Source organism: Aphelocoma coerulescens, chromosome 2 (assembly GCF_041296385.1).
Source record: "Aphelocoma coerulescens isolate FSJ_1873_10779 chromosome 2, UR_Acoe_1.0, whole genome shotgun sequence".
Taxonomy (NCBI): domain Eukaryota; kingdom Metazoa; phylum Chordata; class Aves; order Passeriformes; family Corvidae; genus Aphelocoma; species Aphelocoma coerulescens.
Genome location: NC_091015.1, coordinates 80,584,064 through 81,160,779, shown reverse-complemented (window position 1 = coordinate 81,160,779; position 576,716 = coordinate 80,584,064). Strand labels below are relative to the sequence as shown.

The window sequence follows — 576,716 nt, the reverse complement described above, 5'->3', positions numbered from 1 at the left end:
AGCTAGGATTGAACATGAACATTCCCTGGTTCTTACAATAAGGGCTTAACACATTAAGAAGTCAAATCTGTGATGAAGGCTCCCAACTTCCATCACTTAGCTCCATGAACTGTCAATTAATTCTCCATGTACTGAAGAGACTCCCCTGGTTGCTTCTATTTTATGGTATAAAGTTAGCAGCCACAAGTGTTCCAGGAAACCAAACAAAACTGGCTCATTCTGGCACATTTCTGCCATCACGACATGAGAAAGGACAGATTATTTGTGAAGAGTGGAATTCAAGAATAGGAGAATGCATTTATTAGTTGGAAACCACAGCAGAAGGCCAGAGGAGTGAACATGTAGAGCAGCTGGGCATACAATCTGAGGAAATTCACTTCCTTAATATTGTGGTGGATAACTCTGATGCTGGTCTTTTTTTTTTTTTTTCTTTTTTTCTTTCTTTCTTTTTTTTTTTTTTTTGGTGGGGGGTTGTTTTTGTTTTTGGGGTTTTTTTTTTGGTCTTGTTTTTGTTTAATCTGACTTGTAAAGAAGAATTGGACTTTCACTGGTCTAGAAACTGCCATCCACTAATTAAAATGCACCCTGGGTGAACCCCAGGTTCACACAGGCTTTGAGGCATCTCACTTGAAATGAAGTGTATGCCTGCAGACCTGGCTTCCAGGCAGTGCAAGCCTGATATAGGAGCTGCTGCTTCTCATCCCCGGGACCAGACATCTCCTGCCAAAAAGTGAAGCCACACAGATGAGCTTCACGGTAAATGAGAAGCCACAGGGCACAGCCAGGTGGGTAAATACTGGAACACCACGCTCCTGAACTTGGAGTGAGCGTTATAAGGGCAGGAGCTCTTGCAAAGCACCTGCCATGGAAGGGCCAGCAGAGCTGCCACAAACGACTGGGGCTGGCTCCTGACTTTTGGTGATACTGGGTGAGTCACTGCTGGCAAGTGGTGTCCCGGGGAAGTCACTGAGACTGCCTCATGTGAATAATCACTTGTTGGCTCAGACCTCCCAGCCTCTCTCTCCTGTGCTCTTGGCAATGGTGCTTGGAGTGAAAACAAATAAATAATCCAAAAAAGCCCCCAGCAAGTGTTTTCCAACATGTTCGTAGCCTTTAACAAAACATTTGGAACCTATTTTCCAAAAAGTTCCAAAGGTTTTCCAAAGCCTAGATTTGTCTAGACTCTCCCATCCTCAGTGCAGGGAAACAGGGTGAATGGATAGGGTGTGATATGGATTTTTTTGAAAGTTTGTTTGGATTTCAGGAAGTGAACAAGATAAGCCCAATGGCCTTTTCCTGCTTTTGCTCTTTTAATACTTATTTTCCCTCAGTAAGTCCTGACAAGAAATATTTGAACTAAAGGAAGTCAGATGAGTTTGTTGAGTTCCCCCTGCCTCACCTCTCTGCTAAATAAACCACCCACACCTGTGGCTGGGAGACAACACCAAATCAGTCTTTACAATCCCAGCCCTTGAGCACATGGGAGAGCTGCTCCCTTTGTCATTTCTGCAACGCAGAAAACTGCTTTCCTTCTTTTTCCACTTCATTTAAAACTTGCTGGAGGCAGCAGGAAATAATCCCCTAGGGACTTTGGGAAGCACTAGAGACATGGAGGGTCTGATCCAGAGGGGAAGAAAAGAAATAATCCGCATTGCATTAAGAGCTTCAGGTGCTGATGTGTGGAAGAGCCCTTTGATGTCACATCAGTTTTGCTGCCAGAAAAGCCTGAGCAAAGACAAGTTAGAGAAACTGGTCCCCAGCCCAGCCACTCCATGCCTGATGGAGGGGTCTGCATAATGACCAGAAACCACGTCTCCTCCATGCAGGTCTGTTCCAAAGTGCACTCCATGGCTTGGCATAAGGTCTGGTGAAGGAAGATTCATGGTCCCCCCATTTTTACACTGTTTGGTGTATTCACGACTGCAAAGGCACCTGACCTGAACACAGCCCTTCATGTCCTAAGTCAGACATATCTCTGTATTTTAGAAGTAAGGAATCTGGATTTCATACTGATGCATTTATATCCACAAAATGGTTTCTGTGAGCATCACCTTCTAGAATGGCACATTTGTAAGAAATAGTAAATCGCGTGTCCCAGGAAAAATTTCCTGACACCCAACTCTAGCACTAACATGTCCTCTCTGGCCTTGCTCCTCTACCTTATTAAAAAAAAAAAAAAATTGCCAACCCTGCTTTGTAGAGAGGAGGGTTTTAATATTTGGTCAGAAAAATCTTTGGAACCCTGAATATTATTGTAACTCTGAGGCTGGGGAAATAAATTCTGTTCCTCGGCTGGAACATACTGACCTTCCTACCCTGTTGTTTATTTGTATGATCTGAACTAATTTTTTGTTCGAAATCCACACTACCTAAAAGCATTTCCTAGAATTATTTTTTAAGGTAGCCTGCTAAACTGACTCTAGAAGTTGCTTAGTGGTTGCTTGGTATTTGACAATCATTTACTGTAATAGAGAGTTTTCCCACCAGCAGATGTTACCACAGTATAACAGGAGGATGGAGAACGACCACAATAGGCAGGAGAATAGCCCAACTGAGGAAATGCAAATTGTAATGAACCAGCTGAATAACCTTCGAAAAGATACACAATAAATGGTGAGAACATTTTGAAATCTGCAGCAGCCAAGTGAGCTACTTGTCACACAGGATCTGTAATGACCAGACATTGTTCTGATGCAGTTTCTCTTTGTGATATCAGAAAATCTGTCCTATTCCTGTAAGAGTTTCTGAATTTCTAATTTTTTTACAGGTTACTAAGTCATTTGCAGGTAGTTGGTGCTCCTTTCTTTGAAGAAACATCCCTTTTGTGAAAAATGTTAAGTAGTGAAAAAATCTTAATAAAACACACATGACATTATAAACATCTGCCCTATCAAGAAGCTTCATCTCAGCTTTGGAGACCTCTAAAATGGAGGAGGGACAATTTATTTTCCAGTTTTCTTAAGTCCTTCCCCTTTCTATTGAGGCTGCCAGCAGTGAATTATGACAGGTAGGTGTCACCTAGGCTCCAGAATACTCAGCTTTGTAGATGTCTGAGCACCTTAACCACAGCTGCCGCTATCAACCCAACCCTTTCCTGGTTTACTGGCTCCAAATCTCTTAATCTGAAATACTTCCAAGTCTTCCAGGTAGAATGTGTGCTAACCATGTTTTTCTCATACTGACAGGTCCAGTCATCTGCAGAGTACAACTGCATAGCTACAGACCCCTCCCAACACTGACTTTAAAAAAGAGTATGTGTGTTTCATCACTTGTTCTGCTGCAGATGCTATTTTTGCCTTTTCCCTCATTTTGTTGCTTTCAACTATTCATTCATCTCCCTGGGGGGCAGAGAGATGAGACACTAACATAAAAAAAAGGCCCCACTTTTAGGATATCTGGAACAATGACAGAGATGTCATTTGGACAGAATGGGGTTGACTAAGAAAGAGAGACCCAAGGAAATTTCCACCAAAGAGTCAAATGAAGGTGACGTTATTGCTCCAGCCAGCTTATTAACAAGTATTTTGGGCAGCCCAATTTCTAGTAGCATAGGCTTGGGTCAAAATTCAAAAGATAAGTGCATAAATGACACGCACAGGACACTGGAGTAGCATATTCCTTATGCATTTGCATATCTCATTCCAAGTGCCGGATTTGATCAGTACCTCTTACAAACAGACTATTTCTTTCAAGGTTTGACTGCTCCAGCCATGCCTAAAATATCTGAGGGGCCAAGGACGCTCTTTTCAGTGTGGGTGGCTACACAAACCCCAAACCCGTCTGGCAGGAGTTAGGCTGCAAGCCTCAATCTGTCTTGTCCAATTTCACCATTTATGGCTGCAATACATTATGTTTGGAAAGAGAGTATCAGCAGCATGCTGTGCATTAATCCAAAGGCTGCATTCCTTAATAGATTAAATAGCCTTCATCTCTGATAAGTGATTGCAGTTCTGGTGCATGAATGGTACTGTGAAGCACATAATGCTGTGAATAGCTGGGAAAGAGAACAGCATGAGAAAGTCCCTTTCCAGACTCACTTCCTCAGGATGTCGTTTGGACTTAGAAATATCTGTGGGCTGCAAAGCTTCCACCCACGTTTCTAACTTCAATCTTTCCTGGATGCTTAGGTTCCCTTAGGACCAACATATCATGACATACCAAAAAATATTATATATAGCTTTGCCCTCTAGATCAGCAGTGCCCTCTGGAAGAACCCTTGACTTTACTGGCAGCAGCAAATACATGTTTTCCAGAGTTGCAAGACCAGCAGAAATGAGGAGCTTTTCTCTTTGACAGCAGCTGTAGCTGTCTGGCCTAAAATACCTCAGATTAAAATGACAGTTTACCACAAAATATTCCCATCCTGCCAAAGGAGCTTGCCCAAAACATGCCCTTTCTCTCCTTACCTTCTAATCTTGGCAGCATGTGAAGGCTTATTTTCCAAGTCTATCACATAAGAAGCCCTTAAGAAATGTTCCTTCCTCAGTCATTTCTGCTAACGCTGTAGCAAAAAGTTAAAATGCAATGGGACAAAACGAAAGAAAACTATCAAGGGAACAGGGCAAATGTTTTTTCTACAACACAGAAGCAATAGAGAACAGTCTATAACCAAAGGTTGAAGCCAAAGCTGCTTTTAGATCTGAGATAATCACCAAAGTATTTAGCAGAACAGAATGCTATATTTTATGGCACACTCTCTTCCTGAAAACTGTTACTTAATGCACAGGGGTGACAGTAAAAGTAAGGGCATGTTTCTAAGGATTTGGACAGCACAATTATACTCTGAAAAGTAAGACATGGCTTTGTACCCTGAAAGCTGAAATAAATGTGGAATTATGTGTATTGATGAACAAATAGGAAGTTAATTTGCTCTAGATTCACCTTAGATCTAAAAAAATCAGACTAAGCTCTTGCTGGTTTCAGAGACATTATTAATAGTACAGATTCTGAAAATCAAATTTTGCACTCTGTTTCTGTTACATCCTCCAGTTCCAAACATAACTGAAGGAGCAGTTTGCTCTTTTTGAGTGAACCTAGAAATTCTGTTGGTGATGCAGGAACCAGAAGAGACCATAGGTCATTCTTACGGAGGCGCAGTGAAGGATTATTATCAGGAATAGAAAGTAGTTACGAATTATAGATGAGACATTAGATTAACTCTCCATGACCACGAAGTTTAACACCCTGTTACTTCTCATCCACAATCTAATTTCCAGGAATTGGAATTGCCTCAGCAGCACTGTGTATTAGGGTGCTGTTTTACCTATATATTTGACATAAGCACTCACTTCAGGGATCATGTACATGTATGAAGTCAGGAGCAAGACCCAGTTGCTTTGTTTGCTGCCACATCTTGCTGCACAGGAATGTGCTTCCATCTGGGGAGTGCAAACGTAGTTGCTGAAACAACTGTGACTTCTGACTTGATGGATTGGTCCTGGAGTTTGTTCTCCACGTTTGCTTGATCCCTTTTTTCACCGACTGCAGTCTCTGGGAGCATGCTCCAGGGAGTTTGGCCAAGGAATCGGTTCTTCAGAGCCTGGCTAAGAAGATGAGGGGTAAAAAATGAAGTATTGGTTCTTCTCTTGCTGATGCAATTCTTCTTGCTCTGAAGGTATTGTAGCTAAATTGGAAGAAAATAAAGGATTCTGAGGTTGAAACACACAGCTGCTGATTAGCTCCGGGATACCATGAACATTTTCTGTTTGCTGAGCGCTACCTTGCTTACCAGGAAAAGTGAACACAAAAGTTTTTAGGAGCAGCATTCTGAGTAAAAACCAAGCCTTTGGAATTCAGTTTGTTGAAGTTCACTTGGGTTAGCTTTTCTCACATGGGAATTTGCTTGTTATTTCACATTAATCTGTGAAATTATGCACAGACACCCTTGAACTACAGGTTTTTCCTCAGAATCAAGAAGGATTATAGCTGTATTTATATCTGCCCCTCACCAGGAGGTGCTGGATATTCACACAAAATGGATATAGCTGGCTGCATCTACTTGGGACACTACAAACCTTTGTGAGCACCTGTGCACAGGCATGCACAGAAGACTCAGACTGGGGTAACAGTGTCTCTGGGATCACACACACAAAAGAGGAAAATTTGAAGAGGGTCAGAAATGTGCATGGCTCCACCTTTCTACTTCATCCTCCCTCTCCTGTAAGAGAACATTGCAGAAATTGGGTTTCCTTCTGTGATCTCAGCACACCCAAAGGATCCTCAAAAAGATTTCCTTGCCATAGTGTTCAGGACAGTAACATTTACATTTCATACACTCTAGAAAAGCATGTTTCTCAGTTAGAGATTTGCAGGTCTGACCACAGCTACCTAAGCTGGGATTTTCTTACAGCTGTAAGGGTGGCTGTACGTGCCTGCTTGTTGGGCAGTCAATGGCTGGTAAGCCAGGACATTTGTTACAGGGCTTTTATGGGCATCCTTGACATAAGAAGTTGTGATGAGTGTCCCAGCCATGGCCTGAAGGTACAGATAGCATCACTGAAGAGTACTCTGGGGTGTGTCAAATCTTAGCTTAATTCTTGCTTCTGTTTGAGGGGATCTGAATGTACCTCCCATGAAGGTGTATTTGAGTCATGAGCAGGCTGTGCACGGTGTCCCAGGCCCAGTCTTTCCCACCAGTGAAGCTGTTTTGCTTTGTTGGTAATAACTCTTCACCAGAATGGAGAAGGTGAAGTCCAGAGGTCAGAGCATTTTGTGGGAATACAGAGATCTGCATCATTCATCCCAAGGGGAGGCTTTGTGTGTGGCCTGTGACACTATCACTCACTTTCCTTCTGGCACACTGGCTATTTATGCAGGTTCAAATTACTGCAGACAGAGGAAAGATCTGAACCAGGGTCTCCCAGGTCTCCTCAGTGAGTGCTTTAACCTTTCAGCCCCTGGAGTAGGTTGGTAAAGGGACATCACCCTCCCTGGCTGTGTTTTCTGTAGGCGCCAATCCAGTTGGATTAGCCAAAATCCACTTCACAAGTGAAATGGGCAAGGCTCTTTGTGCTTGGTGTGCATTTGGAGAAAGAGTGTTGTTCTGGCTACAATGCCCACCTTTACTGGAGTGAGGGAATTTTCTGGCCATCTCTGCTGCAAGTGAAAGGAGAGGCTCCAGGCAACCCTGTACCATAACGAACCTAAATCCCTGGATTAGCTTCGTCTGACCCTGGTTTCATTAGAGCCATTACATAAGGATGATAGCTGTATAATATATAGGCCAGACAAAGAGCTCATAAGGCAGCATAGCAGGGAGCAGAACTAGAAATGGTAAAGTATGTTTTTCCCTCCTGATGGAAAAAGAGAGGAGCATTGGCTGCGGTCTGTCAGAAACAAATGTTGGTATTGAGGCTCCTGCTCTCCTGCAGAGTCTGGTGCTGGCTAAGCCATCCCTACTGGAGTCTGGCAAGGAGTGGTGCAAGGGAAGAGACTGAAAGGGAGTGATTATTTAGCACCAGTGGTTTGTGAGTCTCTGCAGCAGAGGGCTAACGTGTGATATGCCAGAAAATCATGGCATAGGCTGACGCTTTGGATTCAGTGAATTTTAGTTGCAGGAATTGTGAAAACACAGCTATAATCAGAGCTCTGCTGTAGCTATCTATAGAAGGCCAAATTTGTCAGGGAAGTCCTGAGGGTACCCAGTCATGGAAATGTTCTTTCTGAGTTAAAGGTCTTTGGGGGTTTTCCTCAGGAGTGGGCTGTGCAACCTACAGCAAGATGGGGGAGCAGTCACTCATCCCATTCATCCCAGTGTGACTAAGCATCTCCATAAGTGACCACGAGCATGTACAAAGGTTATGAAAACTGGAGTACAGCATCCACTCTGTTCTCGTGTATGGAAATTCTCAGTGAAGGCAATGGGAGACTTTTGCTGAAGACTTTAATTAGAGCCCAAGTATTTGGTTGTTACAGCCTGTTTCTTGTTTGCACTAATACTCTTTCCCACAGTTGTGATACCTCAAAAGAAGCTGGGATGCAACCTACTCTGCATGTGGTTGATCTATGGATATCATTCACATATATATATATATATATATATATATATATATATATATGTATATGTTAGCATAAGATAAAATAGGCATACATAAATGGGGATCTGTTCCTTTGCAGGTTTTTTTTTTTTACAGATTTAGTTAAGAAGACAGAAAAAAGTATATTCCTTCAGGGAAATAAAAAATAATTTTAAGGGCACTGAGGCTTTCTCAAAACATCCAAATATTATTCAGCTCAGAAATTCAAAAATAAGATTCTGTTTGAAGGAGAGAGTGCAAGATTCAAAGCAGGAATGCACAAGATGGTATACATAAGAGCTAAATCCTGCAGGGACATAAGCGTGTCCTGCCTGGAAATCTGTGGACAGCAGACAAGCCCCATTCAGCCCCTTGCCACCACACTTTTCATTAAAGGTTCCCTGGAGAAACTGGGAGAGGATGTGGGCAAAAGATTTAGACAGAGTTACTGAATCCCTGACCCCACTGCTGTCAGGGGACAAGACTGGACACTAGAAACTCCTGCAGAACCGTATGACCCATTTATCTTTCTCTGCCCATATCCCACCCCTGAAGGAATCCCTGAAACAGCAGGCACCTGCTATGACAAGGCTGACTGAGGTTTTGGTGTTTTTTGTAGCACAGCACGGGCAGAGGAGCAAAGCCCTGGTGATGCCTTATGTTTTAACTTTTATATTTTTCAAATCCTGTACTGCCTAGTGTGTAACTCTGAAGTTTCTTGCAACCTGTTAACTTCTGCTCTCTCCTGCTAGGTAGACATAACAAAGCCTCTCCAGGCCTGCTCTCCAAGGACACCAGACCGTCCTAGGCCCGAAAAGTATAAACCAAAAGCCTCTTAAGTGGGGCAAGCTTGGGGAAATTACATCATTATACTGAAGCTTTAATTGGAGAATTAACCTTGATATGCAAATGAACCAGACCTGCAAAAGTGTGAAGAACTCGTGGCCTGTTGTCCATCTTGGGGTCCATCTTGACAACAGCCTCTGGCTCCCCAGGGGTACCTTTGAAGGTCCTTCAAATAAATACCTACCTTATTCCCTTACTCTTGTCTAGTCTCTCTTTTTAGGTGGCCACTTCAGGCATCATTGGAGGGTACAGCCTTCTGGCTAGTTGGGAATGGCAAAGGAGAAGCCCAGGCACCAGAGGACGAGGTCGAGTGACACAAGGCAGAAAGCCCAGCAGGGGCTAAGAGCATGCAGGCTACACAAGGCAAAGGCTGAAACCCAGGGGAGAGGAGGCAGTGATGTGGGTAAGAAAAGGCAGATGAGAAGGGTCAGCTCTGCAGAGCCTTCCTGCAGTCCCTGCTCCAGGGCCCATCTGGATATTGTTAGGCCCCCTGCCCACCCACCCACCATGCCTGGAACGTGCAAGTACCTTATCTTGCATTTCTTGTAGTGCAGAACACCAACTTCTTTTTATGGTTCTTGGCACAGTTTATGACCTTTTTACAACTCCTTCCCTGTCAGGATATAGGCCATAAAGATATTTTAAATGGCTTCTCTCGGTGGTGATCTATTAGTTGAAATAATGGCTCCATATGCAAAATATGAAGCCATAACCACTGTAAGCTAGCTCTGTACCTTCACATCGTTCAAATCCTGCTTAGAGAGCCACTTGTGCTTTGAAGCTATGAGAAAATAGCCAGCAAATAATTAAGTAGAAGGACTGTTGAGCATAATTTATGTAACCTTTCACATTTTCAAACTGCAATTACCTGTGTAGGGACTGAATGAATAGTGGGTTTTCAGCTCAGTTGCTGAACAGAATTATCAGAGGAAAAACATTTGGTTAAAACCAAAGCAGAATTTTTCAGATTTTCTTGAAATATAAGACAGGAATTATTTATTTTCTGTTTCAAATTACTTAATCCCTTTAAAATGCTTTAGAAGCTGTAGATTGCCTGTGAAGTGAAAAACGTCATTTCAGAGTGAAAAGTCACGGTGTCATTTCAGCCCTCAAACAGAGAAGTTTGGCTTCCCAAACATATTGCTTTATAAGACTATCAGGGCAAACTCCTTTAAGAATTTAAAATCTTCCCATAAGCACATTATTTTTTTTCCCCAAAAGTGCATTTTTTGATCCAGTCTATATTTCAGAAGCAGAAAGAAAAGACCAAAAATAGAGCACTGTGTTTGCTGCCATCTATTACTCTGACCCCTCTGCCTCCCTGCTGTCTTTCTGCACCATCCACCCATTTGCATCCTTTGGGGTTGTGCTGATTATATCAGCCCAGAGCACACCCATCGCTCCATGGGTATTCCCACCACCAATGCCTGAGCAGACTACTGTGTTTCCACCAGATACTGGCATACAGTACCATGAGTCAAAAGATTGCACCCCTGTTCTGGAGAGGAAAAGTTGTTCTATGACATGCAGGGAGTGCATAGATAAATTAAACAAGCAGCGAGACTTTGTACATTCATCTGGATAACTTAATCAAGGCACAAGGAACTTAAACTATCTATTTTTTTAATGAATCCTTACATGTTTCTGAACTGCCAGAAGAAGAAAAGTGGCCAGACTTGGAGCCCTTTGGACAGCCCAGCATACCATTGGTATTCTTGATCTCTCTGGTTCATCATGTTTCTTCACTTCTGCTCACATGCTTGATGTGTCGAGCACTCTACTGACTAGCTAGGAAAAGAAAATTCAAGAATATGAAAGACAAAAGCTGTCAAAGGCCTGTGGAACAGACAGGGCAGAAAATGGCTGTTTCTTCAACCTTTTGTGGGTCCCCTCTAGCAGTTCATAGCACTGCCACATTTTGGGGTGAAAGGATTTCTGCTACTAACTCTGCTTGTGCTATTTATTCAACTGCTGCACAAAACACACTGCTACACATTCAGGAACAGATGATTGCCAACTATATATATGTGTGTGTGTATGTATACACATATATAGATGTGTATGTGTGTGTGCGTGTGTGTGTGTGCTTAAAAATCCACACAGTAGGATTGCTCTGGATTATCTGCCTCAAAGTTCAATAAGATGTTAAGTATCAGACACTGATACTACATGAGAAACACTTCACAAAATCTCTCATGCACTTCAGCGGCACTACTGAGAAAAGGGGTGACTGTATCATGGGGTCACAGACCCTTACTGCAAACAGTGGTTTGTGTGAGAAGATATTTCAGGTGTATCACACTGTGGGCTGGGTTCACAGCAGATAAAATCACTTACCAGTACAGGCATTTTCACTCAATTTGCACCAGCTTTCACCCAGTTGCCTCTAAAGTGTATGTGCCTGTAAGCATAGCTCCAAAGCTGTCATTACAGTGATTTCTTAATGTATTGAGAAACTCGGAGATTATAAGACATCTTATTATGATAGCTGTCCATAAGATGGGCTACGTGCAGCACTTGAGCAGCAGGGGAGTCCCTGGCAGCTGCAGTATGGATGCAAGTGTCTGCCTGAGGGAGCAGGCAGGCAGGAGTGAGGGAACACCAGCAACACACAACACAAACAGCAACACATGCAGCAACAAAACACAACATGGAGCAGCTATGGAGTCCTGATGTCCTTTTGCACACCAAGGTGTAGTTGTGCAGCAGATTTGAGCAGGACAGAGTGATGGATGCCCAGGCACAGCCATTGTAGCAGACAATCCTAGACAGTAATTATGAATCTCTCCTGTGAGCTCATGAAATGCCTTTTATTCCTTCATTTTCAAACCCACAAAGGCACTTCCCATTGCAGGAGCCCAGCCAGTGTTAATGGCAGTCACATGCCTTATCTCCCCTGCACTGTGCCTTGGAAGTTTAGTTGGCAATTTGTTGGACTTCAACTGTGTACCTGGGAGATGAGGAGATGACCAGAGGGGCAGGAGTTTAAAATCAAAGACAGTCTATTATGGCACATCAGGTCTCCATCACCTGCTCAGCCTTCCCTTACAGTATGTGGGACCCCGTGGGGATCTTGTGTCATTACAGCCGGTTTCCCCTGGGAGCCACCTCCTTCCCCTCAGGGAAGCAGTTGGGAGGTTAAAATTTAGAAAGTGATTCTCTGCAGCTAAAAAACGTGTGGTTTCACCCTAACCATAAAATATCTCAAATCATTGGGATTAGCCCTTTTCTGCTTTCCCGTGTGCCTTCAATTAGCCGCATGAAAGGGAACCCGCGGCTTTAGGACCGAAAATAGCTGGAGTGAAGTGACGCAGGCTTCGCCTGAGATGAAAGAGCGGCTTCCAGAAGCCTAATTAAAAGCAACTGAGAAACCAGTACTTGATACAGCCTCTACTCACCTGAAAAAATAAACGGAGAGCTGCAGCCAGGCTTCGGCGCGGCGTTGTGGGAAAGCGGCTGCAGGGTTTTGCCTGGGTCACGGGAAGGCCCAGCTCCGCCAGAGCACAAAATCTTTCTGTTTCTGCCTGCCCCGAGTCAGGGGGAGGTCAGCCAGCCAGCCGAGGCCACCGCCGCTCCGGCAGGCCTTCTCCATACCTTGGGACAAACGACAGCGACATCTGCCACCACGGCAATCCCCTGTGCCCCTCTCCCTCCGCTGTGTCCCGGCTGCAGGTTAAGGGAGAAATGGAGTTTCAGGCAGGCTTTCCAAATTTTCCTGCAGGCTTTTGTTCGCAAGCAACCTTATCAGCTCTGTGAAATGACATATAGGTATAGGAGTCATTTAGAAAACAGCCAGGCAAGCCAACAGGTTACTAAAGACACCATTTTCCTTTAAAAGAGAATGCCATTGGGATCATCCCTGTAATGCCCTGCTCTGTCCCTCTCAGATGCCAGTGGTTTTGTAGTTATTTTCTTCAATTCAAAACATTTTTTCTTCCATCAAATATCCCTGTTTCAGCTCACATGCACTAAAAATTATAGAGGCAGGGGTAGTGCAAAAAATCTTGCAGGATGGCTTAGCCACAACTTAAAAGTACTTCTGTGTTCAAGTTCCACATCCTTGGTGCTTGGTCTGTTGCCTGTTATTGGTGAAGGATCTTGACTGGGAAAAAACCCAAAACCCTCTACAGAATGTGAGGAAATTTTACAACACTGATTGACACTCTCAAACTAAAACAGCTCAGTTTTTCTTCTGAAAATAAAACTATTTCAATATACGTTTTACTGAAATTAAATTTCAATTGGCACAAGGCAATCCAGGAAACAAAATTCCTTGAATAAATTATTTGTTTCACAGTCAGTTTTTATCTTGACAGGGTGAAAAAGAGTTATTTTCAGGATAAGGTGAAAATGATGAAAGAAGTATTGTGTTTTTACCAATGGTCTGAAAAACCAAATAGCTTTACAGTTCCATGTTGATTAGGATTGCTGTATCTGCATTAACATAAGTATGAATCCAAAATTTATACCTTAATGTAAAGAAGTTAGCAGCTACTTGTAATATGCATTTATCACCCTATGACACAGGCACAGGAATGGGACAGCATAGTTTGAATAGATTTTAAATTCCAGGAGGTAAAATTGGAAGGAGCAGAAGAGAAAGACTAAGACAAACCAGCACGTAGTCACATTTATTTGCTGTGGACTTTTCTCGTTCATCCATGAAACATTCGGTTTTGGTCAGAAATGTTCGTATTTTTTGCTAATTTTCTTCTTAAGGGAAAAGAGAAGCCAGCTGATCCCTACTGCATACTTCTGTGTGTTTCACAGGTAGCCTGAATTAGGAGCTGAGACACTGCCAGGAAACCCCACTTAGGAGCAGCAGTATGCAGTGAAGAAAAACAAGATTCATAACTTCAACCTGATTTAGAATCTGATAAAGTTGATAGATGTCACTCAGAAGTCGTAGCTCAGAGCCCTAAGAAGAGCCCCCACTGCACTGAAAGGGATCATCATGCCCAGCACAGAGGTTTCTTAAATTATAGAGCAAGGTGAGACTTAAATCCTTTTTATCTTGTTACTGGATAGATGAAATTGTTTAGACAAAACCTAAGCAGACAATCGGCAGATTTTGTGGTAGGCATTTTCTGTGGTGTTCCCTGTAAATGCTACTTAAACTTTAAGTTAATGAGAAGGGACCTTTTTCATTGGTACTTTCTTGTTCATACCCAGTGGGAACAGATGTGTGTGTGATCTGTGACTATGGTGCATATTTTGCTACTCTGATGAGCTGCAAATTCAAAATCAAGAGAAACAGGAAATGTTTTAAAAAAACACAAACCCAAAAAGTCAAAAAATCCCCAAACCAAGCAAAAACCAGAAAAGAAGTGTTGAGGGTTTTCAGAAACACTTTGGGAGGAGATTGAGGGTGGAACCAGCAAACACTGAAAACTCAGTAATAAAATCATAGGTATATATGTGTCTAGGGTGGCTGAAGAGACAGAAAAATACAGATAATTAATCCACACCAAAGGAAACACAGTCATACGGAGGCAAAACTTGACAGAAAGCACTGCTCTATCATAAGGGGCTCTGTGAAGAACACTTTTCCTTAGAAATCATTGGAGTAACATATTCTCCTTTCTTGAGTTTGCTGAAGTGTGAAACATTATCCTGAAAGCTGTTTATTTATGAGCCCTCTGCAAGGCACATGGAATTCTCAAGGACATAATCTCTCCATTTCTTGTAAAAATATTTGAAAAGCATTTCAGAGGCCTCACTGCACCTCTCAACCCACCACTGCTGATTCGACAGCCACACTTATGGGACAGAATAATTTTGGGGGGCAGATGAAATTTTTGCCTGTTTTTTTCTGTGTAGCACTCAACATGAAAAGGACTCAGCCTACACAGTGAAGCCTGAAATTAGCAAAGAGCATTGGACTCTCAATTTTAAAGTGTAACTTTTGTATTTATGGGTGTCATTTCTAGAAGCATGCCTAGAGAAAAAGTACAACTGGTCCTAAGCAGGATCAGACAGGGATGAGAAGCAGAAATATGAAAGAACAGTCTCACAGATTTTTCTTGAGGCAATTATCTTTTCATCTTAGTGAAAAAAAATTATTAGCTACTGAAAGGTTTCCTTTTGAATTATTCAACTTTTAAGGAAATATTCTCTTGAAAATATTACTAGTTTCAGTTGGGAAAGATGTGAAATAAGGTTTATGTTTAAATGTGAATATATTAATTGCCTTTATTTCTAAAATATTAGAACATTGAATAAATTATTGAATTTATTATATTCCTCAGTTGGAGTTCTTAAAATCCTTTTTACTCTTGACATCAAGAAAAACCTGCTTTGTTGTTGCTCTGTTATTCTCTCTATCAATGTCTGAGTTACAATTGAGGGGTTGCTTGTGGGAGAGAGGAGGTCTGAAAAGGAAATTTTGTGTATGATGGAGAGAGAGGAATAAATGGGTATGTGATGAGGCCCATATTTTAAAGGCAAAGTTTTTTAGGAAGACAAAATTGCTAGTAGTTCTGTAAGGCAGCCATTACTAGTAGTCTTAATATTTAAAAAAATATGTGTAAAGAGTCAGGTAAGGAAGGAAATGTATAATCTAAACTTTCTGAATTGCATTTTAAAAAATTATCATTGCCCAATCTATCATCATTGCTTTAATCTTCTATTTACAAACTTGGAGAACACAGTATGCTTTATAGAATAGTTGTCTCTTGAGTGTTCACTAATCCTTTGATAGCAGTGCTAGTAGAAGCAGTGTTAGTAGAACCACATAATTTCAGCTCTCAGGTGTTGGTTTTATTAATGTAATTGCCATTCTTTAGGAGATTTCAACAAATCTTTTTGGCACTTCAACCCTTCAGTAGCTTTTTCTAAAACTGAATTGTAATTTGCTTATAAAGTGTCACTGTATGTCTTGAAAAAGAAAAATTTAATATGGGAACATTCAATGTTCTTAACATTCTTGTGAAACAAATTTCATATTGACTTCAGCTGCAGTCAACAGATTTTTCTGTGAAAAGCACAAGAAAGGGGATCTAAATTGGATCCAGAAAAGTAACTTTTAACAGGATAAGTCCCCTTAAAACTCTTTGTGAAGAAGCAGATGGCTCTACTGCTCTCTTGGGTTGCTCCCCCAGACCTCTGCCTGCCTCACCCAGACGCTGATTTTCAGAAACATTGAAACCCATCCACTGCAGCAGAGATTAACACAAGATTTGGATGCTTAGCATCATCTCGAGACTGGAAGCTTCCAGTACATTGTGAAAAGTGAAATTATTAACTTCATATGACTACTGACCAGACCTCTCTGGAGGAGCAGAATTTGTGCAAGTATGCCCAGTTGCCCATGGGATTTCTCTGCGTTGGTAGGGATATTGGGTGCAGGACTTCTCTGTTGGCTGCTGTGTGGAGGCTTGCTGGGAAGCTGGCAATTCTGAGAACAGTGGAAAGGGATGGAGGAGAGGTCTGGTGCAAGGAGAACAGGTGACAGGACCTAAAGAAGAAAGAGGTAAAGCTAAATAGCCCAAGGCAGATAACTGAAGTTATTCTTCTGCATTTGGAGGCCATTGGTGTGACTGGGAGCAAGTGGATCTGCCTCTCCACTTGGACCTTCAGAGCCCCATCAGCTTCACAAGTGAAGCCAGGAAAGAGGGGAATGTGCTGCCCACACCTCCTGCAGGCTGCTGTGTTTCCCAGACTGGTAAAAGATACCTTGACCACTTGTTTTATTCCTCACGGCTTTCTCTGGGCACTAGAAGCCTGGTGGTAGCAGGAAGATCTTGCACTTGATTACATTCTGGGGTGTCAAGATTACCCTGTTTTTCTTAGCCTAGTCTTAATTCTCTGAATTAGCGTGCAAAGATGAAAAGATTAATTTTTCTCAACTCACCTCTTACTTCCCTCCTCCCTAGTGTCTTCCCCACTAAGGAAAAACAGGAGAGAAATTTACTCCTCCCAGGAGGCAACTTATTCACTACACAACTCAGCATGGGAGCAAAAACTGACGTGAAAATTTAATTTTAATGTCACTAAATTAAGCCAATAAATTATCTTCTTAAAATGAATTTGGTAATCCAAGAGGCAAAATCTCTCTCTCTGGGCTTAATTGAGAAAACAATTAGATCTAGATAAAGCCAGTTTTTGCCAGATGATACAGTCTAGAGCACACTGAAAGAAACCTAATCCTCAAAAGCAGGAGCAATAGAAGATTGCTATAAAAAGGTGTCTTTTCCAGGTTTCTCTGGTATTTCTATGGAACCTCTTGCAACTGCCATGTGGAGGTTCATGGAATGAGGGTCAAACTGATGGTGACTCTTCCCCAGGCTGGGAGCTCCAGAGCAAAGCCCTGATGTACTGAAGGCAGACCCCTGGGACAAAGGTGTCTTCGGTGGGCACTGTACTCGCCCTGGTGTGGTGCCTACCAATCCATCCACTTCACTGGGGAGCACCTGGGCAGAGCAGGGAGATACTCCTATGTGGTAGTGTCTCCTAAAAATCATTTTGAGGCCTCTGCTTTTCTGCTGGCATCAGGACTGAGATTTGGTCCTCAGGTCTGCCTGTCTTTCGGGCTGTCCGAGAGCTGAATGCGTCAAGTAAGCACCACAGTGGAAAGTTAGTTGTGAAGCCTTTATTTTTTTTTTTTTCTTTGCTAAAACCCTTAATTTATTCATGTTTCCTGTAGGTTTGCCTGGTGTTACCCAGTGGAGGAGCTCCCCAGGCCATTCTGGGACTAGGGAGTGTTGATCCAGCTGGGCCTGGCGGCCTGAGCAGCCATTCCCTGCAACAAACCAGCAATTGTTTGGTGGCCCTGGGGGCCCCAGGGAGCCTCTGTGCCCCTCAGGCAGGGGGTGGAGCAGGGCAGGGAGCTCCTGTAGCCCCCTTTCCTTCTAAAGGCAGTGCCTTCATTCATACCATGTCACTGTCCTGCTTCCACTCACTTCTGGTCATCCTTTTATTTTTTCCATTTCATCTGCCGAACCTTTTTTTTTTTAACCTTGCATTTTGAAAACTATTTTAAGGTTCTAATACAATACAATAAAATAGCTATCTACTTATCTATTACTTTCAACAGATCTAGAGACATCAGCAGGGAGTGCAGCCCCAGTGGGAATTTATTTCCCTTCTTTCTCTTCCAGCGACAGGCACCTTTTCTTACAGATTTTATCTGATAAGCTGGCAACACAAAGTGTTTTGGTTGTTGTTCTTACTTTCCATACATCTCATACCTTTTTTTGTGTGTCAGTATGATGAAGTCTTCCAGGAAAATCTGACTGCCCCCAATCCCCTAAGAAAGGACAGCAACCAAGAAACGACACGGCAATCATCGTTTTGTTAATTCACATGTGTGTGCAAGTGTGTGCTGCTGAGACAGGCAGAGTTTGGAGGGGATGGGGAGAGAATTAAATACCATACGTGCCTACAGCAACAAGAGACTTCTGTCTCAATGCACAGCTAAGATTTTTGGAGAATATAAGCCACTTAAATTTCAATGAAATAGCAAAAGTTTGTTTACTGGCAAAGCAGATCACAAGCAGTACATGCAAAATGTCGAATTGTTTATCCTTTATGCTCACCGGTTAGGAAATTCTTCTTTCTTCCCAAGCTGGAGGAAGTGGTCAGCAGGGAATAAAAGGCATCTCGTTCAAGCTATGCAAAGCCTAGTGCATTTTGCGAAGAAAGGTAGTTCTTCCAAAAACCGCTTCATACTTTCTCACTGCTGCCTGCTGGAATGACTATCACATAGGCCAACTGGCAACTATTCATCTGCATTCTTAATTCAGTGGGGAGTGAAACAAGGAAAACATTTTTATAAGACTGCTTAAAAATTATATACGAGGGAAACAATTAAAAAAATGTGCAGCCATTTTCTTGATGGTGCAGAAATGCCATATCCAGTGACCAATTTAAATGGGCCAATTTTCTCCAACTGGATTTATTTTGCAAAACCTGCCAGGCAGACAGAAAACTAAATAGTGAAGTGTTTCATTTTAATATAACTTTAATTTAACAATAGCGCCAGAAATACCCAGACAGGTTTATAGTGCACAAATTATACTATTCCACTACTCCTCTTCTGGCTGCCCCCAGATGACAGTCAGGTTTTTTTAGACTGGTTAGTTGGTATCTGGTTGCAACTGGTTTGGGTTTAAAATCTACCAAAAAACTTTTTTAAAGTTTTCAACTTTAAACCCTCAATTGCTTTGCCTTTGTACGTACTCAGGCCACAGCAGCCTCTAACTTCAAGGAGTTCTTTATTGCTTTAAAATATATACATCACAGACTATTTTCACTATTGGTCTGTTTATGCTTAATTTTTGTAGCATTTTGACATTGCAAAAATAACAGTATAAAGAGCTGAGTGCCATAAAAAAAGCATCAGCAAATGTTTCTTGTTTGAACACATGGATGGTAAGACATTTCTCCATCTATAACTCGCTCCAGCCTGTACTACACTGCACTCAGTGTAAGGGCTTGTGAGAACAACAACCTTTTAAATGTGCTTAACTTTCTTCTGGAGGTGAGGGAGGAGTGTCCAAGGTGTAATGAAAAAAAGTAATTGTTTAATTCTAATAATACTGCTAAGGCAGATTGCAGATTGTCTTGTAACATATGTATGAGGTCAGGCTAAAATGGCAAGTGTTCCCATCTAGCTTTAAATCTGGGATTTATAAATTTTCCTGTGCCCTGACTCGCAAAGTGGAGATGGGGTTTTCAGACTGGGAGAGGCTGAATCCTCCATGCACCCTCTGCCTGGCAGATGGAGAAGCTGCTGAACAGCTGCTGAAAACTTCACAGCATGGTATTTTTAGGTAATCCTCACCAATCCCACTGTGCCTTTCAATGCCCCTCTAGAAATTGCAGCAAGGCAGAGGTTTGCTCATGTGAGGATGAACCATCCTGACACATAGGATGACAAAAAAATTCTGAGATTATTTTCTTCTCAGCTGCATTTGCATGCCAGCCCTACATGAATTAGAGTCCAAAGGCTAACCAATGAAACCTTCAGATGTAGCTTACAGGGTAAATATGCAGATGTTCCTCTGAATGATACACATTACCAAGTGTGGAAAAAATCTCTTACCCAATACCCAGGAGGAGTTTACTCCAGGTAAGCTGGGAGTCCTCAGAGACTGGGTTTGGTTGGTGCTTTCATGGAATACCTCAGCACAGCTAGAAGAGATGGGATGCAAAGGACAGGGTGGGGAGGAAAATACGCATATATATATTTTTTAAGTCAAAGCAACAAGAAGAATGGACTAAAGCAGGGGTCAGCATTAGGAACATGATAAAATTTGTGTATCTGTAGCACATCTTTTGCATGCCTTTCACAGAGAACATAGATGAGGTTAGGATACTCTGGTTTCACTCTCACCTGTGCTTCTCAGGTTGATAAGGCTGCTCCCCTTTATGAAAAATGTGATAAATAGCTCAGTATCTCACAGAAACATTGTCTGTTTTAGTGTATTCATATGCATCAGTTAAATACCTGAATAGTCTGCAGAGTTTTTCCACAGAGCTCTACAGCAAGGTTAGCTGTTTCTGAGCACAAAAGTAGGAGACCAAGGATGCTAATTGGCTGTGCATCTTATCCAAGTCAATGGCAAAAATCAGACATTTGTGAAGATCAACTGGCTTGGAGGAAAAAGGGATCTATACCAATAAAAGTTTCTAGAAGTGATAGGATGATATTTGCTACCATAACCCATAAACAAAATACATACTGAATCACAGTCTGTGATTATTTGAGGTCTGAGAAAAGGAAATAGGAAATTAAATCAACTGTAAGATCCTGAAATTCCTCAGACCACAAGACCGCACCATTCTTAAAGAAACCAAACAAAATACATTCTAAAATCCATTTCTTTCTACCTTTTCTTCTCTGTCATACCTTAAAATTTGCTGACTTTTGAATAAATACTTTTTGTTGTTACAGTGTTGTTTAACTTAGAAATATTAAATTATTCTTTGCCACTTTTCTACAGAAGTATGTATGGTAAACAAACAATTATATTCTGAGTTTCTGGCTATCTAGTGTTGTACAAATAGGTAATTTCTTCCCCAAAATCACTTCTGATTTATTTCAGACCTTTTAAATATTATAAATCACTTGAACACCAATCCTATTTCAAAAAGTAATTATGTTTGTGTTTAACCCTAAGGTCTATTTTAAAAAGGAGAAAAGTAAAACGTCTGTGGATTTCTGTGGGGGGAAAAAAAAGTAAATTTTCTAAGCACATTCTGGAATTAAAACTACTCAAAAAACATCTGTATAATACTACTGACTGCCTGTATTCCTCTGTAGAATAAGTAAGTATGTTTTTCACTCTTTCTGCACTTATCATGTATCCTGCCATTTCCATTATCTTTCTGATGTATTAAGCCAAATCTTTTTCTTTTCCTGTTTCTATTTTATTAAACAAAAAATGTATACAAAATAAAAAGAAATATATACAAAATAATATATGTATATTTGAAATTTACAGAATTATGCACAAAAACTTGTATGATATATAAAGAGCAAAAGATAAACAGCACAATATTTTGTAGAGAGAGAACTGAGAAAACAGAACCTCTAAAAAAAGGACTTTATTCCAATCTGTTTTGTTCAACTCCTTAATTTTTAAAATGAAGTTTTCTGCTGAAGTTTTTATGTTCTTACTGCTTATAGGTCCTATTTGTGGATGTGATCTATTTCAACCAGTTTAAACGAGCTGGGGTTTTTTTCTTGGTACTTTAAATATTTTGCTTTTATTGTTAGACTGTGGCTGTTGGAAAATATTTGGTGGAAAGAAAGATGAGAGAGGTAAAGAGGAAAAGCATACATCACTGTAAAATAGCTTACTGAAAAAACAGTGAAGTACTGAGATTTTGGTTTTTAAATGAATTCTGCCTTCTTATATTTTAGCTGAGAAAACAGAAAGGAGTTAGGAAAAATTGTTCTGAACTGATGTGGGCATTAAAATGGGTTTTGAGAGAAGGCAGGTGACAAATTGTGGTTGGTGGAGTTGTGTCAGCTGCAGCACACAGGCTGAATGAACCACCCCATGTTACTCTGCTGCCCTGATCCCCAGGTCCCACAGGTGTAGGGGTGCCCACTTGCTTGCAGGGCTTTATCCTTTCCCTGTCTCCTCAGCCTGCCCATGGTCACTGATGCTCTGATCTTCCCCCTGCTGCTCTTCAGCCAGGGACACTTGTATCCATGACTTGGAAGGTAAAAATCCCCAAACTTGATGACTTTCCCTTTGAGTGTCTATTCCCTAAAGATCAGGTGGAGGGGCCAAGGAACACTGCCGATGCTAATTTGACTGTGACCTTGTGGTGAGCTGGCTTTGCTACCCTGTGTGAACTTTGTCAGCTTCGAAAGGGTTGTGCTGTGTGCACAGCCACCTAAACAAGGCCAGTGGGGGTGGAGGGGAGCATCCCACCAGTAAAAATTAGGACTGTTTTCTTTTTTGATTTTTCCCATTCTTTTCTGTGATTCGCAGCCTAGAGAAACACCGCAAGAATGAGGAGAATTTCAGTAGGTCGGGTGCAAAGGCAAGGCAGGATGTCAGAAGTGGGTGAAAGATAAGAAGCTGCATTTGCTTAGAGTTTGGGAAAGTTGGAGTGGTAGTTTGAGGAACAACTGGGAGCAGGTATTCTGGGCAGCCAGTATGGAGATCAGCAATCAGTTTTGTACTACCCAGTCACAAAGATTGCTGTCACAATTCCTGCCATTGTGGTGGCTCATGCCTTATTCCCATCTGCAGGAAATGCAAGTGATGGATGCTAGAGAGCAGAGTGGAGTGAACAGGGATGCCAGTCACATGTCCTAGTGGGCATGCTGTGGACACGTATTGATCTGAGTCTTGCCTCTGTGTCCCAGATCTTTGTGACTCCCTACCAAGTAAATGAAGGCAAATGGAGGAGAACCGTGACCTTCATAATTCTGTGGACTCAATCAGCCTGATCACAGGCTCGAAGTAACAACACCACCAACATATATAGATATGTGGCTAAGAGCAGTTTTGGTTTTTTTTTAAAAAGAAAGCCATAGCCTGAAGAGATGGTGCAGACATTTTCTGAAAGCTCTGTCTGTGTGTTTGTCAATGAGTTGGGTCAGTGATCTTCTCGGTTATCAAAACACACAGAAATGAATTTCCACAGTTCTTCCCAAATGCCAACAGAAATATCTCATGGTATTGTATTTAGGAGGCTGAGGATCCCACAAAGATGCCATAGTCTCCATTTGTCAAAAGCTGCTGTAGGGAACCCCATAAATCCATGAAGACAATGAGAAGAGGTTCTTCAGATGCTCTAAAGCACCCAAGGGGCCTAGAAGTGACTGAAGGAGACACCCAAATGCTCCATGACTTTTCTGTCTCCCTTGGCCCGACTAAGAACGTGACACTCACAGAAATAGTTCCCAAAAATAATTGGTTTGGGTGGACAGAAAGACTTTGGCTCTAGCATTCTGCTCCTCTGATTTATGGCCACTGTTCATGACAGCATTCTTTGTTGGGAGCTCACTCAGGCAGTAGGGAGCCTGCAGGTTTGCAGGCTGTGCAGAAATGCTCGCTCCATGGGACCAGTCAGAATAGCAAGGTGTGATATCTTCATTACATAGCACTTCAAAAGTGAATTCCTCTCAGACCCCGAGTACACAGACGGAGCATGCAAATAGGGTATCCCTTTTGAGAACCCCAAAGGGTACATGGATTTGTGTGTTAAATAATAATTATTGAATATTGGAGGAAATGGGTAGTCACAGCTATTAGCATTTTCTTGACCTTTCATATCAGAAAGCAGCCAGTTCTCTTGCATTTAGGAGAGAGAACATGCAGCTTTTTTCTTTTTTTTTTTTTTTCTAAACATGCTAACATATAAAACATTCTAAAGGAAATTCCATAATTGTTTTCCTCAAGTAAGATATTCTTCTCTGCAAGAAGATATACAGATGTTTTATATTTTTATATTGTACTTTTGGAATATATGGAGAAATATTTATGCAAAATGCCAACAATCTCATTCTTTTATTCCTTTATTCAGACCTAGGTTAGGGAGTTGCTTTGATGCAATTTAACAATATCTTTGTGAGGATTATTCTTTTACACAAAGATGCTTCTTTGATTAATTTTGTTAAGGTAAGACTGTCTACATTTAGATGGCATGACAAATATGAGTCACAAATGTATTTGTTAATCTTCATGGTAGGTGAAACTTCTTATAAAATGAGGAAAAATTATTGACAAAGCAAAGTACAACAAAAATGGAAAATAGATAATAGATCAAACAAAATGTGCTCCATGCTTTGTCCTGAAGGTTCCTCAAGTGGAGCATAGACAATGACAAGGTGAAGAGTCACAGAGTATGCTTTTATGGTGTCTCCTGCTCAGCAAGTTCCCAGAGCATTTCACAGAGCATCTCACATGAGCAGGAGACAGCACTGGAATGCCACAAATGTATGAGTAGTAAAATGTGTTGCCAGAGCGTAGTTAATTAGAGATGTCACTGGTCTGTGAGAGGGGCCAGAAGCCTCTGAAATTCTTTCATCTCTAGGTTTACCAGATTCTTTCCCATAAGTCATAAAAGACACTGGCTGTGAGGACATGATGATACACTGCACTGGGAAGTGGTGTCAGAAGTGTGTGCTGTTTCAAGCACATCCCAGGAGCTAATCACCCAGGTCCTATCCTCTTGCTGGAAGTGACTGTATCAGGAGGCAAGAAGACTCAGGATGCTCAGATGCTGAAGCTGGAGAGCCAGCTGGGGTTTTGCTGTCTGGAGGTGGGGGCAAGTCTGGTATTTCTACAAATAGAGCTGGGAAGTATGAAAAGAGCAAAAGTAGTCTGGTTTTCTCTTTACTTCAGAGAGTGACTTTAAGTGCTTTTCTAGGGAGGGTGATGGAGTTGAACAGCTCTTTGCAGCCAGGTCTCCTTGCCAGCCTAGACTATGCCCAGGCAGAAAGGCATGGAGAACCAGCAGCAGTCTCTCTGCAACTAATTTACAGGGACACAGGAGATATGTGACAGGCAGGGTTCAGAAGAGTTCACCTCCCTGCTTTCTTTCTCTTTTCTCTTTTTTTTTTTTTAATTTTTTCTTTTTTTTTTTTTTTACATCAGAACACATGCAGAGAAATATCTGATTGCACTAATAGTTTTATTACTTTTAGCATGTACTCACTTAGCCAAACAGGTGAAACTGATTTGTGCCAGGTTTTTACGAGCCCAAGGGCCAAGCAAGCAAAACGGGAGTTTTGTGTGACAGGGCCCAGCTTCTTCTGGTTCTCATCCCAGTTTGAAATTTGTGAGAAAATTCAATTTGAGCAAAGCACCCTTTTCAACTCTGAGACAAGCTCGCGGCCACCTGAATCAAAACCAGATGTACTTATCAGGCCTAAAGATAACAAATAGCGGCTTGAGATCCTGTCAGCAGAGGACCACCAGAGCAAGGGCTACAAAACTCGCTTGCCTCATGAAATTCTAGCACGATGCATATTAATGCTCACCAGATCTGGAGTCAAGTCTCCTCAGCTCCTTTTTTCCTCCTCCTTTAATAAATTCTGAAGAACATCGCTGCATTGTAAACTGGTTATTTGAGACTGTTTAAGTAAAACCAAAAGCCCCCACATCCCTCTAATTCCTCCTGCTTCTCCCCCTCCCTTTCCCTCTTCCCCCCGGGCTGACAAAAGCAGGTCTTTTCAAGTATGCCCATAGCAGGAGATGGTTTGTTTTGGCAAGGGAGCAGGTGCCTTCCCCAGCTCGGAGATCTGGAGTGTCAGCAGTGACCCTGAGGTCTTGGGTGGCCAGCTTCACGCTTACACTTCCCCATGTCAGCCGATACACCTACCACCCACACGCTGAAAGCTTCCAGCAAGCTCAGAAATGCTTAAAAAGGGAGCTGACCTTTCCCTCCTCTCTTTCCTCCTCCTCCTCCCTCCCCAGTCCTCTTCTCCTGTCCCCTTGGAGCAGCCTGGGAACATTATGAATGTCAGGCCCCACTTCTTATAAACAGCAAGGTAGGGGATCGTTTGAACGCTGGGGTTGTGTAACCTTAGCTTCTTGCAGATGATTAAAATATTACCATGTAAACAAATGATGCCTTAAATCCCTGGAATATTCTGCCCCACTCTTATCTAAAGAGAAAGAGAAGATGGGAGGATTATGTGGATATTTTTCAGGGTAATTTTATTTGGTGCTCCTAAGCCCAGGGTGTCTGTTTCAGCACTAAGTGGACCAGTCTTCTGTTACCTTTTAATTATTCTTTTCTATTTGCATCTTCCAAACAAAATCATTTTCCCACATGGTACTTTAATGAGCTTCAGTAGTCTGCACTAAAATGCACCACTGAGAGGAAGTGTAAAGAATGACTTGAACCAGTCCTCGGGCTGCTCTACTCTGACACATAAGCAGGCCCTGGAAAAGCTCTAGCTGCCTGTGCTGAAGGGTTTCCACCCACGCTGAGATGAATGCTATTAATTGATAAGCACATTGACTGGGGCTGCTAATTTAACAGAAAAATCTCACTTCGGCATTCCAGCATTTAATAATACAACCATAAAATAAGTCAATTATGAAAATACCATTTCATCATTTTCTCCTGGCCTGTGGGACCCTGCACTGGAATGAATGCCTATAGCACTGTAAATTTTTTTTAAACACACACACACACACACACACACACACACACACACACACACACACACACACACACATACCCCTTTGCCCAGAAATGTCTCTCTAGATAAAATTCTCTAGTTCGGCATATTTAGTGGTGATAGACTGATAACTACAGCACATCCCAGGACCACATTTTGCTCCCAGGCAACCTCGTTGAAACCTTATCACTGTCCAAGCAGCCACCCAGGAGGAAGAGAGGCACATTTTGACCCAATAAGGAGGTGGAAAATGGCTTTTTTTTGGGGAAAGCCACCAAGGGCGTGATGTATAAAGAAAGTTGATGTTCCTTGTACATCCTTTCAAGGAAAATTACATAAGCAGTATCAGACCAAGCTCGGTTCAGCAGTTTCCTTACCAGTTACTTAGCTTTCCAGTTAATGCCACCAATGTGGTCACTGGAGCAGAGGCAACAAAGTTCCCATGATTATAATCAGGCCAAATAAGCCACTTCCTCTGCTAAGTGCTAATCAACATTCTCCTTTTGCCTTCCTAAGCAGTTGCAATGGGAATATTGCTTCTTCCATGCAGGCCAAAAGAATTAGGCAACCAAAACACAGCATTACTAGAATTGCACGTCTCCCTTGCCCTGGCCATGGCAGGCTGGATGCAACACTCAGGGTAACTTTCTGAAAAGGACCAGCAACCCTCAGGCTCCCACACAGCTTCTGCTTTCTTTCTCCCATCATTCACCCTAATCAAGTCATGCCTTCCTTCCGACTGCCTCGTTATTGGAGGAGTCACATTTCCAGAGGCTTTTGGGTCGAGGCTTTTCCATTGTGTTTACACTTCCTGGTTGGTTTTTGTTCCCTGATGTTCCATGTGGACTCAATTCAGTATTGTCTACTTCTGTTTTTGCTGAAGAAGATTTTGGAGCCTGATGTTCCCTTTCCCTCTCCCTCTCCATCAAGCTCCTTTTCTCCTTACCTGCATCTCAACACTATTATTGGTATTGTTGATATTGTTATTGTTATTGTTATTGTTATTGTTATTGTTATTGTTATTGTTATTAGCTACGTAAAAGGAGGTTGTAGCAAGGAGGGACCAGTCTGTTCTTCCAGTCAACTGGTGACAGGATGAGAGGACAGAGACTCAAGCTGTGCCAAGGAAGGTTCAGGTTGAACATCAGAAAGAATTCCTTCCTGCAAAGGCTTCTTAAGCATCAGAATGGACTGCCTGCAGAGATGGTGGAGTCATCATCCTTGGAGGTGTCCAAGAAATGACTGGACGTGGCACTTAGTGCCGTGGTCTAGTTCACGGGGTGGTGACCTGTCATTGTACTCAATGATCTTGGAGGTCTTTTCCCACCTAAATGATTCTGAGTTTCAGAATGATTCAGATGTCTTTCAGTAGTTCCCTGAATCATAAATCCAACTGCACCTTGAACTGCAAAGGTTCAAAAAACTCGGCCGGATTTGCATTTTCTATCTCAAGCCTATGACTACTGTAAAGACCTAGGTTTCTTGTGCCGAGTAGCACCTTCCTTTTCCAGAAGCAGCAGCCTTGGGTTCCCAGGAGCTACTTTTGCCTCCTGCTGACAGTGACTTGTGCTGACAGGACTTGGCCACAGGATGGCAATGTGTGTATGGAGTCAGACAGACGTGCTGCTGTCCTGCTGGGAGGTTCAGGATGAGGGCCGAAGCTGGAAAAGCTAGACGCGGGAAGAGGGAGAGACCGTACATTTTTCTGGGCTCTACTGTGTTTCGTAGTTGTTGTTTAAGTCAAATACACTGTTGGCTGGAAAGTACCTCTCTCCAAGAAGAGGCCCGTATTTAGCTAATTATCCCAAACCAAGCTATATGTAATTACAGCTTCTGATTTCAAAGGCATTTGCCAGTTCAGGCCCATTGCCACCTTGTGAATAATTCTTTGTCACACAAGCTTGTTAGCAGGCTGATGCAAGTGGCTGCTATGCATTAAATTTGGGCTCTATGATTGGTCATGTACTTTATAATGGGAAGTAACTCTTCTCTTAATGACCGTAACTCTTAAAAAGAACCTGTTGGGGAGGAGGAAAGACATAGTGATTAACCCCTCCATATGGACTACAGGAGACCCAGGGTTCAAGACCTTGGACTGCTGTAGCCTTCCTATGCAACCTTTGGCAAACCTTGTAATGATAGATCCAAAAGACTACCTAAGTGCCCGAAAGTCATCTGTGAAAAGCTCAGGTTTTGGCAGAAATGAAATCCAGAACAGTATATTAAGAACCAGTGCTCCCAATCCAGCGTGTGGGAACAGCATGGCCCTTTCAAATGAAGCTCATTGCCCCTTCCTCCTGCCCTCTGACAAGCAGGGAAATACCTGTCCTTGGTTAGCAGGATCTGGAATGGAATGGGATCAGCCTTCAGCTCTGCTCCTTTCTCCTGGGTGCTGGAGGTGCCTTAGCTTTCTTTGGCGTTTCGTTTTGGAGCTTTCTCCTTAGGTAGGCACCATCAGCATTTCTTTTCTATCAAGGTTGCTGTTTCATGCTCTCATGTGGTGAAACTTGCCTCCACTGTCTTGTCTCTGGATTTTGTCCTCGATCTCCCTGTGTTTCTCCATGCCACTCAGCAATAGCACGTGGGAGTATTCTGTGAAAGTTTCTCTTTTTAAGGATCAGAAGGTTTGAGGCACTTTAGCAAGGTGGGATTGCATGAAGGCTTGGGTATTGACTGCTTTTGGAAACGCAGTTTAAACAAGTTCATAAGGCAGTGTAGAACTTTCGAGATGTCTGCTGTGCTTAAACAACTTACAGTGAGCTTTACATTAGTAAGAGATTCAGAGTTGGATGCTCTGAGTGTGAGGGCAATAGTTATAGCTCCCAGAGGGAGCCCAGCACCAGGAATCAAATAAAAATACACCCAGAAGTGTTATTTCTCAGCAACCCCCCTATTAGAGACACCGCTTTATAAGGAATTATTTCCATTTCTTCTGCAGTAGGCCCTTGTTCTCAGCTGGCAATCAGACTCTGTTATATTTTGGCTTTTTTCCTGACCTAACATGAAGGGTCTTAGGGCCTCCTGGGGAGCTGGAGCCCTTCAAACAGCAGCTGAGTGTAAGGAGGAGCCGAGCAGTGTTTGGGACAAGTGGGTTTGAGGGACCTGTGGTTCCCCTGCCCAGCTCTGTGTCCATCTTTGTCTGCTGGGGTCTTGGGAGAGACGCATTCACAGTTTTCCTGGCGTAAATGCAACAGGGCAGTGGGCAGCAGCAGCTGCTGTTGTTCTGCTTGTACCTCTGCTCCAGCTGAGTGAAGGTTAATTTAGCTGTAAATGTTTGACACTCTGAGTGGATAGTTTGGGCAGAAAATTGTTGCTTGTGAATATGACTTCCTCAGAAGAAAGTCTCAGTGTTTGGGGGTTTCCACACCTTGGCTTCTCTTTAAGACTTTCCATTTTCATCAGCCAGTCATCTTCCACTGTGGAAATAATCCCTTTTCTTTTTTTCTGAAGCCATCATTCTGTCATCACATGTCATTACGATGGTTACAAGTTTCTGCCTGTGTCACTTGCTACATCCTAATTCTGTGATTCTATGTGTCAGGGCCTCTGGTGAAGACCAGGATCCCTGAAGGCCTCTTTGAGGATGGCACATAACTCCCCGTTGGCCAGAAAACATCAGGAGAAAGAAGAGCAAAGGCTGCTGATAGGAAGTCAAAGACTTCCCTGGCTTTATTTGGCTTTGGAAACAAAGGATAAATGTAACTTATTTTACTGCTTACATGTCCTGCCGTATAAATAAAACTTACATTTGAATTAATTCAGAACCTGGATTCCTTCCCAAAAGGGAAGGATTGTGTGTGTGTTTAAGTGGACTAAAAGCTACTTCTCAGCTGAAGTGGAAACATAGCAATTCCACTAAAATATCACTACAATAAGTATGGCTACTTTTCTGTTGCTGTATTTTAAGCCATAAAATCTAAATGGGAGCTCTTCTCTCTGTTCCTCACAGAATGAAGCTCCCACACATTTCTGTGGTCTTCCTAGTCATCAGGATCAATTGGTTGTAGACTCCTTTTATATAAATCCCACAACTGTTGTCTGCCATGCCATTCGATATGCCCTATATGGTGATACTGGAGTGAAAAATCCTGGAAATGCCATCATGATAAAATATCTGTTTCTTTCCCTAAAGAACTTGCCAAGAGTATAATCTTTAATGACGGTAGAAATACTTGTTGAAAATGACCAGTCAAATAATTGGTGTATTTCAGCCACCTTATATTAACAAAGCACTGAAACTCACAGGTGTAGAATACACCAGACCTACAAGATGCGTATTTGGCAGCTGTAATCCATAATGTTAGGGTAATATATGCATGTTCATCATACTTGTCTTGATTTGAATGTAGTTTACAAGCTCTTCCTTAGATAACTTCTCTCAGACTGAAGAGTTGAGTATTGTAGGCCTCTTGGACAAATCTGCATTAGAGCTAAAAGGTTTTAAGCCTGCACATACTGAAAGATTGAGTCCTCTAGGGAAAAAAGGCCATTTCAGGAAAGAAAGACCACTTTATATTTCTTCATCTCTTTCCTCCTTCAGCTTTCACTGGTGACCTTTCTTTTCAGGAAGGGCAGAGTTTGCAGTGTCTCTGCCCATCCTGTCCTGAGGATAGGTGTTTCATGTGTGTGTCTGTGTGCTTCTGTGTGGTTTTCCCTTATTTTGGGCTAGTTCTTCATTTGTGACTTTTTCAGCTGCCACCCTGGTGATCCTGCCTTAGGGGAGATGCCAAACAGGAGTCTCAGGTCTGAGGAAGAAAAACCCTTTTGTGTAGGTCCTACAGCAATAGATACGCAATACTAGCATGACTTATGTGACATGCTATGTGTGGGTTGAAGTAAAGCCACTGAGGTTTATTACTTCAGGTCAGGATAAGGCTGAGGCTTTGAAATAAGTGTCTCTGCCTCCAGCTGCCCTATGGAGATGACTAGGTTTTCCCACCAACACAAAATGGTAGGTAAGTCTGTCAGACTGACTCATACAGAAAGGGTGAAAGATGAGGTCGTCTAAAAATCTGGGTTTATTCCTGTAAACCCCAAAAGCAGGAAAATAAAGGATTATGCTGAGAATTCCCATTGCTTGAGGAGAGGAATTAAATAAGAAAGCCATATGCATTATAAAAGAATAGACTTGCTCCTATTTTGATGTCTTTTTTCTTTCATTTTTTTTGTTTACTTTTATACCCCTACCCTGTGCTTGGTATGTCTGTTACAATGTGATTATAGCAATAGTTTAAGCAAAATCTCTCTGCTTTTTGATTGAGCACTGCAGTGTCAATTTCTGGGGTCTGGTTTTATAAGCTGGGGAATGAGTTGGGTGGGAAAAGGTTGAATCACCTTAAAATCAGACTGTGCTCATATGTTAGGAGGTTAAATTGTTGCAAGACTTTTTCCTGATAACCAACTTGTGTGACTCAGGATTGAATAATGTTGATGTTAAGTGGTCTGATAGGTCTGTTCTTCCAAATGAGATCTGGCTAGTCAGGCGGGCATCAGTTCATTCCTAGTATATAAAACAGTGACATAAAGACAAATAACTTGATGAAGGAGCCCTGAGAGTGGCTGTGGAATTACCTAATTGTGGATAAATAAGGGTAGAGGTCATCAGCATCCCAGCTTTTACTAAATTTAGGTTGACTACTTAAGAAAGGAAATAGTTTCAAGAAAATGCGGAATGCTCGCCAAGGAGTTAGGTGATGGAAAATCAAGGATCATAAAGGGACTTTATATTCTACAGTGCAAAGCTGAAGGATAGCTGAAAACTTTTCTGATTGTGCAGCAACAAACTGTAAGAGTCCCTATTGTGCCACCAAAATATAGAAATTTAGCGACTGAACAAAGACATTTCTTGAAAATACAAGTGTGAAAAATGCAAATATGCTCCTATACATACATGGCCTAACCAGAACAAGACACAAAAAGTGAACAAAATCTGAGTGATTGCAATCAGTTTGAAGGGGATCTTTAAAAAAAAAAAAATCATAGATTAATTTTAGAGACAATAAATATAGCTCTTTAGAAGAACATTTAGAAATTCCCCTCTCTTTTTCTTCCCACTGCCAGCATCCCTTGTCCCTTGTATCAACCTTTCCTAGACACTTTCTCCTTCCTTAACATGCAGTCACTCAAACAATTGGCTTAACATTTGCTTCAGCTGAGAGGATGGAAGCTCTGGGGGAGAGGGCAAAGGCGTAGGATAAAAAGGAAGAAGAGAAAAGAAGCTGAAATAAAGGGCTGGAGGAAAAGAAACTCAAAAATGCATTAGCAACCACCTTGACATATTTTCTTCCAGTAAGTCTGTTTTAGGAGACCTGACTCATTTCTGGACACCCCCTCTTCCTTAGGATCTTCTTGTGCAAAAGAAGAAAGAAGTTGGACTGACAAGTACATGAAGAACAATCCCTTTGTAGTGTAAAGCAAATTAAAATCCACTTATTTACTCTGATCCTGTCACACAAAGTGAGCAAAACCCACTACCTCAACAATAAGGCCAGGTAAATTTAAAACTAACTAAATTATATTGAATGACATTTGGAGTTAATTTGTCATGTTGGTTCAGTGTTACATCTGGCTTATTTTTTTTTCAAATTGCTAAATAATTCTATGACAAGTGGTGACTTCTGTGATAAACAAATTGAGAAGTACCAGCCCACCTCCTGCACCATAATTAAAGGACAGTAATTTGTGACAGACAGGAGAGCTTCTTATCTCAATATGCATCTCTGGGTATCACTTCTTGCTCACTGCAGGGACTTTGGGGTGGGTATGTTGTGTAATTTGAGTGGTTTGAAGAGGGCTCCTTAATCCTCTGTCCCTCGTAAACAAGTGGCATAGGGAACAATGTTGAGGCCTACAGAAAATTGCCAGTTTGGAGATATGTCAGTCACACCAAATTACAAACCCAGATGAGGATTTCAAGTTGTTAAACAGATTTGATTTGGAGGAGTCAAGTTCCTCAGTGATATGTACAGAGCTGAAAAGGGTGGATCAATCTGCGTTGGTTTGAGTACAGATGGAACTGGCAAGGCTTGCACAAGATTAGCTTGAGAAGCACAGCAAAGATTTGATTCAAATCCTGTTGAGAGCGTCAGTGGGAATGAACCCATGGTTGTTAAAGTGCTTTGGGTCAAGCTTCAGGTATGTACTGTAAATAAAGTTAGTTATTTAGCCCTAACTATGGTCAAACATGCCCAAATAATAAGCATGCCTCCTGTGTGCTTAGGAATTGAAGGGTTTGGGTTTTGAGATCTGGGTTCCTTTGGTTTCTTTGAGGTGTGGAATTTGTTTTTTCTCTTTTGTAGTTTCTCTCTGGGATTTTTTACTTCCCAAACATTACAGAGACAGAATTTAGATCTTCAGCAGTCAATACCAGTACATATTTGTGTATGGGGAAACCTGAGTCAGAAGAGAGAACATAAAGAGACCAATAAAAAAGAAAAAGAGAATTTAACTGCCAGTCAGATTTCAGTTGCTTTTCAGTCACTTGCTTCTTGATGCTCTGTTAAATAGAAATTTATTAAAATTTAAATTTGAAAATAAGTATTTCACAGTCTGCTTTTCAACCAACTTTAAAAAAATTTTTTTTGAAACAGTGAGACAGTGTTGATGTGATTATGGCAATAAATTTTTATGGGCTGAAACAAAAAAGGGAAGATTTACATTGCATTTTGAAAGCTGTGAAACTTACAGTAAGTCTGTGGTTCCAATACCAGTAAATAGTTCTTATTATATTACAGGATAGCCATTCTTTGTCTGGAGACTGAAAGCAGAAATTGAAAAATATGGTTAATATATGAAAACATTTTTAAAAATTTCTCATAAGGTCATGTTATGCAGTGAAACAGCTGAAACCAAAAAAGTCCAACAAGTACCCTCTTTCAGGGTATGATGAGTGATGTGACAGAGCAAGCTGGATCAATGTATATTGCACCAAAACCAGTGATATATGAGCCAGGTGATTTCAGATCCATTGCTCCATGTGGGCTACATCACTGCCATGACAGCAGGCCCTTGCTCATTGTAAGGCTTGGCATATGCAGAATGATCAATCCTTTAAGCTGTTGCACACTGTTTTTTAGGTCTACTAAGACTTAGCACTCATCTATTTTCTTTTGGCATCATGATGCCATTTTTCATGGAGCCCAAGGTCTGGTCTGTTTTGCCTCTCACTTAAACAGTTCTGTTACACTAGATGATAGCAGGAGTGCCCAAAGGGAATGACATCTCAAAAGGACTCCTGAAATATCTTGTGCTTGGCTAGAATGGAGATGAGTCGCTGGGAGGATTTAGCTCCAGTATTACAGAGAAAATTGACTTTCCACAGTGGTCAGGTGTTGGGACCATGGGGAAAGAGGTGGCAACATGTTTACTGAGCACTTGGTCATTTTGAGGGTCTACTGAAGTACTGCTCAGTGCCTTAGAGATTTCTCAAGTGTTTGCAGGAGGGAGTTAAGCCTGGCTCACAACCAGACTGCCTGCATGTAATCATCCTCACCCTTGTGCAATGATGCTGCAGCTGTAAGTCATGCTGCCGTGCTCCAAGAGTCCTCGAGGCTTGGATGTGACTCTTTCCCAACAAGATCTTGGGTTTGATAAACCCTCAGGCCTGGTGCCAGCCCTTTCCTGGAAAGGCATAGAAGGATGTGCTGAGGACCTGGGCAGTGTGAGGAGGCAAGAGACGGATTCAGTCACTGCAGGGCACAGCTAATATGCTACTTGGCTGTCTCAGGATGGAAACTGTATGTGGGATTCAGCTCCATGATAAAACACAAATTAAGATTCCCGCATGTAGCTGTGTAAATGTGAACTAATATCTAAGATCCTATCATAGTTAGTGGAAAGCTCATCAATGCAGTCAGTGGAGTGTGACAAAAGAGCTGGCTTACTTGAGACAGACACTTACTTCCTATATTAAGCACTCTCGTGTCTCTGTTGTTTGTATTCTTCATGTTGGAGAGCCTTCATCAAGGCGTTAACCCACTCTGTGCATTAGTAGGACCTTGGTTCATTTGAAGGGCCTTGAATTCAAAAGGATGATTCACCACATCCTTAAAAATACACAGAGTGACCACATGTTCCTCAGCTGAAGGAACTGACGTAGTAAGACTGAAAGTGTGTGTAGTTACACTGCTGAGGTTTCAAGATCAGTGTCATTGGAAAGAGAACTGTGTAAATCCATATGTCTGTGGTGGGGTCTGCTGAAAGAAGTTGTGTGCTGACTCTATTAGAGGAAACTCCTTGTGATGAACTGCATGATTTGTGCTTGACTGGAAGGAGCTTATGTCCTTAGAAAACAAGATTTTTTTTTGCCTTGCCACAATGATGTGGCAGGTATGTTTGCACGTGTCTGAGGATGTTTCCACTGTCATGGAAAATAAGTGGAGGCCGATGCACTCTGAAATGCCCATCGTTCCTAGTACCATGTTTCTTTAGTGAATTTGTGTATCCTCTAGAGTTGTATTACAGAGAGGAAGCCTCTTAAAAACAGTCCTCTTTATCTAGATGAGTCCCTTTAAAATGCTGCAAATAGCTAAATGTTTTGTGCCTGCAAAGGATCAATCACTGAACAAAGAGAGAATGATTCATCTTTTTAATTGCCAGTAAGTACAGCAGAGTCTGAAAATTGAAGGTTACACTTTTTCTGGAGCTTTCTCTGCTAGTCTGAATGAGAAATACAGATTTTAACAAGAGGGGAGTTGGCAAAATTGAGTCTATAACATATTAATAATTCTGCAAATGAAACGCCATTCAGGCTTTTCATAATGCTTGTTTCTAAATCCTTTTAGAAGTGGTCTGAGAATTTTCTTTTGGATTTTCCATAGCTAGGGAAATAACTAAATTTGCAGATATCAAAGATGGTTTCCCAAAGGCTTCAGCAAACAGAGAGGAATAAAAGAGTGTCACCTTTTCAATTACTTTTGTCTTCCAACATGCAGGAAGGAAAAGCACAAGCAGTGGATAACAGAATTGGATGAAAATATTGAATGGGTGAAAAATTAAGGCAATAAGATTCAGTAAAATCCTTATACATTTTTTCTGTCTTATGTATTAGCACAAATGTAAGGATGAGTCCTATGTTAAAGAAAACCTGACAGGGCAAGCAGTAGCCCAGAGTGACACAAGCAACATATTGATGAGTCCCTTCCTTAATGGATAAAGGAGAACAACTCAATTGAATTCAATGGGGTTTTTGTTTTATTTTTTTTCTATTTAAATCAAATTTGCACTTATTTTCCAATAGTGTTTCATCTTTTGATTAGTAATGTGAAGGGCTATGCATAGAATTGTCTCTCTGCTTAATATGTTATCTTGGTACATTGCAAGTATCTTGATAAATTAGCCTATTTTTCATAATTTAATTTAATATTTTCCTAATTTCATAATCTCAGTTTAATTTTCATAATTTAATTCTCCTTAGTTTCCTTTCCTAACCCTTTGGGGGTGAAATTTTGGCTCCACCAAGGTAAATATCAAAACTTGTGTTGACTAAAGTGGGAGTCAAATCTCCAAGAAAATTCCACCTCTTAAGACGAGGGGTAGGATTAAGGGGCAGGGGAAGAGATGTATTTCCAGCTAAACACTTACAGGAACAGTTTCTTCCTGTGTGTATGAGTAATTTTAGGGAAGTTCAGATGTATAAAAGAAGAATTTTTACTTAAATATCTCTGAATAGGTTTGAAAGAGACAAGTTGCATGATGCTCATAATCTAGTAATATCTAAGGTAATGGCATCTACATGTGACAGCCAGCCATGTAACTGTAAGAAAATAATTAAATTCTTTGCTAAATCAAGGCAATAATGTCTTTTGCATTGCCCTACACATTTGGGTTTAACCAGATCACTCTCTGGCAAATGCTTAAAATACTGTGTTGACAGCTTTTCTGCTTGACTTGAAACCCGAATGTTATGATTTGGTCTTAATTTCTAATACACACTCTTGAGGGATGGACACTGGAAAATGGAACAAGGAAAGTGTTTTCAATGAAAAACATAGTGCAGTTGAGGTACCAACAAGCTAAAGGACATGCAGAAGAGCAGTGCTCTTTGTCCATGGTGGGTTTCATGAGTCACATTATTCTTCCATGGTGTTGTAGCGAGGAGATGAATAGAAAATACTTTGCTTACAGGATGGCTCAGAGCAAGTTCTGTTAAGAATTATTATTACCTGGTCTTTTACAACAGAAAGTATCTGGATCACTTAGTAACTTCTGACTTTTTCAATCACTATCCCCAAAAAATAAGAATATAAATAATGTATTTGGCAATGCCCAAGAACAATCAATTGATGAGTTTGATAGGTCTAGGAAAAGAAGAAATCTCAACAGCTATTATTCACCAAGTATTGTTAGACTGAACAGGCCTGAAAAACAAGATGCATGATTGGCCAGATTATTTTGAGAAGTGTAATGCAAAATAACGAGAAATAACAGCAATCATTACTTAAATGGCATGGTGGAACAGTATTATGGCACTGCTAATCAAAATCATCATTCACCAAAGTTTGCACTGAGGCAGAAAATGTATTGCCATCATTAAAATAATTACAGCACGTAGAAGTGTGAGGGAAAATCCACAGTCCCTCACTGAAAGTGTATGGTGCTAGTTCAACCAGATGAATCTAAAAGTAAGGATTTGATAGCACACCTAAATTGAAATTACTGATGTTGTAAATGTTTGGGATTTTTCTTCTTCTAACTTGATTTAAAATATTGCCATTTCCTATAAATGATTTATTTAAAATCACCTCAATTCTTGAGGTGCTGCAGGACATGCAGTCTCTGTGATGACGTTTTTCTCATTTAAATACAAAAATAACAACCCTCTGTCTTTTTCTTTGCAGTCATCACAGTAATAAAAACAGAGAGAAGATGAAACCACCTGTTGGGTTGAAAACAGTTCAGCTGCTGAATAAGAATTAATAAGGTTAAAGTATTGTAAAGGTTTTGCTGTTGTTTGGTACCTTTTAATCTCCCTTGCAGAAATTTTAATGTTATTCTCCATTACATGGCCACTACATGGCTTTAAAGAATAGATTCTTTGAGCCTTCAAGAAGAATACTGTCCTTGTTTTCTTCAGTGATTCTAAGTCTAGAACCCAAACCTCTTTGTGTCCCCAGAGTATAGCACACAATAACCTCCTATGCTATGATTCCAGTCCAATGGACTTGAAGGGTGTCACTTTGTCTTTTTTTTTTTTTCAACTTTCTGTAACAGCCAAGATTCTTCTTAATGGAGCCCAAAGGACCTTATATGTTTTATATAGACCGTTCTTCAACCTATGCAGTTATTTCCCATGCTAATCAATGTTATCTCTCAAAAATCTTCTTCTGGGGAAAAGCAGCTCTTGGTTGTGGGGAAGTGTCTGTTTGGTTTTGAAGATGCATAGATGCCTTTACTAATGTTCTTGGGTTTAGTGGCTTTCTGCAGTCAGTGGTTCCTATTTCTGGTCTCCATCATATTACTATCCATAGCATCCGAGGAAAAGCTTTCCAGTGTTCTCTGTTAATGTTTCACTGAAAGTAGAATGCTTAATAAATGTGGACATAATGGGGTCAACATGTACCAATTGAACTATTTTTCATTCTGGTTCTTAATTCTTAATACTTCTGTGGTAAAACCACTGCTTTGTCTATCCAAGCAGTACTCTTCTTTAACCTTTCAAAGTGTAAAGAAGCCTTGGTAAAGGTATGGACTCAAGGTCACAGTTCAAGACTGGGGAGTATTCAAAGGTTGTATTTCCAATAGTACCCCCTTCTAATTAATTTTATTAACTGTCCAGTTTTCACTAGAGAAAAGGAAATGTACTCTAAGTAATTCTTCTGTTTTTCAGTATTCCAGTCCAACATTTTCTATGTATTCAAGAAATGCTGAGGGATAAAATGATGGGCATTTGGTACTAAAATCTATGTCCTATGAAAAATTTTGCTATGAATCAACTGTGTAAAATCCACAGCATTTTTGTTCTATTATTAACTGCTATTCAGGCAGTCAGTCTGTGCACTTTTAATCTTGCTGTCATCAGTGATTGGATTTCACTCTGGCAGTTTTTTGGACAGAAACTGAAAACTTCTGACAAGCTCCGTAAAGACATGATTTTTGGCAAAAGGGACTTTCTTTGGCAATTAAAACATTTCTCTCTGGAATTGCCATCAGGGCCCAACTAGGGCAGACCTAGTCCATTTTTCTGTCTGATTTTTTTTTTAACATTCAGAGTAAAAGATGAATTATTCTGGTAAATGTTCCTCATGTGTTTAAAAAGGCATATATTTCATTGGAAGAAGAATGCTTTGCTGGAAATAAAAAAGGCTCCAGGGGTAGATAAATTCATAACTGGTATAAAATCTAGTAGCTCCAGGGGGATACCCTGTGATGACTTAGCTACCTGCACGGTAATAATGATTCCCAAATTAGGAGGCATATTCCTGGTGGTTAAGAGTGAGCTCATCAGTTTGACTGCAAAATTCAGCCTAATCCAGTGTTTACACATTTGGTTAAAACAGATAAAGTGCCAGAGTGTGATTTGGTTGCAATGGCTGAACTCTTTGCTTCGCAGAACTGAGATGCTCTTCTCTGATGAACAAATACTTTAGACTTGACACCTCCCACTCCCACCTTCTTTCTCTCATGTTCTCAGAGCCTGAGGAACGTTTTATATTGTGCTTTGCACAGTGCCTGCTGCTGTGAGATCAAGAGCTCTGACAGGCTTGTTTGGGTGATTCAGGGACTAGGTCACTCTAATAAGAAATGCAAAATGTGAGGCAGTGTTGCCTCAGCTGTGCTGCAGACTCAGTTTGCTCCATTCTGCAAAAGTCCCTCTTGGCCAACATTTAACGCCGTGGCTGGCACAGCAGAAATTGCTCTGAAACCTGGTTCACACACACTTGCTCCATAGGAACAGCTGGACTCCTCTTTTGTGCTACTAATAAAAATTCTGCATGCTTAAATTGATCTTATTCTCAGAAATGATTTAAAGGCTCCATCATAAAGTGCCATTTGAAACTCATGGGGTTTTTAAATCTGCATTTATAGAGAGAGTGTGTGCAATAATGCACAGAATACCCAAAGGGAAATTTAGAGTGACATAGTTACAAGTATTTCTAGGGTTTTTCCTGATTTATGGTGTCAGTGAGACTCAGCTGTAATTATCCAGATCTTCATAGCTTTACTTTTTTTTATATTTACTTTGTCATATATGAATTTTTTACAAATAAAAATTAATGAGAGTTGGCTACGGTCTAGAGGTTTGAACTTTAAATTAAGAATAAATACTTCACATAAAGATTAACATTCTGTCTTGATATTTAAGGTTGTTTCTCACTCCTTGAAATGAAGGGGGAAGAAATGAGGTTTTAAAGTGGGACATCCCCTTCAGTTTCAGTATTATTCCTTCTGGCTACATCCCTAGCCATTCCTCATGTTATGTTTATACATGCAGTACATATTCTGTTGTGAACTCTTTAATGTGCTGTTCAGTAACCATATTTGAGGACAACCATCTGGTTGAAAACTTGTTGCAAGGATGGTCTGGTAACCCTGAGAATAGTGCAGCATGAGGACGATTAGGGGAGACACCCCGAAGTGTGGAAAGTCTTCCATTATGAATTTGGAGTGTTGGAGCTCTCTTGTATAAGAGAGCAGTGGAAAACAGTTTTCAAGGTGGGAACTGACGGATGCGTTGGAAAGGAATCTCCTCTGGAGGTGGACAGCTCACCTCCTGATGGAGAGCTTCAGGCAGGCAGCCTCGGTGTGCAAATCTGTCTCCTGCAACACCATTGTGAATGTAGCCTTTTCCCCTGAAGTACAGTTACTTGTATTAAACACTGCCTCTCTTTTCTTCTTTTGCTGGTTTGGCTTTTTTTTAACCCTTTTTTATCTCAATATTTCTTGTTTGCTGGTTAACTATGCATGTAGCTAAATGAATTTAGAAAGCTTTTTTTCATATCAGCTGTACTGAAGTATGTGCTTCTGTGCTTTGTTAAAATCTGACCCAAAACAGGCAGCAAGCAGAAAATTTTGGACCAAGAGCAAAATCAAAACCATACCAGGTCCAATCAAATTTCTAAAGCACATTCTGAGTTTCAGAGCAAGATACAGAAAAATTCACTAATGGGGAATAGAGTAGAATGTCTCCAAGGATACAGAACTACTTGTTCAACCATAACTGTACTATCCGTTTTACAAGAGCATATTTCCTCTTGGAGCTGCAGACCCTTCTTAAATCACCTCAGAGGTCTGTGGCCAAGAATGAGAAGAAAAACATGTAAAAAGCATTTTTCTATCTGCAACTGCCTGTTCTTGTCCTCTGCACCTCTTCTCCTCCCTTACACATCTTCCTTCTATTTAAAAGTCTTCTTTGTAGGCAATTCAAACACAGATATTATCATTAGTGAAGAGCTTCCTTACCACCCTCTGTTCACTTCACTGTTCATTTCTTTCGTTCCGTCTTGATGATACAGCTTAATAAAGACCCAACAGATGAAACAGCCATATTTAAAGTGATTCTTGTCATTTTGGAGATTCTTGGGTCTGATAAATACCTTGATTTTACATCCAAGTTTTCTTTTGAAATAATTTGGTAGGACCTGAAATTTATTTCTCCCGTAAGTAGTTCTCCTGAACTCTGCTCTATAAAGCATGGATGAAAATCAGTACATGAAATGGTCATGGATGAAGGCAACAGTGTAATCCCGGGAGATGTATTGCTTACTCTGGTGGGACTCATTATTGGAGACAAGGAAAATGTAAATAATTTGAGGTTTGGAGGGTTTGGTGTTCTGGCCAACTGGCAAAAAGAGATAAATTGTTTTGGGCTGACTTAAAAGTGAATGCATATTTGGAATTGCTGGCAAAACAGAAAGTGGACTGTTGAGTGGTAATCTATGTCCTACAGCGTGGACTATGGTTATTCATCAGGGAGTCAAGAAGAACAAAGACTATATCATATCTTTACCTGATTCAGAGCAGACATTCTTCCTTGAGGAACGCTGCATTTAATTCCAGTTTGCTTTCCTTGTCTTGTCCTCTTGCTACTCCACATTATATGAGAATTTAGATGGCTGAATCATAAAAAGACAGAAAGAGAACAGAGAACACATATTCTGGCTATGACTCTCACAATGGAGTGAGAGGGAGGTACTTTTTTCACCCAAATTCTAGTGTGTACTATAGTAAGATTTATTTATCTGTCTCCACCTAGAAATTGTGTGTAGCCTATTCTGGTTTTGTGGCCTGTGCTGGAGTGCTCTTGGAATCCAGCTATGTTAGTTGAAGTATTTGAAAACTAGTAAAATAACATGTTAGCACTTCCAAACCCAGTTATTTTCTTCCTTATTTTTATCCATCTTCCAAGTACAACTAAGATTAAGTGGTTTTGAGTAGAGAGCCATCCTGGAAATACTAAAAATCTGCTGTCTTATCATGAGCTTTTTGTACTAAAAAGTATTTAAGCAATGAGAAGTGAAGAAAGTTCCTCAGTGTGTCCCACTGGCTTCATTGTGGTCAGAACTGTGAGATGGCTGAAGCACTACCATCCATGTGACAAACACTGCCCTCACTTTCAACCCATGCAAACTTACTGGAATCAAATGCTCCAGTGCTTGGCCCTTTAAACCTGTCTGCTTCCTCTGCCTGCCTTTCCTTCTTACACAAAGGACAGGTCTGGACTTGCTTGGAAAATTTGACTCTCCTCCAGTTGATAACATTTTATTCCCAGGACTTTTCATCTGTATATTATTTCCAAAGATTCAGAGAACGTCACGTGTGCCCACACATGCAGAGAACTGGGTGCTTCTACAATATTTCCATGAAAGCTCAACAGTAGCATGCAATAAAACTGTGCAGCGCTTCCATTAGCAGCACACAGCATGAAATACTTTTTCTCCTTGATGGGAGACCATGGAAAGTTGGAAGGGCTGTGGAAACTGTCAGTGGATGGATCCATCATGATTCACTTCATCACAAGAACTGTGTTCAAATCTTCTGAGAGTGTTCCCTCTATCACCACACCAGATGTTGATTTGTAAAGCATCAGCTGAAGAAGTAATACTATAAAAATTGGCTTTGTTTCAAAATGCCCCCAAGGCTTCTACAGGAGTGTCCACTGTATTGCTTTTCAGCTCCCATCTCTCTCTGCTGGTAACTTGGGCAAGATATTGTGAGCTGTAACTGAGAGGGCAATGGTAGGGCAATACAGGGTGAGTTCTCCCTATCTGTGTTTGAGGAACTGGCCTAGACAGGAACAAGAAGTTAAGTAATAGATGCTTTAATAGATGCTTTTAAACTTGGTGGTAAAAGACAGACTCTCTCAGGTGCTTTGAATGGTGTACGTCATCCAGACTTCTCCTGAGACCGTTTAAAGTTATTATTTGCTGCCCCCAAATCCTCTAGAAACTATTACCTTATATGAAATGCAAAGCCACTAAATTCTTTCCTAATGACAGTCATTCAAAATGGATAGTTTAGAAGAGTTATAGCTAGCCTTATGCCAGGGACTTTTTATAGTGAAATGAGACCTAAGCGGTACCTTTCTCAAGTATACCTTTCAATTAATGTAACAAAAACTGCCTCAGTCTAATGGGAGAGACAACGACACAGGAGAAGGGTGATGATTTTCTTCTCTCTCTTTGCCTAGAGATAGCTATACTGACCGTGCTCTGCTGAAGCAGAACAGGTTTGACACCTTTGATTTTAGTAAGAGTGGCATTTTTATCCAAATTCTTTGTGTTCCTGTCTAGCTCTACCAAACTTGTGGTTAACTGATGACACAGATTTCAAAGATTGCACAAAGACTTCATTTGCATAAATGTTTGGGCCATGACTGTTTTTATTTAGAGTGTTAGTGTGTTTGAAAAGTGCTTTTTGTCTGTTCACTAGTTTTTTCACTTGTTTCTTCCCTATGTTCCTGTTTAAATATATCCACAGGACTGAATGTGTTTAGTTACTCAGCAAGGAATCAGAAACATGATTATGGGGCCTAAGTGATGAATTACACAGCAGAAATGGTGCATGGAGAAAGTAGCTCCCTTGTGAACAACTTTCAAGCAAGAAATTGTTGACTCGCTCTACCTGAACACTTACAAGTAATTAATCCAGTCACAAACATCTGGATTAAGTTTTTTAAAGCTGATGTAAATTTTACAACTATTTAAGGCAACGTCCCTTTATAGATTTCTTCAGATTTATAAGGCTTTCCTCAATATGACACAGTTAATGGGAAATATGGTGTTAAACTTGCAGCAGTCTGGCAGTGAGGTGCCTTCTTTTCAATACTAAAAGTTCTTAATCTGGAACCAGAGCAGGTGTCTGTGTGTCTCTGTACTGTGAGCCTGTATGGGGATAGCTTCCATTTTCGTGAAATGTATGTTAGCAGAGAAACCAAACTCTGGTGACTTTAATTTGAGTATATATTCATGAGCAACAGAGTCCAGAAAGCCATACTGCCAGGCCATCCAAGATTTTGTCAGATGTCTCTGACTGGTTCATTTGCATAAAATGAAAGCTAGGCTACTTCTACAGCCAAACACAACACACACTGGCTAACAAGGATACCTATAACATACAGTTCAAAGTTTATTAGTGAACTTTTACTGAACAGCCTCTGGCACACGGATTTGTTTTCCATTGGTGGGGAAGTGTGGAAGCAGCTGCCAGGCACAACTTTCACAAAACTGCATATTTCCAGGATGCTTAGCAAATAATCTCTGCATATGGCCAAATGCTTCCTGAGCAGCTTTGAGGCCTGAGCCTGAAACAGGCACAGGACTGGAGAGGTGAAGGCTACAAAAGCAGAGTACACTCCCTGCATGCCTCAGAAGATGTGTGGGTCAGCTACTTCATTCTCACATGAGTGTAAAGTGCTTCCTGCATGTAAAGTTTGGCACCATCTCTCTCACTGCATTTCATGTGGTTTCTCTTAGCGCTTCAAACACAGAGAAATGGTTTATGGTTAAATAGCACAGTTGTAAGCTATCAGCCAGCCCTCCAATAGTTACATGTGTTTGCATGAAATTTAGTCCCAGCACCTCTGCAGTTTTCAGAAGGTCCTGAAATGCCTGTGAATTACTCAAGAGCACGAACTAATAGGAAAGGGTACATGGGCATGACCTCATGAATACATGTGTCTTCTATAACTGGGGGAATATGCTTCACAAAACCTCTAGTAACACAGTTGGATGTGGAAGAAGAGATGTCATTTTCCTGAGCCATACTGACATACTTGGTTTTCAGTGTGAGCTGATGAAATTCCACCTCTTGATTTGCATGTTGAAGTGAGTGTGCAGGGCTTCCTACTCTTCCGAGGGTTGTGAAGAAGTGGTGTGTGCATGACTGCAACACCAGGTAGCGAAGGCTGTGTACCACACCAGAGCAGCATTCTGGTACTGACCTCCAGCCAGGCTACAGGCCAGAGCTAGTATCTTTTATTAGGCCAGATGTTTTTATTTTATGCACTTAAAATAAGGCATTACCTCTCCCTACTGGCCTTGTCTCACCTCACCTTTGATCCGTAGACTGCTGTGTTTAAAAAAAAAAATTCTGAAAACTCATTCCTTTCTCCACTCCTTCACAATCTTTAAAAGTGCTAGGACTGATAAGAAACATGAGGAATTATTGCCAGATAGACATACAGGCAGTATGTCCAAGCTTCCTCTAGCCAGCTGTGTCATTCAGCCTCATCTGCAGCAGCCTTTGTTGTCACAAGTCGATTCAAAATATATTGCAGATGATGACAAATTGTGGAGAGTTTTCACAATACGGGCCATTACTCACTGGACAGTAGATTTAGAGAGCACTGAGCTCATTTATAGGTCAAATGAAATGGTAAGACATATTACCTCCACTGAATTATGTACTGGTCCTCCAATAAATGCAGCTCAGTGATCCCTGTTAAGGTAATTACAAGCAACGAAAAATACGCCAGCACAATGCACTGATTCTGCATGTCATGGTAACATAATGTATTGGCCCCTGGGATTCAGAATTACTCTATTTCTCTTCCCCAAGACAGACAGCTATGAAAAGGAAGATGGTCTTGTGGTTAAGGATTTGGATGCTAAAGATATGGTTTCAGTTTTCAGTCCTCTCTCAGGCTTCCTGTGTGGCCTCAAAGAAGCCATTAATGCCTTTGTGTTTTTCTTCTCTGTCAGTGAGATGATGATTATACTAGCAGGAAAGATCTGAACTGGACTGAACCCAGTTCTTTCTTTTTTCCTTCCCTATCGTCCCCGTCCCCGTCCCTCCCCTCCCCCCCCCCCCCCATCTGTTGTTTCTTTACGGCTTTATATTCTTTGCGTTTACACCAATTCCTGGCTGACAAAAATGCCTAATCCATTCAGTATTTCCAGAAGAACAATGGCGTTTGATTTGGGTGTCTTTACTGAGTTCCTGAGGAATGTAGATAACCCAAACACACTCTGCATTCAGTGCTGTGTGCCGAACTACTCTGTATCAGAGCTGAATATCTGTCTTGCATTCTGGAAATGTGCACCTCTCCCTCCAGACTGCAGAGAGACATCAGGATGATAGCTCTCAAAATCTTGGTGGGAAGAATGCAAGCAACTGGCTTGTGGCTGCAGTGGACCTGCCAGGGCTGGAGGCAGGCTCCCCTCTCTGAGAGCTGCTGATGGGTTTGAGATGTTTTGAGGGAAGACTTGGTGCTCAGCAGATTTTTCTATGACACTTTGCAACTATCTCAGTATAAAGAAGCACTCCAAGTGAAAGGAAAAAAACATCATTAAAAGTCTGTTAAATAATCTGCTGAAATACTCCTCTCTTACTCTGTTTTTCTTCTCACCACAGCCTGTGGGCTTTTCAGAGTTTTTGAATGGAACGTAGACCCAGCTTCCTAATAATAATTATCGTGGTTTTTTCATTGTGACATAAACAATAGTTTATTTTCTGTGCAGTATGTGAACTGAGTCCAAAGCCCTAATTTTTCATGGTCTACATGGAAGTTGCAAACCAGATCGGCATCTGAACTTTTTTTAGCCCCTAGTTTGAGGAGTTGAACCCAGCTCTCCATCTGAAGACCCGTGAACTCTGACAAGCTCAGTCTGAGTCCAAGCTTTGTTTTATCTCTCTGGTATCAATCAAATCAACTACAGGAACAGCTTCAAATATAAACCCTCTCTTCCCATGCCCCTTCTTCATTCTTGCAATGTCAAGGCAGTGTTAAGGATATTTTGATGTGCTGCCAGCTTTAAGACCATAAAGAATGGTTAACCCAGCCTGACTTTTGACCTCCTAACAGCAGACAGCACTAGCCACAGAAGTGATGTGCAAGCGGTAGAGGTGGCAGGGTACATTTATGGCCCCCCTACCTCCTCCAAGACTTTCCAGTCATTCTTCAGAGAGCAACTGCTTTAAAAAGCTTTTTTGATAACATGGAGAAGATGATGAAGAGGGTCAGAATTTCTCAAACACAGCTGCTGTCTCCTTACTCCTCCTCCTGTACATGCACACACATTTACCTAAATACCTGTTAACTGCACTGAGGTGCTGAATTCCAAGTTATTCCTTTGGATGAGTTGAAAGCCTTTCCTGGAGAACACAGCAAAGACGGATTTTATTTTTTCAAAATTATTTTCTATTTATTTTTCTTTCCCTCTTTTTTTTTTTTTCCACATAGCAGGATGCCATCAGCCGTGTCTCCCGGTCGGCAACAGCATGATAGGTGGTGATGCACCTCATGTTTGCAGCAAAGGCTGCTTTGGCTTGTTTCTGGCCAGAGAACAAAACAGAGGGAGCTGCCAAAAGAACCAGCCCGAGGTATGAAAGTTAGCAGTTAGCAGTGACTGCGGTGTGAAACATTCCCATGAAGCCCAGACATCAAGGATGCTGCTTGGAATAGCTTGAATGTCCTGCATTCTTTTCCAGTGAAAACAGCAGATATACACCAGCAGCGTGGGAGACAGCAGCCAAGGAGGAGCACATGAGTCCCAGAGAACAGGCCATCAATTTTCTTGCCATGGCTGACTGAAGGAAACTGAAATGTATATTGCAGTGGCTTCTGATGCCAGAATGCAAGCTGCCCTTCAAATTCAGAGCATGTTACCCTAAAAACTAAGAAAAAAAAAAATCCCCAAGCTATTAATAGAATTGTATAAAGAAATACCTTGTAGTTTTTAATCACGTACATATGGAACTGAGAAACCAAGCATGAAATGTCAGTGTGGCTATTACATGGGTCACTGGAACAGGTTTATGTTAGCTAATATGCTGAAATAGTAGATTAGGAAGAGGATAGTTTATAGGCTTTATTTCATTTGTTGACAGGAAGAATCAGGAGCAGATTTGTTTTATGCTTGATCCCATCACAGAACAGGTAGGAACAGAGCAGAGCTTAAAATCCAGGCAACTGAAATGGGATAGTGACTGGACTGTGTATACATTTTTGGTGAGTGAATGAGATGGTCCTGAATGAGAAGAGCTAGTGAGATCACAACAATTAGCAGAGCAAAATGCTCTTGTGTGACCCTGTGAAGTGACTCAGCAAAGAAGTTGGCATCTGGTTGCAGAGCTGGTACATACCCCAACTCCACATGTGATGCAGCACTTAGGAGGAAAAGATCTCCCAGAGACCTGTAGAACACAGGTTTATTCTTAGAAGAAAAAGTGTTCTATCCTATGTGGTGATATGGGTGTTCTACCAGTTCACTAAAAAAGTGAGGCCTTTAAAGCCACCCTAACACATCTGAAAACCTCATCACGTCATTCCATGCTGGGTTTGATTGCTGTGCACTGTAATTCCTGGCTCTTTGCTCCTGCCTGCTATTGCTCCTGTGTTTATTCTAGCTTTATGAACAAGTGGTCTCTTTTGTGAGAAACAGAGCATCTTTGAAAAATCAAGCCACATGTATCTACCAGGCCTTCTTAAATTTTAATCAGAACATCATGAGAATTAAATTGGTTGAGAAGACCTAGGTGACTTGTGACATAAATATATACTCAAATGTAAAAGGTATTGCAAAAACCTGTCAGTAATTAGTCTCTTTCATCTTGTCTGGAACTAGGCCAAAACTCAAGTCGAAATTCTCTATGCAGTCATGACAGAGCAGGCTGCAGCCTTCAAATCCCAGTGTAATGCAAGGCAGAATAGATGGACAGTGCTCTGGCTCTTACATGGCTGCAGCACTGCAACATTTTCCTTCCACCCTCATGTATATTTCTGCTTTGTGATAAATTCTGCACACTGTTTTGGCTGTGCTGGCATCCTGTGAGCTGTGTTCAGTGCTGTTTCAGGGAAGGCAGCTGCAACAGGGCTTTTCTGGTCCAGGTCAAGGAGGCAGCAGGGAGCAGCCTTCTCTATCCAGCTCAGGAAGAACACCAGACTTTTCCTCTTGTTGCGGAAGATCAGAACAATTCTGAGACAGCTCTGAATTGGCAGTTTTCCCATGATATGTAGTCAAAGGTCTCAGCTCAAACTGCCAGCAAGCAAAAATGAAGGTCAATCCTAGAGAATATGGATACTGCTGAGGAGCAAACCCTGCAGTAGGACAGGTACAATAAATGCCTTGGACCTTTTTTTCCCCTGTCCTCCACCAAGTTTTATGATTACTAGTTTGATTTATTTTCAAGCAGTAGAAAGATTTCAGCTTCATCTGTCAGGCTGGGTCAGCACATCTCATATCTTAAAATCTGCCATCACCAATAAGAGTAGAACAGGGATTTATAAAAAATGAACCTACACTTGCATGTTAATAATGTTACAGATGGATGTGAAGACGTGGCATCCTGATCCACATCTTTCATAAAAATTATGTCTATTGTGTTATTTTTTCCTTTTTGTGTTTTATTTGGAAGCCAAAATTTCACAGGACTGGCAGGAGAGGAAAGTTTGCATCTAGTTTTCATGGGTTCATTTGAAAAAGGAAGAAAATTAGTTTCAAATGTTTATTTTCTTTTATGATGTGATTGCTTTTCACCTCCATCCTCAAAAAAACTTTAATGTGTTTCACCACAGCTCTATTTCACATATTATCTTCAGACCAAACTGTTTCTTTCCACATTACATCCTCATGGACTATATAGCTTGGTACATATTGACACAGGCACTAATGTAATGCAGTCTCAGATCAGCATATCGAGCTTTCCAACCTCAGTAGGGAGATGATAACTCAGTTATTTAATTTCTTATTTCTTCAATTAAGAGACTGTGGCACTTTTGTCTCTTTCTTTTTGCTTATTCTCACCCCTCACGGTGCTCATGCTTTTGTACTTTTTCTCTGCAGAACAGCAAACATATTTCAATGACAGGCTGGGAATGGTGGCATATTCTTGAGAAATTTTCAGATCAGGATTTTGTTAAAGATGAAGTGGGAAGGAAAGGGGAAAAGATCCTTTATTTATATAACATTCCTCTCTAGCTCCTACTTTTTGTGCCTCAAAACATACTTGAAATAACCCAAATGTGAGGGAAAAATATTTTTAATGTCTCCACATTTCAGAAACAAAGTGCTCTTCTCATTTGAAGCTGGTTCTCCAAATAAATACTTCAATGATTTTTGTGGCTTCTGCCGCAAATTTTCTGGGTATCTGCCTTGAAAACTGAGCTCTTGTCTTGTTCCATAATGCCATGTACATTGAAAAAAGACCCAAAAGGGGACCCAACGCTTGCCCTCCTGTCATTGTTAAAGGCAGAGATTGAGTGTACAATTGTGAGGCCATTTTGTCTGCAAAGACTGAGGGATCTGCAGCCATGTGTAGGCTGTCCTTTCTTGAATGATTTTTGTGATTCTGAAGCCAGCAGTAGCTGTAATGACAGGATCTATTTTCAATAGTTCTGGACCAGTAATCTCTCCCAAATGATTTTGATCCTGCTGAGTGGATTAGAGAGTTTATGCAACAACAGAGCTCTGAAGTGTGGCTGAGACTTCCAGCAATAGGAGGCTGAGGGGGATGCTCAGTGCCATCTCCAGTGGCAGACTTTTGGGCAGCTGAGCTGAGCCCAGGGTATTTCACCTCATCAGAACCAGTGAAAATGGGAAACCACACACTGGTTTTGAGGGAAGAAAGGTAACTACCTTTCTCTGCTCTTTTTGGATGGAAAAGACTTACTGAAATCAACTGAAAGAATTATTCTGTAGAGGAAATGAGAAGAATTAAGAGATGTCATTTCATAATTTCTGACTGCTTTTTCCAAGGAAGGGTAGTGGAAGAAAACAGTCAAGATCATGTATGCTTACTAGGATACTACTTCCCAACATCTTGTTGCAAGAATTTTTACAGTGATTACAGAAATTTCTCACTGGAGAGATTGTCTAATTTCTTTCTTGCACAATTCTCTTCTCGTAAACCAACAAACCAACACAATTAAAGTGACAGTTTTAACTCAGGATCTTTTTGACTTAGAGATGATACTTTTGTCCTCCTGTAAGAATCAGGAAGAATTTTTTTTTTTTTTTTGTTTCATATTCAGGAAAAAGAAGCTACAGGTAGTAGCTCATTGCTCTACTTTCAACTTTTAAAATAGAACAATTTGTCAGTAGAAGAGTTTCTAATAGATAAGTGAACTGTTTTGTTAAGTCTTCTCACTCTGGGTGCTGGAAAGGGTAAACCTTCTTCCATCTTTCATATATGCCATAATTCAAGCCTGAAGCAGGACCACCAGTCCAAGAGAAAACAGGGACATTTCTGAGAGAGGTACATTTTCACCACAGGAAGAAGAAAAGAAAAGAACTATGGGGGAGGAAAAAAAATCAGCTTTTATGTCTCCAGCAATCATTTCTCAAGGCATGCTTATGCATCTGCTATGTATTTGGACTGTTTTACTAGCAGTTTTTATTTAACCAGGTGAGCAACTTTACCTATGAAAGAGGAAAAGATAACAAAAGCCTATGTGGGACATTTGTTATGATGACAAAAATAAGAGTAAAAATATAATTAGATTAAGAAACACTGTGGGTATTGTTAGAGCCATCTCTCTTTGTTCCCCTTTTTATTGCAGAGGCCTGTGGTTTGGAGGTACTTGGCATTCTCTTAACTGGTTCTGCTTCCCTCCTACCAATTTCCCTCTAGGATTAGACAGCAGTACAAATATTATTGCACTCTGCAGGCTTTGCCTTCTGACCTGCTCTGCAGAGACATATGTGGTGGAGTCAGAGCTGCTGAATAGAAAATGTCTTTCTTAACTCTGTAGTGCTGGAGGGATGCCAAGGTCCAGTAGTTCATAAAGGAGATGGAGCTGGTAGCATTCCTGAGGGAAGTCAGACTAAAGAAGGAGCCCCAGGTATTTAAGGAAAAATGTAAATTAAAAAAATAAAACATGGGGGAGGGGGAAGAGGAAGGGCTACAAAAGAAGCCGGTGAGGGGAAGTTAAGGATGTTAGCTGGGGTTTCTGATCCCTTCAGGAGTGGGATAGGTGCTTCTGCAGGAGCTGTGTGACTGCAGTTCTCAATCCACCCCACTGGCCTTGCAGAGACAGATTCATGAAGCGCCACTGTCTGTGTATGTATGAGTGTGTTGAGCGTGTTTCCCCGGGGAAAGTCTCCTTGGGAATGAATAAGATGAGTCAGAAGTGTCAATAGATGGGAAGGCTTTGCTGCCCAGTGCTCCTGGTTACAGGCCATCATCCTGCACTGCACAGCTCAGCTCCCAGCGCTGGGGTCAGAACCTCCTCTGTACAAATTCCCTGCCCTCGTTACAGGCCTGGAAACCTTTCTGGGGGGCCTTTGCCAAAATGTCTGTTTATGGTGAAATCTTCTGTGGCAGAGTAACTGTAGTGAAAAGGATGGACTCATAGGCTTGCTCAAAACCAGGCAGAGCATCACCTGGGAGCGTGCCAGACTCCCACACAGCTCTGCTAACACAACGTCATCTTGACCAGCAGCAGCCCTGTTGCTTTGGTGCTGCAGGGAGTGGTCGGGAACTCTCTGAACCCCTGAATTCCAAATTCATGTGGTGGATGCTGTATTTGTGTGCATACCAATGGCATGGAAAGAATTCCTCCTAGGAATAGCTTTAGATCCCCACTGTCACTCTTCCTTTTTGACCTTGACCAGGGTTTGAACTACAGCTGCCAGTGGTAGAAATCTCTGCCAAGGCACTGGTAGGTGTGCCATGCTGTGCTGGAGACTGGAGGTGCCAGGGAGGGGGATCAACCAAGATAAAAATCAACAAGAATCTTCCCCATGAATACAACCCAATCCAAACTCAGATGCTCATGAGTGCTGCTAAAGGCCTGTTGATCCTGCTTGGATTTTGTTTAGCTTTCCTCAGTAACTCCTGTTACTCTCTAATCCCTGAATCCATCAAGGGTCTGATGAAAAAATGCTAACATACCATGAGAGTAACTTGTATTTTGTTTTACTGAGAGTCAAGAACACAGTAAATGTAAGTCTATCCAGGGGTTGGGTTGGTCCCTAGAATTTTTTTAAAATTACAAATTATGTCTTTGAAAAGACAGAAAAACTGTATTTCATATGTCATGTTTTGAAATCAGGGAGGACAAGAAATTTTCACAGGAGCACGTTTGGTGTGCAACCTAATTTGGACATCAAAAGGAGTTAGTTCACAGGATAAATCTTATCAAATATGTGTTTTAGTCTTGCAATTGCTTATTTTTTTATGGCACTGCATTAATGAAGGTTTTCAGCTCCTCTTCAGTGGATATTTTATTTTTGGAGAGAAATAAGTGGTTTATAAATTCTTCTTCCTCTTTTGCCCCAAGATAAGCAGTTGCAGTTGTCATAAGAGTCAAATCAGGCACTGAGCATTAACTGCCACCTTCCCAATGGCAAATACTGGATGGTAAACACTAGGAATGTGTGGCTCATTCACACTGTAAACACAATATATGCAAAAGCCACAAGAAAAGAATATGCTTTGGGTAAACAGAAGCAGATGATCACATACAGCTAATTTGTACCCCTATTATTTTCAAGTTTCACAGTCAGTTTCAATTTGAAAGACATCTTGCAGACCTTAGTACCTCTTGCCATGAGGACTAACCTTTCTTTCTAATTATTGGACTTCAGGAGCTTGCGCTATAATTTTGGTGTTCGCGTTTATCCGTTGAAAGAAAAAGAGAAGGCACAGCTTATAAATCTTTCTTTTTCTAACACATTCAACAATAGTCTTCTGTGGTCTGAACTACAGCAGTTCACTGTACTTAAAAAAAAAAGAATGCAAAACTTGTGTCAAGCTTGATACCAGGCAGCAGCAGCATGAGTGGAAATTGCTCAGTGAGGTCCTCGCATGGCATAATGTGAACATGAAGGACATATTACAGTCTAGCTGAGTGAAAAACTGCATCTCTACAGAGCAGGGCTTCTGCTTCTCACATCAACATGCTTCATAGAGCCAATGATGGGACAGACATCCAGAAGTCTTACTTTTATTGTTTTATTTTTTGCTTAGCTTGCCTGCTTGGTAAAAAGTTGCATTTTATTTACCATTAATATTATTTTAGAGGCAGTGTTCCAATTTTATCAGTTTATAACTCTGACAAATGGGGCTCCTCATTTTCCTTCTGAGATTTCACATGACCAGCTAACTTTCCTGGCAAGCTGTATTTCCTATTGAAGGCTCTCCTCTGTGGAGCTGGCTGGGTAAGTTTTTGCTGAAACTAAACAGGAACAAGCCAGGTCTGCCGAGGAATCACACCAAACCCCTGAGCTGAGGGTGTTTGTATCCAGTGCTGTGCTGGCTCCTGGCAGCAGCCAATGCCCATGGGATTGGCTGCTCCTTTCCCCTCACAGGGCATCCAGGCTCCGAGCACAGTTTTCATTGCACCTGAATTTACCTCTCATTGTGACAATTCAGTGCCCTTGTTAAAGCCTTGCTTGAGAAATCTTTATGTGAGTTGAACCTTGATAATCTCAGCGATGACTCTGATGACTCCGTGCTCTGTAATATCTCTGCATTTCTTCTGCAGCTGCAAGGAGAATGGAAAGAGGGTGGAGAAGGTGGCAGTGGAATTGATCTGACAGGTTCACAGGGCCACACCTTCCCTTAACATGGAAAACACAGGGGGATTGTCAGCAAAAGCTCACCACTCATGAATATGGATGAAAAGGCTGTGCCTGAGCTGATATTTTTAGGATTCTGTTGCTGCTTTTTTATTTTCTGATGACTGTCATGGCACTTTAATTAGGAGCTCCAATGTGCATACACATGCAATGGTGGATAAAAAGTAAAGGCAGTAGAGGATAAGCAAAGGGTGACACTGAAACAGTGTTACAGTCTTATGCATCATGAAAAAGCTTGTATCTTCTGCTTTCTGCTGGTCTTATTACAGAAACTGAGAAACCTCAACCTCTTAAATTAAACTCATAATTTTAAACACTATGGCAAGAGTTAGATAGCCCTCCATTTCATCAAGGCAGCTTGTTCTTGAAATATTATCCTGTAGAGCTGTGGGAGGAAAGGATGAGGGGTTTACAGGATCGCAGGGCATTTAGAGCAAAGAAAGGTCTGGTTGAACTCACTGCCAGTATTGTCACATGTAATTACCCCCACCCAGCATATGTCTGAAGGGTTGTAGGCAACCTGCCCTTTTCATTTCAGTCTTTAAACTGTATCTCTCTGGCCTGGCACTTTAAATTTTCATGGTTCCACTTTTCAGAGTGTGTCATCTTGAGGTGAATCCCTTTCTCTCCCCAGGAAGTTTGGGGCACATCTGTCCATAGACGAAGTTGAAGCGTGGAGGAAGAATGGCACTTTCTTAGGACATACACAAGAGAATATTGTTTCCAGGCTTGCCTGTAATTTCTGTTAGGCTGATCAAATTTGCAGTGTCTCCAACTGGGACTCAATATCCAATGGTAAGGAGGGGGTCCTTCTTTGAAGAATTGACATCAGATGCAGAGAACTTTTCACTTTATGGCCCTGGGCACAAAACACCAACTTTAATTGACAGGACCCCAGGACTGCTAATTAGAAACTGGCAAACCCAGGACATCTGGACACCTTATCAGAGGTTTATCAAGATTACTGGTATGATCCATACAAAAGCTTAATGGGAATCAGCTGTCAAACAAGTGAAGTAATTTAGTCAAATATTATGATTTTTTTTTTGTTACAACTACAACGTGTTACAAACTGAGTTCTCAGTGGCCGTAATAACTGTACAGTTTCATAACCACTGTTTTTTTGCTCATTGTTCGACTTCCTGGCTAAAAAGACTGGGTCAAATTCAGAAAGTGAGCATGGCTCCAAAGAGGTCAGTGCAAACCCCTGCGCCAACCCTGCCTCTGAACTTGGCCTTCAGTTGAGAGGCTGTGCCTCTCTTTGCCACCGAGCCATCTTTAAATCTTTTCCACAGCACTTCCAATGATGAGAATTCTGCCACATCATCTTGTCTTTATGTGGTCAACTAAAAGGGCAATAAAAGGCCATGGGGGAAAGAAAGAAAGAAATGGCTTTGTAAAAAAGGTAAAACTGTGTTATCCCACATTTTCCACAGGAGACATTGGAAAGATTTTATGCTTCCTCAGATCACACAATCTGAGGATTATGACCATTGCTGAGTCAATATCTTTTGTTAAAATCAAGGAACAAAAGGCATAATCATAAAGGAAAGATGACCTTGGGTCTTGCACTCTAGCCACAGGTGCTTTAATTCCACACACCTACACCTGGGGGAGAGCTGAAACCAAAATGCCCGTTTTTCATAATACACTTTTAAACCTGTTTTTTATCTAAATCTTATTGGAGCCATAACCAAGGAAAGCAATCAGTGAGAAGTGAAGAAACAGAGCTGATGTCTAACATTAGGTCTGTAGACAACAGGGAACACGATCTCACCTCCTCCTCCTGTTAACTCTGAGATGTGCTGAGCCTAAAGAAGGGAAAATCCCACTGCTGGGCAAAAGAGCTAAAAGAAATTGTATCTGGAGCATAGCCTGGGTTGCTGACTACCCTGTGTTGTGCCTTGAGCTGGTTTGAACCACCATTCTGAGGGAACTAGCATAATATATGTAAACTGAAGTCAGTTTTAGCAGAAACTTGCCAAACCATTTTTCTTATATGAAAATGAAGTTTCACTATCTTAAGCAAGGCTGACATTCACCTGAGCAAATCAAATCTCTCTGTGTGTAAAACTTCAGACACAGTTTATGTTTTACAGTGATCTGATTTTCTTTTCCTGTTGCAAACTTTTCTATGGTTACATTTCTCCAGGTGAATGATGGACATATGGAATATTCCTCAAGACTGAAAAGTGAGAATTTATGGTGCTGATGAATGCCTGCATTATTTTGGTAGGTGAGGAGGTACCTGGTAAACGGGGAGTTGGAAAGGACAACACTAACACAAACATGAGGTCTTCAGATCCATTGGCTGTGCACAGAGTTTCAGGTAAGACTGTTTAATCTGTGTCCCATAGGCTTATATGATCACCTGGCAGCAGGTCAAATCTTTTGGAAAGATGGGACACTTCATCTTGCCTTTGAAACATAGTGAACAGGCATGCCACAGGGCCAGATGAGCTGCATTTTAGAAAATCACCTGACTCAACAGTCTTCACTGGAGTGGGACTGATACTTCAAATAGGTAACATGTAAGGATACCAATGGGTTCAGAATCATGAGACAACATCAAAAACACCAATTAAGTCAAAATCACCAGTCTTGACTTAAGTAGGCAGGTCAAATCTATTCATCTCAGGAAATCAATGTGTATAAATTATATATGTTCAGTGAACAGACCATGAAGGATGGCCTTCAATATGACCAGTTTAAGCTGTGGGTGCTTTACACATGCTCCATACATTCTGGGGATTGGTTGCTTTGTGTTGGTTTTTTTTTTTTTTTTTTTTTTTTGGTACTCTGCACATAATGTATTTTGGAATTGTTCTTCCCTCACATGGACAAAAATAACCAACCCCACTCTTCTGCTTGGATTCGCTTTTAGTTTTTAAGGAGATGGCATGGGAACAACAAAGAAGATAATAAAGTGTTTCCACAAAGCAGAGCCACAGTGACCACCTGTAGGAGAGAAACTCAGTGAAACAGTGCAGCTATTATTGATAGACAGATGTTTGCTTTTCTGGAAGTTATAAAAAACATCTAAACAGTTTCCCTAGGAATATCACCTACCTAGAAAGTTTTCACACTGGTACAAATAATTTTATTTTGTTATCATATCCCCGTTGATTTTAGATTGGATCCTAATTAAATTTCAGAAACAATATTAGAAAAGGAAAACAAATTCCCCAAATAGTCACAATACTTTTATACTTTGTTTGTAAAGCTGCTAAGTGATAACAGAAAATTAATGGTATTTTTGCATATGTGCTTCTTTGTGAGCCAATCAACTGCCCAGTGACAGGTAAAAACACATCTATACTTTAACAGTCACCTGCAGGACCTTATAACCTACCAAAAGTCTCCAGTGCCTTGTAACCACCAGACTGCCTGCAGCTGATAGACAACCTTCACCAGTTGCTTTCCTGGCTGAATAAATTCTGCAACCAGTTTAAAGATAACTGTTCACATAGAGGGAGCTTCTTTCTTTAATGTAAAGAACTCTTCAATATAAGGAGGTGACCAATATTGTTCAGATGGATACAGTTCTTGCAAACAGCTGAGTTATTCATTGATTCATGAACAGACACCTTATTTTGTAAATTGTGTTTTGGTACGGCTGCTTTGGGCAGAAAATTTAACTTTGTGTGATGTTCAGAAAGCTACGTCAAAATTCTTGTCTTCAGGAAGAAAATTAAGCATGTTCCTATCAATAAATGGCCCCTGAAATGGGCCTCTGAAATGCCATTAATTCAATGTGTGGAAAGTCCAGGTTTGGAGCTTTTCATCCAGTTCTGGCACTCAGTAAACAGTGCTTGATGCCAGTCCATGCAAGCTGACCTCAGCAAAGCCATAAAACAAGCAGGAGCTGCAATGCTTGAAAAGCTGTCTGAAAGAGGTAAACTTCCTTTCTATAATTTTCCTTTTTCTTTTTCTTTTTCTTTTTTTTTTTTTTTTTAAATTACCCTGCAAGGCCATTACTGTTGTTAAGAACTCTGATTTGAGCATAAATTAGAAGGACTGTCACACTGCAGGGTGTGCAGTAATGTGCATTTGCTGATAGAGGAATGAGAAGTACAGTCAGCTGATGTTTTGCTGACATTTCTTCTGCAACTATGAATGCCCTCAGTTTTACATTATAACTGGAGCAACAAAGAGTCATCTTTCTGCAATGCCAATCTCAGCTCCTGGAAATGTGTTGCTTCTCTCTGGCTTTCATATGGGTTTCATCATAGGTTATCAAGGACGTGTGTGGCAGTCATCCTTTCTCGTGTTGACCTATCTGCTCAGATACTGTATATGTGTGTGAGTTTGCATAAACCCAGTCTACATTGCCAAAGTGTCTAAATGCTGGGAATAGTTAGTTCATAATTCTGCCTGCTTTCTTTCATTGCTACAAAATAGTTTCATGATACAGGCCCTACCTTCCCAAACCAAAACCCACAGCTTACCTTTCTTCAGTCTCCCCCAGATACTGATCCCACCATTTTGTAATTCAAATTATTGATAGAAGAGTGTTTTGAATCATGGAAAAGCCAGAAGAATGAGGAGGCTTGGAGGCAGTTCTGGATGAATGCAGTTTTATAATAAAACTGTTTCAAAGCTACTTTAAAAACAGAAAATAATTCAATATTATAGGGCAGCAGATGCTAGTGGAACACAGACTGAATTTCTGCTGTCAAGATTGCCTGCCTTGCTTTTTGTCATAACCTGTGTAATAATCACCGTGTATGATGTGTGCACACACTCAAGTGGCTGTAAATATGTAGATAACTTGCTGTCTTCTCATAGATTTTGGGCATTGCTGACCAGAGGAAACATGGATTTAATACAGGCTTCTGTGACCTACCTATGTAGTTCTGGAACATCTCCTCTTGCTTCCTCTAGTTCAATAACTTCTCTCAGATTCCTCAAGGCAATGGAATGCTTCATTACTCCATTTAAATTAGCCTTAGGGCAGGAGCACCAGAACTCATTGCTGTTAGCAAGTTAACATCTACCTACCAGTGTGTCAGAGGGTCCCCTTTCAAGCCAATGTCTGTCTAAGAATATTGATCCTGAGTGTGTGATCAAAAGAATAGCTCTCTAGAAAAGAGGAAAAAACCCAGATATTTTCAAGTCATGGTGTTGATTTTTTTGGGTGTCTCTTTAAGGTTGCCCCAGGCAAAACACTCAGAAAGGCTCCACACTTTCTGGAAACTGTCCTTCCAGCAGACCTGAGTGTGACAACTCAGTAAGGAAGGTGTCCAAATCACCAGCCAGCTGAGAAGCCTGGGTTAAGAAGAACCTCCTGAGGAGTCATCTTTGATGTAGTCAATGCAGGCAATTTTGTCACGAAATCCTTCCCATAAGCTGATCATGCTTCACATTTCAACTACTAGTACTGATTTACCAGAATTTTTCTGCCCTTTCTGCTAGAAAATATGTCATAGTTTCCAGCAGGAATGCATTCAGGGTCAGTCTATTGCTATTTGTTTTTCTGACAACATCTTTATCTTAAATAGCTTGTCAGCCATCCTGGTGTCTATTGCCTTGATGTATGTATTAAAAGTGAACACATTTCAACCTTCTTTTTTTTTCTAAACTAGGCAAGACAGGCTCTTTTGGTCTCTTCCAGAAAGATAGGTTTTTCTTACCCTGAGCCTAAAGTCTTCCACAGCTGTCCCAGAATGAATAAATTCATTCTTAAATGTGGGCAATCTGAGCTGGATAAAGTCTTGCCAAAAATCTTGCACAATGGCATTTTGAAAATTCAGGCTGTGCATGGGGTTTTCTCAGTTATGTATTTTGCTTTCTGAGCAGCAGGAAGTAAGTTTTGGATGCACAACCTATGTTTATGTGAAAAGCCTCTGGAATATCAAATAGGACACTTCTCTTTTTTTTCTGATATTTTTGAAAGAAGCAAAGGGAAATTCTTTTTCCTGCTCTCTCCTGCTTTCCATGGTAGTTTAACTCCCTTTGATAATTCCAATGTTAATTACAAATAGGACATATGATAAGCATTTAGGCAGAAGTCCTGAAATTTAAATAAAGAGAAACTGTGTGTTTTGCTACAGAGATGTCTTATTTTTCTCTGGTATCAGTAATAACCTGACTCTGTCTTCACAGAGGCATGAACCAAGGGTCCTCTTCCCTTCAGATAACACTGGTACAAAGCAACCACACCAAGCTCTACATTGCTGCAGCTGAAGACCTACCAGCCCCTGAAACAGCCCCAGTGCCTCTGCAGCATTCTCCAGTTTACCACTGGCTGTGCCACAGGTCAGGCATAGCCTCATGAAAGCCAATGGGGGAGGCATGGTGGTTCTTGGCTCTCCCACCACAGCTGCACACCCCTGCTGTCAGGTGTCCTTCTGCATCCTTAGAGAGCACTTATCCTGCTCCTGGGCTGGACCCAGACCTCACTCACTGTCCCTGAGGACTGAGTGACCATCCAGCTTGGCAACAGACTTTCCTTCATGCACTTGCTGCACCTGCAGCAGATCTTTTCCTGGAAGGCTCTCACAGAGCTGCTACCCTGCCTCACACCTGAACTGCCACACATCTTGCCTCTTACCCTGCTTTGCAGAGCTGAAATTGTTTCCAGAGCTCTTCCCAAAGTCTGCAAGCAAAGCAATGACTCATCTGTAAGGAGCTGCTGGTTTGACCCGTCTGGAGACAAGAGCCCCTAAGCAAAGCATCCACACCCCAAAAAGGCTCACTGCTCTCTGCTTTTGGGAAGGGTTAGTCCAGATCCCCTAAAAGTCGTGGGATAAGCCTTACTAATGCTACTTCATCTTCCTCCCCCTTTTCTTTGTGTCGACTAGGTGCTTCCTTTTGCCTCGACTGCCGCTTAAATCCCTGCTTTTACCTCTTCATGCTCTTGTCACCAGCTCCAGCGATGCTAATGTGAAAAAAAAAAAAGACCAAACAACAGACCAGTAAAGTCAGGAAGACCACCTTTACTTTAGGTTCTGCACGAGTTGTCCAGATGGGGCAGTACAGAGACTTTTGCCTGTATTTTCCTGCTGCTGGTGCTGGGAAGCCTCCCCAGTGGGATATGTCTGCCTTGCTGGGAACTGATGCTCTCTGCTGGAAGTCAGGAAACTTCTGAGGACGTTGAGGCCTGTCTGTAATATCTATATTATGCTCCCACTCCTTGGCCGTGTGAACTGAGAAGCTGCTAAGGTACTTGTGGGTTTGCAGCATGCACAGCACAAGAATTGGAGTGTATGGCTGCAGTGCAGCAGAAATCACAACCAAAAGGAGAGCTTCTGGGTCTGACAGGAGGAGATAAGAGATCTTCCACAGAGCTGGAGGAGGAACCTGCTTTTTCCTCACTATATAAATCATCTCCATCATTTCCCTCCTCTTCTAGATATGCTAGTTGTCTGCCACTCTCTTGCCCTCTCCTCCCATTCACAAACATTTTTTGGTATGTGTACCTCATTCCATGCTTACGAGTTGACTCTCTCCCAGTGACAATTCTGTTCCACTTGTTACACCAGGAAATGCTAATGGCAAACGTAACTCAGTCATGAGTGTTTTAAGAAGAAGAAACGTGTGAAACAAAAAAAGAGAATAAACTAGTCTATTTTTACAGTACTTTTTCATCAAATATTCCTGCCACTGTTGTTCCAGAAAGGCCTCCCAGCCTAGAAATAGTAGTTGGCCATGTTTAATGTCCTGCATTTGTGACTGTAAGGAGCTGTGACTCATGAATGTGTATAGCTCCCTGGCTATAAGCCACTCTAACTTAAAATGGCTGAGGTTTACTGTGAGAAAGCACATCTGACTTGTATTTTCTTAAGACTGAAAAAGTATCGTCAAATAACAGGACAAGGGAAAAAATCCTGACCATAAAGAATTTTACATTCTTTGGAATGATATCATAGTAGAATATACACAGTAGACTAATTACGGTTTCATCTTTAATTTTACTCCAAAGTGGGTTACATTTTTTGAAATGTCATTCCCTTTTATAATTTCTTTTTTTTTCAAAGGAATGGCGGAACTCCAGTCACTTACTTACCATCATCTATATTAATTTGTGTTCTTCAAACAGCTGGATAATCTGTGGTAATTAGAATGATCTCCGCTGGCTGGGTTTTATCATCTTGTCAGAGGAAATTACCCGGGCAGGCTTCTCTCTACTCCGAGCAGGCAGTGGAGGGTGCTGTTGTATTGGAGGTGCTCACAGGAAGGCACCCGCTCACTTTGCCTCTTTCGCAGCTCCTCAGCAGAGCTCTCACTTACAGACTTCAGGCTGAGTCTTTCCTGGGGTGACAGGGCGTCCCAGCGAGGGAGCAGGACCCACACACAGAGCTCAGGACAAGGAGATGTCGGCTCAGTTTGTTATTTGGGCATTGAACGAAGAGCGATATGTAATAACACAGGTTTGGATTTTGACTCCGTGGCTGAGTGTTCCTTAACAGTTTTACCTCCTCTTGTCCACAGATGATATCTTGTACTAAATTCCTCGAGGAGAGGAGGGGGAGGAGAGAGAAAAGGATCAGGGAAATCTGTTTTTTTGGCCAGAGGAGTTCAGACGCTGCCCATTAAGCACTTGCTTCTTTTCCAAAGTATGTTCTGAATTAGGCAGAGCACAGTATGTCTTCTTCAATGTGCTGGCCAGAAGTCATGAAGCCATGATAAATCCATGGATGGCAAGCCTTGCTGTCAAATTTGAGAGATTGTATTAGGACACCCAAAGTCAGCACTGTGTTCTTCAGCTGAGTTTGCATTAGCCAAACATGATCTAAGAGCAGAAGCACAGCAAGTCAGTCAGCCTGCCTGCTCACAGTCCTTGAACAGGATGAAGGATACAGCTATTGAATTTCCAATGCTGTATTTCACTGTCTTCAGGACACTGTGACTTTATTGGTGAATATATCACTAATTATATGGCATGTGGTCAAAGAATGTGTCATCTCAAAATCCAAGTAAATAGCATAGAATTACCAAACATGCATCAAAGAAGCCCTCTGTGATTTGCAAGTATGACTTGATGCTACTGCTGTTCTGGCAATTGTTTTCTCTTTATATTACTTTTCCTGTAAAAATTTCAAGTAGAAATTTTACTTGAGCTTCCCAGCTCAAATAAAACTATCTGGTTTATGGATGAGTAACTGGAGAAGTTAAAGAAGTTAAATGATTTTCCCAGGATCACAGAACTGAGAATGAAACAAACCTGTGAATTCAATTCAGAAACTGAACTTCAGTGTCAGCTGAAAGGGGCAGAGGCTGCAGCCCCTTTCTCTCCACGCTCAGCTTTTCCCCACACATGACCATGGAGAAATTTTAGTTGTGCATCCTGAGGTGAATGCACCATGCAGGAGCTCTGAAGGGTGCAAGCTGCTCTGCATGCTGCACAGGTCTTCCAGCTCCTCTAGCTGGCCAATATACCCTGATCATAATGTTTCCACATTGCTTTAAGATGGAAAGCAGTATATATATCAATGATAGAGAATATTACAATGTTATTCTTATCCCACAGGATGTAAACCAGCTCACTGAGGAAGTCACATGTGCTCTATAATTTCTTTTGTTCCAGCCCTGAGAAGAAATTTCTCCCTAAAAACTAGTAAAAGTGTAACTGCAATAACCCTTCAGCCAATATAATTCTGAATGAATCAAGAACTTTTCCAGAAACTGGCCCCTTTCTGAATAACCAGGATTAGAACATGTTTGAGTGCTAATAAGTATGAAAAAACAACTTTGTGCCACTCACATATTCCTGTGGCCATGTTCCTTTCTGGCTACTTTGCTGAGGACCGATTTGCTAACAGGAAATGTTTCTACCTATCTTGTGTTCTGTTTACCTGGTTTTAATCTTCTTAGGTTGAATTAGTAAAGGAGAATATGTTTATGCCTGTATCGATAGATGGAAATAGAGATAGACCCCTTACTTGAGTACGCAATGTTTATTTTATCCCAAAAATTTGTTTTCCTTTTTTCCCCTCCCATTGCAGTGTCACTGCTGCTGTATTTTATTAGACCTCTGGTTTTCATTATGCAAAACGTCAAAACTGGAACATTGTAAATCTCCCCTCTCCTCCCTTCTTGGTTCTCTGAAGCCGGGCCGCCATTCGATGCCTAACGGCTTCTCCGACCAAAGTGCACTGCTTCCAGGGGCTTTGGGGAATAGGAGGTGAGAACAGGGAAAGCTGGGTGGGGGGGGGGGGACACCTCGCTCACCCAAGGCTTGTTAACCTGAGTGCACACTCTCTTTCTCAAATTTGTTTTCTCAGCTGGTGGCACAGTCACTGCCCCAGCGCCACCAGTCCAGCAGAGAGCAGTTTCATCTGAGATCTGAAGGCAGATTTTAAAGAAGTGGTTGGGGCAGGAGGGGAGGGGAGCTTAATAGCAGCTTAGAGCCTGACTCCCTGTGTTTTCTTAGTATATTGAAATTTGAACTGTGTAAACACTCTGCATTCCACCTGCTCCAAAATCTGCCAGAAAGCTCACAAAAGTCCTTTGCTCCGTTTTACATCCTCCCGTTTTCCTTGCCATCTTCCCCACAAAGTCTCCCATACCACCTTGCTGTTCTGTCCCCTACAAACACATACCCTCTTTTTCTGCCCTCTTTTTTCCTACTTTTATCCCTGATGGAGACATGCATTTCCAAATTCACTTTGCACCTAACACGTGGTGCCTTTTCAGCCTCCTCTTTCAGAGAGCTGCCGACTCGCTTTGGTTTCAAAATATCAGTGGTGATGCTTGTCAGGTTATAATTATTATTTTGATATTATTTACTGTTATTGCACATAAATATGGCAGTAATCACCCAAGAGACTGAATATTTTCCACATCAAAACTCAGAATACACATGCTCTGTGTTTTACCTGTCTTCCCCTGAACGGGGAGCAGTTTCCATCCAGATGGCAAACCATCAAGGGTTTTACACTTTTACACTCAGTAAAAATGTTGAACAAAGAAGTACATTTTCCATCATGTTCTGAAAGAGAGCAGACTGTGCTGGCTTCACCGTGAGAGCAGATTTCCCCTTGGCACAATCCTCTGCCAGCATCCAGGAGCAGGATAGAGACAAGGACCATGTTTTTGATGCATGGCAGCATTCCTGAAAGGCACCCAAAGAGAGAATCATGCCATGTGGGCAATTTAGAATTATCTGAGTAGCCTCTGGTAACCACTCCTCATTTCTTGTGTCAGAGGTGATCATATCATCCTTCATGCATAGGATTTGGTGGTGTTCTTGGAAGTGAACAGGTAGTACTTGTTCAAAAACATTGTATTTTTGATCCAGGAGATTCAAAACAGCCTGCTTTTGACTGAAGCAGCCAGTAAGTTTTGCCACGATTGCATCAGACTGCAAAGGCTGACCTGAAAATGAGTGGAGAACTGTGATTTAGGTCTAAGACAAAACTGTTTTTATTTGACTGTGTAGGGAAGTCACTACCTCAGCTTCCCAGGAATGGTGAGAGTGAGATTCAACTGGTTTTTCTACTGCTGCACAGCATTCAAAGCAGCAGCAAAAGTGGTCGGCTGAGTCCCCCTCACCTTCATTTACAGTTGATGAAAAAATGAGGGTGCTCTTCTGTCTTCTCCTGATGAAGGTGCTTTTTTTACCACCCTTTGCCCTCAAAATACTTCATGCTACACAGTGTAGACCTCAGTGCTTGTATCTCAGCTCTGATTCCTTTTTGACTGAGGATTCTGAGGGAAATGGTTCTGACTAGTTAGAAACATGGTGAGGACAGTGTAGCAGGGAGCCTGGAATGGATTTGGCAGCCCTCTAACTGGGAGATGGGCTCTAGATTTTGCCTCAGGGCAGCTGGTGGGACTCCCACTGCTTCTTAGATTTTTCACGATACATAGGTGTCTTTGCTGTTCACTGGACTTGTTTGTGGCATCAGCATCTCACTGGAGAGTGGGGATTTTTCCTTTTGTTCTTCCCTGCCTTGAGCTTTGCTTCTCCCCAGACCAGGAACCAAGCAAACTCTTGTCACAGTCCTTTTCAAGCACTTGGCATTAGAAACACCCTTCCCCTCTGCCTGTCCCAGCCAAGTGATCTGTGCAGCAGGGCTGGGAGCAGGGAAGGGACGGAACGGGATGGGACGGGAAGGGACGGGAAGGGACGGGAAGGGAGGAGGAAGAGGAAGCCCTTCACCCCACCCTTCCAACCAGAAGCAGGAGCCTGAAGCGGTCACTGCAGTGGAAGAAGGTCAGGTTTAAAAGAAGGAGGAAAAAAAAGAAAGAAGACAGAAGGTGTTCCCTCCTGCTGTTAGGATCATTGCGGCCGGGTGTAACCGCAGACAGACACCAGCAATGCTGGCCAGCAACACGGATGATGGCAATGAAAAGCTGATATCACTGTGAGTGAAGCTGTAGTCCCTGACAGGCTCCTGGCTTGCTCTGGGAAGGTGGTCTGACATCTTCCCCACTTAATTCAGTTTGCCTAAAACTGTTCCCCCAGCTGTCAAAACTCCTCTCATCAGAAAGTAAATCTAGGACTGAGAGTTTCAGTCAGGACAAAGGTAATACAGTCAAGACAAAAGCTGTCCTGTCTCCAGCTGCTTTTTGGAAGGTTAGTGTGAAGGACTTGAGCAACAAAAACGTGTATACTTGTTCACTGAGAAGAGGAAGGGTCACTAAACTGGAACATCTAGTATGCTTTTGGAAGAATTACCTTACACCAGAAGGGGCCAGAAATAAGATATCATTTGTTAATTTTAATCCATTAGAAATACATTGGGCAATTGAACTATTATTTGTAACTCTCTGCAATCTCTCTTTAGGGTGAGGAAACCATGTCCTACTGCAATTAGGTGTGGTGTGTTCTCAGAGCACATAAAGCTTTCAGCGACTTTGTGTGAGGCTGATTTGGACTTTAGGTAACAGCACATATTGAATCAGCCAGGGAAGGAAAGTCTCCAAGCAGAGGTCTACCAGTTTTAAATTATCTCAAATGATCAGCAGATATATTTATCATATTATCCCTGTATTTATGAATTTGTGAGTGAGAGGCCAGGGAGTGTCCAAATCTGCAAATTGTCAATTCACGTTCAATTCTTCAAACTGAGCCAAGTCAGTCTCGCCTTTTCTTTTAAACCAGACATAACTAGAAAATAATTGAGTAGTTGAAATGAAAGATTTTTCCTTGGGTAATACTATATTGTACTGAGTACTCATAGTAAGAACAAGTTAACTGCCTTGTTCTCCATCGTTACAGAAAACTAAAGAGAGGAAGTAAATGACCTGAGAAAATTATTCTTCTATTTTAATCTTATTAATCTTTTCTCCTCTGTTCCAGTTAAAACAAAAGAAAGAGCTTTGGAGACAGATTGACTCTGTAATAGAAAAAGCATAGTTTGGAGAAACTTTCAGTCTAAGACTATGCTTCTCCTATTCTGTAGTTCTGAAATCAAAGCAGGTTTCTGAGCTTTCAGAAGAATGATGTTGCACTCTGAAGATGACAATGCACTTCTGAAATGAAAAATGAAGTTTTATTTAAGATGCTTTTTAAAACACCTCGTAGTCTGACAGCAGAGATGGTAGCTAACAGCAGAACTTGTATTATAGTCATCTGATGTTACTAATTCAGGACAAAAAATATTCTGACAGGATTGAGTTTGCCTGGAAGGACGAAAAAGGACAAATAGCCTGAAAAGCAAGCAGCAGCACAGCTGTACACTCTTACTGTACACATAGTAGTAACAACCCATGGCTAATATTTCTCGTCTCGCTGGGAGTTCAAGTTCAAAATTTAGGGCCCTAAATAAAGGATCTGACATATGAGGGGCCTTATGCTACCAGCCACAGTCAATGGGGCATGCTGATGCCTCGTGCCTTTCCAAATCACGGCATTTAGGTTTAAAATACACTGTGAACATCCAGCCTTTACTTCTTGTCTTCAGTTTCCTCTCAGGGAAAGTGGGGCTGATGTGGGACACTTGCTTGCACAGAGTCCATCAAGGAGTGAGTTCTCTCCATCAAATCTGTGTCCCAGTCCTTCATTGGGTTCTTCTCACTGGGGGTCCCCATGCCTCTGCCAAGAACAACGGGCATCCATGAGGATTGGCTGAGTCCTCTGCCAGAACCAGGCATGGACATCTGCCCCAGGGAAACACATTTTTAGGCACTTACATGAAAATTATAATTGCTTTGCTCTTAGGGAAAAGCCTGATTGACTTCAGCTGAAATATTACTTCTGTCTAGCGAGACGCCACTTTCCTGGCTAACACGTCTCCAGGCAAGAAGACTTTCCTCAGAATTCAGTGACAGGATTTGTAGTAGGATTTTGGAGCAGGCAGCATTTGTGGCTGTGTCGAGAAATTGATAAAAGCAGCTGAACATGGGGTATAGGTAAAGCCATGCCAATAGTGCAGCAAACCTGGGGATGTTATCACCCCCCTGCCTCTGGCCAAGGCTGATAAGCACTGGAGATAGAACAGAATGGAGGAAAACATGGGGACAGGATGAATCTCCACATCCACAGCTGTCCCACCACAGATCCTACCCACTATCAGGCTGTGTCAGCTGGTCCTTAGTATGCTATGAAGGTAAACAAAGTATTCTCTTTAAAATGGGATGGCAACCTCTGCCTGTGCACAGTGGAAATGAGACAGGGGAGACATAGAAGGCAGCCAATGCACCAGCTGTACAGGAGCAGGGCTCTTCAAGGGAGGGCTGTGTCCCATCCTGTGGCCCTCATGCATCATATCATCTCTGCTCCTGCAATTCACAAAGCACCAAAAAGGGGAGGCAGCACCCAGAAACAGACATCCTCATCCTCAACATCTCCCTGGAACAGCTTCCCCATGACAGGCAGGGGAAGGCATACACCTCCAAATACCCTTCATATTTAAAATGCAAATAGTGATGCAAGCATCTTTCCTCCAGGTCTAATCTGGGCAGGTTCTGTCCATCACAATATCCTTCTGTGGCAAACACTTCCTAGACACCTTGGTCTAGAGGGGTTTTTTTCCAACAAAACATTTACCTCAGGCCCTTACACTTCCCTTACAAGAGTTCTGCAAATGACCAGCCTGCCACGATTTACCCTGCCTCCCAAAGTAGCCCCTCAAATCACTTCTCTGTGAGAAGAGATTCAGAGCTTTCTTTATGAGAAAAAGCATTTTTCTTTTATGGAACATATGAATAAGGGGCAGGGAACTGTATCCACACTTTTGCATTGCATTGCTTTTCCTGGTGCTTTGTTCTGCACTCCACGTCAGGTGCTTTGTGGGATGGTTCCACACTACCACTTTGTGCTTGGAACTTCAGCATGTCACCACTCCCCTCTAACAAGCTTATAACCAGAGGAAGCCCTGGGCTCTGTGGGACAAGCAGTTTTGGAAGGAGTCAGCAGCAGCATCTCCTCTCCACCTCAGAGCTGAGACTTCAGCAGGAACCAGAAGTCTCTGCCTCTGCTGGGAGCAAGATAACTTCAGCTGCAAAGGACAGAGCCACCTAAGGCACTTAGAACTGTATCCCCATTTTTTTTAATTGATGTAATAATATCATCTTTGTGTACAAAGATGAAGATTTTGTAATCATGGTATTTGCCAGTTTTTACTAATTGTCATCATGTTTTGAATCCACTGCACATTTCCTGGACTGTGTAGAAGAGGGGTAGGAAACTCACAAACCTCAAGAAAACTGGCAGCTGGATGGAGAAGAGTTCTCTGTCTGCTCCCACCCCTCACAACACAGTGGGGAAATCATTTTCTATTCACCCTTTGTGCATTTTCGTTGGCTGCAGAGAGCTGGTCGGTCAGCCCATGCATTAACATGAACTAGCCACAGTAAATGCTGTTTATCTCCAATAGGGCTGTCATAGGAAGTTGAGCACATTTTTGGGGTGGTAGGCAGAAGAACAAAGACAATCCTGTAGGAGACAAGGCTTCACTAGTTCTGCCACTCATTAAACAACTTGGTATTTTCTTCATTTTGAGCATCACCAAATGCTCAAAATTCTTCTCTTCCCCTTTGTAGCTGAGCCTTATGGGAAAGAAAAATTATTCCAAAATGGGAATGGAAACCTGGTGTGTCAGGCAGGTGAGATAATCAAGAGCTGTGAGAATGTAATGTCTAAGGGGAACAGAAAAACCTTGATAGAGACGTGATTCCAAATAAAAATAAAATTATTTTCCCTTAGGTTTCTGTGATTTTCTTCCCCCATCTCTGCTCTTTTCAGTTATTTGCTCTAAAGGACTGGCTCTTTTTCAGTCACTAGAAATGGTCTAAGCAGTTCAAAGAGAGGGGGAGATACTGGGCACTTGGGGATAAGACTCTTAAAAGTAACTTTCGAGGAAAATATTACAGCTTTAGCAGCTACAAAGGGCAGACTTCCACTGTATCTAGGAGAGCGCCCGGGGATGTTGCCAGGAGCAAGTTGCTGATAATGGCTGCAAATATATCTGTTAATGAAATGTTAAGCTCTTTGACAGAGTTTTTGGGTTTTCAAAGTGACAGTTTTCCATTAAAATTTACGTCAGAAGAATTTGAGGTGGGGCAGAATTGGAACCATTTGTTGACTGAATCTGGCGGCTGACTGAAAAAGAGCGCGGGACTGAAGAGTCCATGCTTACAAATTACAGCATTAAAATCCAACTAACTGTCATCTAATCCAGCTTCAACAGAACAAAATGCCTGGCCATGAGGATCTCTATACAGACTCAGGATCAAAGTTTGCAAAACCAGAGCTGCAGCTCCTCATCCCTGTATCTCTCAGGAACAAAAGTATAGAACAGAGTATTTTGAAATAACTAAAATTCCTGGCAAAATCTAGTTTACACCAAAAGGGACAGAAATTAGACCAAAGAAAGTCTTTGCTCTGCTTCCCAGATTATGAGAGTTTACCCTCTGTGCCACGACCTCTTTCATTCATTGGGCCTACTGCCTTGCCTTCCAAATCATCTGCAAAGGGAAGAGAGAAGGTGAGAGGAATGTAGACTAAGGAGAATTACTAAAATAAAAAAAGAAACAGAAAAAAACCCCAAAATGTTGGGCAAAGCTCCTGTTGGTTTCAGTGGGTGTGGACTTTGTCCTCCCTTTCAGGTACTCTCTGAAGAGCACAGCAGGTCTGTGTGCAGACCTAATGGGCGTGGGAGGTGTTATGAGGGGTACATGAGCTAATTGTGAAAATAGCAGCTCCAGGAGTTTTCCTGACCGCAGCTTTACTTATTTGCACCAAACAGCTTCTTTGATCCCAAACCTGTGAAAGGCTACACCCAAGGTCAACTTCATGTGTGTGCATAGTCCCATATCCATGAAGTCACCAGGCATGTAGATATTGGTGTAGTTGGGACACTGGACAGTTTTGGTATTATGAATGGTGTTTGCTGCAAGTGTCTGTCTAACAGAAAACTTGTTAGGTTCACATTTTAGAGCAAAGATTTCAAATCACAGGCAAAGAAGATAGCAAAATTCATGCTGCAGACAGCTAGGTGGATGAGAGGCCAATCTAAACTCAGCTTTTCTTAGGTTTACATATTATGGCTTATTAAATACTCACACATTAAAAGTGACTTCATCTTGAACAGCCTCTAAGTATTATGATCTTAAATGACAGCAGCTTCTGTATCTAACATCAGAAAGCAGCATGCTACCAGCTATTCTAAATGAAACCTACTTTGTATTGTAGAAGAGTTATGTATTAAAGCTCAAATTCATGAAAATGAAAACCCTCTGGCTTATCTGAAGGTTAGTGTAACTAAAACATGAGCATAAAATGAAGAAATATTTATGTGCTTTCCTGAATCAGTATCTGAATGAATTAGTTTTGCTGAATAAGCATAGAAGGACCACAGGTCTCCAAACATATTAATTTTAACTATTTCCAGTAAATATTTTCATCTTACCTTGTGTACCTCTGTCAACTGTGATGGGCTGAAGCCAGATCCTTGCAGGGAGGAAAAATGAATGCACACCACCATTGGAAATTGATCTTTGCTGTGTTGCCTTTCCGCTAGTAAAAACAAAAACAACCAAACAAGTATTTTGTCATTTTTATGTACAAAACCATGAACAGCATGTTAAAATACTATATTTTACATTTTTACACAAATTAGCAATTGAAAAGTTACACCTCAGCAGTCGTTTATGTCACATGAGTGGACTATCAATCATAATAATAATAAACCAGGAGATTTTTAAGCTAGCACACTTCTGAGTATTCAACCAAAATGGAGAAAAATGGGGAAAACACATAATATATCTTAGGAGTAGTAATGTCCTGTTATTGTTAAAAAACTGCTGGGACCTCATTAGTGACTATGAAAACATCATCTGTGAATACCGTGAGGCAATAAATCTACAGTGTCCAAGGAAGAGGGGGGGAAGAGAGCAAGCACAACGTGTGTATTTGCCATTTTTTCTTACCCAGCTGTGAGTTAGTAATTTCCATCTCTGCTTGCCAAACAGCTTCCAGAAACTATTACTGATTATGTGAATTCAATAGGCTGCTAATGAACGATAAGATAATGGGTCTATGCTCAAGACTGCAGGAGACAAATAGTTGTTTACATGTCAAAAATTCCTTTTTCACTTGGATAATTTCACACACACACATGCACACACACACACACACGCACACGTGTTTTTGAGGACCCATTTTATAACAGTCTAGCTCCAAGCCAGGGCTGATGATGCTGCAGGTATGGCCCTTTCATCTCCAAATGAAGTACTAGTTTTTGTAGTATACCATTGATCATCAATTTTCCATAGCTTTTAATGAAGGAAACAGTGCTTTAAAAATAATGAACTACCAGTTTTTTGGAGGGGAGAATGGACTGAATGAAGGATGAAAGGCAAATAACTTATGGATTAATTCTGAAACACATTTGTGTAAATACCTGGTATTTTGAAAGACTTAGCATGACACCCTTGAACAGATTTGTGATAGAGCTTGCCTACCATAGCTCCATCAGCAAAACTTTATAATGCTTCTCATCCCAGACAATTTTATCATCTGTCAGCCTCCTACAGCTACAGTGTGACCAGGCACAAATCCATTGCTGTTGTAAATACATGCTCTTGCATTACCGTGGAATTTGGCTCTGTATTTGCAGAGCTCACGTCACCCGTCATTGAAATGTGGCTACTTCTACTGAGGAAAAGCAGCACTGCCAGCAAGATTGTTTTTAGCAGGGGAAGCAAAGGGTAATATAGCCAACTAAAATCACTTGAGAGCTTATAGGAAGAACACAAGGTAATGACCTTGGAGTCATTAACTGGAATTCCTTTAGGGCACAGGGTCTATCCACTCATACATGTCTGAGAAATGATACTGGGTCCCTAATGGCCATAAATACAGCAGAGACTCAACAAGTGGAAACTATTTGCTCTGTTGAAAATTATACATTGGTTTTTGCACAGAACCTCAAGTTTTTCAACAGTGAGGTTTCACTTTTGATCCATTTTTTGCATTTGGTTCCAGTGCAATGGACCCTTGGTAGGTGATAGTGTGCAACTGGATACCTTGTTTGTACATTGTACCTTCAAAAGCACTGAGAAAGCAAACAGAAAAAGACTTACCTTACAAGATACTGGATATCTCGTCTCTGTATATGAAAATGAAGTATTGGTAAGTAAATTTCACGAAAATTTTAACATTCCCAATACCAGCCTCAGGAATCAGCAAAGGGGGCAGCTGTCTAGGATAGTGCCCTGCCAAGGCAGTAAAACATCTGTTTCCAGTGGTTTGTTCATGACAGGGCTTTGGACAGCGATGCTTATACATGTGGGACAGGCTGGGTTTATGTGGTGCTGGGTAACTCCAATCGCCTCCCTGGCAGCAGGAAGAAAGGCAACATTCCCACACAACTGTCTCCCAGGACTCCCCTTCTCAGCCCTACTTTTCTCATTTTCCAGTGGAAGGAGCAGCCTGGTCCCACATGAGTCCTGAGGTCTTGAACAGCTGAGTTTTGCTTAGTTTCAGAAAAGCCTTGAGCCAGGTCTCTGCAATTCCAGGATGCAAACTCAAAGATGGCTTGAAATACACAAATAGTTAGTTGTTGGATTCAAAAAGCCCTTGCTTATTTGATGTACTATATGAAATACCCTGGAACTCACTCATTATGAAACACAGCCTCCAGAGCATGAGAGCTTGTTAGACCAACTGTAAGTAACTTTCTGAAACTGATTTAATTAGGTTATGATTAGACAAATTTAAAAAAATCAAACCAAACCAACCAAATAACAACAAGAAAAACCCCAACAATCCCCTAAAACCAGGACAAGGTCAGTGTTCCACTGTGTGAAGCTGTGATGAGTCACTCCTTTGGGGTAAATATGGACCTTACACTCACAAGCACTCATTCTCTTCAATCCTTGCAGTAATAAAAGGCCTCCTATGGCATTATGATTGTCACAATCCATATTAGAGTTCAGAGTTCATACACGCTCAGTCTCTTTTCCATACTGTCTCTGCTTGTGACATTCATGAATACAGAACACTCCTTAGAGGCCTTATCATGCAGTGAACATGAAGACTTGTCCACTCAGTCTTACAGTACTTCTTGGACTCTAAGGATTAGCTAAGATCTCTGCCTCTGACTACAGACTCTGTTGTTTTAAGAAGTAGTTTTAGACTTGCAAGTGTACTACAGCAAACTAAATATATATATAGCAAACTATACTATAGTGAACAAAATATGTCCCTAGAGAGGAAAACTGAAATTCTGTAGTTATTTCCAGAGATCTTGAGCACTAAGCAATGTTGGTAGAACATGTGTGACTTCTGGAAGCTGGAAATCAGAAAGAGTTGAAAATCAAATGTTTGAATTGTTGGGTTGAGTCTTGTTTATTGGTTTTATTGCTACTTCTCTGAAAGCTACTTATTGCACTTTCATCATTTGAGATCATACCCTTTTGCATGGTCTCACCTCTTGGCAGTGGGAATGGCAGCTTTTGAGGACCGTGGAAGCATAAAAGAAGCAAGCATTTTCTGCAGAAACCGGCAGAAGTGTTGGTTCTTGCTCCAAACAGAGCCAACAGCAGCAGAAGTCAATCTAAACATCTAACCCTGTCCAGCCAAAGGACATCTCCTGTAGCACATCCCATTAGTCAAAAGTCAAGATGGGCCAGTCATGATTTACAGTAATCTGAAAAAAAGCATCAATGCTTGTCTTGGGAATTCCAGGCTTTATAATGGATCTAGTAGAACTGTGTGTTAATGTGCTTGGTATTAATTTATGTTTTGTAAATGTAGAGAAGCTAATGGGAAAACATTTGGTCCCTGCTGAGCTGTATCTCTTGGAAGAAAAATCTCAAAGGGAAAAGAGCATATTGCTATCCATTTTTAAGAGTTGGTAGCTGCTTCCTTCTCCTGGGGAGTGTGAGCACAACCACAAATGGTCAATTCAGGCATAGACATGCATGTAAATTCAGTGATTTACAACCCATGTACTATATGCATAGAATACAAGCAAAGGACTTTCACAGATGTTATTAATCTGGACAAAAGTTGGAATCACTAGGTGACACATTCATGTGGACAGTCTTACCAGCACAACAGGAATGAAACTTTGTGACAGAACTTTCTGTGCCCTGCACAATGTGGGACTGTGTGGAGAAGGCTTGCAACATGACTTATCAAAACTTTTGTCAGAGAAATATCTTGTATTTTTACTCTTTCCAGGAGCTTGCTGTACTTTAAAATTAGATGAGAAGTGATGTTTTCATTGACATCTTTGTCTAACCAATAAGAAAGAAATGGTAAATGGGAAGAAAATATATGCTAGTTCTGTGTCTATGTAAATATATATATATATATATATAGTAACATTTAACTTCTGATTGCCTAAATCTATACTAAATTTAGACTATCCAGTACAGTATTTGAGGTGAAAGAAGAATTTCTATAAAATTCAGAAGGACACTCCCTCCCCCCACCCCAAATTTATGTTTGTGCTACTCCTCCTTCTTACCAACTGTATCTATGTAGCATTACATTACCACATGAGCTGCTTGGCCTGTCTCGATAGCAGAGTACTTTGAGCAGGATTTTCAGTTCCATTGGGGGAAATTCAAATATTCAACTCCAAATAAAAGTCACAAGAATGTGCAAGCACATCACTTAAGAGGCTTTAAAAAAATCACAGTTTTCTTATGCGATGTTCAGCAGCAGAGGCATTAGATGAGTGTATGCCAGTACTGGACCTGGATTCAGTCTTTCCCCTCTCCTGGCCTCACAAATGTAATTTACTAGATTGAAATTTTCTAATTGTACTTTCTGATTTCCCTTAATTCTTTTTCTTTTCCTTTCACTCTCTTGAGGGTTTATTCTCTTCCCAATACCATGCTACTTTCCGTGCTTTAACAGTTGCCTTCTTTGATTCCATCTCCTCCTTGTTGAGGAAGGAAGAGTGACCTGAATGCTTCATACATTAATCTCAAGTTATGAACTGCACTGTGCCAGCTAAGTAACTAATAAAAACTAATTTAGTTATTGATAGAAACAATTATCTCTGTTTCAGATGAAATGTATCTTAAATGTTGAAAATTTTTGCCAGAAGTCTGTTCAGAAAATCCAGAGCCCTGAGAACGGAGCTAGAAAAATCTGTCCAACAATGGGCATATTATTTGGTCCCTCATGCCAGTTAACTCATCCATTATTTATGGCTCTTGGAGCCCAGGAGCACTCCTGATGGCTGCCAGGGCTTTCAGTCCACTCCCTGCTTACACATGGGTGCATGCATTCTGCCAGACCTCTGACTCTGCCATTTTGGCCCCAGGTTCAAAGGCCTTCAGATGCGTCTGGCAGGTTATTCTTGGTCTATACCTTTGACAAAGCTAATGGTAAGAGCAGATTTTGTCCTCATGTTTTGCAAGTCAGTCTGGTTTTTGCTGAAGTTCATGTTAAAGGAGCAGAAGGAAGATCAGGGTGCATCTTGAGGGCCACTGAGGGTTGCCCAGGTGAGTTCCACTCATTGCCAGATGTGACAAGATTGATTCCCAAAAAATGCTAACTTCTGTGAAGATTACCACTACAGAAACCAAAGAGGTGACTCCTGAGAAATATTTGGTTTCTGTAGAGACAGGTGATAATTGTTTTCAAATCCCATGAAAGAGCAATGTGAGCTGCATTTGTAGCGGTGTTCCCTGAGCTGAAAGACTGGTGATTGTCATAACCTTATTCCATACCTCTGTTGTGTCTCTGGAGGCGAGGCAGTGTTTATCAGTGACTGAGATTTCATCTTATATTCTGCTCTGCCCAGACAGGCCCTGACTTGTGTGGAGTATCATGCAGGCTTCTCCTCTCCTCCATCTGGGTGCAAGGAGCAAGAGAGAGATTGGCCACTGGCTACAAAACAAAAAACAATTGCAATCCTTCAGGTTTTGACCATGCTTTATGCAGTTCAAGACACTAATAGAGACATGGAGGAACTCAGAGCTCAGACATTTTTACCCATTCTTAACCCCAAAGTCTTTCCTGTTGGGGAGATTATTCATGCTGAATGTGGACCATCAAACAGCGCTGTCAGAGAGAAGGCAAAGGCTCCAAATAACAGGCTTAGGTATTCACGACAGTAAAACTCAGGAAAATAAGATAAATAGTACTCCTTTTCTATTTGCTTTCCAAGTAATGTTTGTGAACATATTTGTCAGTAGAAAATTCATAAGAGGAAGAATCTCACACGAGTTTTCTGACCTATAATATATATACTTCAAATGCTTTTAGAAGGCCATTTTGAAGGCTCTGTGTTTGTTAGTTTTACGAGTTAAGTGCTTAACTGAGTGCCTGAGCATTTCCATGAAAATGAAGTAACCATCAAAGCTGTACAAACTGGTATTTCCAAGCAGCAATTATCACAAGTAAGCAAAAGCATGTTTTAAAATGCAGCTGCAACATATCAAATGATATCTCAAAAATTTTATGAGCTCTAATTTTATCTATTATCCCCAACTGTTCTCCAAATTTTACTGATGCCTATGTTGTCAATAGCATCAGACTACAAACCTCAGAAAATTAAAATACTTACATGCTTTTATTTTTTCTTTTCATCTCCCTCATTGCACAACAGCAGAAGGTACCTGATTGTGGGCCTGCTATATATTAATGTACTAAAGCATGATGTGAATACTTGGTATGAATTTTACAAAACTTTTCCACTTTCAGTTGTAATTCACTTTACTCACCAAGAATGATTCACTGGTAGCAGAAGGATGTGTCATTGGCCTAAGAGAACTGTATCAGTCTCACATAATGTACATGTCATATTCTATTTTCTTCCTGTTTTCATTAAAAGTACACCATCAACAAAAAAAAAAAAGGAAAACCAACCCAATGATATTCTCCCACTCATTTCCTGCACTCTATATTTCTGACTCAAAAAACCAGTGAAGCACCAATATGTAAAAGCACTAATATTAAGTTCATCTAAACATTTCCATTCTGAAGGCCCAGTTTCAGTTATTTATTATTTTCATAAACTTTAGCCTTCTTGGCTGAACTTTTTCCAGAGTTGTTCTCTTTCCAAGAGTGACTATTTTAGGAAAGTTTGAGCATGAATCAAGCAAAACCAAAACTTAACAGAAAAAACACTTTTCCCACCATTTCTCCCAAATCTTGCAGTTTCTTTGGAATAAGTATAATGGCCAGATCTTTTCAGACAAAAAGCTGATATGTGGCAGATTACCGTCTGTAAAACAGACAGGTACCTTCCAAAATCCTTTTGAAAACAGATTCAGATTTACCCAAATCATATGTACCCAAAGGTCAATTTCCACTTACATGCAGCCATCATATAAAGCTAGATATATTTTTTGGGTTTTTTTCATAAATACTCAGAGGCAATTGGTACCATTGCTCTCCTTTCCCCAAATCAAGAAACTGAGATGTGGGACCAGTGACTCAATGTATGTTTTGTATGTCTTCTCTTGGTATTCCTTCTATCAATTTTTTCTTTACTTAGTAGTATTCTCCATGTTCTAAATGACATGCATTCCTTGTGCAGGCAATGCTGTGCAAAGAAAAGAGAACAAGTGATGGTAAAACCCTGTATGTGCAGTGTGGGTGCAAATGAAGCAATCGTGCAATGAACACAGATATGCTCTTAATGAACGGCCTGTTTACAACCAAGTGAATACTCAAAGCACTTGCACACAGGGGATTTTTCTTCTCTTTTTGTAAGTCACAGCAAATAAACGTCATGGCTGCCTCATTCGCTTAATAACATCAGATCTGAGCACTGAATCATAGTGTATTGACATGGAATTGAAAAATCTCTTTTGGGCCTTAACCCAGAATTGCAGGGCTTTTTAAAAGAGTTTAGGAGAGAGTTTGGGGAGTCAGATGTCCAACTCCACTGGTGTTCCGTAGAGTTCTCAGCCCTTCTCCATTGGGCTCCTTCGTTAGGAAGACAAGCCCACGTAATCTAAGTATCATTAATTTTGAACACATGAGTAGCTCCACTGAAGCTTGAAGTTAAGTATATGTTTAGGTGCTGTGTTAGGTGCATTCTATTTACATTCCATAACACAAAAAAAAAATCCAGAAGTGGTGGGGGAAAAAACCCAAACAACTTCCTGGCTATGCTAAAATGCCTGACAAAAATATACACATTTCCTAAAATATTTGGGAGACCAAGACAAAGATGGGAAATGGCATTCCTTGACATGAATTCCCAATCCCTTTTAATGAAGGAGCTCAGAGCTTGGGTACCCTTGCAACTGATGATAGGATTTTGTGCAATCAGCTGTCTCTGATGCACTGTTTCAGAAAACAAGCCTTCTTGGTCCATGTTCTTTGTTCAGAAGAGACTTCATGATACAACACATTAAATTATTTCAGAACAGTCTTTGTCAGACACCACACATGTACATCAACTAAGAGGTTGTCTGACAAGAGGCACTCACATGGGGAATGTTTTTTCCTCACTAGATTCCTCTCTCATTCATTGCACAAGGTAACAAATACCCCCAAATAAATACTCACTGTGCAGAAATGGCAACTTTTTTTCTGAGTAGGATAGGGGTTTTATACCAAAGAATCATAGAATCATTAAGGTTGGAAAAGACTTCCAAGATCATTGAATTCAATGCAATTAAAGTCCCAATCATAATCCATTCACATGAGTAAGGGCATGAGTGCAGTCTGCACAGAAATTTCCTTGCTTCTGAGTACTTCACTTCAGAAGTCAGTAACATCCTTTTTGATGATGGGGTGTTTTTGTATAAATTTCTCCATGCATAATGGTAAGATGTGGAAATTGTAAGCTGTTCCAGTGGTAAATAGAATCACTGTACAGGGGTGTGAGTTAGTGTGATGTACAGCAGGGATGGTGCTGCAGATTCAAGGAGAATCAAACAGATTTTTCATGTGGGTTTCACAGATATTTGCTGACAACCAGAGGAATGATCAGGAATCCTGGGTTCCAGCCAAGATTATTTAAAGATAGGATGCTTTGGAGGGCACAGCCCATTTCAGCACCTCATTCTTGTCTTTGTTTCCCCTAACCTCCTTTTCTCAAACCGAACTGCCTCTGGCCTGATCTTTCCAGGATGTTCCTCTTCCTGGACTTGCTTAAACAAAGGCAGGGCTCTACCCTAGCCCGTTTAAACTTCAAGGCTTCCAAAGACCAGACTTGGTGGCTGACTGCTTTGTCCCTTGATGAATCCCCTGCACCAACCTAAGCCATGTTCTGCCTGGTGAAGATGTTTCACAAGATCCTCCTAAGACATCAAAGCTCACAGAAACAGCTCCACTGCTGTGGTTCAAACCATGTGTCACTTGGTACCAGTAGACTTCAAAAGCTTCAGCCCCTGGGCAGTTTTGCTGTGATTTGGGCCTAAAATATGGCCTGTCCTTTTCCAGTTCATGCTCCTGTGGCTCCTTGGCTCCTCTTCACCACCCCAATCTCCTTGACAGGATTAATTAGAATACTTTGGTCTTTTTCTACAAAGAAGAGGGAGGGGTCATTTTTGAACATACGGTGTTTTTCTTTTTGGCATTAACCACAGTCAGTGTTCTGTTGTTCTTTTCCAGTAGAAGAAAACAAGAGGTCCATGTATGAGGCAAACAGATTTCCTGGTCCCCACTGTAAACCTACCACAAAGATCAGATCAGTAGCCCAGTGATCATAGAATCATAAAATCATAAGAATACTGTGGGTTCAAAGGGAGCTTAAGGATCATCTGGTTCCAATTCCCCTGACATGGACAGGGACATCTTCCACTAGACCAGGTTGCTCAGAGCTCCATCCAGCTTGACCTTGAACACTTCCAAGGATGGGGTATCCACAACATTTCTGGGCAGCCTGTTCCAGTGCCTCATCCTCACAGTAGAGATTTTTTTTCTCCAATTTCTAACTTAAACATATTCTCTCTCAGTTTGACGCCATTCCTCCTTGTCCTGTCACTACAATCTCTTGCAAATGGTCTCTTTTGCTCTTGTAAATAGTTTCCCTAATGATCTACTTACTACCATCAAAGCTGCCTTGTAAAAATTCCAGGGGAAGCTAGATGTGTTGAAAGGAATGGAGCGAGAATTAGCTTAGTGTTACTTATAGACTCTGTCAGACCACCTATCTAAGCCTGATCTGGAGACACAGCTCCTGTGTCCATTCTTCCTATTCAGTGAAATTTTTTCTAGTTCAGGCTCTCTCCAGGTTTGGTTGTGTAAAGTCTTGTCCAAAAAATATAATCCCTAAGTGCAGGGCTTAGAAAGGAGAGAATTGGCACTTTCCATCCCTCACCTGCTCAGCAGAGAGAGCACTTTGATCTCTGTGGCTACCCATCTAACAGCCCCACACAGCAATAAATCCATACACTCTTTTTCTTTTTCTTTCTTTTTTTTTTTTTTTTTTTTAATATATCTGCCAAAAGGGAGGGGGGGGGTGGGGAGGGAAGTGAAAGGAAAAAAGTAGTCATTCCAGGAAGGAGCTGAAGTCTATAAAGTGATCTTTCATTCTCTATTGCAAAGCTCTTGCTAGTCAGCAGCACCACAGATCTATCAGAATATTTTTGGTAACAAGCTTTTGAAAAGCTGAATTTCAAATAAGAAGTGGGAAGTGGGGAGGGAGGCAGGGGGAGTGTCTTCAAACCAAATGCCACGACTGCTCACAAGGCACTCTATAATTCAAAACTGGGTACCCTCAGGCATGCTGTGCATACATTTATATTTTCAAGAGAACAGTCCCACAATGCAAACACTGTGAGTGGTTTTGCCTAAAGGATTCTGTAGGATTTATGCACACGAGGGCTCTTGTCACTTGTAAGTAGAGGTCAGGAACCTTCCTGGGTGGAGAAGGCAGAGTCAGTGCTTTCCTGAAATCCCTCCTTGTGCCAGGAAATAATCACCACACCCACAGCTACTACATTTGAGCCAAGGTGTTTCAGGGACACAGTCTGTCATATAGGGCACGCCCATGGAAAAAAGTTTTCTAAACCATATCCCGTTTCTTTAATCTTCCATTCCTTGTTGCTGAAAGAAATTTTAAAAACAAATAAAAAAATCAAGGTAGTTGCTTCTGAGAGAAAAGAAAAGGACTTTCTGTTCAATATCCTAAACTAAAAGATCAAAAAGCAAATTTTGATTTTTCACATATTCCAGATTGCTCAGGACAGGTTTTATTTCCAGTGGGTTAAATAGCAGGTAATGAAATTTTGACCATGGTGGTATAAATCAAATCTTTTGAGGGAGTGAAGGGGTAAGGAGGAGAACAAAGAGCAGGCAGAGAAGCTATATTATCAAGTGTTTCTTGTAAAAATATAGAACTAGTGTTTTTTTCTGCTAGGCATCTTAATCTGTGATTTATTGTCAATTCAAGAACTCCACAAATTTTTACTAGAGCTGAATGGATTTGAAACTACCATTGCTAAATAAAAAGGCTAATTGTGTTTTACTGCTCCATTTCAAGTACAATTCTATCTTGGTGCCAAAGATCAGGCTGAGAAAAAAAATGGCACACTTTATTTAAAATAACTGTAATGAAAAAAGTGCGTGGTTTTCTTTTGGCTGTGGTTATATAACTGAACATTTTATTATGAATGAAAATTCTAAATAGTTGTGTCTTGTTAATTGGACCTGTCTTACATCTTTTTGGCTCAGAAAATGTCCAGATTTGGTTTATTTTACAGCTTATAAATTCTCCTGAATTCTTGGACATCTTATTCTCATTTTGAAAACTCTGTCTGACAGTTTTGTCATGTGTACTTAAACATCACTTGTCTCATTTCGAGTGGAAGCCAGTGACGTCCCAGAATGAGTAGGCAAAACAGACACACACAGAAGTCATCAGAGCCAGTGTGAAGCAGTGGGTGAAGATAGCACCAGCATTTCCGACTGCAAATCAACATGCTGCAACCCAAATTATTCTCGAAAAAAACACCCACAGGCATTTGATGAACCAGTATATAGAACTGTGATTAGACCTTAGCTTTATGTGTTTGCCACTCTATGGATGGCCACATGTGCCTGGGGGGAAAAGAACAGGACATCTCTTGTCCTCTCTACTACAGAACCATCAAGGGACAATACTGCTAATCACAGGAGCCAGTGGTAGCACTTAGTGACATCTACAAAAAAGTTCATCCAATAGGTCTTATGTTCAGAGGACTAAAAGTCCTAGAGAATCTTTGAAAAGAGACAATTTTCTGTAGTTCATGGACTCAATACAGATTGTCTTCCTGGTGCTGGATTCATGGTCCTGGGAACATAAACAAACAGGAGCACATGTGTGTGTGTGTGCATCTAGTGTTGGTTTGAGGGGCACCAGAGACCTGAGGAAGGAGGAGCACCTCGTTTGCCAAAGGCAGAGCTGAGGAGACTCCTCAGTGATGTGGGGACATACAACAGACCCTGCAGCCACTTGAGCATCAGAGCAGGGCTGCTCAACTTCCTAACCTACAGACCCTTGTGTTACAGACCAAGCTTATCCCAACCCCTTCCTCAGGTACCAAGCAATGAAGCTTGAAATCTTAGCCTGGCTTTGTCACATCAGCCTACAGCTGTTTGTGATGCTGTTCTACAGTGCCTCACCCACAGGATGAGGTTATAACCTGACATTTCATTTCCTAAGCTTCAACAATGAAGGCTTTTGTTGCAGACCTGTCAGTCGCATGGACTGACAATGTTCTGATAATTTTAAGGTGCTGTGCACAAGCAACTGTTTCTAGCTATAGTAGATGGGATCTGTAGTAACAGATTCGGTGAAAAGAGATAGGCAATACCATGGAAGAAAAAGACAACCATTAGTATTGCCTTATCCCCATTCCTGGCTCTGTTTGTCAAACATGGCAAGTTGCTCAACAGAATAAATGCCTCACTTTCACTCTGTGGAGTGGAAGAAATAAGGGAGGATACTTCAAGGTCATTCTCATTTGTAAACTATTTCAAGATCCCTGGAAGACAAGATATTACATAAACCATGCCATTTTATTTTCAAATGTGGTAGTTGAGATGGCAGGTTTTGTAGGTAACTTATATTTTGCTGTCAAAATATAACTATGCTAAATACCAGTAGTTTTTGAAAACAGTGCTGTAGCCATAATTCATATATTTCTACTGCCATTCTTCTTGCAAAAGTATGCAAGTATAACTAAACAATGCCTTTCTTTTAAACAGATGGAAGCAATTGTCTTCTGGATAGATGTTACCTTGACTATACAGTTATCCCTGAAACTAGGTAGCACTGTCCTTAAGTTTTGTGAGAAATACAGTGTCAGAGTGTTTGAACATGTATCTGTAATGTTTGGTGTGAAGCACAGACACAGCTCCAAAATCCACTGAACTTAATCTGAGCCCTTTAATTTACTTCACTGTCTATAGAATAAGACCTATAAAATTTAGTTTATTGTAGACACTACAATTTTAATGCTTTCTGAGTTAACATCGATGGCAGTAATGGCAAACAGCTGAGGTAACTTCTCTTTTGGGGGAACTGCTTTCCAGCTATTCCTCTACTCCTTGAAAATAACTATCACCATTTTTCATCAGACTTTATATGTGTATGAACAAAAGTGTTAGGGACACTTTATAGTGCCAGACTTTAGTGAACTAATTTTTTCAGGCACTGATACAGAAACATCATATGGTTTTATTTTAGTCAGTAGTGAAATTATGTGGGTGAGTTAGTGTTTATGTCTTTGGCTTGCAAGATGCTCTCCATTTGACATGTCATATGCAGGAAACTAATTTGATGCTTTTCCTCTCTATGATAATCAGTTAGATGGGGTGGAGGTTACATTTCTGTTTTTTTTTAAAAAAACCAACCAAACAAACAAAAAAAACCCAAAACAAACCCTGTTAATTATCTATCAACTTCCTGATAAAAATCCATGCTCCTAAAATAAGGATTTGAGCAGTGCACAGCACTCTGAAAATCCAACTTCTAGTAAAGAACTGCTCCAGTTCAGACATTTCGCTACACTGTCACATTTTCCACAAGATTTATAATGAGCACTTTGTAAGACTCTGGCACCTGAGCTGAATCCTGAGCATTTACAAAGTTGTCCCTGATGATATTTTTGGTCAGCCTTAAGGCCCAGGATCCATGAGGTCCAAACTGCAGTTCCCATGCCACAACGAGCTCTGTGCATGGTGGCTGAACCTGAGCAGAACTTCAGTCATTGAGAAATGGGGCTACAAAAAGAAAACACGGGATAAAATGAAGCCTTGAATTTGCAGTGCTGGCTTAAAGCCAGTTTCTTACTCTTCTCTGAATTACACCTGTTCAGCTGTGTTGCCTTAGTAGAGTTATGTGGGTACAGCCCAGATCAGAATTTGGCCTTGTCTGACTCGCACCATGGCTTGAGCTAAACTCTCACATCAGTTCCACGGGTTGGGTCTCAGTGAAAGGGCAGAAATGAGGGATTATCTTGGCCACAGTGCAAAAACACTGGATGTTTCCATATTTCAAACAGTGTTTTGCATCAGCTGCACAGAACGTCTGTGCTGTGGCAAACCAATCTCCGGGAGGGTAGTGTCCCTGGCTCCAACAGGGGTGTTTCCAGCCAAGTCCCCACTACAATGCTGGAGATTCTACTAACACTGCCTGAAATTAAAGCCAGATGAGATGTACAATTTATTCCAACCCTTAGGTGAGAGAAAAATGAGTGCTTAAACCTTTCAAGTTTCAGAGGCACTTGGGAGAAGGCTTAAGGTTTAGCATTATACGACGTATCAGCACATGCTCCAGTTCAGCCAGTGTCAAGTTCTGAATGAAAACAACTGTGCTCCTGCTCATGGCATGGATTAAGGATGATCCCTAACAAATTAAAAATATTCAGCAGTCATTGTTTTCTTATGGCATGCTTCCTAAAATTTGAAGGAATTATTCCTGGCATTGTTTTGAAGCCATCAGATTTTGAAGTGATCAAAAGCTTAGAGGAATAAAATCAGAAATACAGATAGATGAATAGTGGTCAGGCTTCTTTGCCCTGCTCTCAGACATCATTTGGGTGAGTTTACACCAGTGGAATGTGTTTGCTTCTATAGGAGGCACCTGTCACTGCAGTGCTCTGTGCCACAGGTACTGCGTGGCAGCTCAGCACTGGCTTTCCACAGCCAGGAAACACATGTGTGACGTGCAGGTTGGCTGGAGACATGCAGACAGTTTCAAACACTGCAGAACTTGATGTTTTCCTTTACCACAAAACCAGCTTCCTGAGTCCAAATCATTCTTCCAGGATCCAGACAAAGTAGCTGGATTGCATTTTTATAAGAGGTTACCTGAGAGCAGAATCAACCCTTTCTTGGCATAAAGCTGAATTAACATGCTTCAGTTAAAAGCACAATTAAAAGTACTCCTTATTTCTCTCTAACCAGGGAGTCACTCAAACTTCCCCCATTAATTTCAGTGGGTGGTGGGTATATGCATAAAAAGTTGTAGTATCCTGATTTTGGCCTCTGTCTTCTCTGGCAGAGAAGAGAAAAAAGGAGAGAAAACTCATTTCATGCACTCAACACACTTCTCTACAGAGTGACTCAGAGCAGGAGCCTCTCTGAAATTTATGTGGCTGTCAGTGTCAGAGCTGGAAGATATTTTTTTTGCATATTGTGGGTACAAATAAAAACTTGGTGTCTATATAACTGGACACATAAATTTACTGTATTTTCAGTGCTGGTTCTCTTTCCACATCTAGAGAAGGAAAAAATCCCACATTCAGGAGACAAAAAGCTGTAGGGGTATGGAAACACTGGTTTGCTGGAGGTTTAAGAGCAGAACTGCTATTTTTGGTTTTAAAAAATTGCCTGAAAAAAGCACTGCCCTGTAGTATCTGTTTTTAGTAGAGACTTTTGCTATCTTCTTAGATAAGATAATGCTTTGCCTAACTAGGGGGAATTGTGTGAAATAACATGGCCATGATGACATGGGGTGCTATAATGCAGTTATTGATAAGAGTCTGGAACTCATATCCTAATGACTCATAATGCTTGTCCCAAAGACATCATACATGATAAGAAACAATGATTTAAGCAAATGTACAAGTTAGTTGGGGATATTTTTCTGGGGTGAGACGTCTCATTTTATGCACAACCTTGCACTGAGTCTTGTGTTTCCTGCTGTGCATGTGAGCAACTTCAGTTGTGATGCCTCAACGAGGCAGGATGTCTCCTACCATTCCCTTGAGTGTGGTCCTTGGAAAAGACTCAAACATGTCAGCTGGACAGCATGCCTGGAAGGAAGCAACACTGTGCTCCTCCTTCCTCTCTGTTGTACAGCCCAAGGAGTGTAGCCCATGCATTCTTATGAACATCAAAAATGCAGTTTCTCATCCTGACATCCTGCTAAAGGTTGTCTGCCTATACCTCACTCCTGCTAGCCAAGGGCTGCACTGTATAGCAAGGCTCAGTGTTCCACCTCAGACATTTCTACTTAAACATTTCTTCTTAAAATAGCACACACCTGTCAGGGCTTTGGCACTCTGTGTGCTAGCCTATGTTATTTCTCTTCAGATGGAGCAGAGTTCAGACCTTCACCGTTGCTCTAGTTAGGATTAGGTCTAGCTGTAAAGAGCAAAGATTAAATTTAAGTATTTGTATTACTATCAGTAGTTATCTCTCATAAGAGGGGCTCTTGTTAAGTATTCAGGAACTTTCACGCGTGGTGCTGTCCAATACTTTTGTACCAACTTCTGAGTAGCAGCCAGCCAAGCAGAAGGAATAATTCTTTCAATCAGTTTTACACTTTTAGGCTAAGTAGTTATGGTAGAAGTTAAACACTGAGAATGGGATTTGGGTATCAGAGGCTTAAGAATGTGTCAATATTAAGTATTCTTTAAGTATGGACTTTTTCTCAAACAGAGCTCTGTTTCTTTCTTACCCAGTAGTTTGCTCAAAACACATCTTGGGTCTCCCTTGGCCAACTTAGTACTGCTAAGAAAAACCTCTTTTTTTTTTCTGTGAGTTATGAGACAGAAGAATTTATTTCCTTTCATTGGTACAATGGCTTGCTAAGACACACTACCATATTTTGGTTCCATTAATGTAATTTAAATATTTAAGCTTGATGGATCCCTTTTAGTCTTGCATTAACATGACCTCTTTCTATAAATATGAATACATGTATCTCAGAAGAAAAAGTCTTTATAAGGTTATTATTGTGATTTTTACTATCTGCAGCATTGTTCTGTGTCTCTGGAGTCCCCTATTCTGCAAGGCACAGAATAGAGACTTGTCTGGAGCAAAGGTGTTCCAAGCTCTGCACTGATCAAAAAGAGTTGGAAACAAAATAAGGCTGAGATTGGTAATGATTGGTTCATGAAATATGTGAAGATTAATTACCTCAGGAAGGAGTCATTCACTTCTTGATAGAGGCTGAAAAGCAACAGCTACTTAAAATTGAGATTGCATTGAGTCAGAATTCAAAAAAATACCTGGAACTTGTTTCTTAAGTAAGGGTAAAAGTAGGAGGGGGTCATGTAGGAAGGAACTAAATAAAAACCCACCTTAAAAATTACATGGATAATAACAGGGAGCCTAAAAAGAATGAGAAGAAGCCTAATTAGCAGAGAATGCAGCATCTTAAGAGGTCAAAGTGCAGAAATAAAGTACAAATTGCCAAAAGTCAAGCTGTGTTAGACTTTAGAGAGGAAATAAAAAAAAAAAATAGCAAAAAAATTTCGTCCCTGTAAGTAGGAATTGAGCACAAAAGAAGCACAGGAACAGCCATGCACTAGGCCAGGGTGGAGATTAATAATGATTTTTCCTAAAACTAAGACATCATGCCTTTTGTTTCCCTTTGTGCACAATGACACTGAGATGGAGAGAGACACAGTATGCCCACAGGGAATTAGTCTTGTGGTGCTGGAAACAGAGCTCAAAGTGCCACATCAAACTTGCTTTGGAGGGGACAGGTTACCCTCCACTCCAGAAATTTTGGGGAAGCAGCACATGAGCATAAACTCAATAGAAATTCCCCCTCTGGGACACATAAGACAGGGGAGAAGACTAAGGAACACCATACCCAACTGTCAAAATGAAATAAGAAGAGGAGAAGCTGTTTTGGTGATCTTGGAGTCATTTAGTTTGCAACCCTATGCAAGTCTGTAGAACAGATTTTATAGAAAAGAAGAAAGATAAGCTGGAAAATGGAAAACACCATTTTTAGTCTGGTTTGGTCATAGTCTGGTCATGCCAGACTAACATAATAGCTTTCTTCAGGATGACTATTTTTCTTAGACAAAGGAAATACAGTGCTCTGAATTCAGTAAAGCAGTTGGTCTGGTGCCATGTGAGAAAGCGTCTGCATAGGTAAGGAAAAGGGGGATTAGGAGAGAAACTGTAAGATGGCTCAAAAACTGGTTAAAGAGATGACAGCACTCTGTGTCAAGAGAGAAAGTATTGGGCTGGAGATAGGCTATAAATGGAGTTCCTCAAGGAGTGGTTTTGGCTCAAAATGTAGGAGTGGGCTTATGAAATATGTTGATGACACAAAGTTGGAAGGCACTGTCAATTCAGAGGACTAGAATACCATGCAGAGAGAGCTGGATGAGATGACAGAAGTAATAGAAATGGAATGAAAGCGAATAGCACTGCAAAATCCAGCCCTTCAGGATGAGTAACAATAATTTCTGTTGGAAACAAAGGAGAAAAGGGACATGTGCCTGAAATGTACAATGATTATGATCCCCGAGTTGGATGTAATTGTGATCTTAGGACGTAGCAGGTGAAATATTTTTTATGGCAGTTTTAAGACAATTTCAAAGCTTCAACTGAAATGCAATTTATGATTCTGATTACTTGTGTTCAAGAAAAAAGGTATTTAATCAGGAACAGAGTTGTGAAAACGGGCAAAGAGGTAGAGTACCTATTTCAAAAAGATGACTGTGGGCACAAACAAAAATTGCTGCAAAGTAGGTCACTAGAGTGACCTAGTTTGAGAACTGAAAGCTGTGCAGTCACATCAATAGCAAGCTGAGGCTGCTGGAATAAATTGTCAGAGCCAAATGCAACTTTGTTTCGTCCAGGGCTTCAGCTAGAGGTGTCAGGGCTCTGCTGCTTTGAGGAGACACTACCTAAATGCCATTGATTTATTCAATCCAGTAACTCAAGTACAAGGATCAATTATATTACTTCTGTATTTGCACCAGTTAGTAGAAAACTAATGAGGGTAAAGAGACTAGCCACAAGAGACTGTGGAGATAACATGGATATAATATCCATCAATTTAGTCTGTAAATAAGATTTCTAATAATCAGAACAGTCAGACACTGAAATAACAGAAGGGAAAAAACACCCCACCTATCTATACATTTAGACTCCTTGGTAAATTGGTGAGACTGTGAAAGAGAAGTAGCGGGGTCCTGACTCAGTTACCTGTGAGGATTTTCTCCATCCTGACCCCACGCAAAACAGTTCAGTCCAGAACATCATTCAGCACAATTCTTGTGATGCCAGTGGATCCACTCTGCTCTACAGTACCTGAGAAAATTTGCTTGTTTCTTTTCAGGAAATAGTAGGATTTGTTGTCTGGTTCTTCTATATGGATAAACACTGGCACCGGCAGATGAAGAAATTCAAGTGTGGAATAAAGCCTCCAAAGAGAAGAGGGGGAAAATGATGGGGAGAGGTGTTCAGCCCTTGCTCAGAAAAGTATATTAGGCTAGTAACAAATGACAAACCTAGCTGATGCAGCATAACTCATCAGAAATATTCCTTCTGGGAGGCTGCTCCAAGACAGCCAAGAAACAGGTCACACTTCCGAGATACCAGCTTGTTCTCTCTCAGGACCAGCATCTTTCCCAAGGCATTTGGGGAGCCTCTTTCACCACAAAACCAAAATGCAGTGCAAAGACCCACAATGCAAAGAGGCGGGACTTGTGGAGAAGGGTCCACAAACTCCTGCTGCTGATATATCTCTTTTGGGTGCTGCTTCTGATCACAACAGGTGATGTTGTTGATGCTATTTCTCTTGGCCACCTACCTGTTGAGGGAAATTTTAACTGGTTGGTTTTATCCTCCTAACCCCTTAGTACTTAGAGGATGAATTGAGAATGGAGAAAAGAAAATAACTTTTGCTACGATTTCTGCCAGATTCTGATTCAGCTCCCATCATCATGAGAGCTGGTGAAGAGAGGGATAGCCAGCAGCACCCTCAGCAGAACTTAATTCATGTTGATGTGCTCACTGTTGACTTTTGTGAAATCAGCTCGGCAGGGACACTGGTCATTTCTCATTAGGGTCATCCTTTACTCAGGAATTATAACGAGGTCAGAATCACACTCAATAAATAGGTTAAATGTGAGACAACTCCTTCTGATCTGTCTTTTTTCATTCATGACTTGAACTCTTAGAGGCAAAAGGAAGGAACTGGAAGTGTTCCTTTCATTTGATCCAGTTTTATAGGAGTGCTATCTAGCAATCCTTCTGGAAAGAAAGGTAGGAAAGCTCTGAAGCAGAGAGTACCCTGTGATTCTGGAAACGGCATCAGAGGACCTCAAAGTCTTAAAGATTCTTACCCACATGCCAGTGAGAAACAGAAAATAGTCTTTAGCAAATAAAAAAAAGTTATTTTGCTGATAAATGTCAAGAACAATTAAAACTCTGGATCCAGCCCATTTACAGAGTCTCAAAGAGCAGAGAATTGAATCCATGCCATGTGCTGACTTGTCCCACAGGATTATCCTTCACCCACTGAGGAAAGTTATTTCAATTGTTGTGCAGAAGCATTTCATTTTTCTCTGTGGCAAGATGCTTTCTTCACTCTACATCTGCACTGAAACCCCTGAATACAGGTTTTTCATGCCCAGTTATATCCTCAAGCTGTGACTTTAGTTTAGTTTCCAAAGTGCAACACATGCTGGGAGAATTGGCACAAACTCCCTGCCTTCAGACAATAGGTGGCTGTTGGAGTTTACAGTTAATTATAAAGACTCTGTTCCATATCTATCAATTAATGAAATGGTTACTTACAATTAAATCATGGTTGACATCAAATTACTGACCAATGACTCCAATGCTTCTTTAATTACAAGTATCTGAAAAAACTAAACCAATGCATATGGGGAGAAGGATCCCAGCTTCAGTCCTCTAGGGACACAATCCTTGTTAGACACCTCAGGATCTCTCCAGAGGTATAATTATTGTTCTCTGGAGTTGTTCTAGCAACAGGTATCCATAAGTGACACAGTAAAGGATATCCTGTCATTCCATATAAACAGAAATTACAATTGTGGAAGCTCAATTCTACAAAGAAACTGACAATCACCAGATCAGTAATGATCTGTACCTGAGTTTCCTGCCCTTCCTTGGATCTTATGTATCTGTCTGATATAGATCGAGGTCTCACTGCATCTGTTTGGAAAATAGCATTTTAGTCAGCCTAATAGTAGCCCTACTGTGGTGCTATACATCAGGAAATAGGAAAAAAAAGGTTAAGAACTAAGCAGAACCTTCAAGCCTCTAGCTGACACCTTGTTCCCATTACACAGTATTTATGTGTAGCATTTATGACAGGAGACAGCGTTTTGGCTCGGCAAAAAAGCTAGAATTTGTGCCGCAAAATAAATGCTTAGAGCTGATTTCCAGCTTGCCTTTTAACATGGTGCAGATTTTACATCTTATGCATCTTTGGAGTTGTATAGTGAGTAATGGTGTTACAGTATCATTTCAATTGTAAATTATAATGAAGTACATCCAAATGGCAAATGAAGTTCACTCAAAGCATTCAGACCTTGACCAGCCAGAAATCACCAGTCCGAGAAAATACCATACCACACCACATCCTCAATTTTACTTTTGTTTGGGCAGCAAATGCATGTTCTTCTTCTCATAACACTGCACTGACAGATCTTTTTTCACCTGTATGGTTTTTCACAGAGCCTTGAGACATAGCAGGGAAAGCCATGTGCTCAACCTCTTTTTTGCCCAGGGTAAATTTCTTCAGACAGATGTCACTTTCCTTTCAGGAGAACGTGGAGTCTAACAACAAGAGAAGGAGAAAATAAATGGGCAGGAAAAACTCAGTATTTAGTTTAGTAATTCACCATGGATTAGTTGCATATGTAGTAAACTGAGCATTCAGTTTTAGCTTTAAAATATTTGCATATGGATGAAGTCTCATTATGAAGGGGTTTGAATAACCTTGCTGGGGTGCTCCACTCCCCTGCCTCCGCGGCAGGGGCAGGAGTCCCTGACAGTGGGGCTGTGTGGTCAGCAGGGTCTTAAATTGCCTCAGGCGCATTAACAAGAGCTCTTGTTGGATTCATAGAGCAGCAATGCTGTACAAGGAACAGTCTCCCACTGAAAAAAAGAGATATGAGCTTTATCTTCTTATCTAGTGCAAAATATCTATGCAGTATATATAAAATTAACTCGGCAAGGAGGAATATTCTTGCAAATCACTTTTGCTCCAAGTATAGAATGTGCCCTAGGCTCACTGTCTGTCCTAACGTAATTTAGAAGAGATTTAAAGTGGCCTTGGAGCTATTCTAAGCTACCCATCTGCACCCTGTTTATAAACCCAGGAGATGAAAGTCTACAAGAAGTAGCAGCTTCCTCCCTGCTCCTGCATAAGCAGAACAGCTGCCCAGAATTTTCTCACTTTATAATATCCAATTCTTACCGTTGAAGGAACTGTGGTGCTGGCTCTGTCCCATCTACCAGGTCTGAGGACTTCCCACATTTCAGCAATCCACCATTCTGCTGTTTGAATGCCTAGCGGAGGGTCAAAGGTGGATTTAAAGGAAAGGGATGCTTTGAGTGTGACAGCCAGTGAGTATAACTGATGTGAGTGTAATACATATTAGCAGATTTTATTGTGGGTCGAGATTCTAAGCGTCCCAAAGCTTGAAGAATTTTAAGCAAGGATGTTGGTTCTGATATTCAAGGTATTGTTAAAGATTAACTTCCAGCAGATCTGAACAGAGATGCTAAAACCAGCTGGTTTTGGAGAATAGAAAATACACTGAGGTGACCCTACAAATTATTTAATCTTGTGGCAGCCACTGAATTCAGGATGCCTGGGTCAGGGTGAGCTTGGACTAAGGTTCAGATCAAACCAGGACTAGCACGGACTCATCAGTGCTCCCTAGTATACAATTCACTGAGAGTGAGAAGGTTGGTTTGGATCTAAAATCTCAGTTTTGACTGCTAAAGCAATTTATATGGTCACAAAATCTAAGCTCAATTATTCATCACACAACTAGCTCCAAGGTACATTTCCCATTTTCCTCTTTGCTGTTTCACATCATCATAGAAAGCACTTCTTTAACTGATAGGAAGGCTCTTAAAATTTTCATACTCTTTTTGTAACCTATCATTGCTTGGTTTAATGAAGACATTTTGGTACTGCAATATATGGCATTGTGACATCCCTCCTGTGAAAATGGCCAAGGGGTTTGCCTCTGAAGACCATTAGCTGGTAATATATTATGAATAAATAAACATACAAACAGGTAGCTCTGCAGTTTCTCACCCTCAAAGTTGACTATTTTAGCCTTCTTTTTCTTAAACGACTCCTCTTAGCTATTACATGGGTGGGTAGACAGATGTTTGCAATTATGTCCATATATGTGGTCCACAGGTATGCCAGAGCTGAGGAATCTGGTGCTTTGTTAAATATTTTCAAGTAACCAGCTGCCGCATTTCTCCATGCAGCCAAACCACACCAAATGGAAATGTACTAAAAGAGATGGGTAAATTGAAGTACTTCTTTTAAAAACAGAAAAATGACTCATGCTCATAAAATATAATTACTGTAGTAATTCTTTAAATATACTGACCAATGACTGGGGGAAATTTCAATTGACCGTTCATTAGAGTAATTCCACCCCCACCCCCACCCTCTGCAAATTTCTATACCAGTAATTGCTTCAGCATACCAGCAGGCTGGAACTAGAAAGAAAGATGTAAAGGACCTATACATCCATGAATGAGGGAAGCACAGCCTTCAGGTGAGCTTTGCACATTGACACATCATGCACCAAGTTTGCCACCACCTTTGTGCAGCAGTAGACTGGGATCTTCCACTGAATACACCTCAGCAAGTTGTGGTGTTTGGTGCACAGTCATGGGATGCCCAGAAAGACAAATATGCCATGAAATTAGGAAAGTGGAAATTCCCAGATTTTGTAAATGTCTACTAAGTATACACTCACGACAAGCTTTCAGTTTTGCTGGCATCACAGGAAGCTACATAATTTTTTCCAGTATCATGTAATGATTCATAATTCCATGAGCTATTTTTGGGAAACTACCTCAGAAGACATGGGACATAAGTCCAGAATACTGAAATGTAACTTAGTTATTTTTCTCTACTCAGGGCGTCATTTGCCACTGCACTGTGCACTTTGCCTACTCCATTTGCTTGAGCACAGAGCACTGCAACTGGCTGCCTAGAGAGGTTGTGGAGACTCCTTCTCTGGAGATATTCAAAACCTGCCTGGGCCTGGTTCTGTGCAACCTGATCTACATGAACCTGCTTTAACAGGCGGGTTGGACTGGATGATCTCCAGGGTCCCTTCCGACCCCAACCATTCTGCGATTCTGTGATAGAGCAGCTACAAAGAAAGTCTAGAAAATGCAGTTAGGCAGAAATGTAAAGGTATATAATGATGAAAGTGCAGTCAATCAATAGAAGGTGAGATACTTCCATGTCTTGCATATGTGCACACATATATGAGCACACACAGGCTGCCTGTGCTGTGCCAGGCTTTTGAAAGAGCCCAGAGTCCAATAGTTGTTATTGAGCCTCCAGAGAGCAGTACATATGTGTTTGTGGTTAAAAAGAACTGTAGACAGTGTAGAGTGTGTATTTGTTCTATTTCTTGCTATGAAAAAAATGTATTTTTAGAGCACTGTCTACTCAACAAATAGTTCCAGAACCAAACTTGGCAGGCACCGGGTGGCAGATCTGTTTTCTTAGTTTTCAAAATAAGTGCAGAGAAAGACATTAGGAAACTGTCTTGTTCCTATGCTTTTAAAGTAATGTAAAGAATTTAATATCAGGAGAAGACAACTGAGAAAACAGTAGTGCACATGGCTGATACATTCAGAAGAGGAAGACTAGCATTCTGCACTTGGCTCCCTGTGCCTGTACATGTAGAGGCCAAGCACATAGGCATACAGAAGACACAGCCTGCAGATTTTTAGTCTGCACAGTCTGCACACCTAGGTAAATCAAGATCCATTTTTTTTGTTGTTTCTTAAATTTTGTTTCATGACTGACTTTAGTGAATGCCTAAGTTCCCAGACCCAAGAGAAAGCTCCCTTGTTAAGCTCAATTTAGTCAACTTTCATTCCTAAGCCATGACATTTTGTGTAGGAAGTTTTGAACTATTTCTATAAATGGTGTCATTCTCTATAGCAAGAGTGACCTCTTTCAGGTGCCTCTGAAGAGGGCCTGAAAATCTAAAGTCACCTTGTAGGAGTTTTCAAAAGTGACTTTAACAGCAGGGGGATCCATCCCACTCTGACAATAGGATTTTATCTTATTAGGAGGTATAGGGCTTTGTAATTAGAGAGGTCATACAATAACGTTCATATTTAAATCTGGTAAGAGTCCAAAGAAATCAACCAGATTTCCAAATATTTCTTATTTAAATTCTGCATTATAAAGGAGCCATGGAGGGAAATGACTAGTGAATTTGTGTGTCCTCCAACCAACTTGATCTTCTGAGCAGGGAGACAGAGTGCTCTCTTAAAATTGAGACTTGTTACATTGTTTGGCCAATTACCTGAAAACTGCTACGCTTCAAAATCTGAGCCAAACACACCTTAACTAAAAATAAAACCATCAGAACAAACTAATTTCTGTAGGCATTATAAATCTTCGTGAAGAAACCTACATTGCCTTTAAATAATTCGTGTAATTACATAAGATGTGAAAGTGTTCGGGTTATAACGATGCAAAAATAATAGAATTATTTACTTTCAATTAAATCTTGTTAAAATTAAAAACTCCCACTGGATAGTCCAGAATGTGCAGAAACCACATGTTGCCAATAGGACTTGAAAAAGGCTTTGCAATAAAACAATGACAGAGTGCCAAACAACCCACCCATGCCATAGAAATATAATGAAATGACTTCACAGGGCGTGCTGATGCAGATGGCTTTTTGGTGCAGAAGGAAAGCTTCATTCCATCATTTTTGTTACCCTTTTTCCTGTTGTTTCTTTGTAAGTTGGGAAGAAGATCCCTTTGGTTTTAGTTTTTCTTTTTTCATAAACACAGAAGAACCAAGTAAAAACTACAGCTTTTCAAAAATTGCCTCAGGCGACTGGCATTGAGGTGTTATAAATACCCAGTAGACAGATCACGTTGCAGGATTTGCCATGTCTTCTGACTAGCTACAAAATTGAACACATTTTGCTGCCTCTGGTAATGACAGCCTTGCAGCCTAACACAAAACTCTCCGTGGTTTTGGGCCATTTGGGGTTCCCTAATAAGCCTAAGCATCGAAAACATTTCAAGTGAAACATGAGATATAAAATCAAACAACAAATAATTGCATTTTATTTTCCTAATTTCATCCCCGTTGATATTTTTATAAGCTCTTAAACACACTCTGCTTAAAACAAACAATCCAAACCTGAGTAAGGGAAGCCTCATCAAAGAGTTATCCTCCAAAAGATTTCCATCTGGCAGTCCTTCTGAAAGCAGAATTGTTCTTGTTTGTGGTAGTTTGCGCCTGGTTTTTCCACACATACCATAAATGGTGCTTGAGGTTGCCTTACTGCACTCACGTTACACCAGAGGGAAAGGTCTGATCCATGCGCAGCTTCGCTAAGACCAATATGCTGTGACTGAATTTTCTTTAGCAGGTGAAATCTCTCTTTTTACACTGTCAAAGGCATGGGTGAATTTTGTAGGGAGAAGTTAATGACTCACTTGGGTGGAAGATCCTGCTTTGGTTTTATGGACATTGGTTATCTCACAAAGGATCTGTCTTCTCCAGTAGGTTGCAGTAGGTGTGGGGTTTCAAACGACATTGCCCGCATACTTATTTTCTTAAATGCTTAAGAAATGTCTGAGAGCTGCCATCTTAGAAAAAGATATTTTGCATTGCCTTTGTACATTGCAACTGTACCATGGTACAGTGCAAATTCAGCTGCTGCAGTTATAAAGAAATAAAGGAGAAAGAGAATCTCAAAAATAGGGGGACAAATAAGGAGCCCAGATGACAGAGCAAAAGCCCAACTATTCCAACTATTCCAAATTGAACCAGTGAGCTATGCACTCTAGTCCCTGCCTTTGGGAGCTGCTTACCCTCTTGGCAAATACCTCACTGGCCTAGGTCAACTGGGTGAGGAAAAACACATGCTAAGATGGTTGAGACCCCTTGCACAAAAAAAGGGGGAGGAAAACCCAAAAAAACAACCAACCAACCTTCTTTTTGGACAGCTTTTTGGAAAGCCATAAAATCAAATGCAGTTCATAACACATGCTGTGTGATCAAGCAGAGCTTTCCTTTGCTTGCCAGAACTCTGCCCAGGGACCAAGAGCTCTTTTAAAAACTGCCTGTGGTATTCTAATGTTTGCTTTCCTATGCATTGGAATAGATTATTCTGGGGAAATGTACCCTAAACATGTATGTGTTTTAATGTATCATATTCTTGATTACTGGTATTTACATTAGATTGCTAAGAATTTTCTCCCCCCTCTTTTATTTATCAGGCAATTCATGCAAAATCCTGTATTTTTTCAATGACCCATTTCCTCAGCAAAACCTTGAAAGTCTCAGATGATTACAGCATCACAGCCTTCTCAAACAAAGCTGCCTGCCAACACAGCAATTAATTAACCTTGTTGACCAGCCATGCCCTTTTTAATGTTTCTTCCACTCAAAAACTGTCTTATGTATAGCATAAATGGCTGATGACATATAGTGGAAATGGAAATTTGCATTATTGCCTGCTTTAGTCAGCAACTTGTAAGCTTTACTGCTTTACTCCTTTGGCAAAGCTATAAAACAAATGTAAGCTCATATCTAAATAAATAAATCAATCTTGTGCCTGCGAGGGAGGTAGTAGGAACGAGGGTCAGTTGGACAACTAATTGACGCCTTTTCCACAAGGAGCACTTCCTCTGGTAGAACATCCTGTCCAGACAGCAAATACAATAGGGAAACAGGACCACTGTCAGAGATGCAGAGGCTCAGGAAAACCGAAGCCTAATATGTCCATGAACAAACACAGCTGACCTGTACTGCCCTGACAAGAAAGTTCTGTGATATATATGGGCCTCTCTGCTCTGGAGTCCACCAGCAATTATAATTCAGTCTGATCTATGATTGTTTACAATGCAAGTGAACCTGCTAGCTTGGGTGACCGACCTTGGAAGGCATCTCGCCACGACAGCCAGGGAAGGAGATTTAGGAGGTCATTAAAACCTTTTACACCTTCGTCAATTTGATGAATGAGCCCTCGCAGACGCCCTCACGCATAAAACTTGACATATCCTGTCTAGAAATAATACCCACCATGTTTGTTTACCAAAAACTGATGTACATCCTTGTCAGATTCAAGACTAAACAATTTCATATGTGTCAGTTCCAGCAATTAACTTCACTGTCTCTAGTATTTTTTATTTAATTTAACATTTGCTAAAGAATAGGCAGTCAAAGTTGCTGGGTGTAGAACTGACAGATTTAAAATAAAGAAAGGTTATTTTTAAATGTGGGATTTTTTCCCTCAAGGTTGCTTCAGCATTTTAATGGCAACTGACTTCCCACCTCCAGACAGCCATGGAAGTTACACCTATAATCCAAAAAGAAAACTGTAGTGATTTAGATTCACTGAAACCAAGAGAGATATGAACACAAAAACCACAGTCTTTAAAAATTGGTATATTTCATTTAGAAACACAACTGCATCAATGATTCGAAAAAGTCAATGAATAACTAAGTCAAAGTTGTTTGTGACCCATAACTGTGCATGCTTGTACTGTAAAATCTGGATTTCCTTGAACCAGGAAAATTTTTCCTAGGTTTTGGCAGTTAAATGCAAAAAACCCTTGTGGTTTCACTAAGAAAGGTTTGTGGTGGAATGTGCACATCTTAACATATATATTTCTTTTTCAAAGTACTAAGCTAAAAACTTGTACAGCAAAAGAGTAGGGAGGCCAACTTTACAGCAACAGTCCATGCTTAGGGCTTTTAATGTGCTTCTTTGAACAAGAGAACATTGCTTCTTACTTTTGAAAAGGGCCAGGGATTCCCTTTCAATTGGGCCAGAAATATTGGGGTGCTGCACTGCATCAAAAACCTAGTTGATGAAGCTGAGCCTCAAATTGGCACTGGGGCTAAGTTTGAAGGACATTTCTGGTTAAGAAATGTGTATTTCCAGGGGCCTATCTGGTTCAGAAGAAAAAGTGCTAGGAAATGAAGTTGGATTGACAGCATGACTGATTTCTCTTCATTTTCTTGCACAATAAATCTAAGTTTGGAATCAATCTTACCATGATAAATCTTGTATATATAAACACTGCTAACCAATATTTTATTAATACAGCTGGAAGACTATCCAATTAAACAAAATATTTTGCCTGCAAGATACCTTTCATCCTGGAGCAACCCACATGCTATTCCTAAAACCTCCCTGCTCTTGGGCAGGCTCAGCAGACAGATCCCAGGGCACTCAGTAGGGATGCAGAGTTACACACACTTCACACAAACTGGCAGATTTAGACACCAACAGAGGTGAGGAAAGTTTCTGCATGTTGAGAAGGTTGAACACCCTTATTTTACTGGGGTTTTTAAAATGTAAATACAGGTTAGAGATTTTTGGTGGAATCATAGTACCGCTTGTGTTGGACCACTTAGACTGGTGTCCAAACAGTTACTAAGGGCAGCAATGTCAAAGAACAGCTCCCACCATGGTTGCATCAGAACAAAACCAGTACTTCAGCAAGAAGAAACCATGCTGTCACAGCATAGATGATGGGGAGCTGATGTCTCCTTTCTTGTAAAAGAGGAAATGAGAGACTAAATCCATGTGAGGCTGTGACATTGTACCTGCATGAGCATTGTCACCAAAGGCACTTGCATTTTGACAAGAAATGTGGGAGCCCGTGCATTCTTGAGCACTCCCTGCAGCATGTACGTGTCTTCAGTTCCTACAGCTGGCAGTGGGAAGCTAGGATGGATGGATGTCACATCCTGCTCGTAGTATTTATTCAGCACACTGAAAACAAACCCAGGACTTTGGAGGAGACACGAGCAAAACAGCTTGCCTGTTCCATCCAATGAGTCAGTGCTGTTCCATGGGAAAAAAGAGGTTAGAAAATGGTCATGACAAATTCCAAAGCACATCAGAGAAGCCCACACATAGTGAATTGTAGACAGCATAACCTGGTCAAAATACGGATCTTCACAATTCTAGCAGAGTTGAAGACAGCAATTGGTACAACACCAAGGTAAAGGAGAAGGGAAGGTGTGCAGAAGCCCCAACAGCCCTTGGCACTGGCTGTGAACCATATTTATGGTATGGAGGCCTCCTTTTTGCTGTTTTCCCAGTAAGAACCCCGGTCAGGTGATGAAAAGCACTGAGCTGCTTAAACCTGTCGGATGAATGTCCCAGGGGAGTGAAACAGGGAGGTACTTCTGACAACCCTGGTCAATGGTCTTTTGTGCATTTAGAAGCTTAAATAACTTTGGAAATCTGGCTCTTAGTTGATTAATCCACCTTCTACAGGCACTTAAGTATTCTAAATAGTTTATTAGGCAGCAGCACTCTGCTCTGAGTTCATGCTCATTAAGCAAAGCGTGGCTGGCTTCACGCAACTGGCTATTAAGGCCCCTGGAAATGTGCTTCTTGGCTGGGAGGGGAGCAGCACAGTCCAAAGGATCGGCCATAAGTCTGAGACTGAGCCGTGGGTTCGGTCGCTGGTTTGGCTCTGCTTGCAGCACAAATCTGGGCAAGTCACTCCATCCCCATGTGCTTCCTGGTTGGAGCCCATAGGCAGAAATGTAACACAAATAATCATAGAGAGCCATTTATAGTAGTTACTTTTCAATTATAAAGAAGAGATTAGGAGGGCTTTTTAAAATTATGTTTCTGTTTCTCCTCTCACATTTCTAGCAATAATTTATAATCATTTAAGGGTTACAGAAATAAGGAAATAAAAGAGTGAAAGTAATTGAAATGCTTTGAGGGAAAACATTGTGTTTCCCCCATGTATCTCATTATTTTTACTGACTGTCAGACTAAAAGTGAAAAAATCAAAATCCAGAAGAATTACTGTATGCAAAAAATAAGAACAGTACACAGGAAGGTGTGTGGGAGATATCCTGCATATGTCAGGATTACTTGGCAAAATGAACTTCTGCTGAGCTGAGTTTCTTTAGTAAGAATTACTCATTGTCTTGCAGCTGTGACAACTGCACTAGCAAAACAGATGATTCTGAGGGAACTGGAGCAAATACTTTCTGCGGGACCTTCAGTCTTCATAGCCCATATTTACATTTTCAAGTGTCTACTTGAACAAAAGAAAACAAAGTCACTGGTGGCCATTAAGTGGTCATTTAAGTAAATAAGATTGCTTGGAGTCAGCATTCTGGCACCCTTTCTCAGGCAGGGTGTGCTGGTGTGAGTTGTAAATGGTCCTTAGGAACACGAGAGCTACTGTGGAATCATGAACAGGGAAACAGGGGGATCCTGACTATCACCACATAATAATAATAATAATAATAATAATAATAATAATAATAATAATAATAATAATAATAATAATAATAATATTCCCCAAATTATACTGTTTACAGTGAGTGACAAGCAGGACTTTCAGTACAATGTAGTTATTAAAAAAAAAATGAGCCAAAAGGTCATTTGTCATATTTTGAAGACATTTTCAGTTCTGCCCTATTACTTTTTCTATGAGAATGCAGTGGTGGGATGTAAGCTGCTCCACTGACAACAGCAAGGCACCCCAAGTTATCTCACAAGAGTCACAAAAAACCAAATATATCATTCTGAGGATGCATATTTTCTAACACTATGTCTTTGCTGGCACAGTTATTTCTATCCCTGTGAACCTGTAGATTCTCTGATGGAAAATAGGAATTTCAATCTGAAAAGAGAAAAGAAAGAAAGGAAAAGAAATACAGAAAGGAAAAGAGAAAAACAGAAACAGAGAAAGGAAAATAACCAAAAAGAAAAAGAGATAAAATAAAAAGAAACAAGAGAAAATTTTAAAAAGGTGGAAAAGGGAGGAAAGGGAAAAAAAAAGAGAAAAAGAGGAAAAAGGATAAAACTTTCTTAGATGAGACCAGTAGGTGGGAGTGTTGACTTTATCCCAGAGCACTCACAAACCTTAAGATGAACTTTTCTTTTCTGTAGAAGGGTAATTCCCAAGAAATGAGCAAATTAATCTTATCTATGTTTTGCTACTTTAAAAGATATAGTCCTTTGTGTCACATACCAAAGTAAGCCTTCTTTCAGAAGCACTGTATTGTCCATATATTGATTTTGGCATCATGTCTTGTTTGGGAGATAGAAGGAAATTCTGATTTGGCAGGGGTTTTTTAAGCCAGCTTTGATACTCACCATTCTCAGAGATGAAGAGGAAACTACTGCTCACCCTGGCAAATGCCCTTTCTTTACAAGAAATCAGAGTGGTGGCAGAAAAAGGAAGAACATGAAAACACTTAAACAGAGTAAGCTGGGGAGGAAAAACAGGAGCTTTAGAAGTAAATATGAACTTCAGAAGCAAATATGTTCATATTGGTTTTGAGATTAAGGTACATTTCTGGAAGCTAGGTCGATTTCAAACAGGGTGACAGAATGAAACTGGGGGAGAAACATGGGAAGGAGAGCTATTTCTATGCCAGAATGGGAAAGTGGGTCTCAGTAATCTGTAATGCCAATGTCTCTAGTTTACCTTTCCTTTGGTTGTCAAGACATCTAGCACCAAGATTTGCCACCGTGGCCATTAGTTTGTTATGCCTCTGTATTTAGGGTGTCCATATTTACGTAGCTGTGAGCTGCAGTGGGTTAAAGTTGTATCCTGCCCACTGTGACTCTGCAAGCTGAAATTATCCTGCTTTTGCAAAGCCTGGCATCACTGAGCATATCCCAGCCCTGTAGCCCTGCCAGGTTTGTACCAACAAGCCCTAACACCCCTGACCAGCTCCTACCTAGGACCTGTCTACACACCTCTGCCTGTTGTACAGGAGACCCATTTCTGCTCAGTTCTGGGCACCCAGATCCTGCTTTAGCAGCCTCATGGGTGTGTCCTGCCCCTGGATGTCTCTGGCTGCACCTCAGACCTTTGCTGTAGGCAGCTTGTCCTCTGGATGGGCCTCTCAGACCCATCTTGTATCTTGTCTTCAGCTCCGTCTCCAGCCCTGTCTCCTGCTTTTGACTGGACCTCCAGGACTGAGCCAGGATCTGATCCATTACTGCCCACTGAGATAATGTACAAATCCACAGCTGCTGTCACACCCTTGGATGCAGTACATGCTGCCCCAGGGGGGAGACCCAATGGCTGTCTGGTGACAAACTGAGGCTACGATCCCTCCTTTGGCCACTGAACTCCTGCTTGTCATAAATTTTAGCACTGGCCAAGCCACTGTCCACAGAAGAGGTCTGCACAAATCTGTCACATGTTGTGGCACCCCTTGGAGATGAACAACAAAAAGGATGCTTCCCTCTGAGAGAGAAAGGAGAAAGAGAACTTCTTTTGATACCAGCAAACAGTATCTCCTGCGAACTGTGCATCTTTAGACAAAGAAGTACAGATGTCACACCAAAGTATGAGGAGAGAGACCTTTTCTCCTGCCAAGAAAACAGTTCAGATGTTACCTTTGTAATGGGTCTAGTTCCAGGAGCAAAGGGTCTTCAGGTTGGCAGGATGGCAGTTATGAAACTCTAAACCTCTTATATCTCCTATTTCCTGAGGAGCACAAGTCCTTCCTTGGCAATTGCACTTTGCAGTCTTGTTTTTGTCTGGGGTGGTTGATGGATGCAGTACCTGCAGGGGAGCAGAGAGAGATCAGAACTCCTGATGAGCAAAAAGAGCATATTCTGGCTATTTTGCAATTTCAGTTTCATCTCTAATGATACTCTACCGGAAATTTTGAAATAACAAGATTTAGAGCATAACATTTCCATTTGCACTAAAGCCTTAAAAGAAAGAAATCCCAAGACTTGAGAGGCAGGAAGAGGAAGACAGCAGAGAGCTGAAATGAGAAGTTCAGTGAGCAATGAACCATGGTGGCAGTTTCATACAGTAAACAACAGAAGCCTTCAAAGGATTACCTTTTTCCTCTGGAAGCCTCCCACTAGTGAGGACAAAACAGCTTCTATTTGAAATCTAACCCATCTACCCCTTCAAAGAAGGGGATTTCAGCATCTTCACTAGCATTCAGTGATGCCAGGCTTCCTAAAGAACCTGTGTATTTCATGACCACCACCTACCACAATTTCAAGGAAGTTGGGGGCTCGTAATACCTCTGCACACCATTAAAGAGCTACAGTTTATTCCTTAAAGCCTTGGGAAGAGAGTGGCAGGAGTAGAAATCAGCTCATATTTCCTGTATAAAACAGTCCAAACCTTTGTTACAAATCACTTGAAAGAAAAAAATACATATTCCACAGTCAGCCTGTTGCTGCTGTGGAAAGAAAATGACCTGGTAGTTCATGTATATTTTTATACAAGAATTTGTTTAGGCCTAAATCTATTTACGTTTTAAGTAAGTATGCAGTGTTTTTCAAAAAGTATCTAAATGATTGCAATTTCCAAAAGTCATTTGGGACTCCAAGACCACTAACTTTACAGCTGCTGGCCTCACAAGTAGCTATTTTACTGAAACACATTGAACATATGCTCCTAATTAATTTACACCATTTCGAAGATGCTTATACAAATTCCCTCTGTCTGGGGTAAGGCTTTATGCTGCATTGGTCACCACAGCATCTCAGTACTTTCCAGCTTCACAGAAGTGGAGTCTTCAGATGAAGTTCACCTATTCAGTCCAGCTGGACCTTCTGGGTTATTTTCCAATCTTCTTTCCAGCGCAGTTTGCTTTGACTCATAAAAAACCTACTAATCCCATTTTTCATGCTTGCACTTTCAGTATTATTTCACTTTGCTACACCATTCACTTTAACATTTTTAAAGCTGTAAATGCAGGCTGTAGGGGCTGATATGGCTGGAAAATGTTTCTTAATATGCAATACATATTGTGAGGAGGAAAAATCTACTTATGAAGGCTTTAAGCTTGACACATTGTTCTTTAATGAAATTCTGATTCAAACAGAATATATTGTCTTAGTAACAGTCACAAAGGTGAATGGAAAGGGCTATGCACAACAACATGTTGTTTTTAAACTAAGGTTAAAATGTTTCTCCACATATATCAGAAGTTATTTTGTAACATATATAGAAACTGCTACATATTTCTTCCGAATGTTATGAGCAAAAGTTTATTAATGTTTAAAGACACCGTGAGTTTGATTTTTAACAGAATATAGGTATTCTATTTTGGCTTTTTTTTTTTCAGTCTCAGTTGTAATCTTGAAAATCAATTCCCTAGCTTACCCTCTGAGCGCTCTTAAAAATGAAATCATTAGTCACATGTTATTTATCCATATTGCAAATTACAGATATGTCATTTCTTGGAGACAGTAACCCACAAACCTCAGTGATCCTCTGAGGCTTCTCAAGAGCTTTGCCAAATAACTACTAAAGTTAAACTGCTATTCATTTAAATATTTAAAATGTTATCAGTTGGCTTTGAAGACTGGATATTGTTGTCAGTTTCTTGAAAATAAATACAAGTTTTTCTTCTGGAGTAAAACTGCAATTACAGTTGTCTCAAATATCAGTCAAGTGACCTGTAAAGGTAAGCAGCAGAGCACAGAAGGTTCAATAAAAGAAAACTACACTTGGAAAGTAGTTTTCAGTGGCTGACTGTTAAAATTAGAAAGACATACTGAGTGGGTTTTGACAGGGATCTGCCCCAGTACCAGAGCTATTCAAGATGTTCCTAAGCAGTCTGTAAGACTAAAAAGTATGTGTTCAAGTGAAAGCAGGCTGGTGGCTGGGGCAGAGGATGTGTGCTGCTGGGCAGGCTAAAAAATTCCTACAAATCCCAGAAATGGTATGGAAAGAATGGGATGATATTCAGTGGGTCAAATGAAAGATGGGATATTATACAGGATCCATCAGACACATACATACAGGATAAAGAGCAAATGACGTGCCATTTCTTCAGAAAGGGGATGAAGAGCATCTGTGGACAATAAATCAAGTGCAAATCAACATTTTGTGCTGTTGCAAAGCAGGAGAATGTGGTGCTGCGTTGCAGAAATACAGTTACAATTTTTAATATACAAAGAGCAATCTTTTACTCTCGTCAGTGCTAAGAAAGCCCAGAGTGAGTTTCCTTTAGAGTTTTATCACATGAGTATGGAGGTTGCTGCAATTAAGAAGGGAATAATCTCTTCCCTCCATCTATGGCAATTAGAAAGGGAAACACTGAGTCTAACAGCAGCAAGGCCATTCAGGTTGGACAGCAGAAAACCCTTCTCTTCTGACAGAGACAGAGCAGTGCTGGAGAGCACAGCACAGACCAGGATGCAAACCCTCTATATCTATAAAGAGGCAAGGTAGTTGTGGCAGGAATGTTGTACCTGCCCTGGGCAAGGAAGATGGATTTAATGAACAACAAAAGTGGTACAGTTAAGACAGATTTTCTCACGAAGAATAGGGGTTGCTAGTCACTTAAAAGGGGAACTGCAATTGTAGCTATCCAACTCTGTGGGCAGACTGCGGAACAAAGTAGGTGCCTCATTCACGACATGGGAAGGAGAGTCCAGGAAGGGGGATGTGCCAGTTACTGCCATAGAAGGAGGTACCAGTGCAATAAGGAAGGAAAGATAGTCTAGAGAAGAAAATCAGGGAATGGAAGGATATTTCATGCTTGCTGCTACTCAGTCTTAGCAATGAAGAAGATACTGAACTGCCTCACACCCAGCTTTACACCCAGCTAATTCACCAATTGGTATGCTGCAGTCAGGATGTAAACATCTATGCAATCTACTAATTTTTGCAAATAGTAGAAATTTCTAAGCTTCCCAAACCTCAGCTTTTCTATGCTATGGCTTCCAGTTCTTTTTCTCTATGACTTCATAGTATTACTCAGAACACTGAAAGTTTTAGCAAGCCCTTAGTACTAAAAATTACAGCTGCCTTATCTCTCTGGCAGATCTTGGATGTTTTCCAATTACTCTTTATTTCCACCTGAAAAAATGCAAGGAGCAAATGCAAGATACTCTGAATCACAGGGCTCAGTCCTGAAGGGAGTCCTGATAATTCTAGGGGAGATTTTTAAAACATGACCTGGCCTTGATTTTAGAATGAAGTCCACACTGAAGGAAGCATTAGGTGTTTCTTATGTCATCCTCAATATGCTATGGTAGTAGTTTTAACACAGAAGTTTTCAAAGCAGAGTATTCTGTAGAGACCATGTATTGGCACAAGTGCTGGATAACAAGTCTTCAAATATTTTCTTCACTTACTTGTTGCTAAGTAGGTGGAACCGCCATGAATGAACAGCTCCATAAATAAAGTATCCCATTAACTTCTGAGAAGGCTTTTTATCAGGCAAATTCTGCCTTATGGCCAAGTTAGATGCCTAATGATTGTCACATAGTAAGTGCTTCTCAGTCTTTGAGCAAAGTATTTGGAAATAAGATTTCAAGAGCTGACTAAACCCAGGTAAGACGCTGAATTTTGATGGCGGCTTAAAAATCCAAGTTCATTATTTCCAGGGTTTCTGCTCCGTCATTTTGACCTGAAAGATACACTTGGACCTGTGACAGTGGGTATTTCAATATCGTCTTTGATCTATTTCATGTTCTTCTCTGTAGGGATCTTCTCTGTAATACCTCTCAGGTCTCACTCCTGAGTCAGCACATAAGCTATTAAGCAATTGCACAGCTGTCTGGCAAAAGTTACTTGGAAATAATTATTAGCTTTCTTGACTGGAGGTATTGAGTCAGATTATTATACCAAAGAATTTCTGGATACATCTTGCATGCTCCTTATGTACTGTGCTCTTTGGTTATTGAATGGCCTTGCAACTCTGCCCACAAAGCCAGGAATTCTGCAAGCTGAATCCTGGGTTATATTTGTTTAAGCAAAAGGAAGGATAGGAAGTGGAAATTAATTCTGAGCCAATTTGTATTTGGACTGGATATCCAGCCACCTCAAAAATGAAGCCAAACACAATGCAGAAGGGCAGTTTTTACCCAAGGAAAATACAGCCATCTATCTACACCTACGTGTGGCTGAAGCTAGATAGGCCCCTCCAGTCTCACCAATGTTCTAATTAAAAAAAAGGCACCACTTAAATTCCATTTAGGTTTGTGGAATTGGAAACCAAAAGGGACTAGATCACATGGTGTAACCTCTAAGTCACAGGCCATTAAACTTTACTAAGTTGCCCTGTTGAGCTCAATAACTTTTATTTGGCTAAAGCACAGTTTTTGTTTTTGACCTCCAGTAAGGCAAGCAATCTTTTTTTGAAAGATAAAGAGGCAGAAAGCTGTTATTTTTATTTACACAATTGAGTGCATGTGTTAGTACATATATGTCCTTTTTTAGCACCTGAGAACTAGGTTTTAGCTTAGGGGATATGCTCAGTTGACCGAGAAGGTAACCTGCCAGCCAGCTGTCACCCATGAGGCTCACAAGATGATCCGTATCTTGCTGAGGAGAAGGCAAGGGGAAAAGAGGAGGGAGAGGAATGCACACAGACACACATCAGTCCTGGTTCAGCTCCACCTCATGCATGCACACTCCTTTCAAGGGCTCCAGTTAAAAAAAAGAAAACAGCTCTTTGTTATTAATCCCTTAATTTGCACAAATACCTCAGATGTGTAATGTTTTCCAAACCACAGTTTTAAGGGCTCACATAATTAACACAGTAATACAAACCACTTCTATTCTAGCTGAAAAAAAAGACGTGCCTGGTGTTAAAACAAGATTCTAACCCAACAGACTGAAAGAGTGAATCACTCACACTTAGACATTGTGCAAGTTGATTTGAATCCTTTGTGTTTTATTAACACAATAAATTATGTTACGTAATAATTTAACTAGAAATATATTATGTGCTGATATCCAGATTCAAAAGTACAAACATCTTTTTGGCAGGCTAATTGACTGCTCTTTTTAAGAGATTAAAAATAAAGACTCTCCTTTTAACAGAAATGGGATGCCTTATGTTTGATACTTTATACTTTGAATCTTTTTAGAACTCCAGCTTTGCCAGGACTCATCTAGGATTAATTTTAAATTTTCTTTTTTGGAAAATGCTACGCACCCTGCAGAACTTCCATGCAAGGTTATGAATCAGTACAACTGAACAGCCACTGGAGAGCAGTCTTCAAGCTATAGTTAAGCATACTGATCATACTTCAGCTATATACCAATGAGATTTTACCTTGCAGTATTTCAATTGCCTATATTTATGTATTTTCTCCTGGTCTGGCCAGCTATTGTTTTCTAGTTTCCTTCCCCACAGTATGGATAGACTAAAATAGCCTGCAGAACTTCTGGAGGAAATATTTTATAGCTCTATCCAGTAAAAGCTTGATACAAAGCCATTTAGCTTAGTGAATGTCTTTCCATTGACTGGAGTAGCTTGCTTCCAAACTTCTGGTTCACAGGCTCAGTGTTTAAATGACTACACTGAAGTCAGGGTTCATGAAATGAGGTTATTTATTACTTTTCATTCAGCCTGCCAAACAGTATTTTGGTTACTGTAGTTTTCATTGATTACTTCTCTGATGAACTTGAAAGAGAGTCTGATTCAAAGCTCATGGAGCTCAGGAAGTGATTAATCTGGACCACTGTGTTTTCTGCTGCAGGTGTGATGTAGGGTCCAGGCCTGCAATTCTTCCCCTAAGCATGTACAGCCACCAGAACCCAAAGAGCAAGCCTGAGTGTTCCAGCTGTGTTGAGGACTGAGACACTTGGATGATGAACCTAAAGGAAGATACCTTACTGTCTTAAAATTAAAAAGATGATAAACGTAACCTCATTATTTATAGCCAATAATTTGATTCCTATTTTTTAAATGAGGTCTCCATTTCTCTGGGTGAAATTTGCACCTGCCAGAAATTTGCCAAAAGAAAAACATGGTAAAAATGTGGGTGTGAAATCCTGTTTGGAAACATGGAGACCACCAAAAAAATCTAAACAGTCTTTTATGTATAGATCCTGTCCTTTACATTTTTACATGTGCATTGCTGAACATTTCATCATAGTCAATGAGAAGTTTGGTTGGATGTCATGATAAGGACTTTGTTAGACAAGTAATGCAGGCCAGCACTAAAAGTCCAACTGCTTAGAAACACAGGAACAATTTAGTTAAAAGTTCCAAGAGTCTCCTACAGGCTTTGTCAAACCTCTGTGGTTTCTGTTTGAAATTACAGCAGATTTTTTCCAGTGGAGCATAGCAGCCGAATGTGTGCCCCATGTGCAGAGTGGGAGGTTTCTCACATTCCCACCTTGCAGTCAAAAAGTTTTCTGGCAGCAAGAAGTGCTAATTTAACAAATTTCTTTCCAGTGCCATTTTGCCAGCAGGCAATCAGAAACATCCCTAGGTGTTCAAAGCCAAGGTGATGCTGGGAATGGAAAAAAGCAAAATTTATCCTAAGAAGCTTGAGGCCACTCCAGAGGCTCTGTCCTGGGAGTCCCCTCCTGACTCTGCAGAAAGCCAGTACCTGACCTGATACAGGTTTGCATTTAAATAAATGCTATTTCAGTTGCTGTCAGGGAAAATAAAGCCTGTTTATAGTTTTAGATGAGGTCCCTGCATGTGTGACATAGAAGCCCCATCTTGGTTATGTATATCTCTTCCTTTTCCTTTTTTCTGTCCCTCAGCTCTTCTTTTCCCAGTGTCAAAACAGTGCTCAGCCTGAAGTGGTTACAGGAACTTTCTTGAAGTCTGGTGAAATATCTTTCCCTGCTTGACTCTGAGTTTAATAGCTTAGTTTGAAAGGCAAAGCATGCCTGCAAAAGCACACCCTTCTACTCAAGCCATAGGGATTTCTGTACAACTGTTCTTTGCCTGGCCAGAAGAGACAGCTCTTCAGAAACACCCTGGAAGGAAAAGAGAACAGGCTGGATGATGAGCAGGGTGGTATTCAAGGATTAACCATCAGAATTAAGCAGACGCTTCTATAAACCATCTGGCTCAGCCACATCAATGGCTAATGTGATCCAGAAAGCAGAGACACTACCTCATAGTCCATAATACATGAGTCAGTGAAAGCATCTGACAAAGATGATCAAGTAATTATAGTCTCCATAATTGTCAGATTTGTTGGTAGAGTCAGAGGTGGGACATAGCTGATGTTGTCACTTCCTCGCACACACGGGCCAATTGTGTCACCAGGGCTATAGTCAAGCACGATGGCTTGCGTCCTGCCAAACAAACCTTTCCTCAGTTAACCAAAAAAATGTTTTCGTTTTAATAACCATGTAATGACTATAAAACACAAATAAAATACTGAACATTTTGGTCCAGATTCTTTGGTGGTCCTTTGCTGCTGGGCAAGGGGCTGCAGCAATAAAAAGTGGTAACGACCTCAATGGCACTCAGGCAGGTTATGGGTGTAGGACTGGATTCTACAACACTGAAAATGTTTTGGAAGAAATGTTGTCATTAGCAGATCTGGTTTCTTGAGCCTAGAGAAACCAGAAATGAGGATATCAGAAATGTCACTGCTAATCTGCCCATTAAAACAAAACAAATAAAACAAAACAAAACATAAAACAAACAAACCACCAAACCAAACCAAACAACATACTCTCATTTCTTTTGGCAACAACCTTGGGAGTATGAGCTGGTTAAAACCAGCCACTGAGGTTGAAAATATGTATTTGGGGTTTTTTTCCCTCGAGATGTGGCTTGTCAGTGGCCTTTCTTACATTAGCGCCTGGCTATCCTTTAAAGTGTAATATGGATCTGTCATTCTGGGGAGTAGTGGGGAATTTGCTTTCTTTGGTGCTGCGGCAAATGTTTTTGTCTGGATTGTAAAGGCACTGCCCTACCCAGCCTTTTGTTAGCTGGTCCCTGAGGCCAGCTCAGATCTGGTGCCCCTGCAGAATCTTGGAACTGGGAAAGGAAACAGGTGAGAAAAAGTTGAGGAAGTAGGGGTCTGGTCCCCTTGGCTTAGGTGGTCTGTTCAACCCAAGGCACCCGTCCATGGTCCCTGTGCCTGGCCAGCTGCGTCACTGATTTGGACACTGACTCTGGCTTGTAGACTTGATATCCTGGCTTTTCCTTGGCTTTGCCTCTTTGCCTGGTGAACTAGACTTGATAACCCTGGTTACTATCACAGGACCTGCTCTGCTCTTTGTTTCTGGGTGCTGTAGTACTGCACCCCTCATCAGTGAAATTGCTGCCCAGCCAGCTTGGCTATAGCCCTGACCTCCCAGCCTCACCCCTGCTGCTCCCTCAAACTGGGGTTGTCACAAGTATTTGTTCGGCTGTTAAATTTATGGCTGGAAAAAACAGTGTGGTGTCGAGCAACAGGGAAGTGATGAACTGGGTGAGACAAGAGTAATCTACAGGACTCAGTCTCCTACCCTGTGAATGCAGTTCTGCTGCCTATATGTAACCCTAAAGAGTCAATGAAGTGCAGGAGAGCACAATAAACCCTTGGCTGCTATAGGATTAGCTAGTGCCATGTATGAGAGCCTGCCTGGCACTTGAGAACTCGTGGGAATTCAGTGGGATTCTTTGGTGTTGACCCTGTAGAGGTCAAGGTCCCACTCCTATCAAAATACTGTAAGGCTGGAGGCATCCTTGAAGCATCAAGTAGAATGTCACTCATCCAGGCCAGGGGCAACTGTTGCAGGTCATTCTTGATGCATATTCATCTAGTCTGTTATCAGAGAACTAAATTGTGGAGCTGCCACTAGCTGCCTATGCAAATCTATTCCTGTGCTGTAGATTCTTAACCTTAAAATTCTACTATATCTTGCCCTATCCATAAGGAGCACGGAAAATAGATTACTGCCTAACTTTTTGTAGCAACTTCTTATGCATTTGAAGACTCTCTTGGTCCTTCCTTCCTTAACAACATCATTTACTCCTATGCTAAAAGACCCCACTTTTTTTCCAATCTTTCCTTCCATGTCATTTAGAATTTTGATAATTTTCATGGCTTTCCTCCAGCTTCTCAACACCCTGCAACAAGCACAGTGCCCTGTTTGAGACACTAACACTAAACCATGCATCAGTATTACTTCACCTACTTATAGATCACACACCTGTATCTGCACTGTTTCCTCATTTCAGGAACAATATGCTTTTGTTGGTTTCATTATAAGTTTTATACTTCTTTCTACATCACAGTTCCTTATCCTGCATTTTTTACACTGAGTTCCACAGCCCCCTTGCCCAAATGCAGTATTCTGAATTAATCCCTGTTGAATTAGTAAGATTTTTTCCACAGATCATTTATTTATTTCATTGGAGATAATTTTTAGTTTCTAATCTAGCTTATTTACATTCCCACTCAGGCTTACAGAAATCTCTCTATCCCATCTTCTAGACAGTTACAGAAAACACCACCTTGCATAGATCCATTCCTTTGCTATGGATCTTAAGTGTCAGTCACATTTCAGCAAAAAGACATTTAATAAGTTGTATTTCAATGTCATTGCTAATAATTACTCTTCCATTGAGTAGTTCATCAACTCTGTTTTTCCTAATATTAATGCACTGACAGAAGGATTTCACAAGCAATAGTTGCTAGGACTATCATCTCACTGGCCTATCTGGTGTTGCTCTTGTGGGCTGTTGAAAATAAGTCTTTAGTACTCTGATACAGTTTCTACTTCCTGTACAATTTCCTCCCATGTTAGGGATCAAAGGGATATAACCTAGTTGGTCACTTACTCTGCTTCCTGACCATTGCCTGCACCTGGAAAGTTTGCAGTTGCACCTTTAATAAAATTTCTTTCATGGTACATGATTTCTTTTTAAATTCCCTTTTTTGCCTTGGATCAGCCTTCCAAGGAAATGTTACCTAATGACTCTCTGGATAACTGAAATCTGTCCTCCTGAAATCCTGTTGACTTTTACTGTAGTGTTGCCTTTTTCTAGTCCCAAGGAAATATGAATTCTGTCATTTCCCTGTCACTGGCACCCACATTCCTCTTTGACCAGCTCCAGCACGCTCTGTTTGTTGGTTCAGAGCCGGGACTCTTTGTGACAAACCAAAAGAAGGGCTGCCAGGGTTTCTGACTCTGTCAGCACCTAGCAAACAGTTAATGCATTGTAATGGGGGTAATAAAAGAGTAATTTTGTGTATAATTCTTCTGGGTTTGGTCAAAACTAATCACAAAACAATTCATCCCAGGCACACAAGGCTGTGGGACTGCTTTTACCCACTAGAAATATGCATGTTAAAACAACAGTATTAATTCTTACCTTACACTTACCCACAAATAAAATGCAGAGGGATATATAAAGAGTGTGAATAGCATAAATCTAGCCAAATACATGTGCTGCTACAAAAAAACCCCGCAGTTCCAGAAAAGCAGAGTCCTCTCTGCTTCATATCTTGTGTCTCTTATGTTCTTCCACTCATGTGTTCTCTGAGTGGGGAGACAATTTGGAAAAACCACCACAGGTATTTTGATCCACCTTCTAAGAAAATAATCCAGACTATGGGACAGCGAAGTGATTCCTTTCCATTTTCCTACTAAAAATTTTTATAACTCACTTCTTTCTCTGCTCTCTGCTATAGCCCTGAGTTCGGTGACAAGGAACAGATGCTGACTTACCACCCCATTTCAGTTAATTCTTTGAATAGCTAACACTTGCTAAATGGCAACTCTCTTAAACAGACACCATACCACTCTGTGAGTACATTGTTTTTTTCCCAAGGTGGTCTTTTTTTATAGTGTGGTTGTTGTTTTCTTTTCTGATTAGAAGTCTTTTGGACAAGATTTATGTAAGGATTTGGGTGAATAATAGACTATATCTGTGCAAGGACAAGAAAAGAAAGAACCTGTGTAAGAAAGAACTACTGTACTATATTCTGATGTCTTTCCAGAGCAGCAGTCCCTGATGTCCTCATTCACATTAGTGAGTGGACTAAACAATTTAAACAGGGTACAAATGCTGCATTTTTGAAACTTACTCCCCATAAAGAAAATGTCTTTAATAAAAAGATGAATCTTGGTACACATCAGGGCCAGGGATGGAGATAAATGGGTTTGTCTGTGTATGTGTATGAGTTGTGGCATTTGGGAAGAACCTGGCCTTACAGTAGTTGCTCGTTTCTCTTTCTTCAGGTAGACTTTTAAGGCTTATCACATAACTTTTAGTTCCTTCTCTGATACCCTCTTCAGGAAAAAAAGAAGCCAAGCCCAACAAATAAGATTTTAATCAATCACATTTTTATATTGAGGTTTCTCATTCTCACCAGGCCCAGTGATTTCTGGTTGTTTTTCAAACCTATCAATTAAATGTTGACAGCATTCATTCTGTATGGTGTGTCTTTGTATCACTGCTATCCTGTTGGAAGCACTGCATGTGAAGACCCTCATAGGGAGTTGGATATTCAGGATTCAGCTTCCCTCTTTGTTAGTTTCTCTAAAATATACACACTTGCTTGTCAGGTCTATCAAAACTATGCTTTTATAGTTTTCTGAACTTCAATCTCTAGACTTCTCAAAGAGTTGCCAACATCCCCCTTAAAGGTCTCATGACTCCTAGTACATACTGAAATAATCATGTTGGGCAAAAGTGTTTCTAATCAGTCATGCACAGAGAATTTTGCTTTTCCTTCCAGTTACAAACCTGTTTCTTCTCTCAGGTGTTTTAACTCCAGTGGCTCCAGTCCAGTTACCATCAGTTCACAAAGCTGTAAGGGACAATTGCATATGCTAACACATTGCTGGGCCTGATGCTTTTTGTATTCATGGCTTTTTACTTCCTTCTGGGAATGAAAAGGGACATTTATTTGGTGTTTCTTACAGAAACAATGTCCATAATTAGGTACCTCGAGTGCTGGCTGAGATACAAAGGAACATTTGTTAATTATTTCCGTGTGCTTGAGGAACACGTTACACCAAGGGCTGGCTTGCTTGGGGACCACAAGGAGGGAGGTACTAGACTGTCACTGCCATGCTCCTTTTTAACAAAACAGTATTTCTTTTAGAGTCAGGGCTTGGCTTGGATCCCTGGTTGCTCTATCCAAGCCCCAAAGGTACCCACAGTCCTGGCTGTCCCTGCTTGCCAACAGGTTCCTCCACCCCTGCCCATGGCCCAGAATCCTGTACCATCAGCCTCTGCCCAGAGATGCTGCAGAAGGGAAAGGCTCCAGCTCACCACAGCCCCGCCTATGTGCCTGAGGCTACCAAACACAGCCCACCACTGCTGCATAAAGCTCTGCCAGCATTCCCATGTCTTCATGCCGGTGCTGTTCCTGCACCAAGCATGGGAGGGACTGAGATTTGCATGCCTGGTCATGGTGCTGTTCCAGACCTGAGTCTCCCAGGAGCAGACTTTTAGGATGGATATAAACAGTGGCACCAAGCTCAGCCTGGATCCTGCTCTTCCATCAGTTTTACTGCAAGGTAGCACAATTTCTTGGTAGTGTTGGAGACTGACGTGAGAGAGCAACAAGGCACTGGCACTGTCTCTGCCTTTGAAACACCAGGCTGTGCAGAGTGCCGTAAAAATCACATCACAACAGCACCAACAGGAATTGGGTCTCTGCCTTTCAAAGGATGAATCTTTGCCAAGAGTTTAGCAAGTCTGACCAGTCTTACCCACCCATTCAAAAGTAAGCAGGCGAGCCTTTGTGAAGAGGAAAAGGAGACTGTTAGTACTTTGTGGGCTGAGCACAGGCCACAAATGCTGAACACAAAGAGCTCCAGCTGGGAGTCAGTACTGCCAGGAATTTTCCTCCTCTGTAATGCCTAGTCGAAGCACTGATGACTCAACTTCATTTTCCACTGACAAGGTCCTATTGGAAAGAAATTCAGTGGCCTCTGGGGGGAAGTGTGCAAGATTTGTCAGGCACACAAGAACCACCTGAGAAGCCCAGCTGAGAAGCAAGTGGTTCCCAGGTGCTGCTTATCTCCAGGCCCTGGCCTCGAGGCTCACTTTTCAGAACCATGCCTGCATCCTCCTGTTTCTGATCCACCTTCTAAGTTGCCACATCAGGGCACTGAAGTTGTGGATCACTCCAAATGCCCTCAAATCTTAAAGATAACAGTTAGAAAAACAATTATGAGTCTATCCCTCCGTTCATCCTCTTGTCTGTGCCCATTCTTCACTTCTCCTTATTTCCTCGTGAGATCTGGTGCTCTTTCCTCTCACTCCAACATCTGCACTTTCTTTCACATTGTGATGGACCTCCCCTGGACTCAGCCTTCCCTCCTTTTCTACATGCTTTCCACAGTTCCCTAGCTCTGTGAAGTCAATGAACACAACTATTTGCTGCCATTACTTTAAAACAGCAAAGTAGAAAAAGAAGCTATTTCTACAGTACTTTATTCTGGGCCTACTAGTCCCCTTGATTGCCTTTCTGTAGAAACCAAAAGCTCCTCAGAAAGGACAGTGAACTCAGATGAGCTACCCATCCTCCACAGGCTCCTTTTCTGCAGTCCCCAACCAGTCCTGGTGGGGTTTTGAACAACCTCTAGATGCCACCATGGATTTCACAGTTGGAGACAGAATCCAATGTATTTGGTAGCTGCAGACAAGCAAAGTAAATGTATTCTAGTCAGCGTTCTGTGATCCGTGGACACTGCTCTAATGGAGTTCACAGCACCACGATGCGGAAGTTGCTTAAACTATTGGATTGAATCGTGCTGCAACCAGGCCAGGAGACACTTCGGGGACAGAGTCAGAGAAGCGGGTATTTGCTTTATTCGGCACGCCGGGTGTGTGGGGATCGCTCCTCCAAACACACACCTGGTGCTCTCTACAACACAGTATTAAGAGTTAAATTATGAATATTCATCACATTCCTTGGGACAGGTGTGGTTAAACAAATTATTTCTCGGAAGTCATTAGCATATGGGCCACGCATGCGCTGTGTGTCCTGGTGGTCGCGCTGAGGAAGGCCTCTCCTCTTCCTCGGGGGTCTTTCTGATGAAGGCCAGTAGTCATCCTCGCAGTGAACTTTTCGCCTTTCTCCCTGGGCACGCGTAGTCCTTTGAGGGATGATTCAGCAATCTCTGAGATGATCCTTGTCCCCTCTATCTTGACAAGATTAGGGTGAATTCGGCTTCTCAGGCTTTGTAATTAACATCTTCTGTCTGAACTAACATTTGCTGTCTCCCAATAGTTAACTTGTGCTTACATGAGTTAGTTATTGGCTGCCCCTTCTTCAGGATGAGGATCATTCAGAAGAACCCCAGAAAAACAAAAAAAACCCCAGTTTTCCCCTTTGTTGCACTGAGTGATGAAGAGAAAGAGGGCGCCACTTGGTTCAATGACAACTTCTAACTCCTGTACAGAACAGGATGCAGTGGTATCGTGTCAGCTTTTACCACATTTCTAGCATGAGTGATGCTATTATTGTACTAAAATTAGGGATACCTTTGTCCCACAGTGAATAAACCCAGCATTTTAAATCAGCTGTTTCTACTTCTGAAGTTAAAGTAAGGCTACTTATCTCCTGCTAGCATGTACGATCAATTAATACGAAATTCTTAAACTGCGCAGTTACCTTTCCAAATTCCAAAGGCAATCACATCCTCATTTAACCATTGACATCATCAAGATTGCAATACATGTGGTATTCAAGTGTAATGAAATTTCAGGGTATGGATGTTCTCCCCCCTTTTCACTTTTCCTTAACATTTAATGTCCTATTTTTTGTAATCTAATACACTTCAGTCCTTTTCTCCTACTACCCCTTTCTTCTTTACTCTCAATGACATTTATTTTCTTTTCAGCTTTCCCAATCTGCTTCTTCTTTGCTCATTTTACGTTATTTCCTGGTTTAACCAATCTCAATTAGATATGCTCTCCACCTTTCTTTCCCTGTGATACCTGTTTCTATCTGTCAGTACCAAGTAAATATATTTACATCTGTCTTTATCTCTTTCCCCCCCAGTTCTTGGAGTGGCAGCTTTAAAGGTAATGCTACACATGCTGTTCTTTGTGTCTCCTCAGACTTTGTCAGACTGTTTACTCGCTGGGCATAAAACTTTTACTGGACACCCATGCTCACACAAGCATCTCCTCTTCCAGGGATCCAAGGGGGCTGGAGGTGCAGATGTGCATCAGTCTGCTGTCTCCTCATTCCGTGGGGCCTTGCCAGTTTTAGAAGCCGGAGCTGGGTCCACACGGACGTGTGAGAAAGTGATTATGGTGTGGGCAGACACAATTCTAAGTAAGGTAGCACATGCCATGGTACAGGTGCTGGAGGCAGCAAGGAGACATCGGTGCAGCCTAGCACTCAGAGAGAATATTAATCCTTCAGTCCCTGGGGGCTGCTGGTCCAGTTTTCAGCTGCAGCCTGACATAAATTGCTGTCAACACCAGAGCAACTTAGGTAAAATCTAGTACCTGGGCCACAAGTGAGCCTTCAGTCTCTTCTGTAAATGTACTTTGGAAGACTTCGGTGACAGAACAGTCTTTGTGCATTAAACCTGGAATGTGCCTGTGCATGCCAGGGGCAGACCTAGCAGGATTATGGTAGCTGGCTAACTGTGTCTGCAACTACTACTGCCAGACTTATAAATGGGACAGAAATTTAAACAAGTTAAAGGGGGCTTTTTTGGCAGGTTTTTTTTTTTAAGCTTTGGTCAAGCTTCAGTCAGCTGGAACTTGAACTGGGCTACATCCTGCCTGGCTTCACTAGCCTGTTTCTAGTATTACTATTGACCAAAACCACAAGTATGAACCCCTGGTAAAGTGTTCTCAGCTAAGTCTGGCTGGGATGCTCCCCTTACAAAAGTGCCAAAGATTGCAGAGTCTTCTGGTCTGAATCACTCAGGAGTGCACCCACTGAGTAGGAAGGAGAGCTACTGCCCTGAATAGGGGGACAGCTGGATGTGCCTGTCACCTGAGAGTAAAACCAAAGCAAAAGGTCATCAATCAACTGATGTACTTGGTTAACCAGGCAGTTTATGAAAGCTGTGAACCAGCTTCCTCCCTCAGTGGAGTGTTTCTGGGAATAACAGTCAAGGAAAATGCTACATCTGAAAAATAGTTCTTGTGGGATACTGGACAACTGGGGTAGGAGAAATTCTGTTCGGAGAAAGTAACCAAAAAAAGGCTCTTAGCTGCACACATAGGCCCCAGGGATGGGGGCTCCTCTATCACAGCTTCAGGACTTACACTGTCAGCCCTACTCACCAGTTTTTAAAGCAGAACAAGAAAGAAGGCAAGCCAATGAACGGACTGCCAAGGAAAGTTGGAAATGACAAGCTTATCTGGCCACATAAAGGACAATTTTTAAGGCTGTAGCTCATGCACTGTTTTATGCAGCTCAGATCTAACAGGAGAGTGAATTATGCATGTAAATAAGTAAAGAAAACTTGCTCCTAACTCCCTCTAATCTCAAATTCTACATTTTCAAATAAAGGTGTGTGCCTTATTTCTGGTACACAGAATTCTGAAACTCTCAGAATTTGATATCCTTTTATTTCTCCGGTGTCATTTTAAAACTGAGAGGGTGGCACTCATTTGTGGTGCCCCTCCTCTCTGAATCTGAGACTGTACATCCATAAAGCAAGTACTAGTGGGATGAAGTCATTTTGCACAAGTAGCAGCGGATGTTGCCAACTTGATAAAACTGTATGTGCTTGTCGAGAAAAGGCTTCAGAAACAGGAGCCAGAAATGGCACAGCTGGGATGACATCTTGCAACTAAGTAACCGTGACATAATAAAAATTCCAAGGCATCGCAGACTGTGAGGCTGCAAGAAGGGAATTTAAACCAAGAAAGTGGGGAGCAGCGTGCAAGAAAGCGTTCGCAATTTGAGAGTACAGTTCCATTCGAAGGGCAGTATGCTCATAGAGTGTTTTGTTTCTTTTAAAAATATACTATCAGTTTTCAATGATGCTGAAAACTTTTTGACCATGCACCATAAGAATAAAAAAATTAACAGCGCAAGGATTATCTGCATACGCAAAGGCCCCATCATCCAAGCATGCAATGAAGAAACTGATGCGAAATCCTTCGTGGAATAAGAGCAAATCATAGGCAGGCACCTTCTTCCTTGTACATACAGCGCCCTGATGCCTCGGTAAAAGCGGCAGTGATCCAGTGCCTCATCAGAAGAAGAAATACATGTTGTAAATCCCTTTTTCCAGAAGCCTTTGGTCCGTTTATAAGCAAGTATTTCCAGAGTGGGAACGCTCGGGATCTCCGGCGCGTCTCCCGCGGCGATACCTCGGTAACTCCTCCGCGCCGCGGGGGGCGCTGTGCGCCCGGCCCCGCTCGCCTCACGTGGCACCGGCGGCGCATCCCCCACCCAGACACGCGGTCAGGAAGTCGGGCGGCCCCGCTCCTGCTGCTCCTCCTCCTCTTCTTCCTCCTCCCCCTCTTCTTCCTCCTTTTCCTTCTCCTCCTCCTCCTCCTCCGGCCACGCCCCGCCCCGCCCGCTCTCAGCCAATCACCGCGCCAGCTTTGGGCCCCCGCGCGTGTCCTGCTCCTTCAAGGAAGCGCCGGGGCTCCTGATTGGCTGCGGGGCCGAGCCGCGCGGCGGGAGGGGTGCCGAGCGCCGGGCGCGCTCCCGGGCCGCGCAGCGGGAGCGCGCCTGCGGGGGGCTGCACCTGCGGCCGGCGCGGGGCGGGGCGGGGCGGGAGCGCGGGCTGGCGGCGAGCACGGAAATGCCGCGGCGGCCGGGGCAGCGCAGGTAACCTCGGGTGCCGCCAGGCATCCTCCCCTCCGTGCCCGCCCCCAGCGCCGGGAGCCTCGCCCCGGCGGCCGCGCCTCTGCCCCGGGATACCTCCCCACCTGGGACGCGCCCGGCGCCGGGAGGATGGCACAGCCCGCGGCGGAGGAGGAGTGTGGCTGCGCCGCCGCCGCACCGGGAGACGACGGCGAGGAGATGAACGGCAGGAAGGTGGCTCTGATCACCGGCATCACCGGGCAGGTAACAGCGGGGGCTCCCCTTGTTCACGTGCCCTCCCGGCGGCGGAGGGACAGGGATAGGGGATGGGAAAGACCCGCCCCGAGGCGCCCGCAGGCAGCCGTGACTGGGGCCGGGCGTGGGAGAGGGGCGGCGGAGGGCTCGGCGTGGGTCTGTCCGGCGCCTTCGCTCCCGGGCCCCGGGGCACATCCCCGCGGGTGCGTTTGCAGCTCGGTGCCGCTTCCCTGCACAGTTGGTGCCGCCAGTTCCGAGCCGGGCTGGAGCTCCATCGGCTGGGTCAGAGGCGGGCAGACCACCTTGTGGGTAGGGCTTGGCTGCCCCGAGGGTCTGAAGTGCTCTTCAGCTGGTGTGAATGAGATGGCATCCACTGCTTTTATGTCTCGGGTTTGGACTGTCTCATAGTAGCCTGTACCAGAAATTCCTGAGAAATCAGCTAACCCTGTACAGAGATGAGGTGTGAAGTGAGCATCTCTGAGAAAGGAGCCGCACCTAGGAAAGACAGTACAAGGAGCCAGCGTTGGGACTCTTCAGCTTGCCGGTCTGCAGGGGGGAAGGTACCAGTGCAGGTATGAGAGCGCCAGCGTTGGTTGTGACGTGAGCAGGCTTGATATCAGAAGGGGTGTTTGTCACTTCCCACTGTAACACACTGGGCAGCCATGCATTTGTAGTCAGTACCTGCTTTATAATCAAACCTGAATGGGTGACAAAAGTATTTCCCCAGGCCGCTTGTTTTGTATTCGTGACGTTCATTGCAGTCTCCCAATTTTTTTGGCTATATTACTCATAGGGATAATGATGCTCTCAGAGTCCTGGTGCTTTGAGCAGAAGGTGCAGGAGAAAGATGGCATGGAAAGAGAAAAAAGTCACAGTTTCCCTTGGAGCAACTTCTGCATGGTGAAAAAAGATATGATGGTGGTGAGTTTTAACCTGGTGAGGTGTGCAGGAGGGTTGAGATGTGCAGTTTGTGGCTTGTGCTGCTACACTTTTCCAGTAGGCAGCTGGGATAGTTGGTTGGACTGTTTTGTGCATTGCTCTGTCTTTGCTGGCAAGTGGGTACTGTATGAAAAGTTGTCCTGGACATGCTTACTCATATTTGAGGAACATCTTATTTGCAATGTAGATATCTCCCACTACCTGGAAAAATTTCCTCTTCTTGCACACTGCTTATGTCTAAGAACGTGCTGGTACTGAATGACTTCTGCTTGGAGGGTGTATCTCCTGTGATGGGTATAACTTGTTAAGTGAGTAATCTGTAATAACCATTAATGCTCATTTTGGAATCCCAGTGGAACAGCATTTTTCCTTTATGGCTTTAATCAGTGACAGCTTCATACATGGAAGAACTTCTTCTCCTTCAACTGTGACTTGTCCTGGTATGCTTGCAGATCCACTGCGAGGTGCTGGTGTGGGGTGTTGAGAAGTCCGTGAGCACTGTGAAGAAGTACATGTCAAAACAAACTTGTTGCTCTTTCACTCTGAGACAGTGTTAGTCAATGCTGTCTCTTTTTATTTTATAGTGGAAGAACCACAGTGTCTTTGTGAGGGCGTAAATCCAGAGACTAGCTTTTAATCTGTTATTTGAGAGAACCTGCACTGTGCTTGGAATGTTCACCTGCTGCTTGTGTTTCACCTCATTATGCCTGGTCTCGTGTGTTCTTGCTACACATTTTGGTGCATGCTCTTCCCATGGGTTAGCAGCTGTCTGCCAGTAGCAGGCTGGGGAAAGACCTCCAACTGGCTGGCTGACAAGGAGATGTAACTATGTCTGAGAAGAAGAAAAGCATTAGTTTTTCTGTGTACTGACACTTTTGCTTGATGTCTATTTCTAGCAAGAGCATAGTCAGAGCTTTCCCAAGGACTACTTTGGTGCTGTGTGAAAAGTCTTCCAGGTTGTTGGCAGAAGTATGTTTCTCTTCATCAAAGGTAGAAAGTTAGAGGCCTGTAGCTACAACACCATGATTCTTTCAGTACTGTGTTCTCTATATTACTTTGTCCATTTTCAAAGCAGCTCTTCCTTCTTAGCTTAATCTTTGACAGGCATATTATTTATCATTGGAACATGTGGAGAACCAGAGCTCGGAAAGGCCTCTGCTGTAGCTTTCCATAATTTTGAGATCTAGGATTCCTGGTCCATCTGTTTTTTTAAGTGACCTTTAAAGGAAGTCACCATACTTGTTCCTTACCCCTCTTTGAAGAGGCCTCACCCAGAAATGTGAGACTGGGATTTTGTTTCCTATCTGAGAAAGGCAGACTTGCATGTCCCCGTCCCTGAAGAAAATCCTAGTGCAATATGTTTTTAAACTTTTAATGTACAAGTATGCTGAAGTGCAAGCTAGAGCTCAGGCTTTGTCTTTCCCAGGCAATTACTTTAACTAATGTGCTAAAGAGTATTGTTCTGTTTCACATTCTTCCTTTAACTGGTGCTCTTTCAAGGTGGGAGATAAAGGCTTGGCTCCCTTCTGACTGAAGGTGATGTAGAACAGAATGGGATGGTAACCTCCCCTTATCTAAACTGTGCCCTTTCTGCTACTGCACCAAGTGAGCTGGCACAGTTGTATTGTATAAGGAACCTGCTTTTGTTTGTGTGTGGCCACTGTACTCTGAGAGTGTTTGCTGAACTAATGCCCCTTAGGGTCTGGCACTCAAAATAAGGATAGGTGAAAACTAAGTATTGAGGTGGACATGGACCATGACAATTTGGGACAATTGTGGAGTAGTGCTTTTGTTGTTAGAGTACTTTTGGGCCAAGTGAGGTGCTGCTTGAACTGTAGTAGTCCTTCCTCAGTTGAGATGATTCCACAGGAAGTGTGCTTAATGATAGTATTGAAATCAGACAATTCGTTATTTTTCAGAACTTCTGGGTAGCCATGAATGTGTGGATTGTTCATCTTTTCCACTGACAAAAGGTGGGATTTTCTTTCTAGGATGGAGAAAGAGTTGAGTTCAGATAGGGTTATACTTTGATAATGAAGCAATTGACCGATGATGCAGCTTTTAACTGAAACATAACGTGGAGATATGGCACAACTGTAACTTCTGATTAAGGGACTTTAATGGAATTCATAAGACTTTACAGCATGCCAGAGAAAGGGCTGTCTGCACAAGTTCTTCTGTTTAGTGAGAGACTGGAGGCATGTGCTGTTTGCCAACTTACTGCACCAGTTAACTAAACCAGTTCTGGTGACTTGCTTTTCTTCCAGATAGAAGACATTTAGAGGACAGGTATCTGCAAGGGTGACTCTGTTACTGATAGAAAGGTGAGTTTGACCTTTGGCCAAATAACAGGAGGAGTTTGCAGTATGCACAGTGAAGTCACAAAGGAAAGCAGATTTCATAATTGTATGATCAGGACTTAAATGGCATTCTGGCTCCAATGGCTGAACCTTAGTTTCTATTAAATCAAAGCCGATGTATGAACCTGTACAAATTCTGCATTTGTCCTTGGAGTTATGGTGAAATCAGTATCATTCTACCAATTGCATTGCTGATAAGAGACTCTAAGCATGTAGGCAATGGTGTTATATACTCCTTTTGCAGTATTGAGATTTCTCTTATCTTTCTCACACCACAGCAGTGGGATGAACCACATTTCACTGTTTTGCTAAAATGACTTCCAGAGTGAGGCAGTTGCTGTGGTTAGATAGATGAAACATTTCTGAAGTGTCATGTAGGTACTGGTCTGCTGGCAGACTACTTGTGAGTAGTGCATAGCACTTTTTTCATCATTTAAAGAAATGTATTTTAAATTAAACAGGCCTGCTGTATGTTTTTAAATGAAAATACTTGTTTTTTAAAAACCCAAACAACTTGAATGTGACTCTTACTGTAAGAATGCTTTCACAATACAAAATAAATGTGCTGGACTTTTCAAACCTTGGTAACTTGAAGAATTACTCTGTAAAAATGGGAGTTTTGAATCAAATACTAGTATTACTAACCGTGTAATTCTATATATGCAAATATGGCTTGTTGCTTATTTCTGGAAGCTACTTAAGTAGTACGTTTTTAAAGCATTGTTTTCTAGACCATGCAACTAAATATGTGTTAAAATTGCGTTTAAATATCTATTCAGAATGTCTGATTGAACTGCAATCAGTCTGATTGTCTTATACTGATACTTGTAGAAGTATTTAGATATTTGACTTCTTGGAGAAGTACCAAGAAATAATCTGCCTGAGACTAACTATGAGGTTATATGTTGATGTTCCTACTTTGCCCACTTGGCCCCTGGATTATGAGCAGTAAATAATATCTATCTGCATCTGGTGCTTTTCTAGGAGAGACAGTAAGGTAGATCAAGATAGTTCAGGAGGCACTTCAAAGCTCAGTTTTGTATGAAGCAATGTGTCAGAGCTCAGTGTCAGTAAATGCCCTGAGGCTACTGCAAATTGTGGATGAAGGGAGCAGTTGTGTCTCTGCCTTGTGAGAGTTCTTACAGCAGCAATACAAGCCCCAGCCTCTGCTCCCTTGCCTGCAGTTCTGTCAAATACAACTTCCGTTTGCCAAAACTTAAGGTAGCAACCTCAGAACTTTCAAGCAAGCCTGAAGAGAGTGTAAAGCGTGGGGTCTGCCTCTGTCTTTTGTATTGGAAGTTCAGTTGCTTACAGCCTTTGCTATTATTCCTCTAAAACACCAAACCTCTGTAGGTGTGTACTGCAAGTTTTATGCCAGAGTTACAGTTCATAGTTTGAAAAAGATTAACTATATCAAGGGGGGGACATACTGAGAAAGCAATATTTGCTGTTGTAAATTGAGGTCGAGTTGTTTGGTTTTTTCTTAAATTTGGCTGTTGAGATGAAACTGAGCAAGACAGATTTGGTGAGACAAAGTACAGTAATAACAGAACATGAGTCATTGCTTAGTATTAAAAAAACCCCTGAAATGAATAGCTGGTATGGAGTCATATACTAAAAAACTCTTTGATACTCTGTGGCTAAAATAAAGTAAATGTTTCTTGGAGAAGAGTTGTAGAGGAAACAGTTAATGTTTTTGAAAGCTTCTTTCAGTTTTGTGATCAAATGGTGAGGTGGGATTCTGTGTCACTGGAGAATGTGTATACCTGAAAAACAGATGTAGAGAAACATTATAGCCTGTTGTACCTGAGACAGGATGTTGGTTTGCCAGGAGAAGGATAAAATCGAAAGGATTGCTTTTTCACATTGAAATAGGAGGATAATCTTTGCTGAAACTGGCTAAAGGTAAATATTAGCATTGCTGCCTTCTCATTAAAACAAATAGTCTTGGTTTCTGAGTAAAGCTAAATATTAGTATTGCTGCCTTTTCATTTAAACAAATATTGTCTTGGTTGAAGCCAAGTACTCTGTTTCAGTTTCTAAGTAGCCAAGAATTGTCTTGACTGAGGATTTCATGTGCGTTGAACATCCTTACCATAGTTTGAGGAGGCAGAGATGTAGGAGCACTGAATTTGGCCACAAACTTAAATGCAAGAAACTTCATTTAAACTTGGGAGGATATGTGTTATTTCGGGATGGTTTTTATTGGATTGTTTTGTTTTAAATGATAAGGGGGCCAAGCACTGGAAGAAATTGTCCAGAGAAGTTGCGTGTCTGGCCCTGGAGGTACCCAAACCAAACTGGATGTGACCCTAAGCATCCTGCACTATAGTTGACCCTGTCTTCAGCAGGAATCTTGAACTGTGTGATCCACAGAAGTTGCTTTGAACATGAAGCTGTATGATTCTATGACTTCTGCACAGGATTGGAAGTGGAACACCTGCAGTTTGTGACAAGATGGCATAAGAGGCTTTTTGAAAACGATTTGCAGCAGATGAATAGTGGCTCTGGCATGAAACCTAAGCTTTCCTAAAATATAATTCCAGGTAGTTTCCCTTTACAGGATATAAATAAAAAGTGCTGCTATTGATTTTCATCAAAAACTCTCAAGAAAAAGGTATTTTACTAAAAAGTAGTATAACAAACACTGAAATGAGACACTAGAGTATTATCTGAGAAAACAGAGGTCCTATTTATAGAAAGATGCCTGAATTTTGGTTGCCTTGACTCCATTTTGGAGAGAGGAGGGCTACCAGATAATCTGATTCAACTTCTGTATTAATAGCAGTCTATAAATACACAGGTCAGTGCCACACGCTTTCACACGCTTTCACACGCTTTCCACCAGTGTGTGCAGATTGACAGGGCTTTTGTCTTCTTTGAGAACTGGGAGTCCAGGACTTTGGTTGTTCTCTGTGCTTGCCCAGGGGAGCTCATCTGTATTCCATTACCTTTCAGAATAATGCAGTTAGTGATGAACCTAAGTTATCTAGAAGACATGCACAGTAAAAAGTATTGCTGATACAGGATTAGTTCATGTGTGTCTTGATGTAATTAACTTCCTTTTTTTCTTTCCATCTTTGCACAGCTTTGCTCAGTGACTGCCAGTGAAGTCTGTTCTTTAGTTGTATACTGGAGAGGGAAGTTCTGGTAGCCTGTCTCAGCTAGCAGGCTTTTAATTCAAGGACCACTGCAGGCAGTCTGATTCCTTGTGTTTGAACATGATATATACAGGATGTGGATCCAAAAACATTGTGAACAGCAAGTGAACTATAAGGTACTGTATGTTGTGATGTGTACCTGCTGTGAAAGTAGATAAAATGCTGGAAGTATTCCAGGAAAAAGAAGATGTTAAAGTTCATGTTAATGGTGCTGAGGTATGAAACAGATCTACGCAAGGTAACCAAACTGGGGTTTGGGAAGATGACTTCTTCCAGACAACATTTCTCATTTTCTGATGCTGTAGGTAGGAGGCTATTTGCCACTACTGCCCTGGACTGACAAGGAGAACAGAATATCCCATTGCCAGCAGCATGCTGCTTGTTTAATCGTCATTTGGTTTGGGATTTTTAAATTTTAAGATTGGTGACTGCTGGCATAGACAGAACCTGTATTTCTCTATTTTCTAAAGTTTTAAAGAGCTGAAGCCTCCTCTTCTCTATGTACCTACAGCCAATCCAATCTGAATAGAGAACTCTTTTAAAAATCTTTTCCCTGTGACTTGATTGACTTGATCTTTTACTACTAAATTTTGATCTTTTTTTTTCCCCCTCTGATTATCTCTTTCAGATCCTTTTGACTGTTGAGCTTTCTGCACAAGGGAGTTGGTTTCTTAGAAAATAGATAGCTATGCAGAAGGGCAAGGAAAAATGGAGTACTTGAACCTGCTGATGGCCTATGTGAGAAACACATCGAAAGCTACCACTCTGATCCCTATAAATAATAAATAAAAGGTTGAATAAAAGGCTTTTCAGTGCAGTTGTGATACTGGTGTTCATCCTAGCGGTGCTTCCTGTTGCTCATAGCTTGTCTTTGAGGAGTACCAAGGCTGGGTTTCTTTGCACTTACCTATGCTTTCATTCAGTCTGGGAGGCAGGAAGTACTTTCTTTCTCTTGCAACCTTATTCCAACTTCTTCAGACTTCTGGGTCAGGAGTAGAGTCCTGATTAAGTGACTGTTCTTATAAGCTTGTCAGCTCAGTTTCTCCTACGCTGTTGCAGCACAACTCAGGCTTATTTTGGAAAGCATGGCGTCCTTGAAGTACTGAGCAGATGACAGCACAAGAGCAAGTTGGCAGCATGGTGGATGTCCAGCTCCCTCTTCCACAGGTGAATGTTCTCTCTTGCTCTAAATCTCTTCTTGCTACTTTGGTTGCTTTTTAGTCAAGTGAGTAAAATAAAAAGATTTTCTTTCTCTTTAATATTTTTGTCACCTCCTACCTCTTTCATATGAATCCACTGATTGTTTTTTCAGAACCTCAGCTAAGGAATTCCTTTGGGTCATATGTATATGATCTGGGGGATGCAGTTGTCCAAATCTTTCAGTTAAACAAAACTAAAGAAGGTGAGGTGAAAGAGTTTCTCCCCAGTTTCCTGTTCTTATTACTGGAAAGTCCTTATGGCTTGTTCCTTTTGAGGGTGTTCACAGGTTTTACAACCTAAATCCACAATGAAGCTTTTGTAAAGCCTGCCAAACAAATTGATCTGAACTGGCTTATCTTTTGTCACCTGTGCTTTTCACATGTGGTGTTAAGCAACTGAACTTCCTCATATGCAACTTGAATGTTGTAACAATTTAAATTTAGTCACAAATACACACAAAGCAGTATGCCCAAGGCACGCTTCCTTCTTCAGGAGTATTTCTTTAAGTTAAAGTCTCCTTTTTTTTTTTTCTTTTTTTTTTTTAATGGGAAACATGAATTTTGCTTTGTAACTCAACAGTGTCATCTGGCAGTAAGTGAATGAAGTCTAAGAATGCATCTACAGACTTTGGCTGCAGTTAGTTCAGTGATAAGTGCCATTGAAGAGCATTAGATACTGTCTATTCTGAGGCAACTCCATTTTGATGAATTTGCATTGTGCAGTCAAAGTTATGTTTTCAATTACTTCATTACAATGCTCAGCTAAGCACACTGGTCCAACAGGTATGTCAGCTGCAAAGATGTGCTTGTCTTGGGTGTGGAATGCCATAGATCCTGGCCTTTTGCAATGAGTATCCAAGTAGATGAACCAGCTTGTGCTGCATTTGCCAGGCCTGAACACCTTTGAAATAACAGGAAAAAATACGCTTGTTCTAGAAAAATCTGGCTAACCACTAAATGTAGTAAGATACAGTGAAATTTTATGAAATGTTTCTGCAGGGCTTTGCTTCAGCTGTTGTTTGGCCAATTTACTGCTGCTTGAAAATCCTCATCAAGGGAGAATTCCTACAGCCTGTGTGGTGAATGCTAATGGAGAAGGAAAAAATTATACCATGTTAAGTGTCTAGTTGAGTGCTTTTTCTGTCATGAGAAGATGCCTTGTTTCTGCTGCATAGCTGATACCTGCACAGCTATTAAAGAGGTGCCTCTTGGCTCTTGGTTGTGCCTCAGGTAAATGGTAACTGTTCCTGTGTATTCAGAGGCAGTCTGAGGTAGCATGTCACCATACTGCAAAGGAAGCCTTAAACCACCCAACCCCCAATTTAGAAAACAGTAGACAGTTCTTTTATTTGTATCCCATGGTGTCTGAACCCATGCCAGAAGTAGCATATTTGCCACTTTATGAATGGAAATAAACCTTTCCCAAGGCATCTGTATTGGTATATATGTCTTGCAGAAAACAAAACCCAAAGTCAAGCAGGAAATACTTTTGGCTGCTCCTATACCTACCCTTTTAAATTTTTATTTTTTCTTCTGAGTTTTATGCTTCTAGTTTGATTGCTGCAGTCCCATCTGACTTTTACTCTAGGTCTTACTGTAGACTTCTCTGGTGCTATTCTGGAACTGGGAAGCAATATCTGACTGTTTATGTTGCTATTTGTCAAATTACAGGCATGCTGTCAGGAGTGTGGTTGTTTATTTTTTTTTTTTCCTAGCATTTGCTTGGTGCATGAAGAATCTCTTTAGATGCATTAGCAATGGGTGGCTTCATCAATGATACTGGTGATGACCCATAGCTTCCTCTTAACTGAGAATTCTCTGTTGAAAAGATAAGGAACAGACACTATATCTTTGGCTGCTGGTTGTTGTCCTTGCTTTTTTTAGCACTGATATCTTCTCTAAGGGCATACACATTACTGTGGAGCAGGTTTGGTTTTGAAAGCTGGAATTTCTGGTTATACTGTCTGGGTCTCATACAACTAGGTAATTGTGGTTTCGATGTCAGTGTAATTCTTTCCATGATTACACAGTAATAGCCTGTCAATGTATCCCTGCCAAAATTTAGCATGCTGTTTGCCTCTGAAGTTAAATACTATTAAAATACTGCAAGATAAACAGTACAAAAGGGATACAGAACTCTTCAGGCCTGCGTGTAAAATATTGTACTCTTCCATCTTTCAGGTGTCTCTCTGAGGTCTCTCTGCTCCATAGGAATGCTTAAGAAGGCACAGCTGAGAAGCTTCTTTGTGGTGCTGATTTGACTGATACTGGTCAAGCATTGCTCTGCTGAGGCCCAAGCCTGTTCTATGTCAGCAGACCTTTACAGCCTCTTTGCTAAAAAGTGTCTTTGATCCCCTCAGTGTTTGCAATGATATTGGAATCTGTTCCAGAATCTGGCTGGTCTTTGAAAAGCAGTGGGGACTCTGTGGTTGTAGATCTGCAGGCTCAGCAAAAGATGTAATTTTATTTTTGAAGGCAAAATAGAGTTGGAGAATTATTCTGATATGTGAAGGCAAGGAAGTTACAAAAGACTAAGAGTTAAACTTTGCTTTATGCCCTTGCCAGTCCATTTTAGGAAAAAAGTCATACTTGCAGCTGATCAGAGACTGAAAAGTTGAAACTGTGTGGTTTTGCTTCATGTGTTTAATTTCTTGTGGCCACCTGGTATACATTAAATGTTTCTATATTCTTATTGCACCACTTTATAGTTGAATATATAGTGTAACTGTTTAATTCCTTTTTCTGCATTTTAAAATGAGGAGAGGATTTTATACTAATTTTAGACATTTTCATTATTCATTATAAAATAAGAGTCTCAAGACTGGCTGTGTGTCCAAAATTACACTTGCTGTATTTTCATTGGTATTATCCTTGTGTTTTCACACACTTCTATTTATGCTCAATTACTGTTTAGTCATATTATAAAAGCCATCTTAGTAGAAAGACATTATTATGCTGCTATTTTTGGTATGTGCAGTCTAGCTAGAATTTCAAATAATTACATTTTCTGTAGCTTTACTTGTTTAAACATTAGGAGAGATCAGATTTCTCTTAAAATTGGAGAGTAACTCAAATGGGGAAATACTGATTGCTAATTCCTTTTAGAGTGCAATTCAGCTTTGTCACACAAAAACTCTGTTAGTCTTAAGCATACCTGAGGATTTCACATCTGTTGTCTTGATCAGTTAAAGACAAGTGTAACACAGACTTGGCAAATTGAAAGTGAATTCAAGACTACAAAAATTCCCTAATGATGCCATGGTTTTAATTTTGATAAATTGAAAGAACTGTAATGGTTTAAATTATTTTCAGAAAACGTGAAGGTGTGTAAAGCAGAAAATGAGAGTGTGCACATGCACTGGGAATACATTAGCTGATGGGAAAGCTGTGTAACAAGTACTTGCAGTGGTGGACATAGAGCTTACTCTTGACACTGGTTATGTAGGCTGAGTTTCTCAGAATTACTTGGTGTGGCTTCAAAATGTGACACTGAACTTCCACTAATTAGCTGAATCCATTTCATTTCCTTTATACAAGCAGGTGTTACTGGTGATGGATTCTGTCATCTGGGCTGGGAACCTTCTTGCTTAACTGTTTCAACACCTGAGCATGTTGTCTAGGCAGCTGTTTCAGTGAGTGAGAGCCCAGGCTTATTTAAGCAAATGCAGGTGCTTACTTAGGCATATAGCCAATACAATTCACAGCACCAGGCTTCCCTATCTGCTCTGCTGAGTGTGAAAGGTGTCTAGGGTGGCTACCTGATGGGGCTTGTGTTTTTATTGTCCTGAGTAGCACCTCATCTTGCAATGAGGAAGCATTCATTTTATCCAAAGCACTTTACAGGATAAACAAAGGTGATAGGATTTGGTTATTTGAATTGTTTCTTCTAGTAAGAAAAATGTATTGTGCAGTAAATGTGTTAATATGCAACCAAAGATATGAGGACTGCATACTTTTACAGGTACTGTTTCTGTGAGGCTGCTGCTTTGGAGTTGATCTGGAGAGGAACAGTGCTCCCAAATCCCTACTTGCCTCCTGAGCATCATCTGCACAGCACTGCACAGCTTCTCTCTTTCTGATCCTGTTTCTGTTTTGAGGGACTGACTGGTGTGTTTGATTTTCCAGTTTGCCTCAGTAATGTCTTATGTTGCTTTCACGTGTGTACTGTGACTTTGATGTTAAATCAAGCTTCCAAGCAAAAATGTAGTGGTTTTGCTTCCAAAAAGTTTTGGTGAGTTGAGTGTTGGTTCACTGAGACTGCAGCACTTTGGTGTATTAGTGACTGTCCATCTTCCCCTTGTAAAACCTCCCTGTGATAACTTACGAACGTTGGCAGCTGCTGTATTGTGTCTGTGTTGACGGGCAGGATAGAGCCAGTTCATAGCCCTGGATGGTAAGAAAATGGAAAGAGTGGCCAAAAACCAATTAAGAGAGATCTTTTTGAGGGAAGTACAAGCCTGAATTTCTAATGAAGGTCTGTGATCTTGTGAGCCATTCAATATGCTGAGTGAAATGTCCGCAGTTTCATCTAGATCAGTTCTTGACTTTCAGTGCTGGTGGTTTTGATGATTTTTTTTTTTTTTAATTAGTGCTTTCACTAAGAAATAATTTGAACTTATGAAAGTGGCATTTTCTAATTATTTAACTTTGTATATGTGTGTTCAGCTTTCCCTTTCGTGTGTTTGGGACTGAGGGAAAAGATGAAGAAGGGGAGAGTTTATAAATCTACAGAATTTGTCAGATGTATTGCCTTTAAGTCCTTCTAGTTTCACATGTTCTGATTGTCTCAATAAAGAGGCTTTGTTTTAATGTGGGATAAAGAAAAAAAAAATGTAGGAAAGGCCAGGATGAAAAACTATTTTGTTTCTATCTTTACAGCAGGACTGTATTGCCTTTGGCATTATGCTTGTGGAGGAAACATAGCTCATAGTTTGTATATGAGTGTGTGGGGGAATCAGACTGTTAAAATTCAGTGTTTAATTAAATTATAGTACTATTGCAGCTAAGAGACATCAGTGCTTTTCCATACTGAGGCAGTGTCTTGGTTTTGGAGACAAAACTTCAGGAGGAAACACTCCGGAATGAGTGTGTCCTCCAAACGGAAAAGGGCCTCCCCTTTTCCTCCACCAATAAGACAAGTGGGTCACAGCAAGTAAAAGCAGTAAAAAAACCCCAAACTGTTTATTAACACACGAGCAAAACAGGGACAAAAAGAACCTCTAAATACAACAAATTCCCGGAGAGGGAACAGACACCCGGGCTTGGACCAGCCGGGGCCGCCCCTGCAGGACCGGCGAGGAGGGAAGGGAGGCAGTGAGGGAAGGGGGAAAAAAGGACAAGAAAAAAAACCAACAGAACCTTTTCCCAGCTAGCTGGAACACAAAGGAACCCCAGAAAAGCAGCACAGCGCTCCCGGCGCACTCCCTCCTGAGCCCCAGAGCCCTGAGCCGTTGGGCTGAACCGTTCAGCCGCCCCCTCGGTCCGTGGCTCCGGCCCCGCCCCCGGCTCCATCCTAAAGGCACCACTTGGGCATTGAGTGGGCAGTTAAGGAATAAAGCGGCTTCATAACGTCCCCCCAGGACAGGCGGTCAAGGGTGTTAGGCTTCCAAGCTAATCTGTAATGTTTTTTGTAATTTAAACTTAGTAGCGAAATAGAATAAAATTCAGAGTGCTGGCAGTGTGCCTGAAGCATCAAAACACACTGTGAAGAAGTTCATTTGGGTTGTGGTTGCATTCTGTTTGGGGTTTAACTCTGTTTGTTATTTAAAAGAAGATGCTATCTTATTGCAGGACCTTGAGTAGTACATCCCCCAATGTGTTTGATAGAAATACTGCATTTTTCCTGTTTCTTTGGGTCAGATGTGGGTCTTGTGTCAGCGTAAGTGGAGCTTTTAATTTTGTGCGTGCACAGGGCTAATCATTGCTTATTATTTGGTTATGGATTTCTTGCTTGAAGAATCTCAAATGGTGCCTTTTGAAACATAAATCTGTTAGTGCCATTCTGTGTTTAAGCAAAAAGTGGCCAAGTTATGAAGATCTATAGCTATGAAATGTGCATTAGCAGGCAGTTTCTTTGGAATACCTTTAATTCTTGATGAATATATGCCCAAACAGAGCATCACAGGTTCTTATTTCTGTTTCTTGTGCTCTGCCAAGTTTTTGTCTTGCAATATTTATCAAACTGTGTTTTGAGGTGTAGTCCTATTTGGCAGTGATTATTTCCCAAAACAATTTGCAGATTCTGGATCTTACTATTTGAAGATCATGTATTGAAATACAGTTGACTCTTGCATTTCACCCAGTGAAAGCAGAAACTGCTCCTATGGATACCGGCGCAATAAGCTTGCCTCTACTGAAGGCCGTTTTTACAGCTGGGTGTTAAAGTCATGAAAATCAAATTGCTGACACAGCCTTAATCACAGGGCCACAAGTTTTTGTTTTTGTTTTTGTATGACAGTTTCATTGGTTCCTTACAGGTGTTTGTGTATAATAATTCTTATAAGACAACATTTGGTGAGTTTTCAAATGAATCACGTTAATTCCAGGATTAATTTTTGAAGAGAGACCTTTTGACTCTTTTTCCTTTTGAGGTTTTTGGTCATAAAAATCCATATGTTGAAAATGTTTATTACTTTTAATTTTTCAAGTGCAGCCCTGTGTTGGGGGGGAAAAGCAGAAAGAAACTGGCTTGCCTGTGACAGTGGGCAGCCCCACTCTATCTGATGTTTCTGTTGTCAGACTTCTTGGAAAAAACATGGATCTCTGTTTTACTGCTCTGCGCTTGCTGCTGGGCTGGCAGGACAGTGTAGGAGGTGAAGCTGCAGCATTGCTCTCTTCGAGGGAATACCAGCTGTAGCAAAACTGTGAAGAAAAAGCTGGTATGCTTCTGTTTAAGACACCAGCGAGGGAAACTGAGTACAGTAGTAAAGTCTTTCCTCTGTTCTTGCTGGGTGTGTATAGGGATGTCTTGTGCTTTTAGCAGAGCCAGTGATGGAAGACAGAGTTCTCGTTGCAGGGCTTTCTGTTGCTCCCCTTTGGGGCTGGTGTGTGTGGTGGGGATGGGAGGACAAAGGAGTGACTGTGTACAGAACATGAATCTGGAACAGCTTAGGTGGCTATAGTCACTTTTCAGACAGCTTGGAGAAACACCCTCCACGGAGTGAACTGTAAAAGCTGTTGTTCCCTTGTACGGTTATCATTGAGCCTCATTTTGAAGCAGCTGAGGGCTGGCACGTTGCCTCTACAGGTAGTGCTGGTTAATGCAGTAATACACCAGGACATAATTATCTTGACCTCTGGAGAAACTGAACTGGGAGTAATTTGTTTCAGAAGTGAGCAATTTTCTGTGTGTGGCTCCTGGCATCTATAAAGCAAACAAGTCAGTGTTCAACTCCAGTTATAACCTCTCTGGGACTGCTGTTGAAACATGGCTAGCAGACGTGGTGTGGTACTGATACACTTCTTTCTCCCTGGCCTCTGCCTGGGCTTGTTGACATTTGGAAAATGCATATGAAGTTTATGTGCAATTGATAATGCTTTGATATGGATTTCAAAATTGTATCAGATACTGTAGTATGCGTGTGTATACAGCTGCACCTTTAAACAGGTTATGTAGTGAAAAACTTGATCTGGATTTAGTTGAAAGTTCTTACTTGGCTTTTAAGCGATTTTATTGGAGGAATAGCTTAATTAGAAGGGAGACCAGCCTTGCAGAACTAACACTCCTAATGCTGCTATCTTGCTAATACATTTAGTCACAGTTTGTTAGTTATGAGGCAAAAGGCTGACTAATCCAGTGGAAATGTTGGGGAGGTGGGGGGGACTAGAGAGTGAGAAGAAGAAATTCTAAAGGTAAAGCTTCTAGGTCTCCTGCCCCTAGTTTTGGTTATTTCAATGGCCTGTCAGCATTGCTGCTGTCAAGCCCAACAAAATTAAATCCTCAGCTCATGAGAGGTAATTTTGCATCATCTGTGTCTAGGGTAGGAAATGGAAGATTATATGTGTTCAGTGCTAAAGGTTGCTAGTAGACGAAGAGCTAGGTAAAGATGAGAACTCCTAAAATTTACTCCAGCTGAAAACCTTCTTGGTGGTGTTTTTGGTTGGTCTTCAGCTGTAGGTGACCTTGGTTGGCCATAGAGGTGTACTGGGTGCTGGGAAAATGGCATGAATATATAGCTGGGAGTGGGAAGGGAGGATAAAAGTAGGATGGCCCCTTTCAGTGGAAGCATTCAAGAGTGAAACTGTGTGTTGTTCATGAACAAAAAATGTACTTTTCAAGAAAGCTTGTTTACAGGTTTAAATAATTGAATTGTTTTGTCCAGGTTTTTGCAGTATGTTGTGGATAAACTTGATATTCCTGAAGTAATGGTTAAAGGTGAAACATGACAAGCTTCCTTAAGGAAAATATTGCTGCTCTGCATCAGCAGTTCTGGATTGGTGTCATTAAATTCTGACTTGATTCCTTGGTTGCTTTTTTTGCCATGATGTAGTGATCATTCTCAGTACCTCAGATGTACCTGGCTGTTTTTAGCATTCCACTTTTAAACTGTTTCCTGTGAATTCCTCATGATGAAGTATGAACACTGGTGACTGAGCTTTGTAGTGAGTGTTTTAGTAAGTAATGAGACTTTGTATAGTGAGAAGGTGCTTTGTGTCACTTCTTTAAACACTTTCAAGAAGAGCTGCTGTTCTGGACAGCTGTGAGAGTACCTTATTGGGTGTCCAGACCTCTTGAGAATGGAGTTTGAAGAAGAGTAAGTCAGGTCCACTCTCTGTCCTCCTTCATTGGAAACTCTTAAATGCAGTGAAGCTTGAGATGGGCATGGAAACTTTTGTCAATTTTCTTTGTGATGGGAAAAGAAACTTTGTGTGTGTGAAGAATCAAGATGAGAAATTGTTGCCATCAATGGGGAGGGTCAAATGGTGTAGGGAGAAGAAGAAAATCCCAAATCTGATAGCAGAGCACTGTTTGGAGCAGGACTGGGCCACTGTTTCCCTTTTTTTTCCCTGCCAGAGACAGGAGGCTTGTGACCTAGAAGTCTTGTAATGGCTGTTCTTCATTTGTTTAACTTCATTTCTGTTGGTGTGAAAATTAGCAGAGAGCACTTTCCATTTTTCTATCTTGATTTTTTTTTTTTTTTTTATCCCCCCTGGGGTGTGGTGCAGCACAGATACTTAAGGGAGGTTATGCTCCTGTTCCCTGGAAGACTGATGATGCCGTAGCACTGTACTGCTCTCCCACTTCCCCACCTGCACGCAGGGCTATGCTGTGGTGGCACAGCAAATTTTCCCACCTGGAGGATGGAGACAGTGGGTCTGGCTGGGCTGCCTTGAAAGGGAAGATGAACTCTTTGCATGGAGGAGATATTGATGGGGAAGGTTTTTTCAATATGGGAAAAAAATCAATAACTTGATAATCTTCTTGGTATTTTGTATCCTATAAAGCCCCTAAACTTTCCTAGTCCACAAGACAGGATGCAATATATGCAAACTTGGTCATAACAGTACTTGGGCTTTTCAGGCCTCATTATGGTTTTTTGTGCCTTGAAAGAACTCACTTGCCTAGAGTTATTGTCTTTGCTTTGTTCATTCCTTGGTTTGAAAGCAGGCTTTTAAAGAGTGGCTGCACACCTTAGTCTGCTGAAGACAATACTTGGATAAGTGCACTTCCCAACATGCTGCAAATGCATGACTGTGCTTGCAGGAAAGATCTGGTCATGCCTAAACCTGAGCTTTTTACCACAGGTGAAAGGTTGTATTTTTAAGCAGCAAGAAATTGGGTCCCTCCAGTATATAAGCTTTCTCCTCTTTTTCCTCAGATCTTGTCTCCCACTGTGTCTTTTCTGATTTGGATCTTATCTGTTTTGTAAAAAAATTAGCTGCCCACCTCCTGTGCTGTTAGGTTTTGGTTATTAGGAAACCTGTTGCCAGAAGCACTGTCATCGAGCAGCTGTCACTGCCATCATTCCCCTCCCTCCCTTTCCAAGCATTCAGAGAAACTGATGGCTGACTTTACAGGTGATGTCAGCCCTTCAGCTTCCCAAGTTGAGTGGGAAGAGAGGAAAACTCCTCAATGGGCAGTCTTCTCTTCAGATATGAAGCTATGAAGTATCTGTCTTTCTAGACAGAGTTGTACTGTGTCACAGCTGGAGTGCTGTGCAGTGATGTAGCGCTGGGCAGCGAGCAAAGTAATTAATGATATTTCTATCTGTCCTACTCTGAGATTTGTGAAGTTGCCAGTTTGTTCCTAGACCTGACTTTTTCTGCGTGCTTAAAAAAGCCACAAAGTTAGCCAACAACAATTTGGTGCTTTTCTTTTAACGATTTAGCATGTCCAGATGTACAGAGATTTACATACTTCTTCCACCCATGAGGAGCTGTGGGACTATTGCATCTGAGTGTAGTTGCAGGAAGTGATAAGTTTTCTGTTCCAGCAGAAAATTTTACTTATCTTCTGGAAAGAACATTTCAAGTCATTTGCTGAATGTAACCTATTGAAAATTTTATATGTATCTTTTTCATCTGGATACAAAATGGGTTGTTACAGAAGGTATGTATTGCTTTGCTGTAGTGGCAGCCTCTTTTGAAAAAGCCTTGGACTCTGATGAAGAATACAAATGCTTCTGATTTTTTTTGGCAAAAAGTATATTTGCTGTGGTTATTGTAGAAAATATGTGTTATAAAGATTCAAGCTATGTTGTCTTGACAAAGAGAGAAAACTTAATTTCATTCCTTATTTTTAAAGAAGGAAATTAATGTGGGTGGGATGAAATCCTTGTGTTCTTACATATGCTTGGATGATTTTCAGTTTTCTTATGTGTTCAATTGCTTCATGTTTTACAGCACTGGCATTTGGATTTTCAGATTCCTCATGTGAACTGAGCTACTTTTCTGTTCCTCCTCAGTTTCTCATTGAGGAGGGTTTGCATATGGATAACTGGCATGGCAACTGAGAGTGGTGAAAACAAATTAAAGTCATACGTTATAATTTGGAAGGTCTAGAAGGAACTGCTGGAATATATGTGATATTTCTTGACAAGAGTTACTGCTTAAAGTTTGTTATTCCTTTTGTGTATTCTATTTGTTAAATACAGTTTTGCACTAACTCAGCTTCAATTGCTGATGTCTGAATTAATGCATCAGGGAAGAAAGAAGTGGTTAATGCAGGTTATATTTGGCAACACAATGTGGTGTTGATGCAGAGCATTGGGGATCTTCTGTAGGGTTCTGCTACCATCATGATTGGTGAGCTTGGTAGCACCATTTCCTAGAAACTCTCTGTTAAAAGAGTGTCCCATTTTACCTTCTGTGTTTCTTGCCAGGCTTTTACAGTGGATCCTACAATTTCCTGCACTGACTGTTTCATAATGTGTCAATCCAAGTGAACGAGCTATGAGAGAAAACAGTGTGAGGAAGAGAGAGGGTGTTTTACAGTGGTGCATAATCTTTGTACCACTTTAGGGTGAAGCAAGTGGTTTGGAGCATGGTCTCGAGGTCTTTTTTGGGACAAGGGTTTTTGTCTATGATTTGGCTACACTCATAAATTCTTTTAAAACACTAATAGGAACTTTGTGGTCTTGTTTGTCAGACTCCTGAAAAGGCTTTTTCTCCATGCTGACTGTGTTCCAGTTCTTAAAACCTTTTTCTTCTGCAAGACTTGGCGTCCTTGTAGGTCTGTGAAGCATTTTCTGGACTATCAGAGCTAAGAATTGACAGAATTTCTCTTCGTCACTAAGCTGAGGACTGGGAAACAGGAGTGAAATCTAAGAGCACATCTTCTTGTTTTTGGAGTTTTGGGTAGTTTGGGTCAGAAGGCAGAACTGCGCTATAATCTAAGTTAGGGCTGTTAGAAGTAGATCAGCACTATGTAGAAGAGAAATGGAGAGTGGTAGTTTTGAAATTAAACTGAGGCAGAAGTCATCTGCTGAAGTAGATGGTTAAAACCCCACCATGGATCTAGTTAAACAAGAGGCTGGGCACAGAGGTTGGTTCTGGCTGTTGGCTAAGTCAAGGTGGTAGTCAGGGAGAGAGGGCAGAGGACAGCTGTCATGAAGACTGGTGCAGCTGAGTTAGCAGAGCAGTGAAACTAGGAAGAATTCAGGACCCTTTTTGTGGTGCTAGTGAAATCTATAAAGTATGTGGAGAAGCAAAAGGCAAATTTTGATCTTTTAGAAGAGATTAACTGCAGAATGCCAATTCTGATATCAAAAGTGTGGAGTTCTATATTTGAAGTGAGTCAGTGTTTTGTTGCCATTTGAATTTGACAGTATAAGGACACCTTGTTAGTTCTTAGTTTGAACACCAAACTCCTCAAGTTCTATGTAGCTTGTTACTGTGGAGACAGGTATATGTATCTCTATCAAATGAATAGCCTATGTGTTTAAATTCATCCTTAAAAATCTTTGATATGCTGTGACTGACTGAAGCATCTGATGCTCTGTTTTGATTGAAGTTTAAAGTGGAGCAGTGGTCTTTCCATCAGAGAGCTGCCTGGGATAGGCTGTTCATAGGACTTTTTGGTTTCTCAATAACAGCTTGTGACATTTTTTTTATTGTTAAAAAACAATTACTCATTGCTATTTCTGAACTATTTAAAAAATGAAACAGACGTTGTTTATCCCAGTTCAAGTATAAAGGCTCCACAAGTACCACATGTGCTACAGTGATAACCTTCCTTCAGTTCTGTGTTGGAGTGTTATGCCAAATGCAGTCTTTGTGCTGTAGTACAATGACTGACATCTTGTGTGTTGGGGTTCTTAGTGCTAACCTTTTCTGTTTTGAGCATAATTAGGTTGGCAATGTTTAATTTCTTCCAATTCTAATAAATGGGTATTATTTCTGAGTATCTTCTCTTGGTACCTTTGAATTTTGAGAATGCAAAATCACTTATTCTTACATATTGTAAACATGGATGATAGCAAAAGTCTCCAGTACTGAGGTAATTAAATCTGGAAGTGACTCTTAAAATGCTAGATAAATAGAAACAGTGAATGCCCATTTATTAACGTTTTAAAGCAACTTGTACATAATTATCAAAAGACATAAAAATATTCTGTACAAAATAAGATATCTGTGAAGTGCCTTATGCTTTACAGGCTGCTACTTATGTGGTGTGTTGGCCAGCTTCAGTCCTCTAATCACTGTCTACCCTTTTCATTAATGAGAGAGGAAAAGGTGTGGAAGAACCACGTGAGAAGCAGGGCCTGAAGCAGCAGGAGTGCTCTGACAATAGAGGGTGCCGGGGCCACTGTAGTTGGTGCTAGTGGTGGATGAGGAGGGACCCTTAGGAAACAAATGGGAGAAGAGTAGGAAGACACTACAATTCCTTTTCTCTGTCTCCAAAATTTGAGGATCCTCTTTTCTGGCAGTCTCCAAATAAGGTGGACTTCTTCCTCCACAAGGCGGATGATGAATCTAGCTGAGGCTTTCTCCCTCAGCTTGCTTGTCTCCATTCTCATTCTCTCAGCAATGAGGGAGGTATTAAATGCATCTTGATGCATGTACTTTATTCTTTCCTTCATTTTTTGAGGAAAGAAATCATAGCCTTTGTCTAACTTCCTCGGAGAGCCTTGGTCAGCAAGACAGTCCTGGTTTGGGGGCAGTGATCTACAGGGTCTTTCTCCCTTGCATGTCATCTTCTGGTATCTGTTTCCCATGAGGCTATAGTCTATGGTGTTATTTGGCTTGCAAGTACAATGTTTTGCTCCAAAGCACTGTGATAAAACAATTACCCCTGTCTGAAACTTTCCCTGCCAGAAGTGGATGGAGCTGTGTTGAACTGTTTTGTGTACTGGGCCAATGTCAAGTGGGAAGATGGACGGAGCCCACAGGGATCACCCTCAATGAAATGTGAGGTACGGACTTGTCTTCATCCACAAGTATGCCCAATTTCAGTTGAAGCATTGAGCTGACATCTTAGTAACAAAACAAAAACCTACTTTTTTAGGTTAAAATTGACATATGTGGTGGCCATCGCTTATTTTACTGTAACTGTGTGCAGATGGAGATGGGGATTTGAACCCCTCTTGACAATCACTGCAAGCTGACAAATGTGAAATAGAGAGCTCATGCTAATCAAAAAGGTGTCAGTCAAAAATGATCTTGTTTTAAATGAGCACAGATTTTAGCCACACAAATATTTGAGGCCTCTGGGCTGCTACAGGCATTTCTAATCTAAATGAAATGAGGTGTGTGTACAGGTGTCTAATCAGTTTTGATACTGTTCAGAAACTTCTTGTAGATTTATTATGTTGAACCAAGTGACTGCAATATGTTGAGTGTGAGTTAGACTTTGTGTAATCACATAAAATGCTTTTGCTCTAAATCTTGATTCTCAGTTTAAGATTGAGATTGAAAATTCTCCACTGAACTAATAAACCTGAACAGCTTTTTCATAGGAAATGATCTCAGTGCTTTAATTGTAATTAAGATGACATCTTTAATACCAAAACTTATGCACATGTTAAAAGTTACTGATTATTTTTCACTTTTAGTAGGAGTCAGAATTCTAGCTATTTAGATTTATAGCCTTTTTTTCTGTGGGGAGGGAGCTTTGTATAAAGACTTTCTTAATTCAGATCTTAAGTGATTCTTACACACATGGTATACAAAGAGTGAGCTACATACTACTGCTCCTTCAACAATACTCCATTTTTCCCTTCAATGTTATAGGATTCTTGTCAAAAGCCAATAAATGGATGAGTGTGCTTAATGAATCGTGTGAAAGCACAGTTGAGTTAAAAAGGAAGAAGAAGAATATTAAAGAGAAAATGTTACAAAGTGGTTACCTTTTTTAATAGTAGTAATGTCTTTAGGCTAATGGAAAACTGGCTGTTTCCAGTTTCTTTCCAGTTTGAAAGATTAGTGTTTTCCAAAATCAGTTAAGTATGTTCCTGTTAGCACAGTAGCTTGCACCAGATATATGTGTGGTGCTCTAAATACAAGCACTCTTAGCAGAAGAGCTGCATCTTCAAAAAGGACCATCCCTCATCTTCCCTGAATTTCTTTGAAGTACTTTGGACTTTTCATTGCTTCTCTGTCCTTGTTTTTTCTTTGCCCTTCTTTTACATCAGCACATCTCCACTCTTCTCTGCCCTTTTTTCCTTCCATTCTTCTCTTTGTTTCTCACTCTTCTTTGCCCATTTTTTGCCCTTCTTTGTTCTTCTCTGCTCTTCTTCCCTGCTCTATTCTGCCTTTTTTTGCAATATTGAGAGAATCGGGAGATGGGTTGTTTGGGGTTTTTTGGGATTTTTTTTTTCTTTAACAAAGAAAGAATTCTGGATTTATTAAAAACAAGCAAAAAACTTTTAACCTTCTCTGGTGGACATTTCTTCCAGCTGTTGCTGAAACTGGTGTCCATTAGGCTGTGCAGCTGAGGCTGCTGCGCTCACCGGGAAGCAGGACATTTGTGATTGAGTTCCTGTTATTGACTGGCTGTAGAGAAAAATGCCAAATTCCACCAGACAATACAGTGGGCCCGCCGTGGGAGACTTTAGTGAATGCTGTTGTGATGTTTTGTAAAACAGGATTTTTATTTTTAATTTTTTTTTAATTTTATTTTTAGGGTTATTCTCTCGACTGATTTTTTTCCCAGGCTCTTCAGCAAGCTCTGCAAGCAATTCAGAGAATGACCAACTTTGTCCAATGTCTGGACAGGCCTGAGTAATGTGACACAAGAAAAGCATTTGCAAATCTTTTTGCAACTGTATTTTGAATATGTCACCTCTCATCCTTTTTTATGCACTGAGGATGTGTGTGTCAGATAAGTGGCTTCTTAGTTGTTTGGGCTTGGTTGTGGTAATACTGGTGCACTTTGAAAAAGGGTGGTCTGTAGTGTAATCAAAATGAAGTGTAAAAGCAAAGTATATTTGCTACAGGTTTGTGACATTAATTAACTCGCCACAGTTTATAAGAATAATTTAAACTCCCAAGGATAGGCAAAACCACATTTATATTAACTGCAAAGATAAAATCTGTGGCTTTTCAGAAAGTGTTGAAGGTTTCCTTCACTCAAATACTTTCCCATCGTGCACAAAGCATTTAATTTGTCTTTGAGCACTACTTTGAAATCCCTTAGAGCTGGAATTGTTCCTGAGTGAACTAAAATATATTTCATTCAAAGCTTTTCCATGTGAGAAAAACTTATAGTTGTGGTGAACTAGGAGTCTTGTTATGGGCAAAATTGTCTCTGTTTATGAACATGCTTTCTTCCAAACATAAATGCCAACAGGTCCTTCTGTGCTGTGCTGTCTGTACATTACTTTCCCCTTATCCACCCAGGGGTTATTTGTGAGATAAATGGGAATATCTGTTCCTTAAAATTGGGAGTGCCAGGGGCCCTTGGTTTTAAAGTCAGATAATGATTCTTGTTGGCTTCTGTTGGTATTTCCATACACTTCAGTGCTTTAGAAAATGAGTTAATTTTCAAAGCCTACATATTATGACACATGCTGACTATTAAATATAGGTTAAATGCAGGTTGTGTGTTACTTTTGGTATTATTTCTCTTTTTGAAAGACATATATATATATATATATACACACACACACAGGGTTTTATTCTTCTTGGCATCATGAATTAATAGTCCTTTGCTTGTTTACTGCATGGTAATATTTTCCTGTGGCTGGGGCCAACCTGTGCTCATTTAAACTGACTGATGCACCAGCAGGTGGAAACCTTTTTACTAAAAGCAGTTTTAACTCTCTTGGGGGAGAGGAGTGAAGATGGGATTTTCAGCCTGGGAGCTGGGCTATGACGAAAAACAACAGAAAGGGAAGGTACCACCCATCAGGCAATCATCAGTGGTTTAAAATGAGATAAACAGAGGCTTCTTTCATAGCTTGCTTCCTTTCTCTGCACCTTTTGAAGGTGTTCAGAGTGGAAATGTTCCTGCCATCAAGTGCAAGATTGTGTCTAGTTATGTTTTATAGATTAGAAAGCTTATTTTTCTTCCAGATTTTCTATTTAAAGTTCCTTTAGCGTTGTAAAAACTTGTTATTTACTTTACCAAGCAGAATAAATTAATGTGAGATAAATATTCTCCATGCACCTGCTCAAGAAACTGCTGTTGTGGAAGGTTTTCAATAAAGTCCTAGATGTCTACGTGGCAGCTTCCTCAGGTTTTTTAGGATTTCTAGCCTTTCAAATATATAGTGACAATGTCCTGCTTTAATTTTTGCAAACTTGAGTCTGGAAGTACAACTAATTTCCAAGGCCTTTAATTACATGGAAACACTTTAATATATACATTTAAATGGCATTAAAATTAAAACAAACAAAAAACCCACTAAAATTCTGTCTGCCTTGGCTAAAACGTGAGAAGTAGCATGAGTTTTCTATTTTTCAGAAATATTTTATTATTCTTCTTATTATTATTACAGATAAGGTATGCATGTTTGAGGGGGAGGAATTCAGGCAGTAAATGATTTGTTTTATCCTTTGCTATACAGGTCAATTAATCTACCTTAACCAGACACTCTAATTAGCAGTGTCCCATGGGAGGTTGTCCTACAGCCAGCAGCATGCAGGAATTAAAGCAAATTAATTATTCAAGCAGATTCATCTTTGAAGCTGGATCTTCACACTAGAGCTGTTAAGAATATCTGTGCTAGCACAAAAGAGTATCTTTCCCCCTTTCCCTTTTTTTTTTTTTTCCTTTGGAAATAGTAATTTCCCATTCCTCAATAGGGGCAAACAAAACTTAGAGAAAAGCTAGCTAAGTTTGAAGAGCTCCTGGTGACATTGCTACACTAACTCAAAATGAGTTTTTTAATGGCAGGTGTCTGGTACTCTTAATGATATTTTTGTTCACAGTTTATTTTAATGGTTTCTAAATATACAGCAAAGGGAAGAAAAATTAGGGTTTTGACCACCTGTTCAGTCTTACGGGGGCAGGCTGTAGGTTCAAGTGGTTGGGTAACTTTCCTCAAATAAAGAGAGGTTAAGTCATTATAATGAGCATATAATTTATAATGACAGTAGTATTTTAAGGTAAAGGTTTTAATATAAATGTGCATATCTTTAAAGAAAAGTGTACATAGCTTCTTTTTGCTTTTTTGGAAGACCTTTCTTAAATAAAAATACTTTGATTTAAGGAACTACGTTTGCTAAGGCCATTGACTGAAGTGTTGAAAGTTACATTACCAAGACTGGGAATGTACAACACCCAAAGTTCATGGGTCAGTTTACTAGAGCTAGGAAATCAGAAATATAATAGCAGAGCTACTGAATTATTAATAACTTCACTCCCTCGGGGGGGAAAAAACAGTTGAATTCCTGATTGTTATTTAAAAACCTGAAAATTGTAATAGTTTTTCTAATCTTGCAATATTGCTAAAAGCAGAGAAACTTGCTATGGAAAATTTGTGAAATGTCCTGGAAAATGTCACCAGTGCTAGAAAGCATTTTTTAAAAGGTAATTAAAACTGGTTTTAGGTTTGGCTCTGGCAGTCTCAATAAGAAGCTGGATCTTCAAGACTTGCAAAGGTGTATTTTAACGTGTATAGCTATTATTAGTTTGGAAACAGAAGTATTCTGAAAACTGTTCTGGTGTCTGAAAGGAACACCCATTTAAAAATGAGACCTTCTAATTTCACTTGAAAGTATTGCTTTTCTCATAGTAATGGATTGAGGTAACAGAGCAAGGGAATATTGATAAACACAGAGAAAAAGACTGTTGTGTGAAAGTTGTGACAGGAGAGCGATAGTCAATTTGTTTCCCTTAGTGAGGTTCCTTGCCTCCCACAGTACAGAACCTTTCCCAAAATTTGTTTTGGGTCACAACCATTCATCAGACCAACTCACAGCCTTTAATATAGAGATTGGAAAGGGGGATTTGAGGACTTTGTTCCTTCCTTTTTTTGCTTTGATAGTAAGGCTTTTGAATAATTTTATTAAGATAAAATATAAAATGGTATTAAAATAGAGAAGGCATGTATTTTGATGGGTGTATTGTCATACATGAAATCCCTATTTGTGCTTGGTCTTTGCATATTAAGTGCCTTAATTAATTTGAGCTTAATATTTTTAAATTGAATGTTAAAATCAATCCATCAGCCCAGGTACACTAATCAAGTTTTTATGATCTTCCTGTGTTTACTGTATACCTTTACAAGTGTTTTAAGATGTGTTGGATGTATTTTTTTTTTTTTTTATGTTTTACTTGTATCTTGGTTTCAAGGCAGATTTTAAAAACCCCAGTTGCAACAAACAGCCCAGCCCCCCATAAGCACATGACCCTTATCTCAACTAATATCACCCCTCTGACCAGGAGGAGCCATTGGTGGACAGAGGTGGTCTGTCAAGGGGAAAACACCAACCGCCTTGAACCAGGGGGGTGGACTGTGGGCGGAGCAAAAGCTATAAAAGGAAGAAAAGACACGTGGTCATCCTCATTTTCCCTTCCTCTCCAGCTTGCTAAGGCAGTGCTGGAGAAGCCTACCCCTTTCTAGGGGCTTTTTAGAAATAGATTTCTTTTTGACCAGCCTAAACTGCAAGTTTATTTTTTTCTCTACCTGAGGTTCAGAGCTGTCTTAAGCCTAAAGTTCCTGAATCCCTGCGCTCCTGGGGCATATCTCTCGAGCCATCTGGATCCCAAATTTTTATATTTTGTTAGTTTTTTTTTTTTTTTGCAATTTTTCAATTTTTCTGTTTTTAATAAATTGTTTTAATTTCTACAAAGAGTTGTCTCATTCCTCACAACTCTTTTGGGGGCTCGTCCGGGATCCTATTTTTGCCCTAAAATCCAGGTATTTTGGTTAATTTTACTATTTTTGAATTTTTGCGATTTTTTTGGTTTTTTGGTTTTTCTCCTTGGATTTTCTGGGCTCCCACAAGGATTACTGCAGCAGAGAAAGGACACCTCCGGTGGAGAAAGACTTGTGGTAAGGCTTGAACCCTTCTTAAAGGGAACTTAGTTAGGGACTTACCCTTTTTAAGGGCTATTCGTTTTTGGGAAACCTCCGAGTGGAATTCCTTTTGTGAGAGAGTGTGTGGGGGGGTTGGCCGCCCCCAGTGTGTGTGTGAGTGTGCTTGAAAGGGTTCATTTTTAAGGGCACCACGAGGGATCACCCCTTTAGAGACACAGAGGGGAAGATCGAGTGTGGTGATCAGCCTTTCTGGGGGGAGGTTTCCACGTTTTAGGGGTGTGCGCAGCCCCAAATTCATTTTTATTAGTGTCTCAGTCTCCTCGGGTCTAGAACTGAGGAGAAACCTCATTTTAAACCCCTCTCTTTTCCTTTTCGCCGCGTGGTCGGCGGCCATTTTGAAATTTCGCGCCGCCGTGTGGTCGGCCGACATTTTGTGTCCTTTTAATTTGAACTGCACCCCTTTGCTGTCCTAAGTGCATGTGTGAACTTGTTTTAGCTGCACTCTTGTGGTCAGTGCTATCTAGCACCTTTATACTTCCTGTTAGTTTGGAGTGTTTGGGTTATTGGATTGTAGTTGTAATTTGCTTTATCTGCTTTAAGCCAGACACTACTTTGATATTTTGAATTACTATTTGTGTTATTCATTATAATCTTTTTCCTTTAATTTGGTTATAAATATTTTAAATTTATCTCTCCTTTGCTAATAAAGACAACTCTTGTTTCTTAAATTTTAAGTATATATGTATAAAACTATCTAAATTTCAGTTATACTTTAACCAATTTAAATATTCACTAATTATTCTTTTTATAATTAAAATTAATTTTTCTTGCAACATATTTGTTTCTCACCAGCCTGCCATATCTAATTTTTTTCCCACAGATTCGCCATCATTCATTCCCTTATATATCTACTAACCCTGCTTGCTCTTCTCTACATTAGTTGTATTGTATTTTATGCTTATAACTTTATTATCATTTTTTTATTATTGTGATAGTGTATTGAATTTAGGTTATTTTGTAATATTATTTCCTTATGCAATATTTTAATTGTTTTATATAATACAATACTTTGGTTTATTTAATTAGAAAAAAAAAAAAAAAAAAAAAAAATTTTTTTTTCTTCTGCACTAGCTACTTGTTTGCTTCCCAGTAACAAAATGGGACAAGCGAATAGCAAAAAGAAAGACCTAATGAAGAAATACAAAATCTTCCCAGACAGTCCGTTAGGGCAAATGCTCCTAAAGTGGGAAGAAAATCTTTTAACTAAAGAAAAAGACCAGTGTCAAATGATTAGGTACTGTGTTTTTAAGTGGCCAAAACATAGAATTAACAAAGATGGTCTCAGATGGCCCAAGTATGGGTCTTCTGAAAAATGGCTTTGTGAGGCTTTGCATTCTTATGTACATTACAAAGCTCCAAAACATTCTGATGAATTAGACTATGCTAAAATTTGGTTAAATTATTGGCAAAAACAAAATGAAGACCAAAGCAAAAAAATAGAATTGGAAGAGGAAACTAAATCTAATTCAATTGGACTTAATAAAAATTCAAACCAAATTTTTTCCATTGCAGAAGAACACAAACAGAAAGAAAAACAAAAACCTAAATTAAATAAACCAAAGTGGGACCCCCTAGACTACCTTCCTCCAGTAACTCCTCCAGAAAGGAGGGTCCAAATTGAACAAGAAAGGGTCCTTCCTTCATCAAGCCACCCAATCGAAAGGGACTCAGAAAATGAGAATGAAAGTGAAAAAGAAAATTCTGTTCCTTCCTGCTCTCACAAAAAGACAACCGGACAAAGGATTTCTTCTAGCCAGGATGGCCCAGCATCTTGCACTAGAAAGAAATCATTTAAAACACCTGACTGTCCCACCTGCCTTAGCACTCCCCATGAGTCTAAAATTTTACCTCTTAGGGAGGTACCCATGGGAAATGCTCAAGGAGGAATTGGTTATGTAGTTGTACCTCTAGCTTCATCTGAGGTACGGGAATTTAAAAAAGAAATGAAAAGTCTGATGGCTGACCCCATTGGTCTAGCTGACCAATTTGATCAATTCCTCGGCCCTAATATTTATAATTGGGGAGAGATACAATCCATCCTTCACTCCTTATTCACCATTGAGGAAAGAAAATTGATTAGAGCTGCAGGAGTGACAGTCTGGGACAGAGAAAATAATTCTAATCAGGGCCCAATTGGAGAACAAAAATTACCACTGACAGACCCTGAATGGAACCCAAATTCAGAAGAGGGCAGGAGGAACATGAAAGACTACAGAAATTTAATTATAAAAGGGATTAGAGAAGCTGTTCCTCGAGTTAATAATATGAAAAAAGCATTTTGTGGGGAACAGGAAAAGGATGAGTCCCCAACAGCTTGGATGGCTCGGTTAAGGAATAACATTCAACTTTATTCTGTCATTGACTTAGACAGTGAGGGAGGCAAAACTATGCTAAAGGTACATTTTGTGCTTCACTCCTGGCCTGACATCAGGAAAAAATTAGAAAAATTGGAAAAATGGCCAGAGAGGGAACTAGATGAATTACTGGAGGAAGCCCAAAAAGTCTTTGTTAGGAGGGATGAAGAGAGGATGAAGGCTAAAAGCCGAATAATGAATAACAGTACTAATGCTCCAATCCACAACCCTCCTACACAAAGAACTTCCCAAAGGGGCATCCCACAACAGCAAACCCAAATCTGCTCTCAGCAACAGCCACAGGTTTGTGTTTGCAATAAACAACCTAACCCAATTGTTCAAAGACCTGAGAGGTTAATTTGCACATACTGTAATAAACCAGGCCACGGGCAGTGGTACTGTTTTAAAAAGCAGAGAGATCAAGGAGTCCTTCAAATGGAGGGACAAATTTTGAACAACTGAAGGGGTCAGGGGCTTTATTCTCTGGGGCAAAAACATCTTAAAGAGCCCTTGATAAAATTAGAAGCTGGACCCCAGAGACAACAAGTGGAGTTTTTAGTGGACACAGGTGCTGAAAGAACCTGTGTCACTGAAACACCTCCAGGATGTTTTATTTCTCAAGATACATTAGATATATATGGTGCTAATGGTGAAAGCTTTGCTGTTCCTGTAATTAAAAATGTAATCCTTTCCATACAAGGACGTACCCATACAGGGGATGTGCTATACCTACCTCAAGCTGGGATCAATCTTTTAGGACGTGACTTCCAAATACCTCTGAGGGTTGGGGTGGTACCGCAGGGTGGAAAAATGACCACTAAATTGTTTGTTTTATCTTTAGTAGATGAGCAACACATTGACCCGGTAGTGTGGGCCAAACCTGGCAACCGGGGAAAAATGGACATCACACCTCTAACAATTGAGTTGCTCCCAAATAGCCAGCCAGTACGTGTACCACAATATCCCCTCTCCAAGGACAAAAGAAAGGGCCTGAAGCCTGTTATCATGGACTTATTACAAGATGGAATTCTTGAGACCTGCAAATCCAGTTACAACACTCCAATTTTGGCTGTCCAGAAACCAGATAAGTCATTCCGGCTTGTACAAGATCTGCGTGAGGTCAATAAGAGAGTCCAAACCAGGTACCCACTGGTGCAAGACCCCTATACACTCCTGAGTCGGGTACCCCCAGCACATGCCTGGTTCTCTGTTATTGACCTTAAAGATGCTTTCTGGTCATGTCCTCTAGATTCTCATTGCAGAGACATCTTTGCATTTACCTGGGAGGATCCAGACACTGGACGGAGGCAGCAGCTGCGCTGGACTCGCCTGCCTCAAGGGTACACCGAGGCACCCACACTCTTTGGCCAAGCGCTAGAAGATTTGCTAAGTTCCTTTTCTCCACCCGAAGGGATTCAGGTAACTCAGTACGTAGACGACCTGCTCCTCTCTGGGGAACAGGAGTCTACGGTAAGAACTGCTACAATTCAGTTACTGAATTTTCTAGGGAGGAACGGGCTGAGGGTGTCAAAACCTAAATTACAATTTGTGCTACAGGAGGTGAAGTATTTGGGACATCTAATTGGCCATGGCACAAAAAAACTCAGTGCTGAAAGAGTAGAAGGAATCCTAAATCTACCACCTCCAACTTCAAAACGAGAAATCCGGCAATTATTAGGCCTATTTGGATACTGCAGACTGTGGATTGATCAGTATTCACAATCTGCCAAATTTTTATATGAAAAACTAATAGAAGAAGAACCTTTTAATTGGACTAATTCAGACACACAAAAATTACAAAATCTGAAAGAGAAATTAACAAAAGCACCTGTTTTAAGCCTTCCTTCACTAGAAAAACCCTTCGATCTATTTGTTAATGTGGAGAAGGGAATTGCCTATGGCGTCTTGACCCAGGAGTGGGGAGGAGTCAGGAAGCCGGTTGCTTTTCTTTCCAAATTACTAGATCCAGTGTCCAGAGGATGGCCCGTCTGCATCCAGTCCATCGCCGCAGCAGCTGTTCTGGTCTCGGAGAGTCAAAAACTCATTTTTGGTGGAGACTTGACAGTGCATACACCACACTCAATCAAAACCATTTTAGCTCACAGGGCTGCAGAGTGGTTAACTGACCCAAGAATAGTCAAATATGAAGCCATTCTCATGCACTCAGACCACCTGAGGTTAGTTGTGTGTACACACCAAAATCCAGCTCAATTCCTTTATGGGACCCCATCAGAAAAAGAAATTGAACACAATTGCATTGAGATAATTGACATCCAAACAAAAGTCAGAGAGGACCTGGTGGACTGTCCCCTCAATGAAGGGAAAATCCTCTTCATTGACGGGTCATCTCGAGTGGTGGGTGGAAAGCGATGCTCTGGCTATTCAGTGGTCGATGGACACCAGATGTGTGTGCTAGAAAAGGGCAGATTGCCACCAACCTGGTCAGCTCAGGTCTGTGAGCTCTATGCCCTAGAAAAAGCACTCCACCGACTAGCAGGAAGCATCGGGACCATTTACACTGACTCCAGATACGCTTATGGCGTAGTCCACACCTTTGGAAAAATCTGGTCCGAAAGGGGGTTCCTAAACACCAAAGGGAAAGATATCCTACATAAGGAATTGATCCTAAAAATTCTAAAAGCACTGCAACTGCCTCAGGTGATCTCAGTGGTGCATATTCCAGGTCATCAATCGGGAACCACAAAAGAAGCTCGGGGGAACAACCTAGCAGACTTGGCAGCAAAAGAAGCAGCAGTGGAAGAAGAGGTAAAAGTGATGGAAGTAAACCAACTTCCAGCTAACACCACCACATCTGACACTATTCCACAAACTAACATTTTACCCACGCCCATTTTTACTGATCAGGAAAAACAGAAATTAGTTTTAATTGGTGCCAATGAGGATTCTCAAGGCCGCTGGTATTTACCAGATAAACGCCAAATTTTAAACAAAAATTTAACCCGAGAAATTCTACAAAATATTCACCAAAGCAATCATTGGGGTTCAAAGGCTCTGGCGGATCACTATCTCAGAACCTTTGGATGCACTGGTGTTTATGAAATAGCCAACCAAATAACCCGGGACTGTGTAATCTGTCAAAAAGTTAACAAAAAGGTAATGAAAAAGAACACGGGCGGAGGAATTGAATTAGCAATCAGGCCTTTCCAAAACATTCAAATTGACTTTACAGAAATGCCTCCTGTCCAGAGGTGGAAATACCTATTGGTAATCGTTGATCACCTTACCCACTGGGTGGAAGCTATTCCAACTGTCAATGCAACAGCCCAGACAGTGAGTAAGGTGATCCTCGAGCAAATTATCCCCCGTTATGGGATAGTCCACCGCATAGATTCAGATCGAGGTACTCATTTTACCTCCCAAATTGTACAACAATTGGCTCAGCAATTAGGAACAAATTGGAGATTACACACCCCGTGGCATCCACAGAGCTCTGGGAGAGTGGAACGGATGAACCAGACAATCAAGAACACCCTCACAAAATTAATGCTGGAAACAAAATGGACCTGGGTAAAATGCCTTCCACTTGCTCTTCTTAGAATCAGGACACAGCCAAGATCTGATTTGGGTTGTTCACCATATGAGATGTTGTATGGATTACCCTACCTTGCTACACCACAAGAGTTGGATGTGAAAGAGTGTGGAAACACCAATGTACAACAATATGTACAGATAATTGCCAAAAATCTAGAGTTGCTAAGGGAAAGAGGTTTTCTACCACAAACTCCCCCACTTGATTTTAATTTACATCACATCAATCCAGGTGACTGGGTGTTAATAAAATCCTGGAAAGAAAAGTCATTAACCCCATCCTGGGAAGGTCCATTTCAGGTCCAGCTAACCACTGAAACAGCTGTCCGGACATTTGAAAAGGGCTGGACGCATGTCAAGAGGGTGAAGGGTCCGGTGGCACCACCAATTGAAGAGAAGAAACCTCCAGACAAACCATCAAACTAAACACCCTGTTTGAAAGCTCCACTCAGCATCCCTCACTCCAAGTTAATAAAATCCTGTACTCCCAGTTCTTCCCCAGTTATACCTCAGTAATAAGTGCTAGCTACAAGTTGTTAAACTAAGTTGAAAATATTTTGCTGTTAATTCTGTTCTTTGTTATTCCCTTTTACAGATTCTGCCTTCACACAACCATATTGTCACATCAACTGTATAGTAAGGCTCCATTTGAAGCCAGCATTCTCTTCCAATAACAGTCCAATCAGACTCCAAAATTATGGGCACGATAACTCTAATCTTTGACAAGGCCAACCCTAAAATAACCATGAGTTTCCAGAAGCCTGAGGTCACTGAAGAACCATCTGAAGGTGAGATGCCTAAAGAAAGGACGAAAGAAGCAAAGATGACAACCCCCACCAGCAGAGGCAACCCAAATGCTGACAGCTCCTCTCGGGTATGCCTAAAGGGGAAAGTGAGCAACATCCTGCTACTGAGTGTCATCTGTCTCTGGGTCCTCTGGCCTCCCTTTACACAAGCAGCCGACAGCCGCTGTAACAGATGTTACAAGACTGTGTACCAGGCAGAAGGAGGCTCATTTCAAATTCGACACTTTTTCCGAGCACATACTTATGTTAATCCATCTTGTTACAACATAACAAGGTTGAGTATCTGCTCAGAAAAAGGTCACAAGTACTGGATTGGCAAAAACATTGGCACCCAAATACATAAGCAGAAGGGAGAGTGCCCCTCCCAAGACGATTGGCTCTGTTTCAATTTTAGATACATAACCAAGACAGAAGATTTGTTGAAAAGAAAGACCTATGACACTGACCTGATCCAAGAGGTGGTCATAGAAGAAAAGGAAAAACAAAAAGAAAACAATCCTTTGATGTCAAGGAAAAACTTGTTTATTGACCTGGCAGAAAGGATTGGACAACAGCTAAATTTAACAAATTGCTGGGTGTGCGGAGGAACTTTAGAATCGGAGAGTTGGCCTTGGCGGGGAGTCAGTCTTGGACCCCCCGATTTACTCCGACTGAGTAATCTCTCCCCCACAACCCGACATGACAATGAAACCTGGCTGCTAAGCAATACTGTTATTGGAGAAGAATGCATCTGGAAGAAAGGAAGAAAATTTTTAGAAGAAGTTGGTGAGACAATATGCAAAAGGTACCTGGTAACTGATGGGCAAAAACATTGGTGGATACCTCAAGAACCAGATGTATTCTGGTCTGCAGAAAAGGTTAAAAACAAAAACTGCATTTTGAATCCTGTTAAAAAACTCTGGCAGTGCTGGGATCAAGGAAATCCATATTCTGTCCTGCCACAAATTTCCAAGTACTGGATTACAGCAGCAAGTATACAACCCCACTTCTGGGAAGCACCACAAGACCTCTACTCTCCAAGGACAATGGTGGAAGAAAGCTTTAATTATTGTTGGACTTTCCCTTACAGGACTTATTTTTCTCCCTTGTTTAATCCCTTGTTTCATCTGTCTAATCACCACTGTCGTCCAAGGCATGCCACTGATCCAGGATCTTCAAGGACAACAGCAGCGTCCACCATTCGCTCAAAAGATTATGCATGTCAATAATAGTAACAATAAGAAAACTAGAAAGGAGAGAAAAATTGCCCAGCAAGTGTGGGACAGTTCTAAAGAGCTTGAATCTATCCCTGAAGAGTTATCCACCTCCACTTAAATGCAAAGACCAAAGATGTGAACATAAGAGAAAAAGGGGGGACTTGTCATACATGAAATCCCTATTTGTGCTTGGTCTTTGCATATTAAGTGCCTTAATTAATTTGAGCTTAATATTTTTAAATTGAATGTTAAAATCAATCCATCAGCCCAGGTACACTAATCAAGTTTTTATGATCTTCCTGTGTTTACTGTATACCTTTACAAGTGTTTTAAGATGTGTTGGATGTATTTTTTTTTTTTTTTATGTTTTACTTGTATCTTGGTTTCAAGGCAGATTTTAAAAACCCCAGTTGCAACAAACAGCCCAGCCCCCCATAAGCACATGACCCTTATCTCAACTAATATCACCCCTCTGACCAGGAGGAGCCATTGGTGGACAGAGGTGGTCTGTCAAGGGGAAAACACCAACCGCCTTGAACCAGGGGGGTGGACTGTGGGCGGAGCAAAAGCTATAAAAGGAAGAAAAGACACGTGGTCATCCTCATTTTCCCTTCCTCTCCAGCTTGCTAAGGCAGTGCTGGAGAAGCCTACCCCTTTCTAGGGGCTTTTTAGAAATAGATTTCTTTTTGACCAGCCTAAACTGCAAGTTTATTTTTTTCTCTACCTGAGGTTCAGAGCTGTCTTAAGCCTAAAGTTCCTGAATCCCTGCGCTCCTGGGGCATATCTCTCGAGCCATCTGGATCCCAAATTTTTATATTTTGTTAGTTTTTTTTTTTTTTTTGCAATTTTTCAATTTTTCTGTTTTTAATAAATTGTTTTAATTTCTACAAAGAGTTGTCTCATTCCTCACAGTATTGTAAAGACTTGTAAATTACAGCTAGCTGGATCCAGCGATTTAATTTAGCCTTGTATTTTCTGGAAGTGCTGGCTGTGTGGACTGATTTTCTGTGGTAAATTGTTCGCAGGTGTTCAGAGAGGAACTTGTAGTTTAATTTTAGCTGCAAAATGTGTCTTATGACAGCTCAAGAATATAACATGGTGGATTTTCACAGTATGATCAAGCATCAAATGAACATCAGTCTGTGTTTATTGCCTTGCCACTATTGACTTATTTTTCCAGCCTTGCCTGGGAATGAAAGTCCTGCTATGCTGGGTACTGTTGTCTGGTTTCCATTATTTTTGCTTGCAATTAATATGATATGGATAGGTCAAGACAGCACAGGCTGTAGCTGATAAATTTATTTATTGTAGAAGTCTTGCAGAAATATTAATGGCAAGCTTTTAATTAGACAAAGGAGGGGACAGGATTGTAATGAATTAGTATAAATAATACTTTAAAACTGACTCAAATCTTGTGAGTTGAAATTTTTTTTCTGATTTAAATTTCATACTATAATTGAGTGCTGCTTTGACTAGTTATACACTAGAAAACCTTGAACCTCATTGCATAGGTTGAGCTATGTAAGTTTTGGGTTTAGTCAAACAATATTGAATTCTTGTGTTGAAATCATGTATTGAAAGGAGTTATTGATAGCATTTTGTAAAATGCAGCCCTGAAGGATAAAGAGTTTTGAAAAGCAGATGGTAGTTTCACAGGAAGGCTGACTTGTGTGAGGTAAGAGGAAAACAAACTTGCAGAATGAAACAGGCTTAGAGAGTCTTAGGTTTTAGTACTGTTTTTCTGTATGCAAGATTTCTTCTGTGTTTGTCCCGTGATGTTTCTAACAAGTTGTGTATTTTTCACTATAATGGGATGATAAATGGAGTGATGCTGCATTATTTGGTTTCTCACATCTTTTTTTCATTTTGCTTTGTCCCAGAGGTCTGTTTTTGGCTTGGAAACACTTTATACTGAGTTGAGGACATACTGAGTTTACTATTTTCAGTTTTACAGATGTTGAAAGATTCCATTTAGAGTGAAAAATGGTTGGGGGATAGAGGCTACCTTTGGAAATCCTAAAGCATCAGGTATCCAGCCTTTTTCTTCTATGTTTTTCTCTCTTCTCTTACCTGGGTGTGTATGTGGAATGACAGCTCTGTCCTTTACTAGTGATGTGAGTCCTCTGAGCATTAGAACTGTAGTTAGTGTTAGTTAGGAGTAGTGAACAGCATGAACTGCTCTCTGGATTTAACCACATTTCTTTACTTAGGATATTGTACCACTGTGAGTGGCATCACCTTGGTTCATGCATCTTTGTGTAAAAAATTGGACTTTGGAATTTTGTCACAGTTTCAACTTTCTCTTTTACTCCCTCAATCCAGAAAAAATTAGGCATTGTGAGCATCTTCATTATCTTCTGTAATTTGTCCTCTGTAGAGAATGCACTCCCTGCCACAAGCCCCCACAAAGATGGGAGATACTTTTTGCTCTAAACAGTTACTGACTTGTTTAAAGCTATTTTCTCTTGCTAACTGGGTAGCAATTTCTGTGGTAACGGGTAGTCTGAAGTTAAAACAGCAAAAGTGGTGTTTTATCTTTCAAGTATTTGAAGAGATTTGTGGTCTTTAAGTGAAAACACTTAGAATAAACCTATCATCGTCAAATATTCTCTGTGCTTAACAGGCAAATGTGGTGTGATGGGAAAAAAAAAAGATTTTTTCTTACGTGCAACAATTTTTTTAATAGACCTTGATCTTCAGCACTTTTGTCACTTTCCACATGCTTACATTTACAGGCTTTTAAATAAAAGCTTAGCGCAGTGGTGGGTGTGAAAGTCTAAGACTGCTGTTCATACTGTGCCTGTTGTCTTTAAAATGTATGCTCAGCACCTTCGCTTGATTTGGCAGCACATCCACACTGGGTATGCTTCTTCTATATGCCTGGGAAATTCCTGTGAGCCTGCAACAGCAGGGAATGTTGAGGCTTCAAGTATGTTGTGGTGGCTGACTGTTATCAGGAAGGATTTTGCAAATCTTCAAGATCAATTTGTTCACAGATCTATGCAAAAGAAAATTATTTATTAGAGAAGATCTGTACAGAGGGAGTATGGAATTGTATATTAGAGGGGCAACACTGCAATAAATACTTTCTTTGATGGTAGCTGAGATCTCTAGCTGGTCATCTGAAAAGACATGTTCCTAGATCTGCTTGAGTGCAGTTGCTCCATTTAGCCTTTAATTGCTGTCACAGTGTATTCATGTAAGTTCACCTAAGAAATGCCCACCTTAAATCACAGAAGCATCTCTTACAGAATCTCATTAGTCTGTAATTACATGTACACTAGGGCTTGGGTTGAAACAGAGCGTAACCATGAATCAAACTTGATTAAACCACAAAGAATGATGTAGGCGGTAGCATCCTCTCTATTTCTATGCTGAAGTGTCTTTGCATACAAGCTTTCTCACAACACAAGCAAAGAGAATTTTGTTAGCTTCTGGCTGCTGGAGTGGGGGCAGCCCACTTTAAGGTAATGTAATCAACTTGATAAGAATCAGTTCTCTCTTATTTTTCCTTTGCAGGCATCTAAAATTGTAATATATGTCCTTCTGGTCTACTCAGTGAAATTTGTAATTTGGTCCTCATCTCTCTCACAAAAGCATCTCTGAAACAAATTTTCACTTAATCATCCGAATTATTTTTCTTGCACTAGTTGCTCAGATTATACAACTAAATATTGTGTCTACTGGTTGTCTGTAAAGACCATATACAAATGCTCCCCCAAAGGTTTGGGAAGAGTGGACAGCCAAAGCAAAAGCCCATATTCTCAACAAACCACAATGTTTTTCTTGGTACAAGTTCTCTCTAGTATGTTCCCAAGAAAAGTTTGATTTACCTGGACTTTTCCTTGTAAAAGCTTTGTCAGAAAAGTCCTAATTAGCTTGAGTTGAGCAGTTTCTATGCCAAGCAATAATCTCAGTAGTATTAGAGAGACACTGTGATAAATGGTACTCTTTCACTGAATCAGGAGATAATTTTTACAATTTTTAAAATATCAGAGATTTTTCTGCATTAATTCAATAGTTGCTTAAACTAAATGACAATCTCATGTTTAGAAACTCTGGACAGCTTCAATTGAGAGAAAACTCTTTTGCTATGCAGTTATCTTTGCCAGTAAATGAAACTGCTTGGTATTCTTACCTGATCTAGATCCTATCAAGTATAGGAAGTTGTTGGACAGACCTTTTTAACTGAATTTTCTAAACCATTTGGTTTTGGGTTTTGGGAGTTTTTTGTTGTTTTCTTTTTTTTTTCTTTTTTTTTTTTTAATGGTAAAACACTTCTGAAGTTAGACTATGAAAATGGCTGCATTACAAGAACATTCGAATAATATCTGATACATGCATGAGAACATAAACTCTGGCAAGTATGGGGATAAACCAGAATAATTCTAACTCCCATTCTGTATAGGTGATTAGTGTTGGTTGCAAGGTTGAATTTTTTTGCCAGTTGATTGTGTTTGGGTTTTTTTTTTCTCTTGCTGCAACTGGTCTATTGGCTTTATTTCTAGGAGCAGAGAACATTTCAGATTTAGGAAAATTCTTGCGGTAAGATCCATATCTTTGGCCAGAATTATGTTAGTCTTTGAGTGGTATTTTTCGTTCTTACCACAAAGATCCCCTGATATTTGCCATTTTTAACCATCTTTAGCATGTTTGTTGTGCTGTGTCTTAAAGAAACTCATCTGGTAACCAGTAATGAAACAGATACTGCATAAAGCTTTACCCAAGTATGGTCTTAATAATAAAATGGCTAGTTTACATGCCGTATATAGTTTTAGAAACATTTAAGATGCTTTTAAAGTAATTACATATTTGACAGGCCCCTTGTGGGGAGATTTCACTTTGCTGAAATACATCCTACCATTCATATTTTTGTAAAACAGCTTGCCTCTAGTTTGAGCTCTGTTTTATCAGATTTATTGGCAAGACAATTTTATGAGGACAAAACTATTTTAATAAATGTGGTGAATGACTTGCTCTTAAATTTATTGACTTGGGACTACACCACACTTCCTTGCTGAGTATTTATATGTCAGTTGTAGTTGGATAATCTAAAAGGAAAACTAGTTTCTGGATTCCTGTATTCCTTACTGTGGAATCAAAATACTTTTCAATGTTAATATGCTCCAGTCGAAAGTAAATATGTATGCTAATATATCTGGCTTCTTGAAAATTACACTTGGAGAGTAGAAATTAAAAATATTTCTTCTTTTCCTTGAACTTTGCATAAATTCAGTAGGTACAGTAAAATGAAAAATAAGTGTGATATTAAAAACTTAAAGGAGCTGCTAAAAAATAAGGTTTTCCATGAAAGTTGATCTGCAATCATGTCATGATCTAGAACTGCTGGATTATCTTCCTGCCATTGGAGAAGTCAGTAAATTACTTTGGTTCTATTATTAATGTTACTTTTCTGAAGCATAAGATTGAAGCAATGGTCACGGTGTGTCATATTCTTACTTCTGTGCTTTCATAAAAGCCCAAACCACTAACAGCACAAACAGATGTGTAGCTTCCCCCTGCTCCCCTGAGTTTAGTGATTTGATTGCTCATAATCTTGATCAGATTGCTTAATTCAGGGAATGCTATCAACTAGATTTCATTGCTGTGGGAATGTACAGTGCAGGAGAGTTTCAGGCTATGGGTTTCTTGTTTTGTTTGTTTCTGTAAAAAAAAGGGGGGAAAAAGAAATTCTAAATTATTCTGAGCCAATAGCTTTTATCTGTGAACTGTTAGCCTTGTGTTGCCTGTACCCCTCTGCAGCTATGGAGAAGCCAGGGTTAAAAGCACAGCCATAGGAATTGCTGCTTTTCAGGTATTCCCTTGGCAAGCAATGCCTACGTTTTTGGTTATTTAACCCTTCAAAGCTAAGAGTTTGTATTTCTCAACCCAAGTGCAAATGCAGGCTGGTATTAACATGTCAGCCTTGAGGTGGTAACCCCCACTGCTGCCAGCAGTGTTAAAATCTAGGCCTGTAGTAGCATTGCAGAGAATTGTCCAGTTTGAAGTGCTCTTCATGAAACCGTGACTTTCCATCGAAAGGGTTCTTGAAAAAATATCAGTTCTAGAACAAAAGTAAGAATTTTAAATAATGTATATAAAAAAAGTTAACAACACACAATAAATTAATTGGGATAAATACTTATCTAACCATGAACAGCTGAAGCTTACAATATAGGATTAGGTGGAGTTTTTACGTGAAACAGGTCATTAAACTTACTGTTGCTGTTGAAGGGAAAATAAATAGTTGGTTTGTGTCTACAGGTTTAGTTTCATGACTAAACTACTGTGTGAGTTTCAAAAATGTTAGATAAAAGAAGTTTCTGGCATATGTGTTCTTTAATTGAAATCAAAAAAGCTGTTGCTCTCTTTTTAAATTGGATGTCTAGACAGGGGAGGTGCATTTCCTTTTATTGAAGAGAGTTGGATATTTTCTAAATCTAGATTAGAGATGTTGCAGGCAGATGAGATGTGAATCAGCTGTTTTAGAAAAGTTTAACAGGCGTTTTTGTGTTACATACTGGGGTGCAGAAGCCCTGTGTGTGTGTGTATGAGCCCTTTTCTTCTGAGCAGTAGTGCTAAGTTACAGATCTTAAAACAAATTTCTCCCTTTGTGTGAAAGCAGCCTTCACGATGCCGGCCTGTGACTTGCTTTTTGGGAAGTGTGGATATATTTTGAATGAAGCTGTCTAAACCTAATCCTATTTTTTGGTGATGGTTATATAGATGGATGAATATCTTTTATGGTGATTGAGTCCTGCTCTGGGATTAAAAATCTGGCTGCTGAAGAGTTTTAATTTGGGCACTCTAGCAATGTTTCAGATTTTTTTAAATTGTTATTGATGATTTCTTACTCCTTTTGTCACAGGCCTTATTTAATGCACTTCAGTGCATTATTTCAATACTTACCTGGAGAACAGAGCATTGTTTTGAAAATAGTAATATATTAATGGTATAGTATTAGTATAGAAAATAGTAATAATCTAATGTTCTAACATTTTAATACATCATTTTTTTTTTCTAAACATGCCCTCTATCAACATGCATTAATTTTTATTATTTTAGGAGAAAGACCAATGCAGAATCCCATGCTGATATACAGTGTTTACTTAAATTAACATGCACTGCCATTTTTGAAATATTCTTGAGTTATTTCGATATAGTCTTAAATGTCAGCATAAAGCTCTTAAAGCTTTCTGCCTATGTGGGAAAAGTTAACATATTCAGGTTGAACTTAAACATTAAAATCCAAAGCTGACTAATCATTGTAATGTGATTTGCATCTCTGCAAAATTTGGATCTTCACAAACATCTCAACTTGCTCACTGCTTAAACTTAAAGTGTATCCATTCCTGTTAGTACAAATTTTGTGTTATTATTACCCCAAAGTTATTTAACTTTTATTAAATGTGAAAATACTGTGTTAGTATCAGCTGTAGTCTTTATCCCAAATCATTGCAAGCAGGTAGAGATGTTTCATGAAATGCAGCAGACATTGTCTTTCAAGCCAAGTAATTGTGGTGATGTAAAGTGTCCATGATTTCTGCACAAACTCCAGAACTCTTGAGGGGAGATAAAAGGGGAAGTTAATCTTAAGAATTTTTTTTTTTCAAAGATTTAATTATGTGAAAATCAACCTGGGTATTTTCTGCAAGGAAATGATGCATCAGTTAGTGAATGTGTTAATGTTAATGCTTGGCAAATATATTTTTAAAACTGCATTGATTCAGGATGTTGATGGTAATTGGAACAGTCCAGACTGAAAATGTAGAAACACATGTTTTCCAGCCTTAGGAAAAAGCACTTCTTTAACATTGTAGTTAAAACCTCAATCCACAAATGTAATACAGATGCTTTCCTCCTATTGAAACACAACACAAAGTAGTTAAATCGCTTGGTGGTTTTTGTCCTGAGTGTTTTCATCCCAGGTTTAGATATCTGTATCATGGGATGATTTGAATTTTCCAAATTGCTAACCTTAAATGGGATTATGATGCAAAGACATTTTGAAGAACTCCACCAATGTAAGTCAAGTTTGTCTGAAAGGCTTTTGGAAGCTCTGGGGATAGGGCTGGATATTTTGAGATTGAAAGGTGTCTAGGACTGCCCTCAAGCCCACTCAAAGACCTGTCCCTAGTTTTTCTTTTTAGCTGTCCACTTAACAGCTTTCAAGCCACCAGTTGAGAGAAAAGCCTTTTTAGATTGAGCCGATTAAGCGGTTTTCTTCAGCTATGTGCCTCAAGCCAATTTGTATTGCAGCTGCTGATTGTGTCTTGTCTTGCTAGTACCAACCCTCATTTCTGTTTGCTGCAGAAGTGAGGAAACCTGAAACTTTATAAGCTGTCACAAGTTTTCTGGTAAGGGAGGGAAGAAAGCAGGCAAAATGGAGATGGTGGTAGGAAATGGGCAGGAGCCTGTGTTAGAGCATCTCTGTATTTGTGCTGTGGTTATCTACATTCCATCTCTCTCAAGACTATTAAGGAACTGGAAACAAGATTAGTATTTGTAGTTTTGTGACTTAAGTAAAGGATAGAGTGGGAAACAATTAAGGCAGTAAGTAAATAAATCATGGGTTTTACTCTTCTGTCAATTGTACTATGTGTGTTCCAGTGAAGTATCTGGTGTGCCATATCCTAACAATGCTGCTTACTAGCATTTTCCTAATGTCTGTGAAAAGACTAGAAAGCTGGTTAAGGCCTTGTAAATCCTCTCCATTACTTTGAAACTTGTGGGGCTGATGGAAGGACTGTGGCTTCTTGGTAATGTCATACTGAGTTGAGATTGCCTATGTTATTTATTTGTCTATAAGTGGCGTGTTGTGTTCTGCCAGGGTCTTGTGTGATGAATTTTCCTGTGTTTTGAGGCTTGGAACTAATTTTTTAAAAGTTTGTAGTTAGCACGTTGGTATTTGTTTATACCTTATACGTATTATATGTAGAGAAACCATTTATGAGCACTATGGGTAACGTATAGTGGTAAACAAGGATCTAAAATGCTTTAAGTGTGTGAGGTGTGTGGTTTGTTTTGGGTTTTTTAACTCTTAAAAGCTACTGTCTTTCAGTGGTGCCAGAAGGAGCAACAATGTAAAACTATAATTATTCCAAGAAGGATCTCTTGAAGTAATGGTTACAGTGGAGTGGTAAGAAGATTACATTACCTCTGGTCACAGAATGCTCATTTTGTATAAAAACCAGCTGTGTGTTTTGGTACTGTCTTAGGGTGTAGAAATGGAAATAAATCACTGTGGAATGATATGGGTGATATGGGTTGTTGCATGAGGGCTGACTTGCAGTAACCAGTGCTGCCCTGGCAGTATCTTTGTTGGCTATCCTATGTTTGCAGGGAATTTGGAGAGTTCATGTGTATGGATTCTGTGGATTCATGCCTAGGGATCCTCTGCAGTAAAAATGCTTTCCTTTTCATCTGAGGCCTCAGAAGACCCACACTTATTTTCTCCCTTTGATTCATTTTAGTTATATTAGCTTAATAATTTAACAACTTCAGAGCAAACTTTGGGTTGTAGGACTTTGTTTTGAAGGTGGTGTGTGAAAGTGTATGAAAACTGTTGCGTGTGAAAATACTCTGCAGTCGGTCTTCCGAAAACATTAAAAGATGCCAGTTCTTGACCTTCTTTTGGGGAGGAATTTCACATTGCTGAGTGTTTTTTTCAGCTGATACCATGGGCCACAATTGTCTCATCCACGAGGCGTTACGTATGCACAGCCTGACTGTGGTTTGTAAGAACTTGCAAAGCAGGTTGCTTTGTAAGGAGCTGTTGGTTGGAATAACCAAGTGCTTAGGAAAAGGTGACTGACAGTAGCACTTGGCTGGTCTTGTGGAGCTTAACTTGCCGAATTCATGTGTTCCTTACTGAGGCAGTGCTGCTTCACGAGGATGCTGTAGCTGAGCGCCATAGGTGCTGTTTTCCTGAGTGGATTTGACCAGCCCGGGCAGCTCCCCAGCCCTGGTGGTGCTGTAATGCAGCGAATGTGCCACGAGGTGGCTCAACAATATAACACCTCGAGCACCTCTCCAAAAGCGCTCACTGCGTGGTCAGTGCTCCCCTGCGGGATTGGAACCCCCGGGAAAGCGCTTGTGCTGCGCAGCGCTGCAGCCTGCTACGCCGCATTTCGAGCAGCACGTAGTTACCCCAGAGCATCTCTGCATTGCACGCGTGTGGAAAAAGGCAAGGTGTCCTCCACGTACACTCGTGTGGTAGTATGGTGGATTTGTGTTTCGGTCCGACTTTTTGGAATTGATTCGTCTGAAGGTGACTTGTTACTCGCTTTTGAAGCTTTTATTGCAACTTCATGCTTAAGCCCTTCAAAGTAGAGGCTGGCTTGCTCTTTGTGGGGAGAGAAAATAGAAGTAATAGTATTTTTTGACACTGAAAGGTGAACTCGTTCCAAAAAAAATTAAAGTAAAAATGGCCATGCAGCTGCAGAAAGAAACATGATACGTGTGATCCTTATCTTTTTAGTATGCCTGGGACCAAAAAGTAACTATAAAAGTGTCACCTTGTTTCTGAAATAAAAAGGGGAGTTCTCAGAAAACAAGATGATCTTTCAGCCCACACTATTTCCATTTTGACCTAGTAAAACTTATTTTTAATTCTAACTTAGATACCAGTAGGAATGCTAAAAGAGAAATGGCAGTGGTGCCTGAGCTAGACTGGAACTAGCATGTTCATCCTGTTGATAACACCTAATGCTTCCCAATGCTTCTAGTGTGGGATGATGGGGGAAGGGAGTTTTGCCACCCAGGTGGGAAAGAGAGGACTCTGAAGGTTCAGGAAAAAATGAACACTTCAAGCATTAAGATGCAGATCTTATGGATCTTGTGAAAATACAGACCTATGGTGGGGAGTCCTGGGTTTCATTATCTCTCCTGCGTCTTCATGTTGTGACCACATCTTGTCAGCACGGAAGTAGTAAGTATGTGATGATCTGACTTTGACCAGCTGCTGATATTTCTGGCACTGAGAATGCAGGCCAGAACAAGCTGAAAAAAATGGGTTTCGTACAATTGATAAAATCTTGAACTGTTCTGATCTGTAGTTGGTTGTTAAGACTTTACAGCTGGTAGAAAATTAAAGTTTTTCAAGTAGCTTGGAAAATAATGAAGTGATTATTGCTTATATTGACTACCATAGTAAGGACTAAAACTCATGTGGTTAAAATTGAGAAGAGAGAAGGAACAGCAAAGGCACCTTGGAAATGCTGTGCTGTTACTCTAACATAAGATGATGATGGTCATGTTTCACGAATCACACTGGCATGGCATGCTTAGAAGCAGAGTCAGAAACAAGCACTTACTAATCTTTTTTAAATTCCGGTACTGAATGCGCATGTAGTGTATATTTGGAGCTCATCCAGCAGTAATGAGTAGTATTTTTAAAGAGAAGTCTTCCTGCTGTAGTCAGGATTTAAGTATGATGACGTTCACCCAAATCTTCTAGTTTAATTTTGTGTCTGGAAATAAATAATAAAGTTTTATAACTATGAATATATTAAAAAATACACAGCAGGCAGCAGAATTCACACAGTGCTGTAGCAGCTTGCTGGCAGGACGCTGTGGTACGTGCAGCCTGGTGGCTCGGGGTGGGTCAGCACAACAGTGCCTCGCAAAGCAGGCTACAGCAGTCTTTTCCTCCCATCAGTAAGGTTTTCTCCAGGACAGTGCCTGCATTAAAAGAATGGTTCTGGTGCCTCAGCTGAATGCAGGCTGTGCAAATTGCTTTGGCACTGGTGATGTTACAATGGTCAAGAAACAGGTGGGGGCCTTAGAGGAACTGGAAGCTGAGAGCAGCTAGGTAGAACTGGAGCCCTCGAGGTGGAGCTTGTTTGGTTACACATGTAATAGACTAGTTACAAAGATCTTTTTCAGGTCAGTGTTAAGGGTGGATCTAGGATGTTTAGATCCTTTTTAGGCATAGGGAAAGCCTCAGGAAGGGAAATAAGGTGAATACCAGGCTGTACCACAGCTGCTTTGTCCTGAGATCCTCCTTTTTGAACCAGCAGGTTTGTTGTTTTTTTTTTTTCTCTTTCACAGCAATGTGGTCTTTTAATCTCCTGACTAAAGGATCTTTGCTGGAAGCAGGACCATGGTAAAGGAAAGGGGAAATGCTGTGTCTAGACTAAACCACAGCTTTTCCTCCTCTGACGTGGCCAGTTCTACCCAACCCAGGCCTGTAATGAAGGTACTGGTGGGACAGTTAAATCTATTTTAGATGCCCACTCAGGATGCAGGCAAGGAAAGTCCAGTCTCCTACTTGCCCCCATGTAAGCACGTTTGTCCCACAGATGAATGGGTCTTACATTATTTGCCCAGGCAAGGGCAAGATACAGGTTCTAATAGGGGTGAAGGGAAGGTGACTCTCAATGTAAATTTACAAACTGGGCAAGGAGCTTCAGCTGAAATATATGAATGGTAAATGGTTTTATATTTGAGTCTGATATGGGAAAAAGCATTTCCTTCCCCGCCCTTACAAAATGAAGTCTCTTCAGCTGAAAATGGCTTGGCATCGGTCGTGGTTACACGTCCAACAAGGCCACAAATAGCTATTCCTTCCTATTATAGTGCGGAACAACGGGCTCTGATATGGCTTTACTCCGTGTAACGTAAGTGAAAAATTCATCCTTCTCTTCTACTTCTTCCACTCCATTGTTTTCCCTCCCCTCTTGATTAGCAGCCACTATGGCTTCTTTGTACTACCCTTGAACAGAGTTCTGCTAGCCAGGCTTGAAATTCATTACAGGATTGGATGAGAACATTAGTGATGTTAATGTATCACTTCAATTCCTTGATTGGCAGTGTATCAATATATTCCTTAATCATTGCTTGAATATTTTGGAACTTATTGAAGATTTAGGACTTGTTTGCTTTCAGTGAATCAGTTTTTCTAAGACAAAGTTGCAGAATCAGAACGTAAAACTTCAAACAACAAATAGTTTAAAAATTCCTGACTTGTAAGCAGGCCAGAATATATCTTCAGCTAAAAGGCAGTGTTGTTGTGGTGGCAACACACCACCACCACTGACAGAAAATAATATGCCAATGAACAAATGATGTCTGGAGATTTTTGTGCCATTTATGGAGAAATGCCCTGAATCCGTGAATACAATGTTGATCTCCTTCAGTGCCTTTATTCATTGTGCTTTATTTGCAAGTGAAAACATGCTTTTATTCTCACAGTTAGGCAAGGTGTGCATCTATTTTTAGTACACCTATCAGTCTTTTTTTTGTGATAAGATATGTATTTGTGTAAATGTTTGGGCATATATTTATACATACACTATTTAACTTCCTTTAATGAAGAAAAAACTGGAATGCATTAGGGCCAGGAGGTGGTGAGGTTTATAAGGTGTGCCTAGTTTGTATGCCAACTCCTGGAATGAGAAAGGAAATGCTTGGAGTCGTCTGGCAAACGTTTTAAAATTACTTCATTTTTTTTCTCAACCACAGAGCCTCATACTTGTGTTCTGTGTTATATTTGCCTTTTTCTTTCTCTGTTTTGTAAGAGAAAATAAAGAAAATGCATCTCATGCACAGGCAACTGCTTAATCATACCTTCCTGCCTTGTTATGGAAACCTGAAATGTTTTGCCTCTGGTGAAATCACTTTTCTTTTTTTTTTCCTCCTTAGATTGAAGACCAAGAAAGGTGACAGCAATGGTTGGAATCTACTTTCTTCTAAAACTGAAATTGTACTATTTTGGGTTTTAGTTTATTTTGTGTTAGAACAGACTTGTTTTTTGTAGCTAAGTTTTGATAGGTTCAAATCTCGTGTAAGTGTGGCATGTTCTTTTGCAAGTATGTAGGAAGGAATATTTTCCAGCCTCTACTCTGTCTGCTAAAGGAAAAAAAGTCATTTGGCAAAAAGAGAAAGGAAAAACTGGCATTTAAAAGAGCCAGTATTAAAATTATGAGACTTGAAAGGATGCTATAGGAAAAGCTGGAGCCTGGGAGGGAATGGGGATTCCCCCTCCCCTCCTACAAGGAAACAGTAACTGTTTATTTAGTGGTAAAGGTGTTTCTCATTTCAGATAAGCAGGTTAACGTTAGAGCCCTGGTAGGAAAATTTGGCTGACTCACACGTGTTGCTTCTGTTTTGTACAGTATAAACTTGTATCACCACAATCATATACAGTCTACACTCAGATGATTGATGTCTGTAATCATCTTGCTGGAATACAAGGTCTCCCTACAAACTAGCTTGTTTCCATGCTTCCTGGGAAGTATTTATCACTCAGTATTTATGGTGTATGATCTGATCCAGTAGAGTTATGTTGTATTATATCATCTTTTCCTAGCTAGATGGATAGTGCTCTGACCTTGTGCTCTTTTACTTGTGTGTGTTTAAAATACAGAAAAGTGTTTGTACTTTGCTGTTTCAAAATAATGATGCTGTAGATGTGTTAACCTTACAAACAAATATATCTTGCTTTACCATTCATGGTTGTAAGGCATCCGAAAAATTAAAATATATGTAAAGTACAGATTTCTGTGCCAAGCACTAGAAGTAACCAAGCTTCAGGTTTGACAGGAGTAGGTTGGTTATTTTTGTCTTGTTTGTGTTTGTTGTGGTTTGCTTTGGTTTTGGGTTTGTGTTTAGGGCTGTTTGTTTGTTTTTAATGAAATGTTTAAAATAGAATAACTTTTATCCATTTTTCTCCATACTCTGTGGTCACCTATTTTATTAAGCTTTGAGTCAGGCTTTAAATGTTACCTGGAGCTGCCACATCTTGCATGTGACACTCTACTCACAAGTACCGTGTGTCTTGGGGAACAGATTCTTGATTGTGCTGCTTCATTGTGGGAAGAGAGTCTAAACCTGGTCTGGGAGTAAAATATGGGAAGTGCTACAGCTTTGACAGTTTACCTTAAAACCTATAATCCTACTTGACTGACTTTAAGTAAAAAGGGAATTGTCATTTTTCAGATCTGAGGGTTTTTTTGGTCAGTGTGGATTGTTAGGATGACTTTTTTGTATGGCTCAGAAATGAGACAATATCAAATGGGTGTTGATTTTGCTCTGAGCTGTTCCTCTACAAGGAATTCTCATATGGATATAGATATAGATAGATATAGGCATAGTTCTGGGATCTGTTATTGATATCTACTTAGAATTTTAAATCTCCTGTACTCACATGACATGTTCAGACTAGGGAAGGATGGGAATTGCAGGTTTGAGTGCCTGTAAATTGGTCAAGAACACTTAGGCTTATGGAAAGAAATTTGTCTTTGTTACAAAGAGAAGTTCTGCAATGACATTACTCTTGCAGGCACTGGATAATAGTCCTCTACTTTGCTTTAGCCAAAGCTGTAGGGAAAGGTTTTCTCTTCTACTGCAGCTCTAGAGAGTAGTGAGTATAATGTTGGTTGAAGTTTGATGATGCTATTGATAAACCTCGGAGTTGTCTGAAGCTGTGAATGAGGCATAAGAGTTGTGTGGATACTTTGGAAATAAGGATGATGTTTTCCTTGCAATTGTCTTAGCAGACATGAAAGCAGATTTTTTTTACAAGTTATGTTTTATGTGATCTGTATTCTCCAAAATAAGCTGAATAAACTGGACAATTACTCATTCAACAATGCCTAACATGGCCATAGCAGTGTCAGTACTTTGTCTTACTGTCTCAGGAAGAATTTGGGAAACATTTATGTTAAGAACATGAGAAGATGGAAGGGAAAGAGGGTACAAAGTAGCTATTTCTGTGTGTCTTTCCAGAGCTGGTGTTCCTCATGCAATGTCCTGAAACTTCAGACAACTTGAATCTGTGACCTTTGTAGCTTCTCCCATTCTTTTCATGCAAGGACATGATTTCAGCTGCTTTAGAGTTGTCTCTTTTAGAAACAAAAATTCAGGGTGGCTTTCACTGACATTCCAGATTTCTAAGGATAGTCTCCCAAAATTTCATTGCAATGGCCACCATCTTTTGCTGATTTCTAGCCACAATTGGGCAGCCTCTGCCTTTTGGGTTTTTTTCCTTTTATTCTTCCCACTGTGTGAAGTGGGTCAGTGTTCTGATGCTCCTCTGGATGCCTTTTGGCTGCCTCAGCCCATGCAGTTCTGAAGGGCCAACTCTGGGGCTGTGAGTGCATGTGTTCTAACTCTTCTCAGAAGAAGCTTCACTTGCATTATGGCTTGCAGAAAAGAATCAGCAGCACAGAATAAATGGAGCTGCTTCCATCCCTGCCAAGCACCCACTCAGGCTTTAAGATGTCTGTTTGTGCTGTGACAATTGTCTTTGCCCATTGGGGCTGGATGAGAATTTGCAACTTCATTAGTAATACCTTGAGTACACCTGTTCTCGAGGGGGGAATTTCCTCATTTTCTAATTTGAGTTGACAAATGTGTCTGATCCCTTCCCACCCCACCTCATTTCATTCACTAAGGAAAATATTTGCTTGCTGTCACAAAACCAACCACCACCACTTGGGTTCCCTCTTGGCTGGTGGGTTTGAGCCTTTGCTTCCTCCTGAACTGACTCATTCCCAGTTCTCATCATTTTGCAGTTTCCCAGTGGAAACTGCCGCCTGAAAAGATGAGGTGGTAAGTGTAAGCTACAGTAAAATTAAATACTGTCAAGAAGCAGGACTGGCGGTGGGTTTTTAAAATACAGTAACTATTGTAAATCTAGTAATTAAGGTTGAGAATAATACAGATGATGAAGTTTTTTTACCTGACAACCTTTCTGAGGGGATTTGCTGTCTCACTTTTTTAAGTCTGTGCTGATCTACCAAGTCTGATACTAGTGACTGTGAGTCACTGAACAATTGGTTGTTTCTATTTTGGAGCATGAGTATGTTCTTGGCGTTTCATTGTAACTTAACCTCTGGTCACTTAAAAGTGAAGTGTTTCAGCTTTCATATTGAATAAAAACACATTTAAAAGAAGATATTCATCTGCTGATGTGTTTGAGAATTGTAGTTCTGACATTACTGTTCTGTGAAGACTGTTATATAATTGTATATTAATTTCATTTTGCTTTATGAGATGGATGTGCTTTCTTCTCTCCAGCATCTCCACCTTGGTGAAAACTTAACTAGTAATATTTATATAAGTCTTTTATCAAGACATGGGATCAGTAGTTTCAGAAACAATCCCTTCCTTTGTCAAACGTGTTCTTTTATGTAGAGATAAAAAAATTAATTTGGGACATATGTTTCTTTAGTAAGACTTAAGTTTCCTAATTAAATGTACTTTTTTGGCCTTGCAGGACATAGGTGCATTTAAATTTCCATCTAAAGCTGTGCCTACAATCTCCATTTAGTCTTCTGGAAGCTATTTTCTAGAAGCTACTGCTGAGTTTTGGTTTTTTTTTTTAATATTCTTAGCATAAACCTTCAAAGCAGTCTGATGGTTTAACTAAATTTCATCAAGATAAACTAGTAGTTTGGCAGATTAAGAGTTATGCCAGTGCTGGCTTCCACTTTTGATATTCAAACAATGGCTACTGTGTGAGCTGTAGCTTTTTTTTCTCCTCTCTTTTTATTCCAATTCCAGTGGGGAGATATGCTTTATACCATTCATAAAATAGTTAGAATATTTAGGATTAGCAACGTGGAAGTGATTTGCAAGCTTATGTTCTCAAGTGGTTCAATAGTAAACTCATTGGAAGAAAATGGTTCTTCTCATTTTGCCTTCTTCACAGGATAGCTCAGCTTATTTCAGTAACTTGAAAGTGCTGAAAGTTTTGCTCTGATAATAAAAGGTTTTGAAGCTGGCTGTGAAGCAAGTTTAATGGGCGGGGGTGGGGAGGAAAACCAAACCAATTTTGTGAAACCTTTTGCATGGCAGCAGGCATAAAATTATACAGATTCTCTTTCCTGGAGTTTAACAGATACTATTAATTGCTAATAGTTAATAATTATGCTAATTAGCTTTTCTCAGCATTAGTTTTTTAGGGTGTACCAAGCTTGGTCTGATGGGAAGGGAAGAACAATATGGAGAAAGAAGTTGGATTGTGAGAACAGCTAAAGTACGTGAACCTTGGTGTTTTAGGGAGCCCTGAAAGAAAAACAGTGAGAAATCCACTTTCTCTGGGGTGGAAGCTGAACCTTCTTTATAGGATGACTTGGTGTGTTTGTGTTAGCTAAATTAATGCAACAGCCCGAAATCTTGTTCAATAGACTATTCTTAGTGGCCAAGAGCATGTTTGCAAACTATATTAAATTCCCTTCAGGAGGACTTGTTTAATGCCCCAGGAGTAGCTGCTGCATCAGAGCGTTCTACACTCTGCACTGGCATGTGGCTGAGTCAATTCAATCATTATTTTTTCAAAGACTGCATAAAGAAAGCAACTCTTGCCTAACAGATAAACCCTGTAGAACATGTGCCTAGTAATATCATTAGAAGTTGAGATTTAGTTGATGTCTATACCAACAATACTAATTACTGTGGATGCAGACTATATTCTGAAGGTGATAGTGCAGATGGTTGAAAGAACTGTAAGAGGATATTGTACTTTGGTGATCTTAATCTGTAATCTAAACTGAATGCTAAAAAAAAGAGATAAATAAAAAGACCTGGCATCCCTATCTTGCAGATTTCCAACAATTGTTGCCAAGAGATGGTGTGCTTGGAAGCTTCTGTCTTATTTACAGTGAGATTAAATGCCATTAACATTATAACTTTGACTTTTCCTTGGAAATTAACCCCCCAAATGTAGAAGTCTCTCTCTAATGATGCTATCTGAAGTCTGTGGATGGAGACCTCTTTCATCATGCTGCTTTTTGCCTTCCCAAAGCATGAAAGCTTTGGTGGATTAACGTGGCTGCCAGTTTGTGAATAGGGTCCCAGGTGCCTATGATGGCTTGGTCAGGGCAGTACTGAGCCTGATTAAACTAAAGCCTTTAAATTAAGCCTGCCACTGCTGCCTGTGAAAGTGAACAGACATCTCTACTGAAGCTTGCAGCTTGGGGAGCAGGGTTGAAAGTGACATGTGGAAATTCAGAAGTTTCCTGCTTCTTTGTTGTAGCCCTCTTCTGGGGAAAAATAGAAGTTTTTCAGGTACTTCTAGTACCTTTGGATTAAAAAGGAGTAGCTGGAAATGGATTTGATATCTGCTTGATACGTTTTCTCAATTAGTATGATTATTTTTCAATTAATGGTTTCAAACTTATACTGTGTTCTTCTGCACCATGCAAACTTGTTTTGAACCAAACACTGGGGAGTGGAAGTTGAAAATGTCAGAGTTTACTTGTGGTTTACCCATTGGTTTAAAGGGTCAGTGTTTGGAACCAGAGAACCCTGACATGTAAAATGATAAGAGCTTGCAAAGAAAAGGAAGATACTAGTGACTTAGAGCCTGTCAACCTTTGTCTGTCTTTTACAGATTACTTGTTTCCTTTAGAGTTTATATTCCTGAAGTCTCAGTTTCAAAGATTTTGAGGCTTGAAGAAAATTCTGTAAGCACATTCCTCTAACAAATATCAATGACAGTAAGAGGTACAATTTTTGGCTCCCCGTTTCCCTTTGTGATTTGAAGTCCTACAGAATCTTTTTGACTTTGTTGAGGGCTAGCAACATAAAAACCCAAAGTACTCAGTGCAGTTCACATCTGATAGTATAATAACTAGAATGCATTTTTTTTTTTTTTGCTATGACATATTCCACCAACACCTCATTTTTATGAATGCAGGATTGTCCTCAATGTGGTATTTTAATTGAAAAGCCAATGGTATTGCATAGGGTTTTCTTAATTAAAAAAAGCAAACAAAACCTACACAAACCTATTTCCTGTGACAGACGAGTCTCAGCTGTCAGGCTGGGTTCAGGTAGGCTGACATGTCAGTCTTCTGTAGGAATTGAGGGAACAAGAGGCTTTGTTTTAAATGCTGAGGACTTGTTTACCAGGAGCATCCAGAAGGAGCTGTGGGCTCCGTCTCACTGGTTTCTAACTCAAGCCCTCTGTACAGCTTTTAATTACTGTCAGCTACAAACTGTGGAAGTTCAGGTCTCTTTAGAATCAAGACAGTATTTTTTATTTCCTTAATTGATTGCCAAGTTAGTGAAAAGGTTTTGCACCAGGTTAGAGCTCCTTTGCTCCTTTAGTTTTCCTGGCCCTTACTGTAACTGGAGAAGAATCATACCAAGGTTTTCATGTGTTTTTGTGCAAGTTTGATTTCTTTATATGTGTATGCATGCCAGCAGAAACAACTGTTTAGAAAAGATACGAGTGTAATCAGTTTACAGTGAAGTGACAGTGTATAAGTTCTCCTGCAGAATCTCAGTATTTCAGTTGTGGCAGGGGAAGAGGGAGTTTGGTTTCTTCAACATCTGTTGTGTATTTTACATGTGCAGGTGTGAGAAGATGTCTACAAGAGAGTGGCTTAGCTGATGTCATTATTTTAAAGTTATTTTTTATTAAAGTGAGTGTTAATTTACAGCTGAACTTTGACCTGCTTGTTGTTTCTCTGTAATTTCAAACAGTGACTGAAAGATTGTTATATTGTGCTGAAACCAAAAGTGTCACATCAAGTTGTAGCCAAACATTTTCTGCCCTGGGGACACATTGGTGAAGAATTGCTGTTTCTCATGGTCTAGTGGTACCTTTTCCAGCCTGTGGTCTACCACTGGTGAAGGAAAGAAGCTTAAAAAAAATTACAAGCTCCAAAAAACCAAAACAAACACTTGCCAAACAGCCACACAAATGCTCTTCAGATTAAGGAAGAGGAGCTGGCTAACTACCTGCAGATGAATCATCATGTTGGTGAATTATTCAATTAATCCTGAGTATAAAGATGAGAATTAACTGTAGAACAGTATGAAGGCGACTGGTTAAATTGAAATCTTGGAGGAAGTTTCCCTCCTTTCAAAATGGAACAATGTAGCCTTCATATACATCTTTAAAATGATAACACCTGTTTCTTAATGCGGTGGGTTATCTGGGAAGTGTTTTAGGGTGCCTGTGATCTGACATTGGTACTTAGGTCTTTCTTAGGCTCCATGGTATGTGAGATAATTTTTGTCAAGTCTATTCAAGTTTTAAAATAGACTAATGACTTCAGGTGTCTTGATGCTGGAAGCTTTGCAGGAAGGTACTTGCAGCCTCTGCTGCAGACCTGTTAAACTGTGCAATGCTCCGTGGTCCCATCCCTGAATGTCAGTGATGGCCACGATAACCAAGGCTGTGCACTCGTGGTGTTGATATTGTACTTCTGGGTTATTTCGGAGGTGGTACCTTATATCTCCACAAATAATTTGATTTACCATGGTACTGGAAGGTTTGGTGTTATGCTAGCATCACATTATATTTCAAAGTACAAAGGAAAGACCTGATTAGTTTATCTGAATGTAATTTTTTTTGGTTTTGCTTGGACTATTAACTTCTTGTGACTAGGTCTTTGGTCTTAAGACTTCCTCTAATCTGAAGGATTGTATTCCTTCAGCTAGAAGGGGAAAGACACATATTAGTTATCCTGAACTGAAATGTTTCTGAGGAAGTAGTTAGTACTGCCCTTATGTTAGCTATTATTGCTGGTGAGCATTAGAAAATTTAAATTTAAAACTTTTCTTCAGTCTGTAGGATTGTATTTGTGTTTGTACTGTGTAGTTCTTAGCCGTTTCTGAGGTTTGGGGATAAAAGCCTTTTTGTACACTTTTAAAAAACAAAGTGTAGGTCCCCTTCCTTTTGTGCAACGTATGGAAAGTAAAATTAAACCATAACCTTTTTACCCCTGATCATTCACTGTGAAGTATTTCACAACTCTTTCTGTGCACACAAAATACGACACTCTGAAGCTTGAAGAATTAGAACAATTCTAAGAATAAGACATTCCTGTTCAACGTCTGGCATACTCGTATTTCTCTCTGTTCCTTGTCCCCTTTTACTCATAACTTGCAGCCTTTTTATGTATGATAAGCAAAGTCCTGAACAATTTTATTTTTACTGGCATAAGAAATGTAGTGCACCATAACATATATAGCTATGGAGATATATAAATTCTAGCTGCCTTATTTTTTTAAATATTTCCAATTCACGGGCAATTTGCTCAAAAGAGAGTTAAAAAGAAGTCTCTTTTCTTAAGAAATAATGATGAAGACCCTCTGAAAACGTTGCAATATTCCTGTATTGGCTTTAACTCCAGATAGAGAAAAGAAGCAGGGAGGACTGCTTTAGACAGCAAGCTTAATTTTTTAACCGAGTTATTGTGTGTCTGGTGATATAAAGAGGAAATAATTTTATAAGGGAGAAGGCCAGAAAAAGAAGCGATGAGATGCAGTAGAATGTCTTGCTAACTATTCCACAATGTACTTGATGATTACTGACAGGGAAGCTGAAGGTTTCTTTTTGAGGCTTTCAACTGTAGTACTGTTCCCTGAGTTGGTTACCCCATAGGTCTGTCTTTGTTTCCATCTCTCTCGATAAAATGTTATTAATACCAGTAGAAGTCATCCATTAAAATGATTAATTGATTGAAAATGGTTCCACAAAACAGCATCAAAGATCAGTTAACTGAATGAGCCACGATCAGTGGATCTGATAGAGGCTGGTAAGGCTTGCGTTACCTTAATAGTTTCTCCATTTTTTTGCTCAAGCTTTTCTTCTGGATTTCAGCAAACCTTTTCAATTCAAAACATGTTGGTGCAGCCACCACACAGTTTCTAGCAATCTTAGCATCAGTATGTTTATTCTTGTTCTGTAAAACCATATTTGAATGTGCCACTTATCAGTATTTCTGCGGTTAAAAAACCTTTCCCCTTTTCGTCCTTCTCACAACGGGGTACATTTGCCTAAGAATTTCTGCTGGGACTTGTGTTTGTATCCCTGTTTTAGTCAGTTTTCATTCCTGATACCTGTTTTCAGGACTGTTTGGATATGTTGCTATAGTATTTTATAAGCAACATTATGCATAACCATTCATCTTATGCTTTGGCAAAAAAGACTTCAAACCAAGTCCAAGTTGATTGGGTGAGATCAAACAAAAGTTATGCCAGAGGCAAAAGTCAAGGCCCCAAAGGACTGTTCTTTGCATGCTTTAAACTAGGAGGGACAGTGCAACTAAATCTCTACCTCTTGTTACATGACATTATTTTAGAGTTTTAGTCCTTTTCAGGAGAATGACACAAAAATTGTGGAAACTACTTTGCAATTTTCACTCTAACTGCAATTTATTCAACAAGAATAATTTGTTTTATTCACCCTTGCTATGCATTATAAGGGAAGAAAGACAATTTCTTTTAGTGTCTTGGAGTACTGGTCTAGCCAGTTGTATTGTAGGATGCATTTTTATCAGGATTTTCCTCAAGCTGTGAATAAACATAGGCGAAGTAAAGGACCTTATAAATATGCTCTTAACCTTGTTATTAACTTCTATGACTTTAGGAAAGCACAGATATGTGGAGATGGAGAAGATTGTAAAATAGAATGCATGAAATATAGGTGTTCTGGTTTTTTTTTTTCCTGTGGGCATCTGGGACAGCCAGTCCCTGTGTTCCTGACCACCTTCTACAGAATGTCATTAGGATCATGGAGCTTCAACCTGGTAAACTTCTCCCGGTTTGATGTGAAAAGTTAAATATAAATGAAGTGAGTGTTTACAAATTGCTAGCTTCCCTGAAAGGGCAGAGGAAGCAGCACAACACTATGCAGTCATTATTGTTCTGCATCAGCGAACCATAGAACAATTAAGCTATGGAGGGCATGGGGTGATCCAGTGGGAATATACCCACTTATTTCTGTCTGTCCTTAAGGGAAAACTGAATTGCCATAGATCAGAAAGGCATTTGAGTTCATGCATGAAATGTTTGTGTTCAAATGATTCATGATGCTGTTTAAGAGCTAGTGGTGAGCCTAGCTACTGCATTTTACCTAAACAAACTACTAAGAAGACTGGTTTTTGCAAGATTACATAAAATGCTCTTTACTTGACGAGGTATGATCATCTTCAATGTAGCATATGTGTGTTAGCATGGGTGCATGGAGAGGAGAAGAAACGCTTGGAATCCCCTTAGTAGGAAATTCATTAAGAATAAGTAAATAGGCATCTGGCACCTGCATCTTTGGGGAAATAGTTTTGACAAGAGCTGTGGGAAGACATAGCATTCTTTATCTGAATAGATCAGCACAGCAATTTTCACTACAGCTGACAATTTTGCCTTTCCTGCATGTCAGCTGGAGACTAACAAGCTCAATATTTGCTGGTCCCATCCCAGCAATTTTGGAGAAATTTTTGTTACACTTCAGCAGGATGAGCACCTCTCTATTCACTCCCTCCCTGGGACCCCTGCTGTTCACCTTCTGATGCAAACTTTAGTCAATTGATGGCTGAGTGCCAGGTTGAGGTTGTCCTACAGAAGTACATGAGAAAACCTGGAAACGTTTTCTTAGAACATTCCATTGTGTAAACCTTTGTCTTGAGTAAAACAAATATCCGGGGGGAAAAAATGGAATGTTCTCCACATGTATCTCGAGCTGTTGTATGGTTTAGAAACAAACTTTCTAGAATATCTTGAAAAGTTTGTTTCCCTCACAGATCATCCAGATACCTACACATTGTAATTCAAGCATTCTGCAAGTATCCTGCTGAAAGAAGCAGCTTTGCACTAGCAAGCATCCTTTGAGCCCGTTGGTTTGCCAGGTTCTTGAAGAAACAAAGTGATGTTGACAAACAAGATGTGTAAACACGAAGCCACAGTTTTTCTTTGGAAGTCTGCCATGAGAGCAGTGTGTGTGTGGCTGGAAGGCTGCCTGTGTCTGTGGATGGCCTGTACACAGCAGATGGTACAGATTACTACAGCATTAATCACAGCTCTGAGTGAATGAGACGTAGTGCTGTGTGCCAGGCCGCATGACTGACCTCTGGGAGGGACAGGGAAGGAAGGGGTGTACCTGTGATGCCTTAGATCATGAAGGTGGAGTTTTGCCATCACCTCGAAGCCGTTCGTTGTAAACTTTTGTGGGTTGCAATAAGACACATAACTTCCTCCAAAATGCCTGCTGGTGTGATGTTGTCTGACCAGACTTTTCTGTGAGGATAGAGTAGAGTAGTTAAGCTGTTTGGTTGCATGCACCTACTGTTTGCCACCATGTTCACTAGTACAAAAGCATTCGCTAATACTTTTGAGGCATTGTTCGGTGTGTTTCCTGATGCCCCAAATAAATGCAATCGGCTGCTGAAGAGTAAGGATGCTCATCTGAAGGGTACCCTGTAGTGTATAGTTTGATCAGGGCAGAGGTCATAAAATCAGGTAACAAAAGTCCTGTTATGATCCCTCTTCAAGCTTTCTAAATAACAGATAACCCTTAAGGGGAAAGATGGGAGGGAAACAGATGATGCCTCTTCTCTTGGAGTGAGGCAGAGGGACAAGACAGATGGTTTGATGCAGAGTAGCTTACTTGGTGTGGTGATAAAGAACTCCTTAAGGGCTGCTCAAATTAGTTTTCCATGTATGATGTAGTCCAGTATGGAAGCTTCTTTTCCTATCGACTTGGAGCATATTGTAGGGATTAAGCATTATAAGCATTTCAGAAGGTTCATATGGTATAAGGTGCTATTTGTTGCCCTTATTTGATGGAAGTGCTGGCTCAGCTCAGGCAAAAGCCACATGGTAGGTGCAAATATGAAGCCTGAAGGCTATTCCAAATAGCTGTATGGTGGTGTTAATCTGCAATTCTTAATAGCATTAAAAGGAGTGTACTTCATTTTAGGAAAACTGCTTATATATACACAGCTGATTATCTTCTCCTAGTGTATTGTTCAAAGAAATGGGCTGTTTTGAGTCCCTGTGTTTTTGAAAATGAGGTCCCCTTACACTTTGATGTCATGTTTACATTGGATTTTTAGCAAAACCAAGAGTTCTCTTACTGCGCCTGCTATGGAAATTGTAAATGTTTCTTAAAAAAAAGATAGGATATTGCCATATTTAAGTTCTAGGGATTTTGTAATAAAAAAAGTAGATACTATTTTCTTCACATTGGCCCTTTTGCAAAAACTGCTGTGTTTTTTCAGTTAAAGCGTACCCTTATGTCCCATAGCAATTAAAGAATTTATTAATTTCAAAGAAGCAACACTGTGGTCCTGTGGTGTTTGGCTTTTGGTAGGAGTAAATGTAACAGAGCAGTTTACAAAGTTCGTGAGACAGGGACGTTTCCGTAGAATTTCCTGTAGTTCCTAGGGCGCAAAGCCATTCAAATGAACTGCAAAGAAACCTTGAGATTAGAGGAAATCACTATGAATACAGACAAAAATTATTAAAATGTGTCCCGTGTACTCCAGCTCTCCACAGCCTGCAAAGACAGTTAAATTTAACTAGGTTCAGGTTTTGTGCAATAGCAAATGAAAGAAGCTTGTTTGTGGCAAAGTCTTTAAAATAAATCTCTTTTGATGCTTCTTAAAAGCTTTTTCATGGAAGTTTTAAATAGTTCTTCTGTTTTCAGAGATCTGTGCAAAACTGCATAACTCATTGGAACAAAACTGATGTGTAAATATTTAAACTATTGCTTAAAATTTGGAAATCTTTAAACTATTTCAACAGTTGCTTTGCCTTGATCTTGCTCTGTCCTTGCCTTAATTAGGAAGCTGTTCATGAAAACTACCTTGCTGAAAGAATTCTTTTGATTACTGCACTTGAAGGTGATACAAAGGGTTTTGCTAACTCAGACTGCAGGTGATTTTTAATACTGTATGAATTGAAGGAATTGGTGTTTTGCTGGTGGTTTTGTGGTAGTTGTCTATTCCAAATCCTGCTCCTGACAGATAGGATAAGCAAATGCGATTGCTCACTTTCCCTTTTCTTGGTCCCTTACACAAGAACCTTGGCAATTAATGAAACTGGATGGGTTTTTTTTTCCCCTTTTGAAGCTGACAAGGGAAAGCTGTGAAGTTGGGTACACAAGGCATTGTATGGTATCTGTAAATATAAGGATGACCTTCTGCAACCTTCTCTGAAAAAACATTGCATCCTTTTGCTATCGCCCTGATAATCCTTATCCTGCTTGGCTTCTTGCCACCAGGAAGCTCAGTCCATGTGGCATCAGAGTCCTTGATTAGCAAGAGCAGACACGTGGAACAGAGGTATTGGGTCTAATGTCCAGCTTCAGCCAATTTATGCTTCAATGTTTTGAACATGAGTGCAGTTTTTATATAGTTAACCATCTTCACTAAGAGTTGTCTTTGCTTAGAGGGGAAGGTAGGCACTGTCTGAATAAATACTTCTGTTCATTCAATAATGTTTTACTACAGAGTTAATGTTTATTTACAGTTATACTGTAGAACATATATTGTGTATTTAAAAAAAAAAAACAACAAAACCCAAGTAGATCCTAAACTGCAAAAAGCCCAAAAACCCAAAACACAACAAAACCTTTGACGTGTATTTACTCTTGCATAAAAATAACTAACAAATGTGAAACTGCTCCTTGGCATAATAAAAAGATTTTGCAAAACATGGAATTCTGGCAAGTGCTACCTTGGAAAAAAAATGTATTCAAATCTTTGTAGACCGTGTGTCTTTGACTTCCCTAATTGTTTTTCTGCATTTATTTTTTTGGTAGGAATGTGTTTTGGAAGGCATAAGAAGAGTCATCTTAAAATTCTAATCTTTTTGGTTTTTTTTCAATGAACTAAAGTGTAGATTTATGTAGTGAGGACTCAAAATGCATAACATCCCCCTTTTGTGTGGAAGAAGAACATGTGTGTACAGTAAACTCTGTGGAACAACTCCTAAGAGCTCTCTTGCTAAATTTCTCCCCTCTTACTGTTTCTTCCATTTCTCCAGAACAAAAGGTGTTACAAATAGTTAGGTAAAGCCAGTAAATGAATATGTAGCATTTTGGTCCAAATATTCATACTTTTCATAAGAATCTAGCTTTGGCATTTCTGTAGGGTTTTTCTTGTTTGTTTGTTTTGAAATTTCAATCACATTTTTCACTTTCTATTCCATTGCAGAGCTACTAGGAAGTTTATTGCTGTGATAGGTCTTCAGGTTCTTTTGGTTCTTATTTTATCCCTTACTGGTGTAAAGAGAAATCTGAGCTGCCTGGAGCTCAGGGTGTTGATGGCCACACGTAGGCTGGCTTGTCTCTTGGCCCCTCTGAATCCACAACTCTGAAAAGTATTAGAGTCCATCTTTTAAAGATCTCTGGTTTTGAAACTTGGGAAGTTTGAGAATTTTGAAATAAAAAGGTGGAAATTGCATGAACAAACAGAATTCCTGAAAAAATTTGTTTATGCTTCGGAAGATGCCAGAACGGTGAAAACTGGGCTCAGACCATGCTGACTGAGAGAGGCAATACCAAAGAGAGTTATGACCAGTTGTAAGGCAAGCTGTTTACTCCTAGAACTTGAAATGTCCAGAAACAGAGTGTTTGCTCCCATGATTTGCAGATCACATCACGGCAGGATCAGCACTTTTCTTCCACCCAAGCCAATATTGCAACACTGAGAGCTGTTAAACAAGGCTTCCTCCTGGATTTTCAAATTTCTCGCTATGCAAAGTTTTAAGAAAATAAGAGTTGGGTTACTGTGCACTGTTTCTCTCCTCCAACTGGAACATGCTTTCTGGTTTTGTGTTTATCTGTAAATAAACTACATTTCAGACAAAATTATGATGTCCATATGTAAAGCTGAGTACAGAAGAATGAATTAAAAAGCTTTTTCCTGGATTACTCGCATTTACTTCTCCTTTATTAGGCTTTGATCTCATGCAAACAAGATAGCAAGTGCGGTGTTTTGTTTTGTCTCAAATAACTGACCTTGCACTCTTAGGAAACAAGGTATTGAGCTAAACTTAAAGTAACAAGTGCAGGAGGTGAGCAGGAGTGGCAGAAAGCCTGCTTGAGCCATCAGTGTGAGAGGCTGGTGCTACAATGAAAGCAGCTTTAACCTCAGCCGCTGCATTAGGCTGCTGGAGAAAGAAAAAAAAGTGGCTCTGTCTAGGAGTGAGATGACTCCATTATTTCTGGTAGGTTGGGTGTTGAGCTATGGTCATAAGTTCAGGCGGCCTCCCCAGGTTACAATAATAGCCATGTTATTACTGCTATTATTGGTTTTCCACTCTAGGATGTTAAAGATGGCATGCCAAGATTTCATATTTTTCTTCCTGGTGTCACTTCACAGAATTACACATTTGCCTAAACATAAAAGACACAGAATTTCCTCTGAACCCAAAATTTCAGGGCTTTGTGGATTTTTACTCTGACAATTCTGAACTTTGAAATTTTGATGTCAAAGTTACTCTTTTGGGGGCATAGTCTTCAGCTTAGTCCTGGGTTTCCTGATTTCTATGCCCTCTGCACTAGGTTTTGTATGTTTGGGTTTCCACTGGGTAGTGTTTGGTGTTAGTTTGCCTTTGTTGCATATTGAGGGGTTTCCCTCTGAGTCAGTGAGTTACCTAATGGGGCTGTTGGCTTAGTCTGGGTACTCTGAGGGTAGGCAGGTCCAAAATGCTCATAGCTGCTGCTGTTTGGAGATGCTCTTGCTATTTTGGAAGGGTGAAAGACCATCTGATACCAGTACCTTTCTGAAGAAGTAGGGTTGCGCAAAACAATAATCTTGTGGCTTTTAAAGCTGTTATGGGTTTCCCATTACATACATACACTAGGAGTTTTAATTTTTGTCTGGCGTGTTGCCCATATGATTTGCATTTCCATGTTTATAGACACATTCTTCCAATCACTAGTGACACAGAAAAGTATAGCTGGGTTTCTCTCAAATTCAGCGTTCCAAATTGGTTTGGTTTATATTAGTATACAATACTAGACATTCATATTTGAAGAAAAAAACTAAGGTGTTGTGGCTCATAACTTTTAAAAGTTTTAGAAGGCTCTCTACCGAGTCTATTCTTCTTTATAGTAATAGTTCTTCGGACATATCTGAGAACTAGCAGTTATTTTGAGTATCTTGATGTTAAAGCCCACAGCCTGAGAGCTTAGGGGCATGATTTTTAGTTGTTTTTTTTTTTCTAAAAACCTATCAAGAACCTGACTGTTGTCACTGGGAAATTTGTGGTGTGCTTGGACATAACACACTGTGTGCCACAGGTTTCTGCAATTAGGAAGAAGACTTATATACTCAGTTTGTTGGTGTAATTTGTTTTTCCCAAGCTGAAATGTTGGGGGGAGGTTTGTGTGATAGATACAAGCTGTTTGATTATTGTAGAATATCGTATGGGGTTTAGACTAAAGATTTTATATATTTAAATATCAACTTAAAAAAAAAATCAATGATATTGAACTGACATACCTTCCTGTTGTTGGCTTAAATTAAGCCAAACTGGTTGGTAAGCAGCAAACTTGAATTACAGAGGTTTTTTCTGCTCATGTCAGCCTTAGAGTGGTGTAAGCTTTACTTTTTAAGCTAGGGGTCCATGCTGAGTTTCACAGTGGAATGGCTATAAATATTGATCATGTGAATAATGTTGTTTTGGATAAAGACAACTGGAGGGAGGGAGAGAGGAAGAAAAACCTGTTGCTGTTTTCTGTAACTGCAGTTGCAGCTCTTAATATAACTTAATACTTTACCAGTGGAATGGTGCATGAGGTCAGATGGAGCTCAGACTAGGAAATAACACAGTGATTCACTTTTCCAAAGCAACTTTGCTTTTCTTTTGCCTTTAAACAAGTCTTAATTGGAAAAGAACAGAGTAATACAAGTAGAATGCTTTCCTTGTTGTTACTACCTTTTCCTCCTGATTAATTTTATTTTTTGCACTGCAGTTAATGAATTACAAGACTTTTGATTTAATGGACAATCTTTTAAAGCAAAGATTATATTTTTTTAACATTGATTGCCATTTGACTTTTTCTTTTGATAGCAGGAACAAAAGGACACTTGTTTTTATATTCTTACTTGGCCAGAATACAAATCAAAATAGCAAAATAACTACTGCATCTGGAGGGTGGCAGCTTTAATAAATCAGTTAAATACTTCGGAGTTCATGGTTTTTCCTGTTTTCAGTATGGGGAACTTTTTATGAATGCTTTAATGCTTTACCTTGATTATCACCTTGAAGATTTAAGACAAAGTGTAGCACTGTTCTTTTTATAGTATCTGTAAAAAATGACTGATTTCCTCTGTAAATCACTGGAAATTATTAGAAGTATGCATTTTTCAACAAAAATAACTTTTTACTTTATTACTCTCATGGATTTTTCATTTTTAAGGAAGACTGCACTGGAGTGCTATGAACAAATGAATGGTTGTTACAGACTGCTATTAAAATCAGTTAGATGTTGCTTTAGAGGGGTGTGTATCTCCTCTCCCAAAGGATCTGTCTCCATACTCCAGTTGAATAAGTCTCTGAAATAGCATTAGCTTCTAGCTGTGCAGAAGTTCAAAAGTTGATGAACCAACAATTCATTGTGCAAGGCCACCAGTGGCACTGGTTCTGTAGATTTTAATGGGAGGATGGATTATTCATTCCAACAAGGCTAAATGAAAATAGTGACTGTGCACTGTTGGCAATGTTGTTGCAGAAAGGTGCCTTCAGGAAATAAAACACGCGTCCTATGGATGAAAGTGTGCCTCTTTTTTCTATAGACTTTCCCCCAAACAGATTAACTGAACCTATCAAAACTTAACTTCAGCAGAGCATAACTACAGTTTGTAGCTCAAAAGGAATTGAGAACTGCTGAGAATGGCCTTGATAATTGACACACCACCTTTGGTTTAAACTTCCATGAACTCACCTTTGTAGTTATTCCTAAGGGCATGGCACTAGCCTCAATCAATTTTGAATTTTATAAGTATAAGCATCTTTGATCTCTTCTGTGGTATGTGGAAAAGTATTACACCTTTTTTTTCAAAGGTGTAATGAATTCTGAATACTTGATATACTGTGGGGATGTTTCTTTTCAACTGTTTATTTTACTCCTCTGCAACTGAGAGCCCTTTCTCCTCAGTGGTATGGTCTTAATACACTTGCATGTTAGGTCTTTAATTCTTTTTCCCTTGTTCTGAAAAAGCATTCCATATACTTCTCCTGGAGCCTTAAGAGTAGTAGTAAAAGAACCCTATTCCTCCTCATCTTGATCTTTTTTTCCCCTTGGTCTCTTTTCCCTTGTTTCTTCATCCATCTAGTACTTCCACTCCTCTTTGTTAGCAGAGAGGAGCTGTGGGGAAGAGGGAATCCTCTGGATAATGAATGCTCAGGTAGGGCATTACCTAGTTCTTGAATCCAGGAGCTCTGTGGAAGGGTGTTGGAACTGGCTACATCAAAGAAAGAGGATGAAGATGGCTTGCATTCCAGGTCACTTTTGCAGCCTTCCCTGAATGTGTCAATATAAATCCCCAATGAGTTCATTGCAAATGGAACTTGCCTGTGCAAAACGGTGTAAAATAAAGGAGATTGGATTGCTAAACAGACTATTGAGTTACACTTGTTTTCAGTTTTCTGTATATATAATCCTATTATTTGCTCATGGATCAAGTCAGACTTGATACTGTTTTTATTCTAGATGATTTTGGCAAAGCACTGTCTAACTCATTTGTCTCAATTTCTTCACCATGTTGGAAGTGTTTTTCTTTGATAGTGTGTCAAAGCTTATTGAAGTTCTTGACATTAACTAGTGTATTAAATATAAAATATTGCATCCTAAAGTTGTCTCACACTAGTTTATGTGGCTGTTTTCTTTTGTCTGGGAATTTTACAGGCATGTTGTAAGGCAGCTGCAGTTGGAAACCTGCTGCTGTGTCTTGGAAGCCAGCTGAAGTATCATTCTTTGTATGAGCTTTCAAACTACTATTTGGCTGAAGACAGCACAGAGATTCAAATCTGAGGTGCCAGAGTGTGCTGAGGAGGAGCTGTTTTAACTGAGGTGGTTTATTTAGTCAGTCTTGTTAAACTGTTTTGATCATTCAAGCTGGTCTGACATATCTGTACGGAGCCAGGCCTCATTGTAATCCTACTTAAAGGCAGTTTGTAGGCAGTTTTCTTTCAAGACTGATTTGTCCACAGACAGAGATGTGCTTCTGTCTTCTGGTATTTTGTTGATTTGTTATAAACTGAATAGCATTAGCTGGGTACTTTACATTAGCAAAACTAAGCTCTCAAAGTATAATAGCACCTTAATTATATAATACTTTAACACCTAGTTCCTTTAATATCCCTTTTCTGGTTCAGGAATTCCTGTACCTTGAAGACTCTATTTGTAGTATAAATGCAAATCAATAGCTTTGATAATAGAATTTATATGCGTAATACAGTCTCCTATGGATAAAATTTTAAACCACTTTACAGAGCTTATTTATTAATATTTACTCCCTGACCTCATTAGGAGAAGATGGAAACTGTGCTGTCCTTACCAGCTGCAAACTCTTTGAGTCTTTGATGGCTGTTGTGATTGCCATTCACACTGACAGGCTGCTGTACTGAAAAGAAAAGGAAGGGAAACGTGAACCCCGGGGCCGCTTGCGATATGGTATCGCAGCGCAGGACAGCGCGGATCTGCACTGTGTGCGATTACCCGACAGTAAATCAGCTGTGCTGTGCCAGAGCCAGAAAGCAGGAGCTTTCACACTTGCTGCCTGTTTCCCACTCATTGTAAAGCCCTGCCCTATCACTTGATAGACCTGGAAAGGAAGCACAGAGGAAGCAAGTGCCACTGCTGGTTCAAAATGTTCCAGGGCGACTGGAAACTTTGAGCAATGGCCTGGGTGAGAAGAACAAGACCTTATTGACAGGGTTCAATCTTAGTTAAGTCTGTTTCCCATCAACTTGCTAGGTAATCACAGCCTTTCTTTTTTCATCTCCTTTGCACTCTCTGGGTCGCCCACTTTTTCACCTCCTTTTTAATTTTATTTATATTTGTTTGCTGCAGTGGACTGAGCAACCAAGGAGAACTAGGAAGGTTTCCCCTCTCTGCTAAATCCTGGAGGAATTGCTAATGAAAAAAATGACAAAAACATTAAAAGTAACTGTCATCTCGCCCTTGGTGCCCATGTTTCTCCAGATTTTCCATTGAATATTGTTTGAGTTTATCCTTTCAGTAGAATCTTGTTGTTTGATGTACATATTCTTGCAGTGAAGCCATGGCATGTGGTTTGTTATTTTCCCGATTAACCGGTGTCATACACTGGTGACTGCTTTTACAGGGCACCAGCCCTGTAAAGATTTGTGCATGCACACAGGTACATGTCGTGGGAGAAGAACATAAGCTGACACTTTCTTGGTTTCAACCTCTTCTAGACTGTGTGAGACTTTTTGAAGCATTTATACCATAAGGTAATTCTTTTTCTAATGCTGCACTTCTAAACATAGAGCAACGTGCCCCTTGTGCACTGTACTGTGCCATTTTGCATACATGTACCCCAGGATTTTGCCATCAATGCAGTAAGCAATTTCTCTTGGCAGCCCTGCTCCTGTAGGGCCTCCTAGTGCATCTAAAATTTCTTACTTTAACGTGTTATTCTTCTTAGGCTGTCTATGAGACAACAAAAGTTCATTTAAACTGAGGTAAAAAAAGATTTTTTTTTTCTGGAGCAACATGCTTTTAAGGGATGATCAGAGAGATATCTGTTTAGTTTTGCTCTTAACTATCTCTGGCCATGATCATGACAGAACAGATCCACATAACAGTTTAAACCTATAAGCATAGGTGGCATCTCATTGTTTTTATGGTCTTTTTGTAGCAAGTCATTTGGGTCTGGTGGAATACATTTGCATATTAAAGGAACAACCAATTCAAGAAGTCAGTGAAAGCTGCAGACTTTGTGTGTGGGTAACATTCACTGACTGGCTAGTGAGAACTCTTTTGGAGGGGTAAACTTTGCTGGGCTTGTGATGGTGTGTACACATTTATAAAGACAGTATGACTTACAGGTTTTGGTAATCCTGGCAATGGTCATGCCAGGAAAATCCTCTTACTTCAGGAAAACATGTGCTAGCATGTATTTTAGACTATTTGCTTTTGAGGAGCTTAATCATTTAAGTTTGACAAAGATTTCAAAGGAGGAAAAAAAGAAAAAGAAAAATCCCTGAAATTAAATGACCCAGATTCTCAACCTTCAATGATATATATAAAATATGAAAATGGCTTTTATTCTGTAGTTTAAATATAAGGTGTGCTAGGGATTTTTTTGAAAACTCAGAAGGTCAGGCAAGGCAGAATTATTGCTGCCTTCAGAAGCTTTGTGGAAGGAGGGTCTGTGCAAGGGAGATGCCAGCATGACAAGGTGCTACAGAGGCACGTTGGTTTGCAGAGAATGCCAAGCTTGTGCATTTTTTTTTGGTATGTTTTTCCTTCCCTATCTCCAAAATAGTTCAAATTCAATGACCGTGGTTAGGATATTTTGGAAAGATAATCCCCAGGCACTTTATAATGGAACTTGGGAAGAGATTCAAGAGATGGGAGTTCTCAACCAGCATGTGTAAGCAAGTCATCTTAAAATATACTGCTTCGTAGTCTAACATTAACTAAAGAGAGTCTGTAGTATTTTTAGGTTGGTGTATGAATCTGGAGAAATCAAAGTATGTGCTTGTTACCCAGTCTACTCTGAGTTTTTTTCTTCTCTCTTTTGAGATCTTAAGCGGTCCAAATCTCCCAGGCCTATTCAATGTGTTTCTAACATTTTCCTATATCTTACTCTTCCCAGGATGGATCGTACTTGGCTGAGTTCCTGTTGGAAAAAGGCTACGAGGTGAGTGACTCGGTGACTGGCTACAGGCTGAGGGAGTCGTTTGGATGCTGCAGCTCCAGCCCGCTTCCTCTGCTTCTGTCCTTCTCTGTGTATGTTTTCCACTCCAGTCCTAGATAACAAATCAAAACTCCAGAGAGGAATGTGCAGCATGGCCTGTAATCATGCCAGGTTATTGTACTATTTATCATCTAATGTCCACTGGTGGATTCCCTCTTCTCCTCGGGGTACAGCTGCTTTGCGTGTTTCCCGCCAGCTCAGATAAGCAGTGACCTGTGTGAGCCAAAACTGTAAGGAATTAGGGAATAATTTATGATGCAATAGACCACATAAAGGAATAAGAATCTCTTGTTTGTTCTCTTTCCCCAACTCTCTCTCTTCACAGTAAAGCCCCTTTTATTTTGGCAGTTATACTTCAGCAATGAAAACCGTGCATTTTGCTTTCTCTGTTTAGAAAGAAAAAAACAAATCCTAAAGCAAAAACCAAACAGCAAACCCCAAACAAGTTGTACTTTGGTATGGTTACTTTCTACATTTTCTCTTGGGTTAATTAATTATTGCTTAGCACATGATTTTTGCTGACTTTTTACTTGAAATAAGAGGAGTCTGATTCCTTCTTGCTGCGTAATTTTCCCTGGCAAAAATCACATTTCTTGTGGTCCAGCAAAACAACAATCACATTGTTGCTATTGTTATGGTATGATTTGCTGGGTTTGAACTGATATGGGCATAAATGTAAGAATATTTGCTTTCTTGGTCATAAAAGATGCTTCCAAAATGTATGATAATGGAAGAAAATGGGGTGGTCAAATTAATCTCCCCACAATGTAGTATTTTCTGGAGTTTTAGTAAAAGGTAGGGCTTGTTTTAATATTGAATTTTATTACTTCTGTTGTAATACTGCTTCATAGCTTAGTGAGAAGCCTCTTCTCAGCCAGTCTGTGTTTTCCATACTTTTGTACCAGGTTAATCTTGCCTTGCTTATTCCATCCTTTCTCTTGCTTTATTGATTGATTTGCTTATTGAAGTTGGTTTTTCAGTGTTGTAAATTGATTATTTTTTGCTATTTCTCCATTTCATTTGTGCATATGATAACTGATTGCCTCCCTATCTGGGATGCTTCATTTGACTTTTTTTTTTTTTTTTTCTTTTTTTTTTTTTTTTGTGAATTTCAATGTGTTCAAAGATCTGGCTCTGTTGCGAAAAACCCACTGATACATTCTTAACTAGATTAACCAGTTTGCACACATTTTGGCTTGTCACAGAGTTTGCATTTCACCTGTCCCATGCAGACAAAGGTACCTTTCATCAGTTTTCTTATGGTAACATTGCTGTCATGGATTAAGCATTTGGCAGGTTTTCTTGCTCTTGTATGTGCATACCAGAATAAAGAGTGGGAGAAAAGAAAAGAAAAAAAAAGAAAAGAAAAAACCTCCGGGTTTGCATGTTTTCTTGTTATTGCTGGATGTAACAGGCTCTCTGGGTTTGTCTGTTCTGAATCTTTTGAAGTTCTGGGATGATTGCACTTAGCACATCTCATTGGTCAAACGTTTGCATCACTGTCATTAGCAGACATAAAGCTCTTGCAAGTCCAATCTTTCATCAAGGTTTTGAGCTGGCAAGATTTGACTTATTGGTCAACCGTCCAGATGAACATGAATTTCAGCATGACTTGATTCAGAGATAGATAACCGGGTGCTCAAGAAGTCTCTCATCAGAATTTTAAGCCAAAATATTTAATTTTGCTGGAAGAATTATGGGATCATTTAGATTGGAAAAGACCTCCTAGATCATCCAGTCCGTCTCTTAACCCAGCATTGCCAAGTCCACCACCAAACTATGTCTCTAAATGCCAGATCTACTTGTCTCTTAAATATCTACAGGGCTGGTCACTCAACTACTACTCTGGGCAGCCTGTACCAGTCCTTGACAGCCCTTTCCATGAATAAATGTTTTCATAATATTTAATCTAAGCATCCCCTGTTGTTGAGCGCCTCACTTAGCTTCCGTCAGAATAATTAGTTACTTTAAAACTGCTAAAGTCTGATATTTTACCTGGCAAAATAGTAGTTCATTTGAGTACTCAAAAAATTTTCACCATCATTTTTGAAAGTGAAGTTATTAAGAAAGTGTCTTTTTTTGAAAGTGTTTCTCTGTAAGCTTCATGTCCCTGTAAATTATCCACAGAATCTATAAAGAGTTATTTTGATAGCGCTTTTAATTACATGTTTTATTTTCATAAATTCATTATTTGATGGAAATTTCTTTTGGGGGCCACATTTCTCAGTGCCTCATTGATCCTGAAAGTGCAAATATTTTATTCAGTTTTGGAAAGTTTAGTTTGAATTGTAGAACATGGTATGTGGTGAGCAATGTGACAGGACACACAAGAGATTTTCTGCAAGGAAATTGGCATCATAAATTTGACTTGTAAGTTGTAAAGATGAAGTTATTGAGCTCTTTTAAATCTTGCCACCACAATGTCATTCTTAAATCAGCAAATTGGTCTCAGTCTGCAGTTGTGTACACCTTTATACATGGTTAAATTTTGGACTTAAGATGAAATGAAAAACATTTTTTTTGTCATTAACCATAGCTTGTGTTTGTAAAGTGAAAATCCTCAAACTAAACCAAAACCCTGAATACTGCCTGTTCCTGCTGCTATATTCTCAAAAATTAACATCAAGTGGGAGAGTAAAGGGATGGCCTCCCCAAACCAAGTGTAGGATGCATCAGAGTATAAGGGATCACTTTCAGAAATAAAAGCCAGGGAGAGGTGGAGAACAGTCAGATACTTAAGCTTGATTTCATTTGTGCAAGCACAACTTCTGTAGCTGGTAACCAAAGCTAACATGAATTTTGGCAGCAGGCATTGCCGGGCTGTCTTACAGGGCAGGAGGAAACAGGGTCAGTGTTCGAACAATTTCTCTAATGTATTAGGCACAAACACTCTTTTCTTTAATGTTAGTCAGAACCAGTGTAGCTTTTTTTCACCAGCTTATTTATCATGGCAGGTTAAAGGAAATTCCCAAGCTGGGTTTCAGCCTTAGGCTTGTCTGTGTCTCTTGTAACCCACTGGAGAACAGTGACTCATGAGGTCCACAAAACAGCACTGACTGTTCTGGCTGTTCTTCCAACTCTCCAGAAAGTGAATGACAGCTCATTTTTAAAATGCATTTGGGCCTTGCAGTTGCTGCTCCATCTTTCCCTTGTCTCCCTTCTTTCTCCCCTTCTCTCCACTCTGCCGTTCTGTCCTTTCCGTAGCCCCATCTCCTGCTGCTGCTTTTTCTGTGCCTGTCTCTGCCTGCAGAAGGACTTCTCTACAGCCAGGGAGCACTGGTTTTCTTGGCATTCGCACATTCCTTCTTCAACTCCAGTAATGTTGTCAAGTCTCACTACCTAGGGGATGGTGTTCTGGGGCAATTCAGTGTGCCGTCTGTACTGTATGTGATATTTGGGCTACTACTGGTGTCAACAAGGGAGAAGGGGAAACCACTCAAGGGTGCTAAAGTAAGTATGACAGCACCTGACTCATCTCCCAGTATTATGTTTGTGAATTGTCCATCTTTAGGAATAGAGATGAGCTCTGATTATCTGATAAAAGGGTTAGGCTTATGTACATGAAAATTTTGAGTGACGGTAGTGAGCGCTTTCCTCTTGATGCTTAGCACTTTTCTTTTGTATTTTCCCTTGTTCAATCCCTAGGTGCACGGCATCGTTCGTCGGTCTAGTTCTTTTAATACAGGCCGGATTGAACATCTCTATAAGAACCCACAGGCTCACATTGAAGGAAGTAAGACTTTGCTTTTATATTTAAGGTGGTATATGTTATATTTAGCCTGTGCTGTGTTTTTGGTGGAGAAAGATCCCTGGGAACATGAAGGGAATCAGGTTTTATTCTGCTAGGGTTATCTAGCTGCTCTATCTTGGAAAGAAAAGTGTCCATTCTTCTCTGAAGAAGGTGTGGCATGAAATATGGATACTCTTCTGTGTTTGAGTTTTGAAGAGTGGAAAATATGAGAGGGACCCAGGAAAGCACTTTGTGCTGTGTAGAAATGCTGCCAGAGTTCAGACATAGCTGGGCAGTAAGTTAGAAAATGGCTGGGCCTGCAAAATGCTATGTGAGGCTAAAAATACTGAGAGAATAGAAAAACACGGGTTTTTTGGAGGCAGTTGTCTTGAGTAATCCATTTGTGTTTCCTCATGAGCTTCATGGTGTCTGATGGAAGTGAAGGTTTGGAAACAGCCTGTGTGAGTGAGAGCATGAATAAGACATGATCAGCTCTTAATGATGACAGGAAGAATGAATCTTTGGACCCTCAGAATTTCTGCACCCAAGGAAGGGAATACCTGCTTTTCCTGATGGAAAGTCACTGCTCTTGGAACTTTGCCAAACTTTGCTCTGTTCTCTGTTACCAAGGATAATTTGGAAAGTTGGAATTATTACCTTTAGGGTACACATGGCAAATAATTGTTTATTTCATCTTAAAGGAAATTAACTGCTCCCTTAGTGAGAAACAGCTCAGATGTTGGATGGCTCCAGTTCAGCAGAAGGATTGAGCACATTAACAAGCATATAGTTCTCCATGCTATGTCTATTTTGTAGAGTTATGCAAACTGATGCTGTCCTAAATAATCCAGTTTAAGGTATCGTTAACAACAAATATCTCCATGGTGTAAATAAGTGGTGTTTTTGAAGTCTGCTTCACACCATGTTTAAACAGAGCCTAATTTAATCAAGTTTCATATATAATGCAAATTACAGATTTCACTTGGTCTTTGCTTGTAATTTTTTTTTTTAATGTTTCATTTCTGACATGGTATTGCTCTGATTAGTTGCTACTTACTCTACATTGCTCATTAAAATATCTGATTAATAGAGGGGTAGAATTGAACAAAATATCTTTGCTAAGAATACCGAAACCTGTTTTTCTAAGAACAATGTAAGAACTGTTTCCCATGACTTGCATTCTTGGCTTACAAGGTAGAATGAAGAAAATGAAATCAAACAGGAACCTGTGCATTGTGAGGACCATCTTGTGAATATGAAAAGTGATTTGAGAAGACAATGTAGATCACAATAAATATATATACAAACATTTAAGGAAAGGGATGGAAGGAAGAAAAGAGAAAGCAGACGTTAATTTTTTTCCCCACTTATCTCATTTTCCTTTAACTGAAGAATGCAACCATATGAATGGGAGGAGGAGAAGGAATTGGACTTGGAATCTCAGGAAAGGCTGCTCCATGGAAACTGTTTGGAAACAATGGGTTTCCAGGCAGTACTAGAGGAAGCAAAGAAGCAATAGTGGTTGATGTGAGCAAACCCTAATTTTATCTTTGCCATTTGTGTTTTTCCTGTGAGGAATCGATCGCGTGTTGCAAGATGGTGCTCTTCATAGACAGTGAACCTCTTTGTATGAAAAAAGTAGGGAGCACAGGAAGGAAGACAAGGTGTATCCTAAAGCAAGCCCTCCAGCTGTTGCTTGCTAAGGACTTTCTTAGATTGGATAATATTACTAAACCCCAAAGGTTCTGACATTTGATCTGTGTTTATAAATCAGTGCACCAAACAAACCCCATTTCTAGTAAGTCTTTCCACTTAGCCTTTCACTTTTGAAAGACCTCTTTCCCATGGGTCAGGAAGTGAACATAGCTTCATTCCCTTCTCCCCTTCAGAAAGACCATTTGGGCCAGAAGCTTTGAAGACTTGATGGTGGACCAAAATAAGCACTTCCCTTGAGAGCATTAAATTTATGGTAATAGTGGGCGGGCGTCCCTGTTGCCTCGGTCAGCCTAGCTGGCCAGCCACCTTCCCCTGGGAAGCTCTGAAACTGCTCTCTGGCCTGGGGGTGGTGGCAGGACTGCATGTCATTGGTGTAGGAAGAGGAACATGGGCTCTGGCATCTCTTTTCTGCCTAGCATTACCTGTTAGCCAAACTTCAGCTGGGTCTGAAGTCTCTTCAGAATGTCCTTTGCAAGTGATGTGGATGTGAAAACAAATTTCAAGAATATACCATGGCTGTATTACTTTATCAACATGAAGAACCTCATGCACATGTTTTATGGGAACGTACAGGACTGAACATCTGAGAACTGCATGATCTGTTAACTTCCTTGCTGTTTTATACTGTTTAAAAAAAAATAAATAAAAGAAAAACTTAAACCAGGATAAGTAATAACAGTTCACATATCTCAACAGCAGTTAAAAAATCTACTGTGGATTCATATCTCTTGTAATAAACCTGGTATTTCAGGACCAAAAAAAAAAAAAAAGTTATTAAGGTCGTAAACATCAAATGAAAATCTATAGAAGTATAGCAAGTAAATGTAAACAGATAATTCATTAATAGTTATAACTTTTTATTGGAAAGATCTGTGAATAGCAGTGTGGTTGTTTGAATTTTAATTTTTTTTTTTTTAAGTAAAAGAAAAGAAAGATCTGTGTTGGGAATTTGGGAATTTCACTTTTGCAGCATCTTCTCAACAGATCAGGGTCTGAAAACAAGGGCAACTTGATAAATCATTGCAACTTGCTCTTTAAATTTTGACAGAAGCTTGTTTCATGCTCTTACCTACTTTTTTACACACAAATTAGAAAGAAACTGAAGTCAGGAAAGAATAACATCTGTATCTAACCAATTTTGGTATTTTGATGTGTAGTATCACAAAGCATGTTTCATTGACAGTTAAATTATTCTCTTAAATTCCCTTCCAGTGTGTATCTGTATTTTTTTAATTGGAAAAACAGTAGTAACAAAAGCAGCAGGTTGTATTGTAATGTTATCTAAGTGTTCATCTAGTAGGTACCTTACACATTTTTGTTGTGTTGTGAAATTACAGTGAGAAACTAAAATGTGTGCGATGTTTTGGGAAGGAGAAGAAAGCCATTGATGCTTAAGAAGTTATTAAAACATTTTTGAGTGAAAGATTGGAAGCCCAAACTAAAAAATACCCGATTTTTGTGACTGGAATTCTGTATCTGACATTTAACTTATTTATACAACCTGGGAAAATGAAGTGTAAGCTATTAAACAAATGATATAAGTGTTGCTAGATAAATAAGATGATTGAAAAAAGAATCTGAAATAGTATTCATTACTCCTATGGGGAAATGTATTTTGTGCTTAAAGCAAAACCAAGTTTAGCTGGTGATCTCTTGACTTTTTCCAATAAATATTTATTCAGACCTTAACCTGAAATAGGATATGGACCAAGAATGTAATACTGTCCGGAGATTAAAGTGTATTAACTCTGTGTTCTTGAACTCTGAAGACATGAAGCTGCACTATGGGGATCTCACAGACAGCACCTGCCTGGTGAAGATCATTAATGAAGTCAAACCCTCTGAGATTTACAACCTGGGAGCTCAGAGCCATGTCAAGGTGAGTAACCTCCTCTAGCACTGAGAATTGTGAATGTGTGGTGGTGGTGTTGGTATATTACCTTGATTACTTTAGACTGCAGCATTTATAGCCATTTTAACAACTGTTAACTTCATCAGGTAAACACTGCCTTCAGTCAAGATAGTCATGTTTGCTGTGGTGCTAAATTATTGCATGAGTTTGCTACTGATTATATTAAGATGTCAAAATAAAAAAGTTTAAACTGTCATTGTGAACAAAATCCGCATGTTTAAAAATCTGTTTTTTCTGTCACGTGAAACAACTTTTGCTGTAGGCTTTGCTGCTGATCAGTCCTAGCTGAGAAATTATGCAGTGCAGGCCAAGCAATACTTAAAACAACATTATTTGGTTTGTTTAAAATCAATACATTTATCAGAATGCATCACTTGTAGAAAGGCTTCACCTATACCAGTTCTCACGCAGGCAATATTCTTTGAAATATTGATCTACAAACAGGGAAAACAGCTCTGCTACTACTTGCAGTATTACAACACTTTTGGGATTTTGATTACAAAAAATCAAGTTAGAAAAACTGGAATAAAAAGAGCTCATTAAAAACTAGTAATTTGACCCTGGCAAGTACTGCTGCATCAAAAGGATAGAAAATTCATAGTAGAGGCAATAACTTTGTGGTTTACACTTATTAAGCTACATTGCTTTAAAAGGTCAGTTTACTACCAAGTGACCACTATTTACTCCTCATTCATACTGCATGATTACAAACTGAAGCTGATGTTCAGGTAGCAAATTGTCATTGAAATAAATTGTGTGTCAGTCATATGGTCCTGTCCTTACTGTTTGCAATGTGTAAGCATTCTAAAGTGATAATATTCCCTGGCCTCTCTGAGGTAAGAAGTGAGCTTTCATTTGAGCCTCATGAGAATCAGTTTGGATTTAGTTTTCTAAGTAAGCCTTGCCACAAAAGCAGCGTGTTGCTCCTATCACTCTGTAAGCCTTGAAACGCAGCAGGAGGAAATCCCATTGACAGACTGCACTTATTGACAATGCACACAGCGGAATACCGACATGAAATGAAAATAATATTGCTTTTGATTTGCTTACATGATTGAATTATCTATGTTAAACATGGGGCTGGTTTATTAGCTCACATACTGCAGTATAACAACAGGGCTGTATGAGTCCAGGGGCAGAAGATGGTCCAGAAGATAACTGAACTGCTGCTTTGCAGAGAGAAATCTGAGCCAGCAAACTATGCTGGGTATTTGCAGTCCACAGTTAGGAGTCCCAGCATCCCTTTTCTCAAACTGATTCACTGTATAGCAATCTCTGTAGAAATTACTCGTCCCACTTAGTTTGGGACTAGAATGTTAGTACCATGCTAGCATCATCTGTCTCCACATGCCTGCTGCAGCAGCTTGGTCACAGCATTGGGAGGGCAGGAAGGAAGGGGTATAATAGTGGTGCTGGTGCTGCTGCTATAGATTCTTGGATGATTCTGCCATGGGATATGGGAAGGATTATTCCCCAAATGCCTCACTGCATGATTAGCTCAGTTAGAGCATGGGGCTAATAATGCCAAGGTTGTGGGTTTGATTCCCATATGGGCCATTCACTTAAGAGTTGGACCTTCTAGGTCTCTTCCAGCTCAAACTATTCTGTGATTCTGAGCCAATGCAGATCTGGCACTGACTCTTGGCTTTTGGAAATCTAATGTGTCCCAGAGGACAATGAAAATGGCTCTATTAGAAGCTGGTCTGGATGCAGCAGGCTGATGCTTAGGCAATGTTAGCAGTTCCTCTGGAAGTCTAGATGAACTTCTTCAAGGTGTGCTTGCTTCCTAGCATCTCCAGTAGTACTTCTGTTGTTGCAGTTGAGGAGAGAAGGTAGGCACCCCGAGTCTGTTGACTGAGGTGGCTGGGGGCCTTGACTGTGTTATTGGTAGGACTTACAAACAGTCCAACAGAGTTTATCATTTTAAAACAAGTTTACCATTTAAAACAAGGGAGTAGAACTTGACCATCTGTTCAGGTGAATGTCGTCACCAGAGACTTGAACAGCTGTTAGCATTAAACTGTGGTTATATAAACTTACTGGGTTTGCTTGTGTGCATCATGTTTGGAGAAGGAGGGAAAAGAACTTCTAATCTTAGCTTGCTTCACGTTCTGGTCACTTTGAACTGGTGACGTCTTCAGGATTTTTTTGGTGGTGTTTGTATTGGCTTGTGTTTATGCAGAATAAAGTTTTCTATCACTCTCACTTCCAGTTAGTTTATGTAGGCCATGCTGAAATGAAGGAAAATAAAATCATAGGAAGTTGATCTGGTTTCCTGTAGGAAACCAATGAAGATGAAATTGGTTCTTGGAATGAGCCCACAGTAGTCTGGGAAATACTGTCAGAGAAGACGTTTTTCTGAATCATAAATAGTGAGGACTGTGACTCATAAAGTAGGTCACTGAGAGGCTGATCTGATCTTGTACATGGGAGAAAGTGAGAGAAGACTGAAACTTGTTCCTTATTAAAAACAGTAAACTTCACAGAATGATATCATCAGTAGGAACAAATTATCCAGTGTGCATTCCTGTCTGTTTTGGTGAGAAACAGGGATTAGCTCTCTGCACCGTGGCTTCACCATGGGATGGTCAGAAAACAGTAGCACATTCACTTCATGGTTACTAAATAAACAGTTCAGCCTCATTTTCTCTATCCAGTCTTTATTTGTGCTCCTGCTTTGAATTTTAGTTCTTTGGGAATCTGGTGAACTGACGATGTTTTGTTTTTCATTTAATTTGGTTTTATGGGAGTTTACAGTATATTTATTCTAAATAATTATCTGTCATTGTATATAGTAGCATGCAGATGGCTTAATTCAATTATCCATAACTGTATAGTCATATCCCTCCGTTGATATGTCTTCAAAATCAATTATCCAAATGTAGGTTGTCTAAAATGATATAAATGTCTCTTCTTGCACAGTCTTTCAGAGGAGGCACAAACACAGATATAAAGTTGTAACTATTTTTTCTTGAAGGACAGATAATCTCATCAGTATTTGACTGCACTCTAAAATTTTGCTTGTTTGTTTTGAGTTGTATTGAACTGGTGAAGCTGGCAAGTATTTTTGGACAAATTTCTAAATCCAAAAGACAGTATAACCTTAGTAAAAGATACCTTGCTTTTGCACATGAAACTTTTTCAGCATCTGAGCAGTTAAATGTTGACTGGCTATTGCTGTCCTAGTAGACATGTATTAAATAGCCTGGTCCAGTTTAGGTGTAGTGCATAGGTCTTCAGAGCCCAGGGAGTAAAATTCCAATTTATGCAAAAGTCTGTGCTTACCCTTGTCTCTTACTGCATCCTGAAGTTGTAGCTTGCATGCTGGTTGGTGGGAAAGTGGGGTGTCTACAGAGAGGGGAAACTTGAAGTGCCCAAGCAAAAGTTTACATCATATAATTTCAACAGAGTTGTGGAATGGTTGAATTTTGGAAGGGACATCTGGAGTCTGTCTAGTCCAGCCCCATTACTTGAAGTGGAGTCATCTAGAGCAGGTTACAAAGAGCTTTGCCCAGTCAAGTGTTAAGTAGGATGGAGATTCCACCACCCTCCTGAGCAACCTATTTCCTCACCTGTGCAGTTTCTTCACTCTTGCAGTAAAAATCCAGCACACACCACCACAATTTTTTTCATATTTTTAAATGGCACGTTTCCTGTATTTCAATTTCTGACCATTGCCTCACCTCCTGTCACTGAATACCACTGAGAGGAGTCTGTCTCAGTCATCCTTCCCCATCCCACTCATCAGGTGACACATCAGGGAGATCACCCTCTGAGCCTTCTTCAGGCTAAACAACCCCAGCTCTTTCAGCTTCTCCTCCTATGACAGATGCTCCAGTCTTTCAGCCTTTTGTGGGCTAAGACTACCCTGACCAGTTCTTCCTTGACTGTAATTGTCTGTTCATAGCACTCCCCCTGTGAGCTGTTGAGTCACCCACGTCAGGTTATCAATGCCCTCCAGAAACCTTCTGGCTTGCACTTCCTGTGTTGTCCCCAAAACAGATATCAGGATGGTGAAATTCACCCATGAGGACCAGGATATATGAGTATGAGCTTTCTTAGATTATCTCAAGAAAGCCTTATCTACTACTTTGTAACATTGTAAAGCCTGTTTGCATCCCCAGACTCCTCGTGGTCTGAGGAATATGAACCATAAGGGAAACAGGTCATCTTTTTCATTTCCTATCACAGTCTTTTATGGGATGCTTCTTCCTGTAGCTGTAATTGTGGCTGTGATAATTGCTGGGGGGAGATGGTGCTGTGCAACTTTATAGTAAAAAAAGCAGCGTTTGGAACATGGTGTGGAAGCGGGCATCCTCCTGTTTAGTACACAAGTGAATCTGCTAATTAAAAATATATATTGCTCACTCTCTCCTGCAGGTTTTATCAGTGATGTTGTAGGGGCAGTACTCTTCCCCCCTCACTTTTCTAACCCTGCAGTTAGTGTAGCTGAAACACTGAGGCAGTCTCACATGAAGAAGACATTATCACTGCACATGTACAGTGACTGCTTAGCTATGAACAAAGTCAAGGCGTTAAATAACAGCAAGGAACTGAGTACTGAAGTCTGGATGCAGAGTTCTGGGATCCTTTCAAAGTCTATCCTCATGCTGTTCAATAGCCAGGTTTGGGAAATGTGACCTTCTTACAGAACAGTTCTCTATTAAAGCTGGAAACGCTTCAATATGTTTTTCCTTAGCTTTAGGTATCTCAGTAACACTGAAGTTAAACAGCTTCTTCTGATAGCTGTCATTGTCTATTTGGTAGATTAATTCTGAAAATAATTATTTTGCCCTGGAGATGGGTTTTGATAATGTGGTCCATGTGTTAAACAGGAATGCTCCTCTAATTTGTTGGGTGGATTTTTTTATCACACGTGAATATCATTAACAAGTAAATCTTAATGATGCTACTTCTGTTTTTATGTGCTAATTGTACGTATGCAGTTTGGTTCTGATCCTGCAATGCTTTCTGATGGCAAAGAATGGTGTTTGTTGTTGTTGGGCATTCAGACTTCTTAAATTTTTCTTTTTTTATTATTTAATACAATACTGCTTATATGAAACTGGAGGCTAAATAGTTCAAGCATTTAATTGTAAAACTTTGCCAGTATTGCATTAGTAACAAAGCTTATAATTGTTCATTACAGCTTGCATAATTCATGGTTTACGTACTGTACCTTGTGGTTCTTATCGTTCAGTATGCTGTTATGTTATAGCATGGGTTTTAAACTTATGAGTGTCACAGAAGCTCACAGCTTCTGAGAAAATGAATGGATTTTTTGTATGTTTTAATGAACAAGAATTTTGGCTGTTCATTGTAACAAGATCTAGTCTAGTTAATTTTAAAGAATATTAGCAAAACTCTGTAGAAATGTAGTACAACTTATTCACAGGAAAAAATACGCCTAACAGACCTTAATTTCAGGCCATTAGAGAATTTTACAGCTATGCTTTATAGAATATTTTATTGTCTCAATATGATATCAAATTGCTTCTGTTTTAGCATGTATGGCTGTTCAATTTGTTAGCCAAACAGTGAGTTTCCAAACCTGATTTTTGCTATCAGACTGTATTTATGGAGCCTACTGCCCGAGGGTGCCTCCGATTAGCGTAGGACCCCTGCGTGGGCCTGTGGCCCCACATTCTGTGGCGTGCTCGGGTACCTGTCAATCTCCTGTCATCTGGTTACTGGTGGTGGCAGCTCATAACACCAGCCTTGTGAGCACAACCTCGCTGGAAAATTGTTGTGTTAACCAGCAAATACTGTATTTGCACAGGGCTTTAGATGATGGGGTCCTGGTCCTGAGGCAGGACAGTTAGGCTCTGTGCTGTCAATATAGAGGAATAAAAACTAGCTGGGCTACCTTCTATCCTGCAGAGTGTTTCAGTGCTTTTGCTCATGCTGGTATTATACAGGGTATTATCTTGTAGGGTGCTGAACTGTCTTAATTTAGTTCAGCACACCCTTTTAACTGCTTTAACTTCATAGTGTTGGGGTTGTTCAGGTACTTTCCTGGGTTTTGTGCAGGATGCTGTGTCCTTGTGGGATGGAGTGCACCAGAGGGCAGAATAAGCCTCTTGAGTGATTCTTTCAAATTCTTATATGTGTTGTTTTGCTGTGTGTACCTTAAACTCTTTAAGTAATCTAATTCCTTCTGAGTGGTTGGGTTTTAGGTAGCTTTACACTTAAAATATTTTGGGCAATGTTTTTAGTATAATATGTGCGGTACCTGTTCAAGCAGATTCTGTGTGGCCTGGAAGGAAAGGTAATTCTAGTAATAGTTAACAATTGGAATTATATATGTCTCTTCACTTGGTCCACTAAATATCTATGGCAACTTTACACAATCTGGTAATTGCAGCTTGTATTGTCAGACTAAATAGATTTAAAACCAAGTGTTAGTAAAGAACTTAATGCAACTATTAATTTTATTAAACAGATTAACTTTAATAGTTAACTATATGTATTATGGCTGCAAATGTTATGAATACATAAAAAGAACAATGGAATAATGCACTCAGTGGTACTAGTATTTATTAACAAATACAAGCATTAACAAATTGCTCCCCAAACCAAGTGCTATTTATGTTAATACCAATTGGAAAATTAAGGCATTATGTTTATGGGTGTATTTTAATACTACAGAAGAATTCTCATAACTTCTGCTGCTGGCCGGTATTGCCTCTGTGCCCTCCTATTCCACATCTCTCATTTTCTCCTTATCTGCGCCCTCCCTACAGCAACAAAGCCCCTCCTTTTCTCCCTACTCTTGCTCTGAGCTAAGGTGTTCTTTCCCTCTCTATAGAAAAATACACAAGAGTTCATATGCTTTTTTGAATCACAGTGACATTATTTGTAATTTGTGTGAAAAGCTTGCTAAGTTTGCACTTTTTTAGTGTTTCATTTTGCTGTTTTATCTTATGAATCATTTCCAGGGTAAATGCTGAACCACATTCCTACAAATATGTTACTTAAGTGTATTGGGAAAGCAACCATGTAAAAAAAAAGTAGTACTTAATCAGGGATGTGAAAAGGACCAGACTGAGCCCTGAGACAGGACTTTTCCATATGGTTTAGTAATTAAAGAGCAGAATGTACACTGTTGTGGATCTGTAACTGAAGATTATGGATTCCTTTAGAGGTTTTTTGCGGCTTCAGCGGGTGTCTTTTGCATGATATTTCACAAATGCAAGCTGGGGACCTTTTTCAGCTGCTGTTCTTGTGTTGTGCAGTCACATACAAAGCAGGCTGAATGCTGTGATGAATGAAGTGGTGTTTATCTTTGTGACCCTGATGACGGATAAAGTACCACCTCCTTCATCTCATGCTTTGTGTGTGGTTTCTGCTTTGAGGCTCTGTGATTTGACTTCCTAACTGACTTCTGAATTTTAAGTCTGGTGTAGTGAAGGGGGACAGCCGGTGAATCCATGTTCGTTCAGCGCCATGGCCCCTGTTAAGTCTGGATACCTGCAGAAATCAAGCTCCCTGGGAGCTCTGCTGCTACATAATTAAATAGAAAATTTTAAAATAATTGCTTTAAAGCAGACTTTATTTAGAACTGGCCTATAAATGGAAGTTTGTTAATTTGGATTCCCTTTTTAGAAGAGAGTGGTGTATCATGTAATTCTACTTTTGTTTGCAATAATCAAATCTCTGCTGTTATTGTAGCTATTTTTTTTTTTTTAGTGCAAAAGTAATTGCTGAAGTGGTTTCTGCTTCTGGGCATGAGCAGGGAGGAGTGATCAAAAACTTCCCTGAGAGTTTTCTTCTAACAGCTGCTGCAAGGGAAGAGAAAGGTGGGGGAAAGGGAAGGCAAAACCAGCTGTGGCATTCACAGCGTTGTATTTCTTGTGTCAAATAGATGGCAGCAGAGAGTTGTACACAATGCAGCAGCTCCATCCTGTAATGGGAATGGGGGGGGAATGACACTTCAAGCTGACTTGTATCAACTGCAGCCTTGAAAGACTTGTCATTAGGCATAAAATAGGGAAGAAAGCTACTATTGATAGTGCAGGCGCATAGAGCATGAAGAAGGGTATGAGATGCTATAAAGTACTGAATTTCTGGAGTAGTCCCAGGTGGCAAAACTTAATCTTTTAAGGTATGTCATCCACTCATGCAACATGATTGAAATCAGCTAACATAATATGCATGTCAAAATAAAGAGACAGAAAGAAAAAGAAAGTATTCACAAGTTGCAACTGAAAGTGATATACAGCTGCCTTGGGGTACTGTAGGAGTTGGCCAGAAAGCCTATTTTTTAGTTAAGTGAGTTAGAGAAAGGAAATGTCAGTCCTCAATCAGGCAAGCATTCTTTGGTAAGGTTTACTTAAATGTCAGCATTCTTAGGAAAAGAGCTGAAGTCTGTTCTACTCTTATCCCCAAAATTAGATTTGCTATTAAAATGGGTCAAGCTGCAGATCTGTCTCTAGAAATGTTTGATTAATAAAACTAGACCAGGGTTTGGCTTAGTATTTATTAAGTGTAAAATTAATGGCTGCAAAATAGCTGCAGTCATCATAGGCATTAACATATTTTGTTGTATGCTCATCTGCATCTAAAATTTTGGGGTAGGGTGATCCCAAAATAAAAGGTGGAATTGAAGGCTTTGATGTCAATGATTGCTCAAGCCCTCAGATTTTAAGATGTCATAGTAGAAAGATAGAAAAGAAGTGGAGAAATTATTATTAGTAATAATTAGTAGAGCAACTAATATCTTAGTATAGCATGATAGGTCTAGAAATTATGTCAAGGCTAGAAAAGTCAATATGGGGTGTTGTCTTGAATTTGTAACATATTTTATTTCTCTTACAGTTCTGAGTGCAACCATCCTGGCTGAGCATTAGCTTTACTGTTTATATTTATGATAGACCTCGTAAAGGGTTTACTTTCTGTAAACGTGCTTTTTAACCAGGCTGCCTGAAAAACTATTGCAGCAACTTGGGGATACCTGGCAGGTTTCTGTTTTGATAAGAACTTGTTTCTCATATAATTACATTACTTTTCCCCAGATTTGATATTTTAGTGATCCATTCACCCTCTTCATCAAGCTATTAAGAAACACAAACCACTGTGTAATTTATTTTTTATGGGTTTAAAGAAAATTATATTTTACTCACTTTGAAGTGTTGCAAATTGTGCTAGCTGCTGCAGCTTACTGAGCTTGGAGGGTGACCAGGTCTGCAAGAGTGTAGGTGATTTTCAGTATCGTTTATCATACCCTGTGGAAAGTGTTAATGAAATAGCTCTGACTTTCAGAGCTTTTTCCCTGTGCTTAAATTACTGCTCATACAGAAGAATGAGCAGGTCTGTGTGTGTTCTGGTTTTTTTATTCATTTTCTGGCTTTATTTTACTTTAGTGTCTTAAAGTGGCAATTTTAAGAAAAATCTAGGTGTAACAATTATATGCAATGTCTGCCATATGAACACCAGCCAAGCGCTGCTATTAAATTAAGGAAATGCGTGTGATTTTTTGGATGAGTAATAGTATGAAGCTATTTTAATACACTTTTTCTTTTGCTAAATGTTAGATTTGTTATATAATTTCAAATTTCTTTTTCCTTGTGTCTCTGAATATGCTTGTATGGAGACATATTAAATTCTTGGAAGAAATAACGTGGTTGTGTTTTTATATGTTTACAAACCATTTACTAAGTCACTGTTCTGAACACTAGAGATGGAAGCTATGAAAAATCTGTGACTACGCAATAATACATGCATTGCACTGATTGTCTAGATGAATTACATTGGCAGAACAAATGCAAACTTTTTAAAATAAGCAGTTCCAAAACTCGCTCGGTAAATCTTCTTGGGGCTAAATGCTACAGACTGCTGTTGAAGCCAAACCTCACTGAAATGTTTGCAAGGGGGTTGCTGGGGAGGGAGGGGTGGTGTTGTCTCTTGCCACTTTTCCATTGAGGTAAGGATATTAGCTTGAATGACATCATTTAATTTTCTCAATTTTGAAACGGTGTATTTGCATAACAAAGCAGTATTTCTTTTTTTCCCTTTAGTTTCATTAGCACTGTCGGGGTGTATGTGTGTGTGCATGTTTCCAGTCTCCTTGCTGAGTAACGCTAGATTTGTTCTTTGTTCTGTGCAAGTTTGGCTTTGTGGTTTATGCAGCTTCAAAAATGTATGTATATCCTCTCGACTTCCTTCATCTGTGGAAGAAATGGGCTGTGCGTCTGAAAGCTTCTCAGTGTTTTACAGGCATGCAAAGCAAGAGAAATAAAGGATTTTCTGCGGTAAAATATGGTTTCTTTTCTTTTCTTAGTGTGTAAAACAGCATTGAGAAAAGTTAAATCACACAAAACATTTCTGTGGAAGAACTGTTGCAGTGAGATGTGCGCAGTCAAACTCACTGAACCCCTATTATTTAGAATGGCTGTGTGGCCAGGAGTGACAGAACAGAGATCAATTCCACTGTTACAATAGTCTATGGGCACAAGTTTCTACTTTTCCTTGAGCATTTTAGAAATTGAAGGAAGAGGAAACATTATTTGTTTATAAGTTACAGAACTGAAGTGAGACTTTTTTTTGCTACTTCATTATTGTTAATAAATTTTGTGGCTAGGAAAAAGTGAAAGTTGTTATTTTGGGATGTTTAGGATCTCTTGATGTTGTGCTCAATTTTATTTTTATAGCAAAAATCTTGAGGGAACCTGTACATAATATTGTATCTTAACTGAGTGTCTCCTGTGAATGAGATGATTGTTTGCTTTGTAAACAGTGTACATCTGGTATTTATTGATAATCCATCTGAATTAGGAATCAGAACAGTTTAAAGACTGTTGCTGCAGTTTAATCTTGTTGTGATGATGCTGTGTTACATTTTATAAGGCAGAAAACAGTTATTTAGGAAATTTCTTGGTTTTCTTTAGACGCAGAAGAACTGTAACATAGGAACTTATCCCTGCTTGTGCAAAACACTCGGATCTGGAAAGAAAGGATATCTTGATCAGTGTTTGTGCTCTAACATGCAACTTGTTTTGTAGAGGTTAGGTGTGTTTTATGTAATAGCTGATTATTTGGAAAAAGCTTCATTTAAAAAAAATCCACTACTGTCTGCCCTTACATTAAGAACTCCCCGATTTCAAATAGTTTTTAGTGCTCCAGCTTTTTGAAGTGGAGCTGTATTGAGCATCTTTGGTGATAGACTTGGACTCCAAAAGAGTAACTACAGCAACAGGAGTAGTCTGGTGGTTTATCTTCCTATACAACTATGCATACGAGCTTTCCATTACCCTATTTTTCATTAAGTATTTACCAAATATATTGGCTTGCATAATTGAATTGTGAATGTCTGAACTGCATTTTTCCTGTAAGTATGTGATGCTGAGAAATAGCATTTTAATTTTAGCCAGACGTTCTTGCATAATATTGCTTCATGGTGATGCAATTTCACTGGCATAGCATCAGAACAAAGACTACAGCATCAAACAAGGATGTAAAAACAAATTAAAGGATGCTAGAAGCTTTAAGCACTGCTTTAAAGATTTTAATATGCTTAATACTCTTGAATTTTTTTTAAGCTCTGTGTGTGTTTGTGTAACAAGCTGTGAGTTCTGTGGAGCTTTTCTAATTTTATATTGGTGTAATATTTTTCCTTTGATTTGTTTCTAAAACTCCACTGTGGCAAAGAACATCCTCCAGAAATTATGTATTTTAATTACAAGGCATATGCAACCTATGTATTTAGTTAGCTGGGCACTAAAATTTAATTGCAAAGCTCTAAAAAATGCTCCTGAAACATTGCATACATTCAGCATACCTAAGTCTTTGGAGCTAGTAAAAGATTCAATTAGTTTACTAAACGCACATTATCTAAAATCCCAATTCCACTGGAAAAAATAGATTAAAACTTGTGTTGAGTAGAGGATAATGTAAGATGCTGATTTTTATGATACTGATCTATACTGTTATCTCTTCCGTGTCTAAACTTGAATTACAGTAGCAGTCTTTGTAAGTTTATCTGAAATAAAAGGTATGTAGTTCTTCCTGCAGATTTCAAAAGTTACAACTTAATTGAAACAATGCAGTATGTAAATAGCTGATAAATGAGAATTACTTTCAAAAGTACTATGCAGGGAATTCTGTAAAACATTTCAGGTTTATTTTGTTTGGGCTTTTTTCCATGTACTAGGTGTTCCTGAAGCTGGTTGCAATACTTTTAATGAAAAAAAACTGATTGACTTGTCATGAGGTGTGATCTGAAGGCAACTCAACACCACTGGCAGGGGTTCTTTATAATGCCTGGGAGTATTTCATGCTTGCAGGTTTTTGTTACTGTACTCTGTCTAATACTTTGATTTTGTTCAGCTACTAGTGTTTCTAGGTGTTGTGCATTTTAATTTTGTCATATTTAGATGCACCATTACTGAATGCTGCAAATTCCAGTGAATGGTTGCATTTTATAATGCAACTACTATATATGTTTCTGCATTATATTATTTTAATAGCTTATAATGATAAGGAATATGTATTAGAAATTTGGCCTGTAAATGCTGAATGCTAATTAGGATTTAAAAGATCGTCATACAAGTCAGTTGGAGACAAACTTTGGGTGGTTTTTGGAGAATCTGCCTACTGTTAACTGTGTTTAAATTGTGTAAGTAGTTTATTACTTGTAATTCGTTGCCTTACATTTGTGGTTAAGGTACTGAACTAGAATTCCTCTATAAATATTAGTGTAGGGTATTCTTTATTTTTACTGAATAAATCAAAACAAATGATTTGAACTTTTTCTCCAGTGCTTCAGTTTAAAATAAACAGCTGAAAAGCTGACGATTAGCATCAAGTCACACTGAAGTCAAAATTCCCCAATAACGACAAGCAACTGATCAATAGAAGTTATTTATGATAGCATCAGTGTAGATTTAGCAATCTGGGAACAGTAATATTGTTGCAATTTAATGGTTGAAAAGTCCATGTAACAGTATCTAGTATGAAAACCTGTCCTCATTCACAGGGCAATTTTTCCATTGTTTCAGTGGTTTCCTTAATAAAGCTGAAATATTTTTAATCCATGAATGGTTTGCTTTAAAATAAAAGAATAGGGGGGAGGGGAAGCAAAAGAAAGTTTAATATAGTGAGACCCATTGATAAAACAGAATTGCCTGCAATATATTATCCTCTCTGTCAGCAAGTATAGATTAAAGTTGACTTTTCTAAGCAAATGCTAATATTTTTATAGGAGGGGTATCTTTCTTAATGATATGTTACACGTGCATATTTACTGTTAGATGCTAACATGTTCACAAAGTGCACTCTTAACAAAGTGAAACGTGGCTTTCTAATGCCATGGAGTATAAATAATTTGAAGACTTAAAGGTTACGAGGACAATATATTGAAAATGCAATTACATTCCAAGGCAAGGCAGCAATTGAAACTTACTTAAATGTACTTTAACTTTTAATTTATGGTTAGATTTATTTTTTTTATATATAAGCTGGCACTTTTGGTTTTGTGGGGTGTGGAAGGATGAACACTTTGCTTTTAATATTTGAAGAGGAACTTTTTCCATAGTGTCATTAAATGTTATGAAAAAAAAGTCACGAGTAATTTTTAGTCTTTTTGAAGTAGCTTTTGTTCATACGCCTATGAGTTTGAGAAGAACATCTCAGAGAGCACGTGGATGTGAGTAAATTTGGCTGTCACTAGACACCTTTGAGGTGCTGAGGTGCCCTTGGGTTCGTTTGTGTGCTAATCTCTACCTGATGTATTGAGTATGTGGCAAGGCCTCCAGCACAGAGGATACTTCTCCACGTATCTTCCAAGCCCTAAGTGGGCTCTGCTGTGGTTGCAACATCTCTTCTGGACAGCAGTATTGTGCTGTAATGTCAGGCCATAGTTTAAGTGAAACAGTTAAGTGGAAATATATATTTGATTCACTTCCACTAATACTAAGCTTTCTGATGTGCATTTTCTTAGCTTTAATTGGACTGGTATTTCCAAAGTGCTGGTGATGGTTCCTGTAGGTTCTTGATCTTAATGAATTAGTGCTAATTTTTTGCTTTCTTTAGCTTTTTGCCTATATGAAGCAATCTGCACAACCTGATTATATTTACATAAAATCAGAAACTATATACTCACTAAATTAAATCTGCTCATCTAAGATATCATTTTAGTCAGTATGTTATAAAATCGTAGTTAAAAATGTTTGCTATAAATGAGGGTGGATTAATTTAAAAACTTGAGCACAGATGTTGTTTTTTTGTAAGCATAGGCTATAAATAAGGAGAAACTTAAGTTTCTAGGGTTATTTTTCATCAGACAGTCTATGGTGGCCTGGTCACATTTTCTTTTGTCCACTGAAATTGTTATTAGTACATGTATTGCTGTCTTTGACTATCCTTTTACATAAATAGAGCCAGTTTTAAAACCCTGTGCTTTAAAAATGATTGAAAATAAGAGGGCAATTGGGAAATAGTTATTTTTGTCAATTATTGTAATTTAAAGGATCTTCATGAAATGGTAATTCTCTGACAGGATTCTAATTATTATGTTTCTCTTAACATGGAAACATATAGTAATTATTTTTAAAATGCTGTGTTTTGAAGGAGAAATTGTTTGCCTGACAGGCAATGAAATCTCAAGGCTACATGAACGGCACTCTTGTTTCGTACTATTTATCCGATGTATGTTATCTCCTAACTAAATTTTTTTCTCTTCCCTGGTTTGTTTCATTATAGCACTGTGTGAGAAACTGTCATACAAAAGATATTTCAAATTATTAAGAAGAGGATAACAGAAAAGAGTGCTCTGTTAACTGTTTATTAGATTGTTTTTATTAGATACCACATTTCATCCATGTTGAACTGCATCATTATAAGGCTTGCTTGCATTGTGTGGCACAGATTAATTACTTGGAATATCATCAAAGGTATTTTCTGTATGTTAGTAATGCTAAAGATTTTAAGTATTTGTCATGTCATGTGCTAAATGTAATGATAATGATACAAGTGCAGTAGATTGGGTGTTTTATTACATACTAAAACTTACCAAGTTGAAGTACAAAAGCCAGACCGAATAAATTAAGCTGTTTCATCTTTTTTTTTTTTTCCTTTTCTGTCACTTTTTGATTTTTGTTCTTTTTTATTTTTTAGATGGGTGGTAAGCATGGGGAGTATGTGAAAATATTACACTTTGGAACTGATTTAAAGGGCTTTGACTAAAACCATCTGTTCCCACCTCCTAATCTTCAAGTTGCTCTTGAAAAATAGGCCAAACCTTATCCCAGGGGGGCTAGTGGATAGAACTATCTACAACAATAATAAGATGTAAAAATACAAAATATACAGATACTGTAAGCTCAGTGATCTGCAGCAGTTCACTCTTGCTTCTGGTTAGTTTTTCAGGTCTGAATTCCTTAGTGGGAAGGGGGATACGGGATACACATGGGAGAAGTCACCTATTTGTATGTTAAACAGAATGAAACCAGTAGGATGAATTTTGCAATCATCATTATCCCTGCCCATAGTGGGGGGGTTGGAATTAGGTAACCTACAAGGTTCCTTCCATCCCAAACCATTTTGTGTTTCTACTTTGACAGAAATTGGTGTTCTACATAAACCTGCTCTCTGAGCAAGTTAGGAAAGTGTTCCATTATCTCATGTTTAGGACTAAGAGTGGGTACCTGAACACTACCTTTTTTTAAAATAGAAAATCATAAATGCTCTGCAAGCATCAAAGCAAGACTCAGTGTGGGGATAATGCTTTCTGAGTGGTGGATTCATGCACAAAACCCCCATCAACATCCTGTTATACCTTTTCTGTGATATGCCTCATCACTAAATAATTCTGCTGCCAGCAAGGTGGTTTTAAATGTAAATGGAAGCTCCTTGGGGCTAATGTTTTGTGTCAGTCTTCTTGAATCCATTTGGAATTCTTCTGAATATAGTTGCAGGGACCAATGAGATTATACAGGTAGAAATACTAGCCCACTTCCAAAAAAAACCCAAAACACCACCAAAGTTAACCCCCCCAACAAAAACAAACAAAACCCCAAAACAAACAAAAACCCAAACAACCCCTCCCCAAAAACCCAAAAAAACCCACCCCCCCCCCAAAAAAAAAAAATCACAACCCAAACCAAAGCCAGAACATTAACCCCTGACAAAAATGCAACCAAACAAAAAGGGCAAATGTGAACAGCACCGTTCTGCAGGTTTATCTGTCTAGTCAAAATCAGCTTTCAGATAAAGCAGCTGGCAGGAACACTATAATTAAAAGATGATGGAGAGCAGAAAATACTTTTTAGGGTATTTGTCTTTTGTCAGATTGCTTAAAAAAACTAAAGTTGCATCAGAAGATTGTGCAGCACGTTACAGGCACATTCTCAGTTACAGTGATTTGTGACCTCAGCTCGCTGTAACTACGCAAGCACAGAGTATGCAAAAGCTGAAGCTGGCATAACTTTCAGAGTTATGTGAAGAGCATCTTCACCCTGAGCTAGATATTCCTTTTGATGCCAAGTCAACTCTGAGAATATTTGGCTTGTTTACTAAAGGCATATCTGGGCTTCATCCCAGGAGACATGAGCCTCACCTTTCACAGGATGAGCTCTGTGACGGCTGTATGCCCACAGAGCATCAGGTACAGTCCTTAGGAAGAGACAGATCCTAGACTATGCTATTTGCTCCTGGAAGAGAAAAGTTCTCCAGGCAACTTTAAGAACAAAATTTTTGAATTAAATTCAATTTTTAAAATGAAAAAATGTGTACATCTGTCAAATCTGAGTACAAGTTAGCTGTAGGCTTATATAGTCCCCTCAGGAATGTTCAATTGTATTTGTATGTATGTAGATATGAGGGAAGGGAAGAAGGCCACGGAGGTGATGGTGGTTGTGTATTAAATACAATTATGGAATAAGAGTGGTTTAGGTTGGAATGGACCTTTAAAGGTCATCCAGTCCAACCCCTCTGCAATAAGCAGGGTCACCTTCAAATACTCCAGATTTGGTTGAATATTTTAAGTGCCACCAGATTTTTTTTCTTTTTTAGCATGCATGGTTACTGTCACAGAAGATTGTGGAATTATTTTTTCCTGTATGTTTCTCAGGTATTGCTCAGAAGAGAAAGATCCCAAGCATGCAGAAGCTTGCATGCTGTGCAGCTGGTGTTGGTACCTGAGCAAAATATTGCTTCAATTGCTTCTTACAGCTTTTAACACAGCCTGCTTGCTGTAATGCTGCTATGATTTTGGCTTTCTAGTTAAAACAAGCCAAAACAGAAACTACAACCTCCTGTGCAGTAATACAGGAATAGTATTTTTCTCATTGGGTTTTTGTTAGGTTGGTTGTTTTGTTTGGGGGTTGTTGTTGTTGTTGTTTGGGATTTTTTAATAAGAAGGTACATGTAAAGTTAATATTCTTCATTTTTGCTTTGTTCTGAACTTGATTCTAAGGTTTTGTCTTTAATTGTAAAATTTGTAAATGGGAAGGTCTACTGCACTGGATTTGGAGTTGCTTTCCCCCTGGTTGAGGGTTCTTCATTATTTGCCCATAAATTGTAAAATTTTTAATTTAAGGAAAAAAAAGTTACAGTATGTTTCTCAAAGCTGAAAACAAAGGTGGGTGCAATTTGTTGACTTGCCTTCAGGCTGCTTCACCATCTACTAACTGGCATCCTGCTTTACCCGTGATGACATAAGATCTTTACTGAGCAGCTGACAGTGGGTGCAAACTACCTTTCTACTCTTTACATCCAACCAGGAGTGTCTTCGTGCATAATATTTAAAACTAAAACCTCTTTTCTAATCTTTTAATCTAAAAGTCTAACTTTTTTCAAATCCTTCCTGTAGAGACCTCACACTTCTGAGGCATATTCCAGCATATCTGTAGCTAAGAGGCTGCTGTTCCCTGAGCTAGCTCATTGGAAACAAACTTGTGCAGGGCAGAGTATCCACCTGTCTCTTAAAAATTGGCTTTATTTCATAGTGAAAAGCATCAGCATTTAACTCCATCACCAAGGCAGGATGGTGTGTTTCTGTGTCCCTTTGGGCTGTGCTGCTAGCATAGATCTGTAGTTCCATGTGACAAGAGCTGTAGCTCCTCTGCGTTATTTTTGCTGCCTTTCATGTGAGATCTGTTGTTGTGGCATCCGACATGCTTTTTGTGAGGACCTTTCATCTTGTATGTGAAGTGAAGAAAGCAACAACTTCCATTTATGGTTTCCTACTTCAAAGCATAAGCTACAGTGAAGAGGTTCAAAGGTGGGCTGGTCTCAGAAGTGCGTGTGCTTCCCTGCCAGAATGTGTGTGTTACAGCCATTTAGACTTAACAGGTATTGCATGGGTCACTTTAGAAAGTATGCTTGCATGTTCTAATGACTAGGTTATGTTTATAAAACTGTTCTGGAAAAATAAATGCTTTAGACTTTTTCAAGTGATGAATTCTGTGGGAATAATTCAGACTTTGCAATGTGATAACTGTTTTTACTGTGTCAGACACTATTAATAGCATGTTCAAGTCATGATGTGGCTGTACCCCAAGCTCAAGGGGATTGGGGTTTTTTTTTAGTTTGTTTTTCAAAAAATTGCCTGGTTTTGTTTTTATTGCTTTGACTTCTATGTTGAGGTGTTTGGGGTTTTTTCTTCTGGGACAGTAGTGCACATCTGGGTTTGTGTTACAGGTGCATGCAGTACTTGCTGTATTGGGTTAGATCAGTGCTCTGCCTGGTGTGTTCCTGATCATGGCCAGAGCCTGATCTGTTCACAGGAGGAAAGAAGGATGGTTTCTCCCTCCTTTTCTTGCAGCAGTGTCAGTAGGAGAACTGGTATTTTTCTCTTGAAGAGAAAGCAAAACACTTGTTGTTTTATAAGCCGGTGACATGGTTTCGTTTAATATACCAGTAGTAATTGCTAATTCAAGCAGTCAAGATGACAATGACTCTTCTCAGAAGCACAGACATAAAAATAACACTTTTGCTGTAACCATCTCTAGTGCAGAGCAAGCATGAGATTAAGTCCTTTTTGCACTGAGAGCTGTCATTTCCATTTTACTTTGAAGTAACATGCTAACTAATACTTTGTTAAGTTACCAGTTCATGTTTGTTGGCTATTTGTGAATCATACATATCAAACCCACAAGTTACTGCCATAAAGGCTCTGTTGCTTTTGTATAACATTGGTATGGCAAACCTTATGAGTTAATGTGTTGTTAAGATGCTACTTGATCTAGTGAACAGTGCTAGTATGTGGGAAGCCTCTATAACTCAGTTAACCACAATTAAACTTAGGGGAGTTTAACACATTTTTGTTTAAGATTTGATGAGAGAGTAGAGAAATTTAACAAAATTATTCTTCTGATATAACTTTATTTGCAAAAAAAATTTAAAAATCCTAACTTCCCCTCATGATATCCAGTTAGAGAAACAGTCCCTTTTCTGAAGAGAAGATTGTGCAAGTGTTAATAATAATACTGTATTGTTGTATTGGAGTCAAGGCTGCAGTGCCATTCTTGAAAAATGAAATAAAAAAGGTACCTTCTGAATTAAGTGAAACTGCTCTTTCTTAAGTGAGCAAAGCAAGTAATAATCATAAAAGCATAAATTAGAGGTTTTTACTTTGAAAATGAAGCAATTCTAATAGATGTTAAAATGTTTTTCAATATTAGGCATAAAATTTAGATGTAAAAATAAAATATTTTGGACCTTTTGTGACCCAGTTGACTTCCTACATTTAAATAACAACAGATATATTAGATGCCCTAGGTAATTTGATCAGCATGCATTAAAAGCAGATAGTGACTACTAAACGTTTTCTTGGTCTTCTGTACAATAAAACAGGAAACAATTTGGTTGGCGACATAGAGGTGGAATGCAGTACAAAAATGAAATAAGATAAAATTCCCTGTGGAGAAGCAGTCTGCATGTTACACCCTGAAGGGATGAATGCTGATACTGTGCACGAAAGGCTTCTTTAGAGAGTCTTGGAATTTCTAAATATTTATTATGGCAGTATATAATGGCTGTATTGCATAATGTGTTGCTGTTTCCTGCTTTCTATATCCTGAAAATACTTGATAATTCAACCTTAAGTTTAAATACTTCTTGTAGTTTCATTAGAGTTCTGCAGATAGGAGCCTTTGAGCAATCAACACTATTGAAAAAAAATATTTAGGAACAAAAATGAGATTAGTAGAGAACATGTTCTAATGGCTAAAACACAAGACTAATAGTAGCAGTCCTGAGTTTTAACTCTTCCCTTGCCATTGTCGGTTGGGAAGTGAGACCAAGCTGAAGTTCTGATACTCAGGGTAGTGCAATGCTCACTTGTTAAAATATTTGAAATTCATTGTATAAAGTCCTGTCTTTTTGTTAGGATTCTTTTTCACTGATTTATGATGTATACAAATAGGCTGAAAATTATTGTCATTGGCTCTTGTGTTTGCAATATGCAAGCAATTGCTGTGCATCTACAAAAGCTGACTCAGACTTTGAAGAACAAAGCCTCTGGTTTTTGGTTTTTTTTAAGTTTGTTTCTCATAACATCTCTTAAGATTCTTGGAGAATCTTTGAGTGTTCCTTTCCTTGTTATTTGTCAGTAGCAATGACTCGGTAAGGTACAGATGGTGAGCTATTAACAAAATTCCAAATAAAGTGCTCACTATGTAGGCAGCTCTCGGCTTATAAAGATGATACATTATGCTGGTCTTACCTAAATGTTAAAATGTTTTCTTAAACCTTAAAATATTTTGGAGGTGATTGTATCATCAGAAAAGAAAGGGAAAAAAATTCTTTTTCATGGAAAATGAGGGATCTTGGTATCCTGATTAATTAAACAAGGAAAAACAAACCTTGACAATTGTTCCTAGAGTTGGAAAAGTTGTCACTTCCTAAAGATATGCACTTGCAGATAAAAAATGTTGGAGGTATTGTGTGAACACGTTTATGAGCAGCTACTTCATGCTCCAAAATTCAAGTTTAAAATTAGCTGTTTTTTCCAGTCTCATGAGTCCAGTCTGTGCCATCTTGAGGTGCTAGGAGTGTTTCTGAAGTTCCTGGAGATGCTTACCATCTCATTCCACCTAGCTGTGGGAAGACATAGCTGAGGCAGAAGGTGTGCCAGCACTACTCCACCTCTGCACTCACTATTGATCTGGCAAAGAAACTTTAGCAAGACCTGACTTGGTTTCTTGGTTTTCCACTGCCACCAACACTGCCTTTGTCCTGCTGTTGGAAGTTCTAAAGCCATAAGAGCAAAAATGTGTTAGGAACCTCCTCTCAGCCCATCTGGGAGTTAGAATATTTTCTTGAGAAGATGCTGCCGGCTGTTGCTGGTGATCTTGTTGTTGCTTTGGGATGAGAGTGTAGAGAGCAGTGTTGACTACAGCCTGAAGTTTGGAATAGGTAGCTGCCTAATGCCACAACTGGATTCAACAAATCTATACAAAACCAGATGCATAGATCCCACAAGAGGACTGACCAAGCAGAGAGTCTGGTTTCTGTTCTTCTAACCTACACAAAAGCTACTGTGACATCAAGCTTCCACAGACGGATTAACATATTTTGATTAATTCTTTGGGAAGAGCATAGCTAACTGGAAAGTCTGTGGCTAGAAATACCCTTGGATACACTTCTGGTGGTAGGATTCATCTTGTTTTGTCTAGTAGTAAGATTCTTACTGTTCAAAAGATCAGTAGAACAGTTTGGCACTGGGAAGCTCAGGTAAGCCTGGAACCTTAGGGAGGAAAACTTGAACTCTTTTTAAATCTAAAGACGGATTTTGATTGAGCAACAGAGAACTGAATTGCAGGACTGCAGAGTTACAGTACTGTAGGAGGGTTCTTCTGCTTTTGTGGGTTTTGGAAATGGGTTGGTTTATTTTTAAGTGGCCAAAAAAAAAAAAAGTTTAAAAACTGCAAAAAGTCATAGCTCCTGATTTACTCAATTTACCCTTGTTCTAGCTACTCATGAAAGTGCACTGCATCTTCACGGTCTGTTCCAGTGACAATTCTGTCTTTTTGTAAACTTCGAAAAAAGTTGCTGTTGTTATGGATCTCCATGAATGAGGAGGAGTTTGTTATGGGTTTTCCCTGGCTATGACACCAAGGTAAAGGCTGATGAACACAGCAGAAAAAATGTTCTTAAACAAGTCATCTGAGATGAAATGGAGGAACAAGCATTTTTCTGTCTTATATCTGTGTGGGCAAACTGGAGGCTGTTTTAAAATTAGTGTCCTAAATCCTCTGGGTATAATCTGATCACTTTCAAAATTTTGTGATGAACTGGCAGCTGGAGTTTGCTGGATGTTGATTCATTTTTCTCTGGTTGTATGTTAGTGTGCTTGCTGCAAATGTTCCTCAGGGACAGGTGCTTTCTATAACTGGGCATCTGTAGTCCTATGAAGTGTTTCTGTGGAGGCCAGTAATGAGCAGCACAGCTTTTCCCACATACCTGGCTTGTTGCTGATCCCATCTTCCACTGGACCTGAAGAAGCATTGACAGTATCCAGCCGTTAGTCTGGTGTACAAGAGACAATTAGTCTGTTACTATTATTAGGGTGGTTTGGAAAAGCAGTTCCTACATATCTGCTACAAAGCCCAACCCTTCTTTAAATTTCAGGTGACTGAGATTCTGATGCCAGTCTACCAGGTGAAATTTGTACTGGTATTTATTGTTTCAGGAACCCTTTAACATCATGCTGAGACAGTGGTTCCCATGGTATTTGTACCAATGGGCGCTGTTTACCCTTTGCCTTTTCCATGGAGGACTGTGTGTATTTCTGCTGAGTTTCTAATTAAAATCACTTAAATGAGATCTGGTCCTGTAGACTGTTAACTTTGAGCTTGTGGATCATCAGAGGCCTATAAACCAGGGTGTGAAAATCAAAGTGCTAAAGAATTAATTCAATATAGCCAAGCAGCTGTATATAATAAGCAGCAGCAACTGCTTTGTCACTTGGCTTCATTTCATGAAGATGTAATTAGGAGGTTTTTCCACCCCACCGATTCCCCTTTTAACTGTAACACAGAGATATTATGTGCCTATCTAAAATGCAAAGCATTAAAACTTACGTTTTTCACCACTAAATGTGAAACCTTAATTAAAAATTTTGTTTTGTCCTTTGTCTTCAATCAAATATAATGACCTGTTATAATCCCTGAAGATATAAACTACCAATTAATTTTGATTATATAAATTAGGACTTCAGTTCCTCTCCTGAGCTTTCTGTTTTGGCAGAAACCATTAATATAGTTCACTCAGCTGCAAAAATCAAAACAAAACATTACTTACTGTTAAGGAGCAAGTTGGTATGAAGAAAATGGTTCTATGGCAGTAAGATGAGCACATACAACTTCCTTTCATTAGAAAAATGCTTTTTTTTAGGTCTTCTGATATTATTCAGTTTATGTCAGGGTACTTTTTTTTTTTTTCTCTACAAATAAGCAGTAATCTTGTAACAGTATTAATGATCTGCTCTGCAATTTACTTGAATGTTTGGCACTTTGAGTAAAACCACAACAGATGCATGGGAAAAGTAAAAACCAACCAGCTAACTGAAAAAAAAAAACCAAACAAACACTCCCCTCCCTCTCTTGCCAACTTACATATATGAGAAGAGGGAGTAAAGGGAACCTCTGTGTATATAAAGAGGGATGTGGGACATTTAAAACAATTTTATGCTTGTGATTTGAAAACAAAACATCACCGTGAAATGTACTGGCGAGTTCGTTCATGAAAAAATATGGCCAAGAGAACAAGAAAAGTTTCTGGCAGGTATTTTGGACCATGGCAGGTGAACAAGAACATATAAGCTTCTTAACAGGACAAAATGATACTGAGGCATCAGCCAAAACTGTTGTGTTTAGAGAAGTATGATTTTACTATTAATACACCAGATGGAATGCTGCATTAAAGCTGCCTTTAATGTGCAAAGTGAAAGTTATACATGTTTAAAGATATTGTAAAGAGATTTCCATTTTAACATCTGGAAAAGAGTAATTTTGCCATATGACAAAGTGTGTTTCTTGATGGTGCTTGGAAGCAACTGTTATCCTGCCTCGGCTGTACAAGCACAATTAATGCTCATCTGATTAGGTCAATACAGTGCTCCACATGATGTTATCTCTTCACTGTGTGGATGAGTGAATATTTCGTTCCCTTGCCTGTCTTTACTTTTCCCCAAAGCAGTAACTTGTGTTAGCAATAGTTTTCTTCCTTTTCCATGCCTTTTGTTTAGGAGGATGGATGTGTAGAAGAGGGGAAAGGGCATGAAGAGGAGAAAACCAATGTTTTCATAGCTTTTATGTGGTCCTAGCCTGTCACCCAAGTTCACATCTCAGTGAGATAGAGTAAGAATGTTGAAGCACATATTTAGATGGTAGTAAAATGTGTGGGACAAGGTGGATTGCACACTGTGGTATCCATAGGCTGTTGCCTCAAGGATGGTTAAAAGGTGGCAGTGCCACATCTGCAGAGCAGCTGCAAAATAGACAGTTGTCTATTTTGGGGTGTTTTGAACAGCACTACAGTACATTTTCAGGAGGCTTTCTACCAGAGAACATGGGTCATCAGTTAAATGCACTGCAAAATATTTCCATGTTTCAGAGCTATTTTCTGTATATACATTCAGGTGCGCACTGCCCGCTAGCGTACGCAGCTTGTTCCTGCCATGCTTGGGTGGCACTGCCTGTGGTGCTGGAGTCTTACCCCATAGCACATTTTCTTGTAGCCACGTTTAAAACAGAAAATATAATGACCAGTGTTCTGCTAAGCCAGTGTTCACATCAGGGAAGTGCCCCAGTTCTGCTTTATAAGTACTGCTAGAATTCAGCCTATTGCGCATACCTTGAGGTAGTCTCTCTGGGGTTACCAATTCAGCTACTCAAATTCATGTGGGTTTAGCCATTGTTGCATTTTGTCTTTTGGTATTTAAGACCTTACTGTGTATTGTGTTCTTTCTTAGAAAGCCTCTCTGCAGTCTTGATGGGTAGACATGATATGTTTTCTGATTTTTTAAAAATGAAGGAATCCCTTCTTTTTTTGTCATGGGATTCTAATAACAGGGTGTTTAAAAGCAATAATCTGTCTCCCAGTTCTCTTGCATTTACCCTTATTTATCCCCTTATTTACTCAAGAGAGTTTTTTGATGTCAGGCACTAAAATTGGGTGAGGATGACAAATAACCTTCTTGTTCTGAGGTGTTTCAGTAATGCTCTTCTTCAGGCTACCACAGATAATCCCCCTGATTTCTGTCAGATTGAGGTGATATTCTGCTCACTGTAGTGTTAGGGAGAAATAATGTTTTGGAAAGATCTACTAAACTCTTAACAGATGCTCTACGTACAGTATAACTCATTTTGCTGCTTACTGGAGCACATTTTTTCCCCATACATTATTGTACCATCTTTTAAATTGGCTGCCCTGTTCACAGGTACATGATGAATATGTTTCATTTGTTGCAAAAAATGCTAAGAATTAAATTTTAATCTCTTGAAGTATGTTTTGTCTTCCCTCTTCTATGCAAAAAACACCCGTCAAGTTTCTCAAAAAAAGCTGAGACTGGCTGAAAAGGTGTGTCCTTGACAGAAGAATTTTGAGAGCTTTTATTGACATGAAAAAACTGACTGTAGTGGCAGCTTTGGTCCTAATTAAACTTTATCAAACAGCAATTTGTATTACAAGTCAAGTAACTTTCAAAAAAATGAATTTTCGTTTGACTGTATTACCATATCTGTCATCTGACTTCTGTTAGCTTGCTGAGATTGTTGTTTGTGTTTTCCAGTTATAAATGTAGTCCTACAAGCAGAGTGTAAGCTAGTGTATGGTCTCAGAATCCTGACATAGGGAGCATGAACCTCTCTAGACCGAGGTAAAAAAGAAGACAGATGTGTACTTGTTTTGACAGTCACAGCTGCTAAGTCATGAAATTCTTTCTTTAATGAAAGTAGATTTTTTGATGTCTTCAATGTTATAATATGTCTGTAGCTGAAAACTGTTTCCTTTTTCTTAATTCACTTTCAAGGAGGAAATCAAAATATCATAATAGAAAAGTTACATTAAAACTTGTCATAGACTGGTTAGCTGCTTCCATCTTCTGATCCTTTATGTAAGTTAGCCTTTAATTGTTAAAGTATGGACAGTCTCGTGCATCATAAATCTGACTTAAAAATCAAATACAAACTTTGAAAATCAAAAGTGTGCAAAGTTAAGAGGGGTGGGAGCAATCATAACTGTAACTGAATAAAACTTTGAAGACTCTTAGTAACATTTTTCTGATGAGCTTTTAGGATCTCTCTGCCAATGAGCTTGAATTTTAGGAAGAAGCATAAAACTCAGGGGAATCTGATAGTATATAACTCTTCCTGGAAATAAGGAGAATGACATTCTGAGACCAGCTAAAAGCAGTCTCATCTGTACCTGTTGTAATATACATGTTCCAGAATATTTTTTGGGCTTTTTGATTGTTTCTTTGAGGACTTAAAGGTAAATTGTTCTACGCTAGAGGTAGAACAAAATTTCTTCATGGTGTAGCAGAAATTAATTTATTTTCCACAGATGGGAGTGGGAGATGGCTCTATCTCCTGCTGGAGCCAGGAAAGGCTGCTGCCTCATCCTCTCCCTTCAGGGCTGTAGCAGCCCACTTGGCTCTCCAGCTGCCTGACAACACAATGAATGTATGGGCATGGATAGCCTCATGGGGAGTTTTTGTGCTGCTCCCCAACAATCTGCAACTTCAGACTGCTGCTGCCTGTGCCTAAAGCCAGCCCTGGTTCTGCCCCACTGGGATACCACAGAGAGTGAATATGGCCAGAGATGTTTGGAGAGAGGCCTCCCAGGGAATCCAGGGATGCAGCAGAGGTTTTTTTCATGAATCCTGCACGCGTGTGCCATGTGCATAAGTTAACAGCAGGAGCTGCAGGTGGGAGCTGTATTCATTTTCTTTGTGCACTGACAGCCTAGTATAAACATTGTGGTGTAAAACCACAACTGTTAGCTTATATTCCAAGATCAGTGAGCCTCTGATAGTAAAAGTACATAAAGAGAACCAATAAAATCTTGGAAAGGCTCATATAAAATATTAAAAAGACAGCCAGTGAACAGTTTGGTTTTTCACCTAGATGAGGTAGTCTGGTGTTCACTTGCCAGCTTTTCTCCTTGTCTTTTAGAAGTTCTTTCTGATGAGGGAAAGTAAAGTCAACTTGGTGGTGAGAGAGAAGCAAAGTGAAAATTTTGTTCTCTTCAGCAACTATTTTTTTCCCCAGATATTTCAATCTGTTTTCATTTGCAAAATCCTGATGGAATGATCTTGAAAGAATTATGCCTGTTGTTCTTGGCATTTTGCGATCTTACTCCATGCAGTGTGAAGAACCTGCTGCTTCTCCCAAAAAATATGAAATAGAATGGAGATTTTTCTTGGATGTGCTCCAGTGTCATTCCTTAAACCTTACATTTTATGAGCTCTCCCCTTTTTCCTCTGATTTCCCTCCCTTCCCTCCCACCATGCTCCTTTGCAACGACTTCTGTAGGGCCAGGGATTTCACTTTCTCACTCCTTTTTGCATGCCGTGAACATGTGGTTCCGTATAGATATAGAAAGATTAACATGCTTCAAAATGGCAGCTTGAAAGGATTTTTGCTCTATATTGCCAACTAGTCTGCCTTCTGACTCAGCCAGAATCTCAGTGTGTTATTGCTTTTGGGGGTTTTGTTTGTCTTTTTTTTTTTTTTTCGAGAAGTGTGCTCTCCTGTGTTGACACAATTTGTTTGCATTAGGATCCTTCTAGTTAATGAGCATGTGCTTACATAAGAGAAAGTATGCAAATAAATATTTGACAGCTTATTAAAAAAAGTCTTTTTAACCCAATTTAATTGTGTATTACCATAGAAGTTTCTTCTGATTTGAGGTCTCAGTTGCAGAACAGCTGAACTTAGCTTCTGGTTGAGATCTTCATGGTGTGAGACTAATTTCAGGAAGGCTACCCTTCTGGACACGAAGTACATTTTTTATCAGTCTGTCATATGTTCTAAATCTTTGCAGTTTTCTTTTGGAATAGCATAAATGCTTTGACTTCCCTTGTGAGATAATTGATGGTCTCTTTCATTCCTAACGCCTTTTGTCCAGTTCAGTGATATGAATGAGTTGCCTACTAATCTTAAATAACAATAACAATAAAAAAATTAAACAGCTACAAGTTTTGCTCCTATGGAGCAATGACAGGCTCAAAGAGATTTGGCTTTGCTTTTGAGCCTGACTTCTACATTAATTCATGTAGAACATTTTTTTTACCCCTTTTAAAGTAGGTGAAATCATCTTGAATAACCATTTGGTGGCTGCCATTGTAACTGTCCTCTTGACTTCCCCATGCCCGTGACTCGTGGGAAATAGAGTCACACCAGGTATTTGTTGCTGAGTTGTTTCCATATGTGTTTCTACAGTCACTAATGTTCTGAAAATATTCTAGGCAAAACATCCAGCTAAAAGGTGAGCACTATTATGAACCCATGCTTCTTGCATGATATTACATAGTATTATGAGCTGTAGTTTACAGTAACCCGTGTCCAGATATAGCTGCTTTAAGATCTTGGCAAAGCTGTGCCCAGTTACTTTGCAAGGTATGAGGATTATTTTATTTTTCTTCTCAGGTGATATTTTTCTGTGGATGGCTATTATCTCACTTAGAGGGTCTAGGATTCTGTCTTGTTTTAATGCATTTTTATCTCAAACAGAGAATTTGGGGCTTTATTAAATCTTGTCTCGGGTTTGTTTAGTTCTTGGTTTTCTGTTGACTGAAGTCCGTACCCCACAATTCATTTTATTAGGTATTTTTGTATGTTTTGACTTCCACAATTAAAAGGATGATATTTTTCTGTGACTCTCACACTCTGAATTTTGATCCAACTATTGAAAACCAGACAAAAGTGATTCAAACAGCAGTCAGAAATACTATGTAAAATTCCTAGCATAATCTTTGAGGGAGGAGATTCAATCTAAGAATTAAGGTAGGTGTCTAGAAAGATTATTGATTTGATCATGCCAGTTAGTGTGTTTATTCAGCTGCTTAGTGTCTACCATCCTGCTAGGTAAGATTCCAGGTTATGTTTCCATGAAAAATTTACCGAATTGGTAAACCAGATTAAGGGCAATTTAAGATAGCTTCTTCAAAGGCAAGAGATTGTCCTCTCTTTACTTAAGCTTCTCTGCAAACCTGGAAATCTTCCATTGCATATTTTTACAGCCTTCCATGCAGCAGGATCTCTGTGAGCAAGGGCTTCTCTGGGTCTTGCAGAGTCTGCTTGGATGGGGCAGATCCCAGGCTCAGCTGAAGATGAAAACTCCCTGAGTCTCATGCAGAAAACTATAGCTGAGATAAAGGAGATGGAACAACCCCAGAATCCTTAGTTATTCAAGGATAACCTAAGTTTAGTAAAATTTAGGTAACTTAAAATGCTTTCTTGTAATTCTAAAATTTATTTTGTATTCTCTCATGGTTATTCTTTTTTTTTCCCTATTGTAAATGAATGCAATGAATTTGGAACAGGGGCTGCTTCTTTTTTCATATTAGGAATGACTGTCATCATTAAATATTACTTGTCTTCCATAATTAAGCTTATAATTCACATCTGTAAAGTTCTTTGGCATCCAGGGACAGAACAGGAAGTATTGCTGTCTATCTTTCCATTTCCATTTTCCAACTCTGATTTTTTTTGTCCCCTGAATCTAGTAGTCTGACAGCCTATGCTCTGGAATAAAGCAATTATTGTCACTTCTAAGAGACTATAATAAACAAAGGGTTTTGAAAACAGTGATGGATTGCCAGTTTCCTTAGTAAGGTATATCTTGTACTGAGCTGTCACCATCCGGGTTCCATGTTCACATTTAAAATAAATGGAAGAGATTATTTAAGCTAAAGCAAAAATTAAAAATTAGTTTATTTTGTGAAATTGTATTAGACAATAAAGAGGCAACAATAAATCATGTTGTCCATTTTCTTTCTGCCCTTCCCTTCTTTCTTGATTATAAGAAAATTATAAATCAGCACACAAAAAGAATTCTGGAGAAATGGAAAAAAGGCACTAAGAAGCATGTCTGTTTGGATCCCATTTGTAAATTGAAGTGAATTTTTTTAAGTTGCAGGGCATGTTCCACCCTGTGTTATCTTCCATGCATCAGTGATGTCTAAATTTGTTCATTATGCATGTTTGTAACTATATTTGTAACATCTGGCTGACCAAAATGCTATTTTTGAACCTAAGCACAAAGGTAGTAAGCATGGTTGTTACTTATCAGTTGATTTTTTTTAACCCCTCTGAACTGTCTCTACTCTCCAAAAGCTTTTCTCTTTTTTTTTTTTTCACTTTTGCTCAGAGCACATTTGACACACAAACAAAAGTGACTTTTGTCTTGTAATGGAAACATGCCAAGCTGTTTGACATACTGACAGGTGGGATATTATTTAGTGCTGCTGAAATTTGGGTTGTATGGGGTGCTTTGTTCCTCCCAGATTGTGTTTTGACTTGCATGTTTCTCACTGCCATTGTAGCATTAACCTTCTTTATTGGACTTGGAACATGCCTGCAAGAGTTAGCTGTATAAATGGCATTAAGGCCTTTTTTCCTACATTGTTAACATGTTTCTAAAACAAATTGTGCAACAGGAGTTAAAAAGTTCTCCTTTTGTATGTTTGGGGTTTTTTTCCACAGTAAATTGCCCATTATATTTAGGTGTGCATGCTTTTTTTCCCCCCTTTCACACTTTGTGTGGAATATACAGCCACAAATAAAATATTTAAATTCTGTTTTCTTCAGCAGCATTTATTAAAAGTGTTCCTCTAAAACTGCAGAGTAGGGAGTAGTCTAAGTGTAGGGAAGGGATTTTAAATTATGCAACTTCAATACTTGTTTGCTAAGTGTTTGGAATTTTCTTGTCTGTTTGTTGGAGTCGAGCAGTTGGTTTTGATTTTGGTACTGGCAGAGTATATGTTTGTTATCTCTGTGCAAGAGTACCCCAGCAGGAAACAAGCTATGATGTCATGTTTATAACAGCACAAGTAGGAAAGAAATGATGGGCAGTAGATGACCAAGGAAATGCTGTCATTAGTTTTATGCACTATATGGTTCTTCAGGCTGTCGCTGTTTGTATGTTGTTGTTGTATATCACAACTGAAAAGGCACATCAAAGGTAAGGTCTTCGTCTGTAAGTCAAACATGCCAAAGGTAAGGGACCAGTTTACTTAGTTTTCCTGGAGTATGGAGGCAGCTGCACCTCCACTGGACTCCAGTAAAGCCAAAAATTCTGCTTCTGTGAGGCTGCCAGTTGACATACCCTTAGGCCTCCCAGGTGTCCAGCGTACATCATGGGCTGCAGCCCCTGCCTGGCTGCCATGGGGTTACAGCACATCTGTCAGAAGTGCTTTAGGAACTTCTGGTGAACCTCCATTTCATGGGAATAAAAATCTGTAGGCCCATACTAGGGCTGGGCTCTTGTGCTCCTTGTTTTAGTATTGCATTAACCATTGTCCCCATTTTTAAAATAACCTTAAATTCTCAGGCAGAGAAAACACATAGAACCATAGAATGGTTTGGATTGCAAAGGACATTAAAGACCATCTAGTTACAGCCTCCTTGCCATGGGCAGGGACACCTTTCAATCTGCCGGGGGCCCCATCTTACCTGTCCTTGAACACTTCCAGGGAAGGAACATTCACAACTTCTCTCAAAATGGCCTAAATCAAAGGATATTGGTATTTTGAAATTCAGGGTAGTTTTGTCTTAAAATAAAATAAAAAAAAAAACATGAAGTTTTAGTTCAGTGATGTTAGTGAGATGTTAATGATCTGCTCAGGACCCCTTGTGTTCAGGTTATGTTAGGCTGTGACGTTATAAATGTGAGAAGTAGATTTAAAGGAAAAAAAACATGCTCAAATGTTGGAGCAGAGAGGGCAGCAAGGGACAGTCTGAAGATTCAGGTGGATATTGAACTCCTCTGAGACTATAGAGGATTTCTTGATGAACTTAGCATCTTCAGATTCTCAGTTATGAAGAGAAAGAAGGTAAAGCCTAAAATTTGACAGCAAGAACACAGTTTTCTGAGAGTTAAGTAAAAGTCCTGAGAAGGTAAGGCAAACCAGAAACTTTGATTTGTGATACAGGAAGCAGACAGGAATAGAGAAACAGGAAACCTGCTCTCTTCTGGATCTGTGGATGTCAAGACCAAACACTGTGTAATGTTGATACTGTGGGTTTAATCCAGAGCTTTCAGTTAACTACTGTATCTGCATCTTGAAATAAATTATTACATTTTTGAGTTAGCAAGGAGTTGGAAAGAGCTCCCAGGCAATCAGGTCACTGAATTAAGAAGAAAATGGTAGCAAGTGAATTGGTGATTTAAAAAAATGTCCAGACTCTCTTTATTTGAATTGCCATTAACAAATTTGGCTTCTGTGAAATTGTCTAATACCTGTATAATCCATTTTTGCTGTTGTCTCAAGTATCTGTTGTGTGCTTGTTTTCCACAGTTGCAGCCTAGAATATGTCTTGCATTGGCTTTCTGATAATTTTAGGATGGTTACTTTGTGAACCTTTTGATAAATCCTGTTTGTCTAAGAATTCAGAATAAATGTAGACAGCTAGTTTAGTTATGAAATTTCTATTGTTAGGTTCATATTATTTTCAAATATCTGGACCTTACCATGGTGTATTGTGTTGATATTCTTCTTTCAACATAAATTTAAAAGGTGTTGCTAAAGTTTAACATTCAGAAGCCAACCACAGGGTTTTTCAAAACTGTATAGCATTGTGACTCAGTCAAAGCAAATTCTGTAATCTCTTAGCAGGAACTACAGCTTTTCAATTTAATGATGCTAATGATACTATAATGCCTGAAAAGTACTTCACTTAGGCTTTATATCTAACTTAATGTTTAAAACATGGAAATTGTTTCACCATTCCTCTGCTGAACACTCATATGCTCTTAATACTGTTTTTTTAGCATTTGCTCTTATTAAAATCCACAAAATAGGGGAACACTCCAAATGCATGTCAGAATGAACACCACAACTAACTACATCTGACAGTCCTCTCTCTTGATTGCCTTCACCTTATGTATGTTCTTTAGTAAGTCTTCCTTACAATGAGGTAGGCAGATGGATGAATTGTAATAAGCCAGTGCTTGAATTTAAGATGTATTTCTTAACTGCTGTGTGCTCCTCTTGCGTGGTAAGTTATGTGAATCGGTGCGGCATGGAATGAGTTGGAAGGAAGCAATTGGTGCATACACTGACCTGTGAAAACTGATGTAGCAGAAGTTTGTACTTGGTTTATGCCATTTGCTTAACAAATCTTTTCTGTCTTTCATTGAAATAAATTCAATAAAAGAAGCAGCTGTTTATAATTTGTAATGAAAGAATCAAGTGGAGGGAAAAAATGGCCACTGAAGCTGAATTCAAATGAAATTGTTGCACTTACAAATAAAATAGTGGAATGAAGCAGCTGGGATGTCTGTGTGCTCTTCCATGTGATCTACATTAAGGGTATGGTACATATGCTGTATAGTTACATAAGTGGTCTGTGTGTTAGATATCCAAAGAACATTTAAAGTTACCATACTAATATTATGCTCACTAAGTGGAAAGAGCGACATGCAAGATGATCATATAAATCTGAGAAGTAAATTATTTCCCTGTGTCCACAAATGTGTCTAAAGATTTGTGCAATGCAAACAATGCTGACAAATAATAACCTGGAATTAAAAGGCATGAGAACTAGAACTTTGGGGTTCATATTTGCAACTGTGCAAAACTTCACAATTCTGTTGACTGCAGGAAAAACTACTGACTTAGAGCTAGGGGAAAGTACTAAAAGCAGATCAGAATGCTTTCCGTAAAAACCAAATTAGAATGTGTCCTCTATTTTAATGGGGATTATGTACAAATTTAATTTATGGCAGCATATTTTAGGTAGGAGAGTTGACTTGGAAAGGCCATCATAAGAATGGGATGCATGGAGAAACCTGTTGAGGATTATTTTTTTTTGTTGTATTATTTTAATATTTATATTGAAAACAAGAAAATTGCAAGTAACCAAATTACCAGTTTCTTTTACACTCATTAGGAGATGATATAAAATGTTTTGTGAAACAGTATAATAAATTTCATATAGGTATTACTATGGGGTAAGAGAGCAATGAAAATGAAATTTCCTATTCCAATGCGCCTGGTGGCAAATTTCATATTGATTTGAAATTGGTGAATTTCTCCAAGGTAGGAGAAATTTGTTTGATGTGCATTGCACTTTATAAATTCAACCTGATTCTCTTCTCAGCAGAAGGCTTTTTAAAGAATATCTAATAGTGTGTCTGTACTTCCTGAAAATATCAATGCAAAGCTGGGAGAGTGACCCTGTTACATTCATGATGTTTTCATGAGACAGCTATGAAAAATGAAGCTGCCAGAACAAAACATAATGCCAAAATTAGTAGTTTTAGAAGTCTGACATCTCAAAACTTCAAGGTCACCTTTTAAAGGCAGAGGCATTCAGCCATACAGTCCTTTACAATATTGAATAAGACCACTATGTGGCTTAACAAAATAATTGCAATCCTAAATCCTGGACAATAGAATACCTGGAATTGAAACAGAATGTGTACTATGGTCTTCCTGGTTTAGGTAATCTGAAATGAATTTCAGCAGTGATAACTGCAAGCAGTAGACATTGAGAAATATGTCCTGTTGAAAAATCAAATGTGAAATCTCTTTGGGCATTTGAAATTAAATGTTCCCACTCATATAGTTTTGAGTTAAAAAAGGGAAAATCCCACTCAGTTAAATAGAACAGGGGGTTAAAGAGAATAGAGGAGTATGATTACTTTCAAAATTATCATTAAGTCTTTCAGATGCTTAAATTCTGTAGAAAACCCACCCCCAGTGGTTTTTATTTTGCAGGTGCATTGCAAGCATTACTTGAGAATTTCGTGCCGTGGGAAGCAGCCCTGTTGTTTTGTTCTGATTGTATAACTTGACAGGGAATCAAGAGATGTGCTTTAGGTAACAAAGCTTGACATATATTCAGTGAAGAGACTAAAACACCTGGTGGGCAACTAGAGGGAATTTGGGGTGTCCAAACTTAAAAGACAGAGGCAATGCCATCTAGATTGTGGAACTGCCATGTTGCTGTAGAGCTTCAGCTTACCCATGCTGACGCCCTTCCCTAATTTTTGTCTGAGGAAACATAAACCATTTCTTGGTCTGTAGCATGGTTTTGACTAAATTTGGCTGGGCATTATGCTTTCTTTGGATTTGTTGCTTTATCTCCATTTCTCTGATAAATAGACCCATTTCCAAAAGAAGATGTACCTTTGGAAATCTTAACAATGAATAGACTTCCTTGCTGAAAGGAATGAACATCCTGCTACTAATGGAAAATATGCAATGGCTCTTGAATACACCAATTTTTTTGTCAACAGAGTCTTTTCTCTTGTCACTTGTCTGAAAAAACAGTTGTCATATCTTATTGCCTACTTTGTTCTCCTTATTTGTGAAAAATCAAATTGCAGTAATCTGCATGATAAATTCCCTGACTTACTTTGTCCAAGCAGAAGTCAAACAGAGAGGTATGCTTTCAAGACTTTTTTTGTTAGAAATCATATTTGAGGTTAAGATTTTTTTTTTTTTCTTCTGATTAGGCTTTTTCTCTCAGGAACAGTTCAGTTGCTAACAGAAACAGGCAACTTCTTACTACCATCCATGATTTACAGCCCATAGTGGTTTAGGACAAAATAAATATAGGAATCACTTTGAGTGCTTGATTCATTTTTTATCACCATTATTCATGAAATCTTTTGAAGGAAAAGATTGAAAGCTGACCTTATCCCTGAACCTCAAAATGATCTTTATTAAATATACCTATTTAGGAAAAATATTTATGTAATGCAGCTGCTTACTAATAGTTTCAAACTTAAATAAGTTTATGATTTTCCTTCTGCATTAGTATAGTAATGGTAATCCTTTAACTAATCTACTGCCACTTCTACAGCAGCATTTTGGCCAAATTTAAATCAAGACCATGAGCTTTCTCATAAAAATTCTTAGTTTTTCCAATATGTTTTTATGGCAAGTTTATTACCTGCTTGAAGATTCTATTTTCTGTTGCTCTTGGATTTAAAAAAATGTACTTTGATAATAGTAGCTTTAAAAGGAATTTCGTTTCATATTAACCCTCTGAAATATTAGCTACTTCTCTATTTTTTTCTTAGAAATATTTTTTTTATCCTATTTTTGTTGTATTTTTTTCCCTTGGCTGGTGTCTTGTCATCAAAATGTGGAGCTTAAACCAATGGAGAAACAAAATCCGAATAGAAAACAAACCAATTAGGAAAAGTTAAAACCACCTGGTGGCCTATTGCTTCTGAGCATAAAACATACTTTTCAAATTATTCCCAAAAGAATTTGAGGAAAATGTTGTAGAAATGATGACTAGAAGCACATTTTAATGTAATATTTTAAGTGACTGGCTTTTCACCGACTCTGGCCCTGTAAATGTGATGGATCAGTTCTGAAACACCTGCATTGAAGTGAACCAGTGATACCTTTCAACACCTTAAACCACTGGCCAGGTCCTGCATCTCAGACAATAAATGTAAGTAAAGGTCATGATGTCATCACTCTTCTGTGAAGGTGCCTGGATTAAAATGTTCTGCTATCCAGGGAGGGGGACCCGAGGAAAAAGGAAGGTGGGGGTGAGTCTGTCATCCCTGAAGTAGGATTTTGCACAGTGAAAATAACACAGTTGTCGTACCCAGACATGACAGCATGCAGCAAGATTGCTGCACGAAATCAGACTTACAACACACAGTGGGCCAAGTGACAATAGGGTGATTGTTGTACACTGAGAGGCTTAGAAATGGACTTCTTATGCTTAATACCTGCAGAAGTTCCTGTGAGTGAGGCATGCATAAAGGCAACATTATGTACTAGGTTATAGGTTATTACACTTTTAAGTGCTGTGAAATTTTTTTTTGCCAATGTGCCAGAATGGAGATCTGTTGCACTGCCTGCATCCTTTTTGGCATCATGTGTCAACTGAATTTCCCTGTTAGCCCGTTGGTCATCTTCTGCCCAAATTCTGACTGGGCAGGTTTTTAGTTTTTCAGCTACTGGCTCTGAATTGGATGTCCTTTGCTAACATGTGCAACATGGATTTGCTGTTAACCTGCATGTGTCTGTCTGGGGAGGCTTGCATAGACTGAGGTGACAGAAACTGTTGACCTTTAAAGGAAGCAGACTGGGAAGAGCAAGGAAGTGTTGTTCAGGTAATTACTGAATTTCAAAGTTCATGGTATGCAGAGAAAACAGAAAACAGCATGTTTTATTGATCTGGTTTTCCTCCAAATTATACAATGTGATACTTGGGATCACGTTTTTGTAATGTAGATATTGTTGTTATTGTTGTTGTTATTATTGTTGTTGTTATCACCATCACCAGTAGTAGTAATAGTAATAATAAAACTTTCTGACAGTTGTCCTAGAAGATAAGTATTTGTTCTACCTGGTTTAATGCCAAGCTGTTCAAGTTGTGCTTATGAACTGTGTAACAAACTCAGTGTTGAGGTGATATGGAGGTACACATGTGCACACTTCTAACTATTCACGTATGCATATGTTCTGAAACTCAAAATACATTTTGCCTGAAATTTGTTAAATAGTTTGACTATATTTGTTATTAGTTTAATTCAGACTGGTACTATTTTGTGGCACATAACCTTAAAAATTATTCTTCATTTCTCCTTACTCAAATCAGTTAGGTTTTTAGCATCCCGTCTTGAAAATGCAGAATGCAATGATTATTAAGTTATGGAGTAAACATTGAAGGATTAGATAGAAAGTTAAATGTAACGTGTTTTAATAACTGCATTGAGATATTTTATGGGCAAAATGAGTCTAGTTGTAGCCTTCCTCACCACTTGGGTTTGGTAGCAAAGATTGTGAATGTCTCGACAGAACATAGTTTGCTGCTTTTGCTAAGCCTGTGTATCATTCTTGTGCATAGGATCACTTTTTGGTTTCAGCTACTTCAGCATAATTTGAGTGACCAAATCAAACTAATTTCTGTGAAATTACATTTATCTATCAGTACTTCAAATATTGCACTGTTTTTTCCTCTGTTTGTCTGAAAAGACTCTGGAGGTATCAATACCAATGTGTCAAAAAGTTTTTATTAGAGAAGCTTTCTTTTTCAGTGCATTGCTATGCTATGAATCATTCATTCTGCTATTAACTTTGCCTATTTTTTTCACTCTTAACTTGTGGTAAGGGCTATCTATTTTGTTATATTGTCAGTGTTTGAAAAGCAATGCTGTGATTTCTAAACTATAAAGTATAAGTTACAGACATGTGAGTGAAAAAACCATAAATTTAGCTGATATGGGCCCTACCCATATTTAAATTTGCCAGCCCCAAAAAATACGCTCAGTACCACTTAAGGTTTTTTTCCCCTTCATATCCCTTGTCCTTTTTACAGAGTACGTTGAGGGCAGAGTGATGTTGGAGGTTATTTGCTTGTTTGTTACATTAAAAAGAAAATACAGCTGTCCTTCTGCCAAGAGAAAGATTCTCCATCAACTGCTGACCTCCTATCTTTGATCTCCTTGTTGTAGTTGACCTTTTTTTTGGTATGTGGATTTGTAAATGTTTTATTGTATGGCTGCTGCATTTTTTGCCAACTGGGTATAATCACAAATATGAGTATCACCATAAATATCCTAAGTTACTTGTTTATAGGAGTGTTGTTCTCCTTCCCTGGTCTTCTCCATGCTGGATGAGCAGGAAGACAAGTGATGGAAGTGACTCTTGTATCTTTCACACCTGGCATTGGCTGTTAACATATTTAAAACTCTGGCCTTAAGTATGTTTATATTTCCCAAGAAAGTTTTAAAAAATCTGTTTATTTCTCCAAGGAAACCCATATGAGGCAATTTTTTGCTTTCCAATAAAAACCATGGGTCCCATTAATATGATTTTTCGGGATGACTAAAAATGTTGTTGGATATTGCCTTAATGTGCAGCATGCTCAGCAGTCGTTTTGCTTTCTTCTGTGGAAATGCTTAATTTTTCCAGCATATAACACACAGTAAATTTGAAAACAATAGTCAGATACATAGACTACTCTGAATTAATAGCTGTTAACTATACCCACTACTATTCACAGCAAAGGAATGTCAAATTCTGTATTTGACATTCTCTGTCATATTCTCTGATTGAGAAGTCATGTAAACTGAAATGCAATAGGCGAATTTTTATGATGGATTGAATATGTTGTTGAGTTAACATTTTTCCTTCTCATATTGCAGGCTTATATTTTAAATAGTGGGGTTGATGCCTTTCAAAACTCTTCCTTGGCTGTAAAAAAGCAATGAAGTCTGTCAGACAATGCAAAACCCCCATGCATTAATATCAGCATAAATTTTGTGTTTTGGTTTAGGTAGTAGTAAACTCTCACCCAAAGAAGGCAAATTAGAAAATGTGCAGGCTGGATCTTCTATTTACTGCTCAGCATTTTACATTTAGTTTACATTTGTAATAAGAGATTCCATAATTTGAAAGGTAAGTGTCATTTTAAAAGTTGTATCATAAACATAGCTGCCAGACAAATGGTACTGCTTTTTGCAAATATTCCATTAAAAAAAGTAGAATCTTTTAGTGTTCTTCTCCCCACCTTTTCTGTTTGTATTTTATAACCATTTTAGTAGTCCTACAATAGGTTTATAATTTAATAATAATATCGGGTTTTGGATGAAAAGGGAGGACAGGTTTGCAAATGTGCAATATTGAGTTTCTGCAGAGGTATTCTCACTGTGGTATGATAATCTTGCTCTGGCTTTAAGAAAAAAGCACAGATTTGAAATGGAATAGTGCAAATTTCAGAGCAGGAAGCCAAGAGATGTATGTTTTTATATGGATTCTGGCCAATGTCAATTGCATAAGAGCAGTAATCTGGGGTGTGACTTGGGTATCAGTTTTGTTACACATTCAAACTGTTTCTGAATCTTATTTATTTTTTTTTCAATTGTTGGAGTTTTCCCAAATGTAACAAAGCCAAGTAATTCATAGTCTCTCCATATTCTTTGCCAGTAACTGAAACATGTATCAGAATTAAAAGGCTGGCATAAGGCTGATTTATTTTTTATTTTTGTTTGGGTTGTTTTTCTCACCTTAAAAAGGATTCTGCCTGGGATTTCCCTTAGAAAGGAAGGAGAAAAACCTTTCATGCTTGGGATGCATTACTAACAATCCATGTTATTGTTTTCTGGAAAAGCATCTCCCTGCACTGAGGTAAAGTTAGTTTTAAACTGCACTGGGATTGGGGTCAGTATAAACTGGCAGCCTAATACTGTTGTATCCTGCAAATATTTTCTTTTCATGACTAAATATGATAGTTTCAGGGCTGTGACTTATTTATTTGTATGTATATTTCTGACAGAAAATTTTGTTATCTTAATTGAGATAATTACTTATTTTTGTTGTAATTACAGGATTCCACTTTTTACAGGCATTTAATATAAATTGGAGGATTTTAATTACTGAGGAAGGTTAAGTGTCATAAAATGTAAACAAGGATATTCCTCACTTTTCAATAATTTTAAACTTTCACAAAGTTGTTTCATTCCTCTCCAAGCTGCTGTTTTCTGTATAATAATAATTTTTGGGGGAAGTTTAAATCAGCTGCTGTATGGTTGATAAAAGGAAAAGTCAAAGGAACCTTTGTATTATAATGGCATTTATTGAAAAAGTTGGGAAAAATGTACCCAATTCCTTTCCTGGAAGCCCTAAGCCTGTCTCATGGAGCATCTGAGTTCCGACTGTTCCTGATTGCCAGTCCAGGGCAATAATGTTCTCCACATTTTTCCCTCTCCTGCTGAGTCCTACATTGTCCCTTGGTGATCTGAGGAAGGAGAGGGAGCAATGGAGATGATGGTGATACTGGAATTCCTGCAGAACAATGACAGCCAGCTACTGGGAAGCTGAAGGAAGAATGTAAATTTTAATGGAGTGCAGGATGAAAGCACCTGCATCATGATGTGGGGAGGATGGAGACTGTGTGCAGGCATGCTGTGCTCTGAAGACCACCACTGTGTAGTCATCTGGTCAGCAGTAGGGATGAGGGGAACAGGAAAATATCTGTGCAGAGAGGTGGTGATGCTGTGCATGGTGCCCTGGTTATATCCAGCTCATCTATTTGATTCCTCATAGTTGTGCCAAGGTGTGAGGACCTGGTGGGATGCTGTGAGACATCACCTCTGCTAATAAAACTTCCATTAATACTAAGGAAGAGTCCCCACCTCTTGGTGGTTTGAATGTTTCAGGAACAGTGGTTCAAATAGTTGGAACTGGGAACAGGAAGAGCGGGATGGCAGTCATTTTCCAAGTGAAAAGAGGTACACAGATGTTATTCTGGTTTAGTTAGACTAAAACCAGATATTCCTCCTTTAACCTATTCACTCCGCAGGCTTCAACAGGCACATTGGTTTGCAGATACTGTCACCTTTTACTTAGGTCTGCTTGAGTTTGGGCTTTGTTTGATGAGATTTTGGAAACTCTTTTTATGGGCCAGTGCGATACTCAAGCTTGTTAATTATAAGCAAGTGCTAGCATTTGGAAAGTTTTAAAACTCAGCAAGGATAGGTTTTTGGTAGGATCAGCAAATCTACATTCCTGGCCTGAAACCCACATACTCATATCTTGTTGCTGCTACTTGTAATTCTGTAGGCTATGCAGCTTTTCTAGAATGGCTGTAGTTTAGAATTACATTGGGGAAAAGTTTTCCTAGCTTTGATTTTGCAAAAAACCTGAGCTATATCTTAAGATAAACTTGAGAAAAACAAAGCAGAAACCCCCACAGTCTTAAGTAGAATGCAAATATGGAAAATACTGGCTTCACAAATGGTTAATGTCTGACAAAACCAGCTGAAGACAAAACCTGACAATAGAGCATATGAGGCAATCCTGTGTCTTTGTGTGAATGAGGGCACACTGGTGGTATGATAAGAGGTGGTGTGATTTCTAATTAGTTTCTGAGTTTTAGCAGCTGAAACACTGTTTCAGGAGGAAACTTCTTTCCCTGTGGCCAGATTTGGTAAAAATAATCGTAATTCCGTGGAAGTTAGGTGGGTGAGTACCCTGGAGGATCTAGAATCTAGACTTGAATAATGAAATAGGTAATTATGATATGCTGTAATAGCATTATTAATCTTCAAATTTATTTTCCTCATGAGTAATACATGTAAGTAAGGTTACGATTTTTTTCTCCATGGTTCTTGGCATACAGTTTTTCTGTCTAAAATGGCTTAAAACATTTGCTTTGACAGCATCTTCAGCTCAGATTGAGTTCCGTGTGTTTATTAGACTCAGTTGTGAAGTTTCAGAGAAATTTCTGACAAGCTGATGTTTTCAGAAGACCAAAAGTGTTGCTGCTTGAGACATTACAAAGTCAGTATTCATTATCTTGGAACTGATCTGGCATCACTGAAAGAAGTGTTATTTTTGCTGTTTGTAGGTACATAATTCCTTCTTTTCTTCATAGCTTACTTTGCATCTTTCGTCAATTCTTGTAAAGACGTGAAATAAGATTTATCTTTATTACACAGATAGTCTGTCCTTGGGGATATTTAGAACATGCCTGTGGGTGACCTGATAGGAGTTGGTCCTGCTCTCAAAATATTACAGGTCTTTTCCAACCTCTATTATTCTATCATTGATGCAGTGGAAATTTTATACACAAACATGCACAGACCCTTAGTTCTACATGAAGGATTAAGAGTGTAACAAAGAGCTTAATCATTAATTGGACTGAAGAAACAGAAAGAATGTGGGCAGTGGAGTTACTCTATAGTGGGTACATGAGTCAAACGTACTTGAAGGGAGGAGATCTTGGTTCTGCTGATGTCATAATTTTTTTCTAATTTGTCCAAAAATTACAGATTTCTATGAAGTTCAAAGCATAAAATTAAATTTAAAATAGTTCAAAATCAGAAATGAAGTGTGAAGAAATTAAGTATAATAATATATCTTCTCAGAGTATGCTATGTATGCATTTCAGTAGAAGCAAAAATGAATATATTTAGTGAATTTTGTGTCTGCTTTGTGGACTGGACAAGCTTTTTTTTGCTCCTTTTGCATTGTGTGCTTCCTTTGCATAAGATCAAAAAGAGGCAACTAGGGAAGATAATATTTCAAAGGTAGAATTACAGTTATTTAATTTTACTTAAATTTTAATTATATGTAGCTGTATCTTTCATAATGTATGAAAAACTTCATTTTCTACATAACTCATCTGATTGCATGTGTTCATTAAGAGCATATGATATTTTTTTCTCCAAGTCTTAATTCCAGAAATCCCATCAGACATCCCAACAGTCACAATCCTGGCACATTATTTGTTGAGAGTGTCTCTAGGTAGGTCTTTAGAGCTTTTACACAATCTCTGCACACTATTCTTAATTTGCTTCTAATTCCATTAAATATGTTCTAAGCTGCAACATAGTTTTGTGTTATAAAGATGCTATGAAAAAATGGACTAAAATCCTCATTCTGTTGTTTTTGGTCCTGGTTTGCTACTTATTTCTTCAGTAGTTATTGCAGTAGTAAAACCTATTCTTGTCAGAATAAGCAGGCAGGTAGCTTGTCTTTGGCTGTTGGAGCAGAAAGCTGGGTTTGAGTGTAGGGAGGCTTGTCTTGCAAGATGATGTGTGGCGGGCAGCTTTCACACCCAAGCGTAATATTGTCATCAATGAAAGCTTCAAACTTCAGAACTAGGAGCTGAAAGGTGTGTGTTCCACTAGCATGATGGAAAACCTGCTTTGTAGCATGTCTTGCTTTTTTGTGTAATGCAATATGGGCTGAGATGGCTGTTAAAATACATTTTTACAGAAATATGTAGCCTTCTTGAGAGCTGAATTTTTGCTTACTTCAGTGGTTTATCCCACCAAATTTATTAAATAGTGAGTTGGCAAATATTTGGAGATTCAATTTCTGCTTAACCCCTTCCCATGCAATATTATTTTAGTTGGTGGGAGTTAGAAGAGGACAGACATTGCAATTGTGTGGGTCGTGTTTTCTGTTGTGGTTTTTTGTTTGGTTGTTTTTTAAAATCTCCTCTGGTGGCACAGCAATTAGAGTTTTCTGTAGTCCTCTAGTTTTGAGTTATCCAATCTTTTAGTTGGTTTTTGTTTGTTGGGGTTTTTTTTTTAATAGTAAAGTGAGCATTTGCATTTTATGTTTAAGAAAGAGTATGCTTGTGTGGGACAGCTTTTTTTCCTGCAGCACATGCAACTCCTAACTCTGTGGAAGGAGCTTAATAAGTTTGATAGCAGAATGACTGTTGTCCAAGAAAACAAATCTTATAAGAAAACTGTCCAATAAGAACAAGACATAAATCTGGTCAAGTGCATTGCTGGTCACCCTGTTTCTCTTAAGTTACAGGACTACCTTTCAAATCTGTGAGGGACCTCTGCTTCGTTCCATTGTTAATACGTCCTCAGGGCTTTGCTTCTCACAGTGTCTAATCCTTGAAGCTTCAAGTCCATGCTTTCTGTGCTTCCCTTAGGGTGCTTGGACTACTCTCTGTGATCTAGATACTGGAATATTCCCCTGAATTATGTGGTGTGACTTATTAGTAAATCTAAGTCCAGTCCAATGTCTTGATGACTCAATGAACTGTGATGACTCAAAAGGAGATCTAATTTGGGTTTTCTGGGCCTCTTCTAGATACTTAACATGTTTGTATTTGTAAGGAAAAAGATCTGTCTTCTGTTTTTTGCCCTTCAATAACTATGGTATTTTTTGTAAAAAGCTGAAGTTTTCATGATCACAAGTTGTTTGATATGAGTAGTTCAGGAGGTCACAGGCATAACCAGTTCACAGCAGCCAGAGAACAGAGTTCCTAAAAAAAAGATTTGGTTTTGCCAGTAATGGGTATCTCTGTCCTTCCTTTGTGTTTCCACAAGTGAATATCAGTCTCTAGTAGGACCTTAGTGTCATTCCCCTGCTCAGTCTTTTCCACTTTACCCCAGTGATACAAGAGCTGCATGACAGCAAGAATTTTCTTCTCTCAGTAGCAGGATTTTGGTGGTCCCTCCCATCTGGTCTGCCCACTTCAGCTGTTTCAAGAACAGCACAGCATCCTGCCTGCTAATATGATCAGTCCTATAAGCAGCTGGTGAGGCCCTTCATTACTTGTTATACAATAAAATACAGGACAGTTTGTTAGGCCTCATTCCTGGCTTGCAAAATGCAAATTTGCCCCTGACCTAGAATTAAAAATCTTACTTGAAACAAGAAACAGGTGGCACTTGACAAGAAGCCAGAGTACAGTTTAGGGTCTGGAGACACAGGCACCACCCATCCTAGATGATCGGAGTATTCAGAACCTTCAGTATACGTACTGCCAGCTGTGCAGTAAGACCTCTGTTACTCTGTGCAATATAAAATTGATTCTATCAGTTGTCTGACTTTAATAACAATAATCAGTTCACTGGGGATTTATTTTGCCTAAATAAACAGAGAGATTTCAAATTAGTCCTATACGTAGTCCATTCTCGTCAGATTTTTGTTCTATTCTGGTGCAAAAAGGAAAAAAAAAAAACCACAAACTCAACCACTTTTTGGTTTTGCTGTACCAAGTTTTTAATTAAGGCAATTAAGAAAGCTTAGGAAGTAAAATGGTTGAGCACTCCCTTTTCTTGGTAAGAACACAATAAAACAAACACTGTAACATTTCTGATTGTTAGCACCATATGCTTTTAGTTAAAGTATAGTGAGCACTGTTATTTTTCTGCTCTTCACTTGCACTTCTACCTAGATTTCTTAAAAATTAACTTGCTTTATACTAACAAAAACTTCTGGCTAGCTACTAATTGTGAAGAGGGTGTCTTGTAGTATTTTTCCTTTATGTAATTCCTAACTGGCTTTTCAGAATTCTACCTGCATTTCTGTATTCCCTGTCTAGTAATCCCTTTGCAAGTGTTCTAAATGTAGATATTTAGAAATTACTTGTTTGATTAAATGCAGGCAGAAAAATGACTTCTGATTGATTTGATCAGACAGTGGTATGTCAAAAGGCTAAGAAAAAAATCCTTTAATTTTCTTAAAAACGTGCATCCACAGAACTATTAAAACTTTCTGAAACAGTTCCTGCTGGTTTTGTGTTACTCTTACCTCTGTACAATATTCAGCACTAGCAGCAGAAAATCTAATGTTAAGTTAAATGATTTTGTAAGAGCATACATCTGGAGAAGCTTTAATTTTTTATCTAGGAATATGTCTTACTCCGCATGTAGGCTAACATGCATGTCGATGCAAAGACAGATGAGTAACTGTATAACCCACTTTAACCCACTGTTAAAGCAATAGTGGGTTCCTTTGGGATCAAGCAGCAATGGTTAGGCAATTTATTTCTTCAGTTTTCAAAGGATTTGAGTGCCAGAGCTACGAAGACCAGGATATTGTGGGAGAAAAAATATTCAGTGTGCCATTGTGTATCTCTAGTACAGCATTCTTTCAGCCTTTTTATGTAGGTAATGATGTATTTATATGTATCTCCCTACTTCTAATTAACTGAAATTTTATGTTATTGTATTGGAAGGATAGACACCCTATATTAATTTGTATGTGTGTAGGTGTGTAGGAACTGTTTAGACAAATTAGATGCTAAGAGAAGGATATCTTTTATTAGTGGAATTTTTTTATATCAGCTACAGATTATGAACATATTTATAAATTTTAAGATTTGTGAAAAGGGAAGTAGGGGTATTTTGTACGTCTGCATGACATCTGTACTTAACTAATGATTTTATTAGTGCTTAGCTGAAGATCAGAAATTAATCCCAAGAAATCTTTTTTTTCCTTTGAATTATTTTCTGTTAATAAAAAACCAAGAAAAAATTATGCCTACATGTTTCTTGCTTATAGTTGGTCCCGTCATACTTTTTCAAATACAAACCTTTTTTTAATGCTACACCATTACTAACATTTTGAATAGAAGAAAATACTTTGATAAAACATTGAAGTAAGGGAGGCTTTATAGCAGTTTTCTGGATTTATTTCCCATAGGTACAGGATATTGCTTTGACATATCAAAGAATTGGTTCTGCTGCAATCAGAAGGCGTGTGTGCTAAAAGTAACCAGGGATGGGTTGGTAAAATACAAATGGAGAGGGCTGTGCAAGAGATTTAGGTTGCTTCCACAAAACAAGTCTTACATTCATTCCTGAAAGTCTCAGTCCTGGCTCTTTTGCTAGCTTTCACCAGTATGGCTTGCTTATCAAAGCACTTTATCAGTGGGAAAGGGATGTGGGTTAACCACTTCACTCAACTTGAACTTCCCAGCTAGCAGTCTGTCACCCAACAGCTGTTTTTCAGTACATACACTATGTGCTATGGTGCTGATTCAGAACTCATGACAAGAACAGCATTGTACTATGGGGTTTGTTCACATTTGGGGTTCGTTTCCTATAAGCTTTAAGAGAAAAGAATCCAAGCACAACTTCAATGTTCTGCTTTTTTTTTTTTTAAATAAAAAAAGCTGTTTTCCCCATTACAGCTAAGCATGTGTGTATGTGTACACATTTAATATATGCAAAATACATGGACTGGACTTCACAGCACTGGTACGGGGATTTTTGCTTGCTGGTAAAACCCTAGCCCTTGCCATCTCCTCTTTCTGGGCAGCATCAGCATATTTGTTTCAAGTGCTAATATAGCAGACCAGATCAATCAGTCTTTCTGTGAGTGGTATATCCTTAACATAAATATGGGCTGTGAATGCATGTGCTTGCATTTCTATTTATTTCCATTCTATTTTTTAATGTGGTTATGTAGGAAATAGAAATAGATTCAAAGGTAGACTGAGTTTGAACAATTTTTGAGGGGCACGTTCAGAGCACTTTTAGGGTGGGGAAACTAATTTCTGTCAATGTTTGCTCTCTTACTTAAGCAGGAGTTAAATATCTAGCTTTCATGGGGGTGAACCTAACCCTTTGGAAATGCACTGAATTTGCGGGGCGCTGTGGAGAAAGACTTAAAACCATGCCTGCTCTGCAGAATTCTAGTGCAATGGTGAGAATGCTGAGCTTCCCACAAGCTGCTGCTGAGCCTGGAGACCCCAGAAAACAGAGGTCCAGTGTGGGGGAGGCAGGGGGTTGGCACAGCAAACCTAAACCCAAGTATCTGGAAACCTGTGGGGTGGCAGGGTAGATTAACAGACCACCCAGTAGTTAAGAGGGTCTTGGGTGGATTAAAAACCAGATGAATAGCAAAGGGTTTCTTTAGTTTTTTGCTAGAGGGAGGTGTTTGGGATGCAAGTGGGCATTGGGTATTTATTAATCACCTCTTGTATTAGCTAGAGGTTAATACAGAAGGATAGTTTCCAAGCAAAGTTCATGTTACTTGCTGAAAATACCTGCTTCATTCTCAGTGGGTGCCCACAGCACTGGGGGTCTTCACTAGAGTGAGGGTTGGTGTGTTGCCCTGGCCCCTGCTGCCCCACTCCCCACTCCTCCCCCTTACCTCGTACACTGGCCGTGAGCTCGTAAATGCTCTGTAAAACTTCCAAGCTGCCCCAGTCCTCAGGAGATTAATAATTGGAGAAGGCAAGTGGCAGGAGTGGAATGCTGTTCTGCCAGGACGAATCCCACCAGGATGGTGATGAAGCCAGGTTTGGCTCCAGTGTCCCTCTGAAGCTTGTCAGGCTTTCATGTCTGCTGGGTGAAGTTTGCTGGCTGACTGCTGATTTTTGGCACGCTCCAGAGTAATGCTTCACCTTGCAGACCATAGGAGCCCAGGAGAAGATTATCCCTGCACCATTGTGAGTGTTTTGGATATCATGATACTGCAGTCTTCTGAACACCTTCTGTTTGGTCACCTTGATGGCAAAGCTAAGCTAAGTCTCAGACTGTAGTTCACAGCTCCTCCTAGAACAATATTATGATGACTTTCCAAAACTGCTTTTCTACGTGAGGAAAATTTGTCATCAGAATGGTTTTCCTGGGGATAGAGGAAGAGGAGGGAGTGTTAAATGTTCAACTTGTGCAGAATTTCAGCATTTGCATGGGATACAAATGAAGTCTAAAAGAATTTACTCTGGTTTACTTTGTAAGGACTATGAGAAATCCTGTTAATGAGTTATGTATCAGTCTTTGAACTTGTGCAAATGAATTCTGTTACCAGACAGTGTTTTCATTCCTTTCCTTGAACATAGCAAATTAATAAGAAATGTGGAAGAGTGGAGAACTTTAATTTTAGTACTGATTATTTGATCTAAGTATAATAAATAACATTCTTTTAACGTCTTAGTTCCAGAAGACTTCCAAAGAAGCACCTGCAATGTTAATTTCATATTAATCCAAGGAACTCATCTGAACTATTTCATACAATTCTTTATAAACCTTGTATCCTACAAGATGGAGAAGAATGTGCAAAAATGTTTAAACCAGCTTGAAAGAGTTATTGAGGCTATCAGTGACTAAATCTGAACAGGATGGATTTACACAGCTACAATGGAAATACTTTGCAAGATTTTTTTCCTAGGATACAATACTATACAACCAGTACTCAAAAAAGGGCCCAGGCATCTCTGATTATTGAGGTACCTCTTACCTGAAAGATGTTACATCTGCTGGCAAGTTTCTACCTAGATACTTCCTGAAATATTGCTTCAATACAGATTATTTTTCCCACTGTAACTTCTCAGAGTTTTTGTGGAATATCCCCCACAATATCCCTCATCCAGGTACTGGTGTGGCGTAACTGCTGCAGGAGATGTGACTGGACAGCCCTTGCAAGGAAGTGGTCTAAGCAGTACTTGAAAGCAGCTGTGCTATGGTAATTTTTGCTATCTATGACTGATTTAAAGGGCTTCACATAGTTATCAACAATATACATTAATTTAGTATGCTTTTAAATTGATGGAGGTGTTCAATTTAATTCTTATCAATTGTATGGACCAGGAGAAATAGTTACCCAGGGTGAGTTGCTAGCAGCCCTCATGCCAAAGGGAGGTCACTTTCTGTGGATTGTTCTACTGCTCTTTATTTCAGGTGCTCAAACGCATTTTACAAAAGCAGGAGGAGATAACCATGAGGCAGGTGAATATTGTCAGTTCAGAGGAACAAAGTGTTCAAAAGTTAGGAAAAGCAGGAAGAACAAAGAATTATATTTTTTTACAATCGAATCCAGATGGTTTGATGTTCCAGACAGGTGTAGTGGTTTGAATGTGGGGATTTCCTTTCTCCATTGCACTCTCAAATTTATGTTTGATTTGGTGGTCCATGTGTTTCATGAGTTTGATGCACATATAACTAACTCTAGCTAATTATTTTATAAAAGTTTCATTTACACTAGATACACATATAATATAAATAAAACTGACAGATATCCTAGACTTTGAAATAGAACCATAAAGGAAAATATCCCAGTTGGTCACCAAATGGGGAGTCTAGACAAAAGGGCATTAAGACAGGACCATCTTCAGGTGAGTCACAACAGTCTTTCCTCCCTAGGGTGAGTCCCAGGTGGAAAACTAGAAGAAAGGGGGGCAAGGAAAAAGGATTATGCACCAGGACTCACCTCAGGAGCCAAACTCAATTTTCAAGTTCATTGTTATTTTTTAATAATGTGAAGAAGCAGCAGGGGACTTGCCATAGTGGAGATTGAGCAGGATTTTTCTACTGAGTTTCAGACTGACATGACTCCATCAGAAATTTCTGAGGAATAGAGACTGTTGGGAAGGTGAATGTACTTTTAAATAGCTATACCTTAAAGGATAAGGGCAACTCCCAATGATCAGGAGTTTTGAGTATTTGGAGTGCCAGGTGATGACCTCGGGAAGTAAGTGGGATTTTAGCAGGTTGGTACACCTTGAGTCATGGCCACTGCAGGAAAGTACAGTGATGCAACTTGGTGAACCCTGAGGTTTAGGTAAGTGACCCCTGGATCCAGAAAGTCATCCTTTCTACCTCCTTGCCCAGCAGATTGTAAATAGAGAATTTAGTTGTTTGCTGATTGTAAGATCTAGATGTAACCTGATTCTGCCTGATAATGGGTATATATTATAAATAAAATTATAGCCTGCCATTTCTTAGTCCCATGTTAACCATTTTCTCCTTTATTATGTGTGAGCTAGTAATTGGAAAGGTTTAAATCTGACAGCAAATCTTAATTTTTATGTTCCTGATAGATTCATTCATCTAATTTTGAAAGTAGTGGTAAATCCTGCATTTTTGAACAGTATTTGTGAGCTATATACATCATGCAGGAGGTTGTTCTCCAGAGTATTTAAAGCACAGGGAAATTCTTCAAGAGGGTTGATTGTCCATGATTCTGCATGCTGTATAAAGATGGCTGTGAGTGGTGGTAGATTCCTTTGGACACATGTGCTTGGATATTGCATCAATACACCTAGAGTTTTATTAACACCTTGTTAACTTAAGAGCTGTCCAGAAAAGATTAATATGTTTTTCAGAAAGGAAAATTTATTATTTAATTTTGCCCTGCTGATTTTTATTATTGACAAGTTGTGAAAGGTGGAGGTTAAACTGAAACTTTTATAAACCCCAGAGTATGACCATTAATTTCTTTTTAAAAAGCTTGTCAAAACACAACAATCTCATCTTTCTTTTTGCAGGGCAAATACATTAATAAAGTGCTTTATTCCCCAATGCATCACCAGATGTAATTTATTATAAAATATGAACTATTTTAGCTGCTAAAATATTACCCTGCAATATAACGAAACTGCTAAAAAAATTGAATTAAAATAGAGACAAAATTCTTTTTCATATTCTGTTGAATGTCAAAGGTGAGATGTGAGTGCTGCTGAAGGAAGTGGAGGTTGAATACAGAATTTCCTTTGTATCTGGAGCAGCAAACAAGCAGTGATTTGTCCAGGCCTATTGTTTCAATAATTATTGTTAACTTAAGACACGAAGGGTTGCAAAGTGCCCTTTGGAGAATCTCATTCACTTTTTTACTCCTGCAGATATGAAAGAAATTCTTTATTCAGCAGGTTACTTTTTGAAAAGAGCAGCACTACAAGCTCCACCACCTTCCCTTTAGGAAGTGCTCTCCAAACAGCCAAAGGGAAACAGAAGAACGTTTTTGCTGCTGTGACTAAATGTAGGTCTTGTTCAAGTATTTGGCTTGCTTCAATATCTACCCCCTCCTCTCCCAACTTAAAGGTTTACCTGGGCTGCAGGACAAAAATAACACCAAATTCCTCGCCAACCACTGCAGCCTTTCTTTTAGCTGCCTGGTGCTGGTTAAAGTTAGAGCTCTCCTGGAAGCAGAGGCTCTGAGACTCCATCACCTGTGCTCCTTTCACAGCACCTTTTCCTGCTACATTCTGTCTTTTGGTTGTTTCTGGTCATTTCTGCTCTTTCATTTCTTATTAGGTGCAGTTGTCGATTGATTCATCTGGCCAGTCACAAACCCACTGTTCTGTAACTTGGTTAATTTTCATTAAGATTTGCCAGTAATGTTGTGATTAGACTGTGTTGTGTCTATGTGAGATAAAGGAGTGTTGCATGTTCTCGCATTCCTGACATCCGATGCTGATAAATTTGTATCATAAAATAATCAGGACTGCCTCTGTGTTTAAAATGTCCCCAGAAAATGAAAGTCCAAATTAAAGGTGGGCCATTTGAGTGCTTCTCAATCTCAGTTTTGGTGTTATACTTGAACTCACTATCTTTTCTCCTTGCTCAACTATGTCTCAGTTGACCAGGCTTCTGGTAGAGACAAAGGTCTCTGCAGAATCTCAAATTCTACAGCACATCTTGTTCTGCTTTGGTATTTTTTTTTCCTTTTGCCTTTGATGCTTTCATGACCTTTCATCTTTCCTTCTTTACCCTTTGTCTTTGTCATCAGCTTCTTCCCTTCTGGGTTTTTTTCATTGTTCCTTCCTCCTTGGTGCTCTCTGCACCATGCCTGTGCATTATCTCTCCTTCCCAAACATTGGGTTTGGATTTCCCAACATCATCAGGTTAATTCTCACACTTTTCATCAGTGTTTTCCTCCTGGTTTGCTCACATGCTTCATCCAAAGCCGAGAGGAAAGTGTGAGGAGATCTGACCGTCCAGAGAGCAGCATGCTGAGACGTGGTCAGGAAAATGGCTTAATAACAGGACATCCCATTAAATGGAGGCAACCTGAGAAGTGTGACAGCCTTTAGAACCCTAAAAAGTTGTAATGTCTGTAGTTGCTTCTTGTATGCACACAGTTTCAGTAGCTTTCACTTCCCTTGTCTTAATGCAGGTGTAATTTCTGACAAATATTTCAAAGAATTGTCTCCAAACGTCTTCAGGAGGGAGAAAACTCCCCTCATACTTTGAAACTTATTTCCATTTTCCTTGCTTATTGGTTCCCTTCTAAATAAACTTCTAAATATATGCAATATTTATGGCATCTCTATTCATCTTTCAGTCAGCATTTAAGTGCATTACTTGTTTAGTTAAACAGGTATTTTGCTTCTTTAAATGTATTATTTATCTGACAAATCCTATTGGTTTATTTGGAACCTTTACAGCCTGAAGGGCAAACACGTATTTTGGCATGGCAATAGTTTAGAAAACATGTATTATTTACCCATTGGGAAGTAATGGGTCCTGAGGAGCCATTATGGTCCAGCTTGTAAATCCTTCTCAATTTGCATATTGTTGACCCAATAGACAGTAACAACTCTTGGGACCTGTTGTGGTCTATCCATATTCATTTGGTTGCCATACCTGTGTGCAAAGTCTGCTTGCTGGAAATCCTTATAAATACTTGATTGAAAAAAATATATACAGAAGGTTATATTTATAAATGAAATTGCTTGGTCAGTTTTAATTTCCCTCTTTCCTTCTCTCCTATAAATACCTAGAGACACTTTCAAGGAAAATTGTTTGTTTTGGAATTGCACAAGCACCCAGAAGAGCTTTATCCTGGTAATTATTTCTTTTTAAAAAACCCAAACACTTATGTAATATAATACACAGTCTGACTTCTGCTGAATATTTAAAAAAAAAAAATTTTATGCCAAGTTTCAGGCTAACAGCAAACTTTTACAGCTGAATAATAAAGATTAAACACATGAGTGTATAATGGAAATGTTGACACCTCCAAGGGTGGTGGAACAAATGATTTTTGTGTAATGAGACTTTTTCTTTTTAGAGCTAGATATTTTGAAGTCTTACTCAAACCATTTCTTTAAAACCAAAATCACTTCAGATAACATGGGAGTGTTGCGTGTGATCCAAAAAAGGTGTCACCATTGCCAGAACTGTCAGGCTCTGGCACCTGGGAAAGAGACAGCTAGTGGTATTTCTGAGTATTAGTATTCAGTGTGTGTCTGAGCCTGCACTCCTGATTTTGTTACACTTCTTTCTGCAAAGTGGGGGAAGAGGATAAATAAGGAACAATGGCCACTCTGGCATGCAGTTGTTCATAACTCCATGCCACGACAGTTTCCCTGTGCAGCTTACTAACGTTTTGAAGACTGGATGGGAAGTTTGTCTTAAAAGTGTGAAAAATGGCAATGAAAAAAAGAGGAAAAGGTTGGGTTTTGTGGTGTAAGGAGTGTAAGCCTTGTTCTTGCCAGTTACACAGAGGTGGATTTCCACTGATGTGTCCATGGATGTTTATCTTGGAAGCAGTGTTAAGAAGCATTTGTTAAGGAGCTCTTACCCTGGATGTGCCAAGTGGCTCACACAGAGAAGTGAGCAGCACCAAGAGCTGGGCCCAGCTGGGTGTGATGGTCCAAGCTGCAGGGAACAAGCCTGCCTGCTTCTCTCAACCAGCTGTAAGCCAACACTGTGCTGTGCCTGCTCAGAGTTTGGAAGGATGCCCACTTCTGCGTGGCTATGCCAGCCAGAATTTGTGGTCATCCTAGACTCTGGAGAGGGCAGGAAAAAATCATCCTTTGAAACCCAAAATGTTTTATGATGTAATAATAATAATGGATGGGAACACTGAATCCTGTCATTGTTGAAGGGTGATAGGAAACTTGATTTTTTTGCATTAATTGATAATTTTTTTTTAAAGGCAGTGACCTCACCCTTCTGCCTGAATCTGAATGTGCATGTAAAGAGATTTACATATAAAGAATGTGTGTGTGCATGTGTGTCTGTGTATATGCATGTGTGTCTGTGTATATTTTAAACTAATTACATTGATATTAGGGATTTCTGCACATTGTTACTCGTGACTTTTTTCAGTCTTAAAGCAGTTTTTCTGGAACTGTATGCATGATATGCATTCTCTTGAGCTTCAGTGGTCAAGTAATATGTGCTCACAGAAGAGTGAAATGAGACTATAGCAAAAAATTCTATACCTTCTATTTTTATTTAAAATTTGTGGTCGTATAGTCAGTCCTTGCTGCAAAGCAGAATCTGGTTTTTATTACATGTTTAAACAAATGATAGATTTTTAATGGAAAATAATAATCACTTTGTGATGGTTTATTAATCGTGAAGAGAGAAATTTGCAAATCCTTAGAAGACCTTAAGTCTGGCTAGTCTCTCTAGCTGTGAAGTTTAGCTTGAAGAAAAAAAAATATTGCAACCACTAGTTCTTGCTGCCCCAAACCACTGCCGTCGTCTCTGGCCTTACATGTAAAATCATCAGTCTGTAATTATATCTCTTGCCACAGAGTATAGTAATCAGTGTGTGTTAATCCCCATAATATATACATAAATCAGTTTAAAAAAGAGGTTGAGGACATTTATTTGCAGTCTGTTTATTTAAAATTTCTTTGCAGGTAATCCACAAGAAGATGACTCCTGCCAAAGCTGGAGAAGTCTATTGCTTTTTCTGTAGACTTTGCTTATCATTAATAGAAAGCAGCATGTGTACATCCTGCAAACTCATTTCCTTATTTAAAGTGGGCATCCTTCCTTTACTGAGATATGTTTCCTCTCTTAATACAGGACTGAGGATGAAGCCTTTGTAAGTCCTTAAAGGCACATCCCTTCCAAATGACCTTTTGTCCCATGCTAGTAAGTTGCATTGTTTAGTCGACTCCCTGCTCAGTGCAGCTACATGAGCTGTCTTTGGAAATGAAGAAAAAAAAATTCTGTGCTAATTAAATTGGGAAACATGTCACATTTTCCCATTATGAAGCATAAATGAAAGTCCAGTTGAGTGTGGTGTAGCCTGTGAGGAACTGAATTCCAGGGAGTAACTGAGCAGGGCTTATTCACACAGCTATCCAAGGACAGTTGCTACATTTGTATAGATCTTTTCCCTATAGATTTCTAAATTCTTAATAAAAATAAAATTCCATATTTATTTTCCTTTAAACCATATGACCAAGAATTGTGCAAATATATTCAACTACATATAAAATTTTACCTCTATGCTTTTTCTGTATGTAAGCACCAATATATAGTCAGGTACTACTACAACATTTCTCCTGAAAACTCAAATGCATCTTCCAGTACACGTTTATTTGCATAGATTTACTTTTCTTTATTTATGTCCTTTTATTGGATTTAAGTTTAACAGAAAATTCCTCTGTGAACTACTTGTGCTTGATTTTTCTGATAGTATCACAGATCAGTTACTGTGGAGGAGATACTAATTTCACAGGCACCGGATTTATAGCATTATTAAATTAATTGGATAGAAGTTAGATTGTAGGTAGTTTCTCTTTAATGACAGATACAGTGTTTCACTGATCAGAGATGAATGAAAATTAAATGAAAACTTGCCACCTACATTTTCCATAAATTGCCCAGCCTGCTTCTGGTGGTTTGGTTTGTCAATTTGTTATACGGGGAGTTTTTTTAGGTTTTCATTCTGTTTTTATCCTATGGAACATATCTGTAGGCAATTCATAAATACTTTCTTTTAAAAGGTTTTTACAGCGTCTCGCCTGAACTGAGACCTCAGTGTCTGCACTCAGGCCAGGTTCTCTGGAGTTGCTTGGGACTCCCAGAGCCTTCCAAGGCGAGCTGAGGATTCTTCCTGGCCTGGATTTGCTGAGATGCACATGCATGATGCCTGTCAGGAGTGATGCCATCAAGTGGACTGTTGATACCTGTGAAACATTAGAGAGTGGTAACACGAATTGGTAAATACTTTACCCTCTCCTGACTAGAGCCCAGGGAGGGGGTCTCCATAGATGCCTTGTTACTTACAGGAGAGAGGGATTCTGCTCTAGAAGGTGAATCAGGGAAAGTGCTTAATTGCCTCTTACCGAGGTTTCTTTTGTTGACTATATAGTCATAACCATTTCTACTCAGAAACCCAGCTGAAATAGTATCCTACTTTATTCTGTATAAAGCCTGGTGCTTAAGATACTTTCTGCAGAAGTGGGAAACCTGCATGGTAAAACTTCCTCATCCTAGAGGACTTCCATTCTCCACTTACCAGTGAGAATACACCAAGGTGGGAGCCACTCCAGCAGCCAAGAATTCGGGATGTTTGTTACAGGGACAAGTATGCTACAAGTGAGATGGGTGAGGTATGAAAAAAGAAGAAAATTAAATAGAAAATGGTTTCAATATGCAGTATAAAGAGAAGTTGAAAGAGAATTAATTCTTCTTATTCTTCAGGGAATAGTGAGAAACCAATGGGATTGAGAATGAAGTTTTATACCCATTGGAATGAACTGAAATGTTATAATTGAGTGCAAAGCTCTTAACCTGTTGCTTTGAGTGACTTTCCCAAACCTGCAATGGAAGTCCATGGCACAGCTGGGTCCTTGTGCCAGCCTTCCAGGACTATGTTTAAAAAAGTGAACAATGAGAATGGAAAAACATGTGCCTCCATTAAATTTGTGCAGGTTTCTCTGACTCTTGGTGGAAAAGGATGCAGTTTTGAAATGTGATTTGCTATGACCTGAGTGCTGTAAGTTCCCTGAAGTTGTTTTGTTATCAACCTGTATGTGACAAAATATATGGCTGCCTTCTTGAATGACAATGATGCACCTTTTTGAACAGCTGCCTTCTGCACACGTGGTTTGGAGGAGACCTTTCTGATTAGGTGGTTGGTGGATGATTAAGTTGTGGGTGAGATCCCGACTTGATTTGCAAGTTTTCTGTTGAAGCAGGGTCATTCCTAGAACAGGTTTGAGTGAGTGTTTGTTCTGGAATGAATTAAGATGCTGGCAGCAAAGGAAGTCTGTGTGTCCTTCTGTCCCTCCTTCATCCCCCAAGATGGTGAGACATCTTATTAGATCCTCTTTGACTAATGAGTGTGCATGTGCAAGGCCAAAACCAGCTGGCTAATGACCTTAACACTTCTGTCACCCTTTGCTTTAATGTAAAAGGAGAATAAGGAAAAAAGGCAGGGGGAAGGTTTGGTTTTTTTTCCAATTCTTAGAAGGATTTAGGATTCTTCTTTAAGACTTTTTTAATTCTTTAAGAAGGATTCATGTCTTCCATCATATGTTTAAGGGGAAAATGTTTTGAATGTTTTAATCAAACAAATTGCTATGATTTCCAAATTTGTATTGCAAGAATTCTATTTTTTAGATTTAATGTAGAAAATATTGCTATTTTTGCTTTCTGGCTCCTAAATGGAAGAGCCAACTCAGACCAGCTGGTAGCTTGCATGAGTAAAGACTATTAAATTTGACTTAGGGCTTTAGCTATTGTAGGCAGTTTGTTCAGTGTGAAGAAAACTAGAGTGTGGAATGATACTGCATTTGGATCTTATGCTGTGCATATGTATAAAAGTAATATTGATTCATTCAACAATGTAACATTACCATATGGACTTGGCTGTAAGCATGTGAAGGTTTCAGAGGAACTCACCACAAATTTAAAGATAAGAAAATTCCTGTTTTTAGAATACATATCCTTCAGAATACAAATCCAACTTATTTGAGCTGGACTTGCCAGTGCCTGCAACACAAATTTAAGTTTTTAAGGTCTTGTTCTACAGCCTGGAGAGGTCATTTCAGTGGCTTTTCCCATTTAGCTGGGGACAGCAGGGAGTAGTGCTGCTCCTTCAAGAATAGGAGCCTTGCTGTAGAGTGTATAGGATGTTGCACTCATACATGGGGTTTGAATTTGACCTACACTGATGAAAATCAGTACTTTTCGTTTTAAATGCTTCCAGGGTCCTTGTGAATGATTAGCTTAATGGTCTGGGATGTAAGAATGTAGCCAGCTGAATGTCTTGGTTTACAGAGGCTGTTCATTCTGTTGGCAAAAGAGATTTATAAATATAAGGTACATTTATGAAATAATGCATTTATTTACCAGGTGTATTGTGCTGGCTCTGAAGAAAATATTCCCTTTGATATGCATCACTTAATATTTTAATGATTCATTTAATCATGTAGAACATTGGACATTTTTATCTGAGGAAATACATACATGCTCTGATGGTTAAATTATGCATTTGTTAAAACAAAACAAAAAAGGCCACCAAACCTCTAGATATACCTTTTACCATAGGAAAGAAGCCTCCAAAAAAAAAAAGGCTGATTATACACTTTAATTGCAATTTGTACTGCCATGTTAAAAAGAATGTAGAGTAGCAAAGGGTTCTCAAATTTATTCTGTTTCAGCCTTCTTGGAAATGCTAAGGATGGTAATGCCTCCCTCTTGTTCTTGAGGCTCTACTCCAACTGAAGAAGTCCAAACCCCTGCAGCTCTCTCCTCCCCTTGTGCTTTTGGGGTTTTTTTTGCTATTTTACTGAGAGCTTCAGAGTGAAAAAAACCCCAAACCAATAAACCCTAAATATCAAAACTGTCCTGTGATCTGGCACATTTTGGAAGTGAATAGGAATATAATTTGCAATTAAGCTTGATTTTTATATGTACAACAGGACAAGAGTAATTCTTATGACCAAGATTTAAATATAGTCTGGATGTTGTTTATCAGTGGACTGAAATCAGTTGTAGAACTTCGAAATGAGGAAATATTAGTCTTGGAAAAAGAGAAAAATACCAAAATTAAATACCTACTTTATATAATGAAAATATACCATAAACAGGTGGGTTCAAATCCACAGTAAATAAAATTAATGTGGTATTCTGCTGCTGACCGGCCCTATATTTGATTGGAATAAATAGGATTTTTTCAAATGATGAAATGGCAATAAGTAGTTGCTTGGTTTTCACTGAGATACAGGTGGGGATAATGCTTTATTTTATTTTGAAATTGTTACTCAGTTTCTTTGAAGTCAACTTTTTAAAGTTTGCATATGGTGGTTCTGCACTTTGGTTTCATAAAATATCTTTTAAATTTTCATTCTTGATTGTAGGCTGGCAGCACTGGCAACCAACCTTGCTTCTAATAGTTATTCCCTGAACAAAGGAGGGAAGGGTTTGGAAGTGTCTCCTACCAGTTATCTTTATTTTTCTGTGTGGTAATTTGTGTTTTCATTGCTCCTAAAATCTGTTTTCTTCAACCCTGAGTTATCAATAAGGGTGGATGGAGCCCTGGAAGATTTTTTTCCTGTACCTTGTTTGTCCCTGTCTGTGAAATGTGGGGGACAGACATGATCCAGAAAATTATTTTAGCTTCTCTTTGAAAGACTGCACCACACTGCTTTCCTCATTGCCCCACGGCATGCTTTGACTCTTTCTAAACATGAAGGACCCAGCTGAGAGTGCAGGTCAGGAGCTGGAAAACTTTTCTTCTACTGGTTGTCGTTGTCTCTGTGTTGCAGCTGCTTTTTATCAGAAGAGGGCTGCAGCTAAGAGGTCTTAATCTCACTTTTCCTCTGAGGGTTTCTAGATTGTCAGGTGTTGACCACTTGGCTACACCAGGCATATCTTCTACTTGGGAGCTGCCTTCTTAGGAGATGCTGTTGGTTTGTTGAAGGATAGATGTATCCTTCATCTACCTTTCATTGTAGAGAATTGCATTTCATGGTTAGCAGACACGAGAGCAAAACTTCTGTGTGGACGACACTGGTCTGAATCATTACAGACATAAAACACATGATTTATGATAAAATTGGGCAGCAGCTTGTAATGAGGAGCTGATAAAAACTTAAAGCAAAGTCTCAAGGCTCCAAAGAATTTTAGTAATATATAAACTAGATCTTTCCAGCCGCTCCTTGCTTTGTAGTGAACCCGAACTGATTGGTATCCAAGTCAGACTTGGATATTTGTGGTTTTCAGACTGTTCTTAATAAATGTGGGTGCTCCCTTAGGAGAATGACCCCTCTATAAACAATAAGGTTAATATTGCAAGTTTATTCTTCAATCAAATACACTTCCATTTTATACAGCATCTTATATTTTTGTGGTTTTAAAATGTAAGAATGCAAAGCAGAAAGAAAGAAGGAAGAGAAAATCCTGTGCATGGGCAGGGTGGAGTGTTATCCCTTCTTTGACTGGCTTCTCTCAAATTAAAATAGGAGGGGGAAAAAAATGTGAAAAGAAGTAGGAGTAAAACATTTTTTCGTCATTTTAATTTCCAGTGCTGAAGGAGTGAAAACACCTTTAGTGGTCATGTTATTTATTTTCTGTACACCTTTTCTAGGTGTATTTTTGACTGTCTTGTCAGGGAAGCCATTATCTTACCTTGGACAAAAGGATATTTTTTTTAACAAATGGCTCTTGTGCTATCTTTAACTGCATCAACTGATTCAGTGACTATCCTCAAAAATCAAATGTTTATGGATTTACAGAATTGCTGCTGCTAACAATGTGGGGGAAGGCAGGCTTTGCTCGGTCAGTTCAATTGTGGCTGCAAAATCTTGATAGGAGTAAAATGCAAGGACAGAGGAATAGCTTAAATCGCTTAAATGTTCACTCTGACGTTATTTAGAATGGCCATTGAAGACAGTGTCATTAACCTCAAAGATACAGCTTCTGATCAAATTTCTGTTTGTTTTTATTAGCATATTGCCACTTTTGGGTGCCTCAGGCATTTTATCCCACCCCTTTGTGCCATTGCTTTCACAGGATGGTTCTTTCCGTGTGCTAAAGAAGAAACTGCAGTCTGCTGAAACTCCTTAGAGCTGCAGTTATAAATAGACTTGGAAGCAGCAACAAGCTGGGTCCACTGCCTCTGTAATGGCTCTTTCCAAATACTTTAAAACAAATGATTCATCAAATAAGGAACACTAAAAGAAGAAATCTGCCAATTTGTAGAATTAGACTCCTCTTAATCAGAGCAAGGCAACAGGATGTTGAGTTCCTGCCCTGCACCTGATTAAAGCCAAATGCACTAGGAACAGCTGGGAGTGAGAGGAAGCACCAAGCTCTTCTCAGCTGGGGGTAGGACAGCAAAAGAATTTTTTTAAATCCCTTCCACCTTTGTTGTTCTGTTTTCCTGACTCTTTGACAGATAAGCACTTATTTCCTCTGGTATTTGAACCCCTTAGAAACCACGTAGAATGTACAGAATATAGGAAAAAGCTGCACGTGTGTGTGCCTGACCTAGGCAGTTGATTTTGGTCACAATGTTATTCAACATTCCTCATCATCAGTATAGCCAAATTGCTAACTTTACAGACTCTGGTCATGCAGGTGCCAAATTCTCCAAGTTCTGCCCACCCACCTTCAGCAAGTCAAAACCTGTAAGAGCAGCATGGAGACCGAGATGCATTTTCCATCTGGATCGCTGTGGTAGTTCTCACTGCTGCAAGCTCACGCAGAGCCCCTCAATGAACGTGCTTCTCTTTCTTTTTTTTTTTTTTTTTTATGGAAACACTGAAAAAATGTGAAACCTTTGTCAGTGGTTTCTTCCTGTGCTCTAGAAACCATAAAAAACACAGCTTTTAAAGCTTTAGAGTACACACATGCCCTCAAATAAGTGTTAAGCAGTTATTTTTCCCCATGCAGTTGTAGAATGTGTTGCAGATTACAGCCAAGCACAAAAAATAAATGTCTTGTAGCATATGCTGTAGATACAGTAACAGTTGCACAGTGGTTTATTGCTTAAAACACAGCAATTACTTCAGTGTCAGAAATCTTCCCAGAACCTCAAGACAAAGCTCCTTCTTTGCCATTTCTTGAAGTAACTTCTTATGTGATTATTCCTGGGCTTTTTGCAGCCATATCACAGCACTACTTTATGTGTGCGCAGCTTCCCCTCTGTGCCTTGAGCCAATGGAACAGGCTGTTCGCTCGTGCACTCCCTGGGCCTCATCCAACAAGCCATGAGGTCGGGAGCAAGACTTCTCTTGGCTTCCCCAAACTTTGGATCAGGCCTCCTGCTGCAAGCATTTTGTACCGTGGCATCCGCGCCTTGGCTCCTTTCTCTGTGAGCGTCAGCCCTGCCAGAGGGTCAGAGTGGCAACCTTCACTTTAATGGTTCAGAAAAGCAGGCAGTTCAGAAAAAAAACCTTCTTTTTAAAGGCATCCCTGAAACACTTTTTTCTCATCTTGAAATGAAGGAAAATGTGCCTATAATTGTCTCAGTCAGCATGCACTTCTCTCCTCTACTAAAGTTTGCCAGATATTCCATTTCTGTGCCTTCCTTTTTTCTTCAGATTTTCAGGTTGATGTTGGAACTGTTTCGTGAGAAATGGTGTTAGCAGTGGACCTGACGTATGAGTACTGGGGCTTACCATAACACTGTGAGAATAGCTGCTGCCAAATATACAGTCCTCCAAGGCTGTATATTTAAAATCTTGGTATATGTCAACCAAAACAGCGTGTCTTTGCATCAAGCAAAGAAAAGTGATACTTGCATACACAGCTGAAAAGCCAAGGGTCTCTACAGATATTGAGAGAACAAAAGGACACTTCCATGAACTTGTGCTATAAAATACAAACCTCAGGTACTTTATGTTCCTCTTTTGACTTTCTGCGGGATGCAGGATTTTGGCTGAGGCTCTGATGACCTTCACATGGTGTTTCAAAAGAAGGAACAGATCAGCAGGTGTCTGTACTGGACTGCTACACTGCCTTCTCACCTTTGCAACGGGGGGCTTTGCTCCTTGAGAGAATTGGGATGGGCTCTTTGGGGGAACAGGTATTGCTTGAGGAAAATGGGCATGTTTCAGAGTACAGCAGGTATCATTCTGTTGTTTGGCTTTTAGCACCTGTTGGAAAGTGACAAATTACTCTCTTTTTTTCCTTTGATATGTATAGACTAGCTTGCCTATTAATGTGTAATGTTCTTTCCTAATATAGCTTAGGAAACTCTTTATAAATTATTTTTCGCACTACATATGACAATACAAGTTGTATTTATACAGATCAAGTCAAAACACTGGAGTAATTAAACTCCCACGCATCACATAATGTGTTTTTCCTGTCTTGTAGTGCCAAAAAAGGTGTATGAATGTATGTAGAGATGCTCTTATTTTCTCTGAGCTAATGGAACTTGCCTGCTGCTACTTTGGAACAAAGTCATTATGTATTCTTATATATCTCTATATTTAAAGCCCAAAGCAGATATTGGCTGTTGATACAACTTGTGGAAACTTGTATTTTAAGTCTGATTCTCCCCCCTCCCTTTGGTTTATCTGTAGAAAGAGATTGCTTCCAGAAGAAAATGCTCTAATAGTTAGAGGCTAATTGCCATTAATTGAAATTGCTTATTTTAAGAAGGATGTGAAAAAAACCCTGTGAATAAGTTTATTAAAGTTTTCTATTAGATGATGTAGTTTAAATGGTCCAGTAGGTATTCTATATTTTTCAATGCATATTATGGTTTGAAAAAATTACTGTTAACACATTTGTTTTCCTATTTAACCTGGGAAGACATTGTGAAAAATTGGTAGACAACAGTACTGAAAAATCTTTAAAGTAATTTTGGGCAGATTCACACAGATGAATTCTTTGACTTATGCAGGTGTCAGAATATGACAAATTGGATGTGTTTGTGAGATGCTAGTGTGCTCACATGTAAATGCAAATACGTGTATGTCTCTGTACATTCTACCTAGGGTTTATTCTACCATGTACCCCAAAGGAGGTGTGCTGTTGCTTTCTGTAAATTAGAATTAAGGCCTTCTGTGTGTATATAAATATATAAAACAATAGCTTTAATGCTTTTTGGCCACATTACAGAAATTACAAAGTTTACTTTATTTGTGTTCTCCAGATCCCTTCATGCCAGAGAGAAAAAGCCAACAAGGAGAAAAGAAACTTTTTATTATTTCACTCCTGCAATGCTTAGTCTCAAAATGAGCCAAAGGAGCATTTCTTATGACTTATTTTCCCTTTCCCAAAAAACCCAGATGGCTGTCCCTGTTTAGAGGGCTCTTTGCTCTCATTAACTCAGAAAATAAGTGCATCTTATGATGCTTTCAAACACCTTTTTTTTTCCTTTTGTGGGGAGTGATAAATCACTAAACTGTTGTAATGAAGTTTAGCAAAAAGCATATCCTGTGATGTTGGCAGAGACATGGAAGCAATGAAACTAATGCAAATGAAATCAGGACAAGAGAGGCGTCTTGTGCTTGAGAAAACTTTTAATTTGCTTTCAAATTACCTAATGAAACCTTACAGTGAAAAAAGAGCTGCGTCCAGTGTGTTCCTCTCTGCAAATGAAATTGGAATAGACACAGAAGACTTGACATGAACTGTAGTAAAATTTGCCTTGCTTAAACAGGATTTTGGGTAGATTTAGTGAACCTTTTGGTCTTATAAGGCATTGTGACAAACTTCATGAAATTCAGGAGCTTCAGGGCTATTTGTCTACTTTTTCCTTTTGACCCTAGATGGAGGGGTTTTGTGATGTGACTCAGGAGATAAAAACAGGAGTGTAACTTTATGACACAAGCCTGAGAGAGAGGGTCATCTTGTCTGCTTCATCTAGGAGATTTTTTTTTCCCCTGCTTTCATTTTGGATCAATCCAGGTGAGGTCACTAATTCAATAAACATGCTGATGAAGGTGAGCCATCTTCATCATTGCAGCTTAATCTGGCAAATCAGCTCCAGAGGTTTGAAAGCGCTTCTGCTTGTGAATGGATGATTATTTGATGCCAGCAGAGCCAGAAGGAGAGGTTAGTCTGATGCAGATGTCTTTGCTGGGGTCTTATTTATGTCAAATTTGCCTTTTTTGGGAGGCACAGCAAGGACTTAGCTCTATCTCACAGTTTTTGTGTGGCACTGCAGGAAGGAAAGCTACAGTGGCTACAGTGATGTACCTTTGACTTCTGGTCAAGATCTGTGCCATGATGCAGGTCATGACCACCTGGAAACTGGACTTTCCATCTGCAGCTGTGTAAGTCTCTGCTGCTTTGTGGTACCTCTCAAGGTCCCGAGCTCAAGGTCCATTTTCTGAGGTTTTCCAGGTACCAGTGTACACTTGTCTTTAATGTAGAGTTACAGTTACGAACTGCCTTTTGAAAAGACCTGCTGAAGTCACAAATGAACAATGACGTTTCCCAACATATAATTTGATTAAATAAAACACAAGAATACATTACTTCAAGTTACCCAGTTTCCCTCCTGGAAACCCTAGAGAAACAACACTTGTAGTTTCATTAACCAGACATTCCCACTCCCCATACCCACTACTGGAAAGTGTTATAACTTCTTTTTTTTTTTTTAAGGTGTTTGCTGAGGAATCATTAGCCATCTCTCTGAATATTTTCTGGTATCATCAAAGAAACTACTTATTTGAAATAAGGTGGAATTATAATATAATGCTGAGACACTTCCTATTTCTTCATTCTCACATACTCTTGAGATGTGAGATACCCTGTGTTTATCTCTTTCTTTGAAAACAGGTTATCAGGCTTCCAAATAGATTGGTCACTCACAAATCTAGTGGTTTTTTCCTTAGTAACTTGCTATAAACTTATGAGTTGCTTTTCAGCTTGCAGATAGAATAAATTGCTGTTTCTAAGTTCTTAAATTAAAAAAAGGTTTACTCAAACTAGTTTAATACCTCTTGTGACTTGGGTTTAGAAGGATAAGTGCACTGGGTAAGATACAGTTTTTAGTCTAAGAAAAGGTTTTGGGAATGTGAACCCAAGGTGTCTCTGTAAGGAGGTATTTAGGGTCCAGCAGATGCCTTAGCCAAGCTCCCTCCTCTGCCGGACTGGGCATTTCTGTCTCTGAAAGAAATTTAGTTACATCAAAAGAGGGGAGAAGGTTTGGTTTGGTATGCTGGAGAGCAGGAGCTGCAGAAGAATTTAGAGGTAGCAGTGAGCGCTGGACTATACACAAGGCAGTGTCATACCAGAAAAGCCATGAAGCTGATACCCTGACAGGATGCTACTGAGTAGAAATAAGGACTCAGTATTGCTTATATAACCTAGTATGAGAACATCTCAGGTCTTCCACTTTCCAGAATATGCTGAGAATAGGAAACAACTCAGAGCAAAGACAAAAGTGATTCTAGGCCTGGAAAGCAGTCTTGCTGGTAAATGACATTAGGAGACCACTAGAGTTACCTCATTAAACAAAGGTGAAGCAGCTATTTGATCCTGCTCACACTGGGAGTAAGATGTTTGGTATTACTGGGTGCTTAACCTCACAGGCAATTATGCAGAGATCCAGTGCTGAAAACTAAAGTTAAACAAATTCAAACTAGAGAAGAGGTGCAAATTTTTTAAAGTGAGGACAATTAGCATTTGAGCGGCTTACCAAAGGAAGTGAAAGATTCTCCATTACTTGCAGTCCTTAAATCAAGATTGGATGCTTGCCTAAGAGATATAAATAACTACTAGCTATTTATACAGCTTGATATAAGAATCACTGAGTGAAGTCATATGGCCTGTGTTATGTGGGACCTTGTTATACTAGAAAAAGGAGAATTCTAAGTAGTATTAACTATATGTGTATAACTGTTGCTTGTGAAGATAGTAAATGCAGCAGCTAAAACATGTGCTTATGCAGTAATTGTGTTTGCCTTGGATTTATGCATGTATCAGGCAGAATAGCTGATGCTCCTTTCAGTTTATCATCCACAGGTTTAAATAATACCAGCTATGTTTTTATGTTTTGCTTTGTATGAAATGAAGCTGTATTTGGTGTTTCTGGTTTAGCTTCCAGATTCTTACACTAGCACACTTCATACTAAAGCATTTGAGTTATAAACACTGAAGTAGTGTTTAACAAAAAAAACCCCAACAAAACAAACAATCCTGTTTCCTTTAGAAATTAAATTAAAAATTAAAATTGTATCTCCAAATTTTATATGGAAAATCAAACCAGAAAACTGATTTTATATTTCCTTAGATTATTTAGAAAACCTGAATTAACTGTAGTATGTATATGTAGTATCTTAGCCTACAGATTTCACGCACGTATATCTACAAAAAGAGAAAAATATGTCTTAAGGTGTTTCAACTAGGAGGACAAGGTAGTGATCACCTGGTTTATTTCCAGGTAATGGTGTTAGAAATCAAATTCTTCTGAAACTGTAAAAACAGAAGACCTGCAGAGGTCTCACTGGTTTTAAAAGCCTATCCTAACAATCCCAGAATTACCAAGACAACTACAATAAAAGAGCTAGTCTTGCATTTAAGTTACAGGCAAAGTAATTCCATTTGAAATTTATAAAAACTAACTCTTAACTTCTGTAAAGACAGCCTTTCCAAAAGTACTTTGCCAAGGCTTAGGTGTCTTCAGCCATCTGTGATGGATTATTTTCTCTTACTGTATTTCAGCAGCGTGGTGGTGGGAAAACCTTGGTGACAACGACACTAATGCAATAGGCGTGATTTTTTTTCCCTTTCAATTTATTTTGGCAATCTTGCAAGAGGGGGGAAGCAGATCTAAATCAGCTACTGCAGCCTCAAGTGTGCTGAGTGCACTCTGATGTCCTCTCTATGTTATGTCTTCTGTAAGGCAATAATCAAATGGGCAATAAAAAGATGATTAGGATCGTGCCCAGCTTTTTGATGTGCTTTATTTTCCAGAATTACTCCATTAGGGGTGGTGGACATAGTAGAAGTTGGCAGAAGCTACGTCTGGGCAGTGGAGCCCCAGAAGAGATGAGAAGGCTGGCTCTGGCAGGCGGCTGTTGTTTGCAGCGCTGCAAGGCGGGCGGTGTTGCTGGACAGATGATTTGAAGCAGCGGCTGCTCCGCTCACAACCAAACACTTCAGCTAATTCATCACAGGGCTCTCGGGCGCTTCACTGGTGCAAACTTAAAAGGTTAAGGCAGTAAATAGTTTATTGCCATCGAGGCCTGTTGAACATTGATCACTGTTGAATTCCCTCTGTTTAGATGTAACTTCTTTTGAAATATGCTCTGTAGGTTTAGTCTGAGAGCAGGATAATTGCTGCGAGGGCTTAGGGTTTGAAAGCAGACACTTCTACAGCCAGAATGCAATAGGCTGCCAAGACAGACTAGTGTGAAACATTACAGCATTATATTTTCTTAATTCTCAGGACTTGAATGAAGCAATAGGAAAGACTGCTTTTTGAGGCATGGAAGGGTAAAGTCATGTGAAGTTTGCCCATTTCATACCTATTAATAAAGCCCTTGCTATAGTCTATTTCCAGCCTCTCTGGGGTGTATGTTGCTGTTCAAGGCATCTGATGGTTCTCCTTAGCTTAGTGTGGAGCATCTCCTTAATTGCTGTGCAATTAAGATTTTTTTCAGTGTGTGAATTGATATGGTGAGGTTACACACATTCCAGAAAGTACTCCTGCTGCTCATGTAGCTGTATGCATTTTTCATAGCCCACTTATGTACAGGATTCGTACTCTCACCACTGAGTTCTGAAATGTGGCTGGCAGTATCCTGCCAATGCATAGTGCTGGTTGTGTGCCCAGCCAGCTTTTTGGGTGTGAGGATCTGCCAAAACATGGTCTAATGACTCCAGGCTTTGGATCCAGATTGACTAATTTCTCTGACTTGGGGGAGGGTTATGGGTTTGGGAGGGCAGGTCACAGCAGCAGTTTAAAAATACAGAACAACACCAATTGTATGTGCTTAAGCTTGTATGATCATATGTGATATCATGACAGTGTATGCCACATTTTTTGGTGATGGTGTTCTCCTTAAAAAGGTGAATTCTCATGAACTTGGACCCCGACCCAACCATCAACTCCCCCAAGGTGAAACCCTGTGTCTGTGGGGACCTTCTCAACTTTGCTCAACCTGTGTATGCACTTGAGGTTCAAAATTAGCTCTAGTTAAGCTGAGGTTATTTATATTTACATCATGTATTTGTTTTTCAGTAAAAGCCTGCAGATAAAGACACATAAAGAATAAGACAGATAGCTTGTTGACCTATTGTTCTGTAGCATATTGTATATGAATATAGATTTTTAAAGAGTAGTTGCAGTCTGGACAACATGCTGGCAGATTTGGAGCTGTTTATCAAAGATAGTATCTGCAGTCTTTTGTTCAAAAAATAGAAATGTTCCCTCAGATTGCAAAGAAAGGGATATGAAATACATTTACATATATCATAACTGGAATTTTGTAATAAGCACAGATTAATACTTTTTTTCAAACTATACTAGAATATCATAAGCTAATTCCAAACCCCAGTTTTAAATGTAGGAGTTGATGTGACTCTTGGGTCTGGTGGTGTGAAGGGCTGGGAGTTGGACTCGATGATCCTTGTGAGTCCCTTCCAACTCATCTTGTTCTGTGATTCTGTGGATATTTTGATACAGTTTTGAAGACAAAGAAAAAAATCAAATTAAAAAAATTTAATTCCTGTACTTAACAGGTTTCTATAAAGTTCAAGACTGAGGCAGTAAAGTAAGAAGGGAAAAAAAATCCTGGTGAGCAGTCAATCAGTTTCTCTGTATGTGGCCTTAGTCTTTACTGAGAAAACAGTACCTCGGGCTTGCCAGCTGTGAATTTTTTAGTTCATCTTTACCATAGAGCACATCACATTTTTTCCTCGTTTAGACAGTGCTGTGAATGGATGATGGATGAACTGTAGACTCATTGTGTTAGAAATACCTACTTCGTTTTAAAAGCTCAGCCTCTCCTTGCCAAGGCAGTCGTTCCCTCTTGTAACAATAGAAGAAACATCATGAAGTCATAGCTCAGCTACAATGAAAGACTTCATTCAAGGATTTGATGAATAGCAAATGGAAATGTGAGAAAAATAATGTGACAGCTAAAAAAATTTTGTTATCCCCTCCTTTGCTGTCTTGAGCTGTAAAATTTTCTATATTTTTAAGGTTAGGTGAGAATTCCCAATGCAGGCAGAATAATTTTCAGCTGAGAGAGATTTTGAGGATGAATTTGCAGATTTTAAAGAGACAAATAATTAATCTGAACTAAACCTTGTACTGTTAAGGATGTGCCTTTTAGAGCAACTGTTGTATCACATCTGTTCCTTAAACAGCTTCAGTTTAATGATTTCTAGGGAAGAAGAAAATAATAAATATTTGAAACAGACTTCTGAGCTGCAGTGTATATTTTGCTCTACTGTGTGCTGAAATATCTTTACATACAATTTAATGACCATGCTAATTTTCTAGATACTGAATTTCATACAAATACATTAATCAGACAGAGTTTGAATTAGGAATTTTGTGGGAAGCTATAATTTCAAAAGTGTTAGTGGTTGTTAAATGTCAGTGGGAACTAAAGTCTTGGGGCAGTGTTGGGGTATACAAGACTCCTGGGATCAGATTGCTGTCACCTTGGCACAGTATCTAATTAGATCTCAAACCTGCATAGGGTAAGTTCCTGTGATGCTACAGTATTTGCTCTTGTTGTGCAGAGAGCCAAAAGTATCAGTTCAGTAAAGGGAATCGAGTATCTCTGCACTCTCTCACCTCAGGAAGAAAATTCATTGTTTATTTCCTCTTTCTGCAGGATAAAAATGTCCTTTAAATATTTGCTAGGCTGACACATTGCTGTACTTTACAAGCATAGTAGCTGTTTTCTCCATTAATTTGGCAAGTTCGTAGCATAAAAATATGCCTCCTCATTTCCATACACCAAAGATGTAAGTAGATACCAATTAGTTTGGGTTGGATATATGTTGACCAATCTGAAGATTGTCTGCATGACCAGTATAGCTAAGAAATCTAAGATGGTTTGATTCTCACTTTTTTTCTCAATAAAACACTTGCTAGCATTATCCCCTTAATTTTCTAGGAAGAGTTCAGACTTTTACAAGATAATAGAGAGTATAAGACTTCAGTGCTCTTGAATGATGTCTTTTAGCACTAGAAACAGAAAAAGAAATTTGTAGTTGCATGCAGGTGGGGTTGTCAAGCCATGTTGCTGGTTTAGGGATAGCACAGTTTATTTGAATTTTCTGAGTAATAGTCTTTGCAGGATGAGGTTTAATTACATTTTCTTCGTTCTGTTTATTAATCCCATTGCTGTATTAACTTCAAGCTACTAACAAGTTTGATTTATGCATATATGGGGATTTTTTCCACGTGTATTTGCCTCATTGGCTTTTCCTTGCCTGTTTTTTCCTTTATCATACTGACATGAGATGTGGCATCTCTTTACTCATGCTGTTAATTAGCAAAAATTAAGAAATCTTTGCAGTGTGATTTTTAAAGAGTTCAGTAATGTAAACTATCAATCTTTTGTTTTTCATACTCAGAAATACACCTCTTTCTCTTTCCTTTTCCTTCCACCCAATAGGGGAGCAAAGGAGACAGTTCTCAAGGGTGTGGTTATCATGAGTTAATTCCAACCCTGGGGGATTTGAGTGCATTTCATACCTTTTAGCTGTCCAAGGATGAGATTTTCACATGAAGGCTCCACCCCACGGTATTTTATTTTTTATTGCATAAATCAGTCTGTGTGCCTAGAGATCATTTATCATTTCCCTAATACTCACCAGGGTACAAACAGTACTGTTCCAGTTCCATTCAACCTCCTTATTTCTCCCTCCTACTCTTGCTTAAAAAAAAAAAAAAGAAAGGTTGGCAAGATGCTAAAATTATATAATGGCAGTTCTGTATTTAATGCAGAAATCATACATTATCATAAAAAACTTTCACCCTTGAGTATTCTTTGTACTTCTGAGAACATGATATATGGCTGACTAGTGCACTTAACAATGATGACTCCATTTAAATCTTTCAGTTTCTGAGAAAGGGATTACTGCCTATAACCTAACTGGTATGAAAAATACATACTTTCAGATGCAACTGCAGTTAATATCAGCTTAAATTTGTGTGTGTAGAGAGTACTCTTGCAACATGAGAGGTGTTAAAATCTGTAGGATTGGAAAGTGAAACACTTGCTGAGGTTTTGCTTTCATGCCAAAGCTTTTTAATTTTTTTACCAATTATAGAATTTTTCACCACCATTCACTATTTACATTTTGCAGCCTTCCCAGTACAGCTTCTTTGGTATACTGGTGATGCAGGATCAAAAATTACCTAACGTTTATTAGTAAATTGTAATTTAATTAGTAAATTATTAGTATATTTATTAGTGTTACTAATATGACACTTTAGAAATTTCCTCTGCTTCTCTGGCAAACAGGCAGCACCAGTGTGTTTCTCCCAATGTTTTGTGGTTCCTTGACAGAACTCTTTGTGTCCCAGGTGAGGATGCTCAGAGCCCCAGAGCAGCTTGGGGTCAGCACACTGGAAATTAGCTAAAACTCCTACTGCAGCCTCGAGACGTAGCGCTCTTAGCTGATGTCAGGGTTATGTGCAATCACAGATCTTAACTTGAGGTGCTTTTTCATCCAGCCGTACTTCACAGCTATTCAGCACGTTTCCCTCATGGATAATCACTGCTTATAATGACCTGTGCAGCAGGGCTCTCTCAGTGGCCTGTAGAAGCTGTAAAGATTTCCCCTTTTTGTATGTGCATTTTGTGGGCAAGTTAGTGTAATGACATCTTCTTTGGCTTAATACTGTGTGATAAAACTCACGACTGAACTTGATTTTTTTTTTCTTGCCTGATGGACAAGCTCTGGAAACACAATTTTTTTAGTTTCAATTAAATACTTGTGAATACTGGCCTGCTTGGAAGGACACAGAAACTGAGTAGGCTGTTTCATAGAGGCTTGCAGGCATGTAGAGAAAATGTGTTTGGAAGGAAAGATAGGTTGAAAAAAATCCTGAGATAGATTTACATGACTCCTTCCACATTTATCTCTTCTGGAGATAAATGCACCCTGTTGGCATGTGCTTGTGATCCTGCCATTTCTTGACTGAGATATCCATGAGTCATTCAGAAAAGAGAAAGCATGATTGAAAAGTGCTAATTGAAATAAAATATTTGCATACAATAGGGATGTGGCATCTGCCTGGGCTATATATTCTTTTAAAACTAAAATGCAGTCATTCACAATTTTACAGACTTCACCTTATTTGTCAAATTTGATGTTCCCGCTGATCATGTCCAATGACTTGTTCAGTACGTTTTGGCAACTTGGTCTTGTCTTCCACACTGCTTTCCCAACGTGCCTTATCCTGAGGCTGCCAAGTGCACTTTGAAAGCTGACGGAACTTTTTATACTCTACTCAAGTCTTACTCAAAGCTGCTCTGAGAGGGCCTTTACTGGCACCTCAAGTGCCACACTATGGTATAGATGAAGAGAAGCACTGTATTGTAGAGGTCAGTGTGGTCTTTTGTCACTTCTAGCACTGCTAGAGACAAAAAACTGCAATGCTGTTTTAGGGAACAGTCAGAGGCAATAAAGAAATATAGTGTTTGTTCTTAGGAGTGAGAGGGAAAACTCACAAACTTGTTGGGTTTTTGCAGTTAATTGACTACCATATTCATTTTTCATGAATGGTTTACCTTAATGTTCAAGTGAAGAGCAGCTATTATTCCTAGTCCTGTTCTCCATGTCAGAACCCCAGAGAGAGGTGAAAAACAGGGCTGAGGTTAGGGTTATGGGTTACAGTATACAAATCAGTTGCAAGGTTCTGCTTTGATTTATGATCACCATGGCTCATGAGTGCCAAAGCTGCCTTTTAAAATTTATGCCTCTATATTGTTTTCTAAGAGTTGGAGTGAAGAGGCTTTAGTAGTCCATAATAAATGGAAGAATAAAGTAAGACAAAGGGAATGCTAGTAGAGAAAATAACAGACTGATTTATTCTCTGAGAGTATCACCCTGCTCGTTCAATAAAGTTTAACCAGAGGGTCTCATCCCTTTAAGCTCTCTGCCCCTTGGCCTTTTCCCCCTTACCTCCACATACCTGTTGAGACACATGTTTTTTTTCAGATTTGATCCCATAGGTTTCTTCCTAGCCAGCCACCCACATCCTTTTAGGACAGATGAGTTGATTAAGTAGAGCATTTTATGTGGGGGATCACCTTGGAGTTCAGAGTGCTCACTGTCACACAGAAAACAGCAGTGTTCTCCCTGAAAGGATGCAACTGGAGAAGATATAAGGCTCCTGGTTTCCAAAGTGCTATAACCATGTTAAAATCTGAGCACTAAAAGTGGGAATAATAGGGTATTCTACTCCAGTAGCTTCCTAGACAGGATGAAGAACTATCACAGTCAGTTTTGAGGTATGTAATTACTACGCTGAGTTTACTGAAAGCAGTTTCTACAGGTTTATTACATCATTCACAACAAAGCCATCATCAGCTACTGTATTTGTGGATGCTATTAATACTGATAGTTTGAAATTAATCATATGGAGTGCCTGTACATGCACTACAGGTAAGGGCATTAGTGCTGCTCTGCTAGGGTTCACCCACTTTAGCATTTCAAGGGGTGTGGGTGTTTTATTTTGGTTTGTTGGTTGCAATTTTAATAAATTTGAAGGGTTCTGTGGTTTTCTTTCAGGGTTAGTGTAAACCTCAGACTCTTTTATATAGTTAAAGAATGTTTTAAAGTATCTTTAAGTAGCTGTTCCCAAGAACAAGTAAAAGGAAAAGAATGTTGCTGGGTTTTGGAATTGTTGTCCTTTCTTTGAGTCAAATTTCAGAGTAAAATTTCACAGAAGATGACCTTATGTATTGGAAGAAAAGGCAGTTATTTGCCCTGTTCAAAAAAGAAAAAAAAAAAAACAACCCTAGTGACTTAATTCTTGACATGCTATGGCATGTTTATTCATTTTCCCAGTCATTCCTGATGAAATACTGGAGCAGGAACAGGGAAGGTGGCAGCTGTGGGTGCATGACTTTTGTCAGTACATACATATCCATCCAAATTTGTGCCATGCAATTAGCCATCCCAATTTAATTCTTAATGCACATGCAGTAAAATTGAAAAAAAAAAAAAAAACAAAACAAACCAGGCTTGGGAATTAATTAATTTCATAGAAGTCTGAGGTATGCTGAAAGAATTCTAGCTAAAGAAGAGTTGTGTTGTTTTCAGTTGATTTATGGCAAACCAGAAAGTAGAACTAGGTCTGTGGAGATGTAACACTAAGAAGCGTTGTACATGATTGCAAATAAGGGGAGAATACTGGGGACTTACTGAGGAAAGTGAGTGGGCAAGGAATAGGGCTGAAGTGATATTGTTTATTTAGAAAATGTGTTTCTGTGGTACTTTTACTATTTTAAGAGTAAAATGAGTGCACAAATGGGGCAGACATCATTTGCCTTCTGAAATGGAGTACTTAGAACTCTTTTGCCACACAGATGCAGGTGTTGGACTCTGAGTTCTGAGCTCCCCTCCCTGGGTACTTCAAGGCAGAGGTTGTTCCCTCGATGGAATCACAGCATTGCTAAGTCTGGCAAAGTCATCTAAGATCTAGTCAAAGTGCTAATCTAATACTGCCATCTTCACCACTAAAATGTGCCACATCTACACATTTTTTGAATGTGTGATTCCACCATTTCCCTGTTGTGCCCAAGACAAGGAGTCATCGCTTTTTTCTCTCTCTCTGTGTGTGTGCATGCACATGCTTATTCATTTTATCAAAAACTCATGTTCTCATTTGTCTCCCTGAAGTCCTGTTCTGAAAGCTGCTCCACAACTGAAGCACCACAAGCTCCCATGTGTGGTCAGAACTGAGGTAACTCTCTGCCCTTAGGCTGTGATGAATGGAGTGATTTGATTTTTGAGTAGCTGACAATAAAAGAGAGCTAAGATAAGTTGCTTTGTCTTGCATGGTTTAAGAGTACTTCCAGACAGCATTACCTCAGCTCCACAGTGAAATGGTAACTTGTTTTCTTGCAGTGACTTGGTTGTGTCTGCACCTGTCAAGGCCCATATTCATGGGCAGTCTATCTAATTTGGTTTATGGTCTCATTAATGAGTAATACATGCACATTGATCTAATTAATTTTTTTTCTTGGAGCATCCCTGTGAAGCAGGGAAGCTCTTTCAACTGTTAGTTAGCTGCTAGGAAGGAGATAGCAATTCTTGTCGTTCAGAGGAGAAAATTCCTTTAATTTTACAAATTTAAAAATCACAGAGATTCCCATAGAGTAAAAGGTAAAACCTTCTGTTAATCATTATAGAAAGTGTTTTTTTTTTTTAATAAAGTATATCTCATATCTCTATGGATGCTTCATTCAAAGTGTGTACAGTTTGGTCAGAATGAATCATAGGACTTTAACAGCAGTCAGTGGTTTTTTCTCATCTTTTTATCATGAGCTGTGCTGCATCACTTACTAGTTGGATATAGCACAGAAAGCCAACCCAAAATAATGAAAAGTATAACTTGGAGAACTGGTCAGACAATTGATGTCGATAATGGGTGGACAGCGGGGAAAAACAACAAAAACTATTTTTTTCTTTTAAAAAAGTTTATAAATTTATAGCAAGTTTTCTCAAGTTTTTCAAAATCAATTTAAGTGATTCTACAAAGGATCTGAATAGCTTCAGTACCTTTTTTTTTTTCCCGGATTAAATGCCCTTAAGGAAAAAAGACCCTAGTCCACAATGAAATATGTCAAGTCTCCATTAATGAAATATTATTTTATTTCGTCATGAAGGGAGAAGTATTTTTGGTACTTTAGAGGTATCTGAGAAGCAGATGTTGAAACTGCTTTTAAGCTTTCTTTACCAGTGCCATTTGGAATAAAGAATTGCAGTCTGAGAAGTAATCTTCAGTGATAATAAATGCTGAAAACATAGCTTTTCTCTGGTTGAAAAGGCAAAACTTCTGACAGGCCCCATAAACCTAGGGATATTTTACTTTATGGATTAGTAGGAGGTACAAGAGAGTCAGGCAAGGTAGTAATTTGCAAAGTTTTGGGTTAATTCTAGCTCTTAGGCAGTACAGAAGTTCTGTCAGTATTTGGGGGCATCCATTGTGTTAAGCTGTGTTTTGCAGTCTTTTTGGCCAGGAAGGCAAAGAGAGGAGAGACTGTTGTTAACAAAGCTTTGCCATACTAGATTATTGCTTTATTCAATGTCTATCTAGCCATCCATTGAAAGTCTATCAAAATCATAAAGCAAATAGATGGTGAAGGTCTGGTTGCTCGTTCTAGGGGTTGTTTTGCTTTCTGTCTTTTTTGCTTGTGGTGATGCTTTTATGACTTCTGTGAAAAACACCTTTCAATGTGTTCTGAAAGCATCAAGGAAGAAAGGATGAAAGTTTTTTAAAAGGCTTCAGAAGTAAAAAAAACAAACCCAAAACTATAGTATAGCTGTCATGTTAGAATTTAAAATAACCTGTATGTTTTAAATTAATGTCTTTATATGTGAAAGTGAGTCAGAATGGTGCTAGTTCTTTGGAAATGACTGCATTCCCTGCATGGATGTTATTCATAGTTCTCTATTCCCCTGGTACATATAAAGCAAAATGAATTGGCTATCTTTTTACATCTCCCTTTGAATGTTCTCTAGTGACTCTGCAAGTTGCCCCTTTTTGTCTTTCTATTAAATAGCATTTAAAGCTTCTGGCACAGCTGGACTTCAGTATGTAAGAAAGCTTTTAGGGTATTACAATGTCATTAGCTATTGAAGCTACAATACTTGAAACATCGAAACCCATCCTGACTTTGCTTCATGTGGCATGTGCTCAAAAGTTTGGGTGCATATGTATATTGTTGGAGCTATCCCTGAACAAAGTCATGCTGACAATGAATAAAGAATCAATGCTGCTTTTTTAAAAGCTTCTTTTCTAATCTCTGTAATTTGAAACTGAAGACTTAGAACAGTGGGTCAGAGATTGTTCTGCAAGATAAATCCCTTGCATCACATAACCCTGACAACTCCCCAGTTCCATCAAATTAATAACAAGTGGATGAGAAGATAAGCAAAACTAATGGGGAGGTTACATTTTTGTGACAAAGGTTTATGGCCACACTGAATCTCATGTACTGTGATATCCCTCCTCCTTTTTCTCCTCCACTTTGTTTTTTTTATTTTTACTATCAGATCTGAGCATTCCTCTATCTGAAGCTCTTCTGTGGAGGAGATATGATGAATAGCAAGCTGAACTGTGTGTCTCCCAAAAGCTGCTGTGAGCAATTCTCTACTCCTCCAGGAGAAATCACTGATTTTTTACAAGGCCAGGCCTCATTATTGCACACTGTACATCAACTTTCTGCTCCTTGGATGCTGCTACATGTTTGAAGATTGAAACACACTGCTGTAATCCCATCTCCCTCTCTTCTTAAAACTGTGCAATAATGGAGTTTGGCAGCAATCACTGAATGCCATCTGGACTGGCTCTTTTCACAAAGCAGGGCCAGCTTACATCAGGTGGCTCAGGGTGATGCCTGATTGAGTTTTGAGTATCTCCAAGGGTGGAGATGCCACAGCCTCTCTGCACAACCTGTTTCAGTGTGAGACCACCCATGTTGTGAACTCTTTTTTTGCCCTAATATCTAATTGTAATTTCACATGTTCCAGCTCGTGTCCATTTCCTTTTGACCTGTCTCTGGGCAACTCCCTTTTAATCCAGTCTGTTAAATTCTCTTGATTCACTACAGTAGCTATGTAATGAGCAGAAGAATAAACAATTTGCAAATTACCTCTACTGGAGATGTGTTCCAAACACACCTTTGAATCAACTGTGCAAGATGTAGGAGACTGTTTTATTAAAATGGAGAATGGATATTCCAATTTAAGGATTGTAGCATCAGCATTTTGAAAATAGTTGGTAGCTGGTGGTTCTTCTCTTAGCTGGTCACACATAAACCAGCAGGCTGCTTTAGAGGCAAAGTGAACATGATGACCTTGAGAGTTCAATTTACAACTGCACCTGCAGTTTGCCAGGGAGGAATCACTTGCTAAAGAAACTGAATAATGAATCCAACTTTCAACCCCTTCTGATAGGGGGCCAGATAAATATGAAACTTTACCTACTCATGGGAGTATTTCTCCATGCTTATTCTCTGCTTTGGGTTAATTTTATTTTTTCTCTTTTTCCCCCAACAAAAAGGAAGTAGTAGTTTTTGCTCCTAAGAGGGATAAATGGAACCTGTTTTAATAATGCCAAGGTAGTTCTCTTTAAAGATTATTTCAGCAGGTTTGCAACAAGAACTTAAAATTTATCAGGAGGAGAGTTGTAAGGAAGACTTACCCAAGACAAACCATGAGAAACTGCCATGTGGACATACACTGTGGAGTATGTTAGGAGGCCTTTTAATCCTGATCATTGAGTGTTTCAGCTGCACAAAGGAAGTTTTTATAGAACCTGAAGATCATCAAGGATCATTTCAAATCCCCAAACAGCACAAAGGTAATATTTGTGCTTTGGTTTGGGCCTCCACAGTTAGAGGTGAAGGTGACATGCTGGTCCACTGATGTTAAAGCCAAGCTTTTAACCACTTCAAGAAGTCTCTGCAGTCACATAGCCTGCAGTACATAGTGTGACAGAGCCACTGTGAAACCCCACCATAGGACCAAAATGTAAGCACTGGTAGAGAAGTAGAAGAATAAGCACTGGTTTTATCAACTGCACTGCTTATTCCTTTATATCACAAGTAGCTTGAAAATCCAAGTTACCCAAGCTCTCTTGCTGCAGCAATATTGTGAATGAAACATAAATTTTAAGAAACAATGTTGACTTCTGCTTCCACTTATAAAATCTTTTCTTTGCTAAATCTCCACTTGTAATCGTGTTGTTCAAATACTCCAATTTTATACAGATCTCTTTATTTTTTTCTGTCTTGCTAATGAGAGAACAGGGAAATAAATAGGAAAAAAGATAAATCTACAAAAGGCATATTCATTTTATCCCAAATTTCAGTCATTACATTTTCATCTGTTTCTGTTTAGCTAAGAAATTGAATAAGGCTTTCAGATAACAAGAGTATTGCTTAGTAATAAGCAGTTCAGAACTATTGAATTGATCATTTTTCTGTATAGCAAAATCTATAATTGTTTGGGGGATTTTCTATCTTTCAACTAGTTTTTTTATTGAGTCAGAGGGCAAGCATTCATTATGAGTTAAGAGGTTGGGGCAAAAGAGGAATTATCATATTCTCTTGGAGGGTTACCTGACTTTTTCTTTCCCATCCGCTTAACACACCTCAGCTCCCCCAGATTCTTTATATTTCCTAAAACCCCTAGGATTTTTTTTCAGTGTGTTAGGACTTTACAGGAATGCTTGGCACATAGTCTGTATTAGATTTAGCAACTGGAATCTTATGCTTTACATGCCTGTTCCTAGGGATTGAGCAGCTTGTTTACTGAGATGATGTAAGTGATCCCAGTGGTTTTTATTGGCATTGGAAGCTGCACTGAATATTCAAAGCAAACAGAATTGATTTTAAAGAATGCAGAAAAGTAACCACTGTGAAATTTGTGAGACTTGGAACATTTCTGAGCAGTTTTTCTGCTTTGTGATTTGCTTTTTAGGTGTAAACCTTTCTCAGTGACCTGATACACATATGTTCTCCTTTGATAAACCTAAAGAATCTACCATAGGTTTTTTCAAGAGAGCAATGATGCTTAAATTGATGTTAGAGTTAGGTTAGCCACCTCTCATTTTACAGTGAAAGAATAATAATTTACATTTATATTATCCTGTTTCCTCCTGGGGCTTCACATAACCTTCCCTCTTGTAACACCAGCCTTCCAGAAATCCCATCTTCTGAAACTGAGAAGACTGTAAGGAAGAGATGAAATTTCAAATCATTATTTATATTCCTTCGGTAGCGCATTGAACCATATTCTGCTAGCATATGCTTTTTTTTTTTTTTTTACTGAAAACTTATAGTTAATAAGATCACAGCTTGTCTGTTAGATTCTTCAGAATGACAAAGCAGAGATGAAGAGTCTCATAAAGCCAAAACTGTGTGCACTAAATTGATAACTTTCAGAATATCGCCATTGCTGACAACAACACATTGGTCAGAAGCAAGTATTATTAAGTCTCCAGTCTTGTATACAGTGTTGATAGACGTGATAGGAATGTGGTCTTGTGGAGGATAAGACCCATATGTTTTCATTTAGAAAATTTTCAGTAAGCTTTTAAATCTTGTTAAAGACCTTGTTAAGCTTGGTTTTGAATGATCAGTTGGGAAACATCATATTTAAAACATTGCTCTATTAAATTCAGATCTCTTGTAGAGATTGAATCTGGTGATTATAAAGAGAAATAAATGGGAGGGGGGAACACAAGAGTTCAAATTCAAGAGGTAGAAACCAGTTCACAAAACTCATTCTGATTGTAGCCACATGAAAGAAGAGATGTAATGTGGTACAGTGTATTCATATTGTGTCCTGTGCTTGCAGAAGTGTTATAACTAATGAAACTATGCTTTTTTCATTAAAATTGTATCATCCTATGGGAAGCCTTGCTGTGGAAATTTTGTCTTGACTAAGAGTGTATTTGAAATGTACTATATTAGGGGTGAATCCAGCAATGAAGATACTCAGTATACAGAATTCCCATGTACATAAGGACTCCATTTGCTTTTTAGTATTCTTTGAGGAAATTCTGCAGGGTGTTCAGAAACAGAAAACTTGGAACTTGAAGTACTTTTGTCAAGGGTCTCCTTATTTTTCTTTTTCCACTTTTAATGACACACTTATCACTACCCACTGAATGGAATAAATAGATATATCTGAAAAATATACTTTTATAATGTCTCCAGAGGTCAGCAATGACAACTGCAAAAGCATGTTGTACATGGGAAGTGAGTGTCAAGGTCACTCAGACTTGTGCGTTCCAAGAAGACAATTTCTGTTTTGTTGGTATGTCATGATTTCCCTTTGGCACAATATCTGTCCAAAGAGGGCAAAGAAGTATTGGATCCATACTCTTCAATACTCTTTGAGAAAACTTTCAGATTTAAAGTTTCTGCCAGGTAAAGAAGCTTCTTTTCCAGTCATTACAAAAACTCCATGTTTCCTTGAAAACAAGTTGTACTTGCAGGTCTTGCTTTACATGGTTGAGAGTAACAGATAGTTTTGGAATTTTGGGGAAAGAATGGAGCATCTATCTTAGCTAAATTAAGAGATGGGTGTGTAAGTAGTTTCTCCAAAGCATGATCAAGAGAATCTCTGTTAGGTTTTCTGCTCTGACCCACTGCTGTCTTTATTGGTGTACAGGAAGACAGTTTTCCTAATTCAGGCACTCAAGAAAGTTGTCATAAATTAGGCAGTATGAAAACTTTCATCTGTAGGTATTAGCTAAGCTCTTTTTTTCCCACTGGATAAATGTTTAATCTTTGTTAAACTATGACGTGGTTTTAGCCTTTATACACCTACCTTTACAATAATATCCATGAAGTTTTTACTCTTTCAGGTAGTCCCTGAGTCACTGAGCTCAGTGAAGATTATTTGTAAGAGTAACATCTATTGAATCAGATTCTATATTTGGTTTCCATAACTCAGTCCTTTGTTTTTGTGTTATGCATGCATGTTGTTCTCTCTTGCCCATCCCTCTTAATGAAGTCCCTGCTTTTGGTTTTTTTAATTTCTTTTTTTTTTAACTCCAGTCTTGCTGCTAGTCTTGCACAAAATAACGTGTGTAAGGAGAGGGGAATTATGTCATAAGGGATAAGTTATCACCTTTTCCTGCTCTGCCCTGATTTATTTGTAACTACTTAATTGATCTAGTGTTTTATAAAACCCTTTTACATTTTTAACTTTGAATTAGAATCAAATTAAAATTTGGGTTGCTTTTATCTGTATTTGCAATGTTACCGCCCCTACATTCCACAGAGTCTCTTAACAGTCCAGAATTTTTAGTGTTGGATGTTCTAGTGGATAAAACAATTTAAAAAATTGTCCTGAATGCTGTTTTTGTCTAACCTGCACTCCAAAATGAAATGGATTTAGTGGTCTGAGCAGACTGCATTACAAAACAGACACAAAACTGGTGGTTTCTGCTTGGGGACATTCAGACCCAGTCATCGTGGGGCCACAATTACCTCACACCCCAGGGAGCGTTTTCTGAAGGTGAAGACTGAGGTCATTCATCAGGCAATAGGGAAAACCATCTCTTGTGAAACTGGTCTCTACACCAGCCAGAGAGAGTTCCCAGTGCTGCTGCTGTGGCCTCATTGCTCCCTCTGGTTAAGAGGTTTTATGATCTGGGATCTCCTAGACTGCCTCAGTTATTTTGTAGTAGAATATGGAAGCAATGATTTGCATTTCAGGGTGATGTTTTCAGCAGCTTATTTGTTGGAAACAATACCTTAATATAGGTAAATTCGTGGTTCTGCTACAGTTAATGTGTTTTGCCTTTCATTGGAGAGCTGGGACATATGGTTAATACACCAACTTATGTTTGTTAGTACATTATTGACTGTACCATCTACTCATTAAGATGCTTTCCTGAGGGTTACTCTGACACTGAAGTTGAGAGACCTTAAGTGGCTGTCATCTTCATGCCAAATGGATTAAAACAAAAAATGCACAGCCCTTCTTGGTAGATGAGTGCTCAATTTCAGCTGGATCATACCAGGTTAACAAGACAAAGTATCAGGTTTCCTTTTGTGTTTTTTTTTTTTCTCTTTTGGTGGAAAAAAAAGAAAAAGTAACGTTTTGTTTTGTTCATATCTTTACCTATTTCAGGTCAGAACTTTGTGTGAACCTTTTTATTTTGGAGCACAGTAATTTAGATCATTTCATACCTGTATTAAATTAACCATAAGTGAAAATTGAAATTAATCAAAACTTTTTTTTTCCATCTGCTGTGTAAATAAGCCTTAAACCTCTAGTGGTTACTGAATAGGGAAAGTGGCTTAACAGGAGAAATGAATACAGGGCTATCAGTCTGAATCAGCCAGAGGGGACACAGAATAATTCTTTGGGTCAGGGCCATGAAGGAGACTGCTCTAAAAGCCCATTCACCTTTACTTTTTATAACATTGGCAGCATAAACAGGGAACATTTTTTCAAAAACTGTCATAAACCCAAAATCCCTGGGTTGGAGAGAGGATGTAAAAGGAATGAGGAACGTGCCCCTGGGATGGGCACTGGTGGGAAAAAATTCTTCAGAGTCCAGGAACTTTGCTGGAATATCCAAAAAAACAGTCTGTACCACCAAACAAAGAGTGAGCTCCCTTTCTGAGCATGTTTTCTCCTGTCTGCGGGTTGGGGTGGTCACAACAGACCTCTTTTCCCAGTTTTTTGGGTTTTTTCTTCTGTAACTGCAAAGAAAATAATTAATATATTTTTGAAACACTCTGAAAGCTTAGACTTGAGCACTGATTGTGGCATAGACCACAAGACAAGCTCATTATAACGATAACTACAAATACTGGAGTGGGAAGAGAAAAAGGAATCTTGGCCCACCGGTGGGCATGACTTTATTATCATACTTTGAAGAATGTGTCATCTGGAGATTTAAGTTTTCTTTTGGATACCTCCACCCTTTTCCATCACACTTCATGATGCCCCTAAGCTCCGTGCAAAAGCCACGGCTCTGCTACACCAGGTGGTGTTGGGAATCTCATTTGATAGCAAGTATTTCCACTCTTCTCTGAACTTTGATGTCTGTTTAAATTGCAAAACCTTGGACAGTGTTTAAGGTTTGGGTGTTGGGGGGGCAGGGTATATACATGTTTATGCTGCAGTGCTCTCTGTCCTATTACTTTTTAAAAAGATATTTTGGGCAATTATAGCCAAATTCAAGTGTGTCAAAGATATTGAGCCCAAGTGAGTGTTGCGGAAATTGGCAGCTGTGGAAATGAGAGAGTGCCTGATAATGTTCCCACCATGGGGAGGCTTACCCCTTACTTCACGTGGGAAAATAATCCCAGGGAACACCACTCTTTTGGTTTGGCTATTTATGGAACTGCTTATTTATTCTTAGAAATCCTTTGAGGGTACTTTTGTAAACTGAGCATCTACTCTGTACAAAAGTGTCTAGATGTGGTCTGTGGCAAGTGATGTATTGCTTTGTTTGGTTGTACATGATCACAGCATGTTCTGGTTCCCCAAGTAAAATTGGTGGGTTTTTATTTCTTTCTCTCCCCAAGATTTCTTTCGACCTAGCAGAATATACTGCTGACGTTGATGGGGTTGGCACCCTACGGCTCCTAGATGCCATTAAGACCTGTGGCCTTATCAATTCTGTGAAGTTTTACCAAGCCTCCACCAGTGAACTTTTTGGAAAAGTGCAAGAAATCCCGCAAAAGGAGACCACCCCTTTTTACCCAAGATCGCCTTACGGTGAGGAGCACTGATGGTGTGTGTGTAGTGTTTGTCTGTCTGTTCTCCCTGCTCATGTCTCAGGGCTGAAGTCATTTGGGTGTGAGATTAGAATGATGATAGAGCTAAAGTGACTAGACATGTCGAGAGGCATACCTTTATGAATTACTATATAAAAAGTATTTGCTGCCATTGCCTGGGGGTTGGAAATTAGCATCTCACTTCACAAGACCTTGTTCATTCAGCTCAGAGGTGAAGGGCTCTTGAAGAAGGGGGGGTAGGATGACTCTTCCTTCACAAAGGGTTGTGAGGTACTGCTGAAGTGATAAGGTTTCATATTTTTTGTTGCTTAAATGAAAAACTCCCAAGAGCTCTCCTCTTCCTTCATGAATTTGTGTGAAATTTGAAACACTTATTAAAGCAATGAGCATGGAGGACCTTGGTGATAAAGTTTCAAATCAATTTGAGTGTTAAGGCACCAGATTTTCACTTTTATTTCTTCAAAGTAATTTTGGTTTTGTTTTGTTTTTTTTTTTTTTAAATTTACAGAGGTCACTACAGTGGCATATTTCACACGCTCTGACTGTGTTAATTATATTGTGAAAGAAAAAAACACTGTGCTTGAGTGTGCATAAGAAAACAAGTAAGAAAGTCCCCTGATGTTTCCTAGCCAGTTCAGAGGCTGCAAGAATAGGAGTATTTTCCCATTCAGCTGCTGTTTATTGGGCTGAACTTTTTTTCTATATAAAATTTGACACATATAGGGAGCTAATCAAATGCTAAAGCACTTTGCTGTTGAAATGTGGACTTCACCCTGCATGTGACAGAGACTTGTGTGTGTGTCTGAACTGTGTATGAGCCAAGCATTTATACAATAGCGCTTCAAAATTACTTTTACAGGGGCAGCAAAACTGTATGCCTACTGGATTGTGGTGAACTTCAGAGAAGCCTACAATCTCTTTGCTGTGAACGGCATCCTCTTCAACCATGAGAGCCCCAGAAGAGGTTAGAAAATCCACACGAAACCATTTCCAGCTTTGCATGTGTCTGATCAGAGAAACGGAACAATGCATCCACAGGTTTCATTTAAACTTGCCAGAATTCTGGAGGGAAGGTGTCATGACTTGTAGCCTATTCATGGCATTTAATGCTGCCCTCCTGGCAGCCTCAGAACTCAAGAACTGCAGCTTTCCCTTTTGAGCATTGTATTCCATTTCGTAGCTCACAAACATTGAAGGGAAATTTGTGTACCTAACTTTGTGTCCCTCTTGTTAATAAGTAAAGACTAAAATGGTAAAATGGCACATTAAAAAAGGCAGGTTTTCTAAACATTTATTTGGGCAACTACGTCACAGATGCAATTTCAGGTGTGACATACTCAAGATTTTAATTTGTGTATAAATGTCAAATTGAGAGGCAGAAATATGGATGCTCTAAGTTAATGAGACTAATTAGTACAGCCTGGTGTATTTTGAAAACGAATTTGAATTATGGCCCATCCTGTTTTACAAGATGGCTTTTAACACATGGCTTTAAAATACCTTTCAGTTTAATCCTTAATAGCAATGCAGCTTAAATTCCACTTAATCATCCCTTTTCCGTTTGCAGTACTTTATGAACAATTAATGCTGGTATTTAGTTTGAGTAAGAGTCCATGGTTGATTAGAAGTCTCTTTTATGATGACAGTTTTCCTCTGCCCTTTAAGTACTGTGACTGTAGAAAACACTCTAAAATTAAACTTTAAATTAACACAGAAAACTGGATTCTCAGTGCAGAAGCCTTTTATTGTGGTCTGTTTCTAAATGAAAAATAAATTCAAGTTTTACAGGAATGCAATTATATAAATTATAGCCTGGAACAAAATATAAGAATTTTAATCACACTAATATAATACTTATATAAAACAGGCCATAATTCAAACTCTGCTTAAAAGGGGGAAAAAAAAAAAAGACGAGAAAAAAGGAGTCCATGTCAATAGGATTTAAATATTAATTTCAGTCTTTGGGAGTCAACAGCTGTGAAACCTCATCATACAGTGGGTAGGCAGCATTTACAGTAATTGGTGGTAGAAGCTGGTGTATCATTTCACTGGAGCAAATGAAGCACAAGTTCAAAATTAAAGGAGAATCATATCCACTAGATTGTTTCATTTAGAAGTCCTAACTCTTTGCTTTCTATTAAAGAGTTTATTGAGGTGTATTCATAGTGTGCTGTAAACCAGTGTTCAAATTACTGAATTATCTCTATGCAATCAAAACATTCTGACCATTGTAAAAAATGAAGGAATAGGCAATAAAAAATATTAGCTTGGCATGATTTCTAATAACTCTGAGGAGCTACAAGATGAGATGAAAGTTTCATAAACACATTTACCATTTCAGCTGCTCTTCCACAGACTCATGCCATTTTGAAGGAGGAAAACTTCAGTACTCATTGCTATTTTGATCCCTCTGATATTTGTTCCTGCTTTAACACTACTGCAATAGGGTTTCCAATCTGAAGTCTCTTTTCAACACATTTAACGCCCCCATGGAGAACCCAAGTCTGTGCTTTAAAGTTTCAGGCTGTACTTTTCATTGTGTATGTGTGTGCTGGGTGCAGTTTTAGATCTTTTGTGCCATGAACAGGAATCTTGTCCTAGAAATGTTTCCAGTTGTTTGCCTTAGCAGGAGTACTTGCCATGAAAGCAGCTGTAACCACAGACCAGTTCCATTTGCATAGTGTGTATATGGGAAAAGGTCAGGAAAACTATACAGATAAGAAAACAAAATAAAAGTAGTTTTGAGATTGCTTCTTGATATCCATTCATCACTTTCCTAATATTTTTGAAGATTGGAAAGGCATTTCGGGAAGAAAAGAGGATTTAACTGGGATTTCGAACTCCTATGCAAAGCTGGTAATATCAGTGGAAGTTTTAAAATGCTTTATGATTTAGCCACATTTTATACTAATTTCAAAGATTAGGAATACCTAAATAAATCAATACATATTTTCTTCCAATGCTAGATACCACTCTTTCAGTTGGTTTAGGGTTACACTGAATGGATCAAATACAACATCCCCTTGTTGGTGGTATTATTTGCATCTTGTCCACACAAAATCTAATGCACAGGAATCAGAGAAGAGCAGAAGACTGCAGCAGTGCCCCTTGCTGAGGTGCAGAATTGATCAGTCCTGGCAGACAGAGCATATCTGAATTTTTAATCATACTTTTGAAAATTTCTGTGAATTTCTTACAGAAAATGTATTTGTAGGAAAAAACTGTGAAGAGACAAACTCTAGTATTCCTTGTGGTCAGAGACCCATGAAATACACTACACTGGAAGGCAATGGTAAGGATGAACAATGCATTTTTCATACCTTGGAGCCTGTATTTTGGGCTGTGATCAAATATAGAAGTATTTGTATTTGAAGTACGAGTACTCATGCTGAAGGATGGTGAATTGCAGTTGTCTGCCAAGCTTGTCACTGATGTTGAATTGAACAAACAACTGTAGAGAGTTTGCTTCATGATCTGTATTGTAAATAAGTGTTTGGGATCCCTGAAAAAAACACCCCCAAAGGTATTAGCAAAAATGGGTTTAATATGAATTTATAAAAATGTGACTTAATGAAGTTTGATGGCAAGGTTCACTCTATTACTTACTACATGGATGAAACATACAAAGGAAAATTGAGTTAGAATCAATTTGGAATGATTTGCACAGAGACTGAAAGCGCTAAACTGTAAAGGAAACCCATTGAGTCATGAGGTTTCTAAATTCCTGATGCAGCTTAGGTGCAGCTAGTTCCAATCTTAGTCTCAGAGCTTTACAATTATTTATGTCTAAAGAAATTAATTCTTTCATTTATTCATTAGTATTAATTTACCATGCTATCAACGACTTACTGAGCATCTGTTGTGAATAAGGGGTCTCTCCGCTGTGATACCTCAGTCTCAGGTAAGGAATCAAACCTAGAGGTGAATCCCAGATCAAGGGGAGAGGCACTGCAAAGCAGTCCACTTGCAATTTAGAGAGGACTGAAACTGCATTTATCCAAAGATCTGGTTTTTAGTAGGAAGGTCTCTCTGGCTCAAGGAGTAACTTTGAGAGTTGTCCTAACTCAAGGGGAGATCACTGCCACACAGCCATGCTGCCTTGCAGGGAGAGCTCAAAGAAGGCTTATTAGGCTGTCATATTCATGGGATAAAGGGGTTGGCTTGTAGCTGAATTACATGCGATGGGAAAGGAAAGGTATGTGTGTGAACCGTTGGACCTTCAACTTTCTTTGTTCCTCAGTAACTGAGTCTTGGAAAAACCACCCACTATTCGTGTGTTCCAAGCATCAGTGCACCCTGGGTTACTCTGCCCCTTTGTGGGTTTCCTGGAGGAGGTCTTGGCCCAGCTACAGCTCAGGTGTTTATGTCCTTTGGAGCCTGTACCAAACTATTGCTGGTTTGGATAAGAGGGTCTAGTGCATCTGCCACAACCCCTCTTTATATGGCATTACCGTGTTCTAGTGCTGGGGCAGCACTGCACAAGCCTAGTGAAAATGAGAACTGTCTAATCTCAAGAGCTGCTTCCCTATAAAAGGAATCTGCACCTCTTCTTTCTGAATGCCAATTCTTCTTCTGAGCCTTTCCAGCTTAAACTCAGAAAGGAGCACCAGTAGTTAATCTCATGTAGCCTGTATAGTAATAGGGAAGTCTGCACAGAGTTCATGAGGGTAAAGAGTGCTTAAGTCTAGTATGAAAGGTTTCGTATTTCTCAAAATTACAAAGGCTTGAGAGAAGTGCTGGCTTTGGGAACATTTGGTTTTCTACTTTTATCTTGCTCTATAAGAGAAAGACAGTAACAGGAGTAGTTCTAAGATGTGATGCCATAGTGTAAAGCTGAGCACTTAAGTTCACTGTATGGGCTTCCTTTTAAGTATGATGTTTCATGTTCTGACAATCAGAGTGACTTTACAAAAACACCAGTGATAAATTCTAGGTTGGCTGAACCCACTGCCTGAACCTTTTATCTTAATTTGGGAATAGTACAGCATTATTAAATTGTAAAAGTACTTGGGTCTATACTCAAGAGATACATGTGTATGTAACAGCAGAAAAAATTTTCTAAAATTTCATATGAGCTAAAATTAGTGGCTATGTTAAACTAATCTTAATAAAATATACATCTACTTTGAGCCTTTCTGTAGTACTTTCCTTTCTATTATTTTCTTTCTATTATACATATGGCCTCTCATTTGATTTCCCTTTCATTTCACTTAGTCACTTTTACAGTTTTGTAAGATGAAATAGTCACTTTTTGACCAGTACATACTTTTCAGCTCACATAAATCAACACAGCTGCACTGAAGTGAGTAGGGTCGTGTTGATTTATGCCAGCTGAGGGTCTGGCATAGTACTTCCAGTAATGGTCTGGTAATGTAAGATAAGCATGACTTGCTTCCTTTGGGGAAAAGACCTGTATTAGCAGTATACTTTGCTAAAGCTAATTTCTGCAGTTACTTTCATCCATTTTATCCAGGTATAGCTCAAGAGTTTCCTGATTTATGGTCATGCCAAGGTGAATGGGATCTTCCATTTCTGAAGCTTGCTTATTGTCTATGTATGACATGAGCTGAAAAGCAATATGCTCTACAGTAGCTACAAGGCAGTCTCTGTATTCAAAAATGAACAAACAAAAGAAAACCTAAAAAACTTTTCCAGAATGATGTGTGCGTTTTTTCCCCTCCCCTCCCACAACATTATGGGATTCTGAATGGGGGAGGTGGCAACCATCAAGTTGCTGGTGGTAGTTGGAGATGGCTCCCAGTATTATCAGTGTGGAAAAGTTTGCCCTATAGCAATATTGGAAAGATAATGCTGTTCAGTGAGATGATGGTTTTGACAGTGGAAGAGTGAGGCAATTAGCAAGTCTAGTTTTCAGGAAAGCTGGGGCTTGATCCAAACCTTTTTTACTTCATTGGAAAGATTCCTGTTCTTTTGTTGGGCTCTGGATCTCACTAATACCTCCTTTTCTGAGTGGGAAAGCAAACTACTTGTTGACAGTGTCATTTGTTTCATCCCAGACAAGCCCTTACTGTTTTCTCTCTTCAGTTCTGTGTAAGAAGTTGTCTCAGGTTTACAAGATGCGCCTTTGGATGTCTGAGATAACTTTCTGATTTGGTTAACCACTTCATTGCTTGCCTCATCTGATCTTAATCTGCCAGGATGTACAAACATGTACAGCATGTTTCCTGACACAATGCAACAGAAGTTTTGTTTGGTTTTTGTTGGTTGTTTTTTTTTTTTTCCCCTAAGTAATACTTTGCCTCCATACATGACATCATTGTGTAGATCATTCAGTAGGGAATTTTTGTGTGTCTGATACCAACTCTGGTAAAGCAGTTGTCATCAGACCATTGCTGTATAGCCAGAGGGAAAGGATACAACTGCTCATTTCTGTGATCTCTTTCAGCCAGGGTGGAAATGGCTAGGTGTTAGATTGCAGGCTGAGTGTTGTCAAAGTACATGTAGTAAGACTAAAATGAAAAGAAATCATATCTTAAACAGAATGGGGAGTGTTCTTTCCTTTTATTGTGCATCTGGATCTCAGGTTTGCAAGGGAGAAGGGGGTAGGAGTTTCCCCTACTCACTGTAAATAGGTGTGTGTCTTTTGATTTTATGTTTTTTGTAGTTACCTTTTTTTTTAATCAGCTTTTAGTCTCTCTTTTACCTCTATTTCATAAAGAAGGCAGAAGCAGATGGTGACATCTGCTACTGACTTTCACAAGAAATCCGTGCAATCCTTACTGTAACAGCTGCTCTTCTGCATCTACTGTCCAGAGATGTAGTCAACATCTGCAGATTTCCCTTTCTCATGCCTGTGGTTGAGGAGACTAATTGGTAATCTCCTAAGACACTTTCTGTGCAAGAGAAGCTTGGTCAACCTAGTACCACGGGAAATACTAAGGGCATTTCCTGGTGCTTTTTTGGTAAGTTGAGGCCTGTGAAAGACATTAAGTGTGTAAAATTTTCAGTGCAGAGCTAGATCTCCTTAATTTATTGCAAGATTTCCAAACCCATGAGTATATCTAAATAGGAAAAGTCAGCAGATTATTGCTTGTGGCTCTCTTACTCATTCCTGGGTGAGAAGAGTCCAGGCTGGCTGGTGTCATCAAGGATCATCTGCCTTGAACATTGAAAACTTGATGGCAAGGTACCATGGCCAATGTAAAAGGACTTACTCAGACATTTATGAGCTATAGAGCAGCCAAGATCATTTCATGCTTTTTAGTTTGCGTGTTTCAACAGAGAAAGCATGCAGTGTCCTGAAGACATGCATTCTTACTGGCTTTTTCTCCCTGCTGCGAGACTGATCCTGCTAACTGATCCATGCAGGTGTTCCCTTATCTACACATGCAGTCAGACATCACTGGGGATAAATGTGGGCATTAGGGACTACTTGCACAAATGGATTTGCAGCAATATTGACTGTAATAATAGAAAATTGCCATGTAATACCTTTCTTCTGTTTTACCTAAGTACACGTGTTTTCCCCTTGAAAAAGATCTGCTGTTACAAAATAATAAATTCAGTTAATTGTGATGATGTTGAACCTGCTACTGACCAATTAATACAGATCAGAGCACATCACAAAATGTGGAGTTTTTTTGTCTGGTTCTTATGTTGCTAATAAGCCATATTAACCGTTATCTTTCTAGTGATGCTTTCCCAGTGCTTGCCAATACTGAGATATGAAAGCAGTGTGAGCACACCAGAATATGAGTGGGTTTCCCTTCATGAGCTTGTGTTTTCAAAGCAGTACCAGGCATCTGAAATAAGAACTGAAGAATGAGACCATTTCTGCCTGCCCCTAGTTTTGGGCATCCAGGTAATCCAGGTCAGTGCCATGGAACTTGTCACGTATGGGAATGAAGCAATCATGTAAGTGAACTGAATCAGAATATAAAAAGATATTTTTCTAAAGCGAGTCATTGATGAAGTAAGATATTGTGTTGAACAGCCTGACTACTGAAATCTTTTCGATTCAGTCTTTGCAACAATAGTTAGTGGTAATCTTTACCATCTCTTTTCTTTTCCTTTTCAGTCTCAAAGTAGCCCTGATTCTTCACTTCTCTATCTGATGTACTTTTCTGGGGTCTGTCATCAGTTTATCTAAGTAGTTATGGATATAGCTTGTACAAAAACTTCTTGCCTGTGGGTTTAGATTTTTTGGAACAGCTGCATTCACAACTCAGATCTCTCCTTGAGCAAATTATTATCTTATCAGAAGCATCTTTTCATCATTAAATCATATGCTCTCTTGTGGCTTATACTGTGTTGAGAAGAAAGTATATTACAAGTTTTGCTATCTTCCATGATTGATTGCAACTGTTTTTTAGTCTAAAAAAAAAAAAAGAGGGGCAGAGTATCCCCACAATTTACAAAATGTCAAACCTATTAAATTTAGAAAACCTTACCAAGTAATTCTTAACATTCCTCAAGTTATATTAGCAGATATCAGTGTTACTTTCTTAAACTAAAATTCACAGACTTTTTTTTCTCTAATTAAATAACAACCGAAAACTTTGAAATAGAGGGCTGTGGAATTTGGGAAAGTCAGTGATGGGAAATGGAGTGGCAGAGTATGTGTCTCACCTGTAGTGTTCTTATGTCTTCATTAATGCACAAATTGTAGCAGCATTTTTAGAAATAAGGTGTTTTATGTGCCTATTCCCCTATTTTTTCCCTTTTTTACATTTATTTCTCCCCAGTCAAAGGACAATGGGAAATGTGACCATTGTGCACTTCTTGTATATGTATAAATGAGAATATGAACTTAAATACAAGCAAGAATTGTGAGATTGACGCCTTTCATTTTACAAACTAGCTTAAAGTGAATGCGGAGCTTGCAGAAGGTCGCAAGAGCAGAACTGGTTTCAGCCAAAAGTCCATTTAGCTGACTTATCCCATTGCCTTTGCTGGAACATTAGGGGAGAGTATAGGAGATAGTATTGATACAGTGTGGTCATCTCAGACCCCAGTAGCTGATGGGTAAGAGACCATGCATGAAAGGTGCACCCCAGTTCACTGCTTGTCCAGTCCAGGACTCTGTAGGAATGCAGTTCAAGCTGCTGCATGTGAGATCCACCACTTCAGCTGGGGAATAACACCTCCTTTGAATACATGGTTAAGTCATTGTTCAGTGGTACCCAGAGCCTAGGAGAAGCGAGCATACGGCAGGATACAGTTTTCCCAGATGTGGGGACTCAGCCATGGCCAACCTCTTCTGTATTTCTTGCTTCTCTCAAGAAATTCCTTGAGCCGTTTTTGCTTGCAGTTGCATCTGCATGATTATTTTTTTTCAGTTGTGTTCCATTAAATGTCATTGTATTCTGAAATAGAGGCAAGAAATGAAAAAATTTCACACAAAGAGCAAAGGTCCCATCATTATTGCAAGAGATGTTGCATAAATGAATCTATCTTACATTGTTGATATTTTATAAGTAATGAATGTTTAATATTTTAGTCATTGTTGCCATATTAATGATTTCTTGAACTTCTGAAGACCTGTGTCTTACTATGATTAAAATTCTGTCAAATATATGCATTTCTCATGTGATACACTAGTGTACTGCTTTGTCTTCTTCCTGTTATGTAATCCAACATCAGTGTTCCCCTGAGAGTGTGAAGGAAAAACCATTAGAAATTGCTTACAGCTCATCGTCAGGGTCCTGGGTATTACTGCAAGGATGTTAAGTATGTTACTCTGTAGACCTTATTCCCCAACCTTCAAATTTTGGCCATCATCTACCAGGTGCAGAAACTTGAAAGCCTGGTCATACTCACAGCTTGTAGGTGTGGAGTGACTGCCAGACTTACCTGAGCCATCTTAGTATCTGAAACATTTTCTCAGCAGTGTGCATCCTGTTTTCCCTAAAACAGGTCTCTGAAAGGTTGACAATTCCCTCTACTTAGTCATGCATAATTTAAAAAAAACCAAAAGTAAATCTATTGAAAGTGCATCTTGTTTCAGAAAGTTATTTGAAATGCCCACTGAGACATTTCAGATAGGGGAAACTGGAGGGACTCTAATTCACAGTAAAAGTTACACCATTAGTGGTTCAAAAAATACTGCAGAAGAAAATGCCAGCTGATTATTCCAGTTACCAGGTTACCAGGTAAGCTGGTTACCAACTGATTATTCAAGTCACCAGGATTCGTTAAAAACAAATAAGATAGAAATGAAGTGTGATTGGATGTCACCTCTGATAAGATTCATCAGGCAGTGGGATTTTACAACAATGGTAGGAAGGTAAGCTGCTTTATCTGAGAGAAGGTTAGTGCATTTGGTCAGAGCTTGGTTTGAACTTAGGAACAGTTTTCTTTTCTCTGTCTTGATTTCACTAAGTGAAACTGGGAACACATATTTTTAAATACAGTTCCCAGAAATTTGTTTAAAAATAAGAAGCAAAACCACACAGACAAACATTATATGTGCAGGTAGTTTGATTTCAGACCATCACATGCATTATGTACTTTCTGGAAATGCACAAAAGTTTTACATTTATAATATAAGTTTTGCATTTATATCCTGTTGTCACTGAAATAGCTGAAAATCCCAACAGCTGGCAGACTGCTGATTTGTTCCAGTTTTATTCATCTAATTGCAAGTATTTTTGAGGAGATTTTAACCTCTGTTACAAGGAGTTATAGCAGTGTATATACTGTCAGCTACATGTGTTTCCCACACTATTGATGTTTGCACACCTTGCCAACCGTGTTAAAATATTTCCTTTTCAAGGATTTGCCTTTCTTAGACTCTTAAAATTTAATTATGTTCTACTTAATTGTTAGGCAATGATTGGCAAATGAAAGCTATGGCCCAAAGCATTATAATTAAACCAGATACCCCATGCTATTTAGATGTTGCAATATCAGTTGCATATTTTGATCTGTATTGTATCTCACCCCTATAGAATGATAGCTGTTAAGACAGAGTCTTAGCAGGTTTCCCGTGAAACCCTTCAGGGTTGCTCTTTGGTACAGGAAAACAAATGAAACCCAAGCCAACAGAGAGAATACAGTATCATGTTTTCTCTACTTTCTCTGAGTTTTTTGCCCTAGGACATGTGAGTTTGAGAACTACTGCTATAGAAATGTTGCAGGAATACAGATGGATTTTTATTTTTGAAGTCAAGGCCTTGATTTCATGCCATTATATGTGAAGTGACTTTTAAGTAGTTAAGAATTATCCAGAAAAGCAACTCAGACCTTCAGGTTTTTTTTTTCATCCTTTTTTTTTTTTCCTTCTCATTTATATTACAATCTTTACATTAAAAGAGATTTAAGATGTTTATTCATTGCATCAATATCTGTCAATAGGTGGATTAAAAGTATTTGGAAAACTTTACAAAATCTTATAGTAATCCCAGGTGTAGGCAGTGCAAGTCTGGAAAAATCTAGAGCTCATTTTGGATTTAAGAAAAATGAAGAAGACATGAAAAAAACATCAGTAATGCTCAAAAATATTTTACATTCCACTTCTTTTTTTAAAACTTTTGAAACAGTTGCTTTTTAAAGTTATAAATCTTCCTTGTGCTTTCTTGCTGACACCTTCCTCTTCCCAGCCCCACCTCATGCCCATATTCTGAGTCACTGGTAGGCATGTGTGCATCCATTAGGGATACTCATGTTGTGTCATACACTCTGTGCTCTTACACTGAGTTTCTATATGCTGCAGACTGTAAAAATTACCACCAAAATGTTTTGCTACCATTTTTCAAGGTTAATGGAGACAATGTGAACTTCCCAAGCTCAGGAAAAGTTCTTCAACTTCCCAAATTTTATGTAATGCTTGAAAACAGAGTAAATTGGAAATTATCCATGGTCTTAAAAACTTTGTTGGTTTGGGATGGCACTGGTATTATACTTCATTTTAAACATTTATACTGAAGTGCCATTGAATGTAAAGTCAGCCCTGTGATCACAATAGGCATCATGCAAATACTCCTTTTTTATTCCCATGCTGTTTGTTTCCATAAGTATTGCATGTATCTGCCATTGAAAATCAGGCCAGTAGTTGCTAATTTTAACATGTGTTTTGCAGCAGGGATGTGCCTTCCTCTTCTCAAGTCCTGACCCTTCAGGGAAAATGGGGGAATGAGATGGACTGGTGCTCATGCTCTGTTGGGGTAAAGCATCTGCAACTCATGTGTTATGGACAAACCTCTCCCTTCTGTATGGTCTAAAACTAGACAGTGGATGTACTTCTATTTTTCTGAATAGCTGCCCTGTGCCCTGGGCCATAATCTGTCCAGATGTGCTGCACCTGCCAGGTAGTGATTTGGATCATCTGAATTTTGGTGAAAATTATATGTGATGTTTGAGATTTGCACAAGAATAAGTTTAAAAAAAAGAGCATAACATATATACAGTTGTTTTATTTTTAGCATATTTCAGGGTCCCTGCAGATTTTGCAATATTTACGAAAAGCAGAGCAAGATTGGTGTAACAGTAACTCAGGCTGGGAACTTGAAAGCTTGGCTTCATGTAATAGCAGTAAGCAAATGCTACCTTTGCTACCTAGTTCTGAAAGTGTTACTAAAGAACTGGCAACAGTTTTTGTCATGCTGGTGAATCCAAGATCTATTGCCAAAATGGTGTCAGAAAAGTGGCCGGTGAATAACAGGTCATTATTAAATCTTTGCTATGTCTCATGATGATGCTTTTCTTGAGAAAAGCATCATAATCTTAAGTTGCACTTAAAGAAGCTCTTTGTTTTGAAATCATGGGATGAAGCAATTCTGGGTTTGATTTCATTAGTGAGCTGCAGTTATTGCACAACTCTGGTCTACTTGCAAGTAAGTTAAGTGTCTCCTGTCACTTGGGTTCTACAGGTTCGTTGTGGGTTTGGTGGTGTGGTGATATCATCTGGTTTACCATCACATTTATAGACAATGATAACCAGGCATCAACAGCCATGAAGAAACCCACAGAGTCATCAGGGAATGTTCATTCATTTTTTCCAAAATTATGCATGTGTGTATGTGGATGATGCTTGAAGATGGCTGCCTGTAAGTGAAAGTCTGATGGAAGAATTTGTGTGGTCAGTAAAATTTTCTGTAAAAGGATAAATCAGAATTGTCCTAAGTGATAATGTACATGAGGGTTCAGTCAAACTCAGGTGTTGTTCCTACTGGTTAATTTAATATTTAATACAAAAGGCTTAGGATTGACTAAAAAAAATCTGAAAGATTTAACAGTTTTTAAAATGTGCTTTTCCTTGAGACTACCAAAATGCAAAAAATTGGAACATTAATTCTCAATGGATTAACAGAAATGCCTCTTATTTTTCGGTAGCCTGTCAGGAAAGAAATACTTATGCAGCCAAAAGATGCAGTAAGTTGTTTTTTTAATAAAATCTCAGTTGCTTTTATCTGATTTTCAAAGCTGCTGTTTAGTGACAAGACCATTCTGATTTTTCACAGTCCTGGGAGTCTTACATATCTGAAAGATACCTCACAGAGAGCTTTCAAGACATAAACAAAATAGTTTTAAGAGGGCCTCATTCTCTACTTCTAAAGGAGAACTTCTCAACTATGTAGAGATGTAGACAGCAGCTACCTTGAAATGTTAGTTTAGCCTCATTTCCATTTTACTCTACAATAATGTTTGTGGGAGATGCTGCTAAGATTAATATAATTAATTTTAAAAATGAAAGAAAAATTGTGTTTCCTGTACCCAATTGTGTTTCCTGGACTTGTGATGTTTGAAAAATAACAATAACTAAAAAAAACCTAAGTAAAACAACATGAAAATTTCTTAGTTCAGCTCTGATTTTTCTTAAACTCTGACAAGTCAATTCAATTTGTACAGAACAATAATTATGTATTTGCAATGGTATATCTGAATTAGTTCAAGCTAAAAAATGCAAAATTTTTAAATGTAAATTTTAGTGATTAGGGCACTTCCTCTGAAAATTCTCTGTTAATTATTCTGATCCAATAATCAGGTATTTTCTTCTTGGTTCAGTTCTCCATTAGGGTAAACAAAGAATTTGGTTCAGGTAACAGCTGTGGTTCAGTTACCATTTTATGTGGAAGTAATCTGTATTGATTTGGTATTGGACTGAAGCAGTTTGGAGAGAGCTTGTGTTTGTGTCTGGCTCTACATGACTTTGTGCCATTGAGGAGATCAAGGAAACGTGGGTTAAAAAGAAATAAAGGGGAATGATATAAAATCTGAATTTTGAATTTACATTTTTATAACCTTACAATATAAAATGAGTAATGAGAGTGCTTTGTCATGAATCAAAAACTGTTTACTGAATTCCATTGAAACTCTTAAGAATAACTTAAAAATTTAACTTTATTTTTGTAAGCCAGTATGTCTATAGCCCTGCCTACTTTTAAATTCCTCAGCAAATATTTTTGTCATGTTTAAGTTTATTATTTTGGTATAACTACTCAGAATTTGATTATTTTTTGTTTTTCAGGAACTTGTTTTGGGTTCTCCTTTAAATTGGTAGGGAGATTAGGGGACACTAGTGGTTTCTTTAGCAACCTCTTCTGGACTGTGCAGAAAAGTTACTAAGAAGCAAGTTTTTTCTGACATGCTAAATTGTAACTATTTTAAAAGGAACCTCTGGGTTGAGTGTTTAAAGATTTAATATAATTTTATCCATCTGTACTTTCAAAGTGTGGATTAGTATTAATCAATATGTCGGATTTTAGCTGCATTAGGCATCTGCACAGTTGTGATGCTCAGCAGCTCAAGAGATGGTGTTGCAGAGTTTATTCCATTCCCTTTTCCAGAGTGGTCCCATGACCACTGCTAGTGCTGTGCATGGGCACAGGAAGAACAAAAGCCAGAGTGGGCAGAGCCATGCCCCAGAGACTGCAAAAGGACATGATGTCCCCTTTTTGTTAGAGAGTCCTTTCTGAAACCCCACCTGAACAACAGTTCTGCATGTTAATTCACATCTCTGTCCTTCAGGCTCAGTTTTGCTTGTTCTTGACTCTGTGGGCTTTCCTCTGAGGAGGAAAGTTCCTGCTTCCTCAGGGGACTTGGATAAAACTTCATGAGAATATCACTTACCCTTGGCTTATTGTTTCTTTATGTTCCTTCAATGGGAGATCAGGTTAAATCTGTTGTTATTGACTTGCCAGTCACATGACATCAGCCAAATTTGCAGCTGCTTAAATTTGAATTTAAATAGCTCTGGAAAAGATGGGGGCTCTATCTCAGATGAAATAACGTATGTCCAAGAAAATCATAAATAAGCTGTTGGGGGGTTTTTAGTAGATCTAGCTCATATCATAATAATTACCAAAGTGTTTACTCACAGGTGCAAAATACTTAGAGAGTCTCCTTAATCTCCAATTATTGTTGCCCTCTCATCTTGACCTCTCTTGAAGTGTTTTTTAAACAATTTATAGAATAAATGAAGTATTAGAAACAGTTATTATAGAGCAGGCAAAGTTATTTGCTTTCTTTGAGTGAAGGGATATAATTTATAAAGGACTGATTACACTCATCTGTTTTCTGGGTAGCCTGTAGGTTTACTTTACCATGGCAAGGCAGAATAACAGAGAAATTGTGTCATGGGAGCCCAGTAAGATATTGTAGCAGTAGGAAATCCACTTGCCTTGTTTTACAGCCATTTGTCTGGTCCGTTGTTTCTGTCAGATGATCATTTGAATCAAAAGCATTTAAAGAGATTTTCTTCCTCTGCAGTAATGGGAACAACAGAGACTTGTATGCTGCAGGACATTCCTACTAGGTCTTTCCTCCTCTAGCATGGCTACCTGCCAGTCCTTGTTATTATTGAGAGTTGCTTCATTTAGTACATTTTATGAAGTGCCTCTGCCCAGCTTCATGGCTGTCACTGAGGTTATGAGTCAAGAAGGAGAGGGGGAGCAGGAGCTCTGATTCAGCAGGGCTTAGCAGCAGAGACATTAAAACTGAGAGTGTTAGTGGGTAGCTTATTACTTCAAACCTACTCTTTTTCAAGATACGTGTTCGAATCAAAAGAAAAATACAGTGGAAAGCATGTTTGATCTCTTTGCCTTAATCATTTTACCACATTGCTCCTGTCTTGCTTACTAACCAGAGGTTGGTGTCGAGGTTATTTGATTCCAGCTCTCAGAAAGAAGGGCCCTGTCTTGGAGGGGGCAGCCTACGGGTTTCAGAAGCTCCCTCTGTAAATCTGCAAGGCATTCCCACCTCTGCTGTGCACTTCTGTCAAGCAGGGATCAAATGAGATGTGAGGGTCCTGGAATCATCAAAACAACAGAGCCTGTTGGCTCCAACACAGCTGGAACTGGGAAAAAGATGCCTGTTTCTCTTTTCTTACATGGCTTTTTTGTCTCTTTCCTGATCTCCCTGTGAGGCAGACAGAGTGGAGGCAGTAGAGCAGCAGGGAAGAAGAAAGGGTGACAGCAATTGTCTATTCCACAACAGAGGACAATTTTGCAGTGTCTCTTTGCAATTAGAAGAACATTTGTCAACCCTGATGTCTGCCAGCCATAGTTCTGCAGCCCCTGGAGAAGCTTATCTTATCAAAGTACCTTTTTTTCCTAAACAGATAGAAGACACTGTCATTTCCAAGATCAGTATTTGAGTGAAGAAATAGGGCAGGATGTTGTTGTAGACACATATACAGAATTACATCTTTATTTCTAGTGCTTCTGGCAGAAGCAGGGAGGTTGAGGGAGAGAGATACATTAATAACAGGTGGTTGTTGTCAGCATGATAAGGCTCAAAAAATCTACAGTACTCTGTATGCTACAGTAATGTTCTTGCAGGTCCAATACCCCTAAAAATATACCTTAGCAGTTCTAGGACACTTCTGAAATATTCCTTAGCTTTTAGAAACATCATTTTGAAAGTCAGTAAGTCTGTGTGTAAACATTTGATATTTGATCACTGGAAGGTTTGGGGGCCCTTATTCAGAACAGTGTGGTCAGAGGAAATCAGAGTTTGAGCACTGAGTCTTCGTCTGCTGCATCTGGAGCCTAGTGGGGGTGCTCTGGGGAACAAATGTAAATTTGGCCTTGGCTCAAGGGAGGTCCCCTGTCATGAGATGACATATGAAGGTTATGCACAAGAGTACCAAACCCTCACACTCCCATACTGTGCAGCATTTCACAGCCAGGAGATAAACAGACTGTAGCTGCTTTAAAATAACAGCTAAATGACAGTTTTTTCTCTGTTTATCTCTGTTTGCTGGGCTATTAGGTCCCTTTTTTCACTCCTTCCTTGAGTCATATCCCAGGTTGATGTGTCCTGCAATTGTGTGTATAGTTTCTACCAGATATCACTTGTACCTGAAATGCTGGGCACTGTAAACTTTGTTTTAAAACTCTCATGAGTAATTGCCAAAAGGTCGTAGCTACAGTGTCCCAAACAAATGCACGTTATGAATGGTCCTCTTTTTTAGCCTGCTTTTACTTTAAGCATGCCTGTTGGGTTTTGAGTACCTGCAGTTAAATGGTGTTGCTTTTGGCAGGGCTTGGTGAGCAAATGAGGCATAATCTCTCTGATCTCAGTAGTCTGGTCAGTCAGCCATGACATTCTCAGTGTCTTTTCTTTCTACACCCTGTCTGAACAGAGCCATAGCCCAGGCAGATCTCAGTGGGGTTGCCAAAGATTACCATGCGCAGTGAAGCAGCAGATGGCAGGACAGTGGAAAATATGCAGTCCCAATCCCTGGGTTCATGTGGGGTTCAGGGTTAAATTTCAGTGATTTCCCTCTCTGCTCCTCAAGCCCGTTGATAAACTGCCCTTTGAGAGGCGAACTCTGTAGTGTGCTTTGGGAAACTATTTAAAGTTCAGTTTTGTCCAGTTTTGGAAGCGTGTTCTAGACTGAAGCAGAAAATTCAAGCATTCTGTGATTACAGCAGTTAGAGTCTTCCTCACCTTAGTGTGGGCATAAAAAATGAGGTACATATGAATACATCCTGAAAACTATGAAAGAAGGATAAAAGGGGCTTTGAAAATTTGATTAGCTCATAAACTGTGTAATGACCGAATGAGGGGTGCCTCCACAAACTTAAACTTGGGCCTTTGTGTTTTGATAAAGCCCTTATTTGCATTTCTGGTTTTTCTCCCCACAGGCTCCCTCTTCCTTATTCCTTGCATGGGATGCAGAGCTCTTACAGGAATGACTAGATGTTCAGTCTTGGGGTGGGGGAGGTGGAATGGTGGGCAGAGAACAAGAAAAACATTCTTTTGCAACAGATTTATTTACTCTATTGAGTAAAAAAAAGTCTTTTTTGATTCTTCCAGGGTCCTTCCATCTCATTGTTCCACAAATATCAAGATACTTAACTTTCTCAAATTCTCATAAAATTTTGGAGTTTTATCTCCTTTGGGAGGGGGAGTGGAATTAAGGCATGAAAAACCTAAAAAGGTCTGCATTGCTTGATTGATTAGTTCATGTTCAGAATAAAACTCTCATCTGTTTCCACCTTAGGGCTTGGTAACAAGCACATAGAGGAATATGCACCAGTGACTAAATGAGAACCTGGATTTAAGTGACTTTCTGAGCACCCTTTCAGAATTTGCACAAGAACCAGGCTTTTGTTCATTTTCCTCTAACAGCATTAATCAGATGGAACTGTGAATCTACCATTTCTTTCTCTGAAGTTCTTTACCTTTGGTTAGCTTCAGGCTCCATAGGGCCCTTGCCTACTTCATTCCTTACAAGACAGCAATTTTTGCTCTCAGAGTAAGTCTGTTCTCTGGACAAGGAGCAATCCTATTAGGAAAAAGATTACAGTATGAAATCTAGAAGTGTTCTGTAAAACTGTATCATTGTGCATTTGGAAACAACACTGAAACACATAATCCTAACTTAGGGTGCTAGAATTTACAGCTTTGTCCTGAGTATGTACAGAGTGTGTGTATGTGCATGTGTGTTTTTCTGCACAGCTACCTGTGGGGATATTAAAATGATGTGAAAGGTCCCACTAAAAATACAAAGCCAGGAAATTCAGAATTGGGCTAACTTTCTGTCCTGGTTTCACCCCATTGTGTTCAAGTACTGTAGACATCTCAGAACAGCAGGTGATCTGACTGCCTCTTCTGTTCCTAGAGGAAGTATAAACTAACTTAAATGGGAAATATCACAAAAACAGGATAACAATGAATTTCAGGAGTCCACAAAGGAAGAACTGTTCTTAAAAATACTGTTATTAAAACAGCAGTGAGCATGACAAGCTGAATGGTGGCAAGTGAACATATTATCTAGACACTCTTTTTTTGCAGTTCAATCACTTTCCAAATGTTTTGTTTCATATTTTCTTGTGCAAAACTTTTGTGGTGACTGAACTTGTTAATGGTGGTATGTTTAAATTTGGCCTCTTCTTTGTAAATTTAAGTAATCTGACTTCAGTGAAACTGCACCAATTTATCGTGCCAGAAAGCTGAGTTCTCTGTTTATAGCTGCATATTAATTTTTATTATTAATTACACTAGAGAAACTCTATTCCCACAGAGAAAGAATTTAGGAGTGGGATTCAGTTTCAGTGGCAACATTAGTAAAAAGGAATATTCATTGAAACTTGTGTACATTTCAAAAAGCTGTTAGAATTTTACTCACCGGTTGTGTTCAAAATATTTTCTGATTAAATAAGGGTCCATTTCTTTTTTCATTGCCTTATTCATTTTAGAGTGAAAATTAGCAACATGCCCAGGCTTTGTCCCAGAGGAGAGTTCACTCTCAGCAATGGTTTTTATGCAACCTCCTGTCATACCCTTTCTGCCTGTGGGAGAGCTGCCGCTCTGTCTGGTGGCATTTCCAGTTCGGAGCTTGGGTGTGGAAGCCGTAGCACCCTTGCTTAACTTCAGGGTCCTCTGAGAGTGATCACATCCTGTGCTGCAGTAAGGACACAGCTTTTATGGGAAGTTTAAGCAACCAGCAGTAACTACAGCTAGGTGAAATAATGTTTTTATTGGCTTTCTGAGTAGAGGAGGTCAACACAGCTAGACCAAACATGGCCAAGTCCTTTGGACCAGAAGGGACATGCCGTCTTTGTTGGCTTGTGGTCTTCCCGGTGTACTGTCATCTTGTCTCTGCCTTTTCACCCCATTATCTTCTTAAACTGTTAGGGCTTGGGGGCTTACTTTAGGGTTGGGTTATCCTCCTGCTCCTGCTTCACACAATCTATTGAAGCTTTTTTTACTGGGGTCTGTTGTTAAGACACTACATTTCAGGGTTGTTACTTTGATTTTATCCAAAATAATGACTTCCAGGGTTGTCCTGTTCTGTCTTTAGCAGAACCACTTGTCCCTATACAGAAGCAGAGCTTGGGAAATGGGGACAGCAGGGACAGGGAGAGTAGGCTTGGGGGAGCACCATGAGCTGATCTTATACCCTGGGTTGCGCACCAGCTTGACTGCATGCCACAGCACACACTGTGGAGATTTTTTTTTGGCTCTTACGTCTGAACCATGTGTTTACTTGATTGGTCTGTTGTGAGTCCAAAAGGGTGTCTGTAGCTGGAAGATTTCATCCTTGCACTTGTAACTGTAGGCCTGTGCAAGTGATGATTTGTACAATGACTTGTTGGGATTATCAGTGGTGTTGGAGATGTATTTCTCACCTCATCCTAGCTGAGAATCCAACTATTCATAATATGGAAGATGGAAGGAAATGTAGCACCTTGCATTTTATGTACCTCATACTAGAAAAAAATGTGCCTCCTGTATTTGCAGAAGCTGAGATTTTTTTTTTTTGCTTCCCTTCAGTTCTCACTGGCCCTCACCTTGTTACTTCTCTCAATGTGCTCTTTCCTTTCAGCTGCTTCCAGCTCCCTGAAAAAATGATTCAGCTGTGTTTCAGGACCCCCTCTTGGTGATTTCAGGACTCCTGTAGCAAAAAGTGGTTTAGTAAAATCGAAACACATTTACCAAATGATGTATTGAGGGCCTAAAGGGTGCCTCGAGGACTACCACTGCCTCAAAGCTAACCAGAAGAAAGTCCTAGGAGAAAAACAGTTGAGCAACAAAGCTCCAAAGGGAGGCACATGGATTAGGAACATCTTGAGTTATACTGTATAAGTGTCAAACCCGTCTAGCACTGCTTTATTAGTTTGTGTGGGAGGCAAAGTTTCAAATAAGCTACTTGGCTGTGGCCAGACCATTTCTCTCGCTCCAAGAAAATACATCAGCACTGACTCAGCAAATTTGCCGCTGTGACTGGTTTCAAGGCTGGCTCTTGTTACAGTCTTTAACCTCCAGTAAAAATAAAGGAAAATTCTTTTTCCCCCTGACTTGAAGTGAAATGATACGTTTTATACTGAAGAAATTTGCACAGTAAAAGTTAGCACAAGTATGAGTACGCAGAAAGTCACAGAAGACCTGTGCAAAACTTTGTTTACATCATGACCCACCGCAAACTGATGTCCCAGCCACCTGGAGAGGTTGAGAGACCAACCAGATTTAGTCCCTCAGAGGTCAGAAGGTCCAAGAAACTGTATTAGTCAGTCATGTGTCACCAGGTAAGATTAAAAGCCTTGCCTGCTTCATCTCAAGAGAGCGTGAGGGTAAAGGCTGAACGTCTCAGCTTGAACCATCAAACAGCAACTTTTTTGATGTGCTACTGGTTGCTGAGAGGATGGAGGAGGGGAAAGACAGGGAGAAAAGGAAAGGGGTGTTAAATTTAAGAGCACAGATGTCTGAACTGTGATAGCCATTTAACAAGGGAAGTCAAAATCAGAGAGGTTTTAGTGCAAGTTGCCTAAGACTGCAGGGTAATTCCATTTTGTACAAGTGCTGGATTTTCCTTTTGGTTGCATACAGTTCTAGCTATTGTACCACCAATTCAGCAATGCATATACTTAAGTCCAATTGTTTACACAAGCTTTAACAATATAGTCTGTACTGATGTGCAAGCACACTCATATTTACCCACAGCTCATACATGCAAGGGCTTGCCTAATTCTGTGACAGCTGAAATGGGAGGTTTAATTCAATAACCTTAGTTGTACAATTTAAAAACCACAGCTTAAATGAATGTTAGCAAATCAGAGCGGCTAAAGACATTTACCTTTGTTTTACAATGTAGTGTATATGAACTGTGATTAAAGAAACCAAAGTGAGTAGTTTGGAGCAAAAGGTTAAGTTTTCTGTAAGCGAAACGCTGCTCTGTTTATGTAAGCACCATTAGCAACATAAACTTGGGAACAGGAATAACACTTTTACATATTGTTTTCAGTATTAATGTTTGGGTTTTTCTTTATAAGAATCTTTGATGCCTCACCTTTTCCTGTTCGGTGTACACTTCCTGAGGGGAAAATATTTGAATTTAAGAAAAATTATTTGGGGGAAATAGACTAAAATAGCACCTTTTGGCCAACAGTTATTGCTGGTATATCACCCTGGCCTTTTAACAACCCCATATGATAGAACTGAGAAGTGCAATCAGTCCCAAACAGTGGTATTTCTAATGTGAAATCCAAAAGCATTGTGTTACACCGTACACATGCAGATTGTCTCCTAATCAAACATCATTTTTTCACAGTCACTTTAGAGAACTGCTGCTGCGTAGTCATAGAAATGATACTGTCATTGGTTTTTGGGAGGTGGAAACCTATATCTGTTTGTATGCAAAACTGCCATGAAGAGTCTAAAGCCCTGATGACAGATGCCTGGTGGAGGGTTAGCACCCCTGAATCACTGGGGAGCGTGGCTTGTGCTGTGACAAACACCACCTCTGATTCTCACCCTCTGGTGGTAGTTGGTAGGTCTCTTCCCCTTCATCTGTGCACCTTTTTTACAGGACTTACTAATTGTCCCCTGAGTTAGACTTTGTGCTACCTTTTCACCTACTGGGAAAAAGAAAAATTTTCCTACTCTCTGTGCTCCCTCTGCATTTCTGTACCTTGTTGTTCCTCACAAGACTGTCTCTCACTCTGATTTTCCACTCAGATTATAAAAGTCATTAATTTGTGTTCTCTCCATGCGTAGTTCAATGACCTCCTGTTGCCCTCAGCTGTCCAAATGTTCTGTGTGCAAGTGGATGGCAGGGGCACAGTTGCTCTGGGGTTGAAGAGCACCCACCCCCTCCCCTGTGCTGCTGTCCCCTGCTGATTCCCACCCTTCCATGCCTTTACCTTTCTGCCTTAACCTCCTCATTTTTGGAATATAAAAGTAGTAGTGCATTTTCAGTTACCTAAAGAATGGGCACCCAAGGATTTGGTACCCCATTTCTGTTGAAAACTGATGTGCTAATGGGAAAAGGGGCCAAGCAGAATTAGTGCATTTTGGCATCAGAAAGGTTATAATGTGTATCAATATATTATAAAACAAAATAATTCAGTTGATACGCCAATTGATGTCTTTGTTAGCTGCATTTAAAGGAATTACTACCACATCATTTTTTTTGAAATCACACGTTTCAAATTAGTTCCAAATGAGGGTCACTTGATAAGGAGGGGCAATTTCATCCTCATGTTACTGGACCACTGGTTTCAGTCTGGGATCTGTGGGATTTTTTGTTACATAATTATTTCCCAGAGGGCTGATGAAGAATAACCTTTAAAAAAATGTATTATCAGTAGCTTTATCTTTCCTGTTTAGAGAAAGATACATGTCCATTGGAAAATAGTTTGGGCCACGTAAACTGAAAATGTTTGAAAACATTTCAAGTATATTAGAAATCTGAGAAAACCACCACCATAAGGTACTTTAAAAATTTTAAAGAACAGAGGAAAAGATTTAAAATATAATGATGGAACAAAGTATTTCCAGCTATGCTATACAGGATTAAAATGTAAGGATTAAAGCCCTATATCTTATGTTTCAGGAAATAAAATTATTTACTGCCCCAGTCAGGAAGATGTTTCCCATGCATGACTTTACAAGGAGTTGCTTAAGAATCATATCACCCTTATTTCATATATATTTTGTTTTGCAAAAATCTGATTGTGGACTTTACGGCAAGCTCATCCAAAGGTAGCTGTACCTGCTGAGTAACATTTGTAGGATATTATAATGAGTAGAAGGAAAAAAAAAAAAATCACTTATAACAATGATTTTTCCTTTTTTTCCAAAAAGGGATGTTTTTACTTTGTACAACTGTTGTTGTGAGAAGAACAATTTGTTATTTTAAATTGAGAATGGATTCACAATTTAAATGCATGAATGTTTAACATATATTAAGTAGCTGCTCTACTGGTTTTACCAAAATGCAGTACTTTATCAGTTGTTTTGATCAAGACACAGTTTAAAATTCCATTTAAACCCAAAATAGGGAAGGTTAATTTAAAGATCTATAACTTGATTTTTCATTTGGTTTACAGTGACATAAATCCATTTGCTTTGGAATAATTGTTATTGATTTTCATCAGTGTAAGGAGATTCAGGGCTTCTTTTCTTAGAAAATCTGGGTGTTGCTTTGTTTTTCCTTTCAGCTTGTTACAAAAAAATGGAAAAGGTTGTCATAGAATGGAAATGATGAGCAGTGTGGATTTTCAGGGAATCAAAACATTTTAATGATCTCATTAAGTGTATCATTTACAACACATATGTGTTAAAAGAAATATGTTCCTCTGGGTTAGTAGAAGTGCTGGGTACACAATGTGTTTGAACATGTTAGGCTTCCACTAGAATCTATGCCAGAACTGCAGAAACTTGGAGGAAAAAAAAAACCAAAACTCCAACCTTTTTCTTGTGTCAACGTCTTCAGAGACAGAAACCGTTTTATCATATTTTATGCAAAATGAAGAAAAAAAGTGTTATGAGAACTTGATAGATTGTTCCAGGACTGCATCTCTGTTGATAGATAAGTACTGCTATTGAATTCTATAAGATTGATTGTCATTCTCTGATATTAATAGGGTTAGTAATGGATTTTCTTAGGCATGCAATAACTAGTGTTTTACAGAGAGAGCAGTCTTTCTAAGACCACATTTTTATCATTAGTTGGGTTTTGTACGTGGTCTTGAGAGCTTGGAAAATGATGGTTCTTGAAAAGACACAGATACTACAATAGTGGCTCTTGAAGATGCTTCATCCATTTGGCTGTCTCTTCTAAACCACAGATTCTGGAGAAAAGCACCTACTTCCAACAGGCAGGTTCCTGATGATACACGAAGGGTGAAACCCCAGTGCTGATAAAAGGAACGGGGTACTGATGCAGAGACTAAGACTTATTTTTTCCTGTCTTGGGGCAATCCAGATTTGGAGCTGTAGGTGCATTTAGACCATGCTTCCTAAAGCAATAGTTTTAAATATGTGTTATTTAATGGGAGATGTGTCCAGCTTTCAAAACTGCATCTTTGCCAGATGTAGGCAGCATCCTTCTCAAAGGGATGAGCTGTTTCCACCCTGAGCCAGGGAGTGCACTGGGCGACAGGCCTGGGCTAGAGAGCTAAAGCTATTGCATTATACCTCTGCTATTTCTTTTTATTGTGATATTGTTCCTGCAGTGGTTTGCTGACAAGTTATATATTTTACAGATCAGGTCTGCTTGATGAGGAATCCTTGCTTTAAATCCTGTCTAGGATAAATCGGGTTTGTAAATCGGACCTTATGGTTCCTACTGGCATGCTAACGATCTCAAAGGGAGGGCTTGGGTTTTGAAAACAAATCTAAGCTAATGCCTAGGGTTCCTGAAAGAGCTGTTGATGTCATGAAAACTCTTGTTAAAGGCCCTTCTTAAAATGTAGGAACTTGTCAGACCCTACTTAATTTGGGCTGTTTAGAACCACTGAAATGATACATCAAAGCATCCTTTGCTGTGTCTGGCCACATCTCTTCTGCCTGGCCACATCTCTAATGCTGCGTTGCAGCAATTCCAGTGCTGCCAATAGCGATGCAAACCAGAGCGTGATGTGGCCCATCATGGTTAGGGTGTATTCACTGCACAGATAACTATGCAAGGCACTTAGCCCAGTATGTTTGGCCCCACTGACAGCAAGAATGATTCTTCTCTGGGTTACTGCAGGAGAGTGAGCTCCCAGCCATATGCCACCCACACACATTTTGAAAAAGTGTTCAAATAAGTCAAAATACATCAACCATAGAACAGCATTTTGAACTCTCCACATTTATTCATACCAGGTGTGAGCAATGAGTTGTGTTTTACGAAACCTCTCTGAGGAAGCAGTGCAGAGCCAGGAGACAAATGTGGGACTCTGACATCTCTCCTTCCCACCAGTCTAAGGTAGTTTCTGTCACTACCACCAACACATTTCCAGGTGAATTAGTAAGGTTAGCAGCATAACAAATTAGGCCTTATTCACCTGTGATAACTGTTGGCATTTTAGCTGCTGCATCATCTTGATCCAATGAAAATCAACATAAAAGGTAAAGTGGTTAACACACCATCAGCTTTGATGACACTCTTCCTGGCACTGAGTTGCCATTTTGTGGAGAAAAATGCTGCTGTATGTTCAACATTAGCAAGTCTTCACTACCTCCTGAGGAAGAGGGAAGCTAACCATTTCTGTGCCTCAAAAAGTACTTTGCATTCATTTATACAAAGTTATCGGTAGCGCTCCGCCTGGATCTCTCACACAGAATCAATCCTGAGGAAAAAGACATTACTTCTGCTGAAGTTCATACCAAGGCAAGATTTCATAGCCAAATTACAAACCTCTAGGACAGGGCTTTTTAGTGGAAATGCTGACATAGCCTTAACTATTTTGTGTGACTCCAGTGGGCACCAGCTTAAATTCTAGTTATGATGTGCATTTAATGGCATGGGATCAAACACAGAGTGTAATGGGATATTTTAAGATACTGTGTTTGAAGAGAATCAGTACTTAAACATTATTTATGAACCATATCATTTAAATGCTTCTGAAATGTGCCATTCAGTCTTCGGGTACATGAAAAATTTTCCAATCACATTTCTCAGAATGAACAGTAGCATAGTTTTCTTCCACAGCTTTAATGCTGAGGCACTTCCGAGAAGAGGGTCGGTATTATTTAGTGGAACCCTTACTGGAATAGTTATGGAAAATAAAGGTTTTCATTTTTCATTGTGGTGCTCTCTAGTTCTTCACCTCAGCCTTTTCAGGAATATTCTGATTTTGCTTGGAGAATATCTTTGAGGATTGTTTCTCTCCAGTTAACAGTGACTCTGTGAGAAGACAGAAGCTACTAGTATTTGTTGTGCTCTGCTAGACAAATCAGCTCTTTCTTGTGCACTATCTTTCATATATTTAAAGTTAAATTGATAGCATAATAGTTTTTTCTCTCACACAACCTAATATGCTCTTTTTTTTTTTTTTATGCTGAGGAAGCATTTGTTCCAAAAGGGAAGTTGACATTCATTAGTTGTGCAGGTTGACAGTAAAACTTGCTTTAATGCAGATGGTGACTAGAACTCTCATTGCTTTTGCTGCAAATGGGAATGTAGCGTTGAAAGCAGTCAGGTTTGCTTATTACTCAGTTGCAGCCTGGAACTTTAAACCATATACTTAATCCTAGAAAGAAACCTGTTCCTTCAACTCTTATTTGCTGAATAAAAATGCTAACTGAAATAATTTCAGTACAGAAGGTTAGGAAGTTTCAGAGCTAATCCTAGTAAGTTTTTGCAATAGATTGAATCTGTTTTTAATTAATTAGAAATAATTTGTGTGAAGGTCTCAAAGCACTTTGATAAGTTAAAAATAGAAACAATCTTTGGAGAGGTGCCAGTCTGACTAAGCCAAAGAGACTCTGTCACTGGTTTCTGTTAAGCCAGAACTCCAGTCCTGCTGCAAGCCTGTCCAGCCAGGAACATGGAAACTACAGTACTTTGCTTTCAGAAGTTACAATAGCAGAGTCACAGGGTTGGTACTGTCCAATTTTTGAGAAATTTGCTTTGAAAATGACTCTGGACTATATTTTGTTTCTGAAAGTTTGCAAATCATACTATTTAGGAAGCTTCCTTTATATATGAATATAAAATATTCATATATATTTAAGGGGATATGGAAATTATGTAATTTTCATCCTTTAAAGAACAAGCACAAATTGATGGTATATCCTAAGTGTCTAATAACTGGAATTGCAATTAGTTCAGCAGTTGATGAAAATTGAAAATTCTATCTTAATCCTGTGGTAAGGTCTGAATTATTTAAGTTCTTTATTCCACATGGGTCTTAGAGGTGTCCTTTCTTTTTTTTCTAATTTTTCTTTTTTTTTTTTTTTTTACTTTTGGTGGAGTCAAATGACACAGAAAAGTACTGTAGTGCTCTTGATTTTACAGGAAAAATTAGTAGCCTGAAAAGGACACTTCATGTTATTTAATAACATTGCAGCAACCTACTATTTGTTTGACAGGAAAGAGAATTTACTGAGATGTATTTTTAAAGAGCAGAGTTCCATGGTGAAAAACACTAAATGTATGCATTGAATGCATAAGCTACACTACTTAAGACTTTTGAAAATTGCTAAGAATATTTTACAACTGCAGACATTTTCACTAACTTTCCTGTTTTTGATTTGGAGGAGGTATCATCTGTCACCACTTAATCATATCCTTTTTTAGTTATTAAAAAGGCATGTAATTTTAATTTTTGTGGCTCATTATTTTGCAAATGCCATTGGGCTTATTTAGCCTAAACTCCTGGTCTAAATTCAAATCCCTCTGCTTTTGAGGAGACTTTGACCACCTTTTAGAAACACAGCCATCATAATCTAAGAATCAAGATCTGAAAATAATTAACAAAAAATATTGTTTAAAGCAACTCCACTGGGAGCAGAAATGGGTACACAAATTTTCCAAAGTAATACAGTGAATAACATACTGAAATATGATAAAATAAAGTACGACCTTCAACTGAGAAAGTTGAAATTACAATTTCATGATCTAACTGAACCTGAGGGACAAAGAATCCCAAATAACTAGAAAAGTAGAATGCATTTAGCCATTACATTTCTTTGGAGAATACGTAGTATTTGCATTGTCACGATTTTTTTTTAATTAATAAACAAACTTATTTAGATATATGCATTCCTTGGAAAAAAAAAATAAAAAGGAAAGGAGAAACGGCGACAGAAAACTTGAGGGTGGTCTAAGATGTCTGTCTTCTTTATGTAACCTTTTGCATTTTGTGTTTAAGAACTGACATTCCAAACGATTTTCTTTGGCTTTATGCCTGGAGTGAATACTGAGGCAGCAAATTAGGAATGCTTAAGAAGTCCCACAAAGAAAGATGTTTGCTATGAAAGTGCAACTAATGTGACACTTGCACTGGAAGCTTCTTAGCTTGCTCAAATGATAAAAGATGGCATGGGTCTAGGTGGTGTAAGGGGACTGAGTGAAGACTGAAAATGCCATGTGCTGAGCTGTACAAGGTGTCTCCTGTGGCCAGAAATCTGCCATGGTGACTGTGCTGATACTACCTTTTATTTCTCTTCCAGGGGCTAATTTTGTCACTCGGAAGATTAGCCGATCGGTAGCAAAGATTCACCTTGGACAGCTGGATTGTTTCAGCCTGGGCAATCTGGATGCTAAGAGAGACTGGGGCCATGCCAGGGACTATGTTGAGGTAAGCTGTGGGATTTTTTCTGAATCATCTTTGTGGTGGGGATAAGGCTTATTGCTGTAACTTCAGGTTATGGTCCACAGAGGGCTATCACAAGATTTTTTTTCCTGCCTATTGAGGTCTGTTTACTTTGTGTTGCTCTTGACTTCAGATTAGGGAATTTAGTAACACAGCAGTCTACCCCAGGCATGACCTGAACAGAAAAATAAATCTTTGGGTTTACATTCCTTGCCTGAATTCCTGGGGAAGGGGTCTGACTACAATGTGGATCTATTGTAGAGTATTTCTTCTATTCTTTTGACAATCTTTATGACCAATATTAAGATTTCAGCAAGATGCAGTATGGCCTGATGTGGAAGATCCTGCTGGAGGTTGGTGACCTTTTTTTAATAAGGCAAAAATCATGTATATGTTAATAATCAAAGGCCTCTTTGGTTATACATTATAAAGCAGCATCACAACATAGTTGTGATGGCAGGTATTGGAACACATAAGCCTGCATCTAGTGTTTGAAATGTTTGTGTAGTCAGGATTTGAATCTAATTTTATTCTACCCATCTCCTTAAGCAGACAAACAAACAATACCCCTGTATTGTATTACAAGGAGACATGAATGACCATGTAGGAAATATTGTCTTTTCCCCAGGAGATTTTTGTCCCCATTTTGGTGCTTAAAGTTTTCCTGTGGTCACTGTACTATTTCTGTCTTTTAATAATTCCTTGCTGGGAAACCGGATTTGACTTCGCCATTCATTGATGTAGTTTAAAAAGATGACAACTGTTTGTTTTGGTTTTCTATATTACAAACTAAGAAGTATCTCAGTAGGCAAAAGTCTGATTTTTATCATAAACTGAGACTTTAAAGGTAGAGTAAAAGCTGAGCTCTCAAATCTTCTTTACTATCAAAAAGAGCAAGAAAATAAAATCGTAATACCTCGGTATAAACTGATGTCCTGGACGACATTAAGAAAGGTAAACAGCCATATCACCTTGGTATCAAAAGGGTTACATCAGGCGAGTGAAGAAGGTGTTTTTTGGCAGCCAGCTATAAATGAAGTTGTCTTTGGTTCTGTGCTGCATTTGCATGAGATGCTAAGGGCACCATGAGTGTAATGACTGTGCCTCCACAACTATGGTTCTATATTTGTGGCTACAACATTAGATGAAGCAGTTAAACCAGTAACCCATCAGTAATCTTTTTAATGCATAAAACTATAGTCATGAGTGACCATAAAACCAGTTACCCAGTCTCAGCTGAAAGAAAGTAAAAGATAAGTCAAATAAAATGATCAGTTGCATGAACATAATGAATATGGTTTGTTAGCAGGCATTGGATATTTCATAAAGACTTCAGCTATCTCATTCCAACACAAATTGCACTAGATCATAAATCAACAGATGAATCCTGAGGTCTTCTTCTCTAAGGGAAATCCAAAATAATCCTCTCATGCCTTCTGGGTTAGACCCTTGCACTGTGTTCACAGAATCACAGGATGGGTCAGGCTGGAAGGTACCAGAATGGCTTATCTGGTCCAACCTTCCTGCTCAGGCAGGAATGAGATCCTAGAGATCATTGAACAGAATTGTGTCCAGACATTTCTTGAATATCTCCAGTGAGGGTGACTCCACAACCTCTCTGGGCAATCTGTTCCAGTGCATGGTCACCTGCACAGTAAAGTTCCTCCTCATGTTCAGGTGGAACTTCCTGTGTATCAGTTCCTTCTCTTTGCCTCTTGTCCTATTGCTTGGCACCACCAAGAGCCTGGATCTATCCTCTTGACACTCCCATCAGATACTGATGGACATTGATGACATACATCCCCTCTCAGTCATCTCTTCTCGAGGCTGAACAGGCCTAGCTCCCTCAGCCTATTGAGGCTATTATTCAAACCTTAAAAATCAAAAAGGAAATGAGAACAAGTCTATCCAGAAGGATGACTAGCTTTCAAGGCCTTTGGCCTCCAGAAGGAATGTAGTTTTCTGAGGTCTGTGGCATGAACACATGTTTTTTGTGCAAGTAGCATTCCAGGCCTTTCAGCTGCATCTTGGGCCTGTCCCAAAATCTTCTGGAAAGAATTCCTCACTAAAATATAGTTCATCTTGAGTATTTCTCATCCCAGAGAGGTACCCCTTCAGATAATGGGAGAGTTATTTTCAATTCTCTAATTCCCTGAGTATTGTGGAAATGTGGTTACAGGCAGACTTCTAATGGCTAAAAAATAAGGTAACTTTAAACTGGAAATAAACAATTATTTGAAGCTTTAATGGACTGGAAAGTAGGGCTTAGAGATTTAACGTTGTTCAAATAAATACATAGTATGTTCGAAAGCATGATCATATTTACAAGCATTTGGGGAGCTTCCTTAAGCATATGGCTGAACACATAGGGATATATCTTATCCTCTCCATATGAAGCTTTAAATCCCATCGACATTAATACAAGTAACACATGTGCATATAGACTAGACCATGTACTGTGTTTTCTTTTTTCTTATTTCTTTATTAGGGATAATAATAAAACCATAAATACATTCATTTTTGTTGTTTTATGAAATATTATGGGTCAATTCATGGCCTCATGAAAGTTGATGAGCAAACTCCCATTGACTTCATGGAGAGAGAGTGTCCTGTATGCGTTGGACTTGAGAATGTCTGGTGGTTACAAAGCACAAGCAGAATTCATGACTCTTGGGCTTTGATTATATGAGTTTATTTGACTGCCACTGTGATTTTGGGCAAACTGCTTTATATACAGTAAAACATGGAAGTGTGTAGGTGCCCACTGAAGGTTGAGGGTAGCAGATGATTCAGAAGTTTGAGGTTTAAACATAGATTCATATCAGTGGAGAATAGTTGGAAAATGTGTTTGATTAGGATTTTGACTTGGCACTTGAACTGCCACCTGCAGGAACAGGGTACAGCAGCATTGTGCTGGTGAATAAAAACCAGGAAGTCCAGCTCACTGGAAGAAAAGGATTCCATTCAGTGTTTGAAGAGAACAGAATAGAAATAAGTAGGCATTGAAAATTTTTGGTGTGGGATTATAAATTTTAACCTAAAATTAGTAACTCTCAACATATTGGCAGAAATTGCTGCTTCCTCTTGCTCTCCCTTTCTCCATTATTGGCTCTGCTGTGATCCAGCACAAATCTCACGAGATGGTGTTAGAGATGATGATCAATACCACAGAGCTGGAAGAGGAAAAATAATGTATCAATGCTATTGACATATGAAGCTTCTGTGTACTATTTTGCTTTGTGAGGATAACATGCCCTTTATTTGTTGCAGACTATCTGCTGAGTATTTTCAATTATTAGCACTACAGCAAGCCTTAAGAGTACTGAGTACAGTGCTGAGCACAGGGGAAGAATCACCCTTCTAGCCACACTATTGCTGGTACAGGCCAGGATACCATTGGCCTTCTGGGCCACCTGGACACACCAGCCTCAGTTGCTGAGCTGAGGCTTTTTCTTCCCTTCCTTCAGTTTCCTCTTCATCACCTGCTGATGCTCAGGTTGCCTTCTGCAATTGCGCTGGCCGTACCTCAGTCAAACAGCACAAATACTGCACTCATGAAAGCTGTGAAAAAGCCCCTGAATCTTGATCTTACAAAACTAAAAGAAGAAGTTAAAGGTAACAGTTTTAATAGTCGTTAGGTATTCATAGAGATCTGAAATATTTTCTCTTGCCTTCAATAGGCAGCAATCCAGCAGTATTTCAAGCAATAATTACAGAGGACTCATAATTGGGTCATAATTGGCTCCAATTCAATTAATTACATGTCTAGTCAAATGTTTAAAATTAGGTATGTGCCTACATTCATGGTGAAATCAGGGTGCATTTGATACTTAGAATGTATGGGAATTGGCTTCCATTAATTTATATTTAAATAATGTAAAAGAAAAGCAAAGCAAAAGAGAACTGTTTGTAAATAAGTAATATAGTAAGTTATTGTACAGGCTAACCAAGTATATTAAGAAACTTTAAAACTGCTTAAAGAGAGAATATCCATCTTACTTTTTTTTTTTTAATTGGTACTGATGCTGATTTATACTTTAGTCTGTGATTAAAATGCACAAGAAAATATGCAGTAATTTTATTGTCTTAGACCATTTTGCACATGTTGAAGTTTAGATAGTAAAATCTAATCTTTGTTTAAATCTCTAGTCAGCATCACCTGGTCTTTTACTTGTGATTTTTCTATTTACCATTCTAATAGGCAGAAACTGACCCTTGGAAACAACTGCTACCACTGCTGTCGTGGGAAATCCCTTCTTGTATGTATGTGTGTATGTTTAAATATAAAAACTCTCGCCAGAAAGAATTATTTAAAATTTTACTTTACTCTTGTGCATAAGGAGTCAGCCAGTAAGACTATTGGCCAAAGCATTTCTAGTTTTGTGGTGTTGTTTTCTTGTAGCATTAAGGATGTGTTGTCTTCTGAGATACCTTATTCTGCTAAGACTTGAAGTTTTTTCTGAGTAATCCTTTCACCACCCCAGCTGAATTCTTGCTTGTGAGAGTCTTGCTTTGTTAAGGACTGTTGGTTATAAAAGGAAAGTCAGTTGTATCTGTCTGTGTAACTATCAATACCTCGTATACTTATGAGATTGGCTCATGAATTTAAGGCATGTTTCTAAATGGGGATTACCCTTTTGGTATGGACTGAAGTGAAAGTGCTTTTCCTTTCTTATTGCTTAGTTTTTAAGTTGAAAGTGAATACCTTCTAACAAAAGTTGAGAAATAATTTTAAACCCTCAGTGATGGGCTTGTTTCAGTATGAGGGTATAGCCATCCAGGTAAAGTGTACTTTGTGTATTTCCAAATGAGAACTTCTTCTTCTCATCAGCTTGTCTGACCTAGGATGACTAATGGCTCTATTAAGCCAAACTGATCTTCAGATTAAATGAAATCTGCTCTAGATGGAACTGCTTCCATCTAGGTGAAGTAAATGTGAGAGCAGCAGGACTTATAAGAACCTTTAGGAGAAAAGTTTGATAGACTGTGCTCCTTTGGAACAACTACTGAACATTCACAAAACTCTTGACAGGTACTTGCTGAAGCAGTACCTTTTCTAGAAGCGTGTGTATCAAAGACAATGAGGCAATGAGTATTCCATCCCTGATTTTTCTAATAGTTTAAAAATCTTTAATTTAGAACTAAGTCTCATGCTGAAATGTTTTTGAGAAAGCAACATCTTCCCAAAGGAATTATGCACTTGCCAAGGGCAGAATATTTTTTGATTTCCTCATGTAAATATTTAGGACTTGCGGAGATAGGTGTCCAGGATAAAGGAAGTGACATTTGACCACAGTAATACATTCAATCATCCACCCAAATAATGACCCAGTTCTCAGGATACAATACAGCCTGCTGTGGTCACAGCACAGTCCTAGCTGGTTTCAAATGAAGGATGTGAAGTTCACCCAACACTAACCCACAGGCACTGGCACTGCAATACAGACACTTCATGACACAAAAAGAGTGCTGGAAGAGCAGATCCCAGAAATAAAGATTGTCTTCCCTGACTGATTGAGTCTATAGAGGAAATACATAGATAAGTGGATTTCCAGGTCAATTCATGGTATCATTATTTTAGTAAATTATTTTTACATGTTGTGCCTCAACTGAAATATTCCAAGCCTACAAAAGAGCTCGTCTTAAAATGGAGGTGGTAGATGGTGTCACTGGCCACCAAAAGGTGTCTCCCCACCATGTCTCTCATGCAGAATCAAAATAGGATTCTGTGACACACTGTTGTTATTTCTCTCTCTTTATTGACGTCCAGGTAGGCTCCATCAGGCTCCCTCAGCTCTGTAAGGCACCTGTGGCCCCACTTGACTTCTGGCTTCAGAAACGACTCTTTCATTTCTCTGGTTTTTGTTACAAGCTTCATAGTGGGACTGAAGACCAAACATTTTCTCAAAGGCTATATCTGTGCAGTGCCCAAATGAACTGCCACAAATTATAAGCATATAGTGAAGCTCTCATCAGTGTACATTTCTTCTCCATTCTCCCATACAAGCAGAGAAAAAGTTGAAATTTAAATAGTTGTGTTTTCTTTTCCTTAGAGCATGATTTAGTGCCTGCAAAATGTAGGTATAATTCTCAACCATCTTCTTCCAGATTTTGAAAATATGGGCAAAGCTTCCTTTATGAAGAGAGAACATGTTTTAGAATAACCTCAATAGTGAAAGTTTTCCTTTTTAATGCTAAATAAAGGCTTACATTTTGGTAAATAAGAGTGCATGCTAAAGGACCTTATAATGCATTTCTTTCAGTGCATGTAATTTAGATTAGACTTCTTGACTATTAGAAATAGTTGCAATTCTCAGCAGAGTAGCACACTATCATCTTAATTTTACTCCTGTGGATGATGTCTACAATAAAGAAAAACAAACCCAAACCAAGTCCTTTGTGGTTTTTGAAATGCTGAAGCCTGCAAATAATATGATTCTAAATAACTACAGCATAAATGAGATAATCTGAACACACTTCATTCATGTGTGCATACACACACAATACACAGCCTGTATAAATGTGTGCATGTCAATGTATGTTTCTGTGAATGGATGGTTTCTGTGGAAACTACTTTCAGTTTCATGTAGTTTGAGAGGTCCATTTATGTGCTATTTTTTCTTTAAGTTTGAGGTGATTGATAATAAGAGATTGTACAAGAAAGTAAGTAGTTTATTGCAATAGGCATGAATGGTCTCCATAGTTAAAACATAAAAATGAGGAAATAAATTTTTTTAAATCACAATATATAGGTGTTCTATCTAATACACATCATATGGCATTGATTTCCAGCAATGGTGGACTGTAAGTCCAGCTGTAAGTGTGGTTAAACCTTTCAGAAAACAATCCTCACCTATTTCAGAACTGTAGCATCATTTTCCCCTTTTTATTTTCTTGCAGACATATTTTATGTGAGGGAAGCACATATGTAAATAGATTTTTTTTCTTATTTACACAGATTTTCCTTTAACTTTCTTTTTCAGCACTTTCATGTTTGACCTATTAGTGTTTTTAGGCCCTACAAAGCCAGGAAAAAGTGCTTTCCTCAGCAAAACCATCTGGTTTAGTTTCCTGTGCCTCAACAATGATATGTGTATTATTATCAAGGCCACCCCGGTGGTTTTCTGAGTGGTCTTGTTACAGCGGTGGTCTTACAATTCAGTTGGAGTGATGGAAAAGTTAGACTAAGGCTTCTTTCAAGTATAAGGTTTCCAAATTGATAAATTATGTATTGTTGTCATGTTTCTGACAATGACCTATTTTGCCATTGTGGCTTGAATGAAGTATCTCTTCCATCAAATAACACAGTTACAGGAGTCCTCCTGATAAATTCTGCTTTTGCAGCCTGTTCTTCTTGAGAATACCAAATTAAGGTACTTTGCATAAATAACTGTAAATGTGTGCTGTGTTCCTATGATTTTAATTTTCTGCTCTGTCTGGCAACGTGTGAAAACCCAAGTAAAATTATGACTCCATAATTTAGGAGTCATCCTTTCACTTGTTCTAAGGCCTGTAGAAAACATGTGGATGCTAGCAGAGAGACTACGTAATGCAGTGTACGCACCATCATTGCAGTCCACCTCAGTGCATGCTGCAGGACAAGGTTTACTCATTAGCTGGTGGCAATATTGCACCAGGGTGAAAACAAGCCAGATTTTAAACAACAACAACAAAAAAAAGTCTGTTCCACCTTCCAGTCAGTCTTGTGGTGATTTTAACCTGGGGTAAGTCTAGATGAGACTGTGGGAAAGAGATGAATCTCATGAGGGAGATGGGGTTGCCTGGACCCAGGGAGTGATGCACCAGACAGCCTGGTCAGGGCTGCAGCTGTGCCTGGAGGGAAACCACTGCCCCATCATGGAATGGAGTGTGTTCACCATAGAGTGAATCTTCACAAAATTTAACAGCAAAGGTCTCACAAGTCTCTCTTCAGTGCTTGTAAATCAGGATTTTAACTTATTTTTTTTCCATTGTATTCCATATAAAGTTTATGAATTGGGCAAGTTTAAGGAAAATGTGAAGGAAATGTTCTCATAAACATTCTCTAGCCTTCTGCATGCAGAATTTCAAATACTTACTCTACAACAAGGAGGCCCCTAGTTCATGGAAAAAATACTGAAGTTTAATACAAATGAAATGTATTTTTTAATCAGCTGAATCACTTCAATTGACATTTTTCCTTCCTTTCTTTGCTCTTTTTCCCATCGTGAGTGGGGGGAAAAAAAGGAAGGTAAAAGCCAACCAGGTGTGTCCACCTTTGAACCAAGAAATTTTTTCTCAGTCGGTTGGTATTTGGTAATATTTTAAAGAATGGAAAGCAGCATCTTTTATTGGTAAATGTTAGGCAACATTAAAAACAGGTACTGCTACCAGCCCCACCTGTAATAACGCAGATAGTTTCTCTTTATTAACTAATTTATGATTTATAGCTTTATTTGAAGCTTAGAATAGTGTACCACATTCTGAGAAAGCTCTGTAGCGTAGTTGGTTTGCATTTTAATAAAAGGGAAAAAAAATCCCTTAAAACAGATCATTAAAATTTAATGAGGACATTTTTAAAACCCTATAATGGTTCAATTTACACTGGAAGTCAAAAATAGTTAATGGTGTTGTTATGTCTGTGTGGTAACATCCTCACTATACAGTAATTGTTTTCATTTGAAATTAAGCCAGTAAAACATCGTGGGCAATGCATTCCCGAAACCAAAGATTTTAGTCCTCCAACTTCAGGTCATTTCACTGAAAGAAATGCTTCAGATAAATTAAAATGTCAGGGCTCACTTTTTTATTGTACTCTAGCTGTTAGTATTCTGTGCATTATTAAGAAGATTGGTTATCAGCAGAGTGACTGTTCTTTCCTGATCTGGGTATAGAAAAAAAACCCTTTTTTTTTGCTTGCTTCAATGGGAAACATTCCCCAAACCCACAGGGTGCACTTAATATGCCACTTTTAGTTGTAGCAGAAATACTTGAATTTTAGCTGTAGGTGTTTTTGGATGAAGCATTGACCTAACAACCAACATTGATGATCCAAAGATAGAGCAGCTGAACTTTCCAGTTGGCCTTCTTTGGCCCATTTTAAGCTTTCCCTGGAGATAGCTGACTTGGTTACCAGGTTAAGTATGTGAACAAAGCTTATTATTGTCTTTTGCTTGACTCCTTTCTCTCTTCCTCTCAAAATCCACGTGATTTCTGCAGTGAGAGCAATTGTGTCTTTCCTCAGGAGTATGAGGAGCATTGTGTTTGCAAGGTCAGTGGGTGACACTGGTGTTCTCTTGTCCCCTCTTTCCAATCAGCTTGGCAGTGTGACTGGGATGGATTTGCCTGAGGCCATCAAAGTGGAGAATGAAGTAAAAGTAGGGCCCTGGCATCATCCAGTGCCTTGTAGCTTACATGAGGGCTGTGCAAAACAGCTGCTGGTTCCTTCAAACCTTCCCAGCACTTCCTGCTCTGAAGGAAGGTCAAGGCCGACTGGAAGAAGGGAGCCAAGCAGTTGTGCTTCCTGCACACCCTGCAGATCCACAGCTCAGTTCCTGGTGTGAGCAACCTTGGCAGGCATTCCATTGCTTCTAGTGGAATAAGGATTTCAGGGGTGCTTCTGAAGTGAGTAGGCCTACATACCTGTTTCCAAATTTTCTGTTGTGCAATGGGAATAAAAGGATCTCTGGTAGTGGATTTGAGGAAGAAACTTAGGGGATCCATAACTATTCATAGGAAATGTTGCCTCTCTGCAAGGATGAATTATTGGGATTTTTTTTGTAGAATTGAATGCAGTCCAAGCACATTGGCTTACTCTTTAGCTTTGATCCTAATAACAAGCTCTGTACTTCTTAGAAGCTGATATTTTTTAGTGCAAATTGTGCATTATTATTTCTTGATATGCAAATGGGTTGGATTCTTTTTTTATTTAATATGAAGTGGCTTTCCTTCTTCCAAGTGCACTTTACAGATTTCTTTAAGGAGCAATAAATTTCACTAGTAGAGCATGAACTCCTACTTCTGCCTTAACCTCTAACAAGTGAGATGCTACTCTACACAGTAATAGTTTATCAAGGCAACCCTAATGCTCTAATACAAGGCACACATGTTGCTTTTGACATAATGAAAAGTTGGTACAAATCATATGATCTTACTGCTCTGTGCTTTATTTTACAAGAAAAAGTAATGCTTTGTGTTGCTAATGCAGTATATTTCTTATGCAATACAGGCACATTCCCCCCTTCCTATTAATTTATTACGCTGCATTTATTTCCAGATCAACATTACTTTTCCATGTCTAGTCGGAATTTCTCTCTTCGTCTGAGGTGTTTTAAATTCAACAAGTATAAGGTTTTTAATACATCATGTTCATTTTAAAGGGGAAATAATTGACAAGGGAAAAATATTTTGTATAGCCTTTTCATTTTATTGCCAGTATTATTACTGATATCCAAGGTAGATACATACTAAAAATACTGCAAGTCTAAAACTGTTCATCTGCCAGATTACAAGCAGATTTTGGAATATTGGAGAGGTGTGTCAGGAGGTATGAGATAGAATGGACTTCCCCAGTGCACCGATACATGCATGTTCCATGTTTGTTTGATGTTCTATGTTTTATTTCAACCCATAACACCTTGTGACTCACATGCCCTATCCATGGTACGCACCACTGGAATGTGTTTTTCTGAGTTGATAGCACTGGTAGCATAAGTGGTACTGGGTTTCAAGGGGGAGCCTGTCACAGAGCAGGGCTCTGCTGTGTTCTGTTTTCTGGGAATGCTAGGGTGGAGCACCAAGGAGCTTCCCTTCCAAAAACCTTTTCCAGACTAGCTAATACCTCATCTCTGGGAAAATCTTCTTTTTTTTTTTTTTTTCTTTTTAAAGTGTTTTAAGAGCAGATAGTGGCAGTTTAGAACTGGTGTTGGTTTAGGTGGTATGTGTAAGTTCTTATGGTCTGAGCACACTTAATGTTAAGACTTTAATATTATGTACAGCACTTTAATGGCATCTAAAAAATACGGGTGCTATTTTAGAAAATATATTATTTGATCCAGATAGTCATAAAGGGTAAGGACATGTGTGAAGTGCTCAAGCCCCAAGAGGACTGTAGGGCTGTGAGTTCCCTCATTGCCCCCTTGGAAAACCTGAGGAGTGACAATGCTGAAAACCAACTGCAAGAACTGGTTTGGAGTGAAATCTTCTAATAATATGATTATTGGCTTTGGTGGGACATCATTCACTATATCTTACATTTGTGCACGGGGAGGCTAGTGGAAGAAAAAGAGGCTCTGTGCCTGCCCAGACTTACACAGTACACCTATGATAGGACAGCCACGATTTGGCTCTAAAAGTGACCTCAGGAGACATTAAAATGCCATTTTACACATTACCAATAAAATCAGGAAGCATAATAAAGAGTTTTCACCTGGCCTGCCCAGTGCCAGTTTTCAGTCTCAAGTTTGACAGTATGATGGAATTGGTGCACAACTGCCCACTCCTTGTAATTAAGTAAGTTAGACTTTCCTTAAAGGAGGCCTTTTTCTTGCTGGTGTTCATAAGGTCATATCTAAAGAAAGGCAGTGTAAAACCAACCGGCACATGTGTAAAAGTATAGCTTGCACAAGAAGTTTCAGTAAAAAGTCCTCCTAAACTGAAAGTAAATTAATCCTCATACCACAATAATTTTGGAGTGATTACATAAAATAGTGTTAAATAATAGCAGAATCATGCACATTTTACATTTACTTTTAGAATACACTAAAGTCAAGAGAAACAAGACTCAGTTCCCTTGGCTTAATTTATTCATATGAGGTTTGGGAACAAATTGTGTCATGAAATTGCATGCTGATGATAGGCAATTAGTTGCACTGATTTGTAGCAGTCTGATCATTTAAATACAATGTGTCATAAATATTTCAAGTCGGGGAAAAAAATCCAGATTCTGAAATCATTATCTTAAAAATGTCTTGGATGGTTGTTTATGTTCTGGAGCTGCTTGAAAAACAGTTGACTCCTAACCTAGCTGATAGTTTTATTAAAAGTATCTTAAAGTGATCCTTTTTGCTTAGATATAGTCTTTTGCTAGGACACTGGTTCATATAGTCTCTTCCAATGAAACAGTCTAACTTGTCACTGCAAACTCTGTCTTGGTTTTAGAAAGTACTGCTGGAGCTTACAGTGTTACTACACTTTCCTGGAAGGAAAAATCACACACACTTTTCTATTTCTTGAAGGCAGATAAAGCTGGAAAATAAAACTGCCTGTAAGCAAGGGCAAATGGTGGTGCTCAGGGTGAAAGCTAGGATCTGGAGTCCCACCCAGAACCAACTCCCTAGCAGCAAAAAGAAGCACTGTCTGGCAGAGAAAAGCAAATTCATACTCAGGGGTACCACAGCTGATGGAAAAAGCACTGCATCCTCCTGTTGGGGGGAATGTGAGAGCAATACAAGATGGGGAATAAGACCACAGTTTATAGGGGAATGCCATGCTCTCATCCCTTGCTCTCAGGCCAAAATGAGCCACCAGCTGCCGCTGTGCTTGATTCTGCCTGTGAAAGGAGACTGAAGTTCTTTAGCCTGAGTGGGTCACAAAACAAAAACACACATACAAAGTAGCAGGCATTTGCATTAGATGTTGATGATTTGTTTTCTTACAGAGTGAAGAGAGATGAGGGAAGGATGTGCTCAGTGGACAAGTTTGACTTGAGAATTGTCCTTAACACTAATTAGACTTCTACTCTTGAAATGAAAAGGGGCTGTCACTGCAGGATCCCATTTACTGGCTTACAAATATTCTGCATTTCTGCAGAATTAGTAATTTTGTATTGGGTACAGAGAGCCAGCTCAGACTGCCCACTTGGTTAGGGAAGAAGACAGCAAATGCAGGTTCTCTGTGTAACCTCACAGTACAAATAGGCCTGTCAGCCTACTGCTGGTAAAATAATCTTTTTACAGAGGACAAAACTAGTCACTAGTGCTGCAGATTAGACTGAGAATACCCCTGCAGTTGTTTCTAATTAGCAGAAGACCCGAGTGTAGCGGGTTGGGTTTGTAACCAGGCGGAAACACCAGTTTAGTGTAGTGGTTTGGTCCAAAATACTCATTACTGTTTACCTTCTGTGAGATAAGAATTAGGAGAAATGCAAAGCAGGCACCAAACTTGAAAGAATATAAAGAAGTTTATTAACAGACCTAAAAGCAGAAAAAAAAAAAAATCATACCACACCTTCAGAACACTTCTCCTCCCCCACCCCCTTCTCCCTTCTCCCACTGACAATGTAAAAAGACAACCCTTGAGATGTCCAGTCTGTTTACCACTTCCATAAAAACCTTGTTCAGTCCATTTAGGAAGAGGAATCTCTCTGCTCGCATGCGAGTCCCTTCCCCCAACTTGCAGCTTTTCCCACAACTGGTTTCGAGGGTCCACTCCTGAATTACTGGGGTATAAATTTAAGGTTGAGCTGTTCAGAAACAAAAGTTCTTTTCACCCATCTCTGGGAGCATTTCATCTCTAAGAACAGAGGCCCTTCTCCTTCCCTGGGAGCAAAGGGTCTTCCTCATCTTCATCTCTAGACTATCTCTGGGAGCATCTCTAGGAACTGAGGTTTTCTCCTTTCCCATTTGGAGCAAAAGTCCTCATCGCTTCCATCTCTCCCTGTTCAAACTTCTCATTAAATTACAGCTGCACCAGCATCTGCCTATCTCAGCACAGATGCTTTTGCTCACAAGTACAACTTGAATGCTCCACCCCCCATGCTTTCATGAAATTACAACGGGATACTCTGACATATCATAGCTTCACAACAGAACTTCAGCTTTAATTATCTCCTCTTTCTTCTCCCTCAGGTTTTCAGCTCTTCACAGCAATAAAAGGGTTAATCTCACCTCGTCCTTACAGCTGGAATGTTGCTTATCGCTGTTGCTCACATGATCTTTGCCGGACAGCAGAGCAGCTTTAGCTGAATCTTGGCCGCACTGGAGAGGGGGAGCCGAGCCACTCTGGCTGCCCACGGCAAGGCAGTGGGGGGGGTTCCATGGCTGGAACAGGCCCATTGGCTCCAGGATGGCTGTGGCCCGGCCCGGCCTGGCCCGAGCAGGGCCTGGGCTGGGCCCACTGGCCCCTGCAGGGGGCCCGCAGCCACCTGTGCCAGCGCCAGAAACGAGACAGAGGTGGGGGGGGGGGTTTGTCTTTTCTTAAGTGTGGATCACAGAGGCGGTCACACTTTTAAGTGGCTTAAAGAACTGTCCATATTCAAACTGGCCAGCTGATAGGTTCTGTCAGGGCACAGAGGAAGCTGTAAGCACCCCTGTGCAAGAACATCACTTCTGGGACTATGCTTGCTAACCCATGACACCAAGTGATCTTCAGCTTTGAATCCTACTGCTTACCTGCATGGTGGCAAAGCACACAGCTGGACTGTGGCCTTAACTTACACAGGCATCTGATCAACCATGTACGGTAGACCTTTGTTCCAGATTTCACCCTGAAACTTAAAAATTAACACGTAGATGCCTTTTTATTAATGTCTTCAGTCCCTTGGTTGTAATCTTTTTAAAGATGATGCATATAATATTTTCATACCCAGTTTGTGTCCTGCTCTGCTTTGCGATGCCACAGATGCCTTGAAGCAAGCCTGCATATGCATGCATGGGTTGCTGCTCCTTCTGTCTTGTGTTATAGGATATAACAGGAGTGCAAGGCTGTGTGTGGGGACTATTGGGATAGCATCTGAGGTGTTACTGAAATTTTAATAGCATCAGGTGCCCAGTCTTTCACAAAAACATCCTTTTCTGCTAGAGGTTTGTTAGGCATCAAAGCCTGATAGGTGTCTGCAAATATAAAGTACCAGGTTTTTTACACTAATTTTTTTTTCCTTTTCAGTTGCTGGAGCTTCATTTTTTCTTCTCTTTTGATAGAACTATAAATCCCCATAATTATAGGAAAAAAAAAAACCACAACAAAAAAGACTGAATTTCAGTTGGTGAAAAGAAAATACAAGAGTGGGATACATAAGGCTATTTGAATTTTTAACAAAAATACTTAAAGGAAAACAACAAAATTACTTGTTTCCATTAGAATTTTCAAGATACTAAGTTCCTTTGCATGTATACACAGCAGGAATTAATTGGAAGTAGCTACAATAATATTCAGAAAACACTTGCCCAGTTGTCTGTTCAACAGAATTTGAATTAAAACAGACCAAGTAAAGGGCCTAAGAGAGCAGGCCTACCCTCAGAAACAAGAAAGATTTATACCTTGAGCAGATTGGATTTGTTATTCAGTGGCTCCTGTTACTGTGATGGTTGTTGCTTTATTTAGATGAACCGTTTGGCTCTTACTGCCTTTGTTCCTGCTGTCCAGAAGACTTGGCACGTTTCATGTTGTGCACAGTGCTGTTTGAGAGGGAGACCTGTAAAAGGACATCCACCCAAGGCGAGCTGGCAGACAATAGCAGAACATCCTTTTCTTTGGAAGCAACTCATCAGGAAAGCATTGGTCCTGCCTCTGTATGTAGCTGAATGCAGATGAGAGGCATGATTAACACTAATGAGTGACCAGGGATTTATTGTTTACTTAGAGATAAGGCATGAGCTTCCTTCGTTGGCACTTTCTGCCGAATTGTTTGATCCTAGTTCACAAAGTCCTTTAATATTTGTTGTTGCTCATTTTGATAGTGGTAGTTGTTGTTGCTTTAAGTGATTTCTTTCACCAAATCTTTTCATCACTTGTGCTTATTTTATTTTATTTTTATTGTAAATTGTCTGAGCTGTTTGTCATTTGGTCCACAGTACTCTGGAGGTCCTTTACGTGCATCACATGTTCTGCATCCAACAGTGCTTTTTCTGTTCAGTTCTTGCCCTCCTCCCCAAAGCTGAAATAAATCAAAGTAGGTTGAGACTCAGTCGCAATAAATCAAGACCTGTCCAAAACTGGAGCCTGCCCAGTCAAAATGTCATAGCTTGGCTTTCACTGAGGATTAATTAAAGGCCTGATATAAAGCCCAGATGTGCTTCAGGAGAGTAGCAAACTGCCTGGTGGTGGCTATGCTAAAAACCAAGTCTCCCCATGAATCTGCCCACCCAAGAACATGGAGGAGGATAAGGCTGAGGAAAAGGGAAGAAGGGAGGGGAGGGGAGGAAAGGAGTAAACTGAATCAAGCATGATTTTATAGCATCTATGTTGGCAGAAAACAAGACGAGCTCTATGCTAGAGCACCTCTGAAAAAAATACAAAACCTTCATGTGTAGGTCTCTTAACAGCCTCAGAGAATGCAATTGTTAAAATGTTCAGCATTAATCGGGAGTGGGATAAAACCAACACAGTGAGTGAACTTTTGCACTTTTTATGGTAAAAAAAAAAAAAAAAATAAAAAAAATCTATATATATATTTGGCCTGCCCAGTGACTGAGCTTGCTCAGTGCCTGTTTTACATTAAATTCCTGAAACTCATCTTTACTAAAATAGTTTAGCTGAAGATTCCTGTGGCTCTGATAGGGACAGATATGGAAATGTGCATGTTTCTAAATTCAGTATATTTAAATATAAATATATAAAATACACTCAACTTACATGCTGCTTGCATTATGGCCTTTGTAAAACTCCAACTTTGGTTCCAGAGGTACAGTGATTTAACTGAGCAGTGTGCATGGAATGACCCCTTTTACAAAAGACAGGCACTTAAAGAGTGTTGCAGATCATTTGTGGGACACAATATATGGTTATTCTCACTCTCTTTTGCAGGCATAGAAATAAATTTTCCTGGGGGGGAAAAAAAAATTAAAATAATAGTACCTCATTGTTTGTATTGAATTAAATGATTTCCTGAATAAGATTAGTCCAACATTTAATGTCATAATTGGTTTCATTTTCTTTGAATTTGCTTCATGTAAGTAATGAGTACATACACATGCTCTGATGAGATGCAGTGTTAAGTTTTCATAGACCTGCACGAGTGGTTCTGGGATGGCAGGAGAGATCTGCCAAGCAGCGCTGTTCTATGCTCTTCAGTCTGATGTAGTGAGTCACAGTTTATGCAGCAGTCAGTTTTGATGCCCTGGATATTCCTAGGTATGGGATGTATCTATGCACGTGTATGTGATAGACTTGTGTATTCATTTACTTAGATATCTTCTTAGAGACATGACATCTTTTCTAGTCTGGCCTCTGCCCAGATTAAATGAGTGTCACCTTGCAAAACAGGCAGAAAAGCAGGAGATAAGAAGCTGGACGAGAGGCATAGATTAATGTCTTATTTCTGCAGAATGTGAGCCAAGAGTATATCAGTTCCTTGTTAAGGCCCCAAGAAGGTCTGATGAAAGCCAGGGCTTGAGGGAAGTTTGGTGTCAGGCTTTCCAGTCCTGCTGCCTCTGTGGCTTGTCCTTTCTTCACATAGTAGATATGTGTTCGTGCCACCTTGGCAAAGCAGAACCACGGCAAGCCTTGGCTGTGACACGTCCGTCAGATGGTTAGCGAGTAACAGGTTTTGCTCTTCTGCAGTCCTCCTCCTGTGCAGTGAGGAAAAACCCTACTGAACCTGATACTTTCCTCTGTGGAGTGCCTCAGAGAAACCTGCAATGCTGGTTGGGTACACACTCCTCCATAGGTCACCAAAGGACAGATTACACTATGTTTCCTCGTGCATGGTCCTGTCTCTAAAGGAGCACTCAGCATTATTCGAGCCACCTTCAGTCTGCCTGCTCATTTCCCAAGACTTTGCTGCAGCCCCTTCGTGTTTTCAGCAGTCTTGATTTTCACAGGCTGTCCATTTGGTTCATCAGACTTCACCTACACTGTCCTCCTCATACCCTACTTCTTCCAATAGTAGTTCCACTGTAATTACAGTCTCTTCCATGCTCCCAGATGATGTGTTCACCACACCTGTTTTAGATGGCAGACCCTTCATGTATCTCACTGCTATTGCTGCAATTATTGCTACTAGTTGCAGATCTAAAAGAGTAAGTATGCCAGGAGTCTTAATTGGTGGTTCACTGAGGAGAAGGTCCCTGTCAAGTTGCAGTGGTTGTTAGTTTCAGGGTATAATAGGCATGGGGCTGCACCATGAGGGTGACAGGCTGTGTGCTGACAGTGACCCAAGCACAAGCAGGGCACTGTCCTTCAGTATCTGAGCTGGATGGGCAGAGATGGGTGAGGATATCAAGGTTTCATCAACAGCCCCAGGCAAGGCAAGGTGATGAATCAAGTTTGGAGTTCATCCAGGGTTCCAGTCAGGAGCAATAGAAGGGACCAGAGATGATCCAGGAGAGACAGTGAATGAGCCAGTGTATCAGAGAACAGGACAGGGCCCTGACAGTATGCTGTCAGAGCAAGAAGGGAGAAGGGGAAACTTTTTGTGGAGGACTTGCGCAGTGAAGGAAGTGAAGGAGCCACCACCGGAGTACATTTGGTTTAGCTAATCAATAATAAAATGTAACTGGAGGTAGAATGGGAAAGGACTGGCATTTCATTTTAATTAAAGTAGGGAGTTGACCCAATTAACACCAAATTACAGTGTTTCTGTGCCCCAGCCTATTGGGTGGTAGAGAGAAGCCCTGTGCGTCCGTTCACTCTGGAGACAGGGAGTCAATGTGCCTTGTGGGACTGCTTGCCTCTGGGAGCAATGGTTGGCTTTCAGGCTGCCAGTCTGGCCCTGGTGCTCCAGCTCCCTTCTGCTCTCAGGGGCTGCCGTAAAGTCATGTTTGGGAATGCATTACTGTGTGTGGGAAAGCCTGGACCAGAGAGCACCAGAGGAAAGAAACTTAGGGCTTGCACAGGGAGCTAGGTTTTGTGACACCCATCCTGCAGAGCATTACAAGAGAGAAACACATACAAGATGCTCTGCTGTGGTCTTTCTTCATGGCTGTATCATTTTTAGTCTGTAATTTTCTATAAAAATTTCACTGTAGGTTTAAATTTAGCAAAGCCCACCAAAGTCTGGGAACTTCTTAATATTCTTGCTTGTAACAAATTTCAACAAAGTTCAGCCTTTGAGCCAGGATTAGAAAACACTGAGAAAGCTCTGCTAAATTTAAATACCTGCTTTAGGTTTAAATGTCTTTGCAAGCTGTTACTTCTGTTCGCAAGCTATGCTTTTGCTCTGTGTGTGTGTAAAGGAAAGGGGGGAAAAAAGTTTTAAAAGGCTAAATGGTTAAAATTTGACAATTAGCTACTGTACATGCTCAGAAGCTTCCCCAGCTTTCCCCTCAACCCATGTTTTCTTTATCTCCTGGGTGGTCCCTACCATCCCTGTCCTTTCTTCTGAGATCCCATCCCCCCTTTTCCTCATCTTCGCCCTCCCTGTGAAGGAGGCCCTCTCATTGCAGTCACCATCCTTCCTGCTGGGAAGGCTGAGACCCCTTTGGGAGGCAGCCAGGGATGTTCTTCATTTCATACTTGCAGAACCAAAGAGAGATGAGCAGTACAGAAGATAAGACAACAGCTTTTTAGTGTGAGAAGTAATGCTGAATCTTGAACCTCTCAGTGCTGGGCCCTGATGAACAGCACAAGGAGTGCGTCCTGGCTGTCAGGGACACTGGGGGGTTTGTCCTTAGCACTTTTGGAAATAAATTTTTTCCTCTTTCCTTTGAGAACTGGCAATTCAGTTGATTCAAGTCAAACCCATTCAAAGCCGTAGAATTATGCTAATTTATGATGGTTGATCAGCTCCCTAGAGTAAGGTAGATGCAGAACCATTAACCTGTAGGTGGACAGTTTTCCATATCCTGTTTGGATGGTAGAATGCTTATTAGCCTGGATGGTGTGTGTCTGTGAGGCAGACAGATGAGGAAGTTGTGTGTACTGTGCAGCTAGTTTGTCTTCATGGTGGGACTTTGAAAGCAACTGGACCTTTTCATCAAACTGTATCTGCTTGAGAGATCTGCTTCACTTAAATCAGGATAATTATAGTAGTACGGTACTTCTTCCCATCTCCCCTGCAGCCTGCAGGCACTTAGGTCTGTGTAAAGACATGGTAGCAGACCTTGTCCTGGGCATACCCAGGCCAAACTTCTTGGGAGATGCATTATTGACTTCTATTAGAGCCACTGAGGAAGAATTTTACAGGGCTGAAAGCAGAAACAAATTCTCCTCATTTTCTCGTCACGGTCTTGGTGACATGCTGAACTGTTCCTGTTGACTTGAAAACCCATGGGAAGGCACTGTCGGAGGGGTTATTTTTGCCACTAAGGGTAGTAATAATGCGATTTTTAGAAGGTGTAAGTAGTACCTACAGTATGGAAATTGCTTGGTGTAACTTACATTCATCTTGAAACCACAGAGGGGGGGGTGTGTGTGTGTGTGTGTGTGTGTGTGTGTGTGTGTGTGTCTCCCAGCTCCATCAGGTCAGTAAGAGTGTTTAAGGCTATTTTTTATCTTTGGTTCAGACTTTATTGCATACAACTCATAAAATCATGAACATGCTAAACATATGCATGATGGGACCTTAATTTGAAAATGTATGTATTAAAAAAAATTTCACTTGAAGTGAAAATGTCTCATGATACTATTTCCCCATTTCCTTGCCATTGAACACAATTGTATTGGTGTAAAATGCTTATTACTGTAGTAATTAAGGAATTAATGGCTTACAGAACTTCAGTGCAATGTAATCAGTCAATCACTTGGCCTGTGGTATCTCTGAACTTTTCACTGTGTAAGATATTATACTGTATTTGCTTAATACAATTATGGAATAATCCTGGGTCCAGTTTTCTGGAACAATACAAACAGCCTTTTCTTCTCTCCATGTGTTCCTGGTTTACTGCCTAACTTGGAAGGGAGGTGTGTTTGTGAACTTTTGTTTCGCTTCACACTAGGGTCCAATTCCAGCCTATTTCTTATTGGATTTTTGTTTTGAAACTGTTTGTACTCCATTATCAGCCCAATGTGCATTTTGCTGAAATCTCATCCTAGAGTTTTATCTAACTGGATGAAGATTGAAAGAAATATTAATTTCATTATATAAAAGCCTTAATAGTGTTGTCTTTTTTTTCCCCATTTTACTTTTAAACTCTTTGTGCAGGTTGTGGATTTCGTGTTGTCTTCAGTCTGAAATTACTTAACATTTTTGTTAGAGTTTGGGCAAATCCAAAATCTTGCATCTGACTAGCCCTGTACTCAAAGCAGATCAGTCTGGAGCAACATTTTGTATTCAGTGCCTATGTCCTATTTAAGAAGACTGGGTTAAATTTCTATCCAACATGTTAGGATACTACTCTGATCTAGCCCCCCATTATTCTCTCTTCCTTTGAAACTTCTTAAACTGTGTAAGAGAGGGTGAAGGAGATTCTCTGAAGATATTTTTTGAACATAAATTTGAACTGAAATATATTTTGAAGTTTTTTTTATAATTGAAAATTGTTGCATCTATTAAAGCTCAAGGACTCTAATATTTTTATGGTCTGGATATATTTTGAAAAAAGAAAGTAATTGGAAAATGTTGGATGTGCTGTAACCACCATCTGCCTCTGCCTTAAGAAATGTGCATCGTTCCATACACACATTTTAAATGATCCATCATATATCATCACTCACTACAGTACTTCATTCATGTAGGTGTTAGTTTTTGTGTGCAAAAGGTCAAATCTTTTCAAACTTAATTCTGAATGCCTGCATTTTATAACAACCTAGCTTTTCTTTGAAGTTGGAATATATATTTTTAATATAATAATTCATCATTAGCTGGAGAGAAGAAAGAAAAAAAAATCACATTCCTGCTTCAAATCAAGTTGACTGAGGTCTTTTGGTTGATTGTTCTTATTCTAACATCAGAATTCCATAGTAAGTATGATATGTGCTAAAAGCCATAGAAATGAGGTTACTCTACAACCCTAGAACACTTCTGTCCTTAAAAAGAAGAGAATTTTAAATGTCAAAGTTGGGGAGGATGGAAAAAAGTAGTTAATTATTTGTCCTATATGCCATGTTTTAAAAAATTAGTATAAGCTTGAAATTAGCTCAGACATTGCTTGAGCTAATTATTTAAATATCCATTTAAAATGCACACTAGACCTGGAACACTTTTTTAGGGCCAAGGAGTATCCGTGTCAAATTAGAAAAACAATATCTTTGAGATTTTTCCCTTGGCTTCTGGGAGCTGAGTGGGTGGTGAGGAGTCCCTTCCTTGTAATAATGTTTTTACTAGGAGAAATTTAGCAACAGTTTAGAGAAGGAAGCTCAGATGGAGAAAGAGGAGCATGTCAGTGCATTTCATTTGATTGTAATGCATTTTATATAAAAAGAAAATTACTTTCAAAACAGAGAAGTGATGAAAATTATCACAGATGAAATAATGAAACATGTAGGGATTAGAACAATATACAAGTAGATCTGTTAACTTTGTTTAAATTTAGTAACTTGGCTTTTTAAATTTGTTTCAGAAATTTTACGCGATGTTGCCTGTTCATATCATTATAATTAGGAGTCCCTTGGTACTTCCATTACCAGAGAGTGTTTTCTTGAATTTTTAACCTAACAAAGAAAATAGGAAAGAAAAAAAAATACCCCACTCATTTTTTGACAAGTGATGTTGGAGCCCAGGTGTAAAGTTTTTCACTGAATTTAGCCTGAGTTCATATTCTGTTTGCAATGTGTAATGTAATTTTTCAACATGTAAGTCATTAGCATATGTATTTAGTTTTCAATATGCAATCAAGCTCCTTGGCTGTGCCCAGGATTTGCCCTGTTGTGTCATAAGGAAGGGGTAACAGCATCTTTCTGTTTGCAGTGGTGCTTTCAGGTTGGCTGCAGTCTGCACCACTCCCAAGTTTCTTTAGGCCCCTGGACTCATTTCCAGTAGCCAGGTGATACAGGTATCAGGTATAGACTACTTGTCCCTCCTTCCCTCCCTCCAGGCACTCTGTCTTTTCCAGAAGCTGGGGACGACAGTGATGCTGCTCAGAGGTCTCTGTGATGCCAGGAAACTGCCCTCTCTGTATTTTAGATTTGTTCAGCAGTTTTTTTGTCTGGTTTGCAGCACTGGGGAAGTTGACCCTCCACATGCTTGTTGTGTAGTGGTTGGAGTTTTTTATTTGTTCTGGGGGTTTTTTTATTAAGTGATAGAAAGTAGTAAGAACTAAATACTAATTTACCATTGGCACAGAAGATCTGGCAGTCAGCTCAGCCAACAAGCCACCAGATAGGGGTTCCTTGCTGGATAAAACCTACTGTCTCAACTATTCTGTCTTGGAAAGCAGTGCGGGCCTTTCCAAAAACCAGAAAGGTGGCCAGACCAAACATTTCTGCACTGTTCTTTGGGCCATGGCACACACTGATGGCCCTGCATATGGAGGTTCCAGATTTTGAAAAAATTGTATTTGGCTCAGGTTATTATGAATTCCATTTCTTTTAACTGGATTTTACTCAGGGAAAGAAAATTTGAAATTCACAGCATGAAAACGTGGAGAAACTGCAGTAGTAGTTACTGCAAGCTCCCAATGCAAACTTATACAGTCCTGCACCTGAGCTTTCAGTCCCACAGCCCTCACAACACATGACCTACATGGAAAGCCTGTTGGGAAGAAACATGCAGTGGGTCCATTTGGGCTTTTTTCATTGTGATGCATTTAAACTGACTGGGGGTTCGCTTAGGATGCTATAGCAACAAAATCTGGAGCATGATACAGAGCCGTCCTGGGGACAGGCTTTCTTCACAGCTGCAGCCTTCTCATCTCAGAACAGGGTTCTGTGCTCTTCAGAACACAAAGAAAAATGTCTGGTAGCCTCTTCCTAGATGAATTCAACTGAGTTCTAGGTGTAGCACAATTTCAGTCAGGTGATCCTCAACACATAAAAGCCTGTCTGGAATGCTCTGTACTTCTAGGAAATTTGTATGAAAAATTCAAAACTGAATTTGAGGCAGCAGGAGGCAAAAAGTTTAGAAGCATTTATTGCCACCTTCAGGCAGGTAACAGTGACCATAGGAGCCAATCAATACAACAAATATAAGTGTCTGTGGAGGCCCTAAGAAACCATTTTCTTTTTCCTTCCATCCCAGAGTTAAAACTCGAGCAATAACTCAATGTACAAATGATACATTTCCACTGAGAAACAAAATAAAATGAAGACTTTTTAAGTTTTGCCCATTCTTAACTGCAATGTGTTTTGCATGCATAGTGTGACCCAATTTATCTGATTAAATTATGATTCCAGATTACAGCCTGCAGCAATATCTATAGACTGTCCATTCCATACTTAAGGCATTTTAATATCTCATGTGATGCCAACTTGCAGGGAGTTTGCTGAGCTGCTGATATGGCTCATGATGCCTGCAACTCAGTCCCAGTGCCCCAAACAAATTTTCAACTTGTATACCAGGAAAGATGTGACTAAACAGACACATAAATTATGTTTTTATTTCCAGATATATTGTAGGTATCTCTATTGAGACTGGCTTTGACTGTCCTGTGGCTGGAACTTGGGTTGGGAGGATGATGAATAATACCAAGGTAAAGATGACTGTGGAGTGATGGAAAATCTGATTTCTCCCATCATCAAGTTCATAATATTATGACTCACAGATGGAAGGGGCAGGGGTTGGGAGAAGGAGGAAAATGGCACCTCTTGGCAAGAGGAGAGGAGAAACAGGCAAACCATCGCCCCACCCTAAAAAGCTCTCTCACTTGGGCAAAAAATGGCACAAAATACTGGTTTCTTTGGAAATTTGCCTCAGCAAATGTGACTGAGAACATCTGATCCCTAAGCATATTTTTAGGAGAGTTTTCTCTACTTTGAAAATGCTGTGGCCACAAAAGGAAGTGCTGCAGATCAGGTGCAAGAAATGTCTGAACAAGATACAATTCAGTCTTCATTCTTGGTTTTCATATCTGAAAAATGGACATAGTCTGGCTGCCTTACAGAGGCAGTTACAAAGCCAAGCTCACTAGCAGTGGTAGTTAAGATGTAAAGTGTCACATCAGTAGGCATTATTATAGCTAATTACAAGTACTGTTATTCTGGAGACACATGTACGAATTTTTAGGATTTCAAAAACAGTACTAGCTCTTGTAATAGAAAGAAAAGTTAGATGTAATGTGGGTTACAATTCAAAGGGAAACTGTGAAAGCCAAGTGGCTTTTACGGTGGATTTAATTATATCAGTGAAGTAGCTCCAGCTTTTTAGGAATATGCAGTTTCATTATTTCATTCAATAAAAATTGGGGAAAAAAACCAAAACATAACTGAACAAACAACATACCCCTGCCCCAAAAACTAAACCAAAACAAAAAAACCCCCACAAATAAATCGAATCCTCCCGAAGAAATTTAGTGTTTCAGTTCTGAAATCAGTCACCTTGTAATAGTCTCACAGCACTTCTTTTGTCACAAGAGGTCCCAGACTAGACTAGAGAGTGTAAGTAAAATATTATTCTAGTTAATTTTGATATTAATGTTTACAAAGTTAATCAGTAATCTCTCCAAAACCGGGTACTCTGTGATTTCTTTGTATTTCAGTGAAGAGAATATGGATGAAGAGGGATGAAAGGGCATGTTTATTTTTCTCTAGGTATCTGCTGATTAGTTAAGTATTTTCATCAGCCAAAATGATCTCTGTATTTGGGCTGCATATTGGTTTACACTGGATTTCCCATAGCAGTGACTTTGTCCTGCATTGACTTCAGGTTACAGAAATAAAACCTGCCCCATCCACGGTAAGCCTGGCTTCTTATCAGGTGGAGTAGTAGTACAGCCTCGGACATCTGTACCTTTGGCAGGGAAATAAAGCTGAGCTGAGCTTGCCCTGCTAGCCCAAAGTTCCTGCTTTGTTAAAAGGTTCATAACGGGTCAGGTATTTTTCAGTATATTTTTAAAAGCCTGGTTCAGCTAATTTAATTTCTGTTCATTAATGCCTCCCCCCATGCCCCCCTCCAGAATAAATGGCCCTTCACAGGAATCCAATTTAGCTTCAATATACCTTATTCACACTGCCTTTTATTGCAAGCCACAGTTCAGCCAGCTGTAAGATTGCCCAGCTGCCTCAGGTTTCCCAATTTAGCCCTGGAAACGATTTCAGCATGGCTAAAACTTTTCACTGGCCAATTTGGAAACAGGATTCAACTTGTGAAAAATGCCCCCAGAATGGCCACTGAAAGCAAAATAAAAGAAAAAAACAAAACCAAAAAGCAAACACTGTACACAAACAAAAAAAGGTGGGTTGTGAGGAAATCTGGCTGAGGATTTTTTTTTCCTAGGGTTGAAAGTATTTGTATGGACTACATCGCAGAAGTTGAAAATCAATTCTTAGCCTTGCACTTCTGCTACCCTCTGAGGGACTTCTCTTCTTGGCCTGGGCTTAATTGCAGCACTGATATAAACAAGGGGCTTAGTGTGAAACTCTGTACAGGCAGCTGGAGGTGAACGGGCAGTGAAGACCAGGACTGAGTTTAGTATTGAGGCAAAATCGCTTGGTTTTATCTGGGAGCAATAGTAAGAAAGAAAAAAAAAATGCTTGCAGCTGTGTGGTGAGAATGCATGTCTAATCAAAGAAGTCCAAGGCATCAAATGTTCATGTTTACATGGCTCAGGGTAAAAAATAGTAACACTTCCAGGTCTTAAACACCATTGAACTTGAAGCTATGAACAGAGGTCCTGCCATTAGATCTGACTTGTATTTTACAGAGTCCATGTGTGTGCAGCTCAACAAAGGGTTGATTAAGCATGGATTTATTGTTGCACTTTTATAGAAAACCTTAGCATGTCTTGGAGTTTATAGAGACAGACATGTTAATGAAAACCCTTTGGCAAGCCTAGAATTCCAAAATAGGCAACACTCACAGACTGGTCTTGCAACTACGAAAAGTATGCATATATACTGTGATTATGTAAATATTTTTTGGTCCTGTATATAGATCACAATAATTAGGGAACAGAGCAAAAGACTTATTTGCCCACACCTTGTCCAATGAAGCATATTTGTATTTAAGAAAATGGTATTATTTCCTGTTTGTAGTAGAATTCTGGAAAAAAACCAAAAACCAAGAGTCTTTTAAAAGTTATTATTTGTAAATAACTAATTTACAATTTAGTGAAGGTAAGGAGAGACATATGTTTTTTAAGGCTAGTGTAAGTCACAAAGATTCCACCAGGAAGGAAAAGAGAAGCAGTTTTTCATATGACCATCCTCAGCGACATTCCTACATTTTTTGAGTGTGTGGGTGGAATTTTTTTCCCCAATACTTTGCAAATATGGGTAGGTTTAGAATGCAGCTCTGAAAGGAAAATCTGGTCCATTGGATATTTTTAGTTAGGAAGTGTTATTTGATTTCCAAAGGAGGGGAAAGAGAATTCTTGATGTCTACTACTGACAATTTAACTAGTAATTTCAAAAGTATGCCTGTACACATCATTACCTTCACCACAAGCACATTTTTTTCCTTCTTTACTTTCTAAAACTTGTGTTCCCTCTAAAATCTTGTTCATCATCATCATTTTAGAAGTTTCAGCTATGAAAACTGAAGTTCAGGGTCATGATAATCACATGTCAGTGTCTGTATATGGGTAAGAAAGAATTTAAAAAATATGGTCATCTGGTAGTGTTAAATAGATGAGCATTTAGAATGAAGTGGATTTATGCTTTTTCTTACTGGTGTACACTTGGGTTTTTTTCTTTAAGGAAAGAAAAAAGAGGCTTTCTTGTTAATGTAGAAATTAATAGTAAAAGATGATAATGGTAAGTTAAACCATTATATCAAAAATAATGCAGGATTAAAAAATAAAATTCCTTGTCCCCTGTGTTTAGCTTTAAACAAATTACCCTAGGAATGTATGATATGTTAAAGTAAAAAACCCTCAAATATTTCTGTAAGTTTATTTCTTTCAAGTTTTATAGGGAAGAATTATGTGGGTAAACTGTTTATTCTGGTTATTGCACTTGTGGAGAAGAGGCTCTGGCTATTGTGCTGCGTTAATTCTTATTTTTATTAGAGGATTTTAGTAACTCTCTCCACCAGCAAAGAAATGTAATTTAGAAAAAATGTCTACTATGATGATCTCTGATTTTTTTCCATGTAATCTCAATTATATGGACATCTAGTACATTGCTGCAGAAGTGCTGGGGCAATTGACACTTTGGAACAGCTGACTCATGCTAGTTGTTAACTTCAGTGTCGACTTTGAGAAGCTGACCCGTACTGCACTGTGGGAATCAACGTCTTTAAAATTATGCACAGATAGTCTGCACTTTTTCAAGGAGGTAGAAGCACCAAGGACATGTTTTCAAAAGTGCTCATCATCCAGTTATGTCCCCAGATGTTTTCGAGATCTCCTCATCACTCAACAAGCTCTTATTGCAAGCTACCTACTACTGAGTTGGTTCTGAGCTATGACTCTGCGTGAGAAGCAATTATGGATTGAGCAAACATTTTAGATCGTGAAATAGATTGTTTATTTTATGCATTGCCCATTCTCTCAAGGCCCACACAAAGATCCTAGTCCCGATTTTGCAGGAACTCCTGAAGGAGACCATGGCAAGTCCTTTCTTTTTTTCATGCAGCCAGACTGAGCAGCATGAGGACCATGGCATATTTAAATAGACATGGAAAGTGAGAGGGAGTGCACAGAGAATAGGGTAAGAAAATACTACATGAGAAAGTAGAGTGTAGCAGATACATGGAGTAGGGCTGCTGTGTAGAGACTGAGGGAGGAGTGGGAGGGGACCTCTGAGAACAGCTATTCATCATGGAGAAAAAATGTGAGAGCTGGTTTAAAAAGAAAATGTTGGACATCGATGATGACACTGTTATCCCAAGATCCCTCTTTCAGATGCTTGTCATGGATCTTGCCAGGTGAGTTTTTGGTTTCTTTCTCTCAGCAGCTTTTGTTCACATGACCAAAGGAAATGAGGAGACTGCTTCACCTCTGGTGCTTCTGAAATGGGATTGCCAATGAACTTTCCTCAGTAGAAGATGCATTGTGCAATGCGTTGTTGAATACTAGTGGTATTTTGATCCAGAAACAACATAGCAGCAGTAAGAAATTGTTGGATATTGTCTGCTTTTTAATTAAAGAAAGGTAGTAGCACACTACAAAACATTCTGAGAGGCATTGTGAGGATAGAATAAAATAATGTTAAACTGAAAACTTGCTTCTTTTTAAAATGCTGGTGCAAAAAGAAGACTCAACCTTTTTTCTGAGAAATTTTTTTTTTTTTTAGCAAAGAGGTAGTTATATGTTTTATATCACAAATTTGTGGCTTTACGTACTTTACCACAGCCTTGGTTGCCTTTTATTGTTTTTTTTAGTTTTGTTAATGTTATTATGCATGTTTTTGCCATTGAATACCTTGAGTTTATATTACAGGTCCCTTAAATTATCTGTGATAAAAGGTGCTGGCCACAAAAGTATTTCAGAAATTCTATACAGAATATTTTAAATTTTTTTTTTTAAGATCTGCATCTTAAAACTGCATATAATTCCAGACTTATTCCTTTTGGTGTGCTTTTAGAAACAGAGAATTTGGATTTCCTGTGGGATTCGTGTCTGTTTTCCCATTTTCCCTCTTTCTTGGAATTTAGCATTTTATTCTAGCTGTGATATGTGGCAGGGAAATGAGGGAAGTGGAAATGCAAGATTCACTGAATTCTGTGGGCACATACCTTTTCCTATCTTCTTTAGCAAGTGAAAAAAATACTGGCATTAAATACAGTGATACTCTTTTTCTCTCTCTCTACTGAAGCACATATACCCTTTTTTCTTATCTATGAAAGATGGCTATGTTATTCTAGAAATGTTTTGAATAGCATCTTGGAGCCAAAAAGAAATGAGAAAAGCAGTTAAAAAGCCCATATACAAAATGTATGTGATCGTTTCATTCAATTTCTTATGCATTAAGCAAAGTTTCTTAAAAATAATTGCTAACATAGATTAGGAAGATAACTGTGACAAAGCCAATTGGCATATTTCTTGGGAAAAAAGTAATACACTTGCTTTTATGCCAAAGAGAAAGAGGAATGTTGTGCAAATAATCGTTTATTAAAATTAAAGCCTGGTATAGGCTGTGACAGCCAAGTTTACATAGACTATTGAGACATTCAAATCTAATCTCTCAATTAAGATATCAAGCAGAGTTACCTTTTCCATGGGAATGTTATTTTATGCTTCTAATGAATGTGATGTTATCATTTTCAAATAATTTCTATGAGTTTGAGGGGAGGGGGACGAGGAAGGGAAAGGTTGAGTACTACTCAAGTAAATAACTTTTGAGCAAGTACTTCTTCAGTAAATTGAGTAAAACTTCAAGTATGACACAAAATAATCCTGTTAGATTAAATAAACTATTGGCTTGATGCTTAGGGGTTTTTTTGGGTTTTGTTGGTTTTTTGTGGTTTTGTTTTGTTTTTGTTTTAATTCTAGCTTTACATCGGTCTCTGGGGTTTTTTTATTAAGACATTATTTATTAAGTGTGAAAGTGTACCCAGATCACTTTTTTTTTGTTTAACCCTTCTTTTTTAATGCCTCTTGAAATACCTTGGCTTCATGTTGCAATGGTATTTCTATACCAAAAGCTATGGTTTCATCTGCATAGTGCCATCTGATGGAGCTATCTGATATAGATGAATCCAAGTCATTGCTGGCATTCGCAGCTTACTTGGAAACTGAAATGTTGCTTGCAGGAAAGTACAGTAGCAGTAATTTCAGGACACATTGCACATTTGAGTTTTTTCATTGAGCATCCCATTCACTGAAAATTTTACAGGGTATTTGAGCCCTAAAGAGCTCTGTTGTCTTTACAGACATCCAGACACAACCATTTTTAAAAAAAAAAACACTGAACATCCGTGGAAGTTGTGACCATCCCTTTGCTGGTCTTGGAATGGGATGCATTTTGGCAACACGGATGTTAACCTACAGTGGTCTTATGAAGGGGCAGATGGAATATGCTTTGTTTTCTCTACTCAGAACATAAATGTAACAATCTCCTAAATTTTATTTCTATTAATTAAAGAGATTAGTGCTCTAGATCTTGAATGCTTCTGTTTTGGTGTGCAAACTGCCTGTTGAAAATGTGAGGAGCATGCAGTTCAGGAAATAAAGTCGTTTTTCAGTAACTGAAGTTGGAACATTCAGGAGCTGAGGTGCCTAGAGTAACAGGCTGCTTTTGAAGACACAGAGACATTTGAAAATGCAGAAATGCTTGTTTCTTTAACTCACTTTTTAATACAATTGGGGAAAAAAACATAGCCCAAACATTTTCCAGGCAGACTCTGGTTTTCTAACATGCTGTGGAACATCTTTAGAGACTGATGTGTCTGATGATTTAAATGTTGACTTCAGGATTTTCAGTTTTTCTTTGGTTCTGGTGCTCTGGGGAATGGCATTGTAAATAATGGGGTCTAGCATGTGGCACATACCTGGAAAAAATTGAGTTTTGCCTATTTCTCAGGCAAAACCTTTTTTATTGGTCCTAGAAAATGGGCCTTGTACATCTTTCAGGTATGGAGCTGTTAAGCTCTGCAGGGAGCACTGGCTCAGGAAATATATCAAACTATGAAGATATTTATAACTTTGGGCTCTTCAAGTATGGTTCAGCTAAGGTGCTCTGCTGTGGGCTGGGCTGTAATGCTGTCCCTCTGGTTAATGCTCCCCTTGACTGGGTTATGGAGAGAGAGCTCAGGCTGCTGTGGAGGTTGTTTCTTCAGGGTTCAGTGTCAGCCACTTTACTTGCATTTTGCCTTTTGTATTCATCACTTACTGGCCTCAATAACAAAGGAATAAAGTCAGCTGTGAAGGGTATTAGAGGAATAATTTGGTGGCCTCTTGGGCATGTCTTCAGGATACAGTCCAGCAAAGTGCTGAATCCTCCTGCAGCTGCTCACTCTCCATAAAATTATAGTGTTGGAGAAAGCACAACAGGTTTTCAGTAAGGTCACTGTCATTTTATACATTTTTTTTCCCCAGTAAAAAATACCCTGATGACAACTACAGAGCCTGTTGAAATCCATGTTTTAGGCTATTCATGGGGGGCTTTTTTGCTGCTTATCTTCCTGTTTCTTGTATCTGCTTGGATGCAAGTTTAAACTAAAAGTTGCAATTCTTTGCTGGGATGTGTGGACACATAAAACTGATATATGTGCTAGATAAAGGTGTAGTTAAAAGTGTGGGAGGACTTCATTTTTCCCTGGGGTGACTTTTCTTGTTTCTCTTTAAAATGAGAAGTAATTGCACTTATCTCTGTAGCATAAAGCTTATCTCCACCATAATTTAATTTTTGTTTAGTATATTCTAATAAATTATAGAGCCTTATTATTTTTCCAACACAGATGCCCATTATGACATTTCTAGGCTAGACGACTTCAAACCACAGACTGTTCCTCAAAAGTTATTATGCTATCCTACTTTATCCATTAAGTATTCAGAGCATCCTTTTAACTTCACAGAAGAGAGGTGCCAAATTATTTCAGTATTTAATCTTTTATCTTATACTTGTGTCCATTTTTCATTGACTTCGGCAAAGCTTCCCCACACTTCACAGTTAAACTAGTATTTTGAAAGTTAACATTTGGCAGGGAGTTTAAGGACAAATGATGAAACCTTGTAGCCTGTAAAGATAAATCTTGAGTAGCTGCCAGTAGGTAAATGACTAACGTCAATTCAAGCAATTTAACAGCAATCAGTTTGAGGTCAAGTAACTCTGGACAGTGTAGTTTAATATATCATCTTTTTTTCCCTTCACTGCAAGTAAACCACCGCTGACTTCTGCTCTCATAATTTAACTTCTTTTTAGTACATTTCCTGTAGATTGCTCCCCTCAGAAGTCAAGTAAGGTACTGCCAGGATTTGGAGGGGACTGGGAACATCAACAAATGGAAATGACTCTAATGTGAACCAATGGATTATTTGCATTCCAGTGCTTAAGTTATCACTTAATAGTTATAGGCTCTGGTGGCAAGGCTGGACTGTGTTATGTTAGACTCAGGAACAAATGCTAATATCTTCAGTGTTTTCAAATTCCCAACCATATTTGGTCAATTGTGCTAGTGTCGACCCTTGAAGGCTGCCAAGAGTCTTGTTGGCAAAAATGCCACTTTGGTGAAGAAATAACTTCTACCACAGCTTTATTTGAAGGCTGTCCTCATTTAAAGGGGTATCCTCTCATTGCTTCATGACTCAGGTTTTGTCCTGTCTTTTTTTTTTTTTTTTTTTAATTAAATGCGTTCATCTCCTTAAAAATGGGTTTAGTGTAAATTACCCTCATGCATTACATCCTTTTCTCTACTTTGAATGTTTTAATCTTTATATAATCCTTTCAGCAGGGACAAATCTAGTTAATCTGCTCCACAAACTTCTGTAAAGTGTGGTACAAATCCTTCTGACCTGCGTGTGCATGCTCACGTTCTTTAAAAACAGAGCAAAATTAAAAGTTTCTTTGCATTGCTGAGTACAGCAGGACTGACCTGGACTATTGAAGGGACAAACACCTGTACATTTAAATATAGGATTTGCTGTAGCAGCCCAACCCAGCCAACCCTCAGTCCAGGGCTGCCAGCTCACTGTGCCTACCGAGGACAAGAAACTTGGAGTGGGCAGCTGTGGAATAAATGCGTCATGGAGGAAATTTCTTCCTCTTTCCCTGTTTTAGAGTTTCATTTGTGTCCTAAGAAGTCAAACACAAGGTTTTATGGAGGCTTGGCTTTGGTTTTTTTCAGTTTTGTGGTTTTTAAATACAGCTGAAGCTGATCAGGCATTATAAGGGAAATTGGCTGTTCTGTGTGGACATATTTACCATATATAAAAAAATTCAGTGTTGAAAGCCTAGGTTGGAATAGGGTTGATTTGATACAGCTAAATAACCTCTCTCTAAACCTCTCTCTAAAAAAACCATTCTGCTTTGCATAATTTTGCATGGACACTCTTAGACACACACACACAAACACTGCAGATTCTTTTATTAAAGGAGCAGCAGGAAAGCAAACAAGCAAAACAATATTTGCTAGTTCTGTTCTGTTTCCATTCCCACTAGAGTGTTTGCTGTACCACACTTGCTGCTGATTCATTTTTCAAATCTTGAATGATGATTCTTGCCTTGTCCCTGCTGTGCCTGAGATGAAAGCAGATGCTCTTGATCATATGGTGTAATATTAATCCTCAGATTTCAGTTTGACCTGGCAGGATTTCTTATGAAGATAATATTCTCTCTTCTACCCAGAACTGCTGAAGAAGAAAAAAATCCCCAAAACCTAACAATGCAGGAGTGTTGCATATGGGTTCTGTTTGCCTTTTAAGTTTGTTGGTTATTTCTGTGTGTTTTGACTTTGGGCAGTTGTTCTTGCTGGGATGCTGGAACAAAACCCATGGAAGTTTCTTCAGCAACTTCTTGCAATATTGTCTGCAAGCTTGTCTGCAGCACCCATTCAAACCCCAGATTACTCTGTGCAGCATTGCATTTCAGCAACAACTTCTTGTAAGCAGGGTGTCCTGACAGCAGACAGCTGCATTCATCAAGACTTCTCCTCACAAATGAGGTGCAGACTCTGTGCTATCTAGGCCAATAAACTCCTGTGCAGGCACTTGACATTTTACTACTGTAGTTTAGGCTGACTGGTTTCTGCACAGCATTGAGGTAGCAAAGCTAATGATTTCTGTGGTTGACTACCGTGAAATATTTGGAAGAAGGTAGTAAAGCAGCCATGTCTGACAGGAGAGAGAAGAGAACATGGCTCTATGATGCATTTAGCTAGAAGTTAGCTGACCCATTCAAATGTGGCCCAGCTGCCTAACCACAGACCTTGTTTGGCCTGAAAGTTTTTTGTGTTGATCAGAGTGGCTGATGTTTTGCCCTTTTAATTTGCTGAATTGCTGTCTATCACTGCAATGCAGGAGAATTGCCTCTCAGACAGTGCAAAGGATTTTGAGGTTCTCAGGATTCATTCATGAAGTTGAATGTGCTGTGAATTTGACCGGATACTGTCCTTAACATCATTTAACAATGCTTTCCACATGCCTTTTGTGTCTTTTTACCCTAATCTTCAAGGTCTGTGTGTTCTTTATGCAGATAGCATCTTGCTATGACAAATTTTCAGTGAACATACCAGTGTGGTAATTTGAGACAGGCTAAGAAATATAGCAGTGTGGAAAGGAGATCAGTAGGCATTAAATAAAGACATTGCACTTCAGGAACATGCAGAGCGAAGAATATCCAGAGAGTTACTGAAAGATGAAGATTCGGTTTGGTCTGAATAATGGAGCTGAGAAGGAACAAAGAGATGGGGATTTGTGAGATGCTGTTAGCAGTCAGAACTGGCCATTTATTAAAACATGCCTGAGGGAAAATGGGGTAAAGGACGTGATGGAGTGGGGGAAGGAAGAAATTTACTTTAGGAAAAAATACCAGTCAGAGGAAAGAAAATAATATAAGTAATGAAGAAGTAATTGCATTCAAGAGAGGATGACTAGTTTTGATAGGACAGAGAAAGGCTATAGATGTGTCTGAAGGGCTTGTTCTTTGCTTCCAAAGGTGGAAGATGTAGGCACTTGGGCCGTGAGGAAAAGCTCACTGATTACAGCAAATGATTCTGCTTAAAGCACTACTGGCAAAATGGCACACCTTAATTGCAGAGAGGAGACCTTAACCTGTTCTTGTTCATGTATTAATTGGAAAATGTGACCTTATAATGTCTGTTGAAAGCTTATTTCAGAAGATTAAGACTCCACCAAACTTAAAGAACAATTTTCTCTAATTCCAGTGGCTTTTGGTTGCAAGCTGCAAATCCCACAGGCTATCATAACTGAAAACCTGCCCCTTGCACCTCAGCTAAAAAGCTTCAGCCAGTCTTATTTAGTGACAGGTTTTAATCCATACCCTAAATATCAGTTCAGAGGATAAGCCTGTGTTACTGACTTCTACAGGTGCTAATAAATTGCCATGGACACGATCCCATGTCTGCAAGATGGAAGTGACAAAATAGAAATTGTAAAGTAAGAATGGAGTGATTATCTGTGTAGAATATCATCCCTTCTACATGGATGTGGCCATCTACCCTTCCCTTCAAATCCTCGGGTTTTCAGCTCATTTTTCTATAATTACTATGTTTTGCTTTTAAAGTATGAGCATCTTAATGGCAAAGTTCAGAGGTTAACTTTGCTCACCTCAGAAATGCACTTTACATGCATTTGCCAAAGTTGGGACTCTTTGGCAGAAAACAGGAGAGCCTGAAGGATTTCTGCCTTAGTGCTTAGCGTTTGAATAATATTTTGACTGTTACTGAATAGGCACCATTGTACTATTAGTCGTTTTCTCCACAGATTAGAAATGGATTGCAAAAGGAGGCTGTTTGTTTTCCTTGATTACTAGGAGATCAGATGTTGGGAAATAGGAGTCATGATGATTCAAGAGAAGGTATTTTAAAATATGACTAAATTTTGTGACTCTTGCTGGAAACTGTTATCCTGATGAAGAGTACCTGTGAGGAATATGAGGTTACCCACCATATTATGATTTGTTACATTCACCATGGATTCTTCCCCAGTGTTTAAATAAATAAATAAATGGAAAGTGAAGTGGATCTTCAAAATGAGAAGATTAAAACAAAACCTCATGATTTATTTAACCTAAAAAGAGTAAGTGTTGATTTATTTGCCTTTTTGGATTTTAGCACTTTCAGGGAATACTCAAGTTGTGCTTCTAAATTTTCCCTTGAAACTAGAGAGACTTTCATATTTTTTTGTTTTATTTTTATTTCTTTTAAAAAGAAAGCTGAGAGGCCTCTGCAATCTCATGACCCTGGGAGGAAGAGCTCTAAGGAAAGCACCAAAGATCCCAAGAGTGATGACAATAATCACAACTCTGTTTATGTCCTGTCGCATGTGAAATTCATACTCTGCCACTAGTGGCTTTTGGCCAAACAGTTGAATTGATAACCCATCAGTTCTAAAAGTGCCACTTTGACTAACACTCTCTTACCTCTTCTCTTTTCTACTTAGCTGTTCTACTGCCTAATGCAAGCTGGAGCCTCCCCCACTACCCAAATGTGGTTTGTCTAGAAATACTTTTCCCTCAGAGTATAAAAGTTTTTGTAAGTTAGAATAACAAAATAAGTAATACCTGCATATCTGAAATTTGATTGATGAGTTATTACATTAATGCAGTAAAATGATCTTCATCACAGTGTTCAGATAGTTCTACTTTGTAACTTCTGAAAAGCTCAGCAGTGTGGCATAGATGCATGGGATGAAAAGCAAACCTTGACAAAGATGAATTAATACCAAGAGGAAAGAAAAAAAAAAAAAAAAAAAGAAAACCCAGAAAAAAAGGACAAGGTGCCAAAAGATTGATGAAATGTCAGGTAATTAAGGACTCCAGTGAACATTGGCCAAAAAAGAAATCCCACAACCAAAACCAATCCTCCCTTCATATTATTTACAGATTGTTATATTTTTATATGAAGATTTTAATGTGTTGCTTTTTCTTCCCAAGTAACTGGGAAGCACAAATACTTTTGGAAAACATATTCCTGTGCTACTTTAATCATAAAAGTATTCCTGTCATTCAAACTCCACACCTTAAAATAATTTCTAACTTTTACTGTCTACATTTTAAAGCAGTCTCAGTATGCAAATTCAGGAATTTGGAAATACAAAACTTTTCTGATAGACAAAACATTTCCTTATGTTTTTAGAGTTGCATTGTCCCTGCTAAATATTTTGTTGATTTCTGTACTGAGGAGGATTTCAACACTTTTGCATATCATATACTAAATTAAGCTTTTGCACTGAAAGTCTGATGTTATGTCAAAAGTACAAGTTAAATCTCATGGATGATGTCACCATGCAATTAAAGGCAGAGGTTAACACTCCTCTGTGCAGGTACTTTCCCCTCAAGCTATCTGGAATAACAGAGTTGCTATAATACAGCTGTGGCTGCTGAGGAATGCTAAAGTGCAGTCAATGACTCTTTGCATTTTTAAAAGGAATGTGTGTGGCAGAGAGAGGTTTAATTGCTCCTGCTACATGTCTCATAGTGTGGGGGAGGCTTTGCTTGGATGGCTTGGAGTGACTGCTTTTGAAAGCAGGTCTGACATCTGCTTTTTTTACCCTTTGAAACAGGACAGTCACATCCAATTGTGGCAGCATGTTGTGTTTTCTCAGTCAGCCATTCATTCCCATTGAATAATTATTGTCTTTCACGAGGCACAGCTTTGTCATGCTCTCATCATTGCAGGTACAATATTTAGGGTAACAGTGACTTCAAGCTGTATCTTTCTCCTCTCCTCTTCGACCGTTTTTTTTATCACCTGGGGTTTCTGCAAAGTAATAATCTCATTTCCCCCTTCCTGTGTTCCCTCTTTCATCTCTCCTTACCTTCCCACTCTCCAACATGGAGTATCTGCTAACCATCACCACTTTTTTTAGCCTGATGCTGCCAGATTATTTTAAATTCCTACACTCCTCATACACTACGCTCCTTATATGAAGAGGAGCACCCAGAATAGATTTATCCCATGAGATCTTTGATTCAGCCTTGACTCATCAAGGTGCCTCCAACTGGGAAGCTGGTTAACTGAGCGCCACTAGAAATACGAGAGGGGACTAAGTAGAAAGAGAATGCCCTTTTTCAGTGAGGTGCAAAGAAGAAAATGCAAGATAATCACCAGTTACTGTAATTCAATACAGAAAGCCAAGGACTGATTGAGAAACTGATCTGAGCTCTAAATCTTGGATCTTTCCCAGTTTCTAACTGAATCCAAAGTGATAATTTTTGCTTTCACAGAATGGTTGAAATTAGAAGGTCTGGATCATCTTGTTCAGATATCCTAAAAATGTCCTTGTTAGGTTTACTGTAAAGCATAATTATGACAAAAAGTAATCCCAGCTAACTGGAAAAGGACTCCAGCTTCCGCGAGGTTCAGTCCATTCCAGTGGTGAGCTGGAAATTATGTGCAACCAGCAGATTTTACCTGTGGTATCTCTCCTAGTTAACAGCCATACAGCTGTCCAAGTTTCTTGTAGACCTGAGGACATACCCACAGAGCACAGCTCTTGCTCGGTTGCATAGGAACACAGTGCCTCCCTCTTCACATTTCCAGCCTGAACAACTTGCAGGAGAGAAGTCCAAACTGCAAACATGTAAGCAGCTGTTAGGGGAAGGCGAAGAAGCTTCAAGTAACAGAATCGGCTGCCAATTTCATCGCTGCCATGTGTGCTGTGTATGGCTTGTCATATCAAGTGAGTCATTAAGAGGTTCCCCCCCTAATGGCACTTTGAAGTGCTGTGACAGCTTGAGAGCATCTATAAATTGCCACAAACAGGCCTCATACTGCGTTAGCTAATTGCTTGCTCTTTGACTTATTAGGAGTCACTGAGTTAAATAATTTGTCACATGTGTGGCTCATAATAAATAATGTGACTAGCCAGTTTGTGAGCTGTTTTGGTGATATATAGTGCCCCTTTTGAATGTTGTCACAAGCAGCCAACAAATATGACCCCACAATTGTCAGATCTTTGTGAAAATAATAAGGCCTGACAGGGCAGCAGGTTACAAAAAGAAAAAAAAACCTACAACTCACCTCCTGAAGTATAATAAAAATGTCAGTAATTTCTTCTTCATAAAACAAGATTGTAACTTTATTCTTGAATAGTTAATTAACAACTGAGTAAAAATTTATGGTAGAATATCTTTATTTCAATTTGTATAGGATTAGTTGTGAAAGAAAAAAGTTAACTTTGGTAGTTACTGAAAACATCCTGTGTCCTCTAATGAAATCTGAAGTGAGTATCCCCTCAGCAAATTCTATGTAGCTTCTGAAATGCCACTGTGGGGTTTTCTAACATTGCTTTGTCTACAGTTTATCCAGATATGTAGAGCATATTTTTTCTGACCCTCAGTCTTAGTTCTGATCGTGTGTTTCAGGTAATGCATCCCCATACACGTGCCTGTTGGGAGCTGGGCTTCTTAATTTATAAGCACAAGCATGGTGCTGTTGTAAGTGGTTGTGCACATATAATGTTAGAGATGCCTTTAGAAAGAATGCAGTAGCACAGTGACATATATGTGTGTATAGTAATACCTTCTTGGGATCTTCAGTTAAATAGGAGTCCTCTCTGGTTTCTATGTGGGAGGAGAGTCTCCAGTATTTTGCCAAAGAAGCAAATGTGGTTTCTCTCACAACTAAAGGGTGATTTCTTTCCAAGAGACAGGACTTGTCTTGCACATTTGAATTCTGATGTAGACTGGATCACTGTGCTATAAAATCTTCTTTTCCCACAATTGTGCAAAACGAAGAGTGATGAGTGGTGTTTAATAAACCTTACCAGTCCCTTACAAGCCTGTTCCTGCAGTGACCCTTGCTATTGCATTCCTCCCATTTGAACTTCGAGGTGCTCGTGCTGCTAAACTGGTTCCCAGCTTGGCAGTCACTTAGGTTTAGGTCATGTTAGTTCAGCAGTGCCCACTGCAGTTGCTTCATGTGAGAGAAGACTCTCCTTCAGCTGCAGCTGCTGAACAACCTGGTGTTTCCCATGGCTCTTTCTAAACGTGTTGTGCTTTCCCCCAAAGCCAGCCAGCAAAAGCTTTCCAAGCCAGGGGCTTGCCTACAGTTCTTTATCTTTTTGCATCTCCAATCATGTAGGTGTTTTCTGGATGGTTGGGTGAGAAATTAATCTGATGTGTTCTTTCATCAAAAGGGAAAGGTGTTGGTGAGTTGTGCCTATCAGTCTTGACAAGAATAAGAATTATGGTCAGTAGGCAAAAGAGGCCAATGCCTGTCATGCTCTGGCTTGATTAATGAGCTGGTGTTTGAGCTAGTCACTGCATATCACAAAGAAAGAGATTCTATCCTCTAGTCTTAATCAAATGCCACAGGCACTTGTGCCTCTGTCTTTGGCATTCCTGGGAAAGCTGCTGAGCCCACTGAACTGCTGGCTGTTTCACTGTGCCTTTTATCTATTTCCTGTGGAAAATTAGAAAAGGTGTTTTGTTTGGTTTTATGTGCAAGGGCTTGAAGAATCAATCTGAAAATCTTTTGTGGGATCCTCTCTGCTTCTATCTAGTTTTTGACAGCTTTGGGAGCTTAGTGTTATTTTGAGATAAGGCTCCAGGCAGCTATGATGACATCTAATGGGTACTTTCCAGTGACTGCCTTACTTGTGTTTTTACCTTGGGCCTGGCAGTGTTTGACTGAGAGACACATGACAGCTTCTCCTTAACGGAATTGAGGCTGTGTTTCAGATTTTGAATTGAGGAGAATAGTGAAAATAACTTTCTGCTCACTGTCAATGAACTCATAGAAAAGTGAAGTGCTAGGACCTATGAAGCCAGATCAAAAATTCTTCCCACATGGTCTGGGTTTATTTAAGACTTTTATTATTATTATTATTATTATTATTATTATTATTAGTTTGGCAAAAGGCCCACTTTCAGGCATTCCAAACTTGCTTGTGTTTACGAAAGAATTTTACATAATTTCATTAACTATGCAAGTAAATAAATACAACCGTGGTGAATATTCCAGCTGGTTCACCTTTGCAAAGTAACACATCCAGATCCTGTAATTTTGACAGAAAACTGATCCGTCCTTCTTTCATAAAACTTTGTGAGATCAATGATAAGATCTAGTTCTAAATGAGAGATATTTTTAACCAAACCCTAACATTTTCAGCTTTTAAAATTTTTCTCATTAGTTCAGAGAGTGTGGGGGATTTTTTGTTTTTTCTAAAACATCAGCACTGGAGTCAAATGATTTCATGAAAATCCCAATTGCCACTTGGAAGATAAGAGGAACAGATTCTGGCACTTGGGGTTGTAGGGTAAAACTGAAAGCACAAAACCAATAAGAAAACTAAAAGAACATAATGTATATTCATTTTTTTAATTTAGCAGGATAGTGTAGCTTAAAGCACCAATTTTTGAATGCTTGCTCTTACTAGTATTAGACTTCCCTTTAGACTTGCCATCAGAATATTATCTTAATTGATTTTCTCACTTCTAAACTCCTAGAAAATCCTAGCTTATTAGAAAATTACTGATATTTATCAGTTACTACAATTCTGCTCCTTCCTATGTGGCCCCTATTTTGCCCCCCTTCTCAATTTAATCTATTTGCATGCTTGCATATTACCATTGGGATAATAAGCAGTAAAAATGACAGAAAGTTTAAAGGAGTGAAACGAAAAAGTCACAAGACTTTTATAAGGCTGCTACAGACTTGACTCATTCACGTTTGGAGGCTTTGGGTTAGTTGTTTTTCTCCCCCTTTAAGAGTGCACTTTTACCTCACTGCAGTTTGGATGGCTGCAGTAATTATATGCCTGTTCAAGTTACCTCTCTAGTGTGAAGAGTGATTTCTCTGTTTAAACCTCAGGATTATGCTTAATCCAGTGTAGCTGACTGCAGATGAGGCAAGATAGGAGGCATTTGCCTAGGGTGGAGATGAGTATACCTAGTAATGCAGAGATCTCTGTCTGATTTAATATTTTCTGTCATATTTGTTAGCTTAACAGGACTAGGTGGGTCCCTTCATACCCTCTGTGCCCTGGCAAACAGTAGTACCAAGTGCATTTAGGGGGAATTTAGCATGGGACTGATTTCAGTGTCCTTTTGTGCTGTGCTTTGTGTGTTCTCTTTATAATTAAATCTCAGTAGTTTGATAGGTAGAGATATTTTTATGGTATTCAATTAATTACTAATAAATAATATGCTCTGATTCTGAACTATGTCTTCTACAACTGAATGTTTTTTATTTTTGTAAGACTTATAAAGTCAACAGTGACTGGTTTCTAGTCACATATCCTACCTTAAGACACTTACATATGTAGTTTTCACCTGTAAACCTTAAAAAAATACTTAAAAGTTTGATCTGTTATGCTACTGTAAATAAAATCTCTCTGAGGCTGAAGAATTAAAATTAGATAGTTTTTCATAGGAAAGCTCAGCTTTGGCATCCAAGTGTATCCAAAAGTGAAGAACTTTGGAGACTTTTTGATGTGCTTTCTCTACTTACACCTGCCTCTAGTCCACACACCTCATACTACGATGTGCTCTAGGGGTGAACTCACTGGAACTCATTCTTTATTTAGGCTTTATATTTTCACAGTCCTATTACTACCAGAGACAAAACAAACAAACAAAAAACAAACCAAAACCCCAAACAAAACAAATCCTCCCACTAATTCCATACAAATTAATTGCATCAAACAAAATTTAGAGAGCTAACAAGTTTCATTTTTGCTAAAATAAGCAAAATGTCTTTGCCATTCTGTTTCAATGTGGAAACATAGTACAGTATAACTTCACAGGTCTGTTTTCTGTGAAGATATCTAGTGCTGCTTGACCAGAATGAGATTGCAATAGTTGGGTTATGCCAGATCAAATGCTTTAACCTAGACATTTGATTAACTTTGAAGTTTTTCTGCTTTGAGCACAGTCCTGGAGCAGATGACCTCAAGAAGTCTGTTCAAACCAAGCCTGTGATTCTGTGGACTAAAACCTTGATTTGAGGCTTTAATCTGCAGCACCTTTTGTTTGTGTCCAGTTACTGATGTTCTGTGCTGTTCTAAGGACGTTGTGAAAGCCAAGGATGGGTCAGGACTTCTGTGATACATAATTCCTTTCTGTTTGCCTTCCCTTCTGCCCACTGCATTGTGGATGGGATGGAAGGAAGTTCATCATTTTGGAAATCTGGAACATGAAATAATACTGCTGTTTGGATTTTAATTTGTGGATTTGTGGCTTGTATTTAAAGATTTTTATCCTCACATTTACCTTTATGATTCTGAGAAGGACCACTATACTTGGCTGTGCAGACACTGCTACAAATGCACGTGTGCTTCACATGTCTGCGAAGTGTACCACTACAATTTGGGGTGTATTTTCTTAAGGCTGAGAACAGTTCTTGTATTTTTTTTTTTTTTTTTTTTTTTTTTTTTGAGAAAGGGGACTAGATGACTGGTCAGAAATTTGTGCCATTGCACATAGGAGGCAGTTTGGGAAGTCGCAGTAATTCTTTAGCAAACTTGCTCTTTTTGAACACAGGCACTCGTACGTATTGTCCTCTGAGTTGTTTAGCATGTCATCTAGAAAATGCTAGACAAAGCAAGATGTATACAGCTTCTGTGAAAAGAACTACATCAGCAGGTGTATCAGCAGGTATATCCAAAAACAATGTAAGAAACCAGACTTAGAACACCTTTGCTACATGTGAGTTGCCCAGACACTTTTCTGTTCTGCTCGCTGGTGAGTGGGCTAAGGGCCCTTTGCTGGAGATTGTTCTTCATCCTGCGCAGGTCTTGCCTCGTTCTCCATCCAGGTGTACAGAGCTTTCTGCCCCTACCAAAAGGAAGCAAAGTCAAGTCATGCAGTAAAAGCTTCAAAAAGGTTGGTACTGGCTGAATCCTTCGCCTTAAAAGACACTGGAAGTGTAACCAGTGCAAAACAGAATCCAACACAGCGCGTGCGTTAAATAGACTGGTAATTTCACTGAAGTATATTCTTTAAGTCTTGCTTAAGACCTCTTGATTGAACCCTAAGAACATCATAAGCTGCTGTTCTGATTTGCAGCTACAAATAATAAAACCACCTAAAATATATTTTAATTATGTGTTCTTTAGCAGTGGTTTAGTTTCAGCACAGCAAGCCTACTAGTTTGCCAGCTTTGTAGGTTTAATCGAGCACCGTAACATCCCAAATGATACAATTAAAATCTTTGAGTATTCAGGTGCTTCTGTTTATAAGCCTATGAACTTTATAAGAAGCAGAGTTAACTAGATTGTATTTGATTACCTCAAGTAATAGAAATTATAGAATTAGCATAATTGGTATGAATTCAGCAGACAGACAGGATTCAGCTATTCCCATGGTCTTCTATGACTGTGAAGATGTTGCTTCCCACCTCCACAGTGTACTACACAGTGAGTTTGGAACCAGGAAAACAGATCTTTTTCAAAGGAGTTATATGAGAGGTATGTGTAGAGCTTCCCTTAAAATGTGCAGAGTGCCTCCATTCCCTTATGCATTAAAAAAAAAAAAAAAATAGGTGAGATTTATTATGTTACATCTATTTATTAAACTGGAGAATTTTTAAGGAAAGGGGTCTGTTTTAATCATTGTGAAAGTACTTCTTTGACAATGCATCCACTGATGTCTCTTTTTATGTATATTTTTGCATATGGAAAGCTTATTACACAGTTCTTAAATTATATATGTGTACATATATATAATTTCTCTCAGTGTATATACATATGAAGAATATTTTTGTCTGTAGCTATGTATATAAAAATATATACGTATTATCTATCTATATATATGTACATATATATAAATAAAATATTTTGCAGCACTGCAGCCTAATACATTTTATTACAGGTTCAGCGAGTCTAAATCATGCAAACATCATCACGTATACCTTCAGCTGAGTTTGCTGCAGAATAGCAATGAACTATAGCTGTCTCTGCAAAGAGCTGTAATTATGAGCCATACAAACAAATAGTGACCTGTCTCTAAACTGTCTTTGGTAATTCTTCTGACTGACTTAGTGTTAGCATCTTTTACCAATGTATGTATCGTAATTTATAGCACAGCCTAAATGTGACACAGCTTAGGCTTTTTAAAATTGTATGTTTTAGTACCCTGAAGTAGCCCAATACAGTTAAATCTTTGTTCCTTACAGAATGCAAGCATGTGTACAGTATATATTTATCTGGTCTGGAATAAGCATTAATCTTTAATTACTGAATAAACATATTAAACAGGTGTAGAATAACTGATCTTTGAACTGTGCAATGTTTATCCACTAGCGCAGTGGATACCTTGGCTCTGCAGTTTGAAGGTTTCACCTTGACGTGCCCAGGGTTGAGTGAAGGAGGGAAGGTTGGGAGGGTGGGCACACAAATGCCCCAAATCCCACATAAATCAGAAGTTTCCAGCTATAAATTATGCACCATCATAACATCCTGCTAGCGCCGTTGGCGAGCCAGGGCTGGAGCATGGGGTAGTTTATAGCGGAAAAATGGCTTTTCAATGGATAGCACACCCTCGGACTCCTTCTCCTCCTAGGCTATGTGTGCTGGGCTTGTGGTGTGAGGAGATATAAAGCAGCATTTTTCTAGCTGCCTGGTGAAACAATGAGGGCTCTGTTAGCTGGAGCCCAAACTTCTGTAGTCCCTGCCTCACAAGGTTGGAATGACTGCTTAAACCCAGGTTCAAAGCCCTTGGCCTCCAAGTGCTTTAATTTAGCACTATTTTTGCTGCGCTAGCCTCTGTTTTTTTCTGCTTAAACCATCTAAGGTCTCCTTGTTTTGCAGGGAACTAAGCAGCTCCTTTTTATAATTAGATTAAAGATAATCAAATGAAGACTTGGATATTTTTAATGTCATTTAATCTTGTTCTTCTTTTTTTAACTTCTGCAAAATAACTTTTTATCACCATTGCCTACCTTCTTGTAAATTTGCACCTTCTTTTTTTTTTTTTTTTTTGCTCCACTGTGTTTCAAGCTTCTGGTTTTCTAGTTTAAAAAAAAATATCATTTGACAGGTATTTTTCAGCATTTTTATTTGATGCCATAAAATAAACCTTTACCAGGTGTTTTTAGGTATGATTCACAACACTTTCATTCATTCATTCACTGTCAGTTTTCCCAAAGCTGACTGGTGTGAAAATAAAAGAGAATGCAGAAAGAAGCACGCAAAAAGTGCAAAAAGGATACGAATGAAGTGGGAAAAAAACACATATATGGAGCAGCAGGGTAAGAAGCAGCACAGAACTGTGCCTAAAACAGGGCTGTGCATTAATAAAAGTAACAAGTAAGTGCTGGTGCGATTTGCTTCAAGTTTTAAAACATGAAAAAACAGTCCTAAATGTAGGCATTATTCAAATAATAATCACTCAAAAGTTTGTTAAAACCACAGCTTAGTATGAAAGCTGCGAAAAAGCATGTAACAGCTGACGTCAAGTTTCTGAAAGAAAAATTGTTTCAAAGTTAACTTTCCCATTCCTCCATAATGCACAATCAATGCAAACATATTGGAAACAGGAGCAAAATAATCTGATCCTGTACCAAAGATCAAATCACATTTATGTTAAAACTGAAAGAAATTGTACATGAACAACCATATTTAAACAAGGGGGAGGGAGGGTGAAAGATCATCTGAATTTACAGTGTATAAAATATCTCTGTGCTCTTTGTCCAGTCAAAAAGCAACATGCTAGAAAAGGCAACTGGAGATTCACTGAATTCCTGACAGGAATCTGTTTTACAGACATCGAAGTAGAGGCCAAGGTGGAGATCAAATTAGTGAGTATCCAAGGAATACTGGCTGATAAGTCTTTTTCTCATTTCAAAGATGGTGCTAAAAGTCCCAAGGTTTGCCCTTCTCCCTTTTTCTTAGTAAAGAGTGTCACCGGTTTTTGGTTCTGTTTCTTGACTTCCACTCTTTTGAGTAAATCTTGTATGATAATGATTGTGTAATGTGCTGTGATATTTACTTCTTTTAGATTTCTTTTTTTTCTGGTCTTGTGTGTTGTAAAAAGATTGAAATAGTAGAGCATCTCAGGTCTGAAGGGACTCATAAGGATGATTGTGTCCAACTCCCATGAGCTTTTAGAAGCATAGCCCTTCAGATCTGGGATGTACTAGATAATAAAAAAATAGGATACTGAAAAGTTAAAGTGTCCATTATTCTGTGCTCACAAGAATAGGCCCTGTAACTTCAGTGGGACTCTGGGTGAATGTGCTTGATGGAGATTTGCAGGGCCAGATCTTGCAAATCTCTATGATTTATTCTAAGTGCATCACAGAATATCGAGCTTATTGTTTGTAATACAACACTGGATATGTTTTCCTTTCTTGCTCTGAAACCATGTTAATTTTTTTCACACAAGGCACCTAGTACTAAGTTTCATGGGCATGAAATGTGCCTGAAAATTTATGGATGCACATGTGTCTCTTGACCATGGTCATGATTTCTTAAGGCTCTTTGTTGCTGTTAAAAATAAATATAGCTGTTAAAAAAGAAATTTATATGATTCCCAGCACAAGTAGGTATACTATAATCCATCTTTAATTTTATTTATAACTTAGAAAAAATATTCTGAATATGTGTTATAGTCATCAACACTTAATTGTATGAAACTATTTTCAAATATTAATTTTGAATAAGCATATCTTTAAAAGACACAAGTAAGGACAAAGCTTGTTCACTGTGGTGATATGATTTCATTTTGCCTTTTGAGTTGCAGGTGGAGTGTATCTTTCTTAAAAGATTTGGTTATTAGAAATGGATTTTTTTAGTCATTATCAGTGTTTTAAAAGCTCTGAAATATTTGTTGCTTTTTTTTCCCTTTGAAGACTCATTAAAATGTTAGACTCCTCCAAATATGACTTAATTCAGATATTTTTTTCTGACTAGCATATTATAACCAAAAAAAAAAAAAAATGGAAGAGTCATGGCAACATTTGGTCTGTGCTTTCAGAAGTAACTGTAACTCCTTAAAAACAAAAATGCCTGCAATGATGGTTCAAAATATTTGATTGCAAAACCAGTTATCATAGTCTGCTTCTTTGAAATTTAGAAAAGGTAAACTTTATTTTGACCAGTAATTTCACAAATGTAGTGCCAAATGAAAGACATGAACAGATGTCCAAGGTGTTTTCCCATCAAGGAAGCCATTTGTGTAACTGGAGGTTGCAGTCACAGTTCCTATTGCCAAGGAGCCCGTTAGATTTTAATAGTGGATGTGTGTGCTTAAGATAGTCTGTTTTATACTGATAAATGTATTCCAAAAAGTAGGAGTGGAAAATGAGCAGTTATTAGGAAAAAAAAAAAAAAAAAGTTATTTGCCTAAATTACACTGAAAGATACATGGTAGAAATGGCTGGATGCTGGAAACAGAGGTACACGCTGGGAAGTGGAATACAGTTTTTTAGCCCATAAAACTGCTGTGTATATTTTTAAGTGAAAATAACAGCAACCGAAATGTACCTTAGCATATTCTAAAATTCCAGAAAACTTATACAACTGTGTCTTGAGGGAAAAAGAGAGTGGATGTTATCTTAAAAAAATTGGTTAAGTATTCCTGATTTCTGAGATCACAAGGAATCTTCAGCCAGCTGGAGCCTTCGGGTTGTTCAGTGATTCTAAGTAGAAATATAGATGACTAATGAAATAAATAGTTGTCTTCCTCTTAATTTTTCATTTATAGGGCCAACAGTTCTTACATTTCCTGAGGCACTCTGCATATATTATTGAGGTAGTATGTTAAAATGATCTCGCCTCATTTATCCTCCCCCACAAAATAGTTGAGATGTAACTTTCCAAAGAAAACATCTGAAACATTTAATTTTACCTGTCACTTTTTTTTCATTTTCCCTGTTAAGAGTAAAACATTGGGCTGTACATTTTTAACAGCAGGTTTTCATGTGAAGGCTAGAATAAACAAAAGTATGATTTAACATTCAGAGACCAGAAAATGACTAATGGGCAACTAATTCATTTTCCAGGTTGTAGGTAGGCATAGTTGAAAGCTATAAAGGTAACAAAGGTTATCAAGACCTAAAGATAAGAATTAGAAGTTGTTAAGTTTAGTGTCTAAAATTGGAGTTTCCTCATTTTTCTTTCTACTTTGTGAAGGAGCAATTCCTTGGATCTACACTCTTTGCGTTGCCAAGTTAATACTACATTGTGATCTGTCTAATTCAAGGAATAGATACTTCTTTAATTTAACTGGGTTCATCTAGGTGCATTTTATTTTGTTATTCATCTAGGTACTGTGCATGGTTGCTTGCGCTGTTTTGCAGAACTCTGGATATCTTCTCTATCACCTTGGTGAATTTCATTTCTTGCACATGGTATTCGTTTAGATGTTTTGTACTAGTCTCTCTAGCAAAGTCTTCTCTGCTCAAGAGCATTCAAATTGCAAGTAATGATATGTGACTTAAAATTAGTGTCTACAACAGTCATTGTATTTCTGCTATAAGCAAATGCTACTCTATCAAACCCTGTCCGACTCCACTTTCCTGTTAGAAACATTCACATTAGACATGAATCCTCAGCAGATTACCTTTTCTAATGTTACACAAGCAGATGTAGTGATTGAACTCTGCTACTCACACAGTAAGTTACTTTTACTAAGTCCCAGGAGAAACTGGCGTAGGTATTTTAAATTAAAAGCTATTATAACTAACTGGAGAAAAATGCTCTTGGATCAAGTTTTTGGAACAGTTAATTCCTAAATAAATGCAACTGCACATATCATACTTCTTCTGTACAAATATTAAAAAATACTTAAGATAGAACATTTTGGTTGTTATTTGGTTGTAACTAGGTTCAAGCTGAAGAAATTAGATTCAGTGCTTGTCTGATTTCACAGATAACATCGACTAAGCTTTAAGGAGTGTTAGGCGTGTCTAAAGTCAATACTGAAATTGTTTGGTATATCTCTTCCCGTTACTTTTTGCTTACATTTGTTGTGTACAATAGAAGCCACTGTACTAAGAATTTTTTTTCTCTAACATATTAAAGTCATACCAATAATGTTACATTAGCTTGACCTTGTTTAATGACAGGATCGTCATTTCAGACATCAGACGGAACACTTGTCACTGGTTTGACTTCTAGAGAAGGAGTATTCTGTAGAATTGCCACTCTTTCCTCTTGTCATTATTGTCTTCCTCCTCCTCAGTGAAATCCTGATCCAGATCCTACTGAAATCAGTTAGAAATTGTCTGCTGTATACAGAAAATTTTCTGCTGCATCTTGTCTAGGGTCAAATAGTTTTAGTGTTTGCAAATATAATGACATTTTTTTATCCTTTGTAGAGAAATTCCACCTCTAGGAAGAGGTGGGCAGAGGAAGATAGTTTTAAAAAATACTTTGTGCTTCACTCTGTTCATACACCTGCAAGCATATGGCAGAAGGAGCCTGTCCCATGTCTGGCTGACATAGGGAACACAACTTCTGCAAAACAGATCTCTTATACTGGAGACTTGGTACATTCCTGCCCTTTATGCCCACTTCTCTATTTTGTGTAGGATGGATTTCAGGGTTACTTTTATTGCAGAGACGCAGGATCCATCTCCCCCAGAACTGCACAGGTCCTTGCCAAAATGTTCCTTTGTCGTTCCGCCTCAGCAGTGATGTGCAGGGGCAGCCTAACACCAGGGAGACAGGCAAGACCACAGCATCTAACCAAAAACAGCTTGGGCTATTCATTACTGCCTATTACATTCAGTACTACCACAGTGAGACAATTAATTTGTTGTGCATTGGAAAAATGGAAAAAATCCCCATTACGTACTAAAGGACCTTGTAACTTTCTTCTGCACACTGCTTTTCACACTCTGCCTGAATAAGCTGGGGGATAGCCAGTGAAATTCCCAAATTATAACAAGTTGCAACATGCATAAGCTATTTACAACATGTAAGAAATTTCCATAAATGATTTTTTTTTTTATTAGCTACTGCTTAAGCACAGAGTTCTCACACATTCATATGCCTGCACAGTAGCCCCCAACACTGTCTTGGCAGTATTGCCCTTCTTGCTTAAATTTTGTCCAATGTCTTCTAATCCTAATTTGATTTCTAATCATTGTGAAGTTCAAACAGTTGAAAAAAACAGGATGCTTTTTATTTGAGTAAGAATTTGCCTCATAAAATTAAACATGTTATTTTTGGCTTTGCAAACTTTATAGACTGGGTTAATTGTCTGGCCTTCTTTCATAGTTGTTTATACTCCATATCGATCTCCTTCCTCCAGATCAATCTCCTTCCTCTACACATCACAGAGGTAACTTTCAATCTATGTATAATGCAGTAATGGTATAATGTCAGAAGCAGAGCCAGTAATAATCTCCTTGGAACTGTAAGTCTTCAGCTTCATGTTTTGCCTGAGTCTGGGCTCCTTAAGCTCCTGCTCCAGTGACCTCAATGCCTGCTTGTGAATTCAGATTTTCTGTGATAGACATGGTTTGCTTATAGGAAGGCTGAATATGTGCCTGTTCTCATCTTTCATTCTTGGTATCTAGTTTGAGACAAACAGGATTTGCATTAATTTTTGTGTTGTATATGAGTTTTGCTTTTAGTTCATAAAAATGATGACTAGAGTTTGGGAGAGCTCTATCTTTCCTTCTAAGAGGTGCTTTAAATCTAGTTTAATGGATTGGAATATGTGTTTTCAGCTCTCAAAATGTGCAATTATCCCATTAGAACTCCACCAGAGTCAAGGCTAGTCAGAGAGCAACAATTTCATTTTAAGGGAGGGGAGAGGAGCTTTGGGACTTGTGTTCATTTTGATGCTGAACTCTTTCTCATACCCACTAGAAATCCCATCCTGAATGTTTTCACTGAAACAGATACATTTCCCTGAAATATTACACTTTAAAAGAAAAGGTATTCTAAAGCAAATAAGTTTTTTCTATCTGTAGACTTTTATTAAGCAATGACTCTAGGCAGAAAATGGTTTCTGGACCATAGGAATACATTTTTGTATGACAACAGCACTGAAAAGTGCAAGCATAGGAACAAGGAAAGTAGGAAATCAGCATTTCCAGTGATGCTGATTCAGTTTTAATGCAGAACAAAGGAAGATGGTCAGTATTCCCAGAAGCCTCTCTCTGTAATACCTGAGGTCTGTGGTAAGTTTGTTGCTATGTAGGCTTTGTTAACCCTATAAATAAATAAGTAAATAAATACTAAATATTTCCCAGAGCCAATCATGGAATAGTTACAATGTAAAGAACCAACACACTGAACTCTGAGGTTACGAGCAGCCCTGAGCTAAGATGTTAATTCACCATTAATGCTGATGCAAAGGTTGCCTTCCTTATTTACCTGTAAACTGTTTATCAAGTCAGTGCACATCTGAGAAGTACCTTCTTTGTGCTAGTGGCCCTCAGCTAATCTGATTGAAAACCTGATCCTACCTCAAGGCTAGGCACTGAACGTTATGGTAGCTGTTCCTACTGTATGTTTTCACATTACCCAAACTTGGAATAGTTGCATTTATTTCATCATCCTTTCATCTAATGTTGTTCCACAACAGTGTTTACTTAGTGACAGGATGCCTCGTTGTGACTTAGTGTTGCCCTCTCCTTCACTTCTCTGCCAGCAGCATGCTGAGGGTTCGGTCACCAATAGGACAGGGCAGGTGATTGATCTTGTACATGAGACTCACAGAATTACTTTTTAACAAATGTGTATCTTATGGGAAGATTTTAAAAGGCTTCTAATCAAATCAAATTAAAGTACTAATAGTATATTTAAACTTGTTGAATTAAAAAAAAATCTGGTTTTAATCAGGGTTCATCTTGAATAAGACAGCTATTCTTTACAATGAAAAATGGGTCTACTATAATGTGGCAAAATATATTTTCTTCTGTGCTTAAACTGAAGTACAGACGTTGACCAATGATTTTTAAAGCATCTCTTTTGAATCTAGCTAGAAGCTGGTTGGCTATATTTATCGAGGTGTCTTGGGAGCTTTGGAAATGCATGAATTTGGGGGGGGGGGGGAGGGGAGGCAACAATAATTATATTATTATTTAATGGTCAAAAGTAATACAGATTTTCAAACCAGACTGAAGAGACCATTTTCCCCTTGCTGCACTGTTGATAGCAGTTATCTAATTTGCATTCAGCCTGCTGTTTTACTGAGCCTGTTTTTCTTAAAGGCATTTCAGCCTGGCACGGTTTTTCCTTATTGCTCTGACCACATGGATTTTTTTTTTTCTTTTTTTATTATCCAGCCTGAAATCCATTTTTAAGTAATTATTTCATTGATGGCCATTTATCCTAGCTGAAGCTTCAAGAGAAGCCAGTTTCTGCCAGTAAAGCCTAAAATAGTCTTAAAGAGTTTGTGATGCTAAGTTTGGAGACGCAGTATCGATATCCACTTGGCGATTTCCTAGGTGAGGTCTGTGTCTAGATGTCAGAATGGATCCTGTGAAACTATGTCGGTCAATTAATCACTGCCAATGAGCCATGGCATGCCAAAGCTCCTTCTCATAACAGCCTCCTTGTTAACTTCACAAAACCCAAATCCACAAGCCAGACCTCCTCCTTTAAGACCTCCAATGCAGGCTACAGAAGCATATGCAGGAAAATACATTTACTCCAAGAAAAAAATGTTGCAAGCTTATAGGGTTGATCTATCGAAGGAAAAAATAAAAAACAAAACAACCAAAACCCAAACCAAAACCTGGAAGAATGTGGGGTTTAGCATGGTAACTAGTTTTGTGGAATTGTTTATGCTGCATGGTTCTGGGGAAAGACTTCTAATGTGAATATAAAATAAATCTGCATTAAGGAGTACATATAGCATAATTCAAAATTAGTTGAAATCTGACTTTTATGTTTCACAGCAATGATTATTGCTCTAAGGGAAAATGTGTCATTCATGTTTAGTACTCCTCCTGCCTTATCTGTTCCTTCATCCTGCCCTTACCAGATGCAAAAATGTAGGGTAAGAGAGGTAGGGAAAGTCAGAACTGAATAGTAGCCTGATGAACTACTGAAATAAATTAAATTCCTGTGACAAGTAAGTCATTGTTGTGGGGGATGGGGGGGAAGGGTGTGAGGGGGGAAGGGAGAGCGTCTTTTACTTCACTGGCCCACTTAGGAAGTTTGGTCACTGGTATGAAGCCATACAGCTGCACACAATATAAAGTAAGTTTAGCAGCATATTTGCTGAGTTTATAACTTCCCCAGGGCATTTTAACATTAAAAATAGTAATTGTTAACCTGGTCCATCTGAACTTAAATATGAGCTTGCTTTGCAAGAAATGAGGGGTAACATCTCAAGTACATTTCTTTGTGTTTTATTATTGCTTAAGGGCTTACATTGCTTTATAACTGCATTTTGTCTGGCTTTGCATTTTGTACTCAACAGGGATATTCAAATCCATGGTCTCAGTGAGGATGACAACCCCAGTACTGGCTTAGAAATATGTTCTTTTATAGTTATGCACAGATATTAAAAAATAAACAGTATATGATAAAGTGGCAGTTGTATATGACTGTGACGTTAACAGCAAGTCCATTACATGTGTGTTATCTGTCTGGTGACTAAAGATTTTCACAACCAGCAAAAACTCTTTTTAGACCATTAGTGTCTCAGACTGGCAGCCAAAATAACACTGACAAATACAGACAGGCACACGAGAAATCGTGCTGAAAAGAATTATTATTGCCTTAGAAAATGAAGTAGATTACAGAATACTAAAATGAGGTTCTCTTTAAAAAAGTGTATTTCTGTGTGTTTATCAGACCGTATTTCAAAGCACAGCTCTGGTTTCAGATGAATATGCAACCAGAAACACACAGGTTTTCAAAGCTGTGAGTCTGAATTTAAAAAGAAAATCACTACATTGCCTACAAAAATTAGGAGATTTTAAAAATAATATTGCTAAGGGTCCTCTTGCTGTATCATAAGCCTTTAGGGTTCATTGTGTCAGGCATTTTTCTGCAAATCACAAAGATCATGTATTTATCTTTGAAAACAGATTCTTCTGTACTTGCTCCTGGAATTAGGCGTTGAATGGAAATGTAAGCCCCCAAGTATTGCAATTAGTGCTAGAAATTGGTGGTGCTGTGGAAGTGCAGGAACCAGCACAACTCTTGTGTCATGTGGTGTGCTTCTGTGCAGCACTGGCAGAAAAAGTCCTTCTCCATCAGTGCTCCTCTCCCAAGACAGTCCCCATCCATACTGAGCAGTCACAGCACATTGAACAAGTGAGTCCTGGTGCTCACTGTCACCAGGTACTCCTTTCATAGTGCAGGTTTTCTTTTCATGCTCTACTATTTTGCCATGTCAAGGAGAAAATTATTTTAAAACATATATATCAGTTTGAACTATGAATGAATTTTTTCCCCCTACTTCGTAAGATTACTTTGCCTCTCTGTTAGATGGGAGTGAAATCACTCTGGGCTGCCTTGTGGATGGGTTTGAGGGCCATTTAAACCTGCAAAACTGTTTACAAGCCCTGCTTCTGTTGCTCTCATACATCTCTGCTTCTCATGGTAAGCAATGCTAAGAGGATCTTCATTCTTCATACCACAGCAGCTCCTTGAGAGCCTCTGCTCTCTTTACTGTATTACTGTGGCTTCCATACACAGGCACTGAAGGTGGAATTCACAAATTCACATCCCTCTGTAAAGGCCAATGAAACTAGTTCTGCCCAAGGCACTGGTGCAGGGCCAAGAGGGAGCAGAACACTCACTTGGAAGCATTGCTCAGGGCACACCTCAGCTGTTTCCACTACCCCACGGGTCCTGCAATACCCTCTGGTGAAAAGTTCCTTGCCAGTTTGTCCCAAACTGTTCAAAAATTCCCTGGCTGGCTTTCTGCTACTTCTGCAGCTGTCTTCAAGGGCATCTTCTCACCTCTCTCCCCCTGTGGGAGACCCATGCATGTTTTCTTAGCTTCTCACCTACTTTATAGTGCAGAAGGGGAGGGTGCCTTGTTAGACCCTGTGGCCTCACCTTCCGTGGAGATCTAACATGTAATTCTAACTGCTAAGCACTTAAGTGGTGCAATAGTAGCAGATTTAACCCATCCACACCCGTTATGGAACTTTGTTGCAGTCCATCCTCGAGTTATCAAGACCCAGTAATAGGGTAAACGCGTGCTGCCTGAAAATCCAAATCCCCAGAATTTATAAAGGCCTCAGAATAGCAATTTTGAATTTTAGAGGGTATATATGTGTACGCACACATTATGGCACGTGATTTATGTTCGCAATTCAGAACTGGTTTGTATGAAAAGTATGCAATTCGTCAAAGTAACAATCCTCGGCTTTGTTTTACACTGGCTGTTAAACCACAGAGCTGAGGATTGAGATGTCATTTCCTAAAAGCTGCCTGCTTAAAAAGAATATCTATTCTCTGTTCTATCCCATATGAATGGTAAGAAAAGAAAAAAAATAAATGTGCATCTTGACCGTGTACCAATAAAGACAAATATAGTCTGAGACTTCAGTTAAAGTAGGAGCATGTTTTGAATAGACTGTGTGGCTTATAGATTCATTTCAGAGAAAGCCCTTGTAATGTTGGAAGCATGGCAAATACTAGTTCCTCTGAAAAAAATGAAGTAAAGTTACAGGTGTGTGTTAATAATTATTGCCTACCTAATTCCAGTTGGTATAAACAAATGGCTTCAGTGATTTAACCATTTTTAATTGTTCTTATTGTGTGGTATACACAAACAATTTGAACTTCACTGTTTTGTTTTTTATCTTTGCTTCCCTAATTTCTTGTAGCGAGATGAACACTGCCAAAGCCATGTATTTTCCTAGAATCCAGGAATCATGGAAAACCGGTTGGAAGAGACCTCAAGGATCATCTGTTCCAAATTTTCTTGCTAAAATCAAGGTCTAGACAAGATGGCTCAGCACCCTGTCCAGCTGAATCTTGAAAGTGTCCAACATTAGAGAGTCCATCACTCTCTGGGGAGATCATTCCAATGGCTGATTGTTCTCACTGTGAAAAATTCCCTTCCTTTGTCAAATCAGAATCTCCCAGGGAATAACTTGTGCCCATTACCTTTTGCCTTTTCCTTGTGACTCCCTGTAAAAAGGGAGTCTCCATCTTCTTTGTAGTCATCCTCTAAATACTGGGACATGGTGATAAGGTCACTCCTGATTCTTCTTTTCTCAAGGTTGAAAATATCCATTTCTTTCTCAGCCTTTCCTCACATCTCAGACTACCCAGGCCTTTGATTATCTTCATGGCCATTCTCTGGACCCTCCACAGCCTGTTCACAGCTTTTTTTCAATGTGGCGAACACAGTATTGCAGGTGTGGGCTGACACACATTAAGTGTGATAATGGCTTCTTTATCCAGTCTTTGAATGAGCTCATAAGAAGTTTTCTGGCCAAAAAGGTGGACAAAGTCAGATGCACCAGTTTCAGTCTACATTTGCTGAGTCTTTGTGCATCATTTCTTAAAGAGATACTAATTTCTGTAAATCTACTTAACACATTCGGTCTGAAATAATTTCATGTCGTAAATGAGGCAGCAGCATTTTCTATGGGCTTAGTGAACACAATATATGAAATGGTGTACATCCACTCAGAATGTTTCTGGGAAGATCATTTCCCTCAGTTGCTGCTTTCAGCTTGTCACACACATCTTTGTTGGCTCCTTTCTTCATGGCATCGGACCAGGGTTACTTGTCTCCACTTCATCGTCCTTTCATGTGTTTTATTTACCCTGTCATCTCTCTACTGTTGACTGGCTGACTCCTGCCTATAGCCAACTTCTGACACCCATGTTCAGCACCCACTTGTTAAATTTTCAGACAAGCATCTCTCTTCTCATGCTACTGGTCAAGTTTGGGAGGCGCCTGCTGTAAACAGTCTCAAAGCTATTTCATCACTTCTGTGCTTCAAATCTCAGTCTGTGATGCCAATAGGAGTCTTCACAGCTGATGTACTGCAAGCATTGCCTGTCACAGCAGTCAAGCTTGTTTTCTTACATCTTTCTGGAAGAAAATTCCGTTTGTATTGTTTTCATCTGTATGAGACCTTTTGTTTTATGTATGTACTACTACTGCATGAGCTACTATGGCAAAGGTTGTAGCCTACCGAGGCCAGGTCATGCCACAGTAATGCAACTGAGTAATTCCATGGTTGCATCAGGGCGTTCAGTCTCAGTCTCAAGAAGTGCTACACTGAATACTCCTGCCAGCCAGGTGCTCTGCTGGCAAACGTACCTGTTGCTTCATTGTCCATTGCCTCATGCCAATCCAAAGTTTCCTTGTGAAACTGTCTGGATGTCAACTCTGCCTACAGGGCTCTCAGAGTTCAAAAGGCTCAAATATATATCCCTGACTCGATAGAGCAGATAGGAGAGACATATACAAACACCTAAGCACTGATTTGTGGGACAACAAGGAAAAAGACTTGCACATGATTCACAGCACCCAGCCTGATTGGCAAGGTGCCTCTGTCAATCTATTTTCCCTTCCTGGTTGATGGAAAGACAGAGATCATTATCCACAAAGTAATTTAAAACACTAGATAAGGCACTTGATACAATTCACTTAGTTGACAGTAGAGGAAAATTGGAGAGAGGGAGTTGAAGTGTTGGGATGTTCGAATAACCTTTCCTCCTGAGTGTGCTATTCCCGTGTCGAGGGCATATGTTAACAAAGGGGTAGACAAGCCATGATGTCTCTAGCACTTCATCTGTCGCCTTGCAGCACATTAGAGAGCATGATCAGAAAGCCTATAGAGCCTATAGAGTGAAGGGAGAATGAGAAATTCATGGGTTCATGAAGCAAAGATCCCCAGCCTGGATTTGTCCATTTTCTGTGTCAGGGTGGTGAGGTCCCAGTCTCACCAGTGTATTTCAGAGTGGAGTTAGAGGATCATTTAGGTTGAAAGGGACCTCAGGAGGCCTTAATCCAACCAGGGATTCAACCAGGCCTTAATCCAATCCAATTTAGGGCAGGGCCAACAATGACTTAACTCCAGTCACTCAGGACTTTGTTTAGATGGGTCTTAGAAGCCTCAAGTTACAGAGATTGTGAAATCTGTTGGTTTAACCTGTTCTACTGCTTGTATCACCTCATCACAAAAATTTTTCCCGGCTCCAGCTGACCATCTTGGCAGTCCTTCATTGGACTCACTCCAGTTTTTCAGCATTTTTCTTGTGCTATTGGATCCAAAACTGGACATAGCATTCCAGATGCAGAATAACAAGTGCTAAGTACAGGGGAATTACCACTTTCTTTGATCTACTGGCTATAGGACTTTTGATATAGCCCTGGATGCTGTTAGCCCCCAGCACTGGCAGAGCACAGAGCTGGCTCACGTTCAGCCTTCTGGCCATCAGGACTTTTTTCTTACATTTGTTGTATACAATAGAAGCCACTGTACTAAGAATTTTTTTCTCTAACATATTAAAGTCATACCAATAATGTTACATTAGCTTGACCTTGTTTAATGACAGGATCGTCATTTCAGACATCAGATGGAACACTTGTCACTGGTTTGACTTCTAGAGAAGGAGTATTCTGTAGAATTGCCACTCTTTCCTCTTGTGAGGAGGAGGTCTGTTTCAGCAGGGCTTCTACCTAGCCATGCTATATTTCAACAGTCAATTAATTTGTCCCGGTTGCATCTGAACTGCTTGAATTCTACAAGGTTCCTCTTGGCCTGTTCCTTCTGCCTGTCAAGATACCTCTGAATGGCACAAAAACTATCAACTATTTCCCCCAGGTTGGTGTCATCTGCGAATTTTCTGAGAAAGCACTCCATCTCCTCTTCTAGGTCATTGATAAAGATACTAACCCAGGATTCCAGTGTCAAGAATTTCATGCAGTGTCGGCTCATCTCCACAGATCTGTTTGCAGATTTTGAAGAGTTCCATAAACTTTGCATTTTAAAAAGCCAGATCATGGGAGGTAAAAAGCAGAGATGTATAGTATGAACTCTTTGATCAAGTAGGGTCACATTGCCATGAACTGTCCTAGTCCTGGGCCTGAATCTTACAATTTTCAATTCACACTGTGTGTCTGAATGTTAAAAGAGAGGAGAGAGAATTCCACTTGAAGCTGAGGTGTCCTGCAATGGTAATTATGGTCTCCCCATGTAGCTGCCCACAACATACATGTATATATAGACACACAGATATACATGCACATGAAAGAATGTATCTTATGGCAGGAGCCCTCTGTGACAGGTTTCGCGGTGGAGTGAGCTTTTCCAGAAGAGTTACTGACCTCTGGAACAGGGTTTCTATCATGAAAATGCTGACATAACCTTTAACTGTAGAGCCACAAACAGCTTTGTTATATTACTTCTTCCTAGCTTGTGTCTTGCCCGGGAAACAGTGGTGGCATTGTCTGCTGCTAATTGTGTTAAGGGGTCGGGTAGAGTTGGCACTGATATCAGAAGGGAGAAATAATCTAAAATTAAAAATTCCCCTTATGTGACTCATACAAACTTGGGGGAATTTTAAATTAATGGCTTTAGTTTTAGGTCTATGTATATGATACTCTAATTTTTTTTTTTTTTTTTCACATTGCAGATATATCAGGTATAGTAAATAGTCTTTATCAATCTAATATACTTTGGTTATTTTAAGCCCCCTTACATTTATAAATCTGACTGGTGGATCTAATCACCTTTTTTTACGTGCTGTTTTTCCCCAGTACTTTACGTAAAGAGAAACCAAAGTCTCACACAGCGTTTCCAACTCTTATGATTTTAATGTCGGTCTTGCAATATCTAGTGTTTTCTTTAAGCCTCAGCTCCTGGAGCTCAATGATTATTTCAAGATCTCAGCTTTTTGTTTTGCAGCCCTTGAGGTTTTCAGGAAAATACTGAAAATCTGAATGCTAAAAGATCAAAAAGTAACAATTAAACAAACAAAAAAAAATTCTAGAAACGGCAGTTCTGATTTTATTGTGGCTTTTACAGAGGCCTTTTAAAAGCTTGTAATGTCAATAATTTGAATGTAATCAATTTGAATAGATCTGCTTGGAATGCAAATTGCCACCCGGACTCCCATTATTAATGCTATTTCCTAGAGGAGTGCAAAGCAAAGTCCTAGGGCTAGTTGTTTCTGACTTTTACAGATATGAATCCTGCTTTGGGAATTATCTTTTCTAGAGTGTCCCAGCCTAAAATCCCAGAGCTGGGCCATCTTTTTTAAAGCGTTATGAGGAGCCCTTGGTCTTCTGCTTCAGATAAAATATCGTAATGGCTGACACCAACATCAGCCTTGCAATCAGTTCTGCAAATGGATGCCAAATCTGAAAGATACATAACACTCTCATCCTAAAGGCTTCTGTCGAACTGCCTGTTACTTTTGTTTTCTTTCCAGAGGTGCTAATTTCCAGAGATAAAGAACTGACTGCTCCCAGCGTGAAATGCAAAGGACCTTGCAAAAGCTATTAAGTGTGGGAAATTAACAAACATGGGAAGCAAATGGCTGAATATATGAGTTTCACTCAATTAACTTTTTAACAAACAAAACCTTTAGTAGCTCCCCACTATTCCAGCTGTCCTGTGTTTGGTGTCAAGCAAGTGTTACTTAGCCTGGGGAAGGGCTAAGTTTTAGCCTGGGGAAGTCAGGAGGAACTTTTAAGTTTTGCAGCAGTTACCTTTTCATGACAGATTAGCCTTTCCTTCTCAATCAGCATAAGGACATTATTGCCCCTGCCATGTGGAAAGTGCAAGTTAAGGCAGGTGTCTTACAGAGGGACTTTACCACACTGTGAAATCTCATCAGAGCTGCCCTCTGTGCCATTCAGTACAGAAGCAAGAACAAGCAAACGTGTGGTGCAATCCATAAGGACAGCCCTTTATGGACCATGTTCTCCTTCCATGAAGCAGGGGTGGGTTGTGATCTTCTCTTTGGCAAGTCCTGTCCATCTTCAGAGACTGCCCAAGCACGGAGCAAGAGCTGCAGGGGCCTGTGGTACATTTCATCTTAGAGCTCCTGCTAGCATAACCGGGAGGGTGGGTTGTGTCTTTGGGATGGGAAGACAGGTAGTTAAAAATAGCCCTTAATGTGTGACCTTGTCCAGTTTCCAAGGACTGAAGAAAGTCCCCACTAAGCAAAGGTTTATGCTTCCCATGTGCTTCACAGTCCCTACTCCTTCTGTCTGTACAATACAATTTTAATGTATTCTGAAATCTTGTGTAACCTGATCACTGAATTAGATGATATTCCAAGGATATCAATAGCCAGCTACTGGAAAGTTTGGCATCATAAAAGGGCTTCTTTTTGTTCCTGCTTAGTAAGCGCATTAATCATAATTCAGCAGGGGGAAAAAAAGTAGCCAATCTTTTACAGTAAAACCATCTGCCCTTTATTTCTTTTGTTCAAAGAAAAAGACATAAAATTGAAGTTCCTTTAAAATTCTCCATGATAAGTGTTTCTCTGCTTTCTTTTTCAGCTTTCTCTAATTTGTACAAAGGAGACTTTGATTGATTGAAACCCCCTAGTAAACCTTTAAGTCCTTAACCACTTACCGCTTGCGTGATAGAGCGTTTGCTGTTGTTTATAGTCTGCTATCCATAGGATTGGTTTTCAGTGTAATAAAGTACTAAAAATCTCATAGAGTTGTATCAACTTGGGTGTTCTGCGGTTAGCATGGTGGTTGTTATGCCTAATTCCCACAGCAGAGAGGGGGAGTTAGGGGGAGCATCATAAAGAACAAAAGTTAGTGGATTGCCAGCTGAGTAAAGCCCTCACTGTGAACAGGTTTGGGTAATAGCAATATTTCTAAAGGGGAGGGTAATGACACTTAAGTGAGGTTGGTCTTAGTAAGCAGTTGCAGGTCTGGATCCAATAATGTATCATTTACTGCGTCTGGAATAGATCGCTTGAATAAATTAAGTGAACTCTTACCCTGCTGTGAGCTTTCTTGCTGTGTGCTCTGTGCTTATTAGCCTCCTAGCCCCTAGTTTGACCCTGTTCCTTTCTTAAATTAATGCATCTCCAATTCCCTAATCTAGCCCTTTCTTTTTTTTTAATCTCATGTTTCTTTGTTTCCATCCAATTTGAGGAAATAGCTGAGGAGTTTTCAACTGTTTACCCAGAGGCAAAATTAACAGGTGCATTCGGGGTTATTGTGAGGCTCATCAGATGCACAGAGGGCTTGGCTCAGCTCCCACTCTGATAAACAGAACAGTATTGTAAATTAATTGAAAACCTACCAAGAAAAAAGTACCAATTAACACATAGGTATGGGGGTTTAATTTATTTTTATAGTGACGGGGGGCAGTTTTTAAAAGGGTATTTCAGCATGTCAGGATCTTATTATCTATGCTAAAGACAGAAAACATTCTGATCCAGATTTGGTGAGGGGGTAATACTATAAAAGAAAAAGCATAACTTTTTAGTGAATCATAGCATTTTGAGCCATTATTGGCTGATAATATGACACACAGAGAGGACTTTTCAACTTTAGAGTGATTTCTCCTTTGTTTAAAATGGAAAACAGAAATATCCGTACCACTGTACATACTGATTTTTTACAAAAATTCTTCATTCATGATACAATCAAGAATGCATGAAAGTGCATTTTCTGTCATTTGCCTGATTTAATTTGGAAGAGTTTTGCAAGCATGCAGCAGAGGGTGTAAAGGTTAAGAAGAGATGCATTATGATATGTTATGTCTTCATCCAGGGATCACTTACAGGAGATTCTAGTCAGCTCCACTTTATATTGAAAGGTTTTACAGTAAGAACAAAAACTCTTTAAAGTTCACCTTTGTCATTGTGAAAAACTAAACCTCAAATTTTTCAGAGAACTCTGTCTCCCTCCAAGCACTTCTAGTACTAAAGATGAAAAGGCCTGGAAAAGTTCTTTGTTGCAAGGAGTTTTGCAATCCTTCATGTGTCACAATATGTGAAGGCAGCCTAGTTTATAAAATATCAGGAAGTTCACAACGAGCTGTTTAGTGACCTTGTAATAATCTGTCATTTCAGGCAGATTCTGTGGCATCTGAGCCTTTAAATGGTCATTTAGAAAACTGAATTCAATAAGACCGGAAAATAATTACTGCTCTGTTTGGCAGATAAGGATATGCTGGAAGATGCAAGAATGTTTTGGGTATTTCCTTACGATGTTTTGGAGACAACAGATTTTGTATAGAATAATCGGTATGTAACTGCAGTATCAATTGCAAAAACTGTTTTTCTGCTCTCTACTTGTGAGTGTTTGCTGACTGGCATTGTTTGAGGGAATCAGAGAATGGGTAGGACTGCTTGTCTAGTGTCTGAAACACTGGAGTCATTTACAGTGGTGCATAATGGAATAGGACAGAAACATCAAGATGGCAACAACAGCTTTCTGGTGAAAAGCTGAATGGTGTTGTAATGTAATGTAACACATTTAGTATGCAACATTGAACTCCACACCTGTACTCTGCATAACCTCTTCCAAATTGTATTTAGGTTTTCCAGATGCCAGTGCAAGTCTGTAACACTCCTCATTGGAAGCTGGGGTTGTAGATGGTGCCCCCAGACCTTTTGTAGTTTTCATAAATCAAGCAACTCTGGAGGCTAAAGAGGGAGAAAGACATTTTTTGGAACTACAATATCTTTAAGATCCTTTCCAACCCAAGCAATCCTATGATTCAGCTTTGTTAATATACAGTATCAGCAGTGGTGATGATCACAAGACAGTCTGAGCTCTCCAGCAGCTGTGTACACTTTCTCCCCTTCCTTGTTTCTCAATCAATGCTAATCAATGCAGGGCTGAAATTATTTTGGTATCTGTGCTTCTCTGCGGGATCTTACGGCAGCATAGGTTGCACTGAAAGTTGTGAGAGAACAAATTGGATTAGTTTGGTTGAAGACAAACGGGTGATTTCCTTGCTTGTAGTTTCTCTGCTCCTTATATCTACCTTGACAGGTTTCTCACATAATCTTATCTGTTCTGTTGCTTCAATTTTTGTATGTTTTTCACCTTTAGAAGTGCCCTGGTTAAACTCTTGTTTAGACCATTCCAGAGTTTGTCTGAGCATCCTACAATGTTCCTATTAAAAGAAGAAGAAAAGAGAAAGGAGACACAGAGAAGGACAGCCTCTGTTCTGATTTTGTATCTGAAGTGATCAGCAAAGAACAAATGGAGTTTTGGAATTGACGAACTAGTTAAGACATATAGGCAATAGCTGAGGGATTCAGATGTACCTACAGAAGACAGGATAGTACTTATGGATCAGATCAGACTGGAGGTGGAGAAGGATTAGGTGTGCTTCCAACTGCATTGGTTTTTGTAACCCCAGAATGAGAGGTTGCTTCTGTCTTCAAGTTAATCAGTTCTGTAGTTTTTGCAACACGGCTGCATGTTTCCACCAGGTTTGCAGATCTCAGTTTGTCTTTAATGCTCTGATTCTTAATGAAGTTGAATAGATCTGTGTGTTTCTCTTGGCACCCCTGTGTCAGTCTAGACGCTGTGTAGGTCTGCGTAGGTCGTGATTGCTTCAGAGCTGGCCTCATCTTTGGGATAAATAAGAGGTAAGAGCTTCTCAGTTGCCAATCTCCTTAACATTAGAATGAAATGCTATTCAAAGTGTATCTCTCTTGGAGACCCCATGCTCTCTTTCATGCTTTTGATCACCATGAAGTAATTCATTTAGATGTCAGAAAGGTTAATTAATGTATCACTGAAATTAACATGGACACTATTCAGTTGAAAAGCTATTGCTCTGTGTACTATCCAGACTCAAGCCTTGCTATAATGTTTACTTTTTGCTCTCAGTCAAGAATTTCTTCCAGCTGTAAAGGGGAAAACATTACATGGTTTACATTTCTATAATTAAAGTTTGAACACACAACTATAGATATGGGGACTTCATGGAACATCAGGAATTTATGGACTTTAAAAATTATTTTAACTCTTTAAACCTTTCTATCATATCCTGGAGAATTACATATGTTCCATCTATTAATGCACTCTCTTACTGTAGAAATGCAAAACACTGAATTTAACCTGTCTTTTAGGCAAGGCAAGGTGAACCAAAGCAAACCAAACTTGATAGCAATTTCTCCTACCTTTGATAAGGAGCCTGATTTTGTGTGTGTTTTCAGCAGTGGGTCAATTAGGCACTGCAAATACTTTGTAAGGAATCAAATTGCTGCCCAAGTCTGATGCAGAAGAATACTGGGATAGAGACTATTGACTGAACGTGTGTGTTATCTTAGAAATGTCTGTGCTGTAGGATGTTGAGAGCCACTACAATCCTGGCAAATGAAAGTCATGTATTCTGGGAGCTATCCTTGCATAAGATGGTTGCCAATAATTTGTTCTTCTACTGTAATAAATTAGACTGTGTCCACATTGGGCGGGGAAGAGGGGAGCAGACAGGAAACATTGGAACATGTTTTTGAATAAGAGAGGGTCCATAAATAAATTTGTATGTAGAATTCAGAAATTGCAGAAAAAAACAGTATACGTTGTCAGGAGCTGTGTTCTTGCAATTGAGGCATCTCTTGGACTTCCAGAAAGACATAAACACATTATCCTGCAAAGTGTGAAATGCCAGACTGAAGATTCACGTAGTGAGTGGTTTCAAGAGAACACACAGAAACCAGAAAAAAGGAGGATGTAGTGAAAATGCCTATATAGAAAATATGGCTAGATCAGTTGGGATTAAATGAGTCCAGAGACCCATTACAATCTCAATTATTCTATAATTCTCTGATCGTTATGTCAGTTAGATGCAACTGTTTTCTTAAAATTAGATATATCCCTCGTGGCAGATATTTTAAGATTCAACTTCTCATAGTGCTGTGTCTTTAAAAAGACAGTTCTATACCATTATAGACTCATTAGAGTCGTCTTCTTGGGTTTTGATTTGCTCAGTTTAGGTATAGAAGTGTGATATATATATACTTTGGTATACTTCTTACTTCTCCTCTCCAATGCAGTTAATAATCTCATGGATATCATTGCCCACTAATAAATTTAGATGCTGGTAATAACGATTGAATTGCCTTTTCTTTTTTTTTTTTAGTTGTTGTTAAATACTTTATATCTCAGGCTTATAAAAATGCATTGGATTGACACACACTGTACAGATTGGGGGTGGGGTTTTTTTTCTTTTTGTCTCAAGAGAAGGCTATATTTTTGGTTAAAATCAGAGAAGTCTAGAAGAAATAAATGTGGGGTTTGTTGTTTGTTTTTTTTTTTTAGTTTAGTTTTTCCAAGACGTCTGATGGTGAAGGCTCATGTAATGATAATAGTGTGAATTGAATCCAAAGTTGCTTATATTTTCTGAAGTTTTGAAGTGCACAACTGTAGTTATACAGAACCTTGTCTTACCGGGAACTTACTCTGTAGATAGCAGAGAGAGTGGGCATATTTGCTTGAGTCATGCTGCACTACTCTAGAAGGATCTGGATTTTTTTCTGCTGATCTTATTGGACCACCTAACATTGAGATGAATGAAAGGAATTCCTTGGGAAAATTAAATACAGTATTTTTTTTCTAGCATTTTCATGGTTTTGTCTGAGTTTCCATCCTATGACTTCTTGCTCTGGGAGTGAGTCTTGCATTGGCATTTGCAGGAAGTCTGATTCAACCGAAGGACTTGAGCCTATAAATATTTGCAGTTCTATAGCTATGTCTGTGATACCAGTGTGTCCTTTCCTATTTCTCAAATTATTGCATTCAGGAACAGATTCCTGAACAATTCTTTAAATTACTTCTGAAAAAGTATACACACAAGGTACTTTTCCGTCAGAGTCCTAATATTTCTGTTCTGCATCTTAAAACTACGTTTTCAAATACAGTGGAATTCCTTGAAGCCATATGTAAAGAAGGGAAATTATACTAATTCAGTAGGATAAGAGTCATCTTGCTCTACAGTTTTTTAAACTGCATTGTGGTTTTTAGAAATAGGTAAAGGGAGGAAGACTAGTCACTCTCAACAGAGAGTATCTGAGTTTGAATTCTCTGGAACATTCCAGTGCTGTTGAATAATCACTTTTGTTTTCCTTTGCATGTGAGGTAAGTATGTATGTCTGTTTGAGGGCCACGAGGCATTTCATTTACCTGTGTCATAGGTTAGCAAGCATAGTCCCGGAAGGGATGTCCTTGCTAAGGGGTGCTTACAGCTTCCTCTGGGACCTGATGGAACCTATCAGCTGGCCAGTTTGAATATGGACAATTCTTTAAGCCACTTAAAGTTGTGACCGCCTCTGTGATCCACACTTAAGAATAGACAAACTCCCCCCCAAGCTCTCTCTCGTTTCCGGCGCTGGCACAGGTGGCTGCAGGCCCCGTACGGGGGCCAGCAGGCCCGGCCAGGCCCTGCTTGGGCCAGGCCGGGCCGGGCCACGGCCAGCCTGGAGCCATGGGCCTGTTCCAGCCATGGAATCCCCCCCCCACTGCCTTGCCGTGGGCGACCGGAGCAGCTTGGCTTCCCCCCTCCACTGCGGCCGAGATTCAGCAAAGCGGCACCTCTGTCCGGCAGAGGCCAGGTGACCAACAGCGATAAGCCACATTCCAGCTGCAAGGCCGAGGTGAGATTAACCCTTTTATTGCTGTGAAGAGCTGAAAACCTGAGGGAAGAGAGAGAGGAGATGCTTAAAGCTGAAAGTCTGCTGTGAAGCTATGATATATCAGAGTATCCTGTTGTAATTTCATGAAGATATGGGGGGTGGAGTGTTCAACTCGTAAGCAGAAGCACCTGCGCTGAGATAGGCAGATGCTGACACAGCTGTAATTTCATGAGAAGTTTGGACAGGGAGAGATGAACCAGATGAACCAGATGAGGACTTTTGCTCCAAAGAGGAAAGGAGAAAAACCTCAATTCCTAGAGATGCTTCCAGTGATAGTCTTAAAGATGAAGATGACCCTTTGCTCCCAGGGAAGGAGAAGGGCCTCTGTTTTTTTTTCTGAACAGCTCAACCTTAAAATTGTACCCCGAAAAACTTCAAGAGTGGGCCCTCGAAAGCAGTTGCGGGAAAAGCTGCAAGTCGGGGGAAGGGACTCACATCGCAAGCAGAGAGACTCCTCTTCCTAAATGGACTGAACAATATTTGGAAGTGGGTGGCTGTCTCGGTGTGATAATGTTTTCATAGCATGAGCAAGAAGAGACTTCTCTTTCTAAATGGACTGAACCAGGTTATTATGGAAGTGGTAAACAGACTGAACATCTTAAGGGTTGTCTTTTTACATTGTCAGTGGGAGAAGGGAGGAAGGTGGGGGGAGGAGGAGAGTTCTAAAGGTGGTATAATTTTTTTCTTTTCTTCTTTTAGGTCTGTTAATAAACTTCTTTATATTCATTCAAGTTGGTGCCTGCTTTGCATTTCTCCTAATTCTTATCTCACAGAAGATAAACAGTAATGAGTATTTTAGACCAAACCACTACAACCTGTTAGAAGTAAACTTTATATATTTATTTATAAGAGAAGAAAAATTATTTTAGAATGCTTTTTTTTTCAGAGATCATGCATAGAAGTAATATGCAAATTTTAAAGGCATCTAGACTATCATGCTCTTTTACAATACATTGTCTAGAGTGCAAATTACCTGTAAATTAAACACTTCTGGAAGTAAGATAACTACACGCAAATAAATAATTAACCTGAAAACTTCTTAATACATGTTTTGTGCAATGGCTTGTATTTTGGAGGGGAAGCAGTGAGGTTAGGTTACACAGTAGTGAGCCAGGTTGCTGATTAACTGTGTTAGAGGAATATTCTGAAGCTGAACACTACTTATAAATCCCCTTATGTGTGTCAGTGGCTCTGCCACTGCAAAGACTTCATATATGCTTAATGCTGTGCCGTGGGAGCATTCCCCTCGGTGTGACAACTCATGCTGAGTGAAATCAAGGGTAATTGTAAATATTTCCAGGCTCAGATTCTGCTTGAGAAGCTGAGTACGTACATGTATATATGAAACACTGTCACGTGTTGCACTTAAAAAATGACTGTTTACAGCTGACCGGTGTTTTTCTGTGCTTTTTGCCAGGTTCTTCACATTTATATTAGTCTATAGCAATACTGGCAGTGGAAAGTTTGTGTGTCTTAAACTAGGCTGGCTGCTAACAAAGGAAGTTTTTAGATTATCTGGTAACCTGCTATCCCTATCAGCTAAAATCATCTTGTACTAACTCTCAATAGCCCTTTGAGGGAAGCACAACATACCTGGGCCATTGCACAAGATTTTATTATCTGAATTCTCTCCCCAGCTCTGCACAGAACTTGGAAGCTTCAGTGGCCATGGAAAGGCCCTGGGTATCTGCTGCAAACCCTGCTCCCAGGCCTGAAGGCCTTGCCGGCAGATTCTGCCCCTGGGAGGATGCATGTTACCCTTTCCCTCCTGCATGGATGGCTCTTCTAGGCCCATCAGCTGCTGCTTCCAGAGAAGCAGAGCATCTGGAGGGATTTTTACAACTTGGAGAAGCATTAACTCTCAGAAGTTTTTGAGTTGTTTGAAGTACGGCTACTCCCTGGTACTGTCGTCTTCTCACCCACGGGAACATGACCTCATGGCAAAGCGTGTGTGGGCTCAGTGTCATCATTTAAGCATGTCAGGGAATTGTTGTTTTTCACCCTGCACTCCACTCCTGTTACTGGAGAGGAACACTGAGCTCATAATCGGTAACAGAAATCTTGTTTGATGCTTCTGTTAACAAACATTGCGCTGAGTGAAGTTTATTGTCTCTCTGATGCAAGGCATCATCTAACACAGTAAAAGTGCAGTTAGCAGATGCTGACCACACCACACAATTCCTAGCAAATGCATCTTTTAATTTTTTTCATGTTTTAGAATGGAAACCTAGCATTCCCCTTTCATTGGAAGGAAGAAGATGTATCTGATTTAGAATGACTGGAGTAGTAAGTCATGGGCAGAATGATGGATCTGAGATATACTTGAAGGGATAATTGTACACAACCAGTAAAGCTGGTAAATATTTAAGGGTCATGGGTTAAATGTCAGAGCCACAGTACTTGAGCTCAACTCCATAAAGTATCAAGAATGACTGGTAATTAAATCCAGGGTATATTTCACCAAAGGGAAATAAATTTGACAGCTAACAACCAATACTGGATTACCACCTCTCAGAGGTTAGGGATCATGCTAGTAATTGTAGGTGGTTTACAGTTGTTAACATAATAGTAATAGGTAGAATGATTCCTTACTCATAGACATCACAATACCAAGAAAGACTAAATCTTCTGTATGTTAAAGAGAAAAAGAAGTCCCCACAATCATTACAGTGACTTCATTTTATTTCACTCAGCATTTTGCTGTTTAAAATAAACATCCTTAGGCTATTCCTGCTCAAATCTCAAAAGTGAAGGTAATCGTGATACAATATCTTCAACTCTTCCCTGAAGATGAATGTAAGGAATATTTAAAGTTGTAATAGAAAAGTGGCTTTGTATTATTTTGAGTTGTTTTACATTTAGAAATCAACATGGACAAATATGTCTGCATTTAATGATTGTGACAAACTCCTTTCTTTCCCTGCTCCCTCTCCCAAGATGGTTTTTGCCACTGAATAATCCTGTCTTGATTAAGCTCTCCTTGGTAGTCTGCTAAGGTCTTGCTTTTACAGAACATTTTAGCCAAAATTTTCAAGATACACTTAAAACCATCATTGATAATTAAAGTGATTTCACATACTGGAAACTGATGCACAGATCTGATGCAGGATTTATTAATTGCAAAATCTCTTATGTTGTGTTTCAGGTGATCACCTAACCTAGACACCAATTTCCTCTTATTAGGACTCACTGCTCGATAGTTTTTGTGTTTGTCAGCAGAAGGAGGTGCTTAGCACAAGCTCTGGCTAGAGAACAGATTCATTGGCAAGATTTGACAGCAGATGTGGGAACATTATTTAATACTGGAACAGAGCATAGAGCTTTAAAAATGTTTAATCAAGTAGTCTCATTATTTTGAGAAGCTCATATGAGAAAATTCTCTGTTCCTGCTTGCTCTCACATTGACTCCAGTTCATTTGGAAATTTGCATCACCAAGGGTTTCTTGTAATCATGTAATCATGCAGAGGATAGTCTATTTGGATACAAGAAGAGTAATTTTTCACAAGTATGACAAATAGGAGTTAATAATCTTCAGGTCTGAGAGGAGGAATGCGAACTGCGCCAAATTCATGTAACCGTAAGTAATAGTCATGAATAAAAAGCTAACCAAAGATATCTGTGTCTAGTGTTGAAGAAGTTCCTGACTCTTTTCAACAGTGTTAAGTATAGTTCTTTTTACCCAAGGTGACAGCAGTGGTAGAGATAGGGGACTGACTTGAAAGCTTGACTGCTGCTTGTAACTGAGTAGGATGTGTTGGGGTTTGACACTGTAGTTCCTCCTGGCAACTTGTGCTGCATTGCAGGTCTGCAGCTCAAACTTGGATTAAGTTAACTGGAGTGGTAATCATGTAAGTGGCAGTGAAGACAAAGAAACTTACTGTCACCATGAAGAAATTTAAGTAAATCTCTGTGTGCTTGCAGGTCTCTCTAGTTTTTGTCAGAGTCCTCCTAATTATGGTAATAAAAACGACACAGTTTGCATTTGCTTGCCTCACACAGCTAAAACTCTTTGAGAATAACAACCTTGACTCAGCTGTACAAAATGGGGTGATTTATAACAAACTTCAGCAATTTTATTTATTTGTTTTGGGAAATTTTGTTTGGTTTGAGGGTTCTTGGAGTTTTTTAATACTTTCCTGTACCAGCAAGCTTCCTGCTGGGACAGAAAGTTTCTCCAGGTTCCTCAGGGGACAAGTGGGTTTGTTTGAGTGGTCTCCAAGTGCTTGCTACCTGTCATTGACATCAGCACTGCTGTTGCTCACTTGCTCCCTTCTTATCTTCCTCTTCCTCACTGTTCCTCTCTGCTCCCCCCGCCCTTGCCTTTTTCTCCTCTGTGGCCGTTCAGCTGTGGGCAGTCATAATGCCTGGCACAGCCCCTGGTTTGTCTTTCAGGTCCTCCTGTTTCCTCCTTGTGAGGCCCAGAGTTTTCCAATGTCTGCCGTCCTTTCAGGTCTTCCTTTCAGAAAGGCAAAAGCTGCTATGGAGATCCTGTCCAGACCTGTGGGAAAGTGCAGCCCAGCAATAGCTATTAATACTGTTCCTTTCCCAGTCCTTCTGAAAGGAACTCCCAACAGGAAGGTTTCAGTGCTCTGCACGACTTTGCAGCTTCGCTTTAACTCTTTGACTCCTACATCATTAAGCTGCCCCAACAAAACTGCCTTGGCTTTTTTTCCCAAATGCTCATTGTCTCTTGCTGTAATTGCTAGCAGAGGTTTGCCATTAAGAGTCTTTACAACAGCATATTTCCCACTCCTCCCCAGGGAGATGCTAGTAGTGCTTGATTCAGAGATTATTGATGTCGGCTTCAGTATTTGGAAATATGTCTTTAGTGTCATCACAGTTAATAAAAGTTCTTTAAAGGATGGTATGAACAAGTTAGCTTGGCTTACCAGTAAATGGCCATGATGTGTGAAGGAGTTTGCATGCTAGCCTTTTAGAGTGTAGTTCACTCTGCTCCTTGAGGCTTTGCTCTCCTTCAGCCTATGTATTAAACACTAATGGCATACTGCACATGCACTGCAAGGGAAGAATGGAGCTTCTCATTGCTCTCTGGCAATCGCTGTCAGCTTGTGCCATTTTTGACACAGGATAGGTATTTATCTGCCTCTTCTGGCCTCTCTTATAGGAGCATCAATTTAAAAACTTAGAGGGAAGGGGTTTATCATTGCTACATAGGATAAGCAATTTGCAGAGTTAATTTTAGATGTATTTCAAAGTGCCAACTATTCATGATATAGCCACTGAAATACTAACACTACAAATTCTCCCTAGGGGCATTTTTTGCAGTTTTTATGGTTTTCCCCTCTAGGAAACAAAAATAATTTAGCCAGTTTCACTTTTGTTTCTAGACTGATTCTAATCAAGGTCATCCTAGTTTTTTGTGGATGGGAAGCTTATTACTGCGTTTGCACCTTAACATGAAAGTGTTTCCTCTGTAAAACTGAAAAGCTGGGTTTATCCTTCTTATCTGCATTTAACATCTGTGCTTATTTGTCATACATAGTTTTACATATTATTTCTATGGTTCTGTGGAAAAAATTAGTTTATGAATGTAGTCATCAACACAGTTATTGGCAAAATGTCTGCCAGCAGGATGTTCCCAGTGGTTGTTGCCTAAATAGCAAAAGAAAGAAACATGATAGTAGGAGTTTATTTACACATTTCTGGCACTTTTTAATTTAGAATGAACCATCCCCTTTTTTAAAGTGTAATGGAAGACACAGGATGGTAGCAGTGCCACAGGGATGTTATGATTAGAATATCCCAAAAGCATAACTCTGATGCAGTTTTTGTGTTACTCTGTTCTTCCACAATCCTTTCCGTTAGAGCCCCCAAGAAAAATAGGAATGCTGCCTAAAAACATGTGCCTAAAAAGCCCAACTTGAAACGCTTCTTCTCTTTTTATTAAAGAAAAAAAAAAAAGGCAACAAAACCCAACAAAAGGCACACATGCATGTTCTTTGTGAAAAACTAAATTATGTAAGAAAATAAATGCTACTTAGGAGGAAATGTAACAGATGAAGTATAAAGAGTTTTACTTCCTGCATTTTGATTTTTAACCTTTCCCAAACTTTCTCTATTGTAAAGTTAAAACAAAGTCTTATCAGCAAGTGCCATATAGCAGCAGCTGGATAGCATTAGAGCCCTCTGTATAAGCTATTCTTCTTCATTACCTTTTTCATGACAGCTCTTACTTTGCACACAAAATGTTACTTTGTATTGGAGATTTATGTAATTTTGGTGTCTTCCATTCTGAATTAAAGCATGGCTGTGGTGGAAATAGGAGGTTTACAAGTAGAGTCTTTAGAAATTTATGGGATAAAAAACGATGTCATTTAGAATGTTCACTGAAAAAAACATGGGCTTATACAAGGACTTTATTGATTCCACTTTTGCCGGCCCCACCTTGAATCATCCCTTCTCTTCATTGCTTTGGTTGGCTCAGGGAGGGTGTTTGATGGCAAATCTGTTTCTGGTTTCTGTGGGTATTAAAGTTAAATATTCTGTTGAGTGCATTCCTGTTAGAGCAAAAATTGCACACAGTCTTGTTCATTACCTGATAAACTGATGTGATTAATCTTTAACTACTAATGTTTATTTAAAATGTCTCTAATTTATTTAAATAGTAATTTAAATTTGGAGCCAGCAGAGTGATCTGCTACTAGGACACATTAAGGCCTGTAGGAATCAAATGACATCTTGGACTTTAACAGTGCCATAAGGAGCATGGGAATGCTGGAGAAGTGTTACCCTCATTCCCTGGGGTGAGAAGGCATTGGTTTTTAGTACAGTTTCAAATTACTAGATGAGTTCAGGATTTGTCTCATAAAATATGTTATCACAGAAAAAAGTGTTGGTCTGTTTCAATCAAATGTTTGCAGGAATGTGCAAATTCTGGTGGCAGTCAACAAAACAGGTTCAAGTCTTCATTACCTCTACCATTACTGGGTTTTACAGACCAATGATCCACATGTTCAATCCCACATTACAGCAGCACATTTTACCATATTACTCAACATTCTAAAATGGATATTTACAAGTCTATTCACAGATTTATTCTGTAGGAATAATTTTGCAAGCAATTACTTGACCCTGGCCTCCCACATTCCACCTGAAACTTCTGGTTTGTGGTCTGTAGAGCTGCATGCTCTTTGGTCCAAAAATTGGAAATTATCTATACACAGGTATCATAACTCCAACAAAACAGATGCATGGGTGCAACCTGAGAATAATCCCTAAGGTGTTTAAAGGACACATCTGAAGGGCTAGGCTTCAAGCCCTTGATGTGTTTTCAGTGAACTAGGGATTTAAGAGATGGGTCAAGTCTCTCTACATGTTGAGCAACAGGTGGTTCTGAGATAGATCTCTCCTGGGGATGCTGTTTTGGTTTGCCTTCCCTCTCTCAACTTCAAAAGGCTTGTGTTCATACAGGCGCAAAGTGGGGAAGTTAAAGCATTGCAGAAAGGTTATTAGTAACAAGACAGTGATTTCTCACCCAGATCTGCCAGTTAGCCTTCCAGCTGTTTTGAGTGTGTTTAGAGTTGTCTGATTTTAAGCATGCTCTAAGCAAGAGCCGTTTGCAGCACGTATTTATACTGCTGTTAGTCAAAGAGGCCAAGAACAGTAGTGATGTCTTAAGGGGATAACCTTCCCTGGAAATTAACTTCTTTATACTCTCCTCTGTTTCCATGCAAGTGTTCATGTTTGCTGATTAAGGGACCAGACCAGGCAAAGCCTATAGTTGGTGTTTCTCATTTGAATGTGTATTTAGGCTGGTTTCCTAAGGAAACAAGGCTTAGGCAATCACACTCTTTTTTCTGTGCCTTCCTTCTCCCTGGGGGCTTTTGAACTTGCTAGACAATTACAAATGAGAGTCTCACAGATAATTAATTTTCTTCAAGTCTGAAAATCAGTGGCCAGGGAAGGGAGAGGAACTGAAACTAATGCCCCAACTGAGGGAATGGTAAGTACAACTTAGCTGTTGTCCCTTCTGTTTAACGGGAGTTGCACAGTCAGATGGCATACACCTGTGCTCTCCCCTGGCTCTGGCAGAGGCTGTCCTTGCCTCACAGGTGCTATAGTGAACATCAGAAGAACAGGACCTTTTGGAGGAGGGAGGAAGCAAGCAGCTGAAATGGCGAAGGACATTAAAAATTATATATCTGTGAGAAGACAGGCATCATTAATCCTGTTGCTCACAGGAAATACTGTTGCAAGGGTGGACGTCACATCAGTGAATTGTGGAGACCAGCATGTCTTCTTCATGCTTCATGGAAATACTCCTGTCAGCTGTGTGACAATCACACCTTTTAAGGCTGTGACAACCTAGCCCATACATGCCACTTGCCTAGTAATTTCTGACTGTAACCTTACACAGGAATATGGATAATACCAGGCAGAACAGTTATGTTTCCTGTGGCTACATCCTTTCAAGGATAGCCAAGAAAAATATATTTTTTTAAAAGACTTTCCCTAGAGCTTTGGATTTCTGTGGATCTACTCTCCAGACTACATCTGTGCTTTTCAGTTCTGGTTGATTTGTCATATTTGTTGCATCATCTCAGGGGTACTTATCTGGTTTAGGCAAAATGACTGACAGCTGTCTGTATCTGCCTGTGCTGTCACTTGTTAATTCAGAGAGCCGGGCCCTCCAGCACCATGCACCTGCAAACAATAAACTGTCACCATCACAGTGTAATTTTATTTTTTAGCATGTTTTAAAATATGTAATAGTATTTGTATGGCTCATAAAATTAAAGTACATAATACTGTCATCATGTAGGGGTCAAATGATCAGTATTGTGTTAGCTTTGCCTTTTTTACAAACTACCATTTTTACATTATTCATTTGAAAACTTTCTTCAACAGATGTAGCATATGTTATGGTCTGATGGCTGCCAAACTCCAGCTGCAGGCTTCTTGAGGCCAAGAACCTCTTCTGAAACTCTTTGTCATTTTGAGTTCAGACATACATTTGAGGACAGTTCTCCGGCCTTTAAAGGTCTTCAGGGACAAAATTCATAAAGTTAGTAAAGGGTAATCACACCCAAAGAGAGACTTTGAAGTCTGAAAATGTTTCAGTGCAATTCTGTCCTGGTCCTATTTTAAAAAGAATTAAGTAATTTTAGAATTGCTTGTTCCCTTCTGTCAGGATGCCAATCCTGTGATCCATACCACTTCCATTTCTGTTTGAATTTTCTCCATTTTGTTAAAATTCCTGTCTCAGGCTTGCCTTGCGCACCATTCCTCGTTGTTCAAGGGTGCTTAATTCCTGTTTAGAAGCGGGATGAAAACTCTGTCAGCTATGTCTGGGTCTTTTTAGTCGCTGGGAACAGGTTTTGGACTTTGAGACAGTCCTAAATCACCCAAAGCAGCTTTTTCTTTCTAAGGGAGTTTAGCTGGAACCCATAAATATTTACTCATCAGCCAGGTTTCTTTTGTTTGTCCTGCCATCTCTTCTTGGTCCTGGCAACACAGCAAGTGACAGCTTGAAAAGTTTGGAATGTTAAAAAAAGCTAAGTGGAAACAGGAAGGAAACAGAAAGAGCCAGAGAGAATTTGTTTTCTACTGGGAGGTAGGAGCAAGACTCACTGCAGTCAAGGAAAGTCATTTGGCTTCCAGAACATTCTTCTGGAAACCTTCTTGAATGAAGACAGCAGAATGACAGTCAAAAGTGACAATGCTTTCCTACCGAGAGGTAAAATACAGAGAGATGAACTAAAATAGTCAGCAAAAGCTTTGAGTGCAAGTCAGTTTATATATATGCTAAAGCAACATCAGACCAGGGACGTATCAGGTTAAGACTCCAGCTGGTCTACAGATGGAGTGACAAGGATTAGAGAAATGTCCCATCACAGAGGATTGCAAGAAAATCTTGAGAGTAGCTAGTATAAAAACACTGAACTTTCAACAATGTTTTAACTATTAATAGGAAGTGCCATGCTGGCTCAAACCAGAATTTCATCTTGCTGAACACCCTGTTGTTGTCAGAGGACAATAATGAAGGCTTGGGAAAAGAGCACAGGAACAAGACAAACTCATAAGTGATCCTTCCCAACGTCCACAATGAGTAAGGTGTGCAGCATCTGTGAATTTTTCAGAGACTAACTTTGTTTCAGCATTTATGCATGTGATTGTATTTCTAAATCTCTGTGAGATTACTGGAAAAAAATTGACATAATTGTTTGTAGCCAAGATCTTGGAAGACTTTCTGTGCAGGGAAAACAGATGTAGGAGCATCTTGTGTAAAGGAGGATATTCTATTTATCTGAGTGAGTTGCCATTAAAACCAATATTAGATAATATACATATCTTGACAAGCATTACACACATGCAACAAGTGTTGAATATGAGCTGCTGCTTTTTTTTCTTCTTGTTTGGTTTTGTTTTGTTTTGTTTTGTTCTGTTTTGTTTTAGCTGTATGAGCACTGTAGAGCACCCAAAGTTATTCTGCAGCTCGATGAAGCACAGAATGGTATGATTCAGTTCTACCCCTCACTAGCTCTAAAAACAGTATTCTCTCATCAATGAAACATTCCTGCTTATCCTAAAGTCAAAGTGGTGTCTCAGCACATTTTAGCTGTGGGGTTTTAAGTGGGGGCTAGGTCTGGCTTCGTGCTAAATTTCTGTTAGATTTGGACAAGACAGAATTGTTTGACATTGGAATTGCTTGAACAGCAAAAGTAAGAAGTAGTTCTGAATTTGTTGCTGGAGAAGGGAACATGTTCAGCTCACAAAAAAAAGCTTTTTTTCTTCTCTAGTTCTCCTGTTTTTCTGGGAAAATTTAGTGCTCTAATTGTGTAATTTGTCATTTTGTGATGATTTCCTCTGATTTTTAGCTGTCATTAAATGACTAAAATGCTGAATGAATAGAATGTTTATGTGAAATATTAGTGTTATTATTGGCTCATCAGGTCTTGTCAGGCAAATGTATTTCTGCCTCTACCCATTACATTTTGAGTAATCATATTGGAAATCTTGCCATTATTAGAACTTTAAAAAATATATACAGTAATTACCATGTATTTGTAAAGAGTTAGTATACCACCACAGTTATACACAGTTATATAAAATCAAAATAATTTACCTTTCTCTAAACTGTATATTTACTAAGGGTTTGGTTATTGGCTTCTTTTTCTTCCCAGAGACAAGAAGGAAATGCTACCATGTTTTCTTGATTCCATCTTGTTTGTTAACTTCCTTAATAATTAAAAGGTGGTTATTCATGGGTAGCAGTTTGCAGCATACTTTTCCTGTTGATGTCTTTTGGATTCCTTCATAAAGAGTACAGCTCAACAAAAATGTGTGTGAGTAACTTTTATAAAACAGGTGTGTCAGGAGCATAGTTTGAGCTTTCATTTCAAGAAATTTACAGTTTAATTACAACACACTCAGCTCTCTCGGTTGTTGGTTGGTATTTTTTTTTCCTGAGAAAAGACAAAAAAGGCTTTGTAATCCTGTGCTGCTGCGTTCAGGGTTTAGATCTCACCTTGTAAAAGCTTTTATTGCAGCCTCCTCCTCCACTTGTGCCATGAAACAGTGAATCACTCCTTCATGTCTCTAAGTACAACTGCAGCTCTCATGTTTTATCCTGACACCTCCTAGATGAGCTTTCCATACCAGGGAAAAGGGAGGACATTTGATGCTTCTAATATTATTCTGACGCCTCCCCTTCTCAGAGGAGTCAACCTTGCTGGCTGCCTTGGCTGTGAATCCCAGCATGAGACCACATTCAGGGTGATTAATGTGTGCAGGGGCTCAAATCACCCCTGGGCTTCTTCCAGGGCATTCATTCTCAGGGCATAACATTTCATGTGTTCAGCTGTAGGATGACCTGGGCAGAGGCCCAGTGGTGCCAATAATTTTCCGTGCTTTGTACGAGTATCCAGAGAAACTAGTCCAACGCGCCTGACAGTGGCCTCCCTGGTTGCTGCTAATGATCTTCAGTAGCTGAAGACTTCCTTCCTTGTGTGGCCCTCACACCTTACTGTGTAAATAGGTTATCTGTATTGTGGATGTGGAGACTTGTTCCTTAGAAAATAATAGCCTCTCTCCTCTCCTGTTTTTTGGGGAGTGCTTTGGGGAGTTTTATTTTTGGAGGGATGGGAGCTGTGGGGCACATAATATTTTTCCAGAATGTTTTCTCTCAAAAACCTCATCAAATGATGCTGTTACAGGAGTTTTCAGCAGGTTTTACATTAGCTTTCCCTTTGGTACTCCACTGTGTTTTACTTTGGCTAAATACAAAAAATCTAATTTAGAAATCTTTTTTTTTTTTCCTTCCTTTTAGTATTTATATGTGAGAGCCAATACCGCAGTTAAAAAGTTGTCTTTTAATAACCTGTCGGTTTTAAGAAGTACTGAATTTCACTTGAACAAGAGCATTTCTGTAATTACATAATAGTCAGCCTGAATAATGTGAACACAATTGTGCCCATAGGATGAGGACATGACTGAGAGAGATTTCTCTTGTTACTTTGCACGTGGCTGTTTCAAATTACCTTAATAACAGAGCAATGCACACAAAGAGAAATGCACAATTTGGAGAAGGTACCTTATCCAAAGCAAATAATGGCTGCGTATTCCTCAGTAGCTGAAAAAGAGGCAAATGTATCATGACATGCAGGAGAAAGTGTGAGGGAATGTCTTGTTACCTAGAATACTACTTTAAGCTTAGACAAGGTCTGCATGTATAGATAAGCTTTTTTGAGGCAAGCTAGTCTAGTTGGAAGTGCTAGCAAAGGTTTTGGTCTAGTTTCAAGGTTTCTTCTTACTTCCCTGTTCTGTAGGTACAAAAATGGTGGTTGCAAATAGTAATTGAGCCTTGGAACTCCAGATACCCTGTCTGTGGTGTCTAGAAGAAAATCTGGTCCCAAAAATCTCCATAAAAATCATGGTTAGTCTTGGAAATTTATTGGTGTAGCGTACTTCTCCAGGCAGATGAACCATAGAGCACCTGGGTAGTGCTGAGGGACGTGGTGGCCCCTCCAAGCAACTTGGGAGCATTTTGGGTGCTCACAGCTGTCTCTGGTACCTGTGCCAGTGTATGATTGTAGTCCCTGAAAGAAATCAGTAAACCTCTTGAGATTACCTGAAGTGATGAGACCAATGGAAGAAAAAAGTGAGTCCCTTGATTTCATTACCCCAATTGCACATAGATAGATAAATTGAGACTGTTTTGGCAAATGAGAAGTACATCGTTCATGTACACAAACTCATTCCAAAATATGAAAGAGTGCATTTGGTTTCCCATTTTCCATCAGTGCTATACCCTGTTTTAATTTCAATAAAGATGAACTCTTCCTAAAAGCAGCTCTAAAGATCACTGTTGTCCCACACAATATATTTTTTAGATTTTTTTTCTGGACCAGGGCCAGGCATAGAAATTACAGTTAAAGTTTATCTCTTGCTTGAAATGTATCTTGAAAGGGGAAATTGGAAGATGTTGCTCTCTTTCTGGATAGACATTTGCAGGTAGCTGATTTCTCTGTAGTGCAGAATTCCTTGGGCTCTCTTAACTTTCATAGACTTACCTTCAGTAAAACCAGGGACATGGTGAACATTCCCAGGAAAGCAAAAAGCTGCCTGCATTTCTCTTCCCCAAGGAGAAGCACCCCACAGCTACAATCTGTGGCCCAGAGAGCCCATGGGAAAACTCTGCAGGAAGATGTTTCATGTAGAGCCAGATGCTTCAAGCCCTTTAGCAAGTGGCCTTTGATTTTACCAGAAGTGTTGTGATTTTACACAGTCAGCTCTGGAGAGCATAACTTGTATCTAAGAAATAGGGGAAGGTACATCATAAAATGCTCACCACAAACAGACTTGCACAGAACTAGCAGAAATGCAACATCAGATGTAAAATGCTAACCTCTGATAAAAGTAAACTTCTCAGTCCAGTTTATTGGAGTAGATTTGAAAATTCAGTAGGTGTTTTGGGGTTTTTTAAGTTCTCTTTTTAAGGATGGTGAAACTAACATAGATGGTATATCACATCCATACACTAGACTTGGGATATCCATAAATTAGAGTAGAAGTTTAAAAATTAGGGAAACATAGCATATACAGTAGGAAAAGCCAGAAAAAACAGATGTTAACTTCTTTCCTATTAAGCTTTCTCTGTCTTTAAAAGACAGACTGCCTGCAAGTTTTGAAGGACTATAGGAAAATTTATATAAATTTCTGTGAGTGTGTGAGGACAAGTCTGTACTTGGACCAACTGAGGTATGCCAATGTGTGCAGCTAATACAAAAACAAACACAAAGACTTGTTAATGAGCATACAGTATTTTAAAAGGCCTCTCTTTTCCTCATTTAACTTCAGTTTGGTCCTGCTTCTAGAACTGTTTAAATAGAAAACATATTCACTAAATTCAAGGTAGCCTGTTGAACACTAACAATATGTTAGACTAGCATTTTTTTGTTTTGCCTTTGCATTTTAGTTCTAAGTTAGCAAATGAGTTCTTAAATTACTTCTTATTCAGAAATAAATACATAATTCCACACTGCCTTATGAGAATGAACCAATTTTTAAGTGTTAAAAGATTAGATAGTCTTTAGTAAAAGGCTGTGACCATTAATATTGACGTATTTCAAGCCAGTTTAAAGACCAATTGTTTTAATAGGGCGTATTCTAGAGAATGAACTTTGTCTTGTAAGCTACAGAAATTCCAACCAATAAATAAGTATTTACAGTAAGTGTTTACAGTTACACCTTGTGCATTGATGCATTGAACTTAGAAATATTGACACATGTAAAGTAGCTCCCACTAGAGATCTTGGGATTATTCATACTTATCAAACTAATCAGGTGACATTACTTACAGGATCAGGACCTTTTGTGATTGTTTTTTTTAGCTCCAGGCCCTTTTAATTCTATTGTATGTTCTCATCCTTTCATTTTTGTCTTTGTAATGTTCTAAAAGGAACATTTCCATTGTCTCCATTTTAGGAACCTCACTTAGAGAGTGTGTGTAAGAACAATTTGTGCATATTATTTTTCCTTGATTTTTTAACTTTCTGAAGAAGGGGGGTCCTCTTCACAAACTCAGTGTGCTATTCTGAAGCCAGTAAAGATTGAACCAAATGATCTATGAAAAGTATGGTTTTAGTGTGATTTTTAAAATATTGCCTTTAAGTAATTTAAATATTTTTAATTAAAGGCTTTCATAACAGGTACAGTGTTACCAGTGTTTAATTTAGTAAATATTTCCATATAAAGAAGTTTCCTTTAATTAAGTACTCTAAGTATAAATTAATTGTTGTGTTTCTTATGAAAATAGAGTACTGTGTCCAGTTCTGGCCTCCTCAGTACAAGACAAGGAGCTTCCGGAGAGGGTCCAGCAGAGGCCACAAAGATGGTGAGGAGCCTGAAGCATCTCTTCTGTGAGGAGAGACTGCAGAAGCTGACTCTGTTTAGTCTGGAGAAGGGAGGACTGGGAGGAAATCTCATCAATACATATAAATATCTCAAAGGCAGGTGCCAAGAGGATGGTGCCAAACTCTTTCACGGTGTCCAGCGACAGGATGAGGAGCAATGGCCATAAACGAAACCACAAGAAATTCCACCTCAACATGGGGAAGAATTTCTTTATGTCTAGGGTGGCAGAGCACTGGAAGAGGCTGCCCAGGGAGGTTGTGGAGTCTTCTTCTCTGGAGATACTCAAAACCAACCTGGATGTATTCCTGTGTCACCTGCTCAAGGTGACCCTGCCTTGGCAGAGGGTTTGTACTGGATGATCTCCAGAGGTTCTTTTTAACCCTAACAGTTCTGTGATTCCGTGACATAAAAATGTTCCTGTATATATGGCTGTAGTACTGCACATACAAGTGGTTCAAAGTGCATGTAACTAAAAGACAAAGCACTAAAACATTTCTAGGAACATGTGCAATTTTATCATTGTCAGAAATGTAACAGGTTTTTTTTTTCTCAATTCTGTTAGTAGCTAAAATTATTCTGTTTGTTTTAGTTTCACCAGCCAAAACCTTTTCCTTGCATCTGTCTTACTACTGTAGGGATTTTGAGTGCCTTATTGAATTTTAAACTCTTGTGATGAATGAAATACAGAATCAGACTGTTCAGTTCTGCCGAAGCTAATGGCTGCTGCTGTTATTGCATCAATTAAAAACAAGAAGTAAGAAAGAAGTAGGTTTTGGAACCGTCTGCTTTATGGTAGTTCACGCAGCCGAACAGAAATCTGAGAACAAGACCTGAAGGAAAACAAAGAGCTTTACAGTATTTTTCTTTCTTTTCAGGAAAACACACAGAAGCTAATTTTAGCTTCTTGATCAAATTGACCCAGTCTTTAACCCTGGCAAACGTTACCACAACACACTTCCAATAGACAATAGTTTGCATACCAGCATCACACTGGAAACAGATGTGCGTGTAGGACTGGCTTTTTCTGGGAGACTCTGAGAATTCCACTGGAGTAAAAGTCTGAAAGTGCTTTCTTTCTAATTGGGTAATAAACTGGGTCTTCTTTCAAACCCAGACTGGGATTTCTTCAGAGTCACTTTCACTCTTTAAAAACTTATTGTGTCACAGCTATGTTTTGAACAGGCTTTCAAAATATTATTCACTTTGAGAAAAGTTGCTTGGCATGAAGCCTGATTATTTTCTTGGGGGGAAAAAATTGTTAACAGCTGAGCTATTCATGGGCAATGGTTGTGCAGTTTGTATATCAAAATGTTTGGAATGTGAACAATTACCTCTTTTAGTTTCTCACAAAGTCTCTTAGAGCCTATAAAGTCTGAATTTTGTTGTTTTTTTTCAAAAACATGTAGATCTTTTCCTACTGCATCTGTTCCCTATTCACCCTTCTCTCCTTCCTGCTGCCCCATCCATTCTCCTGGTTTGATCATCAAGCTTCCACTACTACTATGGCTGTTACTAAGGTCATCACCATCATCTCTGATCTACTGCATTATGACTACTTGTAAAGTTTGGTCCTATCAGGGACAGTGTAATATTAGTGATCCCCTGGAACATGCATTTTTGAAAAATAGGGCTGTACTTTGAAAGGCCCTTCTCATTCAGATTTTTTATTTTTCTATAAATTGGGGAATCTTTTATTTTCAAAGTATTCAGTCTGGATTTTTCCTGCATAACCTGTATAATTTCTCAAGTCTAGAGACAGAAAGTTAAGAGCGTTTTTTGGTTGTTTTTTTTTTTCAGAGGGTAGAGAAATAAATTACTTTGAAGAATGATAACACATGCTATCTCATTTTGCATTATATCTGATGGGCCACATCCTGAACATGCAGATAACTTTGTTCAGATCACTATTCTAGTCAGTCAGCCTAATTTATTATTTGTTTTGCAGTAGTATTGGGAACCCATTCCTGGAATGGAATTCCATTATTTGCACTGTTAAACTCAGTACAAAAGGACAAACACACTCAAGAAAGTTTTCAAGCATGGAATAGAAACACAAGTAGATGCAGACAAATAATAAATGAAGGAGACAAGAACAGAGTTGCAGCTTCAGGACAATCATCAAAAGTATTTGTAGTATGTCTGCAAAGAAGGGATTTTCCTAGATGGTCACAAAATGCTTTCTTCATTCACTGTGATTGAAGTGGAAAAAAAAGAAAAGTTCTTGTGCAGCTTGATCTGAACATACTTTCTTCTTCCGTTCTTTGTTGGTAAAATGGAAATCAAGAGTCTTGCATTTTTATTTGAGCTAACTTGGTTCACATCTCTGCCCCAGCTCAAGCATATAATCTAAATATTTAAGTCACAGGTACTTTTTCTTTCTGGTACTTTTGCATTTTGTGTAGAACAGTTACCTGCTAGCATATATGCATGAAGTATTTTTTTTTTCAAAGCCACTATTATCTACTACAGTTGTTAATGGCTTGTATGACTGCATGATAGCACTAAGCCTGGTCTTTGGGGCATAGAGGAAGGCTCTTAAGTCCACCTTAAGTTTTGTTAATGTCAACAGAATAGCAGAAAATATGTTTCAAGTTGAGCTATTCATCCAATATGGGCCCAGTTTGCAAACAGTTTTTGAGGAGTTAAAATTTCATGTAGGTGTTATGCAAGGGATATTTGCTAGAAGCAACTGATAAAGCTCTAACTTGGGTGTTGATGGTGCAGCTCCTAACCAATAAAGATGCACAGGTTACAATACCTGGAGTTATGCTAACCCATGGCATTCAGAAGTTTGGTTCTATTGGAAGGTCTATTTAGCTTTAAGGGAAAGAATGCTAGCTTGTCATTTAGTCATCCCCTGTCCTCCCAGCATTTTTTAAAAGGTCAGTGAGGCTTGCATCACAGAACTGGCATGTTAGTCTTGTCTTACATCTGGAATGCATGATACCAACATTTGTACTCCTAAGGGTATGCTGGTTAACACGAAGGTGAATTCTGCCTTGGAGACAAATGTCTGAGAAGTGTTTGGTACTCTGTCTTCCAGCTTTACCACAAGCATGACTTTAAACTTCCTTGGTTGTGCCTCCTCTAGAGTATGGCATATGTGTTGGCCAAGGGTTTGTCAGTGTCATTCTAAACAACTTCAAGCATGTCTGTCTCATACAACTGTCTCATACCAGACTTGAGCGTTCTGTGAAAGCATCCACTGGATGGTAAGTTCATGCCCTTCAGACACTAATATGATGGCACAGCTGAGTTTTAGGGCCATTCGAGTGTGCCTCCTGGGGCTACTGGTGAATTTTGGCTTGTAAAACCTTTATTCGTAATGGGCCAGAAGAAGTCACACGTTTATACTACAAATAAAATCTCTGTAACAAATTTTCATTTGTAATTATAACTTTTTTTTTTGGATATTGCTTCAGTTGTCAGGGCTAAAGTAACCCATACCTTCTCTCCAAAACACAAAGCCTCTTGCAGAGTCTTCAGACAAATATGCACAGAACATCATTCAATGAATTTATTTTGTGTGAAACTTAGAAGTGTGTGTCTCTTGAAATATTTGTTGATTTAAGTTTGGAAATTAAATGAGAAAAATAATTGTTTCAAGGGCATTAGAATTAGTGATTTGTTTTCTCATCCCTGGAAGGCCCACTTGCAGCTTGACTCAAAAGATTTGAACAACAAGTCGTCATCATCCTAGGCAGGAGAGTTTTCCTTTGGTCAAGCTGTGTTGTGCATTTTGTGGTGAGAGAGAAGAAAAGAAGTCTTTGAGGAAAGCTATTTTGGTTCAAGGTAGCGCACATTGCAAAGAAGCAGATTTTTTCCAAACCAGCTCTATTTGAAGAAGTCCAGACGTAGCTGAGCTAAGCTGTGAGGTGTATTCCAGATGACTGATTTACAGGACCTCTTTGGATCCTGTAACTAAGTTAATTATAACTATTGATATTGTCATTACTACTTGTCAGGAAGATATTAAAAAGAATGTGTGGCTAATGAACTTATACCTTGTAATTGTCCCAGGAGCAGAGTAACTCTTGCAAGAAATAGCTGCTGTAGTTCTTTTGTCTGCACATAGCTTTCTGTAGCACAGGCTGTCCTTGTGGCTGCATCCCTAAACCTTCAAACTCTATTAGGGTGATCAACCTGGTCATCTGATTTGTGAAGACATGCCTGGATTAGAGGTCCAGATACCCAGCTTCTGTATTAACTGTGGTGTGGATCAGGGTAAATGCTTCTAATTTTGGGCAATGCAGTTTACAAATTTCTCATAGGGTAGCCTACTCCTTTGCTGTTTACAAAAACATCTGTGCTTGCACTTAACTGCATGTTTGAAGACTTACTTGAATCAGAGCCAGGGCAGGTCATGCTGGAACAGTTTTCTCACATGAACTATACTAATTTATTTTTTTCTCCATTAATTGCAGCTTCTCACTACTGCTCTGAAATTCACAGTACAATTTGTATTAGTAAGGGTCTGGAAATAGCACTGAATATTTCTGTGTTCAGATAAGAAGATCTATTCCAGCTTGTCAAATAAGTTACAGGAAATAAAGAAACAATTGAGTAAAGGTTGTTACAGTTACAAGCGTGCATAGTGCTGATTTTCAAGTATTTAATATCATGTTCTTATTAAAAGTTTTCCTATTAGAATGCCAATGTAACTTACATTTTATAAGTTGAATACTTGCCTGGATTAATTTGAAAAATTGTTTCTGTGTTAATATGTGAAACTGAGCTGAGTTTTATGTTGCTAAAGAAAAGCAATCAAATTTGCTCTTTTAATCTTTTTATCCACATAAGTAAGAGGAAAACTTTCCAAGTACAAGATGAATTTTTCTAGTTATTACTTGCATGTCAAATATAAAAAAACCCCCAGTACTTCTGGCCATTTTACCTCATGAAAAAGGCAAACAGGCAGTGCATTCCTCTCTTTTTGTTTTTTTTCTTCGAGAGGAAAACATGGCAACTGTTGAACTTAAGGATACTTCTGGGCTCTGATCCTTCAGACAGTGAATTCAAAGGATATTATGACTCATGTGACATTATTTCTGAGCATAAAATTACTCACATATGAAAGTAATGGAATGTGTTTGAAGTTTTGGGCCAGCATTTTGGTCACTCAGCAGGTGGTTAACTTGTAACCTGGAAAAACTTTGTTGTTGGTGGATGTTATGAGGAGAAAAATTGTAAAAGATAGTAGAAAGGTGTGCCCATCTAATGAATCAGCCAGTGATTTACCAGTGGTGTGCATGGCGAGGGGTGCTGTGTAGAATCGAACAGTGCAAGACAATTTAATGCCAGAAGTGAGGCAAGGTCCTCGTCCGGTGGTGTGCCTTGCCCTGCAAGCAGCCCTGTCAACTTAATGCAACCATTTGCCTGGTTTAGGTCCTGCTTAAATGAGTAAGACCCTGTCACTGTATGTGCATTTAATGTCTCTTCTGTAAATCTCACCGCCACAAAGGAGTTGTGAGGGGATTTCTGCTCGTTTTGAATGATCAAGGCTTGCTGCAGGTGAAATCACTCACATCAATTTCAGCTGAAAGGTTAAGTAAGTCCGTCATTCTGCAGTATGTGTGACTCCCTCTGGTCTGAATTCTCTGCTACACCCCAGTGGCAGAAGGGGATGATGGTGGCACCTTCCTCCTTCTCTCTCTAGCCTCCCATCCCAAATTCTGAGGAAATCAGAGGAGTAGAAGCAACCTGAATTTACACCACCGGTGTCATGTCTGTGGCAAAATGCTCGGAAGTGCAGAGTCATATGTAAAAGAGTGCTGATGCAGCACAACTCATCGAGCCTGTGCTTCTCTCCTCTGGCCCGTGCACCAGCTGTTTCATTTTGGTCCTTGCTTTAGGCACGTGGTGAATGAACTCATATTTTAGAAACAATTTAAGTGGAAGCAGATTTGGGCATAAATCTTCTCTTGAAATATTTGCTTTAGTATCAGCCCAATTTCTGCCGAGTGATGAATATTAGAGTTCTACTAAATGTACATGCAAACAGCTTGAGTACAAGCATAGACATTCCCACATCTCCGGTTCAAGCTGTGGGGAAGTATCTCCAAAGCAGCCACGCTCATTTGTTATTCTAAGATTTCATTCCATAACACACCTTTTAGGAATTTGGATTCTAGGAGTTTGGCTCCATTGCTTCTGTGTCTCTTTCCAACCTGTGATATTTTCTGCCAAAGCATTTTTGGAAAAAGAAGTCTGGGCAAAAAAATAACATTCTGACAGCAGTATAAGGTGTAGTGTGAGTAGTGACCAATTAACCATGTATAACTGTGGCCCTTAAAATTAGCTGCTCATCTTCTGGCTCCCTTATGACTTCTCATGTTGGTAGAGATGACCAGGAGTCCATCTAATGCAATGCCAGCAGCGAAGCTACACTTATACCCCTGCAACCCTTGGAGGACCATTTCAGAGCTGAGCTGATGCCGTTCCAGCTGGTGTTCAGCAAAGCATTTAAGCCCAAAAATAGTTTTCCGAGTTCAAGGGACCTATATTAGACTTTTAAAGAGAAGTGCAAGCAGAAATGCTTTGCTGGGTCTGGCCCTAAATGGGTGGAGGGGGAATACATTGCCAAATAGGTTTAAATCTGCTCAGCTCACAAGGCCACAGTGATCTTATTTAAAATAGTGTAAGACCTAGTATAAATTTAGAAAAAGACTCCTTGAGTCAGCCATTGGAGCTTCCCACCCTCAGCACAGACAGCTGTGTTTGATTGATAGGTGCACCTCCCTTCCACGTATGTGTGGTGAGGGTGTGAGATTTTCCCAGTTATTCTTGCTCTTAGGTTGAAGCAGATGTGCTGCCTTGCTCCCTTCAAAGAGAAAAACGTTCATTTATTTGGCCTGAAAAAATTCAATTGCTGGGACAACAGGTCTTCTAATTCTTTTTGCAATTTATCATCTGTCTGTTCCTGCGGCTGCACAGCCCTTGGTCCACAGAGGGAAAGTGATGACAAGGCCAGCTGGCAGCAAGCGCTCATTGCAGTTTAACCCAGGTGGCCACAGTGCTTAATGGACAACTCAGCTCGCAAAATGCATTGCTGGTGGTGAGGATTTCTAATTTTCATTTTTGCCTGCTCAGTCAGTTCTGGAATTCAGCTAATTGTCTGGTTAATATACTGTCTTCTGCACCATTGTAAGACCCTTTGCCAAAAAGTGAGTTAACATGAAGAAGAGGAATTGTGGGGCGCCAAAGCTTTTGGCTCCTTATATGAAAATTGTGACAAGCAGACATTAGCTGAAGTTGGATGCAGCTCCCTCCCTGCTGAACAGCAAATTAGGCCATGAGTCTAAAGAAACATATGAGGAAGTATCCTTCTCAAAGGGATACATGTCTCAGAGATTTTTCCTTCAGTATTCATATAGATACACAAGCTTCCATTTCCAGGCTACTAGCAAATGTCTTCTGATAGCTAGAAGAAATGTGAGCCAATCGTTCGTGGATTTTTTTTTTTTAGTTTGTTTCCTTCTCTCTTCTGCAAAATCCAGAAACTAATGTTTTGAAAGTAGATGAAGAATTAAAGGGGAAATTGAAGTTACGTATTTTACTTTCCTTCAGATTTTTCTCTACTGCAAAAAATTTACAAAGAGAAAAATAGTTCTTCCACAGAGATAAAAGCTTGCTCTTTGGCCTTCTCAGACTCTAGTAAGAGTTTATTTAGATAAACTGATTGATGGGGTAAATTCTGCATTCAGCGCTTCTGGCCTTTATCTTGTGACTGCTCCAATGCAGGTTGATCTGAAGACCCTCAGGGACTCCCGTTGTGAAGACTCCTCCCTTCCAAATGTCTTCAGAAGGGGACCATCATTGCTTTTTAAAATAAAACAGAAACAGCTCTGCAAAGAACTCATCATTTTTTCCCTTGAAATTACAATAACCAGCATTACTACGTTAAGAGGAAAAATGATGCATTTTTGAAAACTTCTCTTAAGACACTCTCAGTACTTCCAAACCACATGTAATTAACAGATATTTCAGCATGTTTCTAAACCTGAAAATCATGCTCTGTAATGGGAGATGGAGGATCCATTGTCTGAAATAGGGTGCTGTAGGTATTTAACCACTAGAAACTTGGTCAGAATCCTCTGCACGAGAGCTTTCTCAAATGGGCAGGCATATGTGAAAAAGATGGAATGGACAGGAGAAGAAATAGCATGTTGACAGTAGGTATAGACTAGTCAATAAAAGAGGGGACAGAATAAAATTAACATTTGATTTGAAGAATCAAATGATTTATTTGAAGAATAAAATTGACATTTTCTTCCCACTGTATCCTCTCTTTTTTGCCAGAAAGGCAATACAAGCCTTTGTACTATGTCTACCTGATGTTGCCGTGTACACAGAGACTAACTTCATTCATAGACAGCTGAATCCTCAAAGGAAAGTTTTAAAGCAGTGGTGTCTATGAACTTCATTCATAGACAGCTGAATCCTCAAAGGAAAGTTTTAAAGCAGTGGTGTCTAGACCACTGATATGACTCATGAATGCACAGCCTATAACCAATTCCACCCTGTCTTTTTGGGTCTGCAAACTGCCTGAAGCTATAGCTCAAAAAGGCACGTATGTGTATAGATATGTGTGTATGTGTGTGTGTGTTTCATTTGAGATTTGTTGTACAACTGTTGATCTTGTAATCAACCCTTTCTTACTTTATTACCAGTCATTTTAGATGGTGGGAGATGGTTAATGAGATCCTAGGCTATAAGGAAAGTAAAGGAAGGAACAGAAAGATAATAAGGGGGAGAAGCCTCGGGTGAATCAAAAGGGAAGGTGGAGCAGTGGAGTAACAGAAGAGGGGAGAAAGAACTTAGGAGCAGTCATGAAAGTAGACTTCATGTGGTACTCAGTTACATATAATTAATGGAAAATTATTTTTTAAGATTACTATGTTTACCGAAAGACTTCTGGTCTAGGCTATTCCCTGCCATTAAAAAAAGAGTAAATCCTTCAGAAAACACTTGATGAAAAAAATAATTGTCAGTGAACCTCAGCAGGACAACCAGCAAGCTAGCAATCCTCCAAAGGAGTAGTAGGACTGAGCTAAGCATTTGGGCTTACGTCTGAGCACAATGTGGCTTCTGCCGTAGCTGGAGAGAAAAGGAATGAGCTCATAAAAACAGCGTGCATTTGCATACAAGGGAAACCAAGCCACCAAGCTGACTGGTGGAACAGCCAGGCCATACTCCCAAGGGAACAGCAGCTTAACCAACAGATGTTTGCTCAAATAGCAAACATGTGGAATCTTCCGGTGATGGATTTATTCAAATCCAGGTGGCCAGGAGCCAGGAATATGAAAAAGAAGCAGGGTAAAAGTTATATTTATAGCTCTTTACTGGCCAAGCAGATTGCACTTTTCATGAATGAGAGAGACATCAGTTAGCAAGTTCTACAAGGCCCTGATTTTTTGAGGTCTTAGAGTGACAGGACCCAATTCATTCAGACATGGAAAAAAGAAAATTAGCCCACTAGGAGGTTACAAAATTCCTCCCTCAGAACTGCCCTTACTGCTGCCCTTGCCTCAGGTGGGATTCATGGCATGTGTGCAAGCAGAGGAAATGTCCCAGCTCACACCAGGTATTTTTCCAGGGTTTTTTCTCCTTAGAATAAATCTATCATACATTCCACACAATTTCCTTGTCAGGTATCTTGGACTTTCTAGACTTCTTTAGATAACCACTGTAGCTCTTAGGGAATTCAAGTGCTTCAGATGTTTTCAGATGACACAAATCTAGTTCCCCTCTCACATGTGTACAAACAAGAATGGCGGGTGCTATTTCACTGAGATTTTTCATAAACTGTTGCCTTTTCCTTTTTATGTTGAGGTGGTACTTTGGGACCTGTCTGCCAGTCCTGGATCTCAGGTGTCTGGGCACAGTATGTGTACAACAGCAGGATAGTCTGTTCCCAGATTAGATCTAGGAGACAACAGATGAAAACAACCATCAACAAAGTGTAATGTAAGGCTGGAACTCAACTGCTCAAATGGAAAAAGACTGAATAAACCGTATTTTCAGTTTGGAGTTCCACAATGCAAATTTATAAGCAATGAAAATCTTCTGAGAGAGACTCTCATTTATTCTACCACAAAGTTGGTTTGTTTTCACTTAAAGAGCATAGAAAAATGGTCAGTGGTGGAATGTTCGGAGAGTTTTAATGGTGGCCTTCAGGATCAGGAAAAAGCCATATTTTGCAAAGCAAACCAGCTTCTCCTTTTCTGACAGACCAGTTGCAGCGCTGAGCTAACTTGTGTTTTTCATCTGTTTGATGTATCTCTCTGTTGTCCCTTGGCTGAGATTGCAAGGTCCCAGAGGAAGAAGCTGCATTTTCAGTTGAGTGTTTGCACAGTGCTAAAAGCAGATTGGGATTCCTTTGTGTTAGGCAGTACACAAATATGTAGGAAGAGAGTAGACTCTGCCCCAAAGGACTGTCAATCTGTTATAGACAGACCAGATAAAGGATGAAAGACAGAAGGGTTAGAGAGGTACCAAAGGTCAAATCATGGCAGAGCTACGCATAGAACAAAGTCTCTTGACATTCAGCCTGTTGTTCTGCCACTGGACTACACTGCTAGTGCAACTGCACTGGGAACGTGTTTCCTGGGTCTTGTTAATTTGTCAGAGGAAAGTGCTTCGTGTTGTGAGGCATTTTTCTGCTATTTAAGACAGGAGAAGAGTGTGTGAGAAAGCATATTTGTTGAAAGTTTGTGGATGAGGCAGAATTTGCGGGGAGAACATAGTAACATTTATTGGACTAACTGAAGTAGAACAAGACCTATAAAAAGACCTGTCTGTGTAAAAAAATAGGGGGTTTTTTTTCAGAATTAATCATTTGGCTTCATAAAATTTATGAAGCTTCTCCCTAAAAACTGTATCTTGTTTTACTCTCATTTCACTACAGCTGTAATGATATAAGTTGGTGAAGTCTTTTATTTTGAATGAGGTTGTCAAAATATCTTCCAGTTTTCCACCATATTTTTTTTTCCAAAAGAATTGTCACATTTCATACTGGAGAGATGCTTATTAGATATTGTCCAAGCAGTGAAATACATATGCCGAGATATTTGGGTTCACATTTATTGCATAGCAGTGAGAACATGGAGTAATTTGAACAGAAAATGCCAACTTCAGCCCTAGCAAAGAGGGCTCTAATACTATACAGATAGAGAAGGAAAAAGCTCTTTTTTTGAAAGTCTCTCTGAGAAGCATGGGAGACAATATAGTTGTTACTCGGGGAAATTTTGTATTTCATTAATTCAATTTAATATCCAGAAAGAACCAAATACACAAACCTCAGTGCTTGGCTTTACTTGTGTGCCTCGATGTTAAGGTGAAACCTATTCCTGTTGAACCTTATGGACATGTCCCTTATGGATGCCCCTGCTGACTTTGACCTCTTAAGGTGTAAGAAAATGATCACAGGCTCAGGATTTCATCCAGGGAGCTGAGGCAATTCTAGCCTGTGAAAAGCACCCAGAATTTTGAAAGGTTGCAAGAATTCCTGTGCAGTACTCTCTGAATCTTATTGCCATGCAGGGAGACTGAGATATGCATTGAAGGAAAAGCTTCTCTGCCTGATTTCCTAATGCTAAAAGGAAATACTGTGATGAGTCCTGTAACCCTGTGTTGGGAAGTTTCAAAGTATTTTTTCATGTGTTCACTAAGTATGTAAATGCATAATAAAATCATTGTTACGTGTGTCTTTAAAAAAGAGTTCTTATATTTAGTTCTTATATTTAAAAAGAAACAAGAAACTTGTTTAATTTTCTGGGAACATTGTCCAGTGAAACAACTATCTTCCCTATGGGCCAGTAAAATTATTGTAGAGCTGCCAAAACTCATCTTGAAAAGTAAATAGAAAATCCTGCAACTTTTTCTCATATAAGTGAGATGGCCATTGCACAATGCTTCTCCAGGTTTGATTAATCTTATTTCAAACATAAAAGTTACTTGAAATAGGTTTGATTTTAAGACTTTTGAATACTACCAGGCACAGCTAACTTACCTGTCTTCAGCAGAGAGGTCTGTTGGTGTTTTTTCCATCAGTGTAAACCTCTTTTTGCTGCAGTTAATCCTTATCCGTCTGTCTTTATGATTTCAGTATTGTTTCATGAAGTCCTACACTTTGCCCGAACTCTTAATTTACACATTTGGTTTGGCTGAGTCCCTTTCACCCTGCCTACAGATTTATCCCATGTCATCTCCTCATAGCAATTTATAACCTCTATAAAATGTCATGTAGCGTTGCTTTTTATATGTTTCTGAGTAATGGTTAGAAAGAATTGCATAGGGAATCAAAAATCTAATGAGCTGTACATTATTTTACTATTTATAACCAGAGAGCAATCACTGACAATATTTGGCAATTTTACAGCTAAGAGCCCGGACTATTGTGCTTTTGAATGTAATTTATTAAGCAAATAAAACTCTTATTGGTAGCGGGTCCTGTTAAACCTGTGGCACCGCATGAGTTCCAGGCACATACAGCTGTGGAAGTTTCGTAGTACCTGCATACATCTTGCATGTCTGGACACTAATATTTTACACTTACTTCATAGTTTTATTTATTCAATTGCTTTTATGCACTTGATTGAGCTGTTACCAGCCATTTATACTAGAAACCTTGGGTGGGGAAGGAGGGGGCAGGGTGAGAAATAAAATGCATTTATTCTGGGAAGATTTAAATCCTCATTTTATGAGGAATGGTTTTTAGTAGGTCTAGGCAGTGCAGAAAATGGCCAAAATATTAGTGGCTTACATCATCATAAAAAAATCTTGGAAAATAACATTGAGGGGAAAAAGAAATTAGTAGTGCAAAATCACCCTGAGATAAGCAAGAATGAATTCAGCACTATTCTTGATCTGATTGTGGAAGTTTAATTCCTTTCTCACCTTGTCTGCCTTCTCCTAATGGAGTTGTTTGACTCACTAGAAGGAAGTCTTGCAACACTGTGGGGAATTAATATAATCTCATTGCATGAGTTCATAGCTGTGTGTGTAGGTAAATAAGTTTGGCTTCATTTCTTTCACAGTGATTTGTATCTAGCAGGAAAAGCTTTTCTGGTTTTATTTTTTGTTTTGTTTTGTTTTTTTAAATGCCTAAATGATTGTGGTTCTTGTTGCTCTCAAGACTCATATGGATATAAATCAGGATTATTTCCCCTTCAATTAGTGAGATTATACCAATATAAAACAAGCATAACCAAAGCCCCCTTGCATCATCTATGTTAAAGAGGAGTAAGACCAAAAGCTGCTCAGTTGTTCATGTGGCTAAACGTTTGTCACTTGATTAGATCTTGCTATTTGCATAATGCCTTTAAATGGATTAAAATAGCAAGGTGTTGTGCTACTGGCATAAACATTTGCTTTGGAAAATAAAGACAGTTATTAAAAACCTTATCTCCTCAACATCTGTGTTAATTGATGGCAATTTAACAGGAGGGAGGAAACAAGAAGATAGTGGATATTGAAATGGTGAAGTATGTGTTTGCATGTATTAAAATGGATAGTTTGCACTGGTTTGTACTACTGAGTTTTCTTTGTATGGGTTGCTTTTCTGTTCTTAAGAGGCCAGTTCTGTGAAATACCAGAGGGACTAGAAGATGTCTTACTATTTCTACGGGGGTTTTTTGTGGATGGGTTTTTTTGGGGGTTTGTTGGGGTTTTTTTGTCACCCACAGTTGCTGGTTGTTTGGTTGTTTCTCCACGTTCTGCAGCCAGATATTGGAACATTTTCTGTTGTCATGGCTACTGTTATTACTTTTAGCAATATTTGCCTCAAGACACAGTTCTGTCCTGAAGTGGTGCAGGCTCTGGGACCACAGCTCATAGAATCATACAATCAAAGAACCATACCATCATAGAATGCCTTGGGTAAGAAGGGACCTTAAAGGTCCTCTAGTTCCAACTCCCTGCCATGGGTAAGGAACCTTTCACTAGACCAGGTTTCTGAGAGCCCCATCCAGCCTGGCCTTCAGCACTTTTAGGGGTAGGGCACCATACCAATGCATATGGCTCTTGGAAAACAGGCAGCACTCAGAACATGTCTCCTTGCTGCCATCAAATATGGTGTGCTCTGTCACAAAGCATGGCTTTGCAGTGCCATTCCACCTTGTCACATGGCAGATTTAGCTTTTAAAATAATCTCTGCCCCCTCCCCCCTTTTTTTTTTCCTTCCCAGAGACAAAAAGGAAAGCATGCCTTAGGCTGGTTCAGAAGGCACCAGTGAGTTGAAAAGTCTGTGAGAATGAGCAAACCTTCTTCCTGCATTAGTATTAACCAGGATATCCTGTTCCTTGATCATCGCCTCAAGGATGAGGGAATTCTTATATACAGTATACCTTGGTTTGTGGCTGAGAAAAGAAGAGACTTCATCCATTTTAGGAATCTTGAAGGGGGGTGGCCGTGGCAGGGGGGAGGAAAAGTTAATAGGAAACAGATTTAGCAAAATATTGTTTCTATTCTTCTGGGTGAATAAATCAGTGACTGAAACAGCTTGATAGCTGTAACCATAACCTGCTACACTGCACAGAAATAAATATTCCCTTTAGGTCACTGTCTGCATACCGTATCATATCTGTGCGCTTGGCAACAAGTTCCTGCCATGTGCAGTAAACACTTGTGAGAGAGCAGACGGGGAAAGGTAGAGTTGGGTTTTTTAACAAAAAGTGGTTGGAAAAATATCATTCCTGGATATTAGTAATGCATCACTTAGATTTCACTACACCATGTTTATGTCCTGTGTGCATGGGTTATGATTTGATTGCCTATGCAAATATACAATTAAACCATTCCTGAAAGATCAGGTAGCTGTGTTCTCCTCAATAGCACAAGTAATTTCATACTTTTCTCTTCTCAGTTGGATTTGTTTCTTAGTACTTGTACCAGTATAAACAGCAGGAGAAAATAGCTGATGCAACATCCTCTGCATTGCTAGCTTGAATTAAGTTTGGTTTTCTACACACAAAGTCATTCTCACGTCTCAGGGAAATACTTTCAAGTTCATTTAAAAACAAAACTGGCAAAGATCTGTAGATTATTTTTTAATTTAAATTACTAGTTCCTGCTTATTTTCAATATTGCCCTATAAACCAACATATCTCTGCTTTGCATTTCACACCTCACAGCACGCTTCATTAACGTCTTCCCCTGCCTCCCCAGGCCCATGTTCCTAAGGTGCCACAGCAAATGGAGCACTGAACAACTTTGTTACCTCCACGTTTTCATTCAGATGTACTGATGCAAGAGTGTTACAGAGGGGGAGTGTTGGCCATCGCCTTTACAGAGTTTCTCTAATTATTGAACTAGGACCTCTAGGGTCCAGTAAAGCTTTGCACTCTTAGTTAATAATAAAGTAAGTGAACTACTCCTTTTCTATTTTCTTTTTTTTTTTTCCTTTTGACTTCTTTGGTACCTTCTGGCCTTTCTAAAGGGAGCCCCCACCTACTGCAGTAAATTGTAGCTGTAGCCTTGATAATACAGTACTTTGACAATAAGGTCTCAAGGGGTGCTTACTGAAAGAGATTAAACTGTAATTAAACTGCCCTATGAGTAAGAAGGAAAAGGGAAAAAAAAGATTTGTGGTTTTCATAAAGCAGAAAAAAATACATTCACTGGTGTTTACAGCTCAGAGACTTTTTTTTCCCCCTCCATCTTGACTACAATCTTATTTTTAGCTGGACAGGGTTTTGCAGTAGTGCCATATCAATCCCACAATCCTTTGCTTTAAAATAATTGCACTGAGTTAGTTCCCAGTCAGCACTAACTGACTGAAAAGCAGGAAAGAAACATTTAACACACAAGCATAGAAGTGGGTGAAATTTACCATAAAAGTATGAATTTATGTAAGCAATCTGCAGTTCTATGTGTGTATATATATATATATATATATATATATATATGTATATATATATAAAATGGGACCTTAATTGAACATGCTGCTATATAATATCCTTTTGTTTAGGCTCAAAATTTTGTTGAGGGGGTTGGGGCTTTTTTATCTTTTTTTTTTTTTTTTTTTTTTGTTAGCCCCTCCACTTATCAGCTCAGCTATTAAATATTGTGGCTTTCCAGCTATCAGTCTCTGATCAGCACAGTTAGTGCATTTTACCTTCCAAGGAAGTGCACTTTGAGCCAGCTGGAGCACGAAAAATGTAGGAGCTGGAGAAAGTCATAATTGAAACAGGCGACTGCTCCAGTACAGACAGGAAATAAAAGGAAGACGGGGCCCTTCAATGTATTAAATTAGATGTTTCAAATTCAGACAGTATCAGGAAAAAGAAGACTTATGTTAGAAAAAAAAAGGTAACAGTAAGTTCATTCAGCTGAACACCCAGCCCTCCCTTCTTCCCCCCCTTAACATGTGGTTTTGCTGGAATCTTACTCTGATGCACTGAAGGGTAGAAACTACACAGGCCCCTCTGGTTGCCAAACAGCAGAGTAGCAGGTCCTGTACTGTTATACTACCCATATTTTCTCTCCCTTCAGACAGTCATTGGGTATTCTCTTTCTGTAAATTAAGCATGAAATTATGTTGGGCTGAGGAAACAAGATTTCAGCTGCTCACTAGTTAGAAAGATAAGTATATTGTATCTATAGCAAAAACATAAATTATTTCAATTTCCTGCATGTTAGTTTGAGATATTCCATCTCTACACAGTGTGTGCTCATGCACATAAATTATGTGTACATTTCCATGCAAACTCATTTCTTCTTGCCGTACAGCCACCACCTAGTGTTGCTGATTTGCATGGTTTTATCATGCCTGCAGAGTTTTCTCCTCAGTCACGTGTGTGTGAATATGTAGAGTGCACGTTGACAAAGTACGAAAATTTTTATTAGTTCAGGGTTTAAAATGTCCCTATTATACATGAGTAGCAATATGTGAGCTCTTATGGATCATTCCAAGCAAGTGCCACTGAAAATCCCATGTTATGCTACTCCATTGTGCAGTCAGTGAATCTGCAACATGCATTTTATGTCTTGGTTTTGGTTTTGGTTTGTTTGCTTTACAATTTAATAGCAAAGTACAAGATCTAATATCTGTATTCTTTCATCTTTGCCTCTAAAGTGACCTCAGGGAAATTACTTAACATTAGAGCTGGTCAAGATTTTTGTAAATTCAAAATATAATTTTCATTTTGATGAAAAGAATTTTTCAGTTATCAATTGAATTTTTTTTTTCCCCCAATCACTGAAATCTCTGTATTTTGAATTATGAAGCATAACACACACACACACAGATAGGTCAGCATCTATTCAAGTCTAACCTATTGGATACATCTTGCTGTACACCTTGAAACCTACTAAACTTGGCACTTCAGAAAAAAAAGGTCTTTGGCTCAGAACAATTAGGCTTTACAAAGCATATAAATTACAGCAGGAATGCCTCTAATCACTCATTTACCTTCTAAAATGCCTCAAGGGTTTTGGATTAGAAGAGAACCCTTACAAAGATTAAGATGAAATATCTTAGAAGCAAATGGATATAGGGAAAAGTATTTTTTTCTGTTGGTAATTTTTTTTCATGTCATAAGAAAAGATTTTGAGGCATATGGTATGTAAACAGAAAGTTGTTTATTGGAACAACAGGAGCTTTAAAAAGTGAAACAGGTACATGGAAACCTGATAAAGAAGCTGGAGGAGTAAAAAAATAAGTGAATCATGAGATGAAGAAAATTCCTTAGCTGTATTAGGGTTCTGTGCAGGTCTTGGTTATCTCAAAAATTCTAGAGGTGCTCAAAAGTAGAGCATTGATTTTACATATTGTCTTCATTTGAGCTGCTTAGGTTGTCTGCCCCTTTTTAAAACAAGATCATTCCTTTTTTCTGACTTTTGCCACCTTATGTGTATGTTACCCTTTTGATATGCACACAAGGGCTAATTAGATCCTAGAATAAACAGATGACAAGGAGGTAAAGTTTGGTAGAATGATGTTTTGCATCCTGTCTGGTCAGTTGAGGAGGTGTTGAAACTGTTTTGACTAGAGGAAGTTATTTTAAATGAAGGATCAGTTGGTTCAGCAAAGGCACCTGTGTATGCAGTGTGCAAAATCCTGTAACTGTTTTCTAGATTCCTCGAGTACTGTCATGCTTTCTCAGTTTCTTTGCAAGATTTTCATTTTTTTTTAAATAGCACTGCAGCACCATTATTGTGAAGGAATCTCTCATTGCAACTGCCATTGTATTTTGTGCAAAAGGCATCAAGGAGGAATCAGGTGAGTAGCACAAAGGAATGCAACCTAGATAGAACTAGAAGTTGCCTCCTGGGCTTAGAAGTTCTGGAAAGTTGCCCAGACATGGAAGAAAACCAGAAAATTTGGTTGAATTCTTACTGCTGAACCATAGGGATAAAAAATTACTCAAAATTAGGTTCTTCTTGGTCAAATCTGTGTGCTGCAGGGGTTTGAGGGGTAATTAGCTTCAGTAGTTTTAGGCCTTTGGTTGTGAGTTTGGTCAGATTTTTTCCTATTTATGAGATAGTTGGGAGGTGAAAAAAGTAATTTTTTTTCTGCAGCTCAATTTTACGTAGGTGAGATTCAGTAAACATGCATGCTCATAAAATTTTAAATGCAAGAGATTTCTGTATTAAATGGCTCCACATCTGGCAAACCCCTTTTTTATCTTGAAAGTGATGGACATCACACCAACTTGCTTTTGCTGTTAAAATTAATTTCAGAAAGCATCCCTAAAACTGGGTTTGAAAACATGTGGCTGCATTAAAATAAGTATTTTTAGAAGAAGTAAGCAATTCAGAAAAGGTCTCCAATGATGCAGCTCATGACAGCCTCTTTGCAGGAAAAATGTATTGTGTTTTGCCTAGGGCAAAATGTGCTTCTGGGAAATTATTAGTGCAAAATCTGTGAATGAATGGCATGTGTTTTCTTTGTATTGTGAGCAAAATGGTACTGTGGAGTGAGAGCTGTGCCTGTGTAATGTGAAATGTAGAGGTCGTATTCAGTTCTCCACCTGGCCACAGAGATCTGTGTTTCTCCAGGCCCCAGCCTGGGTCTCCAAAAAGGGAATGCTCCATTTTAATGGCAACCTTCTCAAGAATGTCCCTACAAAGCCAAACCAAGGCTGGGATTTCCAAAGACTTAGGGAATGTTTGTAGCTTTGTGTGGGAGTAACTAAGCTGGCTTTGAGGAAACAAAATGTGCCTCTTAGGCAGCATAGGTTTCAGGCACAAAGTATTTCCTTGAAGAGGCAGACCTTCAATATCTATGGCCACAAAAGATCTGTGTAGGTGTGAGAGCGAGGAATCGGTACAACTTTTTCACCTTAGGTTTTTTCGTAGTGCTGTGGGTGAGTGGCATTTAGGTATTCTGCCAGAGAGACCATTTGCATGTGTAGTTGCAATGTGCATTGAGGCTGGGGCAGTTTTCAAGTCCTGCTGTCAGTGGTAGGTCTAGACTTGAATTCAGAACTTTCAAACCGGGGTGCTGTGGCACTCCAGGAGTGAGAAGCTGGTGGGGCAGCACAAGAAATGCAAGCAAAACAGCCTGTTCAAAGCAGTGCTGGGTTGCTGCTTCCATCTGGGACTGGAGATCCCTCATTTGGGGAAATCCTCAGTCTCATCACTTACTGACAGATGAGAGGTGTGACCTTCTGTGTTGTTGACAGATGACTGACTGCAGGGGGGTGATAAGACCTTGTAATCAACGTGAGTGCTTTGATGAGATGTGCAGCCCCAGTCCACCAAGAAGCAAAGGGTCTGAGTGTAGCTCCCCAAGCTGCTCTGCTCACATTGGAGGATTTGCTACATTCCCTCTCTGTCCAATATTCCTGCACTACCTTTGAAAAAAAGCTGAGAGAGAAAGTTAAGTTCAGTCTGGTTACAGTGTTAGCTTGCTTAAAGATTAGTCTGATGAGGGTGTTCTTGAAAGCAGGCTTTTTTCCCCCTTGTTTTGCATTAATACAAATTCAGGATTCTAAACTTTAAAAAAATAGCAAAAATTTGGTGCGCTCCTTTCTGTCAGAGGTAAGGCACGTTTGTGCCTCATGGGCTTACATCACTTTGAATAATTTATTCCTGCCATAGTCAGCATAAATGGTTTCTGCCTGATTAACAGAAACCAGAATTTGGGCCCACAGCTTGCACAAACATTTGTGCAATTTTTTAATAGTTTCTTATTCGCCTACAGCGGGAGAATGAATCAAGAATTAATTAGCACATCAGAAGATTCTCACCTCAGCTTCCTGTCTTTCTTTCGTATTTCATTATTTCCCCACCTTTCAAATTGGTGTTCCTAGGCATGTAACAATATGCAGCTCTGGACTGCAGAGGCTGATAGGAAATATTCCTTCATTTACTTTTCCTGTCTTGCATTTTATATTCGACTTGTGGGTTTGGTGCCAAACTGCCAGCAGTTGCCTGGCTTTGGGAAGAAACAGCAACCATGTTTTTTTCTTGTGGCTTTTACCTGAAGTCATATTTTCAGCTAAGTCTGCAAAAAGATACATGGATCTCTGCAGATGTTTTGGCAAACTTGGATTGAAATTCATATTTGTAATGAAGCTGAAATCCATAGGATATTTGGGAGTTCACTGCAAAAGTTTCTCACAGCTCTGTGGGCATATTGGCTGCAGCAGGTGCCAGCTGGATTGCCTGTTCTCCAGCGTCCTTTTCACAGGCACTTAACAAAGCTAGTCTGGGGAGATGTTCAACAGCACATGTAGGAGCCAGGTGCTGATGGTAGTCAGTGAAAACCACGCACCTGCTCATCCCTTTACTTCAGAAAACTTCCTTCATAAATTTTGAGTCATGGCAAAGTCATGTAAGAAAGAGCTATTAAATCGAGCAAGCTTGAGAAGAAAAAAAGCAAGAAGCACCCCTGACTGGTTAGAGTGAAAACATGCTCTCCTGTCTGAGCTTGCTGACACAAGGAAAAACTGTTTGTGGAAAGCACCAGTCTTGGACATAGAGTGCATTACCAGAAGATACCCACGGCATTTCAGCTGCTCTGTGGTAAATGCCTCCATGTAGGGGTTTTTTTATGTGATAACTGCAACGCAGTGTTTTCTGTGTGGTTTTGTGTGTGTGCTGTTGCCAGGGTGCCGCTGGCATGTCATGGAGCCATGCCCTTATTTGTGCTGGGGTGATTTGTTCCAGCATCTGTGTCCCTATATACTACTAAGAATGTTGGCAGTGTGAGTGCATGTCCTCTCAGGTCTCTCATGCTCATCTGTGGTCAGTTGTGTCCTTCCAGAAGCAGGTTCTGTGGAGTCATGCATTCAGTTAGGTGTCATCTTTTGTAGCATCCGATCTTCTGGTACCAACTTCTTCTTAGAAGTGCACTTAGTCAGTGCACCAACTCTGGCTTAGGGGAACAGCATTCCTAGAGTTGCTTCTTTTTTATTATTATTTGTTTTCTGTGATGTGTAAATAGCATTTTTTGAGTGCTCACAATCTGATTACTTTTTGTAAAACATCAGGCCAGTTTTGTTTCTGCAGCTGTGCTTGGAGTTGTGTGTGACCTCCCGTGCTTTATGTTCTTCTGTTGGTATTCCCCACACATCTGAGAGGTCCCCTTATTTCTCTCTTCTGGCCATAACATGCCCTCTGACATCAGTTTGCCCTCTTAAACATGGCTGTGCTCATTTAAGGCACAGTTGCATTTCAGCAGTGCTTTGTGTGGTCCCAAAACCTTCCTTATGTATCCTTGTGTACAAACCCTTATTGGGATGCAAATTCTCATTTTTTTCAACGTGTTGGGCTATTAACATCAACAGTTGATCTGAAAAATGAGGAGGAGAAAAGCGTCTGTGGCAGACTCTGCTTTCTCAAGGGTGAAGTAAAAGGCACTGAGGAGCTGCAAGCTGATGCCAAATGATTTGATAACCTTGTCAAAGTTAATTTTCTTTCATAACTATTTCGTAGTCCAAGCAGGACATCTTAATTAAAAATAATTTTTTAAAAAGCTATATAAAGGATTAGAGTTCTTCCCTACTTAAAATTATTACTTCTCTCCTCCTGAGCTAGAGTGATTCTTCAGTATCTGGTTACAGTCTGCTTAAACTCAGCAGGGCTTAAATCAAAGTGATATTTAGATTCTATGAGCCAGAGTCTCCTTTCAGGCCAATAAACATCTAAAGTAACCACAGATTTACACCTAGGTAAACCCATGACTTCTAGGGGGCTATTTTGGACTTGCACCACTCTAAGTGCGAAAAGAATGTGGCAATAAATGATGACAATAAAAATGCTTTATTAAGCTGTTGTGAGTGCACTAAAGTCATAATAAGCACATCTATTTACATTAGCATCCATTAAAATGTAGCACATGCATTAACTAATAAAAAATAAGTTTTAATGTGGATGCCAGGCTATGACACTGTTGAACTCTTGAATTTTATCAGCTCTGTGAAGCAGGTCCCATTTAACAGAGCTCTGCCTCTCATGTTTTGGTAGTAAGCAGGAACTAACAAGTTATCTCTCCTATTTTCCTGTTCTAAGCCATACTAAGAAATGTTCAGTGTGTGCAAAGGCCACGATAGCAAGACCCAGAGTCTTACTATGATGCACTGGCCCAGGAGGCCAAATGGTGCCTGTCACAGTCACATAAGCCAGCCTTTTAATTTCTCATCTTCTTTATTTGTTATGGACTGAACACACTTTCAGTGCTTGAATAATCATGATGAAACTACATGAATGAGTAAGTTGATTGGGATTTGGAATTTATATGTTGCCCTGGATGGTTTGAGTTCAGACATGCAGTACCAAACCTCAATTTACTCTTCTGTTTCCAGTATAAGAATTTTACTAAAGTTCTCACTTAGTATAATCACCATTTTATATCATTGCACAGTAATAACAGTCTAACATACTGTAAATTATTATAGGTCTCTTCCTCTAATTTGTTCACTGAGAGGAAACAGACCATTTTTATGGGAGAGAAATGAAGCAGTGTTTCTCAGAAAGCAAAGCGTGCAGATGACCATCTTATTATTAGAAAAGAGGAAACATCAAAAGATGCAGAGCCATTTGTATAATCATCCCAAACTACTGTGGTCACCCTTTCAGCAAGCCTCCTTCGGTTTTCCCACCCTTTCCCTGCGTGACTCTACACCAGGTCACTGCATGGTCTGCAGTTGCTCACTGTGCAAACCCTGGAAAAAAATGCAAAAAGAGCATCATGCCTGACAAAAATGTCCCATGCTCGGAGACGCTGAGAGCATCGAGTGGAGGCTGCACCTGAGTGAAAGCTGTGCTGCCTGGCTGCTGACTCCAGGCAGAAGGGCTGCAGCTGGAGCTTAACTCAGCTTGTAGCAAAGAAATATGAATTTGGAACAGCACCTGGGGTTTTTTTTATTTAATTTTATTTTTATTTCTACAAGTAGCTGGGTCGAATGTTTTTGATAGTTTAGTTCGTGCCTGCATGTTTGGTGTGCTTCATTTAGCTGGCTACAGATGAATCTCCAGGTCTGGATTTCTTTGTGACCTTATGGTCACTGGTCAGGGGTGTCTTCCCCACCCTCCCAGGCTGTCACAGTCTCTCTTGACAAGTTGCACTTCCAATGTTTTAAAAAGCCTACCATTAATACACATGTTTTTTTAAACACTAAAGCTGTAATGGTTTCAAAGTTCTTACTTTTTAAAGAGTGAATTTGGCATAGTGGACGTTATTAAATGTAGTTTCAGCTTGTGTTACAGATATTTGGTGTAGGTCTCCAGAGGAAAGCTTATAGACTGTGTGAGGAATAAATAACTTTTCCTTTAAGAGGAACATTGCAAAGAGATTAAAAATGTTAAAGTGAAAAAACACTGCATACCGCTTTGATATAGAACACTGTCTGTATACTTTTTAAGAGTAAAACGAAATGTGGCGTTCACTTTATACCTTTATTTTGTTCTGAAAGAAGTGTCCACTAATAGTAAATATTTCATTTCAATCTTTTTTCACAACTAAATATTTTATAGACTATTTTTTCCATCATTGGAATTGTCATTTTTAAAATACAATTTTTATGGGGAAAAATGTAACTAAAACTATGTTACTGCTTTTATCTTCAAAAACCTCCACTATAAAACAGGAAGTATCTCCTTATTTTCCCAGTTGTAAATATTTTATTTCCAACTATCAAAAAGTACAAAAACTGCACATAGAAGAGGAAAAACAGAGGACTGAAGAGACAAAAACAAAAGTACCCTTTTTTTAGGGGAAAAAAGTAGCAATTTTTTGCTAATCAATCAGCATCTGCATTGTTTCTTTTTCCCCATTCCTGTTTAGTTGATATACCTATTAGTCACATAGTGCCAAAGCTGGACAGAAATGTGCCATGTGGATCTTCCAGTCCACCTCCTCCTCCTCACACAGAAAAATACTTTTTTTGTATGGCAGAACCCACCACCACTTGACACTGCTACAGAGTTACAGAACAGCTGCAGTCTGCCCAGAAAAAAAAAAAAAAAAATTTTCCTTTGTAAAATGGATGGAAAAAGCTGAAAGTTTAGGGCCCTCAGCATTTTGCAAAGTATTGAACCCTTAATACAGATTGAAGAGTTGTGTATTAAGCAGCAGGATAACTGGAATACAGTGAAAAAAGAGATTGAGGGAAGGAACAAGAGGGGAAAAAGTCAGAAATTATAAATAATCTTTTAATCTAATTCTTCTTCTTCCTGTGTGCATTTTCTTTCTTTTTTTCCCCCTCCTTGTTTTAGAAAAGTGCCATCACTGCATTAGAGCACTGAGAAAATTGCTGTGCAGTCAAGCCCCAGAATTATTACCATACCACATATAGGGTTACATGAAATGAGGTGTTTTTTTCCTTAAATCCTAAGATTGTTCGTTCACACAGCTCACGCATTATAATCAGATGTGAACACAGGAAAACGGTCCATGGGATCAGCCCTCAGTACGACTGTAATTCCCAGTGAGGTGGGTGGAAGTCTGGATCACAGTGTGGCAGGAGAATAGAAGCCCTTCTGTTCTGAGATGGACTTATCACATGGTTAGCAGCTGGAATTTATGTGAAGCCTTATTAAATAAAACAGCAGTAACCAGTCACCTACTGCTGCAATATACTTGGAGGTACAGTACCTGAATATTTTCAGAAGCACTTGACCTTTCTCCTGCTTCTTCATCTCTGTATTTTTTTTTTTGCTTATACTTGACAGTTTTTGACCTTCTAGTAAACTTTTATTCTTATTTTTATTACAACTTAGGATTGTGAAAATTTAAGGGTTTGAGTTATATGATGGCAGGTTTGTTAAAAGAAGATTAGGACATGCCCAGAGAACTTCTTTCAAATGCAAAACCATTTAATTTTAGGTTTTATTTTATTAAATTGATTTTTACGCACATATATATTTACATCTACACATACATATTTAAATATGAATGGATGTGTATATACTTTTTTTCCATCTTGAGTTGGTGGGTAGAACATCTGGAATAGCTGTGTAGAACAGAAGTGTGAATGGAAACAATACTGTACTTACATAATAGCACAGGATATTTCATTAAAACAATTCCAGCATATTAAGAGTTGGCAAATTACAACAGTTAAAGAACTGATCTCCATATGGGAGCACTTAGTCCTTTGAAATATTATATTATTTTTAATTGTGTCTCATTCAGTGAAGGGATTATAATTTTGAAGGCAGTGGGTCACAGCACACCAAGCCACTACACAGCCAACAGTGAAATCCCTGGATTATTGATGCATCCCCTGGTAATTGTAATTTTGATATTTTATAGAATTTATTAGTCTTGTACAGGAGGTGCAAAGACCAGGCTGTTTATCGAAGCAGAGAGGAGAGCTCTACAGAGTGTCTGCCCTTGCCCTGAAGCAGAGTCTCTTGCTGCAGGACTTCCAAGGGCTTTTGAGATTAATTTCTCTAAAAGAAAAGGTGATTTCTTTTCTTTTAATTTTTAAAATTTATTTATTTAATGCCAGTGCAACTAGAAACAACCTGGCCAACTCCTTCTTCATTGCCCTGGCAGAATTTCAACCCAGGAATCTTTTTCTGAGACACCTTAAAGAGGTGCCAGCCATGGGGAGAGTTTGGCTTCTCAAAACCTGGATACCTCTCCAGAATGATGCCTCAAACATAAGTGAATATAGGCCAGCTGGAAGGGAAAATTATAATTAAAGCTGCCAGCCTGGCTCAGGTCATGGTATGAAAAAAAGACAGGCAGACCAGACAGTTCACCTAGCATGGAGTTCATCTGTGGCATGTTTGCAGTGGCTGGTGGCAGCTGGAGGTGCTGGAGGTGGGACACTGCCGCTCACTGCTGCCTGCCATTCCTGCCAGACATGGACAGGCTCGGAGGGCAGCTCCTCTAGGGCAGGCTGACCACATCAGCAGGTTTTCATGTCCATGAAAAGACAGAGCAACTGAGAAAAGCTGTTTTGCCTGCCCCAAGAGTTCACTGAGCTTGATCACAGTGATGGAGTTAAGTCTGCAGGAGAGGGTGAGTTAGAGGTGAGTGAATGGAAAGTGATGAAAGAACAGAGTGGCACAAAGTACTGGTTTCTTTCTCCTGGCTTCTGCTGGTTTTATCTCTGTGCATTTTATTGAGTGAATGGATTAAAAGTCCATTGGAAGAATATGTCACACCTCAGTGAGAGGCTGGTTAAATTCCTAGACAGGATGCCCAGCCCATGGCCAGGATTTTCCCTGCAGGAGCCAGTTGACACGCACATACTTTCAGTCTGTCTCACTTTTGCTATAAATGGGCTGAGTCTCTCCCAGCTATGCCGAGGAAAGTTGAAGAAAGTCTCAGAAAGCAATTTGTGCTTTACTTTATGTTGTCAGATTTCAAGGCAGTAGAGCTGGTAAAAGTGTATTGTTTGCAGCCTGGACTGGGCTCGCAGCAGGCAGCTCCGATAAGCTACGCCTGCCCTGAAGAGAATGTTATCTAAACAGCAAGCAGTTTATTTCTCTGTAAATAAGGAAAGGGATTGATACAGACCTGTTGAAGTAAATGACTATTGTTGAAATGAATGTTTTTACCCCTAGGGGAAAACGGAACATCTATTTTCTGGTATGGCAGATTAAGCTACATGTGAAGTATAAATTAGTATGTCGCTGTCTACCTTGCTCCCTGTCGGCATGCTGGTTTTAAAATGGTTTGTGGCATGTCTGGGGAGCCCATGCCAACCATTTTCAAGTTTCCTGTCCATTTTAGATATTTCAACAGAGAGCGTGTACTAGCCACATCTCAGATATTACAATATCCTATTTATTATAGAAACCATTTAAAGATACTGTTTTGGAAACGATAGATGAAAACAGCCCTGATCTTTTCTCAGTGAAAACTTAAGCCCATGCTCCAGAAGACTTTTTCTATTGCTGTCAGTTCATTGCTAATTAATTTTTCCCTCTCCTGCACATTCTCAGAATATGCATGGCACATCCAAGCAGGAACAGGTCACCATTTTTAAAGAAATGTTTTAAAGAACTCTGTGAATATAAACCTTATGGAGAACAACAGGAAAGATGTCTTCATTGTAATGTGTATATTAAAAACTTGTCTCAAGTGCTCACTATAACTGCTAATTAACTTTTCTTCTTGTAAGTCTCCCTTTAATCAGGGAGTTTGCCTATTGATGTTAATTTTAGTTCTTCCTCTGAAATGTGATGTTTCATGCTCCTTACTTCTTCCTCTCCTAATCACCATAGTAGCCCCTAAACCCATAAGGTGTCACAAAACAGCAGAAAATTTTGTTTCAGGAGTTTCTTTTTGCAGCACATCTGACATCATATAACATGAGCCTGGAGACAATAGTGATGCCTAATATTAAGGTGCAGTGGCCAAACTAAATTGGGATGCTGTTCCAGATGTCTCTCTTTATTCATATATCTGGGTTTTTTATGATGAAGCTTTAGAGAGGTGTTGGAGTGCATTTGCAGTCTATGGTGGTGTTGACTGAGAATTCTCATGGTTGAAGTCAGTCTACACGTGGACGTTTTGGTTTCACATAAGGCATGGGAGGGTGTCTTTGAGAATCATTTGAGTCAGTCATGTATCTCTCTTCTGTCATTATTATCATGATTCTGTAAATAGTTTAGCATAACAGCATCAAACTGTTCACAAAGAAAAAGAGAAAAAGTACAGAATATTGGTAGCAATTCTAAAAACAGTCTGGATGCTGCTTTAACTTCAGTCCTTTTTAATAAATGCAGCATGTTTTTTGTTTAGGAATCTGCTTGTAAGTTTACTTTTAATAACACAGACTGTGAAGCTTCAGTTATGTCTTCAATAACATTGATGCTGCTTACAAAACTCTTCTTTCCAGGAGAAAAAGCATCAGTGACAAAAACTACAGGAAAAAATAAATTTTTTCAATTTTTTTCTCTCATTTTCTTGCACATAATCTGATCAGCTCTTAGCTTCTTCTTCTAGGTTCCTTCCAGAAAGTTTACTTTGGAGTTCAGGCTAATTAGTGGAATGTCGTTTTTGACATCTCAACTTTAACATAGAAGGATGTTTCCGTTTACTGAAATGTAAATGAGACAACTCAATTAAAAAATGAAAAAAAGAAGGAGCCAAATAAAACATCCAAGCAAAAAATCCCTAGCTCCTGCCATCATTATTATTGCCATGAAGCCAAACAGCATCAAAATAATTATAGGGAAGGAATTTTCCCAACCCACAACCAAAGAAAAAAGCCCCTTTTACTCTTCTATCATTCTGCAAAGTCTTCTCTAAAAATACACTAATCAATTGTCTTTTGCAGCATACTCAGCAAACCCCAAAATTTGAGGCTACTTAAAATTACATAAAGTCCTCATGAGTGATCTTCAGAACTTTGTCAGCTTACAGAGTAGACTTATCAATTTCTTTATTGATAAAGATCTGTTTGTTTTTGATTTATGCCCATCTTTTAAGCTATGTAAGTTATCTGAAGAGGGATAATGTTAAGAATTTATTTCTGTTTTGCAGAAAATCTGGTTTTTTTCAGCACTTGGTCTGCCTTAGTTACATTGGCTATTACTGAAGATATGTTTGCTATCAACCTGTTCCAAAGTTACTCACTCAAGCTGTATCTTGTATACAACAGATCATATTCATCCTTCATTCTTAATTAAAGGGCAGGTATTCTTTTCCATTTGAAACACTCAAGGGTTCATTTGCTTCCTTAACTGTCCATACATTAGGTTTATAGTTTGCTGTCACTCCAGATTTTCTTTCCTTTGCTCTGGAGGGCTGTTTTCTCTATGGAATCTCTTTAAAGATACCTTCAGGGCTTTTTTTTTTTTTTTTTCCCCCTGATAAAATGGAAAAGGTTTTTGACATTTGGACTTGATGAGATTTCCTCCTGTGGAAGGGAACTTGTGGCCATCTGTTGAGAAAGAGCAAAGGGCCCATAGGTCCAAGCTTGCCCAGGCTGATGAGGTTTGTGCTGTGCAAGCAGACTGACGTTAGCCAGTGGCTCATTTGTAACATCTGTACCATGCCAAGGAACAGTTGATCAAGGAATCAACATCAGCCAAAATGCCAGCACTCAGAGGCAGCTCCTGTGGCTCCAGATCTATGTTATAGAGGCCCTCAGCATAAGGAGCAGATAAGTAAGCATCAGATAGTAACTAAGAAGTAAGAAGGCAGAATCTAACGTTCCCAAAACATAAAGAGTGCAATCTGGTATGAATTTGCTCTGAGAAAACCATTCAAATTTATGGTTTTGCAAACTACCTGCGCATCCTACTTCTCCAGGACAGTGGCCTTTTTAGAACAGGCTGGGAGGTGCCATGGCTGTTTAAAAGGGAGCAGCACCAAATCAGAGCACCGCCAACCCTTTCACACTTTGCAAAATCACTGCTGGTCTCTTTTGGGGCTAAGCTATTTGTCTCACTATTGCAGGAAAGTTTGCTTTGCAATCTGTGGAGTTGGGCTAATGAATCAGTTGGCTCCACACTTCGTTCTCTAGTCATTCAGCAGCAGCATTTCTTTCAAGAGACAGATGTAATCTTAACTGTCACTTTCCAGTTTTACCTGGTGGATGTTACACAGTAGTCATGCAGAGCTACTCTTGGAGACTTGATTACGTTGTACAAGAAGCCTCAGAACAAGAGTCCCCTGTGGGACTTTTATAGAACAAAAACATAATGGTGCTTTCCAGAGGGCTCTCTGCTGTTTTGCTCTAGTAATCAATTCCTGTAATTTCTGAGAATTCGGGCCCATGTTTAGGAGTTATCACAGTTTATGAAAATTTGAAATATCCAGCATGTTCTTCACAATTATTTTCAGGAACAAGTTTTGTTTGTGGATGCTTTGGTAGGACAGCCTAAGAAGCAGCACAAGTGCCTCATACATGGGTGGGAAGAAAGAAGGGGCCTTGCTTTGAACTTTTAGGTCTCCATGAAACTTGCACTGCATCTCTTTGCTAGATGCCCCTCAGAATGCCAGCACCCAAGTGTGGGACAAAGAGACAAAAAGCACCATGTTGGCATGGGAACTGGAAACATCATGGGATTTATTTCTTTAACTGTGTGTCTCTTTCTGTAAGCTCATCTTATAGAGGTTTGGGTTTGTTTCGGTTTTACTGCTACAAGGAGTTTTAAATAACAAAAGCACAGAGGTAGGAAATTTTCAAGGAAGATAAATAGCTTTGAGAGTAAAAGGAGAGACATTTCTGAACTGTGGAGCATTTGAGGGATATGCTCCCTGCAGAAGTTGAATGCAGTGGAATAGAAAATACATCATATTTGAAATAAGAGCTAGCTTATCCCCACAGTGGAAGAGATTTCAATAATCTTTTAAGCCTTGAAGACTTCAAGTAGTTTCAGAAATCTCTCATCACTGCCGGATGGGCTTTTGTCATACAGGAAAATCATGAGGGGTTTGGCAGCTGAAGGAAAAGGATGCCTTCTGTTTCTGTCAGCCTGCATGCAATGATTCATCTCGTCTGAGGGAAAGGAAAACCAAAGCAGTAGGGTTCTAGTCAGAAATTAGTCACTGCGAGACAGTGTTTGATCGGTGGCCCAGGGTTGGGATTTTTTTGTTTTGTTTTCTTACCCGAAATCATGTGACTTTCTCTCCATACTTGTTGTTCCTACCAGGGGGTGTTTCTAGCAGTTCTAGCAGGACACTTGGCTTGTTATGAAGTTGATTAGTTTTAATCCTTTGCCTTATAGAAAAGGGAGTTTCATTGTGGATTTGAAACTCCTGCTTGGCATCAAAATTACTCTTCCTGCATCTGATGGTATGAGGTAGTAATATTCTCATCAAATAAAATAGAGATGAGAACCAACTGCAAGTTCCTCTCATGATCTGGTCATTCATCTTTTTCCAGCTTACATGATGAGTATAAATGAAGTATAAGACTGTGATATGCCAGTTGGAGAGACAGGGGGAGAAATTAATTTGCTACTGCATTATAGTCATTATAGCTGGAATTTTTTAAAAGATAGATTTGTGCTAAAATACAGGATTAAAAGTTTGGAAGATTAACCTTCATGTAACAACCAAAGGAAAAATCATATCTAGCATAAAGGTACAGGGCAGCAATGACTCACACCTTTGCAGCCAAACTGGGCAATGTCCCTTCCCTCCCTCTATACTCATGCAGTGGTCACCTTCAAGTCCCTTTGAAGGTGCTAAAATTTCATATAGTCACTTTCTTGATAGCCTGTTTTATTCTAATGTATTCTGTTGACTGTGTCACAGAGATCGAGACGTGCTTATTCCTGCTCTTTCCAAGATCCCTGTTCACAGAGAGGCTGAGGAGAAAAAGCAGGCAAGATCCTCTTATGCTGCCATGGAAAAGCACTGGGAGAGGCTTACATTGAGTTGTGGGTTCATTGCAGCAGATCTCCTGAGTCCTTTTCATCTCACTTGGGTGAAATATTTTCTACCTAATGCTTTTTGCTGTGGTATACTTTTGAGACATGAATATTCACATTGAGAGCATTTTATCAGAGCTCCACTGTTCATAGAGATGTGTTTCTTATTGCTCATTCATCTCATGCTACAAGAAGATGGACATTTCAAATTATCTGGAAACACTTACTGCACACCAAAGTGGGATTTCTAGGTATCTGAACTCTCTCTGTCTGCTTAATCAGTAAGGTTGGAAAAGACTTCCAGTTGAAGTAAGGTTGGAATCAGTAAGGTTGGAATCAGTAAGGTTGGAAAAGACTTCCAAGATCTTCAAGTCCAACCCTCAACCTAATATCACCATGCCCACTAAACCATACTGCAAAGGGCTACATCTACTCATTTTTTGAGCATTTCCAGGGATAGTGACTCCACCACTTTCCTAGGAAGCCTGTTCCAATGCTTAGCGACTCTTTCAGTGAAGAAATATGTCCTAATAGCCAACCTGAACCTTACCTGGCCATTTCCTCTCATCCTGTCACTTGTTACCTGGGAGAGGAGACTGAACATCACCTTGCCACAATCTCCTTTCAGGTAGTTGTGGAGAGTGAAGGTCTCCTCTGAGCCTCCTTTTGTCTAGACAAAACACTCAGTGGAGAGAATAGTGACTGACCTCTACTTGGACTGTAACCCTAAAGAGGGGTCAGTTGTGCTTTCCCCTTGAAAATGCTTTTGTTCCAGCCTAAACCCTATACCATCCTGATGTGTAGAGGAGGAAAGAAGAATCTTTGTTTTTTGTGGGACACAGGAAATAGGAGGAAGACCAAAGTGAGGAACAAGCATTTCAAGAATCATACCATGCAAAAGCAATGCACAACAGCACAGCCAGGACAGTCACACGCACAGAAGTTTCAAAACATTTTATGGACAAAATTCATTTTTTAAAAAACCTATGAACCACGGTGGCTCTCTGTAGTGACAGCATGAATGGTGTTTCCCCTTTGGTCGGATTTAGAAATACAAATGTCAAACCTGTTTTTCTTTAATTGCATAGCAATGGAAGAGAGTTCACTCAGGAGACAGAAGAAAGAATAAGTCTGGGATATGTGGCACAGACAAGGGTTATAATGGAAATTAATTGTGTAGCATGTTAAATAATATCACCTTAATCCTGAAGCTTTGGGTAGTGGAGCTGAATTTCTGTTTTATGGCATGTTTTACAAACTAAAATATTTTAGGGCTTGGAAACTGCTCGGCTTTAGTAGTTCAGCTCAGGAAATGTGCTTCCCTTCTATCAAATGCAGCAGTCTGTACTCTACATTATTAGCCATGGCATGGTGCACGCAGACAGTTCTTGTTTGCTACCTCTGCTGAACCTTTCACATCAGCTCATTTATCTTTCAGGTGTTATAATAATTGACCCTCAATCAGTATTCCATTATCCTAAACAGGCAATTATCCACATTGTCACTTTTGCATTTGCTCTTTTGACCCAGAGGTCAGGGAGGCCTAGTGTAACTGAATCCAACAAAATTATTCCCTTACCTGTCATATAAATAGTCATCCTAGCAAAATGAGACCCATGGGGGCTTTTGCTGAGGTGTTGAGAAGGCCAGTCTAACTCGTTCCTTTATTCTGCTCTTTAAGGAATGCAGTACTGTTTTGGCACTCTATCAAAATAAAACAAAGTTCCATTTTTTAGCCTTCTTTCCCCCCCCCCCCCCCTTTTTTAAGTGAGCACCCCTGCACTTACAAATGCTTCTTTGTGGCCTACTTTATTGAAATTTCCATTCAGCTCTTCCATCTGTTAGCCGTGTTTACCACTATTCCTGGGGAAAGAATTCTGCATTTCACCTTCATTTGGGGGTGTAAGGTCATAAAACTGTCTGGATTATTTCAGCTATATTTATACCTAAGTTAATATTCCTTCTTTAACAGGTTTAAAGCTTTTAATTCCCCAGTTCATTATTCATAGTGAGTGAACTGAAGTGAACGAAGTTTTTGTATTATAAAGAGGAAAACTTTTGGTATTCAAAAAGTGTTCTGTAAATGTGGATTGTAACCCTCTTCACCCCAGCTCCCCAGTTCCGATTAGGCTCATGTTTCATGCCCTCTCTCCCTCCACTGCTTACAGCCAACAAATGCCATGTTTTATTTAACTAGCTGCTGTGAATAGTTTGTGTGGGTATGCACCAGGGTTGTATTTACAAATGTGGTGGTTGTGCACATCTTGCAGAAGCTGGCAGAGTGACAGGGCCCACTGACACCCACTGCATGGGAGCAAATTGTAGAGCCCCCTCACTTGCATGGCCCTGAAGTATTAGTGTCAGGTCATCGTGGAGCCCTTGGTATACAGCTATATCCCAGGAAGAGGGGGTATTCCTGTTGCATTGGAAGGAAACTACATCTGAGAATGTTGGAGGGATTTTTCTGAGGTTGCAGGTGGCAAAGGAGGGAAGCAAACCTTGTTTTTCCTGAGAGTATCTGAACTGCAGCAGCACATGGTGCACTGCACAAGCCAGATGTGCCGTTGCTCCCTCCTAGCTGCTGTGTTTAGATGTCCATATTCTGAAATCCAAGGTACTCCAAGGAGAGAGGGTAAGGAGGAACAAGCCTTACTCTGATACAAGACCTATATGTGTTTGCATCTAGCTGCAGGGTCCCAGCCTAGCTCCCTCCCATCTGTTCTGTTTTGCTGGAAGGAGATAGTCAGCACCTTCAAACACTGTCCTGGCTCCTCTCCAGCAAAAATCTGGGAGCTGAAGTGAGAACACAAATGCAATTTATTTTTCTTTGTTGAAATGTTCATATTTTCCCAGTGGCAACACGACTCAATAGTTGAAATAATGTTTTTGAGAGAAAAGAGCAGAGTCCCAGTGTGAATACTCTGCACGCAGGCCCTTTAAGCTTAAGCCAGAAAAGGTCTGGAGAATATGTAACTTAGTCTTTCTTTTTTAAGAAAAAGAAAAAAAAAACAACCCACCAGAAACCTCAGGTTACTTTGGGCCTTTCTCTCCCTACTTATTTATGAAAACAATTGTTCCTGCATCTATTATTGTATTGCTTTATAACAACACACATTTCCCACTCAAGAAGTTGTGCTTGTACTTTCTTTGTCATCTTTGTAACATCCTTTCCTGATACCTTTGGTGGAGGCAGTGCTTTGTTTACCATTAGGTGCAAAAGTCTGATCCATGAATAGGAGGACAGGATTGGCCTACCCACTACAGTATGTGCAGACCAAAAGAAGGTGTAAGTGGCTGAGATGTTATATCCTGTGGGAAAAATAACTGTGTCCCTATTGTTCCAAAAAAAAAGAAAATATTTCTGAGGTCCCAAGACAATTGTGAAAGTCTCCATCATATCTGCTGGATATCAAACTCCTTATTTGTCGTAAGAAATATCTACCTTTAATTTTACCCACACTTTAATTTTCAGGCAATTGGTAGCAGCTTAAATCCATAAAAAATATTTTGGCCAAGGAAACTTCTTTAAAAAAAAGCCAACTTGACAAAATAAGTTATGACCAGGAGAGTATTTCAGAGGCAACACTGCTTCAAGGTGAAAAGTAATCCAAATTATTAGAAGGCTTAGCTAAAAACCCCTAAGTAACTAAGAAACTTGTCCCAAAATATCTCATTTCTCGATTTTCTTCTTGTGAAGGTTTCAGCGGGGGTAGCTTGGTTGCTGGCTGGGGTTAAACGACACTTCTGAAGTAGGCAACATCAGAATGACTTTGCTGGCTTTTGGGAAAGAGGAAGCTCTAGTTTATTGTGGCACTTGCTGACATCTGTACTGCAGTTTGTGGAGTCCCAAGCAAGAGAGCCACCATGAGGGGGAAAGATTGACCCCTATTTTTAATCCCCATCTGCTCACTGGCAGCAGTAAGCTGAAGGGAAAATGAGGTGACCTGTGAGTGGCTGGTTTTACACCAGAAATTGTATTTGCCCAATGCAGGAACTATTTTAATGTTCAGTGAGATCTTTGCAGTGACAGCTGACATGCAGGTCTCTGTGTCATTTCTGGTGCTGATGCCTGAAGACAGCAGGCAAACCCTGAAGATTCTGCTCAGAGTCTCACAGGACATAAGGCTCCTGCTCATCAGCCAGGTGTCTTAGCTCCATTCCCAGCCTTTTTCATATTAAGGGATACTAGCCTTTACTGTGGCTTTCCTGTTTTTAAAATGTTGGGATAGTAAAATCTCCCAGAAGTATCCTCAACACACAATTAAAGATTCACTTGTTCATTAGCTGTCTCCTTCTGGATGAGAAGATAAGGTCTCCTATCCTCCTGCAACTATTCTGAAGGGCAGCAATCGAACAGCAGAAAATCCTGGGCTACATCTCCAATATGTTGCACAGAAATTTGTCTTTAGAAAAAAAAAAGAGAAATTAAGCCGATTTTGTATCTACACCAGTGAAAATTAGAGTAATTTTTCCTTTCATCCTAAAGCAGATTCTGTTAGGGTTAGAACTATGTTGCTTTGGGAGCAGACTGGTGTATGAGACCTGAAGTTTCACTGTGGACTAGGACTTGATCTGTTGACTAACTTTGAAGCATCATCTCCTGTTTCTTTCTCTCATTTTCACCATCAAAAAATAATAAAAAATATTGCTTTTACTTGAGCCATTTCAAGATGTACTGGGGGAAAAAATTGCAGAAATTGAGGGCATTTTTATGTTGCTTGTTACAGGTAGACATGCATATGAACTTGAATTGAGAGACGTGATGATACCAGAAATCTTGGCTGGGGGAACTGAGACTGTCTGCAGTGTTTTGATACCAAATTTGACAAATGCATAAAAATTGCAATAGCTTTGCACAATCCTTACAGCACTCTAACTTAAATACTTTGCCTATCATAATGTCTTTCACTCTGGGCTTTAAAAAAACTACACATATGCTACCAAGATGTGGTCTCTTCTTGTGCAGGAATATGCTGAGTTAGTGAAGTTATGCTCTGCATAACTATGCTAGCATAGTGGAGGGGAAGAGCCAGGCTTAGCTTTTTGAAGTTTTTCCGATCTGCATTTTGTATGTGGAAAGCCATCTTCGTCCACACAGTTGTGTAATGGCAACAAAACCCCTATGTATTGCACCTTGCGCACGGTAGGCAGATTTTGCAACTTCATATGCACCCTTATGGGGGACTCTCAAATGCTCACGATCCACTTCAACAGCAGAGAGGGAGATTTTTGTAGTTGCTCATCTTACAAAATGCAAAACCCGTCAGCAGCTGTGATGTCATGGCCTGCATAATTTATGAGACCTTTCTCCCACCCTTCCACTCTCTTCCTCTGACTTAGTCGGTCTTTTCTGTGCTATGCATCCACTTTGCTGCGTGCCCTTGAGGCGTGTGGAAGAACAGCAAGAGAGTGTGTGCTGAAGCAAAGAGGTAGGGCAAGGAGTGCAGGCTCCACTCAGTAACACACAAATACAAATGCAGAAGTTAAGTGAGATAAAGTCTTTGTTATAAATGAAGGGTAGCATGCACATAATAAAATTGAAAATAACCAAACCAACACAATACACCAAAACACTGTGCACACACACACATGCACACAGAGATCTTCCCTGAGAGAGAGAATGGAGAAACCACAAATGAGGGAGGTTAGTCATGCTGCTTAATGAACTACTGGAAGCTTTTCAGATAGTGTGGTGATGAGGGAAATGTGCATAGAACAGTATAATGTTCCTCATCTGATATTATCTAGGAGTTCAAAAGAAGCAGCAGCAGCAACACAATAAAGCAACTCTCTGGTATGTTATTAAAAGGTATCTTGAGTTTTCCTGCTTGACAGATATTTCTTGTTTTAAGTTACACTTCTACTTCCAATATTTAGACCCAAGACAACAAAGTAATAATTGAGCTACTGACTAGCTAATACAATGCATTTATGCAAACCAGTTATTTTATAGTAGAAACAGCTTGCTAATGCTATACCTCTGGCAATTAAAGTCCTCAAAAATTGCAGTATTCTGTATTTGTGTGATTACTATGTTCTACATTTTTTTTAATTTCCCGCCAGTCTGTTCAACAAATAACCAGTCATTTCATATTGCAAAGGCACAACGGGAATGAAAATCTGCATCAGTACTTTTTGATAATTTCCAAGAAAGGAAATTATAATATTTACTCTTGCTCCTGATGCAGTGTAACAAAATTTTGTGTTTTGCACCATGCTGACTAAACTTATGGGAATAGTCCATGTCATCTCAGAAGTAGTTGTTCTAGTTTACTGTTTTCTTCCATCTCTTATTGGTTAGGTTGCCCGTAAGCATGACTCAACAACATCAGCCCTCTGAAATATGGATGAAGCCTAATTTGTATCTGAATTTAGTATCTCTCTGCAGGGTGCCTTGTTATGTAAAGAGAAGTATGAAATTCTGGTCAGAGTTCTCCTTGCAGAGGACAAAAGTGCCATGATTGCTCGTAGCAGGGTATCAATATTGGAGACATGGTCTTCATGAAGTGGACACAAAGTGACATTGGAAGATCACAGCATGAAATCCTTTCTTCCATGAAACCACCCTTAAATTTTGGAAAAGTTTTGTGACCCAGGCTTTTCTATTGCAACAGCTTAGTGTTTTACATTGATACATGTAATTAAAGATATGTATGAATCACATTTCCTGTTATGAAAAAACTTGGAAACTAGATGAGCTGTGAGCTGAATTTTAAGGCATGGCTGCAGTATTACACAAAGCTATCAATAGAGAGTGAAATATATGTGATGCAGTCAGAAGTGTGAGGAGGATGGGGACAAGTGTGGCTGCAGGAGTGGATGGCGCAGTGGGGAACTACACACAGCAGGTCCTGTGTACTCTGATGTCTGAGGTATCCAACTCAGAGTTAGCTCATATACTTTAGAGTCCCTTGGTCCCTTGTGGCTAAAATCAGTAGGGGTTTTTTTGTTTTTTGTTTTTTTTTTTAATTTACTCTCTTATTCTGACTAGTGCATTAGTGAACTTATGTGAGATCATCAGCTATTTTTTGGAGTTAAGTTTGAGAGTAACTCAAGAGGCAAGAATATTTGTTTCCACGATCTCTTTTTATTTGTGATTCATCTCTGACTTTCCACTCTCACACTCTCAATGCTAGCTTGCCAGTTATTTAACCCAGGTGCTACTTGACCAGGTTCTGATACCTCTTCATTCGTTAAAAGTGTGGTGGGATCTCTGATGACTTCCCATAGTCAGGCTCAGAGGTTTAGGTCTCTCCGAGCACTGCTTCTCCAATGACACACAGCTTCGAGGCTGATGCTCTGCAGGAGCCCTCACTCAAATAGTGGGATAGCAGAAATCTGGCAGAGGTTCCTCTGCCAAATAAATTGTTTCTGTTATCACTAAGCTCTTTCTTTGTATTTTCTTGTCTTTCCTGCACCTTGGATTTAGCAGTTACCTGTGTGAATTGTATTATATCTGTTACATGATGTTAGCTTATTTTTTTTACTGTAACCCACCTCTGGCTACTTTTACTGGAGAAAAAGCATCGTGTGTGATCTTTTTATCCCTCTGTTCTCCTGCTCAGAAATACATCCCAATTTAAACATTAGCAAAATCAAACATTAACATGGGAGTTAATGTTTTAAAATAATGATCTCCTGCCGGAAGCCTGTTGGTCCTGACATGCTGCCAACTACAAAATCTAAATGAAGTTAGAACCAGAAGAAAATAAACTTACTCTATTTTCATTCTCTACTAACATCTTTTGTGCTATCTGAAAACTTGATCGCTATATTTTATTGTACTGAGTTCTTTCAGTAATGGATTGCAGGTGCCACATTTCTGCTAAACAATATTTAGGCTACTTAGTTTTATTGTTTGGTTTAATTTCTTGAGTGAGTGATTTCACCAGGTCATCAAAGTTTCTAATTCCCATTCTTGCAAACAACAGTGAAGGGAATTGAGACCGCTGAATGTGAACTTCGGAGAGATGGTAGCTATTACAAATATGGGTAAAAGGAAAGTTAGCATATATTTAAAATATATGCACGTGTCCACAAAGACATTGTCCAGAAATGTCATTACAAGTTATTGCAGTGATAACTTTTGGGGAATTGAAGGGACACTTTTTATTTCTGTAATAGTGTGTAGAGTGTAAGTGCTGTTGTCATTGTATAGAATATAATATCCAAAAGTAAATTAGACGGCTTGTGGTAAAACAAACCTGGGAATTAGCAGTAGATGATTCTGGGGCACGCAGTATCCCAGAGTCTGACCACCACATAGATATGAATGATGACCCTGAACACCATTTTCAAAACTGAGTGGGTGATATTTGGCCTTCGGAGCAGAACTTGGACAGCCTGTAGCATGTAGTGGTATGCATAGCACAGCAGTGGGTTGTTCTCTTCTGGAGAACACTTTGTAATGATGTAAGAGGCAATAAGCAGGATTATGAATGCAACAGGGAGACATAACTGTGAATTTTAATTTTGGGTTTACTTGGCCTTTGGCACATGATTTCATTTCCCATAGACAATCTAAACTCACTGTAAAGACTACCATGGGACCTGGATGCATTCACTAATGTAGGGTGCGGCAATTTCCTGTCTGTCTGATTTCAAATTATGATTAGTATCTAGTTCTCTTATGGAGGTTACTTCACTTATCATTATTCAAAAAGTATTTTTAAAAGAAATTTTTTTAGATACTTAACACAGTATGTGCTTAGAAAAGTTACCACCAAACCTTTTAAAATAGATTCATGTGTCCATCAAGACATTGTCCTGAAGTGTCACAAATAATTGCCTAAGAAACATATATCATTTTATCTATAACAGCCTTTCTGTATCCTCTCCTAGAACTCATTCACAAGGAAAAGTGTTTGATTTGTGTAGTTTGACTTGCTATTTATGAGGCTTGATATAAGTGTGAGATTTTTTACAACGGAGTTGGATAGTATTAAATAAATTAAAAGCATTTACTGTCTTCCTTATGGATGATGGCATAGGTCTTAAATAGCTAATTCATACAGAATATGAAAAATATGAAGTATTATTTCATATTCAAATGATAATCTGAATAATCTCTCTCAGTTTTCATTCAGTACTTCCTCTTTCAAAACACTGTACTTCACAGGCCTCAGTTCAGGGAAGAACTTGAGTCTGGGCGTAAATCTAATTAAAGTCAACAGATTTAATCCCCTTCAAGCAACAAGCATGTATTCAAGTCTTTTGCTTAATTGTGGTGGAGCAAAGGTATGTTTGAAATTAAGCACAAGCAGAGCTATTTTGATGAACTGGGGATTTATCTTGGAGCATCAAACCTACTATGGAAAATTCATAAAGTAAGGATTGCCTCCTAATTACTGTGCTCATTTTAGCAAGTGCTGTAATCATAGGAACAAATTTACATAGTATTTACCGAGAGACAAGAACCTCTGTATGCTTCTGATGGCACAGAGCTGCAAACTGAACACACACAGACAACACCTGAAGAAAAATACTTACAAAAAAAATCCTACTTGTGAAATTATTATGGAAAGATGATGGCTTAATGTTTTTTATAAGACACTAATATAGCTTACTGTTCCAAATAGCTATGAATACTTTCTCATCACATTGTTGATGTATGGAAAAATGCTATATAGTGTCTAGTTGTAAACATTTTCTAAGGGATTATGGCAGATACCACAATGTGATATAAAATAAAAGACCTGCCAGCTTTCTCTTACCCCAAAGACAGGATACACTCTCCAGTGTACCTCTAAGTGCCTGCCCAATAGCCCACAGTAATCTGGCTGGATTAGCAAGTGTTTGTGCTGCAGTGCATCCTTCCTCTTCCTCAGTGGCATTCCCAGGTCTGAGTCAGGATTGAAGCAGTGTGCTTAGAAAGGAGTATGTTGGGATTGCACAAGGGAAGAATGGCTTCCTTTAGAGACCCAGATATATTACTTTTTTACTTCAATTAAGAGACGAAATGTCTTGGCACATGTACAGAGAATTTGTGTTCCAGTTGAGCAGCAATGCCTGCTGGTGAGATCAGGGCTGATCCAAGTGCCTTGATGACAGCTTATATGGCTCTTTGGCAGATATTTGTTCTTCCCTTGTGGTTGCAGGATGTTAAAGACCCCCACTGTCCAGCCTCTACAGACAGAGCCATGGGTACAACCTCTAGGGCTGTCGACACTGAGATCTTTCTGGGCTGAGGTGGGGAGGACAAGGGAAGTAAGTAATCTCTCCCAACTAATTTTGTCAGAGAGCACTAGGAAATGAAAGCCGCTTTGAACTGCCAACATTTTCTTGTTTGCATTTTCTCATCTGCTTGATCAAAATAACCTCTCTATGTCAATCCACTTAAAACAGAAGGGTAGTGGGTGCCCCCCTTGGTGTCATATTTACACCATTGATGTGTAAAGCTGCCTAGAATTAGGGGTGAGCAAGCAGATGCTATCAGCAGAGCTGGTCATGCGCTGCAGTGATAAGACAGGAGATGTTTCCTGGCTTAACCCTTGCAGGAAGCAATGTGCAATTGTTGTGGCCCACCAGACCAGCCATGGTCTGCTCTCAGCCTCTCCCAGATTAGTCTGCTCTTGGGGACACTGACGCTGAAGTATCCAGCTGACTGGAAGGGGCAAAGGGTTTCCATGCCAGCATCCCATGCACTTCCCTTGGTAGGATTAGAGCAGTTGGTGGGGAAACTCACACAAAATTTCATACTGCTGGTCAGGTGTGTTGAGCAAGGTGTGGTCAGCCTGTCCATTTGTAATTATTATGTGTAGCTCTTATGCAAGGCCAGCAACATTTAAAAGGAAACAAATTTTAAAACTCCAGAGCCTGTGCTCCTGCACAATCTTTCTCCAAAGCTGGCAAGTCTAAACTTCATTTTTTGAAGATGCAGCTCTGTAAACAAGCCATTCATTTTATAACACATGGTTGGGTGTCTAGTATCATATGAACTGCAACCTCTGCTTGATGTTTCCCATACATTCTGATCCTTTGTAATAGCTCCTTCCTGTGTGCATTCCCTGATTGCATGCACACAGGAAGGAGCTATTACATTTCCTCAGTGATCCAACAGGGTATCTCTCCCTTTGTCAACTCCTATTTTGGCCGGACTTGCAGTAATTTAATATTTTTGGCACTGCTGTTCCTTTGCCAAATTTTGGTGGAATAAGGCAGTAGGAAATCAAGAGTTATTGGACAGACAACCAAGTCCACACGAAGTGCATAAGCCTTGTTTCATTAGTAAACAAGACAAAAAACCTAATAACGTGTCTGTCTGTCTTACACTAAATATGTAAGAGGAGGGGAAAAGTTTTCTGTTGTGAACTTGGTTGGCTGTACAGTAGAGGAGACTGGGGGGAGGGGGAAATGCAATTGGAAGCATTTATCTGCTTACTTTCAAAACCAGAGTCCTTAAAAGTGACGTTGTTGAAAAGCCTTAAATGTGATCTTGATGATAAAAAAAGCATATTACTCTTACCAGATAATAAAAATTGGACTTTTCATTACAATATACAGTTCTAAGTGTGACTTGTGAACTGGCTGATTTTTAGTGGCTACTATTTTGATTTCTGTGTCAGTACTATTGAGATGCTGTAAACTGGACGCATTAGCCTATGCAAATTTAGTAATTAACAACAGGAGTTTTTCAAAGCATATATTCAGTTGTTGAGCTCTATGTTTTTGTAGATAACATTTAACAGGACAAGGCAGTAAAATTCTTGACTTACACACCTGATAGACAGAGGCATTCTTTTGAACCTAGTGTATGTCTGTAATGTATGGCCACAATCTTATCACTATTATTATTATTATTATTATTATTATTATTATTTCCATTCCTACTACTACTATTACTCCTCTACTACTAGTAGGAATTTTCTGATCAATCTGTGTTTCATTTACTGATTAAATCATTCCTTCTGTGGTTTTATTAAGACTTTTGCACAGTTAGGATATAAGTATTTCTTTGTCAGTGATGGAAATAATGGTCTTGGCTCTGCTTTTTGTTACAGTAGTGCAAATCTTGAATAATTTAATTGTCAGTGTAACAGTGCCAAGGAAACAGCAAATTTAGGTCCAATGTGTGTTTGCTATTGTCCTTAAGAATTAGTTTACTCTCTTCTAAGTACTTCCATTCATAAATGATGTGTCATTTTAGCAACCATAATTGCCTTCTGAAACAATGTTTTTGTTGTTTTTCTAAGGATTTCCCAAAGTTGGAGGACTGTTTTGGTTTTGTTTAAGAAAATGAAACATGATTTTAAACCTGGGTCAGAAGCCAGAAAACGTTCTCCTCTCCTCCCCCTTCCTCTTCATCTGCCTTTTTCTCTGAGCCCCATATCAACTCTTTCCTTTAACTGCAGAGCCTAAACTACTTCTTTAAAGGTCTGAGCTTGATGAAGCTTCTGGCCAGAGCCCCATTTAGTGTACACCCTGTGGAGTATTGGTGAAATCAAGGCCTGTGCTTGACTCTCCTAGATTTTGGGCTGGGGGAACGGGGGGAGTGGGCAGGGAAGGAAAACCAAACAACAGAAATAAAAGAGGAAAAGAAACCAGAAGAACAGACACTTAAGGCAGAGTTGCATGTTGCCTTGTGTAGCTGATCCAAGGTAGCAGATTCACTGTGTGCACTTAACCCATCACAAGTGTAAGTGCTTGCACTTAATGCTCTTCATACACAGTCTTAAGATGATATATTTACTTTGGCTTCACAACAGGGAAAACAAAAAGAAACCTTAACTGACCAGCTGTCATGTTTCAGTGTCATGTGGCATCTCTGTGTGGTGTTGGTACTGGAAAATGGATGTATCTCTCCCTCATATATGTGCATGAGTCCCCTTTGGATGCCTAAGGTTAAATATGTGTAATAAAATATTCAGGATCGGGATGTCAACTGTGTTCTGGTTTTCCTGACACTCTCACACATTTAATCTTAAAAAATAAAAATTCCTCTCACCATATCTGTTTATTTTGCTTTCTGTTCTTTTAATAACTTCATTTTCTCAAAGGTAGAGGAAATAAGCTGTTGCTGAACTTCATTGTGATAACTGGCTAGAAACTTTCAAAGGTACCTTTAAATCTAGAATTAGAAAAGTCAGCATTTTCCTTGTGTGTGAAATTTTTCCCTACATGCAAGATGTAGGTTTGTTTCACATCTGCCAAGTTTAAATCTTTTTTAGAAGCATAAACATTTTTTTAGAATTTGAATTTGGAGAGAAATAACATTAATATTTCAAGAGACAAAGTGTTCAAGAAAGTAGAAATGATACATAAATCATTCCTTAAACAAAGTTATGCTTTTCTTGTTCAATACAGCAATTACATTGTTTTGATTTTGTATGGATAATTGGAAACTTTAACTTTATGACTTCTTTATCCAGTCTAACAACAAGTTGACTCCTGAGGTTTCTGAAAGTTCTCTCTTGTTCTTCCATTTGTATAACTTAGAGGTAGAAGATGTCAAAGAGACAAAACGAAAGAGAGAGGGGAGGGAGGGAGAGAGAGAAAGGCTTGAAGGCTTCTTCCAGCGGTAGGTACTAGAGTCCATCAGCAATGCTACTCCTGCTGAGCTGGCAGCTGCTTCCCTAAGTTCAGAGAGGTCACCATGGTTTCTTTCCTGTTTCTCCTCCAGGCATTGAATTGCTGGGGGAGTTGGAAAAAAAGGCATCTTCCTTTCTTACCCTGCAACATAAAGACAAAATCCTTCCTCCCTATCTGAGTGTGTTCTGGTGAGGCATATAAAAGTTCAGATGTGATGAAAATTATTTGGGTTTCTGTGATACTTTTACCCAGTAATATCTGAAAGACATTACAGAGTAATTGACATACCAGGATATGCATATGACATCTGAGGATGTGCCCTCCTCTGCATGATGAATTTGAAAAAGGATTTTCTTCACCATTGACTTGCTGCTTTCTCAAGAGATAAAACAGATTATTTGAAAAAAACTTCAAAATACTGTTGCTGATAATTGAGGACAATGCAGACTAATGTATCCAGTTAAAACTTGAGGAGAAAGTACATTTTTAAGGAAACAGAATACAAACTGAGCTGTCTGTAGATCAAAAAAAAAGTAAGAAAATTCAGTGTTTACAGTAAGAACTCCAAGAGTCTATCACTCACCTTACATATTGTTCCTCACAGTGCAGTATGCTGATGGGTCTGGTCCAGGAAAATCAGCCTGGATGAAATAGTACAGTAAATCAATTCAGTTGCATTAAACCCCAATGTGGGCTTGTATTCAGGACCAGAGAGTTCTGAATTTAGGTGGATGAAAAGGGTGACTCTAATTGTGACAAAGGATGTGTTTAATGCATATATAAGTAGACTCACTGAGATCAGACCTTTAGTCTCTTTGGATTAATTTTCCTATTTGCAGGAAGCCCAACAATAAAGGCAAAAGCCTATAGGTTTAAAGTCTCCCTCCTTGTGGTTCTGATTCAAATATTTGAAGTTAGTTTGATTATTTTTTTGGACACAAATATGAATTTTTATCCCTTGTTTTGGCATTTAAAAAGGGTTAGAATCTTATTTAGCACTCATTCTCCTCCAGCTAATCATATATTTTACATGCTTATTTTCCCCTAATTATTCACTTACCAGACTGTAGCAGCCTTGAACTGTTTATATATAAAGTCTAGTGTTTGAAAGAGAGTAAGTTATATTTAAAATTTCCCTCTGTTTTTTAAGTACATAAACTCACATGCAGTGCCAAATATGCCTTTCCAGTATATAATAATAGGGATCTAATTGCACCAGTTTCCCAAGGGGCACAAAAGTAGAAAAGCAGAGCCTGCATGGAAAACACCCTTTCTTTTTCGCCTTTGGCCGTGACAGGCTCCTACATACGGAATGAAATTCCATCCTCACAGAAGTCTATAGCAAAGATTTGACTGACTCCAGGGGGGCTGGATTTGGGCCCACATGCCTGATTTCAGGGTGTGATTTTGGTGATGAAGCAAGCTTTAAGGAGTGGGTAAGAATATTCACTGTGGAAGGAAATTATTTTCATGCATTTTCTCCAGGCTCTCTCCCATGCTGGAATAACTTTCTCCTTTGGCGTATCGTTTCATCTTTCTGAGGAAGACTTGAAAAAGCACTTACTAAACAGACACTCAGTTCTTCTGGAAAAGCTCAGTGGGAAAATTTGCTTTTTAACTGTGTGTGTACAAACTTGGTGGCAAAGCAGCAGTCCTTCTGAGAAAAAGACACAATTAAGACAGGAGTAAGGAGCCTGGTTTAGCCTGCTGGTGCCCCACAATCTGCCGACTTGAAATCATGTTTCTCAGCAGATCACTGCCCTCAGAGTGTAGCTAAGGGGCCATACTAATATTTCCTTCCTGAAGGGAGAGAGCACATTGGGTTGTCCTTAATGTGAACTGCATGAACTTTTGTACCTTTTCCTTTTCTTCTTGTCTTCTCAGAAGGAGGAGGATTTGTCCCAATATAGCCAAAGCATGCTGTTATGCAGGACTGGCTTACAAACAGCATTTAATAAAGATTTCCCTTTCTAATCTCATGTTTGTAAGAATATTGTGGTTTTCATTCGTATTGTACTAAGTTGGGTGGTCTCACTTTATTACTACCAATATATTTAACAGTACTTTGAAGTGTGAATTCCTCGGTCTCACCAGCTCAGTTTTTCCAATAGATGAAGCTCAGGCAATGAGGTTTTTTGGGTACATTTTTATTTCATCTCCTGTTTCCCTGGAGACAGCTGTTACAACCTCAGCCCAAGTAAAAAAAATTCTAATTTGTTCCCCATCCTGTTTGTATACAAACAATCAAATCCTTGTTTTGGAGCTATTTGCTGTGGTGTTTGCTGGGATCACTTCACTGCTGGAAGATGAGGTGGGATATTGCTGGGTGTGTCAATCTACCTTTTTGTCTCATCCTGCCCTTGAGTTGCCTGGGAAACACTATTGCAGGACAGGGTGCAGATGTTGCCATTCCCTCTTCTCCAAGTTGTCTTTTTTTCCAGCACCCATTGAAGGAACCTAAATAAAACTCCATGTACACAAGTCATTAAAAAAAAACCCAAAATGCAAGTTTGGGACTTGGTTGTATTTGCTAAGCCTACACACCTATGTGTTGTAGTAGTGTTGTGCGTTAAAGTGTTCATGGTTCTTCATTAAAAAGCTCATGTAAAGAGTAAAGTGTATCAGTGCTTATCTTCTACCATTCACTCAGTGCCCTATGTAGTCACACACAAACAGGCAAAACAGTAACTAATCAGACCTTTTAGAGCCGCCTAACCCACTTTTTGTCTTTATTATGAAACTAAGATTTGGTCAACTGAGGTCAAGTTGTGCACTTAACACAGCTTCCATTATAGTCAGTGAACTCTGTAACAGAAAGTAAAGTCAAAATATAAACAGAGAACATTTCTGCAGCAGCTCTGGGCTGGGATTAACTTGGATCACCTAGTCTTCTGCTTTTAATGAAATTCTCTCCCTTGTATTTTCTTGTTTGGAAGAGAGTCCAAAGTTATCTCATGCTAATTTAGTTAGGCAGTGCCCTCCAGGGATGTCACAGGCCTCCATGACCTCTCCAGAGAGAGACTCAGCAAAGGGATGAGGAGAATTAAACATTCCTGAGAAATTGCAAAGCAGCAGCCCCCAGAGATTTCGCAAAGAAATGAGCTCCAGACTAGCTGCCAGAGACCCAAGTCACCTTTTCAGCACTTCCTTGACATGTCTCTGCCAGTCCCATCTGGCTTGATTCAGGGGGTCAGCACAGGGACTGAGGAGAGGTGGCAGCTAAAGAGGGCAGGATTCAAGGGAGGTCTGACTACAGCAGTCTCAGGCTTTAGATGCTTCTCCAGGATGCGCAGCAAGATGGTTTTATTTCCTTTCCTTCCCACATGGTCTCATGCTTTGGTAATTTCTTTGTGCTGAAAAGGGGAAGAATGCTAAGTGAGGAGGTTTAATACTAAGTTTAGTTATTGCTTCACCATGTGATGCAACAGTTTGTTTCGTACCTGGTTTTACAACTAGTTCTTGGGTCAAATGCAGAAAACACTGTGGCATCAGAGAGCTATTACACTGACATGAACTGCACACCCCACTTTCCTCTCTTTTATGTTGGTAGGCTGTAGAAATTAATGAAATTAATTTCACATGAAGCCAGAATTAGGCATGATTTGCAGGATGGAATATTTCTCTGAGAAAATATTCAGAGTTAATTTCCAAGTTTCCTTCAATTATTTTGCAAAAAGGGAAAAAATAAATTTGCTGAAGTTTAGGCAAGAGAGCAAAAGACACCAGGAAACCACTGTAGCTTGGTTATTAGTATCTTGATCACCTTTGTAGTTATCTCACTTATTTCTTCCATCATAACAAAAATGTGCACGATCTTAAGAAATGTCTATTTTGTTGAGTTTTGGAGTATGTAATCTAATAATGATTTCTGTGCGCTCTCATCCTTACATGTCTTTGTTCCTTTAATTTTTCTTTAATTAGTCCAGAGCTAGTCAGTATTAAGGAAGAATGTTTGAATTCCCACCTTTCACTATAAAAGTGCAAAAGTAAATCTAATTCTATAATAAATAATGCACTTCATCATGAAATGTCTGTGCTACCCTTAACTTTCTTAGAGCACTCTAGTTGCATTAATATTATGACTCCAGCTTCATAGACAGCAGAATTTGGGCTTTAAGATCAAATGCTTTAGTGAAGGCCCCAAAGAGAGTCATTAACACTGCTGAGATTGGAACACTGCTCATCATTTGGTTGGACCAAACTGAAACCAGTAAGCAGGCTGGATGTAAAGCTGGATCCTTGTAATTAGAATATGGTTTATGGTATAGCTATTACGAAAAACATACAGAACAGAGAATTGTGTTCATGTGAAATATGTTTCAGCAGTTGAGTTATAAATCTCTGAGAAGAAGAATAAAAAAAATGGAATGAGACTTGCATATGGAAACCAGCATATAAGGGATGAGGGTGTCATTGTGGTGATAAATCCATTGCATTCTGCAATGACTCATGCCTGTGCCACTGTTATTTGCCTGAGTACAGACCTCTGGCCCTTGCCAAGTAATGCGTGTGGGAATGTTGTTCCCGGTGTCTGACCTGCGGGAGTTATTGCAGCCTTAATGGCAGGATACCTAGTGTGTGTGGAGTCTCGTTCATGTCCATTGGGGAGGGAGGGCCCTTACTTTGTCTGGATGTGATATGAGCAATGACTTCTGACATGCATGTAGCAGAGATTTATTGCGAGCAAAAGTTGAAGTGTGATAATGCTACTGGGGTATTCTGTAATAAGATGGTAAAACACTTGTCATCACTTCATCTCAGGCAGTGAAAGTCAATTGTATATGCTACACAGAGACAGATAAAAAACATAAGTATACTTAAAACTTCATATGGTTTGCATTTTTCGTAACAGCTCTCCTGACTCTAATATAAGACAGGTTTTAATTTTGTTTTGGGTAAGTGGATGTGCTTACAGTCTCACACCCACAATTCCATGGCTTTAAATAGAATCGCTCCCAGGGTGCATAAAAGAACACATGCTGTTATGTGAAGGATTTATCCAGGATGCCAGGATTGTATTTATTGCTGGGAACAAACTGAATAAAATTTTCTATTCCATTCTGACACTAGCCCGTGGAGAGCAGCCACATCTATGGTTTCAATGCAGATCCTTCCCTTTCCCTGATGCAGGACTGACTGCTGTTGCAGGAGTAGTAATTGCTAATGATGGTGGAATCAGAATGGCCAGAGCAAGCCAAGGGAAGCTCAATGCAAAATGCCCTCCAAATGTATTTTTGAGCATGCTCGAAAGCAATCTTCACATTGCCTTTTCACATCTGCACTGCACAGCCAGACTTCTAAAACACATCCTTTGGATTCTGGGATCATTTTACTGCTGCCTTTTTCTAGCTGAAATTTCCATGCCTCAATTTGGGATGGCAGAGACCATGAGCTGGTACCCAACCTGAACACGGAGGAACTCGGTCAGAGCAACTGTAGCGTTAACACTGCGGCAGCAAGTCTGTGAGGCAGATTCCTCTGTCCTAGGGCTTGGGTTAAAACCGCCAGACTCTTTGCATAAGCTGCTATATCACATGGTGGCCGTTTTGGGTACTGTTGGCCTAAAATTGAACTTGTGACATGAGGTAAAAATAAAAAAGAAAATAAATCCCTCTGTATTGCATTACCGTATCCCCGAGGCATCAAAGCTGTGCGCTTGTCTCAGTCTGTGCTCAGCCAAGAGAATTTAGCATCAAATTCCAAAATGTTGTCACCTGAAATGTTCTGGTAAAGGAAAAGAAAAAACATCCATTTTACCAGGAATGAGATTACTTTAGCATCCTTTTTTTTTTTTTTTTCAGGTGTCTTCTTGCTTTTTCTAGTTAGTTAAGCAGTGCCTGATGTGCAATTTTATCACTGTCTCATAAGGAACGATTTAATGGTGAAAATCTTTCTTACTTCCAACTCCAGTGCACTGAAAACTGCAATAAAATCAAAAAGTGAAGCTCCGTGATGTGTTTAAGATAGCAGCCTCTTTATTTACACAGATTATTCAGACAAGGATTACTCTAATTTTTAAGAACCCAATCGATAATAAATATTTTTCTCAAGAGAAGTAAATTAACATTTCAATTCAATTATTTTAGATTAATATTCAGGAATGTAACATTATTTGAAACTTATAGTAGTCTGAGGAGAAAATGCATTAAGTTCAAAAGTGTGAAGCAAGAACTCTGGAAATTTGAGGGGGGAATGTAAATTATAAAATAAATTTCAGGTAAATTTTATGTTATTAACTCACTCTTTCTCCATTTTTTATCAATAACACTGTTCATAAATTTTATCTCGGTGCTCTTGTTTTGTTACTCTTACTGTCTTAGAGGATTGCTCTTCTTCCTTCCCAATTATACCCTCAAACATGTATAAACATTATGAAGTGCTGATTTATTATCTCTGAGCCTATCTGCCTGTGCTCTGGCAGTTCTCTGCTGCTCTTAGCAATTTTTTTACCATACAGCTAGTGGTTTAACCCGAGTCAGGGCCCGTTACTGGATAGGCACTGGGCAGACCTACAAACCCGGAGCAGAGTAGATAGCAAGCTGCAGAGGTGGTTTTGACAGATGAGAGGGAAGGGAAGGAAAGGAAGATTTGAAGAGGGAAAATAATTTTCTGAATCATGGTATGGATAAGAGCATTTTTGTTTCTGTGGAGATCAGTAGTCCTTTGGCCCACAGATCACACTCTTCCTCTGACATCCATCAAAAGGAATATGTCAGCTTGTGCTTAGCTATAAGTGTTTAAGCAATCCAGGAAAGAAATAGGAGGTGTACAGGTGTTAGAAGCAGGAACCAGGATCTTTTTATAGTCAAATGTTGCACTGTAAACATTTTGTGATCAATATCTACATTGTGATCATTACTCTGGGGCTGATAGTTTTGCTCCAGTGAACATGCCAGTACTTGACTTGAAAGCCTCATCTGTTTTCTTGTGGTTAGATCATGGCCCCAACCAGCCCTTCCTGGCATGGGTCCCTAAGACTGCTCTGCCCTCACCGCAACCTGGGTACAACCCTTTATTTTAGTGGTGAGTAATCCTGTCAAAATGGAGTCTGCTTCTTTGTGAAGAGGTATTTTGTCTTACACTCATATAAAAATAGCAGAGAAAATTAATTCTGGAAGGGTAAAAAGGGAGGGGGAAGCAGGTCAAATATCTTTCCGAATTGTCTGCTAGGTGGAGCCTGGGAAACATGTATTTGTTCTATACTCTTGTCTCTGTAATACAAATCTGAATGGTTAAAACTCACACATACTTTCTGCAATTCAGATTTTTCTTTTTCTCTCTCTCTCTTAGGTTTGAATTTCTTTCCCTTTTCTCTTAAACAGAATTTAAGGAAGCACTTTGTTAGCAATTGTGACAATATCCTCCAAAATTAAAATAAAAGAAACAGAGCATATGTGCATCCTTTCTGTATTTTTTCATTAATTTACTTTGTGTCACACATGTCACTTCCAATATAACCATTTGAAGAATAAACAAACCATTGTGGACCTAAAAATCTGTTCAAAATTTTTTTGGCAGGAAAAAAGGACTATATTAATTTTCATTGTTGGTTGAAGTTTCCCAACAAGCAGCTTTACTGTTTCTTTTTTGCCTCCAGCTAACAACTAAAGATCAGTTATAAAACTGTATACAAATACTTCCACGTATTGAAAGAACAATATTTTGACATTCAGTGACACAAGGAAAAAAGAAAAGGAGCAATCTAGTTTTTGATAACACAATGAGAACTTTGTGTTCACCCGAGGTCCATGTGAGAAACATCATGTTGCGTTAACAGGGAAGGTTGACCTTTAAGGTTTATCTGGATTATAATTCTTGTGGTTTTTATTAATAAAACTGCCTACTAAAGTTTCAAGAGTCCTCCCTGAGATCTGTGAAACAGTTGGCCTATCTGCTTACAAGAGAGAAGTTAGACAGTATTTCCTAGTATTTCCTACAGATGTGAGAGCTTTTGTTTCAGAAGACATTGATATTGTTTTCACTTGAGATGGTCCACAAAGATTACCAGGTATTTTATTATCTTAGTAACTTTATAATTGTAGGATTATTATCTTTCAATGTATCAACTATACTCTTTCAACTTGAAAGAAAAAAATCACGGACCTAAACACAAGTTCACCTCTAGAGCCAAACCATAGGATTTGACTAAATCACCAAGCATCAAGTTGCTTCTGTGGCAATTTCTCAACTGTAACTTTAAAAATCTCTGAGAAAGTTTATAAAATGAGTCCCTATCTCATACTATCTCCATAAGTATATCCTGGGAGACTTGCTGTTTGTTTGCTTTCTTGGGATTCTTAAGGTAAATTTTCCATTGTTTCTTATGAAATGATGTGGTTTTTTTCTCAGAGAAAAATGTTTTCATCTCAAATCTGTTCCCATTTTATACTTTTTGTGTCAGCGATGTCTATGGTTTGCAAATGTCGCTCTTCTGAATAGAAGCAGCTGCCATGTCATAAGTACTCAATGTCTCCTCTGTGGGAGCAGAAAAGACAGTGCTAAAGGAAAAACTTTGTACACAGACTTGGGAGTCCTTATGTTCAGCATTATACAGTTAAGGAAGAAGCATATCAAAATGCATTTAAACTGATGAGATCTGATAGATACTTAAATGGCATTCAGAAGTGTTTCTCCATGAATGGAGGTTCCTTGAGCAACAGATCTTGCACCAATGCTGTGATTTTTGGTAATCTGAGAAAACAGGATGATGACTCTTTAGAGGAAAGGAAGAGGCATGTGTCCTGCCCTTCTTGGGAAGTACCTCTTTTGCTGGAGGTTTTGAGAAAGGGTTGAGCATGTGAAAAGTCACCAATGGAAATGATAGACAATGACCTTAATCCTGAACTTCAGTTTGCCTTCCAAATACAAACTGTGACAGTCCAGTAAGGTTCTTACTTATTGGGCGTGCACCCTTGCTTTTTAAGTAGCTGAGCAAGAAGAGTTGTAATTTAGAGGGGGAAAAAAGTGTAGCAGTACATTGATTATGCATACTGCCATATTCCTGCTGTCACTGGCTTCTTGGGAGTATCGGCATGCCTGGCAGCACATCCCTGTGGTTTTCTTTGGCAAGAGTCTCCCTGCTGTGCTTGCCTTGACCTATAACATTGTCAGAAACTAGTAGTAAAGCAATAGTCATTACTCTAGACTGAACTCCCATTGTGGCAGGGAGCATAGGATCATGCCCAACACTTTTGTGTGTTGGCTGTCAGGCAGAGGCAGCTCGCAATTTACTCTGATCACAACACTTTTGTGCTGCACTTCATTGGTGTTTTTCAGCCATATGTGCTTTGCCCCTGTTGTGTGCAAAACATGTGTGAGGAGATTTTTTTTCCCCCTTCTGTTGTGTATTATACATATGTCTCACTGTGTCTTTATATAATCTCCTTATATAACACACTCTGATGCCTACTGGGTACACCCAGGACACACCTACTCTTTTAGCAGTCGCAGAAGTCAATGAGATGTGGGTGACTCAGCCCTCAGTGCAGCACCTTTTCTTCCTTCTCTGCCCCTCCAAAAGTGAGTAAATAGATAAACTGGGAGTCAGTTTGGGTTCAGAGCTCTGAGTCAATGTCCCGTCTCACTTTTCTAAGGCACGAACATCAGTTGTGGTCAGTTCTGTAGCAGCTTGAGAAACCACAGCCAGTCAGCTGGGTTGTGTCAGGAGGAGCTGGGTGATGGCATCTGGAACTGCTTCGCATCCCAGGCAGGCAGGAAGTGCGTGGGCATGACATCTCCACACATCGCTCAGCACGAGAGATGCCAAGCAGCCTCTTTCCGTGCCAGTGCCGTGGAGTTGGGACAATGCAGAGAGGGAGGTGGTACAATAGCCCTGTCTTTTGTGCCACAGTCCCTCATGATGCACACAGAAACAGCAGTCATGCCAGGCCTTTGTGCTTGCCATATGGGGAGAAGGCTCTCCTTTGCTCCCACATCCCTGTAAAGGCTCATCATCTTTGGCCCAAAATGCTCAATTCTCCTTCCAGTGGTGACCCCAGCAGGATAGCTATGTTTGGGATCTCTAGAGTACCATATCCAACCCACTGAATGCTTCTGCCCACTTCTAGACAATAGAGTATGGAATACCATAAAGACAGTATTTCTATAAATGGTGATAATGTACTGTTGGGTCTCTCCAGGTGGTGATGTTTTCTGACTTAGTCAGAAATTGCTCCCTGATTGTTGACAGCCTTGAGGTAACCCATTCCTTCCGCAGCGATAAGTAAGTAGAGCGAGACATTCACCAGTCTCTGCTTCTTTGCCTCCGAAACTCACAGACAATGCACCATGCATCAGGCTGCAACTATCTGTTCCATCTCCTAAAGTAAACATTACTGATTTGGTTTGATCTTTTTTTCTCCATGTGTGGCAAATACAATGAAGTCAGAATTTCTCTGCATAACACATAGAAATACATATGAAGGTGGGTTTTTTTGACAGTATAGGGCTTGGAAAAAACTACTCTGTAGCAGTGCAGGGCAATAGTAACTAGTACCAACAGGAACATTTCCTATTTATCCCATTGGGGGACCTGTTTAGTTATATCTGGTTTGGGTCTTGAATTGGATGAGACATATGAAATGGCTTTACTTATTCTTTTGAAAAAATTGTCTTTTATTTCTAGAGCAGAAATCATCAGTTGTACTTTAAAATCTTAAAAAAAGTTGGACTTTTTTTTTGCTCTTGAATGGGAAGATACCTGATTATGAGCCCATTTTAACAATACACAGTGCTAGAGCAGACAGTGAAACAAAAGTCTCAAATATATAGAGTTAAACATAACCTCAACTACTGGGTCTTTGTTATCCATGGATGACAGCCCAGTTAATAAATGTTTTCTTACTGGGGTGCTAGACTGGAAGTTAATGGTGAAACACATCTGCAACATACTCTAGATTCTCGAGACAAGCAGACACATCACAACCATAATGGCAGTGGCATGCACAAAATGTATCTGTAGGGGGGTTGTGTTAGTCAAACTTGGGTTTCCCACTCACTAGCCCAGGTGTAAACACCATGTAAGCAAAGAAATTTGGGCAGGGAGAAGACTGGTTCATGTTTTGGATATGTTGCTTGAAAATGGTGCTTACCACTGGCAGCGGTTTATATAGAGAAAAGGGTAGAGGGGAAAGATGAAAGAGGAAAGATTTTGGCAGAGGCTGGAGTTCAGGCATGCAGAACAGATAGCCTAGTCCACATAATCATAAAAGTGTGTCTGCTTGCTAGACTAGCTGTGTATCTCCTGTTAGGTTTCTGTCTTTAAAAGTAAATGACATAGAAGTGCCTTTAGACTTTGTGGCTCTCTAGACCAGAGCTAAAAAGAGTTCAAATATGAAAGATATGTTTTGTCACTTTTGCCATTAAGGGAGCAGTCTTATTCTAAGACAGTCGAAGCCTGAATTGTTTCCATGGTAGTTTTCTCCTCCTTTTCAACATCTGCCCATATTTTGTTACCTGGACTGAGCAAAAAATTCAGGAAATGGTGGCAGAACTGAACACAAGTAATTTCTTTACTTGCTGTCAGCCTGTCCATAAAAGCCTTTACAAAGAAATACAGGAAAATCCACAATTCCTCAGTTCACTTTAGGAAAATTCCTAAAATATATGACCTTGCGATGGTTAAAAGATAGCCAAGAGCCAAAGCTGGGCAATGTTTTTATCCCAGTTCAGCCATGTCATGGGTCATGTGGTTCAGCATGTGAACAGGAAGGTGAGAATGGGTGAACTTTTGCCTCAGTTGTGCAGTCCATCAGAGAATAAATGGAGCAAATCACTCTGCAGCTGGATCAGGAGGTGAACGGCTGAATACCTCTCACACAGAGGCCTTTGTGTTCTGGACATGATCTAGCATTATGATGGGACGCACTAGTCTGAGGCTTTGTAGCAATTACTAACCCATTATCACGCTAGAACATGAGATCATTTATCTTCTAATTCAGAGTGTCACCTGTTCTTCATTTGCCAGTCAATAACCATTAATTACTTTCAGTGGAAATTTAAACAAAGCTTTTCCCCTCTGTTAAAACCAGTAAGCCATTCAGTAATGACAAATAAACCTGGAGCTGTATCACCCCTTTTCCTCTCGTTCTCAGCCTGGAGTCTGGTACAATATGAATTCTTAAAGGAAATGCCTAGAAATTCATAGGTCAAGGACCTTTACTAGTGTGATGTGAGGAGAATCACATTCCTGGCACTTGGTGTAGGGAAAGGATATAGCTACTGCCTGTACATGGATGTCTTATTGCTTGTCATGGGCTGTACTTGAGGAAATGTAGTTTTGACTATGGAACTCATTCAAAGTTTTTTCTCTCTTATGGCTCACCTCGGCATTTTTTTACACACTGTTCATGCAGACCCATTCAAAGCAACAGCATTTGGTCTCCTTCCTCAAAGCAAAACAGAGCTATCACTTACTTTGTAATTTTTAGCATGTTAATTTTTTTCATACCTGATTGGATTGAGGTAACTGTAAGTGCCAATAATTCTGAATGCCAGAAAAAATAAAAGAACCCACTGTGATAGATTCTCAAGTAACCATTAATCTAAACATTCTTTCCTGGTAGGGTTTGAAGCAAAAATTGCTCTTAGCAACTCTATCTGCATTGCTTGATCATTTCTAAGTTGATCCTGTTGAAATTTACTGCATTTTAAGTCTCATTGCTAAGGCAGTGATTGCTTGCTTTTTGAAATGGTAGACAAGAGTTGATACATCCAAATGCTCGTTGGGCCCACTGTCAAAGGCTGGGTTTTTGTTAGTGTTTTGCAGCTGTCTCCTTCCATGTAGGTATAAAGTAAAACGAAACTTTCAACTCTATTTCATATTAATACAAAAAGTAATGTGTAAATATTCTAAGTACTCACTGGATTGTTGAATGTCTTGGCATAAGTGCCCGCACTAAATCTATGTCAAAGAAATTACAATCCTGAGGTGTTTAAAGTGGAGGGGTGGCAAAAAATTGGTGGAAGTCTAATCCTGCTTCTGCTTAGACATGTTAATATTACTTTACCAAAGGTCAAATAGCACATGCTTATGCTAATATTGTGTATTCGGTCAACCAATGTAGCATTTCTGGATAAGGGGTGATTTTTACCAATAAATGAGGTTTTGTTGTTGTATCTGTCTCCAATGTAACTGACACTACAGTGTCAAGGCAAGAAAAGGAGTTCATTATGTACAGCAAACATCCACTAAAGTCAGGAGGAGAATCACTGCCCCTGATTGACTGATTGTCTAATGTTGGAAATCCTTATTTGCTCAAATAGTGGCCTCTCATATGAGGAAGCATGTTGTTTTCAGCTGGGCTGCTTAAGGAAACCTGAAGGTCTGTGAAACTGGGGACTAGGCTGGGAGAACGAAAACTATCAACCACTTATTTTAGATATTCCTGTTACCTTTCTATGCAGCTGCTACTACTGTGAATCTTGCAAGCTTGTCCAGTCATGAAGAAACAGGAGTTGGTGATTAACGGTGACCTCTCAAATCAGCAGGGAAACCCCACTGTTCCAAAAAAGCTCATATGAGAGATACAAGTTAAGACATCTCCTCCCCACAAGATGAGTTTCATCAGGCAGTTGGGTATTTCTGCGTCATTGGCTAGGATGTTCAATCCTGGAAAGGAAAAATAAAGTTGCTGCCATTGTCCTGCCCAGCAGGTCATCTCCCTAAAGCACAATTCATAATTTATGTCAAGGACTTACACTGCAGTTGCCCAAAACCCAGCCCTCCATGCACATTCAAGAAGAAAAGAGGTTCAAAAGGAACATGTTAATAAAATTTTGTCAAAACTTTGGAAGATGCATAAAATAATAACTGTAAAGAAAAATGGCTCGCAAATAGAACCATTTAAGTGGAATGTATTGCCTTTCTATGCAGGACACTGATTTATTGAGAATAGAGGGGAAAAATTGAATATTTCAGGTGGTATTTACCAAGAGAAACTGAGCTATCCCAAAGCTTTTATTAATCTGATTTGCAGAATATCCACTACCATCAAGGGACCTACTAAAGTTGTTTTCTTTAAAGCTGATGTGAAGAGGTCAATGCAAATAGCATCGTGGAGTACAATGTGAGAGGATGACAGTCCTTTTTACCATATGGAGAGAGAGTTGAACTATTTTGTTTCCCTTTTCTGGTTATTTATTAAATGAGGATCATGCCATACATGTATTCCCTTTTCCTCTCCAAAGGAAATGAAGTGTTTGCATCAACTTGATTGATCTAAAGTAATAATTATTCTCTCTGCCTACAGCTCCTATGCAGTCAAACAGTCCAGTCACTAGAGCAGTGCCTTGCACGTCAGAAAATTGAAACATACCTCCAGTGATATCTCAGACATGTCTTGGAGTACCTCTTTTCCATCTGCTTTCCATCTTTCATGCTGACTTATCTGGCCAACCCTCTGAGATGGCGCCCGCCCATCATTAGTTGTTTGTGGGAGAGGACTCTGCGAAAGACATTGCTGTGGGAATTAAAAGCTGCTGCCATTAAATGCAAATATGTTGACAATCTGATGAAGTTTCGCTTCAAAAGATACTGTGAAACTCTTGCTGCACAGACAGTCCTCTGAAAGTGATGTTAATGGTTGTCTTGCTTTTCCACCAGTGTTTTCTCTACTCCTGTGTCAAAAGAAAAAGTTTCTTCTACAGTGCTTTAATATATAACATTCAGCACATATTCAGCAGGGAAACTGGATTAACTTGGTTAAATACCTTTTTAAATACTTACTCTTAATTAAAATCTCAGGCAAAACAATTGTGACAGAAGAAACAGCCAAAAGGATCCATATTTTCATGCTTCAGTGTGTTTGACATCATTCTGTAGCAGACAGGCAACAGCGCTCTGGACTGAAACATGATAAAATTTTGCTCTTTTCCCCATATTGATGTCAATTCATGCAGTGCTTTAAACAAGTGAATCCATGCTCTTGAGCACTAAACCAAGTCTCAGTGTTCAAAAGTAAACATATTAAAGTCTCCCCTGCAGAAACTCCTGCTGTGAAACAAATTGAAAATCAAATACAGCATTGTTTTCTGTAATAAGAAATAATTGAACTCTTTTCAGAGTTGCACTGAACTGGTTAATAGCCACTGTGTAAAGAAAGTGCTAATATCCCCGGCTTGGGGTATGTGTGTGTACGTGTAGTTATTTCCAAATCAAAAATGCGGTAATACAATATCAGGTACCAAAGAGGCCACTTACATGTGCACTGAATCTGACTTTGTTTATGTTTCTGCAGGCCATGTGGTTGATGTTGCAAACAGATGAGCCTGAGGACTTTGTCATAGCCACTGGGGAGGTCCACAGTGTCCGTGAATTTGTGGAGAAGTCATTTAAGCACATTGGGAAAACCATTGTGTAAGTATGAGGATGAGAGAGTAGCCACGGGTTGAACATTTCTAGCCTCTCACATTTGGTGTCACAAAACAGAGTATTGTTTGTCTACATTCTTCTTTTTTTCTTCCCTTCACTTTCTACTTGTAACATGTGAGACCTGCCAGGCATGAATGACTGCCACAGCAGATAGGTTTAGCGTTGCCCTCTAGACCATAAGTTAAAAATGTAGATGGGTTAGTCTTAATTTTCTAATCAAAATCTTCGTTCTCTGTTCTCCCCTTCACTCCCTGTCTTGGGGCAGAGAAACACCTTCAAAGATGTTAGTATCAGGGTGCTGATCATCATCTTCCTGCAAGAGGGGCTTTTCTGTCCAGTTCTCTATTTTGTGCCCCAGATCCCTACGGTCCTGCTCCCATTCTCTGCGGTCTGGAGGTGACACCTACCAACCCTATTCTTTCCAGGTGACAGCCCATCAGCCACACTGCAAGGCTTATGTATCAAAGCCCTCTACATTCCTATTAGCTCTCCTCCTACTAAGCCATAGAAATGTTGAGCAGTGGGTGCAGAATGTTTACAAGGCATATTCCACATAGTTTGATTGAAAATACAAAATTCCTTCTCAAGGCCATATAATAAAATCAGGATGGCTTGGTGAGCGCTTTCTGTAATTTATATTTTTATTGTTTATTATTTTTTCAATTTCCCTCCTTCTGTATCTTCTCTGGGCCCCATGCATCAACATACCAATCTCAGCTGGAAAAGGGAGAGGAAAGCCACAGGCTCTTCCATGACGCTAGCGCCAGGGCTGTTCCTCAGGCCATCAAAGTCACTTGTGCAGCTGGTGAACTTTTGACAGGGCCAATAAGTTTTACTTGGGAACAAAAACTTGACAAATTCAATAAATATGCAGAAGTGCACAGATATATACAATATTATTTGAACAGCCAGTGGGTGGCTGGGGAGCTAATAACATTTTCTCCTCAATGAGTTTTTAGTCTGGTTTCAATTTTTGGCATCAACTTCCAGAAAAAAATTCTGATGAGGGAGAGAGAGACCGTATAAATAGTATTTCTAACCCAAAAGCTCCATTTGAGGAATAAGTTTCTCTCCATATTTTTAGCATTTCTTGATTGCAAGATGTCCCTGTGATAACACATTGTCCCATATACCGTAACAGTAGTGAGGTTTGAGAGGCTTAAGGGGAGATAGTAGGAGCTCTAGTCATTTCTTTGTCTTTCTTAATTTTTCTCCTCTTTTTGTACTTCCATTTCTTGTGTTTATCAGCTAATTCTCCCTAGTAAGAATGGATAGGAAAATGCTGCAGATTAAATTGCTCCATATAAGTAAAAATTCTGATGATTTTGAGAACTACTTTGTCCCTGTCTAATATTGTTTGCCAAAGCAGTAATGGTTGCTTTGATGAGGCAGTGTTGGTGAAAAACTTTGTCATTTTTTAAATTTTGATTACTAACAATTAGAGACTGATATGTAAACTTCAGTACCTAGCTGAATGTCTTTATTTGCAGATGTTCCCTGCATCACAGTCTCTTTTGATGTCACTAAATTTATCCATCAGTTTAAAACTGAACTCCCTGCTTTGGTGTTGGTCTAAGAAGTCTCAGCATTTCCCAAGAGTGACAAATCAGGGTGCGTTTTTCAGAAAGCAAATTAAGCCCTCAAGAAAACCTGAAGGAAATAACAAGTCCAGAAATAACAGTGAAAGTACTTTTATGATTAGCTTCTGTTATAGAAGGGATATTAAAGGATTACTTTAAATTTAGTTGTTCCTAATGCTCATAATTTTGTGTCCTGTTCGTTTAATTTCTGCTCCCATATGGCTCCATATGGTGGACTGTGTATCATTTATCTTGATGCTTTATGCAGTCAGTATTTGGATTGAATCAATCAGTCACAAGTTGCTCTCTCAGAAAAACTTCACAGTATAACTCCAAATGATAAGGTAGAGCAGGTATTTTGTGTGTACAAAGGCATAGTTGCCTTTTTTAACTATTAATCAATAAAAGTAATTTTTAAAAATTGTATAAGAACTCACATGACACCTAGTGACATGGATTTTTAGGAACGTAAATTGCTTTAGAATTGGTGGCTTGGGTTTCTAGTCCCCCTGGTTCTTCTGAAATTTTTCTTTCCTGTGAATAAATTTTTAATTCCTTAAGCCATTTACGAGTGATATATAAATAACTATACATATGGGGACTGAGCTGACATTTTGAGTGCTAATGATAATTTTGTTGCTGATCATTTTGACAGTGGTGTAACTCTGAACATTTTGCATGTAGCCTGTTCAGATAAAGTAACCATTCTTTCCCCCTGCTCATCCTGTAGCCATTGCTCATCTTTCAAATTGCACTAGCTGTAAAATATTTCTCAGGATTTGGGAAGTTTTGTTAAGAACCTCCATAATTTTTCCAGGTGTCAGCCTGACCCATGCTTTTGCAGCACACACACACTCTCTTTAGCCAGCCGTCTGGTAACCTCTGGCTTTCCTTGAAAGCCCCAATGACTTTCTACTCCCACCTCCTCCAGTCTGAATATATCTTCTTCAAGGAGTAGCCTGGCAGAAAAATCCTCCCTTTTAGCATTGTGAGACCCCACTGGTGAGTCCCATTGATCTGTTACTTTACAGTTTATGAGCACCTCAGAACTGGTGCACCAGAGTGCAGTTGCTAAACAAGTTCCCACAAGGACGGCTGCTTTCTTCCTATTACTGTTCCTCAACGTTTGGTTGAGTTATCTGATGTTTCTGGGGGGGTTTTGCAGGATTGCAGGTATTATGAAATTTTTCAACCTCGAAAACTTATCTGGGAGATTTCCAGCCTTTTCCACTGCTAAAAGTGATGGCACAGCTTCCCGGTACTGCTGTACAATCCGCCTTTCAAAATTGTGAAATGGTGGAGTAAATGTCTAGGCTAGACGTCATGGCAAACAGAAGGTGGAAGAGCTCATACCACATCTGAGAACACTGGGCACATGTGCAGGGGCTCTTAACCATCCCCACTTTGGGCTTTGTCAGAAAAAGTTGCAAATGTAAAATTTTAGGCATCACATCATGATATTGCAGTAGAGAACAGGAGGAAGAGCAATCCTGGCTGCCTCATCAACCAACTCAAAATATTAATTTTATTTTTTTAGGTTTTTTTGTCTTCCTAACAATTCACATTAATTTGTACAGCTGAAAATCCAGGACAACCTAAAAAGTCTTTCCAAGAACATAACATAATATTCTGTCCTAACCAGTCATTAGCACATGTCAGGACTATGTCTTCTAGCCAAAATAAGAGAGAGAGAAACTTTACTACATTTTTGTAACTAATGAAATGTACAGCTGCAATAAGACTGATTCTCTCTCTGAAATGGACTGTAAAGTGTTCATAGAAGTTTATCTACCTTGTGTGGCTTTTTTCCTCTTACATTTCTTTTTCAAGGGAGAAATTTCAAATTATATTTATATAGTCCTCTGAATCATTCAAATTCAGTCCTTTGTACTAACAGGAAAGCCTCAGAGCTACAAATATTTTTCCCCTGTAAGGATTACATTTTTTTTTTCTTTTACTTTCCCTTCTACTTATTACTAATTAAGTAGTACTTGGGGGAAACACTTCCCGCCTATAATTTGAACTACAGCAGGGTAAACGAAACAGGCAAACGCTTGTCTTGACTAATTTTCTGCCATTAATCTTATTAAATTAGAACAGGATTGCAAAGATAGCCTGAAACCACTACAGCACTCAGAGTTCTTTGCAGACTGCTACAAAGAATGCCGTCTGCAAATGTGGAAACTAAAAAAAAAAAAAAGAAAAAAGAAAAAAATAGAAAAAAAAACCTGTTCAAGCTGCAGAAAGATTTATTGTGGCTTTTATTAATATAAAAATGCATAAACATTTGTTACAGAAATATTCATTGCTTCCAGGATTAGAATTAATTCAGAAAAAAATGAATATTTTACTCTAGTCGTTTGGTTCTACATACAAATTTTATCTTAACTAACATGCTGGCTAGTCTTATAAAAGATCAGTCTAAAACAAAGAAGTTTGCAGATAAGCTATAAGGTCTTCTGAGGTGAATTACTGTGGCCTCTTCAGTGACAGGGAAGGTTGAACTGAGATTGAACCGAGGGAGAAGAGTTTTTCTGGTTTGTTTGTTGGGGTTTTTTTGTTTGTTTGTTTTTTTCTTTTTATCTTAAAATGGAAGGCTGAGTTACAGAAACACATGAGATTTGAAGGGTTGCTGTAGGAATGGAAAGCATGTGGGGACATGGAGGAGGAGCCATCAGCAGTCATCAGCTAAACAGCTGCTATTTCCAGATCTGGCTTTTGCCCACCAAAAATTGCTGGCTGACCAGAGATATGTGTTTTATTTAAATGAGAAAAAAAATGAGAAGATGAAGAGGAAGAGAACAGAATCTCATACAGGAACTGGAGGCATTTTGAGAGAGGTAGTTGAAAGGAACCCAGCCATGTCAGTGAAGAATACTGGCCTGGGTGAACCCACACAAGCAATCCTCACTTAGGACTCCGTCAGTTTTATCACCATTCTCAAAAATCACCATTCTCAAAATAGAGTATATTTTAGGGGCATTTAACCCACCTCAACTGGAGAATTAATTCTTTCAGCTGAGCCAACTTTCATTACTTTCTTATTGATACAAGGTTTTATCTGCAGGCAGACCCAAAAACTGTTTCAGAATTGAAATTAAGGCTTGAAGACTATAATAATCTAATTATCTGACTACATACATAAGAGGTATGAGATTTTCTCCTATAGAACGACTGAGTAAGAATGAAATATGGTGTTTCATGGGAAATTCCATATTTTGCACCCCTGAAATTAAATGAAAATATTTGTCACAATTCCAATTTGGAAAAATACCTGATTTCAGGTCAGCTGGACTTTTTTTGTTTTTTCCTGACCTCCACTTAAAGAAAGAATAACTTATGTAGAATTTTTTAAGCCACTCTGAAAGAAAAAAAAAATCCATTCTGAAAATGTAAAAGCCTCTCTTTTAGGTATTATTAATATAATTATGTATCAGGTGATACTATTGGAACTTCCCTGAAACTGAAACTTTTCTTTCCATAATGCTTTGATTTTCATGGGAGCATTAGTATTCTTTGAGAAAACATTTTCTTCCCAACACCAACTTTCAAAAATTGGAGTAAAGGGATAGATCTTCAAAAGCTTTCCAATGAACTGCAGAGAAGAAAGAAAAAAAAAGAAACAAAAAATAGGGAGACTAGCAAGTATTCTTTTTATTGTCTTTTAATATGGAGTCACAATTAAATTTTTTAAATCTGAGCTTGACAATGCTTCAACTATGTGAGTAGTGACAAAAAAAACACTGTAAACCTGATTCATCAGAGCTTTTGAAAAAAAAATTAATACATTCCTTTATGGTAGCACGCTTTTGATTTAAGCACAAGGTCATGGGTAAGCAATCCCTGTATCTATGATTGCTTTGATGTATCAGAGCTGCTGGCAAGCTTGTGGTTGAGTTGGTGGCAAAGGAACATATGAAGAGTCAGATTTTAAGTTTCCCTACAAAATATTAGTTGCAAAAGATATTAATGGTCTGTTACATGGTGTCAGTTTTTGCTGTTTACAAAGTGCCAGGACAGAATGAAGTGCTTTGGCTTAATTTTGTGTGTAGCAGGAATCAGGCCACAGATCTGAGAAATCTACACAAGCTGTTTATCATATTACCTGTGGAGGAAAAGCAAAATCTTCATACAATTTTATTTTTATTTAATTTATTGCTCATTTTCAAATGTGAAAATATTTGCATTTATTTCATTATAAAGGTGTACTTGATAGCTTTATTTTTGATAAAGAAACTGAGCAGCTGTAGCTTCCAGTGGTTTTGAATTGCTTTTTTTAAATGTTTATGGGTTGTGTTTCTATGTAAAGATCAAGCAAGGAGGTGAAATGCATATACTTGTTCAGTTTATCTGTGCTTCTGTGAAAAATTTCATATTTATTTGATTTCTTCACCACCTCAAAAATAAATGTACTTTGACTTGTTTGCTCCTCAATTACAGCCAGACCATTTGGTCCATGGCAGTGCTATTCCCACCCTTCCTCAATTATCCTGGCTCCCCTGTTTCCTTCCCTGCCCAACTCACACCCTACCAGGTGGGTACCCTAGCTTGTCATCTTCATTAAATCCTCTATACCTGTGGAAGTTTTCATTGCTTGAAGCTTGCTCTCTTACTGAATAGTTATAGGAAATGAAAAATAATTGGAACCTCCAAAGATAAAAAAAGCCAAAGGAGCATTCAAAAACACTGATAATAAGTATTGTAACAATAGAGATCTCCAGATACGAAATTAGCCTTAAATTGAGTGCAGTCCATCCTGCTGTAAATCCAGAGTTTAAAAGCTCCTGATCTGAAGAACTTTACAAGCAAGTAAACTTGTTCATGCATTTGAATCTTAGTTTTATGGAAAATTGTGAGGTCATTGATAGCAATGGAATCCACCAGAGCTGACAACTGACCATCGTCCTGAGCAATCCCGAAGCACCCGTGTCCAGCAGTGAGGCTCTCGACATGGAAGTGTAGATGCAAAGGGCATCAAACCTGCTCTGTCCGGAGCAGTTCCGTGGTGTCACCCATTCTTCTCCAGGTGCAGAACACGGCTGATGCCATCAGCTGTGACAGCATACACATCCTTTGCTTCAGTGGGAGGATGAAGCTGCACAATGTGAGGCAGGCAGTGGCCTTGCTGCCGAGGCTCGTTGTCTGCAGGCTCGAGGAGCAGCATTTTGTGTGCAGCCTGCACTAGGCCAGCAGGTACCTGTGTGGGAGCTCTGGGCTTTGACACCCACTGGGCTTGGGGGCATCCACTCCCCGTCTTCTGTAAATTTAGCCCAGTCCTGATGAGCTAGACTTTCTTCAGCCAGGGATCCTTTGTGTCTCCCCCATATTACACAAGGCTGTTTTCTTGCCTAGGTGGACATCTGCCCTGAGGAGCAGGAAGCTGGGTAGTCTTAGTGGCTGGAGCTGGCTGAAACCACAGCACAACATGAGGGTTCCCCATGCCACTTCCACCATGCTTGTGCTTCAGGATAATTTGTCATGACATTTTCCAGTTAACAATTCTGACTGCAATTTGACTATGGTTTTGGTGGATTTTTTTCTCTTGCCTTGTGGTTTGAGGGAGAGGGGAGGGGGAGTTGGTTGGCAAAATGGATGTCTTGGTCCTGGTGTCAGGCTGGCCCTCGCACAGTCCCTTTTCTCAGCGGTATGATGATCCCAGCTGTGAGCATCGAGGTGCCAGGAGTAATTAGAAGTGCAGCTATCAAATGTTACTTTGTTCACAATGAGAAGTACTTTTTTATTTTTCCCCTCCTTGTGAACTTTTCACATTACTGGGCTGAACAAAATGGGTGGAGATTTCTTCTTAAGCTATTTCTATTGTTATATAACTTTGATAGCGACATTAAGTGAGTCTTTACTGGCTCGGCTGAGCCTTCTGGAGCCTGTTGGGTGTTAAATGGGGTTCTCTGCTCAGTGACCTCCAACAACAACTGACGTCTCCTGATCTAAGCCCTTCCTGTTGTTTTACTGGTGACGGTTAGTTTTCTATTAAGCTCATTTGAGTCCTGCACATTTTTACCCTCTGCCCTTTAAAGGGAGGGACTAATGTTAGTTTTGGCTTCTGAATGAAAACTTTGCTGTTCGAGCTCACAACAGAGCAATTGCAAAAAAAGAAAGAAAGAAAATTTAAATTATAAATCATCTTTAGCATCATGGCATGCCCATTAACAGCTGTCTTCACTGTCACTATTATTTGTAGGAAATTATTTCTATGTGAAATGTTCCCAATATCAAGCATCCTACAGTCTTTGCTAGTCCTTGAAAAGTCATGAGTTGTGCTTAAAAATTTGTGAGATTTAAAAACTGGCAATAATGCATATTTGGTATTTCCTTCTGCCTTTCAATGTTTAAACCTGCATGGGTACACAAAGGTCACATTTTCAGACTTTTCACCTTAGCCCTCAGGGCTAGAAACTTGAAAATGAAGGCTGAGATTGTCAAAGAATCAAATTCTTCTAGAGCTTGAGGGAGCAGGGGAGCAAAGAGAAATCATATCTGTGACAAAATCCCAAGAGCTGGCAGAAAAATTAGTAATTGGGAGGCAAGGGATGCTTTTCTTTCCTTGCTGATGACTGAGGCTAAAGAGTGTAAATCACAGTGCTGACTTAATTTATATAGATTTTACTTAAACATAAAAAAAAAGCAAGTGGATTTCATCATCACATTTCTATGCCAAGCTGGTTCAAAGCCCCATGGTATATACTTAAAAGCAAAAAGCAAAGAGAGGATAGAATTTCAATCATAACTCTGGATTTTGTATATTCAATGGATGAAGTTTGATGCATCGATGTGCATTCCTACATGTGTCATCTGAAGCATTTATTTTGAGTGGGAGCATTGCCCAGGCCTCCAAGCTTCAGCCTGACCTCCCCGAAGGCAGAGCTGGTCACCCACCAAACCATTCCTCTTCCGCTGCTCCTGAAACCAGGACAGTCTCTAGGAAAATAGTTCACAATGCAACCAGATCACATAAATTACAGCAAATTGCAGGCTGTTCAGCACATATGAAACTGATTTGGATGAAGGGAGCTGGCTTTCAGCTCACAGGTAGTAAGTAGAGTTTACATGTATGTGGAGTGCCATGTCAAGGTAGGAGCGAAAACCCAAAGAACTGTTTTTGTTTTGTTTTTTTCTAGTTAAGCACAAATTAAATTATACAGCTTAATGCTATTCAAACAGACCTTCACGTTTATAAAATTAACAGATTAAAGAGTTCCTGAAAGTATTGGCCAAAATACAAGAATTAAAAATATTTTAAGAAAACAGCTTTGAACCAATCCACAAATGAAAATCCTCACTGTCATATTTATTTGCAGATACATGAGACATTCTGAAATCAGGGCATTTTATTTTCCCTTAGCATTGTGTGTTTAATTTGGAAGTCCTGCATTTTAGACCTTTCACTGAATCAAAAACCAAAACAAAGAGACTTCAAAAGCCATTGTTACTTCATTCAAGTCTAAACTCTCCCTTTGTTCCTTTAGCTAATGAGTTTATACTGTCCTGCAGGGAGAATTGACACCAGCCTCAAGTAAATGAAAGCAGGCCAAATGTTGGTAAGATCAGAGCACTAAAGTAATTATGGGTTGATTAAATGTTTATCTTCTTTACAGGTGGGAAGGGAAGAATGAAAATGAAGTGGGACGATGCAAAGAGACTGGCAAGATTCATGTGACAGTCAATCACAAGTACTACAGGCCAACTGAAGTGGTAAGAAAATGCCCTCTCCTAGCTTTGCAAATGAATAATCCAATCACTCAGCCAATAAATTGCTGCATTTGGCCAGCAGTCTGTGAAAACGGCTTAATTGCACTCCCGCTGCCAGCTTTTAGAGCTCTAAATTAGCCTGCTTGTTGGCCCCTCACAGCCAGCTACCTGGGAAGAAACAAGGAGCAGGCGGGAGGAGCGGGTGGCCCTCTCACGGAGACACTGCTCTACTTTGGTCACCCTCCCTGAGTGGGAGAGGCGGTGCTGGGGGGGCTAAAACATCATATGGGAAACAAAACAAAGCATAAAACAGCTTGTTGTGAATGGGAATATGGTCATCTCTTCTCCAGCTGCAAGTAGGGAAAGCAGAAGGTGGGCGCTGATGGGCTTGATTATCAAGTGCCACCTTCTGTGTTTCACGATAGTATTTCATCTCCACCACTGAGTATCCCCTGTCCAGCTTACATCTTTGTAACTGCAGGTAAAGTGAGTGTTGCCTGTTCAGCTTTCATCTTTGTAACTGTGGGTGCTGCAAAATGCTGGTTTAGATGTGCTTGTGTGCTTTGTAGGGTCCCACTCAGCAAATGTTCATTTGCAGAACACATCTTTACCCCCAGGAATGCCTCAGTGAAATCTACCAGGGGTGCTAAACCAGCACGTGCTGCTGGCAGGACCAAATCACTAACCCCTGTGCTCCAATCACCTAATGAGAATTCTAGGAGAGGGGAAAAACCAACAGTATTTCCAGGTCAGGCAGGATGGTGGCAATGCACTGAGATGGTGCAGGATGAAGCCTGGTTTCTGGACACAGGGAACAGTAGCCCCAGTTGTGCTACGTGGGAGTGGGTGTGCCCAGGAGAGGCTTTCTCCTGTCCTGGGGAAAGTGATAGGAGCCCCACTGGCTGCTGACACAGCATCATCTGTCAGTGTGTCCATTCAGAAGAGATGTCTGATTCAAGCAAGGGGGTGACAAGAGAACCTTTGTGCTGTTGACACAGATTGCAGGGTGGGAGTGGGGGGCTGTATGTGTGGAAGTGGGCATGGGTTCTAAAACTGAAATTCAGAGGGGAATAGAGACTTTCATGTTACATTAAAAAGGCTGGACCTGTGTGTTGGAATCAAATGCTAGGAAGTCATTAAGAGCTGTCTGTCATTCTGTGCTGCGGTAAGGTGTCAGGGTGATAAGGAGGACAGAGACAAAAGGACTTGCCAAACAGGAAAAGGACACTTGACCCAACAAGTCTGTGCTTTGTGAGACCCACTTTCCTGCTTTGTCATACCTCTTACTAACAAGTACGTATTCACTCCTCAAAATTCATAGCTAGTGTGTAGCTCTTTGGAAGTCCTTGCTGTAGTTTTACAATATTCATGTGCTCAGACATATTCTGCTGAAATAGTGCTGCCCATGGTCTTCTTCCTCTCTGTCCCTTTTGGTCTCCTTTTGGGAACACGGTCTCTGGATTTTAAATTCAGTTCATTATACATACTGTTTTGGGACAGTGCATAAGCACACATCCCTCAGGAATACTTATAATTTCTAGTGGGTCCATACACAAGAATAGGGAGGTATTCAACTACAGAGTGGAATGTGGCCTTGAAATAAACACATTAGAAGTCTGATGCTTATCTGAAATTATCTGGTTTGTCATAGGCCACGTTCTCCATCTCTGTATTCCAGTACCCCCATCCTGCCTTGCTTTTAGTACAGTCCCGACTTGGTTCCTGTGGAATCCAGGAAGGCTGTGAAGCTGCTCAAACATGATCAAGGTAGAAGCACAAAATGAAGTACCTTTGTCTTAAGGAGCATGCAGAGGAACTGTGAGGCAACTCCTCTATGAAGAGATGTGATATCCTTTTCTGCAATCAGTTTCCTTTTTCGATCATCTCAGAATGGATACCCAGAATCACTTCCTCCTTTTTTTAAATTCTAATTTGTTTTCCATTCCTTGTCAAAGGCAGACAAACTACTGTTTGTTTCATTCAGGGAATCACATCTATGCAATTCAAAATACTAGACCAAAAACCAATCCGTCACAAGAAAGCAAGGAAAAGCAATGAAATAACTAAAATGGACTCATGGCACCTGTCCCCTCCTGCCACTCGTACCAATACTGCTGAAAGCAAGAAAGCCTCAGGTTGACATTTTGGGAGGGATCTTAGCCAGATCATTTAAGAGGAATTCTGCTGTTGAATCACAGCTGACACAGAAAATCTGATGCTCAGATTCTCATGTCTTATTTAGAAACATTTCTGTCTGTCTTTCTAAAATTTAACATGGTATTCTGGAAATTGAAAATAAACATAATTTAATCTTGTGTACTGTCAGTTCTGACAGTGCCAATACATTCATTTGAAAACACATTTGTTTTCTTCAGTTAGTGATCCCTGGGGTCAAGGCCTCCCATTGAAAAGCTTAGCTGTACTGAAGAAGAAACCTTGAAATGTGAGACAGTCTTCTGGTCAAACTAAGTAGACCCTTTGAATGCCTTGGCTCTAAATCTCTTCACTCTTCTTTTGACTGCTGTGGGGCCCCTTGATATTTACTGGCCTTGGGAATTGTTCCTGCTAATGCTTCTAATGCCTGTCTCTCTCCTTCCTTCCTCGTGTCTTGCCAAATGCAAACCTATCAGTATCGTTTCTTTCAGTTTTTATCGAATTCCTGTCAGTATATTTTCTGACCCTTTTTAAAATGTTTTTGGAGGCTAACCTGCTGTAAGGATTGGGGAAAAATTTTTGCTTCTGCTTTTCTTGAACAATTTTCACAGGACCTTCATGGCAGGTTTGCTTTCTGTACTGGACTTGATATACTATGAAAGGTGCTTTCACTTATTTTACAATAAAGCTTTGTTTACAAGCTTTTAAAGCACATGGCTAGAAAAGTCATGCTTTACATTCATCTTCTGCTCTAGGTGTGCAAAGATCAGTTTCCACTAAGATTTACTCACCAGTGAAATGTAGGTACTTCAGAAACTACCTCACTAGTCTTTTCTACTTACAATCAGAATGTTCATGTTGTAGGTAGGCAACTTAGTTTATACTTGGATTTAAATAACCTATTTGGCATTCACAAAAATAATGTTAAAATAATTTTAAATTTCTTTCAAAAGTCAGAACTGAAGTTCAATGAGCTGCCTCAGTGAGTTGGAAACAAGCAGCCCTGCAGCACATAATGTCATAGGCATCAACCCTTGAAGTTGGGTAACTTTTAGAGTTAGGGTCTGTCTTTAATTTTCTTATCTTTCAGCAGGACAATTACTTTTAATTTGTATGCATGAATTTCCCCCCAAGAATTGCACAATTGCTTCTAATTAAATTTTGCACATTAAGGTGTTTGAGTAAAAGTGCTTCTATTATTTTTGCATGGCAGATATTAAGCTAACAGTTTTATAGGAGCTTGCTTCATTTCATTGTATTTTCCTGCAACAATGAAGATTAACTCCAGGTCTCACTGGTCTGTTGTGTCATCACAGAACTTAGATGTATATATCTCTCAGTTAGGAGTTTACATCACTTTTTGAAAGGGGAAAATAAAAGAAGCCTTCCAACTATATGTAAATGTTGTTTTTTCTCCGAATCTAATGTTCTGCATGTGTTACAGGCAATTCCTCCCCTTTCCTCCCACCTGTTTCTGCAGTTGTCCTACAGCTTGCCTAGCGTAGGAGCTGCAGGTTGTATCCATGCATCAGATTTGTTATGGACTGGCATGGCTGTAACTCTGAGGGTGTACATACATCATCAGTGCAAATTTCCTTCCTTTAAGCAAGCCTGGAAACTGTCACAATGTGATGCTAATATTTAAGTAGTCATCTGGCCTCTTATTATTCTTCTTCAAAGGAAAAAGAGCATGCTAACTTCTTCTTTTTGTTATATGACTTAAGCAATTAAGCATTTTTCTCCCAATTCTTTCTAGCACTGATATAAATGAAATATATAGATATACATATATATATGTGTGATTTCTCAAGTCTTATGTGTGTCACTTATACTAAATTTTGCATTTTTGCTTAACTGTGTTTGGCCTCAGTTACCCTTTTTCCTCCTTAGAATTAAGCAGGACGGCTTTAAATTTCAGTTCCTTCAGATGTTTTTTTAAAAATTCAGCTCTGTGTTTCCCATGTTTCATAGGATTCCAGTAAAAATTCCTTGGGGCATATCACATTCTCCCAAAGTCAGCTTTCTTCAAGTCAAAAACATTTCTGAACTCCTCTAAGTGTTCCTCCCCTTAAGAGCATTTAGAGTCTAATGAAACCATGATCACAAACCCCTAAATGCCCCACACTTCCACTTTAGTTTTCATACAAGCTTCATTTCCTACTCTTAAGTTCAGAGCTGCCTGTGACTGTAAACTGTTCCAATATCTGCATGAGGAAACACGTGCTTCCCTTCCTCAAGGATCTTTTTGCTCATCAATGTCAATATGTGGCCTTTATTAATACTCATGAAAATGAAATGGGAGCATTCAAGGAAGAATAATCTTCAGATGATTTTCCTGTCTATTTTCCTCTAGCAGTCAGGTAATGAAGTTGTGACTTGTCATAAAACCGACAGTCTTCTCTTATCTGTTTTCTTTCCTTCTGAAAATGTGTGTCAACATCTGAAAACTATTGCCTCTGCTGTCCTTAATTCTTCTCCAAGCTGACTTTGCTTCTGTCTCAGCCGAAATGTTTATATTTTTCCTTACTTTAATCTCAACATTATCTCTGCATTGCTTTGCCATCCTCTTCCTTTTATTTGTCCCTCCTGCTAATAAAACCTGCAGTAGTTTGTTTGTTTGTTTTAGTTAAGGCCTTACATATCAGGCATTTCAGAGGTATCTCTGAAAATATACATGTCAAATTCAGCCAAGTAAAATAATGATTAGTAGTAACTTGTCTCTATAGCATCTAAGAGGCACTTAACATATTCTAAATATTTCTCAACAAGCATGTGAAAAAGGGTTTTTAAAAAAATAGTACCACTGTGTTTCTGCCTCTGAAACATGTGTATGGCAGAGCAGACAGACAGCACAGCTCGAGTGATATCATGAAGTGGCAGCAAAGTTGGGGGAGAGCCTGATGGCATTGTGTTCTGCTGTCATTCCTGGGGATGCAACCGTCCTTGCACAGGTAGCTTTCTATTTTTTTTTTTATCTTATCCTGATTTTATTCATCTTAGTTCTTCCTTAGAAGAAAGGAAGATCATTATTGCTATCAAGTTTTCCTCTCAATAGGTCACCAAACCGGAGAAGCTTCAGCAGGCTCATGTCCAGTCTTGCTCTGTGTCTTGTTTAATCCTCTTAACAGACTCATAGCAGGAGCCCTAGCTTACCTCCTTTCTAGTGGGAGCAGATACCTAACAAGTGCCCCTCCAGCCCTCCCACACGAATTCTGGCTTTTTGCTTCATAATTAGCTCATTACATCAGTATTAGACCGGCACATCCAGTAAAGGAATCCCTCTGGACACCACTGCTCATACACTGTGCTTTACTCAGTTGCTTCTCTTTGCGTCATCCTGCTCCTCCTCTGCTGTGCCTCCAACAAAACATTTCTCTGGCAACTTCTACAGCTGGCTCTGTTCCCCTTCTTCCTTCACCACCTCTTTCCCTGCTGTCATTCCTGTGGTTTTGAAACCAGCGATGTGTCATCTGTGACCTTCGCATCTTCACTGATCTTCCCGAGACTCTCTGTGTCTTCTTTCCCATCCCCTAATGCCACAACCATCTGACAAGACTGGCCAGAGGAAGAGGGTGTCCTTACCACCTGGGGTCTAGGTTGGAGTGCTTTTGCACCTTGGGTGTTACACCATATGTTCATTTACGAGACAAATAGTTTTTCTTTGGAAATGTTCAGACTGGCTGAAGAAATCTCTGACTGATTTTGGGCAATGCAATTTTCCGATCTGGGTGGGTAAAGAGATTTCAACCCCATTGAAAAGCTGGTGTGTAAAGATAAAGCTGTCATCCAGGCAGAAGGGTTGGTGGTTTTGATTCATTGCTCATTTTTCTAAATGCTGTTGACACATAGCAATTAGTGGCAGTCTTAGATGTGACAGATCTCGGCTCAACTCCTGAAAACAGATTTTTAAATTAAACTTAGGTGACTGGAGGATTAAGGCTGAGGGAGAGGTGAGTGAGGATGGAAGGCTGTCTACCTCCTTAATTAGACCCTACCTGATTCAGCCAGGCATCCAAGCAAGTGCTTCACTTCAAGGGCATGAATAGTCAATAGGGACAGTTTCCATACGAGTAGCTAAGAGTGTGCTTATGTGCATTGCTGCATCTTAATATGAAGGACAGCAATTCATCTGTAATGGGAACTGAGAAGGCCAGCACAAACACTGTGGGAGCTCAGGAGGTGCCAGCTGATTATTCTTGTTTGCCTGCTCCATTGTACAGTGCCTGGGAGCAGAGATGCTGAAATAGCTCAAGACACTTTCTTTAGTCAGGTTCTTTTAGGGTAGCTTTTAGTAGGTAGGCAAGAAGGAATTATACCAAGTTCATGTAGTTTGTAGTTTTAATCAACTGCTCCAGCCCGTAATTCTTCTCTGCCTTCCCGACAGTGGGGGGTCTTACTGCCACCTCTTCACTTATTCATGTTTATTCATGCACAGAAAGTCTCTTTTAATCTCACGTCTTATCCCCTTGTCTCCCCCTTCTCTTGGCCTGCCATTTGGCCTCCTCCTCCCCCTTGTTATCTCTCTCTGTTGTCTCACCCTCATTTGGACCATCCCTTGTTTTCTTATCACTGCCTATCCTATGCCTGTCCCATACAAACACTCCAGCAGATGTGGTGGGAAATGCAAAGCCTCTGAAGGGAAGTCATGAGGGTGGGAGAGAGCCTGGAGCAGGCAAAAGCCATGACAGAAGGCTCAGGCAGCACCAAGACACATTTGTCACAACTGCTAGGTTTTCCCTCCTGCCAGCAATCTCTACCACCTACAGCCTATTCCCCATTTTCTGTGTGAGATCAGACATTCAAAAGAGCCAAACTGTGCCTCAGACCACATTTTGGAGTGTCCAGTGAGACTGGCAGAGTGGCTCAGCACAAATCTGTTCCCATCAGGCTTTTCTGAAGACCTTAGTGTCAGAGGTGCTTGAGGTCACTTACACACCTGATTACTGTTCACATTCAAAAGTGGGAGCATGTCTGAAGATCTGTCTCACTTTCAGATGCTGTTTATTTTATTTCACAATGGGTTTTTAAAAGTCAAGCAATATGTTAACAATACTGTTCTCATTTTGACTGTGTTTCCCATGTCGTTGTAACCTTTTCTTTTGAGTGTGCTGTGCCAATTCAACCCTTGCAACAGTTTTAGAATGGCAGCAGAGAACTGTAAATGACATGATTTATATAAAAATAAAAATGACTTTTGAATGCAGAGGATATGAGACAGAGGTAAGGTTTCCTTCAGAAAATCTGGAATTAAGGGCCAGTCTTAGTTCTAATTTCTCCAGCCTTAGCCGGAGCTTGCTTGCCTTCAGCTGTTTGTATTTTATTTTATGGGTGAGTGGGTGTACAAAGGAAAATGACATCCCCAGAGTGTTCATGTGTTTCATCTGAGAAGCCATGAGATGGTTGTAGTGTTGGCAAAAGTAGTTTCTGCTGGGTTTGGGTCAGCAGAGGCCTTGCCATCAGCCTTTTCAGCATGGAGTCCTCCAGTCAGGGGTTTGCTGTGGAAATAGGTGTCTCCAGCCTGGGTATGCCATGGCACCTAACATTTTTCTTCTTGAAAGATAGTACTTCAAGCCACTGATTCTCAAATCCCATGCCACCTCTTGCAAAATATTTATCAATTTTATATGAGAGTGAGTGCAGTTGTCCTTCTGAGGGACAGTCCAGGGCAGCGTGAAAGGGCCATTTGGGCCAGGTTAGGAGAAACGCATAAAGGCACAGTAAGTTCTTCGGAAGGAGGAGGGTGTGGGGTTTTGTCTCCAAAAGCTTTCATTTCATGATTTTTCAGGTGTTTCGCAGTCCAAAAATGACAGTAGACATCTATCCATTTATTTTATTTCTTTAGTTATCTGAAGTTTATTCCCCTAGAAACTGTGGGATGTTTTTGCTTCACCTGTGGGGAAAAAAAAGTCAAAAAATATTCTGCTTAAAAAGAATCAAAATTGTCCCTTCAGTTTTTCTAAGGAAATCCTGATTTGGAGGGGAGGAAGGTACTTTTCTAGGGGAGTCAGAGTTTCTTTTAATTTAGTCCTAGAGGTCTTCTGTCTCCGCCAAAATGTCAACAAGGAGTTTTTCTTCAGACCCATCCCTGTCCTTCACCATTTACAATTTCTCTCAAGAGGGAAAATAGTTGAAAGGAGGTGGAAGTTTGGAAGTGATTGTTTAAAAAAATAAACCTTCACCTTTCCCCTCTATCACTTTTAGAGTCATCATTTGTAAATTAACAACTTCATGATGGAGGCATGAAGAGGTGGGACCTTTGCTATTATTGCTGCCCTGTGATGATGATGATGTTGAGGAGTGCTTGTTGAGTGATGTTGAGGATCACCTTCCATATCTTCTTGTCTCATGTTTGTATTCCAGGAAAAAACCATAGCAATGATTCAGACCATATTGGAACTTAAAAACCTTTTACATTATTAATTATTTTTTAGTATTCTTAATGTTTGCCTGGTATTCAAGAAGACCTTGTATGGTTGAATAGCAGGGGAAATTGAGCCTTGTAGATATAAACAACTTTTTTAAAATGGGGGGGGTGCGGAGGGGGGAAGAAGAATTGTTGTTGCTGAATAAAACCTGAGAATAATTATCTCTGTGTCATAAACATCTACAGTATTTGTCATGAACCAGGAAATGGTTCTTCTTGCCCATCTTGGATGTTCCCCAAATTGTCTGATGTCCCAGCTGGATGGGTGAAAGAGGAGACAGTAATTATCTGCAGGGCAGGAGAGACTTAAACATTAAGAGCTTTATGCCTAGGATCAGCTGGAATTTTTTGCTCATTCCTCACATATAGTCTCTGAGCTCACCAAAGCAGACAATATGAAAAATATTAACAGGATTCAAGAAGACATTAGTAATAGATTAAGAGTGCATGCCTCTCTTGTGAGACTTTTTCTTTCTTGATTTCTTTTTTTTTTTTTCAGTCAAAAAATTCTAAAGGTGAGTAGGTGAAGTCAATTTTAATAATTCACAGACAATAATACATCTATTTCTTGTTTGACAGAGCTAGTGTTTAAACTATTAGCATTGTCTGGCATAACATGAAACAGGATCAGTCACTCATCCCTTTGAAACCTCTAACCTGGCCTCATTTGAATTTCTTCCTTCCAGCTTTGCCAGTACATTTTAATAGTCTTCGTAGAGCTCTCAGCTGCCTTGTGACTTCAGACTTTATCTACCAGGTTGTGGTTAGGAGTAGGGTAAGACAGCACCATTCCTTGTCAACTTTTCTGTGTGCAATGACACAGAAACCTCAGTGCTACAGATAGCCATTGAAATTCAAAACAGACCACTCAACTGCTGAACAGAAATGGGTTTTTAAATCAGATTTTCTCTTTGGAGCACCGTTCTGTAATTTTTGAAAGCACTCTTCCTTTTTATTACTTCTTCCAAATTGCTGAACGGGAACTACTTTGCAGTCATGCTTTGTATTGATTAGCCGTAAAGGAAAAGGGGGAATAACAATAATGAAAACAAAAAAATATGGTTTAAAATAGGACACCTGCCTGGTTTTTTTGCAGTGATCTATGACAAGGTCATGTTTTTAATTCACTACATCTGTTACCGAGTTAGTGGTTGCAGACCTTAGTTTTAAAAATTTCCAGACTGGGTACCTAGGAGTTGAATTGCTTTTGTGCTTATTTTTACTTCTGTTTGACCCATAGAATACTACACTTTTACCTTCTGATTTTGAAAGCAAACCCATATATTGAAGCTTCTTTACAATAGCAAAGACTTCTGACTAAAGTAATTGCCTGCCACTATAGTTTTTCCGTAGATAACAGTTGTAAATTTCCAAACCACTAATCTTTGGCAGCATTTTCCTCTTGATCCAAGTTTCTGTTTCCATGTGTTGGTGGAGATTAAAAAGTGGGTTATGAAGGTGAAATTGGAACCAGAGGAAGTGTGAGGTTTTAGGAAAAGCTCAGGTAGGGCCAAGTCTGCTCTGTCCACTGTTTTCACAGCTATGAAACAAAGCCTACGGGGGCCTCTTCTTGTACTGCAGTGTCACCACTGATCACGCATTGTGACATTTGCTCCTCACTCAAAACAATTCTTCTGTAGGGCTAATCCTATAAAATTACCACAGTCTTTTATCCTGCACATAGTTGGCTGAAAGGGCTTGCAGATGAGTATCCAAGGTAGTATTTAGGTGTTTTTCCTGACCTTCCTTTCTCTGTCTCCTCCCCAAGGTGCTTATTGTTATTATCTTTGTATTTAACGTATTTGTTACATGCCTTCTAGACGGCTTCCGGGCTTAAAATAAAGGCCAAAATTAATCTTGACTGATGAAGTGAATCCCAGGAGTGAGATAGCTCAGGTATTATAAACAAAAAGTTGTCATGACTAGAATGTGACTAGCCCTATAGGTAAACCACCCACCTCTATAATAATTCAATAGCTGTGTGGCGTAAATAAATGCAAGGGGAAGGGGGACACAAGAGTAAAAACAAAAACACAGGAAGATGCCCTTTTCACCACAGTAGAGATCCACCACAGGGAAAACTTATGAGCACTTGAAAAACAGCCAAAGGGAGTTGGTAATGGATGGCAGGCAGTTTGTGTGCTGGAAAGCTCACAAGAAATATTCTTATTTTTGCCTTCTAGTATTAGCAACCACAATTAATTCTACTTTGGCTTAACTGCTGAATGGAATAAAGGAAAAAAAAAATTATTGACTTCATTAAGATCTTAAATATGGCTTTGTGAAGGATTTCCTACTCCAGAGTAATGCCTGGACAATTATCTTTGATACCCTTGATAACATAACTTGCTATGACTGAGAATACCATGGATGCAAACATCTGCATCCAGCGGCCCCTTCAGCTGGGATATACTTTCAGAGAAAGCAGGTTTCAGGGCCATGCTTGCTGGGTGAAAAACGTACGTGCAGGTACGTGACAGCTTGTGCACTTGCTGTGGGTTTTGTGAGGATCAGCATTACACACCAGAGTTCATCAAATGGGCATTTTGTACACTGGCATGCAGACAGCTTAGGACTTACCAGGACTTTGAGCTGGGGGGGACCATTAAGAAATGTGACAAAGTGGCTGGAGTAGTTGTTGCTTTTGGCTAGGACTACCAAGTATTCTCCTATTTATCACAGAAAGAGGAAAGGGCCTGCTGAAGTGGTCAGAGGAATGTAATCAATAACTCTTTTTCCACACACCAACCAAGGAATGCCAATGACAGCTAGAGACAGAAAGAGCTAAATGCATTAGATGTGAATGCCTCCGTGGTTTGTATACCAATTTTTCCCCTGTTGCTGACTACCTTTTTTCCTGTAAAACCTGCAGAATCTGTGTTGTCCCTCAATGTCTTTTTAACTGCCAAGAACTCAGACAGTGTTTGCAGAGCAAAACCTCAAAACCTCTAGAGTGTCCTCAAACACTGGGTGATGTAAAGGCTGTCTCAGGGTTCCTGTGTAACCTGTTAAAGACAGTTCAGGAGATTGGTGTGCTCCAGTAGATGTATCACACCTGTGTGTCACTTCCAAAAGCCATAAGGAGATTCTTAAGGCAGATAAATGAACTTTATACCAAGTTCCTCTACAAGAAAATGTTCTCTTTGGATCAGGGTTCAAAGTGAAGGAATATCCAATTAGAATTTTTTGCATTTCCCTTTTATTCATTGCTGTCAACTTGCCATATTTTTGCCTTCTCATAAAAAGTACCATCTAACCAATTACAGTGATCTCTGTAGAAATGCACCTTGAAGGAAAGCATTCTGTTGATGTAAATTATTTTAACATGGACTTTGGATATTAGAGAAATTCCTGAATAAGGGAAGGGAGGTTTAGACATTTCTGTAAGGATACTAATTTAAACAGTAATGCTAATGGGAAGAGATGACTTGACAATGTACTGGTGGAGGTAAACAGACTCATTTCTGTGAAAAGGGTGTTGACAAGCAGTGATTTTTGGGAAGTCTCCAGACAGAGTCCAGACTCTGACTTTAGGGATTTAGGCAATATAAAAATTATTATTTAAAAAAAAAAAAAGACAACTCAAACATTTACATCAGCTGTGCCTGCAGCTTTTTCATTTTTCTTTTTTTTTTTACATACTTTTTTTCTATTAAACATTTCCAGAAGCTTTGTACAGTTAAGCCTAGCACTGTGAAAAGGACTAATACCCTCTTTTGATAAGCTCTTCCTGTGTTGCTTTTGTGTCAAATCGAGCCTATTTCAGCTTCGAATTTAGGCTTCTTCAAAAGAATAGAATATGTAGGGCCTTGAGCCTGATAGACCTCATGTGGACCTGAACTGAAATAATCCCATTGAGTATCATGTTTTTGAATATGAAGTGCCCTTGAATATTCTCATGGCCTTAGGCATAGATACAGGGATGACTCCCTCCAAAACCAAGTTCCAGGCATGCTGACAAAATCATTTCCTCGTGTCCCATAGAGTGTTTTGCTTTGGTTTGTTCACATACCCCAAATTAATTTTTATTTTGCCTACAAAGGTGGTGCTTTGTGAAGAGGGAGCTTACAAGCATCCTGTTTTGTTGCTTCTTTTTTGCCCCCTCCACAAAACATCCCACTGAATGCTGCTACAAAGAAAGCAGATTCCCCCATCTGTACCCTCAGATCCCTGAAAACTCTCGTTGCCTTCAAAAATCACTGCACACTCGTGGTGGTGTGCTGTAACTTCTAGAGCGTCTTGATGATGGCTGTTGTTTGTTGTTGTCTTCTTGCACTGTGTCTCTACTTATTTGTGCTCCCTTTCCTGTACTGTGGGCATGGGAATGCAACTTGACCTAAAGATTTAGACTGAGCAAAGGAGAAAAATGGAGTCGCAGCAGTGTGAAATGCTTCAGTGCAGCAGAAACAGAGTAAATTAGCTCATATAAAAGCCTGGTTTTCATGGTAGCAGTATGACTTCATGTTGTTAGCTGCTTCAGTAATGTGCAGCATGGCCTTGGATTATGAACATTTTGTGCAGGAAAATTTCTTTTGGTTCTGATTTGCAGCACAGCTAGAGTAGGAAGATCCTGGGTGATGGCAGAGATTTTCAGAAACAGGCTATAATAATCACCATTATATCTTTGTAAAGATTTTAGATAAACATATGTGGGAAACTATTTTTTACATCTTTTAAGATTCTGCTCCATAAATGCTGACTTTCACCTGCATGCAAAAGTTGAAGGAAGCATACCAAGCCTAGATAGGTGTCTGGGTAACAAGACAGCTTTTCAGTTCACTGAGACCCAAGCAGCTCGTCCTCTTGCTGGAAATTCTTTGGATACCATCTTTAAATGTTTTACAGTATTTTTATTAGTACTTTCCACTCTTTGGTGGATCAATGGAAGCCTGTTCTGAAATTTTAGGCACTTCTTTCTTTGCATTAGCGTTTCAAATTAATGGTCTGCAACTGTAAACTTACATAGTTGTACTGACACATTTTTTAAATATAAAGCTCTCATGTTCCTGCAGTTAAAGGAAGATCCAAAGAAAATGAGAATATCTGGCACTCCAGTCTCCACTATCAGCTCATTAGCCGATTCTGCAAATTTATTCTTCATGTGGAAAAAATGTTGTGACGTATTGGCTTGTTGGCTGTATCATAGAAGTGTTACACTGGTAACTGTGTTACTATAAATTGCAAACCAGTGCATATTTTCAGCAGTTGCAAGGTATCTTCATGAACAGTTCTGGTGGCGCACTTTAGTAAGACATATTTTAGATTCAAAATGCTGGAAACACTGTAGGCAGTAAATGTGATTTCATCCAGCTCTTATATGGATTGTATAGTACCTGGCTTTTTCCTCTTTCAAAAAGATGCAGTTAGAATCATAGACTAGAATCATAGAATATCCTGAGTTGGGAGAGACCACAAGGATCATCAAAGTCCAGCTCCTGGCCCTGCACAGGACACCCCAAGAGTCACACACTGTGCCTGAGGGCGTTTTCCAAACACTTTTTGAGCTCTGTCAGGCTTGGTGCTGTGACCATTTCCCTGGGGAGCCTGTTCCAGTGCCTGACCATCCTCTGAGTGAAGAACCTTTTCCTGATAGCCAAACTAAACCTCCCCTGACACAGCTTCAGGCCATTCCCTCAGTTCCTGTCACTGGTCACCACAGAGAAGAGATCAGTGCCTGCCCCTCCACTTTCCTATGCTGGGAAGTTGTAGAATGCAGTAAGATCTCCCTTCAGTCTTCTCTTCTCCAGGCTGAACAGACCAAGTGACCTCAGCTGCTCCTCATACAGCTTCCTCTCCAGGCACTTCACCATCCTTGTAGCCCTCCTTTGGATGCTCTCTAATAGTTTAATGTCTTTCTCATATTGTAGCACCCAAAGCTGCCCCCAGCACTCGAGGTGAGGCTGCCCCAGTGCAGAGCAGAGTGGGACAATCCTCTCCCTTGCCCAGCTGGCGATGCTGTGCCTGATGCCCCTCAGGACAGCACTGGCCCTCTGGCTGGCTCATGTTCAGCTTGCCAGAAGAACCCCCAGGTCCTTTTCCACGGTGCTGCTCTCCAGCCTCTCGTTCCCCAATTTGTACATCAAGTACCTAATTCATCCAAATACACCTATCCTGTCATTTTTCTACTAAAAATTGAAAAATTAATGTTAAGGATCAGTTTGTCATTGATTTGCTGTGACCCTTGGGGAGTTTTATATGATTTCTGATGCTACAGACTCAGAAAGTTTTGTGCAGAGTGCTTGGGAACTCATTTTCATTTAAACTGTGACATTCCTATACTTCTACAAGAAAATGGGCTTTACAAGAGAAGTTTATTATTACCAAACTACTTGAGTGAAGGCTGAGGTATCAGCTTATTTCTGCTAATGGCAATGTCATGTGGAGACTGTACACTATTTTCGCAGGGCTGAGCCTTGTCTCCTGTCCTTTTTCTTTTCAGTATGTGCTGGTGCACTGGGTGACTTATACCTCTCTGTTGAGAAACATTGTCTTCATACATTATTACTCTCCCTAGCCTTACACTTAATTCTCTGCATTTTAATCATCTAATGAGCCATTTTCCAATAGCATCATTAGTCATTCCATTATTTTCCTTCTTCTTTCCCCCCAAATGTCTGTTATCACTCCTTTTAAATGTATTTTAGACATTGCATTTTTACTGTTACATCTTTTCAGAGCTAAAATAATTCTGGTTTACTTATTGCTTTTTCTTTTTCTCAAAAGAAATATGAGACTCCTGTCCCAGAACACTAATTCCCCACTTTTTTTACAGCCCAGCATCTATACTGCTCTCTGTTTTTGCTGCCCAGCTGGCTGAACATGCAAGTGTCTTATCAATCTTTTTGCAGAAACAGAACTTCAGGTTATATTCTAGGAGATGCCTTTTAAAAACATCTCCAAGAATCACAGAGCAAAACCAAAAAAAGCACATGCCTGGAAATATTCTACTGGCGAAAAGAAGGGAAGGAGTCCATCTTCTTGGTGTAGGTTGTTGTCAGGTTTTTTTCCCAGACATTGGTGAGTGAAACAGAACTTGATTTGGTGTTCATTCTTGATGAAATGCATGTGTTGTGCGTATACATGTGCTTTCTCTCTCTTTCTTCTCTGTTTAAATCCCATTTAAACAGTGCTCAGTGACTGCTGGGAGTTGTAATCCATGTGCAACTCTGTCATGAGGCAAACACCAGCTGGAGGGACAGCTCTACAGTCTGCAACCAGTTGAGTTGCTGAGGAGTCATAAAGAAAGGGAAAAAGGGGTTCATGAGAACTCAAACAGTGCCTTTTGGAAAGTGTTTCTTACACTCTCTTAAGAGCTGCAAAGTCTGTATCTTGTACAGTTTCTTGTGCTTAGCCAGGGACAAGATTACATAACAGAAAATGACAGAACTTCACAGCCAAATTGGTACTTTCTCAGATTTGTTTGACAAGGTATTTCACACAGCTTCAGAGTCGACTGAAAGCACCTACAGAAAACCTGCTGTTTACTACATAGAAAGAAAAACAATTTTTTTTTTCCTTTTATTGAAGGAAACTTTTTTTCCCCTGACAGAATTACGAACAGTTGTGAATATTTCTGTTTGGTTCTTTACTCCTTATAGATGTTTTCATTAGCCATCTCTAAAGTTCCAGTTTGGGTGCATTTGTAGAAGGTTATCTGAAGAAACACAGATGTTTGGAAGTTTACCATTCTTTTAATTAAATAACGTGTTAGGGTATATTTATAGCTTTGCTGATCCAGAGCCATAGGTTAACAACTCTTGTACTCCAATACTATTGAGTAATTGCCCAGAGCACTATCCTAACACTTCTGTAAAACAAAGCACTAGGGACTGTTAGTGTAGAAAACTGCAGAATTTTATAAGGGAATTTTACCAGGGAGCACTATTAAAAATAAATACCTCTATTTATGGGTGTTGGGTAATGAGTGGAACATTAGAAAAAGATGCTAAGTAGTGATGGCTTCAGCAGTAGAAATTACAAATGACAACAGATATTCCTGAGTGGTGAAGATATCATAATTGCTATTACCGAGCTTCCTGCCTGGCTTCCTTGGTGTTATGCTCAAAAATAGCAAAGTAATTTATACCTGTGTTGTAGAAGAGCAGATCTTGAGAATATTTTATGATGGTATTAGTTAGAACAAATATTCTGGCTACGAGGGTATTTGGACTTGGGGATCTTCAAATTAAGTACATCCCACCCTTCCTGCTTGTAATTGTCTGCCAAAGCAGCACACTAAAAGGTTAGTGAAATGAGAACCTTAGGAACTGTTGTTAGTGGAGAATGAGAAGGTAGCCTTATAAACTGCGTAGATCCTCTCAGGAAAATACATTGAATTGAAGTGGTTGTAAGTTGTGGGCTGTGAAACAGATCTCTTAACATTTGACATACACTACAAATGGAACCATTCATTCTTTGGTGAAATTAATTTTAATGTACTGTGGTGCTGGTGCCTGTTGTAGACCATCTTGCAGCATACAGTGGCTGAAGAGGTAAAGTATGGAAATGATCAGTCTGGTGGAGGTTGAAATCCTGACCACAGCAGCCTTCAGTGGAGCCCAGGTCTCATTTACATGGTGTGTTTTCACAAAAGGGATCCTGCTTCCTGGAGACTGGATGCATTCAATAAAATGCTTTATGCCCCTCAGTGAGGGTTTTTGATGGGATGACTGCAAGGCGAGGGAATGGTGATCCTTCCCTAAGCCTGGGCAGTGTAAGAATGGGAATTGCAGTTAAAATTATTTTCTTTTGTTTTGGTAATTTAAAGAAACACACATGCACACAAACACTCTGTCCTGTCAGTTGGGAAACCTTTGCCTCTTTCCCTCTGCTTTTTCTTTGATGAAATGCTGTAATTAGAAGGCCTCATACTGCAGCTCCATTGCCATTCAGATGCTTTCACTTACTTGCTATGATCATTAAGAAAGTCCACTTTGAAGAAAAAAAAACAGTGATAGCATGCTTAATTCACTCCCAAACTCAGTCCCACATTACTGACAGTAATCACATTGCTATTAGATAGAGGCTTAGAGGGACACTGCAGGCAGTTCCCTGGGATCTGAAGTCCTGCTTCAGGGTAGAATTTGTAAGTGAGGCATCCCCTCCAGGGTTACTCACAGAGGAAGGAAGGGATGGCCAGTGTCTTGGCCCGTAGGCTTGAAATTCTTGCCAGCAAAGCTGGATCTCTATGAAAAGGTCTGCAGTTCAGCAGCACTGTGGTATAAATACACCTCTGCAGCCAGGAGCAGTGGAAAGACAGAGACACTGAGGGCAGGCTTACTTCAGCTGTAAATGTTCATCCTTTGGAAAACAAGTATTTTATTTCACCAGTCATACCCAATTCAAAGGTTCTTAATATAAGCATCTCAGAAGTGACCTAAATTTTCCAAATCAGCTAACACTGACTGACAGGCATTGTTGACATGATAAAGAAAAGTAGTATATTTACTGCAACTAAACTTGCCCAAGCATAATTGTCTTCAATAGTGGCTGAGGTGGCAACTAAGTGGTGTTTTCTGTTGATTTCCATATTCAGTTACCTTCAGATAAAATGCTGGTCTTTTAATTGGGGGTGCTATGAGCTGAGAATAACAAGTTTTACTTAGCTGACACAAAATAGTACAAGTACAAAATTTTTCATGTATTCTGTGACAGCTCTGACCATAGGCTGGAGAAATGTGACATCTGTGCAGACAAGCAGAAGAGGCATTGAACACTTTAGGACTAAACTGAAGATTTTTAGCGTCTAAATTACTTGCATTTTGAGGTGAAAGGGTTAATAGTTCTCCAAAATAAAAGTTTCAAAATAAAAGTTTTTCTTTGGAAAAACAAAACAATAATTGTTGTTTCAGCAAGGTTTTCAACTTCAGAAGCTTTTTGTGGCTTTAAATTCTCTCTGTGTTTTCAGTCCTAAGCTCTCAATCTAGGATTGGTGTAATATAACACACATTATGCTTGGCTTCCTAAACAAGTTTTTATTAAGTTACTGTGCTGTTTGCAATCTTGGAAACTTTTTAATTCTCACTTTACACTTCACAGCTATCTCCGTGTGCGACGCAAACACTGGCTGTAAAATGAGCAAGTGAAACACTTCCCTGCAATTAAGAAAGGAGGTGGTTTCCTCAGTGGAAATAATCTGCATTGGCCATAACAAGAGCTACAACTCAGCATCTCATTTAACACTTCAGATTGTCTTTGCATATGTGGGCTAGAGTCCAACAGCTTTAGGAAATCCTTGGTGGATAGTAATCTGGAACACAAAAAGCAGAAGTCATACTTCAACACAATTGATAGCCTCTACTTACTAGAAGTCTTTGGGCTAAATTATCATGGAGATGCAATTAACTGTCTTTCACGGAGAGGGTGGGTCCTTCCAGATCCAGGAGGAGAGGTCACCGATGGGGCGGTGTGGTTATGTGGTTAAGGGTAATTTGGCTTGCTCAGAAAAAGGTCCAGGCTCTGGGCACTTAGGCTGAACACATGCAAAGCCAGACAGCAAGAAATGCCATGTACCACCAGTCTACCACATCTGCCACCAGATGACCCATCCAGACTGCAAATTCAGGCTTTTTTTGCCTTTTTTTTTTCCTTTCTTCCTGTGTTTTCTGTCAAGAAAGTAATTTTGACTTGCATCTCTGACTCGCCCTGAGGAAAGGGACACAATCAAGTGGGCAGTCTTTAGTCTTGTTGACTCTGTGGAAAGGAAATAGATTATAATCTTTCCTCCAGGTATTTGTTGTGCTGAATTCCCTCAATGGGTTCTCAAGTATTTTATTATGCATTTCACGGGGCTCCTCAAGCTGTAAGCTCCAAAGTGGAAGGGAGTTTCATTATCCAACTGTGATTAGTGCCATGTCCAAAATGTGAAATAGTTGAGTTAATAATTTGTTTACATGTCTGAGACAAAGCAAATAGAGAGAGTCACTTCTTGTTGAGAAAACACGCTTTCTTGGCAGAGCTTAACATAGATGTTTCCAGCAGAGTTTTCTCTCTTTTGAGTCTGTCTAGTGTAGGAAGAGAAGTGTTAGCTTCCCAGTTCAGTTTGAGATTTGACAATGCCCAAGGGAAGGGATGCGTCAGTTTTAAGGAATCCCCCACGCCCCACAAAACTTGGAAATTTTACATTTATAACATCATGTCTGCCTTGAGGAGGCAAAATGTTGTTATCAGTATTAACCTTTAGCTAGTTCTGTGTATTATTTTCAGATGGGCAAATTTAACTCAAAAGCCAGCTTGGCTACTGCTCTGCATCAATTCTCAACATTTTATGGACATCAGCATTTAAGTATCACCTTATATATAAATAAGCAAGGTAAGAATCATGGTTTGAAAAGATCTGACGATCTTTAACTGGCATTAATAGCTGTACCTTCTTTGACTTGTTTTTCAATGCAATTTTAAAGGCAGGCATAAGTATTTGGGACAGTTTTGTTGACACAACCCATTCAGATCTTCTCTTCCTGGAAAATATCCACAGACTGAGCAAGTTCACTTTGTGAACCTTGTCATTAAACACTTTATGCCTCCTCCCAGTTGCACAAATGTCATTTGGTTGTATTGGATGTTCTGACCTTGCAATTCAGACATCAATTTCTTCCACATTTATAATGATTTATATTTTTTTTTTCTTTTTGTATGATGTAGGAAAATCAAACTAGTGTATTTGGGATCCAAAGTAGCCATGGGATAAGGGAGATTGCCACAGCTACAGTCACAGACATTTGCTTTTCATGCTTTCCGATACAGATTCTGAGCACAGTCTGTCCCCCTGTTATTCAGTATGTTGTGTTGCCTCCACCTTGTCCTTCATGTCCTGTGAATACTTGTCTTGAAGTCCTGGCCTGCAGAGACACGTGCTGAGCTCCACCCTCCCACTGCGTGTTTTAATTTCTCCCTGGTGCAAAGCAGGCCCAGGGAAGTGGCAGTCAAAGCAGTGACACAAAGTCCCAGGCAGGAGTCAGATGGGATCTTTTCAAAATTGCAGTGGTCCTACTCCGTGAAGGCAATGCTTTTCTGATGCTGGATTGAGCACCAAGAAGAACTGGGTTCATAGAAAAAAGTGGAATAGCTTTACCTCCTTTTCTGTCCTTCAAAAATCACTGGATTCTGAGTGGTACAGGCATTGTATTCTTGCAGAAGTTAAAAGTAATTTTGAAAGCAAGGAGGAGAGCAGCATAGCTGTTACTTGATTTTGGAGGAACATGTTCTCAGCATTTCTAGATGTAGAAAATTCCTTGAAAAATCCCAGCGGATTAATATTTTCCTGTCTGGTGAATCTGGCACAGAAACTAAGATCTGGGAATTAGGATCAGTTTTAAAATTTTATAGATCATGAGAAATCAAACCAGAGGAATGTCACTAATTCATTTCATGAGGTGTTCATCTCTGCACTGCCAGGAGAATAACTGCTATATTTAACTGAGCAACAGCTCTGCAGCCAAAAACAGCGGATAGTCCCAGCTCATTAGTTAGCTAAGCTTCATTTCTCCCTCCCACTCCCTTCTATCATATCTCTAGTGGAGCAAAGCCCATTGCAAATTTGAAAGTTGCCTTTCATATGGCGAGGCTGCACTGAAGGAGCAGCATTAAAAATGTTTTTCACACATTTTACTTTTGTCACTCAGATGTATTTAAAGGAGAGATAATTTCCGTCCCTGCAGGCCCCTGCTGCTTTAATCCAATTATTTCTTTAAATGTGCTTATAGACTCAGATTTCCAGTTTACAGAATGCATTTTCAGCCTGAAGTGAAGTGCTGTTCAAGAGGCAACACAAATTTCAAGAAAGAAAATTAAGGCTCTGCTTTACTTGAGCTGCACTGTGCTGGTAAATTCAGATCTGACTGCAGCAGGGAGCTCTGACTGTGAGGGCTGGCTCTGTTTAACACACCACCTGCATTCACAAAGTGCAACCAAGCACATCTGCTTCTGAGTGCCATGCTTGCCATTCAGTTTCTGTGTATGTAAGTCAGTCATCTCTTTCACGTCTTTGCTGTGATTTTCAATGCAATGTGGCCTTTCCTTAGCATCTTCACTTGATCACTTGAAGAACCAGAACCTTAAATAAACCCTGTGAAAAAACTGTGTAAAGAGATGACTTCATAAACTAACCTGGCAGTACTTCCATACATGAGCAGCCTTGCTGAACTCAAAGTAGGTTGTGGACATCCTAAAGGATGGAAAAGTTGTAGGGCTTGTAAGCAGCAAGGTTGACTAGAACTGAGACTTACTGGTAAGGGATCCCTTTTTCCATCAGCATTTCCCAGCCGTTTTGAGGTGGTATCATGAGTACACTGAAAAACGGTGAGTTGCAAAATTTTGCAATAGCTGTTCACCTTTGCAGACTACTGGAGAAAATCTGTTTTATGGCAAAGTGGAAGAAAACAAATTCAGCCAGTGGATGAGGGGAAGACATCTCTGCTGGTGCTTATCATAGAAAGTCATATCAGTTAAGGAGCTGCTCAGATAGCACCCTCAGAAAATCTCTCCTGAATGTCCCAAATAAGTAGAATCATAGAATAATTTAGGTTGGAAAGGACCCTTAAGATCCTCCAGTCCAACCATTAGCCTAATACTACTAAGTCCACCACAGAAAACAAGATCTTATATATAAATTCTGTTGAAAAAGTTTTTGGAATCAGTAACTTTGGTGAGTGGTGAGGACTACTGTGGAAACATAAGTTTCATTCCAAAGATGCATTCTAAGCAGTGGACTTTGGTGTGCTTAAGCCAAGACATATCCATTGAAGTGTACATACTGTTGCCAGGATGAAATGGTTGGTTGAGTAAAATGATATTTCACTTACTGTCTGAGTTTAGGGAAACATCTGAAGAAGGTGAGAGCAGAGTGACTATCTGCTAAGAAGAGAGTGGCAGACTTGAGCTCAAGGTTCCCCCTCCTTTTCTTTTCTTGTTCTGTACCAGTGCATCTGATGCTATTCACATTAAATGTTCTCAGACTATGTGGCTGCTTCTTTCCAAAATATATTATGCACGTATCTATGTATGGTATTATGGAGGTATTTCACCTGCCAAAATTTTTTTGCTATTTTTGAAAGCAGTGCTTCATGTGCAGATATTTACCCCCAAGCAATTCCAGTTGCATTTGGTATTGCAAAGTCAGAGGAACCCCAGCTTTTCATAGACTTGTTTTCATTTGTTGATGTTAAAGAGCAATTGTTTGCCTTAATCTCTTTTTTCTTTTATCTGTACCTATCCACTGTATTTCCTTTTTGGTGTGTGTCCTTCACAACTTTTCCACCTTTGCTGATCCTAGCATAGAAGTACTTTTGCTGTTTGCTGTTTCTTTCCAGCAGATATGCTAGCGTAGTTTCTTTGGCTTAGTACTTTACAGGTCTGAATCCTGGTCTTGGAATTTCAGGCACTTAAAGGCTTTAATTCCCTTCTTCCATCTCATTTGTATCCACCTAAAACAGGGCATGATCAAACTCCACCTATTTCCCTCTCACTTTCTGACTCACTGGTATTTATTTATACCTAAGTTTCTCAGTAGATTTAAAATAACAGCTTTTATTTATGGACATCCCGTCCTTACCTTTTTTTTTTTTTTTTCCAAAATGATGCAATAGTAAGTATTGGCAGTTTTAGCATTTCCCTTGTATGAAGGTTCCTGCAGGCTTGTTTGTATCTTCTAAGCACCAGCATACATGCATTTTACAGATCCATTTAGTTTTCAGGGTAAATTAATTTACTCTGATAATGAAGAGATGTCACATAAATCTGAAGTACAAACCCTTAATTTCTGGCAACTATATGTGTATAGGCATATATGCCTGTATTTTTACACTCCTAATGAGCTATCATTTGCTAGCCAAGATGTTTTATGCTTTATTTCAGAGACATTATTGTTGTTTTACCCTGGAGTAAGTAAGCGCTCTTTATGTCCCAGTAAATCTTCTACTGGTCTCAGTCCACAAGAGTGTTTGTTTATGGTCCACAAAATTTGGATCACTTTCTCTCATCTTTTCCCTTGCTAAGTATGTCTGCCCAGACTAATTTAAACTTAGAGAGGATCATCAAGTGAACCGCATTTACCAATATGACTGTCCCCATGGGGAAATCTGGTAAATGCTGCAATGCCTCAAGAAATGCTGAACAAACTAGTCAGTAAGCAGCCTCTTCAGGGTCTGTGCTGCTTACTTCAGGCACATTTGCTCAATGATGCCACAAAAACATGGTCTGGTGCTTTGGTTGTCATAGGTCTCTGAGCCTTTGGGCTTTATGACAGTTTTGATGCAGTTCATATGAGGTGGGAGAACAACACTACTGGTGACTGGCCAGGTCTGAGCCACAGCTCTGCAGCAGGAGTGGAGCCCAGCATTCCCTGGGGAAAAGAGACAGAGGTCTCTGAGAGTGGTTGTGTCCACTGAGGTGCAGAGGAGCAGGGGGCAGCTGCTGAAGTGAAATATCATCTCTGCTTGGGCTCACATCTACGAGTGTTTTTCCATCCGGGGACTATTTCGTCTCTGCAAAAGATGTCCTATATATCATATTTATAGATGTGTATAAACACAATATGTGTATCAGTAGAGGCAGAGAGAGATATAAATATATACATATGTGTGTGTGTCTATATATGTAAATATATGTATGTATAATACACACAAAACTTAAGTATACATTAACCAAGATAAGCTGTGTTTGCCAGTGCTTTAATCTCAGTGGGAGACTGTTATTGCTGGAGTCAGACTCTTGAGCACCAGCTGAGGGTAGGAAACGAGATTCTGGCATGCAGGGTGTGGGAGGAATCTCTTTGTCTATTCCCCCTTATTTTGTTTCAGAGTACATACACAAATAACATTCACATGTGGCCACGAGTGATGTAATGCAGGCAACTGACTCCAAAAGAAGCTTCTCTTGTGAGCGTAGCCCCTTCAGAGCATGTATTACTTTATACTGCTATTAAATAATATGTTGCCACGCCACAAGGTAATATGAATCATTTCAGAATGCATTTCTTTTTCTGTGATAAGTTGGAAACCTGTTTGTATCTTTATCATCCTATTAGTTTATATAGACAGAAGAGGCTACTTCTGCCTGTATATGGCTCTATGTGTGCATATAGACGGAGAGGCATGAGACAAATTTCTTCTGGCTTGCCAGATTTTTGTGTTTTAATCTGTTTTCATTGCCTTTGCCTTTTACTTAGAATACCAGAAGTCTGTGGCACATAGATGCTGCTGTCTGTAGCTTGATCATCAGGTTAATGCTGTGATTTCCTGTCTCAGGAGTCTGTGGCTGCAGGGCACAGAAAGTACTGTAAAGCCTGTTTTCTTGCAAACATGTTTGTGCTCCAGCACAATCCACACAGCACAGACCCATTTCCAGTTGTTTAAATTAATTACAACTAAGGCAAAATTTGCCTAAATTGCTAATGTACTGGGTAGGAAACAGAATAATAGAAAATTGCAAATTTCTTCAGGCACCAGGGGAAATATGAAGCTGGTGTTTGGAAAGTAATCACAAAACTGCAGCATCTATCACTAAAAAAAAATTAAAATAAAGTCACATAAGTTTTGTTCACATTGGCTCGAGAAACAATGGTTCATATCTCCCCTCTGGCTCATGGAGGGTCACTGGGAGAAGGTTCTGTATGAAGTGCAACTGTACTGAAGAAAACAGTTACATCAGTGTGAAACAGGGTATGTGAAATCAGATTCAGAGCCAGCATGAAAACCTTCTTAGCAAGGGTTGTTTTCACACACATGGAAGGTATTAGCACAATCCCTCCCCAGATAGCGCAGATAGTGTCAGGAAAAAAAAAAACTGGCTTTCCTGGATCAAGTATAGATTGCCAGGGCTTAAATTGCATGATAATTAGCCTGTATTACTGCTATTTATTTTAAGTACCAGCAACATATTTGGCACCATACAAGGCAAAAATAAATAATGTCTTCATCCTAAAGAACCTGTGGTGTGAAAGCAGACGAAGGTGAGGCGACATGTGAAGGGGCACACGGGAGGTGTTGTAGTCAAATGTAAAGTATTTTCCTTCAGGGTAAAATGACAATCTGTGTGCATAAATTCTCTGTGGCCCCAGAGAGGCCTCATCTCCCAACAATCTAATACTATAATACATTCTAATTGGTTTGAAAATAGAAATTCAGTACTTAAACACACACACACCCCTCCACCAAATTTGAAAGGGGCTGGATGTCAGAAGCAACCTTAAAAGACCCTGCCTCAGACTGATCAACTTAAGGAAAAAAAATCCAACTCACTCTTTTCATTTCTTTTCTATGACTTTAAACAAGTCAAACAACAGGTCTTCATTACCTCTGATTTCCAATTAATTAAATAATTATAAAGAGTACTGGAAACTGTAAAACCCAAAGGATTCTTGTGACATTTTGCTGCTAGAAAGCAGCTTGTGCTTGGATTTTCCTCTTTTTCCTTTGCAATGTGCCCTTTCTAGCTGCTGCAGGTAGAGTTCAAGCTGGTCTTTAACACACAACCAGTGTTATTATTTCCATTTGGATTGCAATTTTAAAATGAAAGCTAACTTTACAGGGCCCTGTGAACTTCTCTGTCAGGTGAACCCTGTCATTATCTGCCGTGGGAATGGGAAGAGATCTTCCACACTCAACACATTATTTTCTCATTTTCTTAGAAGTGTGTATAGCAGGCAGGATATACCTGTGACGAGAGCAAAGAGAGACAGTTGTTTGAAAGGAAGTGAGGGTGGCAAGAGAGGATCTGTGAAGCCTGTTGGTGTGCTGCTCTGGAAGATGGGGTGCATGAACAGTACCTGTACCTCCTTGGGCTGGGCTGGGAGCCACATCCAGCAGGCCGTTCCCAAGAATCACACCCTGGTGTCAATTGTCTGCATAAAAAGGATAGTTGTGGGCAAGAGCTGAGCCTTTGTACTATTTTGTTGACTTAGCTTTCTACCCTTCATAGGAATGTTCTCCATCCAGAGAAAATAAATCCTGTCTCTTGGCTAGAATCTGGTTTTTTTATTGACTAAGTGGTATCCTGACTCATTTGTGATTAGGGTAGGGTGTAGGTTGGAAGAGGATTTACTGAAGAACTTGTATTATCTTAAAATAGATCTATACAAAGAAGTATTTGAGCTATTACTCTGCCTTTGTGTAGAGTATCAACCTACAAACAAGTTTCAAATGGGGCTTTACAAAAGTCTCTCCAGTATTTTCAGAGTGATGGGACAGGCAGCATAGTTGTAGAATCTGAAGAGCATTAGATGAGATTATCTTAACATTCAAGGACAGAAAGCCACCTGATAGCAAGGTGGGAGGAAAGGCTCAGAGTTCAAAGTGATCTTGACTGTTGGAGAAATAGTCTGACATGAATAGGGTATGACTCAATGAGAACGCATGTAGAATACTGGACTTAAGGAGGAGATTCCAAATCTGCCATATGGGATGAAAAACAAGAGGTAAAAAGCCATTTTCCACAAAGTAGTTTAGAGAGGTCATAAGGGAATGGCCATCTAAAACTTGTCAGTGTTGTCAGGGTATTGTGGAAAAGCAGGTATCCCACTGAAACTGATGAACAGGAACATTGTGTCTAAAACACGAAATGTTTCTTCTAACTTGGTGCTGGCAAGGCACAGGATGGTGTCTGGTTTTGCAACAACAGGATGATGTCTGGTTTTGCACACCACATTGCAGAAGGTTTTGACTCAGGGAAAAGCAACCAAATGAATTTGAATTTTAGAAAACGTGGGTTTTAAAGAAAGGTATGGTTGGTGATATGTTTAGTACAGAGAGGAGGCATGATAAGCCTTTCAATAGAAGGACACTACAAGGGGGGAGCGAGTGGCCTATTCTCTGTATTGATTGAATGGGACAAAAAATAAAAGCCTAAATTGCAGAAAAAATGGTATACATTAGATATGAAAAAAATGCTGCCCACGACAAGGTTGACTGGGAAACAAAGGGAACTGGACCCAGGTTTCCCATGTCTTCTAATGTATGTTGTAACTATTCAGCTGTTGCACAAAATCTGGCTATCATCTCTTGTGGCCACAGCCAGCACCTGCTATGTGCTGGTTTCAAGTTGGGCAGCTTTTGCCCACGGTGTGTATAAGCCATAGGGCATCAGGGTCTCTGTGTTTAGGCATTCACCTCTCTTGAAATGGAGTTTCATTGTGGACTGGATGGGTTCCAGCCCACAGAATTGCAACTGGGCTCATACATATCCGCAGTGGCCCAGATTAATTTAGAACTCTGGGAAACAGACATCCTGAATCACTGCTTGAGGTATTACTGCCTACAACAAACAGTCTCAATCTTGTCTTCAACAGAGGCAGCAAAGTACCCAAACAGTGAGGTATTCATAAAGCGGTACTGTTACTTAATAATTTTATGCCTCTGAATTTCCTGGGAGAGGTCATCAGAAAATGAGATAAATAGGCAGTACAGCAAGACAGAGTCCTAAGTAATAACGTGTTTGTGCACAAACTGTTAACTTTGCACTTCTTTTCATACATTGGGAAGATTTGGATCAACAACTCCTGCTTTTTGAAATTGTTTGTGTGCCATAGTATTTTTTTTTTTTTGTCATAACATATTCTAGATGAATACTAACTAAATTACTGAGATATCACTAGAACTTTAGAGGAAATAGATTTATAACTAAAACAAGAAAAAGTGATCTAGTTTGGAAAATGAAAATGTGTTCCCCAAATATGACAAACTCTAGGCCACTTAAGGTGAACTATTTCCACCCATTCTCCCCACCCCTTTTTTTCCTTAAGAGAGATAGAAAATGAATTAAGAAGCATGAAGCTCTTAGGCGCTTTAGATTAAAGCTAGAACATAGTAATGATAGCTTGATGGTTGAATGACATCTGCCAAAGTTCCTCAGGGACTTCAATAATATGAGGGTAATAGATCATTAGAAGTGTTGAATGCTGTGTCTGACATGTTTAAATTTATGTATCACATTCCTCCAAAATAATAACTAGTAATGGATTCAAAGCTTTGGAGGGATGTGGGATATGCATGCAAAACCACAGAATAGGTGATAGTCTGAACGGGTGGCACCAGTTAAGTAACCCAAGATTGCCTGCCTTGTATATTTTAGGTATGTTAAAAAGGGAACTTAATTATAGTAACCTTAACAATGTTTCCTTTGCAATTCCTTTCTATAATGCAAAAGTGGTTTAGGTGGATGTATTTCAGTTCAGCTACTGATGGGGGGTAGGATCCATTATTCATAATCACTGCTCAGCTTAGTTGATGGCTATCCACGAACTACTTTAAATCCATCAGTTTGGGTCATGTCTTTAGATCTGTACAGTCAAAAATTATATAATAGTTTGGTTAGTTTATTGGTTAGCTGTAAGAAAATCAATAGTCTTGGCACTGGATGCTAAGAATGTTACAATTCGTCCTCTGAGTTCTTTGAAGGAAAACGCATCTCAAAGGGAAAATACAGCTTTGTGTCCAGCAAGGTGACCACCTTGCCTTTAGGTGCAGAGATCTCTGCAGAAGCAGTGCTGACTGCTCTTGGGGAATCCCAAGTTAAACAGGAAGCATCCCTTGTTCAAAACACAGAAGAGAAGCTCTTGCAGTTTTCCCTCACTAAACTGGGAAAACCAACAATGAAGTTATGAGTACCTTGTGGAGGATTAAAATAAGCCAAATAGCAGAGATCTGCAAAGTAACCCAGCTGACATATATGTCATAGTTTGTGGAAAGGTACATAAAAGAATATCTGCACTGGACTGTTGATTTTTTTTATGAACTGTTTTAAAATGTTATTCATACTTGACACAGTGGATGATGGACTTGAAATATGAGCACCACGGCCAAAAAAAGTCAGATAAATGCAATTATTTACATTAAGGTGAGGCCACTCAGGTGCAGTGTGTTGTTCATGACCTTGCATTGTATTGTCACATACTGATAATGTAACAATGGCCAATGGCCCTGAAGTATCACAGAGCTGATCCCAGGATCTGGCTGTAGTTTTGGCAGATTGATGTTAGGTGGACCCTGATCTGTTCTGCCCTGAAGAATCCCTTTCCTCTCCTCCCCAAACTTATTAAATCCCCTCTTTCCTTCCTGTGACAGGCCTTCACGCTGCTCTTTCTAGGTCACTGTTGTATGGCATACCTGAACCTCAGTCTCTGAACTACAGTCTCATACCTGAACCACCATGGCTCTGCCATGGCTCTGTTTCCTCTTGCTGGTAGGAAACAGCAGCAAGCCAGACTGCCTGTCCTGTGTTGTGGGTTTTTCCTGGGAATGCCATTTGCTTTGGACTCTCGGCTCACTAGCAAAGCTCAAGAGCCTTTATGAATCCCAGAATTTCTGCTCTTCATGAAGTGGAAGGGTGGACATTACCTAGACTTGTGCTCATATTTCATGTGAAGTGTGTGGTATGAACCCTCCTCAGGTTACTTTTTGGCCATGGAGCTACACAGTAATAACAGATGATGCTGTACATTGCTCTAACAAATGTAGCAAAGCTTTGAGTTTTCTTTCTCTCCTCCTGCTATCATAGTGTAGTGTCATGTAACTTCTCCTCATTTAACATCTAAAGGTCATAAAATACATGTGAGTTAGCTTATTTTTTACTGTAACTTTGATCAGTGACAGCAGTCATTCTACTGGAAAATAATACTGAGAGACAGAGGACAGAAAGAGAAATAATGCTGGTTTTGAGAAAATAAGGATTGCAGGAATAATACAGACATAGTTGCTACTACTCATACTTGAAATATGGTGATCAGCTTCAGCTAATTAGCTTCAGCTGGTGACCAGCTCTGAGACCCTGAGATTAGCTAGTTAGGTGGCTCCCTGTTTATTTGAGTGGGATTTTTATTTTAAAAAGACTCTTAAGACACATGGATTCTTAATAAAGTCCTTTTTTCTTTTCTCTTTTTCTTCTTTTTTCTTTTTCTTCCTTGTTTTCTTTTTTCTTCTTGTTTTCTTTTTTCCTCCTTTTCCTTATTCATATGAATTTACGACAGAGCTCAGTGACGGCCTGGTTCTCCTTGCTTGCCCTCACCCTGGTCTCTGTGCTCTGGGAGTCATGCACACCACTGGCAGCAGTCGCCACCCGGCTGTGTAATTGCGGCCTCGGAGCAGGGAGCGGCAGGCGGCTGCATACCATGGGGTGGCTGTCTGGCAAGAGGCCTCCTCCTGCTTCACTCAGACGTGTCAGGACAGCAGCTTGAAATGCTTTGTGAAAATAGTGAAATGAAAAGCTTCTCCCACTGCTATCCAGAGATGCCTCCAGAAGGTTAGGAAAAAGTTTTTTTACTGAAAGAGTGATAAAGTACTAGAATCGTCTGCCCGGGGAGGTGGTGGAGTCACCATCCCTGGATGTGTTTAAAAAAGGATTAGAAGTGGCACTCAGTGCCATGGTTTAGTTGAGGTGGTGTTAGGGCAGGGGTTGGACTTGGTGATCTTGGAGGTCTCTTCCACCCTGGTGATTCTGTGATACCAGGAAATACTCTGGTGCTGTTCAAAAGTTCAAGGGGCACAAGCATGCTCCATTTGCAGCTGTGTGGATATTCCAGAGGTCCACCTCCTAAAATGAAGGAAAAATAATATCTCAGTAGGTTTTCTATCGTACTGAAAGTCAACAAGGAAGTTAGGAATGCCAAGTTGAAGAAGGAAGAGAGATTTTCTTGTTCCTGAATGTTTTGTCAAAGAATCCTATTGCTGTATGACAGCAGTCAAAGGCTTATTGTAAAGGTGAATGAAAGCCTCCACATACCTAAAGCAGTGGAACAAGATTCCACGAGATAACATTTTTAACATAGATAATCATTGTTCCAACAGAGACTGTGTTACCCATGCATAGCATGAGCTGAACATCTCCAGAGACAATCATGGGAATTGTTGAATTCTCCTTTCTTTCCTTCACATAAGAAAGTCACCAAAGTGAACAATACCTCACTGCACAAAAAAAGGAGAGCAGAACTTAGCATCTGTTGTAGAAACAGAAAACTGAAAATAGGAGTTCCATATTCCAATATAGCAGTGGCTTTCTTGTTCAAGTGTGAAGTTCTTATTTTACTCCTTTTTTTCCAATCTAGCTTTTATTTATTAAATACTGTAAGTTAATTACCAGGATACACATTTATTTTTTGCCTTCTTCTTTTAAATTGAAAATAAAGCTATTATATACTTCCCTGGTACTTTCCCTTTCACTCCTTCTGAGCTGAGAGGTAGAAAGTCATTCCCATCCTTGAGTTCAGAAAGCCGTGTGTAGCATCAACTCAGGGTATGAAATCACTGGATGGAAGAGTAGGTGTTAATATTCTCAAATGAAAGGGGATATTTTCAATAATATTCATTCATTCAGCCCTGATTAAAATTATTGAGATTATGTTTAATGTTTATTAAATGAGAGTAGAGTTATTTAAAAGTGTAATTGTTTTGCAAATCTCTGTTACAGAGCATACCTGCTGATTTAAAGGCATCCTGCTGAAGGTTTGCATTTCTAAACCTCATATGAATTTGAGGCATGGCTGGTGGGATGTCAGATGAATGAAAATTTTATCTTATGCTGATGGCTGGCAAGAGTCAGGATTCTGTCTTCATATTTTAGGACTATTGAGAAGCTGTGTATTTTCTTTCAGCTAGCTCTCTGAAAAGTCCATGGATAAGAAGAACTGTCACAGCATTAAAAATAGTGCTGTATAAAAATTTAGTCAGCATCCTCTTTTGGAGGCAATACATGAGATTATAAATAAAATTAAAAGGTTAATTTAAAATGGGGAAGCAGGTTCATAGTATATGAAGAAAGCTATGAAAGAGGTTAGATGCTTTCTCTAGAAGGAGAACAAATGTTATGCTTTTGGCCTCATTTATGTATTCTTCATATGCCACAAGATATTGCAGTCATGTCTGCTTTCTTTTGAGGTTTGAACATATTTAGTCATAACAGCAGTTGTGGCTTGCTTGAGAATCTTGCTGCGAATCTGTCTACTGAGTGTTTTACTTCTCTGTCTCATTAACCCCAGGACAATTCATTGTAGCATAAACTTTTGGTTCCATTTTGGTCATATATTTGCAGTTTCTCACTTTGAGGAGAAATTATCGTATCACCATTTTGACTGTAGTGATTTAGGTATCTGTCTGATGTTGTGAAGCCTGAAAAAATTCCCAGCAGTATATTGAACACAGGGAGCTGTTCACACATACATACCAAATCTGAGGAGTTTTATCAGTAGGTCTTACCTGTGTAAATTAAGAGATGTCCGTTCTTCTAGTCCAGTTTCCAGCTCTGAGGCACACCATGAAAGGGCCTTTTCCATCTCCTGTGTAGCTTTGTGAATACTCTCTTACTTCCCAACTCCAAAGTGATTGCTTCAGGAAGTCTTATCCAGAGAGATGTCTCTCTTATTTCCTCTACACTGGCCTTTTTATGTGTCAAAGAAAGAAGCTGCTAAACACTGCACACTTGAGACTGTGTATACACAGAGAGAGGAGGAACAGCTCCTTCTCACTTAAATGCTGCTTACACTTTTGAAATTGCAAGGGCTCAAAAAAGTTTTGGACTGCCCACCTTCACAAGGATGAATTTCATCCACACAGATCTCTAGCAAGTCAGGAGTTAAATTCTGTGCTTTCCCAGAGAGTAGAATTTCCTCCTCCCTAATGTCTAATTGAAGGGTACATATCTACGATCTACTTTGAACAGATTTTGCATTTGCTGCGCCCAATGTAATATGTCAGATTAAAGCCTAATTGATATTAATTGTCAGTTTGACAGGTATTTACGTAATACACCTGTGATTTGTCCATGCTGCAACATCAAAGAACAATGTAGTCCATTGTCAATCTTGTAATTTTTTTTTTCCCTCTTGAAGACCAGAACATTGTTCAAGAGTAAATATGAAGTATCTTTCAGGAGGTTTGCATTGGCATGTTTCCTCCCCAGTTGTGATCTGACTAACAATAGAGCAAACCTATGCTGATTTTGTAATGTCAATTCCAAAATGATCAGGAATCACTTTGAAGCACATGTTTTCTGATAAGCGAGTTCCAAAAACAAACCTATGCTAGTTTTGTAATGGAAATTCCAAAATGATCAGGAATCACTTTGAAGCATGTGTTTTCTGATAAGCAAGTTCCAAATTCTCATCATCCTGCTATGAAACGGTCCTCTTACATTTTGTAGCATGTGGATTCTGACTCATCTTTGCATTATGCTCTTCAGTTTTATCTTGATGTAAGCCCCATTGACTTAATTACACTGGCATAAAGATGGAATGGGGAAATGGTCAACCACGCCCACTAACAAGTCCATCGTGAAAATATGGGAGTTGTTCTTTTGTCTTCAGGGAAATTTCGCCAGAATGGGGTGTCTCTTCTAGACAGACTCTTTGCTATTTTTAGCAACTTGCAAGAAAACTGAGGTGTATTCTCTGAATTATACCTCGCTGCAAAAAGGAGATATGCATCAGAAGGCTGTAACTAGAAATGGGACATTACGGAGTAGGAACTTGATGTCTTTGGTAAGGCAGGGCATGGTGCTTCAATCAAAGACAGTGTTGAATATAATTCTGACATTATGTTTATTTTTAGCCAGTGTGCAGCATATGCAGTGTACAGTTACCTAAAGAATAGATGAGGAAGAGAGAAAATAAGTCAGGATGGTAATTTAGGGCCACACTAAAATACACTGGAGGAAATGAAAAAATAAATGTTATTTACACATCAAAATGCTACAGGAAACTAGAGTCCCTGTATGACAAAGCACATGAGATCTTGAGGCTTCAGAAAGATTTGGATTGTGGTGTTCTTGAAACAAGGACTGCAGCATGAATTCAGAAAGAAAATGCAGCAGAGGATATGAGTTTCCCTCACCAGCCGTGGCATCCTTGAGGGCTGTTTGGGCTGGTTGTTTTCTCTGAGACATGTAACATGATTCTCCAAACCCCAAGTTATGTCTAGCAGGCAGGATTTAACTTTTAACTGGCATGATTTCAGTTATATCAACAAAAGATCTCAGTCTCCTGCCACAAACAAACAACTCTAAATTAACTGGCCTGAATAATTGAACAAGGGGTTTGTTTGTTTGTTTACTTCAATTACTGTTTGTGGTAGCAGTGGGTGGAAATGAAATCTTGCCACTGCTTTCTAACATCTATCAGATTTGGAACTTTGTTCCTCTCTGAATCTTTGCAATTCTTCATGATATTTTTTCCAGTACTACTTGCATCTCCCTTTATTTTTCATTCCTAAGATTCTAATATATTACACTGGGCGTTGTAGTACTCTTGATCCAAGAACACTATTGTCTTTTCAAATCTATGAGACTAGGGTTTTTTTTTCCTAGTTCTTCTTTTATTTATTAATTATTTTTCCTATGTTTTTGAATCCTCTATATTTCTCTGAAGTATTTTTTTCATTTTATCATATTCCAGCCTTCTGAACTCTGTAACATTATTGGTATGTCAGATGCACTAGTTTTGTTTCTTAAGATGTCCTTTGTTTGAAAGTCCCCTTCTTTTCTAAATGCACTACATTTGCATGCCCAGTGGTAAATACAACTATCTTTATTTTAAATGCCATTGTCACCATTCAAAAACTATTATATAAAATTTCATAAAAGCCTGCCTTTTCTTCAGTTTATCTTGCCATGAAACTCTTCCAGGGTTTACTGTTTACTCCCATGGTATCAGCATGAGGTATTTGTTCTTTTGCTTTGCCCTCTCACTTTGCATAAGCTAGTGATTCCTTTGCTTTGTGTTTTTAATTCCTGCACTATTTCCGTGAGCTCTCCAGCCTACTCTGCTCCATGCTCCTGTGGCTGTTTTACCCTACAACTTCAGTATGCTTTTCCCTAATTCTGCTTGTTGCTGAACCGATGGAAACACAGTCTTTCCACCTTCTTCCTCATTCCCAAGTAATAAATGCAGCCTTAGTTTACATACATAACAACTGAGCTTTGAGCCTCTGTTCCACTTTCCATTCTTAATTTGGTTTCTGTGACCTAGTATTTGTCCCATCTCAGCCATCACCTCACAGCTCTGGAGCTGAGTCACGGTCCAGCTCAACTCTGGAGTGTTCAGTTTTGGTGCTGAGGTTGTATTTTGGATGCTGTTTCATTGGCTCAGTGTGGGAATCTGCAAGAGCTGGAAGTATTTCTGCAGCTACCCAAAGTCCTGAAGGAGTTAGGGAGCCTGTAAAATACATGCCTGGTTGATGTCAATGGTTCAGAGATGCTCTCTGACCCTGCCTCATCCAAGGCTCGTGCTGTATGTGTAACAGTTGGCACTGCATGTGTGCCTGTGTATCTGAGGAGGCAGGAACAGACTGTTGAACACTGTTTCATCGACTCTTGTGGGCCAAAAGTGTGAATAACCTGTGTTTAATATGGTTGTCTAGGCTGTTTACATTGGCTTGTTGAACCACAGCCAAATTAAATTTCTGAGGAGGCTGCTATTGCTTTCTAAAGATGTAACCCCGTATCTTTGTTCATCAGCTCAAAGTTATTTACTAATCATTACCTGTGTTTGGCAGAAGAGCAGCAAATAAAACAGGTGCTTTGTGTTTTACATGGTCTGGGTACACATCCTTTTATTTGAACAATATTCATAAGAGAGAATATTAATTATTATTAATGTTAGAATATTACTGTTTTGCTCTATGCCTTAGGAGATGACAGTCTCTGTGGTAGCATTAATTAACGTGTAGCTTGGCTGTGTAGGCAGAAAGCAAACAATCTCCTAGCAGGTTATTCAACATCAGCACACAGCCTTCCCTCTCGTACAGCACTTTCAAAGCAACTCTCATCCACTGTGCTGCAACCTTGTACTAACCTTATGTTAACAAATTTATAACTTGGAAATTATTCTGCTGACATCAATGGTGTTACACCATGCAAAACCTGTTTAAAATTAAGTCCAAGGTATTTCAGTTTTAATTTTTAAAATGTGTTCTAAATAGTATTCACAGTAATTGATGGCTTGGCATTACTTTTCTGTTTCTAGTTCAAAATTAAGATTTCGTAAAAGTTTTTAGTCTGGTTTTCCCCTCTCTTCTTTTTATACTGAAGTTGCTCCCTTAGGCAAAATCACTGATTTCCTATCTTCCCCTTACAATATTATGAACCAACAAACAGAGTTGTCTGCCAGTTCATTCTTGAATATAGATTCTTCTTAATGCAAGCAGAGCATGCAGGAATCTCCTGCTTTGCAAAACAGAAACTGCCTGTTTATCTGTCTGTGTACACAGAGAAACAAAAATACACTAGAAAATACACCAGAAAAAAATTTAAAAACCAGAATCCATACATGAGTTAAAGGAACCTTATTAAGATACAAGGTCAAATACCTTGAAGTTTGGTAATGCAGGCATTACAAGATCTTAGTTTTCAGGGATTACCTGCTTGCTTTGTCTAGCCAATACCCATGTGAGCATGTGAGATGTTTCAGGGATGTTGGACTGCCCAGAAACTTAAGCCATCCATCCTCAGCAGATCTGTGCTGGGCAGGTGCAAACTGCCACATTTTTGGTTTTTTAAAGGCACAAGAATTGACCAGGCTGGGGTGAACTTTCACCAGAATGGCAGAACACATCCACGTGGCAAAGCTGAAAAAATCTGCTTGTTTTGAGTCTCAGCTATAAAACACAGTAAGACTAGAGCTTTCTAAACTGTCCAGAGTTTTCTTTTGACAGTAGCTGAGACATGATGGTGAAATAGCACCCAGGAGAGACACCCAGGAGCCAGGGATGGAGCCTCCAGGTCCCATTCTTCCTACATTCCACTCAGACTCATACAAAAAGGGGCTGGGGACAAGAGGAACCTCTCCAACACACAAAGTCACAGGATACAGCTTCTCAGCACTGTCCTGAGATGAAGAGAAAAAGGAGGTGCAGGTGGACACACAAGTTCCAGGGCTGCTGGAACACCACTGGGAAGCCTTTGTTAAAGGCTGGATAAGGCCCTGGCAGCTCTGTAATGGGAGAAAGCTGAGCCCACCAGAAGCCCAAAACAAGGAAGTATTTTTCCTGTGAGCCATTTTCTTGGTAATCTGCTCAGTGACGGGCCGGTTAGGAGCATTCTTACTGGTCTCCTATCAGCTATTGCTGCTTAGAAGGAATCCCTAGTTGGATAGTTCAGGTGAGCCAGTGGCCTAAAGTCATCTCAGGGGTATGTGTTCACTGGGAGGAGAGCCTCCTGGAAAAGAGTGAGCTCGTCTCAAATTTTTCAAAGCCCCACAGTGGTTCTGTGACAGCCAGGCAGCTGAGCCCAGCCAGCCTTGGGAACAAGGGAGCTAGGAGGAGGAAGTGGATGGGAGGTTGGGGTGGCAACTGGGGGCTCAGATAACAACTTCTCATGCAAATCCAACCTACATGGGTTGTGTGTGTTGCCAGTGTGAAGATACGTTTTTAGAAAATGTTTAAGTAGCACCAGAGGCAGTGGTGTGACCTGTAGATGACTTCTCCATTTATAACTATGGAATGTAGAAGAAAGGGGGGAAAAAAAGAAAAAAGCCATGCAAGAGATACCTCTATGACTAATTCATGTCTTCTCTAGAGAAACTTTCATTCCTTACAATTAAAAGGGAATTTCCTAATTTGGCTTATTTTAAAAAGTTATTTCTAAGCTTGACACAACATTGATTTCTCCTTACCTGGATTTCAGATTGCTCTGAACATTTAAATATGCTGAGTTTTTACTGAAAATCCTTCAAGAAGAGCTCATTTTTCAGCTTCTAGAGCAATAGACCTTCTTGAGCCTATGATAACTAGTAATTTACCCATTGGTGAGGTGTTACCAGTAATAATATTCTTCTCTCTTCAGTTTCCATATGTTATTCCTGCTTTATAGCTGTAAAGAATCACAGTTGCACTGGGATTTCTTTTTACAGAAAACTGATTTTAATGTATCTCTTTTCACTTGTGCGTGGTAATGGGATGACCAGTGTACTCTCCTGATTGTTTTGAAAAGCCAAACAGAACCTGATGATGTGAAGTTTTAACTCCTACATTGGTGGCCTTAAAAGCTCACACATTCCTTTGCAGCCACTTTTGGTGAAAGATAGCCACAGGATAGTCCTTAAAAGTCATGGCTGTATTTTACGTAGTGTGATTATATGTCATGCCTTCAGTGGAAAAAAAAAAAAAAAAGATTTCTTGGTTTTTATTAAAACAGGCAAATCGAAACAATCCCAAAGTCAAGGTAGAAAGAACACAGCAGCATTCTACTCATAAGCCAGTATCATGATTTTTGAAGGTTTGGGTTGGACAGCCTTTGTATGTAGCCTGAAAAGGTCCATTCTGATTTTTCAGGGTTTTCATGCACTGCAGGGAAGGTAGCCTGAACTTGTCCCACCCATTGATGGATCCTGCACAAGCATATTTCAGTATCTGCCTTGATTTAGAGGGATTAGTTTGAACAAGTCCTAATGAATCTCCCCAGATAATATCCCCTGAGGAAGGCAGGAAACCCTTCAAAATAAAAAGGTAGTGATGACTTTGCAACATTACACATAGGAAATTTATTTTCATGAGTAGTAGAAGCATGAACAGGGGAAATACTTTTGCCTTCATTCTACTAGGATTCCTGCACCTTGGTCCCTCCATGACATCAACAGCAGAGCTCCTGCCTGGAGAAGAAAATAGGAAATACAGAGTACTTACATTTTTCCAGTGAAAATACTTTCTCCCCCAAAAGACCACTTTGGTCTTCCTATTATAAAATGTAAACACTTTTTTATAGTTTAAGTATAACCACGCTTTAAACAGCTGCTGCCTCTCACCTGTGCTGCAGCTCTGTTTCTGCAGTGAATTAAGCCCTCTCTTCACAGACTGCACATCAATTGCAATTTTTTAAGTGCTTTGGGATCCTTTGGGTTGAAAAGTATGATATCAATTTAAGATATTAAATCGTTAAGAAGAATAAGAGCATTACCAGATGCTGATGCTCACATTATAGCCATGCTGTTAACAACAAGTTGGGAGACACTTACATTTTGTCTCTGTAGCAGGTATCACATCGCAAAACCCTTTTCATTAACTGCACATTAAAAGTCATGAGGCTGTTTAGCCCCAGCTAATCTCACTGTACAGCAGTCCAGAACTTGCCTGATCTTACAGCTAGGAATTTTCTACCAACCTCACATTGTACTGGCATTTTTTGCACGCTTACATCCCTCTGCTTTTATACCACTGTCCTTCACTTAAATAGTTCTGTCCTGTGATGACGCTGTAGCATCTTCCCCCAAGTGATGGTATAACGTGTAGCTGTTTCACCTCCCAGGTTTTTGTATGGTTGACTAAAGAAATAAAGAAATAAAATTTGTCCTTGTGTTGTTATAGGTTGTTTCCGCACCCTTTGACCATCCTTACAACTTTTCTCTTTATCTGCGCCAAATCCAGTTTGTTTTCTTTTGACAACACTACTAAGAGTAGTTTTTGAATGCTACACAGTATTTGAAATAAAAGACACATCAATTGGTGTCTCATACGCTAGCAGTAATGCTCCTCTACTTTGGCAGGAAACAGGTCATCCTACACATACTAAGATTATGTTTCCCTTCATGGTTGCATCACACTTCTGATTCACAGTCACCTGTGATGAACTCATACCTGCAGGTTGTTCTTTACACCAGCTGTTTCAGAATACAGTGAGCCTTTTGTTTTCAGTCTCTAAGTGAATTATCTCAAGCTTTTTCCTCTCAACTCTCAACTCTTCCATGGTGGCAGACTTCAAGTTGAGACAGTTTTTTCTTTCTAACCTGAGCCTCCCTGTACAAATTTTCCTCAAATTTAAGTCATCATCCACCTTTTTTAGCTTGTTTGTGATATTTTTGACTTAATAGAAAGTGCCTGTAAAGATTGTTAAGGCTGATAGTGACAAATCCAACCAACAGCTTCATGCCAGCCAAAGACTTCCCCTTTTCTGACCAGTTGCCTAACCTTTTATATGTTATTATTCCCCTGCTGTACCTCATCTTCTCCAGATTAGCTGTTACTGCAGTTACTAGAAGATAAATCATAGAATTAGAAAGATAAATCATAGAATTAGAATAGTTTAGGTTGGAAATGACATCTAAGATCACTGAGTCCAGGCATTAACCCATCAGTGCCATGGTGACCACTAAACCATATCCCCAAGTGCCATGTCTGCTCATTTTTTGAGCACTTCCAGGGATAGTGACTCCACTACTTCCCTGGGTAGCTCATTCCAGTGCCTGACCACCCCTTTAGTGAAGACATTTCTCCTGATATCTGATCTAAACCTTCCCTCGGTGGAACTTGAGGCCATTTTCTCTCACCCTGTCACTTGTTGCCAGGGAGAAGAGACCAAGCCCTGCTTTGCTATACTCTCAGGTAGTTGTGGAAAACATTAAGGTCTCCCCTGAGCCTCCCTTTCTTCAAGCTAAACAACCCTAGCACCCTGAGCCACTTCTCATCAGACTTGTGTTCCAGACCCTTCACCAGCTCCATTTCCCTTCTCTCAACATGCTTCAGCACCTCAATATCCTTCTTGCTGTGAGGGGCCCAGAACTGGACACAGGATTTGAGGTGTGGCCTCACCAGCGCTGAGCACAGGAGGACATTCACTGCCCTGCTCCTGCTGGCCACACTGCTGCTGATACAGGCCAGGATGGCACCTGGCCAAGGTCACCTGGGCACACTCCTGGCTCATGTTCAGCTGCTGTCAAACAACACTCCCAGGTCATTTTCCCTGATCAGCTTTCCAGCCAGTCTTCCCTCAGCCTGTCCTGCTGCATTGGGTTGTTGTGATCCAAGGGCAGGACTCAGCACTCATTGAATCTCATACAATTGGCCTTGGTCCATCAATCCAGCCTGTCTATCCCTCTGCAGTCTTCCTACCCTCCAGTAGATAAACACTCACACCCAAGCTGGTGTCACCTGCAAACATGATGAGGGTGCACTCGATCCCCTCATCCAGATCATAGATAAAGATGCTAAACAGGACTGGCCCAAAACACGCACTGCAGGGGAGCACCACTTGTGACCAGCTGCCAGCTGGATTTAATTCCACACTCTGGGCTCAGCCATCCAGTCTGATTTTTACCCAGAATCCAGCCACTCCATGATTAGCCAAATCAGCCTATATTGTTCCATGCCACAGCTAGATCACTCTTACTAGCAAATGCAGGGCAAAAGCTACTCAGATTCTTCCATATTGTGCCATAAGCTATGAGACAGAAGTACCTTTTGTAATGACAGGGCATGGCTAGGTAAATCAACATGAGTTTAGCAAGTTTGAAATAAATAGTTGACATCTTTTCTTTCTTTTTTCCTCTCTGAATTCATAGTCAAGGTCATTGGGTTTGTTCTGTCTCATCTGATCCCAAAAGGAGAGAAACAGAAATGCTTTCTGCAAAGCAAGCAATTTGTGCAAATCTTCCTTTAATGTTGAGTTTAAGTTTTGTCATTTAAATGTGTACTTTACTTATTTGCAGAAAAGGACCCTGCTTTAATTTGAACACAAAGGAACTCTACATTATGTTCTAGATTGCTTTGTGCATTTGTATTATGTAAAATTGTGCACCAGGTTATTTTCTTTTCCTTACCTGCATTTCCTTCCTGCAGTGGCATTTGTTTAACAAAATTCAGATGCTGCTGCTTCCAAGAGTAACCAAGGTAGGGACTCAGGTAAATTAGTTCTTAAATAAGCTTCTCCATTATTATTTTAGTAACAGTAGTTGTTGGTTGGATTGGGTTTTTATGTTAGTTTTTGGGTTGCTTTTTGTTGTCTGAATTTTTTTTACATGCATATTCTTGTTTTATTAGATTTCAAAATAGTAAAAAAGTTAGCAGTCTTGTTGGCTTTTTGTGCTTTATGTTTCAGTGCTCTGAAGCATGTTTTCCATTGGCATAGAACCATCACATTTTGCTTAATGTGCTTCTTCTTCTTTGCACTTCTGGCAACAGTTCCGCTGCCTGGTTTGTTACACTAGTATAACCAACAGACAGCACAAAACTTCTGTTTTAAAATGAGTCATATCACTCCTGGATATTTCTTCAATTTTTTTCCAAATCTGGATCAGAGGTTTGGCCTTGCAGAGCTTTGACTACTTCTATACTTATGCTAAAATTAGCAGGAATCTGCTCAATTTCAAGTGTGTTTTTCTGCATTGGGGCCAGAGGACTTGCAACCTAGCAAGGTGAAGATCCATGTTCTGCTGGTTTATGTCCCGTTGCTTTATCAACATTTGCAGTACCAAACCCTTGATTTAGCATTCCATGGAAGGCAATATTAGTCAAGCTGAGTCAAGCATGATGTTGCTTTCATTCTTATCCTTACAGTTACAAGCTTGTCCCCCTTTATTCAGCCTAGCCAAGCTTTGTTGGCCATATGCTGTACCATATGCTATAGCTCATGTGCTGCTGCATAGAAACTTTTGATAGGATTATCTGAATTACCCTCAATGTGAAATAGACCAAACTTTATTAAAAATAAATCTGAAAGGCCAGGGTAAAGATGCTCATATTTTATGGGAGATCTCAGGTGATACATCTGGAAGAGCTGGGGAGTTCTTTTTCATAGGGGGTGAATTCAGCTTGAGATTTTTTTTTCATTTGTTTTGTTTTTTAACTCTAAATCTCAGTATTCAGGAACAACAGTGTGAAACAAACACAAATCTGTTGTATTTTTAAAAACTATTTTAGTCCTGTTTCCAACTCCTCTTGTGCTGACATTCTACAAACTGATTTTCTAAAAGGACTGTCACCATCAATTTTGCTTTTTTAAAGGACTTTAATTCTTTCAGCATGTTCATATGGTTTTATAAAGCCCCAGATACATGGCAAATCCCCTTGGTGTTGTAAGACAAGATTGCTGTTAAAAAATGTTTAGGCTTAGTCAGCTTCTTCTCACTACTGAAGTCATGAGGGACTCTGGGAAATGGTGTTTATACTAAGCTTAAATTGATAGGGCAAGTTTAATGCAATCAGGTCAAAGGTACAACTGCTTAGCTAGTCTCATCAACCACTCGGGTTTCAGCATCAGTTTATAAGAAAAGGCCTGTAATGATAACATCTGGCTGTGAGCGCATGGGCTGCATTCTCTGTGCAGTGATTGAATGTAATTTAATGGTGGGGAGGAGCAAACTGAAGGGCAGCTCCATTCCTGATTTGTGATCCCCAATAGATAAGGTACAACTGCCAGACTTTGATCACCCCTACTATCAATTCACTTGATGAAGAGCCTTTCTCCAATATAACCTGGATGGAGATGTCTTCCTTGGAGTGAGGAGTGTGGTCCACTGAAAAGGCTCGGGAAGGGGGATGTCAAGGCCAGGACAAAACTGTGTGTGGCTGATTGCTGGCCAGGCGTTACTTTGAGCGAGTGCTGAGTGACCCAGGACAGCGCTGAGGAAATACGCTAGACGGAATAACGGATTGGGCTGCCCTCCTGACGTGAGACAGCATAATGCTCAATTACATATTTCCTGCCTTGCGCTATCCAAGTTGGTGTGTGGCAATTTAAATATTCAAGATTACTGCCAGGCAGACCCCAAAATATATACTCATTAGGAGAATGTAGATACCCAAGACATCCTGAGGGATTTTAATCACAGGCAAGTCTGGTCTGCTGATCCTAATTCAGACCCTAAGACAGACGTTTTCATACAGAATATGTCTGGGTTTGCTGGCCAAATAGGATTGTCAACAAATAGGTATTGCCTTCTTTGCATTATCTGTACCATATTTAAAATTTCCTATCATATAATTTAAATTTCTTTTGTGAATAGGTTTTTACATTTTGCTACACCCTGGCTGGACTTTTGTTAAATGTCCGTCCCCAGCTGAAGAATTTGGGAAATTTCAGTCAAAATAATTTCCAATCATCATTACAGAAAAAGAAATTTAAATGGCTTGTTGCCAATTGACATTGGTAACATTCTGCTTTGAGGCAAGGACTTGAAATGAGATGATGCTGTGATTTGTATGTCATTGACATACGTCTTTTTTTCCTGTGAAAATCACTGTATGTTATGAGATTTAGAAAAAAAACCACAATTTGCACACATTTAGCAGAAAGTCTTTAATTTTTTCTGGGTAAAATATCAGAGTATTTAATTCATATTCAACATATTCAGGCTTCTGATGGTGGTAAATGGGATGCGTTATTTCTGAGAATCATCAAGCATGCTCCCTCCATCCTCCATCCTACCATCAAGTTGGACTGAATGAAGCTGAGCCAACACATGGCATTTTTTGTGGTTAGAGGAACGACTTGGTACGGAAGATCAACATTGTCTCTCTTCCCAAGTTTGCTTATGCTGCATTGCTTACACTGAGGCAACACAGACCTCAAAGCCTGCAAGGTTAGTGATTATCTGACCTAACTGTTTTCAGCAAAGGTCCAATTAAATTTCCTTGGGTTGCAAACAAAACAGGGAAGCAGGTTCTCAGTTACGTCTGTCACCCGAAAAAGGAGTGTACTCTCCTCTGTCTCAAAGAACATGTGTGGGTGGGCTGTCTGTGACTGACAACATTAAGAAGATCCATAACAGCCAATGTGGGACCCAAATGTTGGATATACCCTGCCTCGTTTCAGCCTACAAGTCTTTGTAATCACATATGGCACAAGCTTTACTCTAGATGGGGGCATGCATTTTTTCCATTTTCTCTGCACATGCATGCGAACTGTTTCCATAAGGATGTTCCTTATGATGTGTTTACATTGGGTTTGCTGATATTCAGGTGGGGATGCCTGTCATTCGTGTCAGATGAGTGTAGGACCATTCCTGGCAGTCAGCAGATCTCTGTGTTTATCTGACATTCATTAGGTAAGAAAATTCAACATACAGCTTAGGTTGGTAAGATTTGCCATTCCTTTTGAGGAGCCAAAACCCAGGGAGACCATTCAACTTGCTACAGATCAGTGGCAGGACAGACCATGGGATCTGCTTTCTAATCATGAGAAAGCATAGCTCTGCTCCTGAGCCAAGGCACGCCCTGTTGTAAGATCAGCTCTTGAACATGATAAAGTGTAGCATTTTGCACTCTTTTGTTTTGATAAGTATACTTTACTGTGGGTAATTATAAATCAGATAGTAAACCACTTTCTAGTGGCACAGAAAACAGTTAGCCAAAGTGTGGCTCACAATTCTTCCACAGCTTTGAATTGTCTCTGTCGGTTTCAGTGCTCAGCTTAGCACGTGTAGTGTGTCTTCTCATATGGATGGGATGAAGCCCTACTTAAAGTGGTAATGATTATACACCATACTTCTAAATGTATAAACTGCTTTTGAACATACTGGAAAAGCTAAAATATCAACTGCTAAACCAATGAATCATACTTTGTAAAGGAGTGGTTTTTATATATAATATATAAAATCCAACTGTATATGTATAGGCAGAGTGAATACTTACACATCACATGTGTAAGATATAAATGATCCTGATGAACGTGACTGAAGTAAATTATGTTAATGCTCCGGTTAGAACTATTTCTACATTAATTTCAAAATGTTTTTGTTATAGTGTAGATTCAGTGTCAGGAAGATGAAGGAATCTGGGCTTTTAACTGCAACCTCCACATTGCAGTGTGACTCTATGGGGATGTTGGAAATTAAACATTTGGTTTAAGCATTAAACACTTAAATTTTCTTTTTAATTCCTAGGCCTGTGTAAAATCAGATTGGGAAATTGTTTACAGTACTTCCTATTGGGGGCTTCCACACAGACAATGTCAGAAATGGCATCACTTTTCTGCTAGATACTTTTATTACTTTTCAAGAAAAAGTCTTTAAAATGCCAGCATGTAATTTTCCTGGTGACAAGTGATGACCTTGATGAAAGGGAAAGATGCTTTCATCCCACCTCCAAGTTAGGGGACTTTATCAAGGGAAGTAACCCTCCCTCCCCAAGTCTCGCCACCCCTGAAAGGTGTGGAAGGATTAATCACTAGAGGCAGTTGTTGTGTTCTTGGCTACCCTTCTCCCTATTCAGAGCTTGTGATGAATGGTCTTGCAATGGTGAATGGACCTATCGGCTGGAAGGGTGGCCTAACCCATGGTGTCATCTCCAAGTAAGGAGACCTCTTGATTCTTTTCTTATGTCGTGCTCCAAGTATCTCTTCCCAGGTGAAGGACCAAGGACAGAAGGCATCCTTCATGCTCCCTCTGCCACCACTGGCATTAGACCCCATCTTGAAGGTACTTGGGTGAGGGATCAGCTAGCACATGGTCAATAACAGAGTGGGAGGAGAAGCCCCAGTGGATAAGTGAGAATGAAAAAAGCCTTCAGAGAAGTGGGGAAGGGAAGAAGCAGCAAAAGTCTGAAAACACCAGTAGGACAAATGAATGGAATATATGTTAAGGACAGGTGTATGAGGAAGAAAGGTAGATAAATGCTGGTGATTTAGAGGGGAACAGGGCAAGTGGAAAAGAAGTGTTTGCTGAAGGAAGCAGAAACAGCCACAGGGAAATGAAGAGAGATCATGATTTCTTAAAAGGAAAGAAACTTAGGAAGGGTATAGGGAACATTTTTAAGAGTATTGTGGCACTGAAGTACAAAGTCGTATTAATCAAAAAATTTTCACGGTCCATCAGTGAGAGCTGGAGTGCCATGCTTACACCAACTTTATATACCAAATTGAGGAATGCAATAGTTGAGAACGAAATGGAGCTTGGAGGACCAGTTTGAATATGTGATGGACAAAGGAAACAATAAGACAGGTAATCTGGTTAGGTTTCATGTCATGTTTACAGCAGACTCTGCCTTCCACTAGGTAGCGTAACCAGTATCCCCAGCTATGGCTGGATACGTAGCATTATCTGCAAGGATAGGTTAATCCAGCTTTACATTCCCTCAGTCTGAGCTGGGCATGTTCACTAAGACAACTGTAACACACATTTCTTTTCTCCTCAAAGTGGCACAAGCTCTGTGAGAGGTTCAGGGTTGCTTTATCTCCATGTGCCAGGTCCTTCTGCGGTCACCAGGCTCTTGGAAAGGTACCCCTGTTGTAGGACACTCGTCTAATTTTCTGCTACTTGAGTGCACTGAAACCTATCCTCTCAGTCTATTATAGTGTTTCTGTGCATAAATTATATGGGAAATAAACAAAAGCATGTGGATTTGGTACAAGCTAATTCTTATTTTTAAATAGAATGTAATTTGCTATTGGCAAATTAATCTCATTTATCCTAGTTTCATTTGTTTAAAAAATGCGAGTAGAGTTATTCATGTGCAAAGGAGCTGGCAAATGCTGCCAAATCCACTAATAAATCTGGCTGCTGAACATGGCATTTGGAAATGGAGTCATTTGCCATTCTCATTTTGTAATATGCTAATTTCCACGAAAACCCACTATGATATTAGAGAAAATTATGGCTTCTCCTGGAGAAAAGGCAGAAAGAAATTATTAATCTGCCAATATTGTACAAGAAGAAAACTGTAGTGAGCAAGATAGATTTGCAGGGCTGTATTCTTTTGTCAGCAGTGGAAATGGTCCCACTGACCTGTTGCAGAGTGTATTTAAAATCCAATTCTGTGTATTTGTATTCATCTTCTCATTTTCAGAACTTTCAGTTAAAAGTTACTGACAGTGCTCCAGCTCTTTTGTGCATACATGCATGTGGCTACAATAACTACATAAATCTTTCCCATACTTAAGAATTCTGGGTTAGGGGATCCCACATGCTTCAACATTGAAGTGGCTGCAGCATTTTAATTGATCTCTGTAGAGTATCACAGTGGTATTATCTTCATAAGAGAGCTGTGGGCTGCCCTGGCAGCCTGCCAGAAGCCCAAGAGCTGTATCACATTTGCATGAAATGGACCATATTGCCACCCTTGGCACCGACACAAAGGCTGTGTGTCCTACAGACCGTGCAGGTCCCAACACGCACGGAGCCACCGCGGTGCAAGCAGACGCACCAGGAACTCTGCGTTTTCTGCACCCAAGGTACCTGTCTGCCTACTGGGGTGACAGCAAGCAGCATTCCAGCTGCACCACTTGTATGCTAAGCAAGCAGTTAAAAAAAAACCCCAGCAGTGCAGCCAGTATAATTATCTTTCATCTCACCTGAGTTCAAAAGCAGGGCTTTCCCACTGCCACTCTGTTTTCTTAGCCGTCTGCTCCAGAACCACTTTGGCTGTTGGTGGTTTATGTGGAAAATTAAAGGGGGAATGACTGTCACAGCTTCCTAATGACATCTAGAGATTCTTTTATATGCTAAGTCATTAATATCTTTTACAATTTAAAAGCACGATGACATCATATACATAATAACCATACAGGACTGCCTGCATGTATGCAAATAAATGTTAGAATTCATGACAATCTTTTTTTTCTCATGCCAAAGATGATTGAATAATTCAGGTCCATTTTCTCCAAGAGCTTTTCCTGTAAATAGAAATGCCTCTGCCTCTATCTGTTAACTGCTAATAGAGTCCACAGATACCTGCCTGTTGCAAGTTTGTATTTATTAATTATTTACAAATTACAATAGAAGAATCATAAAAAGAATATCATGGGAAATTATTTTCTATCAACTCTATACATTTGCAAATGAAAAGTAACCTTTCAGCTCTGCCTAGGGACTCCCTGTAAGAATGGTATTGAGCTATTACAACTTCAGGTCAATAACAAATCTTTTCTTACTTCTACACTTACTGTATAAATGTTGCTTAGTTATCTCTTCCTGTCTTGATGCTGTGTCTGTATGTAATACAAAGTATCTGTATTTCACACATTCCAACAACTTTGTATCACTGTAGCATACTTCATTAGCTAACCAAGACTGAAGCCAGGCAATTCCTTTTCATTATTTATGGTGCTGATGTTAAGTAAACATGAAAAGTGAAACAGAAATATGTTAAAACATGCTTGTATCATTTTATTACTTTGATTGTATCTCTGTGCATGACTGTATCCTCACCTGACGCTGATACAGGATGTATTTCTTCTTTCACTCATATAAGTGTACATGTAGTCTGCTAAAAGGAAGATCTACTGGTTTGTGGGTTGGGTTTTTTTTTAAGGCAAACAAAAATTACGTCAATTTAAACACATTTAGGACTTCAAAAAGCCAATCTGTACCATGAAGTGTTTCTATATAATTTTGTTTCAGTTTTAGGGAATGAAGTTAGTGCATCCATTCACTGCTAGCACTCATGAATTTACACATCATGTAAGATCAGTGTACAATATCTCTGAAACACCTGAAAGTGCACCAAGCTTTGTATTTGAAATTAAGCCAACATCCTGACTTGATAAACTCAAGGTGTTCAGCTCTGGTTCTGTGGAGCACTATGTCAGACCTATGTGGTTGCATGAAGGTGACACAGCAAAATCCACAAGTCCTGTAGACGTTGACTTTGGACAAAAACGCCAACCTGCACCTCTTGGAAGTCCAATGATGTCAGCAAAACAAGGCTAGCTCATCACATTCTTGAAAGCCTGATTTTAAAATCACACTTAAACAGACATCCCAGCATTTGCTTTTATTAGGTGTACTTACACTGTTTGGTGAAACATTTATTCCCTGCATCATGGCTTGCTGTATCCGATAACAGAGCTATTCGCCATCCTGGGGCCATCATGCTGTGTGCCTCTCAAAACGTGCAGCAGTGGACACCCACGATAAAGCAGGATTTTACTTCCCTGCTCACATGCAATATTCCACTTGCAGAGTAAGTGTTGTCAGTACTGATTTCAGCAAACATAAGGCGTGGGCAGAGTTGTCTTTGCAAAGAATGGGAATCACAGTCCTCAGTTTCTAGCAGGTGAAACATGGTGCTCTTAATCAAGGTGACCCACTGCACATCTATGTCGAATTTGACGTAATTTAAACTCGTGCATCTCCTGTTTCTGATTATGGTGCTATTCTGAATGTTTGGATTTCAACACAGTAAGATGGCTGCAGTTGAAAGGGAGGTGTTTCCTTTTTACTTCCTGTGAAGCAGTGGTCGCATGGATGCACTTCAGCCTACTAGAAAACAGACCCTATTTATCTAAAACAACCCAAGATAAAATACAACCAATTTGCATCCCATGTCCTATCTTTTCAAGCACATTCTGTTTTAAAGCAAGTAGGCCAAATTCCTTCCCATCATAGCTTCATAGAAACCCATGAGTTTAATTCAGCAGGTAGCCAAATATAAACAATGTTATAGAAAAGGTTCGTTTGGAACCAAACATGGAAAACTTTTGAGTTAGAATGATACCTGAAAATATTTGCTCGGTGAGATGAAGACATTGAAATACTTGGGTAGATTCACCTTAGAGTTTATACTAGCTCTTGTGCAAACTTCACGGTGAATCAGAGCCATGGATATTTCTGCCAGGTAGTATCCAAGTATTCCTGCCCACAGGACCAAGCAGTGCAGGAGAACAGTGACCAAAGTCCACTTTGCCTCAGTTGTCAAGTTGTCGGCAGATGGCCCTCAAAATGGGACATGCTCACTGGGAAGATGAAATGGCTCTAAAGGGAGCAATGACCTAACATATTGCCTTCCCTTCAGGAGGTGGCACCGTTTTGAACATACATGAAACTCAGGTGGGAATTAAACCTGCAGAAATCAAAGTCCTTTCTCCACCAGCTTCCATCTGCTAATAATTCCTCTCTTAAAATAGGTTTCTTTAAAGGTCTAAAGTTTCTTTCTTCCAGTTCATATTTAAGTGATGCAATGACAGGAGACACCCTAGGGTGTTACCGCACTTCAAGAGGTGACTTCAAGGCCAGCAACACTCCCTGCATGCAACACTATCTTGCAGTATTGTCTCATACCATTGTTCGTTGTTGCTTAAATATTTGGAGAGGTGTGTCATGTTTTGCTATTGCCCTTCAGCCTTTTGGAGAGCACAGAAGACAGATCTCTAGTGGAATAGTTCAGCACTTGACAGTGACTTCAAAATTCTTCACCCAAGATTTGTCCAGACCAAAGCATTTAGCAAGACATAACAAATACCTTTCGCACTTATAGTAATTTGTTCAATTTGTATACAATTTATTTTGATTCATTGTTGCTTCAAACTGAATTTTAGGAAGAGTGACAAGACTGAACTCATGGAAAGAGATCCTAATTTTTAGACCAATATAAACCACTAGGAGCTCTGTTAAACACAGAACTGCCAAGAATCAAAATCAGGTTTCTACAGTTCTTGGCATAGGGAAAGCTGCTCAAGTTTGGTTCCCATTAGTTATTTAGCACTTCTAGTATTTTTGTTGCTTCTGTTGCTTCATTCAACTAATTGCCAGGATCTTGAAGAATTTTATTCCATGGAGACAAATGCTGTATTATTTTTTCCAAGCACTGTTAAATCAACAGGAGTTACTTCTATGCAATATTATAATAGCATTTGTAGTAATATGATATGTGTTTATTACTCAGTTAAAACTATGTCCGTGGCCAAGCTGTGTCAAAATGATACTGTGATTCTTCAATTGCCAATGAGAAAGTAATCATACGCTCCAATTTGTGTGAGCATTGTTCCCCATGCACACACTCACCCACTCACAAGAGCTACTTTTGAAATGCTGCCTTCTCTTTGGCTGCCAGCAATGAAAGTAGAAGTGCCTCCTTACATTAGTGTCCATTTTAGACACTTACTTGGCAGAAGTACTTCTCGTCTCTGTTTGCAGGTGTTTGTAGGCATTGCCCATCATAATGCTCAAGGACAGAAACGGTCTCTGTGACAGCCAAAGCACACTTTCAGGTCCAGGCCTCAAAAAAAGCAAGTTGTAAAAATGTGGCCTTTGAGCATCATGAATAAGAGCAAGCAGGCTATGAGGCAGAGTAGCAGCAGCCATATGTTCATCACCTTTGACTTTAGAATGCTTGGCAGAGATGTGTCAAGTGTCTCGTTCAGCTCTTCACTGCTGTGCAAACATCTGTGCTAAAATTTAAACTTCCCTCATATAGAATTTAAAGAGAAAACAGCATTCTCTTAAAAGAGGACTCAAATCTCAGCGATCTGGCATAAGAATGGAATTCAAGGTTCAGAGTAACCCCCGAGTCATGCGGCAGATGGATCCAGTTAGCCTCAATTAAAATATGAGAACATTGGGCTAGTTTGGCAGAGAGATATTGCAGCAGGGGTGGAGACAGGGCCTTCAAGGAGAAAGTGTAGTAGTAAGCCCCAGAGCAGAATCTTGAAAAACTGAAATGTATGTCTTGTTACTGAAATTAGCTATCATGAAAGACATATTTTGAACGTTGTACTAAAAGAAAGATGCAGGATGGACCCTCCCCAGATACAAACAGTATCATGTAATATCCTGACTTTAAAAAAAAACAAAACATGTAAATTTCTTTCACTTCTCTTGGCCTTCATTAGAGACTATCCATACTTTTATTGTATTAACAGTTGAAGACATAAGCAGATGAATGGAGGCTAGCTCCTTAAAAGCACTGTAGAAAAACCATCAGTTACCAGTTTGATTATCTGACAAAAGGAATTTTTCCTTATAAAACAGAAGCTTCTGTCTTCCTACATGTGAGGACACTGCTTACATACTGTACAGAACAACTGGAATAAAGGAAATTAATAACCACGTGGAAGAAGAAGAAAGGTGGCTCATTTCTTCCTTTTTTTTTTCTGAGAGCTGGTGCTTGCAGTAACAGAAGCATCTAAAACTGCGTGCTTCCAATGTATTTCTTGATTTTGTAGATATAGGCCTGTTTTTCAGAGGTCTTATATTTTTACAGTGAAATATGAACTTTTAAATTGAAATACTTGAAATAGCAGTGTCTCCTCTGCAGAGCGAAATAACAGTTCTCTTAGATAACTTAAATATTGTAGGAACAGTGGCAACGCTTGAATGCATCTGGCTTACTTTCTGTGGATACAGACAAGATATTCATTGCTTATTTTAAATTCCCAGTTTCTAATTATACCCCTAAGCTTAAATTCAGTAATTATGGTAAAAAACAAAAGAGTGAAAGACAATGTATTGCTTGCTGTCTCCTTTCCATTCTGTAATTCAGGCCCTACTTCATCCCCACCAGTGCATTGTTTCCATCCCATTAGTACTTTATTACCTGCAGCATGATCTAGGTCTTGAAGGGGCATTGTTTGCACACAGACAAGCAGGTGTTAAAGTTCCTTTCATCATCTTAATGACACAGAAGGTTCTCTAGGGCCTTCAATGAGAACACCTACTTCTCAACAGAGAGACAACCCATCTATTTCCTAAGTGTAGTTCCTATTCCTGCCCATTTTGTCCTTATGGATATAGAGCAAAGCACTTTCCTCCATCACTTAATCTTTGTTTCTCTTCATCCATGCTCTTCCCCAATATCTGTAGGGTAAGCAAAGTAAAAAGATAAGTCCCTTCATCTCTGTTTCTTGCTACCCAGCTCAGTGAGTCGGCAGACACAGAGGCATAGCTGGCTTTGCTGACAGGTATCTGCCACTCAGAGACCCCTTAGGATCCAGCTGGATCTCTACGGGAATTATTGCAAAAGGAAAATGCATTTGTGTGACTGAGCAAAACACAGTGGGAGGGTTTGGTGCTCAGTTCAGGATGTATGGGTTCATTAGTCTCACGAAGGAATGGATTGGGTTTGCCATCAGCTGGGGCAGAAACAAGATTATAGGTGCAGGTTAAGGAGATCTCTGCAGCCACTTGAAGGATGGCTGAGATTTGAGGTGAAGGGCTGCTCAGACCACTGTAAGTGCAGTGGAGGAGGTCTGCACTGTACAATAAGAGGCTTAAGGGACTCATGGTCCATTAAGAAGGTAGAAGCTTGATACGGTCTGTTGAGCTGGCAAAAATGTGTTCCTTTACAACTCCCCTACCCCAGGCTGGTACACTCATAATTTTCCAAAACAGTTGCTGTTTACACTGAAGTTCTCCGTGTTTGGTCTTTCTCCAAAACCAAATTTCATTGTCAGGTTTAGCAGAAGGCCTGCTGTTACTGCTTGGGTGGGCACATGTAGGGAAGAAGGATTTTTTAAAACATCTGAATTTTATCATTCAGTCAGGAAAAAAAAATGACTGAAGTCTGGTACTTGGAAGGAATGAAATTATTTGATGATACCTAGCACAGATGAGTTTTTGCAGGGCAGTATGAAATATATATTGCTTTAAACCATTTGGTTAAGCTCAAGAATTAAGTGAGTCAATTGTCCTGGCTTGTTACAGACATGTTGTTCCTGCATGGAGAACTGATTTGAATATTGAGCTATGATTCAGTGTCCTTGATTTCAATATTTGGTGTATCAACACCACACTTTAAGAGCAACCTCAGTTGTCCAGTGAAATTGCAAGCTCTCCTGGCAGAGTTGTGCAAGACTGGAGGGTTAGTTTGGGGTTTTTCTTTGTTTAATGGAGTTGTAATCTTGCCAAGCAAAGAGACAGACTGCACATTAGTAAGGACAACTTTTTTTTCCAATTTTTAGACTCTGCTGAGATCACAACAATCTCCAAGAGCAGATCTTTAAGTTTTTGCAAAAAATTGGTTTTGGTAACGTCTCTTTGGGGTGTTTGCTTACAACACAGCTCATATTTCTACTGCATACTCTTAGATAAATCAGAAATTTTATTTGTGGCTTGCTCTGCAACCTTAGAATAGTAGTTTCATCTTTTTTTCTGCATCTAAGGGGACAAGAATTAGAAATTATCTGACATCAAATACCGTGTAAAGATAAGAAATCACTGTTGTTGTTACAGAAATGTGGAACTGTGTGAGTTCTACAAATACTGGCTTTATTACTATCATTACTATTATTGAATAAGTATTTGTGGAAAAGATCTCTAATGTAAGAGGAAATAGACAACTGAAAGGAATAGTTTGTTAGACTGAAAAAGAAAAGTGTTAGACAATTAAGAACCCTCTTTATGGTCCGGTCCAAGAAGGATATTCAATAAAATTATGTTGGTAGTAATAAAGTGGTCTTCCTGGTCAGAAAATTGGAGGTATTCCTGCTATCATTCCTCCTTATTCTTATTATCTACTACCATATAAGTAGCAAATCAGTAAGTTCCCTGAGTCAGTTTGTACCCAAAGCGAACGTCAGCATCCTTCTTGAAAGCATTCCAGATGTAACCAGGGTCATAAAACAAAACAGAAGGTTGATGGTTTTACTGTGATGCACGTTACAATCAAGTAGTTATCCGATGGATCATCTGCTTTTTATGATCCATGATGAGAAATATAGCTGTCATATGAGGAATAGATTTCTCATCGTAAAACTTACCTCTGTAATTTCAGCACCTGAATAAGTGCTGCCTCAGGTGCTGATTGTGCTAGTAAACACTGTCTGAAGAGTGATTTCCCCACCTGTTTCTCCTCCTTCCAACTAAATGCACAGTTTGGCAACAAGTGTGTTTGTGCAGTTCCCTTTTGTTCAGCAGCTACTGCTATTAAAGATCTCCCATGAGGAGGTTCCTGTTGGGTAGCTGCTGATGCAGGAGTTCATCTGGGGAAAGAAAAGCCTTGTATGTAGGTCAGTGTTTCTGTAGGTGGCTGGTGAAGCAATCTCTCATGGGAATGTTAACTCTCTTGTGGTGCAGATCGCTTCAAGTCACTGCTGCCACTGCAAGGGGCTGGACTCATGTACCTCATTCAACTCGGGTTTCCAGTGTAAGAGGTGAGAGAAAAGCTCCTAGTTTATGTAGGTTTTTTATCTGCACTGGCTAGGCAATTAACTTGGCATTTGGAGTAGATGTGTAGAATTAGAGCTCTCAAACCTCTTGTACCATATTTATGTACAGCACATTCTCAATGGGAGAAAGCAAGATACACATTGAGGACGTAGATCAAAACATGCAGAAAGTTGCAATGATTTCACCACTATCCATAGGACTTCTGGTATAAATCAAATGCATGTTAAAGGCAAGGAAACCTCTTCATCTAATGTGATGATTGAACCATAGGAACAAATTTTCCTCTCGGATTTGTGTTGTGGACCCCCTGTGTTAGGGAGAGGTTATATGTTTCAGCGTGCTGACAGACACTATTACATACTGTGCTTTATTCACCCTTGTTTCACCGGCCTCCAATAGCCCTTTGCACCTCTGAATCCCTCTGCCTTTGGCACTCCTGCTGGTGAGATTCCCAGATGGGGGTGTGGTTTAGCTAAAATGGGTGCTTTTCACCAGAACAATAAATTACTCCTATACTGCTGTCTGAAAAGGGTGGATCTGGAGCCAATTTAGTGAGCATAAGTTACAAGTGACTTTGGAAGTAATAACTTATGCTTTGAGCTTCCTTAGATGTATAGCCAAGGAGCTGTCTGGCTGCATATGTTTTTACACATCTTTCAGCTAAATTAGAAATGCAAGTGCAAAACCTAATTTGTGGAGATATCTTGGAGATTTGTGACCTTTCCAGAAATACTTTGAGTCCACAAATGAGCCAGAGGGTCTCCTGGTTTCATCTACCTTTTTTTTTTTATTATTATTGCCACATAAGGCACATTGCTGAATAGTACATGGAATTTATTATATCTTAATTAATGAATCTGAGTATAATTTGCCCCAGTCCTGGCAAGCAAACTCTGCTGAAAAGCTGATTAGTGAAGGAAGTCAACTTAACTGAATGCCCTCTTCAGAAATGTGACCAGAGATTGAAGTATACTCATATATGTCAAAGTTAGAAAACCTTAGGAAAGCAGAAGATGGGGATTGCACTGGGCTGAGAAATAGGAAGACAATGGATGGAGCCTTTATGGAGATGGGGAGGAAGGTAATGGTGGAAAAGGAAGAAAGTTGTAGTAGCAAAACATCAAAGGGAAGATAAAAATAACCACAATTGGAGATACTGGGAATGTCCAACGACACTTTATCCAAGGAGGAGCCAAAGTGGATATGCCTCCTATGCTATCTGTTGATACTGAGAAAGAAAGAGCTTAAACCAAGCCCTGAAGCCAAGGAGAGAATCTGCTGTTAAGTGGTCTTTCCATCATGTTAGTGGAAAAAGGACTAAATCCAGCAGACATATAAAGAGCAAGAATATTGGCACATGGGGACAGTTCATTTCTTCCTACTGTCAAATTTATGAGTTTAGCCTGGTGGGATGCTACCAGCAGTGATGATGAACATTACAAGCCTGGGCTGTATTTAGCCCACTCGGTCACTTCTTGGCCAGGCTTCTGATGATTTCAGTGGGAGATTGCATGAGAATGTGCAAGTCCCTCCTCCCCAGAAATAGCATTTCTCCCAAAAAATATTCTGTTAAGTAGCATGAGCAGGTGCATTGAATTGCTGGCATACTTTTAGTATGCTAGTTAGCACCTCTGAGGAGGTCAGTTAAACAATTTCAGCCTTGAATATAGAAGTTGAAGGGCTTAGGGTTTGTGGGAAGAAAGAGCTTTATTTCAGAGAGATGCTGAAATTTGTATGAAAATATGTAACTTGAGGCACACACGAGCAAAAATTACCGAATGAGAACAAGAGCCATCTCTAAATGTTCTTCTAATATGTGGATTTGAATGTGTTCAACATTATGTTTGTTGCTACACTTATTTTTTCTTCTTATGTAGACAGGCACGAGTCTTCCCTACATTGTACTTTGTCTAATTCATACCCACGCAAAACACAGACCAAGTGGGAGTAAATTGGGTTGGTTGCACCTTCTAGTTAAATATGTGAATAACTATTCTGGATGTAAAGCAGCTGAAAACAGTGCTGCTCTTACACAGCATTTGCATGTCTGCTGTCATGAAGGATCACACATTGCACACAGTTCCTACACAGTAGGAATTGCAGATGACAAATGTCCCGTTACTCATGTAGCTGGTCATTTTTGTATGCAATTACCAGAATTGCATGCTCAGTTCCAGTAACCATGTGCACAAAAATAGGCTACAACAGCCTGCTTAGGGTTGTTAATAGCATGGTCCAAAGTCTAAGTCTTTATTGTTTTGTTGTTTTATGCTGGTTTTTTTAAGAGAACTGAGCTAGGAATTTGTTTGGTTGTTGACTATACAAGCAAAAGCAGGCATACATCTCCGTGTACTGCCAAGGCTGCAGGACTGCAGAATTTCTGCAGTGAGCTGCATGTGGTTTACATACTGAACTTGGTATAAGGAGCTGATGGACCAGAAGAGAGATACTGCACCAGGTGACCAGCTGTAGTGCATGGCTCAAACAAGGAACAAGCAGCTCCTGAAATTTTGCATTTAAGATCCTTTAAAATCCATGCATCTCCAACTATCAGTTTCATAGTGAGGCATAAAGTCCTTGCCATAAGCAATTTAGAGTCAGCCTGCAGTAGCTGAGGAATACTTAATTGGCATTTCTCTTTTTTGCATATCACTGTTCTCATCGGTTCTAGAACATGTTTTTTTCCCACCTGTACAAACCTCTTTGCCTTAAAGGATTCATGAAGGAAATAATTAAAAAGTACACAGAGGAAAACTGTCTGAGCAGAAGGGGCAGAAATCCAAGGTGCTGTAGGGAGTTGCCCCAAACACTCTTTTGGATGATTATTAATTTTTTTCTTACTATTATTTTATGACACTGTTTATGTTTAATTACTCATGTTCTCCTAACCTGTGTGACAGGCATAATTTGAAGAGCAGTAGTAATGATCAAGCTGTGGAAGTGCCAGCTGCTGCCTACGTGCTCAAGCAAGCATAGAGCAGGCAGTGTCAGGAGACAACTGTCTCTTGATTAGATCTGAGCTTCTTTTTTTCTCATGTTGATGAAAATGATCCTGTCTGTTATTATTTAAATATAAACTATGCCAAAAGATGCTATGAAAAGTGAGAGCTCTCTCAGTTCACTGCCTGTATGGAATAGTAAGTTTATGGGACTTTACTGCAGTATATGCAGTTAAAATGTGTACTGGTTTAGTTGTAAAAGACACAGTTGGTCTATTTGGATGTTTTTCATCTGAAAATTAAGTCTTTAGAGAAGAAAAACAACCCAATAAACTCATAAGTTCTGTTACTCTCAAGTCAGTCGTAGGAGCCTGGGGTGGAAAAGTTGAGCAAGCAATGGCCATTTTTTAGTATTGCTAGGATGAGTATTTGATTTTTATGTGAAAGACAGTATAAAAGAAAACCATGGGGCAGAAATAGAATTTAAACTGTAGACAAATGAGAAATATGTGGTTAAATAAGTCACCTGCTGCATCAGGGTGCTATATGATCATTCATCCTCGGAGCAGTTTGCTTCTGGGGGGCTGCTCACTACAAATCAACGGCAAGGACTCACTCAGGGCAAATTTTTGCCAGATGCAATGTGATGTGAATGCTTGGCTCCTTCATCTGTAGTAAGCTACACATCAGAGGGAAGTGGTGGGATGCAGCCTGAGTTCTCTTCTTGCTCCTCCCTCTCATTCCAAGGTGTTGGTCAAATCCCTAAATCATCCTGCCTCCTAGCTTCATAAAATGGGGGTGACAGTGCTTTCTTCCCATTTGTAATGTCATTATTGTTGCTTAATTATATAAAATCCATATCTTCTCTTATCCATATCTTCATTGGCACTGTAGTGCTGCTGTGAAGCAGTTCTGTTTTGTCTGAGTGGTCATACATCTAGTTGAAGTCTTGCTCAGGTTACAAGTGGAATGAAACTGCCAAGATGTTTATCTAGCTTTCTTCGGCTGCTTTTGAGATTCTCAGTAGATACATGTAAGTTCTGTAATTCATGGCTTTGTGTGTTCACATGTATTGCCATTACACTGGAATACATCAAAGAAAGTAAACCAAGCCAGGAGGTTTCACTGGTGACCTGCACTGAAAAGGAGATGCAAGCTGTAGGTGAATTCTAACAGAATATTCCAGGAGGTGATATTTGACTTTGATAAAGTTTTGGAGAAACGGCTGGCATTTCTGTGTTTGTGCAATGCATAATGGGACCTTTACCTGGCATCTCTGCCCTGCCAAAACATGAATGAAAAATAGGATTACTTATCTGAGGAACAGCTCTGTCTTTCACGTTGAAACTCAGCAATAAATGATTCTTGTGTGAGTGGTCTCAAGAGACACTTTCCTTGTAAAGGAGTCAAGTGATTGATGAGGCATCTCACATTTTAAACATTATACAGGTGAAAACATTGGAGTATTATGAGCCCTTGCCTGCTGCTGTGGGTGCCTGAACAGCTTGCTTGCTTTTTAATTGTGGAACTAATGAAGGTTTGGTAAGTAGAGCAGGACCATTAGAAAATGCTAACTGTTTTCCTTCTGTAATGAAGCTTTTCATGTTTGACCACTGCAGGGTGAAGTAATGAAGAAGTTTTTGGTAATAGATCCAAAATTCCTCTCTTCTTTAATTGAAAGTATTTAAGAGAAGAAGGTCATTGAGAGGACAGATTTCAAGAAGTGGTATACACATTTGGTGATGCTTTGGAAAGGAACAGAGCATATTAGCCATGCTTTTAAAGTGTATATGACTAATGCACTGCCAAACCAGTGGAATTTTATAGGCAGCTACTGTGAATAGTAATAGCAGTCAATGAATCTGCTTTTTACCCCTACTTTCAGCTTTAGGAGATCTTATTGCTTCTTTAAAACTTATTTCAACATAGTTTCAGCCCTGTCAGCAAATCTCTGCTGTGTTACCAGTAATATGTGTTGTCTCCCAGAACCCTGCAGTGTTCCACACAAAAATCCTGAAAGCTGGGACTGGTGTGTGATGGAGTACCACTGGAAAAGGAAAAGGAACAAATCTATGATGATACAGAAAGAATACCTGGGGAAAAGAAATTTTAAAAATATTCAAGGGAAAGTGCACTACAGTAGAAATGAGGAGAAGAGAACAAAATCTCGGTGTGGGGTGACATGTTTTGAGGATGAAGGAGAAATAGGAAAGTAAGGCCAAGTTTAAGATTATATAAGATGTTTGTGAGCAGGAGATTGATGCTCAAAAGAGAAATGGGACAAGCGTGAATGAAAGAAAAATACTGTGAGACACACCAAATTAGGAAGGAAATATCTTACAATAAAAAGAGATAAATGGGATTTTACAGGAAAGTAAATTCACCAAAACATGGGAAAGATTTAAACAACAAAGAAAGTGAGAGGAATTAAATACCAAAGTAATGGAAGGATGGAAGAAAACAAAATACTGATCTTTAAAAATAAAATAAAACAGTTGTATTCATTTTATTGATTTATTGGAAGATTGTGAGGTGATTTTAATGTCTGCCCTGAAAGTGAAAGATGTCATAGGAAAAACTATGATTTTTTTTTTTCTCAGGTTTTCCTGTGCAGGAAATGTAATAGGAAGTTATTTTTATTAACGAAGATCAGAGAATATGCAACAACAAACTACCAAGAGTTGTGTGGAAAATCCGGTTATTTTTCCAGTCAGACCAGAAGAACCTGTGGCCATTGACCAGCAGGAGCCTAAGGGTCAGATTATTAAGCAGCAGGATCAGTGAACTGCATGGCAATTGGGATCTGTGCATCTTTAAATATGCACCAACAAACTTACATCATAGCCAAAAAGAAATCTTGAACAGCGTGTAGCTGGTATTTGTAGGCATTCATTAACTGCTTTGTGCTCTGTTTTGTCTGCCTAATCAACACAAACAGCAGACTTGTTTGATTTCATTTGCAAATGTGAAACCAATTGATTTTACGGCAATATACTGCTTGCTGAGGAGTCTTTTTCTACCAAGACAGTCAGGTTACACCACTCACCAAAAACCAGTGAGCCAGAACAGTGAGAGCCTTGGACAGAGAGACAAGGTCTTTGGCAGAATGTTTTGGAATTTGTCAGGGGGAATGCACCCCTCGGTTCAGCATAGCTGTGATGCTGAGCGTGCTGGGAGGACTTGATCCTTTCAAAAGCTATGACAAGCTGTGGCAATACTCAGCCCACATCCATAACACACTTGCAAGGGACTGTGAGATGATTGGAATGAGGAGCACAGTGCCTTTATTTGCAGCAATAGCATGTGTTTCACCTGTAGAAGAGATATTCAGCTGTCTGCCTTGTCTGGACTTAACCAGTGACTTGTGTTTTGTCTTAACAGGTTTGGTTGAACACACATGCAGAGTAAAAAAATATTTGTTTATGGGCAGGAAATGCATAAGCTTTTTAATAAATAAAGTGTGAACTTGACATTAAATGTGACATGCATTGTTGTGTGCTACTACCTGCTAAGGGTTCTTCTTTGTAGTGTCCTACTTGGACTCAAGCACTAAACCTTTCATCAAAGCAAGTCTGATTATTTTGCACATGGCTTTCCTGAAAGGATGTTATGATTTTCTAGATGTTTGGTGGCTGGTGATAAATTAGGCTTTTATGATGTCATGTGAAAGGCCGCTGCTTGGACTTCCTTCTCTATCAAGTGCACCGGAGAATACATTTGGGACATACTCAGCATCAGAAATTATCCTACCTTGTTTTATTTTAACCCTTTTGTGGACTCTTACTTGTCTTGTAACTGTGTTCAGGCAAGGATAGCTTCATTTTTGCAGACAGGAGCCCCACAGTATCATGTTCTGAGTCCCCTCCATATGGGGACTTGGAATTTTTTTTTCCCCTTGGGTAAAAAGATCTCAGTTCTTGATCTCCCTTTAAGCTTTTCACAGCTTAAACTCTCTCCAGATATCTTGTCTTGAAAAGGCTTTTCAAATCGGATGGGGGTTTTATTGAGAAATTGGAATGCAGTGAGGGGTGGGGGATAAGGTGATGCATCCCATAAATTAGGTCGAGTTTATGACTGTGTAGAGGGAGGCTGCTTCTAAAAAAACAGCCAGCAGTAAAAGGCAGATTGTGACTTTGTCCAGAGAAGCAGCAGCTCCCTTCTTCATCCCCCATACTGCAGGAGGGGAGTATTTTACAACTGCTTTTCGAACACTGAGAAATGACTGAACATCCTCTATGCTAACTCTTACGTACTAGCTAATCCATAGCAGGGGGGAAAGGCAGGAAGAGAGAAATATCCATCTCCTTTCTGTCCTCTTCCCACAAGTCTTACTACAAGCTTCAGAGGGACAGAGGTTCATGTAACACTGCAAGAGGTAAGGAAGGGGGTGTCATCTCTCCTGCCCAACTTCAGGGTGGTGAGGTGAGCACAGGGCAAAGACAGCAACTGCTGTTATAGGTGGTTTAGTCAAAGTTTTTCAATTACATGCTCTTTAGATGAAAAAATTCCATTTTGAATAAATTAATATTTTTTATTAGGGCAAGTATAACAGCACACTGTTCCAAAAAATATTCTAATATAATTTTCATGTTAACATAACAAATGCCATGATTTTTTCAGAAATGTGAATGTCCATGGGTAGCAAAATCACCACAAACAATGTATCCTGTATAAGAAAAAGAATAACTCTATGAAGAAGTAATATCCTGAGTTCATAGATCTGTATTCATTAAATTGCTGCTTAATGCTAAAATTTAGATTTTAATATCTAAAAATAGATAGGTAAATATCTAGAAATAGAATGCAAGATAGGTGTCCTAATGTTTACTGTTTTGTTGCTTATCCTTTGTATTTGACCAGTGACGATAACTGAATTTGTTTACATTTCCAGTATAAGTTACTATAAATCAAGTAATTTTTAGTGGAATAAGAGAAGAAATTAAGTAGGCTTGCATCATGGGTTGCTGGGGTTATCACTTTTCCTATTTATCTTGACATGTCAGTCAGACAAGAGAGCTAACACCAGGGTCTGTGTTCCATTTCCAGCGAAAAAGACATTCCTGTACAATAAACCCAGCTGAAATCAAAAAACTTCACAAAGTGATTTCCTGATCCTTGCAGAAAATGTGAAAAGTAGGGAGTGATGACAAAACTAATCACAGTGAATTAAAAAAGGTGATAATTATATGTAATAATTTTAAAGGTACCATGCCCTCACCTAAATAATACATAATGCAGCAATAAAACCACATATGATGAGGACATTATTATCTTACTCTCCCTCCCAAAATAGTTGTCAGAGTGGAAAATAGATAAAGCAAGAAGAAAACACACTGATAGTGAGCAAAAGCAGGACTTGAAGGTACCAGTGAAAAGAGAAGAAACCTGTTTTCTTTCCTATACTACAGCTGATCTGCATCCATATTAAAGAGGTTCATCTCTCACAGGATCTTGATTTTTAGTGGTGTGCCAGTGACACATTTGTCTAGGGAGCCTGAAGAAACATGCTAATATGCAATCTCCCCAAAACCTCTGCTCTAAAAGGAAAATTCACAAATGCTTCCAACCCATGTCATGCAAAATCCACATTATTCAAACAACTCTTAATGCCCAGGTTAGTTTGAAACATGGAATGGTCAGTTCACACATTCAGCAGCCAGGCTACAGGGCAGTGGAAGTCGGTGGGGATGGTAGCACCTGTAACCAGCATTTGCAAAGAGCATTTATATTTTGTTATAAGAGTAGGAAAATCTTACTTTGATAATTATTCATTTGCATTTTACCAAACATGCTAAAGATTTTAGCTGTGATGTGTGTGTTTGGATGATCTGGTACAACATATCAGAAAGAAGGTGTTTCTGCTGGAGCAAGGCCAGAGGAGGGCTGGAAAGATGGTCAGAGGGCTGGAGCACACCTCCTATGAAGACAGGCTGAGAGGCTGTTCAGCCTGGAGAAAAGAAGGCTCTGGGGAGACAATAGAGCAGCCTTCCAGTACCTGTGGGGGACCTACAAGAGAACTGGAGAGAGACTTTATACAAAAACATGTAGTGAGAGGACAAGGGGGGATAGCTCTAAACTGAAGGAGGGTTCAGATTAGATATTAGGAAGAAATTCTTTACTGTGAGGGTGGTGAGGCACTGGCACAGGTTGCCCAGAGAAGCTGTGGATGCCCCATCCCTGGAAGTGTTCAAGGCCGTGTTAGATTGGTCTTCGAGCAACCATGTCTACTGGAAGGTGTTGAGTGGAAGGGGGATTGGAGCTAGATTATCTTTAAGTTCCCTTCCAACCCAGACCTTTCTATGATTTTGGGACTGTGTCCAGCCCTAATACCTGAACTATCATAATTATGGGCTGTATGTGGCAAATGGAGTGGGTTTGATTTTCTTCCTCTCCTCCAGAAGTTTCCTGCTTTATTTAGGAGAAGGACTCCTGTGAATTAGAAATGATCTTGCCGTTCGGAAGCCTCTTTGGCACTTTGCAGAGCCATGAGCTGGGTTACAATTGCACTTACATCCAAGCTGGGGAACAACTTCCAGGTCTTCCCAGGCGTGCAAAATTGGGCCTTAGGGCAAACTACGAGGGATGGAAGCACCCGCCTCGCTGCAGCCAGCTGCGGGAATTTTGCTGTTTGCAGCAGCAGGGCTTTCCCTGCTGCGGAGGGAGCACTCTTCGGTCTGCCTCATGCACGGCAACCTGAAAAGCAGCCATGGTTCCTCTTGCAGCGGGATGCCCTGGCACAGAGCTATGCGGGGCGGCTCCTGATGAGTGAGCTGAGCTCCGCATCCAAAGCGAGTGAAATTCAGCACTGGCTTCGGGGATATCGGGCTGTAAGTCGGGAGGAATTTTATCTGGCTCGAGGGACGGCACTGGCCAAGATGTTTTCTCAGGCTTCGCTTGGCAAATGGACAGATCTGAATAATGCTCAGCCCTGTGAGGGGCTCTTGTGCCTGCAGCCCCGCCGGTGCTTGCTCCGGGGCCGAGGTCTCTCCTGCCAGGCTGCAGCCCCGCGCCCATGAGCGGGAGCACCGCCTCCGGCTCAGCGATTCGGGTCCGGCTGCGCGCCCCGGGGGCACCTGGGGCCAGCTCCCCCTGCCTCAGCGCTTTATCGGTGCTGGCGGTGGGGCTGCCAGGACTGGCGCTGAGTGAGCCCATTTCCCCAGAGCGGAGCATTGTTCCCGGCCTCCGGCCGCCGCGTGGCCCCGCTGATGGACAATACCACCCGTCCCCGACTTCCTGAGCAGACCAGACAGCTTGCTGTTTTCTTCGAGTCTCTTATCACCCCCTGTCATTGAAAGAGAGGTCTGGCTTCGGCTGCGGTTGGGGCTGATAGGCAGCAGCGAAGTGGAAAAGGCGCGGGGGAGGGAGGGGAAGAGGAGGAGGAGGAGGGGGGAGAGGAGCTCCATTACTGTTATTATCGCCCTAATGTTTATTACTGTTCCGAGTTCATTTGCCTTAACCCTTTGGAAGCTGGTCAAATTAAAGATTATCAAACTGATAAGATAAAGCCGCTGTTCTAACGCCCCTGGTTCCTGGCGGAAAAGTGAAGGTTGTGCTGAGGTTTTATTGACTGTGTGGTTTGTGTTAATGCCTTATTGCTGGAGTACAGTGGGGTCCCGAGATAAGACCTTACCCTAAAGATGCCCAGCACTCGCAGCCTGCCAAGGTCCATCAGATGTACAGGGGCTCAGCGCCGTGCAGAATCAGTCCTTTCAAGTCATTCTTTCCCCTTCCCTTCCTCCTCAACATGGTTTTAGTAAAGATTAAACTTTCTGAATATGGAGGGAATTTGCATAGGAAAACATGCTAGGGGGAAAAAAAAAACATTATGCCTCTTATTTTCAATGGCATTTAGTTATATGTGAGTTTCAGCCTATTGGTTGCTTTTGCCTTTTGCCTTTTCCTGTGGTTCTTTGCGAACAATACTGTCTTTCTGCAAAAGACTGCTGACCCAAGAGTGGAAAGCAGTCTGTTCATGCTGCATTAAAACAAATTTAGATCAGGAACCAAATTCACTGGCATTCTTCTATTCCCTTGGTACCCCAACTGCTCCACAACTTTGCTTTTCTAAGAACAGTGAAAAGAAAAAATAAAAACTGAGTGACAACAAATTTTGGCTCATCTTAAATTCCTGGTGATGTTTACTGTGCTTCTTGTTAGGCTTGGGCTTCGCTCTTCAATATGTTTTATCTTCAGTCTCCTTATATTTACTATGGAGATAGGAGTCTCTTGCTTTATAATTATACCGGGTTTTCATCCCTGTTACTATAGCTATTATAACAAACATTACCCTCTGCAAAGAAGCCAAGCCAGTGTTCTCTGTCCCGTGGATCTCCAGAAGAACACGCAGAGCAGCGCACAGGAGACACAGTGCTCATTACTGTGACTCCTTCTGGGGTTTGATCCAAGCTCGGCCGAGCTGTGCATTGAATTTTGCACCAGTAAGGCACATGTTTACAGGCTCTACAGCTCTGATTTAGTGAGATACTTCTACTTTTCTTAGCAGAGTGATCAGAAGAAGTCACAGTAACTGTTTTCCAATGTTGCATCTGGGTTAAGATGTGACATCCCTGGGCCTGGTGGCAAGTGTGGTAGAACACAAGGGAATGGGGCATAAGGTTGATGGTGAAAGAACTGCCTAATGAGCAATGCATGCAGTCTCCTGACTATTTGCAACACTTCAACAAGGCTGTTCTCCAAGCAATAAGCTGCAGCAGATGCACATCTATACTGCGGGGCTGGTGCTACCACTGAGATTTACTACTCGTTTAAAAATGCTATGTAAAATGCTTCAAGAAGTACACAAAAGGGGAGATTATTTTGTAAGGTAGACCTTAGTGTATACATTACTGTGATATAACTTTTTAGTAGGGCCTGTTGTGATAGGACAAAGGGTAATAGGGTAATCATTTTAAACTGAAAGAGGGTAGATTTAGACAAAATATAACGCAGAAACTTCTAATGATGAGAGTGGTGAAACACTGAAGTATCTAAAGCAAATTGCCCAGAGAGGTGGAAGATGCCCCATCCCTGGAAACCTTCGAGGTCAGGTTGGATGGGGCTCTGAGTAACTGACCTAGTTGAAGATGCCCCTACTCAGTGCAGAAGGGTTGGACTATACGAGCTTGAAGTTTAAAGGTGCCTTCCAACCCAAACCATTATAGGATTCTGTGATAATGATGAAAACACAAAACTGCAGTCTAATCAAGTATCTATGTTTAGTTTTTTTTCTTTTAATGGGATAAGTTAAAGCTAAAAATTGACAGTTTTAAGAAGGAAATAAGGAAAATCAAACACAAGTGAAGTTTGCAGGGAACTTTGGCCCCTCTATTCTTGAAATCTTTCCTGGCAAAACATCTTGAGCAAAAGAGTGCAAGACTAAACACTCAAGCCAGAGCCTCCACCAAGCCGGGTCATTGCTCTTTGCTTATGGGAGCTCTGATGTAATAAATCATCTTCCAAGCAGTTGTGCTGATTGTGAACGTAACCCTGGCTGCTTTTCAGATGCAGTTACACTGTTGTGTGCTTAGATCAAGTTTGTTTATTTTTAGAGGTAAGGCCTTGTCTGTGCTTCAGCAAGCAGAGCTGGGCACAATTCCATCACAGGTGTTTCACTGAGGACTTGATCTCAGTTTTATTCTTCTGTAAGAGAAAGCAAAAGCTGGCACTGGGTGCTGACTTCAGTAAAGGCACATTTGAAAGGGAATCAGCTGAGCTGTAGTAATAAAGGAAGCCTTGGCCTTCTTTCAGGCCACACTATCTCCTTTTTCTTACATTGTCTTGAGGCTTTAAATTTTCAGTTAAAGTTAATTGAATGAGACAGTGATACAGTGCACAGTGAAACCAGATCAATCACTGCACGAGACAAAATAGGAGTCACAGTGTCACTCAGGACAAGAGCTTGGGAAATGTGATATTTACATTAAAATATTTCACATTTTTGTCTCATGGTTTAAGAATCAAATTTAAAAATGCCTTACCGCATTGCATAATTTGCATTGCAAATTTCTCTCTGCTTATCTGTATGCATTTGTGTGTGTGCATTTGGACAACAAAATTGAATAATCATAAAAGCAAATTTAGTAATAATGGGGTATTTTCTACACAGTTACACAGCCTCAATTGCAGAAAATGTAAAACAGAAAAACTCACACCATAGGAGCTCATTCTGTTCTCTGAGAAGCAGTCATATGACAGTGAGCTACATATAAAGCCGCAGGAGAATTTACGTGCTCATATTAAGTGGCAACAGAGAATTTGACCGCTGTCTTTTCCATCTTCCTTCCCTTTAAATATTTACCTGGATATTGTTTCTGACTCCTAGCTTGCTGTTAAAACTTGTCATTACTCATCACTTATGTTAACTGTTCACGTGGAAAAGAAGGACTTGTTCCTTACAAAATGGATAACTAGAAGCAAAGACTTAATTTTATGTTCATGATCTGAGGGCTGTAAAAACAACAGAAAGCCTTAATCAGTGTTTTCAGGGTTATAGACTCTTAGCTCAGTGTCTAAATCCTCAGAGTTTTCAGGGAGTCAAAGGGCTTTGTTTTCCTGTCAGTATATAAAGCACAATGGCACAGAAAAAGTAATCCTGCAGGAATACAAAACGTGAAGTGGTGTCATTTCATCAGATGCTTTTCATTCAAGAGAAGGTATGTGGGGTCGTTTATATTCAGCAGCAGCTCTTTTTCAAGAACCACCCCCATTTCACCAAATCACCTCCCTACCCTCCTCCCAAAAAAAAAAAAGGAAAAAAATCCAGGTTTTCTCCAGTGGAATCTCCTTCTTCTTTCCTTCCTTTCTGATCTGATTGTAGTTCCAGAAAGTGATGCCCTGGTATTGAAAAATTAATATACTTTAATTATGAACATACAAGAGGGTTTTTTTTGGATGGTGGTTTTTTTGTGGATTTTTTCCTTTTGGAAGCCTGACAGATGCATCTCTGGTTTCAGTGAAAGACTTAAACAATATAAACAAGCCGTCATTCTGTTCCAAGAGAAGCTTTTTTTTTAATATTCTTATTTTATTGTAATTACCTTATTGTTTTCATATTATGAGCTACTTGTAGAAAAATACAGGAAACATGACTGCAATACAATCCTTTAATCAGGAATAGCTTTGTTCTAGTCATCATTTCCATTCAGTGTTGAAACTTTGGCTAATAAGAATACAATCAAACCTTGAGTTTAGGTGTAATATGGTGTTAATATTATGGTTTCATTTGGCCTCTGTACCAAGTAGCTTCTGTAAGTGAACCTTTTTGAAAGTGCCTAGGAGACATTTTGTCTGTAATGCTATTTTCAAGTAAATTAACAAAGTTGTGTTTCTCAAAAGGATACAAACATCTTCAGGAGAGCCACTTAAAATCTTTCAACTCAAGTCAGCTGGGGAATTTGTATTATCATATATCTTAAATCTTCCATTATTTTCCTCTTTTTTTTTTTTTCTCACAGATATAATACCTTTACTGCATCATTGTTAAAGCTTGTGAACTTTTAAAGGAACAAATATGAGGGGTTTTTTATACCTAGATGGATTCAATATACTAGTTGTTTGTGTGATCTCTACATAGAATCCAAAACTTCAAATACTTCACTTTTACTGATTTGCAGCCTACCCCAACCTTGTTTTGGCCTACTCATTAGATGGATGTTTATGTTTTTGAATAAAGGGCTGGAATTAGGTAAAGTGTTATTTTAGATAATCTGTTTTAACAAAATGCATTTGTCCAAGACAGTTAAAAGACTGCTCCCAAGCTGTTCAAAAGCAGAATGCAGCTACATACAGCAGGCCATGGCAATTCATTCTGTACTTCCCAGTCGATTTTTTTTTTTTTTAATGAGAAGCCAGTATCTTAGATAAGGCTTAGTTTCAAAGTTTTTATGTAAAGATTGTGGATGTAAAAGTTTTACTTACACAGCATTTATAAACATGAAAATCTAAGTTTTATGATATAGCTTTTATGTCTTAAAACTAGGTGATATTAAAAGACTTCAGTTCTAGCTAATGGCTTGAATTAGGGCTGAATAAAAGGCAATTGTTTTTATACTGAAATTATTATTTTATGAAGGATTTCCTTGTTTCCAGACACATATATATACAGGCATATGTAAATTAAACTGAACTCCAGATAAAAGACATACCTCCATGAGCACATTAGAGTCTGATCCAAATTTTATCAAAGTTAGTGGGCATCTTTCCCATTTCAAACCAGATTTTGCAATCCATATTCACACGACCCTCCAGGGGATCCCTCAAGTTGATGCGGTTTTGCATGACTTGGCCTCAAATGTCTGCTGCAGTTTCAAAAGCCCATTATATGGCTGCAGTAGGAAATCATTTAGTCTAATTTAAGGAAATCATGGCGTTCTTTTATTTTCATATCGTTTTGTTCTAATCCATCTGTTTACTCTCTTCTGAAGGCAGGATGAAATGGTTTTTAGCCTAAAGACTGACCTAGTAAAACTGCTGCCTGGAATAAGCCTCAGTAGACGTGTTTGTTCCACATCCCCTTCTTCAATGCCATATTTCCTTTGGTGGATTTCCTCTTCTCCTGAAAGAAAGCTGTCTAGCTTTCTTGTGCACAATTATGAAGGAGAATTTCCTACATTTTACTGCACAGGATGAGGTGATTTTGGAAGTTAACGTGACCTGAACCACATATGATCAACAGAGAGCATCTGAAAAATGTAGCATGCAACATTACAAGTTAAAAAAATCTACATTCACAAAATGCTCCTTAGCTCCACCGCTGGTGGAAGAGGGAGAAGAAAGGCAGTCCATGCATTTTTCTGGAAAGCCTGCTGTGTTACCACCATGAAGTCAAATGCAAGAGGAGAATTCAGCCTTAGCTTTGTTGTTCTATCACAAAGCTGGGTTTGTTTGGGTTTCCTTAAACCTAGACAGACATAATTTTAGTATTTATTGCTACTAAGACACACAGCTTGTGCAGAGAGATGATATATTTTATTCAATCAACATACATACATTTGGAAATAGCTGTTTAAACACTGTCTTCCAATTTTAAACAAAGATACAGTCAGTTTTTGCATTCAATTAGAAATGCAGTTAAAGGAGCTTTTGTCTTTGTTTAATTTTGTTACATTATTTTTGATGACTGGTTGTGGGATTGTTTTGGTGTGGTAGCACTTTTAAGGATACTTGAATAGTAAGGTGAACGTGACCAAAGTCTTGGTTTCAAGTTAATTTCTTTTCATTTATGAGATATTTAGACTTTCATTTGCATGTGGATACTGAAAACACTCTAGGAAAAAAATATGTACACATTCAACAGCTGGATGTTTAGTACTGTTGCATATGGTTACCCATATCCAAACAGTCTTTCAGCATCATTTTTCTGTGCTCATGTTTTTATTTGAAAGAGACTAGTTTTCATGTTTGCTCTGTGATTTACATTATTTAAACAAATGGGGGGAAAAAGAACTTGAATCAGCTCATTCACTAGAATGACTAAGATGTACAATAACTTCTTATAAAATGTTCACCTTTATATGGCTGTAAGGCTGGAGTTCAAGCCCTCTGTGTACACACAAAGAAAGAATAACTCTCCATCTGAAACAGCCTGGTGAAAGGATGCTGCCTCCTGGTGATTTAATAGGCATATGAGCTTCCACTAAAATTGCATCTTCAAGAGAAATAGTTTGCCCTTGGAAGAGTCCAGCGGTGGGCCTGGCCCATGTTCAGCTCACGGGGAGTCAGGAGCAATGGGGAGGCCATGAGGGTGGAGAAGGTAATGGTCCATGCAGCACCTCTGTCTTCTTTTCCACAGGATTTTCTGCAAGGGGACTGTACCAAAGCCAGGCAAAAGCTGAACTGGAAGCCGAGAGTCACCTTTGATGTGAGTGGCCTTTCTGGCGTGCTTTGTACCTGATGAGTGTTCATGTCCTCTAAAAACAACTTGCAGGGAGGGGAAAGGAGGGAGGACACATCTGTGTGGGGTGACCTGGGCACACTGAGAAACCCCATTTTCAGTGCCTCTCATGGATCCTTGCTTTGAAGAAAGCAGACACTGTGGCAGCGATGGGCACCCCAGCGCACTGCAGCGCACTGACACACACCGGGGCCTGGGCCAGGGATGCTGGGCCCAGCAAAGGCACATTCTGGGAAGGGCCCAGCAAAGCCCCATCCACTCCTTGTTCTGCTCTGGGGGGCCAGGGGGGCTTCTCTTGCTCTGGGGCCTTCCTGACATGCTGCCCATTTGTTCCTGCACTGGGACTCTCATCTGTCTCTCTCCCTCCTTCAGGAGCTGGTGAGGGAGATGGTGGACGCTGACGTGGAGCTCATGAGGAACAATCCCAATGCCTGAGCTCTGGCTGGACCCAGCAGGCATCACAGGACCCATGCCACGGATGCAGCCCATGGCCAAGCACTGCCATGAGCCACCAGGGTGGGCAGCTGCCCCTCCCTGTGATGGTTTTACTGTTGGCCTGCCTGTGTGTAAAAGACCGGTTTTATTCCTGCCTCCACCCTCTACATCCTCCCAGTGCCTCTTGCCCCACACATCATCCCAGGGTCAGCTCTGCCTGGGCTAATTCTGTCTTCTGCCATTAACTGGGGAAGGATCATACTGTACCTGAAAAATTGACCAGCCAGCAAAGCCACTGATTTAATTTTTAATTGAGACTCATCTTTCTATTATCTGGGAGCTCCAGAGTATTTTTATTTAATCCCATATGAGAAACAAACCCTTTCCTACCCTCCACTCCTCCCCTCTCCACATCAGCAGACCTTTGGTGCAAACATGGGCTCGCCATGCCTCCAGACCTTGCTCCACAGCTTCCCCTCTTCTGCCTTTCCTGAGCACTCCTTGTTTTTCTTTCCTGCAGCCTTACATCCACCCCAGCAGCCCATTTCCAGTACCTGAACTCTGTAAAAGTCTGGATAACTTGATATAACTTGCAGCTAAATCGCCTTTTGACCATGCCGAATTAATTCCTAATTGCTGGAATTGCTTTCAAACCAGTCAAGCCGGGGCTTGTATATGTTTTTCAGATCTTCATTTCAGAGTGTGCATGAGTCACAGAAAGCCTTTTTGTCCAGCACCTTCTCAATCCGAGGAGATCAGGGTGTTTTGGTTTTTGACCCCCTCCCCCAAGAATCAGCCCGTTCCCCTTCCACCCTCTTCCTGCTTACTATAATTAAACCTCAGACGGGAGCGTGAACCATTTCAAAAGAAGACTTAAGAAATAAAAACAAAATAAATAAAAAAGCTTTAAAAAAATAGAAACTTCAAGGTGAGTAAATATTTTTTTGCTTTTTGTGCCAAGGTACCTGGGTTATCCAGAGGTCGTCAAGCCCATACATTTCCCGTTGGTTTAGGATCTTCCACCCACCAATTACTCCCATCATTTTAACTTTATGCCTGGAAGTGAGCAAAGAGCAAGATACACACGAGGGAGACACACGGGAGATCCACTTTCTTGAAGTGTGTCTCCTTCTTTTTAACTTCATATAGCGGGGACCCCCATGTTAAAAGGAGGAAAGTAAGGGGGGAGGGGGAGGGTAGCTGTGCCCGGAAGCTGTCCCATGATGGAAGTGATGCGGGGTGACAGGAGGGGGCTCGAGAGCAGCCTAGGAGGAGCCGGGAGGGTGCTCCGTGCGCCGGTGTCCAAGGGCGGCATTTGCCGGAGGTGCCGTGGGAACCTCGCGGAGGGGAGCGGAGTGGACCGCGGCCGGGCAGCCGGAGCAGCCGCTTCCTTTGGGGCTGTTTCTTCGAAAGCGCACGTGGGGAAAGAGAAACGTGGGAACCCGGCCGCTGCTTGAGACCCTTCCTACAGGTGCACAGAGTACGAGCCCTCGTAGGGCGGGGAGGAGAGGGAGCAGCGGAGAGAGAAGGATGTCCCTGTTGCTCTCCCTCCAAGCATCTCCCCACGCGTGTGAAGGTCTGCAACCCGCACGCAGTTTCCACGGCACGTCGGGGCTCTTCCAGCATAGACCAATGCCGAGTAAGTCGTGGACACTCAGTCCGGAGGCCTGGAGCTCCCCATGGCAGCACACACACAGTACCACTCACCCCCATGTGCACACCTCCACGCGTGGGTATATTTATAAAAAGCCTCCTTGGGCGTCTTTCTCCTCGAACGGATACGACTCCGCAGCTGCGCCTTTTTTTTTTTTTTTTTTTAAGAGTAAAATAGCACTAAACCTCCTTCCCGTGGGTTCATGTCCTTGCAGTAGCTGCGCTCTCCCGCAGCTTCGCACGGCTACACGGCCCCTGCAGGACGCGCTCGCCCCTGTGCCCTGGGCACCCACCCGTGTGCGGCCGCAGGGCTGTGTCTGTGCTGTGCGGCTGCCATCGCACACCCGCCAGGGCCGCACAGCCCCGTGCCCAGCGGTGGCTCCCCCGCCCTGGGGCCGCGGCGGTGGCTCCCCCGCAGCGCCTCGGCCCGGCGGTCACAGGCTGCGGGTGGCGGGTCTTTGGTGGCGAACGGAGGAAGAATAATAAGAATAAGAATAAGAATAATATTTTTTTAAGTATTCCAGCGCTTTTATGACGAGGCACTTTTGCATTGCTGCGAATTATTTTTTTCGCTTACAGTGATTCACTTGAAGAGGCTTGGTGGTATATCTAGATATTAGTTTGCACATCTCTGCCGAGGACTGGGAACTTGGACTTCAGGGTTTTTTTCTTTGGCATCTCTCACTGTAGCACACTCCAGAGAAGCATTTTTAGTCTCTGGTTTCTCTCTCTATACTGTGGAACAAGTTGGGAAAAGGATGAGAAAGTGAAAACTGATTCTAGACCAAGCGGTCCCTCGTGGTGGCCTGGTGCTGGGTGTCTTTTTGCCTTTGTAGGGAAAAAAAAAAAAAAACAAAGGTACTGGTCATGACAGGACAAAATTCACACACTGCCCCGCTGCTTTTTACCATTTGGCAAAGGTCGGAACTGCTTTTTGGTTCCCCCAATACTGCCTTCCTGCCTCATTATTAACTGCTCCTAAAGTACTGCTCTTTGACCACGGGATCACATCTTGAAAACGAAATAAATAATAACTTAAAAGGAAAACAAAACAAACCACTAACAAGCTGGGACTTAGATGATATGTAGCTGATACACCAGTTATAGACTTATGTTCTCTACATCAGTTTCGTGTGCATGTCAAGCGTTTTGTGCATGCAGGGTCGGAAGATAAATCCCCCTCTGCCTGTCCCTGGTCTCGTATGGAGACACTGCAGCTTCGTTAGTGGAAAACGGCAGCTCCAGTAGTAAATAACCGAGCAGGCCCCCGTCTCTCGCGCCTTTCTCAAGCTTCCAGCCATCCGCAGCAGCAGCAGCACCGAACAAAGCAAACGACAAGGTGGGTTTAACCTTTCCAGGAGCCGCTGTGGCACCGGAGGGGAAAGGCCGGTTGGTGGCCGAGGCCAGACTGTTGACACTCTGCGCTGCCCAGGACCGGGAATACGGGCCCTGGACCCTGCTGGGAGTCCCCGCCCGGGCAGCCTGTTCCACTGCGTCGTGGGAAGACAGAGAGGTTCACCCTGCGCCGCTGCTACGGGGAGAAGCGGGATAGTAGTGGCAGCGCTGGGTTGTGGCGGTGCCCGGGAGTGCGCCCCGTCAGGAAGAGGGGACTCCGGTGGACAGGGAGAAGAGAGAGGGCCCAGCTCCTGCCCAGCGGGCTGCAGAGGGCTGGGGCCCGGTGGGGAAGGCCGGCCTGGCCCTGTCTGCTGCTCCCTGCCCGGCAGCGCCAGGAATTACGAGCAGCGTCGGCCGGGCTCGCTCCCCCGCGCCCGCCGCCTGTCAGCGCCGCCGCCGCCGTCCCACGTCTCTTAGCCATAACTCAGCCCCTCGCCTCGGCCAGGCGGGCCGCTGCCCTCCCCCAGAACCTGCCTTGACAACGGAAAAAGTACCACAAGAGCCCCTTTTTAATTTTTTTTCCTTCTCTTGAGGCCTTTCAGGGGCTACCGACCACTCGTGGGCTTGCAGACAGCAAGGAGCGCGGCGGCGGCCTGAGGTGGGATGGTCCCACGGGAGCAGAAGCCCCTGCCACTTCTGCAAGCGGGCCAGGACGGGGGTCATCGCTGCCCCAGGGCCAGCCGGCGACACAACCGGCCCGCCCGCCGCCCTCCTCCCCGGCCCCGGTGCGGAAGGCCGGCGAGACAAAGTGACGGGGTTTTCCTCGGGGTCGCGGAGCAAAAACCTCCAGCGCCATCTAAAAATACACCTCGAAGCTTGGAGCGCCAGCCCGAAGGGTAAAAGCAAACGGGGGCTGAAGGCGGCGCAGCCCCGCTCCTCGGGCACGAACACGCCAGCTTAGGGTGGTGGTGGGAAGAGGCTCTGCGGCCGGCTCTGGTCGCGCTCGAGTGCTGCAAGGGTATTTAGAAAAATAAAATTTAGATGTAAACTGGAGGAATGGAAGAGTCTGCCGCCGCCACCACCTCTCCCCGACGCCTTGCACATAAAGCAGCCACGTCCCTCCCGGGCGGACATGAGGGTCACATCCTCTTCCCGCTGCTCGCCCGGCCGGGAAGGCGTGCTCGGGGCTGCCCCGGAGCAGCGCAGGGAGAGGGGCACCGGACGGGGGTCGCCGCCCCTCCCGCCTGTGGGTGGCAGGTTTGCAGGGGTGGGCGGCAAGGGGAGGCCCCCGTCGGCTCGCAGGGCCGCGCTCCTGCCTCCCCTTGTGACCCCCCTTCACCTCTGATGGTTCGCTGGCGGAGCAGTGTCTCCAGACACAACAAAACCAGGACGGAGCCCTGGAGCAGGCAGGGCTCCAACGTTTTGACGGGTGGAAGAAAAACATCAACAGATACTTTGCAATTATTTGGTGATGGGGGCTAAGGAGAGGCGGGCGGGGGAGAGGTTGCTTCGCAGCAGCAGACGCTAATTGCAACCTTTGCTTTGCTAATGAGCTCGCACCGGTGCATTCCGCGCTCCATCATCGTCCCACCCCCCCGGCGGAGGGCTTGGGGGGTGGGAAATGGCGTCGGGAGAAAGTCGTAATTTTTCTGCAATTCGTTATTCGATTTTGAATCCATCCCATCCTTGAGAGGCGAGGTTAGAAGCGCTGGTCGCCAGCACTTTAATAAATTCTCGCGTGGGGAAAACGGCGGGCAGCTGCTCGCTGGCAGGGGAGAGGTGCGTGCGAGCGCCCGGCCCCGTCCCCGCCTGCGCCCCGTCCCACGCCGCGGGCAGCCGGGCATGCCCGGCCCGGGGCCGCGGGGCTGGCAGGGCGACGTGCCCCTCCGCTAGCTCTCTGCTTTAGCCTGACTTCACACGATCGGACCGGGGGAAATGCACATACAGAACACATACAGAAAAAAGAGTACGCTCGAAACTCTCATCAAAACGGCACTGAGAACGTATTATACTGGGCAATCTTGCAAGCACCGACATTGTTTAAACAATTCTCTTCTGCTATGGACGATATTATCAGTACTTTTGCATTACCGTTCAATGGAAAATATTCTTCTTTTTCCTTATTTAAAATATTTATTTTAAAAATTTGTAAAAAGGAAAAAAATTAAACTTGGCACTTAAATGTTCTGGCAAGTATATAAATTCCAGGAACGTTTTGGGAAAAACGTTTATGGCATTTTTTTTCTGATCCGAGTACTTGCCTTCCGAGGGATGATGGTTGTAGTGATATGACCTGTTTATTCATCGATTCATATAGTATATAAATATCCTGAACTCATGAGTGTAATAATTTGCGTTTTTTCTACTGGAGGAAATTCAGCTATTTTAAGAGTTAATGGTTCTAAATATGTTGGTTTTCCTGGATTCTCCCCAGAGGTGATGGGGGCTGGAAAGGAGGGGGGATTCCAGTTTGGGGTTTTCATTGTTGTTGTTTTAATTCTGCTGAACGCAATCTAAAACAGCTGACCTGAACGTGGGGTGATACACGGCACAACCAAGCCCCCTGACACCTAAAGGTCAGGTGAAAGTCTCCAGCAGGTAAGTTGTGGGCCGGCTGCCTGCCCAGCTCACTTGCTCTCTGGCTCACAAATTGTTCCCTTCTGCCCACCCAAGTCGTTTCAAGCTGTGTTTGTTTAGGGGGCAAAAAAAAAAAAAAAAAAAAAAAAATTGTCGAACACCCAATTCTCTTTGAGCCGGAGAGCTTGTGAGCTCTCACCGGTAGCTCGGGCTGCCTTCCCTCCCCTCTCCATCCCAGTGCTTTGTAACAGCTATTATTTTGTGGCACATGCATACCAAGCAAGGCGCAAGTCACGGGCCTAGATGTGTGCAACAGATGCGTTGGCTTGGGGGGCGAGGGAGAACCCCCCCCCAACGCCCGAAAGACCCTTCCTGCTGAACGGGGGGAGGGAGCCTTTGCCGGCTGCTTTCCCGGCCCGTGAAGCACGAAACACTGGCGAAGCAGGCCGGGGCGAAAAAATGTCCCTCGGACCGCAGGGACTTGCCCGCGGTGCTGTGCTGCTGTCTCTTGCCTGAACACCGCGACTCTTCGACGGGCCTGTTCCGCCGAGCCCGACGCCCCCCGGCCGTCGGGTGTCCGGGGAACACCACCTTGTAGCCTCTTTGCCAAGTTGCTGGCCACCAGCAGCATTACCACCGAACTACACTCAAGGAGTCAGTTCCAAATGACACCGAGGGCTCCCGCTCCGGACGGACCAGCCGGAGTTACCCTTGGAAGATCTGGGGCTTACTCCTCCGGCCGTCCAAGCAGGCCTTTTAGGACGCCTCCTTAGGAAAGGAGGGGGTGTCCCACTCTCGTCCCCCAGGCACCCGACCGTTCGCTACCGCTCCCTGCACTGCCAGCCCCGGCCTAGGACAAGGCCTGCTCGCTGCCCCAGGTGCGTGTCTATCATTTTAAGGGAGAATGGGGGGCGCAGCAGGGCTGCGAGGGGTCCCCGCTGCCTCCACCAGGGTACGGGGCTGCCGCCCGGCCCCGCAACTACCGGGTAAGGAGCCGGCCCTCCCCCCCCGCCATACGGCTATTGTTTCGTTCAATTAGGCTCCGCTTGATAAAAAACAATCGCTCGTTAACCCTCGCCCTCCTCCCTCCCGGCTGGTGTGTTGTGAATGGCGACATCGTCTCCCTTGACCCCCGTCTCCTTTTCTGTCTTTCTGTCCCCTGAAAAATGATTCCGCGAGCTCTGATTGAATTTTATTCCTTCCTGACCTGGCCCGTTTTTATTGCATGGACACCATCAATCTTGACCTAACGCGACGTTTGTTTATTACTTTGGAAAGAAGCGAATGGCTTTATGAGCCTCAGCGTAATTAAACCAGGAGGGCTACGTTCTCCGCGGCACCGCACCACCTTTGGGGCGGATTCACAACAGACAAGACGCCGGGGAGGCGAGGCAGAAGGGAAAAGGGAAAAAAATGGTGGGGGGAAACCTATACGGGAAGGGTGAGTGGTACCCTCCCAGCCCGTGATCTTGTGACCGAGATACCGGAATGAAACTCCCGCGCGTCCCCGGGGAGCCCCGAGCAGTTCCCTTACACCACACTTCAGGCCCGCCAGCCTCTTGCGCAGCTTGCCGCGTAAACCTGAGCTCGCCCTCCGCGCTAGCCCGGCGGCGCGCTACCTGTGCGCCCGCGCAGCGACAACTCAGCCTCGGACGCCCTGACAGTGCCCACCACGGTGCTCCTCATCTCCCTCCTAGCAAAAAACTAAACAAAACCCCAAAACCACAAAACAAAAACCACCCCAACACCCCCGACCCCGGCCAAAAAAAAAAAAAAAAATCAGGAGATCAGCTCATCTCGAAGTACTGGTGAATTTGGCCAACACGCCCGATCCCAGCACACGGAGACGGAGAAAAAAAAAAAGGACTGAGTACGCGGAGGAGTTGAAATTACTTTACGAGTGAAATTAATTGAAAGCTAATGTTCAATTAGCCGTCGCTGTTGAAATGGGTGAATTCGGGAAGTGGACGGGGGAGAGCTTCCAGGGGCAGCACCGCAGCTCTCCTGTACTGTGCAGTGGAGCCATGTGCGCGCCTCGGCGCTGCACGCTTTTGCCTACGCAGTCAAACGACGTAATAAAGACTGCGCACCCTTACCTCACGCTCACCTTCACGTGGGCGCGGAGAGGCGCGCAGCCCCCGACTGTGGGCCACCGCTCCTTTCCGCGCAGCGGCACTGCCGCGCTGCCACGCGCAAAACCCGCACAACCCGCACCGGCTTTCGCGTGCCCCGTGCGTGACTCGCCCGAAACATCCAACCCAAGTCTCCAGAGGCCAGGGCGAAACTCTAAGCTCGTCCTGCTCCAGCGGCGTAGTTTTGGGGAGGTCAGAGCAGCGTACAGACAGCTGGTCAACACACTGCAGTCCCAGAGTTACCAATAGTCTTACGAAGTTGAACCCGGCTATGAAAATAGCCACTAACTTCGAAACGTCTTTCCCGAATTTCGTGGCTGTCAGAAAGGGTCCTAGAAATCGTAAAACGGCGGTTTGGAACCGCTCCCTTAAATGTCTCCATCCACAACACAGCCCCACCATGTTCTCCACCTGACCTGGCCTGTGGAGTTAGGGAAGGGGTTTTAATCCATGTCCTCTCGACTATTGGCATGCACTTCTCTGCTATTTTTGGTTATGACCTTTGCAGAACATAATAGGAACTGTAATTGCTTTAAGAAGAAATTCTGAGAAGGAAACTTAGAAAGGAGAATATTCCTCCTCTCCACGTTTTCCACAGTTTGAGTGATAGATGAGCAAGTACAAGTAAGAAACCACCAGCACCACCACCTAAATTGAATGGTCCCTCAAATTGATTTTTTTAATTGGTTTTGGTTTGTTTTGTTTTTTCATAGGCGAAAAGCAAAGCGACAGTTTGGAAAAAAATCAGTTTGAGCTAAAAAACCCCCACAAAGCGCCGTGCTAACCTGGCGCCTAAATGACCTCTCTGCAGGCATGGCTGGGGCCAAGTGTCCCCGTTTGCTGTAGGGACTGCCACCACAGATGTCGAGGCCTTACGGGGACACCTCTCAGCTGCTGCCCGGGTGCATGTCCCGTGCCCACCGCTGCGCAAGGTCGTACCGCATCTCTTTTGGCGTTCAGGGCAGGCCCAGTTCTGCTGGGAGACAATCACAGGTCAGAAGGGACGCTCGGGTTTGCCTCCTGTGCTCAAGAGGAGGGAAGCACAAGAGGAACAAGGGTGCGTGGGGCCCCGCTGCTCGCAATTCATGATGGCCCGTGGGCAGACGCCCCACTCCGTGCCCCTTCGTGGCTCTGCACCAGCCCGGGAAGGTTTCTAGCGAGCCCGCTCGGCCTTTCCCCATCCCAGCAGCAGTCGCAATGCCTCACGCCGAAGGCTCCGGCCCGGCGGAGCCCGGAGTTGCCGACTCCCATCTGTGCAATGTCGCGCAGGGACCCGCGGCACGGGACTGCGCGCCCGGCGGGCCGCCTCCCGCGGCCGAGCCCGCACTTTTCACTGCCTACCGCGGGGACAGACAGCACTGCTAATCTTATTTTCGTTGTGATCAATTTCTGTGCAGAGAGGGAGAAAAAAACCCCATTATGGTTATGTCAGTAACAAAAAAAAAAAAAATAGTGTTTTTAAAACTCAAGATGAAGCTCGCGTGTGCGGTGAGCCAGCTCGTCGCACCGAGAAGCAGGAGGTGACCTCCGCCGCCACCACGCACGTCATTGCAGGAAAGGGATCCCCTCCGGGGGCAGAAGATCCCGACACGACCTACCTGAGACCGAGCGGGAAGTTTCCCTTTGCCTCCTCCCTGACTGCGAGCCACCGTCCCGGCTCGACGAGCCCACTCCACCCGCCCCTTTTGCAGCCAGGGCCACGGGTAGCGCAAGTTGCGCGGCCGCCCCGCGGCAGAGGGCCGCGGACCGCCCCAAGCATTAGCAGTAATTACACACGGCACTTGTTCAAGCTACGCACAGCCCCCCCAGCTTCCCTCACCGAGCAGCACCACTGACAATGCAACGGGTTATTAAACAAGCCGGGCTAATAACTGCTTTCCCCCTATTTATTTTCGCCACAAACACCCTACCGCTGGAGACCGCTGAGAAAACCCAAACTACAGGAAAGCCGGCGCCTGATCGCAACAAAAATAACAGGCAAATAGCACACTCAATCTCCTCTACCCTCCGCCTTCTTTAAATTTTATTTTAAATACATGACGGGGGGCAGGATGGTCTTATTATGCTGCCGCCCCGCTGGCAAACCCATCTGCCGGGGCAGAGGGATCTGCCCCACCGAGGGTCCCCTCTCCAGCGAGGGGGAGCGGGGGCGTGAAAGCCCCGCCGTGCCTCTGGCCCGGCAGTCCCGCTCCCACGGAGGCGGCGGTGGGCGGGAGCCGCCAGTTTAGCTGCCCCCACTCGGTACTGGGAGAGGCACCATGGGGAGCACAAAGTGAGCCCGACAGAAAATAGGTAGCATTTTATTTCCCTTTACTGGTGAAAAACGGGGAGCAGCAATTAAAACTTGTCCCTGGAGCGGAGGCGCTCAGCTTTGCTCGTTCTCCTCATCAGCTTTACCACAACCGGGCGATGGAGTGTTTGAGTTTCTCGTACCCAACTCAGCAAACAAATAAATGTAAATAAGGCCGGTAATCTTTGTAGAGGTACTAGCACGAAAAAGCAAAGACTATGCCATATTTAAAAAAACGTATCCTAAGCCAACGCGTTCTAAGATGACACACTCCCTCCAGTTCATTCCTTCTGCTGAAGGTGTTTTCTAAACATCAGACTACTGCTTTGGAAGGGAAGCACAGCTCAAAAGAGAGGTAATAAGGTTGAACTGTAAATACCTTTGCATTTATTTACAGCGTAACCCTTAACAATGCAACAGCAATTACTGCTAAGTGTTGCCTTTAGATAAGAGATTCTGATAGGAAACTGTATTATCTTGAAAGCAAATTTTAGGCCTTAAATATCTGTAATCAAATAAACCTATTTCCAAGTCTGACTGACAAGGCTGATTCATTTAAGTTAATGAATTTATTGCATTTTGGTGGTTACTTACAAAAGGGGAAGGTGATCCCCATTGCCCGTAGGTTCTTAATAGTAAATTGTCCAGAAGGTAAGATTCTTGATATGACAAGACGCCACTCTGTGCAGCACTCATTTGCTACCCTGGTAATATATACTTTTTTTCCGATTGGAGGAAAAATGAGGGAGGTAAGGAGAAAAAAAAAAACAAACCCAAAAAAAACCCAAACAACCAAACCAAACCAAAACAGCACCCAAACAACTAATAAGAAAAATTCACCCACACAAAATATTTTAAAAATAATTTCAGTCCGAGCAATTGAGACACAGACCAGTGAAGTCCCTGAAGGACAGGAGTAATGCAGAGCTATAAAGGTGTAAGGGTAGACTGTACAAGTACCCTTTAATCCAACTACTTTTTTCCCCCCCTGAAATAAAATAGTACTTTAAATCTATGTGTTACAGAAGCGGCTTCACAGATGTGATTGCACGCTTTGCTATCAATTCTAAGAAGCAGTGATTTATATGCTCGCATTATATTTAAGAGTACACGTACTACAGATTATTTGGCATCTGCTATACACTGTGGAGTTTAGAAAAATATGCAATGCATATATGAAACTATAAATAAATACGTAATCCTTCTTTAAATATAGGTACATATGTAAATCCTGGATATAAATACATTTGAAACACACACAGAGCGATCGATAGCTCGACATATACAGTTACACATGGTCTGGAATTTAGTGCATGCACTTCTACCTCGGAGTTATCACTTAATATATCCTTACATAGGCATATTATTTAAAACAACGTAATGTCGCCATACTACTGTGTATGGTCAAATGTTTCCAGGTCTTGCCCATTAATTGCTAAGAAAACGTGTTTGTTTATTTGCCAACTCAGAGCTGCCATGGGAAAGTATTTTTTTCCTAGCGGATAAGGCGAGCTGACTAAGTGGAACATATTGCAGAAGAGACTGAAAAGGGATTTTCGACCTAGCAGTTCCTAAATGGTCTTTGGAATTTGTGCGGAGGGGAACAAGCTGTTCCAGCGACAAAGTTAGCTATGAAATCCCTTTTCCCTCTCTTTCTCTCTCTCTAAATGAAAGTATTAAAATATACAGACATGTAAAGGATCATTCCAACTGAATGGTAATTTATTAATAAACAAACAATGCAATACCTTCAGAATATTTTCAACAAAAAAAAAAAAGAAAAATATTGATAGAATAAGATTAATACAGTTTCCCTTTTTATATATAGTGAAAAAAATCAGCGTTTCAGTCAATTTTAACGTCACTTTTCAGGAAAGGGGGAAACACTTTCTGGCGTTTGGTCCTCAACATCCAACTACAAATTAAAAATAAATTACTATGTCGCAATTTACATTTTAAAACAAGTCCTTGTAGAAGAGGAAGGGGAGTGGGAAAGAAGCTGGTACTCTATGCTGGACTTTTCGCTCCCTTTTAAACACGGGGCATGACAATACCTTAAGGGACGGGGAAGAGCGCGGGGTGGGGGGCGGGAAAAAAAAGTATTTCTCAAAGCAATTAGAAAAAAAAAACTTACGTGTTATTGGAGTAACACTGTCCTTTAACAAACCAACACATGCTTTGGGGCTGTCTCTGTACAAAAGCTTTTCGCGATGCGCTCGCTTCCCTCTGCGGGCGCTGCGGGGTCCGGCGGCGCGGTGCGGACCGGAGCGGAGTTCCCCGCGACGGGGCGAGCTCAGAACTTGCCGCAGTCGTAGACGAAGGCCCCGGAGGTGCGGTAGAGCGGCTGGCTGCCGGGGAAGGCCATCTGACAGCTCCCGCCGCCCCCCGCCCCGCCGCCGCCGCCCCCTGCCCCGCCGCCTCCGCCGCCGCCGCCGCCGCCGCCTCCCGGCGAGGCGCTGAGCCCCAGCCGCGGCGCCTCGAAGACCTCTCGAGGGGCGGCGGCGAAGCCCTGCTGCGGCCCCGCGTAGCCCGCCGCGCCCGCCAGCGGGCCCAGCTCCCCCGCCGCCGCCGCCGCCGCCGCCGCGGCCGCCGCCGCCTGGTTGAGGTACCAGGAGGCCAGGCGGCCCTGGTGCGGGTGCGGGTGGTGCCCCTCCTGGTGGCCGCCCGCCGCGCCGCCCAGCCCGCCGTGCCCCAGCGCCCCGCCGCCGCCGCCCCCCGCCCCACCGCCGCCGCCGCCGCCGCCGCCGCCCGAGGGCATCGCGTACTCGGGCAGCGGGTCCTCGGCGGGGCTGGCGGCGGCGGCGGGCAGGTGGCCGGGCCGGTCGGCGCCGCCCGCCGCCGCGTAGAGGCTCATGGCCTGCATGTTGCAGTGGTAGGTGCCGGCAGCGGCGCCGGCGGCCGCCTGGCCGCAGGGCGAGCCGTAGACGGAGCTGTGTCCCGGCGAGTATCCGCCGAGGGACAGGGCGGGTGGGATGCCGGTGCGCGGGGCGGCGGCGGCGGGGGCCAGGAGGCCGGCGCCCAACTCGGCGGCGGCCTGCGGCGAGCCCCGCAGCGAGGTCATGATGTTGTCCACGCTGAAGCCCGGGCCGTGGTGGTGGGGCGGTGGCGGGGGCGGCGGTGGGGGCGGCGGGGGCTCGGGGGCCTCCAGGCTGAGGGAGCGGCTGGAGGGGAGGGTGCTGCGGGGGCTGCCGCCGCTGGAGAGGCTGCTGCTGCTGTCGGGGCTCTCGATCTTGGGCACGGCGCCGAGCGGCGGCGCGGCGCCCGGGGGGGACACGGCCTGCGGCGGCGAGGCCGTGCCGTTCTCTGTCTTGATGTCCTGGATGCGGACGGGCGGCGGCGGCGGCGCAGCGCTGCCCCCGGCGGGGCCGCCCTCGGGCTCGGCGGCGGCAGCGGGCGGCGGCGGTCGCGGCGGGGCATGGTCCTTGAGGTGCAGGCGGTCCTTCTCCTCCTTGTCCTTGACGGCGTCCTTCTTCTTGAAGCGGCGGCGGCGGCGGAGGAAGCTGCCGTTCTCGAACATGTTGTAGGAGTCGGGGTCGAGGGTCCAGTAGCTGCCCTTTCCGGGCTTCTTGTCGTCGCGGGGCACCTTGACGAAGCACTCGTTGAGGGAGAGGTTGTGGCGGATGCTGTTCTGCCAGCCCTGCTTGTTGTCCCGGTAGAAAGGGAACCGCTCCATGATGAACTGGTAGATCCCGTTCAAGGTGATCTTCTTATCGGGAGCGTTCTGGATGGCCATGGTGATGAGGGCGATGTAGCTGTAGGGCGGCTTCACCATATCCTTGGGCTGCGGCGGTGGCGTGTAGGGCCCGTAGGCTCGGGCCATGCCGGCTGGGTACTGCTCGTGGGCCGGGTGCGAGTACATGCTCATCGGGGCCGGCATGGCCGTGTAGCCCCCGCCGGCCGCCGCCGCAGCGGCGCGGTAGTAGCTCTGCTCTCCGCCGAGGTACGGCACCACTCCTAGGGAGTTGGGACTGGACACGGAGTAGCGAGCCTGCATGTCCTCCCGTCAGCTTTCCCCCACCCTCCCCGCCGGACCAAACAGCGCGTCCCTTCCCCCTCCACCCCTCCGCCGCTCCGCGGACCGAGCTGGACCGGGCGGCCGGGCAACCCCCACCCCCCCACCCCCCCGGCGGAGCGCGGAAAAAGGGAGGAAGAATAACGACGGCAGCGCCGAAAGCCTCCTCTTCTTCGCCCAGGAAAAGCCCACCGGCGAGCTCCCGCGCTCCACGCGGAGGGGAAAAAAAAAAATCAAAAAAGGGGGGGAAAAAGGAGGCGGACAAAAAAGGGGGAAAAATGTTTTAAAAAAGAAAACGGCGGAGGAAAAAAAAATATAATCGCAGCGGAGAAAGCAACTTCCAAACGCAGAAAGAGTATTAAGAAAATAAAACCTTTGCAAAGAGGCTCCCACGCTTCCAGTTCCTTGTTCCACGGGGATCTGCAACAAGTTGTCTGCAAAGGAGGGACAAAAGTAGAGGGATGTGTTTTGTTGGCTTTTTTAAGCGAGCAGAAGAAGAAAAAAATCCACCTTCCCGATCTCCCAGTGCAAAGTCTCCCTCTCTCTCTCCCTCTCGCCTTTTTTCAGTCTCTTTTTCAGTCGCAGGCTGCTTTGGGAAGCATCGGAAAAACTCCTGAACTTTTGAGCATCCGTCACCACGGCGAGAACTTTTTTACGCACTTACAGTTTTCTCCTTTTTTTTTTCCTCCCTCTACTCTCTCGGTCTCCTTTTTTTTTTTTTTTTCCTCTCTTTTTTTTTCTTTTCCTCCTTTTGCAGGCGGCTCAGCTCCGCCCCGCCGAGCTGGGCTGGCCAATGAGGGCCGGGAGACACCCCAGGCTCTGAATGAGGAGGGAAAAAAAAAAAAAAGGAGAGAGCGAGGGAGGAAAAAAAAAAAAAAAAAAAAAAGAAGGAAAAAAATCCCCACAGCAGCTCCGGGAGTTGTAGCGCTCGGGGACCGGCCACACACGCTCTCCGGCACACGCGGACTCCTTGAGCGCCGCGGAGCCCCACGTTCGCGCGGGCCGCTGCGCACCCGCGGGGATACCCCAGCGCCCGCGAATTTTGCGCGACGACCCCGCCGGATCCCCACTCCCCCACGCCTCGGTCGCTCGCCCATCCACCCACCCACCCGCGTCCTCACGCTCGCGGTCGCTCTCGCACACGCACCCCGGGCACACGCACCGTGTGCGTGCCCTCACCAATATATATGTATATGCTGTATGCTTTCCCCGGAGCTCTTTCCACCCACGCGCGCACCCCGCGCTCTGCCACGCGTGTTTCCCCACGAATGTTACTTTTCGTCTTCTTTTCTTTTTTTCCCTTTTTTTCTTTTTTTTTTTGGCATGTGTAAGCTCCTCGGTCTATTTTCTCCTCACGTTCCGGTCGGGCTCTCTCCTCCCATTCCCTCCAGGCTGCCGCTCGTGTCGGCGGGCCGGCTTCACGCCGGTGTGCCGACTCAGTAGCTGCCCGCCCCGGTCAGAAGCTCACCCCAGCTGCCTTCCACCCCCCACGCCCGCGGGGACAGCGAGGAAAGTGTGTGTGTGTGTGTGTGTGTGTGTGTGTGTGTGTTTGTGTGGTGGGATGCCCCTGCCCCAGCAGCACCACCCTGCCTGCAACCAGCTGCCTGCCTGACCAAACGCTTCTGAAGAGATTGCATTCCTCCGGCTGACAAGGGTTTGACGAGTACTCCAAAGCTCCTTTTTATTAATCAGCCACCAATGGCTTTCCCCCGTCTGTCTGCAAATGAAGCGCCCGCTGCCTCTGCTGTTTATAAACACGGGCGCGTTTCTCTGAACGGGGTCTGTAGCTCGCCCCTTCAGGTAATCTTTACGTGATGTGGGATGTGATACGGAGAGAGGACCCTTACTTTAACTCTTTACTCATTTGAGACGGAGAGGGCACAATTTTGTTCCTAGCCTGCTTCAGAGTGGATTCCGTGGTATGTCAGGTGTGTCAAAAGAAAAAAAAAAAAAAAAAGGAGAGAAAAAGAAGAACAAAATGAATGTTCCTTAAACTGCTTGGCCGGTTCTGCTATGAAGATTTGATTTGCTTTGCCTTTGTCTAACTATCTGAAATATCATTTGGGCTCTAATCAGAGTAAGACTTTAACGGGAGCTCAGAGAGAAGAGAGAGTGATGGTTTGGTTATTTATTTTTTAAATTTTGCTATCAATTGCCTCTTATATTTGAAAAATGAAGAATTTCTTTTTGTACTTTAAACACGGGGAAAATTAGTATACATTGTTTCACAGTAGTCTATTTTACCAATACTTCAGATATTCGAAATACGACCCAGTACTCTTCATTCGCTTTGTAGCCCATACCTCTGAAACTTCATTAGTGTTAATAATAGATCAGCTAAAGGGATCACATCTATTTTAAGGGGTGGAATTTGTACGGGAAAGACGTGTGTGTGTTGCATTTGTGAGACGAATTATCCATCCTGATCTTGTGACACTACAAAAACGTTAAAAGACCCTTTTGGCTTCACTGATTTGAAACCCCCTTTCCACACTTTCTACTGTGATCGATTGCTTAGGGGATCATGCCTTTGGAGCGTGCTAAAAGCGCATCATTTGCTTGGTGGTATTTTAGCAGATACGACTTTTCCTCTGAAACACCGATCTGTTGGTTATTTTAAAAAAAGTATTTAAAATGAGACTCAAGTCATGTGAATAAGGTAATTTATGTAGCTTAATATCTGCTCCTTTTCATATTCAAACATAACGGGTCTCTTTTTGGTGATAAATGTCAGTTCTTTAATGGTGAATACATTATCCCGTTTAGCCTGTTGTATTTCATCATCTGGAATCTTTCACCTGCTCCTGCTTAATTACACTTTTCCCCCCTTTCCTCCTACCACGGCAGAATTAATAAATGTGCAAGCACTGGACTAGATGTCAATTCCAACACTTTATATCTTCAAAACCTCTTTCTTGTTTTGCTGAGGAAGAAAAAAAAGAAAAAAAGAAAAAAAGAAAAAAAGAAAAAAAAGAAAAAAAAGAAAAAAAAGAAAAAAAGAAAAAGAGAAAGAAGAAGGGCATTTTAGCACGTTTCCATGCAGCCCAGGTCATCCGGTTTTCCCACGGTATTACCTGCCGTTAAAAACAACTTCCGTGGGCTTCCCGCTCGCTCCCTTGAGCGTCCGTAATGTGCCGCTCCGAGACCCGGAGCCTTCACTGGCTTTTTCATTTTATCTGGACAATGTTGACGGTAGCGAAGCTGTTTCACGGGCAAAGGTTGGAGTAACACCGAGAAGTTACAGTGCAATGAAGGGGGGTGGGGGGGCACTAATCCGAAGTATTTTGCATTTAATATATTTTGCAATAGCCGCTCTGATGCTATAATTGCGAACTGACGCAACAAACGTGTGTTAAGTTACAGACCTCAACCCAGCATTTCTCTACTCGAGGCACAAAAGTCACCATTGTGAAGGTTCATAGTGGAATTTGGGGCTTGTGTGCGTGCGTGTTGGGGGGAAGCAACGGGTTTAGGGAGGCAGAAAGATCAGTTTTCCCCCTGCTGTTTTTGGACACCACCCAGAAAGAGTCCTTGGCGCTTGGTCTTCACCCACCCGGTCGTACGGCAGAGCCACCTCTCCCAGGAGCCCTACCTCTGCCGCCTTAGGCAGCCTGGCCTCCGTGAGGGACAGCCGCCTTGGAGGTGCCCCGCCTGGGTCTGCCGCAGGACCGGAGCAGGACGGCAGCAGCCTCGGCCTCCGTGGCCCCCCTCTCCCGCAGGCCCCCGGGCGGCAGACACGGCCGCTGCCGCCTCCTCCCCGAAGCCGGGCGGGAGCCCCGACGGGCAGCCCCAGGCCAGGGGAGCCGCGTTGGTCTTGAAACCCTCCGAGGATTCGCGTGTGTGGTCATTTGCAACTTTATTTAGGAAAATGTCAGAAAGAAAGATGACACCGGAGCGGTAGGCGGAGGGACTACCATTTGACCTGGGCAAAGCCCAGGTGGACCCAAACAACTCGCTGTGCGTTGTCCTCCTCGCTCTTCTCAAAGACCTGGAGGTGAACTGCTTTCCAGCCCCGGGCTGTTTATGCTCAGTCGTAGTCAGAGCTTCGCTTCTCTCCCTTTCTTTTGGCTTCAGCATCATAGACGTGTCCCTGTAACTCCGAAACCAGCCACCCAGCCCGGCTCTTTGCATCTCAGGATGCAGCTTTCCATGTTCTTTAAACAGCGGGCGACACCACAGGAGAAAACCGCTGACATCCTTTCGAGGGGCAGGGAGGGAAGTGATCGCATCAAATCTGTGGTTCACCAGTAGAAAAATCTATTGTGCCGAAAGTCTCCTCTCTGTTTGCAGCCGCTGGACACGGGTGACAGCAATCCCTCCCTCCCTCCCGTCCTTGCGCCAGCACCTCTGCCATCTCAAGCCTGTGCAATTAAGCTGAGCTCTAAATGCAAGGTCTGTTTTGCGTGGCACTCAGTTAAGCAAACAGGCGTGATTGTTATTTTATTAACGTGGGTTAACAATTCCATAAATATGCCGAGGTAGTTTTCCAATCCAGGGCGTCTTTTATCTTGAGACATAAATAACACAACTTAATACGAAAATGAGCACTCCATTCCCCGTGGCATCTTTAGCCTCTTGTTCTTGGCTGAGAAATAAATTATCCTTTGCAGTAAATGAGGCAGCAGTCATCAACGCCGTGCCATTCACGAGAGAAATACCTTAATTTCACGTTCGGTATCTAAAAGCGGATTTTGCATTTAGTTTACAAAGAAGAACCGAGACCATCAAGAGTTCGGAGCCCGCGCATTTCATCTTCCCACGATAATTATCGCGGTCGTACGTATAATTCGTCTCTGTGACACAGGTTATGTCCCAGAGATGTCGCGGCACCAAGAATAAAGACAAAAACCAGGCTGTGGGAAACTATTTGTATTGTTTCTGCTGGAAAGCACTTTCTTTAAAGTACTATCATACACAAATACACACAGAGAGAAAAACCCGCAAGTGCGTAAGAAACCTTTAATTATTTGGTAGGTTCTCTAGCTTTGGCATCCCGTGGTAAAACGCCATCATCTGAGTGGCTGAGGGTGTTAAAAATTCACTCCTAGACTGACAAGAGGATAGCCAGACATGGAACTTTTAAATTTTTTTTTCTTTTACTTTCCAAGGTCCCCTGTCCCTTCTGTGTTCCTTTTCCTCCCTTATTTCCTTCCTTTCTCTGGGAGGGGCAGCGAGGGCGGAGGGGGGCTGAATCCATTGGATTCTCTGGATTCATATAAATGAAAACACACAGGGAGCAACGAAGCTGGGAGCATGAACCTTAGCAGCCCCGTCCTGCTCCATCTCCACCTATTGCTTTAGCAGACGAGAGGAGAGGGAGACTTATTTGTATAAAGGGTTTATTTACATTAGAATGAAGCGACAGTTCCTAGTCTGGGAAGTGATAAGTACTTGGCAAGTCATTAGGTAGCAGATAGAGATCAGCCCCTGGATACATAATTGCCTGCCTTTCCCATACTCGTTTTTGAGGGCTGGGAGCTTTCTCGGGAGGGTGTGCGGCAGAACAAGTCGGGGTGCGGAGTGGGGGGCAGTCCGCTGAGCCCTGCTGAGAGCCGCGACCGGGCGCTGTCCCGCTGCGGGCGGCGCCTGGCGGGGGCAAGTCCAAAGTCCCGCGCCCCCCGCGAAGGGCTGCGGGGGGGAGGCCGGCCCTCAAGCCGCCGGTGCCTGCGTGGGGGACAGCGGACAAGCAAGGGAAGTCGCAAAGCCGCTTCCCCCCGGGGAAGAAGCAACGACGTTGCCGCGCACCGCACCGCTCCGCTCCGCGCCGCCCCGGTGGCCACCTGCGCGGCGGGCGGGCACTGCGCGGGCCGCGGGCTCCCCCTCCCGGGCCGCCCGCGCCACCGCCGCACGCCCGCCTGGGCCGCCGAGCCCCGCCGGGCACCTGCCCGCGCCCTGCCCGCCCCCGGCGGCTCCCCGCGGCTCGGCCGCGCTCTCTCTCCCCCGGCACACGCGGGGTTCGGAACCCCGCGCAAACCCTTCCCGCCGCCGCCGCGCTACGGAGCCGCGGCCGCGCGGGGCGGGTTTCGCGGGGCGCAGCTCGTTGTCGGAGGTGAGCGCTAGAGCGATGCCAGCTGTGTCCAGGCCATTATATTCTTCCCTCTGCCAAGGAATGTCTTTACTGGTTGCCAGGCTTGCCAATAAAACTTGCGAGTGAAAAAGCGTTGGTTTCCAGGAAAAGTACTTCTGTTTTTTAACCTCCCCCTTGCTGTCCAATTACTGATGTGTTCAGCCTCCAAGGAACAGCTTCGTAAAACTGTCTGGTAAACCCAGAGGCAGATGCCTTCACAGAGTTGCCACAGAGATGTGTAAATGTACACACACATATACACACACACACATGCACAGCTACATGCACGCACGGTTTTCAAGGCATTTCAAGGGTTTTACAAGGCATTTATGGTTATGAAGTACAATCACACCAAAGAACTAGTCTCCTCTAAGGCTCTTAGGAGCTATGGTAATATAAGTAATAAAACTTAGATATCTGTACATGCACTTTTATGAAGCCACAGATGCTCTCTTTGCAGTTGTTTGAGCACTGCTGGAAGTAACCCCTGCTTGTTTACAGACAGAAAACAATGTCTCACTCTGCAAAAAGCAAAGTACAATAAAAAGAGGTGAAAGAATAGTTTAAAAAGTAGAGCTCTCAAGACGTAAGTATTATTTTCCACAGACCACAGGGAATGCACAAAAGAAGGGGTGTTTTAAATGCACCTTGTGTAACAAGCCCTTGAAACTCTCAGCTGCGGGAGTTCCATGGGCTGTGACCCCAGGTGAGCCCCACTTTCTAGTAGGTCTCTGCCCTGAAAACGAAGCAGCATACCATTTAAAGGTAAAAGAAGTCATCATTCAGTTCCTGAGTGTGTTACAACTGCAGTTTCTGATTCTTTCTCTCCCTCTCTGCCTCCATAAGGTCACATGCAGTTCCATTTCTACCAATCTGTAAACAGGCTGGCAGGCATGATGTGAACAGAAAAGTTGTACTGAAGAAGAAAAGAGCTTTGGCAGTATGTATTTCAGTGGCTCCCCGGAGTCCCTTCTTTGACTAAATAAAACCAAAGCTTTCAGCCTTTCTTTTTTATCCAGGTGGCATTAGCCCCCTTCATTAGATCACTGTGTGTTGGTTGCATGGCTCTGGCATGTCACCACCTCACCTGCTCAGCTCATGTCCCAGTTCCTGCCCCAGTGAGACCGGCTGGCCAACTGTGACGGCAACACGGCTAATGTTTGCATGTGAGGATGGCATCAGCCAAGCCAGGCAAGGTCAGTTCTCCCATCTTGCAAAACAGAAGAGGTTGCCAGACTACATTCAGTGGCAGACGACCAATTCAGAGGCACTACACTTGATAAATACAAGTAGGTATTTTAAGATTGTGTAGCATGAAGAAAAGGACCCTCGATAGTTCATGAAAAAAAAGTTTTCTATTTAACTTGATAACTCCTAAAGTAGAGGCAAAGATTCTTAGCCAAGGATTACATTTAAAAATAATTGCACATGTATAACTGTGGGGTATAAGTGTGGTTTGTTAGGTAGAAGGCAGATACACAGCTTTCCTTTAGCACACACTTTTGCTCTCAAGAGTTGTAGACACTGCAAACATTGAAACAGTAAGTTACAAAGGGAATACTCGGTACAGGACACTCTGGTTGATATATTTCCTGCAGTTTAGATGATCTTGCCAGGTAGCAGAAAACAGCATTTCTCTATTCACTAGAGCCTTTTGGAGAGGTGCTGTGTGACAGGGAGGCTGTCGGAGGCAGAAGTGTTTGCATGGGATGGAGACTGCAACTACCGTAACCGTCCCTGTGGCAAGAACACCCACAGAAACAGGTAATTTGCCCCTCCCACACCAACTAACAGCCAGAAGCAAAAAATGTTAAAGTAACTTACATCATCGTTTGCCTGTATCATTACTAAGGAGGAACTGAAAGCTGTTTTATGAGGAGCAGACAGACAAAACTAGCTTGAGCTTGAGACATAAAAAACCCAAACCACTAAGATACCTGAAGGCATCCCAATTAAGTGATATTACCATCCTGATCAAGATGCAGTCATTGTTAGTAAGCACCCCTGATTTTTAACAGAGATATTCAAATTAAGTAGATTTCCTGATTAGGTGCACTTAAATTAAGTGGAGAGAACAGCGTGGAGGAAACCCGGATAGCTTTTTATAAGGGCCAGCTTCAGAGAGGAGATTTGTCACTTGCAACAGGGCATAAGTGGAGTTCAGGCCACGTAGCCCAAAATCACAGCAATGCCCCTTTGCCCCATGCTAGGCAACCATCTAACCTTGAAGGCATCCAGCCTCTGTCGGTGCCTCCGTCTCTTACCTGTGTGTTCCCCAAGCACTGGTAGCTCTGCTGCTGGGCATGCCTGCAACCGCCTGAGTCAGAGCATCTTGGCACCTGCTTTCAGCCTAAATCCCAGTGGGATCCAAAAAGTAGGCAGAATGGCGTCTAAGTACCTGCAGGGTCTGATTCAATAGATAATGTCTTGGGCTTTGGGACAAATTTGAAGGGAAGGTTCTTATCACCTCTGCACCACATATCTCTGTATTTACAGGTCTCAACTCTGGCCAGATCCTCATGGCTTTTGGATGGAGTGACTTGAAGTGACACATTCTGGCAGGAGTCACATAGCTTTTTATGTTATTGCCTCTCCTTGTTACTCAGGCCTTGAGCTTGAAGGTCTAAAGCACAGGTTCTGGAAAAAAAATTGCAGACAGCAAGACTTCCAAACACTGGCCCTTTAGAAAGCTCTGAGCTGAACCTGCCAAGTGTGCTGAGTGAAGGAGGGAAGGTTATGAGGCTTACATCTAGATACATTGCACTTAATATTCACCATGGGCACAGCTACAACTGGAACAACTGTTCTGTATAGGAGCGACTTCTGCAAAAAGAAGGTTGCAGTGATAGGGATGGCCAGCCTGGGCCATGGGAATAGTTTCATGTCTCTCCATGCATCTGTTTCCCTCCAGAGGCTGGGCATGTCTTGCATCTACACAATAAGGGAAGGAATGTGAGCCCTCCACCACACCTCTAGCTTTCAACATTTGCTGAGCCTGTTTGTCTATTTTGGTTCTGTTTTGTTTTGTTTTGTTTTGTTTTCACCTATGACTTTTGAGATTGTAATCTCAGCAGGGTAGGGACTGCCTTGTGTTCTACATTTATACGCTGACTGTGCCTGGGATCTTGAGCTGATGTGCTAATAATGAATAAGCATAAATTTTCTTGGGGGATACTCTTCAAGGATTCATCTGGAACTGATTGGACTGGGGATAAAATAGAACATTTCCTTTGGAAGAGAAAGGCTTATGATAACCACTCTAGTAAAATGATCACTTTCTGCAGAGGTGAACACAGCTGTTGCACTCAGTAGTGTTCATCATGGATTTGCATAGACTGAATAGCACATCATGTCCCTCTTTCTCCTAAAGTTAGGAGAATGGCAGCATCTGTCTAAATGTCTTCGAAGAAAATGATGACACGCAATTTTCTTGCTGACCTGAAGCAAAGGTGTGCGCTTGATGTGTGCCTGTTTTTCAATTTGCCTACCCATAAAAATTCCAAATGTAGTAGTTTCACGTAGTTATTTTGTCTCAGAGGTCTCTTGCTTGTGTGTCATCCTGACCTTGCATGGCTGTGTGGCATTGCAGTAAATCAGTCCAGAAATTATTATTTGAATTAATGCTTGAAATAAATGTTTAAAATATTTTATTTTATTTTTTCTTTTCATATTCTGCTTTCCCTTTCAAATGAGGCCAGCTCCTCAAGCCATTAAACTGAATTGCATCAGTTGTGGCTCTGGCTTGGAGAAATTAAAGGTGAGCACCTGTACCAGCTCAGCACCACCACACTGAATGCACTCACAGAAGTTCAGCCACAGAAGAGCGAGCAAGGCTAGAGCTTGGATGATGCTGCTAGACTTCATGTGTGTGCATTATGTGCCAGGAAGAACCATGCAGTGGTGTTAGGGAAAACTGCTAGTTTAGGCAGTTCCAGCACTGAAATTGGTTTCTTACTCTGGAAGCTGTCCCTCACAAAGTGCAGTGTGCAGCAGTGGAATCGGTTTTTTTTTTGTGCAGGCTTAAATATGCTCGTTAACTCTTCAAAATAATGTTATCTCTTCCAGCGCATTTCCCATTGAAGTGAATGGAAATGTTCCCATTGACTTTAAAGCACCATTTCCTCCACCTACTCCTTCTTAAAAGACTTAATCAAGCATGTTTAGTAGAAACCTATGATAGTTGTCTAATGACTGGCTCGCTTTGCCCAGGGAAAAATGTAACTATAAACTGAAACATGATGCTGAAAACTAAGTTTAGTAGAAAGTGTTTAGTCTAGTGCTGGATGAATGATGGAAGCTTGTATTTGTGAATAATTTATTTGACAATTGGTGTGGGGAAAAAAATGACCGAATAAATTCTTTGCTCGTTTTTTCTTGCCTGTCTACCAAACTGGCTGCACAATGTGCAAACAAATTGCTAATATTTATTCAGGAGCAAAGAGGTCAGCTTTTGTCAAAAATGTTTTTAACAGTGGCTTGGACAAGCACCGGATTAGGTTCATTTTCTTGTGTCCTCTGCATAGTAAACAAAAGAAGTTGTGCTAATAGTTACTGAATTCACTGTGAATTTTGCATCTCGACAGCAACGCTTATACTTTACTGCAAATCTTCTGTTGTAAAGACTCTGCCAGTACTGGAGCTTGGCTTTCATGCCTGCAGACAACCTCCTGAGAATTTAGAAACCTCTTAGGTGAGTTTCTCTTTATAGCCTCTACAGCAGGTGCTGCCCACCTTCAGCCCCTTCTGAACGGGGCTTCTCCCGAGTCAGGTGCAGTGTTGCAGATCGCAGCTACGTACAGGGCTGAAAGAGCAGGAGCTTCACTGCTGAAGAGAAGGTGTGCTTTGTGATCAGGAAGGCTGCCATCTTCACATAGGGTGATGTAAATAGTTGCTGATTGCCAGACAGAAGGTGCTTATTAATTATTTTTCCTCTCAGTGAGAGAGGAAATACAGACACACGGAGGAGTCTCTGAAGAGCTGGCTTTATTAGCTTGACCTGACAGCAGTACCGAGGTGTTTTGCTTGGGGACAAAATCCACATTTTGCCTTGCAATTTAGTAAGCTTGTCTGTATTGCCTCCCACGCTTCCTCCTACAACCTTTCCCTTCCCCTGTGACACACCCAGGCTTCTTTTTTGCTGGTCCTTCATCCTCTGCTGCCTTCCTGCCTTCTCCCAAGCTGCCACATGAGCTTAAAAGTGTTCTAAAGTGAATATATATTTTAATACTTTTTTTTTGTCCTCCTCACCTCTTTTAAAAGACAGACAAATCTACTTTCTGTGCAAAACACTGAAGGTACAATCCCCAATCTCTAATCCCAAATCCAGTGCTGCTGCTGTCAGTAGGTTTCTGATTAAAACATGGGCTTTTTGTGGGACTGAAACAGGACTGCAGATTTCCCAGAGCACCTTCAAGCCCTGTGGGAGTCAGGGGAAGCTGCAGGTTCTGGAACACCTCTTAAACTGTGTGCCTGCCCATACCATCAGCAGTTGCCTGTCCTCATGCTTATCCTCTTTGAGAGGATAAGTTTTTAGGTGCTTACTTCACTTTGATATTTTCTCTTACGATGGGAACAGCCCATCCTTTTTGTGGCTTTATGTCTTCAGAATTGTGTATATGTGGGTGAGAGTGCAGAAAGGGGAGGCAAGGTGGGTCCTTGTTCCCCAGTCTTTCAGAGTTCCCATCTCTTCCCAAAAGCTGCCTGACAGTGTGAAGGAAATGGGTCATAGCATCATTTCGTCTTGGGCCATGGGATCTAGTCGCCTCCTCATGCAGAGAGGCTCAGATCTGGTCAGGGCTGTTGCAGAACAGGGAAGGGAAGGTATGAGGGATATAAACAGCAGTGCATAAGATTTCTTTTCGATCTTAGGTCAGTACATGTAGAGAAGCACTGCCTGATTAAATGCTACAGCCTTTGGCTGTATGTGCTGTGTCACAGAGACCAGAAGTGCACAGAAATACACTTAACACCATGCCACAGACTGAAGAGGTCACTCATGGCTTTGTCCTCAGACAGGAACCAAATTCAGGCCAGTCTTGTTTGTATTTGGCTACAGAAAGCCAGGTAGGTGTAAGCTCAGCTCCTGACATAATCTGGAGAAGCAGCAAGGTGGTAATGAACTACGTGCTGCTCTCACAACCTCATCCTCCCACCTGTTTCTGACAATAATGAAGAATGAGATAAAGCCAGGGGCTTTTACCCTGGCTGCTCCCCCCGGGCATTTGGGCTCGGTGAGTCAGTGCCGGGAAGACAGTGCAGGAGAAGAGAGCAAGGTGTGAGAAAAGCCACGGTCAGGCTCAAGCCTTTTTTGCCGTGCTAGAAGGTCTCTTTAACAGAAAGAAGAGACTAGGTTCCTGTCTGCCCTGGACCCATTCAGGGATAGCTCTTCCCTAAAGCTCTGAGTGTGAACTGAATACATCAGAAACACGGACTTCAGGATTTGGTGCTTGCAGGGCTGCTCCTAAATTGTTTGTCTGAGGTGAGTGTTTCCCTCTGCATGCTGCTTGTAGGACCAAGCCCTGCTGTGCTGCAGAGAGTCACCTCTTGCTCCTCCTGGAGCCAGAGGCAGCTCAGGTTAATCAGCACGTACAGAAATAAGCTCTGACAGTAGAAGCCTGGTAAGAGCACAGTTTAATTTCACTGTGGTATGCAGCACTCCAAGAAAACTCCCAGACTCAGGTCTTTTCCTTCAAGCACAATCCCTTATCAAGGTCCTTGGCAGCAATTCATATACAGAAAGGAGCAGCTGTCATGGTATTCCCACATACAAACACAAAAAACAACCCCTCCCTACTTTCAGTGCAGCAATGTTACGTAGTACGAATAATTACAATATTTAACACTTGTATCTGTGCTTTTAATCTTCAAAGCACTTAACGAGCACTAGGTACAGGTAATTGTAGCTGCGGAGTGATGTGGCCATTTGCAAGAAAGAGAGAATTGTGTGCATGAGTGCTCCAGTGGCCCTGTGCAGGGTGGGCACAGAGCAAATAGGGCTGAAAAGGCCCAATGACACAAACTCTCTTGGCTGTCAGGGTTGATTTTTTCCTATCACCGATCACTGTCCCCCTGCCAGAGGTCACTGACTTCTCAGGTCTGTTGGTGGAATCACTCACGGTTTCCCAACCCCTCTCAGTCCCAACAAATTGGGTTAGGAAAGACCTATACGGTAAACCATGTTAGCTGACCTGGCATGTTTTCACTGGAGTGGATGAGGGAGTACTTGGATGAGCAGCTCAGCCATCAGACCTGGGAAAATGGTAACTCCTGGCAGATGGACAGAAAAGAAGGTGACTGTGGAGAGGTTGTAGGAGGCCTGTAGGCCTGTAGGAGGCTGGCAACTGAGGCAGCTGGCACAGGAGATGTGTGCCTGACCAAGAGAGATGAGCCCATGCTGGTTCCTCCCCATTTTGGTTTGTCTCAGTCAATTTGATATGAAAAACGTCACTGTAAAAGGCATTCTTTGTTTCCCTAGTCTTCTTGCTGTATCCATGTGGCTCTTGGCTCACAGTGGAAAACAAGAAGGGGTAGTGGAGAAATTGGTGCTCCTTTTAATGTTTTTGCTTTCAGATGTTTGGGGGTTTTTTTGTAAAGCAGAAGGACAGAGCTTTTCAGTCTTTTTGTGAGCAGGAAGGTCACAAGACAGTTGTTCAGTCCTACCATTTTTATGGCCATCTGTCCACCCATTATTGCCTCTGTCTACAACATCAGCCATTTGCTCTTGAAATGGTGCCCCTCCGTTCTTTCTTGTTTTGCTTTCTTACTGAGATTTCTCATCTACAAGTACTTGGGTAATGCCTCTGTTGTTGCTTAGAGTAGGCAAATGAGATTAGTAGATGTGAAATGCATCATCAGAGCATGCAGCTCTACAGGGTACCAGCTGCCAGCACCTGGGAAGGCAGAGCACAGCCTTACACAGGGCATCCTGACCATCCAGTTCTACTCCCTTCCTTCACAGGCAAGAAGGTTTTGTATTTATTAGTGTGAGGCGATCACTCTGGCAAAACAAGGTGGTGTTGATCTGGTCCCTTCCAACTTCGGTGACCCTGTGAGTCTGTGTAGTGACTGCACTGTTTAGATAAGTTTGGGGCCCACGTACCTTGTAATTTGATATTAAACAAAGCAAATACAAACCTAACTGCTGGAACCTTTGTTTTCACTGGAAATCACACTCTTATCTGTGCAGTATGAATGTCTGTCCTTCCTGCTGCTTTAGAGGAAAATGAAGGTGATATATAGTAAGGTAATAACAATACATTAACAGGAATCGGTTCATTCAAAGGCGTTAGCTCAGGGTTTGCTTTTATTTCAGCTGTTCATGCATATTATCATTTTCCCCCTGAGGATTGTTTTGGGGAAAAGATTGTGAAACACTGAGCTAGTTCTCTCTTGTGCTGCAGCTTCATTAATATGTGCATAGCTCCAGAAAATGAAGTCTCTACTTCATGAAAATATTCCCCATAAGAATTTTGTCTCTGTCCCTTTGGTTAGTGAGGTGTTAGTAATATATTTTTTCTGGGTTTTATTAGTATGAATTAGAGAATTTTTTTTTCTTCTAGGAATTCCACTTCTGAAGTGGATTAATGAGAAGAGAATCTTTCCATTCTCTTTAAAAAAAGTTTCTAGACCTTGTTGTTAGAGAGGAAAGCATCCTATAAGTGTGAGCATAACTCAGAAGCAAAAAAAAAAAAAAGCCCTGGGAAGAAACACATGAACAAACCAACCTCTGTAGTTTAACCATGTGACTCTTAAGTTCCTCCTTCTTTCTGAGGCCTCAACTATTGCAATTGGCAATGCTGTGGAAGGGGTAGCTCTTCCAGACAGCTGCCAGGCAAGCAGTGCCCTGGGAGAAGGAGCAGACCTAAGCTCTCAGCTTGGTAACTCAGTCTCCTGCCTGTACAGTTCTGTGGCAGGACTGTCTGCAAGATGAGGGGAAAAAAAACCAACCCTGAAATCATCTCCCTTGCTCGCACCATTCCAATTAAGTGCAATCAATTGCTCAATCAATCTTTTGCTCTTAATAAAGCAGGTTATCTTTTTCCTCCTAATTCCCCTCCAGGATTTTTAACAATTGTTCAGACAGACACAACAAGCAGCTTTTGTAAAGGAAGAGTGTAGGCGTTTCCTTTGGCTGTTTTCACTTTCTGCCTATGATGATGTTATGCTCCTCACCCTCCTCAAATCCTAATCATATACAATGAGTGTTCTGGGAGCCCATATCTATTTTTTTTCCAACTGGCATGGATTGAGTACCCTAATTTGACAGCAAAATCATGCCAAAATATTTGGGGGGGGGGGTGCCAGAGAGGGAGAATAGACATTTTGTCATCTTTGTGTTGTTGATGAGTCAGACCATTTAAACTAAGGAAAGGTTTAAAAAAGGGAAGTGCTCTCCAGCCTTATCTACTCCAACATTAATTTGGGGAGAAGGTAGGAGTGGAGGAAGTCTGAGCAAAGCTGTTCCTCGTTCAAACCGCCTTTAGAGGGTTACCGTTGTCTGCAGGCTGAAAGAAGATGCATTAAATTGTTGCTCGCCATTGAGTGACTGTGGAGAATGGGAGAGGCCCCACAAGCACTCATCCTGGTTTTGTGTGTGTGCAAAAGCCATGCATGCTGGCTGTGCATCTGTAAAAAAGACCAGCACTGGCTTCCACTGCATTGCTTCAACTCCCCTGCATTCCCTGTAGGAGGGAGACTGTGGTGTACCTGCACAAGGCACGTTGATGCCTCAGTACACCTGTCCCTGATAGGTTTAACTCTCCTGTCTTAAAAAACCAAATAAACTGTCTTTAACTGATATAATCATGCAACTGCAAGGATTATCTGTGGGTCAGGCTGTGTCTGGAAGCAGAACTGGTTGGTCCCATTCAAAGTGGATGAGAAGATAAGATGGAGTAGATACCAAGTAACTTAAGAAAAAGGAAAAAAAGATGTAGTCAGAAGAGTTAGGAGAGACCTGAATGGGAAGAAGATGTAAGAGGGTGTGGTGCTGTGGAAGTGCCAGCAGCACAGTCCTTACTTAAACTTTACTTAGACTTGCCTGTGTGTGCCTGTTTTAGTGCAGGGGCAGTCAAGTCAGGCCTATACATTTAACGGGAAAGAGAGGGGCAAGGAAATGGCATC

The 576,716-nt window shown here is 40.1% G+C and overlaps 2 protein-coding genes and 3 long non-coding RNA genes across 9 annotated transcripts in view; 3 read left to right on the top strand and 2 right to left on the bottom strand.

Annotated features, from left to right (window-relative positions):
- Positions 1 to 124,521: 124,521 nt before the first annotated feature.
- Positions 124,522 to 548,551, top strand: GMDS (GDP-mannose 4,6-dehydratase). 4 transcript variants are annotated; one of them, XM_069008224.1, is made up of 11 exons: positions 124,522 to 124,842; positions 195,863 to 195,907; positions 199,610 to 199,697; positions 203,180 to 203,289; positions 289,323 to 289,515; positions 290,395 to 290,499; positions 318,831 to 318,958; positions 463,765 to 463,883; positions 473,092 to 473,188; positions 545,992 to 546,060; positions 546,466 to 548,551. In XM_069008224.1, the coding sequence occupies exons 1-11, from the start codon at positions 124,729 to 124,731 to the stop codon at positions 546,526 to 546,528; spliced, it is 1,131 nt and encodes a 376-aa protein (XP_068864325.1). In that variant the 5' UTR covers positions 124,522 to 124,728; the 3' UTR covers positions 546,529 to 548,551. The 4 variants fall into 4 exon arrangements, with proteins under 4 accessions (XP_068864325.1, XP_068864327.1, XP_068864324.1 ...); XM_069008226.1 differs by lacking the exons at positions 545,992 to 546,060; positions 546,466 to 548,551 and adding exons at positions 533,652 to 533,744; positions 534,803 to 534,881; XM_069008227.1 differs by lacking the exon at positions 124,522 to 124,842 and adding an exon at positions 126,313 to 126,762.
- Positions 129,724 to 132,091, top strand: LOC138106892 (uncharacterized). Its single transcript, XR_011149184.1, has 3 exons — positions 129,724 to 130,678; positions 131,221 to 131,409; positions 131,922 to 132,091. It is a non-coding gene; the product is annotated as an uncharacterized lncRNA (long non-coding RNA).
- LOC138106893 (uncharacterized) lies at positions 214,111 to 252,278 on the bottom strand. Its single transcript, XR_011149185.1, has 3 exons — positions 251,825 to 252,278; positions 225,724 to 225,789; positions 214,111 to 214,263 (listed from the first exon to the last, which is right to left on the bottom strand). It is a non-coding gene; the product is annotated as an uncharacterized lncRNA (long non-coding RNA).
- A 48-nt stretch (positions 548,552 to 548,599) lies between the features above and the next one.
- On the bottom strand, positions 548,600 to 560,539 carry FOXC1 (forkhead box C1). Of its 2 annotated transcripts, XR_011149183.1 has the most exons (2): positions 558,650 to 560,539; positions 548,600 to 549,009 (listed from the first exon to the last, which is right to left on the bottom strand). XR_011149183.1 is itself a non-coding variant. In XM_069008222.1 (1 exon), exon 1 carries the CDS (start codon positions 560,507 to 560,509, stop codon positions 558,809 to 558,811), a length of 1,701 nt encoding a protein of 566 aa, XP_068864323.1. In that variant the 5' UTR covers positions 560,510 to 560,539; the 3' UTR covers positions 557,596 to 558,808. The 2 variants fall into 2 exon arrangements, 1 of the variants encoding a protein (XP_068864323.1); XM_069008222.1 differs by lacking the exon at positions 548,600 to 549,009 and having other exon boundaries at positions 557,596 to 560,539.
- Positions 560,540 to 572,930: 12,391 nt separating this feature from the next.
- Positions 572,931 to 576,716, top strand: part of LOC138106071 (uncharacterized) — a 7,216-nt gene continuing 3,430 nt past the window's right edge. Inside the window, exon 1 of the long non-coding RNA XR_011148894.1 lies at positions 572,931 to 573,072. This is a non-coding gene — a long non-coding RNA (uncharacterized lncRNA). The remainder of the gene's footprint in view (positions 573,073 to 576,716) is intronic.

Coding starts and splice junctions, on each gene's coding strand:
- GMDS (XM_069008223.1), top strand. CDS start 124,729: ATGGCACAGCCCGCGGCGGAGGAGGAGTGTGGCTGCGCCGCCGCCGCA. Junction 199,698..203,179: donor ACAGGCTCACATTGAAGGAA/GTAAGACTTTGC, acceptor TGAACTCTGAAG/ACATGAAGCTGCACTATGGG. Junction 289,516..290,394: donor TTACCCAAGATCGCCTTACG/GTGAGGAGCACT, acceptor TTACTTTTACAG/GGGCAGCAAAACTGTATGCC.
- FOXC1 (XM_069008222.1), bottom strand. CDS start 560,509: ATGCAGGCTCGCTACTCCGTGTCCAGTCCCAACTCCCTAGGAGTGGTG.